The sequence below is a fragment of the Tenrec ecaudatus genome, chromosome 12, assembly GCF_050624435.1.
Source record: "Tenrec ecaudatus isolate mTenEca1 chromosome 12, mTenEca1.hap1, whole genome shotgun sequence".
Lineage (NCBI taxonomy): Eukaryota > Metazoa > Chordata > Mammalia > Afrosoricida > Tenrecidae > Tenrec > Tenrec ecaudatus.
In genome coordinates this window covers 99188719-99740812 of record NC_134541.1, presented here as the reverse complement: position 1 = coordinate 99740812, position 552094 = coordinate 99188719, and the positions used below count along the sequence as shown (strand labels likewise).

At 47.0% G+C, this 552094-nt stretch overlaps 1 protein-coding gene across 1 annotated transcript; it reads left to right on the top strand.

Moving 5' to 3' along the window:
- The first annotated feature begins 84472 nt into the window (after window positions 1-84472).
- On the top strand, window positions 84473-395383 carry SHISA9 (shisa family member 9). Its single transcript, XM_075528406.1, has 5 exons — window positions 84473-85035; window positions 96866-96993; window positions 362534-362689; window positions 372260-372307; window positions 395001-395383. Exons 1-5 carry the CDS (start codon window positions 84473-84475, stop codon window positions 395381-395383), a joined length of 1278 nt encoding a protein of 425 aa, XP_075384521.1.
- The last annotated feature ends 156711 nt before the right edge of the window (window positions 395384-552094 follow it).

The window sequence follows — 552094 nt, the reverse complement described above, 5'->3', positions numbered from 1 at the left end:
CAACAGTCTCATTCTGTGATGCCTAGAGTCGCTGTGAATCAACAGCTTCCACGCACAGCACCTAACAAAAACAACACAAGTATGTGCACTTTGAAAAAGACTAAAATGTTTTCATGCCAGACATTTCAGTTGGACTGAGCACTTAAATTTTATCTGGTGAAGGAGCCTGCTGTAGCCTTTCATGCCTTTGGAGCAGCTGGTGGATTCAAACTGCTCTCCTTTTGCTTAGCAAGGAAGCAGGTAGCCGCTGTATCACCAGGGCTCCCATCTGCACTCTCTTCCTCTGAGCCAGTCAAGCATGAAGATGTCTATCCCAGTGGTTAGGAATCAATGCCCAGGGGGATCAGGAGCCAGACTTCCTGGTTCTCATCCTCTTCCACTAAATGCGGTGAAAGCCGCTTCCTTTCTCCAAGCTTTTGTTTCTTATCTATAAAGTGGGAGCCATTGAAGTGTCCACTTCAAGAATGCTGGGAGGTTTGTTGGCTTTAGGTATCACGAAGTTGTTTTTGACTCTTAACGGCCTTGTGTACAACAGAATGAAACCCTGCCCAGTCCTCGCCATCCTCATAATTATTGCTCTGTTGGAGCTCATTGTCATAGCCATTGTGGATTGGGATTAACAACAACTCTTTGGGGATATGATTCCATTGTAATATCATACCAGTGCATTTCTAGTAATGCAAATGGAATTATGCTACCTGAGACAAGAACCAGGTGCTATTAAAAAAAAGAATGGGGGAGGGGTGTGAGTTTAGATTGGGAAGCTGTGTAAGTAGCTCGAAGACCTTACCAAGGAAGCAGCATTCAAGAAGAGAGGCCTTCCCATTCAAATGGGATTTAGTACAAATAGAGTCAGGGCCGGGGCAAGGGGCGTTGAATTGATTCCACCCGAACCACATGCCTGAGAATGGGAAGCATGGTCCTCTTCAATGATACCTGTGTACCAGTGTCCCAAGAAATGAAGAAGGCAACCAGTTGCCACCATGTCAACTCTTAACTCATGGGGACCTCCTGTGTGTCAGAGTGAATGGTGCTCCTTATGCGACCTCTGTGTGGCTGGGCACTACCAATGGTGAGCAACCAAGGGCTGTGCCACCCAGGGACTCCCAGCGGGTAAAAATGGGGCCACGTCCCAGGCATGAGGAGGGAGGCCTTGTGTTTGGCCCACTGACAACCATGCCCTCTCCCTACCCTTTGGGAAACTGCCCATTCCGCACCCCTCCCCTTAGTGACAGCTGTACGGATTAAAAAATCCTCACTGAACTGTGTTGTTATTTAGAGACCCAGCTGTGTGATTAAGAACATCCATTGCTGCACTGAGCTCTATTATAGCCTCATTTCATGAAGCAGGTAGAACAATTTGTCCCAACATTAATGGCCCTAGGCTGCTACACTTTTATAGTTCTTCTGTCTACTTTTTATAGATCTTCTATCTCTCCTCCTTGTCAAGTGGTGAGATATCACCTTTCTGTTTCTGGCACCTGCCTCTAGCAAGTCTGCACTGCCGGCCTCCTTCCTTTGTTCAGGCGCCTCTTTTCCCATCACCCAAGTCTGCAAAGCCAGACAACAAGGGTTGTTAGGATTGTCTGCCAGGCTGCCTGGTAGATGGGAGCCTGAGAGCTTGGGAGAAGAGCCCAAGGCCTCATTGAGAGAAAGATGCTTGGACTTTTGTTCAAGGAACATCATCATCCCTATTCGGGGATCTGAGACGGTGTCTTTGGAAGCTTTGGGCCTCCCAGGTTGGGGCTCCTAAATCAGATCGACGTCACCATTTTGGAAGAAAGGAAGACATTTGCATGTAGAACATTTGAGATGTGTGGCAACACAAAGAACAAACCCCGACCATACTGCTTTCTAGTAGATTCCGATTCACAAAGGTCTCCATTCAGGGTTGCCAGGGCTAGCCGTCTTCATGAAGCAGAAAGTCTCTGCTGCAGTGCCTGGTGGGGTCCCACGCCCGACCTTGCGGTGAGCACTCCAACACGGAGCCGCCTACACCGCCAGTAGACCATAATTGCTGAGGTGCGTGGCATCAGCTGGCCCCTACCTCTCTGCCCTGCTCTGCCCTGCACCTGTGAGGGTGTGACCAGGGAGGGGCTCCCAGGTGTTTTCCATTGGTGTATGGGATTCCGTTTCTAGGTCTGCACTTTCTTTTATAAACTGCCACCCAGACAAGATTAGGACTTGCCCCTCCCCTTCTGTATAATTTCCTTAACTGAAAATCACTGCAAAAGCCTTGATTTCCTGAGACGAGTCTCATTCACTGGAGCAAGAGGTTAAGACTTCGGAGCAAGAGGTTAAGACTTTGGCATGTCTGTTTGGGGGACAATTGAATCCATAGCACCTCTTGCTGGGCTTTCGGAGTCTTTTGAGACTTTGAAACATGTTCCAATTGGATTTCATCTTCGAGGATCCTGATTGATTGCATGACCTGAACTTAAGCACATATAGTCCCTTTACCAGCTCTGTGACCTGAGGTAAGTCACTCAACCCCTCTGAGCACTGCTCTCCTTCGTAAAGCATCCCTGTCCTAGGGCTGCTGTCACAAATGGTCACAAACTGGTGCCTGATGACAATGGAACTGGATTGTTTCAATTCTGGAGGCCGTGGAGGCCACTCGACTCTAGGGACCGCCCTGAGAGAACCGAGCAACTGCCCCAGAGGGCATCTTTCAAAGTCCGTCATCTTTACAGAAGTGGGAAAAGGAAAAAATAATAAAAAAGAAATGGGTAGCGGGGGCACAGGGCACTAACACACCCAAGGAGAGGGTATTGTTTATATCTCCACAGGGAAAGAGGGACCAGACTTTAACCCAGTGCTCCAAGATGTGAATGCAACATGCCGGCGTGGAGTAGGGAACCAGTAGAGGTCTGGGGGACTGGCCCTAATCCCAACTACTAAGTGGACATCTGCCCCTCTCCCCAGAAGAATTTATTTCAAAGGACGGCATTGAATCTGCAGCTCCGGGAAAGGGACATATCTGATCGGTCCCCATGGGAGCAGATGAAGGGGAAGGAGGAGAGAGTGGAGCACATCTTGGCCCACCAGGCCGTGAGGACAATGTTCCCAATTAGAGCAGCCAGTCCACAGAGAAGACCACATGGCCAGCCCCACTATGAGACATGACGCCCCTCACTGACCCATAGCCCTACAGGGGACAACACCAGAGACACAGTTTAGGAATTGCACCCAATCTGATCCCACCACACCGAGGCAAAACATTGAGAGGGTGCAACAGAACATCAAGGGAATGGAGCAGCCAAGTCCCCCAGTGAATGCTGAAGGTGGACTTTGGGGCCAGGGCGTGGCGCCCCAACAGACTGGACTGGAAAACACTCCTAAAGGCCAACAAACAGTCCTTGAACTAACTACAAGCTTTTCTTTCTATTTGTGTTTTGTTGTCATTGGTTTGTTGTTTGGTTGTATATTGTTGCTTGGTTATGCTCTATCCTGTTTTTGTGCATGTTGTTATCTCCGCAGGTCTGTCTGAATAAGATAGGCTGGATGAACAATCTGGAAGAGAAAACAACAGGATCGACAGTTCCAGGGGGACATGGGAGAGGGGGAGGTGGGGGGAAGGTAGTGGTGTTAACAAACCCAGGGACAAGGGAACAACATGTGATCCAAATCGGTGGTGAGGAGGATGTAGGAGGCCTGGTAGGGCATGATCAAGGGTAATGTAACCAAGAGGAATTGCTGAAACCCTGGAGGGGGCATGCTGAGCATGATAGTGGGACAGGAGGAAAGTCAAAGGAAATAGAGGAAAGAGCTGGGAGGCAAAGGGCATTTATAGAGGTCTAAATAAAGACATGTACGTATGCAAATATATTTATGAGGATGGGAAAATAGCTCTATGTGCATATATTTATAGGTTTAGTATTAATGTAGCAGAAGGACATTGGGCCTCCACTCAAGTACTCCCTCAATGCAAGATACTTTCTTTTATTAAATTGGCATTCTATGATGCTCACCTTCCCAATACAACAGTTGAAGACAAAGCGGGTGAATAAGCAAATGTGAAGAAAGCTGATGGTGCCCGGCTATCAAAAGATATAGAGTCTGGGGTCTTAAAGGCTTGAAGGTAAACAAGCAGACATCTAGCTGAGAAGCAACAAAGCCCACATGGAAGAAGCACACCAGCCTGTGTGATCACGAGGTGTCAAAGGGATCAGGTATCAGGCATCAAAGAACTAAAACTCATAGTCAATGAGGGAGAGGTGCTGAGCGGAGACCCAAAGCCCATTTGTAGGCTACCAGACATCCCCTTACAGAAGGGTCTCGAGGAGGAGATGAGCCAGTCAGGGTGTGATGTAGCAACGATGAAAAATACAACTTTCCTCTAGTTCCTAAATGCTTCCTTGCCCCTCACCCCCCCACTATCATGATCCCAATTCTGCCTTGGAAGTGTGGCTAGACCAGAGGATGTACACTGGTACAGATAGGAACTGGAAACACAGGGAATCCAAGGTGGATGATTTCTTCAGGACCAGTGGTGTGAGTGGCAATACTGTGAGGATAGAGGGAGGGTAGGTTGGAAAGGGGGAACTGATTACAAGGATCTACATGTGACCCCCTCCCTGGGGAATGGAAAACAGAAAAGCGGATGAAGGGAGACGTCAGACAGGGCAAGATATGACAAAACAATTTATAAATTATCAAGGGTTCATGAGGGAGGGGGAAAACGAGGAAATGATGCCAGGTGCTTAAGTGGAGAGCAGATGTTTTGAGAATGGTGAGGGCAATGAATGTACAAAGGTGCTTTACACAATTGATGTATGTATGGATTGTGATAAGAGTTGTATGAGCCCCTAATAAAACGATTAATAAAAAGAAGCGGGCGGCCACATCATTATCCTGCAGAGCAGGTGGTGAGCTGGAACCAAATGCCCTTTTGCTAGTGGCCCTGTGCTTAGGCAGGGTGCCATCATGGTGTCCACTGAGCAGTCCGCTCTGAAGCCTCATGAGGAAGCTTTCCTGGCCCAACCCAGCTTCTCATAGCCCCAGGAGTTCTTTGCATTGTGGCCGCATGTGTTCCAGCTTTGTGTCTGGATTCTTCCCTTTATGTCTGTCTCTGTGTCCTTTTGTAAGGATGCTAGTCATGTTGGAGTAGGGCCCACCCTAATCCCACCCCCCAAAAAACAAACCCAAACTCACTGCCATTGAGTTGATGCTGATTGATAGGACAGGGTAGAACTGGCCCTGTGGGTTTCCAAGACTGCCGTTCTGTACAGGAGTAGAAAGTCACATCTTTCTCCTGAGCAGCAGTTGGTGGCTTCCAACTGTGGACCAAGCATTTAGCAGCCCCATGCATAACCTCTACGCCAGCAGGGCACGTTGGCCCACCCTGCTCAAGAATAACCTTGTGTTGACTCACTACATCTCCAAAGACTTTACTATCAAACAGGGCCAGGCTCTGAGGTGCTGGGGAAAACATGTCTTTAAATGGCTCACAATTCAACCTAGGACAGTGGACCGAAACCTTTAGACCAGTTGGGAGGAACCAATGAGGGAGCACCGCATGTAGTAACTGCTCAATAGACAACTTGGTGTTCTTGTGGGTGTTCATGTCCCGGACGAGCCATTGACAGCTGACTCCCAGCAAGGCAACCTCTGCTTCCCGGTCACTGACGCAGGCTTGCCTGGCACCGAGAGCAGAATGGAGGACTGGCATTCTCCGACCCTCCTGGTGAAACCGCACAGTGGCAGACGGCCTTTCTATTCCCGCTTCCCAGACTGATCTGGCAACAGAGAAGCACGCATCACGTGCAGCTCTTTAAATGAAAATGAAACCAAATTAAAATGCCAGTTTCTCAGTCACACTAGACACGTTTCCAAGTGTTCGACTGCAACAGGAAATACAGAATGCACAGGGAAATTTGAGCTGAAGACACTACAAATGATACTTCCGTGTAAGTGTGGTAGGACAAGCTTTAGCTGAGGCTCCAACTTACCAGGGGTCCTGCTTTTTTTATCTGGCAACCCTAGGCTTTTAGTCACTAGCAGGTTGGGCCGTCGCTCATGGTGGCCCTACTCACAACAGAAGGAAGTACTTCCCATCCTGTACCATCCCCTGGCATGTGATGGGGAGGACCGTTAGATTCGTAGTGTTTTCACTGGGTGAGGCCTGGGGAGTAGATTATAAGGCCTTTCTTCCTCGTCTGTCTTCATCGACGTGCTGCTGAAATGGAGTCAGCACTTAGCAACACTCGGGCCTCCCATTTCAAGAGAGGTGGTGGCTGTGCCTGAAGTGCTTTGGGAATCAGACTGACATTCCCTGCAAAAATGGCGGGAGTTCTAACACTGAGTCGCAGCTGCCCCCTAACTTTAGACTCGTGGCACCCATAATGTAGGAAGGGTACAGAACATCTCCAGTACTGCAGGCAACCCTATTGGACAACGTCGATCTCTTCTAAAGATGGAAGTTGTCAAGGATTTTATTTTGCTTGGATCCACAATCAGTGCTCACGGAAGCAGCAATCAAGAAAACAAGCACTGTTTGGGGAAAATTGCATTGGGCACATCTGCTGCACAAAACCTCTTCAAAGAGTATGTCACTCTGAGGACAGGGTAGCCTTAACCAAGCCATGTTTTTAACCACCTCATATAAATGTGAAAGCTGGGTGATGAATAAGGAATACTAGAGAAGCCAAAGTGTCTTTGCATAATGATGCTGGTGAAAACCGAACAAATTGGTCTTGGAAGAAGTAGAACCAGAATTGAGTCTTAGAAGCACGGCTGGTCATGACACTCTGTCTAGTGTACTTTGGACATGTGGTCAGGAGAGACCAGTCCCTGAAAGAGAACATCATGCTTAGTGAAGTAGAAGGGCAGTAAAACGAGGAGGCCTCTCACTGAGGTGAACTGGCACAGTGGCTGCCAACAGTGGGCTCAGGCATGAGAACAATGGTAAGGAGCGTGCAGGACTGGGCATGTTTGTTCTCTTGTCCATGGGGTCACGATGAGTTGGAATTGACTCAGTGGCAACTAACAGCAATGTTTCGGAGCACCCGTGAACAACTGGTACCCAGTGAACTGTGTCTTTGCCTCTGATTCTGATACAACTTCACTGACACTCAGCACCACCACCCAAATCATCCCTAGCAATTCTGGGTTGGCAAGGAGGATCCTACGAATTGTGCCGTCTCTTTTGCATCTATAATCCAAAAGCTGGAGCTTCACTTCCTCACTCCGGCTTTTCTTTATCCATTCACATTCTCTTTGGTCTCAGCATTGCTGAACACCCCATGTAAACAACTTTGGGGTGTGCTTGTTAGGACCCACTTTTCCTTCCCAGCCCCCCTTTCCTCCACTGAACAATGGATGGCACCTCCCAAAGCATGTAAGAACTTCCCAGTTATTCACTTTGGGTTGGGAGAAAGCCTGCTCCATCTTGAGTAAGAATAAGCCCCAAAGCAAAGTCTCACTTGCTTGTACGTGGCATGTGTAACTTAAGCTCCATTAGGGTCCACAGGCCTTAAAGGAGACCTGGTGGCACACTGGGTTAGCACTGGGCTGCTAACCAAAAGGTCCGGACCCACCAGCCGCTCCATGGGAGAAAGAAGCAGCAGTCTCCTTAGGCACAAGTTTACCACCTCAAAAAGCCCAGTCCTCTAGGGGATGATAGGAGTCCCAACAGTGGGTGGGACACTTAGCCAGTCTCTGGCCCACACCAAGTGGCCAGAACAGAACATAATGCCTAGAAGACCCATCGTCAGTACCTGCTGAGTAGAATTAAATTTGCTTCTCAATTATAATATATTCTCCAATATTAAAAAAAGGACTAGTGAGCTACCTCTGAAAATTCCAAGACAAACCAACTCACTGCCATCCATTTGATGCCAACTCAGAGTGACCCCAGAGGCCAGAATAGAACCGCCCCGGTGGTTTTCCAAGATTAACTCTTCACAGCAGAAGAAAGTCTCCTCTTTCTCCAGCAGAGAGACGTGGCCTTCTACTGCCGAGCTTGTTTAGTGGGTAACAGCCCCCCTGGTAACCTACTCTACCACCAGGACATCTTTCTGAAAATTAGCCAATGAAAACCTTACATAACTCAACAGGCTATTTTCTGATTAGTGTTTAGATAGATCATCAGGAGGGACATCATGTTTGGGGAGGGCTATGGAGAGGGAGGGAGGCCCTGGGACACAGATTGGGACAATGTCTCCAATGATGGACTCAAACTTGCCCTTATCTGCAAGGATGACGCAAGACAAGGCAGCATTTGGCTCTGTGCTCTATCAGGTTGCCATGAGTCACAGGTGATATAGCAGCAGCTACCTAACCTACCTATCAGTCACGATGATGAAAGCACTGAGTTGCTAACCGAAAGGGCAGTCCTTTGAACCCACCAGTGGGAGGGAGACGAAGCTGTCCGTTTCTGAACAGATGACAGCTTTAGGATCAATTCGACTGCAATGGCTTTTGTTACCAGATCTCTGTTTATTGGTAATGCTGAAAATGCGGGTGGCAGGTGTCTTAGTCTGGGTACTTTAGAGAAACAAATCCACAGAAACTCATGTCTAAGAGAGTTTTATGTAAAGGTTAAGTGCACCTCAAGAAAGCATCCCAACCCAGTGCTGCTCAAGCCCGCAAGTCCAACATTAACTCATATGTCCGATACCAATCCACAAGTTCCTCCTCCATCTCACAAACACGCACAATGATGCCGACTGCAAGAGGAAAGCTGAATCAGTGAACGTGTAAGCATCTCAGCACTGGCAGGGGTCTCCACACGGCGGCTCCAGCGCCCAGGGCTGCATCGGGGTAGATCCATGCGGCTTCTCCTCAGGGATGTCTTGCAGGAAGTGAGCCTTGCCAGCTGAAGCAGGGAACTGGCTAAGGCAGCTGCACCCTGGTCCGACCATCACAAAGCAAGAGACCGGAGAACTAGAAAGGTGAGCCTCACTGAGTCATTTATCCCTCTGCCCTTCAATTAACCTCACATGTGCTTATTGGCCAGGTTGGCTCAATAAACTAACTACCTCAGCATGTTTCAAGGGAGTGGGTTAAGGAGCTTGAGATGGCTGTGGTTAGGTGATGGGCTGCTAACCACTAGGTTGGTGGTTTAAACCTACCCACTGTTTCATGAGAAAGATGAGTCTGTCTGTTCCCGCAAAGATTTCTGGCTTCCGAAACCCTATGGAGCAGTTCTGCTCTGTCCTACAGGGTGGTGGTGAATCAGAATCAACTCGATTAGCCGTGAGTTTGGCCACGGGATCTCTATCTATTGATCATGCCCAGAATCCTGGTGGCATGATTCAGATTTCGTTCTGATTTTCTCTGGAGTGGGTCTCGGAACCCTAGTGGCACTGGGGGCTGCTACCTGTTCCTTGAGAGAAGGATGAGCTGCCTGTGCCGATCAGGATGTGGCCTCAGGAACCTTACAGACCCACTTGACTCTGCCCTGTAGGGTTACTATGACTCACAATCAACTCGATGGCAGGGGGCGTGTGGTGGTAGGGAGTGGGTCAGTCCACGGTGAGCAGGTCACTCCCCTCAGGCTGTAGTCTTCCTCTTGAGCAGCTCACAAAAATGATGTCTGTATGTTGTCCTTCTTATGTGTCTGTATTCCTAATAGTGGAAACTAGCCAAGATTCATTGACCAGGAGGATTTACTGCTGCTTCTACTAAAAATTAGCCCTGGTGGTGGACTGAGTTAACCCCCGGGCTGCTAATCTCAAGGTCAAACCCAGCAGCTGCTTCCAGGGAGAAAGATGCGACTGTGCTTCCATAAAGATTTACAGGCTTGGGAACGTCAGGGAGCAGTTCCACTCTGCTCTATGGAGTGCTACGCATTGGAATTACCTCGATGGCAGTGCGTTTAGTTTTGGAGGCCCCTTTTTTGGGTGCTAAACCTTCCCCCCGTCAAGGTAGTTCAGCTGTAAGGTCAACAAAATCTACAGAAGAGGAGGGCCTTGAGCTCCCCCTGGAGGTGAGAGTGGATGGAGGTAAGGGCTCTGGGACTTGAGGCTACACAAAGCAACGCCAGAAAAGGCAGTTTACCTAGAATAGAGCCCAGGTGGTGTACTGGTTTCTCCTTACGCTGTGATCTCATGGTCAGCAGTTCAAAACCACCAGCAGCTCTGCGGAAGAAAGACTAGGCTTTTTTACTCCGGTAAACAGCTATCTTCTCAGAAACCCACAGGGGATCCCTCTGAGCCAGCATTGACTCGATGGTAGTGAAGTGTTACAGAGAACCTTCAACGCCAGGCAGAGATGCTGTTTCAAGGGAAGCCAACCACAGACCTGCTTAAAAACTGATGTGACTCAGGTGTGGATGGAGTTCAGGCAGTCAGAATGAAAACAAGGAGGAAAAAGCAAGGACCTAGTATAAGAATATAAGAATACTGGGGCACTCTGAGTGGATTCGGCAGATGATTAGCATGCTCGGCTGCTAACAGAAAGGTTGGAGGTTTGAGTCCACTAGGAGGCAGCTCAGAAGAACGGTCCAGAGCAGTGGTTCTCAACCTTCCTCATGCCGCGACCCTTTAATACAGTTCCTCATGTTGTGGTGACCCCCCCAACCAAAGAGTTATTTTCGTTGCAACTTCAGAACTGTAATTTTGTTACTGTTATGAATCAGGCAACCCCTGTGAAAGGTTCGTTCGAATCCCAAATGGGTCCTGACCCACAGGTTGAGAACTGCTGGTCTAGAGATCTACTTCTGAAAAACCTACCATTGAAAACCCTGCGGAACATAGTTCTCTTGACCCACCTGGGGTTGCCATGAGTCGGAATTTACTTGAAGGCAACTTGGTAAGGGCTCTAGCAAAGGATGTCACATATGAAGTACCTTCTGTGTGTTTACTTGTCTGTGTAGCCACCCAGAGAGATGGGTCCTATACATTTTCCCGTTTCATAAGCAAGGGGACTTGGCTCAGGACGTTGAAATGACTCTCCCAAAGTCTTCGGGATAGCTCTGTTTCCATCACTTAGTCAACGGTAACGCAATGGCTCCTGAGTGGTTGTGGGTCACACTGCTAGGATCCATCGGGTTCTCACTGGCTAATTTTTTCAAGAAGACTTGCATGTTGTTGTTAGGTGCCAACGAGTCAGTCCCGACTCATAGCGACCCTGTGTATGATAGAATGAAACACTGCTCAATTCTGAACCATGCGCACGTTTATTGTTACGGCCGAGCGCATTGTTGTAACCACTGTGCCAATCCATAGAGCCCAGAGTATAAATGGAATGAATTGACAAGTAACTAAGACTCAGGGACAGTTTTTAGCAGAAAGAATTCTATTTAAAGCAATTTCTAACCGGGAGCCTCTACGACAGTGTGTCTGGAATAGCTATTGCTTCGATAAATGACTTGAACATCCTCTGAGCAGAAGAGAATGTGTCAGCTCGCAGATGTGGAAGTCAGCTGAGGCCAAATGAGCAGGAAACCCTTTCATTTCCTTTGGATTTACTTGAGAACAGTTTAGATTGAGGCCTTGGAAATAAAACACGAAACTATTAGGGTCCCCTCCATGGTTGTGACAGCTTTGTTTGTTCTCTGGCAGTCTGTGGTGCAGGCAGCATTCTTCACCGACACCACAATTCAAACGCACCCATTCACTCTTGGTCTTCTGTTGTCGTTGTCCAGATTTCACATGCAGATGCGGTGATTGAAAATGCCCTGGCGTGGCTCAGGTGCACCATAGTCCTCAAAGGGACATCTTTGATTTTTAACACGGTCGGGAGGTCTTTTGGAGTAGATTTGCTCAGTGTAATATGCCGTTTGATCTCTTAACTGCGAGAATACATACAACGAGAATGTTCTTTAGAAGTGAAGAGGGCAAGCCATGTTATCAGGACAGATCGCTTTCTGAAAAGGGGCATCCTGCATTGTAAGGTCGAGAGGGAGCCTCAGCGAGCTGGAAGGGCACATGCACTGCCACAGCAAGCTCAGCAGAACCACTGTGAGGCTGGGGAGACCAGGCACTGCTCTGCTCTGCTACGCAGGGGTCACTACAAGTCAGAACCAACCAGACAGCTCCTAACAACAACATGTGGCTGGGAAAGGCCGTGGTGCGGTGGTGAAGCACTTCGCTGCTAACAGAAAAGGTCAATGGTTCAAACCCCTAGTCACCCCAAGGGAGAAATACGTGGCAATCTGCTTCTACAAGAGTGTAGCTGCGGAACCCTATGGGGTAGTTCTACTGCAGCCTATAGGCTATTGAAGCGGAATCGAGTTTGGTTTTGGTTTGGTGTATGGTTGTGGTGCAGGGTTTTTGGTTTGTTTTGTGATGCAGCTTTGTTGGTTGCTGTTCCGATTCTGTTTTTAAGTGGATAGGCTTTCAGGTAAATATATTCTTTCAATATAGACTTCAGGAGACCATGAAATGCTCCGACAGGTAGGAGTCTGTAACTTTTTTTTTTTACTTTATGAAACTCAAAAATAAACAAACAAAAGGAGTATTTATCTAAAAGTAACCAATACTCAAGATGAACTTTTAAAGCAAGAGTATGTAATTCTATTCAAATGAGCCATTTGAGGAGGCAGCGAACTTTGCTTTGAAAATAACTAACCACACACACACACACCGGGGCAGGGCACCGATGCAGCCTATGGTTTGCAGACTTCAGACCTGGCAGTTGACTGCGGAAGAGAACCACTGAAAACCCCACGGGTCACAGTGGTCAGATCGACAGGCTCTCCTGGGGACGGCACGGAACGAATAGTGTTGCATTCCATGTTGCGTGGGGTTGCCATGACTCATGCCATTCTCAGGAAGAATGCAAACCTTAGGGAGAGCCACAGAACGTTATCTGATAGCTAGCATATCTGCTAGATGTAAACGGAGCAAAGCTTTCTGGAGCTTCACCGGCTGGTGGAGCATGACCTAAAAAGGAGAAGAAACAGCTGTATTAATAAAAAAATACAAAGTATGAATCTAGGAAAATTGGAAACCATCAAGAATGAAATGGGGTGCATTTGTGAGCTGCAGTGGGCTTGTGCTGGCCATTGGCTACTTTGATTCAGACAACCATATGGGTTACTATGCCTGGAATGATAAGTTGAAGAATGGCTGTGCATTCATCATCAACAATAACATCTCAAGACCAATGGTATCTATTATAGGATAATATCTATATGCCTATAATGAAGCCCAGGTATACAGCTTTTATTAAAATTTATACACCAACAACTAAAGCCAATGATGAACATATTGAAGAATTCTACCAACTTCTTAATGGAGCTCTGGTGGTATAGTAGTTAAGTGTTGGGGTTTTTCCCACAGCTTCAATCCACATGGCCAGCAGTTCAAAACCACAAGCAGCTGCATCTGACTTCTGACCTCTAGAACTATGAGATAACGGATTTATGTTGTCCCAGGCCACAAAGTTTGTGGTGATTTATTCTATCAGCAATAGGAAAACGTTACTGTAGCAAACTACCTCCTTGAAAAGAAGTCATGGAATCTACTCTGAACTGGCCACCTTAGTTCCCTTCCCACCAGTTCCTGTCAGATAGACAACAAAACTATCTAAAAAAGACAGTGGTTCTGGGAAGAACCGCGGTGGTACACATACATGCCATGTAACGAACTACTTAACATGGCTCTTCCAGCCATTGTCTTTGGGACTCTCACACAAAGACTGGATGGGATTTTGAAAATGAGGTGTATAGAACCTGTGAAGGGACAGTTAGGTATCATTCAAGTTGCACCTTGATCTTCAGTGGTTTGGCAGTTATGCAATGACATAACCTGGCAGTTTCATAATGATGTAGACACCCTCCATTTTTCGATTTGATGTAATTATTTTCCATTTTGTGACCTGCCACAAGCCCTAGCCTCTATGTCTATGGCCGTGGTCCCATTTGGGAGGGAGCCGGCCATTGTGCTGGTAGGACAAAGTACGAGTGGGTTCTGTCTTGAGTCATTACCTCATTAGAGGGCGGAACTCAAGTCACATTTCAGTCACCAACTTGATATCACCCAGAGTCCCCTGCACACAGAGGAGACTATCTGCTCCCATAAAGATTTACATTCTTAGAAACCAGAAGCAAGAGTTCTCTTCCGAATTACAATGAGAAGCAAAAGTTCTATTGAATTACAATGAGTCAGAATTTCCATAATTCATGTGACTCAATCCAATATTGATACGCAATATTGCAGTCAACAACAAAATCCTCAATCACTCCTTTGGGATAAATTGCCTTTTAAACTCATCATGTTACTCTGGTTTATACAGGTAAAATGTTGGTGGCTTTGTGAGGGCATCCTTGAGGTTGTTAGGTTGCAACTCCTCGTGGCCCCATGTGACACAGCAGAACTGCCCGTGGGTTTTCTGGACTGTAACCTTACAGAAGCAGATTGGGTGGGTCCCGACCACCTACCCCGCAGTTAGTAGACACACTCACTCTAACTCTTGTGCTATGTGGGCACCTTGGAGTACCCCTTTTCCCACTGAGATCATGTGCGATTCCTCAAACAACCCTAAATTTGCCCACTAGTGTGGCAGCCCTGGGGAGACCAGGCTGCGCTTGTTGGCTACACACGCACTCTCCTTTTTGTCCCATTCTTCGGTGGAAGCGCTGTCTTTGGGCGGCTCTCTTTCCCGCAGCCTTCCCTCCTTGGTAGATAACAGACATGCAGCAGCTCCTCCGGTCCCCGGTGCACACATTTCAAGTGGTAGAAACCCACACTGTGCTTGTTCCCGTGTCAACTATAAGACAGGTTTCCTGAAACGCAATTTCTAAACGACTGGTTTATAAGTTTCAAACTCCCGGGTGTTGCATTAATTAACTTCCAAGATTGGGGTGCCTTTTGAACAGAGCCTGATATGAACCATCCAGATACATTTTATCATGAGCTCACAGGGTGCCAGCTATGATGTTTGGCACGGAGCTCACTGGATTCCCATATCCACCCTCAGAAGTAAGTATTGCCAGCCCTCATTTTAGAGAAGATAACTATTTTTTGAAGGTTTGAGGAGATGAAGTGATTTGCCTGAGATAGAATAACTACTATATTAGTGATCTATTGCTACGTAACAAATCACCACAAATTTAGCTACTTGAAAAAAACAAGTGTTTATCATATAGTGTCTGTGGGTCCGGAGTTCCAGCACTGCTTAGCTGGGTATTCTGCTTGGCCTGCTAACTGAAAGGTTGCCGGTTCAAACCATTCACTTGGTGGGAGAAAGATGAGGTTTTCTGCTCCGACCAAGAATTGCCAAGCCTTGGAAACCCTCTGTAGGGCTGCTATGAAATGAAGTTGCCTTGACGGGGAGTGGGAGAGGATCTGCTCCATGGCCTCTCCTGAGGTTGGAAACAAAGTGTCTTCTAGGTTAGGGTCTTCTGTGCAGTCAGCCCCAAGGATCTGCTCCCTAGTATTGGTGCTGGCTGCTGTCAATACTTCAGATGCTGACCTGAGGGTCTCAGCTCCTGCTGGCTAAAGCCTCATTCCTTGCCTCATGGGTCTTTCGAACATGGCAGCTTCCAATACGGCAGCTTGCTTCATCAAAGTCAGCAAGGGAGATAACCTACTAGCAAGATGGAATACACATTTTATATAGACTAGTTACAGAATAAACACCCCTCACTCGGACATGTTCTACTGACTAGAAGCCTGGATTCAACAAGAAGGGATGATGTAAGGCAGCAGTTCTCAACCTGTGGGTCGAGACCCCTTTGGGGGTCAAACGACCATTTCACAGGGGTTGCCTGATTCAAAGCAGTAGAAAAATCATGTTATGACGTAGCAACGAAAATAATGTTATGGTTGGGGGGTTACCACAACACGAGGAACTGTATCAAAGGGTGGGGGCATTGGGAAGGATGAGAACCACTGAAGAAGGGTATGAATAAAAACCAGGAGGTTGGGGTCAGGGGTGGCCATCACAGCGTCTACTACCACAGCCTAAAGAGAAGAGCGAGGGTTAGAAGCCAGTTCTGCCAAGCTTGAACACCCCCACAATGAACTCCTCGGTCCTACGGCCTTCCCAGACAAACTGCCCAACAATTTCTCAGGCACATGGATCTACCTACTCCAATAGGAGCTCCAGTTTGTCTTGCTTTTCCCGAGATGTAGTAGCTTTTGAAATTGAATCTCGCGAGAAGGATGCTGAAAGACCCATCCAAGGCGGGTTCCTTGACTGGTTATGTGAATTTTACTTGGGGGTAACTTTTGAATGTAAGACTAATGACCTTCAATGCCAAATCCTGACCCGAAGATATTCGATCTGCCCTTGGCATACAATGTTCTTGCCCCCTTTTCTCTCCCCTTTGTATCAGGAAAAATACAAATTAGGTAGATGATTAGATTCTAAGCAGATAAGCAAAGCTTCCCAGGAGAGAGAATTTTTATTATTTACCCAGCCTTTTTGGCCTCTCCTTTTTATGCCTTGGGTTTATACTAAATTCAGAACTAAGGTGACTGCTTTTAGCAAACATCTGCAGACGTAGCTATACATCTGCCTGTGATTTGGTTTGGGGGGAGAATGGGAGAGCTGGTTCTCTGGAGCATTTTGGGAGGCAGGGAAGTAACTGCATTTATTGAGGCAAACGTAGCAACAGAGCTGTTTTCTCTTTTCCCCCTAAATCCTCAGAGTGGAAGCAGGCAAGACAACAAGAAGCCCAGAAAAGTGTCGATGCATTTTAGTGTCCTTACTGCAATGGGGTTGTGAGCATATTCCATGGCATTTGTAATCATACAGTCAAAATCTCTTTCTCTTCCCCATTTCAATAACAAACAGGAGCTAATGCAGATATTATTTTTGCCTTGAAGAGCTAATACTTTGGACATGTTATTAGGAGGGCCCAGTCCTTGGAGAAGGGCACCCTGCTCAGTCAAGCGGAGAGTCAGTGGAAAAGAGACAGATTGACACAGTGGCTGCAACAACGGCCACAAAAGTAACGCTTGCGAGGATGGCTCAGGAGCAGGCAGTGTTTCATTCTGTTGCACATGTGGGGTTGCCATGGGTCGGTTCTCAAGAGCACCTAACAACACAACAGGAAGATCTGGAATAGCAGGTAAATGGGGTCATATCAAAATGCTCAGGAATTGCCTTGGCATTTCTATGGTCTTTCCCTTGTGTGATGATTTTTCTTTGCTCTTCTCATAATATTCAACTGTTCGCATCTGAACTTCGCTAGCTCAGTTTCTTCTTCAAAGTCACAATACAATAACAGTAATAACATCAATTAAAATATGTTCACCAGGCACTTCCTATTGCCTCATACTATGCTATTGCCATGGCTTAGATTGTGACCCACCCCCTTAAAAACGTGTGCCAGCCTGGCTGGAGTATGGTTCTCAGTGGTTTGGCAGTTGTGCCGTGGTGTATTTGGCAGGTAAGTAATGAATCCCTCATGCTATGATCATCTATGCTGTGGTCCCTCCTGCTGTGAGTTTCTCTGGGGGTTAGCCTGCAGCCCAGCAAAGGAGACAGAAGCAGAGGGAGGCGAGCAGAGAGATATCAACCCACTACCATCAAGAGAATAGAGCCAGGGGTGCAGCACATCCTTTGATCCCAGTCCCTGTATTGGGGACCTCCTAGAGTCTGGGGAGAATTGGTGCCAAGACACATGGAGATCTCCCAGGAATGCCAGGCTTACAGATGCTCAAAGGAGACGATGCCCTTCCTCTTAAACAGCAAGCCAGCAGACAGAGAAAGCCTTCCCCAGGGCTGGCGCCATGAATTTGAATGTCTAGCTTCCTAAATTGTATTAGCTTTTGAAATTGAATCTCATAAGATGGAAGCTGAAAGACCCATCTAAGGTGGGTTCATTAACTGGTTATGTGATGTTATACTTGGGGGTAACTTTAGAATGTAGAACTAATGACCGTCGCCGTCTCCTTGTGGTATCTGGTATTGTAGCAGTGGAGAGCTATGCCAGAATATGTGTTGCTTCATTTTATCAGCATAATACTCTTCAAAGTAAGGACTTATTCCAACGTTACTGGTAGAGCAAGGTCTGAGAGTGTGCTCTCATGTACTGTGCTGTACCGCCTCCCCTGTGTTTGGGACACGTGGTGTACAAATGAATGAATGAGTAGCCAATGAGCTTGAGTAGAGTTTGAGGACAGACGGCTCATTCTCTTCCACCCTCCCTTGGCAAGGAAAGGTAGTATGATCAGCCTCAGGCTTTGGAAATGATCTACGTTACCTAGGGCTGTTGTAAAGCAGGCACCACAGGTGGGTGTCTTTGAACAACAGAAATTAGTTTTCCTGCAGTCCTGGAGGCAAAGGATCAGGGTCTCAGCCACATCAGTTCCTTCCTTGTTGGTTGCCCAGGTGTTTCCTTGACTTGCAGACCATCTCACGTGGCATCTCTTCCCCTGTGAGGGCAGCTCTGTCTGATCTGCTCATTTTATAACTTGAAAGGGATGAGATTTAGGACCCAACCTACATTGGTATGGTTTTATTAACACAACAAAGGAAATCCTATATTTTCAAACAGGGTCATATTTATAGATGCTCCAGACTCACTGCAGCCAAGTCAATGCTGACTCACAGCGACCCACGGTGGGTTTCTGAGACAGTAACTGTTTATGGAAGTAGAAAGCTCAGTCTTTCTCCCTCCGAGCTGCAGGTGGTTTTGAACTGCTGACTATGCAGATCACAGCCCAACACATAACCATTCCACCACCAGGGCTTCTTTTATAGATAGAAGGGTTATGATTTCACAAGGGGTCGGGAAGAGGGGTGATATAGAAGAATGGCGAAGATAAGAGAAAGGACCGACTGATATGGAAGCAATGGTACAATTATGTTTCATACAACTGAACTATGGGAAGATATGACACATGTATTGAGGCCCAAGCTACAGCAAATTAATAAAAAATAAATTTTTAAAAGCCCCTAAAAAGGGTTGTGACTTCAACAAGTATGTGCTGTAGGTTCCACTGGGTTGACTCCAACTCACCGTGCTCATGCGTACAGCAGAATAAAATCCTGCTTTGTCCTGTGCGGTCCTCACAACTGATCTTATGTTTGAGCTCGTCGATGAAACCATGGTGTCAATCCATCTCCTTCCTCTTTTCCTGACCCTTACGTTGCCATGCATGATGTCTTTTTACAGGGATGTGTCTCTCCTGATAACATGTCCGAACATGTGAGACAACGTCTTGCTATGCACGTCTCTGCACCTGGTGACAAAAGAGTCCAGAAAACTGTCCAAATTCCACTTTAGAGTCTTGTTTGAGGGTAAGCTCCACTGATGTGGAGTCATGTCCATGTCATATTGACCTTATAGGACAGAGTAGACCTTCTCTGTAAATCTTTATGGAAGCAGACTGACACATCTTTTTTCCTTAGAGCAGTTGTTGGATTCAAGCCACAGACTTCCTTGTTACTAGCCCAATGCTTAATGCATTGTGTCACCAGAGATCCTTTGTTCAAGGTTTGCTGTGTTGTTGTTAGATGCTGCCAAGTCAGTTCCAACTCAGAGGGACCCAACATGGAACAGATTGGAACCCTGCCCTGACTTGTGCCAGCCTCACAATTACTGTTAGATTTGAACCCATTGTTACAGCCACTAAACGATCTCAATCTAGATCCTAGATGGTTTTCTTTTTTACACTGACCCTAGCCCACTAAACGTGACAACCTTCTCTAGGGTCCATCAAAGTTTTCAAATGCCCCCATGGGACAGTTGCAATGGCTGGAGATGTTTTAATTACCATACCAAGAGGGGGATGAGTTCAATATTGATGTTTAGTAGGCAGAAGCTGAAGATGCTGCTAAATATTCCATCAAGTGCACTCCTTTGAAAAATAATTTAAAAGTTGACCCCAAATGTCCGCAGTGCTAAGACTGAGAAACCCTCTTGTAAGGAGACTTCCTCTAGAGATCATCCTAACTCGCGGGCGCCCAGTGGCCTTGGACTCATAGTGAGCTCCCCAGTGTTTCCAAGTCTGCACGTCTCTATGGGAGCAGATAGCCCCAACTTTCTCCCTCAGGTCAGCTGGTAGATTTGAACTGCTGACAACAGCCCAACACCAATTCACACCACACAGATGGAGTAGTCAGTAATTGCCAGCTACTATTTTGTTTTTATCTCTTTGGGTTTCCATTTATTCCAATGTGTTATTTCTAAGGGCCCTTTGAAATTAAAAATTCTCCGAGTCAACCTAATGTAAAATGATACATACATACATATATGTATATGTATGAGGCAGGTAGAAAATGAACATCATTGGAGGGGTTTTGCCAAGACTAGATGAAAATAATGGTCTACTTTTGGTGGAATGGAAACACTTTCTTTTTTTTTTTGGTATCTCAAGTTTTACAAGACTCACTATAGAACAGCAACTGAAGTCATCCTCTTTTAAGAGCGAGGATTTTTTTCCCCATTTTCCATTAAAAGAACAACTCAAGAGAGTAACTATTTTTGTTATAATCCCATTCCTATTCCAGGGGTTTTATAAAACTCAAGGTTTTCTGAGGCAAGGCATGTCCATTTCTCACTGAAAGTTTTCTATACAAAGTTATGCCTATGAGCATACTTACCTACTTAGGTTTTCTGAGTTTAAGTGGGCATAGTAGACCATTTCCCCCTGGAGAGCAACCTTTTTATAGTGTATATTTTAACTTACTGTCTTTGAGCTGATTTGGGCTCACAGTGGCCCTATATTGGGTTTCTGACACTGTATATTTGTAAGGGAGCAGACAGTCTCATCTTTCTTGCTCAGAGTAGCTGGTGGGTTTGAACAGCCGACCTTCCAGTTAGCAGCCCAACAACTAACCCATGACACCACTTAATTATTGTGGAACATTTGGAGAGTCTGAAGGAATACTAAGGGTAACGAATGGCTGAGGACAAAAAAGAAAGAAAGAAAGTCTCCTCCTGGTACCTAAATATACCCACAAAGAGTACTGGGAATATTTCGGTATATTTCTTCATAGTGTTCTTCTCCTTAAGTATTGTTTTTTTTATAGTTCAAATAGTATGATAGAAAGAAAAAATTTTAAATCTTACTTTACCCACTTAACATCACATTTCTCCATGTTATAAAAACATTTCTTAGACATGTCTAAAGCTGTAGAATAGTTCATGTTATTCATTTTTGAAAAGGAGATCCTTTACAAAAGATTAAAAATATATAATGATATGAATTACAAAATGTAAAAACACACAAAAAAAGCCTATAAATCACCCCCCTGCTGTTGAGTCGGTTCTGATCCAAAGCTGGGCAGAAACAGACTGCCGCATCTTTCTCCTGCAGGGCAGCGGCCAGGCTCCAACCAGTGACCTTTTGGTCACCAGCTGGGTGCTTTAACCACTGTGCCACTGGAGCGCTGAGGATAACAGTCACTGGCGTATTAGGGTTAGACCACATGACTAGTTTCTGACCAGTGAGTGGCGAGTGTATAATTACTGATGGGCTTTTGTTCCCTCTCCATGACAACCAGCAATGCTCCAGTTGCTAGCTGCTGCCTTAGCCAGGTCACAGAGAGAAGGGGACACCGAGCAGAGCTCTCAGGTAGAATGGGAATGATCGTGCCACACCTATTCCTCACATAGCAACCGTGTTGTTATCTGACATTTCAGTTATGAAAATAGTGAAAATCCTACTGTGCAACAATTGTGCGCATCTGTGACAGCTATTGTATAGTGACAAGTGCCGAGGTGCTAGGCAAGAGTCCTGCTGTCTGCGATGGCTAAAGCTACGTGCCACCCTCGTTGGACCGTGATGCTCGGTGGCTGGGCAGTTGTGTGATGATGTGCTCCTCATCTGTTTTGTCATCTGATGTGCTCATCCTTCATTTTCATATAGTGACAACTTTAGCACAATGGCCTGATCTTTGGGGAGTGAGCGGTGGGAGTGTTTGTTTAGGAGTTGATGGTTATAGCAGCTTAATCGATCCTACCCTGACCTTCCTGTAGCATGGATTTCCACTCATAGCGACCCTCCAGGACAAAGTAGAATTGTTCCACTGGGTTGACAGCCAAGTGCATAACCACTGCACCACCAGGGCTCCTTGTCTGACTACCACACACTGGTTACAATGTAACCCCGAAACCAAACCCATCGCGGTGAGTCAATTCCAATTCATGTGGCCTGTGCATAGAGTAGACATGCTCCCCTGGAGTTTCCGGGGTTGTTGTCTTTACAGACGGAGCCCTAGCAGTGCAACGGTTAAAGCGCTTGGCTGTTACCCGAGGATTGGGGTTCACACGTGCCAACCACTCCACAGGAGAAAGATGTGGCCTTCTACTTCCATAAAGATGGCAACCTGGAACCCCAATGGCACAGTTTTCCGTGCTTATTCCAACTGTGAGAGTTAGAATCTGCTGAATGGCAGCGGGGCACCTTTACAGACTGTGTATTTGCACACTGCAGAGGCGCAGGCTGCCGCCTCTTTCTCCTGCAAGGCAGCTTGTGAGCTCAAGCCACTGGCTCACTTTCGGTTAGCAGCCCAGTGCTTAGGGACTGCCCCACCAGGGCTCTGTCAGCACATGACCAGGGTTAGATAAATGCAGAAGAATCCAAGTGCTGAAACTGTGGTGTTGGAACGACCACCAAAAGGACGGACACATCTGCCTTGACAGAAGAACAGCTAGAGTGCTCCTTCCAGGCAAGGATGGCGAGACTCCGGCTTACGTACTTTGGACATGTTGCCATGGGAGACATGTCCCTGGGGAAGGATCTGATGTTTTTGGTGAAGTAGAGGGGCGGCGACAAAGAGGAAGGTCCCACGGAGGTGGATTGACACCATGGCTGTAGCAGTGGGCTCAGGCACAGGGGCAATTGTGATGGTGTCTCAGGACCGGGAGGGTTTGCGCTGTTGTCCACAGGGCCGCTGTGGGTTGGAATGGACTCACCGGCACCGAACAACAACAGCTTCAACCTCTTCTCAGAGGGGTCCTCACCCCCTTTGTCCCTATTCTGCTGTTGACCCGTTTGTCTGTCTTCCACAGCACGTCTCTGCATTACATGACATGACGATGTTTCCCTGTGAACTCCCAGCTCCCTCCTTGAAAGCTAAGTCCCGAGGAGGTAAGAAGGTGTACTTGGCCGGGTCCACTGCCTGGGGGCTATGGTCCTGTCTAACGCAATGTGGGGACCCAGTAAATCTGTACGTAGCAGACGAAGATTTGAATGGATGCTTTCGGCAAACCAATGACCCCAGTTGTTTGACATATAGAGTGAAACTTCAAGGGTCACAAGCCAAATAACCGCGAACAACCAGCTGCCCACAAACAGACATACCTGACACCATTTTCAGCAGTCAGGTTTTTACAAATAGATTGTTTGGGTTTTTTTCCCCCTGACTCTCTCAGTGTGTACTTCAGCCATTTACCTGGAAGTGCCATAACGTCTTTCTTGGATTTCTCCAACAGTAGGAGGCTGGAGAGCTGAAAGAATGAGCTAGACACTCGTTACCCCTTGCCCTGCCTGCCTCTCAGCCTCACCTGGTGGTGCAATCTCAGTGCACACTGCACTCCTCTAGGTTTCCTCCCTGCTCCTCTTCCTTCCAGGAAACGGCAGACTGGTCCATTGTCAGTGACATCAATCCTTTCCATTCAGGAGCCTGGGTCACAAACGCACCAGTCCTCCCTTATAAAGCCCCTGCCTCCTCCTGGGCCCAGGGTGCCTCCCATCATCCTCTGCTGCAGCAGTATCTCATCACATCAAGAATACAAAGACTGAGTGTCCAGCCAAATCGAAATCTCCCTTACCAGGAAGGCCTTGAAAGGCCAGGATGCAAACTCACGCCTTTTGTTTGCCCTTTAATGGCATGCTTCCATTCCCAGGGCAGTGCCTGCAGGTCCTTTTCCTGCTGGGAGTCCTCAACTCACAGTTCAGTAGCTGAGTCAGGTTCAAGTGGTACCCAGTGTGCTCCAAATGTAAGACAATCGCCGGCTCTCTCTTCTCATATTTTTGCCCAATCTGCATGCCACCTGTATTTAATTTATTATTATTATTTACCATTATATAAATTATCATTATCTACATAATGGTAAAAAATAATAAATCTCAACTCACTGCCACTGAGTCAATTCTTATAGTGACCCAATAGGACAGAACAGAACTGCCCCTGTGGGTTTCTGAGATTGTAACTCTGTACAGGAGTAGAAAGCCCTTTCTCCTGTGGATTGGCTGATGGTTTTGAACTGTTGGACTTGCAGGATAACAGCCTAACACATGATGCACTACACCAACAGGGTTCTAATAAACAATAATAACAACAGCTTTAGGCTGCCAATCTTAAGGTTTGACTGTTCAAACCAATCCGCTACTCTATGTGAAAAAGATAAGTCTTCCTGCTCTCCTAAGATTGACAGTCTCAGAGACCCACAGGGCAGGTCTGCTCTGCCCTACAGGGTTGCTGTGAGTTGGGATCAACTCAATGGCAGAAGATAGTTGTCCTCTATATAGTGACTCCTCTTGGTTACTTTTATCTCACTGATTGTAATCTAGTCTTTCTTGCCCTAGATGGATGTGTGTGGAATTAGAGAGGAGTGGGATCAATGTATGTTAGCTTGTGTAGGTAGATTCTTCTGAGGGGCCAATCAATAGAAAAGGACATCGTACTTGGTGAAGGAGAGGGCCAACAAAAAGGAGGGAGATGATAAAAAGTTGTCTTAGAACAAGCAGCCATCTTAGTGAGGTGTCAACTGAGTCCACAGAAAGGAGCATGCCAGCCTAGCTGATCAGAGGATTGTGTGTGAGTCTGGGTGGACTAGAGAAACAAATTCATAGACACTCATATGTGTAGAAGAAAGAGCTTTATATACAAGAGCAATTAAATATTGAGAAAATATTCCAGCCCAGTCCAGACCAAATCCGTAAGCCCATATGTCCAATATCAATCTATAAAGCCCTCTTCAGACTCACATAACACATGCAATGACGCCGAATGCAGGAAGATCACAGGCCTGTTGGGGGAAAGTCTTGTTCATCCAGTGGCGGTGTAAGCATCTCAGCACTGGCGTGGGTCTCCACGTGGCTCCTCCAGTTTGAGGGCTCTAGCACAGCTCCATGGGTCTTGTCAACAGGAATGTCTCACAGGGAGGGAGTGTGCCTCCAGTGAGCTATTTATCTCCTTAGCGCCTCTGAATGAAGTCATCAAGCTGCGACCTGATTGACAGGCTAGATTCCACCCCTTTGCTCTTAATAGTCTCACATTGACAACAGGTTATGCAACTACCACAGATTGTAAATAATAAAATCCAAGATTAGAGGAAGAAATTGTATTAGAGTTTAAATTTTGAGCACCCAGTTTACAGAAGACCATGAATGACAGTGTGAGCCCAACTCTATTTGCAGATTTCCCAGGAAGATTAAGCTTCCACTGCGCGCCCACGATCCACTGAGCAGAGATGTGAAGAGTTTGTGCTGCAGTTATAACGAGGCTAAGATTTAACATTAAACTTTGTTTTCCCTTTTGACCCATTTTTTAATTTGCTCTAGTTTCTCTTCTCTTCTGCTGTCTTTTGGATTGGAGTTATTCTGCACTTCGTTTGATTTATTTTCATAATGATTTTCCTTATATGAAATTCAGGATAGGTAATCCATAGCGACAGTAATCAGATTAATAGTTCCTTTGGGTTGTAGCAGGGGAGGTTGGCGCATAATGGAGAACTAATAATCATGGGCACAAGAATGAAGGAAGTCTTTTACATTGATTATGGTAACAAATGCACAACTCTTTTCGATGTATTTGAACCTCTGATTTTTTTAAAAGAAGGAGGACCTCAATAGAATCGATTAGCACAGTGGCTACCATCATGGCTCCACCATAGCAGTGGTTACGAGGATGGCGCAGGGCCAGGCAGCGTCTCATTCTATTGTGCACAAGGTCACTACGAGCCAGAGCTAATGCTAGGGCACCTAACATCAGCAGCAGCAGCAGCAGATCCTGATGTCTGCGAAGGAGTCTTAGGCTGGGTTTTCTGGTCTCTTTACCAAAGAGGGTAAGTGAAAAGTATTCGCTGTTAAGAAACAGTGGCTGCAAACGTAGATTTTGCGAGCAAGTGGGTGGAAAAGGGAACAGTGACAAGTGAGTTCCTTTGTGGTGGGGGGTTAACACTGTGATGGTGTTTACACAAAATTGTAAACCCACCAACCCAGCCCACTTCCAGCAAGTCTTCTATGACTTTTAGTGACCCTGTAGCATAGAGTTGAACTGCTCCTTGTAGTTACCAAGACTGTGAATCTTCGGGGGGAGCAGACAACCTTCTCTTTCCCCCCTGGAACAGCTGGTGAGTTTGAACCATTGACCTTATGGTTAGCAGTTCAATATTTAACCCACTGCACTACCAGGTTTCTTTACATGACTAAATTGCATATAAACATATATACAGAATACATGCACAAATTGGTGAAATTTGACTAGACTTTATTGTCTACTTAATAATAAATACACCACCCTTCCTCATCAACAGGATTAGGCCCAAAGACACCTTTATGTAAAAATCAGCATTATGAGGGGGTACCAAATAAAGAACCCGGAAATTACTTCACTGGGCAGAGCTTTCATAGAACACATTTTTCCTGCTAGTCGAGCATCAAGCCTGCCTCACCTGACCTCGCTCCATGTGACTTCTTTTTGTTTCTGCAAATGCAGAAGGACATTAAAGGACAGTGAATTGACAAAGTAGAAGAGGTGAAGAAAAAAATGAGGGAGGTGCTGTCAGTCATTCAAACAGAGCTTGAAAAATGTTTCTGAGAATGGACTCACAGATTTGACAAATGTACTATCACCTTTGAAGGTGATAAAGTTGTTTTGTAAAAAAATTTATATACATAGCTTTGGAAAAAATTCCTTTTTTAGGGGTGGTACACCCTTGCATGTAAAACACACGATGTCTATGGTAGATCACAAAATGGAAGATGATTACATCGTATATAATTGCCAGATGACATTATAACATAGTGCCACATTTCATCATCACAGAACAGCCAACTCATGGAGCATCATGGCTGAGTCAACATGACACATGATCTTCATCGTCACGGCCAGCATTTCCCTCGCCGTGCACCTCAGCGTTTGTTACTGTCAGGCATGTGTTGTTAATGCACACAGTTCTTGGAGAGTAGGTTTCCCATTAGGGTTATGAATTGGAACTGCCAAGCAATGAGGTGAAGCATACGTGAAGAAGCTCTGTTGTACCAGTGTTGCTTTCTCTGGTGTTGCGCTGCAGCTACGTACGATGTTGCTGTGGGGAAGCCTAGGGAAGGATGCCCAGGCAGGAGTCCAAATCATTTGAAATGGAGGGAGCACTGCATCCTGTATGTGTCTACACGTGGGTGTCACCTCACATCCACACATTCACATGCAGTGGAAGCCTCATTGGCTGTTTTTGTTGTTGTTTTGGCAGTAGAGGGCCACACCTCTCTTCCATGGTACCTCTTGGTGAATTCAAACATCCAGCCTTTTGTTTAGCAATCATGAGTGTTAGCTGTTTACTCCACTTGCCAATGTTAAAGATTTGTTTATCAATTTCTGGAGGTAAAATCCTCAAGGTTAGGAGTCGACTTGGCAGCAACGGACAAGAACAATTGAGAACCATGGAGAGTGGTTGATCCGTAGTCAATCACAGGGCAAGAAGAGTAGGGCACTGGGGCTTTGCAGCCAGCTCTCCTCCTTACTCACTGTTACTTACTGTCTAATCTGTGCCAACTCGTGGGGACACCAAGTCTCAGAGTCAAACTAATCGGGAGGGTCTTCCAAGCTGTGGCCTCTGAGAAGCAGAGTGCCAGGCGCTACTTCCAAGGAAGCTCTGGGTGAGTTTCAATCTTCACCCATTCATTTAATAGTTCAGTCCTTACCCATTTGCACCCCTAGGGGCCCATTCTCTTTATAACTTCATGGTACTAATCACTGAGCCATAGATTTTCAACTGTCAGGCCTCAGATAGCAGCTAATCCAAACCCTTCCCAAGGAAATGGAGACCAAGGAGAAGTAATTGCTCAAGGTCACCAACAAACTCCTGTATTTTCCCAGTGAGCAAAACAATGTATATCCAGCAGCCAATGTAAAATAATAGATGATGCTGCCCCTAGTGGCAAAGTTTAGCATTACAAAACATCACAGTATAAAATATATTTTTCAGGTTAAACAAAACAAAACTCATTGCCATCGAGCTTATGCTGGCTGTAGCGACCCGTCAAGACAGAGTACAACTGCCCCAGTGAGTTTCTGAGACTGCTACTCTTTATGGGAGTAGAAAGCCCGGTCTTTCTCTCATGGAGCAGCTGGTGGCTTACAACTACTGACCTTCTAGTTGGCATCCCAATGAGTAATCATCATGTCACCAAGGTAAGTTTCTTAGTAAAAGGAGACCTCCTCCCAGAAGAATTGATCTCAGAGGACAGCACTGTATCTGCAGCTCCGGGAGAGGGACATGTCTGATCAGAGCACACAGGAGCTAATGAAGGGGGAGGAAGAGAGAGTGGAGCACAACCTGGCCCACCAAGCCTTCAGGACGATACCCCCCTCAGAGTAGCCAATCCATAGAGCAGACCACATAGCTGGCCCCACTATGAGGCACAACATCCCTCACTGACCCACAGCCCTACAGGGACAACACTGGAGACACAGTATGGGAATTCCACCCCATCTGATCCCACCACACCGAGGCAAAACACTAAGGACGTGAAACAGAACAGCAAAGGGAGCAGAGCAACGAAGTCCCAGGGCATGCCAAAAATAGACTTTGGGGGCAGGGCTTGGCACCCCATCAGACTAGACTGGAAAACATTCCTAAAGGCCAACAAACAGTCCTTGAACTAACTACAATCTTTTCTTTCTTGGTGCTGTATTTTCTTTCTTTTCTTTGTCATTGACTTGTTGTTGTTGCTTTGTTTTATTTTGTTGCTTGGGTTTGCTCTGTCTTGTTTTTGTGTATGTTATTATCTCTGCAGGTCTGTCTAAATAAGATAGGCTGGATAAACAATCTGGAGGAGAAAACAATAGGACTGACAGTTCCTGGGGGACTTAGGAGAAGGGGATGTGGGAGAAAAGGGAGTGGTGGTAACAAACCCAGGGACAAAGAAACAACAAGTGATCCAAATCGGTGGTGAGGAGGGTAGAGGAGGCCTGGTAAGGCATGACCAGGGTAATGTAACCGAGAGGAATTACTGAAACCCTAATGAAGGGTGAGCATGATAGTGGGACAAGAGGAAAGTAAAAGGAAATAGAGGAAAGAGCTAGGAGGCAAAGGACATTTATAGAGGTCTAAATAAAGGCATGTACACATGCAAATATTTTTATATATGAGGATGGGGAAATAGATCTATGTGCATATATTTATAGGTTTAGTGTTAAGGTAGCATATGGCCATTGGGCCTCCACTCAAGTACTGCCTTAATGCCTTAATGCAAGAATACTTTGTTCTATTAAATTGACATTCTATGATTCTCACCTTCCCAACACAACCACTGAAGACAAAGTGGGTGAATAAGCAAATGTAGTGAAGAAAGCTGAAGGTGCCTGGCTACCAAAAGAGATAGTGTCTGGGGTCTTAAAGGCTTGAAGGTAAACAAGCAGCCATCTAGCTCAGAAGCAACAAAGCCCACATAGAAGAAGCACACCAGCCTGTGTGATCACGAGGTGTTGAAGGGATCAGGTATCAGGCATCAAAGCACAAAAAATCAAATCATTGTGAATGAGGGGGAGTGCGGAGTGGAGACCCAAAGCCAATTTGTAGGCCACTACACATCACCTTACAGAAGGGTCTCGGGGAGGAGAGGAGCCAGTCAGGGTTCAGTGTAGCAAGGATGAAACATACACCTTTCCTCTAGTTCCTAAATGCTTCCTTCCCCCTTACCCCCCACTATCATGATCCCAATTCTACCTTACAAATATGGCTAGACCAGAGGATGTACACTGGTATAGATAGGAACTGGAAACACAGGGAATCCAGGGCAGATGATCCCTTCAGGACCAGTGGTGTGAGTGGTGATACTGGGAGGGTGAAGGGAGGGTGGATTGGAAAAGGGGAACCGATTACAAGGATCTATATATAACCTCCTCCCTGGAGATGGACAACAGAAAAGTGGGTGAAGGGAGATGTCGGACAGGGCAAGATATGACAAAATAATAATTTATAAATTATCAAGGGTTCATGAGGGAGGGGGGAGCGGGGAGGGAGGGGAAAATGCAGAGCTGATGCCAGGTGCTTAAGTGGAGAGCAAATGTTTTGAGAATGATGAGGACAATGAATGTACAAATGTGCTTTACACAATCGATATATGTATGGATTGTGATGAGTTGTTTGAGCCCTTAATGAGATGATTTAAAAATAAAAGGAGACCTGGTAGAGTAGTTTGTTATATGTTGTGCTGCAAGCCACAGCGTCAGCTGTTCTAACCTACCAGACGCTCTGTCAGGGATGGAAAGGCTTTCTACTCCCGCAAAGAGTCTCCAGAACCCACAGGGGCAGGTCTCCCCTCTGCTTACAGGGTCACTATGAGTCAGGATTTGCCTGATGGCAGTCTGCCTGATTTGGCTTTTGTTTTCTTAATCAGAGGAGTCCTGGTGGCACAGGGATTAAAACACTTGGCTGCTAATCGGCAGGTTAATGATTTAAAACACCAGCCACTCCATGGGACAAAGATGTGGTTGTCTGTTCCTTCCCAGCTTTACAACCTGAACTCTGTGGGTCCATTTGACTCGGCCCTGTAGGGTCCCTGTGAATTAGCATCGACACACAGCAACGAGTTTGCTTCTCTTAGCAAAACAGTAAACCACAGACCACACAGCTGATCAGAGGTAAAGTAAGGTTAATTCCCTAGTATATTAGATGTAAGTTTATCCTTCATGGCTGATACCAAAATATTGTTCCTTATGTGATTTTATATCTTTTTTCCTGGGATAATATAACATCATTGCACATCTAGAATGAATTATTTTCTACTAAAATTGAGCTCCTAGTAAAATAGTGTTACAGTGACTCAAAGTAATATGATCCAGCCCAAAAAATGACTTTTCAACTGCTCCCAATACAAGTTCTCATGGACTGCATTATGTCCCCCTACATATGTGTCAATTTAGCAGCCATATAATAATGTGACCTGGCAGCTATGTAATGATATGATCATGCCTGTGGTGTGATTAGCCAATCAATTGTAAGGGATTAGCTAGCGTGGGAGGCAGTGCACTTACTTTGGTCCCCGCTCTGATGTGATGTGAGGGAAGTTTCCCTGGTGAGTCACTCACATGGCCTTTTATCCCGAGAGAGATGTGAGCAGAGAGAGAGCCAGACCTGACTCTCATGAAGAAAGAAGAGCTGCAAGGGAGCATGTCTTTTGGACCCAGAAACCCTGCACTAAGGGCTTCCTAGACCGCAGGAAAGATTGATGGCAAGACACACGGACATCTCCAAGCCCCTCAGTATCCCTGTTCTCGCAGCACTGGACACCTAAGACACAGGTACAGTGAAAGCAGTCGGACGTCCTCTTCCCCACTGAATGGGAGAATTGAGATGTGTTTCACACCTCTCCATACTTTATCAGTCGGAAACGATGATAGCATCAAGGGAAATCTATTCTTCTAGGAACATGGGAAGCCTTTCAGTGTTGGGCTCGGTGCCATGAAGTTGTCTCCTGCCCCATTGGCTGGGCCTGCTCCCGATTTACAGCCATGGGGTGTTTGCATTCGTTATGGGGCTCTTGGGTCAGTCCATCTCATTGAGGGGCAAGTGCTTGTTTTCATTGGCTTTCTTAGCACCTTGCACAGCACTATGTGACAAAGCCTGGGCTAGACTGATGGAGCCCGGTGATGCACCAGTTAAGCACTTGACCGCCATCCCCAAAGTTGGCAGTTTGAGGGTCCCCATTGGCTCCGTGGGAGCAAGGCCTGGTGATCTGCTCTGTAAGACCGCAGCCTAGGAAATTCTGTGGGGTTGATTCTCCTTGGTCACACCGGGTTGCTAGGAGGCATAATCAACGCCACAGCGCCTAACGAGATGTCGCCTCTATTCCTTCTGTCCCCCTTTTCCAGCTGCAAACCTAGAAAAGAGGCCCTGCTCTCTGACTGCTCTTCTGCATTTCCCATTTCCTCGTCTGCCTGCATGAGCCCGTCCTTGACGCCATGCCCACAACCATGGGCTCAAGCACAGGAGCAATTGGGAGGATGGTGCTTAGTTCTGGGCATAAGGTTGGAATCGACTCAGTGACACATAACAACCACCACAACTTCCACCTCCTATTTTCACTCTTAAGGATCCTGGTGATTACATGGCCCCTGCCTCCACAATCCCAGACAATCTCCTCATTTTACAATCAACTGCTTAGCACCCTTAATTCCATCTGCAGCCTTCATCTCTTCTGCCATGCACCTTTACTTCTTCAGAGGTTCCGAAGACTGGGACACGACATGCTTGGGGGGGTCTTCATGCTGCCTGGCACAGGGGATACGCATGTGCCCCTAGATTCACCAACCAGCTGTTCTGATCAACACGAGTGAGAGAAACCTTCCAGAAAGCAAACTAAGGTGTTAGACTATTTTACAACAGCAAGCACAAGCTTGCCGCCATCATGTGGACACCGTGCGCGTCAGTGCTGACGATACGGGCTCCGTAGGGTTTTCTTAGCTGGAAGCTTTGCAGAAGCAGATCAAAAGACATTCGTGATGCTGCTGGGTGCCTTCAAACCAGCACCCTTTTAGGTTAGGAGTTGATTGAGCGTCCTTCTGCCACCTAGAGAACTGGATGTCAGAAAGAGAAGGGTGGGGGTGAGTGGATATTTAAAGGTGTCCTAAAGTGACAAACATCTTCTGCTGATGGGGAAATATGCAGCTCTAGACAATGGAAAGGCTCTAGCAAAGACCCAACGCTTTCCATAGTCTGTTACGATCCACACAGTTGAATGTCTTTACAGCATGAAGTAAACACAGAATAAACATCTTTCTGGTTTTCTCCGCTTTCAGCCAAGATGTAGCTGACGTGCTCTTCATTCTACCTCATCTGAACCCAGCTTGAGTCTCTGGCAGCTCTCTCTGTATTGTTATACCTGTTATTTAATTATCTTCAGGAAAATTCTAGTGGCATGTGAGATTAATAATACTGCCAAATAATTTTCACATTTTGTTGTATCACAAAATTTTCTTTGGAATGGGCACAAATATGGGTCTCTCTCAGTCAGTTGGCCAGGTAGCTGTCTTCCAAGTTTCTTGTAATGACAAGTGAGCACTTCCGGTGTTGCATCTGTTTGTTTACACTTCGCCATTGATATTTCGTCATTTCCTGAAGCCTTGTTTTTCACTAATACTTTCAGCACAGCCTAAACTTCCTTCAATACCATTGGTTCTAGACCATATGCCACCTTCTGAAATGGTGGATCATCAACCCATTCTTTTGGGTACAGTAATTGTGGGTGCCTTAATCTTCTTTCGATGATTCCTCTGAAGTAGATTACTCATCATAATATGGATGGGCCTTTTCCCAACCAGCTGAAAGAATTAAGAGCAGAAAGAGGTGTATTTCCAAAGGTATATTCTGCGTACGCACTGTAAATTGAAGTCTTTCCAGGACTGTTTCATCAATGATTCTCCCATCAACTGACCTATGGGTTTGAGGGCTCAAGTTTACCTGTCCCCCGACCTACAGATTTCAGACCTGCCTTGCACAGCAATGTGAGCCCCGCCTTAAAATCCCTCTCTTCATATAGATTATGTGTATAGAATATATCTGTGAAAGGATAATTTGTATAGGATAATATCTATCTGCATACAAGGAAATCCAGTCAAAACAAATACACCAACAACTAAAGCAAGTGATGAAAAAATTCCAGAATTCTATGTATGTCTTCATTCCGAATTTGATCCGATATACAATCAAGATGCATTGATAATAATTGGTATTGGAATGCAACATTTGGAAACAGAAAGGAGGAGACAGTAGTTGGAAATGTGGTCTTGGCGATAGAAATGAAACTGGAGCGCTCACGATAGAATTTTGCAAGACCAACTTCTTGTTCACTGCAAATACATTTTTTCAATAACACAGAAGATGACTATACACGTGGATGTCTCCAGATGTAACACACAGAAATCAAATATGCTACATCTATGGGAAAAGATAACAGAGAAGTTCAACATCAGCAACTAAAACCAGACCAGAGGGCGGACTGTGGAACAGACCATCGATTGCTCAGATCTAAATTCAGGTTGAAGTTGAAAAAATTAAAACAAGTCCATGAGAGCTAAAATACAACCTGGTGTGTGTCCCACCTGAATTTCAGGTACATCTCAAGAACAAATTTACTGCATTGCACACTAATGACAGAAGATTGTAGGACGACATCAAGGACATCATACATGAAGGAAGCACTAAACTATCAATAAAAATGTAGGGGGGAAGATCAAAGTGGATGTAAGCAGAGTCTCTGGAACTTGCATTTGAGTGTAGAGTAGTTAAGGGAAATAGAAGAAATGATGAAGTCAAAGAGATTGACCAGAAAATGTCACAGGGCAGCCTGAGAAGACAGAGTAAATAGTGTAATAAAATGGGCAAAGACCTAGATTTAGAAAACCTTAGAGGAAGACCATGCTCAGCAATATCTTAACCTGAAAGAATGAAAGAAAAGAAAAAACTCAAGCCCTGTGCTGCAATATTGAAAGACTTGAAGGGCAAAATCTTGAATGATGCAGAAATATCCAAAGAAGATGGAAGGTAATACAGAGTCACTGTACCACAAAGAGCTAGCCACCACTCAACCATTTCAAGAGGTAGCAATGATCAATACAGTCCAAATGCCCATCAGTACAAGACTGGATAAAAAAACCCCCAAAACTATGGTGTACCAAAACAACAACAACAACAAAAAACCCAAACTAGAATACTGTGAGTCCCTAAAAAACAGCAATACAATCCGTCCCCATCCCCAGCCAGTCCTGGGGCTTAGAAGCTCGGCTTAAGGGGAGTCCCTCTGGGACATGGGGGTATAGTAAATGGTGTGACCCTTTGCTGGGCATGCCTACACAGTAGGGTATGCTGGGCCCCTCTAGGGTTTCCCATATGGGCTCCAATAAATGTCTTCCCTTATCCTTAAAAACAAAACAAAAACAAAAAACAGCCAGCAATACAACCATGAAATACCTCATGACGTGGATGGACTTGGAAACTATTATGCTGCATGAAGCTAATCAATCACAAAAGGACAAATACTCAATGAGTCCAGTACTATAAGCACAAACAGCAAGATGAACGTAGGCTTCTGCTCTCAGGTCAAGTCATCTTCTAACGTGGCCTCCCAGGCACTAGACAGAGAGCCTGCCTAGAGTCTAGGAACCACATGTCACTCCCTTTGCATGTTCATCTTAAAGACCACTTGAACGGAGAAAGCCTCACCTCAGCTGGGGTCAGCTTCTCAAGATGGGAAGAGAGGGAGTTGCTGACATACAACATTGTGCTAAGGTCACCCTAAATTAACAAGCACTCATCCAAGAGTGATAAGTAAACCTTACTGGAAATGCAAGGCAAGATGGAGGAGGGGGGTGTGCGTCTTGGAGAAGGTGTGTACACTTATCTTGGTGGTGAATCAGGTGGTGCAACCTGCTATCTGGGAAAAAATGTTAAACAACATTTCTATAGAACTCAAGGGCCTGCCTGGTACAATGTTCTTCATTGGAGTTTTGTGACCTGGTTTTTACCAAGCCCTTGGTGCCAGGCCATGTACTATAGACTCTGGGGCATTCGACTCTGCCCCTTCGAGGTGCCCACATCCTTCATAGGCTACCAGAAGGAGTCAACGAGGAGGCCTCCCTACGTGAACTGGGCGTTACCTCACAGTCAGAGTTAAGGCACTGACACCCTTCCTTGGCCGTGAGGCTGAAAGGTCCTAGTGTGGGAAGCAGATGACTGCTCTCCCAAGGTTATAGAATTAGTGGGTGGTGAATTTGGGTTCAGATCTCTTGCTTTGAGGGTGCCCAGTAGATGGGGGCTTGAAACTACCATAGACTTACTATTTTAATGCTCCCTTTCTTTCTTATGACATGCGTTAGTCTGGGAGGCGTGGCGCTGCCTCGGTGACGGAGTGCTTGGCTCCTGCATTAACCCCTATTGTTCGTGCAGATAGTGTCCAGTCACTTAAGTGTTTAATCCGCTCAGGTCAACAATTCATTTATTGCAGCCTGAAAAGTCTGTCTTTTCTCAATAATGTTTTAAATTCTGTGCCATTGGCTAAATTAATGAAACTATCGATAGAATCTCCTTGTGCCCCATGTTGTTGTTAGGTGCCATTGAGTCAGTTCCAAACGATAGCGACCCATGCTCAACAGAACTAAACACGGCCCGGTCCCGTGCCGCTCTCAGCAGTTGCTCCTGCGCCTGGTCACAGTGGTGCAGCCATGTGTCCGTCCATCTCCTTGAGGACCTTCCTCGTGGTCACCGCCCCTCTGCTTTACCAAGCAGGATGCCCTTCTCTAGGAAGTTATGATGTTCTCTATCATCAAATGCGAATGCTGTCTCTAACGTGAACCCAAACCATGTATTAACTATAGTTCTATGTATGAATGGATTTTCCGCTCCCACTTAATTCTAGCCCCAATCCAAGATTGATTAAATCTTATAACATGATCCTATTCCCTACTTGACCTCATGAAGAGATCACTGAAGATATGTGTGCTACAGCAAAGCGTGGTTATCACACTAGATAGTGCCTGGCTATCTGAAATAATATTGTCTAGACCAGAGGTTCTCAACCTTCCTCAGGCCGCGACCCTTTCATACAGTTCCTCATGTGGTGGTGACCCCCAACCATAAAGTTATTTTCGCTGCTATGTCATCACTGTAAGTTTGCTCCTGTTATGAATCGGGCAACCCCTGTGAAAGGGTTGTTCGACCCCCAAATGGGTCGTGACCCACAGGTTGAGAACCACTGGTCTAGAGTCTTAAAGGCTTGTCATCAAACAAGCAGCCATCTAAGCGAGGCACCAACTAAGTCCACATGGAAGAAGCACACCAGTCTGTGTGATCCAAGGACTGTACATAATGAAACCCAAGTCTGAAGGAGGTGTGGTATCAAAGCTTAAATTGTGAACACTTGGTTTTCAGAAGGCTATGGATGAGAGTGGAAGTCCAAATTCCATTCGCAGCATCCTCACAGGGATTAAGCCTCTGGTGAATCCCCAGGGGTGGGGATAGTCTTGCTATCACAGAGACAGCATTAGAAAGTCCCTTATGGCAGATGCAGTTAGGTTAAAATGTCATCCCTTATCCCTTGATCTCTTTTGACCCATTTTTAAGTTGCTTCAGTTTTTAATATGCTCTGCTTTCTTTTCGATTGAGATTCTTCTCTGTTTTGTTTTGTCATTGTTGTTGGTTATTTTGTTTGCTTCTTGTTTGTGTTTTGCATTATTTTCTGCACATGAAATCCAGCAAGGGTAAATCTATAGAGACAGTAACTGAAATAATAATCACCTAGGAGAGGTTAGGGGGAAATGGGGAGCTAGCAACAAGAGTAGGAGAAGATGTTTTGCCATTGATTGCACAACTCTTAATTTAACTGACTGATTAAATTGTATGATACGTAAATTAGCTGACCATACAAACTATTTTAAAAAGAACCAATGGTGCTGAAGAAATCCAAGCCGCACTGAAAGCATTAGCCAAAAACAAGGTTCCCAAATGTGCTTCACACAATGAATGTGTATATGGATGTGATAAGAGCTGTACGAGCCCCCAATAAAATTATTTAAAAAAAGAAAATAACCCTCCAAACTCCAAGGTTCCAGGAATTGATGGCATACCAATGGAAATGTTTCAACAAACTGATGAAGTACTGGAAGCACTCACTTGTCTGTGTCAAGAAATTTGAAAGACAGCTACCTTGCCAACTGACCAGAAGAGATCTATATTTTTACTGATTCCAAAGAAAGGTGACTCCACAGTATGTACAAATTATAGAACAATGTCATTGATTTTACATGTAAGTAAAATTCTGCTGAAGATCTTCCCAAAACAGAGAGCTGCCAGAGATTCAGGCCAGATTCCGAAGAGTATTGAACCAAGAATATCATTGCTGACATCAGATGGCTCTTGGAGCAGAGAAGACCCGGAAGAAGTTGATTTGTGTGTTATTGAGTATGCCAGTGTATTAGATTGTGTGATAACAAATTGTGAATAACCGTGAGAAGAATGGGAATTCCAGAACGCTTCATGGTGCTCTTGTGGACCTTGTACATGGATCAAGAGGCAGTGTGTGAACAGAACAAGGGAACACTGAGTGGTTGAAATCAGGAAAGGTGTGCGTCAGGGTTGTAGCCTCTCACCATGGATGGTTACTCCATTCCTCTGTTGAGCAAACAACCAGAGAAGCTGGCTTATATGAAGAAGAATGCGGTATCAAGATCGGAGGAGACGTATAACAACCTTTGGCACAACTTTGACATGATGGCAGGAGAGACCAGTCTCTGAAGAAGGACATCGTGCTTGGTAAAGCAGAGGGCAGCCACAGAGAGCAAGGCCCTCGACAAGATGGACTGAGCCCGTGACTGCAGCAGTGGACTCGAAGATGAAGACAATTGTGAGGAAGGTGCAGGACTGAGCAGTGCTTCGTTTTTTCGTACATGCGGCAACCATGTGTACATAGGGTAACTAGAAATACGTCTATCTATCTCTACACATTGCATATCACCACCTTGGCGGTGCTGTTAGATGAGTGTCCGGCTGCTACACACGGGTTTGCAGTTGAAATCCACCAGCTGCACCTTGGAGAAAGTTGAGGCTGTCTGCTCCCATAAAGATTGTAGCCTCAGAAGCGCGGCACAGAGTCATTACGAGTAGGAATGGGTTTGGTGGAAGTCGGCATTCATGGTGCTGTGGGTTAAGTATTGCCTTGCTAATCACAATGTTGGTGGTTGAAATATACCGGTTTCTCCACAGGGTAAAGCAGAAGTGATCTGCTGGAAATATTTATAGCTTCACAACCCCTGTACAGGGTGCTATGAGTCAGAACTGACTCAACAGCAGGGTGTGTGTGTGTGTGTGTGTGTGTGTGTGTGTGTGTACATGAGGGAGCTTCAAAAAAAGTTGGTGAAAATAAATAAATATTCTTTCATTTTAAGCCCCCTCCTAAGTAGGTAGACAGGCAGGCAGGCGGACAGACAGATTTTGTGAGCATATATATTTATTCTTTGGGGAAAGGGGCACTAATCTTATTAGTTAAAATTTAAAATTTTTTCCAGAATCAGTACAGCAAAAAGAAACAATGAAATGTCAGAACACTTGAAAAAACTTAAAATTAACCTTTTAATTATGTGTCTTCTTTCTAGATACAGTACTCTGAACAAGTCTTTAACCACATTATTTAAATAGGAAGCCTGTTATATATAAACTGGGCTTTCTTTGTATAAAATATCAAAATGCTATCTTGGTGAAAATAAGTAGACAACAATGTAAACATACTCCATTCCCATGTGTGTGTCTAAGGACAGTCTGTTAGTACATAAGATCACCATGAATTAGAAACAGCCCATGGTTCTGTTTCACTAGAGAACCCTGCCTAACAGACCGTGTGATTAGTCATGACCAATGGCCTGTGAGCAGAAGCGGCACCAGCTTGCCAGGCTCGAGAAGTATTTACCTGCTGGCTCAAAACCCTCTAGCTTTGCTATGTCCCAGTTAGCATGGAAGCCCATCTCACAAAGGAGCCTTCGTCAGCCTGAGTAGCTGAGTGCCTATACTGAGGAGAGATCTCAAAGGAACCCCATCGGCTATTCGTATTATTTCATGAGTCTGAGATTGTGCATGCTGTTGTTCTTTTCTTTTTCCTTTAGTTTAGCGATATTGCATATACCTGGACTATCCATTTTGTGTATTCATTATCATAGACTTAGCAGCTTACCTCAAACCCACCGCCGTCACTAGATACCAACTCATAGGAACCCTATGGGAAAAAGTAGAATTCTCTGTAGGGATTCTGAGGTTGTCAATCTTGACAGAAGCAGACGGACTCATCTTTCTCTTGGGGAGAACAGTAAGTCACAAGGCTGGTCTGGGATGACTGAGTTCCATTCTGATCGGAGCGCTTTTGAGCTAGTTTGTATTCAACCCTTGGTGACCCAGGCTAGGTACTATAGACAACCAGGATTTTGGACTCTGTCCTAACACCTTTCATAGACCATACCGACAGGATCCTATGTGGAACTCCCACTGAGTGAACTGGACTTAAACACATTGGTAGCAGAGTAAAGGAGCTGAAATACTCCATGGGGCAAAGGCTGAAATGCCACTGTGTAAGAAGAAGCAGGTGACCTTTTTCCATAGGGGAAACTCAAGACAACCATATATGTACTATTTTCATACTCCCTTTGCCTTTTTATGACATGTAGAGACAAATTCTGCCTCTGTGAATGAGCATTATTGAAAGTTTTTCCCTCATTGTAAGTGTAAATAGTGTCCAGTCATCTAAGTTGTTAATCTGTACAAATCAACAATCCAAATATGTGGTCTAAAAAACTCTCCAATACATGTCTACTCTCTTTTTCTCAGCATTGTTTTAAATTCTATACCATTTGGCTAAATTAGTGACAATGCCACAATAGAACTTCCATATGCCTCTTGGGGGTAATTTATAATGCCCTTCAACAAATACTAATGATGTTTTAAAGTGAACCAGGGACATATATCAACCATGGGTACATAAATGGATTTTGAGCTGGCACATAATCATAGCCCTAATCTAGGAACAATTAGTCCTTATGACATGTCCCTACTCAATACCTATCCCCATGAAGTGATCAATGGGTACAGTAGCAAAGTGTGGTGAAGAAAGCAGAGGAGCCAAGCTTTTAGGAAAAATAGTGTCTGGAGTCTTAAAGGCTCGTCTTAAGGCAATCAGCCATGTAAGTGAGACACCAGCTGAATCCACATGGAAGAAGCATGCCAGCCTGTGTGATTCAAGAGTATTACAAACAATAAAATGCTAATCTGGAGGAGGGAATAGTATTAGAGCTTACATTCTGAACACTTGGTTTGCAGAAGGTCAGACCAAACACGTGGTCTGTGGAGGTCCGCTAAAACTCAAAAGCCATTCCCTGCTCGCCTATGTGGATTAAGCTTCTGAAGCATCCCCTCTGGCTATGGCCCAGAGATGGGAAAGGCTTGTTACCAGACGGAGCACGTTGTAGGGTGGGTTCCTGCAGGTGTAGTTAGGCCAAGATGTGACGCTGTCATTGAGCTCCCTTTGAGCTACTGAATAATTGCTCTACTTTTAAAATACGTTCGGCTTTGCTTTCGATTGAGGTGTTTCTGCTTCATTCTGTCATGCTTGTTGGGCTGCCTGTTTGCATTTTGCCTTGAGTTTGTATGCTTTTCTGTATATGAAACCCAGAGCAGGTAAACCTCAGAGCCAACACCTGGATTAATAGCTTCCAAGAAGCTAACGTAATGAGTACAAGGAAGAAGAAATGTTTGGGAAGTAACTGTAGTGATGGTCACACAACTCTTATGAATGGGATTTATCAGCTGTACAATCAACCTTTTCCACTGGCTTTGGAAAAGTTTTGCTGTTTCTTGGACAATGGCTTTTCTTTGTTTGTTTTCTCTCCTTAGACCAGTGGTTCTCAACCTTCCTCAGGCCGCGACCCTTTAATACAGCTCCTCATGTTGTGGTGACCCCCCAACCATAGAATTATTTTCATCGCTGCTTCATAACTGTCATACATTTGGCGAAATGTATGACATATGAATTGTGTGTTGGTGAAACTGTTGAAAATAAAGTAATGTTAAAGAAAAAAGACATTCTTCTTCATCCCCTCTATCGCCGTGTAGACGTGTATCTGCAGGCAAACTTTTGGGGTCATCTAAACATGGTTCGTGATTCAAATTTGTTTATGAGTTGAGACAATTATGTTGAGTAATTTGGATAGTATATCTTTGCAAAAACTAGTGCCAAATGATCACACCTTATAGCAAATATATCTAATGTGTTTGGGGGGGACAAAAACTTTGGTATAAGGCAGCTGTTCTCAACCTGTGGGTCATGACCTCTTTGGGGGCCAAACGACCCTTTCACAGGGGTCACCCAATTCATAACAGTAGCAAAATGACAGTTATGATGCAGCAATGAGAATAATTTTATGGTTGGGGGGTCACCACAACATGAGGAACTGTATGAAAGGGTCGTGGCGTTAAGAAGTATGAGAACCACTGGGCAAAGGAGAGAAAATAAACAAAGAAGAGCCATTGTCCAAGAAACAGCAAAACTTTTCCAAAGCCCATGAACAAGGTTGATTGTACATCTGCAATGTGATCTGATATTTAAACGTGTGCCCGGGTGGGTGGCTTAAGGGGGAGCAGGGCGTGGCTTTGACTCAGGGTGGGCCTATGTGCTGCAGTACTCTCAGCTCTTCTCCATAGGTGTTTTTTTTTTAAGCGTTGTAATCTTTACAGAAGTAGAGAGCCAGACCTTTTTCCTGAAGTGCCAGTACCAACATAAAAATAAAAATAAACCCAGAAGAGGAAGAAAAATACTCAGTGTCACGGAGTTGATGCTGACTGGTAGGCACCCTCACGAGGCTCTCCAAGACGGCACATCCTTACGGGAGCCCGCAGCCTTATCTTTCTCCTGCAGGGCTGCTGGGGGATTTGGCCTGCTGACCTTGTGCTTGGCAGCTCCACTTATAACCCCCGTGCCCCAACTGCTGATCTTGAGGTTCGTAGATGAATGCAAGCCGTTTGCTCCACACAGGGGCCTCCGTGGCTTAAGGACCCTCTGAAACAGGCAAGCCTGCATTTGGCAGCTGTTGAAAAATCACTGTTCTTTCCTAAAATTAAATTGAAAATTAACGTCAAGTATCATAAAGGAAAAATGTTTGAGATTAAATTAAGCCAAATGACCCAATTGGAAGTCATCACTAATTAGGAATCGCTGGAAGAACCATGCTTGAGAAATGAATGTAGAGCTTAAAGTGGGTAATTGTTAGCTTTTATAAAGCTCTGTGTTTAATTTTTAAAATAAGGAAATTTCAGAATGAAATGTTAATTTCATGGTTCAGGATGCTGTTACCTATCAGCATGAAAATAATATATTATATTAATATAAAATAATACTGAAGATCCTTACTTTCCTTTAAAACATTTTGTGGCGGTGGTTGTTGTTGGACGTATCCATTAGAAAACTGGACAGTTTTCTAAGAGCCATTTAGAGTTGGTTTTTTAGGATTTTGATGAAGTAGAGAGCCTGTAAGCCTGAGCTTTTCTCTCTTGTTCTTTTTCAAAGTTACTCTTAGCTTTGAAAATCCCTGGTATGAATTTATCTTTCCTGAAAATGGACAAAAAAGAATATTTTTAGTCAAGTCCCCGGAGATTTTAAGAGCCAAAACTACAGCTTTAAGTCAATACTTTATAGAGTACATTTAAAATAGTATTTATAGAAGATGTTTCGTGTGTCCTTAATACATTTATAATCCAAAGCTCTTTACTTTGCTTTAATTCTCATATTTTCTTATCCCACACACTTAACCTATGGAGAAATTTGCTCGAGCCCTTGTCTTGACCCCTCGCCTTCCCACTCATCTTGCTGGCTTGTTGCTTTAGCATGACTGGTAAAGGAGAAGTCAATATTTGCTTTGGTGAGGAATGAATCTCAATGTTTACCCAAAACAGAGCTCAATGCCAATTGTTTCAGGAAGAAATCCATTATGCATTCTCTTTGAACAAGCTGCATACTTAGGGGTATTGTTGTACCTAGCCTGCTTCTCCCCAAACTTTTGGAAAATACATAGCTATTGATAGTGATTGTGGAACTTCTTACTCAAATTTGGTAACAGACTGGGAGGCATTGTATTAGTGTGATTGCTAATTTTATGGACTAACTTGGCTAGGTTAGTGGTGAACATCACACTGCTGACCACCAGGGAGGCAGTTTACAAGCACCAGCTGCTCCCCTGGGGAAACAAGAGGCTATCTTCTCAGGAAGATTTACAGGCTCAGGAACCCTCTACACGGTGCGGTGTGTCTGAATGGGCTGCACGGCTATGGTTTCTAGAGTTTGGCCAAACACTAGTCTAGTTGTCTGGGCCAGTATATGGAACAATTCCATGTGGCTGAATCAGTTGACCTTAAATCAAGTCAATAACTTCTGTAATATAATGTAGACAACATTGTGAAATAGACAACATCATGACAGATTGAGATTAAAGTTGTAAAGTATTTCATTTTGCTTGGATACACAATGTTCAAGGAAGCAGCAGTCACGAAATTGAAGGATGGATTTTATTAGACAAATGTGCTGCATAAGACCTCTTAAAAGTGTTGAAGAGCAAGGATGTCATCTTGAGGACTGAGATGCACTTGGTTCGAGCTGATTATATATATTCATTTTATTGGGGGCTCTTATCACAATCCATCCATCCATCTATCCATTGTGTCAAGCACCTTTATACATATATTGCCATCATTTTCAAAACATTTTCCTTCTACTTAAGCCCTTGGTATCAGCTCATTTCCTCCCTCCCACCCTCCCTCCCTCATGAACCCTTGATAATTTATAAATTGCTCTTTTTTTTTTATATCTTTCACTGACCACAGTCTCCCTTTGCCCACTTTTCTGTTGTCCATCCCCCTGGGAGGGGGTAATATTTCTATCATTGTGATCTGTTCTCCCTTTCTCCCCCCACCTTTCCCTTCCCCTCCTGGTATCTCTACTCTCATTATTGGTCCTGAGGTGGTTTATCTGTCTTGGAATCTATGTTGAGAGCTCTTATCTGTACCAGTGTATATGCTCTGGTCTAGCTGGATTTATAAGTTAGAATTGGGATTATGATGGGGGAGTGGCAGGTGGGAATGAGCATTTAAAAACTAGAGAAAAGTTGTATGTTTCATTGGTGCTATACCGCATCCTGACTGGCTCATCTCTTACTTCTGACCCTTCTGTAAAAGGATGTCTAATTGCCTACAGATGGGCTTGGGTCTCCACTCCACACTCCCCTTCCTTCACAATGATATGATTTTTTGTTCCTTGTCTTTAATGCCTGATCCCTTCAAAATCACATGATCACACAGGCTGGTGTGCTTTTTCCATGTGGGTTTTGTTGCATCTCAGCAAGAAGACCTCTTCTTTATCTTTAAGCCTTTAAGACCCCAGACGCTATACTTAACAGATACATATATGTACTTAGATCTATTTCCCTATCATTATATGAAAATATATTGGCATATGTACATGCCTGTATTTAGCCCTCTATAAATGTCGTTTGCTTCCTAGTTCTTTCCTCTATTTCCTTTTGCCTTCCTCCTGTTCTACTATCACGTTGGCCCTTCATTCAAGTTTCAGTAAGTGCTCTTGGCTACATTGCCCTTGATTAAGCCCCACCAGGTGTGCTATGCCCTCCTTGCTATGGTTTTTAGATCACTTATAGTTCCCTTGTCCCTGAGTTTGTTGTCAAGCTGATATTTTTTATCAACTTGTATGTATGTGAAAATTGGACAATGAATAACGAAGGTGGCAGAATAGTTGATGCATTTGAATTATAGTGTTGGTGAAGAATACTGAAAGAACTGTGGACTAGCAGAAAAACAAAGAAGTCTGTTGTAAAAGATGAGCAGCCAGAAAGCTCCTTAGAAGTGAAGAGGGTAAGACTTCATCTTACACGCTTGGGAAAAGGACTTTGTGTTGTTAAAGTAGAGGGTCGTTGAAGAAGAGGAGCAAATGCAAGGAGATGGATGGACGCAATGGCGTGACAATGGGCTCAAACGTAACATTGCGAGGGCAGTCTCTTGTTCGATTCTACATGGGGTAGCTATGAGTTGGAACCAAGGTGACTGCATCTAACAACAATATAATGATGCCATCTAATGTATATATTCAATTAATCAGTGACGCTCTGAGGAGTATTCCTAGAGAGTGTTCTGCCTCTAGAGTATAAATAGATATTTTGGCAGAGTTCTCATCTCGTTTTCTTATTGCTTAACCTATCGGTTTTGGGATGCAGCCTGCAAGAGTCTCAAGTCTGTGCCAGACCAATGGATTTTGAACTTGCCAGCCTCCCACAATGACCTGAAGTAAATTGATCTTTCTGGCTCTCGTTGGTTCTGTTTAGAAAACTTTAATACAAACAGTTTAGTCGTATTCAGTTCAGCTGCAAGAAAGCCCTAACACTATTGACTTAGACAATTTCTTTTGTACAGAGTGAAGTCTAGAGAACTCCTGGTGGCATAATGGTTTATGCATTGGACGGATAACCACAAGGCCAGCAGTTCAAAACCATGAGACATTCCATGGCCTTCTATTCCCTAAAAGAGTTACAGTCTAGTCTAGCCTGTCCTATAGGGTGGGAGTCAACTCAATGGCATTGAGAAGCAGGTAGACTATGAGTCCTATGGAAATGCCACAGTTCTCAGGATTCAAGCTCTATCCACACTCAAGACCTGGCTCCTACCTCACTGTCCAGGATGACTGCTGGAACGTTGGCCAACAGGAAGAAAAAAAGTGAAGAGGCAAAGCTACATGCCAGTTCCCTCTTAGAAGGTGTATTAGACTGGGTCAACTAGAGAAACAAATCCACTAAAATCAATATATGTGTAAGAGAGAGCTTTAAATCAAGAAGTGATTCTATATCAAGAAAACATCCCAGTCCAGTCCAGATCAAGTCCGTAAGTCCAAAACTGTCCATAAGTCCATAATACAAGTCCAGATACAAGTCCATAAGTCCCTCTTCAGACTCACACAGCCACATGCAGTGATGCAGAATACAGATCACAGGCTGGTGGGTGCAAAGATGTATGTGGATCCAATGGCAGTGGTCAGATCATAGGGCTGCAAGCAACCAGGATCAGCCAACAGAAAGGTGAAGTCAGAGAGAGTGGGGAGGTTCCCAGGACCCTCCTTATGAGAAGGCCATGCCCACAAGGAATAACCATTAGGCTGCGACCTGTTTGACCAGCTACACTATGCCTCTGCATTTTTATGCACCTTCAAGTTGACATGAAATTATGTAACTACCACAGGCTTCCTAGAAGCCACCACAGAGCACTTGTTCGCACACCTGGAACTTAGTTACATACCCATATTTAGCTACAGGGAAAGCTGGTGTGTGTCATTTTGATCCTGGGTGGCTACGTGTATAGGTCAAATTTGGGATTTTATGACCATGAAAATAAAAAAGGAAAAGATAGAAGGAGAGTGGTCTTTGTCATCAAACACGTCTAGTTGTTATTAGTGGTCATTTCTACAAGATCAGGGAGTCCTGGTGGTGTAGCCAGTTACTCGGTCAGCAGCTCAGCCCGACCAGAAGCTCTTTAGAAGAAATAAAATGAGGCCTTCTCCTACCATGAAGATGCACAGCTCAGATCCCACCCCTAAGGCCGCTCGATTCTAACAGGTCTAGCAGGGCCCCTGTGAGTCACGATTGACTGGATGGCAGTTGGGTTTTACTGTTTTGTTTTTCCCATACCATCACAATGAACACTTCAGTGTTTGTGGTCTGCCTTCCTAACTGATGAGTCAGACCTGACTCTTGGCAACCTTGGGTCAAACAGCAAAATGATGCCCTGCCATGAGCCCTCTTCAAAATCTTTTTGTTCTGTGAGACCATTGTTGCAGCTATTGTGTCAATCTGTCTCATTGAGGGTGTGCTCAGTTTTGCTGACCCTTGACCAAATAGATGTCTTTTTCAAACAACTGGTCTATCCTGAATACGTGAGCCAAAGTCACGCTGTGCTGACTTCTAGGGATCATTCCAGTTAGATTTCTTCTGAGACGGATGTGTTCATTCTTTTAGCAGTGCCCAGTGTATTCAGTAGGTTTTGCGAACGCCTTAATCCAGTGGTTCCCAACCTTCCTCATGCTGCGGCCCTTTCATACAGTTCCTCATATTGTGGTGATCCCCCAACCATAACATTATTTTCGTTGCTACTTCATAACTGTAATTTTGCTACTGTTATGAATCAGGTGACCTCTGTGAAAGGGTTGTTTGACCCCCACATCCATTTTTCTTCTTTTTCTCATTGAAAAGGCCCTGGTGGTGCTGTAAGTTCAGTAGTTTAAATCCACTAGCTTCTCCTTGGGAGAAAGATGAGGTTATCTGCTCCTATGAAGATTGACAGTCTCAGAAACCCTGTAGAGGGTCGCTTTTGGTCAGAATCTATTCCATGTCTGTGAGTTCTGAGTGCACTGTGGTTTTCCAACTGTCTCATGCATATGAGACCACTGAAAATGCTGTGACTTGAGTCAGAAGATAGAATTATTCATATTTCTAATAGCAACATCTCCTTATCTTCTGTTTTAAATGGCTGTTTAACCATTTAATGGCCAATAAAACACAGGTATGATAAAAAGCAAGCCAACTTCATGCTTACAGAAAATACTGAGTGAATTGTTTCAATAGCAGAGATGATGCTAAAAGTAAATAAATTTTCTTCAAGTCAAAAGTAATCCCAAGCGGTCACCAATTATGCAGCCCACTCACACACAAAAGAATTCTTTTCCATTTTCCATTGATTGAAAAGAATCAAAAGGAAGTTGTGATCTGTGAATATTATGTGAAATTCAAATGTAAATGTCCACAAATAAAGTCTTTGTGGGAGCAGTCACCCTCACTTGTCTGTGTATTAGCTGAGGCGATCTTCACGGAGCCCCGGTCGTGCTGGTGGGTAGTAGCCATTGGACTGCCCATCGCGAAGCTGTGGCTCACACCCACCGGGCACCCTGAGGGAGAAAGGCTGTTGGCTTTCATAAAGACGTGTATCCTCAGCAATCCTCTAGAGGGTCACTTTCAGTTGGAATTGACTCCATGGCAGTGGGTTTGGTTTGTTTGTTGTTTTATGGCTGCCTTCACTCAACTATGGTAGAGCTGTATATTTGCCACAGAGATTATATGGCTTATAAAGCGGAAAATCTTTACTGTTTGGCTCAGAAAAAGTTTTCCAATCGCAGCTTCAGGTCTGCGTTTGCGTTAGTCTTATTTTTTTCTTCTCTGAGTTTTGCTCTGCAATCCTCTGTGTTCCTCACAACTTCTCTAAAGATAATACTGCAAATTACCAAGGCCCATGCTAACAGTTAATCGCATTTCCCTACTTGCTAAGTTAATAAAGGTAAAATATATTTTAAGGGACATAAAGAATAATGGTTTTGAGTTTAGTATAAAATTAATTTTCATCACAATATTAACACAACGCTAATGAAATTCAGACCTAAGGGAATTTTAAGAAAAGGAACCAAACACATAGTTTTTAATCTCTCAAGTCTCAGCATCTCATAGAAAGATGAGCTGAATGCCAGAGGAGTAGCCAGAAGAATTGCTCCTTCCTCATATTTGGGATCCATCAAAATAAAAAAGACCATCAACCTTTTCCAAACCAGGGCTAATCCAAGGTTATACAGTTGTTCAGTTATGTCTGGAGAAGTGGACTTGCACATTTTCCCCCAATAATTCACAGATATTAATTATTCCTCCTGGACTCTTCCCTTTATTTATCTCTGTGCCTGTTTCCACATCTGTCAGATGGGAATAACAATAGAGTTGTGAGGCCTGGATGGGATCATGGGTATTACACAATGAAGGTGATACAGCCTAGAAACATCATGGAGCTGTTGGACTCTGTCACATGGGGTTGTTATGAGTAGAAATTAACTTGACAGCACCTAACAATAATGACAGGTACTGTGCAAATGGTGGCTATTAATAGCAGAATCTGGTTTTTAAAAAACTGCCCCAGTCCATATGTGTAAGCTTATATTGAGCAATAAACATCAGTGGCTGAAAAGAGAATTTTTAGAAATTTCTTGTTCATAATCATGTCCATCTGGGCTGGCAAGGTGCCGACTCCAGTCATTTTCACCATGCCTGAGCTTACAGCACTCACCAATGTCTGGTTACCCCAAAACCAAGCTCACCACCACCAAGTCGATACCAACTCATAGTGACCCTTTAGGACAGCGTAGAACTGCTCCTGAGTAGTTCTGAGGCTGTCACTCTTGGAGGGACTAGAAAGCTCCACCTTTCTCCCTTGGAGCATCTAGTGGTTAATCACTAAGCCTCCAGGGATGCTCAATGACTGGTTCCAACTCACTGCCATTAAGTTGATGCTGATGCCTAGTGACTGTGTAGGACAGGGTAGAACTGCTCTGGTGAGTTTCCAAGACTGTAATTCTTGACTTGAGTAGAAAGCTGCGTCTTTCTCCCTTAGAGTGGCTGGTAGTTATGAACTGCTGACCTTAAGGTTAGCAGCCCAACGCGTAACCACTACTCCTCCAGGGCTCTTTCAATCGCTGATGAAGACTATGCAAATAGGTGCAGGTGGCCCAGGAAGCAGATTGAAAAGTTGAAGAGAGAGCATCACTACTACCCAGAGAGAAGATCTAGGGTTTGGGTGTGTCCTTTGCACCGTGGTCCCTGTGACAAGAACCTCTTAGACCCAGGAACCATAGCTTGAGAACTATACCCCCAGAAATTGTGTAAGATGGTGTGGTGGGCCTCCCTGCTCACTAAGATAGATGTGTAGCTGGATGAGAGAGCAGAGTGCCTTTGGATAGGAGGCCTATTGACAGAGTAGGTGCCACCAGGCACTTATTGGTGGAGCTAACGAGCCTGGTAACATTTGACTGAGCTCAGGGCAGGGGCCAGGTGAGGAGGGCTGAGAGCTGAGAGAGGAGGCCTGCCCAGGAGCAGTTGAAGAGAAACTGTCTTCAGGGGGTGCCGAGAGGCCCTATGAGGCCAGAGAAGCTGAGTGAGCTGGCCTGCACTGGAGAAGGGGTTCTTCCTAAACTCATATGGAGTTGGAACTAGGTAGTGTCTGAGACACAGAAACTGCACTAAGCCTATTTGCCTAATGGGAGAACAGCCTGGAGCCTTTCCAGGGGAAAATGCCAGATGCCTCCTGTTAGCTCACTACTCCTTCTCTGGGACCCTGGTCTCGTCTCCAGTGTCCACAACAGGACCCTGGAGTCCACAGAGCCTGGCTGTCCCCCAGACTCTTCACATGCTCCATGGCTCACCTTCCCAGCCTCCTGGTCCCAGTGGTGATGATTTGAATGAAGCCCTTTTAACTGCACAGTTCACAGAGGCTTCTCAGCAGGCCAACCATTAACAAGGCCTCAATGGGAGTCCCCAGGAGGGAGCTCAGCCCCAGGGGCCCTTGTAAAAGTCTGCCCTGCCCGGGCTGCCCAGCAGAGCGGACTGCTCAACTAGCCTGCTCCAGCCTGTGCCTCAGGGGTGCTGGGGAGGCATGGCTGTGGGGCTCATTCTCTTCCCTTCCTTTCCTCCTCCTCCTTTCTCCCATTTCCAGGGCCTCTGCTCCTGCCTGTGACAGAGCAGCCAACGAAAGCACCACACCCACCGCAAATGAGTCCATCGCAACGCAGGGTTGCCAACACTAGAGGGGACTTGCTACTGGTAGAGCGGCTGGTGAGTTTGAACCACCTACCATAGCTCACTATGACAGCATGTGCCAAAGGCCTGTGTATTCATTTCCCAGCTCTACCTGTGTAGCTGTCTCTGCCCTCGTGGGGCAGCGGTTAAACACCCAGCTACTAACTGGACCAGTGGAGGTTCAAAACCACCATCAGCTCCACATCTTCCTCCTTCTTCTGTTTCCATGAAAGTTAATAAAAGACCCTCTGCCATCAAGTCGATTCCCACGCTCCTGATCCTGAAGAGGGTTTCTGAGTCTGTCATTTTTACCTGGGCGGCTAGCCTGATCTTTCTCCTTCAGAACAGGTGGGTTTGAGGCAGTTAACAGTTCAGGGCTTACCCAGCCACTCCACCGGTGAGTCTTGCTGTCAAACCTCCCCCACCAAAACCAACTCACTGCCATCAAGTTGATTCTGACTCGGGGTGGGTGGCTAACCTCAAGGCAGCAACAGGAAAGCACCAGCCCCTGGAGCAGAGTTCTGTCTCAGAAACCCACCGGGACAGTTCGACTCTGTCCTGTAGGATGGCGAGGAGGGCCTTTCTGTAAAGATATCAAGGAGACAAATGTACTGTCATGAAGTAAATTCTGGCTCACAGCAACAGCTGCAGGAAACCAGGGGGCAGTTCTGCCCTGCCCTACCGGGTCACGATGAATTAAAATCGACTTGTAACAGGCTGATTTCCGCCTCCCATCCCTGTCTCTTGCCTCTTAGCCTCCATCCTTTTCTCCTGTAATTCACCTGCCTTTACAATCGGGAATATTGAGGTGACCTACTTTCAGGCATAGCAGTGCTCGTGGGGACGGTGAGGAGTGCAGGATGGGGCAGCCTTCTGTTCTGCTGTGTGCAGGGTCCCTGTGAACCAGCACGGGCTCGTCAGCACCTAGCAACAACGCCTTCCCTTTACATGTGGAGGCTGCGGAGCAGTAGACTAAATGGGGTGAGAGACAAAGGCAGAGGTGCCCAGCTGGTGAGAGCCATGACCCACAAGTGATCTGGTCTGACGGAGGAAGCTGCTTGCAGGTATTGATCTCCAAAGCCTGGCATCTCAGGCAACATTGATTTGCCTGGATTTCTTGACCTCGAGCATTTTATAATGGCTCATTTGTTACCAAATTAAAGTGAAAACTGGAGTTTCTATAAGGACAGTGCTATTAAGTCAGGCATTTACTGGGTTTACTACATACCAGGCCACTGTGATAGTTGGCACATGCCATCAATAACCCTTGTACACCCTCCCGGCTGATCCTCCTGAAGCCATGCGGCTTGAGGGCAAGTGCTCTCCTGTTTCCAGATGAGGAAATGGAGGCAAAGAGAGGTGAAGTTGCTCAGTGGTTCTCAACCTTTCTAATGCCGCGACCCTTTCATATAGTTCCTCATGCTGGGGTGACCCCCAACCATAACATTATTTTCATTGCTACTTCATAAGTGTAACTGTGCTACTGTGATGAATCGTCATGTAAATATCATATGCAGGATGTATTTTCATTGTTAAAAATTGAACCCCTCAGGACCAGTGGTGAGAGTGGTGATATCGGGAGGGTGGAGGTAGGGTGGGGGAGAAAGAGGGAACAGATGACAAGGTCTACATATAACCTCCTCCCTGGAGGAGAGACAGTAGAGAATTGGGTGAGGGAAACATCGGATGGTGTAAGATATGATAAAATAATAATCATTTATAAATTATCAAGGGTTCAGGGGCAGGGGGCAGAGGAGATGGAGGGGAAAAATGAGGAGCCGATATCAAGGACTCAAGCAGAAAGCAGGTGTTTTGAGAATGATGATGGCAACATATGTACGAATGCGCTGGACACAAATGATGTATGTACAGATTATGAAAAGAGTTGTATGAGCCCCTAATAAAATGATTTTTTAAAATTGAACATAATTAAAGCACAGTGATTAATCATAAAGAATCTGTAATTATATATTATGAAATATTTATTTCTAATTACAAATAAATGAAATTTTGTCATGAAGCATGGTGTAGCATGGGTAACACGTATCAGCATGTGGGCGGACCTGTCTGGAGATGATAGGGAGCGGTGTCTGGGTTGCTATGGGAAATAGGTGTAAAAGGGTCATTTGACCCCCCAAAGGGGTCAAGACCCATAGGCTTACTGCTCTAGAGTGTCAACGATGTGGCGAAATGCCTTATGAAATTGTTCACTGCAGACTAGTTAAGTGAGCTAGTGGTTCCTTGCTCACTGGGGAATCTACCCCGCCTAGTGATGCGCTCCTGTAAAGACCAGTCTAGAAAACAATCAGAGGCCCGTCGACTCTGATACATGGGGCCACTATTGGGCCAGATAAACCGAAGGGCACCTCTCAACAACAACACAACCCTGTGAGAAAACGCGACCATCTCCCTTTCACGCGTGCAAACCCGGAGGAATCTAGCAAGGGGAATAGAGCATTCACCAATGTTCTCCTGTGGGTCCTGTGCTAGTCGGAATGACGGTTACTCTGCTACCGTTTGGAAAAGATAAAATCTCAGTTGCTAGAATCATTTACTCAGTCCATGGACATTTGCTGAGCACTGCTTGGGCAGAGGGGTAGATTGCAGACATGGTCACAGACTCCGCCTTGCTCTATAACCATGTCCCTTTGCTTGTGCGCTCAGGAGGTAGAATCTGTACTGGCCTTGTGATTGGCTTTGCACAAGACGTGACAAAAATGGCAGAGTGCCAGTCGAGGATGCAGGAGGGCTTGCAGCTCCTGCTCTCTCTTACAACCATGTTCACAAGCCTGAGCTGATCGAAAAAGCAATGAGAGGCCTATGGCCCAGTCACACGTCCCCTTAGCTAGCAGCCTGCTGACCCCAGAAACAGACCTGCGTGATTGTCAGGCAACCATAGACGGCTGGACTAGCCCACCCAAACCACAAGAACAGTCCAGCTGAGCCCATCCCAACATGCCAATCGGTATGCTGACAAAGAAAATCAGTCGTTCTCGAAGTTTGGTCCCCACCAGTATCACCTGGGAACATGTTAGAAATGCAGGCCTTACGCTGCATTTAGGACAAATGAGTCATACACGCTAGGAATGAGGAGTGGTCTGTTCTAACGAGGCTTGAAGGGGATTCTGAAGGGTGCTAAAGATTGCTGTTAGGTGCCTTGGAGCTGGCTCTGATCAGAGTGACCCTGTGAACAGCAGGACAAATCGCTGCCCTGTCCTGTGCCGTGCTCACATTGTTCCTGCGCTTGAGTCCATTGTGCAGCCCCTGTGTCCATCCGTCCCGTCGAGACCTCCCTTTTCTTTCACTGTCCCCTGCTTTATGAAGCAGGATGTCCAGGGACTGACATCTGACAGCATGTCCAAAGTATGGGAGCTGACGTGTTGCCATCCTTGCCTCTAAGGCGCACTCTGACTGTACTTCCAAGATAGATACTAAAGTTTAAGGACCACTTAGAAGCCACTGTGTTTTGGGTGGTTTATTATCTAACGGGAGTGCCTGGGTGGAACAAAGGTTAAGTACTTGATTAGGAACCAGAAGACTGGCTGTAGGAATCCTTCCAGAGGTCCCTGAAGAGATAGCTGGCAAGCTAAAAGGTCACATGAACAGCCATGCAAACCCCATGAAGCACCGTTCTGTTCTGCCACACCTGGCTGCTTCCACAGGTGGAATCAAACTTGATGGCCAAGGTCTGGGTGGTGGTGGTGGTTCTCTAACAAAATATGATGTTACCACAATCGTTGTGTTTGAGCCCAGGTTTTTTTTCTTATTGCATTGTTGCAGCCACTGTCCCAGTCCAACTCACGGAGGGCCTTCCTTTAACTGCACCAAGCGTGGCACACAGGGCAATTGCGAGGACGGTGCAGGACTACGCGGTCTTTGGCTCTGTTGAACATGGGTGCGATAGTTTATTGTGCCAGCCTGGCCGATAAACACAAGTAGGATTAACTGAAGGGCAGAGGGATAAATGGCTCGGTGAGCCTCGCCTTGGTTGTTCTGTGCCTCAGTTTAAAGGGGTACACTACCTGTGGGATGCCTAGCCTGTGGACTGTGTCGCTGTAAGTTGAGGTCCCTTTAAGCCCACACGATTGGAATGTTCGTCTCTGGAGCTGGGGACCGACAGTTGGTGACAGTTGGGGACCTGCCTTGCTGTTTGCTGCCTGGATATATATAGCCCAGCTTTCTCTACAGAAGGGGACTGGTGACTGGCGGCTCTCAAGACTTAAAGGACTGCTAGAGTCTCACTGCTTTATAATTTAACTGTTAATTTCTTGTATTCTCTATCTGTATATAAGTTAATGTTCATTTCTTGTGTTATATATCTATCTTTATAAATATATTTATATATAATTACTAGCAGTCTGTTCGTGTCTCTCCAGAGAACCCTGTCCAACACACAGGGTCAAAACAAAATTGACAGCACTTTAGCAACAATGATACCTAAAGTCAGATATTAGAATAATAAATCAATACAAGCATTCCCTTGGTTTCCAGTGAGATCTGTTCCTAATTATATCTTTAAGAAGTTGTAGGTAAGTAGGTCCAGCTGCACAGAGTGCTTACTTAATCTTACTTGAGTGCAAGAGAAGGAACTCTGGTGGTGTAATGGGTGAAGCTAATTGCAAGGTCAGTAGTTCGAACCCCTGCGTTGCTCCACTGGAGGAAGATGCAGCTATCTGATCCTGTATGTTTTTAGAGCCTAGGAAACTATACATAAGATCACTATGAGTGAGACTGAGTCAGAAAAGACTCAATGGCGGTAGTTTAGTGCAAGGAAAAGTTCAAAGCTTTTTTCCAGGATTTAAAAGCTGCATCTATAGGGAAGGTGACTACGAGGAAGAATCTGTTGTAAGTAGGGGGTTGGTTCAGTTGATTAAAAAGCTCAAACTCAATGTTGATTGACAGTGACTCTATAGGACAGGGTAGAACTGTCCCTAGAAGTCTCTGAGACTGGAACTCTTTACTGGGATAGAAAGAAAGCCCCATCTTTCTTCCGCAGAGTGGCTGGTGGTCTGACTTTTTTGGGTAGCAGCCGAAGGAACGTGTAACCACTACACCACCAGGACTCCTTAATTGATTCAAAGTGAAGGCAAATTCACATAACATTCCAGGGCATGTGGGAGTTGTCAAGCGGTCAGTGGAGGAGGAACAATTGGTCTTCCTGTATCAGGTTTCACGATGATAATAACAATAATGTAGTTACATAATTTCCTGTCAATTTGAAGATGTAGAAAAGTGTAGGGGTGGTGTTCAATCTGTCAGGTCACAGCCTGATGGTGCCTCCTTATGGGTGTGGCCTTCTTATAAGGAGGGCCCTGGGAACCCCCCCTTCTCTCTGCCCTCGCCTTCCTGCTGGTGGGCCATCTGAGACTCGCCAGAACTTCCACCACCATGGGATCCACACAACTTTGCACCCACTGGCCTGTGATCTACCTGCATCCTACGTCATTGCATGTGGCGTTGTGAGTCCGAAGGGGCACGTATGGACGAGTATCGGACTTATGGACTTGAGTTGGACTGAGCTGGGATGTTTTCTTGATATATAATTACTTCTTGATAGAAAGCTCTTTCTTAAACATAGATGAGTGTCTCTGGATTTATTTCTCTAGTCAAGCTGCCCTAGTGCAAACAACAACAAATATTTAAATAAGCACTTACTAAGAGCCCGGCTGTGATAGGGTTGCATTTGTTATTTCACTAAGAGCTCATGAGAACTTTGAGGGATGGCGCTGTTCTCATTGCCGTTCTACAGATGAAGAAATGGAGGCCTGAAGAGGCCAGGGCTTGATGCCACGCAGTGGGAGGCAGGATTTAGAGGCAGGCAGCTGTAAGATTCTTGAGCACTTGCTCTTAAGTGCCTTGGGCTGGAAAGTCCAACGCAATGCCAAGGATGTGCTGGAGCCGGGCAGCCCCAGCAGCAGTCGGGGAGACTGTGAGGCAGAGGGAGCCCCTGAGCTGGCTTTCAGGGCCAGGCAGGGTCAAGACACTCAAAGATAGAAGAGACGATGATTTTCAGACAGGGGGAATAATTTGCACAAAGGTGAGAGGATAAGCAAACCTTCAGAAGAGCAAGTCATTCCTTGCCAGAACGTTCCAAGGAAGACCGCCGCAGAATTCTAAAGTCAGAGCACTCCCGAGACTCAGCATTAAACAGCTTATTATTGCACAGGAGGGGCAGAAAGGTTATTTGAAATATTGAATTATTAAACCTGGCATTAACAGAATGCTTTCTGAATTCTGGAGAGGGTGCCTCGGAATTGACCACACTACCACCACCACCTCTTGGCCTTTTATGAGTCAAAGATATAGTCATTGCTGGTTTTTGTTTAATCTTGTACTTATTTTTTTTCACTTAGATTTTGTTACCCCTTGAAGTTTAATGAGGAGACTCTGTCTTTCTGCTTTCCTGTTTCTATGTGGTTGTTAGTTACTGTTGAGCAGGTATCAAATCCAGTATAACATGACTGGTGGTTACATGGGTTTTATGTCAACTAGACACTCCCAGCTAGGGGTGAGTTAAACCTGTCAATCAGCGGTAAGTTGATGGTATGTCCTTGGGGGTATGGCCTTTTATTTGAGAAGGAGGGACTCTGGGAACTGCCTCTCTCTCTGCCCCTCCACCTTCCTGCCTGCTGGAATTCTGCCTGCTTTGAGGGGTGGCCCATGAGCTCCCACACTCCACCCCGAGGACTGTAAGGCCCAGCCTGTTTCCACCAACCTTGGACCCATGCAATTCTGCTTCCCAGTTCATCACTCTGCAGCTCTGTCACCAGCATGTGGATATGTGAGTCTGAAGACTTACAGACTAATGGACTTACAGACTTGTGGACTTAAAGATTTATGGACTTACAGACTTGTGCACTTATAGACTTGTGGATTTATAGATTTGTGGACTTTTACACTTGTGAACTTATAGACTTACAGACTCATGGACTTACAGACTCGTGGACTTATAGACTCGTGGACTTACAGACTCATGGACTTACAGACTTATGGACTTATAAACTTATGGACTTACAGACTTGTGGACTTACAGATGAGCTGGACTGTGCTGGGCTGGGATGCCTTTATGACATATGATGATTTCTTGATACAAAGCGATTTCTTATACATAGATTAGTGTCACTGAATTTGTTTCTCGAGACAACCTGGCTGAACACAATGGCTTTTTGGATAACAGAACAAAATGCCTGGCTCCACTCCGTCTCCATGACCACCAGTATCCTTGAGCCCACTGCTGTGACTCTCATGTCACTCCATCTCCTTGAGCATCCCGGGGCTTTCTGGCAACCCTGAAGCCCTTGTCTCATGATTGGTCTCTCCTGCAGCCATGTCCAAAGTAGGTCAGTCTTCATTTTTACAATATTAACTTATTTTATTGTAAATTGAATGAAGTTCACAAAGTAATCAGTTTCACATCCAACAATTCATATCCATTTGGTTTCATCTCACTGATTGCAATCTTCTCAATGTAACGTCACGTATCACACTTCCTCCCTGTATTTCCTATTTCCACCCCTCCTTTCTGAACTCTGGCCTTGGGAAAATGCTGCCTTCTTGGTGTCTTAGGGTGGCCGCACCTCCATAGTGCTATTGTTCCCTTTCGAGAGCTGTCTGAAAGCTGAGCGTGGGGGTGAGTTCATTCCCGACCTGAAGGGTAATGAAGGGTCCTCGTCCCTGAGATTCCACTCGTCTTGTAAGCCTGGTTTCTTTAGTGGTTTTGAGTTTTGTTCCACATTTGTCTTTCACTTGGTTCTAAGGAACATTCTGCTTGTGTTTCCTCTAAGCCACATTTGTTGGAACAGGCTCTTTTGTCTCTGACCTGTTACAAGGAGGGATTCTGAAGAGAACGTCTACGGTGTGCCATATTCATAGCCCCTGCTCCCAAGGGCTTAGAGCACTAACTGGAGACCGAGCCAATTCTAAGGACCATTAGCACTCCGAGAAGAGAAAAATCCACGCAGTCTGGAGAAGCTCAGAGACCTTCAGGGAGAAGTTAATACTGATGTAGAAGGAAAATCATTCCAGCTTCATAGTGACATCCAGTGTGCTGGGTCACCCGAATACCAACGATAATATACTCTTATTGAATTTTTTAAAATAAGAAGTGCTCCATTGCCTAAAAGTGTCCTGGCATTTTTTCTGTCTAAAATTCTCTGCGTATCTGTTCTGATTGTGGCCGTTACGTGTGCTACCAGGCATAGGGTCTGTGTCTTTGTCAGGCTCTGAGGAGTACCCGGGTGATGCAGATGGTTGCTCAGCTGCTAAGGCAGAGGGATTAGAGGTCCAAGTCCAGCCAAGGTGCCTCAGTGGAAAGATCTGCTGAGTTCATTCCTTGAAAAGGCAGCCATCAGCAACCCTAGGAGCACAGTTCTGCGTGGACACACACAGGCTCACCATGAGGGGGAATCAGCCCAGTAGTAACTGGTTAGCTCAGAGGACAAGAGTGCTGCCATCAATTAGTGCTGCCTGCCATGGATACAGGAGTGATGAAGGAAAACATCCTACCCATATACTCTCCTCTCCCACATATTTCTCTGCACATTATAAGATTCTGCTTTCAAGTACCTCCCTATCTGGCTGGCACCTTTAACTTACTGAGTTGCATGCCCTGCCTTTGACTTTGGCAGGGCACACATGCACACACACACACGCACACACACGCGCACACGCGCACACACATGCACAAACACACCATCAAACAGCAAATATTTGAAAACAGAATCTTCCATCACAGTTCTGTTATGCCAATAAAATTTCAATCTAACATCCGTACTTATTTAAAGGACTGTGCCTGGCTTCCTTTATTTTCTGGAAGATGACCCTGAGGTATAGGAAAATACTGATGAGTAAGTATAAATGTCTTATCTGCATATATAAGCACCAATCTGTGTTCTGTTGAAACTGTGCTTGGGGATGAGGGTCTATTGGCAATTAGAAAGAAACAGTCATTTAAGGATGTAGTTACCTTCAGGAGTGGTGCTAGGTGATTCAAAAGTGTTTGATACTAATTAACTGTAATAGCAACTCCGGGTTTCAGAGGACAGGGCTGGAGGAGAGAAGTAGGTCAGACGCAGGAAGCTCTTTCCTGATTAGAAAACAACAATAGCAGGAGGCATGGTGGTGGAAGAGAGCAGGGCTGCCTGCTTGCACAACTCTAGGCGGCACCATTTGGAGCCTTGGGAATGAATCCCCTGAGCCTGCCCTGTTCAATGCAGACAGCTAGGCTCTTCCAGTCTTAGAACCTGCAATTCACAGCTACCCCTTACTCTCGTCATTGAGTCAAGGCTGACTCGCAATCACACACACACACACACACACACACACACACACACACACACACCCTTGTGGTTTTCTCAGGCTGTAACTATCTATGGAAGTAGACAGCCCAGTCATTCGCTTGAGTTGCTGCTGGTGATTTTGAGCTGCCAACCAGACGAATAGCTACCCAACTTGTAACCTGTACACCCCCAGGGCTCCATGTGGCAACTCCTAGGTATCAGAATGGAACAGGGTTACGTGGTCTCATGCCTCCACCTTTCCCGTCAGAGCCTAGCACATAAACTGTTTGCATCGTCCATGGCCACGGTTCCCCCACCACTGCCACTGAGCGCCTACTGACTTATGGCAACTCCAGAAAATGTTTCCAAGTCTATAATTTTTTATTTTATTTTTTTCAATCATTTTATTGGGGACTTGTACAACTCTTATCACAATCTATATACACATACATGTGTCAAGCACATTTGTATGTACATTTGTTGCCATCATCATTCTCAATACATTTGCATTCTACTTGAGCCCTTGGTATCAGCTCATTTAAAAAATCATTTTATTAGGGGCTCATACATCTCCTATCACAATCCATTCATACACCAATTGTATAAAGCACATTTATACATTCGTTGCCCTCATCATTCTCAAAACTTTTGCTCTTGACCCAAGCCCCTGGCATCAGCTCCTCATTTTCCCCCTCCTTCTCCTCTCCCCCCTCCTCTCTCCCTCATGAAACCATGATAATTTATAAATTATTATTTTGTCATATCTTGCTTTGTCCCATGTCTCCTCTCCCCCACTTTTCTGTTTTATGTCCCCCAGGGAGAAGGTCACATGTAGATCCTTGAAATAGGTTCCCCCTTTCCAACCCATCTTTCCTCTACCTTCCCAGTATCACCACTCACATCACTGGTCCTGAGGGGATCATCTGCCCCGGAGTCCCTGTGTTTCCAGTTCCCATCTGTACCAGTGCACATCCTCTGGTCTAGTCAGACTTTCAAGGTAGGATTCGGATCATGACAGCGGGAGGGGGGCGGGAGGAAGCATTTAGGAACTAGAGGAAAGTTGTATTTTTCATCGTTGCTATATCGCACCGACTGTCTCGTCTCCTTCCAAAGACCCTTCTATAAGGGGATGTCTAGAGGCCTACAAATGGGTTTTGGGTCTCCACTCCACACTCACCTGTTCATTCACTATAGTAAGATTTTTTTGTTCTGATGATGCCTGATACCTGATCTCTTGACACCTTGTGAACGCAAAGACTGGTGTGCTTCTTCCATGTGGGCTTTGTTGCTTCTGAGCTAGATGGCCGCTTGACCTTCAAGCCTTTAAGACCCCAGACGATTTATCTTTTGATATGGGCACCATCAGCTTTCTTCACCATATTTGCTTATGCACCCATTTGTCTTCAGCAGTTGTTTCAGGGAGGTGAGCACAAAATGATATCTTTTTTTTGTTCTTTGATGCCTGATAATTGATCCCTTCAGCACCTCGTGGTCACACAGGCTGGTGTGCTTCTTCCATATGGACTTAATTCTTCTGAGTCAGGTGGCCGCTTGTTTACCTTCAAGCCTTTAAGACCCCAGACACTATGTCTTTTGATAGCTGGGCACCATTAGCTTTCTTCACCACATTTGGTTGTTCATCCACTTTGTCTTCAGCGGTTGTGTCGGGAAGGTGAGCATCATAGAATGCCAACTTAATAGAAGAAAGTATTCTTGCATAGAGGGAATACTTTAGTGGAGGTCCAATGTCCCTCTGCTACCTTAATACTAACCTTATAAATATATGCACATAGATCTATTTCCCCAACCTCATGTATAAATATATTTGCATATGTACATTTCTTTATTGAGACCTCTATAAATGCCCTTTACCTCCCAGTTCTTTCCTCTATTTCCTTTGACTTCCCTCCTGTCCCACTATCATGCTCAGTCCCCACCAGAGTTTCAGCAATTCCTCTAAGTTACATTACCCTTGATCATGCCCAACCAGGCCTCCCACACCCTCCTCACCACCGATTTGGATTGCTTGTTGTTCCCTTGTCCCTGGGCTTATTAATACCACTACCTTTCCCCCCACCTCCCTGTCTCCCATGTCCCCATGGAACTACTATCGGTCCCGTTGTTTTCTCCTCCAATTGTTCATCTAGTCTATCTTATTTAGACAGACCTGCAGAGATAATAACATGCACAAAAACAAGACAGAGCACAACCAAGCAACAATATACAACAAAACAACAACAAACCAATGACAAAAACAAAACAATGCAAAAGAAAACACAACAAGAAAAGCCTGTAGTTAGTTTAAGGATTGTTTGTTGGCCTTTAGGAGTATTTTCTAGTTCAGTTTGTTGGGGCACCACACCCTGGCCCCAAAGTCCACCTTCAGCTTTTTCTGGGGACCTCGCTGCTCCATTCCCTTGCTGTTCAGTTGCACCCCCTTAATGTTTTGCCTCAGTGTGGCGGGATCTGATTGGGTGAAATTCCCTCTTTGTGTCTCTGATGTTGTTGCCTGTAGGGCTATGGGTCAGTGAGGGACGTCATGTCTCATAGTGGGGTCAGCCATGTGGTCCTCTCTGTCGACTGGCTGTTCTAACGGGGAACATCGACCTCCTGGCCTGGTGGGCCTATTTTTATTCTATTTTAGTCTATAATTTTTTAAAGGAGCAGCCAGCCTCATTTTTCTCCTGCAGATCGAGTAGTGGGTTTGAACCACCTACCTTGTGGTTAGCAGCCCAACATTTAATCCAATGTGCCATCAAGGCTACTTGCTGCTGATGCTGTTAGGTGCCATCAAATTGGCCCTGGCTCATAGGGACCCTGTGTACAACAGAATGAAACACTGCCCCACCCTGTGCCTTCTTCACCATTGCTATTATGTCTGAGCCCACTGGGGCTGTGTCGAAAAGCAACTTGGAGGACTCTGGTGTGCCCCACCCAAGCCATGGTATTTTCAGAGGCCTCGCATGCATGTGGAATTTGGATATTGAATAAGGAAGCTTGAAGAAGAATTGATGCATTTGAATTATGGTGTTGGCAAAGAATATTGAAAGTACCATGGATTGCCCAAAGAACAAACAATGTAGTCTTGGGACAAGTACAGCCAGAAAGCTCCTTAGAGACACCGATGGGAAGACTTTATCTCAAGTAACATGAATGTGTTGCTAAGAGAGACCAACCCTGGGGAAAGACAACCATGCTGAGTAAAACAGAGGGACAGCAAAGCAGAGGAAGATCTTCTATAAGCTGAATTGACTCAGTGGCTGCTCAAGGCGCTTTAGACCAGGAAAACCCCATGATACCCCAAGGCATTTTTATAATTTTTAATCTTGCACAGTACTGGGTATCACATTTGCTTATCAATCCTGTTGCTACATTTTTTCCCCTTAGGGAAATTTAAGTAAGACACACATCTCCTCTCCCAGTTACATACACTTCAGGTTAGAACTGTGGGCTATTTGATATCATTAAAGTCTCAAGTGCAGGAGAGTGGGGTAGGGGTGGGGGGGGGGGTCTTCATTTTTAAGCCATGTGGGTAACTCTAGATACCCATGGGGAAGCCCGTGAATTCCAGACGTAGTGCTAAGAATCTCCTAAAGACTGGCCTTGCAAGTTCAAGGTTCCAGAGCAATGGTAGATACCAGAGCTATCCAAGGAAGATTGGTTCATGTTATCTAAATATCCCTGCAGTGAAAGGAGGGACATCGCCGTGGGTTCGGAACCACTGCTCTACAACGGTGCCATTCAATACAAATATAGTCCCAGGTCAGAACGTGCGCCATCTGCTCTGTGAAACAGGATGTTGTGTGATTCTGGCAATGTGCGAATTCCAGATTCCACTTGGTAGCCGCTGGATGATGAATGAGTTCTGTACGTTTATCAGTCTGTCTGCAAGTCAAACTTGACTTAAACTGGAACTATTAAGTAACCATTTATAATCTAATGCCAAATATGTGTACAGCATACCTTTCTAGACATTCCCAAACTCTGCTACTGAAACAATTCTGACTCATAGCGACTCTGTAGGGTAGGGTAGAGCTGCCCCTGTGAGTTTCCAACACTGAAACTCTTTACAGGAGTAGAAAACTCGTCTTGTTCCTGAGGCACTACTGGTGGTTACGAACTGCTGACCTTGAGGTTAGCAGCCCAGTGTGTAACCACCCCACCAGGGCTTCTTTTCCAGATGTAAAAGAGGATGTTAGAGAAATACTTCCAGATACACTAACATCTTGTACACACACAGTGATACAGCAATGATCATAATGCTTTAATGTGTCAGAGAGTAGTGCCCATTTATTATGAACCATTGCCTGTGCCTCAAATATGAATATAATAGACGTGCTTTATGGAGATTGAGACCAGGGTTGAGACATTAGGGAACTTCAAAAGTTTGTGGGGAAAAACTGAAAAACTCTCACTACCTCTGTGGGTTTCTGACATTGTAAATCTTGTTTTTTAATTTAATTTACTGGCAGCTCTTACATCTCTTATCACAATCCATATATCCATCCATTGTGTCAAGCACATTTGTAATATGTTTCCATCATCATTTTCAAAACATTTTCTTTCTACTTGAGAGATTGTAAATGTTTATGGCAGTAGAAAGCCTCATCTTTCTCCCAAGGAGTGGCAGGTGGTTTTGAACTGCTGATCTTGTGGTTAGCAGTCCAGTACATATGTCATTAGGGGCCCTTTGTGATAAAATGGAAATAGAATGGCATTTCCCACAAGCTTTTATAAAGCTCCTTCATATGTGCAGTCTGATGTTGTCTGAATGGACGTTATGTAGCACAAGACTGTGTCATGTAAACCACAAATTTGGGATGGGGTGGGGAGAGGGTTTAAAAAGTTCCTGGAAAACCGGAATAAAAAGATAAAAGATTTGTTCCTACAAACTTTTTGAAGCGCCCCCTGCATTCAGTTTTAAACTTTTTAGGCATTAAACCAAAAAGGTATAAAGAAGCAGGTGAATTTAAATTTATAGACATGTTGTACTTAATCCAGTACAGCCCAAACATTATCATTTCAATATCTCAATTTTACAGTATTCACACTTTTTAATTTCATGTTCTGCTTCTGAATCCTGTGTGTATTTTACAAATTTCAGTTCCAACTAGCCACTTTCCAAGTGCTCAGTGGCAGACTGGACGGAGCGGACTTGCCACATAAGCCCCAGGAAGAGGAGGTTAGCGTCCATTGCTGTCCATCTGCTCCCCAGGACAGTGTTGCACACTGCTGCTGGCAGTGGGTGCCATTGAGTCAGCTCGGATGGACCGGGACCTCCTGTCTAACCAAACGCAGCATGGCCCTGCCTTGTGCCACCTTCATGGTCACACTTGCGGCGAGCTCATTGCTGTGACCATCCTCCTGGGGGCTCCCTCCTTCTTCCCACACAAGACATCCACTTCCGGTGACGGATCTTTCACTATCGTGTGTCCAGAGCAAGCAAGATGAAGTCTCACTGTCCTTGCTACGAAGGAACGTTTGGGTTTCATTTTTGTCTTTTTTTTCCTTCTTCTTGTAAGTCTGAGCTGTTGGTTCTTCTAGAAGTTCAAGGTTTAGTCAATATTCTTCTCCAGTACCCAAATATAAATGTATCATTATTTTGGTTTCTCTTTTTCACTGCCCAGCGCTAGTATGCGTAGGAGTCCATTGAAAATGCAGGCACATCTTAGTCACCAAAGCCACACACTATCTTTTTATTATTATTTATTTTAAAAATTAATTATTTTTTTCACACACTATCTTTTAAAAATTTTTTTTATTTTAACAATTTATTGGGGCTGATACAATTCTTTTCACAGTTCATACATATACATACATCAATTGTATAAAGCACATCTGTACAGTCTTTGCCCTAAACATTTTTTTCTCTTTTCTTCTTTTACATTTTATTAGGGACTCAAACAACTCTTACCACAATCCATACATATACATACATCAATTGTATAAAGCACATCCATACATTCCCTGCCCCAATCATTCTCAAGACATTTGCTCTCCACTTAAGCCCCTTGCATCAGGTCCTCTTTTTCCCCCCCCCTCCCTCCCCATTCCCCCCTCCCTCATATGCCCTTGGTAATTTATACCTCGTTATTTTGTCATATCTTGCCCTATCCGGAGTCTCCCTTCCCCCCCTTCTCTGCTGTCCCTCTCCCAGGGAAGAGGTCACATGTGGATCCTTGTAATCAGTTCCCCCTTTCCAACCCACTCACCCTCCACTCTCCCAGCATCGTCCCTCACACCTTTGGTCCCGAAGGTATCATCCACCCTGGATTCCCTGTACCTCCAACCCTCATATGTACCAGCACACACTATCTTTTTAAAAACCCTTTTTAGAGGTCATTTGCTGCAGATCGTCGCAGGGCAATCCATGGTTCGACTTCTTGACTGCCACCTCTGCTCATGTCGATTCGGACTCGCAGCGGCCGCCCAGGAGAGCGTAGCGCTGCCCCTCTGCGTTTCTAATGCTGCAAATCTTAGGGACGCAGGAAGTCTTATCTTCCTCCCTTGGAGTGGCTGATGGGTTTGAACTGCTGAACTTGTGGTTATCAACCCAAGGGGTAACAGAGATATTGATCATTGATCCAAGTGGAATGAACTCAGTGACAAATGCAGTGTTTATTGGTCCACTTGTGAGGATGTTCTTTTTCTTCGGGTCAGGCTATAGTTGGTGACCTTCATCAGCAAGCGCTTCAAGTCAAGCACGGTTGTGTCACCTGCATATCACAGGTGTTAAAGAGACTGTCCTTCATAAAGATTTTTTTAAAGAAGTGAGTGGATGTTTATCTAGTTCAGTTTGTAAGAGAGAGGAGGACATTCTTAGATGGAGTGGGACTCTTTAAAATGCAGTAACTGCAAACCGAAGCAAGTCTGAGTAATAACCCCATCTGGCGAGAGTTTAAATATTGCACAAGATGAAATTCATAAGCACCACCACTAAGGAGGCCAGTTGGCTGTCAAGTGGATGAAGCGTGTGGGTGGACTTGACATCTTCCCCTGATTTCCTGCTGTCCCCACACTTTCCAGTAAGATGCTGAATTGTCCTCTCTTAAACACCTTCCCCTGTCACATGCCTCCCCAGATTCTCTCTTACTATCCCAGTCAGTTGTTTTCTGAGTTGCCTTAGCTACTGTCTATGAAGAACTATAGATTTCTTCTAGCTGTTTGATCTAAAAAATCACTGGCTTGCTGTACCTGCAATTGAGCTTACATATTTTTTAATTGGCAAACATCATGATCTCCTGTGTATGTGAAGGCAGTTAGTGTGTTATTAAAATGAGAATGGGTATTGCCCTTTACGTCTGACGTGCTGATGTCAGCAAACCAACTACAAAAGACCCAGCTAGGATCTTCTCTCAGCAACTTTTCCTGTGTCTTCTCCCAAAGGCTTCATGTACTTTTCAAATTGGACTCCAAGTCCTTTTGGGTCTTGCATCAATCTTTTTTCCTAGCTGCAGGCACATTATCATTCTGGGAAAATTATTGAGATCAAATTTGTGCAAAATGTTGAGATCAAATTTGACATATACCAAATTTTATATATATCAGTGTATATATAGAGACACACACATATAAAACCATATTATATCTTGACTCATTGAGTCTATTCAAACTCACAGCCACACTATAGGAAGGGTAGAATGGCCCTTGTGAGTTTCCAAGACTTTAGCTTTTTACAGGAGTAGAAAGCCCGTCTCTCTCCTACAGACTGGCAGGTGGTTTTGAACTGCTGACCTTGTGGCTAGGGGCCAAACTTGTAACTACTATGCCACCAGGGCTGCCGATTATATATAAATATATATACACAGTCACACATCTGTATGTGTGTGCACGTATGTATTGACCACAATACAAAAAGATGATTTGTGATTCTTAGTGGCCATTGAGGTGGCTCCCAATTCATGGTGACTCCATGCCCAGCTGAAAGAAATGCTGTCCAGTCCTGTGCAGCCGGGGATCGGTTGTAGATTGGGCACAGGGCTTTCATTGGATGATTGGTGGAAGCCGGTCACCAGGATCTTTACTCACCTGGTTTAGTTTGGAAGCTTTCCTGGAACCTGCTTACCATCACAGCAGCCAGACACAGCCCCCACTGACTGGTGGGCAGTGACTGTGCACGAGGTGGTCTGGTCTGGGATTGAACCTGGGTGTCCCACCTGCAGGGCAAGGTTGTCTTCTCCTGCACTCTCTCCAGCACTGAGATAAGAAAGCCAGACAAAGGCAGAGGAAATGGATGATGAATATTTTCAGTCCAAGAACAAGATTCCTCTCTGTTGACAAATACCAAGGGCGATTTCTAACCATTCAAGCAGAAGTGATTTGTCACCAGGGAATCGTCTCTATTGCCCTTGGGCTTTCCCTTCCTCACTGGTCTGTGGCTTGCCTCCCCCTCCCCCCTTACCATCAACACATCTGCTGGGAAGGTGTCACATTAAGTTGCTGTCTCCCTGAAGTCCTTCTATGGCACACCTTCTTCCAACAGTTGAGTGGTAACAATCTAGATTCACATTCTCTAGTCAAAATGGATTAACCCGCAGCTGATCCATAAGAAACTGCCTCTTCATATCCTATTACTTCTACTTCTCCGTAGACAAGCAAGAATGTGTGTGTATGCGTAAAATGTAAATTTAATTACATGTACATACATATAACCAGTTGTATTAATATATGATGCAAATGTATATGCATAAATATGAAATATAAATTATCTTACACATGTAATACAAGTTGAATATGTTTTTTTAAAATAGGACAGATGGTGGCTCTGAAACTTCCTCAGTCATTTTAAGATAAATGCATCCCTAAAGCTTAACTAAACCACTCTTATTCATTACTGAGAAGAAAAAAAATTAAAATTCCTACTTTAAATCACCAACACACACAGACACACATTCACAAGTTTTGCCATGTGTTAGGCTGGGCTCTCTAGAGAAGCGAAACCACTGACGTTGTACGTGTCCTGTCTATAGAGAGAGATTTATATCAAGAAATGGCTCACAGTTGTAGAAGTAAGTCCAATCTGGTTCAAGTCAATCTTCTCCTGACGTAAGGAAGCTGATGAACAGGAAGCAGGATGACGAAGCAGGGGCACAGGATGGTAGATGCAGACGTCTGAAGTCGGCTGAACGAAGCCACCCTCGGTAGCCCACTGATGGCTCCTGGGATCAGCAGGCGACACAATAGGAGAGAGATGAACATGACGCAAGATCTCGCTCCAGCAGAAGGATTCGACTCAGCTCGGTCTCTCTGATACCAAAAGACCACGGAGGTGTCATCAGACTCAGAGGTGGCACTCCGCCCCTACCCTTATCCAGGAATATCTAGTTGGCAGAATCCCTAACATCACACCATGTTATCAGTGAGGGGTTAAATTAAAAACAGATTCAACCATGACACACACAACTTTCCATCACTATTGGCAACAGTGACCCATGCCGTCATGAAACCAGCAAAACCCTGATCCTCAAAATGGATTATCAGCAGGATCACTTTTAAAGGATGTTGATTCTGGTTCCAGTCAACACAGTGGCTTCTTGCTGTCCGTGTCGTTGTTAACTGCTGTCGGGTTGGCCCAGCACTCGTGGTGGCCCGGGCACAAAGAAATGAAATGCAGCCTAGCTGCGTGCCCTTCCCGTGGTCAGCTGAATACTGCGTCCTTGTGGTCCATCACAGGTTTTCCACTGCCGAGTTTTGGCAGTAAATCGTCATGCCTTGGCTTCCTCGTCCATCTTAGTCTGGACTTGGATCAATGATGTTTGTGCTTTTTGCTCCTGGTGTTCAGGTAACACGTACAAGGATGACTGTCAGAGACTGAGTCCTCCAGAGGGAGACCCTGAGACTCTGAGACGAAGTTTTATTATGTACGTCAGCGCTTAGCAGGAGCAATTCGAGAGGAGCAAAATGGGATCTCAGGCAATTTTCCATGGAGGCTGCTTGACCTGATCGCACATCGCGAGTCTGGTGAGCGGGTGGACCTCCATTTAGAAGTCGCTGCAAAGGGGCTGACGAGGAGGTCAGCTCCCGGGATGTCTGGTTCGCTGAGTATCCTGGCAAGTTTACTCCAGGAGCCCATGGCAATGCACCCCTTCTGCCTTTGCTTCCTGGTGTGACCGAAAAGCACAGGCGGGTGACCTTAAAAACGGAAATCTATTTCCTCACAGTCATGAAGGCTAATAATCCAAACCAGGGTTTCTGCTGTGTTGATTCCTCGCTTGTCGGGAGCCCTGGGAATTTCTTGGCTCCTTCTCCAGCCTCATGTCGCACTGGGCTTTCCTTGTGCCTGCTTCTTTCTGTGCCTATGTTGCTCTTTTCAGAAGCCCAAAGTGATTAGGTGCGGGACCACATCACACCGGTAGGATTACAGTTGATGTATAGATTGCATTATGCAAGATTGCAACAATGAGAAGTGATGGAGGGGGTTAGCATGGGGGGGGGATAAGTCATCCATAACACCTTCCAAAGACTGATTGTGGACCAACTATGCCTGATATGACAACACTGATTTTTTTGTTCCTGACTTTACAAATCTTTAGTAATTTCTATGCGTTTTATGAATTCATTGATGGACAACTAGAGGACAGCTGACATTGGCTTTGCACCACGACCTTGATCTAATTTAAGACAATCAAATCAGAAAGTTTCCATCTCTCAAACATGCCCAACTGACATGCAGGGTGTCACAGAGTCAGAACGGACTCCATAGCAATTGGCTTGGTTACGTGCTGAGGCCTTGGACAGAGGATGGGGTTGAGCCCATGACTGTTCCTACTTATTCCTCACATCATCCCTCTAGTCTAGGCTGAAGAGTGGACCCCAAAATTCACGGCTTCCCAGAACCACCGAGTGTGGCCTCATTCGGGAAAAGTGTCTTAATTAGTTAAGATGAAATCATACTGCATTAGCAGCCCTGCATCCCAGGGCCTGTGTCCATGTAAGTAGAGTAGAGGACACATGGACACACGGGGGAGAAGGTCATGTGAGGGGAGGGGCAGAGACTAGAGGGGTGCAGCTCTGAGCCCCTCCTGCCCTGGCAACCATCAGTTTGTTTCTTTTAGTACGAAGACCTTTTCTCTTTCATTTGTAACAGTGGTCTCCCACAATATTTGTCTTTTGTGTTTGAGTAACCTCACTTGCTATACTGGCCTCTGAGTCCATTATGTCATGAGGCATCCCACAGTAAAGCGTAGTGCTCTATTGTGGGCACCAAAGCCCATTTACCCACTTTCTAACCAGTGGGTTTTGAGGCTGTTTCCATCTCGCTGTTGAGTAGTGCTTCGTGGAACATAGGCACGCCTCTCTATGTCCCTGCTGAGGTCTTGGCTTCTGTCGGGTAGACAGCAAGCAGTGCTGTGGCCGGGTCATATGGTATTTCCATTCCCACTTGATTGATGAGGCGCCAGACTGTTTCCCACAGTGGTTGGAATGTCTCCCAGCAATATATGAGGATCCCAGTCTCCCAGAAGCCCCTCTACAATTTATTGTTTCCTGTTTTTCTGCGCTTTGCTATCAATGCTGGGGTGAGGTGGTATCCTCATCGTTGCTGATTTGTATCTTTCAGAAGACCAGGATCCCAAATATTTCCTCAGAGGGTCCTTGGTCTGTTGGCCTTGTCTGTTCATGTCCTCTGCCCATTGTTGAGTTGGGATTCATCCGTTTCTTGTCGGGGTGTTGTAGTATTGTACAGGTTTTAGAGATTAGTCCCCTTTCTGATATACCATAGCCAAAATTTCTTTTCCAGTTTGTGGGGTTTCTTTGTACTGTTTTGATGAGATTTTTGGATGCACATATATTTCCTATTTTTAGGAGGCCCAGTCATCTAGTTTGTCTTCTGCTCTGGTTTTCATCATGTTTGCTAAGCGTATTCGTGCCCTGCAACAGGACCCCTCTGTTTGTCCCTATTGTTTCAAGGATGATCTTTATAGTTCTAGGACTTACATTTTGATATTTAATCCATTTTGAGTTTGTTTATGGAGTGAGGTATAGGTCCTGATTCATTCTTTGCAAATGGAAATCTAATTATGCCAGCACCATCTATTGGAGACTTTTCCTTATTTAATATTTCAAATTTTTGTCAAAATGAATTGTCTGTGGTGGAGGGACTTATTTCTGAGTTCTCTGTTCTGTTCCATTGGTCTATGTATCTATCACTGTATCAGTACCAGGCTGTTCTGATTCGGTCATTGGATAGTATGTTTGGGGATGGGGAAGTGGTAGGCCTCCTACTTTGTGCTTCTTCCTCAGTCCTGCTTTACTTAGATCTCCTTTATTTTAGTCAATTTTTTAACACTATTATTGGCATATTATTTACAGAGCATGTATTTCAAAGTTCATTCGTTCAATCATATCAAGAATTGCACCATCATTAAGATATCAGTTTTAGAATATTCCTACCTCCCCCATGGACAAATCGCCTTGAAAAGGATTTGTGCAATCACAGTAAGTTTTAGTACCCACTCCCGCTCCCATCTTCATTTCCCACTCGTGAAATTCCCCTTCCCTCCCTATCACCCCTCCTCCCACCCCACCCTGACTCGCATCCCCTATCAACCCTGTATCAGCTCTTACCACCATCATTCACTCCTTCTCTGGGTTACAAACTGGGAAACCCAACAGAAACAATAAAAACCAAAATCAAAATAAGGTGGTAAAGATAAAATAATAATAATACAAAGACCAAAATTCAAATAATGAGTAAGAAAGTAAAGGCCCCCATCAACATTCCAAAAGCCAGGGCAGAAATTTCTGTCATGGAGCAAATAAGAGATACTTGCACACACTACCCACTCAGGCCGGGTTTACAGGGAGGTCATCTGGCTATGTATCTGGTTTGATTCCGCATATTCAAGATTACAATGGTCTCTGCCTGACAGCAAGGTTGTTGGAGATTCTTGCTTGTGGCTAGAGGGGTAGATCTCCTTTATTAAGCAAAATCTCCCAGATGAGGGAGACCATCAGCATGAGGCCAGAACTATGGGAAATGGAAAACAGAAGGAATTTGTCACAAAACCATGACTGGTGGCAGATCAGTTCGTTGCAGTAGTGGAGGGGTGGAGGGGTGGTGTGTGTGTGTGTGTGTGTGTGTGTGTGTGTGTGAGTGATACATACACCGGTGCAGAACAGAGACATTTGTTTTTATGATTGTTTCTGAGCCCCTCTGCCCTTCTTTGTTGGGGTATGACTCATGATTGTATAGCTCTGATACCCCAATTTCTATGAAAGACACCCAAGCCAATCCCTGAGAGGGAGGCTGCCCTTCCCTGAGCTGGTTAGGGGCACTGTAGCAATCCACTTTCAAACATACTCTGCCTGAGGGCAAAGCTTTCATATTACAGGGTTAGAGGTCAGAAAATACTCAACAGAGGCTGAATTCATGGTAAGAGTCAACACGGGGTGGCTAAGTGAAGCCTTCCACAAACTTCCTGCTCAGAATTGAAGCTTGAATCCATATGCCTGGTATAAAAATCCAAACCAAACCAGCTGCCACCGAGTCAATTTCCAGTTTTGAGGCTGTAAATCTGTAGGGAAGCAGATAGCCCCATTTTTCTCCTGTGGAGCGGCTGGCAGAGAGCAGCCTGGGGCTCACCTCACAAAGCCACCAGGACTCCCTATCGATGGTGACTACGAAAAAGAGACAGACATCTACAGGGGAAAAGTAATTCCTGTCTGTCTTAATTTCCCACTGCTGCTGTAGTGAGTCTAAGAACATGCATTCATTTCCTCCCAATTCCAGAAGGGAGAGATTCAGATCAAGGATGTGCCCATTTCTTCCTTGCTGGTTGCCTCAGGCATTCTTTGGGGCTGGGGATGTTATGAATTGAATTGTGTGTCCTCCGAGAAGATGTATTGGAATTCTAACCCCCCCCCCCCGACCAGTAAATGGGGAACCCTGGTGGCATGGTGGTTATGTGTTCGACTGCTAACCACAAGGTTAGCTGTTTGAAACCACCAGCCACTCTGAGGGAGATACACAAAGCTTTCTACCCTCACAAAGAGTTAGGGTCTCAGTTCCAGAGGATTCCCAGTTTTCTGGGCTCCTTTAGCTTATATATGATTTTTACATGGCATCTTTCTGCACGTGTCTCTGCAGCTATTAAAAAAGTAATTCAGAGTGATTAGGAATAAAACCCAACCCACACGGATATTTTCTCATTAACAGAACCAAAAGAAAACCTCATATTTCAAAATGGGTCATATATTCACTCAACCAACTGCCATCAAGTTAATTTTCCCCCATAGCAACCCTGTTGGATGAGGTAGAACTGCCCCTATGGGTCTCCAGAGATTCTAACTCCTTATGGGGGTAGAAAGTCTCGTTTTTCTCCCTCAGAGCAGCTGATGGTTTTGAACGGCTAACCTTGTACAGCCCAATACATAACCACTATGCCACCTGGGCTCCCCATTTACAGGTACCAGGGGTTAGAACTTCAATACATATTCTGGGAGAACACAATTCAATTCATAGCACCTGAGGTAGTTAGTTCATTATGCCAACCTGGCTGATGAACACATGTGAGATTAATGAAGGACGGAGAAATAAATGGCTGTGAGCCTCGCCTTTCTTGTCTCTTGCTGTTTGATCATCGGACCAGCGTTTGGCTACCTTGCTTGTTCTTTGCCTCCATTTGCAAGCTACACTACCTGTGGGACACCTAACCCGTCGACTGTGTCGGTGTAATTTGAGGTTCCTTCAAGACCTACTTCGCCACATCATTGAAATTCACATCTCTTGAGCTGGGGACTGTCAGACCCTGTCATCTGGCTGACTGTTGGTGACCTGCCTTGCTGTTTGCTGCCTGTGCCCGGATAGCCTGAATTGCACTACAGAGGACTACCAGGCGGCCCGCAAGACCTGAAGGACTGCCAGTGTCTCACAACTGTCTCATGGGAGTGAGTTGCACTGAGCCATTTGTACTGCTTTATAATTTAATTAACTGTTTATTTCTTATGTTATCTATCTCTCTGTATAAATATATATAAAACTATTAGCATTCTGGCTTTGTTTCTCTAGAGAACCCTGTCTAACACAGCACCCCTACCCTAATTCCTATTGCTATAGGCTACTGTTGCTTCTAGTATAGCTTCCTGGAACTAGTTTGTGGATTGTTAGTATACATGTTAATATTTTTGTCTTGCTTCTTGCTTCTTACTGTATTTAGATTTGATGTGTGTGTGTGTGTGCGCGTGCGCGTGTGTTTTGGGAGTCAGAAGGTGATAATACTTAAATGGAGTAGCAGGTTTTTAAAGCGACTAATGATTTTTCGTGGCTTTGTAGTATTCTGTGAAGGAGATGATCCTAATTTCCTTAACCAAGTCCCTATGGATGGGCATTTAGGCTGCTTTGCTCTGTTGCTGCTGTACACAAGGCCTCGAGGAACACTGCTGTGCTTGTCTATGATGGCTTTCTTTCTGTATCTTTGCCTCTCATTTCCCCTTCGCCCTCTCCCTCTCTCCTTTTCTCGTTCTCTCCCATCCCCTTCTCCAGCCTTCACCCATCTAATTCACACAAGCAGGGAGGAGTGCAACAGGATGTGGCATTGGGGAGCTGGTCAGGGTCCTTCTATTTTTTTGAGTAGAAGGAGTCCACCGGAGGTCAGGAGAAAGCGTTACTGGAGGTCCTGGAATTTCACGCCGAAACCTAGAATCCCAGGATCCAGAAGCCATTGGCAATGTAATCAAGTCTTTTTTGGACTCCCATCTGCTTCTGTCTGAAATCGCCCCCATTTCCCCCGCATGCTGCCCACCGCTTTTTGCTCCTTTCTTCACATGGCAGTTTTGAGTCCATTCAGACCAGCCACAGCAGAAAGGCCTGCCAACCCACTTCGGAAACAGCTACTGAAGTCCTCCTGGGGCGCAGTCCTCTGACACACAGGGTTCCCTTTCAAAGCCATTTAGGCTTTTGGGATAGCCAGTGTAGAACTCCGACCCTGGTGCCTAAAGTCACCTGCCCAGGAGCCAGTGTGGGCGAACACCCATTAGTCTGTTGCCCCTGGAGCTACTGAGATCTAAGAAGGTCATCTGCAGAGAAGTGCCTGGCATCTCGTAGATCATTCAGGTCAGTGCCATAATAAACCAAAAAAGTTACTACCCACTGCTATCAAGTCATCCTGACTCCCGTGACCCCAGGTGCTTCAGGGGAGACCTTGACTTCCTTCTGTGGCACAGCTGGGTGGGCTCCTACCACTCACCTCTGGTTAAAACTGGAGAACAAGTTGCTTTCACCCCAGGGACCTTACTTTCAGTCTATGTTGTTGGGTGTTGCTGTCTCGACTCACGATGACCCCGTGTGACGGAGCAGAACGGCCCATGGTGTCTCCTGGGCTGCCACCTGTATGAATGCGGGTCACCAGGCCTTTCTCCTGTGGAGCAGCTGCTGGGCTCAAGGTGCCAGTCTTGAAGGCAGCCGCCAAGCTCTTCACCCTTGCCCCGCCAGGGCCCTGCTCTCTATCCTCACACCCCAACCCGAGGCATGCACACTGCCACTGAGTCCGTTTGGACTTATTCCCACCCCAGAAGACAGAGAACTGTTGTTTAGGGTTTCCAGGGCGGTAAATCTTTACCAAAGCCAGGCTGCTACACCTTTCTCTCCTGTACTGGCTGGCGGGTTGGAATTGCCAACTTTTCAGATAGCAAAGGAGCACTTTAACCGCAGCACCACCAGGGCTCCTTTCCTGGCCATCATTTATTCAGAACAGCTAGGTGTCCACTCACTGCTGAGCCCCGTACCCTACGGAACTTATGGAGTATCTGCCAGAGTCCAATGGGAGAAGCATTATTTTTTTTCCTTTTAAATCATTTTATTGGGGGCTCGTATAGCTCTTATCACAATCCATCTATCCATCCCTCGTGTCAAGCACATTTGTACATTTGTTGCCATCCTCATGGGAGAGGCATTGTTCTAACCTCCCTCCTTCCAACCAGGAAAGCAAGGCTTGTTCAAGGTCACAGCTATCGTATGCAAAGATCCCATCTGATTTCACTCCTGCCCCTGCCGGACCAGGGCTGCAGAGTGTGTGTGCGCGTGTGTAGACATTGGACCAGGTGTGTGTGTGTGTGTGTGTGTGTAGACATTGGACCAGGGCTGCAGAGTGTGTGTGTGTGTGCGTGTGTGTAGACATTGGACCAGGGCTGCAGAGTGTGTGTGCGCGTGTGTGTGTAGACATTCGACCAGGGCTATAGTGTGTGTGTGTGTGTGTGTACATTGGACCAAGGCTGCAGTGTGTGTGTGCGTGGACATTGGACCCTGTAACACTCTCAGAAGCAGGGCTGCAGTGTGTGTGTGCATGTGTGTTCCTGTCATCTGGTGGGCAGAGTCCAGGATTGATGTTAAAGACTCGACAAGGCACAGAACAGCCCTCACAGCAAAGAATGGTCCCACCCCAAATGCCAACAGTGCAAAGTCAGGAGATTCTGACCTGACACCAAATTCGACACGTTTTCTAGGTTTTGCGTTTTGGTACCAAGTCCTTCATGTCCTTTTCCTTATTTGAGACCTACCCAACGATACTAAATTTATGTTTTCTAACTGACTTTACATTTACGTACTTTGAATTGATTCCACCTTAAGTGTTTATAAGTCATGAGTTAGATGTGTTATTATTTTTCTAACAGGCATTGAAATAAGTAAGCTGCTCCTCATTCTCTGACATTTCACATTTAGAACCACAGTGAGAAATCTGCCATCTGATTATTTGGGGCATTAACAAATATATGTCTGGATATAAATCTATAGAGATGGTAACTATATTAAAAGTTTCTTATGGCTATGGCATAGGATGTTAGGGAAAAATAGGGAGCTAATGAATGCAAGAAAGAAGAAAAATATCCTGCAACGGATTGTGGTGATGATTGCCTAGCTATTATCAATATGCTGAAATGACTGAATTGTATAATGTGTGAATCATGAGGGGGTATGCCCCCTGCAAAATGGAAAAAAGCTCCGCTGGGCAGAGCTTTTGTAGTATGAACGCCCCCACCCCCCAGGTGACCATCGTGCAACTTGCTGAGTTGGTGCACCCAGTGTGTTGCTGGTTAGGTTCTCTGTGGTCACAGCAAATGTTTTCATAAAAGCAGTTTTGCTCAAACCTTATTTTTTGTGATGGCCGATTTAAGAGAAGAGCATGTGGCTGTGAAATTTTGTTTCCTGCTTGGGAAAAATGTCACAGAAACTATTGTGATGTTGAACACAGTTTACAAGGACAGCACTCTGGGAAAAACTCAAGTGTACAAATGGTTTTCTAGTTTCAAAGACATGGTGCTTTTCTTACAACCCCCCAAAGCAAACATCAATCAAGCCAGTGGAAGACCCCATTGTCACCTCTCCCCCCAAAAGCTCAGCCAGTGGAATCAAAGATCCAGATCACTTGTTTTTGTGATGTGAGGCAGACAGTGCATTTGGAGTTTATTCACCAGGTCAGACTGTTAATCAAGCTTTCTTTTTATAGGTTCTGAAAAGATTGCATAACAGTGTGTGACCAAAAAGGCCTGATTTGTGGCAGACGGGGGACTGTTTTTTGCCACCATGACAATGCACCTGCTCATGCAGTCATCTTAGTGCACCATTTTTTGGCAAAAAAAAAAAAAATTAGCATGCCTCTCTTACTTCATGTACCTTACTCACCTGACCTCACTGCCTGCAACTTCTTTTTGTTTCTGTGAATGAAGAGGGCCATACATGAAAAGACAGAGACTTGACGAAGTAGAAGAGATGAAGACAGAAACGAGGGAGGTGCTGTCAGCCATCCTAACAGGAGTTTGAAAAATGTTTCCAAGAATGGCCTCGCAGATTTGACAAATGTATTAAAAGTATAATGGAGAGTACTTTGAAGGTGATAAAGTTGTTTTGTAAAATAATTTAAATACATACCTTTGAAAAATAAATCCATTTGGGGGGGTACCCCCTTATATATGTGAATAAAACTGTTGAAATGAACATAGTGTTATGTCTGACAGTAACAAACATGAAGTGTGAGATGAGGGTAACAAACACAAAATGTGAGGTGTGAGTTGGCTGGGTGGTTGAAATTATGTGTCCATTTTGTTGGGCCATGGTTCTCAGGGTTTTGGCAGCTATATAAAGATATAATTTGGCAGTTATGAAAATCAGTTTTGGCAGTTACATACTGATGTAATTTGGAAGTTATGTCATGATGTAGTCATCCTCCATTTTTGCATAATGCTGACTAAACCTGTCAATAAGTGAGGAATGGGCCTACAACTCTGAAAATATTTTTTTGGTTGTGTAGCACCCCAGATTATTTCCAATATAACCACTGGTCTCGGGGTACACTCTTACCTACTTCCCTTCCCTCTTTAGAACGAAGTCCTGGGGGTGTAATGGCTAGGGTCTTGGCTGCACACTGAACGGTTAGTGGTTCAAAATGACCCACAACTCGTTTCATGGGAGAAAACACCTGATGATCTGCTGTCATAAAAATTCACAGCCTAGGACATCCTGCAAGGCAGTTCTATTCTGTCACACGAGGTCACCATGAGTCAGGATCGACTCAAGGGCACCAACGCCTCTTCACAAGAGGGAGGAAAATACACACACATCTCTGTATTGCTTGGATGTGGCAAGGTGCTAGCTATATTTTGCTTCAGTTTCATCTTTTATTTTTCCCTATCAAGGCTAACAGTTGCTTAGAAACCTGTTTGAATCCCCCAAAGTCACCTGATGAGCCCGATGAGGGAGTGGCTTGTTCTGGTGAGGGCCATGGCACAAACGCACTCAATTGTTAACTCGCTGATGGACGTTGACAGTGGCGATCTTCAGCTGAGCAAGCATCCTTTTGTTACATCACCAGCTGGTCTGATTCCTGGGGACAATTGTGTCCTCACCGCAGTGTGCAGTGCAGTCTGACATAACTAAGGTGGGGCTAGACGAGATTCTCCTTTAGATATTAAAAGCGCCCGCCTGTGTTGTATATAAGAGTGCCATCATCTCCTCCACAGAAAACACTTTAAGAGCTGTATTTTAATTTCAACACATTTGCATGGATTCATTTGGGTAGTAGTAGTGTGTGTGGGGAGGGGGTGATTTTCAGATGATTTTTCATCTTCCAAACGTTTACCAGGTGTTTCGATTAGGAAGTTGATAAAACCTCCCCGTAGTCCTGAAAGAAATACCTTCGGAACCTGTGCCAGGTGGGGGCACATTCCCAGTAACAATAACCACACACCTATGATGTGGTAGTGACTATATTTACTGCTCTGACCAAAAAAAATCCACTCCCTGCTCCCTCTTCGGAGAGCAAAAAGAACCAAGATGATTTTTCCTTCTTGTAATGGCTTAAGCCAAGATTTGAGAGATGGGCTCAGGCAGTAGTCCAAAAGCAGCAGGAAAGGAATTCAGTCTGGGAAAGACGTAAAGATAGGAAGGCTAGAGGTTTAGAATCATCTGCAAAGAAGCCCCCACCAAGGGTGGCTCGCTGGGTCTGCTTTCCACAGCACCAGCCTTCCACTCCCCTTGTTACAAATAGGGGGCAGTCTCTGTTAATTAAAGCTGGAGTGGCCTTGGGAGTCAGCCTGCTCCCAGGGCAGGAGTCAGAGGACCGATGACAAGCAGTGTTTTACAGATGGTGGGGGCTCAGCAGGCATGAACTTTTCTGTCCAGATCTTGTCTCGTTTCTCCAGGGATATTATTATTATTTTAAAAAATCAAATATATGAGTGTCTTCAATCCCATCTCTCTCAGGGGACTGTCCTGCAGAGTCACTGGCAAGTGACTCTGCCCTTCACTCTGTCTTGCTGGGAAGTGTCCTGGCAGGGGTGGAGGTGGGGACAGGTGGGGAGCGCCTGGGCTTAAGGCAGTGTGGCTCTGTCTTGCCTTTATCATTTGCTGGCCACATGACCTTGGACCAATCCCTTAGCCTCTCTGCGCCTCAGCTTCCTCTGCCTTAGACAGCCCATCTAATTTAGATTCAGGGCTCAGAAACTTTGCTGTCCTCTCTCGAATCCCTTTGCCTGTGCCCTGAGATAGGGTATTACATATAAAACACAAAGAAATGAACTAAACCCACAAGCCAGTGGCCTTCCCATCAGTCCTGACGAGGGTGACTCCATGGGTTACACAGAACTGCTCCGAAGGGTCTTCTTGGCTGCCATCATCGATGGTGCAGATGGGTCACCATGGTGCTGCAGGTGAGTTTGGCTCACTAACTTTTAGGTTAGTAGTGCAGTGCATATGTTTGTTCCAGACAGGAGCTCTTGAACAAAAGACCCTTAATTTGTTAATAATCCCACACCTCTTTGCGAGCTCACGGTGTGCCACAGACGTCTGGGTCCTGGGGACACAGCCAGAGTCAAGGTCCCTTCTGGCATGAAGACATCTGAATGAGGGCGACAGACAATGAACAACATAAGACACCACACCAGGTGGACTGAGAGATGGTAGGATGATGGTACACAGGCTCTGCAGTCAAATTTCTTAGGTTCCAACACCAATGCTTGCACTTCGCTGAGGAGCTTCTACGGATAAACCAGCTAACTGGCTAATGGCCTCAGTCCTTCCTTCTGCAGCGTGGGACTGGTGATTGACCCAACCAAACCCAAACCAAGCCACTCACTCTCTTTGTGTCTTGCTTACTCATAACCTAGGCTGACTGAGAGCCACCCTGGAGGATGGAGTAGCACTGCCCCTGAGAGGTTCCAAGATGGCAAGAATAGACACCTTGCCCTTCTCCCTTGGGGTAGCTGGTAGTTTCGAACTGCTTACCTTGAGGATCAAAGCCCAACTCCTAACACGATGTCACCAGGGCTCCTTTTATTAGCCAGCCAGAGATAATTAAATTCCTTCAGTCACTCCACAGCTCAGCAACTGTTCTGAGAGTCTCTAAGTTTCCTGGAGGTGGTGATTTCAGGAACCCAAGCTTCAGGGTTTGAGGCAAGCCCTGCGACAGTGTCAGCTCTCGTTGGCTGACACACCCACGCGAGGGCTTGTAGGATTCACACAGTGGTAGGGGTGTGGGCGGCCATGTGCCTTGCAGCCATACTCGGTCATGACACACACTGCGTTGTTTGGCGCACCTCATACTGAATCCAAAGTGCATGCGGGTAAAAACACTCCTACCGTGTCCGTGTGGATCTGGGACACAAATCGAGCCCACAGGGATTCTAGGGCTGATTTCTTTCCTGGCGATGCTACAGCCACGCTGCTGTGGTATGTTTCAGAAGCAGACACATTATACGCAAGTACTTAGGGAGACGTTTCTTCAAGGACAAGGTGCCATTTGACAAACTTCTTGCCTTCTGAGAAAATTTACCTCGGAGTCCCAATAAAAGACCCCCACAGCGTTTCGGGGGACGGGGACCTCTAATAAGATGTTTTACACGTGGCCAAACTTCATGGTTCTCAGAAGCCCTGAAGGCAAGCGCGGGAGAAGAGGGTGGTGGAAAACGTTTCTCTGCAACTCGCCCAGCTGACTACGAAGGGTATACTTAGTTAATGCAATTAAAAAAACAAAACGCCGGGGCGTGTGGAGATCTAAATTTGGTGTAGCAGCTTTGGTACAAACCCTGTTCTGGGGGCTACAGGGAGACGACATCAAGCAGCAGCAGAAGTGGAAGGGGCTGGCGAGGGCCATGGCTTAGGCTGGCATAGGCTAAGGGGAGAGCGGGCCGGTTTGGAAACGCCGAGGGGCGCCCGGCGGTGGAAGGTCCGGACGCTGCTCGCGCTCGGCGGCCGCTGGTGAGGACGTCCGCGGGCTCCGCGGGGGCTGGGGCCAGGCGGCTCGCGAGGCGGGTGCGCGCGCCCAGGTCGGGGAGGGAGGGTGGCCGCGCCGGGGTCCAGGCCTAGCGCTGCGCCAGATCCGGGCGGGCGCACTGAGGCGGCGCCGCGGTGTGCCCTCCTGTGGAGCGCAGGGGACGCTGCGGGCACGAAGCGGGCCAGAAAGTGGCAGGCGGGGCGGGGAGACATTTATCGGCTGCCCCACCTTACCCTTGAAGCTTTCTGGCCTTCATTGCATCCCGGGGCCCCTCCAGGGGGGAGGGGCGGGAAGGGGTGGGTAGGAGAGGCTCACCTCCCCACCCCCACCCCCACCCCGCCTTTCCAGACCGCCTGGGCCCAGGGAGTCGAACCCGCAGTTGCGCACTCAGCCGGAGGTGCAGCCCCGGGCAGGGCGAGGCAGTCCCGCACGACGGGGAGGGGAAGTCGGGGTAGTCTCGGCCCACTTCTTAGCTCCCTAGGCTGGCCTCGGGTCCTCAGGGGCACCTCTTTCCCGGGCAAGCTCCGGCGCGCGGACCCTGTGCCCTGGACCTGCCCGAGCCTGGCCTCAGCGCCCGGAGAGGGCGCGGGAGGGTCCCCGCGCCATCCTCCACCTGCCGGGAAAGCCGAGCAGTTCGGGGCCCCGAGGCTGACGGGGCTCGTTCCTCCCCGCCCTCCAGGCTCGTGCGGCTTTGCACGCCCCCCCGCCCCCAGCCCGGCTCCCCCGCCCGAGGAGTCACCTCTCCCCGCGCCCCCGCCCTTCTCCAGCTCGCGCCGCCCCGCCCCCCCACGCGCCTCCTCGGCCCGCCCTCCTCCCCTCCCCCTCCCTCCTGCCCTCCCTTCATTCCACAAGTGTCGCTTCGCTCGCACCTCGCACTTGGCGAGCTGGGGAGGTGAGGGGGAGCCTGCGAGCGGGCGCGGGGCGGCCAGTCTGAAGCCGCAGCCAGGAGGAGGCGCGGACGGACGGACGGACTCTCCCTGCCCTCGGGCCCCGGCTCCCCCGGGCCGGCCGGACCTGCACCCCGCGTGGCCCGCGCCTCCTCGCCCCCCCGCCCGGCTCGGCGCGCTCCTCCCCGGCCGGCCCCTCGGCGCGCTGGAGGCGAACGCGAACGCGGGCTGAGTGGAGCGCAGTGGCCGCCGACCCTGCGCGGCCCGCGCCTCTCCCTGCATGTGCGGCCCGCGGCGGCCCGCAGCCCCCGGCAGCAGCCTCGGCAGCTTCGGCGGCGCCTCGAGAGGCGGCTGCAGTGGCTGGAGCGGCGGCCGAGCGGCCGAGCCTGGGCTGGGAGACACGATGCGCCGCGTCCTCCGGCTGCTCCTGGGCTGCTTCCTCACCGAGCTGTGCGCCCGCGTGTGCCGGGCGCAGGAGCGAGCGGGGCACGGGCAGCTGGCGCAACTGGGTGGCGTGTTGGTGCTGGCCGGGAGCAACCGCTCCGGGGCCGCCTCCGGGGAGGCCGGCGAGGGCGTGGGGGTCTCCGACGCGCCCCCGACCCGGGCGCCCACGCCAGACTTCTGCCGGGGCTACTTCGATGTCATGGGCCAGTGGGACCCGCCGTTCAACTGCAGCTCGGGCGACTTCATCTTCTGCTGCGGGACTTGTGGCTTCCGGTTCTGCTGCACGTTTAAGAAGCGGCGACTGAACCAGAGCACCTGCACCAACTACGACACGCCGCTCTGGCTCAACACGGGCAAGCCCCCCGCGCGCAAGGACGACCCCCTGCACGACCCCACCAAGGACAAGACCAACCTGATCGTCTACATCATCTGCGGGGTGGTGGCCGTCATGGTGCTCGTGGGCATCTTCACCAAGCTGGGGCTGGAGAAGGCGCACCGGCCCCAAAGGGAGCACATGACCAGGTGGGCCGCCTCTCTCTTTGCCCTCCCTTCTCCAGCCCACCCCCTGCCTACAGGCAATTGCACCCCGCGCGCTGCCTCTGCGCTGGGTGCTGCCCCAGGGAGCCAACTTCGGCCCGGCCGGCCCGTGGAGAGGGGGCGCTGGGCTCGGCGCCCCGCAGCTGCGGGTACGCGCGCCTCTGTTGGAGGGCTCTGGGTCCCTGTCGTCGCCCACCTGCCGCCCCCTCTCGCCCAAGTCTGAGGTGACCTCAGCGCCTGGGCGCCGCTGGCCGGGGAGTCTCGGGCGTGGGGAGGGGGCTGGAAGCGCCCCCCGCTGCAGACGCTCGCGGGTGGGGAGCTAGGGGCCGGCGAGCCCGGGCGGGAAGGGGGCGTGTGTGAACCCGTGCTCGGGAGGCTGGCGGAGTGTGCGCCGCCTGCTACTCTCGCGGCTCGCGAAAAGGAGGCGAGGGAGGCGCAGAGGGAGGGAGGGCGAGAACAAAAGCCTCGCTTCCCCCGAGCTGCGAGGGTCCCTGTCGTTCTGGGGAAGCGAGAGCTCGGGGGCTCGCGGCCACGACTCGCTCTTCGCCTTTCTCCCGCCACCACTTCTCGGGACCCGGCTGGCCCGGCCGAGGACGCAGAGCGCGGTGCCCGGGGAGCCGGAGTCCCTCCCGGCGAACCCTCACTCCCAGGCGCCCTGATTCGTCAACTTTTCCGTTTGCCTCATTCCTTATGCAAGTTCCAGCTCCGGCGAGTCGCAGCAGCAGATGGGTGAAGGCATTTGGGGATTAATGGAGCTATTTGCCTTTTCCTTTTTTTTAAGTGTCTAAATTGATTCGCACAACCCAGTAACTTTGGAGGCTGAGGGAGCTGCCTCGGAGGAAACAGCCCCTGGCCCTGGGGGTGGGGGCTGGGGTGGGGGCGGGGGTTTATGCGGAGCGGGTGGGGTGAGGTCCGGGCCCTGCGGGTGGTAGAGCACTTGGCGGCCTGCGAACTACCAGGAACCTGGGCCAGGGTGGGGGCGGGGGGAGCAGGACGCCAGCTTTGACCACCTTCCGCCTGATTCTGGGCTATGAAGTCGCCACGTGCCCCTCTCCCGCCTCCTTGCACACACCCCACACCTCCGCCAGGCCTGTGCGTGAGCGAGTGTGTGCACGCGCCCCGTGCGCCGGTCTAAAAACATCTGAACAAAGAGACCCACCAAAAATAGGCGAAGGAACATCACCATCTCACTAGTAATTATTTGCTATTTATACGCAGAGGGCATCCTATGTATTCCTTATCCCCCCACCCCTTCCAGAGGGGAGGGCTTTGGGGCAAGAGGCATGGAAGTTTCTTTACATGCAGGTATGTGGGGAGGTGAGTTCTCTGGGCAAAGGACTCCTTAGAGCAAAGCACCCAGTGGATTCTAGAAGCCTGACCTACAGAAGGAATGAGAAGCTGGCCCCGCCCACCCCTGCAGCCCCTGGTGCACCAGCGAGTCACCCCTAGCCCAGCGCTGACCTCTTGCTCTCCTCAGCACCCTGGACAGTCCCCCTTGCTGTGGGGGAAACGAGGGCACTGAGGAGGTGGGGGCAGAGTTGTGGCAGCAAGTCGCCTTGTTAGAGAGTGTGGTCCAGAGACAGACAGGTCGACAGGTAGGCAGCCTTGCTGACTGGAGTTAAAGCCCTCTGCTAAGATCTCAGCTGAGCCCTTTGCTTGGTTAATCGGATCTCACAGGTTGGGGAAGGGGTTGGGATGAAGCTTCTAAAGGCAGCAAGGGGGATTTCTGTGCTTTCATCTGGGTGTCCTAGCAAGCTAACACTCCCCCTTGGTCCTGAAAATCTGTCAGGAACCCAGCTTCCCCACCCTGCCCCCCAGAAGCTCTGCTGGGGATGGTGGGTGACTGTCAAAGGGGGTTGCAGTCACCTTAAGGACTGCAGGGGCCAGGACAAGTCCCTGGCCAGTGGCTCTTCCAGGTACCCTGTCAGGAGGTAGCTGGGTCTCAATGGGGGTCCGGGAAAAATTCTGGAGAAGACTGACGTGAATGGAAGTGCCTGCTTAGGAAAATAGTGGATTTTGACAGATAGATTTTAGAATCTCATCAGTGGAAATCTTAACCCAGCCTGCTGCTTAGAATCACTTGGAATGATGTGCTTGAAACACACTCTCCTCAATAATTCAATCTGATTTAGAGCGGGGTGGAGTCTGAACATCCACATCTTTAAAAAGTCCCCACTCCTCCTGCCTGCTCAGCGAAAGGAATAATATTTGTTGAGTTCACACTGCGTGCCAGACACTGTGCAATTGTGTGTGTGTGTAAAGTCTCCCATTTAGTTCTCTCTACTACTCAGTAAGTCAGATGCTGTTTTAATTCCCATTTAACAGAAGGGGCAATCAGGACGTCATCTGCATGGCTTGTCCAAGGTTGCTTAGAAAACTGCCCCCTCTAGGCCAGTGGCTCTCAGCCTTCCTAATGCTGCGACCCTTTAATACAATTCTTCATGTTGTGGTGACCTCAATCATAAAATCATTTCACTGCTATTTCATAACAGTAATTTTGCTACTGTTATGAATCGGGTGACCATTTTGAAAGGGTCATTTGACCCCCAAAGGGGTCGAGACCCACCAGTTGAGAACCGCTGCTCTAGTCCCATGGTTTCACAGGCTCCTGAGACAGACATTTTCAGACCGAGTGAGGGTCCAAGCCTGGAGGTGTTACTGAAATGCAGATTCCTGGGTTCCATCCGAACTAAAAAGCACACTTGCTGCCATCAAGTCAATTCTGATTCATAGTGGCCCTGTAGAACTTCCCATGAGTTTCTGAGACTGAAACGGTTTACGGAGCAGAAAGCCCATCTTTTTCCTAAGGAGTGTCTGGTTGTTTCCAACTGCTGACCTTGTGGATCATAGCCCAGTGAGTAACCACTGCATCACCAGGGCTCCCTAGGTTCCATTTACTGACTGTGAATCAGTAGGTTCCGGGGTGGCCTGGAAAGCTGCATTTGATAATCGTTTATGCGTGGCTCTGACTGAAAATGGTCCACATTTACAGAATCGCTGGTTTGGGGTTTAGGAATATTTGACAAGTTAGGGAAAAGATGATTTCATCCCTGAGAGGGGTGAGCCAAGGTGACCCTTTCTGCTTTCCCTTGCTTGTTTTTTGTTACGGTGACTGCCAGGAATCAATGCTGACTTACAGCGACCCCCAGTGGGTTTCTGATACTGTAACTGTTTATAGGAGTAGAAAGCCCTGTCTTTCTCTGGAGGAGCTGCTACTGGTTTCGAACTGCTGACCATGGGGATCACAGCTTAAGGCGTTTGAAACCACTAGCAGCTCCATGGGAGCAAGACTGGAGTTCTACAGAAGGCGACTATGAGTCAGCAGTCACTCAAAGGCAGTGAGTTTGTTTTTTGGTCACCTGTAGGGTGTTTCAGTGGGGCTGGAGCTGTCCTAGCAACTTAGGGAGTCACATCCAGCCCCAACTCTGGCAGTTGGCTCATTAGCTTAGCCTAGTGCTCTGAGGAATGCTCTCTGGGGAGGTGGCAGGCCCTGCCTGGCCATCAACTGAGATTAACTGGCAGCGGCAGCCCTCCTCATTTGTTCTGCCTGAGGGTGCCAGGGACCCTGAGATGTGTTTCTTCCCATCTCTCCTGGAAGCCCCTTCTTGGCAGAGCTTCACCGCATGCTGTTGCTCCTGTCTCTTAAGCTTTCCCTGGTGAGCAGTGTCCTTGTGTTGCCCCAAGGGACAAATTGAGACCTGGCGGGGACTCCCTTGAGGTGTTAAGCACGCTTGCTCCTAGCCTGGGGCTCCTGGGCTGCTCACAGGGTTAGGGGAGCACCTCCAGGAGGGAGTAGGGCACAAGTACAATGTGCAGCCCCTCATCCAGGGCGCGGCAGTCTGTTCCACCCCTGCCTATTGGCGGAAAGTGTCTGCGAATGACCGTAGCCCTGGTTGCCAAACATGCTTCTGTGTTTTGCTGGGCTGAAAGGTGTTTGTTTTTTTTTTTAAATTTTTTTGAAATCATTTTATTGGGTGCTCTTATATCTCTTTTTTTTAAATTTTAACAATTTATTAGGGGCTCATACAATTCTTATCACAGTTCATACATATACATACATCAATTGTATAAAGCACATCTGTACAGTCTTTGCCCTAATCATTTTTTTCTCCTCTTTTCTTTTTTTACATTTTATTAGGGACTCATACAACTCTTATCACCATCCATACATATACATACATCAATTGTATAAAGCACATCCATACATTCCCTGCCCCAATCATTCTCAAGGCATTTGCTCTCCACTTAAGCCCCTTGCATCAGGTCCTCTTTTTTTTTCCCCTCCCTCCCCTTTCCCCCCCTCCCTCATGTGCCCTTGGTAATTTATACCTCATTATTTTGTCATATCTTGCCCTATCCGGAGTCTCCCTTCCCCCCTTCTCTGCTGTCCCTCTCCCAGGGAAGAGGTCACATGTGGATCGAAAGGTGTTTTTATTTGATCGAAATGGTTTTCTTTTTAAAAATTGTGAGACAAATAAAACTTATAAAAACCTTGAAGAATAAGAAAATGAACTCTCGTTTATCCTTCAGTCCCTGAGTGGCACACACAGATAAGACCCAGCCACCTGCTTTGGAAAGATCCCAACCTTGAAAACCATATGCAGCAGATCTACTCTGGACTTGTCGAGAGTCCCACTAACAACAATAACAGCCCCCAGTTATTGTGCACTCACTGTATGTACCAGGGAGAAAGACCTGGAAGTCTTTGGAAATCAGCCATTCCACATGGAGCACAGTTCTATGAGACACATGAAGTGGCTCTGGACGACATCCAACAACTGGATACCCTTCGCTCTTGACCTTGGCACTATCGACACTTGGGGCCCGGTAATTCTTTGTTTAGGGACTGTCAAGCATTGCAGGATGTACGCAGTCTCCCTTGGCATCTGTCCACTAGGTGGACCAGTCATTTGTGAGAAAATGACTCCAAGCATAATCAGATGTCCTCTGGGGTCAAAATTATCCCTGCGAGAGAACCCAGATCTAGATTGAGCAGCTGTTAATGCTCTGTCATATTTACGCTATGTTTCTTATTTATTCTCTCTCCATGTGTTCATCAGTTACCTCTCCTCCTATTGTGGAGGGGCACTGGGACCACCGTGGTGAAAGTGCGAGCCAAAAAGTCATTGGTTCAAACCCTCCAGCCATTTCTCAAGGGAAAGATGTGGCAACTTGCTTATATAAAGCTTCACAGCCTCAGAAACCAGATGAGCTGGTTAGTTTTACTGTACCTTATAGGGCCATCAAGGAGCCTTGGTCATGCAGTGGTTACTTGTTAGTCTGCGATCCACAAGGTCAAACTACCAGCCACTCCTCAAGAAAAAGATGGGGCTTTCTACTCCCCAAAGAGTTACAGTCTGGGATACTAACAGAGGAAGTTCTGTCCTGTCCTATAGGGTCTTTATGAGTCCACACTGACTTGATGGCAGTGAGCTTGTTGGTTTGTTTTTTGGTTTTGTAGGATTGCTATGTCGGAATTGACTCCACAAGAGTGGGTTTGTTTTTTTCTTGTTCCTTTTTGGTTTTCTCTTTGGGAGGAGGGCCTAGAAAATAAGTTGTAGACACGATACCTAAATTCTTAATGTAGCTCTCCTAAGAACAAGGACAATTCCACTATCGTACCCAAGAAGATGAGCCGACGTGCCCTAGCATCATCAAATAGCCAATCATATTTTAAAAATCCCCAGTTGTATCAAACATTTCTTTTACGACTTGATTTTTCAAGTCACAATTCAATCAAGGTTCATTGCATGTGACTATTAAGGCTCTTTAGTTTCTGCTAGGTGCAGTGTTTTAAAACCCCAGGTGAACCAATTGCTAGCCTACGAAAATGAAGAGATTTCACACCGAAATCTGGATTGTTGATTTCTCCTGGAAAATCAGTAGGTATGGCAAAATCGGGCTTTTGTTTTTAAGTTAGTTGTACATTTTCTCAGGGCAATAATTTTGTACGTGTGCGGGGGGTGGGGTGGGGAGGCGCAGTTCACCCCGCCACCATAGTTCCAGAAAGTCTAGCTTCCATGGGAATTTTACAGTCTGTCCCACATTCACAGCCTTTTGATCAGGATTCTTCTATAGAGTCTTTGAAACATTTGAAATACTTAACATTGATCTTTCATTTGAACATGACCACAAGGGGCTGCTGCAGACAGGTGACTGCTCCCTTTCGGGTGGTCCCGAGTTCATCTCAGTGACCACCTCAGCTAATTGACCCAGCTATGTAATTGGCTCCCTTTAGAGATGCATCCAAGTTGGAGCCTAACAGCATAGCTGCCAATCATCTGGTCCGGATGGAGCCCCAGATCCATCACTTACAGGCTGTGTGGGCTGGGCCAGTTGCTTCCACTGAGTCTGATGTGCTCATCTCTGGAGCACAACAACGAGGCTTCCTAAGCGATAGGCCTGCCATGAGCACTGAGAAGCTCTTAGCAGCATTTTAATCATTTGAACTTTCTACCCCCGGCTTACTGGAAAGGAGCCCTGTTGGCAGTGTGGGTTCGGTGTTGGCGTCAGCAAGATGAGCGGCTAAGATCTGCCAATCAGCTGCTCCTGGGGAGAAAGATGAGGCTGTCTGTACCTTTAAAGATTCACCTTCTAGCTTGCTATGAGTTAGAATAGATCCAGAGGCAATGGGTTGGGTTATGTTTGATCTATGGTACGAAGGCAGTGATGGTTGCAGACAGGACACTTGGTTCCTGCTCTTTACTGGGCTGCACCTATTTAGCTGTGTGGCCTTGGCCAACCCTCATAACCTCTCTGGTCTTAGGTTTAAATCTTAGCAGGAAGGAGTGGTAGATTCAGAACAGGAGAGTACGATGACCTTAAAATGCCCCCTACCCCCAGCTCTTGGGCAGACTGATGGTAAAGGCTTTTCTCCTGGTGTGTGGGGTCTGGTCTACCTCCACACTCCCTCTGCCAAGAAGCAGGATCAGCCTGCAGCTGACAAAGGCACAGCTTGCTTTCTGAGGAGAGGAGCAGGCACCTGGCAGTTCAGATGTCAGTCTTCAAGTCTAGGCATTCTGAAGCCAGAGGGCAGGTCTGGAGCCTTTGAACTCAAGTGAGCCAGACTTAGCTCAAATGACTGCGCATGAGTGAATGGGGTGGGGGGGGCAAGGGGGAATTCACATGGCCACTATAAGATCAAGACCACCAGTGTGTTCTGCATCTGCTTCGGGCAGGGCCAGGCCTCGTCTTGGTGGGGGCTTTGTTGTTCAGTGACTCGGGGGGCAGGAGCAGGTATTTGATGCTCTTTAGACTTGGAACGGGTAGAAACATATTTCCTTATTTTGTCAACCTTCCAACGGAATTCATTTGATAGCACAGGGTCCTGTGAGTCCTTCAAACATGCATCAGAAAACTGAAAGCCCTTGCGAAGAAATGCCACCCAGTGGCAAGTGCCCCTCCACCCCTGGCTGTTTCTCTCTTCTCCCAACTCCCTGCCCATCCCTTCCTACACATCTGTGCTGATCCTAGGTGACCAGCTTCCCTGGCTGCAGAAGCCCACACAGACATCCTGCAGGAGGTGGATAAGCCTGCAGGTTATTTCTCTTGTAGGATCTTTGCTTGCCTTAGGGCATGGAGCCCTTGCATTTTGAAAACCCACTTTACTGAGGTATGATTTACACAGCAAAGCACACACCTTTCGGCACATGTCTGGGGACCTGTGCCACCATCTCGGCTGTTCCAGAGAGCTCCCTCCCTCGTGCTGCCCTTGCAGGCTAGAAAAAACCACCAGGCTTCTCTTTTTTTTTTTTTTAATTTTAACAATTTATTGGGGCTCATACAATTCTTTTCACAGTTCATATATATACATACATCAATTGTATAAAGCACATCTGTACAGTCTTTGCCATAATCATTTTTTTTCTCTTTTCTTCTTTTACATTTTATTAGGGACTCATACAACTCTTACCACAATCCATACATATACATACATCAATTGTATAAAGCACATCCATACATTCCCTGCCCCAATCATTCTCAAGGCATTTGCTCTCCACTTAAGCCCCTTGCATCAGGTCCTCTTTTTTTTCCCCCTTCTCCCTCCCCATTCCCCCCTCCCTCATATGCCCTTGGTAATTTATACATCGTTGTTTTGTCATATCTTGCCCTATCCGGAGTCTCCCTTCCCCCCTTCTCTGCTGTCCCTCCACATGTCACCAGGCTTCTCTTGCCTTAGGAAATGCTCAGGTTGAAGGCAGATTATGGTTTGGGTGGGATGCCCGGGGGATTTGAGTCAAGATCCCAGGATCTGGGCTGTGCTCTGGAACACTGATGTCCTCTTTCTATGCAGTTCCCAGGTGGTGTGCACGGTTGATGTGCTCAGCCTTGAAGGCAGGGCCGGCGGTCCACTTCCGAAGTGGTTGCATTGAAACCCCGTATGGAGCATAGCCCTTCTCTGACGCGCTTGGGGTCGCCATGGACCAGCGTGGGATTTTGTTGTTAATTGTGTTTGCTTGCTCACTGTAGTTGGAGAGGAAGAGATGGCCATTTCCTTTTGACCCTCAGTATGCCGTTTGTTCTCACCCTGGAGCTGATGCTGATGTGTTGATTCCAATTCTCATCCATCAGACTTTGCATAACTAGCTCCTCATTATTACTCAGGATGTCGCCTCCGTCTCGTCGTTCCAGTGCCTCCTCCCCCAGAAGCCTTCCCTGACTGCCCTGACTGGGTTGCAGCCCTTGTTCACCTCCTCGTTTTGTTTCACATCACAGTTAGCATAGTAGTTCATTAGATTTTGACTTATTTATCGGTCTCCCCCACTGCAGTTCATGTTGATTAGTATGGGGCCAGTAACTGATTTCCACTGCCATTGAGTCTATTCTGACGCATAGCGGCCTACCAGAGGAGAGAACAGAACTGCTTCTGATGGCTTCTAAAATTGTAAATCCCCCCTTTTAAAATGTAATAGTTTAGTTAGCATTTTATTTATATGTCATCCAGTTTAGTAATTCAATAATATCAAGACGAGTTGTACAATTGCCATCGTATTTGATTCTAGAACATTTTCTTCTTCCTTGTCATTGTTATTCATTTAACATTTTCTAATTGTGGCCAAAGTGTACACAAAGGAACGGTCTCCAACCCACAACTTCTACTTGTACAATTCAGTGTCGTTGATTATACTCTTCGTGCTGTACAGCCACTACTGATATCCTCTTCCAAATTAGTCCACCTCCATTGACATAAACTCATTGTACCCTATGCAGCAACCCTTTCCCCTTCACCTATGGTAACCGATGGTCACGCTTGGTTTCTTTCGTTCTTTATTTTTTAACCCAAGGTTTCCTTGATCTAATATTCACCTATCATAGACTTCCATGGTACATCACTTTTAAAATGAGTTGTACAATCACAATCAGTTCGAGTGTTCCCTATACGCTCCCACATTCATTGTAATCCCTTCACCCTCCCCATCTATCTCCCACCCTCACCTCCACATCCCTTATAAACTCTTGCATCAGTTATTATCTCTAGGCATCTACTTCGTCTGTGCTTCATAAACTAGGAAACCCAACAGAAACAGTGAACAAACAAAACCAAATCAAGTGGTAAGGAAAAATAATAATAATATAAAGAAAAAGATACATAATGAGCAAGTAAGAAAAGACCACCATCAACATTCAAAAAATCAGGGAAGAAGTTTTTGTCATGGAACAAGCAAGAAACACTTGAGCCTAGGAAAAATTTAGGTTGGGTCAAGAGGGAGGTCAACCGACCGAGTATCAAGTTCAAACCAGCATAATCAAATTTACAATGATCTCTGTCTGATAGTAAAGCTGTTTGAGACTCTTGTCTGTGGCTACAGGGGATCTGTCAGAGTCTTAATCTGACTAGGTACTCTGCATATGGGTTTTGGGCTCTCACTGCCCTCCACAGCCGTCTACAAATTGGTTATAAACAATTTAATCTCAGACTTTTCCCGTTGTCATATTTGGATTTTGTGATTGTCATCTTTGGATCACACCAGCTGGTGCACTTTTTCCTTGTGGACTTAGTTGACTCCTCACTTAGATGGCTGCTTGTTTGAATACAAGCCTTTAAGACCTGACACTATTCTGATTTATAGCCGGCAACATGTGCTTCCTTCACCACACTTTGCTGTAACACCCTGATCTTCAGTGATCATTAAAAGTGTAAATGTTTACGGGACCAGACAACATCATCTTTCTCTTTTGGAGCAGCTGGTGGGTTTGAACTGCTGACCTTGCAGTTAGCAGCCCAACCCTAACTGACTGAACCGCCTGGGTACCTTAGTAACATAAGCAAATGTGGAAGGGTAGTTAAAGGGAAAGGTTGTGTTGGCTAGGTCCAGCCTTGGGTGTGATGTTCTCTGCTTGTGCCAACACTTAGGCCCACCCCATTGGTTGACACTCCCTTGGAAGGTCACCTGTGCCTTTCCCACGTGTTTCCTTGTTTGCAAAAACCTAACCTGGAAAATAATACATAATTGATCAAGGATTTACGAGGAGGGGAGGGGAGTAGCTGATACCAAGGGTTCAAGAGAAAGAAAATGGTTTGGAAATGTTGATGGCAACATATGGACAAGTGTGCTTAATACAATTGGATGATGGATTGTTATACGATCTGTATGAGCCCCCCCCAATAAAGTGATTAATAAAAACAAAACCAACCTAACCTGGAGACTTCTCTGTGGCTAAAGATCTGTAGTTGACCTTGGGAAAGTATTAGAGGGGTTTGAGATGATGATAAATGGGTAGAACCTGAATACAAGCAGCACCCCTCTTCCTTAGCTCGCCTCCATCCAGATATGAAGAGAGGACAGTGGGAGGGGAGTGGGCATGGGGTCCAGCAGATCCCCACAGCCTCAGGAGACCAGGTGCAAAGGGTCAGGGCTGAGAGCCTGGTTCCAGGTTAAGCCCCTGTGCTGCAGCTTCCTGGCTGTGTGGCCTTGAGCCTTGGTTTACTAGAGAAAGAACCACAGAAAGCATTTCTGGGCTCCTTTCTTGAAGGGAGGCATTTAAAGTGATGTCCGTAGTGTCCAGTCTCTGGTAAGTTGCCTTGGTCAGTCCCCAACTGTTGCTCCAAGGGACTTGAAATGTTGGGATAAACCAGAATCACTGCTGTCGGAAGGGGTCCAAGAAGACAAATCTATGGGAGCAGGTAGCCTCATCTTCCAACCTCAAATCAACTGGTGGTTTGAACCCTTGACCTTGCAGTTAGCAAACCAAGGCCTAACTCATGGCACCACCTGGGCTCTTTGGATACAAAAGGAGGGAAGGAAATCCGTGGGGTTTCAGGCTGTGTGGCACCTTCCCTGCATTCATCATTCAATCCTCTCGGCAGTTCCACGGACTGGATAATACAGCCACTGCAGGGCTGAGTCCACGTGGACGACTCTGTGTGGTTCCACGTAACGTCTACCTATGTTGATTTCCTTGCTTCTCTCTCTTTCCTCACTCGCGTGGCAGTTTGATGTCCTAAGGGACTTTGTCACTTGCTCACGGATGGCACAGCACTTGAGGCCTGGGTGGTTGTGGCTCCAGGCACCCTGGGGTGTGCAGAGTGGAGCTGTACTCTGTAGAGCCTTCCAGGATGTGGTCTTTCAGTGCTTAGCCGTTTGCGCCAGCCATCCAGGGAATGGGTTTTTCAGTAGCTGCTTGTTTGGGGAGCTGAGAAGTTACTCACCGGGCTTCTCTTCTACGGGACTTCTGGGTGGGCTCGAACTTCCCACCTTCTAGCTCACGCCGGAGGGCATCGACTATTTGCACTACCCAGTGACTCTTGCCTGGTGCGCAGTAGGTGGCAATAGTTGCCTTCTGAATAAACAGGACAAATTCTCTCTTCTTTCAGGGCCCTTGCAGATGTCATGAGGCCACAGGGCCACTGCAACACTGACCATATGGAAAGAGACCTAAATATCGTTGTGCACGTCCAGCATTATGAAAACATGGATACACGGACCCCCATCAATAACCTTCGTAAGTATAGCCACGCCACACGTTTTCAGTTGTGTCTGGTGACCCTGTAGTGGTCTGCTGTCCCAGATTTTATGGCGCGTGATTGGCTTAGCCAAGAGCTCCTCGCTTGGCCATTGGGTGGTCTTTCACATGAAACTGTTCGGTGCCGCCAGATGCTTCATTGTTGTTTTCTTATGAACTGCTTGTTCATTTGTTTGTTTTCTCCTAGGAGTTGGCTCTTCTGTTAAACAGTAGATCACTTGTTAGGCTTATCTTGCCTGCTTCGTCGATTAACAAGTGGCCCTCTGCGTTTGTTCATCTGGTTGTATACTTGCCAAACAACAGATCACTTGGTGGGTTCGTCTTGCCTGAGTAAGGTGCTTGCCAATGGTTCGTTCACTTGTCTGCTATCTGAGGTAGACCAGAGGCGCCCCTTAGGTTTCCAGTTGCTATCTGTGAAAACATTCAAGGGCAAGAATGAGACCTATGTTTCATAACCCCGACATTTGCCAAAAATAATTCACAAAGAAGATATATTTTGTGGTGGTGTGTGTGTGTGTGAATTATGGCCATATTGCTTTGAGCATATATGTGCGCTCGATGGTAGTAAATTCGCCCCCCGTTTTCTGCTTGGAAAAACCAAAACGGAACAGAAACGTACTTGGTGCTGAATTCCTCCACAGTTGGCATACGCTTGGGCCTGGTGGTCTGCTCCCAAATAGTTTTCTTTCAAAGGTCTGTGTCCACAACAGCACGCACGTGACGGAGCTGACGCTCTGGCTAATGGGGGTGGAAGAGAGAGAAGATTGCTTAGTTTTTGACAATGGGGTACTACTACGGTTATTCCTAGCAATTATGTTTTCAAGTAACCCCCACATTAAAGTAATGTGGAGGGCTTGGTTTAAAAGAACAGAAGCCAGACAATTCAAGGGGCGCGATCAGCTGTGGCTAGAGACTCCTGCAGCAGAAGCAGTGTTGGCATTGCACAGGGTACAGCCTGGGTCGCTTCTGCGGAAGCGTCTCCAGGAGTTGCATTGGTGTTTTATTTGCTGAATCGTCGTTTTGGACTTTTGGGGTGCACAGTTCTGCGCTCAGTAGGTAGGGGAAGATGCCCGTGACCTTGGCATGGGTGGCAGGCAGGGGAAGATGCCCAGGACCTTGGCATGGGTGGCAGGCAGGGTGATGATTTCTTCATGGCCTGGGGAAGGGTTGCGGTGTGTTAACAAAGCCAGTGTTTACCCGGTTCGGAAAATGGGCCACTGAATAGAACATCTTTGGCTTCCTTGCTTGAAAGAATGTGACATTATTTATTCGTATCCCAGATGAATAACGGTAAAATGGTGTGAGGCCCGGCTATGTTTCAGAGCAAAATACAGCGGCACTTGAAAGTGTCATGACAAACCCCCAGCCCTGAAAGATGTATCACACGGACATAGCAATCAATGGCTGTGCTCAGTTCTGGCGCTGGTGGAAACAAACCTATTCTCTTCCCTTTTGAACAGGGAAATACTTTGAGCCTCCAGGAATGTGCTACCCAGACGTGAGTGAGAGAATGTGGGTTAGAGAAAGAGCTGGTCTATTCATGGGGACCAGTTGTGGTTTTAAATTACAGGATGTGTTTGAATCAGCACTCAAATGGAAGAACTAACTCATTGAAGTCACTGAAGTTTCACCTCCTATGGGGCCAAAGGGCAGGCACGGGCATTAATGAACCTTGCCTAATCAAGGGAATTTCATTTCCAGTTGTATTGGTCATAAATGACTGCCCAGAGATGGGTTTCCAGGCACAGAATCACATTAAGATGATTCTGGTGACCAAGCCAATGGTTGTGTAGGACTGTGGCATTTAGTCTACAGTTGTACCTCAGCACTCAGTGGAATTTTGAAGCCCAAAAAGGGTATCTTGTGAAAGAAAGTCTTTTAGACTGGAAATAAACAACATGCATGAATTCCAGGCATGATATCATAAATTAGACTTTTAAAGAAAATCATTTTATTGGGGGATCACACAACTCTATCACAATCCATACATACATCCATGGTGTCAAGCACATTTGTACATTTGTTGCCATCATCATTCTTAAAACATTTGCTTTCTACTTAAGCCTTTGGTATCAGCTCCTCATTTTCCCCCTCCCTCCCCCTCCACCCCTCTCATGAACCCTTGATAATTTATAAATTATTATTATTTTGTCATGTTTTACACTGTCCTACATCTCCCTTCACTCACTTTTCTGTTGTCCGTCCCACAGGGAGGGACTTATATGTAGATCCTTATGATCAGTTGCTCCTTTCTACCCCACCCGGTATCGCCACTTTCACCACTGGTCCTGAGGGGTTCATCTGTCCTGGATTCTCTGTGTTTCCAGTTCCTATCTGTACCAGTGTACATCCTCTGGTCTAGCTGATTTGTAAGGTAGAATTGGGATCATGATCAGGGTGGGAGTGAGAGGGAGAGGAGGCATTTAAGAACTAGAGGAAATTTGTATGTTTCATCCTTACTACACTGCACCCTGACTGGCTCATCTCTTCCCTATGACCCTTCTATAAGGGGATGTCCAGTTGTGTTTAGATGGGCTCTGGGTCCCCAATCTTCACTCCCCCTCATTCAAAATGATATGATTTTTTGTTTTTTGATACCTTATACCTAATACCTTATCCCATCGACACCTCATGATCACACAGGCTGGTGTGCTTCTTCCATGTGGACTTTGTTGCTTCTCAGCTAGCTGACCGCTTGTTTACCTTCAAGCCTTTAAGACCCCAGATCCTATAGCTTTTGATAGCCAGGCTCCATCAGGGTCCTTCAGCACATTTGCTTATGCACTCGCTTTGTCTTCAGTGATTGTGTCGGGAAGGTGAGCATCATGGAATGCCAGTTTAATAGAACAAAGTGTTCTTGCATTGAGGGTGTACTTGAGTGGAGGCCCAAAGTCCATCTGCGATCTTAATACTAAACCTATAAATATATGCACAAAGATCTATTTCCCTGTCATCATATATATAAATATATTTACATATGTACATGCCTGTCTTTAGACCTCTATAAATGCCCTTTGCCTCCTGGTTCTTTCTTCTATTTCCTTTTACTTTCCTCTTGTCCCACCGTCATGCTCAGCCTTCATTTGGGTTTCAGTAATTCCTCTAAGTTACATTGCCCTTGATTAAGCCCACCAGACTTCTTACACCCTCCTCACCACCGGTTTTGGATCATTTGTTGTTCCCTTGTCCCTGAGTTTGCACCACTTCCTTTCCCCCACCACTTCCTCTCCCATGACCCCCGGACTGGTTGGTCCCATTGTTTTCTCCTCCAGCTTGTTTATCCTGACTATTTTATCTAGATAGACCTACAGAGATAATAATATGCACAAAAACAAGACAGAGCAAAACAAAGCAACAAAAGAAAACAAAACAGTAACAACAAAAAAACCAATGATGAAAAAAAGAAAAGCCTGTAAATAGTTCAAGGTCTGTTTGTTGACCTTTAGGAGTATTTTCTGGTTGAGTCTGATGTGGTGCCATGTCCTGGCCCCAAAGTCTAATTTTGATACTACCTCAGGACTTCCTTGCTCTGCTCTCCTTGCTCTTCTGTTGCACACCCTTAGTGTTTTGCCTCGGTGTGGTGGGATTAGATCAGGCGCAATTCCCACAGTGTCTCCAGTGTTGTCCCCTGTCGGGCTATGGGTCAGTGAGGGATGTTATGTCTCGTGTGGGGCCGGCCATATGGTTCTCTCTGTGCATTGGCTGCTCTGAGCAGGGATATCGTCCTCAAATCTTGGTGGGCCAGGATGTGCTCCACTCTCGTCCTCCCCCTTCATTTGCTCCTGTGTGGTTTGATCGGACATGTCCCTCTCCCTGAGCTGTAGCTTCAGTGATGTCCTCGGAAATAAATTCTTCTCCAGGGAGGGGTAGCTGTCCACATAGTTGGGCTTGGGGCCGGCTCCTCAGACTATTGGTTCCCTGCTTCATGCCGGTATGCTGCGTTCACATCTTGGAGCCCCGATTGAAGTCTGGTCCCTCTTTCCCTGTGGAGGTATCAACACTACCCTCCTCTTGGGCGGGTTAGTGCCCTGTTCCCCGCTACCCATTTCTTTTAAATTGGACATGGTTTTAAACAAGAATTGCCACAGGCAGTTCTTTCATACAATGTTGTCAGGTGGGTCCATTTCTTCTTTCCTCGAATCCTCAGGAATATTGTAAAAGTGCATCTATTTGATTCCATTCATGTGTTTCACGTACACAGCAAACCTATGCGTGGTTGAGAACAACAATGGATTTTCTATGCCATGGTGTCTTTGTTTTCTTGTTGATTCATAGGTGCTTGTTGTACATTATAGACTGAGAGATAAGTGGTTTGGGGAGTTTATAGAGAAGATAGTGTTGGATGATTGATATTTCATCAGCTTTTAGGGGTTAAAGAAACTGAGAAGTCCCAGAGTTCAGTTTGATCACCGGAAAGTTAGACCAGACTTTGGAGCCACAAGAAGGATATATACCTATAGAACAGAAAACCTTCTCTGGGTATTCTGTGAGCTACAGTGATGTGTCACTACAGAAGCAGGCAGAAAGGCACACTGGCTTGGAAGGCACCAAGATGGGGCTGTCATTGCACAGTTAGGAGGGTCTGCACTAAACATCTACGGAACCCTGGTGGCCTAGAGGTTGGCTATATGTTGGACTCCTAACCGTGAAGTCATCAATTCGAAACCATGAGCCTCACTGAGGGAGAAAGACACGGCTTTCCAGTTTTGTAAAGAGTTACAGTCTCAGAAACTCACAGGGGCAGTTAGATCTACCTTGCCCTGCCAGGTCGCTATGAGTCAGAATCGACTCGAAGGCAGTGAGTTTGGTTTCGGTTGGCACTAAGCGTCCAGGAATTAAGTAACTCCAAGACAAGGCTTTCTGCTCCCTAAGTGTTGCAGTCTCAGACCCCCAGACCCACAGGGGCAGTGCTCTCCTGTAGTACAGCATCTGGTGGCTGGGTGTCTGGGAGTCGGCAACCAGTGAGTGTCAGAATAATGTCAATGTCCTTTCCATCTGGATCCAGTGGCAGCCTGGCATGACTTTAAAGGAGTGATCGCCCCGCCCCCACCCTGTCACCTGGTTGGTTCTCATTTTTCCTTAAAGTCAACACGAGGTCGCCCTCTGATCTCTGTGCTCAGCCAGGCGGGGAGGGTGAGACAGCCCCTGCCCCTGCAGAAGCCTGGTGTTGGGAAGAGGCCATGGCAAAGAGCACTGGAAGGCAGCTCCGGAGAAGAACGGGCCTCTGAGGGACGGCTCTCATAAACCTGCGTGGTTGATTTTTCCCTGTGATGTGATGTGACTCTTTATATTAAGATGGATTTTTTTTCCTTCACAAGATTGCTGCTCATATTTTTTCCCCCCAGCCATTTGGTGGTATGGCCTAAAAATATTTAGTCTAATAATCAAAAGGGCCCCGACCTCTTTGATGAACAGGATGTAGATTCAGATGAGGTAGTGATTTTCTGCAAATCATCCTGGGCTTCTCTGTAATTAGAGTTTGCTTCTGAAGATACATTTTTGTCCTCAAGTGCTCTGAACATGCAAGGGGGCTTCAGAAACCTCATGGGAAATGGAAAAGCAAAATAATGGAAATTTTCTTGAGCTTTTTTGCTAGTTTCGCCCCCCCCCCCCCCAGGCTCCCTGCATGCCAGGGACAGCCCCCATCCCTCTGGGCCTCCAGGTGCGGTGAGCTCCCTTTGTTGGGGTTGCTAGGTGCTGCTGAACTGATTCCCATTCACGATGACCCTGTGGGCGGAGCTGGTTTCTTCAATGAATCTGGATGGACGCCCAGGGGCAGGGCTTGGCAGAGCCTCTGGGTGGGATCAGACACCTAACCCTTTGGTGTTCAGCCCGTGCATCACCACTGCACTTTGGGGTTCTTTTAGGTTCCCTTTACTCTTCCTAAGGAGCCTGGTGCTGTGGGTCAGTTACCACGAAGTTGGCTCTTCATACTGATGGACGGCGCTGAGGGACACCTATGTGGCTGTCTGCTCCTGTGAAGATGGATAGCCTCCGAGTGGAGGGCTCAATGGCAGCGCGCTGGGCTTTGTGTTTGGGTTACAAGGAAATCAAACACACTGCCCCTGAGGTGATTCCGACTCAGGACAGGGTAGAACTGTCCCTGTGGGTTTCTGACACGGTCTCTCTGGACAGAAGTAGCATGTTAGGCCTCGCCTTCCTCTCACAGAGTGCCTGGCGGTGTACAAAGTGTCGCCTGCCTTGTTTTTCTGCGTCTTGCAAATCAACTTCTGTTTGTGGGAAATAGTTGCCCTCCTTCTCTGAAAGGTTTCTGCCTTACACAGGTTCCAGCGTTTGCAGGCTTAATAATAGATCAACAGGAATGGGGATCGTCAGCTTTCTAAACCTTCTACATACTATTAACATATTTAATCCTGAAAACTATTAGGTTGCTACTGTACTGTTCCCCCATTGTAAGGATGGGGAAACCGAGGCTGAAGGTGAAATAGCTTGTTCAGAGTGGTAGGAAAAACCCCACAAGATCCCACTGCCCTTGAGTTGATTTTTACTCCCAGTGGTGTGACAGGACAGAGTGGAACTGCTCTATTGGGTTTCCAGGGCTGTCAATCTTGACAGCCTAATTTTTCTCCCACGGAGTGGCCAGTGGGTTTGAGCCCAGAAGATGGTCTCGAAGCTCTGACCCCGCATATGCTGGCAAAGAGCCCCTAATGTCTGGCATGTCTTTGGGGGAGACAAAGCTGGGGAAAGTTTATCATCCCACAGCTAGTGGGTTTGTGGTTCGCAGCTTGACGATGAAGTGGAAGGTGAAGCTGAGACTTAGGCAATATGATGAAAATACAATAAAACGGTGAAAAATCCCAGGACAACCAAAACAGTGGCCCATCATCAGGGACTGCCTGTGCAAAACACCGAGCCCCGTGCCTTCCCCGGCATGGTGGTGCGGTTATCCTCACTCGTGGGGCGGGGGCCCTGGAAAGAGATCAACAGGAATGATTTACCCAGTGGGAATGTTTGCACTCTGCATGCCAGTTGATAACACAACTTGTGTGTGTGTGTGTGTGTTACTACTAATGTTTTAATGCAAATGAGAAGCAGGGAAGCTGTCAATTCCTTCCCAAAGGAAGAGCAGCTGGCCCGTTCTTCGCCATTTGTTCCTGTCTTATGTTTCCTCCTGTCCCTATCGGAGACACACGTGTTTGTTCTGTCAGGAATATTGAGTTCATGTTGTAGTGACACCGGCAGACCAGGCCCCAAACACATCTTGCTTTTCTCCCCTAAAATGAGACTGTGTGTGTGTGTGTGTGTGTGTGTGTGTGCCAGCAACAGAGAGCCAAAGCTCTTCAAAGGGGGTGGGGGTGGGGGACAGTTACTGTCTGCAAGTCATCTCCTGGGTTTCTTTTCAGAAATTGTCACTAATGCTGGCCACATGGCTTCGCCTAATTAGATTTACGTCGCCTTCCCAAAGCACTTCCAACCAGCGGTGGGAGTGTGTGTAAAGAAAGCCCAACTGCTCAAGATGATGTCTGGCTTTGTCTCGGAGATGCCGAGTTCTGTTCCTGCTGTACCAGAGAAGGACAGTCCTGGGAGAACAATTCAGCGAGGCAACAGGGGACTGTGTGCCCAGCACTTCAAAACCCACTAACCTCACTGCCGTCGAGGATTCCGGCTCATAGCCAAAGGCCCTGAACCACAGAGTACAACTGCCCCTTTGCGGGCTTTTGCTGGAGCAGTGGTTTCGAGCGGCTGACCTTGTGGTTAGTAGACCAGTATGTAGTCACTACATCACCAGGGCTCCCTGTGAGTGGCACTTAGTAGGTGTGAAAAAAGGTGTGGTTAAGCAGAGTGAAGCTGTGTGCAGCTTATTTCTGTAACAACTATGGAATCATGGAAGGGGTCTTGTATGTAGCAACATGTGTGAATCATCCGCAATCATTGCTACAAACAATTCCAGGATCTTTGTTCCTTGTATTCCTTGCCCTTAGCTCCCTACTCCCTGCTGGCCTCCCCTGCTATGCGCGCACCTTTGAACCTGTAGATGAGGAATGTTGTTCAGAGGAATTCGAAACTTTTGTTGAGTCTTTGCTTTCATTTTATAAAAATTTTTTTATTTTTAAATTTTATTAGGGACTTATACAACTCTTATCACAATCCATACATATACATACATCAATTGTATAAAGCACATCTGTACATTCTTTGCCCTCATCATTTTCAAAGCATTTGCTCTCCACTTAAGCCCTTTGCATCAAGTCCTCTTTTTTCCCCTCCCTCCCTGCTCCCCGCTCCCTCATGAGCCCTTAATAATTTATAAATTGTTATTTTGTCATATCTTGCCCTATCCGGCGTCTCCCTTCACCCCCTTTTCTGTTGTCCTTTCCCCAGGGAGGAGGTCACATGTGGATCCTTAGAATCGGTGCCCCCTTTCCATTTTTGAATGCAATGTTAGATCCACAGGGAGCCTGAGATGTAGAGCCTTCTTCATAGCCCGGCTGCCTGTACCTTCCCAGAGGAAAAGCTCCCCCTGTTTTATTCTAACCATCCTGAAGGCTTTTGAGTTGACACATGTGCCATGGCTAAATTTTTGAGTTGCTAAAAAGTGACACCACATTGACTTCCCCTTTTCAAGTTGAATTTTGTTGCCCTTGAGATGTATAGCAACACATACCGTTTCCAGACAAACACTTCAGTGACACTCTGGGCTCTTAGAGTTGCCCAGCCTCTCCTTGACATTTACCAAACCAGGACCCTCCTGGATGTCGTCTTCAGCGGCTTGGCCCTTCCTTGAGCCAGGGTAGGTGTGTCCAAGATTTACACATATTGTTATGTGAAGCTCTGGCGTATTTGTTTCGTGGCTCAGAAAATGTGGTGCTCAAGGCTACAGAGACAGTGGACAGGAATCCTGACCCTGGGTGCATGCCACGTCTGCCTGGCTTTCAGTCTACGTCTTGATTCCCACTGAGAATCGTTGTCTGACTACCCTCCTCCTTGCAGAGGGACCACATGAGATCAATTCCCCATTTCTGTCCTGGGAGACAGACTTAACTTTTAGACATTAGTCTTTTCCTGTACAGATATTTTCTGTATATGAAGCCCAGGTTAGGGAAACCTATGGAGAGCTTCCATCCGGATCAATAGATTCCAAGGGACCCTGCAGGGGATGCTGGCAGGAAATGAGAAGCTAACGAGTATAAAGAAGAGGAAATGTCCTGGAATTGATTGTAGTGATGGTTGCACAATGCTCCTGAATACGATTGAGTGATCGAAATATTTGAGATGTGAATTGTATGTCAATGAAATTGCTAATTATGAATTAATCATTAAATTAATAAAGATAAAAATGTAACCTCTATCACTGGACCACTGGTGTAGAAATTGTGAAATGGGAACTTAATTTGCTGTGTAAATTTTGACGAAACATGCAATAAAAAGTGCAATAAAAAACCATTAAAAAATTCTGCTCTGTGTCAGGCCCACCACACGTGTCAGGGTGTTGTACGGCGATGGCTTGTATGTTGCCCTGATGCTGGACACAATGCCGCTGGTATCTGAGATACCAGCAAGGTCACCCTTGGTGGACAGGGCTCTGGGGAATCTTCTAAGACGAGGAAGAAAGGTCTCGCAGTCTACTTTTTGAAAACCAGGCAGGTGGAAGTCCTGTGGATCATCACAGAACATTGCTCCACTTGCTTGCTTTGGACACATTACCAAGAGGGATCAATGAAGGGAAGGGGACATCACATTTGGTGATGCAGAGGACAACGAGGGCAAGGGAGACACTTGCTGAGATGATGGATTAGCACAGTGGCAGCCCCGCCCTGCTGGACCCAATGCATTAGGCTGATGCAGGGTCAGGCAGCGTTTTGTCTTGTGCAGGAGGTTGCCATGAGACGAAGTCAGGGTCGACTCCTTGGTGCACAGCTGTCTGTCTTACCCATCTGCCTGCCGTCAGTCAGCTTGTCCATCCATTCCTGTCATAAGATTCTCATCACCAGCCCTCTCTCTAAGGCCACCATTTTATTTCCATCACAGTCCACATCACTACCTGAAATACCTCTGTTTACTTGGCTCTTTTCTCTCCCACCCAAGCGTCAGGTCCGTGAGACCAGGGCCTCACGATCTTGTCCCTCACCGGCCTGGTACATAGTAGGCTGTTAAAAAGAGAAGATTTTTGTTGAACGAACGAGTGCTCTCCAAGCATAATAGCAGGAAAGTTTCCTTGAGGAATGGTGGCTATCACTTTTTCTATGGCAATTCATTGCGGTTTGGTTTCCTGTGGACGAAACCTTCAGTGTCGTTATCAGAGTTTAGCAAATGCCAGGTTACATGCCAAGAGAAAGAGCTTATGCTAGAGGCTCCTGAACACATATCCCAGCATATCCTGGCACTTGTGAAATGTTATTCGGAGATCGTGGACTCAAAGTCCAGCCCATCAGTGCGGTCACGATTGCCTTTTCAAGGGCATTCCCCGCACCCCTACCTCATTCCTTTGGGTGTCTCTACCACTTGCCTCATAAAGTCCCCATCCAGGCTGACGCTCACTGTCATTAGCATCCAGACCCAGGAAGGAGGGGATTGAGAGTATTTAATAGCTATGAAACGGCTATGTTGTGTTGATGTGGATAATAAAAATAATTACCTCTGGTGATGCAAAGTAACCTTACTAATCCCCCACTTAGGATCATAATATTGATTTTAATGTATTGCCAAGTAGACTGTTAAATCTCCAACAGTTGTATACTTCACCTTCAATTATTATATTTAAAGGAAGGCTTCAAACCTAGGGTACCAAGGGGAAAAGGCCATTACAGACCCATAGATCTATTTCATATCTTATAATTTGACAGCCCTCCACCCCAGGACGCCCTAAGCCTATCTTAGCTGTGCTAGTGTCAAGTCTTTATCCTTTGACTGTGAATTCCAAGATGCCCCAAATATGACACCAGAATTTACAATCTTCAGCCCTCAAGCCAAATCAGGTCACACCAGGAAAAGCTGTGTCCCTGCATTTTCAGATAGGAAAGCTTGGGACAACCCCTACTTCCCAGAGCACTTTTTGGTAATAAGTATGGGAGGACAATGGGACCGAGTGTGTTATGGAGTTAGGTGATGGACAGAGGACGTGTTCTTGGTTGGGGTCTCAGTTATTGCAGCTATAACACAAACATCACAAATGGATAGTTAAGTATATTTATTTTCTCACAGTTTAAACAAAACAAAAATCCTACTGTCATCAAGTTGATTCTGATTCATAGGAACCCTTTAAACCCAAGCTCAAACAAATTCTCTGCCATTGAGTCGATGCTGACCCATAGTGACCTTATAGGACAGGGTAGAACCACCCTTAGGCGACTCCAAGACTCTAATTCTTTACCAGAGTAGAAAGCCCTGTCTCTCTCACTCTGACTGGCTGTCGGTTTCAACTGCTGATTTTGCAGTTAGCAGCCTGATGTGTAACTACTATGCCACCAGGATTCCTAGGACAGAGTAAACCTTTCCCTTTGGGTTTCCAAGGCTATAAATCCTTAGGAGAGCAGGAAAATCTTATCTTTGTCCTGAGGAGCGGCTGGTAGGTTAGAACTGGTTAGCAGTCCGACATATAACGCAGTCTGTCACAGTTTGGGAGACTAGCTGTCCAAATCCAGGGACCAGGCGCTAGGGCATAGGTTCCCAATCTTATTTGGAATACCACCCCCTTTCAGTGGTACCTAGCAATTAGCCCATAATAGGCCACAATCCAGGATAAAGTGTAGGCATCTGTTTTTGCAGCATGCCCCCCTGTACTGTTCCAGAGCCTCTAATTGGAGGGATCCCTTATTGGGGAACAACTGCTGTAGGGGAAGGTATGAGAGCTTGGTCTCTGGGATCTCCCCTTGACTGAGCATCCCTCTCGCCTCTTTCATCTCCTTTGCTTCCTTTCCTTGTTAACAAAACAAATAAACCCATTCCCAAATGGGGTTATAATTACAGATATTTCAAAAAACAAACCGAGAAGGTCCCACTGCCCCCAAGTACATTCTGACTTATATCCCGCCGCCATCGAGGCGATGCTGACTCAGTGACCCTACAGGACAGGCTTGAGTTGCCGTTGTGGTTTTCTGAGATTGTAACTCTACAGAAGTAGAAAGCCTCATCTTTCTCCTTGTGAGCAGCTGGTGATTTTGAACCGCTGAGCTTTCAGATCACAGTCCATTTGTAACCACTGTGACACCACGGCTTCTGACTCACAGTGACCCTTACAGGACAGAGTCAAACTGCCCCATGAGGTTTCCAAGGCTCTACCTCTTCACGGAAGAGACTCATCTTTCTCTCTTGGAGCAGCTGGTGGGTTTGAACCACTGGCCTTTCTGTTATCAGCAGAGCAGAGTGCTTTGCCTCCTACAGCCACAAAGCCTCCTCCAACACAGGTGGTGTGGTGGCCATTGTTGTTGTTAGGTGCTGTCAAGTTGGCTCCGACTCATAGAGACCCCATGTACCACAGAATGAAATGCTGCCCAGTTCGACACCATCTTCACAATTGTTCTTATGTTTGAGCCCATCGATGCTGCCATGGTGCCACTCCGTCTTGACAGAGGTCTTCCCCCGTTCCCCCTGCCCCTGTACTTCACCACTCTAGGAGTGAGTGCACATTGGGCTGCTCACCAAAAGGTCAGCAGTTGGAAACCACCAGCTGCTCTTCCTACTCTGGTAAGAGTTACAATCTTGGAAACCCGCAAGGGCAGTTCCAGCTTGTCCTATAGGGTGGCTATGAGGAGGAACCAGTTGTGAGGCAGTGAGTTTGGTTTTGGTTTGGGCTCCTTTACCAAACATGATGTCCTTTCCAGGGAATGGTCTCTCCTGACATGTCCAAAATACGTGAGATGAAGTCTCACTGTTCTTTCCTTTAAGGAACACTTTAGCTGCCCTTCCGAGACAGATTTATTGGTTCTTTTGGCAATCCATGGTACTTTCAATATTCTTTGCCCAAACCATCATTCAAATGCATTGATTCTTCTTTGGACTTCCCTATTCAGTGTCCAACCTTCACATATGAGGCAACTGAAAAGACCATGGCTTGGGTCATGTGTAGGGGTTACATGGTTGCATCGAGGATTTACAGGACAGATTTGTGGGGGACAAGTGGGGTCTGTAATGATTATCTTTTCCTGAATTTTGATCTTGTCCCATCGGCAAGGTTCACGGCTGTCCCTTTTATTGAGCAATCATTGTGCATGAAAGGAGGGTCTGTGTGGTGCAGATGGTGAGACGGGACTGCGCATCAACATGTTGGTGGCTCATTTCGATCCAGATGCACCACTTAGGAAAGGCCTGCTGATCTGCTTCAGAAAGGTCACGGCCTCGTAAATCCTTTCAAGCAGTTCTACATGGCAACATGTAATGGGCTATTTTTACTCTGGGCAGAAGTAATAATGTCAGTAGTTAGCACTGGTGGGTTCCTGCCATGTACCGGATTTTCAAATATGATATATCATTTAATTATCTTCTAACAACTTGCAAAATGGGCAGGGATATCAATAGTTTACAGAGTGATCAATGACAGGGTCTGGGCTCAAAGACTGCCTGGACTGACTCCCAGGCCTTCTCTCTTTTTTCCCTCGAGTAAGTGGAGAGATTTCCTTTTGGGTGCTGTTGACAAGGGTGAGACAGACTGGCAGTGGCTGGTTGAAAAGGATTTCGAGACCATAGGAGGCCAGAGGCCAGCTCTGTGGGCATGAGTGCTGTGATCGATTAGCCGTGCCTGCTGTGAGCGCAGGCTAGGTAAGCAGTGAAGTGCGCCTTGTCTTTGCAATCCTGTTTCTGATTGCAAATAGAATAAAAGTCCTCCAAAGGACTTGTGGTTGTGTAAATGAAGGAATATAAGTGCAGTATAAAATGAGATAATGTAGACTAAATTGATGGATCGGGAGGGCCTCAAGTGCCTAGTGCATCACATGGTGCTAGGATGTATAGTAAATGATTAGCATATCTTTGTTTACTGAATGAGTGAATACATGCATGGATAGTTCATGGCACAGGGTAACAGGTATTGTATTAAGTTCGCGACGCTGGTTTTGAGGGTCAAAGACCTGGCAGTCACCTTCTGTGCAGGTGGCAGCTAGCCGAGATCACACACTGCGGTTCCACCATGCTACAAGACACGCCAGGAGTCGGAAGCGACCACTCAGCTTCCAGCCCCGACAGTAGCCCTTTCTCTTCACCCACCCGGCCAGGCTACCAGAAAGCTGCGCCATCGGAACCGCGTCCTTTCATTTCCTCTTGGAACGCCCATCTGGACACGGTTCAGCGTGGCTGTTACCAGTCCCCGCCACGTCACTAAGAATGCATCTGTGCTCCTGCAGACCGCAGCTGAAAGTGGGGCTTATCGGGGTGCTCAGTGTCTTTTCTACGGAGACCGCCCTCCGTCCTGAGCGCGTGTTCAACACACCTTTAGCTCCGTTGTCTTCGTGGCACCATCCTGGGGGAGCAGAAGGCAAGCCAGGTCTTGGCTCCAAAGAGCTTATGTTCTACCTAGGGAAGACTGTTCGAACAGCAGATAACCTCAAACCCACGGCGGCCAAGTGGCTCCTGGCTTATAGCAACCCTAGAGGACGAGGGAAAACTCCACCTCAGAGTTCCTGAGACCATCAATCTGTATGGGAGCCGGCTGGAACTTGTGGTCAGCAGCCAGTGCTTACCTCAGTGCACCACCAAGGAGATGCTATTTGTGATAAGGTTATGTCTTAGAGGAAGTGCCGGCGAAGGTGAGACCCAGAAGACAAGCCAGGAAGAGCCACAGGTGGGAAAGAGCAGAGGCAGGTCTCTACCTGACCCCTGGTCTCACTGAAATGGAAGCAGCGGCGGGGCGGGGGCATGGCTGTGCTTTGATGCTAGCTGTCCTGGAGTCCATTTCAGCTTGACCAGACTGGGGCCAGTGGCTTTTCTTACCTGCAAAGTGGGTGGTTTGAGTCCGCTCAAAGCACGCAGGAGGACAGGCGTGGGGAGCCTCTTGTTGCAAACCCTGTGGTGCACAGTGACACAGGTCTTGTCTCCCTGCTGTGACTTGCAATCATTTTTTTTTCATGAGACCTGGCCTGCGTTGCAGGGAGGAGGTACATAGTGGCAGAGGAAGGACATGCGAGCCACTGGGCTTTGGGCATATGGGTGACATGGGCTCCTGAGGCCAGTGGAAAGTTCCGGCCTTGCTTGTGTTGAGGGCTGATAGCTAGAGTGAGGAGTGAGGAGAGTCGAAGCTGACCGAGGCTCCAAGGCCTTGAGGTGCTGGCGAAGGGTTCCGAAGAAGACGCCGGGAGCTCTGGAGAAGCCATGATGCTTTCCTCCTCGCTTGGATCGACAGGGTCCTAATTTGTTTATTTATTTATTAGATCACTTTGTTGGGGGATCTTACAACTCTTGTTGCAATCCATACATCAGTTGTAACCGACAGATTCGTACAAATATTCCATTGTTCTTTTCTAGACATTTACTTTCCATTGAGCCCTTAGGATCAGCTCATCTTTTTCTCCCCCCCCCCTCTACCCCCTACTCCCAACCCCCAACCCTCGTAGCCCCTTGTTAGATTGCAGATTGTTAATTATTTTCAAATCTCACACCAACGGCTGTCTCCCTTCTCCTCTAGTTTTTGTTATTCTTCTCCCTGGATGGGAGTGGGTGGTTATGTGCCATTCATTGTGATCAATGCCCCCCTCTCTTCCCACCTCTCCCCCCTTCCCCCTACCCTTTTGGTATCTCTAGTCCCATTCCTGTTCCTGGGTTCCATGTGTTGTGAGCTCTATCTCTTGCCTGTACCTATGTACATGCTCCAGTCTAGTGTAGATTGGGAGGGGGCACTGGGGTCATGATAGTGGGGTCTTATTGGGATGGTGGGTGGGAAGGGCTTTGCCACGACTTTGTGAATCTATCCAGCAATTGCAAGCTCCACCACCTTACCCAAAAGGCCCTTGTTCAGACCTTCACCAAAGCCTCCTGAGGGTTGCTAGGGAACTGGGGTTGCTGAGCAGTTGGATGTGATTGTAAGAAAGCTCTGGGTTTCTGTGTCGGGGGAGGAGTAGGGTTAGTCAGATGCCATCTTCTCTAACATATCTGTGGAGTTCAGCGAGGCACCTGTGTCTTTAAGATACTAGAGAGGGGAGAGTGGGGGAGAAGCATAGGGAGGAGGCCTGTAGGTGGTGGGAGAGGAGAGAGGGAGAGAAGGAGAGGGAGAAAGGGGAAGGGAGGAGGTAAGGGAGGGAGAGAGGGAGGAGGTGAGGAAGGGAGAGAGGGGGACAAGGAGAAAGAGAGGGAGACAGCTATCGGGATGGAGGGAGCAGCTCTGTGAGCCACTCCACACCGTGAGCATATGCTCAAAGTGAGCTGGGAGCCCTGAGCAGGCTCTTCCCTCAGACACACTCACTTCCCACGAGCTTCTCCAAGTGTGATCCTACCATTTAAAGACAGACAGTTGTCATCTGACTTGGCCCCCAAAGACCAGCCAGTTGCATCATCTGGTGCGGAACCACAGAGGCAGCCCCCGTGGTTAAATTTGGCTGGATGTGACTTTAGCCGCCCCTGCTGGGCTCAGAACTCTCCCACCCTCACCCCATCCTGCAGCAGGCAGCGCCCTCCGCTTCATGGCACCTGGAGGCGAGGCTGGACAGTGCTGCCTGTGTGCCCACCTTTGTGCCCGCTGGCTCACTTTGAGGGCACCGAGCCTTTTCTCTGTGCTCCGTATTCAAGGCTGTCTGCACAGGTGACTACTCCACCAGAGCAGAAACTGACCCTAGCTACTCGCATGCAAGTAGCCAGTCCAGCCCTGAGGAGCCAGGATGGAGCAACGGGTGACGGTGGGCTGTAAAGTCCAAGGCCAGCACCTTGAAACCACCAGCCACTCTGCAGGAGAAACGTGAGGCTGTCTGCTCTCATAAAGGGATCTGGACAGGAGGGAGCGCTGCTTCCCCACAGTGTAGGAGGCGAAGTCCTGAATCAGGGAAGGGTCTCTCTCTCTCTCTCTCTCTCTCTCTCTCTCTCTCTCTCTCTCTCTCTCTCTCGCTCTCTCTCTCTCTCTCTCTCTCTCTCTCTCTCTCTCTCGCTCGCTCGCTCGCTCTCTCTCTCTCTCTCTCTCTCTCTCTCTCTCTCTCTTTCAGTGGTGGTGGGAGGTCTTTTTCAGCTGCTCCATCCAGTCTCCTAGTTCCTGAGTTCCTTGGTGGCCCACACATGGCTTCTTTCATTTTGTGTTTGCTTGTCTGTGTCTTTAAGGAGCCCTGGTGGCAAGGTGCTAACACACTGGGCTACTAACTGCAAGGTCAGCAGTTGAAGACCACCAGCGGCTCCATGAAGGAAAGATGGGACTTTCTATTCCCATAAAGAGTTCCAGTCTCAGAAGCCCACAGGGGCAGTCGAACCTGCTCTACAGAGTCGCTGTGAGTTCGCATCTGCTCTGTCGCAGTGAGTTAGGTTCTGGTCTGGTTGGTGGCGATGCGGTTTAGTCTTTGGGCTGCTCTCCAGACATTTATGCCTACCTTGCAGGCGTCGGGAAAGAGGAAGCTGTCTGCTTGCTTCCATCCATAAAGACTGAGAGTCTCTGAAGCCCTGCATAGGGTCCCTGTGAGTCAGGAGAAGGAGCCTTGTGGGATAGTAGGTTAGAGTTGGGCTGGGAAGTGCAAGGTTAGCAGTTCAAATCCATTAGCTGCTCCTCAGGAGAACCCTGGAAAGCCTTAAAGCCTTGGAAACCCAAAGCGGCGCGTCTACTCTCTCCTCTAGAGTCACTGTGAGTCGGAATCTACTTCCAACCAGCATCATTTCCACAGGCATAGGAACCAAGACTCTAACAGACACTCCTGGGGACGCAATTCACACCATAACAACAGTCGCCGAGTCAGTACATTCAGAGGGTATTTTCTTTGAAAAAAATCATTTTATTGGGGCTCACAACTCTTCACAATCCATACACCCATCCATTGTGCCAAATACACTAGTACATTTGTTGCCATCATCGTTCTCAAAACATTTGCTTTCTACTTGAGCCTTCTTATCAGCTCCTCATTTCCCACCTCCCTCAAACGCCCTCCCTCCCTTCCCCTTGATAATTTATAAAATATTTTTTTCATGTCTTACACTGTCCGATGTCTCCCTTCACCTCACTTTTCTGTTGTCTGTCCCCCAGGGAGGGGGTTATATGTAGATCATTGTGATCAGTTCCCCCTCCCCCCCCACCTTCCCCTTCCCCCCTTGGTATCTCTATTCTCATTATTGGTCCTAAGGGGTTTAGCTGTCTTGGATTCCCTGTTTCCAGTTCTTATCTGTACCAGTGTACATCCTCTGGTACAGCTGGATTTGTAAGGTAGAATTGAGGTCATGATGGGGGGGGGGAGGAGAGGAAGCATTAAAGAACTATAGGAAAGTTGTATGCTTCATCGTTGCTATACTGCACCCTGACTGGCTCCTCTCCTTCCTGTAACCCTTTTCTAAGGGAATGTTCAGTTGTCTTTAGATGGACTTTGGGTCCCCACCCCGCACTCCCCCTCATTCACAATAATAAGATTTTTTGTTCTTTGATGTCTGATGCCTCATCCCTTCGACACCTTGTGGTCACAGAGGCTGTTGTGCTTCTTCCAATGTGGGCTTTGTTGCTTCTCAGCTAGATGGCTGCTTGTTTATCTTCAAGCCTTCAAGACCCCAGATGCTATATCTTTTGATAGCAAGGCACCATCAGCTTTCTTCACATTTGCTTATGCACCCGTTTTGTTTTCAGTGATCGTGTCGGGAAGGTGAGCATCATGGAATGCCAGTTTAATAGAACAAAGTGTTCTGGCATTGAGGAAGTACTTGAGTGGAGGCCCAATGTCCATCTGCTACCTTAATGCTAAACCTATAAATATATGCACATAGATCTATTTCCTCATCATATAAAAATATATTTATATATGTATATTCCTGAATTTTGGCCTCTATAAATGCCCTTTGCCTTCTATTTCCTTCCTCTATTTCCTTTGACTTTCCTCTTGCTCACTATCATGTTCAGCCTTCATTTGGAGTTCACTGAGGGTACTTTCACGAAGAATCAGGCAATGTTCACCAGGAAGTGTGTTCTCTTGAATAGAGGATCCCCACGTCGCCTGCAGAGTTGGAAAGCACCTTGCATCACTAGCCATGGCCCTTCTCTTTATCCTTGGACGGCCTGTGCAGGTGATGAAGGTGTTTGTGTGGTCCTCATTGACGGTTCAGACCAGCCCTGTGGGAAATGGATCATGGCAGAGGTTGTCCGGATTTAACCCTCAAATCTGTCTGGCTGTGGTTCTCTTCAATTCCATCAACTTTTTCAATCTCACTCCCCCATCTCCTGTCTCCCTCTGTTCATCTGGTACCCTCAAGGGAATAGGAACAGACGTAACAGACATGAGAGCAGCTACCCGCATCTGCGGGTTCAAGTTCTTCGCTGGTTGATATCAAGTTCCCTCAGCTAGTGTCTGCCTTTCACAGAATGAAAAACAAAACCAAACCAAAAAAACCAACTCACTGCCATCGAGTCCATTCACACTCAGTGACTCTACTGGGCAGAGGGGAGCTGCCTCTGTGGACTTCTGGGGCTGTGAATCTTTGAGAGCAGGACGTCTCCTCTTTCTCCCGAGGAATGGCTGCAACGGACTGGGCAGGGGTTCATTCTGTTGTGCATAGGGTCGCTAGGAGTCATAAGTGACTCCATGGCACCTAACAAGCACAATCACAATGGTTGTGAAACACTACACACAGTTCCCATAATTGCTCCAGGGTTTTCCCTGAGCTAGCTACCAAAAACAAACCACAATAAAATAGTCCCGTGGTGGCATAGTGGTTACTTGTTGAGCAGCTAAATGCAAGGTCAGCAGTTCAAAACCACCAGCTGCTCCTTGGCAGAAAGATGGGGCTTTCTACAACGTAAAGAGTTACCATCTTGGAAACTGAAAGACGTAGTTCTACCCTGTCTCATAGGGTGGCTGTGCGCCCACATTGACTCGATTGCCGTGAGTCTTCCCTGCGTGAGACTGCTTTTCTACATACCTGCCTTTGTCCTTGGCATCGAGAGTGGCACATGCCCGGATGTGTCCCAGCAAACATCTGGTGAGTCTGGATGGAGTTCTGCTCTGCCAGGTCAGCGAGCCTAAAAGGACCTTCCCTTTAGGGGTGAGCCTTCTCGGCTCCTGAGATTCTTGTGTGGTGTGTGGTGACAGCCTGATGGTGCCGGTATCAGCTTGTCTTCATCATGGCAACAAGAGGTGATGCCCAGGCATGCTCTCTAGGGAACAACCCCCAACATCTGCTGGTGCTTCTGGGAAATCCTGACTCCCCCAAAGGAAACCCACTGCATCAGTCCGGTTCCAGGTCAGAGCTTGTCTACTGGACAGAGTACATCTGCTCTGGGAGCAGACAGCCTCATCATTCCCCTGAAGAGACGGTGGTAGGACTGAACCACTGACCTTGTGAGTGCTCGTGTGCGTTTCAGGTGGGGGGGGGGTACGTGCGTGCGTGCACAGTCATGCAGCATATCTTCAAAAGAAGAGATTCTTCGCAGGCCCCAAAACCAAGCCAAACCCAAATAAAACCCACTAACAACTCCCCACATCCTTATTCTAATTTGTATTTTCCTTGCCTTTGATGTACGATTGTTTGTTTATATTTTACTTCACCGCCTCACATTCTCTGTGAAATGAGGTGGAATAAATAAATGATAAGATGTGTAAACCAACTGAATAAACATATCAATGCATCTCTTCTAACAAAGGGGGGGTAGGGCTGGTTAGAGAGACTCTGGGATGGGTGAGAACTGGTTGCCTCCTCTCTGGCCACAGAGGGAAACCACAGCTGCCAAGTGGCTTCATCCGGTGGCCTCTGGGGTTAGAGTAGGTCACTGCTCCGTGCAGGGTCTCGGTGACTGCCTCTTCTGAACTCAGTCTCCAGGCTTTTCTTCCAGGACGCCTGTGGGTGGGCTTACCTCTCCAACCTTTCAGTTAGCAGCCTAGTGCTTTCACCTCCCTCACCATTCTCACCACTCAGGGACTGCTGGTGAGGGGTGTGGTTTTGGGGTAGGCAACAGTGCCTCAAACGTAGCAACAATTGTGAGGATGGCACGGGAATATTGGGCAGTGTTTAGTTCTGTACATGGGGTCGCTGTGAGTCAGAATGGACTCTAGGCACCCACTACCACCATCACCATCACCACCGCCATCACCTCCACCGCCAGCACATCATGCTCCCCATGTCGGCAGATGTTGAGGAAGAGTATATATTCATAATGTAAGAACAATTTACAAATTGATAACAGGATAAAAGTAAAGGCATTAGCTAGTTCAGGGTTCTGCTCTCGAAATCAGCAGTTTTCTTGTTTCTTGTTACTCTGCCTCCTCCCCTTCCTTTCCTATAGGGCTCCCTAACCTTGACATTGTTGATATTTTGGGGCAGAGATGTCCTGTGCACTGCAGGATGTTTAGGAGAACCCCTGGCCTCTGCCCCATAGATGCCCACAGCACCTCTGGCTGTGACAACCGAAAATATCTCTAGACTTTGATAAAGGCTTCTAGAGAGCAAAACTGTGACCGATTGAAAGCCACTGCCCTGTTTAACGTAGCTCTCAAGAAAAGATAGACCTGGTAAGTACCCAGTGACCACTCTCTCCACTTGGATGCTCACTAGATATTTGCAGGTCAAGGGGGCTAGCCACTGTAAACTCTTGTTTCCAGGCTCACAGCTGGGTATGTTGCCCAGTTGGATAGGGCAACAAGGATGTAGTCTCGGGTGGAGGCTAGCTTGAGTCTGATCCCGGTGAACACTAAGGAACTTCCATGTCTTCTCAAAGTCCATCTTGGTTTGAGGCAAGCAGCTGGCCTTTTGTATCCTCATGTTGGCTGGTCATTGGTGCTCACTGACCCCTGGAAGAAAGTGGGTAGGAAGTGACCTCCTAGGAGAGAGGGTGTGTGGTGGCCCAGGAGGAGACGGGCAGCTGGGAACCAGGGCCAGCCAACATTCACTGCATTCAAGTGGCGGCTAAAGAGGATTTGGGCAAAGCACCAAAAACAGGTCTCCAGGGCAGGAGCCAGCAAACTATGGCCCATGGGCCAAATCCAGCCTGGTGCCTGGATGTGCAAATAAAGCTTTATTGGAACACAGCCAGTCTTGGCCGTTGACATCTGATCCAAGGCTGTTTGTGCTACCACGGAATAGTGGAAATAGTTACCGAAGGGAGTCTTTGGCCTATGAAGTTGAAAGTATTGACTATCTGTTCCTTTCCAGAAACAGTTGTGGTGTTTCCACAGGGATGCCAGCACGTGGTGTGTGAGGGGTCAGAGAGGAACGAGAGGGTATGGCTCAGAGTGATCGGGCCCCTCTGCCTCGGGGTCACCAGCTGCCATCCAGTCCTTTTTGGTTCATGCCGAGCCCACGCAGGGTCCGGTAGGACTCTGCTCCAGAAGGTTTCCAGTGACCGCTTTTCCAGAAGTACATTGCCAGGCCACTCCTTTTTGTTTTAAACTCTGTATTGTGCGTTGGGAGCAGGTCTACAGAGTCAATCAGTTTTCCATTCCTTCATTCATACACATGTTGTTTCATGCCATTGACTGGGATCCCCAGGAGTGTAGCATCCCTGATCCCACATCTTCCCTGCATTTCCTGTTAACAATTTTTCCTTCTCTCCACGCTCTTCTGAACTTTGTCCTTGGGTCAATGCTGCCCTTGAGCTTTCAAATGGTTGCCAGTCTAGTGTGATTGTTCCCCATAAGAGCCTACCTCCAGGAGCCCTGGTGGGTTTATGGTTTACGCATTGGCTGCTACCCACATGGTCAGCAGTTGGAAACCACCAGCAGCTCCTTGGGAGATAGGCTGGGCGTTCTGCTCCCATAAACAAGTGACGCTTTCCAAAACCCACGGGGACGTGCTATGAGTCAGAACTGACTTGATGGCAGTCAGTATGTGCCTGCCTATCTGATTAAAAGGTGAGCTATGGGGGTGATCAGTTCCAGTTCAGTTCCTCATCGTCTCGGGGTCCCACCAACCAGTACTCTGGCTTTTAAAAAATGATTTTGAGTGCTGTTCCACATTTTTCTCCCCTACTACCCAGAACCTCCTAACGTGAGGTCCTGTAGTCGGGTGCCATGCAGTTCTGGTTTCTGTGTTGTGGGGACGGTCATTTTGGGTCTTGTTTGTCTACCATGAAAAAGACCAGGCTTTCTCCTCCCACAGAGATTCACAGTCTTGGAACCCTCCCCCAGGGGCAGCTCCACTCTGTCCTGTAGGGTCACTCTGAGCTGAAATGGACTCAATGGCCGTGAATTTGGAGTGTGTTTGTTTTTATTAACCTCCTGGACTTTCCCTGTGGACAGAGTTGCACCCACGTGAGCGCTCACAAGGTCCTCAACCCCAGTCCTACTCACCTAAGGAGGACACTGCCTCGGTGGACAGTACTATGCTGGGTGGCCTTGGTGTCCCCAAAGTGCCAGACCCCTTTCTTAGAGGATCATCTGGATGGTCTGGAACCTCCAACTTTTAAGCACCTTAACTATTGGCTTCACTCAGGGACTCTAAGTTTGAATTTCAAAAAAGGACCCCAAATAAAGCTGACAAAACCAACTCCATGAAGCCATTGCAACTCCGAGCGAGCCTATGAGACAGAGTGGAATCTCCAAGACCCATCGCTATGGCAGCAGACTTGCCACACCTTCCTCCTGTGAAGTTGCTGTTGGATTCAAACCCTTGATCTTTTGGTTGGCTTAACTGGATGCTCAAGCACCTGCCATGAGGGCTCCTCCCCGGGCTGGCCAGAGGTGAAGACTCAGAACGCCCTCCAGGGACTGGCAGGTGGACTCAGGTTCCAAAGGACTGCTCTGCACGGCGGCCAAGTTCTCTCCCAGGATGATACGGATACCTGGACAGGAGCTCCCTTAGAGCACCTCCAGCGGCGTAGTGGTCAAGGATCCTCTGCTTCTGGTTCAGTGGGACAACCCTCAGCCCTGTGAGTTGGAGTTGACACGACAGCAGTGCTTTTTTCTTTTTTTAAGCTTGTTTAAGTGGAGAAACCCACTTAAGGCTCATTTCCTGGGAAAAATTCCATTTAGAAACCTTTAATCAGGGGCGCTCGGGCTGGGGCGTGCTGAGTGCAGATGCACTGGATGGAATTATTTGAAGCAGCTGTAAACAAGTCTGGTCACTTAAGATAAAGATGTGAAGCGCATACTTGGCCTTCCTGGGGACAGGGGAAGGAGAAAAGGGTACCTCGGCCCTCGACGGCTCAGGGCACGAAGCCGGGATTCATCAACATGGCAGACGTCACGTGCGCACCTCCGGGGCCACGGGCACAGTCGCTCTTGAATCCAGGGACTATTTTTGTCAAAGGAGAATTCAGGTTTAAATATTCAGTGCCTTTAGGATAACTCATCTATCACTGGGGCAATTTAAGTCTCATTAATCACATCAAGAAGAAGGGGAAAGAACTTCCCGGCCCCTTGAAGCTATTAGTGTGCAGCTGTGAAATGGAGCCACGAGTCCCCTGAGAAATGGAACTCAAGTGGCATAATTATTGCAGGGGATGGAGTGGCTGGGGGTGGGGAGAGGGGGAAGGGATTAGGAGTGGGGGGCCACTGGCGCCCAGGTGGGTTCTGCTGCCGGGCCTGGGGGCTGCCTGTGTGGAAAGGAAGGAATGGGAAGCCAGGATGGAGACTGGAGAGTTGGATCGGAGGAAGCCGGGAGTTCATGGAATGGTCTACTGTCAGTTGGAGACCTACTGTGTGCCAGGCAATGCACTAAGCACTGTCAATGCAAGTCCTTATTTATTCTTCCCCTTGTCCTCCCACTTTATAGATCTCTCTCAGCAATGCTTACGCCTTTGCCCAAGGTCATGGACTAGGGTGTGGCCGAGTTGGGAGCTGGAACCAGGTTTGAAGATCTGCTGACCAACCTGGCTCTTTAATGGTTAGATTACACTGCCTTACTCTCGAGCCCTGGTGGCGTTGTGAGTTCAGTGTTAGGCTGCTAGTGGCAAGGTATAAGGTTCAATCAAACCCACCAAGCCCCTCCACGAGAGAAAGACAGATGAGGTTCCCATAAAGATTCGCAGTCTTATACACCCTTTGTAGGACTGCTGCCGTGGTGGGTTTGGGTTTGAGTCTTTCGGTATTCCAGGCCAGCCCAATCACATCAGAGAAGGGCATCTTGCTTGCCTTCGAGAAACTGGGAAATGCAGGATAATTGAAGGCAGAAGAAAAACACAACAGAAAACCAGACCAAGTGCTGTCCAGTTGACTCTGACTCATGTGACCCCATGTGCCAGCAGACCTGTGCTCTATAGGGCTTGCAGTATCTGCTCTTGTAGAAGTAGATTGCCAGACCTTTCTTCCAAGGCACCTCTGGGTAGACTTACGCCTCCACCCTTTTGGGTAGCAACCATGTGTGCTGTTTAGCCCATCAGATACTCCAGAAGGAAAAGTAACACTTACTCGTTCTAATTTCCCAAAGTAAGACATGGGAAGCATTGTTGTAGATTCCCTTTTAGGCTTTCATTTGTCATGTTAGGAAAAAATGACATATCCATACCGTGTATCACTGCCTGATTTCTCCAAGTTAACACTATATTATATGTGTTTAAGTGCTACTTGACAGCACCTAACAACAAGAACTTCCTTGGTAACCATACTTTTCAATAACTCAAGGACACTATAGCCTGGTCCTTTCCAATATGGTAGCCGTCACCCACCTGTGGCAGATGGGCACTTGTCACTTGGTTAACCAGAGTTGTGACACATTGTAAGTGCAAAATACACACCTAGTTTCAAGAAAAAAGGATGTAGATATCATTAATAATGTAAAAGAATTGACTCCATGGCCGTCTGTGGATGCTGTCAGGTACTGTCGAGTGGGTCCCAGTGCCTGTCCATCCTGTGACCAGCACAACAGAACACCTCCCAGCTCGGCACCATCCTCACACTCTTCCTATGTTTGAGTCCATTGCTGCAGATAGATTAATTTGAGCAAAATCGATTTTCAAATCACTCCTTTTTTTTAAAGCATGACTACTAGAAAATTTTAAATGGAATGTCTGGCTTGCATATATACCTTAGGCCATCCTCCTGTAGGCCAGGGGCTGGGACCTCTTCTGTCAAAGGCCAGAGGGCAGAGTTTAGACTTTGCGACAGAATCAGCCGTTGACAAAACATAAATGAATGGACTCGACTGTGTGCCGATAACATTTTATTTACAAAAAGATCAGGCTTCCTGGGCAGATTGAGACTGGCGGAAGCCCACAGACTCTGACCTCTAGCCACCCTTCAGGTTTGGAACTGAACTCACTCCTGTGGTTCAGCCTTCAGCCCAAAGGTAGTCAGGTCTCAGAGAGGAACCAGGATACCAGGGAAGCATGCACCCTTCTGCTAATCCACCCCTTCTCCCCCCCACACCCCAGGCCAGAGTCAGAAGGGGTAGGAAAGTGACGGTGGAGGTTAGGGTGAGGGGTAGGGGGAGGGGTGGGGATAGGGATGGGGAGGGTGGTGAGGTTGGAAACGGCAAAAAGGGAGGAAGTGAACAAAGTGATATTACACAGTGGGGATTGCAGTCTGACCTGAAACAAAATACGTATAAATAGATTTGCTCTGTAGACCTTCACCCAATCCACAATGAAAATCGAAATGCAAAACAAAAACAAACTTTATTTTCAAAAAGCAGTTGGCATGTTGAACATGGGCCCTGGGGCATAGTTTACAGAGCCCCACTCTAGAGAAAGGAGTGTCTGGTGGTAGACATCAACATGGGGTACATAGTTAGGGTTGATGGTTCAGGTTCACCCAGCAGCACCTCTGAAGAAAGGCCTGACAGTCTGTCCCTGAAAACTTGACCCTCTCAAACCCTTTGGAGCACAGTTCTGCTCTGACACACATGGGCAGGGGAAGGGGTGCCCTGCTTTGAAAGGGACCGATGACCCTGGGTGTCACTGGGTCTAGAGATCTGCTAGTAGCCTGTGTACCTGTTAGTGGTAGATGAGCCCACCATCCTGGCAGAGGACATCTGGGGGAGGCACTGCTAGGGTGTTCCCTACATCCTTACTTCTCTCCTCTTTAGGGGAGGATTCTTTCTTTAAAATCCCTGCCATTACTACTGACCAAGGAGCCCTATTGGGCTGATAGCAGCAAAGCTGGCTATTCAAGCCCCCCAATCACTCCTTGGGAGAAAGGGGAGGCTGTCTGCTCCAGGTAGATTGACAGTCTCAGAAACCCTTTGCTATGAGTCAGAATTGACTCTGTGGGAGTAGGGCATCCGGGGAACAGAAGTTTAGGGGACAAAGACTTGGTTTGTGAAACTGTCCCCTCTGGGGGCAAATAAGGGGGACATACACCATCTGCCGAAGGAGGGAAAATAAATGCAAACAATCTCCTGAGTGGAGGAGGAGGAGGAGGGAAGCACCTGCGTGTCGATATCGATATGGCACTGAAGATGCTGCTCGCAGGCCGGTGGAGTCTGTGCAAATAGTCCAACAGAGAGCAGTGGGGAGGCGGGGTCATCAAGGGGCCTTCAGGCATCTATTTTAAATGACACCCCCTGCCCCAGGCTTTTGCCCACCCAACACAAACTAGCAGCTTTTCAAAGAAGGGAGCACAGTTAACATTTAATACCTGAGGACAGTAAATGGTTATTATAAGACTGGTGTTGGGGAAACCTAGCTGGTGGGCCTCCCCTAGGTAGAACTGACCCCAAGTGCATCTTTAGCCCCAGGAGGCCTCCCAAACCTGAGCAGCTCCTCTTGACTGCACCTGCCTCTTCCTACTGGCATGCCTGGGACGGTGGTCCCTTCCTCAGTGCCAGCCACCTGCCATGAACTCCTTCTCCTAATTTGTAGTGGATTCTCTCTGAGTTTTCTGCCCATTTATACCTTGATTCCCTGTGTCCGTCTGTGTGTCTCTTCCGTTCTCATTATAAGATACCACTCAGTGATTAGGCTTAGGACCTACCCTTTTCAGTCTGGCCTCACTAGCATAACACACGAACACCCCAGTTTGGAAACATTCACAGGGATGTGGCTGGAGGAATGGACAATTCTAGCCACTGTGTCTGCTGAGACCTTTCCCATCAGCCCAGTGGAATTATCTCTCTCTCGAGTCAGTTCTTGCTCGCGGAATGGTTCGCAGCAGCAACACTTCTCCTTGGGGACTTTCCAATGGTTGGATATTTATTTCACATTTGCTCTCTTCTCTGGTGGCGTCTTCAGTGAGAGGATGGACACAGCGGTTGCAGCGACGAGCTCAAACAGCAGCAATTGTGCAGATGTCTCTCTGCTCTGCAGAGGTCGCCGTGAGTTATCTGTGGCACCTAACAGCAGCAACGGGGAATCCTAGAACTGCCTCTTGTTGGACAGAGAAAGAAAGAGGGTTACAGAGAGGTTAAGTGACCTCCCTGGATGTACACAGTCCTTCCTGGCAGGCCAGGGCTTACTAACGGCACTGTCAATCCAGAGGCGGCACCACGAGGAACTGCATTCTCGTTCGTCTTTCCACATGCACACAGCCCATCTCGACACCAGAGGACGAGGGAGGGTGAATGCACTCATTGAACATCTGTTTGCTAAGCAGCATGGTGGCCAGCGCCACCCAACATATTTCTTTGTGTTAGTTCTGGGCCACGTTCTCCCTTTGTCATAGATGAGAAAACTGAGACCAGGAGGAGTGGGAGCTTGTACTTTTCCCTGCACTAGGGTTGCATAGTGGCTATGCCGTGGGCTGCTAATCACAAGGTGAGCAGTTCAAAACCCCCAGTCAATCCATGGGAGGAGAGATGAGGCTTACCCTCCCATAATGAGCTAAAATCTCAGAAACTCACAGGGGCAGTGCTACCCTGTCCTATAGGGTCACTATGAGTTGGAATCAACTCGATGGCAGTGAGTTTAGGGTTCCTGTTGGTTTCTCTCTGAAGATTTCAGAAGCAGCCTTCTCAGCCCTCTACATCTTTATCTGCTCCTGCTTCCCATGCCTGCCGTGTTGCCAAGGTGCTGGATCGTAAGCCAGCAGCATTTCAAGCACCACTGGGATCATCCCTAGTGAACAGGTTTCAGCAGACTAGGAATAAATGTCTGCTTTCAAAAGATTGCGGTTGTTGGGTGCTGTGGAGGCAGTTCTGACACACAGAGACCCCTGTAGAAAGGAAGGACCACCGCCTGCTCCGCCACCTTCCCCACAACCATTGCTCTGTTTGAGGTCGTCCTCATTCCCACTGACCCTCTACTGTATCCAGCATGGTGTCCTTCCTGACACTCTCCTTGCAACGTGGCCAAAGCACGTGAGATCTAGTCTCCCCTTCTCGGCTTCTAAGGAGCATTCAGGCTGCACTTCTTCCAAAACATTTCTTCATTCTTCTGACGTTCCACGTTCTAGTGAATATTCTTCACCATACCATGGTTCAAAGGCAGGAGATTTTTAGATTTTCTTATTCACTGTTGAGCTTTCACATATATATGAGGTGACTGAACATACTAGGGCTCCAAGCAAGCACGGGTGAATTGTCAGTGCAAACCATCCGGGTCATAACAGAATATTATTGTTGATAAACTGTTGGAAGATGAGCCTCCTAGGTTGGAAGAACCGTGTCAATTCTGACTCCGAGTTCCGCTGTAGAACAGAGTACAACTGCCCCTGGGGGTTTCCTAAGCTCTCTGGCTTTGTCAGGTTTAAGCGTTAGACTGCTAACTGCAAGGTTAGTGGTTCAAACCTACCAGTTGCTTCATGGGAGAAAATTGGGACTCTGCTCCCACAAAGGCTTACAGCCTCAGAAACAGTCTTGTTTAGGATTGCTGTCTGAACCAACTCCATGGCAGTGGGTTTTAGGGGTCAGGGGAATCTTTATAGGAGCAAATGGCCAGGTCTTTTCTCCTGCAGAGCTGTGTGGATTCGAACCGCCAACCTTCTGGTTACTGCCAGCTGCTTAACCACTGAGAAAACAGGACTGGGCGGTGGGTGTATAACAACAACATAATGTAGAAGCTGCAAACCCAGTGCCGTCGGTCAAGTTGATTGCATTCAGATTAGCCTTGCTCTATAGGGTTTCTAAGACTAAATCTTTACTGGGGCAGACAGCCTCCTATGGAGTGAGCTGGCGGGTTTAAACCTTTGACTTTGTGGTTAGCAGCCTGGTGCTTGAGCCCCTGCACCACCAGGGCTCTTTAGGCAGGGTGAAGGGATTGGAATGTCCAGAGACTAACCTTTCAGCAAGAGCCCGGGCTCACTTCTCCCCTGGATGGCATGACTAATGTGTAGACAACAAAATGTTTACTGCTTCTTATTATGAAAGGAATACAGATTTATCACCTCAAATTTAGAATGTTTAACTGAGCAAAATAGAAGAAAATAAAAGCAACCTTTAATCTTACCACATAGCAACAAATACTCCTAAGGTTTGGGAGCGAGTGTTCTTCCAACTCTTGTTCTCACTCGCTCTCACTCGTCTCTCCTTTCACATGCTGGAATCGCATGGCAGACGGACAGATGAACGCTGTGCTGTGGTAGGGTCCATTGCCCTTTGCGAGCCCCTGACCTCGGCTTCCCAGCTCCTTTCAGCCACATGTGAACTACTTCCAGAAGCCCAGCAGCTCTGGAAACCAAATTTATCCGACAGCTAGAAAGCAGAGTGCCTTTGACTGAAACAACAATGCAAGAAGCAATATCCTGCTTCGTCGCTCTGTCTGGCTGCCCATATCCTCCCCCTCACGGCCCCTTTGGATCTTGGGAGTTGCTCGCAAACACTTGCCTCCTGGCAGAGCTTTTCTGTTCCCACAGCATAGAAGGATGTGCTGCATGCCCGTATCCAGGGCCCGGGCCCATCATTCGGGTTGCTTTCTGCTTCTCTCTCTCATAAACGGGCATCTGTACGCTTCCAACCTGATGCACACCCACGGCAGTTCCCTTCAAGTCAAGTCTCTCAAGGGAGAATGCCTTCTGGGTTCTGGCCAGTGGAACTGCTCTGCAGCCAGGTCTTCTTTTGAGCCAGTGTGGGCTTTGGTTCAGAGCATGTGTGCAGAAAAGGCCTCCTAGCCGTGCATCCCTGTCAGGGCCATTGTAGACTGGGCCCATTAAATGACGCCAAGCGCTGGCACCATCCTAAGTGGATGCATCTAGTAATTGATGCTGCTCTCTGTTAGTCAGCCATTCTGCATTTGTGCTGTGTAACAAACACTCCCCCCTCCCCCCTCATCTCAAGGCTGTCTATCAGTCCATCAACATGTGCTGGAGCTGAGGGAAGCTGTGGTTGGGCTGGTCTCAGGTGGGCCCGTGTGGCTGGGTGTAGTGGGCAGTGAGCCTAGGGACACCAGAATGTCACACAGACAACCTGGGGCAAGATCTTAAGGCCAGGCCAAGGCAGTGCAAATGGCTTAATGCACTCTCTTGGTAACTGAGGAGGAGCCCTGGTAGTGTAGTGGTTCCGTGTCGCAACGTCAGCCATTTGACACCACCAGCTGCTCCTCGGGAGAAAGATGGGGATTTCCACTCACGTTAAGGGTTACAGTCTCAGAAACTCACAGGGGTCAGTTCTCCCTGTTCTATAGGGTCACTATGAGTTGCACCGACTCGATGGCAGAGAGTTTTTCTATTTGAGTTGCTAACTGAAGTTCACCCTGAAGCAAAGTCTGTCGGCCCACTTCTGTGTCTTCCAACTTCGCTGGGTGAAACTGCGTAGGGCACAGCTGTGCTCTGGCAGCGGGGCACTCTGAGTAGAGGTAGCTTGGCAGCAGTTGGCTTTATTTAAGGAGTTTGGATCGTCTGGCCACGGGGTGGGGAAGTCACTGAAGGATCGTCTGTTGGGGAATGGCAGGATAGGACTTTTGTTCCCAAACATGCTGCATTTTCATTGCTTGGCTCGTGAATATTGGCCCTCAAGAAGGCAATGAGATATGGGCCTGAGCTGCTGGCAGTGGGCCCCACTGGGCAAGGGATCTGGTAATCTGGTTGGTTTCCCTACCCAAGCACCGTTAGTTAGTTAGTTTGTTCATTCATTCATCCATTCATTTGGGCTGGTGTGGTAATTACATAATTTTGTAACTTTAACTAACTTGAAGTATAGGGGTGGAGCCTAACCTGTCAAACAGACCACAGCCTGATGGTGTCTCCTTGTGGGCGTGACTTCCTCCTAAGGGGGGTCCTGGGAACCTCCCCTTCTCGCTCTGCTTCACCTTCCTGCTGGTGGAGACCTGCATGAGCCCTGTCATTAGATCCAAAGATGTTGCGCCCACCAGCCCATGATGTTCCTGCATTCTGCATCGTTGCATGTGGCTTCCTGAGTCTGAAGAGGGACTTATGGACTAGTCGAGGGACATATCAGAGTTGGACTGGGCTGGGATGTTTTATGGATGCATAATTACTTCTGGATATAAAGCTCTCTTGTACACATCTATGAGTGTCTCTGGATGTTTCTCCAGAAAACCTGGCCTAACACAGCTGGGATGCCTCCTCGATATATAATTACTAATGAATATAAAATTCTTTCTTATAAATAGACGAGTGTCACTGGACTTGTTTCTCTAGACAACCTGGTCTAACATAGAGCAGCTGGTGAATTTGAACCACAAACTTTTTTGGTTAGCAGCCCAGCGCTTAACCCACCATGTGCCAGGGCTTGTATCCCTGGTAACCACTGGTGAACTTTGGTCTCTCTGTACTGGCCCATGCTAGATCTTGAACTTGAGTGAGATCAGACACTTTTTTTTGTTCTTTGACGGTTGACTGACTTTGCTCAGTGTCATGTTTTCAAGGTTCATCCCTGCTGTAGCATGTATCTAGACTGTTTATTTTTATGGCTGGTTCATTGTAGAGGTGGGTCACATTTTGTTTATCTGTTCCTCTGTTAATGGCTATTTGAGTTGTTTCCACTCTGGGCAGTGTAGCTGGTGCTGCAGTGATCAGCAGTGTGCGTGTGTCTGTTGTGTGCCTTCTATCAAGCCCCAGGTGTACAGCAAGGTGCAGAATTGCTGGGTCACAGGATATCTTTGTGGTGAACTTTTTGAGGCACCAATGGGCTCACAGTCTTGAAACTACCTGCCTTTCCCACTCGTTAACCATGAACTCATTTCCCAGTCCACACTGACCCAGCTCAGGTCTGCCAAACCATTAGTCCCAACCCAGAGACGTGGCTGGAAGACTCTCAGGATCCCTGCTGGTATAGTGGTTACACACTGGGCTGTTAACCACAGGGTCAGCCGTTCAAAACCACCAGTTGCTCCTCAGGAGAAAGAAGAGGCTTTCTATTCCTATTAATACGTACCTTTTCCAATTTTTAAACCGTGCAGCATTTCCTCATTCTGTTCTTACTAAAAGGATGGTGAGATTCCGTCATACGCTTTGGACGAGTTGTCAGGAGAGAGCAGTCCCTGGAGAAGGACAGCATGCTTGGTAAAGTGGAGGGGCAGAGAGATGGATTTACACAGTGACTGCAACAGTGGCTCCCGGCATCAGGTGAGGATAGTGCAGTATTTGGCAGTGTTTTGTTCTGTTGTACATAGGGTTTCTGGGAGTCAGATCGACTCCATCGTACCTGATGTTTTCATCAACAACAACAAAGATCTACGGTCTTAGGAACCCACAAGGGAAGTTCTGCCCTGTCTCACAGGATCACCATGAGTCAGAACTAACGTGATGGCAGTGGTATAAGGCTCTGTGGTAAGGTGAGAGTACCTTTTCACACAACTTCATTCTACTAATAACTGAGTACCGGAGTCCTAGGGTGGTGCTGTTGATGCTCTGAGCTGCTCACTAACTGAACGTGGAAGTCCAAGTCCACCCAGAGTTCACTTGGAAGTCAGGTTGGTGATCTGCTTCCACAAATGAGCTGTTGGAAACTCTGTGGAGCACAATTAGACTACATACTCAGGTCACCATGAGCTGGAGTCAGCACCAAGGCAATGGTGGTGGTGACCCAGGTGGTGGGTGAGCACTAGAGGGCTCTGCCCTTTCCTTGTCACTCAGGAGAAGTTCTTGCTAGAGCTGGGGCAACTTTCATGGATCCTGTAATGCCACTGGTACTTCTAGAAGAGGAAACGGAGGCTCTGGGAGGTGACCTGCTCTGCCCAGATGTTATGGATTGAAATGTACCTCCTACTCTCCGAATGTGCATAAACTTGGGTAGGCCACGAGTCCTGGTGTCATGTGATTATCTCCTGTTTTGTGATCTGATGTAATTATTTTAAGCATTATAAATTCTTACCTCTATCATGTTAAGGTATAAGGATTTGAGGCAGTTATGTTTATGAATCAGGATGCAATCTATAGGATTAGCGTGTATCTTTAGTCCATTTATTCTGAGATATTACCCAAAAAAACCCCCAAAATCCAAAAACTAAGAAACAAAAACCAAAAACCCATACTCACTTCCATTAAGTCAATGACAACTCTTAGTGACCGTATAGGACAGGTAGAACTCTCCCTGTGAGTTTCTGAGACTACCTCTTTACGGGAGTAGAAATCCCCATCTTTCTTTCTCCTGCAGAGTGGCTGGTGGTTTTGAACTGCTGACCTTATGGTTAGCAGTAGCCAACATGTAACCATTATGCTACCAGGGCTCCTTCAGATATTACAAAGGGCTTAAACATGAAAGCAGTGATTTAGGAACCTCCTATTCCCCAAGAGAGTTGAGCCAGTAGCAGAGCATGTCCTTCATAGTTACATTCCCTGTGTTGAGAATTTCCTAGACTCAGAGGAAGATTGATGCCAAGACACATGGATGTCCCCAAGGAACATGGGCACCCAGGTGGTGAAGGGAGTCAAGGGCCTTCTTCCTGAACTGCGGGCTGACAGGGAGAGAAAACCTTCCCCTCGGGCTGCCATGCTGAATCCAGACTTCTCGGAGTGGTTACTCCTTGGGCTGCCAAGTGCAAGGTCAGCCACTTGAAACTACCAGTCAGGTCACTCTGCGGGAGGAAGTTCTTTCCTGTAAGCAACGACAGTCTCGGAGACCCACAGGGCCAGTTGTACCCTGTCCCTTTGAGTCGCTGTGAGTCAGAATGAACTCGATGGCAGTGAGTTTGTGTTGTTTTGAACCTCCTTAACATTGAGAGCATAAGTCTCTGTTAAAGACCCGCATTCATGCTATTTCTGTGATAATGGAGCCAAGTTGTGGAGACACCTGGATAACCCAGCGATGTTATGGCAGAGCCAGGTAGACCTGAAACCTGGGGCTGTTTGCAGCAGCCCCCGCGGCTCTCACCTTTAAACCAACAGCCGAAACAATCTCAATACGGGTTTGGAAAAAGAAAATCATGGTGTTTATTTTGAATTAAATGCTCTTTTGAATTAAAACCCAGCCATTTAAAAATCGTTTACATTTAAAATGAAATGTTAAAGTGCAAAGGTTTCCTTCAGGACTAGGAATTATGGCTTCTAATTATATAGTATTTGGGACTACATATTTATGGAACCTTTGAAGAAATGCTTTATAAATAGGTCAAAACAGGCCTTCAACTCCCTCTGTGTTTATTTGCCTGGTTGCGTGCTCACTTGGCATTTGGCCCTGATCTTGCAGGGCGCTGGTTACATTTTCTTGTGTAAATGAATTATTTCCAGCTAGACTGCAAGCAGGGAATATGTTCCATCCCCGCCCCACTATTTATCATCCCTTCCTCTCTGTCACTCGGCTAGGCGCTGGGCTGCTAACCACAAGATCCACGGTTCAAATTCACCAGCTGTTCAGTCTCCGAAACTCTGGCGAGCAGTTCTGCCCTGTCCTTGCAGGGCCACTCCGGTGAAATCAAACTGATGGCCTTGGGCTTAGTCTTTCACACAGAGTTTCATACAGAGTTTGATTCATGTACTTCCCTGTTCCTGCCTCTTCCCTCTCCTTCCCCTCCCTCATCCTCTACTTCCACAAACATTTCCAAAGCAAATCAGCCTCCAGTGCTTTATTGTTGCCATTTCCCCAAACCACCATGAGACCCCATGCACCCTGGGAGAAGCTGCCCACTCTGCCTCGAACCCACAATAGATTAGAGATTAATTTAAGGTGATCCTTATGGTTTGGGGTGATGGATTTTCAGAATTTGATCACCAGGCCTTCTGTCCTAGTTCTTCTCTGTCTGGAAGTGCTGCTGAAACCTTATTGGCGGTGTAGCCAGGCACAGGTCTCTACTGAGGGTGAGTAGGCCGATGTTTCCCGGACAGCCACGTAGCACCCCCCAGGAGGAAACTGGGTCCAATTTTCATTCCTGAAAGGCCACTGTAGGCTGGATGTGTAGGGACTACATCCCTGGGGTCCGCTCTGCAGCTATGGAGACGGACATTCCATCTTGGGGTCTTGCTTGGAAAGATCCCAGACGACCCTGCTAGCTAGCACATACAGAAAGCAATGCGCCCAGCAGGAATAAAGCTAACTATTTGTACCTGGAGTCCCACAGGGGCAGTTGTACCCTGTCTTGTAGGGCCCACATTTTCATGGCTAATGAGGAGCCCTGGTGGTGTAGTGATTACACTCTGGGCTGTGGAACCACCAGCCTCACCTCTTGAGAGAAAGATAGGTCTTTCTACTCCCATAAAGAATTACCATCTCAGAAACCCCCAGGGGCCGCTTCTGAGACTGCCCTCTCTTATCGGCTCACTCTGAGTTGGCATTGACGCCATGGCAGTGAGGGAGAACCCCTCGGAAGTGTGATGCCTTCGTCATGGCCCATTCTTAGTCTAGAAGCGGTGCTGAAACCTGCTCACTTTGGGTGACCTTGCTGGCATTTGAAGTACTGGTGACTTAACTTCCAGCATCACATCAACACACAAGCCACCACAGCGTGACAAGCTGACAGACAAGTGCGGATTGACAGTGGCGGCCTCCTTGGGCTCATACATGATTGTGAGGATGGCAGAAGATGGTCTGATGGTTGGTTCTGTTGTGCATGGGGTCACTGTGAGTTGAAACTGACTTGATGGCACCTAGCAATAACACTGAGACCCTGAGTCAGAATGAGTGTGATGGCTGTGAATTTGGTTTGTTTCTTTTATGCTTCAGGGTCAAGAAACACTACCGTGCACTGCATTAGGTGCTAGTAATAGGCCGATGAATAGGAATGTTTCTGGGCTCATGGAGTGAGCCATCCACAGAGTGAGAAGACACTTCCACATGTATACGCTGTGACCAGACCTCTGAAATGAGCTGTGCCAGACCCAGGTGTGGTGTAAGGGACCGGGTGAGGCAGTCAGGGAGGGCTTCCTCAGGTCTTTGTGGTCTGAACAGCAGGTGGAGAGTGCAGAAACCTTTGAGGGCTGGCAATCCAAAAATAAGGGCACAGCATATGCAAAGGTGCAGAGGCAGAGGGCAGAGGGAAAAGCTGGTGTGGAGCATGAACTTGAGGAGCTGGAGTGGAGGGCAGGGACTCACACACTGCGCTTTGACTTTAGTCCTGTGTTCTGCAGCCCACCCAGTCCTTAAAAAATAAAAGTAAGAAAACACATTTATTTATGCTGTTGAAAGTATGTACAGCAAAACATAGAATTGAGTTCAACCATTTCTACATGCACTATTTACTAACATTCACCCATGACTTCCTTCCAAGGGTGTGGCTGTTCTCACCATCACGACTCCTGTGACTCCTCAGCTCCTTGAGTTGCTTCTGTCAATTTGATCCTATCCAGATTGTTCTTAAGAGAGCAGAGTGCTCATGGTAAACATTTTTTATTTGTTAGGCTAAGCTAGTGTTTTGTTTTAAGGTGGCTTCAGGGAATATTTTTGGTTTAAAGTTTAAAGATAATCTCAGGGCAGTAATTTCAGTGGGTTTAACACCTTCCATTGCTCCAGAAAGTCTAGATACTGAGAATTCAAAATTCTGGATCAGGATCCTTCAGTGGAAAGACCTATGAAAATTCTTCCCTCATTATTTGTTTGTTTCCTTATTGCATTTCTGTACTCGGCTCCCACAATTCATGTTTACTTATCTGAGCAGTCAGTGAGACTGCTGGGTGAATGAGCCATGGGCATGGGCAGCATCCAGTTGGTAAATCATAAGGCGCAGAGAAGGCCCATTATTAAGGCAGGAGGTAGTCATGGAAGAAGGGACCCTTGGATTAAGTGGTAGTGAATGAGGAGAAATTGGCCAGTGGAAGAGCTGGTGGGCCTTGGTGCAGGGGGCCAGCAGGGCACCATCCCTGTGAAGTGTTGAAGGCACCGGCAGAGTGACCCCAATAGTAATGAAGAAATAAGCAGACGATCTGGGCATCAGGGCTCATGAGCTGAATTGGCCAGGGGAGGAGACCGGGAGGGTAGAAAAAAAGGCAAAACAAGAAAGAAAAGGAAGAATGGTTACGTCATAATCCAAAACACATGTGAAACCAGAGCCCATTCTCATGCCGCCAGTTTGCTGGTGCTCGGTGCAAACAGAACAAAACACATCCTGGTCTCGCACCTCCTCACTCTTTCTGTGTTTGAGCCCGTTGTTGCATTTGTTACTTCGGTCCTTGTCATTGAGAATCTTTCTCTTTTTCAATGACCCTCTACCAAGCACCTCGTCTTTTCCCGGGGACTGGTCTCTCCTAAGTGAGCCCTGTTGGCATAGTGATTATGCATTGGGCTGCCAATTGCAGTTTGAAACCACCAGCCAGTCTTTGGGAGAAAGATGAGGCTTTCTATTCCCACCAAGAGCTACGGTTTGGGCATCTCACAGGGGCAGTCCTACCCTGTTGTAGAATGTGGCTGTAGTCGGCATTGACTCGATGGCAGTGAGTTTGGTTGTGGCTTTGGTCTCTTCTGATAACATGTCCACAGCACATGAGGGCAAGTCTTGCCATCCTCCTGTCTAAGGAGTGTTCTGGCTGCACTCGTGAGACAGATTTGTTCCTTCTTCTTGCAAATCAAACCAGCCAAGCCAAACCCCAAACTCACTGCCATCAAGTCGACACCTACTCACAGGACAGTGTAGAACTGCCGCTGTGCGTTTCAGAGACTAACTCCACATGGAAGTAGAAAGTCTTGTCTTTTCCCTCAGAGCTGCTGGTGGATGTGAATTGGCTAAGCCCAATGGGTAACCTCTACCCCACCAGGCCCCCTAATTGGCAGTCATAGCTTAGTTACTATTCTTTGCCAACACTTGAAAGGTATCAACCCTGCTTCTGTCTTCCTTGTTCCACGTCCAGCTTCCTCATGCATAAAACCAAAACCAAGCTCACTCATAGTGACCCTGTATCTCAGGGTAGAATTGGCCCTGTGGGTTTCCGAGACTAACTCTTAGGGGACCAGGATGCCCCATCATTCTCCAGATCCTGCTTATGTTTTGAGACCTCACAGTGACAACACCCCGAAAACTGATGGTGTGCTGTGGCAGGCATACTGGACTGGAACGTTTTCTTCACCCGGGCCTCGCCTGTGAACAGCCGGGCTCCGACCAAGCCCTGCACACCGTGCGGCTGTAGGTGTGTTCACACCGCGGTCGGAGCTGGCCTTCTTCTGCCAGTCCATTGCGTTTTCCTGCCTGGCTTAGTGAGGAAACCTGGGGCCAGAATCTCAGGTCTGGTAAAAGTAATTAAAATGGGATCAGTGGCCCCTGGGGTAACATCCACACACCAGCTTCCGACAGGGAGGCTTGTGTCCACGGGAGCTACTGAGGACAGGCATCAACTCAATGTGTTTGGTTGTGCTTGGCCCACACTGGGCCGACTTGCTTCAGCCAGACAGAGAGGGAATTTACTCCATTGCCTGACCATTACCTGTGACAGCCATGCTGTTCTCATGTCCTACAGTGGTCTTCTGTGCCCATCACTGTCCCCATCATAGTAGCCCGTGCCCCAGTCTCCATTCCCTTGAGCTTCCTCACCATTCTCTCTCAGTGCTCCAGTGATGAGAACGACACTCCCATGTTCTTGTGCATCCATGAGCCCATTCCTAAGAGCATTGCTCTCTGTTTGGAGTATGTCCACTTCCTGGATGTACCTACCCCCTGAGGGTCAGAGCAGGTGAATGGTAACAATTAATGTTGTTTTGTCACCGATCCTGTGCACAACAGAACAAACGCTGCCTGGTCCTGTGCCAGCCTCACCATTGTTCCGATGCCCGAGCCCATTGTTGCAGCCACTGACAATGTCAGTCTATCTCTTTGAGGGCCTCTCCCCTTCTTGCCGCCCATTACTTTATTAAACATGATGTCCTTTTCCAAGGACTGGTCTCTCCTGACAACATGTCCAAAGTATGTAAGACAAAGTTTTGCCAACCTTGGCTCTAAGGAGCACTCTGGCTGTACTTCTTAAAAGACAGATAGGCTTATCCTTTTATCAGTCCATGGTACTTACGATAGTCTTCTCCAGGATCACAATTCAAAAGCATCAATTCTTCTTCAGTCTTCTTTATTCAGTGTCCATTTCACATGCACATGAAGCAATTGAAAAGACCATGACTGGGGTCAGGCCCACCTTAGTCCTCAAAGTAACCCCCTTGCTTGTCAGCACATGCGAGAGGTCTGCTGCTGCTTTGATGAGCATTGAGTTTGGATCCAAGCAAGACAAAATCTTTGACAACTTCAATTTTTTCTCCTTTTATCATGATGTTATCTACCGGTCCAGGAGTGACACTGTTGTCTTCTTCACATTGAATTGTAATTCATAGCGAAAGCTGTAATTCTTGATCTTCCTCAGCAAGTGCTTCAGGTTCTCCTCACGTTCAGCAAGCAAGGTTGTGTTATCTGTTTATCACAGGTTGTTGATAAGCCCACCTCAAACCCTAATGCCACAATAAGCCAGCTTCTCTGGTTATTTGCATAGCATATAGGTAGGGTAAGAGAATGCAACCCCAGCACACACCTATCCCGCTTAGAAACCATACAGTGCTCCCTTGCCCTGTTCCCTCAACTGCTTCTTGATCCATGCACACGTTCCACATGAGCACCATGAAGTGCGTCGGAATTCCCATTCTTCTCAAAGTTATCTATAGTTTGTTATGATCCGCACAGTCAAGTGCCCATTTTTCCGGTATTTCCCGCTTTCAGCCAAGATCCATCTGACATCAGCATTGATATCCTTTTCTCCACATCCTCTTCTGAATCTGACCGGAACCTCTGGAAGCTCCCTTTAAATGTATTACTGAAACCATGGTTGGAGGATCTTTTGCAACATTTTACTTGCATGCGATATCAACAATATTGTTCTCCAGTTTGAGCATTCTTCTGGGCCACCACTCGGGGGTGGGGTGGGCGGGTACAAATACAGATCTCTTCTACTCAGTTGGCCAAGTAGCTGTCTTCCAACTTTCCTGTCAATGCTTCATCAGTGTGTTGAAACATTTCAGTTGGTATTGTATAAATTCCTAGAGCCTTGTTTCTGGCTAATGCTTTCCGTGAAGCTTGTACTGTTTGCTTCAGCACCACTGGTTCTGCTTGCTTGCTTCTACCTCCTGCAATGGTGGATTGCCGACTAGTTCTTTTCTCTACAGTGACTCTGTGTATTCTTTCCATTTCCCTTTGATGTTTCCTGCCGCATTCAATATTTTGCCCACAGAACTTTCAAAATTGCCACTCAAGGCTTGATTTTTTTTCTTGTCTTTTTGCTTAAAATATGCTGAGTGTGTTCTTCATTTTTGGTTTTCTAACTCTAGGTTTTTTCCCACATTTTATTATAATATTTGGCTTTGTCTTATTGAACTGCCTTTTGGAATTTTCTATTCCATTCTTTGACTTTATCCTTTCTTTCATTTGCTTTAGCCATTTTATGATTAAGATCAAGTTTGAGTTTCTTCTCACATCCAATAGGTAGCATTAATTGACCCCATATTATGTGCCAAGGGCTTTACTAAGTGTTTTATAGGCTTATGCCACTTAATCTTCATAGTAACCCTAAGAGGTATCTGAGACATCTTGTGCTCACTCATTGATCATCTCATTATCCAACATTTTACATTTATGACAATAGTAAAAAATCTAATCTCCCACTATTTGTGCGTTAACGATGTGCATCTAGCAGTGATGATCGCTGACATGCAAGATGAGAGTGTCCTAGTTATCTAGTGCTTCGATGAAATACCACAGATGGGTGGCATTAGCAAACAGAAATGTGTTCTTTCATAGTTTCGGGGGCTAGAAGTCTGAATTTATGGTGTTAAGTCAGGGGAAGGCTTTTTCTCTGTCAGTTCTGGGAAAGGTCTTCGGCTCCTTTCAATGTCTGTGGCCCAGTGTCCCTCAGACATACTCCATGTGTCTTCCCCTGGATCTAGGAGGTTCTCAGCACAGGGACCCTGGCTCCAAAGGATGTTTGCCACGCCTGTCTTTTTTTTCTTGGTGGTACTGTGGACTTTCTTATCTCTACTCATTTATTTAATCTCTTTTCTATCTCAAAAGAGATTGACTCAAGGTACAAACCAAATTCTGTAGATTGCATCTTGACTCATTAACTCAATCTTAATATATTAACATCATCCAAATCAAACCAAACTAACCCAAACTCATTGCCATTAAGTCCATTTTGACTCCTAAAGACACCATAGAACAGATCAGAACTGCCTCAGTGAGTTTTCGAGATGTTAACTCTTTTTGGAAGTATAAAGCCTCTCCTTTCTCTCACATTAATGTCATACATGCCAGGATTTACAACACGTGGGATAGTGACATCACCTTACACAATGGACAATAGTTCCATGATAGTGAAAAGTATGGCCTAGCCAAGTTGAAGGGGAGGAGATACAACTATAACAGAGTTTAACTGGTTGTGATGGTGAAGACTATGTGTAAACTTGGTCGAGCCAAGTTCGACAGTGATGCAGTGATGCAATTTGGTAGTTATGTAATCATCTTCCATTTTTGGATAAGACTGATTTTCACATAACGATCTGGTCTTTGGAATCTAACTATATTGGTAAAGTGAGGGAGACTATAATTTCCCCAATTTTACAGATGGGTAGACTGAGGAACAAAGAGGTTCTATAATTGGTTCAAGTATTAGAGCTAAGAAGTAGCCAAGCTGGGATGGGCTTTCCTCTTTTCTCACTCTACATCCCTTGGTTTCATCAGATAGCAGGGTGTTGGAGACTTCTGAGTGACGGTGTGGAAAGTAGGCTGAAAAAATCTAGCCCAGATAGCTTCTCGGCCTTTTGGCTAAGATCAAATGAAAGTCTAGCCCAGAGTGAGATGACATTATGTTCGCCCCAGGCCCTAACCCCAAAACACACACACACAAACTCACTGCCATCCAATCAGTGCTGACTCAGTGATCCCCTTGTAGGTTTCTGAGACCATCACTGTTTAAGGGGTGATTTCAAACTGCTGACCATGTGGATAGCAGCCCAACGTGTAACCACTATACCACCAGGGCTCCTCAAACAGAAGGCATTTAAACAAACTTTTTAAAGAACAAAACAGAACATGCTCTGGATATTGTAGCTGAGAGAAAATCATTCATGTAACACCTTCCCTCTAGTTTTCACCATCCGAGACCCTTCCAGCCGCAGCCTCTTAATTAACTAAATTAAAACCTTCCTTCAGACCAGAGACCATCAAAGGGCTGCTGCTTACAGAGACAACACCGTCAGATTGTGGTTTTCACTAGGACACATTGCTGCTAGACAACTCCAGTCTAGTTCTGGCCCCATGATGCTGGGTCTAGATAGGATTTGGAACCAAAATACAGGCCAAGGTGAGATTGTAGGAAGCAAGAATGTCCCACTGCCCTAGGCCCTGGGCACCCAGGAGGCATTCAATAAATATTTCTTGCCTGATTGAATGAAAAAAAAAAAGGTACAAAATAATTCCAGGAAGGACCACACGTGTACCCAAAGGAGTGATGGTAGGTAATGAGTTTTTGGTTTTCTACTTTTTGCAATAGAAATTTGAAGTGGATCAAGTAATGACATAGTGTCAGCCACAATGACATAGAAATAAAGCCTTTGAGACTTTCTCCAAAATGAGCAGAAACGGCCATGTACATGTTAATATTTAGAACATGGAATGTAGGAAGCATGAATCTGGAAAAATGGGAAGTTGTCAAAAATGAAATGGAATGCACATTGCCATTTAGGTCTTGGTGAGCTGAAATGGACTGGTCTTGACCATTTTGAATGAGAAAACCATGTGGTTTTGACAGATTCAAGAGAAAGGATGGTGTAGCCCTCATCAAAACGGGCCTTTAGAGATCTATCTTGAAGTACAATGCTGTTTGTGAGAGGGTACTATCTGTCCACCTACTGGAAATCCAGTCAATACAACTATTGTTCAAGTGTACACACCAACCACTAAAGCTACTGATGCAGAAATTGAAGAATTCATCCAATGGCTTCAGTCCAAAACTGACCAAACATGTAATTAAGATGCATTGATAATTATTGGCGATTGGAATGTGCAAATTGGGGGGAAAAGAGGAAGGAACAGGAGTTGGACAGTATGGTTTTGAATGGTAGGAATGAAGCTGGAGATCACATGACAGAATTTTGCAAGGCCAATGACTTCATCACAAATTCCCTTCCCAGCAACAAGGAAGACGATATCCATGGGCTTCCCATGACGGAATACACAGAAACCAAATGGACTGAATCTGAAGGAAGAGCTGACAGAGCAGTTTAATCTCAGCAGCTAAAATCAGGACGGGCTGACTGTGGAACAGACCCCCAAATTGTCCATATGTAAGTTCAGGTTGAAGCTGAAGAAAACTGAAACAAGTGGACAAGAGCCAAAATACAGCCTTGAGCCTGTACCTGAATTTTAAGACCTCAGGAACATATTGGACTCATTGAACACTTGTGATGGAAGACCTGATGGGCTGTGGGAGGACATCAAGCCCATCCTTCAGGAAGACAGCAAGAGGTCATTCCCAAGACAGGAAAGAAAGAAAGAAAGAGAAGATCCGCGTGGATGCGCTCCGAAGCTTGCTCTCAATGGTGGTGTGCTATGGCGCATATCACGACGGGAAGGTCCTGTTTCTTGACATCTCTCCATGTAGGTCGACGTACACTTCTGAAGGTGGCGTTTCTGTCACCATTATCTACTCCTGAAGAATTCTTCAGTTCTGAATTTGCACCACAGCGGGATTCCAGCCATGCTCCTTGTCAATGTTCTTTGAGCTTGTGGAACAAACAAGAGTCTGAGAGGGAAAGATTAGTGCCGCAGGTGGGCGGCGTCACATGTGCTCCTGAAAGTCTTGTGGGACAGTCCTTGCTGTCTTTGAAGAATGAGAGGCGCGGGCCCTGGTGGAAAACGGGTCCTCAGTGCAACTTCGCTGACCGTTTTTTCACGAATGCAGTTTTCAATTTCCTTTAAACCTCTTCGTCATAGCCCTCTGTAATTTTCCTGTGTTCTTTTAGAAAATCTCTCAAGGTTGCCCCTTTGGAATCTGAAAAACAAATATATAGAAAAAGCATCAACCAGCTCCATAGCCTTCTGAGCGGACCTCCCTGCCTTGACATTAACTCCAGCGTTTGGGTCCCTGCTGGTGGTGTGCTCAGCAGAAGTGAGCTGGACAATGTTCTGTTGTAATGCATGGAGTTTCTCTTGCCTTTATATTGGACAAAGATCACTGGGCTTGTCTTTCTAGTCCGTCTCAGTCTGGAAGCTCTGTCTGCCATTGGTACTGTAGGTATTTGAAATACCGGTGGCAGCACCAGTCAAACCATTACAGTGCAATAAACAGTAGACCGCTGGTGGTGTTGAAACCACTCTGTCCTACAAGTAAGTTGTGAAGGACACAGCATGAAGGGTGCAAACACAGCACAATAAACAACTTGCACAACATAATAAAGGATTTACCCATTCCTCCTCCCACCTCTGACAGGACAGTGTAGACTTGACCCACAGGCCTTCCAAAGCTCTAAACCTAGATGCAGATGGCCACCTCTTTCTCCTGGGGAGTAGCCGGTGAGTTCAACCCACGGACTGTTTAGTTAGAAGCTTAACCACGGTGCCACCAGGGTTCCTAATAAATGATTTAGTGGCTGGAAAATAGACTTTGGAGTAGAGGACATGCAGGGACCAGTCATTACCCAATTCCAGGTGGGTCTCTCGTAGTGGGTGGCAGGGAGGAAAGGCAGGTGGGTGGCAGGGAGGTGGGTCACTGTAGTTGTCATATTCTGTTTCGTAAGCTGAGTAGGATGTCTTTCTTTCATGAGCTGATGGGGACGTAGGGTCCCCTGTCTCACTGATGTGGGAGGAGGCTGTGGGGAGGCAGAGGCTGTACCCGTTGTCCCTAGAGGCGGCAGGCACTCGCTGGTCTTTTGGCTGGCTGCCCAGGCTTGCGTAGAGAAAAGGTCTTCCCATGAAGCATGAGTCAGCCTGTAATGCATGGGGAGGGGGTGGGACTGTGGCCTCATTTGGGGCATAATTGGGGAGGACAACATCCTTCCTGGGGATGCTGCCGTTTAAAAGATTCACGCGTCTCCTTACTGTCCCAGCACTGCCGTTGTGTGGGCCCTCTCTCCAGGAGGACCAGCGTGGGAGCTAGGCGGGTACCTGCCAGTGTTACAACCACCATCATTCTTGGGCTGGATCTTGGATCAATTGATTGCAGCATTTCAATTCCAGAAAACCCTGTTGGAATAAGAGAAAACCCTGTTGGGCACACGTTCCTAGCTCGGTGTGTAGCCTGAGTCCAACGGTGCCCATGGGACTGCTGTTCATGTTCGCTTTCACTGCAGAGAAATGCCCCTGGGCGCCGACGTGTCTCCATGAGAATTTCTGTTGAGCACTCACTCTGCATCAGGCACTGTTGCAGATCTTGGGTACGACTATCAGTGGATCGGGCAAGATTCCTGCCTGTGTGTGGGAGGGAGGGAGGCAGAAAGAATCCGTGAGTGTGGCATTCCCAGTGGTTGTAAGAACCCCTCCCAGGCTTAGGTAGGCAGGGGCCATTCTGAGTAGTACTATGTGAAGTCAATCTGAAAGCCAGAACAAAGGGCGTGGCCAAGCCTGAACGCAGCTCCCACCACAGAACTGTGAGAGCAGAGATCCTGAGGCAGGAGAAAGGCTGGCAGGTTCTAAACCAGAGAGGGCCAGCATGGTGGAGACAGAATGGCAAAGAAGGAGGGCTGGGACCTAAGGAGCAGCGAAGCCACCAGGAGCCCAGGCCCAGTAAGGGGAAGCAGCCCTGGAGGCTCCTTGGGTAGCCATTGGGCTGTGAACCACAGGCCAGAGGTTTAAACCCACCCGTTGTTGCTCCAAGGCAGAAAGAGGAGACCGTCTGCTCCTATGCAGATTTACAGACACAGAAATGCTACTTAGGGTCTGAAGGAGTGGGGATGACACAAGGCAGGGGGAGGAGTTTACAAGGAGCCCCGTTGGCAGTGATCAAGTGCTCTACGCCATCTGAAAGGTCAGTGGTTTGGACCCCCAGTTGCTCTGTGGGAGAAAGATGGGCACTCTGGCAGATAAGAGACATTGCCTGCTGCAATGTGGGGTGTGTGTGTGTGTGTGTGTGTGTGTGTGTGTGTGTGTGTTTGCACGTGTCTAAGATAAGTGACCTGGTGAATTGCTACACTTGGTGACTGAAGCTATTAAAATGACAAGGACAGAGTGTCGTAGGGGTACAGAGAATGGACATGGTCACTTTGCCACAGTAACCAGGATTTATGGAATTGGGTGCTTAAGGTGAACTGAAATACAGACAGTCCTAGGAATGCGAAGGTCTCAATCAAGCAACCAAACTTATGGTGTGGAAAACTCTAGAAATCCACAATGGAAAATGCTGAGAGAGACTGAGAATGGGAGAAATCCTGTCAGCCCCAAACACCGGGAGCTGGATTTCAGAGGGGACGGAATAGGAACTATTCATCAGGGGCTGTTGCTGACCCCTTTAGTTTCCCAGCTGCGAGCCTGTGCATGCTGGGCTTGATCACAAAGGGCTATGCTCCTCAGACAGCCATGAGCTGCACCTCCCTGGCATTCTTGATGGCAGATGTCACCAAGTGCGGTGTGTGGCAAGTCACAGTCATACTTGGTGAGTCAGGACGCTCTGGGCCATTGGGCCTTTGATGGGTGGGTATTTATCTGGAGATTTCTATTGGCTTGATGCTCAGTGCCCCTCACCCAAATGCTCTTCATATGATTGAATGTAGACTGCCTGTCTTACGGTTAACAGCCCAGGGTGTAACCACTACGCCACCAGGGCCCTTTGATCTCTCACACAGATGGTGAGAATTCTACCCCTGGACTACCATGGCCCATGCTACATGATGAAAAGACGCTGAAGACTCCTGAGCTGGGGAGATGCCTCAGAGTTATATTCATAACACAAACCATGGGGTACAGAGTTAATGCAAAGCTCTGGCTTCAGGCTTTACATGCATGACTGACTCCTCCCAGCCTACCCCGTAAGGGAAACTTTCACCAAGCTCCTTTAATGTGGAAGAAGCTGAGGCCCAGAGGGCTGACCTAAAATCCCCGAGGCCACCTGTCTACTAAGATTCAGAGCTATGCCTTGAACCTAAGTTTCTCTTGTATCACAGCCCAGGCTCCTTTCTTTCTGGTTAAAGGGAGATGGTTCCCCTGTTAGAATATGGCTGCTTCGGTCATGGTGTGGGGGTATCTCCCACCATCGGATGCACTCCCCAAAGACAGAACATCTCCTGTTTTATTTACTGCTGTGTCCCAAGTCGGTGAGCTCTGGTGGCACCCCAGGTTAAGCAGTGAACTGCTAACTTCAAGACTGGCAGTTCAGTTTCCATAAAGAGTTACGGTCTTGGAAACAGAGTCAGAGTCAAATTGATAGCCATGTGTTTGTTTGTTGGTGTCCCAAATAAGGGTGCTAATCAAAAGAGCAGAGGTTAAAGGCCACCAGCCACTTGGTGGGAGAAAGCTGAGGCAGTCTGTGGTAGAGCTGAGAAGCCCTCGGTGAGGACGACGGCGTAGGGCCGGGTGGTGTGTCTTTCTCTTGTTCTTCAGCTGGGCCCGGTCTGGTAGTCACTGGGTCAGTTCATCTCACTGCGGGCCCTCCTCTTTTAGCTGCCCCTCTACTTAATAATGGGACTGCACATTGTTCATTCCAGAAGGGACAGACCTGACTTGTATTCCCCCTGGGAAAGGGCTTGCAGAAGCGCAGCCCTATTTCATCTAGTTATTAGTGTTGATTTATACAGAGAAGGACGAACCTGATGTAACCCAAGGAGTTGATTTTGATTGTAGCTGATGCCTGAGCATTATTTGTAGCGTTCGGAATTTAATTACGCTCTGCGTAGATGGTAAATAATTTGAAGTATTAGGCAATGAGAGTGTTTCCAAACCCCAGACCAAATATCAATGATGCAAATTGCCATCTCCATGAAAAACGCCCACAAAGAACAATTAAGGACACCAGTATTTGTTTTCTGAGTAATCAGTTTAATATTTCATGTGAATGACGTAATGAACAGTACCCAGGCATGCAGCTACCTCCGTGGGTTGAGTCCATGGCTGGCCATTTTCTTTCTATGTTTAAACAGATGAAACATTAAAATATATATATTTGTTTTCTTCCTATTCTGACAGGGTAGAACATACAAGACCAACCCCAAACCCAACCAGTTGGCTTCCCATCGATTCTAACTCCCAGTGAACCGTGCTGGGTGTCTGAGGAGAAATGTGCTCCAGGGATGGCAGCGGCTGTGACCTTTGAAAGCATGTACACACTGCACACTGCCGGGCCTCTGGGTGCACTTGAATCACTAATCTTTCTAGCAGCCAATCGTACAGCCACGTGTGCCAACCTGGCTGTCTGTTTGTGGAAGAAAACTCCCTCCTCACAAAATAAAGAGGCAATTTAATGAATTTCTCTCTTTTTGTTGTTTTTAAATCATTTTATTGGGAGTTCGTACAACTCTTATTGCAATCCATCCATCCATCCATTGTGTCAAGCACATTCGTACATTTGTTGCCATCATCATTTTTAAAACATTTGCCTTCTACTTCAGCCCTTGGTATCAGCTTCTTGCTTCTTGCCCTCCCCCACTCATGAACCCTTGATAATTTATAAATTTTTATTTTTTCATGTCTTACACTGACCGATGTCTCCCTTCACCCACTTTTCTGTTGTTCATCCCCCTGAGAGGCGGTTATAGGTAGATCATGTGATCGGTTCCCCCTTTTCCTCTCACCTTCCTCTTCCCCTCCTGGTATGGCTACTCCCATTATTGGTCCTGAGGGGTTTATCTGTCCTGGATTTCCTGTGTTTCCAGCTCTTATCTGTACCAGTGTACGTCCTCTGGTCTAGCTGGATTTGTAAGGTAGAATTAGGGTCATGATAGTGGTAGGGAGGAAGCATTAAAGAACTTAAGGGAAGTTGTATGTTTCATCCGTGCTATACTGTACCCGGACTGGTTTATCTCTTCCCTGCACCTCTTCCATATGAGGATGTCTAATAGCCTACAGATGGGCTTTGGGTCTCCACTCCACACTCCCCCTCATTCACCATGATAGAATTTTTGTTCTTTGATGTCTGATACCTGATCCCTTTGACACCTCATGATCCCACAGGCTGGTGTGCTTCTTCCATGTGGGCTTTGTTGCTTCTCAGCTAGATGGCCACTTGTTTATCTATTTAATGAATTTTTCAATGTTGCTATAACCATGTAAGTCTTGATCACAAATATAGTATTTCTGTCACCTAGAAGCCTCCTTGAGCTCTCTCCCAAGATAATCCATTACCATGACCTTTAATTCCCCCAAATGCCTCTTCTGGAGTGATAACTTTTATTAAATATAACATCAAAATAAAAAGTCAACAAAAAATTAAAAATATACAGATGGGTTGATGGGGAGCTGGAGGCCTGGAAAGATACATGTTAGGTTTCAGTGAGTTGGCTCTGACCCCTAGTGACCCCGTGCACAAGGAAACACTGTCCGCTTCTGCACCGTCCTCACAATGGTTCCTCCGCCTGAGCCCATGAAGGCAGCCACTGTGTCGATCCATCCCCTCGAAGGCCATCCTCTTTTGAGCTGCCCTTCCACTGTACCAAACATGATGTCTTTCTCCAGGGACTGGTCCCTCCTGACAATATGTCCAAAGTATGTAAGATGCAGATGCATAGATGTGTATTAAAGAAACTAGTCACATGTTAATTGCAGAATCTCAGTAATGAAATGTGGGAAGTCACCATACAATGCTTCCCAAAGAACTGAGCTTTGAAACATTGTCATAATAAATCATTGGGGGAAAGGAAACTCCTGCAGCAGTCAGGCATAACCCCTTGGAATTATGGGGTGGTTGGTTATCTGTTTCTGGAACCCTGGGTCCTGATTATCAACGTCAACCTCTCTCTCTCTCCTCATTTCACGTCTGTGTGTTCCACCTTCAGTGACTCTCCAGGCACCGCCTGTCCTTGTCTGTTCCCACCATTCTTGCTGTCATCAATCTCTGCTTGGTCTACAGCTCTGCCCCCATTGCTGGTCTCTGTCTGACCCCTCTGTGATCTCTCCACACTGCTGTCAGATCCATCCTTTCTTGAGCCAGCAAGGATCTCTTATTTGCGGAAGGCAAGACACAGTGTCAAGTGCTGGGGTTTTTGTTTTTTTTTTCCTTTGGGCATCTCAGAGGTACAAATCTGGGTTGAAGATAACTCTTGGTCTGTAGCCCGTTCTTATTATTTCACACAGAAATGACTTGTTTTCAGGTGCTCCTAAGTTGGTTTGACTCATCGCGACCCTTATGTACAAACACTACCCAGTCCTCTGCCACTTCCTCAATTGTGGTGATGCTTGAGCCCATTGTTGCAGATGCTGTGTCCATCCATCCTTTCTTGGGATGACCTTCGACTTTACTGAGGATGATGTTCTTCTCTAGGGACTTGCCACTTCTGGTAGCATGTCCAAAACACGTGGGATTAGTCTCATTGTTTTTGCTTCCATGGGCATTCTGCCTGTACTACTTCCAAGACAGATTGGTTTGTTCTGGCAATCCATGATATTTATTTTGTTCCTCGCCCCTGTCCTACTTCAAATGTGGTCTTCATTCTTCACATTCACCGTCCAACTTCCACTTGCATATGAAGCAATTGAAAACACTATGGTTTGGGCCAGGTGCACCTTAGTCCTTAAGGTGACGTCCTTGTTCTTCAACCTCCTGAAGACGGCTTGTGCAGTAGATTGGCCCAGTGCAGTATATTGTGTGATGTCCTGACAGCTGCTTCGATGAGTGCTGATTGTGGATCCTAGCAGAACAAAACCCTGATTACTCCGTTTACAATGGTGCTTCTGCTGTTCTGGTTGTGAGGGCTTCGGTTTTCTTTGCATTGAGTTGCAGTCCTTATTGAAGGATGGAGTTCTGGATCTTCATCAGCTGGTGCTTCGAGTCCTCCTCACTTTGCAGCAACCAAGGTTATGTCATCTGCTGATTACAGGTTGCTAAAAGCCTTCCAATCCTGGTATGCCCCCTTCTTCTTCAAATAATCACACTTCCCTGTTAATTTGCTCAGCACACAGATTGATTGGTGAAAGGATACAACCCTGACACACGCCTTCTCTGATTTTAAACCACTTAGTATTCCCTTTGTCTGTTTGAACAACTGCCTCTAGGCCCGCGTGCAAGTACTACATGAGCACAGCGAAGTGGTCCGGAATTCCCCTTCTTCTCAAGGCGACACACAGTTTGATCTACACAGTTGAATGCTTTTTGAAAAGTCAATAAAACACAAGTAAAGATCCTCCTGGTCTTCCCTGCACTCAGACAAGATCCGTCAGACATTAGCAGCGATCTCCCTCAGCGCACATCCTCTTCTGAATCTCGCTGGGGTCTCCGGCAGTGCTCTGCCGATGTGCTGCAGCCATTGTTGGATGGTCTGCAGCCAAGTTTTACTTGCCTGTGATCTTACCGATACTGTTCAGTAATTGCTGCATTCTGTTGGATTGGGTATATAGAGGGCTCTTCCAGTCGGTTGACCACCTGTCCCGGCCAGTGCCATACGTGTTGACACATTTCTATTGGTATTCTGTCAGTTCCTGGAGCCTTGTTTTTGGTTCATACTTTCCATGCAGCCTTGTATTTTTGCCTTCAACACCATTGATTCTTTTAAAAAAATAGTTTTATTGCCACTGAATCCTCATATCACACAATTCAATAGTTCAATCATGATAACAGCTATAAAATCATTACCACAATCAATTTTAGAATATTCTCCCCACCCCTGTGGTTAAATCACTTTTAAATTGAGTATTGAGTTGTGTTATCATTATCAGTTCTAGAGAGTGCTTCCCTCCGCCTCCGAATGCATTGTTTGCTCCCTCAACCCCCTCGCCCCGCCCTCTGTGGTAGATATATAATTGTTTGTCAGTTTGAGGATTAAGAGTGCAGGGGTGGAGTCTAGCTTGTCAGTCAGATCATAGCCAGTGAGGCCTCTGTGTGGGCGTGGCCTTCTGAGAATTCTGGGAACTCTAGTACTTACTCCTTGGAGGTGGGAGACTCTCGGCTCACACCCTTGGAGACATAGCAGCTGGCAAGACACATGGACTCACCCTGATGCAGAGGCCCCTGCTAGCGCTGAGAAGTTTCCAATGTTTCCAATGACACTGGATCCAAATCTACCCACTGGCCTGTAATTTTCTACATTCAGTGTCATTGCATGTGCTTTGTGAGTCTGAAGAGGACTTTATAGATTGCTATCTATATGGGCTATATGGCAAAGCTTTATAGATTGCTATCTATATGGGCTAAATGGACTTATGGACTTGATCTGGACTGGGCTGGGATGTTTTCTCAATGTTCAATTGCTCTTGTATATAAACCTCTTTCTTATACACATATGTGTGTCCATGGATTTGTTTCTCTAGTCTACCCAGACTAACACATCCTCCCTATCTCCCATTTCCCATACCTACCTCCCCTATAAACCCTTGCATCAGTTCTTATCTCTATGCCTTTACTCCTTTGTGCTTCACAAACTGGAAAAGCAAATAGAAATAGTGAAAAAAAACCAGAAGATAAATAAAAGCTGTAAGGGTAAAATAATAATCACAGAGATAAAATACAAATACTGGGTAAGAAAGAAAAGAATACTGTGAATATTTAAGAACCCAGGGAAGAAGTTTTTGTCCTGGAACAGGCAAGTAATACTTGCACCTAGAAGAATCTTGTGGGGTTCTGCCAGTGGCTTAATCAGGTGAGGTACTCCGCCAAGTGGGTTTTGGACTTGTGGCAGTTTTGGCAGAAGCATTGCGTGCAGGGAAGGCAAATCCATATCCAGAGTAGGTGTCTATTCCAGTAAGAACAAAATGCTGTCCCCTCCATGACGGAAGAGGTCCTATGTAATCAACCTGCCACCATGTTGCCAATTGATCTCCTGAGGAATGGTCCCATATCTTGGACTTAATATTGGTTTCTGTTGCTGGCAGATGGGGCACTCAGCAGTGGCAGTGGCCAAGTCAGCCTTGGTGAGTGGAAGTCCATGATGCTGCGCCCATGCATAACCTCTATCCCTGCCACCATGTCCACTTTGTTCATGTGCCCATTGGGCGATAACAGGGGTGGCAGAGGAAAGAGGAGGACCAGTCTCCACAGCGTGTGTCATCCTGTCCACTTGATTGTTAAAGTCCTTCTTCAGAGGTAACTCTTTGATGAGCGTTCACATGAAACACGATTATGTTTACTTTCTTGGCCCCTTCAGAAATCTGTTGTAGTTGCATAATCTGTTGTCAATTTGGGACTCGAGGGGATTAAGAGTGAAGAGGTGGAGTCTAGTCTGTCAATTGGGTCATAGCCAATGAAACCTCTATGTGGGCGTGGCCTTCCCAAGGATTCTGGGTATTCTTGTACTTTCCTTTTTGGAGGCGAGAGACTTTTCTAACAAGACATCTCTGAGGAGAAGCACATGGACCTACCCTGATGCAGCCCTGGAAGCTGGAGAAACAACGTGGAGACCCTGCCAGCCAGTGCTGAGATGCTTACACAGCCACTGGATGAAGACTTCCCACCCACTGGCCTGTGATCAGCCTGCATTGGGCATCATTGCATGTGTTTCATGAGTCTAAAGAGGAATTTATAGATTGGTATTGGACATATGGGCTAATATCGGACTTATGGGCTTAGACACTGGACCGGGTTGAGATGCTTTCTTTAGGTACAATTAACCTTTATATAAAACTCCCTGTTATACACATGAGTCTCTATGGATTTGCTTCTCTGGTCTACCCGGACAAACGCGGGGCTCCCTCTGTCCTCCATAGCCTCAATGCCATTTCTTCTTGGTCATCTTGATATCATTGAATTCTTTTTGATACAGTGACTCTGTATTCCTTTGAATATCTTTTGATATTTCCTGTATCATTTAGTATTTTGCACATAGATTCTTTCAATATTGTACACTGGAGACCTGCATTTTTCTTCAGTGTTTCTCAGCTGGATCTCTGCTGAACATGTTCTTCCCTTCCTGGTTTTCTTACTCCAGGTCTTTGCACACTTCATTATGAATAGAAATCTCATTACGCACGGGATATTACAAAGGGCGGCTGGAGAAGACAAAGCAAAGTATTATAATGGAATGTGAAAAGAAATTGCGTCTGTTCAGTTAATTATGGTTAATAGTTGCAGTTAATTATTTTTAATAATATAATAAGTGCACAGGATCACATGCCACAAACAGAAGCCAGAAGAACACCCGTCTAACCATATGGTTCCCTACCAGCCCACAGCCTGCTCTGTTCTGTCCAACACAATCATCACTCTGAGTGCTGATTTTATAATTTGCCTGCTTTCCTTTTGGTATATCACATTCTATTTATTTTCCTAAATATAAATAACTTTATTTTGCTTGATTTTAATGTTGTAAGAAATGTCTATCTATCCTGTATACAGTCTCTTGGAACCTGTTTCCCCAGTGCATATAAGACCCGGCCATATTCTGTTTTGACTGCTGTTTATTCATTTTAATTGCTTTCAGTTGGCCTCACTTTAACATATCCTCATAATCTTTACTTTCCTGTTGCACACAGGTAAGTCTCTCTCTCCTCTGGTAAGATCAGAGTACAGGATGTGTTCCCCTCTCTTCTCTCTACCTTCCACACTACTATCCTCCACATCAACTTTACTTCTGGCTTTGTTGCTGTTGGCCGGGGCCTTCGAGTGGGTCCCAACTCCTAGGGACTCCATGTCCAGCAGAAGGAAATGATAGCTGGTCTCGTACCATCTTCACAACTGTTGCTGTTTCTAGATCCCAACCCAACCCATTGCCACTGAGTAACTTCTGACTCCTAGCAACCCTGCATAAGGTTTCTAAGGCTGTCGATCTTCATGAGAAAAGATAACCTCTTATCTCTAGCTTGGCCTGACCGGTGAGTTCAAACCTCTGACCTTGTTTCTAGCCTAGTGCACTTCAAACTGAAATGTGCATTCAAGTTACCTAGGGATCATTTTCCCATCTGCAAAATGAGGATGTTTGTACCAGAGTTGATAGAGATAATGCAGGTAAAGCATTCCACATGGTGCTTGGTACTTAGTAGGTGCTCAGCAAACACACACACACGCACACACACACACACACACATCATTGCTCTCAAGTTGGTAGCAACTCATAACAACCCTTTATGACAGAGTAGAACTATTTCTTAGGGTCCTGGGACTGCAAGTCTTTAGGGGGTGGACAGTCTCTGTTTGTCCTGTGGGAAGACTGGTGGGTTTGAACTACTGACTTTGTAACTCATAACTCTGTGCTTAGCTTACTTTGTCACCAGGGCTTCTTGTATATAACGGGCCTATACATGGAACCATTATTTATGGGCATGAGTGTGTTTGTATATGTACATATATGTCTACAGAGTGGTTCAAACCCACTAGGAGAAAGATGAGTCTGCCTGTCCCCTCCCCGCCCCAAATTTACAGTCTTACAAACACTGTACAGGGTTGTTATGAGGCAAATTAAAACTCAGTGGTGGTAGGTTTTTATGCACAACAGGCTGCACACCTGCTCCGGCATTTCTGCATGCTCAGGTCACTGACACGCAGTGAGCGTGCTTCACGTCAGGTCACCAGTCTCACCACCTCAACCATGTTGCCTCCATGCCATCCACTTAGGCTCCCCGCCTCCCCCCGCCCTCGAATGTCTCACATCTGCTTTAGACTTACTCTTGCCAGTTTGCTCTCATATAGATGATTCTATCCATGCTTTGAATGTTCAAGGAGAATGTGCTTGACTAATGGAGCCAAGCTGTTGCCTGGTTTAAAGAAGGGTTTAAGAGGAAAGTTTCAGAGGGTGACGGTGATCTCGGGATAGTGGCTTCAAGGGTTCCCTCAGTCTGTCCAAGTCCAGTCAGTCTGGCTTCCAGAACAATTTGAAATTGGTCTACATTTCCCCTTCCTTTAATTAGAATCTTAGGTTTTCACTCTTTGTCACCTGCTCCTGAATCTTTCTCCTGTCATCTTGAAGGTTGGAATGGCGCAATACTTGGCTGCTACCTGAAAGGCTGGTGGTTTGAATACATGTAATGATTCTGAGGAAGAAAAATGAAAAGAAAACCCCATGGGGCAGGTCTGTCCTTTCTCATGAGGTCACGGAAGTCAGCACCTCTTGACACCAGACCTTAGATGGGACATAAGTGCCTGTAGGCACTTGATGCCAGCTCCGTATCAGTGTCCCTTCTGCTCGCTGTTGATATTTTCGTTATGTGTGTGTGAGTGTGTTTTTTCAAAATTTACACACTGGTTATTTAACATGGAATTTGAAGCTTTGCTTCATTGGCTTTGCCAGCCTGGAGCCCCTGACCTGTCGCTCAACCTGTCCTTGTCATTTCTTTGCCAATACACCGATTCCCATCTCTTTAAGCTTCCTGAATCTTGGAGCATCTAGCATCAAGGAAATGAACATCGGTGTGGAGCAGCGAAGAGAAAGGAGAGACATGCTCAGGACCTGCTGCAGGCAAATGAAAGTCACTGTAATGTATTCAGGCAGCTTCCTTGAGAAGGATATCACATTAAATCTCAGCTGCCTCTCATTTCTCCCAGAGACGAGCTCAATGTGCTGATGTTTTGGGAACAGCCCAAAACAAACAGAACAAGACAAACTCACTATTCAGTTGAGGCCAGCGTGCAGGGACCTTGTAGGACAAGTTAGAACTGCCCCTGTGGGTTTCTGAGATGACCTCTTGATGGGAATAGAAAGCCTCATCGGTCTCCTTTGGAGGGCCTGGTGGTTTCAAGCTGCTGATCTTGCAACCCACTAGATTACCGGAGTTCCTTGGGAATTGGGACAGCTCTGTAGATGAGCGTTTAGTTTAGGTGGTCAGCTGTTAGAAATGGTCCTCAGGCTGATCTGTGGGATATCAGGAAAGGACACTTACTCCCCAGACAGCAGGGAAATCAAGTCTTGTGGTTTAAAGCTTAAACAACAAAAACAAACCAGTACCCACTGTCAATTCTCAGCATCCCTGTAGGGCAGAGTAGAGCTGCTCGAGACAGTAAATCTTTGAAGCAGACTGCCTCATTTGTCTCCCGTGGAGCAGTGGGTGGGTTTGAACTGCTGACCTTTTAGTTTTAGTTAGCAATCCAATACTTAACTCTTGGTGCCACTAGGGAACCTAAGCCTCCGTAACCCAGCACTATCTGGATTCTAAATCCTAGTCACCCTGACTTTACGAATCTTACAGAAGATAGCACCATTTTCCTTCTGAGGGAAGCAGATACGGTTTTGAACCCCTGACCTGTGGTTAATAGCCCGGTGCTTAACCCAAGTCACCATTGGGGCTCCTTAAACTCCCCGAAGTAGGTATTCAAATATTGAGGTACTTCCATGCTAAGTGGAAAATATCCATTGCCAAGGCCCCCCAACATCTCATTAGCCTGATCCTTTCCTCTTGTTGTTCTTATTAGGTGTCTTAGAGTCACTTCCGACTCATGTGACCCGATGTACAACAGAATAAAACACGGCTTGGCCCCCACACCTGTTCTGTTTGAGCCCGCTGTTGTAGCCGGTGTCTCAGTCCATCTTGTGGAAGGGCTTGCTCTTTCTCACAGCCCACTGCTTTACCAAGCACGATGCCCATTTCCAGGGTCTGGTTTCCCCTGATAACATGCCTGAAGGGTGTGAGATAAAGTGTTGAGATCCTTGCCTCGAGGGAGCATTCTTCCGACACAGACCTCTTTGTTCTTTTGCAGTCCATGGTACTTTCAATATTTCTCACCAGCACCATCCTTCAAATGCATCCATCCTATCATTTTCCTTATGCGATGTCCAACTTGCACATGCCTGTGATGTCATTGGGAATGCCCTGGCTCGGCTCGGGTGCATCTTAATCCTCAAAGTGCCGCCCTTGCCCCGACTACACACAGGGCTGTGCCACAGATTTGCCCGCTGCATGCACCACTGATTTCTTGACTGTTGCTTCCATGAGCATTGACTGGGGGGCTTTAACAACCGCACTCTTTTCTCCGCTTATCATGGTGACCCCGTTGTGAAAAGTTTGGTTGTCTTGATAATGATTTGCAGTGCTCTCCTTGGAGCTCCTAAAGTTTCCCATGTTTTTTTTTTTTTTTAACTAAAGGGGTAACAACAGGGGCCTTCACCGTAGGGTGACAATCAGTGTCCATTTTGGTTGGTCAGTAGTTGAGCCTGTCATGGTTGTTAAAACTGCTCTCTGCTGTCACTGAAGTAGGAGCACTCAGGGTAATGCACATATGTGTATGGATTTGTGTTCCAGGAACTGCTAATGACAAGCAGCCTGGACCAAATTTGCCACTTAATGGTGGAATTTTCCCTTGTTTATCAGAATCCCCAAGCATGTTGGGCTGCCCAGATGTGCAAGCTCAGGGCAGGGAAGAGAAGGAACTGCCTTCCATTGGAAATCCACATGACAGCGCCAGTCCATTCCAAATGAATGCTACCCGGGGTGACCTGAAGGGGCTTCTGAGTAAGCAGGTAGAAAAGCACAGGGCACACCTGTCACCTGTCTGCTCTGCCGGGCTAGGGCAGGAGCATGTGTGCAGGTGCCTCAGCTCCACTTCAGCAGACCACCCTGCCTCACCCTTGGAGAGCCCCTCATCATTGCTCCTTTGGTTAAGGACGCCCCCTCCTCTTTTCTCCACTCCTTTCTATTCCGCTCCCTTCCTTCCCATGCCTTTTCCTTCCTTCCCTCTTCCTTCCTTCTTTCCTTCCTCCTTCTCCTCCTTCCCTCCCTTCTCTGCCCACCTCCACCTGGTGAGATGAGAATGAGATAGTATTATGAGAAGTAAGTCAACATTTCCTTCCACTGTAGAAATTGAATGAGGACTGTGTGCTGCCTGTCTTATGTAAGTGTTGGTTTGGTGGGAGAGACTGGTGAGCATAGTGACACTACAATATGTCTTGGTAGACAAGGGTGTCCTTTGGATTTTCTTGGCAATGCTGAGGGGGACTCGGTGGGGTGAGGTCCTGGCCTCTGTGGTGGGGTCCCAGCCTCTGTGGTGGGGTCCCAGATCCTGCCTGTCTGCAAGCCTGAGAAGCAGACTGGTTGTCCAGGATCCATTTACCCAGCACCTGTATTTCAGTCAGTCCTGCAGGAGCCCTGGTGGTGTAGTGATTACGCCCTGGGCTGCTAGTCTCATGGTTAGCAGTTTGAAACCACCAGTTACTTCATGGGGGGAAGACCACACTTTCTACTCCCTTAAAGACTCACAGGCTCAGAAACCCGCTGGGGCTGTTCCACCATGTCCTACAGGGTCGCTGTGAGTCGGCACTGACTCGGTGGCAGTGAGTTTGTTTGTTTTGTAACCATGTGCTTACCATGGCTCTGAAGGCTTTCTTTTCTTTAGTACTGACAACAGCCCTACAAGGGAGAGACATTATTACCATGCTCATTTGCCAGATGAACAAAGAGAGGTGAAATACCTCTTTAGAATGAAATGACTTACAAGACTGGGATTAAAACCTTTGACCTAATTTGCTTACGAAAAGGTTGGCTGTCTGAACCCACCACCTGCACTGCAGAAGAAAGGCCTGGTGAACTCCCATTATGCTTGCAGCCAGTTGAGCTCCTTGAGCACTCCATCCAAACATGGGGCAGCCATGTGTCAGCATCGACTCCCTGTAAACAACAGTAGCAGCAATGGTCTGGCTTCAGAAGCAGTGGTGGCTCCGTGGTAGAATTTTTGCCTCCCATGTGGGAGACCTGGGTTTGATTCCAGGCCAAGGCACCTCACGAGCAGCCACCAGCCATCTGTCAGCTGGGCCTGCTTCCAGAAGAGAGGGAGGGAGCTGTTGAAAACCAGCCAGCATGAGCTGGTACGGAGTGAGTGGTCTAGAGGGCCACAGGGAGGCCCTGAAACCGAGAGGTCTGCTCAGGTGGAAATGGTGTGTCTCATTTGCCTGAGTCTGCCCACAGGTGTGCGTCATGCGGAGTTCCAGAGGACATGCTCCCTGGGAGGGGCTCACGTTCCAGGCCTAGCTTAGCTGCAGTCAAACTCTAACAAGCATGTATTGAGCATTGATACCAGACAGTGTGCTCTGTCTCTACCCTGCCCCCTCCACACACACCGCCTTCTATGCACATAGACTGCATCCACCTTCCCAAACCCTCCATCCCCTATATATTGCATACATACCACACAACCCCACACACCCCTCCACACCAAAACCCTCCCCCCATACCATACACATTACACACACACACACCACCCTCCACACCCCATACCCATACCCATCTGTACCCATACCTTATACCCCATATACACTGCATACCCTCCACCTGCACGGGTATCTCACATGTCTTTAAAGTTTGAATTGTGTTGCTTCCCTTTCACCAAAGACTGGCATTAGTCCCTGTTTTGGCTAAATGAGTGAAAACTGAAGAGGATTTCTGCTTTTGCAGAGAAGAGGGGAAAGTAAAACTGCACCCAGCATTTGCTTCAGAGAGGCCTTGATCGGAGCAGACCCAGCGCCTCAGCACCCTGGCATCAGGCCCTGGCACCTGCAGCACTGCCCTGCCACAGTGCTGTATGGCACTGCCACTCAGTGTGCTGTGGTGGGTATTTTCTGGGTCTGGAAACACTCGTTTCCCCTCTAAAGTGACATAATTGCTTCTTCACTTTGTATAATCTCAGTTAATGAAAGTTTTCAAAGGCACACACTGCCTTCAGAGAGCAGAGGACTCCTGGACATCCCGCCCCTTCCCGTGCAGTCACTGTCACTTACCTGGCCTCTAGGGAGCACTCTGGCCATCCTTCTTCAAGACAGGTTTGCTTGTCCGTTAGGCAGTGCTTTGTTCAGTGTTCTTCACTAGCCCCTAACTCAACTGTGCCTATTCTGCTCGGATCTTTCGTTGCCCATGTCCAGCTTTCACATGCATGTGAAGTGGCTGAAATGCTGTGGCCTGGGCCAGCTCATCTTCAGTCATCCTTATTCAGCTCAATCCTTGGGCTTCCTTGTGCCACTAGACCTCTTCCCTTCCGGCTGGACTTCCCTCCTCTGGAAGTGGCTGCAAACGGCAAAGGTGTCAAACACGAAGTATCCGTGAGGCGCCATCAAGTGAAGCAAGCCTGTGCTTGTCTTCTCTTTGAGTAGGGCTTTTATGTTTCTTTCTTCATTTACAAAGCGGTCGCTGTTAATGAAACGTGCCCTCCCACTGAATGCTTATACCCACGAAGCACCTGTGTGTGTGCTTTCTGTGTTAGCACAGCACGCTCTATCCCTGTTTGCAGTGGGAGACCTGGGGTGGGGAGCAGCTGTTAACAGACTTGGCTGGTGACTGCAGGCTGAAGGCTAGAATCTACCCACAGGCTCCCTGGAAGAAAGACCTGGCCATCTCCTTCCACAACGCAGTCATCGAAAGCCCCGTGGCTTGCAGTCATTGTCAGTCTGACACACATGAGGTTTCCCCGAGGGGGAATCGGATCACTGGCACCAGCTTATTTGCCACAGTTCCTGCATTATACATCTCCTGAAAGGAGCTCGGAGATGAAATGCTGGAAGTAATATTAAGTAAGAACAGACAACGGATAGGGCATGCTGGAATGGAAAGCCAGGGTTTCTACCTGGAAACCCATTCTCTTAGTTTATAGACATGGTAGAGGTTTTGAAAAAGGAAAGGAAACTGCATTGTACCCCACTACCTGGAGATAATGGCAGTGGGCATTGTTTGAGTTCCCTTTAGGCTCTATCCCCTAAGGCTTGATGGCACTTACATCATTTCATTTGAACTATTTCTTCTCATATCACTCTCTTGTGATTAGGTTTCCCTGCCATTGAATACTCCTGGAAAGCCATATTTCTTTGGAAACACAACCCTCCATCCAGTGAACAGACCATAACTTACCGTATTTACGGATATGGCATCTTCTTATCTGAGGACGCTTCAAAAAGTTGCTGCGAAAATGTCATGGACTTTTGTTCCCCATTTTCCATAAACTTTTTTGAAGTCTCCTCATTCTTGGACTCATAGGTGGTTTAAAAAGTTTATACCAGTGGTTCTTCATGGGGTGATGCTACCCTTTCAGGAGCCCTGGCGGTGTACTGGTTACACATTGGGCTGCTAACTGCAAGGTCAGCAGTTCGAAACTACCAGCCGCTCCTTGGGCAAAAGATGAGGCATTCTATTCCTGCAAAGAGTTACAGTCTCAGAGATTCAGGGAGGAAGTTTGACCCTGCTCATTAGGGTTTCTGTAATTCAGCATGGACACTGTGGCAGTGAGCTTGGCTTTTTTGAAGGGCATTTGGTAATGTCAGGATAGAAATGTGAAGAACGTAAACTAGAGGTTACAGGAGGGAGGATACCCAGTAGGTAGAGTGCAGAGGTCCCTGAGTAGTGCCAATAGTTAATGCTCTCAGCTGCTAACTGAAAGGTTGGAGGTTCAAGTCCACTGGAAATGCCATGGAAGAAAGGCCTGGAGATCTAGTTCCACAAAAACCAAACGCTGAATACTCTATGGAGCACAGTTCCACTCTGACACAGAGATGACAGTCATGCGTCAGAACTGACTAGACTGTAACTGGAGCCGACAGAGCTCCCCTGCCCACAAAACAAAGCAAAACGAAACTCACTGCATCCAGTCAGTACCTAACTGCCCCTGTGGGGTTCCAAGGCTGTAACACTAGGGGAAGTAGAAAGCTCCCTGTTTCTTCCAAGGAGTGGCTGGTGGTTTTGAACAGTGGACCTTGCAGTTAGTCACCCAATGCGTTGCCAAATCTCACAACAAATAACTCATTGTCTGGTCCTAAATGTCAGCTGTGCTGCACTTGAGAAGCCCTGTATTTAGGGACACCCACCAAGTCGAGCGAGCAACTTTGCTTCTAAACCAGGTGTGTTTGACAGATATCGCTCCATGGTTTAGTTCTCTCTTGTATGAAAACAGGCACAACAAACACACCGCTGTTTCTGCACACACAGACCAACTCCATGCAACTGGGGCACTCGTCCCATGTGCTGTCAAACTCATGTTCTACCCAGGTTGCTTTACCAGGCGAATGCTTAGCTTTCGTTGTGTTGTCACAGGGGCTCTGTGAGTCCGGTCAGCAACAGCATGCCCTATAGGGAAAGGGACCACAATGTCATTGAGACAGTAGCTACAAAAACGGGCTCAGCCCTCCTGAGGAGCATGAGCAGGGTGCAGGACTGGGCATGAGGACGTGAGGATGGCCCAGGACTGGGCATCAGAAGTCTCAGGATGGTGCAGGACTGGGCAAGAGGAAGTGAGGATGGTGCAGGACTGGGCATCAGATGTCTCAGGATGGTGCAGGACTGGGCATCAGAAGTCTGAGGATGGCGCAGGATTGGACAGTGGTTCCTTCTTTTGTAGCAGGGCTACCACTCCTGAGGTTACAGCACCCTGCCTGTCAAGGTCTCTCCTGTGCTTTTGAGTAAGATTACCAAAATGAGTGCATGTAGAATAGTTATCAACTGAGTCAAATTCTACGGTCTTCTTAAGGATGATTCCTGGAGAGGAGTCTCCTAGTGGAAGATGAGCACATTTTCAGACGATCTTGAATCACCCCGTGTCAAAATGTGTCCAGAAATGCAGAGATCTCACTCTTCCCAAGTGGGCAGCCCTCTGGCTTCACTGGAGCCACCTTGGAAAATGGTGGTAGGATAACCCTTTGTTAATTCCAAACTGCAACAAAGAGACGCTCCTGTGTGCTTAATTTGCGTTCTCTCTGATTACTCTGGAACTCAAGCACCTTTTCATATGCTTATTAATTGTTTATCCTTCATCCTTGCATTATTAGCTCCTGTTCCTTAACCCATTTTTTTTTCCCAACTAAACTTTTTGGAGGGTTAAATTGATTAGTGGGAAAGGTTTCTTTCACAAACTCTTTATTTTTTTGGGGTGGGTGTGGGTTTGCATTTCAAAGGCTTATGAGTTAGGCTGTTTATGTAAAACTGTCCAGGAGGATGATTATGGAGTTTTGGGAATGCTTCTCCTGTCAGAGAGAGGGGAGAGGTGACCGAGAACTGAAAATGGTCTTTGAAGAAGAAAGCGCGTCTGCCGGAGTCTAAACAGACGCCAGTGCTGAAGTGAAGGAAGTAAAAGCGTCTGAAGTTGGGAGTGTGAATTGAAAACCCAGAGCCAGAAGTTCCAACATCTTCTCAAACTGCCAGAGCCCTCATCTCCAGCGCAGAAAACAGTTCTGGTAATTGCAGAGTGATTACTCAATTATCATCTTTCTTCGCTGCTCTGTCAGCGCGGGCCAGAAGAGAGGGAGATGAGCTGTGTCAGTCTTCTCTCCAGAAACCCACTGTCGGGCCCATTCAGACTCCCAGCCACCCTGGGGGACAAAGTCCAACTGCCTCAGAGGGTTTTCCAAATTGTGCATCACCATGGGAGCCGACGGCCACATCGTTCACCCGAGGAGCAGTTGGTGGGTTTGAACCCCTGACCTTTTGCTTAGCAGCTGGGCACTTCAACTGCAGTCCACCTCATAGCGCACTAGGCCACCGGGGCTCAGAGAAGGGTAAATGGTCCTATGATAAGAGAATCTGGCCTGGATTCCAGTGTTTCTGACTCCGAGGATACTCTCTTCCAGCCACTGCGAAGCCCATCACCCTTTCCTCTGGGCATGGGAAGCCCATCCCGGGAGAAACACTGGCTTAAGGGAGACATCTCAAGCCTGGAATTATCACCTGGCATTCAGGTCAACAAAAGTGCTGAACCTGGTTTCTGAATTTCTCCCTACTCTATGTTGTTAGACGCTCGTTCTCTTAGTGGCCCTGTGTGAAACAAACACTGCTGGGTCCTGCACGTCCTCCCAGTCGCAGCTGTGTCAGCACAGTGTTGCAGGCACGGTGTCCACGACGTCCATCTTGTCCAGGGTCTGCTGCTGTCGCTGCTGAACTTTGCTCCTGCTCTCGCCCACGGTCAGCCTCCAAGGCTGTGAAGGGTCTCCTGAGGTACCACGTGGCAGAGGGGCTCCAAGGAACACAAGATCAAAACACGTTTGCAGTGGCTTCTCTTTACTTATTTATAGAGAGAAGTCTGCCTTTGGATGATCTAATACGCATTTTAATCAGACCGCTTTATCTTGCTTATTCATGTAAATGGTGCTGACACTGAGCTGCCAGAATGCTCCTTCACATGAGAATAGGGAGACTTTGACTCATGTATTTGGGACATGTGATCAGGAGGGACCAGTCCCTGGAAGAAGGACACCATGCTTGGCCAGGTAGTGGTCAGAGACAAAAGGAAGCCTCTCTATGAGATGGGCTGACACGTGGCTGCAACCATGGGCTCGAGCATCTCAGCAGCTGCGAAGATGGGACAGGACGGACCGGACAGTGTTCCTTCTGTTGTTCATGAGCTTGCTGTGGGGTAGAACTGACCTGAAGGCCCTAGCAACAACAGCAACAAGAAGTTGAAACCTGGGTGTGACAGGCTCAGAATGTCTACCTGCACAGGGGTGGTCACTATGGTGCCGCTTTAGTCAAGAGGTGGACAGACATACAGGAGGTTGTCCCCACTGTCCCATGACCTTCTGAAGGTGCACTTTGTAGCAAGGCGGTCTGCATAATTCTGCAGAAATGGAAGGAAGGTGCCAGTCCAGCTGCCTGACTCTCAGAAAGCAGACGGTCCAGGACACAGAGCTCCCTTACTGGGCGTGCCTAGGACATAGTGTTCCTTTACTGGCATGTCCAGGACACAAGGCTCCCTTAGCTGCTCTGGAGAGGTTATAGGTTCGAGTCCACCTAGAAGAAGTTCAGAAGGAAGGCTTGGCAATCTGCTTCTAAGAAGTTGGACACTGAAAACCTCATGCCGGGAATCGGAGTTGACTTGCTGGCAGCTGGTTTACCCAGGGCCCGAGGGCTCCTTGTTCTGTCGGCAAGAACTCAGATGCCTCTAGATTGAAGCTTTCAGCCAGAGGTTGGGAGTCGGTGCTGAGAAGGGCAGGTTTGTCTCACATGCGTATTGGAACTCCCTGATGGACTTTCAAAAGTGAAATTCAAAGGAAATAAACCCTTTACAGTAAAAAACCCCAAACCAAAATGCCCAACCCAAACCGAAACAGAAACCTGGGAGGCTTCGTATCAAATCTAGATTTCTGGCTTCTCTTGGGGAAAATGGAGGATCGATCTGGCAGTGCTGGGCCTGCTTTCCCACGTAGCAACAGTCAGTCGGGGGTGAGTAGCAGCTGTCCCCTTACCCAGGGCTGTGTTCTCCCGCTTGCCAAGGCCCCCACCACCCCCCTGAGCTCCCTGTGCTGGCAGGCTGGTAGTTAACCATGCATCATCTCTTCTGGGCCTGGTTCATGGCTTGCCTCACTGAGCCTGGCCCCTAGGGCTGCTGCATTGTGCACCTCCTGAGGAGGCCATCCACCTGGTAGTCTGGGATTGTGCACTGCTCCACTGGACTCAGCAGCCCAGGTGGCCCCTGGCATCAGTGACTCTTAACCCAGGCATCTCTGAGCCCCTGGCTTCTTTGGATGTGTCTCAGGGACCTTACAGGGAAGGGTGGGGGTGGTGGTCTGTGATAATCTAGCTCCACTGCAAGCAGGACAGTTTCTTCTTGGTACATCATTTTGAGAGCTGACTCATGTTTTAATTTTGAAGGAAGAAAACACACAACGGTTCTGTGACAAAGAAAAGTTGAGAAAAGATGGCTGCTAAAACGAACTTTATGTAAGACGGATGCTGAGTACTCTAAGTAGAGAAACTTTCCTTGCTCACGTAATTGCCTTTCTGCAGCCCAGCTACTGATCCTTATCCTATAATTTACTCAGTCACGCACAGGTATGATTTACTTGGGGGCCCTCACGGGACAGGGGTGGAGCGCCTGCCTTCCATGCGGGAGACCTGGGTTCGATTCCCAGCTCGTGCTCAGGGAAAACCTGTGTGTGGTTATGATGGTGAACAGTTTTCAGCCAAGCTTCTGCATAAAGACTAAGAGGAAAAGCCCATTGATTAAATGCCAAAGACCAGCCAACGACCAATGAGAAGCCTGTGTCCGCAGCATGTGGACCCACAGTGGTTCAATCCCCAGCCAGTTGTGGGATGGCCCGGGGCTGGACAGCACTTGTTCTGTGGGGAATGGAGTCACGACCTCCCTGCAGCTAACAAGTGAACATCATTTATGTGCCGTGCCGTGCACCTCTCCTAGCTGTTCACCACAGATACAGATACCCGTGTAGCCAACACCTCCTCTCATACCTCCAGCCCCACTTTTACCCACCTCAGCCACCCTCCTGGCTCCCAGACGTAGCAGATACTCCAGTTTCTCCTTCAGCAGCTCTGGTTTGTTCTTGGACCTCCTCTGCATGGAATCATAGTGCATACCCTCTTTGGGTGTGAGGGGAGCCCCTGTTAACTGCAAGATCAGCAGTTCAAAACCACCAGCTGCTCCTGCAGGCTGTCTGCTCCTGCAAAGAGTTGCAGGCTCAGAAATGCACAGGGACAGTTCAAAGCTGTTCTGTAGCGTTGCTTTGAGTTGGAATCCACTCAAAGGCATCACATTTGTCCTTTGAGTTTGAGCGTGTGTGAGGCATATACATATGGGCATGGCTGTACTGAAATCCTGCAGCAGTGCATGTTCCCATTCAACAAACTGCTGTGACCTTGGTGACATTGATCTGACATCTTCGAGGGTCACCTTTCACTGGTGAGCTACAGCCCGTGCTATGCAAACAGCTCACGGATTCCCCTTCTCTCCTGTATGGCATTTGGCAGATTTCTGGTGTGGCCTTCTCCTGGAACATGAGACCCCTGGTAATCTGGGTTCTGACTTCCCTTCTGTTCCTCCCCCGTGCCCCACCCCCTGGTTCCCTGCCTGACTCTGGCTGTGGCCCAACATTTTTCATGGAGGCACAGCACCCAGACAGACCTCCTGAACTTTCCACATCTTCTAGGCTTTGTGCACAGCCTCCCCTCCTTGGTCAGCCTCTGCCCCACCAGCCACTTGGCAAACCTGCCAGTGTGCAGGATGCAGATGCGTTTGAATGACGGTGCTGGCGAAGAATCTGGAAAGTATAATGTACTGCCAGAACACAAATCTGTCTTGGAAGGCGTGCAGCCAGGATGCTCCTGAGAACTGAGGATGGTGAGACTGCCTCCCATGTACTGTGCACATGTTATCAGGAGGGGCCCGTCCTTGGGGAAGAGCATCCTGCTTGGTAAACTAGAGGGTTGGTGAAACAGAGGAAGGATCTTGCAAGATGGACGGACACAGTTGCTGCACAGGCCTGGGAACAACTGTGAGGCTGGCGCCAGGCTGGCAGTGTTTGGCTCTGCTGTGTACAGGGTCAGGATCACAATGGGTTGCAACCAACTCAACAGCAACAATGTAAAAGAAGGCGTTTTAAGACTCGTGTGTATCATTTTTAATGTCTCAATGAGATGCACTATGGCTGCAACAATGGGCTGAGTCACAATTTTGAAGATGGCTCAGGACCGGGCCTTGCTTTGTTCTGCTCTGCACTGGGCGACGGGGAGCTGGAACCAACTCAGCAGCACCTTGGCGCAGAAGCAGCAGCAGCAGCAGCGACCACAAACCACTGTGGAAAACAGGCGCTCAACTGTAGGCTGTTCCAGAGACCATGGAAATGACTTCTTGCTCTCACGACAGAGTCACAGACCAAAGGGTAGACCAAACTCACTGCCATGGAGTTGAGTCTGACTCACTGTAAGATAGGGTACCATTGTCCCTGTGGGTTTCCAAGACTGAAACTCTTTACAGGAATAGAAAGACCCATCTTTCTCCTGCAGAGAGACTGGTGGTTTCGAACTGCCGACCTTGTGGTTAGCAGCCCAACGTGTAACCATGACACCACCAGATAGTGTTAACTTGGGGGAAGACAATATTCAGCAAGAGAGAGACAAGCAAAAAGTGGTGGGAACAGGGCAAGACATTGGGGATTTGATGAGTTGTGAAGGTAAACAGGTGACCGGCTCTGTAAACCTGCGTATAATTCACAATAAAAAAAATAAAATAAGTTAAGTTCAAACAGTATTGCTGTCTTAGGGACTGACGTGGGACACAGTATAACTTCTTGAGCCTTGAGAGTGGTGTGGAGCCCTCACCTCATTTTCTGGTCCATATTGATCTTCGTGTGATACGTGCCTGTTTATTTTTAAGTCACAGCAACTGCTCACAATTCAGCTGGAAAAGACACGAATATGATCTACAAGAATATGGTGATTAATGGGGAACCTTAAACCCCCCGGGGGGGGGCGGTCGTTTGATGTGGCTTCCTTATCAATTTAAACAAATTCTGTTATGCACCTGGGAGTTTTCTGGCTGCTCACAAGTGGTCTCTCGGGGGCCTGGAGGGAGGAACCAGCAAGGGAGGAGGGGAGCAGGCTAGGAAGTGGGTATTATGGGTATGGTTTCAGGCAGGACCCGCCTTGCTGGTCCCCTGCGAAGCCCTCGAGTGTCCATCGTGGTCCTGAGGGTGGCCCTGGGAGTTAATCTGGTGGACCCTCCCCGCAGGCTGTCAAGGAACTCAGGTGCCAGTTAAGCACTTGGATGTAAACCCCGAAGTCAGGGACTCAAGCCCTCCAGCTGATCTGTGGGCAACAGATGTGGCAGTCTGGTCTATAAAGGTGGTAGCCTTCGGCACCCTTTGGGGCATTCCACCTGATGGTGGTGGGTCGGGGCACTGGCTGAGAGCACAGACTGCAGCGGGCCATGCTGCATGGTGTTGTGTGTTTTGCTTTCCCCCACACTTCCCTCTGGCCAGTCGTGGGTTTGCTGGTTGCTGCATGGGTCCCTTGAGTATGTCTCAGAAGGCCTTCCTGCTTCTGTCCAGTCTCCTGCTCTGCCCCACCCATTGCTTTCCTGAGAACAAGGTTTCTCATGGAGCACTTTAAAGTTCCAAAGGCTCAAACTGACCACTGGTGGTGATTTTTCAGGACGCGGGGATTGCTGGGGGCACCGGTGGCAGGTACTCTGGCTCACTCTCTGGGTGATGGCAGTGCCAAGCACTCAATAGAGGGTGGGTTTATCTGAGTGTCTGCAATGTAAGCACTCAACCCAGCAGGCTTCCTTTCTGTGCGTGTAGATACTGTGGGTGCATTTCAGGGCAACAGGAGGATTAAGGGATGATGGGACTCTAGTTACTGACAAGATATGCGGCTGCAGGGTCAGGGGACATATCTGAAGTCCACCATTGACTTTTCTATCTATCTATCTATCTATCTATCTATCTATCTATCTATCTATCTATCTATCTATCATCTATCTATCTATCTATCTATCTATCTATCTATCTATCTATCTATCTATCTATCTATCTATCCATGTATCAAATGGCCAGCTGAATAGAGGCCTCTATCACCCAGTTGCCATCAAATCCACTCTGGCCCATGGAAACCCCACATGTAGCAGAAAAGACTGCCCCTCGGGGCCCTGATGGCTGCAGCCTTTCAGAGGTAGATGGCCAGGCTTTTCTTCCCAGAAAGAATGGGTCCAAATGGCAAACATCAAACCCAAATCAAACCCTTTGCCATCCAGTCAGTTCTGACTCTCAGCAACCCTGTGTAGGGTTTTCTGAGACTGTCCATCTTTACAGGATCAGACAGGCTCATCTTTCTCCGTCAGAATGGCTGGTGGGTCTGAACCATCGACCTTGTGGTTAGCAACCCAAAGGGCAGCCCATAGCACCACCAGGGCTCCTTAGCGCAGACACACTGAGCTGTGAAATGCTGAACTTAGGTTGGGGAGTATATAAGAACTCACGGTCAAGATCTTGTAGCTTTTCTGCAGTTTTGAGCATTCATAATAAAATACTGTGGAAAAAAATCTGATTCCCAGTGCCCACTGAGAGAAATGGATTCAACTGTTCTGGGAGGAGGGCTGGACTTCAGTGTTTTATCACGTTTCCTGAAGATTGAAAACCATTGGCCAACCATGGGTCATGATACTATATAAAGTGTCTGGGGAAGCCCTGGTGACCCTGTGGTCTAACCATTGTTAACCTCAAGATAGGTGGTTCAAAGCCACCTTTTCCTGCCATTGAGTTGAGTTGACTCATAGCGACCCTATGTGATGAAGTAGAACTGCCCCTGTGGGTTTTTGAGAATGTAGTGCTTTACGGGAGTAGAAAGCCCCTGTTTTTCTGTTGAGCGGCTGGTGGTTTCAAACTGCTGACCTTGCAGTTCACACCCCAATGTGTAACCACTATGCCACCAGGGCTCCTCCCATCCACACAACTAATTTTATAGGTCAAGATCTCCTTTAATTCTCATAAGAGCTCAGGGTGGCCAGAGAGGGGTGGCACGTTTCATATCACATGGCCACCGAGTGGCAGAGGTAGGCATGGCAACCTCAGATCCTATCTCCCTTAGCAGAGACCGTTCACTGGTCCCCTCACACATGCCAGGCAGGGTGGTACACCTGGAGACCCTCACAGCCGCAGCCAGAAGTCATGCAAGCCGTTAGTCATCAATAACGTTGCACATAAACAGATGTTCCAGGAGGTCAGGCCACTTCATCATTCCTCCTCTTGATAACCATCTCCATACCAGTCACCTCACAAGAAGCCATGGGCGGGGGGAGGGAAGAGGTCAGTGGGTGGAGCAAGCCAGCTGACTGGGTTTCTGACCTTAGCCAGCTTCACCTGTAGCAGGGAGGAGGTGCTCAGAAATGCACTCTTCATTAACCAAGTGTTTCAGTTACCGTTTTAACTTTCGACCTTAACCCCGATCATAGTGCGCCCTACAGAGTGAGAGGGTCTGTGTGTTCAGTGGTAGAATGCCTGCCTTCTATGTGGGAGACCACAGTTCGATTCCCAGCCAGCGCACCTCATGCCACCTGTCTTGTCAGCGGTTGCTAGGATGCTCAACAGGCTTCAGTGGCGCCTGCAGGTGAAGAGGCAGCAGAAAGGCTTGGCCATCTACTTCCAAAAGTCAGACAATGAAAAGGGTCACAATGGTCCCTATCTACCACCACTCCTGGTCACAGCATTTTGTCCTGTGGTGCGTGGGGTCGCTGTGAGTTGGTGGCTGACTTTAAGACAGCTCACAGCAACACACTACTTTGCCAACAAGGGGAATGAGGACCAGAGAAGTGCAGTCACTTGTGTTGGGGATGAGGCAGTCCAAGAACGTGCTCTTGGAGAATAGCAGTGAGAATCAACTGAAGGAATACTTGGCAGAGGTAAGGGGAGGCCATTCCAGTAGGAAGGACCACTGGTGCCAAGCCCTTGATGTGGGGACCCTTTCAGGGATGCAGGTTAGAGCAGAGGGAGCCGTGGCAATAGAGCAGCAGGCAGGGCTGGTCTGTACAGGGCGATGCCACATGAGGCCTACACACGAGGTGGGGCCCTCCCACTATGCTTGGCCTTGTATTCTATGCCAGCCACTCAGGACCCGAGATGCCAGTCTGTAGGGAGACACAGAGGGTCTCAAGCAGTGTGAGAACATGACCAGTGTTTCTCAAGACCACATAAACCAGAAAACGTCCAGAGCTAGGCCCCTGAGCCTTCGCCCTACTCCCCGAGGCTGATGGCATCTCAATATTTGCAAGCCTTGGAATCTCTCTAAGAGTTGCTTGTTTAGGCCATGGATGGTTCTGTGCATTTCCGGGCAGAGGATGTGGACTCGAACTGCAGCTACCGCTCACGCAGCAACGGCACCTCATCACAATTCGAATGTGCAATAGCGGCACATTCTTGGTGGCAGGAGAAATTAATGGGTTTGGATGACCTATTTTTGCTTCTGGTGTCTGTGTGTGTGTATCTGTGTGTGAGTGCAGAGAGAAAGAGAATCTATCCACTCACACACTTATCTTTCAACCATTTCTGCATGCATAGCTCATTGATAATGGTTACACGTCATATCTATGGGCATATCGTGGCCCTGAGTGATTTTATGACGTCTGTTACGGAGGCCCCCTGGGAAAACCATGTGCTTGGCCTGGCAGGAGGCAGGAGGCAGGAGGCCAAGGTCGAGGGGTCTGGCATATTTGCAGCACCTTACTTTGAGAGTGTTCCAAGCAGAGGACCGGGGAGATGGGAGAGTAAGTCTGCCCATAGTCCTGCCTCAGTGAGCCCTCAGGAAGAAGTCTAGCTTCGGATACATTCACAGGGGCCTAAGTGACCAACTGGTTCATTTTAGAGGGACTCAAAGGAGGGACATGGGAGCCCTGGTGGCGGGTGTAGTGGGTTACGTGTTGGGCTGCTAACCACGAGGTCAGCAGTTTGAAACCACTAGCCACTCTATGGGAGAAAAAGAAGGCTTTCTACTCCGGTAAGAAGTTGCAATCTCAGAACCTCCTGGGGGTAGCTGTGTTCTGTCTTATTGCTGTGAGTCGCTGTGGACTCGAAGTCAATGGGAGAGAGTGCAGAGGAAGGAAGGACTCAAAGTGGTGGCAGAAGGTAAACACCAAGCCCACTGCTGCCAACGTCCGTTCCAACTGAGAGTGACCCGATATGGAGGGTGGATCTGTAGGGCTTCCTCACAAAGCAGAGGACCCCGTCTTTGCCCCGTGGAATGGCTGGCTCCTTTCAGTTAGCAACTAACTGGGTGCTTAACCCTTGTGCTCCCAGGTCTCCCTGTGGTGGCAGACGTGGGCTTTCGCCTTCTACAGAGATTATTCCTCCCACAGGCAACAGCTGAGAGCCTCCCTGGCTGCCTCCTTCACCTGGCCTGTGAGACCTTATCAGTTGGACTTGTGACATGAGCCCACCCTGGAACCTGGCTGCTGGCATACACATGGCTGGAGAGTGGGGGAGGGGAGGGGCCGATACTAGAGGGCCCACAGCTCACTGCAGATGCCTCCTTAGCCCCCCTGGGTCACCGGCATCCAGGGGCTGCTGCCCCTACAGAGCTATTCTTGAGTGACCTTGCTTGTGAGCAGGGGGACATCTGAAGCAGGGGGAGGCTCTCATTTCAATGTTAAGCACAGAATGCTGGAGTCCCGTTCAGTAGCAAAGTCACCCACAAAGACATATGTCTGCCTGCAGCTCAGACTACAGATGGTCAGTGAGACTCTCTCACGCACACACATACATCACACACACACACACACACACACACACACACACACTCAGGGTGGCTGGTTCCAGACAAGCTTTTATTAGCCAACAGATCATCTGTGCATTTGTGGGTTTGAATGATTTGGAGGGGGAAAAAAAGATTGTCTGCCACACTCTTAGCATTTGCTCTCAACCCCTGTCCTGGGCTCGGTTTTCCCAGTGTGTCTCAGGAGAAGTCCATCCACAGGCCAGCAGCTACTGGGAGCAGGGGGCCGGGGAGAAGGGTCCTGCCTGTTCATGCCTTGCAGTGTACTGGCAGCTCTCTGAGATTTGGTCAGTGCTTCTTCACAAGCCCTCGTGGTTGAGGGCACAGGGCCAGTGAAGTCCGACCTGAGGACTCGAGCCTCAAGGACTTTGTCAGTCACCCAGGGAGCTGACTCACTCATTCAGCCCCAGCTCTGCCGGCCCTCTTGTACTGTGTCTTGCCTGGTGCCTGGCCCACAGTTGGCACTTAGTCATGTTGGTTCTATGGACAAGTGAAGGAGGAATGGGGGGGCTGTGAAGAGTGTTAGACATGCCAATGCAGAGACCAGAATCCTGCCCTCACGGTGCACGAGGAGGCCATGGGCATCCACGAGGTGCAGCGGTGGAAGAGTGGGAGAGCTCTCCTCTCCCATGCAGGAGCCCTGGCTTCTCCTCTTGGACCTGCAGCATGTGCACAGCTACTGCCCGCCAGTCAGTGGAGCCTGGTGTGTGGCTGGGATGCTGGTTTCTGTAGCGCTTCCTGACTAAGAGGGGCTAGTAAGAAAGGGCTGGTGATCAGCTTCTGAAACTCATCAGTCTGGTCCACATCAGTCAGGGGGGTGGCACTGGGCAGGGTGGGGCTTTGTGCTGTTGTGCCTGGGGTGCCCACAATGCCGATCTTGGAGGCTCATTCTCGGTTGGCTCTTAGGTTCTGTTTGTTCTACTTTTCCTCCCACCTCTGTGACCATCCTCCCTGGGCCCAACAGCGAGTGTTACCAGTTCTCTTTTCAGCCCCCTCCCCCTGCCCGCTGGCCTCCTTCACACCTCAGTGTCTGTGTAGCTTCCAAATCATCACTGATCTGTCAACACAGTGGGCTAAGTGTGGGGCCGCTACCTGCAAGGTCAGTGATTCAAACCTACTAGTGACTCCACAGGAGAACGATGAGGCTTTGTACTCCCATAAAGATGTACAGTCTTGGTCACACCATGAGCAGATGTACGCTGCCCTTGAGGGTCCCTGTGAGTTGGAATTGACTTGAGGGCAGGGGGTGGGTGCTGAGTCACCAGGCAGAGGTGCTGCAGAAAGGGCCTGCTGGTCTGCTTCTTCATGGGCACAGCTGTTAGATGCCCTGCTCTCTTCTAACATACACAGTGTCACCAGGAGCCGGGACTGGCCCCGCAGGCCTCGTCTGTTCATCCGTCTGCCTGTCTGTCCGTTCGTTAACATGGCCCATGGTGAATAGGCCGACTGCGGATGCAGCATTGTGCCCACTGCCCTTGGGCTGGCTCCCACTCATGTCAACCCAACAGGTCAGAATCTTTATGGGAACAGACAGCCTCATCTTTCTCCTACAGAGTGAACAGTGGATTCGAACCACCCAGCTTGTGGCTGGCAACCCCTGCAGCAGCAGGGCCCCTTAGTAAACAAAAGAAAAAGTCTGGAAACAAAGCAGGACAATAAGCTGGAGACCCCTGTGGTGGAGTAGAGAGGTGTGGCCACTTCAGACCTGTGGGCCGAGGCCTCTCCGAATAGGTGACCCTTGGGAGGAGACGCGAATGGGGCCAGCTGGGGGAAGAAGGTCCCAGCCAAAGGGGAGCAGTGCGTGTCCAGCACACTGGACAGGGCGGAGCACCTTCTGTTCATGCCAGAGGATCATCAGACCATTTGGCCACATCAGCACTCACCTCTCAAGGTGGTTTCGGTTCAAGTGCTGGGTAAAGGAGAGTGAAGGGATCAGGGTCAACACCCCAAACCCCAACTCACTGTCATCCAATCCAATCCGACTCACAGCGACCCGGGAGGACAGGATAGAACTTCCCAGGTGGGTTTCCAAGACGGCACCTCTTGACGGAGAGAGGTGAACTCCATTGCAGTTAGCAGTCTGATGAGCAACCTCTCCACCACCAGGGCTCCTTGATGAGGGCCAGGAGGGCAGCAAAGGGCCCCAGAAGAGTCTCCTTGATGTTCTTGTCTGGCCCCTCACATTGCTCCCTCCCTGCTGGCAGTGACGTTTGACTGTGACGGGGCCTGTGTCTTCATCAGTGGTGGCCGGGCAGGGGAGAGACAACTTTCAGGAGGGCGTGTGAGCTCTCTGACAGCCTGGGAGCCTGCTATCTCCATGGTACCCGGGCAGGGGACAATCTAATTAGGCTATTTTGAGCATCCCAGAGGGAGGGGTAGAGAGAAATGGGGTGGGGGGGGGCGCCGTTCCCGTTGCCTGGTTCCCTCTCACTCTGAAGCCAGTATTGATTAAGCAGTCAGGGCCCAGGAGGGGGGACCCGCCACGTATCATGCAGGGATCACAGGAGGCTTTGGGGCTCCACGGGGGCATCAAGCAGCAGCAGGGACCCCAGGGCTGGCAGCCTTCCAAGCGCCTGCTGCTAATGAGCAGGGAAGCCTCCGGCTTTGACCAGAAACATGTCCCCTGCAGGCTGTTTGTCCTCTGTGGGGCTGCCTGCCACTAGCTTCTGCTATGGTGATGAGATGAGATGCTGGCAATCCTTTGGTAGTGTGGGGCCTGTGATCACCTGGGACAGAAAGTAGGTTTTCATCTGGGAGGAGCACTGGGCTACTGGTGGGACAGGTGGTCTGAAAGTCCACTGGTCATGTGGCCAGGGACCCAGGGCAGGTGCAGACATCTCACACCGTAGCCCAAACCTCAGCCAGCCATAACCAAGCTTATCCTGACCCTGGCACCCCTTGTGACCCAGCGTAGAACCGGGCTCCATGGGGCTTTCCCCATTAAGTAAAAAATACATATGTATACTTATGCTGTTGTTCTTAGGTACCATTCAGTCGGTTCCGACTCATAGCGACCCTGTAGTGCACAACACAGTGAAATACTGTCCGGTCTTGCTGCATCCCCACGATTGTTCCTCTGCCTGAGCCCATTGTTGCAACCACCGTGTCTGTCTATCTCTTTGAGGGCCTTCCTTTATTTTGCTGCCCCTTTATGTCCTTCTCCAGGGACTGGTCTCTGGCTGACAATGTTCCCAGCACGGAAGATGAAGTCTCGGCATCCTTGCCTCTGAGGAGCACTCTGGCCACGTTTCTTCCAAGGCAGATTGGTTTGTCCTTTCAGCAGTCCGTGGTACTCTCAGTACCCTTCTCCAGCACCCATCGGTTCAAACCCATTGATTCTCTCTTCTGCAGTCTTCCTGATTCCATGTCCAACTTTCACATGCATCTGTTGCAATTGAAAATACCATGGCTTGGGTCAGACACACCTGAGTAGCTTCCTAGTTTTTCACTACACCAAAGAGAGCTGTCTTGTGCAACAGATTTACCCAGTGCAGCCCATTTTGCTCTCTTGACTGCTGCTTCCATGAGTCTTGATTGTGGATCCAAGGAAGACAATATCCTTGATAACGTCAACCTTTTTTCCATTCAACATGACGTTATCTATTGGTCTGGTTGTGAGGATTTTGACTTTAGTTACATTGAGTTGGAATCCATCCCAAAAGCTCCAATTCTTGTTCTTCATCTGCAAGTGCTTCAGGTCCTCCTCACTCCCAGCAAGCAAGGTTGTGTCATCTGCTTATCTCATGCCATCAATAAGCTTCCTCTAATCCCATGCCACATTGTCCTTCACACAATCCAGTTTCTCTGATTATTTGCTCACACGTTCACTTACCTCCTTAAATTGGTGAGGCTAGCAGGTCTTTAAAAACCACAGCCCCAGCCCTCCTCCCAGACTCCAGAGAGCAGGCCTCATCTTTCGGTCTTGTTTGTAACCAGTCTGAGAGGTGAGGCTGGAGGCTTGGGGTGAATCATGAACCAGGGTGGAAATATGCACACACATGCACATAAGCACACTCACAGACACATCCCCTACAGGAGCAGGCCTCCCAGTAGGACCTTAATTCTGTAAAGTACCATGAACATACACGATGGTAAAGAAAAGTCTGCAAATTGTCTCTCACAGTGGCTTCATGGATATGCTGGTTATTTCTGACTCAGTGAGCCTGGGGGACGGAGCCGAGCCTTCCCGTTTCCTTGGCTGTAATCTTGAGTTCTTGGTCCTGTAGGACTGCTGACCAACTCATAGCACCATTACATAGTGCTCCTGAAGCTTGGTTTATCTTTTGGGGAGCGGACGGCCTAACCTTGCTCCCTCAGAGCCTCTGGGTTCACATTCCTGACCTGGCGGTTAGCAGAGCCCAGTGTGTAATGCACCCTGTACCGGGCCCGTCCTTTATGCACACGCTCCCTTAGTTCTCAGGGCCGCCTTGTTCCCATTCACAGATGAGAAGGTCAAGGTTCAAAGAGGTTAATTAATTTGCCTAGCTGGGAAGTGCAAGAGCCAGGTGGTGAACTCAGGTCCGCATTTTTAAAGATATTCTCCGATGCTGTAAGTCATGGAGAACAAGCTGGGCATTTTCACCTTAATCTTGAAAGTCGGTTCCACTGGGGACTGCCGCACCACAAGGTGAAAGATTGTCCCTGAGGTGGACAGGGTGCCCTGGGCGGCTCGCAGGTGGAGAGCCTCTGCTTTCTGGGGATCAGAGGAGTCAGATTCAGTAGCACCTTTGAAGTCCGATGCCCGTTTCACAAGGGGCCATTGGTTTCTTTTCCTCCTCAGCCTTCAGCTTTGTCTAGAAAGGTTCTCTCAGTCCTAGGCTTCCTCAGAGGTGGTCAGTTCCAGCTCACAGCAGGATGGAGTCAGATTCCCCAGAGACTTTCCAAGGCTGTCATCTTCACGGGAGAAGACTGCCACATCTTTCCCCATGGAGCAGATGGTGGGTTCGAACCACAAACATTTTGGTTTGTTTCCCAGCACTTAACTACCATGCCACAGATCCCTGTTGTGGTGGTTAGGTGCCGTTGAGTCAGTTCTGACTTGAAGTGAGCCCATGCACAAGGGAACGGATCCCTGCTCGCTCTCATGCCATCCTCACGATGGTTCCAATGTTCACGCCCAGGTTGCAGCCGCGGTGCAATCCATCGTGTCGAGGGCCTTCCTTCCTCCTTTTCAGGGCCCCTGCCCTTTACCAACCACGATGTCCTTCTCCAGGGGCTGGTCTCTCCTGACAACACACCCAAAGTGTGTGAGACGGAGACTCACCCTTCTTGCCTCCAAGAGGCGTTCTAGCTGTACTTCTTTTTAAACATTTTATTAGGGACTCATACAACTCTTATCACAATCCATACATATACATACATCAATTGTATAAAGCACGTCTGTACATTCTTACAAGAAAGATTTGTTGGTTCTTTTGGCGGTCCATGGTACTTTAAAAATTCTTCACCAGCACCGTAATTCAAATGCATCTATTTTTCTTTAGTCGTCCTTATTCAGTGTCCAAATTGCACATGCACACGAGGCGATTGAAAACACCCTGGCCTGCGTCAGGTGTTTCTTCATCCTTCACGCAACTTCCTGGCTTTCCAACGCTTGAAAGAGGTCTTGTTCAATGAGTTATTTGATCTCATAATTGCTGCTTTCGTGAGCATTGATTGTGGCTCCAACAAGATGTAGTCCTTGACAACGTCACAGGTTCCGAGAGCTGTCAATGCCTGGTGACTTCTGTGTGCAGGTGAGGCAAGGGAGTGCCATAGCTCAGTTCACAGGCATGTGTCAGGGTGCTTGGTTGGGTCACGGTGGGTGGGGGCGGCCAAGAATACTTGTGTTTCTGCAAAGAAGACTTCTTGGAGCTAGTCTCCCAGGTGGTGATGAGCTTCGATCACTTAGCTTGGGCAAACGTTTCAGCTGCCACTCGCCTGTAATGTTGTTTTGTGTGCTGTGATGTCGCTGTGATGCTGGAAGCTGTTTCACATTCCGACAGGGTCCCCCATGTTGGGCAGGCTTCAGCAGAACTTCCAGACTAAGAAAGGCCTGATGATTTTCTTTGCAAAGTCAATCAAGACAAATCCTATTAGCAGTGACTGAGAACATGGCACAGGACTGTTCTGTTGTACCTGAAAAATGGACAGCCAGCTGACTGGATGGCCACTAACAACAATAGCACACTCCTACAGGGCTGGTACTCTACCCAAACCCTGAGCACATGCCCTTTTACTGAATTACTTTTATGACCCATGTAAGTCTTACAAAAGCAATAACTCACCCATTAAAGGAACAGACTTTGTAGAAAAGATTGAAGTGAAACCAAGATCGTTGTGGAAAGTCAGGTGCTTTGTTGTGACCAAGGAACCCAGGTGGTGCAGTGGTTCAACCTACAGGTTGGCATTTCAAACCCACCGGCTGCTCCATGGGAGAAATATGAGGCAGTTTGCTTTCTAAAAGAAGACAGCTTAAGAAGGCCCCTAGGCCCGGGCCATCTACCATGCCGGACAGTGTCAGTGGGAGCTGGAACTCTCTCATGGGTCTGGTTCTTGAGGTACTTTTCAAACACTCTTTGGGGACATTTCAAAACATAGGCCAAGAAGGATAATTTTGAGTTTGTGGTACTGGGATTTCTGAGTACATATTGAAGAGGAGCGTAGAGGTACATGTGCACCCCTGTGTGTAGGGTGGAGGTAGAGGATTCTGGAATCCTGCTTTTCTGGAATGGAGGGATCTGACATTCTGGGCATGTTTCTCGTTACTTTACCTACAAACTTCCATGCTGGAATCACTACCCCATTCTATAAATGAGGAAACTCATACTCAAATTGTTATGAATTTGCCGAAAGTCTCATAGCTACTGGTTAGATTGGGATTCCCCATTGGGTCTGTCTTACTTGAAAGTCTCTATTCTCAGACAATTATGGTATCATCATCCTCATCCTCATTGTCAACAACAACAACAACAATAGTTGACCGATATCAAGTACTGACTTTGTACCAAGTATTGCTAAGCATTTTATGGTGATCTCATTTAATCCTTAAGATATACTTATGAGGTGGGTTAGACATTATCCACTTTTTATAGATAAGAAAAACAGGTTCAGAGAAATTAAATTATTAGCTCAAGGTAAATTCCCCAGAGCCAGAGCTTCCATATGGTGTTATGTGATGCTGGTGCTACAAGGCCATGGATTCAGCTGATGTCTGCCCTACTCACATCATCCCAATCTATTGGTCCATTGTGGAATCTCTTTGCCTTAAGGGGAATTCATTCACCCAACAAAGGGTCCACTGGGACTTAAGGAAATCCCTGCATGCTCATATCTGGTAGCACAGTGGTTAAGCGTTTGGCTGCTAACCAAAAGCTTAATGGTTTGAACCCACCGGCGTTCTGTGGGAGAAAGATGTTCCAGTCAGCTTCCATATGGATTTATAACCTTGGAAACTCAATGAGACAGTCCTCCTTTGTCCAGTATGGTCACTATGAGCCTTCATCCATTCCATGGCGATGGGTTAAGTAATGCAGCCAGTCAATGTATCCGGTTCTTTACCATTAGACTAGCATCAGACTTAACTGCCAGTTCCTTCCCTGGGGACAGGAGAGCTGGGAGGCCAAAGGCAGCTGAGGCCAAACCTGAGCTTCACTACCTGAGCACCGTTTTCTGCTGGAGGTGGGTGAGTGGAGATGTGGGGAGACATGAGCATGAAGAGCAAAGAGGAGGACACGCCCACTCCTGCACTCTGGGGTATCATCTGCCACTGCAGGGGCAGGAGAAGCCGAGGAAGAGAAGGCGCTATTGGGAGCAGTGCAGTGTGGCTGAGACCCCTCCTCTTGTCGTATCTCTGAGTCCTCAGGACACTTGGGTGACATCTTTGTGGTTTAAAGGTGGAAAGACAGTACTGGGCTCAAGCACCTACAGGCATCGAGTCTGGGATGCTGACTTCAGAGCCATGCTCTCTCCAGAACCACCGGACCACTGACCATACCACCTTGTACTGGCTGCTGTGGGAAGGAGCCTAGCCCAGAGCGCTTGCTTTGCAGAGAGAGCCAGCTGGGCCACCCCCAGCCTGGGGTCTCTGCCCGCTCCTGGCAGCTGCATCCTGCCTCCCCGAGGCATGGAGAGAGACAGACTTTGGTTGGTTCAGATGTGGTACCTTTATCGTCACTGGTGACCAATTGGCCATGAAGGGGAGCCCAGCCTACAGCAAACTGTGCAGGGGTTTGGATTCTTGCTCCCATCAATGTGGGACTGGGAGGGCAAGGCAGGGCTTTCCCAGAGGGCAGTGTGGTGGGCAGGGAAGGGTGCATAGAACTGTCTCAGTTCAGATCTCAGCTTTGCCGCTCCTTGACCATAGGTGAGGACTCAGGGGTCTTCCACTCTGAACTCAGCCCTGCTATCAAGTCCACCCTGACTCCCACCTTGGTAGCCTTTAAAGATTGGTTCTTTTGGTGTCTCACCCTTGGCCTGACCTTTAACAGTAGTGGTCTCACAGAATATCTGTCCTTCTGCAACAGACTGATTTCGCTCAGTACAATGGCCTCCCGGTCCATCATGTCGTGAGGGGCTTCTCGGGTTCTTGGACAGTGTGCCATGTTCCCTGGTGTGTATGATCACGGTGGGTTTATCCAACAGAGGCTCTTTGGCTGTTGTGAATAGGGCTGCTAAGCCCGTGGGTGTTTATGGATGCAGATCTTTCTCCTGAGGAGTGGCTAGGTGGGTTTGAATTGCCAATCTTTCCCTTAGCAGCCTAATTGCCACCAAACCCATTGCCACCCGCTAGATGCTGACTTAGTGACTCCTATAGGATAGGGTTGAACTGCTGCTGTGAGTTTCCGAGACTGTCCTGTGGAGTGGCTGGTGGGTGTGAACTGCTGCCCTCACAGATCGCAGCCCAGTGTGTAAGCTCCATGAAGCCCTTCTTTGCAGAGCGTGCACATACAGAACCTCAGACAGTTCTGGAAAAGGCCACCGTGCTTGGCAAAGCAGAGGGGCAGCAAAAAAGAAGACTCTCAACCAAGTGGACTGTCCAGGCGACTGCAACGATGGGCTCACATCAGAACAATCGCGAGGACGGTGCAGGACAGGGTGGCGTGTTGCTCTTTTGTGCATCCTGTCAGAGCTGACTCAATGGCACTGCACTACAAGAAAAGCCTGAACTCTAGTGACGGACAGGAGATCAGTGGTGACCTGGGCCTGGGGGCAGGTAACTGACTGCAAATCGAGGTGGAGACCTGTCTGAAAAGATGAAAATGTTTGCTTTATTGATTGTCATGGGGGTCACATGGGTGCATATATTTTTAAACATTTATTACAGTGTATAAAGATGTGTGTTGCTTAATGTCTGTGATTCGCTCTTTGAAGTAGGACATATTGTGGCCTGGCTGTTGTGTGAACACCATGTCACAACCTTACTGTGGTCCTCACACACCCTGAAAGCCTGGAACTGAACACACACACCTCCACCCACCATGGCAGGGATGAGCTCTGGGGGATCAGTGGACCTAGAAAACAGATAATGACCTCCGGGCGGAGCCCCACCCACCCACCAAGGAGACCAAAGGGTAATAATAAGCGAAAGGAGAACTGGTTTCCCTTGAAGACGAACCAAACCTGAAAGGACATATGCCATCCAAATGGCCCTCAAGTGACACATGCCTGTACTTAAAAACCCAGACTCAGCCTGCTGCTCCCAAGTCATTATGACTCAGAGAGACCCCGGAGGACAGGGTCAAACCACCTCACGGGGTTTTCTAGCCTGTAGTCTATGGAAAAAGTGGCTGGTAGATTCAAACCGTTGACTTCTTGGTTTAACTTCTGCACCCCCTCCACTCATGGATCCTTCTGTTTGGCATGGGAGCATTTTATTGTATGCAGGTTCGCTTAGAGAAAAGCCATCTCTGTCCCTGGCCTCTGCTTCCCTCGGCGTGGCTTCCTGCTCAGGGGGACTGGAGGCAGCTGGTGGCAGAGACTCTCCTGAGCAGCTAAGGCTCTTCAGCTCCAGGGCCAGAAAGAAAGAGAGCCCCTTCTTCCTGCTCACACCTCCAGTACCCCCTGCTCCGCCTGCCTGGCTCCTCTTACTGCCCCTCGCCCCCTCTGAATTCCTCAGAGCCACCCGTCTCCTCAGCGGTGTGAGTTCTGCCAGCATCCCTTAGGAGAAAGGCGCTGGTTCTGGGACCAGGCACAGCTGGGCCCCGCCTCAGCTCTGCTTCTCCCGAGCCCTTTGACTGCGCAGTGCAGCCCAGCGTTCTCAGAACCAGCTTCCTTGTCTGAATATGAGGCCCTCTCAGGCTCACCGTCCCAACCCTGCTGGGAGGACTGCAAGAGACGGTCTGGCTACATACCGGTGGTGAGCATCAGGCTGGCTCTGTGGGCATGGGCTGATGCCATCTCTTACTGCTCCTCCCTGGTGGTGCAAGCAGTTCACTTGCCCAGGTGCCAACCAAAAGGTTGACGGTTCCACTCCACCAGAGGCCCCTCAGAGATAGTCCTGGTGACCCACTTCTGAGAAACCAGCCTTTGAAAACCTGATGGAGCACGTGCCTGTCATCTAATTAATGACAAAGGATGTCCGAAATAATGCTTACAGGAGGTCCTGGAGCTACGAGGGGCATTTGGTCTCATGATGCCAGCGCAGGTCTGCTGTGAGGCAAGTCGAATACCGCTCTCAGTTTTCATGATGTGGTCTTTCATTATCAGTGCCTTTATAAATCTGGTCTTGGAACATCTGCCATGAACATCTGAGAGCAATAACATCAGCAAATCACACGCTGCGACATTGGATGTAGTACATGTTACTAACAATCAAGGTGCACTTTTAAACAAACAACAAACAAACAAACGAGAAACCCAAACCAGGCAGCCCTGTGGGGCCTATTGTTACCCCGAATGCTTCATCTAGTCAGCGATCGCCTGTACGTACCGTGTTTGATACTTTGAATGTGTTTTAAAAACCCGAGTTCAAAACCCACGAGCAGGTGCAGCGGGTTCCCATATCACAGTGGCACTCTCCTCCCCACACTCACTCGGGGCATCTTCTACAAGACCCCACTCTGCTCCAGGACTTTCTCTGCTTGTCCTCCTGCATGTCAGCCAGCTGGGGCAGGCATGCCTGTGGGCGCACAATGAAGCATGACTTGTGAGATCTCCCGGAGGTCCCTGCAGAACTGAGCCCTGCTGCCCATCAGCGATGGATGGCCCTGTCCCCATCTCGAACTATCCTCTCTGTCTTTTGGGAACGCGTCTTCCAAGTGAGCTATACTCCTCCCGCTGTCAGAGCTGGCTTCTGAGGGAACCCAACCAGAGATGAAACACGGCGGGTTTCTGCTCTTGGCTTGAATTTCAGCCACACACTGTAGCTGTGTTATCTGCTGAGGACCAGAGGCGCCGACTGGCAGCTCTTTAGGACTTTGATGAATAAAATATGGGAGGAAAGAATTAATTATTCCTTAGCCAATGCAGGTGGCCGGGTAGGTAAACTATAAAAAATGTCCCTATAAGAGAGATGTGTGGTGGGGGTCGGGAAGATGGATCCCAAAGGGCCCCTTTGGAACAAAGGAAGGGAGCCCCTGGCAGGGGGGTTCTCGGTGAATATTGGCTGAGTGATTGATTAGCCTGGCTCTGAGCTCAGGGCTATTACTCAGTGTCAGGATAAGGAGCTCTGAGTGGCTGTGCAAACTGGCAGGCTGGAAGGCTCAGCCCACTCCCGGTCACTCCTGGCAGTGTGCTCCTGTGGGCGGGGAGAGGGTAGCCCGTTTAAACAATGGCTAAACCAGGTCCTGCTGGGCTTCTGGGAATGATGTGGGGGTGGCTCTTCCTCCAGGCCTGTTGGGAGAGGACTTCTCCAGGACCCTCAGTGGGTTTCACTCCAGGTACACAGGACTGGATTTAGCTAGATTCCCACGGATTTGTAACCCTCTTCTGCCGCTGCATTCCTGGGCATCCTTGGTGACTGGCCCCTCTCCATGGCCCTCTGCCAAGTGGAGGGGTGGATGAAGGGCCCACTGTGTGCTCTTGCTTTGTGAGCTGGTCAGTAGTGTTCCTGACCATTGCACTGTCGCCATCAAATGACTGGATAGCAAACAGAAAGGGTTCCGTTTTACAAATGAATTAACTGAGATAGAGTGCAGCTGTTTACTTACTGGGCCAAGTAGTTGAAGTCAGGTCAGACTTTATGCAGGGACAGTGGGTATGTTATATGGCTCTTCTAGTCAAAGTCCATAACTCCCACCAAATGACCTTTCCCTGTGTGGGTCTGGTCACAAGGTGGGAGAGGATGGTATTAGGATTCACCTGTGAGTGTGATTGTGATTCCCTGGAGTGTCATCTTACTCTGTATAAAATGAGCCCTCTGAGAAGGAGGAGGAGGGGTCTCATCACCAGCAAGAGCCAGAAATGGAGTTAATTCTCTGGTCCCTGCACAGTGAACCCCCTGGATCCAAATGACAACTGTACCATCAGAAGAGCAGCAGCAGAATCAGGAGCCAGAGCAGGGAACAGAGTGAGGGACTTCCCAGCCCACAGAGTAAGTTGAGTGCCTTTGTGCATGAGATTGGCTTGCAGAGTGGGGTGCCTCCGGGCACCTGATTGGGGAAGTTGGGCTTGCTGATCCATGGAAGTGGAGCTGAGTGCCTTCAGCTGAGGCTTACTGAGGTGGGGTCTCTGGGCACTTAATTCAGAAGCTGAGATTGCTGATCCTCAGATCTTGAACTGAATGCTTTCAAGTTGAATTCAGAAGCTGAGATTGCTGATCCTCAGATCTTGAACTGAATGCTTTCAAGTTGAGACTTAAAACGGAATAGTATGCCCCCTTGAGCATTTATTAACAGAGCTGAAACTTTGTAACATGTCCTGGTTACAACTACCCTGAACATTTCTCACTGACATTACAACTTGTTAACTTCCTTAATACACCCTTTCATCATGAATTTCGTCTCTGAGTTCTGCATAGATAGCCATTGCAATGGGTATTAGAACCTAGAGGCAGTTTATAAAAGAAGGCAGCGTAGTTGACAAGGAAACGGCCTAGGTTGGCAGCGTAGGTAAACATCCCCAGGATCCTGTCAGGCTTCAGAGGAGTACACAGTGTGGGCAGCGTGCCCACTCCAGAACCTGGGAGATTGAATTTGAACTTGCCCTCTGCCACTCCCTGGCTCTCGGAGTCCCAATTTCTTCATTTTTGGACCTGATCTTGTCGAGTCAATTTAGACCTGCAGCAATCCTAGAGATCAGAGTAGAACTGCCCCATAGGGTTCCATAGGATTTCCCATGCTGTGGTGGTGGTGTCAGGTAAGCAATTGGACTGCCAACCCACAAGGGTGGTGGTTCAAACCTATCAGCTGCTCTGTGAGAGAAAGATGAGGCGGTGTGCCTCTGTAAAGATTGACGGTCTCAGAACCCCGACATAAGGTTAGGAGTCAGAATCCACCCAATGGCAGTGAGTGTGTCTTCGTGAAGGGGGCCTCATGGTATCATTGGGGACTCACCGCACTGCTAACTACAAATCAGCAGTTCAAACCCACCACTGCTCGTCATGAAAAAGATGAGGCTTTCTGCTCCTAGAAAGATCGAGAGGTTTGGAAACCACGGAGGTGCTTCTACTTTGCCTTACAGGCAAAGGAGAGTTGGGGTTGTTTCTGTGGAACCAGACCGCCAGGCCTTTTCTTTTGTGCAGGGCTGGGGGATTCGAACCGCTGCCCTTTTGGTAAGCAGCTGGATGCTAGGCCATTTTACTCCCAGACGCCTTTGTTGAAAAGGGGAGAGTAATAGCTCCTAAGATCAGGTTCCTAATTGGTCCTGCTGTAACACTTGTTCTGAAAATGTAGACTTGTGCCAATGGGATTGAATGGGCTACGGAACAATTTGAGTGTAACAAGAAGTTCGCATTTGCTTTGCTGCAGTTTCACCTGTGAGCAGAAGTGAACCCAGAGGCCTGCGTTCAGCTGAACCCAGCCACATGGCATGCCCCAAGTACACAGGTGCACAGCCTCACTGTCCACCAGCCAGCTCAGTCATTAACCGCTGGGCTGTGTGTCACTCTCCCCGACTTTTATTGGAATAAAGCATAAGTAGCCATCCCCTGCACGGCTTCAGGCTTTCTCCAGGCAGGTGCCATGTTCATGGGAGTGTTTATGTGTTTACCCTTTACCCTCTGAAACTCCGCTCCTGTTTTTGATAGGTTTGTGGTTTGTTTGTTTTACTTTACTGAGTCACTGGCAAAGGTTTTTTTTTTTTTTTTTTAGTATTGGATTCTACACTTTTTTCCAGTTTTTTTTTTGCAAGAGTTTGCATGGTATAGTTATTTATTTTATTTTAGGATGCATGTGTTACACTTTAGAGATGATTTTAGAACAAAATATGCCTTTTCCTTACTCAATGACTATCTCAGTATCTGACATTTGCCTTTTCTCATAATATTAAAAAGTCTAAAATGGGCAACTCTTTTGCCCATTACTGACGTTTGGCTGCTGATAATGAATGCCAAGGCATGAGTCAAGAGTAACTCTCAGGTGTGGGAGTTAGGGTTCCGTGTCTACTTGGCTGGACCATGAGTCTTAGTAATTTGCCAGTCATGTAATGATGTAACATAATCATCCTCTATTTCGTGATCTGAGGCGGTCGTCCTTCATTTTCATGTAACGCTGACTTTTGCCTAATGACCTGGTCTTTGAACCTTAGCCCTATTGACAGTGAGGAGTAACCTGTCTAGCTCAGCACCTAGTGCAGAGTAGACGTGAGAGTGTCTCCACCCTCCCCTTCTCATCAGATAAAGGATATAAATTAGAAGGGTCCTTAGTTTTTCTGACTTTTGATTATTCGTATAAGAAACTACTTGCGCTCCAGAATCCCATCTCAGGGTCATTGAGTTGATTCTGACTCCTGTTGTTGCTAGGAGCCTTCAAGTCAGCTCCGGCTCATAGCAACCCCGTGTGCAACCGAATGAAACACCTCCTGTCCTGTTCCACCCGCACAGTTGTTTTTATGTTAAAACCCATTGTTGCAGCCACTGTGTCAGTCCATCAGTCATGTTTTGAGTGCCTTCTGATCTGAGGGACTCATCTGGCACTCTCTCTGACAGAATTCTGCTTCTGTTCATTAGACATCAGTGTCTGAAAATGTTTTGATGCTATGCATAGGTTTCCAGTGGCAAAATCCTCTGAAGCCCACAGGCAATTCCTTTCTTCGTATCTGTTCTTAGTCTGGAAGCCCCGCTTCAAACCTGTTCACTTTGGGTGACCCAGCTGGCATTGGAAATCCTGGAGACATTCTGACTCAAAGTGATCTTTAATAGGGTTTCCGAGGCTGTGCGTTTTTGTGGGAGCAGATAATTGCATCTTTCTCCTTAGGAGTGACTGGTGGGTTTGAACAGCGGACCTTGTCATTAGCAGTTGAGTGTTTTCCAGACGGTGCTACCTGGTAGTGAAAACTGTACAATGGAAAAAGAAATATAAGAAGAATTCATGCATTCAAGTTGTGGTGTTGTCAAAGAATATTGACTACAGTGTGGACTGACACAAGAATGAACACATCAAGAAGAAATCTTAGATGAAATCCAAATCAGAATTCTTTTTATAAGTGAAGATGAAGAGACCTTCACTTGCTTAATTGAGACATGTCTTTAGAAAACGCCAGTTACGAGAAAAAGGACATTATATTTGGTAAATTAGAGGGCTCACACAAAGGGGAAAGCCTTCCATATGATGGGTGGACACATGGCCGTGACAGTGGACTCAGACTTAATGCCGGTTGTGAAGATGGTACAGGACTGGGCAAAGGAAGGGTGTCATGATTCGGAGCCAACTTGACAGCAGCTACAGTAGCAACATGAAGATTTGTCTTGTGGACAGGAGTGTAAACAAACTTTAAATCAGTCATTAGTATGACCTTTGGTTGTAGGACACAGAAGATTCAGCTCACACGGAGACAAAGAGAGAATTTATTGACTTATGAAACTAAAGTATTTCCTTCACTCACTGCTGAATCAAGCAAATCGAGCAATGTGGTTTCTCCAGGACTTGCTTAGCATTAACCTTGTAAGTTTCTGACACTGGAACTATTTATGGGAGTAGAAAAGGTCCATCTTTCTCCCTTGGAGCAGCTAGTAGGTTTGAACTGCTGACCTTGGTGTTAGCAGCCCAAGATGTAACCACTACACCACTAGGGCTCCTCTGAGGGAGGATGGTGGTCAGTAATTGGTGGCTCCCATGCATGCAGCTCCTAAACCAGTGGAAAAAGTGAAAATAAACGGATTCTTCAAGTCTCCTGGGTGTAAGTACTGGGGCTAGATAAGATTGGCTCTGAATGGCTCATATTTTCATCCCTGAATTAAAATTGGGGCTGAGCAATGTGGTGCCTTTATTAAGTAGGTGTGGGTGGCATGCATACCTCTGGAATTTGGGGTGTGCTTAGTCCTTCTGCAAATGATCTGATTGAAAGTGGCAGAGGGGTGGTTCTTGAGAGAAATGCCAACATATGGTGGCAAAACTTCCAGACTAAGACAGACTAGAAAGAAGGGTTGGCAAGCCACTTTGGAAAATTAACCATTGAAGATCCGATGGCTCACAAAACAATATTGATGACTCACTTGCTTCGGATATGTCACTAGGGGATCAATCACTAGAAGACACCATGTGTGATGATGTAGAGAGTCAGGTCACCAAGGGTGAGAGAGATGGACTAGCACCGTAGCTTCAATGATGGAATATGTTGGTAATTGTGGAAATCAACAGGAGCAAGCCACCTCTAATTCAGCATGGGACATAAGGGTTGACGGGAGGGTGGGCAGGTCCCAAGAAGAGTACCTAATACGGAGAGATGGCCGTTGGACAAGCAACAACAACAAAGTTCTACGCCAAGGTGTCACCACACCAGGAATTTGGAAACCACCACCCTTTCCAAGTGCTGTGCTTTCTATGCTTTTTCTTTGTTTCTCTACTCTGATACACATGATCTTCCCATTGGGTTGCGGCTGCCAACCCCACACATCTAATACCGGATGGGCTCCCAGCAGGGAGTGAATATTTCAATTGCAAATCCTAAATGAAAGGGTTTGATATGGCTTGGATCAGATACCCTTTGTATTGAAATAAAGACTCCGACTTGGGAAATGCTGGGAGATAGCATGTTGCCTTAAATGGATTGCCAAGGGCCCATTGTTATGTCTGTGGGTGGGAACAAGTAAGTGTAGCCATTGTGAGCGGCCAGACTACCCTGGGTACGTTCACCACAATGCAAGTCTTTTCAGCGTTCTCCAGTCGACCCCCATTATTTGTGGGGTGAAAAGGCAAGGTGACTTAGCTTGCAGCTGGTAAAATGAAAGGACAGTTCCCAATAGTTGACTATGACTCCTGGCACCCCCATGTGTGTGCACATAGAACTGGGCTCCCAAGGTTTCTCCATAGCTTTCTCCCTGACTGGGGTTTTCCGGAAGAAAGCTTCTCTTCTCAGGTGCTTCAAACCACTTCGTAGCCGAGCACCTCACCTGTTGCCCTGCACAGGCACTGTGTGATAAAGGAAGTTAAGCTTGGGGCCGGAGTCTCACCTCCTCCCAGCACAGTAATGGTCCACCAGGCCCCTTGGAATAAGCTCGTTTAGCAGACTTGAGGAACGGAGTTGATGATGGGGGTGAGGGGTGAGCACTACCTGCATCTCCTTCTGAATGACCTCTCAACTTCTGCGTCACCTGCTGGCCCCACTAGACTTGCTAATGAGCAGCCATGCTGATTCACATCTCAGAGAAGCCAAGTCATTGACATATTCTTTTTGCCTGGGGTGAGGGGAAATTGGATCATAGGCATTCATCCCCAGGCCAGAATTAGTGAGACTGAGCGCAGGACGTCATTTCAGTTATCTTTCCATAGTTTTATGTAGCAGATTGCAAAAGGAGACCCAGCTCTGTTCCTCTCCCTCTTTGCACTCTCTTTTCCAGGTGATTATGCAGTTTCTGTCACCAAAGTGGTGGCATCTGTATGCCCACCTCTGGAATTTGGTCTGGTCCTTGTGATTGACTGTGATTGGTAGACGCGATGGTTTTTTCCCAGTTCTGAACCTAGCACCCAAGAGCCTTTCTTTCCTCTCTTGCCAAAAGAACCCATCCAGCTAGCCTGCCAGTGCGTGCCAGGTGCATATGGGTGGATTGGTATGATCAGTTTCCCAGAATTTGAAGGGAAAAACAAGCCTCCAACCACAAAGTCCTGGTGGTCTAGTGGTTACAAGTGGGGCTGCCATCCCAGAGATCAGCAGTTCTAAACCACCAGATGCTCCATGGGAGAAAGACTGGTCTTGCTACTCCGGTACACAGTTATAGTTTCTAAAACCCATGGGGATTGGGATGAGTGGGCATCGACTCGATGGCAGTGAGTTTGATTTTTTTGGAACCACCAAAGGTTCATCACCAAGGACAGCACACAAGTGTAGTCAGACCTCATTTAAAAAATAATTTTGTTGGGGGCTTGTGCAACTCTTATCACAATCCATACATATATCCATTGTATGTCAAGCACATTTGTACATTTGTTACCCTCATCGTTCTCAAAACATTTGCTTCCTACTTGAGCCCTTGGTATCAGCTAATTTTTCCTCCTTCCTCCCTGCCCCACTTCCCTTATGAACCCATGATAATTTATAAATTATTATTATTTTGTCATGTCTTACACTGTCCGACATCTCCCTTCACCCACTTTTCTGTTATCTGATACCAGGGATGGGGTTATATGTAGATCCTTGTAATTGGTTACCCCTTTCTACCCCACCTTCCCTCCACCCTCCCAGTATCGTCACTCTCACCACTGGTCCTGAAGGAGTCATCCATTCTGGATTCCCTGTGTTTCCAGTTCCTATCTGTACCAGTGTGCACTCTCTGGGTCAGACCTTATTGGATTGTGCTTCCCTTTACCACATCTCTCACACACTGCATTTGCAGCAAATCGAGAGTGTCTGGTAACCCCTGCAGCAAGCAAACCTATTGGCATAGTTTCCCCAACAATTCGTGATCACTTTATATGATTCCTAATACTTCAAACTTTTTACAATGCGATTGTGTACTTCTAACCCGGGTGACATAGTGGTTACACGTTGGGCTGCTACTCCTTGGGAGAAATAGGAAGCTTTCTGTTCCCACAAAGAGTTACAATCTCAGTGAACCCACAGACGTAGTTCTGCTCTTTCCCATGAGGTCACTGTGAGTCGGCATTGACCCTTGAAGGGAGTCAGGAAAGCTGTTGTGTAATTCATAGACTGTAGTACAGTGCAAACATAGCGCTTACATGCACTGGCTGTAATACTTGATTTATTGTGGTGGAACTCAACCCAGGCTATGGTTACTTCAGCACTGGGTGCTGGCCTGCAGTGAGGGAGCCTGACCATAACCACGTCTACAGAGTCTCTTACTCTGCAGCAGATATTGTGTAGCTTCTCTCCTCCCACCAGGCCACATTGGTTATGGTTTGGGAGAGAATTTAGGTAACATTGAAAAGAGCTTAAGTGATTTCTACAAGGTCTTGTCAACTTGGGCTAATAAGGAGCCAGCACAGCTCCCTGCAGCCACAGGGCTGTTTGGTGGGTGTCTGAGGGAACCCAATTGCCAGGGGATATTTATATAATTTCTTCTAACAATATTAGTCACTTATCACATGCAGATGAGCTATAATTCTACAAAAGAAGAATTCTTTAAGTCTTGATCTCCACTCACCCCGCCTTATTAATCTCACAATGAAGGAGCAAGCTGGAGGGGTCAGTTCTACTGCAAGCAGGATTCAAATAGGAAAGAACATGCCAAAGTCTTGTTTGAACCTGGGCCCCTCTGAGATGGTCAGTGTAAATGTATAGCAGCATCAGTGGTACTCAGACAAGGTGAATTCCAATCAGAACGCTGCCCTCTTGCTCTCCTCCTGCGGATGATCTCAGTCTGTCCGTTAGCCCCGCCTCTAAGCGAATGCACTGCTATCGGTTTGCAGGAGAGAAGGAAGGCTTTTTCCCTTAGTGCAATTTTATAACGAAAAGGAGAGCAGGGAACTTAAAAAAATAAAAGCAAAAATCAAACACAAACATAGAGGTTAAACTTAAAAAAAATGTTGGCTCCAGGCTCTGAACGGGGTAAGGACACTCAGGCCTCTCTTGTGTAATCACAGTCTGCTCCCAGAGTGCCTGGGGGTTCGGGGGCGGAGGGCACCTGCGAGCTGTGTGTGTGTGTGTGTGTGTGTGTGTGTGTGTGTGTGCACCAGTGTGTGGAGGAACTACAGGTACACTCTCCGAGCCTCTGACAGACTGTTTTTAACATGTAAAGTGACTTGTCAGGCAGCTCCTCCTGCCCCCCCCCCCCTTAGTTCTCACGGGGTTGAAACAACAGCATTACATAACACCCATCATCTTGGTTTTGCCGAACATCTGACCAAGGCTGCAGGGAGAGTGGGTGCAAGCTGGGGCCCAGCGAGCTTCCGAGGCTGGAGCCCTGCGCAGGGTGTCGGGTGAGGTCTTCTGCAGCAGTTATTCACCTTTCAGGGGATTGGGCAAAAATGGAAACTTGATCCCTGGCATCCTTGCTTGCCAGCGTCTTCCCCAGGGCCACAGTCACCACCATGGTCTAGCCTCCGTATCTCCCCTGTTCTGTCGAGTGGTCTCATCACTGCCCTCCTGCCCTCCTCCCACATTCTTCTCGTGCAGGATCTGGGCCAGGAACTTTGTGGAGAGATCACACTCTGATTCGTTCCCTCCCTCTTCTCAAACGCCTCATGGCTTTTCAGGGGACTCCCCTTGCATCGTGTCAGCAAAGCCCCTCAGAAGGGTCAAGGGTCTTCCCTTGTCCCCTTCCTTGCTTTTGCTCCTTGACCCTGATGGGGAATGAGCTACTTGCAGGCCCTCATACGGGTAATGCCGGGCTCACCTGTGGCCCATGCAGTTCCCTCTGCCTGAATACCTTTCCCCGAATGACTGTCTAGCAGCCTCAGTTCAGGGACATGCTCACAAGGTGTTAGCACAGACCATGTGATCCCTCTTGAGGGTCAGTTCCTGTCTCATCTCTCTTGTCTTACCTCCACTCCTTCTGAGCAATGAGGATGAACTTACCGTGGCACACAAGGGTCTCCACAGTCTAGTCACAGCCCTTATTAATCAGTCTCATCACTCCCTACTTCCCCCATGCCCGCTTTTGCTCATTCCAACCCCCCAGGCTTTCTCAGAGATCCTCAGTCTGTAGCAGGCTCCTTCCAGCCCCAGGGCTTCTGCCGACCCTTCCTGGAGTCACCCATGGCATTGTTGATTTTCTGCATGTCCTTTAGATTTCAGCTCGGTGGGGCCCCTGGGAAGCCTTCTCTGTCCTTTCAGGCCACTTTAATAGCCCTTAGCTCATGCAGTGGCATCCTGTATTTGTGTATGCAATCCTTTATGAGCTTTCTTCCACAAGAAATTATAAACTGCATGAAGGCAAAGACCACACACCATGTTGATTTTTTTACCCCATCACTGAATTGCTAGTGTCTGTCACACAAGTAAGAGTATGGCCCGTGTCCAGGGGAACAGAGCCCTGCCCTGTCCTGTGCCCTCTGTGTGATTGGCAGAAGACTAGACTTTTGGGATCCGTGGGGTTTTCATGGGCTGATTTGTAGAGACAGATCAGCAGCCCTTTCTTGGTCTGTTTAGCTGTGCAGCACCATATGGGTGGTAGATACATTCTCAGTGTCCTGGCTGGAATCAAACCCAGACGTTCTGCATGGAAGGTGAGAATTCTGCCACCGAGCCACCCCTGCTGCCACCTGTCATATTAAACACAGTAACAACAAAACCCATGGCCATAGGTCTATTCTGACTCAGAGGCCCTGTATGGGATTTCCAAGGCTGTAACTCAACGGGAGCAAATGTTCTCATCTTTCTCCCATGCTGCTGGCAGCTGGTGGGTTTGAACTGCTTACCCACCAGGGCTGCCAATGCTTCTGTTACCTCACTGTACTCTCTCACTGCTACCGGGACGATTCTGACTCACGGAGACTCAGGACACACTAGAACTGCCCCTGTGGGTTGCTGGGGATATTGTAAGTCTTTATGGGAGTAGAAAGCCTCCTTGTCCCCCTTGGAGCGGCTGAAGGTTTTGAACCTTGTGGTTTGCAGCTCAGTGAGTAACCCAGGGTTCCCTCTGGTGTCACATGGCAGAGACTAAATGTATTTATGCAGGATGATTCATTATTTCTTGGTACCGCAGTCCCTCCTTTAACATGAACAAACAAACACGTTACATTGTAAATCACAATTGCCCTTCACATTCAACATCTTATATAATTTTATTTTAAACTTCCAAGACCAGCGAGATAAGAGTATTATTCTACTTTTCAGGGGAACTTAAGACTCAAAGAGGCCAAGTGACTTATCCAAGGATAGTCAGCTGTCTACGAACCTTTTTTCAGCTCTCTCCACCCTCCAACCCCCTGCTTCATTCTCTGGGGAGAGACATGGCTGACCGACGTGTCAATGCCATGGGCTTGTTGATTTCTGTAACACTCGGCAGAGTTTGTGAGACTCAGGTGGGTGACATAAGCAGAGCCGAGAGAAAGAGAGACAATAACGCAGGCCCTTATTGCATTATCCTTTGGAAGATGAATCGGAGCTGCCAAGCATTTGCCTAAATCAATAAGCAGCGTTGAATTAACTAGCGTGAAGGTTCATTTTTCCTTCCCAAATGAGGAGCAGTTTGTGTACAGGGAATACACCAACCCACACACCTGCTCTTTGGCAGTGGCTCCAAAGAAATGCTCTATCAAAGAAGGAAGAATGTAAAGAATTTTTGGACTTGGGGGTCACATAGTGCTGTCTGCAGTTCCTAGTTCTCTGATGGTTTCTAATTCCGTGACCTGGAAGTAAAAGTGACAGGCCATTCCTCATCATCTACATCAGTTTTTGTTCTGCTTGATTCCATGTCTCCTGAGTCCTCCAACTCCCATCTACACAATCTACCTGGGATCTATGCTTCTTGGCTTGGACAAAGTTGCTCTCTTGGTCTGCCTTCTTGGTTTGTCCAAGTTATCATCTAGACCCATCACCTTGGCATCCCCAAGCCTAGGATCTTGGTTCACTATCTTGGCATCTTCTGGCTTAACCTCTTGGTTAACATCTTGGCATCTCCATGGCACGGTTTTTAACTGACTGATGCAGCAGAGTTGGTACAGACTGGAATGTGTGCAATGTGGGTGTAATGGAAAGATGCCTGAGATGGAAACCCAAGCGAGGCATGGGCAGCCCTTTCAGAAGCCTGGTGCAGGAGCTTGGGTTATTGCCAGGACCTTGGAGAGAGACACAGTGGTCTAGCCAGTTACTATGTTTGCATGCCACACCTTTGTTCCCAACTCTACTGGTCATGAGGTTTGGTTGCAAGGGAACATTCATCTGCCCATGTTTTCCAAAGAGGAGATTAGATTTCTAGCAGATTCCCTTTAATATTTCCTCTTCTGGTTATTGTTTGGGTACATCGACATTTCACAGATTTGGATCTCTTCTGGTTTCTTGTTGATCATGGAAGACCTGGTTCACAGCCCTGCTCCAAGGTCACCATCTTGGTCCCCTATCTTGGTATCTCCAAGGTCACCATCTTGACATATCCAATGGCATCAATTCCTGGCTGGTAGACTTCCATAACCTCCTACCAGATCTCCTTGATTCTACTCTTGCCTCTTCTGGGCCAATTCTCTACTAAGTGGCCAGCTTCTTTTAGAAACAAACTTGATTGTGTTCCACATTTGCACCCCACTTGAAACTTTATGTTGGCAACTGTGGTAGTTACATAATCTGGTGTCAATTTGGTACTTGAGAGGATTAAGAGTGAAGGGGTGGAGTCTTGACTGTCAAGCGGGTCATAGCTAACGAGGCCTTTGTGTGGGCATGGCCTTCTCCTGAGGATTCTGGGAACTCTTATATTTCCTCTTTGGAGGTGGGAGACATACACTCTCTCTTGGCTCACTACCTGGGAGATATCCCTGTGGAGAAGACACATGGAGAGAGGTTGATGTAGCCAGACCTTTGGAGCTAGAGAAGCCACGTGGAGACACCTGCCAGCGCTGAGATGTTTGCAATGCCGCTGGATTTACGATACTTCCCACCCACTGGCTTGTGATCTTCCTGCGTTCAATGTCATTGCATGTATTTTGTGAGTCTGAAGAGGACGTTATAGATTGGTATCTGACATATGGGCTAATATTGGACTTATGGACCTAATCTGGACTGGGCTGGGATGTTTTCTCAGTAATCAACTGCTTTTGTGTATTAAGCTCTTTCTTATACACGTATGAATCTCTATGACTTTGTTTCTCTAGTCTACCCAGACTAACAGCAACTTCTCACTCTACTTGGCCCAGCATGCTTGATCTAGTCCCCGCCTTCCTCTCCTGCCTCACCCAGCCCTCCCGCTGCCTTGACCACTTGGTTCCTGCCTCCTTTCTACTCCTGGGACACATGATGTGCATCTCTACCTCAGAGTGTCTGCCCTTGCCGTTCCAACAATCAGGTGGTTTTTGCTCTGCTGTTGGCATGTCCAGCTCCTTCTTGTCACTCGGATTTCACCTCAAAGGCTACTGCTACACATGGCATCTCCCTCTCCCACTCCCTTTCTTTCACATGTGCCTGTTCCATGCTGTCCTAGGACTAATCACACCCCACATACTCTCACTGGTTCCCATGCCTTCATGCTTAGGGCCTGGCTCCCTCATTGGGCTAGAGACATCGAGAGAGCACGTACCTCGCTTCTGTTTCCCACATGATCGCTGCTGCCTCATGGAGTACCGTTCCTACTGGCAGGTTTGAATCAATGAATTGTGAGGGATCACACAGGAAGGTTTTTATCCTTATTCTTAATTCTTGATCAAATGAAGTGACCAAGAGATCAAATAAAACATTACTGGACTTAGCTGCACCTTGAGCTTCCTAAGCCTCCTTTGAGGGCAAACCAGGCCTTGGTGGGACTTGGACTGGTCACTATGGGTTGTTCTTGACTCCAGGGCAATGAGTTGGTGACCTCAGAGAAGTGTTTTGGAGTCGGGTGCTATTTAGGGTCCCAAGTCTCACCTAGGTGACCCCTGCCGCAGAAATGTATTCCTTTTCTTCAGAGATAAAGAACTGGGAGCATGCGGCACCTACTAAGCTCTTCAGTCTTCCACTCAGTCTGTTAGCAAGTACGATATGGCTGAGGGCCAGTTAGATCCAGGTCCTGGGCCAGCTCCCTGGGGCGCAGCACTCGGCAGCACATACATCCTCTCCTCCAAAGAGTGCCATCCAATGCGGGCACTTCATTCTAGCAGATGGATGTCCACAGGGACAGTGCAGACTTCTCACAGAAGTCCTGTTCCTTACTACGCCCGCCACTGGCCAAGTGGAGCATGTGGAGTTGCCACCTAAGTGTGATGCGGTCTTAGGGTTCATATCATTGACTCCACACAGGGCTTGCCTCTTCTGCCTATCTGCACTTGCTCTGTCATTATGAGGCTCTGTTTCCTGATTGGCCCCACCCCCGGGTCCTCTCTGGCTTCCTTGCTCCTTGTTGGAGCCAGACTACTCCAGCTTTGGGTTCTGTAGAATACGCTGGACCCCAACTAGCCACCAACAGACGTGGGGTTTCGTATGTGGGTCTGGGTCCAGCTGTGTGTTGTCCTTTGAATCATGAGGAAAGGGTTATTCTCAAGAAAGGCTCTGGGGCTTGATCGAGCAGAACATAAAGCAGTTTCTCCCAGTTGAGAGAAGTGCCCCAAACATAGGGAGACCCATAGTTCTCTAACATGAGAGTGCACAAAAGCCTTGCAGACATCCCCAGGGCTAGCAATTTAGTATATCCATTGAGGTTTCAAGGGGAGCCCTCGTGGTGTAGTGGTTACATGTTGGGTTGCTACCTGCGAGGTCAGCAGTTCAAAACCACTAGCTTCTCCTCAGGAGAAAGATGAGGTTTTCTACTCTCAGAGAGAACTACAGTCTTGGAGACCAAGAAGAGCAGTTCATCTCTGCCCTGTCGGGTCACCAGGAGGCAGGATGGACTCAGGGGCAGTGATTTTGGTGTTCTGTGTGGTTGGTTTGTGCTTTCACAAACGCCCTAGACAGTTCTTCTGTAGGTCGAAGGGCAATGTCGAGAATATTCACAAAGCTACTTCACAAATGCTGTGACAGGAGACCATCTGCTGTACAGTGCACACGAAAGCAATAGTCAAGAAGTCAGGTGATGTATTACATTGGGGATGCTTGTGACATAAGAGTTCTTTCAAGTGTTAAAGAGTGAAGATGCCAACTGGATGACAAAGGTGTGCCTTCCCCAAGCCAAGGCGTCTTCATTCACCTCCTGGGTAGGTAAAAACTAGACAGTGAATAAGGAAGACTGGACAAACATTGATGCATTTGAATTATGGTGTTGTTGAAGTATATTCAAGTACCATGAACTGTCAGAGCAAACCAAATTAAACTCCCTGCTAGCCTGTCCATTCTCACGCACAGTAACCCTGCATAGGCTTTCGGAAACTTTACATTATTAAAATGAGCAGAAAGCTTCATTTTTCTCCCGAGGGGTGACTGGTGGGCTTGAACTTCTAACCGTGTAGTTAGCAGCTCAATGAGCAACCCCTACACCACCAGGGCTCCTTGTGGATGGCTAGAAAAATTAACAAAGTGATCTGGGAAGAAGTACAGCCAGAATGCTCCTTGGACACGAGGAGGGTGAGGCTTCGCCTTTTAGACATTGGAACTATTACCAGGAGAGACCAGTCCCCGGAGAAGGCCATTATGTTTGGTAAAGTAGAGGGTCAGTGAAAACGAGGAAGACCTGCAACAAGATGGCCTGCCCCAGTGGTTGTGACAATGGGTTCAAACAGCAACAATTGTGCAGGTGGCACAGGACCAGGCCGTGCTTGGTTCCCTTGGACAGGGCTCGCGATGAGTAAGAGGGACTTGAAGGCATCCACCAACCACCAGCAAGACCATGGAGCCCCTCCCTCTCTTGCCACTGCCTGGCTTTAACTCTGTGGTTCTGGGTTGAGTGGGAAGTGGCATCCCGGGGATGCAGATGACAAACATCTAGTTTACAGAAAGGTTGGGGGTTTGGGTCCATCCAGAGGCACCTTGGAAGAAGGCCCTGACAACATACATCTGACAACCCAGACTCTCACATCCCCGTGGCGCACGGTGCTCCCGGCCACGGTGCTCCCGGCCATTCAGGTGATTGCCATCAACCGGAGTCTACTTGGCAGCAGCTGCTTCCTTTTTTTCTCACTCCTTTTTGTTTAGGGTCTGGGTTCTCAGGGGGATCGTTTAGATCCTCAGAGAGATGGCTACTCATCTTTCTGTATTTCAACAACTGGTAGGACTAGTCAAAGGAACTCTGGTGGTGCAATGGCTAAAGCAGATGGCTGCTAATGGAACAGTCAGCGGTTCAAAACCACCAGTCATTCCAAGGGAGAGAGATGAGGAAGTCTACCTCTGTAAAGACTTTCAACCTCGGGGCTCAGGACTGGGGCCGTTCTACTCTGTCCTGTAGGGTGACTGTGAGTGGAAACCAGCTGGGTGGCCGGGGGTTTGGTTTATGTACTGATTTCCTTCCTTTGTGTGTGATGGCACAGGTGTAAGGATCCCTGATGGTGCCGTGGGCTAAGCACTGGCCTACTAATTTCCAGCGTGGTCGTTTGGATCCACCAGCCACCCCAGGGGGAGAAGGAGGAGGTAGATACCCAAGGGAGCAGTCGTCTCTGTCCTATAAGACCACTGTGAGGCAGAATCGACCTGAGGGGGTGGGCTCGGGTACAGGTGTGTTCCATAATTTTCAGCACAGCTGGAATATCACTGGTGAAGGAAAACTGAGTTTCCAGACCCACCCCCACCTCCTGCATCACCTGGACCTTGTATTCTCATTGGTCAGCGCCCATAGGGCCTTCCTACTCACAGTTTGGCCTAAATGTGAAGCCACGCTGCACATGGATTGAACGTCTTCCTTTGGGCAATGGTAGGTAGGATTAATGTGGTGGAAGCTTTGATTTGACTGTAATTAATCGGAAATACAATAGCAATTCATGTTACAAAATGTACTTGAGCCGAGCTTCCCAAACAGGTCCACTTTATAAACATCGTGCAAGGCTTTGAACAAATGCCTTGGTTGCTTTCCTCAAAGACTTCCCAAACCAGAGGGATTTGGCCTCATCTGAGCTGAATGTGCAGAGAGAGCCCTGATTGCTTAATGATTATGAGTTGGTGTGCTAACCCCAAGGTCAGCAGTCTGAAACCACTAGCCAACACCACAGGAAAAAATGGGCTTTCTGCTTTTGTAAAAGTAAGTCTCGGAAACCCACAGAGGCAGGTAGTTCTACCCTGTCCTGTAGGGTCAATATGAATCACAATAAACACAATGGCAGTGAGTAGAGAGCTGGGAGTCTGATTGCTTGAGGAATGTGCTCCCATGGAGGGGCCCTTTATGACACGTCTCTGACCCCTAGTGTTAGAGAGCTTGTGGGTGCTCAAATGGCACTCCGTGTCTTTGAAAAAAGACTGAAGGGAATGAATGATAGCCCTATACATCCTTGTTTCCACGCAAGACCTGGGCAGCAGGTTTATTGTTCATGGGCTTGCCATGAGCCAGGGTCCAACTTAACAGAAGCAAAGGACAACAACAGAGGAGGCTGGTGACATATGGTTACACATTGGTCTGCTAGCCTCAAGGTCAGCACTTCGAAACCACCAGGTAAACCTCAGGAGAAGACCAGGCTTTCTACTTTTGTAAAGAGTTATGGTCTTGGAAACTCACAGGCACAGTTCTGCCCTGCCCTGTAGAGTCACTGTGAGTTGGAGTCGACTTGGTGGCAGTGAGTTTGGTTTTAGTGGCATAGTGCGTTACCTGTTGGGCTGTTGACTGCAAGGTCAGTGGTTCAAACCTACTAGATGCTAAAGGGGACAAAGGTGAGGTTTTCTGCCCTTGTAAAGACACAGGGGTAAGTCTACTCAGGCCTACAGGGGCACTCTGAGTTAGAATGGACCCAATGCCAAAGGCAGTGAGTTATGGTGTTGGTATCCCAATCCCTGGAACCTAGATGTGCAATGCACATCGGTGGAAGGAACTAACTCCAGGAACTACCGTAAATGCTAGCTGCTGTGACAGGTAAGCCTCTGATGGTGACCTAGAGCGCCCCTAGGCTGGGAGGCAGTCAACACCCACAGCAGCAGCTGCAGCGGACTCAGATGACCAGTCATTAACACATGCCATCTTGCACGGGGTCTCCAGGCATCACAGCAGCTCCACCACAGTGGCAGCAACAGCACAAAGCCAAACCACTTATTTTTTCACCCAGAGACACCCAGTTATGGCGCATCTGTTCGGTGCCCAGCTCTGTGGGAAATGGTGCGGTTACGATGGTGGACACTGCAAGTGCCCACCACGCTGCGTTCCTCAGTAAACGGAGTTGTTTCAGCCCAGTCATTTCAGAATCAGATAGGTTCTGGGAAGAAAATAAAGCCAGATAATGGAATCCAGAGTGACTGGCAAGCTTTTGTGCACACTGTCCCCAGGGGGGCCAGCCACCTGGTGCCGAGGAAGGAAGGTTTTCCCCCAGCTATGGCTTGTCTTTTCCGATCAGCCAGGCTACGTCACTGTTAGGCGTTCATTCCAGATTTCAAGATGGCCAGGCCCATTAAGTCAAACCTCGGACCAGTGTGCAAAGCTTGGATTTAGTCTGTGTCAATGTTTGTTTAAAACCCTAATTCTCTCTCAGTAGAATTGAGACGGCCAGCTCCAAATAACCATCCCAGATCCTTAGTTTTCTCCAAATGCAACAGTGTATTAATCAGACGTCACCGAGAGGCTGTGGTCTGGAGGTGATGCTGATGTGAGACAGCTTTCTTAGCTACTTTACACCCCCCTCCCCCCAGACGTTCCCTGTTTCTGGGGAGAGGCAGGTTTCCTACCAAGGGTGTGTGTTTAGTATACAGCCGAGTTCAAAGCCTGAAAGGACAATACTGAGAGAGGCTGTCCTTTTGAACTTACAGAGATTCTCAACCTCAGCAATCCTGTACAGCGTTGGTGTGAGTTGGAATGGATTTGGTGGCAGTGGGTTTGGTGTGGTTTGGTCATAGTGGAGGTATTTGTGATCAGCTTTTGAGTTAAAGGTTGACTGTTGGCATCTGCCCAGGGGCACCTGGAAGAAAGGGCTGGCGATCTATATATGCAAAGATTATAGTCTTGGAAACCCTTTGGAGTTCAGGGGCCACGTGGAGTGTGGGTTGACTCAATGGCAGAGGGTCTGTCCTCTGTGTGAGAGGAGTCTGGTTTGGAGGTCCAAAGTCCCAGAAAGCCGAGAGTCTACATATTTTGATGATTTGGGTGGGTAGGTAACTCAGAGTGTTTCTTAGTTCAGGCTTGGAGGGCGTTGACTAGACTTGTGCTGGGGGTCTATAGATTCTTCTGCTCCCGTTCCTTGTCTACTGGGAAAGGGAGTTTAGAGAAGGTTTGACCAGCTCATCAACACAGCACGCCGTCTCAAGAGCGGAGAATCACTGTAGAGAAAACAGGGAAGCAGGCTTGGGAAAAAGGAATTCAATTACATTTCCTTCTGTGCAAAGCCCTCCATGGCACCCTGCTGTTCTAACAAGGCAGCTTGAATGTCTTCTTATATCTCTTCTCTCTCACACGAGTCCAGCCATTGGAAGTTTGAGGCCGTTTTCCTCCAAGTCTTCGATAGCACTCTGTCATCTGATTAACACACTCCACTTCTAACCGGGCTGGCAGATTTCCATTCCCTGACGCCGTGACAGCTCGTTTGCACCACCGGTCTTCCTGGGGCCTCTATCTTAGAAGAGTGTCGTCCTCCGTATGTCCCCTTAAAACCCAGTTGCCTTTGAGTTGATGCCAATTCCCTGTGACCTGTGTGTCAGAGTAGTGCTGTGCTCATTGGGGGCCCAGTGGCTGAGTTCTCAGAGTAGCTCTCCTGGCCTTTCTCCCCAAGAGCCCTTGAGTGGCGGCTCCCTCCCAAACTTTCTCTTAGTAGTCAGGGGTGAGAGGTTTGCACAACAGGGATTTTGTGTTTTCCTGTATGCAGTCGATTGAATTGTGCCCCTGAAAAATCTGTGTCAAGTAGGGCATCTTCTCAGTATGATGTCATTATCCTCCCTTTTGTGACCTGATTTAATTATCCTACAAGATGTAAATCCTTACCTCTCCGATGTGAGTGAGGCAGGACTGGAAGCAGTTATGTTAATGAGTCAGGATACACTCTACAGGGTCAGGCGGTATCTTCAGTTGATCCCCTTTGAGACATAAAGGGATTCAATAGCAAACAGAGGTGAGCAGAATCTCTCACCACCATGAGAGAAGAGCTGGGAGCAGAGCGATCCTTTGGATTCAGGGTTCCTGCACTGAGAAACTCCTAGATCCGGGGCGATGTTGAGGCCAAGACCCATGGGAATCTCCAAGGATGCTGAAAGGGGACAAGGAACATCTTCCCAAGCTGTTAGCCAGCAGAGAGGGCAACCCCTCCTTCTCCTGTCATGAGCGCCTTGAATGCAGACCTCTAGCCTCCTACACTGTGAGAATACAGTTCCATTTGTTAAGCTTCCCCTTTGTGGAGTTTCTGTTACAGCAGTACCAGAGAACTAAGACATCGCAAACCAACATCTAACCAAACCCACTGGCATCCAGTCGGCTCTGACTCATAGTAACTCTATGTGCATTTTGAGGCTTTGTTAATTGTTATGAATACAGCTAGCCCCATCTTCCTCCTGGGGAGCAGCTGATGGTTTTGAACTGCTAACCTGTGCTTAACCATCCAGTGCTTACCCAGAATCATCAGGACTCCTTCTACGACACCATACTCATTGCCATTGTGTCCATTCTGACTCACAGTGACTCTAGTAAAAAATACACACAAAGGGCAATATAATCACGTGTGGCTTCACATTCATAAAGCACTCTGCGAAATAGGCCGCCATGTGACCTTGACATTGTGCAGAACTACATTATATACACGCACCCCCTGGATGGCGAACAAGTTTTGTTTCTAAGCCTTTAAGTCTTTTGTGTTTAAGTCAAATTCGTAACTAGTCATAACAGTGAGGTATGATTCATATCTAACCCAAGTTAGGCAAATGTTTACCTTGGTGTGCCTTTCTATGCATAAAAAATTAAAGAAATGTCTAGATATGCTAGAAGTGCTTCAACACAAGGATACAGTAGCGCCTCTTATCATCTGGGTTGATCCAAAAGACCAGGGTATTATGCAAAGATTGGCATTATCAGAAAAGGGAGGTGGGCCACTCCAGCCCACAACGTGGAGGATGGCGCCTTCATTACGCCACTACTAACCCCTGAGAATTGCGACCCAGCCAAGTGGACACACAGCCTTAACCCTCACAGCCACAGTCACTCTTGTTTTGCCTCACACACGTGTGATCGTTACTGCCAGAGGTACGTCATTCATGACAGACAGTAGATGTTTTACTATTGTCATACATACAAAATGTTGACTACTGAGGTCGTTGATAAGTGGGGCAAAGGGGTCATAATAGTGCTTTGATGTCAGACACTAAATAGCACCTGCTTGTTAGTAAGAACCCTTGTATGTATCTCAGATCATTACTATAATGTGCTTCACCAGGGCTAAGACCAAGGGCACATACTGGCTGGATGTTACCCAAATGGACACTTTGTGAGTAGTCCAAGGCACAGATTCCAACTCTCTCCTTAGAGGAGAGAGTAGAGGATGCCCATGCGGTTGCTAAGACTGGAATCTTCATGGGAGCTGACTGCCACAGTTTTCTCCCATGGGAAGATTGCAGCTGATGTGTTTGAACTGACGACTTACTGGATAGCATCCCAGAGCTTTAACCATGGCACCACCAGAGCTCCTAATTGCCCTACGAAACCCTAACACCAAACTCACAGTGGTTGAGTTCATTCTGATTCATAGAAACCCTATAGGACAAAGTTGGGTTTCTGAAATAATTATTTCCAGGAGCTGAAAGGCTTGTCCTTCTTTTGAGGAGTAGCTGGTTGGTTCAAACTGCTGATACTTCTTGGTGTGTAGATACAGCGAGAGACGGAGGTTTGTACGGAGTTTTGTAGTAGATAGATCTATTTATAAAGCACACAGGGAGCCCTGTATAATGCGTAATAGTGGCTATTATGTGGTTGGGCTGCTAACTCAAGACAGCAGTTTCAAACAGTCAACCACTCCTCGGCAGAAAGACATTTTGGAACCCCATAGGGACAGGGTCACTTTGGCTCAGAATCAACTGGACGGCGGTGAGGGTTTGTATATATAGGTATGTAGTATATATATATATATATATATATATATATATATATGTAGTATAGCTAAGTGCCCTCACACTAATCCCTGGGTGTACATAATCGGAGGCCCTCAGTTGGCTCACAGGTATCCTGGTGGCACTGTGGGATAAACATTGGTCCACTGACCATAATGTCAGTGGTTTCAACTTACCATCCACTCTTTGGAAGAAAGATGAGGCTTTTTGCTTCTGTAAAGATTTAGCCTGAGAAACCCACAGTGGCAGTTCCACCCTGTCATAGAGGGTCACTCCCTATGAGTTCGTAGTGGACGGTGGGGGAGTTTGAGCCCATTTGGCTGTCCACCATGCTTTTATACTGTTTTTGTGTTTTGGAAACAGTTTGATTTTTTTAAATAAGATTGTTACCAGAGATCTTAAAAAAAAAACAACCTGGAAGATTCCATTACCTTTTAAGTTTATTTTCCCATAAACTTTTGGGAGCATTCTCTTACCTCTCATTAAAAGAACAAGCCAAACCCACTGCCATTGAGTCAATGCTGACTCACAGTATATAAAGGACAGGGTAGAACTGCCCCTGTGGGGTCCTGACACGATCTTTACAGGATTAGAGAGTCCCATCCTTCTCCTGAGAAGTGACCTTGGGGTTAGCAGCCCAACTCAAATCCTTGAAAAAGGTCCATGTAAGGTGGGCTTTGGGGTAGAGCTGCCCTCTCCGGACAGGTGTTTCTTGGCTGCAATCTGAATGGACGCAAAGCTCCAGATCTTTCTTCTGTGGTACCACCAGGTCGCCTGGAACCACCAACCTTGAGGTGAGTAAATTAGCACACACCCTTTGTGCCACGAAAGGACCTTGGAAACCTCCAGTCGTTCGGGAAGAATAACAAACCATGAAAAGAAGAGAAAACTAACCTGCTACATTGTATCCCGATTGTTAGAACCTGCTGATAAGGAGCTTTATGCTCTCATGAGTGTTGGGAAAGGTTCTCTCTCCCAGACTGTACTCCGGGGCTAGAGAAATGAAACCGTTTTTAGGTAGTAACTCTTGGTGAACGTTCCACTAGCTTAGTTTGGATCTAAAGATGATTAAGGACCGTGTGTGTGGAAAGGGAAAGACAAGGACAACCTCCTCCCTGCCCACCCCAGTGGATGGGTGATGATGCATCCAGCTTCAGAGAGCCACCACTGCCATTGAACCAAAGTCATCGACTCTGAGGCCAATGGGTCAAACCTGCCAGCTGCTTCATGGGAGAAAGATGAGACAGTCTACTTCCATAAAGATCTACAGCCTCTGAAACCCGTGGGGCAGTGCCACTCTGTCCCACGGGGTTGCTATGAGTCAGAACTGGCTCCATGATCTTGATCACTAATTATGGGTAACCACAGCTGCTGCCAAAATAAGAGTTCTGGAAGGAGCCCTTTATGAGCCTCAGTTTCCTTAACTGTCAAATAGGAATGATTATTATCTTGGGGACCAGTGGTGGTTCAGTGGTATAATTTCCCCCTTCCATGCAGGGGACCTGGGCTTAGTTCCCGGTCTGTGAGTTTCCTGTGAGCCGCCACCACCTGCCTGTCCATGGAGGCCCTGGTGTGGCTGTGGAATGCAATGTGTTTCAGCAGAGCTTTCAGACAGAGACAGACAAGGATGAATGGCCTCGGTGGTTAACTTCCAAAAATGAGCCAAAGTATACGCATTGTATCACAACCATTTAATCTCGAACCGATCATGGGGATGACCCAGGACTAGCTTGGTTTCAGTCCATTGTACGTGGGTCCTGTGAGTAGGATCAGCTGGACAGCAAGTACCTTCCATCTGTGGGAATTACATAAGAAAACTCCAAGTCACCCGTGACCTGCTCAGCACCTAGGATGCGGGCGGTCCTTTCTGCCTTTCTCCTGCACCCTCGTATGCACGGCCACGGGGGTTCATAAGCGGCAAATGAGGACTGTCCGATTTTAAACTCTCGGACTTTTTGGGAACCAAGGAAGCTGGTAAGTCATTTGACGGTACACACAGAGATGGCGATGGGTGAGTCAAGGAGAAGGCTTTCAGCGTCCCATAAGAACCTCTCTTGGAAAACAGCTGACAAGTCTGCCTTCTTTTAGGATACCAGTCAGAATCTGCTAAGGGGTTTGTGACCCAGCTCTGGCTTGGCCTGTTGGAGAGTTTAGGCTTTTCTCTGGCAGAGGTTCAGATGGAATCCATGGGAATGTATGGCAAGGACTGCTCGCGCTGACACCTCCAGCCTTGTGCACAGGGTCCCCTCAGTGTTTGAGTTCAGACACACTGTCCTCTTGGCAGAGCGAAAATTGTCATGCTCCCTCCTGCCACAGGGCCTTTGAACAATCTGGACCCCCAGCCTGGTTCATTCATCTCCTTGGTTTTCCCCTAGTGTGGTCGTTATATAATTTCATATCAACTTGAAGTCTAGGGGTGGAGTCTAGCCTGTCAATCAGGTCACAGCCTGATGATGCTTCCTTGTGAGCATGACCTCATAAAGGGGGTCCTGGGAACTTCTCTCTTTCTGTTAAAATTTTTATTATTTAATCATTTTATTGAGCACTTGTACAACTCATCACAATCCATCCATTGTATCAAGCACATTTGTACATTTGTTGCCATCATCATTTTCAAAGCATTTTCTTTCTACTTGAGCCCTTGGTATCAGCTCCTCATTTTCTTGTTGTTGTTATTTTAAAAAAATCATTTTAATGGGGGCTCTTACAATTCTTATCACAATCCATATATGCATCAGTTGTGTAAAGCACATTTGCATATTCGCTACCCTCAACATTCTCAAAACATTTGCTCTTTACTTAAGCCCTTGGCATCAGCTCCTCATTTCCCCCTTCCTTCCCCGCTCCTCCCTCCCTCACGAACCCTTGATAATTTATAAATTATTACTGTTTTGTCATATCTTACACTGTCTGATGTCTCCCTTCACCCACTTTTCTGTTGTCCATCCCCCAGGGAGGAGGTTATTTGTAGATCCTTGTAATTGTTTCCCCCTTTCCACCCCACCCCCCCTCCACCCTCCTGCTATCGCCACTCTCACCACTGGTTGTGAAGGGATCATCCATCCTGGATTCCCTGTGAGAACTCCTGCAGAGCCATGGAGATGTCTGCTGCCATTGGATCCACAACACTTTGCACCTACTGACTGGCGATCTTCCTGTATTCTGGATCATTGCATGTGGCTGCGTGGGTCTGAAGAGGGATTGATGGACTGGTATCAGACTGATGGACTTGATCTGGACTGGGCTGGGATGTTTGCCTAATATACAATTACTTCTTGATGTAAAGCTCTTTCTTACACATATGAGCGTCACTGAATTTGTTTCTCTAGTCAACCCAGCCTAACACATCTACTTGTCTTTCACTTGTCCTTCACCAGGAGAAAGACAGGGCTTTGTACTTACAAAAAGAGTAGGAGTCTTGGAAACTCACAGAGGCAGTTCTACCCTGGCCTAGAGGGTTACTTTGAATCCACATGAATTCGATGGCAGCATTTGTTTTTTTGTTTTGGTTTAGTGTCCTTTGGTTAGCCATAACCAAGTGCCACATAGGGAGTGACTTCAAAGGAGGGCCATGTGTTGTCAGACAGTCCTGGAGGCTGGACATCCCCATCAGCATGTCGTCCATGTCAGTGCCTGCTGGAGACTCTGGCAGAGTGACTACTGGCAATCATAGGTCCTGTCCTGTTGATGGAGCCTCACTGACCATGAGACTGCATCCTGCCTATTTATCCACCCTCTGGTGTGATGTAACATAGTATCTTAATGACAGACCTGATTTTCCAAAACAAGGGTTGGAACTTCAGCGTATTTTATGAAACCATAGTCTATTCCAACTTGTAGTGGCCTTATAGGCCAGGGCAGAACTGCCCCGTGGCTTCCCAAGGCTGAATTGAAAGCCTCATCTTTCTCCCACAAGCTGGTGCTATCAACCACTGACTGTAGCTAACAGCCTATCACTTTAGGGGGACCCATTTCTGCTCACAAGCCCCAGGATCTCGAGACAAGACTAGAACTTCAATAAGATGCCTGACCTTCTTCCCCAAGAGCTGTGTCCTTAACCACTGGGAGGTTCTTTGTCTCTGGCAGTGACCATGCTGGCGTCTGCCCCCGCTCGCACAATGCTGCCATGCTGGCTTCTCTCTCGCCAGCCCCGCTGGCACCATGACACGAGATGCTGTCTGGGGCTGCGCCACCCCCTGATCCACTGCAAACAGACTGTTTTGATTTCATAGAGATTTCTTTGGCTGGTTTTCAGAACTAGATCTCCAGGCCTTTTTTCCTAGTTCACCAGTCTGGAAGCTCTGCAGAAGGCATTTCAGCAACACTTGAGCCACCACTGACCTGCAGGGCTGCCTTCGAGCGAGGTTCAGTGGCTGGGACTCAGAATGGGAGATTTCCACTGCGGAACCTTCACTACCTTCTCATTCGGTGCTCGGTGCCACAGCTGTTTTCGAGGAGAATGAATGTTTCCCTCCTCTGATCCTGTGCCTGGGGCCTTTGTTACCCTGTAATCAGGTTGATGATTCCAGCAAGCCCTCCCGGCTCTCATGCATGAAGCCCCAGCTCTCAGACTCTGCCGATGCATTGACGGTGAGCCAGCATCCCACAGGAGCTGAGCAGAGTTCTAAAGCTTGAGAGCCTCCCTCTCTGTCCGCCCACCCCACTGTCCCTGTAGCACCCAGGGCTGCTGGGCGCTCCTGGAGAGCCAGGGAACGTGCTCTTGGGCAGCAGAGTAGTCATGGCATGCCTGAGGCTGCAGCAGAGGTGATGTTCTCTTACTCAGCAAGGTGCTTTGTTTTTAAGCATTGGTTTTTGTGTAGCTGGGTGTGGCAGCTCCAACTACACCGTCTGTGGGAACCGCTAAGTCTCCAAGTGATGCCATGGGCAAATTGCCATGCAGAACCACAGACACCTGCAAGGTCTAACCTCCTGGTGGAAAGAATGTGTGGGATATAGATGCCCTAGACTTTGATGGGCTGGACCCTGGATTCTTTTAAAGCAGGCAGCTCATCTGCTGCTGTTTGCTGTCTTCCATTGGGGAGTTGGATAGGGAGGGTGGGGGAACACCTGGTGGCCCCCTGCACACCGCTGCATGGCCCTGCACCACCCCTTTAATTGTTGCAGGTGGGCTAGAGTGATCCACGAGGTTTCCCTTGGCTAATTTTTAGGAGTCCATCTCCAGGCTTTGCTTCCTGGTCTGTCTTAATCTGGACACTCCGAGAAGAGTGCACCTCCAAGCAATGCAGCCTGACAGATGATTCCGCTCGGAGCCTCCCCTGACATGGACAGTGGCTGTGGATGAACGTGCTGCCCAGGAACCCACCCCAGGTCTCCTGGGTGTAGTCATTGCTGTGGGCTGACTCACAGTGACCCTGTAGGACAGTGGAGCAGCATCATAGGATTGCCTGTTCTGCCGTCTTTATGACAGTGCCTCTCTAGGTCTTTCCTCCCTCAGAGTCACTGGTGGGTTCAACCTTGCAGCCTTTCCATCAGCAGTGCAGCTGTGTTCTGCCCCCTGGGCTCCCTGACACCAGCCCCTGCCATGCCCTGTGCAGGCCTTAGTGCCCACAGGACGCTCTGATCCCCGTGTCCCCATGCATCCATGCATGCATGCGTTGGCCAGCACTCTCTGACATGGAGTGCTCTTGTGTGTGCTGGGGCATACATTCTGCTGTGGGAGGAAGATGGATGGTATATCCAAGTGGAGGCAAATTAGGTTGGCAAGGTGAAGTCCCGACCCCAGCAGGGAGGGGCCTGAAGACCAGGGAATAAAGGCCCACTCCACAAAACCAATTCCTGAATTGGGATTACTTAGATATCAAAGCCGTGTAAGAAGACCACCTCACTTATCTGCTAGCCTGAAACATGCCTGCCACCTAAATCAGGCTAAACATGCCTGCTAGCCTAAAGTACCTTCCAACCCATGGTCTCTCCAAACCCTCCTTGACGATGATTCTGAAGGGCTGACCAGTCCTGAGAAAGAATCTGCTATTGCATTCATTCCAGTGCCCAGAGTACCTAGTGGTGCGGATGGTGAAGTTCCACGACCCCCTGAGAGGCACCTCAGAAGCCAGCCCCAGTGACCAGCTTCCAAAAGGTCCAGCCTCACACGCCCTATGGAGCAGTTCTTCCTGCCCCCTGTGTCGCCACGGGCCGCCGAACACAAGGAATCATCAGAAAGATGGGAACTACCCTAAGAGCCGCGAATAAGGGGAAGCCCCTCGATGAGCTGGATGGACACAGTGGCTGCAACAGGGTTCAAACAGAACAACGGCAAGGGTGGCACAGGCCCTGACCGCGCTCCGTTCTGCTATACGCACATCCGGTTATTATGAGTCCAAGCCGGTTCAATGGCAGCTAACCACAGCGCCACCCCACCTCCTCAGGAGCGATCTTACCCCTCTGATAGGTGATGCTCTCTGCAGCAGTGGCCCGGTTTACCAGAATGAACACTGGCTTTGAAACCTAACCGGTTCTGATTTGAGTCATGGTTTTGCCGCTTTCCGGTTGGGGCACAGTTTGCACCCAGCATCGCTGCAGAGGACAGGCCTAGTGAGCTGCTTCCACGACGGCGACGACAGCGGGGAAACCCCTCTGAGCAGTGCCACCCGGCACACACGTGGTCGCCACGCGTGGGAATCCAGTGGATGGCAATGGTGGTGATGATCGCACCACTTGGTGTCTACGTGGCACTCACTGCTGAGTCCCCTCATGCCACAGCGTGGGGCAGGAAGCACATTCCAGTGAGGGGACTCGGGACCACGGTGCTGGGGTGAGCTCTCTAAGACCACAGAGTGACAGACTCTGCATTTGAACTCAGACCATCGGGCTTCACAGCCATGCTGCCGTCGCCATCGTTGCACGCCACCGTTGTAGGACTGTCCCAAAGGGCCCTTGCATGGGAGCAGATTGTCTGAGCTTTCTCGCATGTGGGCTTGAACTTCCCACCTTTTGGTGAGCAGCCAGGCCCTTCACTGTTGTGCCACCAGGAACCCTCCATTAGCGCACATGATGAGTAGGCTGTGAAGCTGGGGCGTGGCCGAGCTGGGATTAAATCCTAGCGCTGCAGGCTTCTCGTTCTAATTTACACTTCAGGTCTAGCATCCAGCTGCCGCAGCAGTGAGACTCCTTGGGCCCGAGAATGGAACTGATCCCAGTGTTTCCAAATGGCTGGGTTTGCAGGAGATCACCAGGGCTTTCTTCAGAGGCACCTCTGGGTGGATTTGAACCTCCAATCTTTTGGTTGGTAGCTGAGCATGTTAACTATTTCACCTCTGGGTCTAGCTGTAGGAAAAGGCACTGAGGGCTCTTGGTCCTGGTTTGGGGACACTGGCCAGTAAATGAGTGTACATGAGGAGGCATGTCCTGTGGGTGGGAACCTAAAGCAGGGCCAGCCCCACTAGTACCAATACCAGTTTATCAACCAGCCCACCAAGAATAAATACTTCATCTGGCATCTTTTGGCCAAGGTACTGATGGAGGTGCGTTTGTGTGAGTGGCCACTTGGAAAGGTTTTTCCAAATGTATATTCTATATTCATAAAATAATTCTTATCCCCGTGTCATAGCTGAGCCCAAATTAGGTCCAGACAGGTTGTGGCCCTTGCCCAGAGCCACATGACAGTTAAGCACAAGTGGCTCTCCAAGCCCTGCTTCTCTCTGGCCCCACACTGGGACCCCTGGGCCCCACAAGTTAGGCCACTTCCTAAGGAAGCCATGTTTGTGTAAACCAGAGTGCTCTACCTTCCTTCCTCTGTCTAGGGTTCAGGTGCAAGCGGCCAGGGCCCTGTCCGCACTTGCTCTGGGCTGGAATCCACGTGGCACACGCAGTTTGCACTCAGCTGCTCACAGATACTCGGGAATTGGACTTCAGCACCATGTAAGCAAGGTCTGGCAATCTGTTTCCATGGATCACAGCCGAGAAAACCCTGTGACATGTGGGGTTGCCCAGGGTCGGGATCGGCGTCATGGCAATGGGGGTACACTTGATTTGGTGTCTGGTTAAGGGGTCGCTTTATAGGCTACTGACTGGAAGACTGGGAGTTTGGAGCAGCTTCTTGGAAGCTAGGTGTGGGGTCTGCTTCTGAGAGGTCAGAGCCTTGAAAGCCCTGTGGTGGAGCGCAGCTCTACTCTGACACACATGGGGCCCCCAGGACTGGGGATCAGTTCTTCAGCAACTGTGAGTGCGTGTGTGTGTGTGATTGTCTGGGGGCCTGGGGCAGCTTCTCTAATGGCTCACAGGGCCTCTGGACCCTTCTCTGAGAACTAGGGATCATGGAACTGACCACAGAGGGTGGTGATGAGGAGTTGACGTAATCCTGTTTTGTCACCACAGCCTGACGGTCAGGGAGAATGGCTGCCATGACTCTTCAAACTCAAACCGTGTCCTTTGAACTCATGTTGAAAGTCCTGGAGGAGGGGGTGTTCCTCACCCCACTGTTTCCATTTCCAACGGGGCCAAAGGACTTGTCATCTAGGAAAACTGGGGTATGGCTCTCACCTTGAGACTTTGAAGCGAGTTCATTAAATGTAGTAAAGAGCAGAGACCTTTCTTCAGACCCTGCACCAAAGGCCTGGTACTGTGACAAGCCAGCCCTCGGCAAGCAGGCTTCCCAGCCTGGCAGATGCTCCCTGCTACAGCCGGGGATATAAATACGCCTTACACACAGCCTTAGAAGGTTCGCTCTGCAGCCTACACAGATGTCAAAATAATAACAGGATGATGTTAGGCAGGGAAATATTTTTGATGACTATTCTCCCATCCAGAGTTATATAATACTTTTTTTTCTTGTTGATGTTCATTGTTGTTATGGGAAACAGTCTTTCTGATGGTTGGTGAGTTTGCAGGGCTCAGATGGGTGGGTACGGGAGAGCTTGGCAGGTCTGTGCACTGTCTGGGAGTTGGGTGCGAGGCTGCGCTAGAGGATGCCACCCTGCTGTTGCGTGTCACTGAGCTGATTCCAACTCTGAGCCACTGCCTGTGCCAGAGTGCAACTTTGCCAGAAGGTTTTCCAGGGGCAGTGCTGAAACTCTTGTCTGATAACCCAAAAGTTGGTGGCTTGAACCCACCGGCCTCTTTGCAGGAGAAAGACGGGGCCGTGTGCTTACATACCGCTTACAGCCGTGCGTTCTAGTGACGTGAGTAGTGCCTGCCATCTTGAACAGTTATGAGAGAGTCTCTGAGATGTAACCATGGCCCTCTGCTCACGTGGAGCAACGTGCTAACGTCACCACAGCTCCGAGAGGAAACAAGGCTCCAGAATTACAAGCTCATCTACTCAGACACCAGAAGGACTAGATGGTGCCCGGGTAGCGTCACTGACATTCAGATCAGTCATAGTACTTAATTCTAGATAGAATGGGACAAAAATTATGGAGCAGAAATCAAGTTCTTATTTTTTAAAAAAATTTATTTATTTATTTATTTACATTTTATTAGGGGCTCATACAACTCTTATCACAATCCATACATATACATATACATACATCAATTGTATAAAGCACATCCGTACATTCTTTGCCCTAATCATTTTTTTAATCTTTTTATTGGGGCTCATAAGGCTCTTATCACAATCTGTACATACATCGAATGAGCAAAGCACCCTTATACATTCGTTGCACTCGTCACTCTCATAATTCACCTTCCACTTGGGTTCCTGGAATCAGCTCGGTTTCCCTTTTTTCCCCCCATCCCCCCTCCCTCCCCGATCCCACCCCTGGTCCCTTGATAGTTTATAAATAATTATTATATCTTATTTTACACTCCCTGGCATCTCCCCTCCCCCACCTCCCCCTTGCCAATCTCCCAGAGAGGAGGTTACACATAGATCTCCGAGATCGGTTCTCCCTTTCTACATGCCCTTCCCTCCTGGTGTCGCCACTCCCACCACTGGTGTTGAAGGGTTCGTCTGTCCTAGATTCCCTGTGCCTCCAGATCCCCACTGCACCGCTGTACATCCTCTGGTATAACCAGGTCCGCAAGGCAAGGTAGAATTGGGGTCATGATGATTGGGAGGGGAGGAAGCGTTCAGGAACTAGAGGAAGGTTTTGAGTTTCTTTTTAAAAGCCAGCATTAGTAGAGATCACAGCCTATCCAGGGCTATCTGCCTGAGACCCTCTGTAAGTCTAGAGATGCGTCTGCTCCCCAGTATCACCATTAGTGAAGTAGCACCGTGGCCTACACAATAAAGGATGCTACCTATCAGAATAGTGTTCTACTCCCAAAGCATCATGTGAGACTCAAAGGTCAACAGCGACTCACAAGTGATGGCGAGAGGAGACGGTGGCAGGGAAACTAGAGTACAGGAAATGGAAAAACGGGGACACAATGAAAGAGAATGTTGACAGGTTGTGACAAACTGACTAATGCCATGTGTTAGACAGGGTTCTCTAGAGAAACAAAATCAGGACACTAATAATTTTGTGTCTATTTATATAGATAGATACAAAAGAAGTAAACAGTTAATTAATCTATAAAGCAGTACAAATGGCTCAGTGCAACTCACTTCTGTGAGACAGCTAGCACACCGGCAGTCCTTCAGGTCTTGAGGGCCGCCGGGTAGTCCTCCGCGGAACAGTTCAGGCTCTCTGAGCACAGACAGCAGCCAGAAAGCAGGTCACCAACAGTCAGCCAGATGACAGGGTCCAACAGTCCTCGGCTCAAGAGATGTACCTTCCAGTAGTGTGGTGAAGCAAGACTTGAAGGAACATCAAGTTACAGCGACACAGTCCATGGGTAGGGGTCACACAGACAGTGTAGCTTGCAAATGGAGGCACAGAACGAGCAAGGTAGCCCCACACTCTTCCGATGATAGAGAGAGAGAGAGAGAGAGAGAGAGAGAGAGAGAGAGAGAGAGAGAGAGGGCTCGCCAAGCCATTTATCTCTCCGCCCTTCAACCAATCTCAGATGTGTTCATTGGCCATGTTTGCACTACAAACCTACCTATCACATGCCACCAACAACTTGTGTGGATATTGTCAAAGAGAAACCTTACTAGCTGTGTAAACTTACACCAACAACTCAATAAGGTATTATTAAATGAAACAATGACAGAGTTGGCAACCCTTTGGGAACAGTTCTACTCTGTCCTGTAGAGTCACTATGAATTGGAATTGGTGGCATGTCATCTTCACGGTGTGGGTCGGCAGTTCCCTCTCCCGTGGAGCAGCTGGATAGGTCTGGGTTGCAGTCTTCCAGGCAGTAGTGAAACCCTTAGGGTCCACGCCAACAGGGCCAGTAGGAGGATGCCTTCAGGATGGATTTACATTTATTGAGCCCTTACTATGTGCCCGATGCCAGGGAACGGAAGGGAGTGGACAGACACGGTCTCTACCCTCTTGCCGTGCACCATCTGTTAGTGGCAAGCTTCCGCCCACCGTGGTTTGTTGTTAGGTGTCATCAAGGGGGTTCCATCCCATAGTGACCCCAAGCACAACAGAAGGAAGCAGTGCCAGTCCCGAGCCAGCCCCACAATTGCTCATATGACCGAAGCCACTGGGTCGGTCCATCTCATTGAGGGACTTGCTCTTTTCCACAGCCCTTCCACTCTAGCAAGCATGATGCCCTTTTCCAGGAACTGGTGTCTCCTGATAAAACTTCCCACATACATGAGATCATCATCTTGCTTCCAAAGAGCACCCTGGTTGTCGCTGCACTTTCCTCCAGGACGGATTGGCTGGTCCTTTCAACAGTTCATGGGACTTTCAGTATTCTTCGCCAACAGCACAATTCAGATGCGTTCATTCTTATTCGGTCTTTTTTATTCAAGGTCCAACTTTCACATGCTTTTGAGGTGATTGAAAATACTCTGACTTGGGCCAGGCACACCTTAGTCCTTAAAGTAGCATCTTTGCTTTTCAGGACTTGCAAGAGGTCCTGTGTGGCAGATATACCTGATGCACACCACACAGCAGCTGTATCACAGGGTAATTACAGTCTGCCAGTGCTCTGTGTGAAAGAACATGCAAGAGGCCTAGAAATGGTAACCGGGGTGAGGGAGAGAAGGCCTCTCGGAGGAAGTCACCTTGAAGGCAAGACTTAGAGGTGGGATCAGGTATCAGGCGTCAACGAACAAAAATCATATCATTGTAAATGAGAGAGAGTGCAGAGTAGAGACCCCAAACCCATCTGTAGGCAATTACACATCCCTTTCCAGAAGGGTTGTGGGGAGGAAACGAGCCAGTCAGTGTGCAGTATAGCAACGATGAAGCATACAACTTTCCTCTAGTTCTGTAATGACCCCCCCCCTCTCCCACTATCGCCATCCCAATTCTAACTTACAGATCCAGTTAGACCAGAGGATGTACACTGGTACAGATAGGAACTGGAATCCAGGATAGATAAACCCCTCAGGACCAATAATGGGAGTAGTGATACCAGGAGGGGAAGGGGAAGGTGGGAGAGAAAGGGGAACCGATCACAATGATCCACCTATAACCCTCTCCCAGGGGGATGAACAATAGAAAAGTGGGTGAAGGGAGATGTCTGACAGTGTAAGATATTACAAAATAATAATTAATAAATTATCAAGGGTTCGTGGGGGAGGGGGGTGGGAAGGGAGGGGAGAAAATAAGGAGCTGATACCAAAGGCTCAAGTTGAAAGCAAATGATGATGCAACAAATGTACAAATGTGCTTGACACAGTGGGTGGATGTATGGATTGTGATGGGTTGTACAAGTCCCAATAAAATGATTACAAATAAAAAGAATGGGAAAAAAGGAGCCTGTTGGGAGAAGGAATGTGCCAAGCAGAGGAAAGGAAGTGTGCGAAGTCCTGCAGATGAGAAGGAGCTTGCTATGTCCGACAATCCTGGACCAGTAACCAGTGGAGCCAAGGGGGAGACAGAGCCAATGCTGGGACATGAGGATTCAGAATGCTGGTTCTCTCACGATGATGCTTCTTGGTAGTCTACTCAGCTGCTGTTGGGAGGTGCCATTCCCATTCCAGTTCACACATTAGACCTGCCCTTGGCTTTCCTAGCCCAGAATCTTTAAGGTAACAGTTCACTAGGCCTTCCTTCCATGGATTAAACCTACTCACCATTCAGATAGCAGCTAGATGCTTAAGCACCTCACCATTGCCGATGCAGTGAGAACCACCAGATCAAGTCCAGGATGCCCAGTGGAGTCAGGAATTCAGATCAACCACCTAAAGCAAATTCACTGGCATCTTAGTGACCCTGTAGGACAGGGTAGAGCTGCCCCTGCGGGTTTCTGAGAGTGTTATTCTTTATGGGAGAACAAAGCTCCATCTTTCTCCCAGGGAGGGGATTGTGGTTTCGAACTGCTGAGCTTGCAGTTAGCAGCCCAATGTGTAAGCATTATGGTACCAGGTCAACAGTGGATAAGTTTTAGAGAAATGAGATCCCAGTGCCTGCTACGACATGGAAGAACCTTGGAAACAATGGACAGAGTGAAGTAAGCCAGGCATGAAAGAACAGGTATTGTGCAATCCTATGTCTAGGAAATATCTAGGTTTTATTGGTCTCTGGAGCCTTATTTGCAACCTGCAATATGGAGATGACACAACCTTGCTGGCTGAAAGTGAGGAGGACTTGAAGCACTTGCTGAGGAAGACCAAGGGTTGCAGCCCTCAGTATGGATTACAACTCAATGTAAAGAAGCTCAAAATCCTCGCAACTGGACCCAGAGGTAACATGATAAACAGAGAGAAGATTGACGTTGTCAAGGACTTTGTCTTGCTTGGATCCACAAGCAATGCTCATGGAAGCAGCAGTCAAGAGATCAAAAGACGACTTGTTTTAGCTAAATCTGCTGTACAAGACCTTTTTAGAGAATTGAAAAGCATGATGTTCCTTTGAGAATTAAGATGTGCCTGACCCAAGCCATGGTATTTTCAATCACCTCATATGCATGTGAAAGTTGAAATGCATTTGAAAGAAGTGAAACATTTGAGTTGTGGTGCTAGAGAAGAATATCAAAAATATCACGGACTGCTAAAAGGACAGACAGATCTGTCTTGGAAGAAGTACAGCCAGAGTGCTCCTTAGAGGCAAGGATGGTAAGACTTTGTCTTACATACTTTGGACATGTTGTCAGGAGAGACCAGTCTTTGGAGAAGGGCATCATGCTCGGCAAACTGGAGGGGCAGCAAAGAGAGGAAGACCCTAAAGGAGATGGGCTGACACAGCGGCTGCAACAATGGGCTCAGGCCTAGGGACACTCGTGTGGATGGGGAAGATACAGGCAGTGTTGTGTTCTGTTGCGCATAAGGTCGCTATGAGTCTGAACCAACGCTTTGACCCCTAACAACAACATTGATCTTGACTGCTCAGGTTTTTGTACTAGGGTACATGTCTCATTCACCTCACCAGAACCCCCGTTCCTCATAGGGCCAGATACACTTGCCTGCTTCTCTGCTTAGTAGCTGAAGGAGCCCTGCTGGCACCATGGCCCAGCATGAGGCTGCTGCTTTGCAGGGAAAGAATGTGGTGACCTGCTTCCCTGAAGTTCCTCAATGCCACGGAGCCATCTCCGACCCTCTGGGAGGAATTAGACCTGCTCCACAGAGTCTCCACGCCTGCCATCCGTCCAGAAACAGACTGCCTCGCCTTTCCCCTATGGAGTGGCTGGTGGGTTCAAACCACTGACCTTGTGGTTAGCCTCCTCACACTTTAACCACTGTGCCACTAAGGGCTTCTGTAACAAATGCAGCCATGGACACTCGATGGGGCAACCGTGCCCCATAATGTCCCTGTGAGTGGGACCTTGACTCCATAGCCCCTGCCATGACACTTAGCAGCCTCTGTGTCTCAGTTGCCCCAGGTAAAGCAGGCTGATAAGTAAAAGCACTTGCCTCAGATTCGGTTTGTGAAGCATGGCCCTGGGGGGCAGAGAGCTTGTTTCCTTATCAGTCAATGGGGCTGTCAGCGGTTTGCAGAACAGTGGCAAGGGACCCTGATGCAGCCTCTCTTCCCTGTCGGCTGGCCATCAGTGTCAGCTCCCGCCCTCCATCACCAGGAGAGCTGGCTATTTCTGTCTTGTGTGTGTTTTCACTTCTGTGCGTCACTTCCCAGCAGGGGCTGGCCATCCTCACGGGCACAGGTGTCTCTTCAGGGAGACAAGTGGCCAAGACCATGAAACCAAAACACTGTAAGTGCTCGATTCAGTGAGTCCATTTGCAGGAGGACGCAGAGAAGGTGGCCAGGTGAGAAGTGAGGTATGGACATACCAGCACCATTCTTAGAACAGCACCACGGGGCCGGAGAGCCTGGCGGGGAAGGGCAGGGGAACAAAGGCAGGGTGGCATAAGCGAAGGCCAGGCTGAAGGCATTAAAGGAAAGGGAGGAACATTTGCCAATGTTCTGAGTGGAAGAAGAGACATGTAAATGAAGGGATGCAGTGACTTTTCTATAGAGAAGAACAGCGACAGGAACATCAATGTTTCTAACGTGAGGCCTCAGTCTGTTGAAAGATGGAAGCATTGTCGTCTGGTGGTATCAGGTGCTCTGAGCATGTCTGCTTGTCAGGATGACTTAGAGCAGCGGTTCTCAACCCGTGGATCGGGACCTCTTTGGGGGGGGGGATCGAACTACCCTTTCACAGGGGTCGCCCGACTCATAAGTAGCAAAATGACAGTTATGAAGTAGCAACGAAAATAATGTTATGGTTGGGGGGTCACCACCACATGAGGAGCTGTGTGAAAGGTTTGTGGCATTAGGAAGGTTGAGAACCGCTGCCTTAGAGAGTCTCTCTTCCCTTGTTGACGGGATGGACTGCCTGCCACAGCTTGGTCTGGTGTACCTGTGGTGCATGAGCTGTTTGTGGTGCCAGGTGTACTGATAAACCTTCTGCTCAGAGAATCTCCCCATCATACTCTGTGTCTCTTCCTGGGGCCGCGGACACTTGATTTCTCCGGTTTCCAGGGACAGGGTAAGGTCGCGCTACCTCGCCCTCTCCTACTTGTTTGGCCAATGACATGGAAGGAGTGGCACATGTTAGTCACTGTAGTAACTAACTTGAAGCCTAACCCTAATCCATCCTTTTATCCTAACTCTAAACCCAACCCAGAACCCAAACCCTGAATAGCTAATCCCCTCAACCCAAATCCAACCCAGTGTGTGATGCCCCATGCCTTCCTCTCCTGCCATGAAGGCCCTGCGGGGCTGAAACTCACCCTTGGCCAAGACCCATCAGCCTGGGTCCTGAGCATGTGCAGGGAACACGTTTCCTGCCTCCCTACATGAGGCAATTTGTATGAGTAAGAGGTCCCCAAACTCACATTTTTGAGGTCTAACCCCAGCCGTGGCTGCTTGTTTGATGACAAACCTTTAAGACCCTAGACACTATTCATTTTTTTGTTTTTTAAATCATTTTATTGGGGGCTCGTACAACTCTTATTACAATCCATCCACCCACCCATTGTGTCAAGCACATTTGTACATTTGTTGCCATCATCATTCTCAAAACATTTGCTTTCTACTTGAGCCCTTAGTATCAGCTCCTCATTTACCCCCTTCCTCCCCGGACCCCTCCCTCATGAACCCTTAATAATTTATAAATTAATTGTTATTTTGTCATGTCTTACACTATCCAACGTCTTCCTTCACCCATTTTTCTGTTGTCTGTCCCCCAGGGAGGGAGTTATAGGTAGATTATTATGATCGGTTCCCCCTTTCTACCCCACCTTCTCTTCACCCTCCCAGTATCGCCACTCTCACCATTGGTCCTGAGGGGTTCCTCTCCTGGATTCCCTGTGTTTCCAGTTCCTATCTGTACCAGAGTATATCCTTTGGTCAGACACTATTCTTTCTGATAGCTGGGCATCATCTAGTTTCTTCACCATTTGCTACAGCACCCAAATCTTTAGTGATCTCTGCATGAGGGTGCTTGTTGAGCAAGGGCCACGTTAAAATGCTAATTGTTCTTAGATTAAGGGTATGGTTAAGTGAGAGCTCAAAATCCATTCACATAGCTATGGCTTATATATGTCCCGGTTTCACTTTAGCAACACCCCTATCATTTTCTTGGGGGACATTTAAGTAATCAAGATGGGATTTTAGCCATGCTGGCCTCATACTTAGGAGCCCTGGTGGTGCAGTGCTTATTTACTCTTTGGACTGTGATCGGCATGGCCGGCAGTTGGAAAGTACCTGTAGCTCCGAGGGAGGAATGCTGAGCTTTCTATTCATATCACACTTACAGTCTCAGAAAGCCACAGGGGGCTGCTATGAGTCAGCATTGACTTGATGGCAGTGGAGTTGCCTCAAGTGCTTGAAAGTTAGAGAAAATGAAGATAAAGATCCTTGTGCCTTGTCTAACAAACAGGAGTGTAATAAAGATGTTGTTTTTCAAGGAACTGACAATCCATTGAACCCAAGAACAAAGGAACAAAATGCTACATGATCCTGAGCCATCACCACAATCAGATGTACATCAGACAGTATTCTCTTGGACCCAGAGGGGTTTCATTGGTTGAATTTAGGAAGTAGATCACCAGGCCTTTCTTCCTAGTCTATCCTAGGCTGAAAATCCCACCAAAACCTGTTTAGTGCCATAGTGACACTTGAGTCTCCACTGAGAGATGTGTAAACATGTTGTTCTGGATTTACTGAGTGTCAACTCCTGGAACAACAACAACACATCTATTCCTTCCCTAGCGGGGGGGAGGGGCTCATTGTCCAACTAGCCCTATATTAGACAAATCTCTGTTGGGACCCATATGGCTTTTATAGGCTATGTTTTGGCAATAGAGTCCCAGGGCTTTCTTCCTAGTCTGTCTTAGTCTGGAAGCTCCACAGAAATCTGCCCACCAGGATTGACCTTGTTGATATTTGAAATACTGGGGGTGGAGCTTGCAGTATCACAACGATACACTAACCATGCCAGTTTATGTGATTTTATTTCTCAGTGCTGAGTGTGAGACTGAGTCCAGACACAGGGATTAGGTCAAGAATCACATACAGATTTTTGTTGGCCAGGAGGTCCCGAGCCTTGGCATAACAGTGTGATGGTTGAGGGCTGGGCAGGTGCTGAGGAGCAGCAAGCTCTGGAGTGGAGGAACTGGAGATCAAGCCTGGACTCCATAACTTCCGGGCTGATGACTTGGGACAAAAGACCTCTCCCCTCTGCACCTCAGTTTCTGGCTCTGCCACCCTGGTGAGAATAGCACAATATTCAGCGTCCCTCCAGCTGGTCCCGTGCCCGAATCCAATGCGGTCTTTCTAAAAGGGAAATATGATCCTGCCATCCTTCTCCTAAAAATAACGCAAAACAAGACCAAAAAAACCCCAACAAATCTCAATGACTCAGTGATGCCCTGAGAGTCAAAACTCAGTTTTTTAGGCTAAACTCAAAACAGACCCAATGCTATCGAGTTGCTTCTGACTCATGGCGACCCCAGGTGCGGTGTAGAGCTGAACACCTTAGGGTTTTGGGGAACAGTTCCCCAGCCCTTTCTTTGAAGGTGCCTCAGTAGAGATTCAAACTGCCAACCTTTTGGTTAGTAGTCCACTGCTTAACCATTTGTGCTGCTTGGAGACTCATGCTACAGCATAGACCCTTCACACACCTTTCCAATTCCACCTGTACCTGCTGCCCTTGCCCCTGCCTCAATTCCTCCAGGCTTTGTAACAAGCCCTCACCTAGTTATCACTCTGCCGGATGACCCCACGCCCACCTTCCACCTTCCACCTCCCATTAAGTCCCTCTCAACTTTCAGCTCTAAGAGGCCACACTGGCAGGGATGCAGCCACGATTCCAGAGGGCTGAGGGGTTCAGCACACGAACTCTGAGTTTCAGGTCCCTGGCTCCATACCTGGGAACTGTGGGCCCTCGGACTGCCCTCTTCCTTCTTGTGCCTCAGTGTCGCCATCTGTCCTGTGGCCCTTGGGCAGCACTCTTGGTTCTGTGCTTCAGCTCATCTACCAAACGGTCCATCCATGAAGTGGACCAGCAGTAGCCACTGTGAATTCCTGGTGCTGCTGTGGGCTTGAGCCAAGACCACGTGTGTGGACTGGCAGCAGGACACACTCTCCCAGCAGTGCCACCCTCCCCACTTCCTGCTGCTTTGAAAGCCTGATAAAAAAGGTGTGTAAACACGCATGCACATACAAACACACACTCACACTTACACACTGACACAACATACACTCACCCACACACATACACTCACAGTCTCACACACATATTTATACACACTGACAAATACACACAGGCACACATACCCCCACTGTCACAGTCCCAGCACTGCAGGGCATTGGCCACCGTGGCAGTGCAGGGCAGTTAGGCTGGGCTAGGAGTGGCTTTACATTCAGATGGTGGCTGGCTCCTCGTCTCCCCAGGGTTTCCCCAGACCTCTAACTGCCTAAATCAATTTAACTTTAAGGCTGGCTTTGACAGGTTTCCAGAATCCCAACAAATCCTGCAATCAAGCAATTAAGAGACCCTGCTTCCCCTGTGACTTGCAAAGGGAAAAGCCTTGTAAGGGTGTGTGCTATCACGTGTGTGTGTGTGTGTGTGTGTGTGTGACTGTGTGAAATCCCACAGCCTGGAGGCTTCAGAACTACTGCAGGTTGAACTATTTTAACCATTTTTTACGTTTAAAGCTCAGCCTTCTTAAACTATGTGAGTAGGTGATGCAGTATAAGTATTGTGAGAGCGAGGGAGAGTATGTGTGCATGTGTGTGAGAGAGAGGGTTGAGATGGTGTGAGTATGAGAAAGTATGTGAGCAAATGAGTGTGAGAAAGGTGTGAGTGTGAGGCAGTGTGTCTAGAGCTGAGTGTGAGGGGGAGTGTGAGTGTGTGGGCAATATAAGAAGGTATAAAGGAGAACTTGAAGTGTGAGGGGAGAGTGAGTGTGTAAGGATCGTGTGATCCTGTGGGTGCGAGGGAGTGTGAGTGTGTGGGCAATATAAGAAGGTATAAAGGAGAACTTGAAGTGTGAGGGGAGAGTGAGTGTGTAAGGATCGTGCGATCCTGTGGGTGTGAGGGAGTGTGAGTGTGTGGGCAATATAAGAAGGTATAAAGGAGAACTTGAAGTGTGAGGGGAGAGTGAGTGTGTAAGGATCGTACGATCCTGTGGGTGTGAGGGAGTGTGAGTGTGTGAGAATATGTGAGAAATCCTACCACCTTCACCTTTGCATAAACATCGTATCTTACGGTTATTTTAACCATTTTGACTTATAAAAAATAACTCTCACACTGCGTGCATGCCTGTGTGTGTGTGTATCAGAGAGAGAGGACAAGTGGGCAAATGTGTGAGTGCGAGTGAGTTTGAAAACAGCAAAAGAAGAGGCAGAACTTCTCTCTGTCCACCTTCCCTACCCTTTGACCTGCCACCTTCTCTCAGCCTTTTCAGCTGCCCCATTTGCTACCTGTCCTCCCCCCCCCCAGCCCAGCCCCTAATGTCTGTGCCACACAGGGGGCTGGTTACCTAGGAAACCGCTGCAGGGCTCACACATGCGGTTGGCCAGGCGGGGGACGTGACTCTTAAGTTGGCGGGCAGACTTTGGGGGGATGATTCCTTCCTCAGTCCTCTCTGAGAGAGGCATGCTTCAGAACATGAGGGGATGTGAGTGTGACCTGTTGACAGGCCTCTGGGCTTTGGGAGGCACTTCTGTCCCACAGAGAAATCAGGGAAGTGGGTTGAGACCAGAGCCCTGGGAGGCTCCTACAATAACAATGACTGGCACTTATTTATCAGGCACTGGCTGCCAAACTCTTTATATTCATGAGCAGAGGATGCTATTTCTCTTCGCGTTTGGAAGGCTAGGGAGGGGTATGCCAAGGTGACACAGCTGGTAAGTGCAGAGTTGGGATTTGAATTCAGTTGGGATGTGTCTTGTCAGGGATACGTCTTCAAAAGATACAGGTAGAGATACTCTTCAGACACAACCAAATAACTTCCAATATTGGGATTTGGGGTTGAAGGCTCAGGACCATTGCGGTAAGGGACGGCAACTCAGTTTCCAGCATAGTTCCCAAACATCATGATCTGCATCTTAGTGAAGCGTCTGCACAACTATGAGTCACTACTTGATGAGGGCAAAACAACCAGAAGGTCACGGAAAGCTCAGAGAAGAAACGAGTTTACATAAGCGACACCTCGTCCACGCGGAGCCCAGAAGGACTAGATGGTGCCCAGCTACCATCGCTGATGCTCAGGCTAGGGTCACAGGAGTTGACCCTGGATAGAATGAGAAAAAATATGGAGGAGAATAAAATTTTTATTTCAAAATACCAGACAACAGGCCCTCCCCTCCCCATATCATCCTGAGACACTTTGTAGATCTAGAACTGAGACTGTCCTCTGAGATCACTCTCAAGAGACACAGCACAGTTGCCCATGGTGTTAGGACAGGTTGGCTAGAGAGACACTCGTTTATGTGTAAGAGAGAGCTTTATATCAAAGAGAAATTCTCTGTGGAGGGAACATCCCAGCCCAGGCCAGGTCAAGTCCACAAATCCCTCTTCAGACTCACGCAGTCACATGCAATGCAGGAAGATCACAGGCCAGGTGCAAAGTCTTGTGGATCCAGTGGTGGTGGAAGCATCTCCAGGGCCGTCACAGGTCTCAGTGTGGCTCTGGCAGCTCTCGAGTGGGGCACTTTACCAGGAAGGTGGAGCAGGGAGATGGGAAGTTCCCAGAATCCTCCTCATGAGAAGGCCACGCCCACAAGGAGGCCTCATCAGGCTGTGACCTGATTGAGAGGCTAGACTCCACCCCTACACTTATTTATCAGGTTGACATGAAATGATGTAATTACTACACCCACAAAATAAAGTATATTCCCCATATGAATGGTGTCTAGGGGAGAACCCTGGAACGGCTAGAAGGTTAAAACTGCTACCTTTCTTCTAGTGCGTAAACATTGCATCCCCAGGCTCCTCTGTCCGCTTTCTTACTCACACGTTGTCGTTAGCTGTCTTCAGGCCAGTGACTCTGAGTTGCCAAGCACTTTCTTGGTGATAATCTTTATAGGAACTGTTCACCAGTGTCTCTTCGCCAAGTCTCCAACTGTAGGCTCTCAGTCGAGCACAAGGTGTGTGTACCAACGGGGCTCTTTAGTGTTCTGTTAGAGGAGATGAGGATCTCATCCGCCATCGACAGTCTGATTCTTGGTGACCCCCTGCGTGTCAGGGTAGACCTGTGCTCAGAGGGTTTCTAACGGCTGGATTTTTAAGAAATCAATCACCAGGCCTTTCTTCTGCGGCACCTCTGGGTGATCTAACCTCCCATCTTTTAGTAATCAGCTCAGCGTTATCTGTGTGCATCACCTGTGAGCGACGCGAGTCGGCTGGCGTGGTATGCTGAGCGCTTTCTCTGGGCAAAGCTTTGTGGTTGTTTGGGGCCGTCCAGCTGTCCGACCCGGGGTGGCCCTGTGCACATCAGAAGGAAGCCCTGCCGGGTCCTGCTCGGGCCTCACCGTGGTTCTTAGGTTCCAGCCCATTGTGGCAACCACGGTATCAAGCCATCTTGTTGAGGAGCTTCGTCTCTTTCGCTGCCCCTCTACCAAGCATGCTGTCCTTCTCCAGGGCCTGGTCTCTCCTGACAACACACCCAACGCAGTATGAAGACGTGCCTCAGTGTGGATTATTTCACTGATTTTTCCTGGTGCCCTGTGAGGCTGACCCTCTTCCTGCCGCTGTTTCCACATGATTTAACTGAGGCTCAGTGGGGCTGAGGACGAGGATCAAACAGCTCACCAGATGCCCCTACAATCGGAACACGGGCTTTTCGGGTGCTACAAAGCCTGGTGAATTGCCCTTGGCTCGTTGCTGTAGTGAGAGGAGCCGTCCCGGGAGACGGGATGGTTCTTCATCCTGGGGCTTTCCTGAAGGCTTGAGTGCCTGCCAGTCTCCTAGTGGGCAGTCAGCTGGCCCAGGCTACCTCCCTAGTGGCCTCAAAGTGTCAAAGCCAGTTCAGTGAGGCAGAGACGAGGCAGCCGGAAATAAACCTGGGACCCAGGGCAGGTAAAACTGCCAGGTCAAAGCTGATGAGGCTTGTCCTCAGCCAGTACAGTGGGGCTGGAGACAGCTTGTTCTGTAGATGTGGCTGGGCACTAGCTCGGTGGGTGTGGGGGGACTTGAGGCATCTCAGTACCACCAGTGGGGTGATGGGGTGCTACATGTTTCCTTCCAACCCCAGAGCCCTTCCTGCCAGCTAGGGTCATATCTGGTCCACTGACCAGGATGGCTGGCTTGCTGTGGGTGGTTCAGCTCATTTAGGTGCTGGGAGCACTTTTACTCAGCCCTTTAAACCAGATGATAGCTAGCTAGCTAATAAATAATGGGAAAATATCAACTGCTAGCCGAGACAAGGCCAGTGAAGTCTGGCTCCTCCCTGCAGTGCTTCCGAAGGAAGACTCGGAGAACTGCTTGTGTAAAGACTGAGGCTGCAACAGGTGCTTTATAAGCCTAGCCCGGCACTTGGCACACCTTTGTAAATATCAATAAATATTTGTAGGTGAAGATAGACTTTCAGGGTTGAGTTGCACGTCCTGCAGGTCACTCCTCTGCCACTGAGCAGCCCAACCAGTCAGGTCTAGAATGTTCCTTCTCGCCATGTGTGCTGGTGACTCGGCACTCGGACAGTCGTCACTAGGGGCGGCTTCATTGAGAACACAGGGTAAGTGCCTTAGAGACATTGACTGAAGCCACTCCGGGCAGCCAGCGTCTCCCACCTGGGAGCTCCAGGAAGCCCCCCCACAAAGTGGCAGTCAGCAGACATCTAGCACTTGGCCTGCCCACCCTCTGCGTGGGCCCCAGGCGTACAGTGTTACCACAGTGATGCTTGCATGGGTCATGTGTTCCGCCCCTTCACCAACACCAGTGAGGCCTGATTCCCATTTCATTTTACGGAGGAGGACATGTGCTCAGAGAGATGTAGCCTTCCATCCTTAGACAGCTGACAAGGTGGAGAGCCAGGTTGGACTAAGCTCGAAAGTCTTTCTTTTCTTTTTACACTAGACTTTTGTGCAGATGGCACAAGACCCAGCAGTGCTCTGCTCTGTTTTGCACAGGGTCCTGTGGGTCACAACTGACTCGATGGCCGAAACCACAACCACAGACTATTTTGGTCCTGGAGGAGGTGCCGGGTTATTAGAGGCAGGGTAGGGCTTGCTAAGTGGCCAGGGATGACAACTAGGACCAAGAAACCTAGGCCACCTTTCACCAGCCCTTGCTCTTATTAACCAGCACGTCCCTTGAATGAAGGTGGAGTGTGCGTGCGGAGCCCACACAACAAAACCCACCCTCCTGGAGTTGCCCGGGCCTGGGCGCAGAGGGCCGAGTGGAGCTGCTCCTGGGGGATTCCAGTTCAGTCAGTCTTTACAGAAGCACACTGCCACATCGTTCTCCCCAAGGGCAGCTGGTGGGTTTGAACTACCGACCTTCTTCTGACTGCAACAGAACCCTTAATCGCTGTGCCACCAGACTTTCTCTTGCCTAGAGCAGTGGTGCTGCAGGTGGGTTTCAGGACCAGCAGCAGCACCTGGGGGTTAGTCAGAAATGTAAAATTCCCATACCTTTCCCTTTAAAAAAAAACAACTCAAACTCACTGCTGTGGAGTTGATGCCAACTCACAGCAAACCTACAGGACTCAGTAGAACGGCCCCTGTGGGTTTCTGAGACTGTAACTCATCATGTGAGTAGAAGCCCCATCTTTTACTCACAGAGCGGCTGGTAGATTTGAACTGCTGATGTTGTGGTTAACCATTGTGGTTAGCTATCAGGGCTTCCTCCGTCCCCAAACCAAACTTGCTACCAACAAGTCAGTACTGATCCAGAGTGACCCCTGTCAGTTTCCGAGAATGTAACTGTTTACCAGAGTAGAAAACCTAGTCTTTCTCCTACAGAGCTGCTGGTGGTTTTGAACCACTGACCATGGGGTAACCACTGCACCACCAGAGCTCCTGTGGCTTCTTTCCTAGACCTCCTAAATCCACTGTTTTCAGGGAGCTAATCCAGCCACTTGTGTTTTAACGCCCCCCCCCACCCCCGGTAGCTCACCCCACAGCTAACAGAAAGTTGAAAGTTTAGAGGGTTACTCAGCCAGTAGGCAAAGACCCAGGCCCCACCCCTGCCCCTAGTCAGAATCCACCAGAGTCTGTGTGTTTTGGGAAGTGGAGGGTAGAGTGAGAAGGAGGAAGGGCTTCAGGAGAGGGACAGGTGTCCCTGCTGCAGCCATGGATTGACCATGCCCAGGGCCGTGAAGATGGCATAGGATTGGGCAGCTTGCCTTCTGTTTCACAGACTCCAGGGCAGGGCATTTTCTTGTCTTTTCTTACCCCTGTTGGTTCCCTGCCACCGTCAGCGTCCTTGGCTTGGCGCTGCATCATTTCAACCTTTGCATCTCTTACATATCCCACGCTGACACCAGTCTTAGTCTGCTCGGCCTCATCTTAAAATGGCTATATCTGCAACGATGCTACTTTCCAATACGGTTGTAATGTCAGGTGCTGAGTGTAGACCACACTGTTCAACCCAGCACAGACTTCGTATCTGCCCTTCCTAAAGGTGCACTCTGCACATGGTGCCAGAGGCGGGGGCTGGGCCATCCTGGACCCACGTCTAGGAGGTCAGACCCCCCAGCAAGCAGGGCAGGGGCCTGGACATTCCTGGGTGTGTGGCATGCGTCCAGAGTCAGCTTGCTCTGTTCACCAGGTTCCAATCCATAGTCTCTGGTGTTGGCCTGGGTAGGAGAGACGCTTGCCCAGCTGTCGGCATCTTCTTGTGCTCTGAACACTCAGGATGGTGTCTGAGCCCTTCCTAAAGGCTCAGCCACGTCTGCTGATGCCTGAAAAGAGATGGCTGTTGGGGGACCCACAGGGCTGGGAGAAGCCTCTGCTGAGGATATGGGGCACCTAAATGACCCTTCTAGGTCTGAAGGCGCTGCCTGGTTTCTGGGACAGTGAGCAGCAGTGACCTTACATTGACTCATGTGGCCGGCTTTCCTCCTGTGGGCCGGACCATGGAGCCCTGGTGGCATAGTGGGTACCAGTTGGGCTGCACTATGCAAGGCCAGCAGTTCAAAACCACCAGCTGCTCTGAGGGAGAAAGACCAGGTGACAGTCTAGAAAACCCGCCAGGGCAGCTCTACCCTGTCTTACTGGGTCTCTGTGATTCGGCATCCACTCGATGGCAGTGAGCTTGGTTTTTTCCGCTAACTATGGTACCACCACAGCTCCTTATCCAAACAGCTAGGCTGTTCAAAGTCAAAGCACCAGCCATCCGACAGGCCCACATCCAACCCTTTCCCTCGTTCCCAAATTTCTGAGTGAAAACTGCTTAATGCTCATCAGGTCACATTACTAACCTCCACTGGGATCTGCTGTCACCGTGACCATTGCCTCCAGTGATGCTGTAGAGGGTTCTGCAGTGCAGTCGTTGTGGGAGCAGACAGTCTTATTGTTCTTCCTTGGGCAGCTGGTGGATTTGAACCACCAACCTTGCAACACTCGATTGTCATATTGTCCCTCCATTTGTTTCTAACAAACTTTGCTACACACCACTCTGTGTGACTATCTGGAGTTTGTGGGACACCGAGCCCCTGCTGCCATCCTGGCGCCTGGCACACAGGAGGCCTTAGTGAACAGGTGCGGCATGGGCAGCTGGGTCAATGACTCTGTTTCTGGCAGTCTCAGTCAGAGTTGGGTGGCTGGCAGGGAGGCCAGAAACCTACCTCAGCTACAGAAAGCAGAAAGGCCTCATTTATTGGGAGATCCAGGAGGACCTCACAGGCCCCATGGACAGAAACATCAACAGGAGCTGAGGCCTGGGCCCAGGGACCCCTCAGAATCATGGCTGTCACTCTGCCCGAGCACCGTCTGACCTTAGACTTCATCTCTCTCGGCCTCCCCTTTGTACCCGCCCCCCAACCACATTCACTGTCTATGTTCAGGCCACTTTTCTCTGTCCCTTCAGCATCAGAGAGGGCCACCCCAATATTGCAATTGATGCCCTGTGCACTTACCCTCTTAGATCAACATGAGTGAGGCCTTGGAGGGTGCACGCGGGTAATGCGCTCAGTTGCTAACCAAAAGGTTAGAGGTTTGAGTCCATTCGGAGGTGTCTCAGAAGAAAGGCCTGGCATCTACTTCCCAAAAAAATCACCCAATGAGAATCTGATGGGAAACAACTCTACTTGGATACACATGGGGTCTCCGTGAGTTATCAACTTGACAGTGACTGGTTTGAGGTCTACCTATTTACGTATTGCTTGGGTTGGTTAGAGGAGCCTGGGTGGTATAGTGGCCATGACTTTGGCTGTGATCCACATGGTCAGCAGTTCAAAACCACCAGCAGCTCCAAGGGAGAAAGATTGGGCTTTCTCCTTCTGTAAACAGCTACAGTGTCGGTAACCCTCAGGGATCAATATGAGGCAGCATTGACTGGGTGGCAGTGAGTTTGGTTTTAGAGTTTGGGTTGGTAGTTTTAGTTCAAAGATGAATAAGTCTGAGGATAATTTCCAATCCCCAATTCAGCTTTTTAGAAGAAAGAATCTCATTAGTTCAACCCAATCAGGAGTGGCCAGGAAGTAAGAGTGGCATAGAACACAAGTGACCCAGAGGCTCATTTCTGTGGGTGGGAGCAGTCCTTAGATGGGTAGGGGATGCGGAAAGACAACTAAAGTCCTTGCAGTGCTGCCCCTGACCACTTGCGCAGTGAGTTTTCCCTTGATGTTGCCGGTGGATTTCAGCCCGTGTTGCCCTTTTAAAGCAGAGTGGAGCCCCACCGGGTTTCCAGGCTGGGCCAAGCAGAGGGGCAGGGGAAAAGCAAGACTCTCCATGACAAGAACTGGCACAGTGGCTGCAACAGTGGGCTCAGAGGCAGCAATAGTGGTGAGCAGGGCGCAGAACTGGACCATGGTCCTTCTGCTGTGTATGGGCAACATGATGGCCTTGGACAACAACAGAGCCCGTGAAAGCCTCTCCGTAGCGTCCTCCCTTGGAGCCACCGGTGGGCTCGAGCTGCTGACCTCTCTGACGGCAGCGGGGCAGCTGGGCTCCCCGGGAGCTCTCCTCGCCTTGCAGGAGGCAAGCAGCCCATAGAATCTGTGGGGGTGTGGAGTACTGGGTGTTGGCGTACCAGCCTCAGGTGGGCATGCTGAAAACAAGGCCTGGCACGAGGCCTACCCTGCAGGGAAGTCAGAGCATCACACCTTCCCACTCCTGTGGCTGCCGCTTCTAATTCCTGTCAGCTGTAGTAAAATTGGATTAATTGGAGGCAGAAGTCCAGCTTCAATGAAGGGAAAGCTCTCCCTCGATACATACATATATATGTGTGCGTATATATATATCTTCCTCTGTTTTGATTACTTGTGAGGACACACAGCACGTTACAGCAGGATCATAAAAGCGTGGCAAGAACTGTAAAACGGAGCCAAGGAGGATGAATCGAAGAAGCTGAAGCCACGAGAATCCCCAGGGACCGGCCTTATTGAATGCAATGATCGTGGTTGTAATGAGCACACATGTGGTGGGGATGAAAGCCGGCTCCGGAGATGTTTGGAAACAAGGCTTGAGCCTCTTCCGTAACAATGAGGAGAGCGAAGACCAGTCGTGTGCGCCCAGTCCACAGGGGACACAGGCCCACAGTTGCTTGCTGGCTTTCAGCTGGCTCTTGATTCCTGTGACTCCATGCACAATGGAGCTTGACCCTACTTTCCCCATGACTGGTGGGGGCATCACACCATTGGGAATCCTGGGGGTTTTATTGCTGATTTTCAGAGTAGATTGCCAGGCCTTTCTTGCTAGTCTGACTTAGTCGGGAAGTGCTCCTGAAAAGATTTTCTGCATCATAGCCTTGCCTTTCTTCTCCCTTTGGGTGACTGGTGTTTTTGAACTGCTTGACCTTGAGGATTGTAGCCCAAAGGATAGCCACTATGCCACCAGGGCTCCAGGGGAGGATGCTATGGAGAGGCTTTCATGGGCTCTGTGTTGTTGTCCAAGGCCATCATGTTGCCCATGCACAGCAGAAGGACCACCGTCCAGTCCTGCGCCCTGCTCACTACTACTGCTACCTCTGAGCCCACTGTTGCAGCCACTGTGCCAGTTCTTGTCATGGAGAGTCTTGCTTTTCCCCTGCCCCTCTGCTTGGCCCAGCATGGTGTTCCTCTCCCCTTACAGCTTGGAAACCCTGGGGGGCTCCACTTATTAGCCACGCCCAGGCCTCTGATGCCTGGTGGGTGGTGCCTGAGCCTTAGCGGCATTGGCCAAGAATCTGACCGGAGTCTCCTGCATCTAAAACCCCAAACCAAACTCACTGCCATCGAATCTGTCAGACTCATAGTGACCCAATGTAGGGATTCAGAGTCTTATCCTTTTGGAAGCAGACAGCTTCATCTTCATCCCATCGAGTGGTTGGTGGGTTTGAACTGCCAACCTTGAAGTTAGCAGCCCAACACTGAGCTACAGCAACACCAGGGCTCCTGAAGAGTCTCTGGCATGGAAGGAGAGCACCCTTCTACTGAGCCACCTGCATCCCCATGGCAGGCGAGTTGTTCGCATGTTGGAGGTCTTATGTCCACTCATTGAGTCCTGCAGCAGCTTGGGGTTGGCAAACCTGTGGGAGTGGAACCACTGCTAGCACTGAAGATGGGATTGCCAAGCACTTTTTGAGTTAATTAAACAAGGGAGCCACCTAGCCTTGCCCCGAGGATGTATTGCTGGGTGGTAAGAGCTGGCCCTGGAACAGCCAGGCAACCTGAGTTTGAGCCTGGCCAGTGGTGGCCTTGCACGAGTGACATCCATCCCTTTATATCCCTGGTGCTGCTGCCAGCTGTGGTTCCGTCACCTCCCCTGACAATCCTGAAATAGCTGCTATCCTGTGGAGTGTGCCGTCCTCTCCCTCCCCGTGGGTTTCTTCCTCCCCCACTGGCTGTGAGCTTGGAAAACACAGTTGGGTGAGTGGCAGGCACTGCTGCCCACCAGGGCATCCTGTGGGATTCCGTCCTTGGTGTATATAAGAAAATACATTGTATTTAGAGGGTTTGGTGCTATCTGGGCCTAGGCATTCACTGGGGCACTTGGGGTGTATCTCTCATGGATAATGGGGGAGGGGGGCGGCTACTGGACTTAAAAGGAGCCCTGTAGATGTACAGGGTTAAGCATTGGGTCATTAATAGCAAGGTTGATAGTTACAACCCCCCAGCCACTCCTGGGAGAAAGATGAAGCTTTCTGCTCTCATGAAGATTTACAGTCTCAGAAACCCCATCTAAGGTGGGTGGGTAAGAGTCAGATTAACTTGATGGCATTGGCTTTCCTGTGCTTCGGGTGCACCTGGCCTACGCTGAGAGCTTTCTAATGGCCTCCTCAATGAAAGCCGGGCCAGGAATAAGGAGGACTGAAGAAGAATCAATGCTTTTAAATTATGGTGTTGGTAAAGAACATACCATATATCGTGACTTCCAGAAAATGGCCACATCTGTGTTGAACTAAGTCCAGCCAGATGCACTCAGAAGGGAGGATGGCGAGACTTCAGCTCATGTACTTTGGGTATGTCATCGGGGGGACCAGTCCCTAGACAAGGACGTCACACTCGGGACAGTAGAGGGTCAGGAAAAAGGGAGGAGACCCTCAATGAGATGGCAATAGTGAGCTCAAACATGATAACAGTTGCGAACACGGCACAGAAACAGGTGGGCAGTGGTTCATTCTGTTGTGCACTGGGCCACTCTGGGCCAGAACTGAGTGGCTGGTACCTAACTCCAAAAATGAGCCATTCGATTGGTCTCACAAAAGCAGTCTCAGAGAGATACTTGTCAGAAATGCTGTTGTGGCATTATTTGGTTTCTGCGTGGGGTCTGCCATTGATTTCTCGGCTCAGACTCTTCGGTAATGCCAGCTTGAGTGTGAAATGGTTAATTTTTAAATACATAATTAAGGTTTTAAAAAACCCAGGAAACACTCTTTTGGAGTGTTAACACTACACATTAGTGCTCACTGATGCAAGCAGCAGACACCAGCCTCGGTGCATGTAATGGAATTGGAATAGAGAGGATGAGTTTGGGAAGGGACGGCCAGGGAACCAGGAGCGAGGGAGGCTCCGGGTAATAGGAGCAAGCTGGACAATGTGACTGGCCACTCCCATTAGTCAACTCCAACCTTTATCTCAAAGCAAACAGAAACGAAACCGGTACCGCTTACTGTTGAGTCAGCTCCAGCTCCTGGTAGCCCAGGGCTATAGAGGAGAATGATACCCCACTGGGTTTTCAGTGGCTTGTTTTGGAGGTAGATCACCAGGCCTTTCTGCCGTGGTGCTGCTGGCCAGATTTGATTCTTCAAATCAAGAAGGTTTATCAAGAAATGGCTTAAAACCTGGTTTCCGATCAAGAAAGGTGTGTGTCAGGCTTGTATACTCTCACCATACTGACTCAATCTGTGTGCTGAGCACAGACTCAGAGAAGCTGGGCTGTGTGAACAAGAAGGCGGCATCGGGACTGGAGGAAGGCTTACTAACCAGCTGCCCTGTACAGCCCACACAGCCTTACTTGTTGAAAGAGGATTTAGACACTTGCCGGTGAGGATCAGGGATTACAGCATTTAATAAGAATTACAACACAATATAAAGAACACGAAAACCCTTCCAATTGGCCCAATAGGTAACATCACAATAAAAAAACATGAAAAGGTTGACGTTATCAAGAATTTCATCTTGATGGATCCGCAGGCCATGCTGACGGAAGCAGCAGTCAAGAGGTCAAACTACATGTTGCATTGGGTCAGTCTGCTGCACACAACCTCTTTCCCGCGTCGAAGAGCAAGGTGGACACTTTGAGGACTAAGATGCACCTGATCTAATCACCTCGTGTGCAGGTGAAAACGACACTGAATAGGAAAGACTGAAGAAATAAATGCATTTCAACAATGGTGTTGACAAAGAACATTGAAAGGCCCGTGGGCTGCCCAAAGGAACAACACATCTGACTTGAAAGAAATACGGCCAGATGCTCTTTGGACATGCTCTCAAAAGAGACCAGTTTCTGGAGAAGCACTTCCTGCTTGGGAAAGCGAAGGGTCAGAGAAAAAGAGGCAGGCCCTCAAAGTGGGCGATGGACACAGTGGCTGCACCAATGGGCTCAAACGTAAGAACAATTGTGAGTCCGGCACAGGAAGGGACAGGGTTTTGTTTGGTTGCACATCAGCATCGAACAACTCAGTGGACCCTAACAACACCTGAGTAGACTTGAAATGCCACCATTCTGGTGGTAGTCCATTGGGTCAACTCAACCCTGTTTTGATTCTATGAAAGTCCGGGAATGGCCCCACTTGTCTAGTATGGATCCTGGGTGAGACGATGTGACACAGTGATTTGCAGTTTGACAAGCCCTCAGACCATGGGGGAGGACGTTTCCTAGAAGCGGAGGGGGCGTGAGAGCAGTTGGGAGATGCTCTCTTTGTGAGACTGCCTTTTCTATAGGGGCCATTTACAAGAACCCTGAATCATCGATTAGAACCACCATTAGGCACATCTGAGGGGTGATATACACGTCCTGTGGGAGAAGAGGCTGGGTAAGTTGTGCAGGTCTGGGCATTTCAAGACCCATGTCGATCTGGTTGGACTTCATTCTTAGGTTGTTTGTTCTACCCAAAAGTGGACAGGGATGTGACTCCCAGAGCCAGGACCTAAGGATTTAGACTCTGGGTCATTTGGTGAGGGGAGGCCACACCAGGTTTGGACTCTTCCTCATGAATGCGTAAAGGCCAGTCCTCATGGCCACTGCAAGTGGGCTCAAGAATGCAGGGCTGGAACGGCAGCATGAATTATTTAGGTTAAACACGAGGAAGGACTTTCTGGCTTCAGGGAGAGTGCTGACATTGTGGCAGGCAGTCCTTCCAGGTGTGCTTTTGATTTGCACCCCACCCCTCCTAGTTCAAACTCCTGTGCCATCTGTCACTAGATCACGATGCTCTCCTTTCCTAGGCAGCCCTGGACTGTACCCCTTTCTCAGAAAAGCCCTCCAGACAATGAATGAACCTGGGCACAGAGTAAGAAAGGGCTAGTATGCTGTGTGACTCACTGACGGGCTGGAGTTTGAGTCTACCTAGAAGTGGCTGGGAAGAAAGGCCTGGAGATCTGCTTGTGGAGCATCATTTTGCTCTGATAACAGTAAGGCATCTCGCATTGGAATCGACCCTACAGAGAGTGTGGTACTTACATGATTTCGTGTCAACTTGATAATTAAAGTGTAGGGGTGGAGTTTAGCTTGTCAGTCAAGTCACAACTTGATCGTCTCATTTGGAGTCACAACTGAGATAAATGGCTTGCTGGAGGCTGCCCGCCCCCGGCACCTCCCCACCTCACCCCTGCTTCACCTTCCTGCTGTCAGGTCACTGAGACATGCCAGAGGCTTGTGATGAACTGCACCATTGGATTCACGGGATTTTGCACCCACTGCTCTGTAATCTCCATGCATTCTGTATCATTGCATGTGGTTGAGTGAGTCTGAAGAGGGATGCATGGACTAGTATCAGACTTGTGAACTAGTGTTGGACTTAGGAACATGCTCTGGACTGGGCTGGGATGTTTTCCTGATATATATGACTACGTCTTGATATAAAGCTTTCTCTTACACATGTATGAGGGTTCCTGGATTTATTTCTGTTGTCAACCCAGTCTAACACAGATAGGACAAAGGCCTGCTGACGATGTCTAGAGCTGTGTTTCTCAATCTTCCTAATGCCGTGACCCTTTAATACAGTTCCTCATGTGGTGGTGACCCCCAACCTTAAAGTTATTTTCATTGCTACTTCACACCTGTAATTTTGCTACTGTTATGAATTGGGCGACCCCTGTGAACCGATTGAGCAACTCCCAAAGGAGTTGTGACCCACAGGTGAGGACTGCTGGGCTAGAGCTTCCCAAGCACAGGGCTCATTTTAGATTGCACTCACCCCCTGCTGAAATTCGTTCTCTACACTCATGTTTGATATAGACACTGGTATGCTCATCATTCCCACTGCCTCCTCCATCATCTGCTCCAAGACTACATCCCTGCACTGGTTGCCATGTGTGCACAGATATGTGTGTGTGCGCACACGCACTCTCGCACTTCTGGTCCAGAACTCATGGCCAAATGAGTCTGAGCTTCCCAAGTGCTGGAGACACCGGGGCAGCAACTGACAGTGGCAAAGAGAGGGGCTGCGGAAAATAGACTCTGGTTGTGCTTCTCAGCTTCTCCTGCATCCCCGGGGCCAGGGCTGGTGAGGGCATCGGGTGCAGACACAGAAGCTCGGGCATGGAGGAGTTTCTCAGTTCCTCTTCGTCTCAGGCTGCATCTGGATCTTGGTCATGAGTTGGTTGTTTGGAGGACTGTTGTAGGCATGGAGGAAGACGAAGTCTGTAGAGAAGACATGCCTCCCCTGCCTCATAGACTGTGCATCCAAGAGGAAGGTGTGAAATGGGGGTTTCAAATGGTTTGGTGAGGGTGACTGAAGTAGCTGAGTGCTGGGCTTGCTCACTGAAAAGTTGCAAGTTCAATTCCACCTAAAGGTGCCTTGGGACAAAGGCCTGTGTAATAGTTGAAGTTTTGGCTCAACTTTGCTGGGCCATGATTCTCAGTGGTTTGGCAGTTAAGACCCAGTAGTTAATCCTCTATGACGTGACTTAATACAATACAACCAACTCCACAATGAGGTCTGCTGTACGTAGCTAATTGGTTGTAAAAAGATTCAGGCAGATGTAGCACCCGTACTCAAATCACAGCCCTGATCCAATTGGTGGAAGGAAGTTTCTTTGAGGTACTCTTGCAGTAGAGCTTATTAATAGCATTTTTACAAGGGAGCACCCCCCACCAACCAGAATTTTTTTCAAAGCTATGTATTTAATTTTTTTTTACAGAACAACCTTACCACTTTAAAGTACTCTCGATTATACTTAATACATGTGTCAAATCTGCACTTCCATTCTTGGAAACATTTTCTAAACTCATCTGTTTAGACAACTGACAGCACCTCCCTGATGTGTTGCTTCACCTCTCCTGTGCTGTCAAGCTGCTGTCCTGACATGTCCCTCTGCATCCTCGGAAGCAAAAAGAAGTTGCATGGAGTGAGGTCAGGTAAGTAAGGTGTGTAGGGCAAGAGAGGCATGCTGCTTTTGGGCAGTGAGATGGCTGCGTGAGCAGGTGCATTGTCGTGGTGGCAAAACCAGTCCCCATTCTGCCACAAATCAGGCCTTTTTTTGTTGTTGCAGTTACACTGTTTTTCAGAACTTCTAAATAGAAAGCTTGATGAACAGTCTGATCTGGTGGAATGAACACCAAATGTACTGCAAGTCAATATTTTTATCTGGGAAGTTGACGGACGTCCCGAACGAGGCTTGTCATCAATAAATATTTTACCGTTTTTGAAATGAGAACACCACCCATACACTTGAGTTTTTTCCACAGCGCTGTCCTATTAAGCAGTGTTCAACATCACAACAGTTTCTGCAGCATTTTTCCTGTGCAGGAAACAAAAGTTCACAGCCACAGAGTTTTCTCTTAAGTCAGCCATCATAAAAAAGGAGGTTCAAGTAAAACCGCTTTAATGAAAAAATTTACTGTGACCACACAGAGAACCTTCCCAGGCGATGCCACTGGGTGCAAGAACTCAGAGAAAGTTGCTTGATGCTCAGCTCACCTAGCAGGGAAAACTGTGCACACTCTGACAGCTTTACTCCACCCGGCATGATTCCAGTTATTTGGGGGTTACCCCTCATAAACTTAGAAACAGAAGCAAAACCCAAGTCTGTTGAGTTGCCCCTTGTGTTTTAGGACAGTGTTGTGCTCCATTGGGTTTTCCAAACGGCTGCTTTTGGGGAAGCAGATTGTCAGGCTTTTCTCCCGAGGTGCCTCTGGGTAGACCCAAACCTCCAACTTTTGAGTTGGCAGCCAAGTGTGTTAACTGTTTACACCACTCACGAATGCACCATAGTGGCATCGCCCGGGAAGGTTCCTGTGTGGTCACAGTATACACAGAGACCTGGGTGCAGCAGAGAGCAGGGAGGGGGCAGAGAATCAAATACCAGAAGGAGTCTCAATGCAGAACTAAGCTCCCGGACAAGAGCCTGTCTCCCTGGGGCCTCAGGCCTCACTCCCCCTGTGCACCTCACACCTTGCACTCTAAGAGAAAGGCGCTCTCTCCAGGCTGGGCCACACTCTGAATTGAATTGTATCCAGAAATTGCTGTGAACACCCACAATGCACTAGACCAGTGGTTCTCAACCTGTGGGTCATGACCCCTTTGGGGGTTAAACGACCCTTTTGCAGGGGTCGCCCGATTGATACCAGTAGCAAAATGACAGTTATGAAGCAGCAGTGTTGCTCTTAGGTGCCATTGAGTTGGCTCTGAACTATAGTGAGCCTCCTGCAACAGAATGAAACATCTCCCAGCCCTGCACCATCCACAGTCATTGTTACATTTGAGCCATTGTTACAGCGGTTCAGCCTCTCCAGGGATATATATAAACAGTGCTCCGGAAAACTAGGTGAGTTGAAATTGTCGCTGACTCAGAGGTCCGCGCCTGGCAGAGTAGAAGCATTTCAGGATTTAAACAGGGGTAGCTCAGTCCCCCTTTGTTCTGCCTCAGCTCTCCCTCTCTGGCTCCTGGCCACTGCCCCAAAGGAAAACCCCACCTGGACCCACACAGTTTCCCATCTCAGGTGGCCTCCCGCTTTGCTCTTGTCTCTGGGGCCTTCGCCAAGGCACCTGCAGAAAGGATTCAGAGAGAGAAAAGACAGAGAGAGAGAGAGAGAGAGAGAGAGAGATAGAGAGAGAGAGAGAGAGAGAGAGAGAGAGAGAGAGAGAGAGAGAGAGAGAGAGAATGAATTGCCATTTTTCAAGAAAAGGAGACAAGGTCAAGCATGACGGGTTCACCAGGGTGCTTGTGTGATTTGGGGTGAGGGACGATGAGACTGCACCCCTTAGGCACTGCCCATACTCGTCTGCTAGCGGCCTCACTTCCCCTCCTTGGAGGATGACTTTAAAATAGGCCCGCAGACAAAAGTAAGCTAAGAGCCAATTTAGGGCTAAATATACTCATTCTTATAAAATCTGCTATTTTTGAGTTAAATGTTGCGGAAATTACTGCATTTGCATTTAATTATTTTAATCGATCTTGTTTACAGATGACTAGGCAAAAATGGAGAAAAAAACCAAAACAAAACAAAAACTACCCCAGAAGTATCCCCCAAACGAATTAACTTTGACTGCTATGGTTGTAACAGAGTCTAAAATAGAAGCACATACTCAGACTATTTTCTCAAAGTGAGAGAAAGCGGGCTCCAATTCCAGCTGGCCCTGTGTCAACCCCACACAAACCGGGTCCCCTGCTAAATGAGATCCCTACTGCGGAAGCTGGGGAGGAATGCATCTCTTTGCTGCTGAGGGATTTTCTGCACCAGATTCTTAATTGCTTCAAGCCTTTGTTTTGAGGATAGGAGATGCAACATGTTAGTTATATCACGTACAGCACCGTGGGCTTTGTTGTCAAAACAGACCTGGGGTTAAAGTCAGGTTCTGTTGTTTGTAAGCTGTGTGGCCTAGGGTAACTTTGTTAGCATCTCTGAATTCAGTTTCCTTCTAAAATAGGGATGTTAATGCCATGTGTGGTAGTTATATAATCGATTGTCAATTTGAGAGGATTAAGAATGAAGGGGTGGAGTCTAGCCTGTCAATCAGGTCATAGCAAATGCGACCTGTGTGTGCTTATGGTCTCCTGAGGATTCTGGGAACTCTGGTATTCCTCCTTGGAGCTGGGAGTCTCTCTCTCTCTCTCTCTCTGCTCATTTCCTGTGAGACATCGCTGTCAAGAAGACACATGGAACTACCCTAGTGCCTTGAGTCTGTAGAGCCACGTGGAGACCCCTGCCAGCTCTGAGATGCTTTCAATGACACTGGATCCACAAGACTTCCCACCCACTGGCCTGTGATCTTCCTGCATTCAGTGTCATTGCATGTGCTGTGTCAGTATGAAGAGGACTTTATAGACTGGTATCGGACATATGGACTGATATCAGACTTGTGGCTTTGATCTGGACTGGCCTGGGATGTTTCCTCAGTATTCAATTGTTCTTGTATATAAAGCTCTTTTTTTATACACACATGAGTGTCTATAAATTTGTTTCTCTAGTCAGTCTACTCAGACTAACACACCTTGGTACAAGGTTGCTATAAAAATTAAAGACATATATGTTATAAAATAATGTTATTGTCTTAGTTATCCAGCACCGTTTAACAGAAATTCTACAAGTGAGACTCAAACAAGCAGAGTGATTCTTTTGCTGTTTGGGAGACTCCCAGTTTGAATTTCGCCAGGCTTTCTCATGGTGTTGCACGGGGAAGGTCCTTGTCTCCTTTCACTCTCTGAAGGCTCAGTGTTCTTCAGAACTCTCCATGGGCCTGGACACCAGGCTGCCCCTGGGTCTGGCAGCTTCACACTGCAGGGACCCCAGGTCCTAAGGATGCACCCTACTGAGCTCCCTCTGACCTACTCCGTTCTCTCTCCCTTTAGCTTCTCTAAAAGGTGATACACCCCTCACAGCTTACATTGGATCAGGGCTGTGATGGAATTAAGGATGTTGCACCCCACCCTGAACCCTCTCACTGGGTACGACCACATCTTGGGGAGTTTCTACAGCGCTGCCAAGCCACTGAGAATCATGGCCAGCTGACTCGTATTTTTAGAGGGGTGGGGACACGACACAATTCAACCCATAATGTTATATTTTAAGTAAATGAATATCATTAAAACATGTGTATCAGGGGGTTTCAAAAAGTTTGTGGGGGCAATTTCATTGTTTAAAAAATTCCATGAACATTTTGAAGCCCTCTCCCTCTCTCTCTCTCTCTCTCTCTCTCTCTCTCTCTCTCTCTCTCTCTCTCTGTGTCTGCATGCATGCACATGCCCTTGTTTGCAGAGTAGAGTTGCTCCTCTCTGTGTCTGCATGCATGCACATGCCCTTGTTTGCAGAGTAGAGTTGCTCCTTGGAATTTTAAGGCTATGACCTTCCAGAAGCAAATTTCCAGACCTTCCTTTGGAGGTACCTCTAACGTGGGTTCAAACTGCCAATCATAGCCAGGTGCTGAACCATCACACCACCCAAGGCAACACACACACACACACACACACACACACACACACATACACACACTTCCTATGTGTTCCCTGGGTGGCACAAGAGTCTGCACTCTCTGGTTCATCAGACTGTTACCTGTTTAATACTCTCACTGGTGCCTCAGAATAAAGTCCTGGTGATCTGTTTCTATTACAGTCTAGAAAGCCTCAGTTCTCCTCTGTGACACACATGATGTCATTATGAGTCAGATACAACTTGATGGGAATGAGTCATAAACATGTAAACATATGTGTAAGGACCCATATGTATGTCTACATGTGCAAACACACACATACATGTGCACATATGCAGGTCGGTCATGAGTATTGTTACTATGTTTTTAGTGCGTACATGAGGGTTTATATCAAACCAAATGTCTTGGACATTCTTCTGTGATCAGTGAGAGTCTGCAGACTAGTTCTCTCAGTAATACACGTGTCTCAGTCTCCTTCAAAACCAAACCCACGGCCATTAGTCAGATACGACTCCCGGCAACCCTACAGGGCAGGGTAGAACTGGCCCTGTCGGTGTCTGGGAGTAATTCTCTATGGCAGGAGAAAGCCGCCTCTTGCTCCTTCCCAGTGACGGGCTCAAGCTGCTGACCTCCTGGTCAGTAACCCAGAGTGGAACCACGATACAGCCCAGGGCCCCTTCCTCTCTGTTAGGTGCTTTCCAACTGGCCCAGGTGAGTCCCGAGAAAACCTTCTAGGCCAATCACATTCGAGGCAGAGGAGTCCGTGCAGAATGTAATGGCGACAGTTTAAAAAAAAATTCCAATGGAGCCATCTTGATAGATTTCCCTGATGGACACAGGGTGATCACGGGCATTATCATCAAGAAGCGCTGAGAAAATAGAAACTACACTGGTAAGAAAAAAGCCAGGGAAGTTTCACGGAGGAGTTTTCTTCCCATCATGACAAATGGACGGCTCGTTCTTTGAGGCAAGCAAGGGCTGTGCTGAGAATTCTGCTGCAGAACCTGGCCCATCCAGCCCGCACCCCTGAGCTGGTCCCTTCCCACTGGCTTTTGTTCCCAAACTCAAAGAACAGCGAACAGGCCAGGACTGGAGTCCCTCAAGGGTGTCCACACTGCCCCTTTACAGGTGTAAGTCAAAGGCACGGAGTTCTTCAGGGACAGGCGAGAGAGAAAGAGACCTGGCCTTCAGCCATGCGTAGACCTTAGAAGAAGTACTGAGAAATAATTGCTTCACATCCAGATCTGTTTGCTTGGGCATGCGTGTGCGCGCTTGGTTCTGTAGCATTACTTTTTGACTCGCCCTGTATGTGTGTGTACACATGCAAAGACTTCCAAAAGTTCGTGGAAAATTGAAATGAAAAGTAATAGAATTTTTCCCTGAACTTTTTGAAGTCCTGTCATATACATACACATCAGCCATTCTAGTCTAGTACTTGGCATGCAGTAAGCACTCAATAAATGCACATTCTTTCTGCTTTATCTTCCCCTCTTTAGACACGACCTGCTATTTTCTTGTCCTTGACAGGAACACTGGCTGGTTTGGCCCCAGGGATGCTTGCAAGGACACGCACACTTTTTGAGTTTTCTGAACACTCATTTCTGGGCTCGTCCTTGCAGGTTGTCCTGATCTTTGGGACCTCTCTCAGAAGGAAGCTGCCCTTTCCCCCTCTGCTCTGGGGCTAATCAGACCCAGAGCCACTAGTCTGCAACACACCACTTGTCCTTGAACCTTCCAGCTAAGCTGAGCCGCCCTGTCTTTGCAGCTTCAGGCCTGCGTTGCCTGAATGATCCCTACATTCTACGGCAGGGGTGTGTCTCCATTAAGGGGGAAAGGGTAGGGGTAGGAGAGGCAGGCTGTCCTTTATTAAGTACAATGTGGCCACTTCATTGGGCAGGGGAGGGGCAACTGCAGAGAGAGAGAGGATGTGTGGGGACCTGCCAACACCTCCTCAGGGCTATTCCATCTCACCCGGGCTCTTGATACCATATCCTCCCTCTGTGTGTCTTAAACAAGAATTGTGGGCAAGGCTGTCCTCAGCCTACTGAGCCCTAGCCTTGGGTTTCCAAGTAAGTTCTTTAGCCTGTAACTTGCATCCAACCATCCCTGGTCAATTAGCTCCATAAAGGCAGGAGCTGGTGCTAATGTTTCCCCTCCCCATTTACCGCAGCCTTTAATGTGCAATCTGGCATAGTCAATAAATAGTGAGTGCATTTACATTGGGAGGCAATAAGCCCTAGCGCAGTCTTCTCAGAGTTGAGCGTGGATCAGAATCACTCGGAGGGCTTGTTAAAAGATAGATTAGCCGGGCCCCGTGCTCAGCTACAGATTCATTAGGTCTAGGGGAGCCCAAGTGGCTTTGCTAACCGCAAAGTCTGCAGTTTGAAACCACCAGCTGCTCTCAGGAGAGCTGAAAACCAAACCAAACTCACTGCCACGAGGACCCCTGTGGATTTCCGAGATTGTAACTGTTTACAGGAGTAGAAAGCCCAGCCTTTCAATCCCTTGTTGCTGCTGGTGCTTTCAAACCGCCAACCATGTGCCTCGCAGTCCAATGTGTAACCACAACAGCAACAGGGCTCCTCGGGAGAAATATGAGGGGCACTAGGGTGGGGGAGGGGGTATAAAATTTACTCTCCAGGGCTTATTTGGTCCCCGTTCATGCCAGGTGGATATGTAGCACAGGGCTGTCCCTGTCCAGGGCAAAATCATTAGTATGCTACCTGCTCCTCGAGCCATCTTCGCATAAAAACTGCATTACAATCTCAACACCTGGACTCCTCATTCTTAAAGGAGTCAGGTCCCTGAGTTGATGGAGGAGGTGGAAGCACCTGTTGGCATGACAACTTCCTCTCTATCCTTTAAAGAAAAGCTCCTTGTTTTGAAGCTTCCCGCTAACCCTGCCAGTGCTATGCATAGTGCTCCCAACAGCCGGGAGGCACTTTGCTCACTCTGCGCATGTGTGCGCGCGTGTGGTTTTGTGGCTTTTAACTCACGGCGCTAAGTGATACGTAACAGGGCGTGGCCACGTTGACGTTCTCTCAGAGTTTACCGCCATCAGATGTGATGCTCGAGTTGCTCAGCCCTAGTCGCTGTCCACACCCAAGCTCCCATCCCCCTCATCAGAAGCGCAGCGTTTCCTCAGCAGTTGGTCCATTTCTGTCACGAGCAACCAAACCCACCGCTGAGTGCTTCCAACTCATTGTCACTCCAGGTGACAGAGAACAGCTGCTCCCTAGGGGCTCTGAGACTGTAAATCATTACGGGAGCAGACAGCCTCACCTGCCTCCCACAGCGTCGCTGGTAGATTTGAACCACCAACCTTGTGGTGGCAATGCAATGCCTGATCCACGGGGCCCCCATCCCTCCTTATCATGAGTTTGAAGAAATTACCTAGCGTGTCCCACGTGTCATGATTAAGATCAGAGCTGGGGTTTGAACTTGAGTGTGTTAGACTCCATTGCTAATGCCATGCTCCCCCTGCTGTCCTGCCTGTCTCCTGGGCTGGCCGGGGAAGACAGCACTTCCGAAAGCTCTTCTGGCAGGAGTTAGTTGATCTTTCTCTACAGCAAATTGATGGATACAGTTTGGGTTATTATGTTTCTGGGTTGAGTTATTGCACCTGTGTGCCCTTAATATCCGGTGAGCAGGTGAATGGAAGGAGCAGGGGTTGCTGAGAAGGAAGCCAGGGCCCTAGACCTGCTGAGCAGGCAGCCCCGCAGATGAGAAGCAGCTGTCTCTGAACCCCTGGCCCAGCTTTCCGTGGGGTTCCAGCCTGTGGGTAGGATGACCTCACTGTAGCAGCCTCACTAGCTGCCATTACGTCAATGTTTACAGGAGCAGAAAGCCCAGTCTTTCTCCTATGGAGCTGCTGGTGGTTTTGAACTGCCCGCCGTGCAGACTGCAGCCCAGTGTGTCTCCACTGTGCCACCAGGGCTCCTACCATCGCAGCAGTGGTCCTCGTTTTCTGGGTCTCATCCTCCTTCACAGAAAGAACATCCATCCAGGCAAAGGCCCCCTGGTGATGGCCAGGCCTTCTTGGGTAGGTGTGCTGCATGCTTGCTTCCCTCGGGCTGTGTTCTTCTCACGGGGCCTCCATGCTTTCTCTTCTGCCTCGCTGTAAATGTCTGCACCTTTAGCAAGCTCTCTCTCTTTTAAAAGACTGTTCGATTGAGAATTGGGTGAAAGTTTACAGAGCAGATCATTTGTTTTCTTCCAACAGTTCATACACAGTTTCTGTCATTGAATTGTCATCACCTCAGTAGGCCATCCGTTACTCAATTCCTCCCTGACTTTTCTGAGTCCATGTCTCCTTCTTTCTTAACCCTCCTGAGCTTTGCCCTTGGAGAAATTCTTCCCTGTGGATGGCAAGTTGTTGATTATTCTAAGGTGTGCATGACCCTCAAGCGTTATTATTCCCCAGACAGACCTGCGCTTGTCTGAAAACCGAACCAGGAAGGTGAGTCCCTAACCTGCAGGCTAGCAAAGGACCTTAGTTGCAGAAGCTCTTGAGACTGCCCTGTGGCTGCCTCTGCTGTTGGTGCCCAGTGTGTGTGTCACCATGCCATGTGCCAGAGAGACACCTACCTGATGGTGCCATAATGGAGGAAGATGTCGCCTCTGCCTCACTCTGGGCTTGGCGACACTATGTGAGAATGTGCTATGAGAACGCAGCTTCAGTTTTATTCATTCCCTCTCAAGAATGTTCCAGGCAGGACTTGTGCACTGGTTCTAGCTCCATTTCCACCTTTGTCTTTATGCATCTTCGCCCCATGCTTTGTTCTTCATTTTCAAGCAGTTTCCTTAGGCAATGCACCCCTGTAAGACAGTTATCTCGGGGCACTCAGTCCATCTGTTCTGCAGACTCTCAGAGCTGGCTCAGCTTCATGGCAATTCCATGTATGATGCCATGAAATGCTTTCGGTAGATTTTGGGATCTAGAGGATGATCACTGGTCAAATTTGGGAAGTAGATGACCAGGCCTTGTCTTCCTAGACTGGAATTTCTGCTGAAACATGGTCAGCAGCTCAGCATCACACAAGCTAGGTGGGTGGTGGCTATACACGAGGTGTATCGGCTGGGAATTTAACCCGGGCCTTCTGCAGGAAAGGGGAGCCTTGTACCACTAAGCCACCAGCTCCCTCATTGGCTTCCAGGTAGGATGAGGTGCTATTTAGTAGTATAAGCTTGGTTGAGAAGGTAAAATAGCACAGCAACCTTGGAATAGCAGTTTTGCTATTTCTTAAAAAGTTAACTATGGATTTTCTGTATGATCCAGTTAGTCATTCCACCCATGGAATCACTGCACCATAAATGAAACCATGCTCACCCAAAGACATATATGTGAATATTCATGCCAGTATTAGTTATATAGGCCCCGAAGTAGAAGCACCAATCAATTATCTATCAACAGGTGAATGGGTAAACAACACATGTTTTTATCCATTTTCTGGGATAAAATTCAGCAGTAAAAAAAGGGATGAATCATTGGTACATGCTATAGCCTTTTGTCATCCTCAAGCAAAATAAGCAAATCTGCAAAACTGAAGACCCAAGCTTTAAAAGAAGACCTATAGCGAGATTCTGTTACTAGGAAATGTCCAGTGAAGAGAAATCCAAGGAGACAGGAACTATAGTGGGGGTTACCTGGGCCTGGAAGCAGAAATTGGGCACGAGGGGGGATTTTTGCAGGGTGCTAAAAATGCTTGATTGTACCTCTAGAAACATTGGGAATTATTGCATGCTTTAAGTCAGAGAATTCTAAGGCACGAAAGTTACATCTTAATTATAAACAAACATCTCCCAAACAGGCCCACTAGACAATATCGTGGCAAATGGAGAAAGGGTTAAAGTTGTCCAAGATTTCATTTTGCATGGATCCACCACCCATGTTCATGGAAGCAGCAGTCAAGAAATCAGACTTTGCACACTGCACTGGGAAAATGTACTGCAAAGACCTCTTTCAGTTATTGAAGGCAAAGGATATGATTTGAGGACTAAAGTGTGTCTGACTCAGACCGTGGTATTTCCCATCACCTCATATGCATGTGAGAGTGGGACAATAAATAAGAACAAAGAAGAATTGTTGCAGTTGAACTATGGTGTTGACAGAAAATGTTGAAAATACTATGAACTACAAGGACAAACACATTGATCTTAGAAGTAAAGCAAGACTGTTCCTTACAAGTGAGATGGCAAGATGGATTCTTGTACTTTGGGCATGTTATCAAGAAGCAAACCAAAATCGAAACTCACTGCCATCAAGTCAATACTGACTCATCGTGACCGTATAGGACGGGAGAGAACTGCCCCCATGTGTTTCCAGAACTGTAATTGTTTACAGGAGTAGAGTGCCCCATCTTTTCTCCGCAGAGGTGCTTAGTGGTTTTGAACTGCCAACCAGTGTGCCACCAAGGCTTTAGCGGGACCCGCCCCTGGTTAAGGACATCATGCTTGGTGAAGTACAAACGAGGAGGACCCTCCAAAGATATGGACTGACACAACAGCTGCAACAATGGGCTCGACCACAACCAGGATTATGAGCGTGGTGCAAGACCAGGCAGGGCCACTCTGTCCTTCTGTTGTCCTTAGGGTGGCTGTGAGTCTGTCCCACTCCATGGTACCTAACCACAGCAATACTCCTTACATCTCGCTGCCTGTTTTTCCGTTTCATCATCTCTGAGCTTGATTTCAACCAGACCTTTATTTGGGTTCTCACTCCATGGAGGTGCTGTCACAGGTTACATAACCGAGACTGTTTCCCTCCCTAGAGAATGGGCATCCATATGACTTCATGGAGCTGCAGCGGGCAGTAGATTAATTCATGCAGGAGAGGTGCTTTGCACGAAGGAACTACGATGATGACAAAAATTCACATCTACATCCCACAAGTTCAGTAAATACTCATTTTAATTACCCTAGTGTTTCTTTGATGCTCCGATAGGCATTGCTTTATAGAAATGTTTAAAAAGTGGTTCTTATATAAAGTTGCTTTTGTCTTGGGCAGTGATTCTACATGGGCATTGTAAGTGGGCATGGGCATTGTAAGTGGCTGGAGGAAGGGGGCCTGCTGGCTCAGCAGTGAAGCACTCAGTGACTAACTGGAAGGTTAACTGGAACCCAACCCAGCAGCCCCATGGGAGAGAGAGCCGGAGATCTGCCCCAGTACAAAGCACAGCCTAGGCAACCCCATGGGGCTGTTCTGCCTTGTCTCAGAGGGTCAATATCAGTGGCAATTGATTGGAAGGCCCTCCAGAACTCCAGCAGACGGGAGAATTTATAACAGTATCATAATTGTGTGCCAAGCCCAGTCCCTCTCTGAGCTGTATTATAGGCTACCAGCTCCCTCCTTGCTCACTGTGGGGCTCCCTGCCTCCCTGGCCCCCCAGGCTCCAGCTTCCTATTTTTGCAAAGCTGCTGCTGCTTGTGGATAAGGCTTAGAGCAGAGAAGCTGAGCTGGGGTGTCCCCATGGGGCTTCCCGGCAGCCTCCCAATTAGAATGGTGGTGAGGAAACTCCAGAGGGGGAGGTCTGGGCTCCTGCCAGCAGGGTGGCTGCACATCTTGGGGAAGAGGAGCCAGAGTGCAGAGCAGAGCTGAACTTTCTAAGCAGCCAGTTCCATTTTGGCAAGGCTGTGGCTGGTACTGTCAGGAGGAATCAAGCTCACCGACTGAAGAGAGCTGCCGGAGGCTGAAGCTCCATCTTCCAGTTCCCCATCAACTCTTGGGCTTGCAGAAACCCTGGCTCTGCCCAGCTGGGGGACCAGAACTCCACGTAGGGAAACGTGTAAATGAAGTTGACAGCACACCCTCCCAGGCGATTGACTGACATCTGAAGACCTCAGCATTTGGCTCCTGCTGTAATCTCAGCCTCGGGGGCATGCGAATAGTTTGTGCCAGGCTGCTAACTTAACAGCTAGCAGTTGGCGCCCACCCAGTTGTACTTCAGAGGCAAGTACTGATAGTCTACTTTCGTGGAGAGGACAGCCAGGGAGCGTCTCGGGAGCAGGTCTGCGCCATAGCGCCTGGAGTCACATGAGGCAGAATCATCAACTGGCCAGCAGAGGGTTTGGCCATCTAGGTTCACTTAGTCCCACTTTGCGGCTGGATGTCAGTCAGGCTCTCATCCTTCTTGACCCCAGGTCCCTCACTGTCACAGACACTCTGGCCCCACCTTCCTGTCTCTCTGCACACGAGGAAATTGGGCCTCACACAGCTGGTTTGGCCAAGCCGGAGTGGAAACGCAGGCGTAAAAACACACTATTATATTTTTCTTGTTTTATTGAAGATATATGCTAATGATGAAGATCAGAGATTGCAGCCTTCAGCATGGATTACGATTCACTGTAAAGAAAACCAGAATTCTTACAAAAAGACCAATAAGTAACATCATGACAGAGAAAAGATTGAAGTTGTCAAGGGTTTTGTCTCGGTTGGACCCATAATCAATGTTCATGGAAGTAGTGGACAAGAAATCAAACAAGGACACACCGCGCTGGGTCAGTCTGCTGTACAAGGACCTCTTTAAAGTATTGAAAAGCAAGGATGTTTCTTTGAGCACTGAGGTGTGCCTGACGCAAGGCATGGCATAAAAAGAATCGATGTATTGCAATGATGGTGCCGGTGCAGGATATTGAAAGCACCTGCCAGGAGAACAACCAAATCTGTCTTGGGAGAAGCAGGTCCAGAGTGCTCTTTAAGGCAAGGCTGGCAAGACCTCGTCTCCCATTCTTAGAATTCGTTGTCAGGAGAGACCAGCCACTGGGGAAGAACATCATGCTCGGTAAAGTAGAGAGGCCTTGAAAAGGAGGAGGAGTCTTAACAAGATGGATTGATACAGTGGGTTCAAATAGAAGACTACGTGTGAACATGGCATGGGACCTGTTGGAGTTTTGTTCTGTTGTACATAGGGTCGCTATGAGTGGGCACCGCCTTGAGGACCTCTAACCACAGTATGCACCAATGCCACACTTTCTGCCTGCACAATTCAGATCACATCCATGCTCACCCTCCTTTTCCATGTTTGCCATAACCCATTCACATAACCCCCCTGCCCTCTACACATCGGATCTCACCTTTCCAGTTTCTGCTGTCCACTTGTAACCCATAGCAGCAGTGTCGGTTCTGACTCATAGCGTCTGTATTGGATAGGGTTCGGTCCATGGCTGTCCAATGCTGTCCTTTTTACAGAAGCCAAGTGCCACATCGTTGTCCTTCGGAGTGGCTGGTGAGTTCCCTCCTTCTGGTTAGTAGCTGAGTGTTATAAGCTGGTACGTGCTGTAACCAAGGTTTCTGGCCACCATATACATAGTTCTTTACAGGAGCATCACGCTCAATTCAGACATTCCTTACTAAGTACGCTACATGATCGCTTGGTTTCAGAGCCCCGGTAGTGCAATTGCTAAGCGTTGGACTTGTAGCTGAAAGGTCGGTGATTTGGGAAGATGGCAGCCTTAGACCCTGTGGAGCATTTCTGTTCTGCCCTACAGGCTTTCTGTGAGTCAGGCTTGACTCCGTTGTCATGAATTTGGTTTGGTTTTGGTATTGCTTGGTTTAAATACAACTCTAGGGGATATTTTGGGTTTGAGATTTAAGGTTGAAAGATTATTCTCAGGTCAGTGGTTTGAGATGTCCACTCAGGCTACATGGCCTCCCCAAATCTGGCTTCCATGGGAACTCTGGTTTTAATAACTCCAGAGCTGATCTCATGTTGCTATGATCTCCCACTTTTCAATGTGCGATGTCAGTGATGGCACACGGAATCATATCATTATCATATTATATATCACATCTCATCATGTCATATCACATAATTATATGCTGGCATATCTGCCTCCCACGTGCAAACATTGTGTATTTTCCATTCCCTAAATCTTCTTATGTACAGAGGGAGTTTAGTGTGTTTAAGTTGCTGAGTCAGACCCTGCCTCCACCACTACTAGCTCTGTGGTTTTAGGCAACTCATTTAAGCTTGCTGAGCTTCTTTGGTGGATAACTGCACATCCCTGTGCTGCTTAGGGGGATGAGGTTTTGATGACAGTGTTTAATGAGGTGATATTTTGGTGAGATGATGCATGGGGCCTGGTTTGTCATAGTGTGTTGGACATTGTTTGCCTTTGGGCACCCAGTCTCAGCCCATGCTACACACTACTTCTTTAGAGTACTGAATAGCAAGGGTGTTACTTTGCGGACTAAGGTAGGCCTTACCCAGGCCTTGGTATTTTCCATTTGCCTCATATGCATGTGCAAGTTGGACATTGAATAAAGACGTCCAAAGGAGAATTGATGCATTTGAATTGTGGTGCTAGAGAAGAATATTGACAGTATCATGGACTGCTAAAAGGACAGACCGCCCTTTCTTGGAAGAGGTGTGGGCAGAGTGCTCCTTAGAGGCAAGGATGTGAGACTTTATATACTGTGGGCACGTTGTCAGGAGAGACTGGTCCCTAGAGAAGGACATCCTGTGTGGGAGAGGGCAGCACAAGCGAGAAGGCCCTCCGTGAAAAGGGTTGACGCAGTGGCTGCAATGGCTTAAGCATGGGCCCAATGGCGAGGCGGGTGCAGGAGCAGGCAGTGTTTCATTCTGTCGTGCACCCGTCGCTCTGGGTTCCTGCCGACTCAGTGATGCACTGAAAGTGAGGCTTCTGATCATCTCGGTGGACTTTCAGGATCTGGTCATCTTTGGAGTTTTTAACTATAGAAACCAATAAAAAACACCTTTATTCTAATATATAACCTATTTGAAATCCATATTTAACTTAGCTGCAAACATTTCTATGTGTGTGGTGAAGCATACAGGAGGCAACGCTATGATAACTTTTTAGACAGAAGCCAACATGCGGAGGGACCATACTCTCCTGGAACACCAGGATGAGTGTTCACAGCGACCATGGTCTCGAGGTCTGTTTCGGTGAGTGGTATCTGGGCTCTTAACAGTTCGTGCTTGGCACCTTCCCAATGACATGCCCAAAGCCAGCAAGTCCGACGGTGCTCTCTGTTGCAATCCATAACATGCTCATTGGCCAGTTTCCGGCAGTAGGCCACCACACCTTTCTTCCTAGTCTGTGTTAGTCTTGAAGCTCCACTGAAACCGGTCCAACATGGGTGGCCCTGATGGCATTTGCAATAGTGGTGGCATGGTTTCCAGCATCCCAGCGACACACAAACCATCACAGAACCACCAAGTGATAGTTGGGCGACTAGGTGATACATACAAGCCTAAAACAAACCTAATGCCATTGAGTCCAGGTCAGCAACCTTACGAGACCAAGGGGACCTGCTTCATAAGGGTCTCCAGGCTGTCATCTTTCCTAAAGCAGACTCCTGCAATGTTCCCCGTTGGAGTGACTAGAGAGTTCGAACTGCTGACCTTTTGGTTAACAGCGAAGAGCTTTAACTACCACACCATTAGGATCCCACATAGCTGGTCTTTAACCGTTGAGTCAGCAGAGACCTAACCAGGGATGGCGGCTGTAAGGGGGTGCAGTCTGGCATAGCAAGAAGCAGTCCACAGGTGAAGTCTTACCGCTGCAGGTTGGTTTGATTTGATTTTTTCCTTATTTATTTTATTTTTTTCACTCATTCATTCAGTAAATAATATTTATTGAGCATCTACCAAATATCAGGGATGTATTGGCACTTGGGATCCATCTGGTTCAAACAGCCCCTCCGCTCCCTTTGAGTGCTCTATCTGATGAGAAGCTGTGCTGTGACAGGTCAGGTGGTACTCACAGTAAGAAGGAAAGGGGTTGGGTAGGAGGACAGAGAGTGTGGTGGTGGTGGGCCTGCCCTTTCAGTAGGACAGATACAGAAAGCCTGTCTGAGAAGGAAGTCTACCTTTAGCTTGAGATTCAAAAAAAGGGCATATATCTTCATCTCAGGGGATATATTTTAATGGAATGCCAACTGGGCCAAAGAAAATCCCGCTTCAGAACTAGAGAGTAAATTGGGATGGGAGCGAGATTGCTTTTACCAATGGGGATAGCTTAGGTCTTGAATTACATCCAATGTTTTGTGGCTTTTGTTTTGGTAAGCAGGTCACTTACAAATTGTGGTACTTGATTATGATTCAAAACATACCTCGCAATGGTAACATAAGTGAATGCTATTAGGGGTCAGGTAGAGGACTGCTTCTCTAGGTTTATACTGTGTCTCCACATTCCTCCCCAAATGCCATGTTCTGAACTCACTAGAACCTCCCAGAATATTCTGGCCTCACTGTATGCAATGGGACTACAGGGACTCGTGGCTCTGACCTGGCCCTCTGACTTCAGAGTCAGCCTTTGTTTTAAGAACATTTCAAGGTTCTAAAAACACAATTGTTGTCTCTTATTATTATTTTTCAGGCATCACACATCTGTGATGATGATCCTGACACTCCCTGTCCTTCTTCACCCTTAACCTCCTCTCTCATCCCAAACCTGAACCTCTCATCAAGCTCACAGATGCTGTGATGATTGGCAATCTCTCCAGGTGTCTGATACAAAATTGTATTGTCCTTTAAAAGTGATCAGTGAGTATTGATCACACACACACACACACACACACTATCGGAGGGAGGTACTGTTTATATGATGAGGCTTCAAAAAGTCCCAAATGGAATTTCAAGATAATGGAATCAATCCACTCTAAGTGTACGATTCAATACATTTTAGTAAATTCACCACAATGCAGTGTGAGAATGTTCTCACGATCCTATTAGGATCCCTGTTCGTTCTCCCACTCCCAATCTATCATTATCCAGTTGACCTCAACTCCTGGCGACCCCTTGTGCTTCAGAGTCGAGTAGCTGAATGATTGTGATTGTAGGGAAAGAGATCACTAGGCCTTTCTTCTGTACATGGGAGCTGCCAGTATTTCAGTTCGTATCCATTTGTGTTCCCCGTGGACATCTCCCTAAGCCCCAAACTGAAAAACGCACTGCCACGGAGTCGGACCCGTGTACAGTGATCCTAGAGGACAGCGTAGAACCGCCCTGTGGAGTTTCCAAGACTGCGCGTCTTTATGGAGTAGAAAGCCTCATCTTTCCCCCTTGGTAAGGCTGGTAGTTTCAAACTGCTGACTTGGCAGTTAGCAGCCCAGTGCACAATCCGCTATGCCGCCAGGGCTACTCCCCAAGCCCCACGCAACCACTAACCTAGTTTTTGTTTCTATAGATTTGTTTTCCCCCCCATTTCATAAAAATATAATTTTACAATTACTGGAATCATAAAATACATGGTGTTTGGGGTCTGATTCCTTTCGCTTCACATATTATATATGATGCTCATTTATGTTGTGGTCTGTAGCGTGTATATTTTTTTAAAAAATCATTTAGTAGCATCCGATCATATGTATACTGTGTTTTGTTTTTTCATTCACTCATTGATAGGCATTTGGGGTTTTTCCATTTTTGAACTCTTTTTAAATCATTTTATTGGGGACTCGTACAAGTCTTATCATAATCCGTCCATCCATCCATTGTGTGTCAAGCACATTTGTACATTTGTTGCCATCATCATTCTCAAAACATTTGTTTTCTACTTGAGCCCTTGGTATCAGCTCCTCATTTTTCCTCTCCCTCCCCACTCCCCACTCCCTCGTGAACCTTTGATAATTTATAAATTATTATTATTTTGTCATGTCTTACACTGTCCGACATCTTCATCACCCACTTCTCTGTTGTCTGTCCCCCAGGGAGGAAGTTATATGTAGATCCTTGTAATTGGTTCCCCCCTTTTTACCCTACCTTCCCTCCTTCCTCCCAGTATTGCAACTCTCACCAATGGTCCTGAAGAGATCATCTGTTCTGGATTCCCTGTGTTTCCAGTTCCTATCTGTACCACTGTATATCCTCTGGTCTAGCCAGATTTGCAAGGTAGAATTGGGATCATGATAGCAGGGGGGTGAGGGGAGGAAGCATTTAAGAACTAGAGGAAAGTTGTATGTTTCATCATTGTGACTGACTTGTCTGCTCCCTGCAACCCTTTTGTAAGAGGATGTCCAGTTCCTTTGGGTCCCCAGTCTGCACTCCCCTCATTCACAATGATATGATTTTTTTCTTCTGATGATGTCTGATACCTGATCCCTTCGACACCTCGTGATCATATAGGTTGGTGTGCGTCATCCATGTGAGCTTTGTTGCTTCTGAGCTAGATGGCCGCTTGTTTACCTTCAAATCTTTAAGACCTCAGGTGCTATATCTTTTGATAGCTGGGCACCATCAGCTTTCTTCACATTCACTTATGCACCAATGTGCCTTCAGATATCATATCGGGAAGGTGAGCACACAATGATATGATTTTTTGTTCTTTGATGCCTGATACCTGATCCCTTTGACACCTCATGATCACATAGGCTGGTGTGCTTCTTCCATGTGGGCTTTGTTGCTTCTGACCATTTTTGAACTCTTATGAACAATTCTTCTGTGAATGTTTGCTTGGTAGTCATTGCATGGACAGTTTTCTTGGGTAGACATCTGGGAATGGAACTGCTTGGTCTTTGGTAAGTTTTGGGGGGTGGTGTTGGTGATGGTTCTGTGATAGAATGCTAACCTTTCACGTAGGAAATACAACTTATTGTGCACAGCCAACAGCTTTCTGTCCCTCAGAAGCCTTTGTGTTGCTAGGATACTGACCAGATCTCAGTGGAACTTCCAGACTGAGACAGGCTGAAAAGAAAGGGCTGGTGATCTCCCTTTGGAAATGAACCAGCAGGAACCCAATGGATTGACATCTGATATAGGGATGGCATAGGATGGACCAGCACTGTGCTCCATGGTGCTTGGGGCTGCCATGTGTTGAGGTTGTTGCTGATCACAGCAATGTGACAAGCTTATATTTAGCCCTTTATAGTCCTAGTAGCTCAATTGTGAGACCAAGTATCAAAATGCCCTCTGCTGCCCTCCCATGGGCCGCCCCAGGGCATCCCTCCTTCTCTGTGGTGTTCTTCAAGTGCTTCAATCTATAGCTGAGATTGAAAAGGAGGTTTTTGGCATCTTCCATGCCCAGCCATTTGCAGGAGCAGCCCCACCCTCCCCAAATTCTTCCAAGCACCCCCTTCCTGCCACAGTCAGGTCAACCTGTGGGGACCACTGGGAAGCTTGTCACTGTTTGACCTTGCCCTGCCCTCCAGATGGACCCAGCGCAGGGCCCTGGAAGCAGCCAGGACGTCTTCCCGCTGAGAAAGGCATTTTGAGCGCAAGACAGAAAAGGATGAATGCTGTGCCCCAAAGGTGATCGTCCGTGGCTGGTATGCAAGCGCCCAGGATGCTTGCTTCTCTCCTCGCTGGATGAATGAGGCGTGTTTCAGAAGCTGCCCTTGTCTAGCTGAGCCGAGGCCCCTGTTTGGATCTATTTCCATCCCCAAAAGCACAAGAGAGGGAGCCCTGTAACTCAAGTGAGGATGAAAGGTTGCTGGAGAACCGCACGTGGCTCCTGCTTGGCTGACAGGTAAATGAGGCCAATTGGTCGGCCGAGAAGGCATGATGAAAGAAGAGCCCATGATCAGGGTGACACAGGGCCTGTCACCCTGTGGGAACCTGCAGAATTTGATCCGAAGCAGACAGCACTGCAGTGGAACTTTGTATGACCCAGAGATAAGAGGCCAACATTAGGCAACATATGCTCCCCTAATGGGATTGAAGGGGATAAAATGAACACATCTATCCAAATCCAGACACACAGAATTTAGCTATAGCACTTGCAGAACTCTGCTCAGTGCAGGAAGGTTAGAGACGTGTCTCTCCGATGTAGGTTGGAAGAAGGCGAGCTGGAAGCAGCAGGCTAAGTTTAAATCCTGGCTGCGGAGCATCCTTGGACAGTCATTTAAAACTTCCCCCGCACCCTGCCTTCCTCATCTGTGAGGCGGGATTGAGACCAGCGTGCCGGGTCGGAGGGCTAGCAGAGATCATGTTCATAGCGTACACTGCAGCTGGTGAGGGTGACACAGAACTGGGCGGCACCTTCTATGACCCATAAGACTGCCCAACATTGGAGTTGACGTTAAGTGAGCAAGAGCCAAGAAGAGGAACAAGAACAGCCACACCACCTGGGTAAAGTATGTAGCCAAGCGCCTGAGACATAGAAAGACCACTGAAACCAGCCAAATCCACCACCTCCAAGTTGATTCTGACTCACGGTGACTCTACAGGACAGAGAAGAACTGCTCCATAGGGCTTCTAAAATCATAAAGCTTTGTGGGAGCAGACAGTCTCATCTTTGTCCCCTGGACCACCAACCTTGGGATTTGCAGTCCAGTGCTTAACCCAAAGCACCATCAGGAATCCTTCTCATGACTATTATTTTCAAGTTGGTTTGTTTTTATCCCTAACGTAGCTGCCTATTTTGAGCTTCTAGTCTTCTAGAGAAAAGAACCCTGGTGGTGTGGTGGTTACACGTTGGGCGGCTAACTACAAGGTCAGCAGTTTGAAACCACCAGCTACTCCATGGGAGAAGAAGAGACTTTCTACTCCCATAAAGAGTTACCGTCCCCCCAAGCCCATAGAGGCTGTTATACCAAGTCTTCCAGGGTTGTGATGAGTTGGAATTGACTCAATGGCAGTGAGTGAGTCTGCTGAGGAAGCCCTGATGGCATGCTTGGGTAGGTTGTCTGCTCCCTTGAAGATTCGCAGTCTCCGAAGCTTTCTATGAGGTTGCTATGAATCTAGTTGCCCGGGTGCAGTGGTTTCGGAGACGTTATTAATTCAGTGATGAAGTGCACAGTTGCTAATGGAAGGGGCAATAGCTTTGACACAACAGCTGCTGTGCGGGAGAAAGATGTGGCAAACTGTAAGGATTTCCAGCCTCACGAACCCCATTGGCAAGTTCTTCCCTGTCCTGTCAGGTGGCTGTCAGTTGGAAGGGACTCAATGACAGTGTCGGGGGATATGCTACTGGGTGGTAGAAATTGGTCTGGGCTTGTTGCAGGTAACCCCAGACGGTTCAGTCAGTACTGTCTTTCCCCACATATTTTGGTTCTGTAGACAGGTGGATCGAGCTGTCCCGGTGGGGTGTACAGGATTATAGGTAACCAGGAGGGACACTGCGATTGCCCGTGTGGATCAGGGGGCATCTGAGATTCAGTTATCTGTGATCAAACTGATAACTCAATCTGAAGTTGAGTTTGCAGAAGTTGAGTTTGAAGTTAACGTTGAATTGCACTTGCTGGTGAAATATCGAAGTTTGCAGCTTCAGCATGAATTGCAACTCAGTGTAAAGGACGCCAGAATCCTCATGACAAAGACAAGAGACACCATCATGATAAATGGAGACAAGAATGAAGTTGTCAAGGATTTCATGTTGCTTAGATCCACAATTCACACTCACGGAAGCAGCGATCGGGAAATGAAATGACATACCGCACTGGGTAAACCTGCTGCACAGAATCTTTTTTGAAATGTTGCAGAACAAGGGCGTTACTCAGAAGAATAAGGTGTGCCTACCCAGCCCTGGAATTTTCCAACTCCTCCTCTGCATGTGGAAGAAGCTGAGCAGCAGCAGAATCATGATGTTGGTGAAGAATTCAGAAAGGAAAGCATCACTGACTGCCAGAAAAATAAACAAACCTGTCTTTGAAGAACTATAGCTTGTGTTCATGAGATGTAAGCAAGGATGGTAAGGCTCTGTCTCGTATGTTTTGGTCATGTTATCAGGTGAGGCCAGTCCCTGGAGAAGGCTTGGCCAAGTAGAGAGAGGGTCAATGCAAATGAGGAAGACCCTTGATGAGATGATTGACATCATGGCTGCAACAGTGGGCTCAAACATAGCAACGGTTGTGTGGATGGTGTAGGACCAGGCTGCGCTTCATTCTGTTGTCCATAGGGTTGCTATGGGTCGGAGCGGGTTGTTTGGCATCTTTAGCAACAACAAGCTGATAACCAGGGATGTCTGTTTTGTCTGTTTTTGCAAATGAAGGAACAGAGGCCCAGAGAAATGAGAACACGTCACAAAGACACTCAGCTGAGAAGTTGGTCTGGATTCAAACTGGCACAGGGTCCTTCCTAATGGACTTGTAGAAATGTCCCCTCTGCAACTTGCCCCACACTTCCCAGGGTCCATGTGAGCACACCATTAAAAAGCACAGGGCTGAGCTGTCTGTGGGTGGTAGGGCGGCCCGCAGAGCTTTGGTGGCCCAAGGTGATCAGAGAAAGGCCCCGAGGTCTTGAACCTGATGCCAGATCAAACTATGGTTCCTGTTAGTTCAGAAAGCAATCAGGCCATTCGATCACAAAAGTTATTCAATACATTATTGCTGAATTAAAGAAATGAAGGGAAACAGGGAGAAAGCAAGAGGAGGAAGGATGGGAAGGCAGGAGGGATGGAGGGGGGAAGACTAGGATGAAGAGAAGGACCAAGGATGAAAGGATGGGAAGTAGAAACAGGGAGGGAGGAAGAACAGGAAGGTTTGGGTTCTCATTAAATAGCTCTGTCTTTACAGTGTATGTGTTCTATGGGACACTCCTGGGGCTCTGAGTCCGACTCTCCCAGGAAACACTTGCAAGGTCCACAGGTCCCAGCCTACTGAATCGGTGTCTGTGGAGGGGGTCCAGGGTGCTTAAAGTCAGACCATCTTAAATTGCAGCCCTCCTATGAATCACGGATTTGCTGTCAATGCAGTGTGTTTAGGCTTAGGGATGATTGTTTTTAGTCTGTGGATCTGCGCTGGTGATGGAGCCAGCTTTTGCCCTGGACACTGTCCAGTGATGTCCACCTTGATAGGAGTGGCTCAGTGTTGCTGTTCATGAAAGGCCACTCTCATGAAGGCTGAAGAATTTGGGGTGTGCGGTTTCCTCTTTCTGAAACCCATTGCTCTTTTTGTCTTTATCCCATTCTAGCCCCATGTTGGAAGAAAAACAAGTTTGTGTATCTGATGCTGATGGTTCCCAAGGGACCAATGGTGCAGCATTTCCTGTGTGTCTGGGCAAGGGGGCTCTCTCAGGATGGGCTAGGGCTAGGGCTAAGGCTAGGGTTTGGATTAAGGGTTGGGTTAAGGATAGAGCCAGGGCTATGGTTAGGGCTAGGGTTAGACTTAGGGCTCAGGCTAGAGTTAGGTCAGAGCTAGGGCTAAGGTTAGATTTAGAATTAGGAATAGAGCTAAATTTAGGGTTAGAATTTGGGCTAGGTTCAGGGTTAGATTTAGGGTTAGAGTTAGGGTGTTAAGGTTTAGGGTTAAGCGTAAGGGTGGGCTCTGGGTCATGGTCAGGGTCAGTGCTAGGATTAGGACTAAGGATAAGGATAGGTTTTGAGTTGGAGTTATGGTCCGTGTCCTAGTTTGGGTCATGGGCAGACCTAGGGCAATCCCCCCCTCCCCCATGCAGTGTCTTTCCTGATGGAGCCTGCAGTCTCGCTGGTTTTGTACTTTCTCCTCCAAGAGGGCCAGCCTGGTTCGGTGCAGTGTCTCCGGACCATTGGGCATCATTCCTTTACCCTTGTAGGTGTCACTAATTGGACAGGCAAAGCCCCGAAACCCTGGGAAAATCGTCTTGCCTGAGAGGCTCAGCACTGTGCCCAATACAAAGGCATTTGGGCAGCGAATCGGAGTTATTGTGCTTAATATTCCATTACTGCCGGGACTGAGCCAAGGAACAAGAATGTCCTGAAAATTGCTAGGCTCATTTGTTTGCATTCTGTAGCTGAGTTCTTGGAACCTTTGTAGGAGGGCTGACTGAACACAGTGGAATCTGGGAAAAGACCCAGGCTTGGGTCTGAGAGAGGAAGGGGGTTTGTGGCCATAGACAGAGGTCATTTAGTCTGTCGCCGGGTCAAAGGAAGCCTATGTCTAAACTCCCTGTCCATGATCACTCATCCATCCAACCATTCATTCATCTAGCCTTTCAGCAAACACTGAGGACCGCCGGCTCCTGGCCTGGAATTGTGCCTGGAAAATTCAGGGAATTACCTGTGTTGGTTCAAACTTTCCTAGACATCTACGACTATTGTTCCTGGAGCACAGAGACTCAACAATTAGCAAAATCGTACTATTAGAGTTCATTCCAACCCCAGTATTCTTTCACTTAAATGATACTTCTTGTTTTGAAATTAAAAACAAAATAACCCAAACCACAGAGAAGTACAAAGAACTAGGTGACAGTCGCTGAGGTTACCACCACCCAGATTTGGCAATTGTTGATATGTGGTTATATTGAGAAAAAAATAATGTAAGAACTAATACACTTCAGATTGTGTTGGAATTGCCCCTTCCCTAAACTCAAAACAAAACAAACTCACTGCCATTGAATTGATTGCTAGCTCATAGCGACCAGAGTAGAACTTCCCCAGTGGGTTTCTGAAACTGAAGCTCGTTATGCGAGTGGAGAGCCCCACATTTCTCTCACTGACGGCTGGTGCCTGGTGGTTTCGAACCGCTCATCTTGTTTAACAGCCCAACACATAACAACCACATCACCAGGGCTCCTTGCCCTTCCCCTAGTCCCATCTGTTTCACATCTTCTCTGTGATGCGGTTTCAGCCATGGATTTAATGTGTTTCTTTCTTAGAGTTAAATCTAATCCCTTTAAATTTTTATATGCAGGTTCATTTTGCAAGAATGAACAAGCAATAGACAGTATTGTTACGCATTTTCATTTCTATGAATTTTATTGTCCTTTACATTTGATTTATTTCATTCAGCAATTTGTTTTGGGATGTTATGCTTGTTGATGTCTAGATAAGTATTTCATCTCATTTCCTGACTTCTTTCCTGCCATCTATCCATCTGTCGATCTCCCTGTATATTCCTGCATCCATCCATCCATCCATCCATCCATCCATCCATCCACCCATCCATCCATCCATCTCTTTCTATTCATGTATATCTCCCCATCTATTCATTCATCCATCCACTATCAATAGCCAAACTGCTCCTTAGAAATGAGACTAGTGAGATTCACCACCCTGACTTTGTACGTTGACTTTGCATGTCACCTTGTCACCTTAACTTGGCATGCCATCAGTAGGGTTCAGTCCCTGGAAAAGGACATCCTGCTTGGTGGTAAAGCAGAGGGGCAGCGAAAAGGAGACAGGTGAATTGTCACAGGGGCTGCCACAAGGGGCTCAAACATAGGAGTGATTGCGAGAATGGTGGAAGACCGGGCAGCATCTCATTCTGATATTTGCTGAGGTCACTATGAGATGGTGCTGACTCGACCCTACCTGCCCATTCATTTGGCAAGAATTGTCCAACAGGAGATAGTATCATCATACCCTTTCATTTGTATGAATTTTCTTAAGCTTTTATGTTTCATTCTGTATCTTGCTTTTTTATTTCATTCATCATTTTGTCTGGGGACTTCATGCTCGCTGATGTCTAGCTACTTAATACATCTCACTTGCTTGCTTCCCAACAATAGTAATATTTTGTAGCAATCTTCTATGTACCCACATATATACTCATCTTTCTGTCTGGCGATCTTAGCTGCTTTGCACCTGTGCTGTTTCACTCGGTCATTCAGGCCCCGACCCACCTTTCTTGTCTGTCTTATGTAGCAGGGTGAAACTCTAACATTTTAGCTGTCCGTAATCCCCAGGCAGCAACTGATAACATGATATGATGGCCCAATCTAGCCCGTCATGGCTGTGAGGAGTTGGCTTAACCCCTCCTCCAGGTTCACACCAGCCAACCAGTAGTCCTACCTGTTTGGTGTATGAGTGCTGACATTCTTATGAACAAAAACCTCTGACTTCTTTCTTAGGAATCTCCTCTTTTCTCTTCTTCCTCCTACTGTCCTCCTTCATCATCTCTGCTTATAGAAATGTAGGCAGCCTTTGGGTGAAGTTCAGGTATCACTTCCTGCTTGGGCAACTCTGCCATTTCCAGACCAGGCTTTATTTTAATTCTCCAAGCTGCCATAGAATTGAGTTTATGCATATTTGGAGTATTGTCTGTGAGCAGCATCCTTCAGTGGATGAAACTTCTTCAGCTGGGACAAAATCTTGTCCACAGAGCCCATGGATATGGTTTTGTGTCCGCCCCTTACTCAAATGGGTAAACCTCCTCAGACTGGCAAAGGCAAGTGATGGAGTCCACCTGGCATGGCGGCTGGGTGGGATAAGATGAGGACTCATCAGGCTCTCATTGGCTGGGATTCTCCAAGGTGTCCTTGTCTCTAAAATGTGACTTGGTCTGAGAAGCATGTCAGACCAAGATGGTTAATGGAAGGAGGTTTGAAAGCATCTCGAGAAGGCGGAGGAAATGTGCTGCTTGAGAGCCGGCCAGGTGCAGCAGTGGCCTGAGCACTGGCTTCAGAGCCCTTTGCACCTGCACCTAGTGAAGATTCCAGCCGGAGAGTGCCCTGGGCCCCGTCTTCCCTGGCATGGTGGAGGCACTCAGTCAATGTTTGCTGAAGGTAAATATGGAGCCCAGGACCTGTGAGACTTCCATGCTTTCTATGTGAACCAGGAGAGAAAGATGAGGCTTGCTTCTCCGTAAACAGTTCGTTTTGGAGCCCACAGAGGCATTCTTCCTATTTACTGAGTCACGGTGAGTCCGGCTGCTCCGGGTGGCAGGGAGGACGGTTTGCTTTGGTAGCTGAGCCAAGACTCAGTTTTCTGACCCGAGAATTTGTGCAGCAGCATCTACCTCTTGGAGTTGAGTTGTTGGAGAAATAAGCCCTCCCAGGCATGTGGTGGCTGGCCCATGGTGAGTGGGCATCAACTGCATGTAAGGTAGGGCTGGTCCACAGATTAGAGGCGCCTGGGCCTGTGTTGTTGTTCGATGCCATGGTGAGGGTCAGACAATAGGATAGAATGCTGGGCAACCCTCACCACCATTGCCAAGTCTGTGCCCATTGTAGCTTCTGTCTTGTGGAGGGCCTTCTTCCCCTTTTCCACGGACCCTCAATTTCACTAAGTAGTCTGTGGACACCTTGAATTTAGACTTCTGACTCCAGAAGTGTAAGAGGATATATTTGGAATTATATAAAAATTAAAGCCAAGAAAACACTCCGGGGAAGTTCTGCCCCAATCACGTGGGGTCCTGAGTCAGACTGGACTCCATGGTGCCCACTAGTAACAGGATCGGTGCATGCAGAAAGATCCTTCACAGGCTCCCAGTTGGGGCCCAAGAAAAGACCCCAAAGCTGACAGCTCTGAGGTGTATCTGGCTCAGGTGATGAGCAAGAATGCACTTAATCTCACAGGGAGGTGTGATAGTGGTGGTGCTAGTACTGGTGCTGATAGTAGTGGTGGTGGTGTGGGGGGCCGTGTGTGTGTGTGTGTGTGTGTGTGTGTGTGTGTTTTGGTAGTGGAGGAGGAGGTAGTTGGGAGGCGGGGGCTGGGACAATTTCCTGGGCTGTCTAAGCTGAGACTTTCTCCAGAGGAGCAGGGTGGGGAGGACGTTTCGTTCATGGAAACTGCGGGAATGGGTAGTGATTCCCAGCTTCTCTAGCTCCTGGGATGGTCAGTGATGGTCAGCTTCAACCTTCAACTTCCCTGTGCTGAGGGGGTCAGGGGTAGAGTCTCCTGTGTCTGGGTGGCTTGAGAGCCTGAATTTCCCACAGGGGCTTGGCATGTGCCCAGGCTGGGACATAGCTTTTGAGGACTGGGGTACGGTACCTTGATAACACCAGCCCCTTTTGCCCATTCCTTACCTCTCTGAGGGAGGCCTGGTGATGGAGTTTGGCTGCTAACTTCAAGGTCAACAGTTCAAAACCATCAGCTGTACCTCAGGAGCAAGACAAGATGTTCTACTCCCATGAAGAGTTACCAGTCTCGGAAAACCACAGGGGCAGGTCTACCCTGTCCCACGGGATGGCGTTGAGTCGGCATCGACTCCCTGGCAGTGGGCTTGGTTTTTGGTTTCATTTCTAGGAGCTGGTGAAGGCCTGGTTTGCCTCTGAAGACAGGGAAGCTCACAGCACGATGGGATCATTTGCTCAAGGTCAGGCAGCTTCATGTGCTACTGTTGACGGCCAGTCAACTCTGACTAGGGTAATGTCCATGCCCGTCAGAGAATGGCTCCAGTTTTCCACTGCTGCTGTTTCTGGGAAGCATCATGTGGCCTTTCTTCCTAGGCCCCTCTGGCTAGGCTTGATCCTCTCATTTTTGGCTGGCAGTGTGTTAATCACCGCAGCACGGAGGGCCTTTGCCAGGGCTTTTGTGGCTCTGAAACAAGTGCTCTCTTCAATAACTCATGCTCTCTCAAATATTCTCTCAAGCATTCCAATAAGGACTGGTTGTTTCTGGTTTCCCTTTTCACCCAATCTGGGAGGCTTCTCCCCTCAGTCAGTGTGGTGTGCATGCTTATGACTCTTCCTGCCCTCATGCGGGGCCAGGTTTCGGCACCTTGCATTTACTCGCTCTTGTGTTTCCCCCTGGCCCTCACTTCTTCTGCTCCGTCGTGTGCTGTGCTGTGGACGTCCGGACTCTGGGAGGCCCCCGGGGAAGAGTAGAACAGACTCCTCACAGTGTCCTCGGCTATCATGGTAACAGAGGTGGTCACCAGGCCTTTCTCCCTGAGGGCCTAGGCACCTTCAAACGGTCAGTTTTCTGGTTTGTAGTCAGAGGCATAAGCCCTGCACCTCCAGGGCTTGTATGTTTTACCCCAGGCTGGTGCTTCCCAAATGTGGCCCAGGATGGTGGCATAGGAAATGCTGGTGCCTCCCCTTGCCCCCAGGTTTGGAGTCAGGTGGTCTGGCATGTGGTGTGAGCACCCCCCTGGCTCCCCCAGGAGCATCCATCGCTTCTTTGGGAGCTTGTGTTTTCTCCTTTCCTGTTACCTTCTGTGGGTTCTGAGGTGACGCTTGTTGTTCCTTGGCTGACCACCTGTATATCATGAAACAGGACATTTCATTCTAGTCTGTATTCATCAGCCACCGGACTGAAGTGGAAGCGTTAACTTTAGCTCGGGCAGCTGTAACAGAAACACCACAAGAGGGGGTGGTTTCAGCAAACAGATATCGATTTTTTTTTTTTTTTTTTACAGTTTAGGAGGTTGGAAGTCCGATGTCATGGTGCTAGCTCTGCAGGAAGGTCCTTGTCTCAGCTTGGAGAGTTTTCCTTCCTGTGTCCATGCTTCTTGCTTCTATAATCGCTCCTTTTCTATCTCAAACATGATTGACTTAAGAAACCAGGATGTAGAATCTCATTAGCATAACCAGGAATCCTATTTCCAGAGGAGATTCTGCCCACAGGGAGAGGGCTTAGAACACAAGCTTTTGGGGGACACAGTCCTATCCATTGCATCTGCCTTCTTCCCTAGTGCAGTCATGACAGGGGCACCATAAGGGGATGACTTTAACAAACAGAATGTATTTTCTCACAGATTAAACTCCCTGCCATCAAGTCAGTGCTGATTCACCATGACCTGTGGATTTCTGAGATTATAAATGATTACGGGAGTAGAAAGCCCAGTCTTTCTCCCTCAGAGCTGCTGGTGGTTTTGAACTGCTAACCATGTAGATCAAAGCCTAAAGCTAGAAATCTGGATTCAGGCACTTGCTCTATTGGTCAGCTTTGGGGGAAGGTCCTTGTCTCTTCTGAACTTCAGCTGGTCTGTCCTCATGTGGATGGTCATCTTCCCCCCTCTCCCCAGTCTCTGCTTGCTTGTTGAATCTTTCTTTTATCTGAAGAGAAATCATCTCAAGATGCACCATACATACACTAACCCCCCCACTCACGTTAACAAAGAGCACTCATCCCCAAATGGGAATAGAACCATAGGTATAAAACCCAAACCAAACTCTTTGCCTTCCACTCTTACAATTCAGATTCACAGCCCATGTTCCAGGGGGGACACCATCCAATCCAAAGCAGCATTGTTTTAAAGAAAATCAAAATGGAAAACCGGAGGGGTTTCGCTCACACACCTTCTCCTCATTGTTCCTCCCAGCAATCCCCACTGTCAGCTTAATTAGTGAGCTGTGTGTGTGTGTGTGTGTGTGTGTGTGTGGCCTTTTCATTTCTTGTGTACTACGGGCAGCCTCCCAGATTATGAGGAGAAGTGTTAAGTGTGTTTTTTGGTCTCATTGGTAGGTGAGTCAGAATTAAGTGCATACATTTCCAACTTAGCCTTAATGTTCAAAGCCTTTCCCGTGGTTTGAGAGCAGCACGCCTGGCTCAGCACTAAGTGAAGGTGGCTGGGACAAGAAGGTGCTGCCTGTCTGGGTGGGTTCGCTCTTTCCCAGGAGAGAGCCATTTCACAGAACATTAAAGAGCAAGTCTGACTTGTGTCGTAGTGGGGCGTTGACAGCGTGCCGATCTCCTGTATGTAGCTGCTCTTTCCTCAGGATTGTTTAGCAATCTTTTAAAATTTCAGGGGGTTTCATAAATCTGTTAAATCTGTCCTGGGAGAAGTACAGCCAGAATGCTCCTTAGAAACGCGGATGGCGAGACTCTCTTACATACTTTGGACGTGTTTCCTGCAGGGACCAGCCCTGAGAGGAGGATGTTGAGCTTGGTGCAGCCGAGGGGTGGTGGTGAAGAGGAACCCGTTCAAAGATGTGGGTTCACGTCGTCCCCTGAATAATGGGCTCAAACACAACAGTGGTGAGAATGGTGCAGGACGGGACAGTGTTTCCTTCTGTCAGACAGCATCGCTTTGAGTTAGAACTGACTCAAGAGATTTCCATAAAGTTCACAAATTTCCATAAATTTCACCCTTTGAAGGATTTTAAAGAAGCTGAAAGTGTGGAAGATGTGGAAAGCAAATGATTGTTTTTATAGTCCTAATAAGAGGCTCCGGGGTGGTACAAATGGTTTCTGTTCAGCTGGCTACGTGAAACGATGATTGGCCTAGGGGCCAAGATATGCTGTCATCTTACCTGTCAATTATGACCTTGTTCTCTTACTGCGGGAGCCCTGGTGGTGTAGTGGCTACATATTTAGCTGCTAACCACAAGGTCAGCAGTTCAAAACCACCAGCTTTGTGGGAGACAGACTGGGCTTTCTACTCCCTTCAAGAGTTACAGTCTCGAAGACCCATAGGGCCTGTCCTATAGGGTCACTGTGTGTCGTCATTGACTCGATGGCAGTGACTGTGGTTTTTGGTTGTCTCTTGCTCTGGTAAGTGATGGCCAGGTGCCCACAGGGCTTGCTGCAAAGCACATCAGCAGGCCTTTGCTTCATCGGGGCCAACGAGGGGGTTTGAACAAACAGTTTATGGCATTGACGTCGTTCACCCTGACGTCGTTCTAATCAGAGCCAATCATTGATTGGTACTGGGCGTTTAGAGGAGCCCTGCGGCTGCTATCCAACAGTCGGGCACTTTGGACTCATGACCACGTCACAGAAGAAAGACGGGGCTATCTGCTTCGTGACAGTGACCGTCTGAAACCCTGCGGAGCTGTTTTCTCCTCCACATTTACCGTGAGCTGAAGCAGAATCCATGGGAATGGGTGTTGTTGCATTTGTTTGGGGTTTGTTTGGGGAGTGGAGGGGGTAGGGCTGGCTGCTATGTTTATAATAGAAATTGTTTTCCTTGTGTGGTTTTTGTTTGGTAAAGGAGATTGAGCTAGATTCTTTTTCTGCCTTCCTTTGACTTTATCCAACATCCCCATGCCTTTGAGGCCATTGAAAAACCAGCGCTTGGCTCAGATGCATCTTAGTCAGCCAAGGGACACCTTTGCCTTTTTCTTTTTTCAATTTAAAAATATTTTCTTGATTCTTGTGCATAATCCTTATTAGCTCTCTACCCCCTCCCGACCTCTTCTGCCATACCTACACGGAACCATTGATCCAGTTACTGTCTAGGTTTGAATATCCTGGATTTCATATACAATGGCATTAAAAAAACTGAAACATAACACTATCCAATTGAAAAAGAACACACTAAACACTAGGACAAATTTAAATGAATCTCAAGAGAGAGCAGGTGATAAGAAGTTAAATTTTAACCTAATGCCATCTGCAACAATCCATTTTCCAACGTGCCCCTTTGGATTCCTGAGACTTTTTAAAATATTAAGTCATTTTATTGGGGACACCGTTGCCTTTTAAAAGTTGAAACTTTGAAGTGCTCCTCCGTTGCAGTCCGATTTCTTTACTGCTAGCTCCTGGGAGGTTGATTGTTGGTTCGGATAGAGTGAGGTCCTTCACAGCGTGTTGTAACAGGGAGGGCTGTGGGGCACGTCTTCTGCCCAGCTCATTGCAAAACAGTGCCAGTGATTTTTTTCCTGTTGGTCAGGACTGCGTGTGATTAAAGCTGCTATGGAAGTTTGCCTTCAGCAGGATCAGTGGCTAAGAGGTATATTTTGGGGGAAGAGATGGAGAACGACCTTGGGAATATGGAATTGGACTCCAGCAATGAAGGAGAGACAAGGGAGCCACAAAAAAGGGACGAGGACAGTGGCCTCAGGCTGGCCTGGAAGTGAATGTGGCAGTAGCTGGAGTGGCATTAAGGTAGCTTGCCTGGACTGCAGCTGGCCACAGGAGGAAGCAGCTGAGTGTGGACATGTCCTCAAGTGGCACAGAGCTTCAGTTGAAGGGAGGGAGCGACACACACACACACACACACACACACACACACACACACACACACACACACAATTAGATCTCTCTGTGCTCTTGGGCCAAGTCAGTATGTGCACCGGGTTGCTGGAGTCGGCCATTGAGTGCTCCTGAAGCTGTTTATGATCATGTCATGAAAGCTGATGTTTTCACCCCAGTGCTGGTGCCCTTGAGCAGGGGACCTGTTACCCAGGGACTTGTTGACAGAGGAGAGCCACATCCAACACCTGTCCTTGCCTGTGACTCAGGATGAAATTGGTGGCCCAGGTGTTCCACCAGGCTGCACTGAGGTACCCTATTCCCAGCCCTCCCCCCCCCCCCGGTAGGATGGAGGGCGGGGAACATCAGGGACCAGGAGAGCATATTTCTACACATAAATATTTATGTCAAATCTGCTCTGCTAAGAAGGTGGCAAAACAAGGCGTGAAAACACAATGAGACAGAGCAGCCTGACTTTTTGCAAATATTTATGAGAGAGGGGAATTCTGAAGGGGAGAAATCGTCGTGGAAGGTTGCAAAGGGGAAGGAGAGAGGACCCCCTGCCTCGCTCGAGAGGAATCCCCCCCCTCCCCGCCTTGCCCAAGGGAAGAAGACTGCTTGCTCCCTTAGAGGGAGAATCCAATCGGCTGCTGGGGAGCGGGTAGAATTCATCTTGCCTGTATTGTCCTTCTTGTATGTTGTGGAAAGGAGCCTGGTGGTGCTGGTAGTGGGCTCATAAGGAAAGGCTGGCAGCTGGAATCCACCCGGCACTCCGCAGGAGAAGCATGAGACATCCTGCCTCTAGGAAGAGTTGCACCTTGGAAGCCCTGTGGAGCAGCTCCCCTCTGTCCTCCGTGGTGCTGTGGGTCAGAAGCCAAGACACTGTTTCACATGTCTGGGGAGAAGTACAGCCAGGATACACCTCAGTTTGAAGATGTCATCAGGAGGGACTAGTCTCTAGAGGAGGACAACTATCATGCTGGTAGAAGGTTAGGAAAAAAGGAGACTTCCAATGAGCTAGATGGACCAAGAGGCTGCAACGATGGCTTCACCAGAGCAACGATTGTGCGGAAGGCACAGGACTAGGCGATGCTTTGTTCTGTTGTGCGTGGGCTGGCTATGACTCAGAACTGACTCGATGGTGCTGATCAGTAACGACAATGCTGCTGAACACACATGCTGTTGGTGGTGTTGGCTGTCAGGAAGTCAGCGTCACCTCATGGTGACCCCTGTGTGACAGAATGAAACGTTGCCGGTCCTATGTCATCTTTGGGATTGCTGGAATGTTCGAGCTTATTAGGCATCAGTGTCTTGTTTTATGGAAGGTAAACCTCCTGTCAAAGAGATTAAGGAACTTTTCTTTTTTAAAGTTCCTCAGCGAGTAAGGGAGAGAGTTGGGATTCCATTCACATCTTGGTCATTCTACCACTAAACTACCACCTTGCCAGGTCCAGGTCATGGTGAGCCATACAAATAATGTGTATGCATGCATTTCCTATGATACCTTAAGGAGCTCTGGTGATGCTGCTGGGTAAGCTCTGGGTTGCTCATTGCAAGGTTGATGGTTCAAATCCATCAGCCACTCTTGCGAAAATGATGAGGGTTTCTGCTACCTTAAGGATGCGCAGCCTCAGATCCATAGGCGCCCTTCTACCCGGTGATGGGAGGCTTGGAGTATGACTCAATGGCAGTGAACGTTTTCTTTTTAATAATAGCATGAACTACTATTTTAAGACCCAAGAAGTAAACATTAAAAGTATCAAAGGTGAAATTCTAATTGATGGAAAAACTCTAATCTATAAGGAATTGTATTTAGTATGCTTTTTGTGCAACATCGTTGTTGGTTGTTGTTACAGCAGCTGTAGCTCGTGGCATCTGTTCAATAGAACTATGCATTGCCCAGTCAGTCTGCTGTCATCTGCATGGCCCTTGGTCCATGCGTGTATACTCCTGGGGCCACTCACTGTGTGCTTTGAGTGCCTCCAGATGAGCTCATCTGTTTCAGCAATATATCAGACAATAGGTTGCTGCAGTTGGTAGGGATGTTTCAGAGATAGATTGGCAGGCCTTTTGTGTTAGATCAGGTTGATCAGAGATACAAATCTACGGACATTCATGGAACCCTGGAGGAATGTATGGATTGTGATAAGAGATGGAAGAGCCCCCCAGTAAAAGTATTTTTAAAAGAGTTTTATATCAAAGATTAATTGTATATTAAGAAATCATCCTGTCCCGGATGGGCATTTCTGTCTTCAAGACGATCACAGTCTGGTGGGTTCAAAGTCTTGTGATCCAGTGGTGTTGAAGCATCTCAGCACTGGCGTGATGCTCCTCCAGCTCTCTGAGTGCGTCTCCTCAACAGGAAGATGAAGTAGAGAGAAAGGGAGTGAGGAAGAAGGAGGGAGGGAGAAAGACAGAGAAGGAGAGAGTTCTCGGGATTTTCATGAGAAGGTTGCACCCACCAGCAGGCATCATTAGGCTGATTGACAGGCTGAACTCCACACCTTCACTCTATTTATCAAGCTAATATGAAATTACGTAACTACTGCACCTTTCCACCTAATCTGTCTTCATCTGGAAGCTCCCTTGAAATCTGCTCACCAGGTGAGCCTGCTGGTGTCTTAAATACTGATGGCGTAGCTTCCAACCTCAGAGCAGCATGCCAGCCATCAAGCGTGACAAACTGAGAGACTAGTGATAGTTTTTTGGAATAGGCAAGGTCAAAGACATACAGCAAGTGACAGCGATGGTAATTTCTGCTGGGGCCAGGATGGCTTAAGACAAGGCCAAGGGCTAGAACAGCGCCAGCATTTCTTTTTGCTCATTTTTGTTCAACAATTTTTACAATAAGCCTTATTACCTTTTTAATGGATCCCAGACTTAACATAAACGCACGCACACACACACACACACACACACACACACACACACACACGCACACACACACACACACACGAGGCATCGGGACTGCAGGCCTATCCAATGCCCTTCTCTCGTACCCTCTGCTTCCCCTTCCTCCTCGGGGAGATGCTGATGAGAACAGTTGTAGTTTGTGGGTTGTCTGAGGACTCAGTGAGGCGGTCCAGCACCTGGGAAGTTCTCCTTTGTGTCAGATGTCACTGTCTTTGTTCAGCTGGCGGCTCGCTGTAGTTCATGCAGGAGTGGTGGGGGGCCTTGCCCATGGTGGGGCTCTATGCAGTTGACATTGGGCTGCTAACACTAAGGTCAGCAGTTCAAAACCACCAGCAGATCAGTGGGAAAAATACAGGGCGTTGTACTCCTGTGAACAGTAACAATCTCAGAAACCCAATGGAGGCAGTTCTACTCTGTCCTGTAGGGTTGCTATGAGTCTGTGTGGACTCACGGCAGTGAGTTGGCTTTAGGAGTTTTCTGAGTTGTTGTTGGGTGCCATCGACTTGATTCTGAGGTTCCGACTCATAGCAACAGCAGAGTGAAGCCGTGTCACATCTTCACAATTGTGATCTTTGAGCCCATTGTTGCAGCCACTGTGTCAGCCCATCTTTCCTCTTTTTCTCTGCCTATCTACTATATCGAGCATGTTATCTTTCTGTAGGGACTGGTCTTCCTGACAACACATCCAGTACAATTTCCCAAGTCCCTCCAAGGAAACTGCAGAGCCTGAGCAAAAGGAAGGCCTTAGCAGAGCCCAGGAAGGAAGACCTGCTTGCAGTCAAGTGGTTGACAGCCACGGGCTTGTGGCATTAGGCAGGTGCGTTTCCAATCCTGGCTCCATTATGTGCCCACTGTGAGCCTTTGTCTTCTTACCCACAAAGTGGACCTACTCCTCTCCCAGGCAGGATGAGACCGCGGGATTGAAGGGGCTGGCGCACAGCAGGTACGCGGTTTTCTTCTCTTCCTCTGCCATCACGCCCTGCAGTTGGAAGCGGTGAGGCACAGGTTAATCTGGGGCCACACAATCCTGGTCCCAGCTCGGCCCTGCCCTTGGTATCCAGGTGTTTCTGGGAGTTATCTTCCTTATCTGGAGCTCAGGGCGCACGTTGCCTCCCCTGCTATAGTCAAGGAAAGGGCGATCTTAATTTCCTTCCCGCTGTGCAGTCCATTTACCTCTTAATGCCTAACAGAGCCAGCATGTGGGGAGATTGACAACATTGTTCACACTGCTTAAAGGTTCCACTGCATGTTGAAAATTGTCTAAATGGGAGGATAATGAACAATCACCAAATTAGAGCTTTTCCAGGCTGCCAGCATCAAAGGGCTTTGGGGAAAAGATGGCGCAGTGGCCCCAGGGGTGGCTGGGTAGGAAAGGATATGAGCCATGGGGTCAGTTCCCAGCACCCAGGGATGTGGGTCCTCAGAGATGAGTGGTGACTGCTGATGTGGGCCTCCTCAGGGCAGGCTCCGCCTTGGGCGCTGTGGGCTCCAGGTGGGTAATCACCCTGTGGCCTGCTGGGGTCCACCCTCATCTAGACTGAAGGGGTGTGAACACACTGCTGGGTTCCTGAAGAAGATTCCAAGATGGGTGGTCCCCTGAGAGGAAAGAGCACAGGATTCAGAGTTGGACGCTGGTCTCCCACGTCCTGGTCTCCTGTTGAGTTCGTGCTGTGTCTTTGGGGAGGGGAGCCACCACATCTCTCCTGGTAAGTAGGGGATCCCGAACTGTACCTGCTGTCATACTTTGGGTTCTCTGGAGGCCATGAAAGATGCTCTGGGGGCATGGTGGGCTACACATGGGGCTGCTAGCCTCCAGCTCAGCGATCTGGCCCACCAGCCACTCTACAGAAAAAGTTGGGGCTTCCTTCTCCCGTGAACACGACAGCCTCAAGCCCTGTGCTGTCCTCTAGGGCCACCACGAGGCGGGGTGGACTCTATGGCAGTGGCTTGATTTAGTGACGCACAACTAACGATGCGGAGATGGAAGGTGCGGAGGGGGAGAGATTTGCTTCAAGGAAATTTCAGGCTTAGCAAACCCGGACTCTGCTGGTCAGAGACTTCTGCAGGCTGCTGTCCTGGGATCCGTGGTCAAGAGGCAAGAGGAGTGCACGGTTTTGAGAGGGGAGGGAGAGGAAGGGGAGGGGGAGAGGGAAGGGCGAGGGGGAGAGGGGGAGGGCTAAAGAGGAGAGAGCGGGAGGAAGAGAGAGGGAAAAAGACGAGGAAAAGAGCAAGAGAAGAGAGATTAAGATCGACTCTGCGAAAGAATGCACGGATGTGCTTCATACAATTGATGTGTGTATATATGTGGATTGTGATAAGAGTTGTATGAACCCCTAATAAAATGTAAAAAAAAGAAAAGAAAAAAAAGAAAGTGATTAGGGCAAAGAATGTACAGATGTGCTTTATACAATTGATGTATGTATATGTATGGATTGTGGTAAGAGTTGTATGAGCCCCTAATAAAATGTTTTAAAAAAAATCGACTCTGCGAAAACATCCATTGATATCCTAGAGCAGAGCATGCCCCCAAACAAACCCCTATTTCAAATGATGGCTGCATGTTATCAGATCACCATCATGGAAGGCCATTGTGTTATAGTTCAGAACAACAAGCAGTTGCCAACCCCCTGAGAATCCCAGTTTCCTCTGCTGAAACAAAATTAACCTTCTCACTTAGCTTCTGGGCGTGAAGAATCCGTCCTTCTCTCATGGTGGGTAAGACACTCTTTGGGTCTCCGGTCTGATGGCCAGCCCAGCACAGGGTGTGGTGGGGGTGGGACATTGCATCGCAGAGCTGATATTTCTCACCCAGGATGGGGTCCAAGATGTGTTTGGCTTCACATCGGATACTGTACCCACCCCACACGTGACCACCTGAACAGGAGGTGCTCATTGATGGCGGACTGTCCCCAAACCAGAGCTAAACCTGTTGCTGTCAAATTTGTTCCCACTCATAGTGACCCCATAAGACAAGTAGAATGTCCCCACGGGGTTTCTAAGGCTCCAAATCTTCATTCAGGCTGACTGCTATCGCTTTCTCCAATGGAGCAATAGGTGGATTCAAACCACTGACCTTCTGGTTAGCAGCAGAGTGTTGGTACTCACCACCAAGGTTTTTGGTGAAACATTCAGCCTACTGCAGAAGCCCAGCAGGTGCTCAAGAAGGATTTGTTTGTTTGTGGTTCATGGCTCTTGATGTTTTGCTCATTAATCTGTTCATATGAGCAGTCCACACAGATCAGCCCTGAACCTAGGGTTGGATCCCAGAGGTGGCTGGCTAACGTTTCCTGGCTTGCAGTAGTGCCCTTCTCCCTCTCTGGCGACGAGTGTGGCCACCTGAGCAGTTGGCTGCCCTCTTTGGCAGAGAGTGACGTGGGCTCGGGTGGTGTGGTATAACCCAGCTAGCCTTCCAGTGTCTATGGCTGGGTGGGGACATTGTAGACCTGCAGAGCCTGGCAAAGCGTGTCAGTCCCATGTGTGGACGGTGACATCATTTGCTGGTACAGAGAGGGCCCTTGAGTGGAGGCTGCCCTTCCATGTTCCCAGCCTAGTGACCCTGCACATTGTCATGCTCCACCCCCACCATGTCTTTGTCCTGCTCCTCCACCAGCACATGTTTTTCGACCTCAGCGACAACGTCTACTTGGCCATGATTCTCCAGTGCCTGGTGTAGGCTGATCACGGAGTGGGTGAGTGGTCAGTAGAGATGAGGAGAGGGACCCAGAGGACAGAAGGTGGGGGAGGGAGGAAGGGCAGGGGGAGGGAGAAGACCGGAGGAGGGGTGGTAGATTGGGGAGAGAGAAGAAGAGTAAGAAGGGAGTGGGAAGAGGGAAAAGAGCAGGACTGAGAGAGGAAGGGAGGGAGAGTGGCGGAGAGGGTGGATGAAGGAGGAGTGCAGGACACACAGGCAGAAAGAGGAGCCAGGAAAGAGGAAACACGCCAGGGACAGAGAACAATAACAGAAAGAGTGAGGAGCAACGGAGGTCAGGGAGGAAGAGGAGCGGAAACACAGCCAGCATTGAAGGAGGGCCATGTGTGTTTCCCCAACCCTTCCCTAAAGGCTGCACCCACTGCAAAGGGCCCTGTCCCTGCACAGTACGCCTGGGTCCTTGGTTCCAGAAGACAGAACTTGCTCTCCGTCCCAGGCCCTTTGCCTCTGAGGAGGCGGAGCCACGTCTCCAGGCAAAGTGAATGTGCACAGCACACTGTGGCATCACATGGAAGATGCCCAGAGATGCCCAGGGCAAAGATGCCCAGGCTCTTTGCAGGTGTGTGTGTCCCCGGGGGAGCCGCTGGAAAGGTCCTGGCGAGAACCCTGTTTTCCAGTGTGACCTGTCGGCCTTCCTGCCTCTAAGCCCTGCTATTGTTACATTTCTTCAGTAGCTGCTTTTCTCAGCCTTAATCGGCCTGTGTCTGGGAACAGGACCTTCCCTGGAGTGTACGCAGACGTGCAGTTTTGAATTTTGCATCATTAGGATAATTAGGTGCCCAGACAGACTTTAAATACTATTAAGGGGTTGGAGCGTACTAGCTGGCCTTGGTGGCTAAGTCACTAGGGGACGCAGCCACTGCCTGCTGCTGATTTTCTGAGCCCAGAACTTGGGTGAAGACAGATTTTCTCTCCTGGGGAACTGAGGGGAGGGGAAGGCAGGGGACCATGCTCTGAATCCTTTTAGGGGCCAGTTGTGCTGCAGGGAACTCTACACACATGATCTAATTAACTTCAAAGAGCCCTGGAACCTAATGGTTATATGTTGAGCTGCAAACTGCATGGCCAGCAGTTCAAAACCACCACCTGTCCTGAGGGAGAACAATGAGATTTTTCTACTTCCGCAAAGAGTTACAGTCTCAGAAGCCCACGGGGGTCCCATAGGGTCAGTCTGAGTTGATATAGACTTGATGGCAGTGAGATTTTGAGTTTGAATTTAATTTCACCTTCCTAATAACCTGTCAAGGAGGCTTAGTGATGCTGTGCCTAGGCTCTGAGCTGCTAATGTCCAGGCCAGCGGTTCAAACCCACCAACGGTTCAAGCACTCAGTGAAAGATGTGGCTCTGGCTCCTTTGTCTTGGAAACCTGGTATCGGGTGTGACCATCCTGTTGGATGCAGGTGGTCCTCTTGACATCCCAGGGCTGTCTTCTCCTCAAGATGGCAGGGGGTGTGGACGCCTTACTAAGCCCTCCCAGCACCACGGGCAGCGTGTGGCATCAGCTCCATCTCCAGGGGGAAGGGTGGCGGTCAGACAGGAGGCCTGCCCTCCATGGCTTGCTTCCTGGCCAGCACCTGTGACCTGCAGCCACCACCTCTGTCATTGAAGCTGTGGGTACTGCTCACAGGCTGAAGAGGTGTCAGACGAGCTTTCACTAAGTGGAGCAGGAAGAAAAGGCTGGCAAACTACTTGTGAAAATCAGTGACAATCCACCATTAAGGACAATGATGCAGTCCATCCCGGTCCTGGGGCGATTGTGGGGAGTTGTGAGTTAGAGCAAACTGGATGCTGGTGGTGCTGTTAGGTGCCGTCGGGTCAGTTCTGACTCAGTCACCCTCTGTCCAGCGTACAATGCAAGGGCAGCTGGCGGCAGAAACCTCTGCTCTTCCGTCACATAAACAGACTCCAGGAACTTAATAATTGTCCTCACACCTCAGGGGAGCTGGATGCAAATCCCATGTACTACCATTATAATTACCATTAGTACTGATCACGTCACACTGCATCCCCAGCATGTCTCATGAAATTGGCAATCTGTGTATTGCCTCGCACTTTCTCCGTCTTTCTACATGAACCATGGCATGTGTGCATGGAAGCATTTCAGTGTGATATGTAGGTCTTCGTTTTCCTACTTCATGGATGAAAATAAAAAGCCCCCACAGTAAAATGCGACTTTTTCTGTAAAGAGTCAGAGAGGAGACAGTTTAGGCTTTGTAGATGAAGTCTCTGTTTCAATGATTCACCTTTGCCATGCCCCCTGAAAACAAAACAAAACAATTCACTGCCGAGTCGATGCGGACACACAGTGACACTATACCCTGTAGGGGGCAGTCTCCTTGACGTTCTCCTATGGAGCAGCAGCAGGTTTGAACTGGCCAATGTTTCCGTTAGCAGCCCAATGCCTGCCTGGCTCTGCCCCAGCGGTGCTTATGTTTCTTACTGTAGTGGTGCAAAAGCAGCCATGGGTGATATCTGGGAGAAGGGAGGGACTTGGTCTTAATAAAACGTTATTCACATAGACAGGTAGTAGCTGGATTTAGTGTACGAAATCGGGTCTCTTGAAGCTAGGTCTGTATAACTGCCAGGAGAGACAGAACGTGAAATTCAAAGAAAAGTCAGACTAGTAGGTTTAGGTAAGTTGCTGAGACGCCCACTACGTATGCTTGTGGCCAACCTACTCACGGAATCCACATTTCTCGACTCTGAGTGATGACCTTCCACCAGCACCAACTAGAGTCCGGACCTCAGACTCGCACACCTGCCCTTTGTGCCCTTGACTGCTCACTCTTCATCCTGATCCTTCCCTTCCCCAGAAAGCATGCAGCCGTGGGCACGTGGCTGTGCCGTGCTCCGCACTCAGCAGTGGTCAGGGACAGGACAGAGCTCTCTCCTAAAGACTGCAGAGAAGATAGTGAGAGCTTGGACGAGTCCTGATTTCTCTGGCACCTGAGATGGGGCAAAGAGGGAGCAGAAGTGGAAGGTCAGAGAAAACAAGAAAGACCCTCAGTAAGCTGGGGACTGCTCACAGATATCAACAATACGACCAAGGCACACGTGTTTCATTCTGTTGAAGGTAAGGTCACCATGAGTGGGAACTGGCCCCATGATGGCCACACTACCACCACCACCTCCACCTCCACCTCCACCTCCATCTCCACCTCCACCACCACCACCACCACCACCATATCCACCACCACCGCCACCTCCACCTCCACGACCACCTCTACCTCCATCCACCACCTCCATCACCACCACCACCACCACCACCATATCCACCACCACCGCCACCTCCACCTCCACGACCACCTCTACCTCCATCCACCACCTCCATCACCACCACCACCACCACCACCACCATATCCACCACCACCACCACCACCACCTCCACCACCATCACCTCCACCACCACCACCACCACCACCTCCATCACCTCCACCACCATCACTTCCACCACCACCACCACTACCACCACCACCATATCCACCACCACCGCCACCTCCACCTCCACGACCACCTCCACCACCACCACCACCACCACCACCACCTCCATCACCTCCACCACCACCACCAGCAGCAGCACCACCACCTCCATCACCACCACCTCCTCCACCACCTCCACCACCACCTCCATCCACCACCACCACCTCCACCACGACCTCCTCCACCACCACCACCACCTCCATCACCACCACCTCCTCCACCACCTCCACCACCACCTCCATCCACCACCACCACCTCCACCATGACCTCCTCCACCACCACCACCACCTCCATCACCACCACCTCCACCACCACCACCTCCACCACCACCACCACCTCCACCTCCACCTCCACGACCACCTCCACCTCCATCCACCACCTCCATCACCACCACCTCCACCACCACCACCACCACCTCCACCACCTCCACCACCACCACCACCTCCACCACCACCACCTCCACCACCACCTCCTCCTCCACCGTCACCGTCACCACCACCACCTCCACCTCCACCAGCACCACCAGTACCACCAGCACCAAAAATAACAACAGCAATAACAAGTTGCCCCTAGCATTATCATTCATGGCCCAAGAAGCAGGATCACTCATGAGACAGGCCCATGATTTTCATTTCTTTTTTCTGAAGGCATTAGTAGTTTAGTAGGTGGTGGGCTCTGTATCGTGTGTTAGTTTTGCCCAGTGGTGTCTATACAAATTCAAGTTTCAAAGATAGATTACCTTTGCATTTTAAAAAATCTGGTCACTCCTGCAGATGGGGTCTCCAAGGTGGGATTCTTTTTTTTAATTAAATCATTTTATCGGGGACTCGTACAACTCTTATCATAATCCATCCATTCATCCATTGTGTCAAGCACATTTGTACATTTGTTGCCATCATCATTCTCAAAACATTTGTTTTCTACTTGAGCCCTTGATATCAGCTCCTCATATCCCCCTCCCTTCTACCTCCCCCCTTCCTTATGAACCCTTGATAATTTATTAATTATTATTGTTTTATAATAAATTAAACTGTCTGATGTCTCCCTTCACCCACTTTTCTGTTGCCCATCCCCCAGGGAGGAGGTTATATGTAGATCCTTGTAAAAGTTCCCCCTTTCCAACCCACCTTCCCAACTCACCCTCCCAGTATCGCCACTCTCACCACTGGTCCTGAAGGGATCATCCGCCCCGGATTCCCTGTGTTTCCAGTTTCTATCTGCACCAGTGTACATTCTCCAGTCCAGCCATATTTATAAAGTAAAATTGGAATTATGATAGTGGTGAGGGAGGAAGCATTTAGGAACTAGAGGAACATTGTATGTTTCATCGTTGCTACCCAGCACCCTGACTGGCTCATCTCCTCCCTGTGACCCTTCTGTAAGGGGATGTTCAGTTGCCTACAGATGGGCTTTGCATCTCCGCTCTGTACTCACCCTCATTTACAATGATATGAGTTTTTTTCTTAGATGCCTGATACCTGGTCTCTTCTATACCTCGTGGTTACACAGACTGGTGTGCTTCTTCCATGTGGGATTTGTTGCTTCTGAGCTAGATGGCTGCCTGTTTTCCTGCAAACCTTTAAGACCCCAGACACCATATCTTTTGATAGCTGGGCACTATCAGCTTTCTTCACCACATTTGCTTATGCACACATTTGTCTTCAGCAATTGTGTCAGGAAGGTGTGCATCCCGGAATCCAATTTAATAGGACAAAGTGTTCTTGCATTGAGTAAGTACTTAAGTGGAGATCCAATGTCTATCTGCTGCCTTAATACTAAACCTATAAATTTATGCACGTAGATCTATTTCCCCAACATCCTATATAAATATATTTACATTTGTACATGCCTGTATCTAGACCCCTATAAATGCCCTTTGCCTCCTGGTTCTTTTGTCTATTTCCTTTTGTCTTACTATCATGCTCAGCCTTCATTTGGGTCTTAGTAATTTTTCTCAGTTACATTGCCCTTGCTGAATCCCTACCAGGACCCTCATACCTTCCTTGCCACTTATTTTGGAACACTTGTTGCTCCTTTGTCCCTGGGTTAGTCAACACCTCCTCCTTTCACCTGCCTCCCCCTCTCCCATGTCCCCCCAGAACCATCAGTCCCATTGTTCTCTCCCCCAAACTGTTCATCAAGCCTATCTTATCTAAACAGATCTACAGAGATAAAACAATATGCACCAAAAACAAGGCATAGAAAGACAAAGCGACAAAAGAGAATACAATGATGACAACAAAAAAGAAAACCAGTGACCCAGAAAAGAATAAATTAATTAAATAAAAAAGATAGCAGATAGACATTGGGCCTCCACTCAAGTACTCCTTCAATCCAAGAATACTTTGTTCTATGATGTTCACCTTTCTGACACAATTGCTGAAAGCAAAGCAGGTGAATAAGTAAATGTGGTGAAGAAAGCTGATGGTGCCGGCTATCAAAAGAGATAGTGTCTGTGGTCTTAAAGGCTTGAAGGTAAATAAGCGGCTATCTAGCTCAGAAGCAACAAAGCCCATATGAAAGAAGCACACCAGCCTGTGTGATAACGAGGTGCCAAAGGGATCAGTTATCATGCATCAAAGAACAAAAAATCATGTCATTCTGTGCTCACCTCCCTGATACGATCAATGAAGACAAATGGATGCATAAGCAGACATGGTGAAGAAAGCTGATGTTGTCCGGCTATCAAAAGATATAGCATCCTGGGTCTTAAAGGCTCGAAGGTAAACAAGTGGCCATCTAGCTCAGAAGCAACAAAGCCCACATGGATGAAGCACACCAGCCTGTGCAATCACAAAGTGTTGAAGTGATCAGGTATTAGGCATCATCAGAACAAAAAGTCATATCACTGTGAATGAGCGGGGGAGTGCGGAGTGGAGACCCAAAGCCCATTTGTAGGTCACTGGACATCCCCTTACAGAAGGGTCTCAGGGAGGAGACGAGCCAGTCAGGGTGCGATATAGCAACGATGAAACATACATTGTTCCTCTAGATCCTAAATGCTTACTCCCTCACCACTATCATGATCCCAATTCTACCTTACAATTATGGCTAGACCAGAGGATGTACACTGGTACAGATAGGAACTGGAAACAGGGAATCCAGGGCGGATTATACCTTCAGGACTAGTGGTGTGAGTGGCGATGCTGGGAGGGTGAAGGCAGGGTGGGTTGGAAAGGGGGAACCGATTACAAGGTCTACATTTAACTCTTCTCTGGAGGATGGACAACAGAAAAGTGGGTGAAGGGAGACGTCGGGGAGTGCAAGATATGACAAAATAATTATTTATAAATTATCAAGGGTTCATGAGGGAGGGGGATGGAGGGTAAAAAATGAGGGGCTTAGGTGGAGCACAAATGTTTTGAGAATGATGAGAGCAATGAATGTACAAATGTGCTTTACACAATTGATGCATATATGAATTGTGATAAGAGCTGTATGATCCCCAATAAAACGATTAAAACAAATAAAGAATAAGACAAATTTTAAAAATTAAAAAAGAAAGAAAACCTATAAATAGATAAATTCTGATTTTTGATTTCTAAGTGTGTCCTCCAGTTGGATATGACTACACCCAAAGTCTGTCCTTTGCACTACCTTGGGAGCTCCCTGCTCTGGTCCCCCTGTTGCTCTGCTGGGCGCCTTTAGTATTTTGCCTCAGTGTCACTAGGTCAGACCGGGCCAGTCCTGGCACTGAGTCTCCAGTGTTATCCCCTGTAGGGCAATGGATCAGTAAGGGACGTTGTGTCTCATAGTGGGATCAGCCACATGGTCCACTCTGTGCATTGGCTGTTCGGAGTGGGGATTATGTCCTCCAGGCCTGGTGGGCCAGGCTGTGCTCCACTCTCTCTTCCTCCCCATTCATTTGCTCCTGTGTGCTCTGATCAGACATGCCCCTCTCCCCTAGCTGCAGCTTCAGTGCTGTCCTCTAAAGTAAATTCTTCTGTGGGGAGGGGCAGTTGTCCACGCATCTGGGATTGGGGCTGAGCCCTCAGACCCCTCCACTGACTCCCTCTCCATGCCAGCATGCTGCATTCGCATCCCGGAACACCGGATTTAAGTCTGGTCCCTCTTTCCCTGTGGAGACACAAACAGTACCCTCGCCTTGGGCGGGTCAGTGCCCAATACCCCCCCACCCCTACACATCTCTTCCTCCCCTTTCCTCTCCCCCCTCCTTTTTATTTGGCTACCATATGTACCCCTGGATTTGGTCTGGCCCTGTCATACTACCTGAACCTCATCCCTGTAGTGTTTGTATACAGTAGTTTTTTCTCTGTGGCCCTTTGCATTTTTCTTTCTTTCTTTCTTTTTTAATAACCTTACCTCAGTGGACTCATGTAGTACTTGTCCTTTTGTGTTTGGCTTACTTCACTTTGCATAATTTCCTCCAGTTCTTCCCATGCGGTGATGTGCTTCATGTGTTATTTGCAGCTTTTTAGCGATATATAGTACTCCATTGTATTTCTGTACCACAGTTTTTTAATCCATTCATCTGTTGATGGATTTGGGTTGTTTCCAACTCCATGTGATTGTGAACTGTGCTGCAATGAACATTGGAGCACAGATGTCTGGCCGTGGTTTGTTTCTTGTCTCTTTTGGGTATATGCCCACTTGGGGGGTTGCTGGGTTGTATGGTAGCTCAATTTCCGTCTGTTTTCGAAATCTCCAAATTGATTTCCATAGTGGCTGTATATACCTACAGGTCCACCAGCAGTGGATGAGAGTTCCCATCTCCCCACAGCCCCTCTAACACTTGTTGCTTTCTGATTTTTTGAATTGGGCTATCGTTGAGGGTGTTAGGTGGAATCTCATTGTTGTTTAAATTTGCATTTATCTCATGGCTAATGATCGGGAACATTTTCTCATATGTTTATTGGCCATTCGGATTTCAGTTTCTGTGAAACTTCTGTTCAGGTCCTTTGACTACCTCCTCAGAGGGCAATTCGTTTTTCTCTTATTGTAAACTTGCAAAGTATTGTAGATTTTAGTAATAAGTCCTTTGTCTGATGTGTCATTGCTAAAGATGTTTTCCCAGTCAGTGGACTCTCTTATTACTCTCTTGGTGAATTATTTCGATGTACGCAGGTGTCTTATCTTCAGTATATCCCACTTGTCTATTTGTGACTCCTCTGTATTTGTATCCTTCCCTATTTCCGATAGCCTATGTATTCCCTGTGCCGGGGTTCGCAGGTTTGTCCCAGTTCTCTCATTAATGGCCCTAAGTAATTGGGGTTTTATCTCAAGGTCTGTGATGACGGGATTATTTGTCTTGTCTCTACACTCAGATTGTTAGGTGGTACAAAGTTTTTTAGGCTGCAAAAGTGAAGGGTGTTCTTCCTTTGCCTAAAGCCAGGCCCATCCAGGTGGGCTGTGTGATCTTCCTGGATTCAGCCCACATTCCCCAAGGGAGGAAACATGGCAAACCAGGCCATAGGCGTGGCTGTGATGGAAAGTCATGACTGCAATTAGCTAATTTGCTGACCATTTTTACATCATTCTCATCCTCACTTATTCTATTAGCTGGTTCACTCATCCATTCTTTCCTTGATCAACAACCCTTCAGTGTTGGGTAAAAGGGGCCAGGGTAGGGAATGGTCTACCGTTTGCTGGTGAATTATGGTCATAGCAAGCTGATCAGACTTCAAATAACATTTTCCTTTTCAGTGGACAGTGTACCCCTTGTGGCCTGCACTACAGGAAGACCTCCATCTCAGTGCCCTACCCATGACGGTACCAATTCTACTGTTTATTGACTGTCCACAGCAAGAGGGGAATTCAGACATTTCAGAGAAAAGCAGGATTGAAAAATAATAGCATTTTCCCATGAACTTTTTGAAGCCCCTCATTGAAGAAGCAGTATTAGGATATTGACTTTCACAAATTGCTGTAATACAGCACAGTAGGTAAGAAGTAGGCAGTAGAGCCATAGAGTATGACTCTCACTGACAAGTACAAACTAAGTTACCTAATATTTCTAGGTTTCAGTTTTTCATTTGTAAAACAGAGACGGGTAGTAAAATCTGCCTTTGTGTCCTTTAGAGTTAAATGACATAATACGCAACTAAACCGTACGGTACATAGCACACGCTACCACCCCAGTATCTGGCTTATTTCAGCAAATGTTTTGAGCCTCTGCTAAGTGCCTGACAATGTGATAGACACCGGGATTACCCCATAGAGTAGAGTTTTCACTCTGCTCAATGGGAGTATGTTGTAGTTGTTCTGTGCCACCAAGTTGGTTCAGAGTCCTAGCCATGCCGTGTACAGCAGAGGGACGCACCATCTGGCCCTGGAGCATCTTTACAAACACCCTATGCACAATTACAGTGATATAGTCACACTCCCAGTCCTTCTTGCTGAGAATCTTCCTAGTTTCCATTGACCTGATATTTACCAAGCATGAAGTCCTTCTTCAGGGGCTGATCCCTCCTTGTTAAAATGTCCCCAAAGCCTGTGGGAATGTGGGAGAGGCTATTTCTGCCTGGGGAAGGGCAGGAAGGGTGGAGGATTGAGCTCGATCTTGGAGAAGGGGTAGGAGGTTTCCAAGAAGGGCAAAAGCCCCACTGTGGTTGGGTCGAGTTGGATCAGGGAGCCATAGTGACATAGTGGTTACACATTGGGCTGCTAACTGCAAGGTCCAAAGTTCAAAATCTCCAGCTACTCTGAGGAAGAAAGATGGCACTTTCTACTCCCATAAAGATTTACAGTCTAAGAAACTCACAGGGCAGTTCTACTCTGTCCTATAGGGTGGCTAGGAGTCAGAATCTGAGTTTGGAGGTAAACCGTGATGAGAAGTGTGACCAGAGAGAGGGATGGGGGTGGCTCACATGAAGCTGAGCTCTGGAGTTTCCAAGGCCCTGGGTCTGGGTTTTAGCTCTTGTCAAAGGCTGGCAGGGTGATTGGAGTCTGAAGTTGCAGAAACATGTATCTCAAGAAATAGGAGGTAGAACATGTGAGTCCATGTTGGGGCATGAGAAAGACCACTTCTAAAATCTCTTCATGTGGACGTCAGGATCCATAAGGCTTTCCTTGGGCGATTTTCAGAAGTAGATCACCAGCCTTTAGCTCTAGTTTTAAATAACGGAAGAGATTCCCTGCCTCATTTTATTTTATCATGCACACTGCTCTCCAGCTGTGTCCCTCTACCGCTTGTCCCCAGACCAGTCATAATCCTTACACCCCCCTTTGTGCCGCCCCCAAGCTCCGCCTTCAGCCCGGCCTGCCTTTTCCTGCCTCTGCTCTCTTGGCACTCACTCTTTGCTGTGGAACTCAGTACAGTCGCTGCTCTTTGATTTCTCCTCTCTCAGGTGTGGATTTCCATCTTCTTCACCTGAGTGAGTCCCTGTCAGCCCTCTAGCCTATGGCTTCACCCTTCCCCCCCCACCCCCATAACCTCCAGGCTCTGTCCCTTTAGTATGCAAGTCTTTGTCTTCGTTCCCCCACAACAGTAGTCTCATGCAGACTTTGTCCTTGTGCTGTCCCTGGCTAACTTCGCTCAGCATGGTGTTCCCCAGGCCCATCCACGTCAAGGGGCGCTTCATGGTTTCGTCATCAGCTTTGCTCGATGCGTCATATGCACTGTGTGTATGGATCAAAGTCCCTCTGTCAGTTCTTCTACTAGTGGGCATTTGGGACGTTTGGGCTGCCATGACCATGGCTGTGACTGACTTCTTTAGGGCAGGGGCCCAGCAGAGGCATTGCTGGGCTCTATGCGATTTCTGTGTCTGGCTGTTTGAGGTAGCACCAGATCACTGTCCCTAGGGGGTGTACAGTTTTATAGTTGCTTTGATCTACCTCCCCGGATTGCAGATCCCCAGATGACTGCAGACCCCATTTTGAGAACTCGGCTCTAAGACCTCTTTTCTCACTTGGGGATGTACAGCATGAGCATCCGCTGGAAGACAGAAATGCAAAAACTGCAGCCTCCTCATGGATCTGCTGAGTCCAGACCTGCATTTTGACAAGAAACCCACGAGCAGATGAAAGCTGGAGGAGAATTCCAGCCTCGGGTCTCTTCTCCTCCTCTCCTTCCTTTGCTGGGACAGGTCCTGGCGTTTTCCTCATGCCCCCTCCCCCTTAATTGACAGTCTTTATCACACTGTGTTATTGTAGGAATAATGGTGTCTGTGGGAGAAAGACGGGGCTTTCTGCTCCCGTAAAGAGTTACAGTCTCAGAAACTTACAAGGGCAGATCTACCTTATCCTAGAGGGTCACTGTGAGTCGGCATCAACTTGACGGCAGTGCATTTGGTTTGGGGTTGGGATTAGACTTGGATGTTTTGAGAGCAGGGACCCCATCTTTCTTCATGACTGTACATCTGTTTCTTAGGATCCTACCTAGAGACCCCTGGAAAATGCATGCTGAATGAAGAAGTAAAGATTGTGGCCGCTAGACCTGTGACTTCACTAATCCACCATAGCCTCAGTCATGTTCCCCTGCATTCTGCCTTGGAAGAGAGATTTGTCTTCATGATTCAGGATTATAATGCCGCACAAGGGGAGTGTGAGAGTCACTTAGGAGGATAAGGGCTTTCCAGGCACACTGGAAGCTTTATTTACATGCAAACAATTGCTGCTCTAATTATGAATCATTTTTGTCTATTTGTGTGGGCAGGCCATGAAGGTCCCTGTTTGGCAGCGTTCTCTTTGCAGGGTCTGTGACTCACGAGGTGGCCAGCACATCCAAGCTCCTATCTGCAGTTTTGGATTCCACGGTGCCGTGCTGATTGTCCCACAGAGCATCTTGGACTTGGAGCATCTGCAGAGCATTGTATATTGTGGGGTGCAGGGGGGGGAGCGTGTGGCTGGTGTTTCCTCTGGCTTCAAGCATAGCGAGAGTGGGAATGAGGGGCTCAGTGCTGTCATCACTGCTGTGCCATCACCATGCTCTGTGACCTCAGAAACATTATCTCTCTTGTGGCCTTTGCTTCGTTATGATATACTTGGGTCTTATTAGTAGTTTGGTTTTATCCCTCCTTCCTTTATTTTATTCCACTTTGTTCGTTATCTCTATCCATCCATCTACCCATCTACCTATCCTTCTATCCTTCCTTCTTTCCTTCCTTCCTTCCTTCCTTCCTTCCTTCCTTCCTTCCTTCCTTCCTTCCATCCATCCATCCACTCACTCACCCTTCCTTCCTTTCATCCATCCATCCATCCATCCATCCATCCATCCATCCATCCATCCATCTACCCATCTACCTATCCTTCCTTCCTTCCTTCCTTCCTTCCATCCATCCATCCATCCATCCATCCATCCATCCATCCATCCATCCATCTACCCATCTACCTATCCTTCCTTCCTTCCTTCCTTCCTTCCTTCCATCCATCCATCCATCCATCCATCCATCCATCCACTCACTCACCCTTCCTTCCTTCCATCCATCCATCCATCCATCCATCCATCCATCCATCCATCCATCCTTCCATCCATCCTTCCATCCATCCATCCATCTATCCATCCATCCATCCATCCATCCATCCATCCATCCATCCATCCATCCTTCCATCCACTCACTCACCCTTCCTTCCTTTCATCCATCCATCCATCCATCCATCCATCCATCCATCCATCCATCCATCCATCCTTCCATCCATCCATCCATCCATCCATCCATCCATCCTTCCATCCATCCATCCATCCATCCATCCATCCATCCATCCATCCATCCTTCCTTTCATCCATCCATCCATCCATCCATCCATCCATCCATCCATCCATCCTTCCATCTATCCAGTCCCCCATCTGTTTATTCATCTATTATCTATTCCTTTTGTCCCTCCTCCTTCCTTATCTCTCTTCTCTCTTATCTTCCTTCCTCTCACTTCTTTTTCACCTCTTCTTTCTTCCGTATTCCTTCTGCACCCCCTCCCTCCTTCTCTCGCTTCCCCTGGTCCCCACCGTTTATTTTAGCAACAGGACCAATGACTTCAGTAATCTGGAAAAGATGGCACATGTTTGAGCCAAGCTGACCCACCCGGGTCTCCGCCATGCTCACCGCCTTTGAAACCTTTCACTGAAACCCTGGCTCCTGTGCAGTGCAGCTGAGAAGGCACTGGGTGGTGGAATTCCCAGTGGGCTTTTGTCCCTAACAGTCAAAGATCCATCTGAGTGAACAAGGCAGGTCAGGCTCGAATCTGCTGGCTTTGTACAGCAAGGCAACAGCTTTAAACCTGTTGCTCTGCCGGAGCCTCAGAGGAGGCAGCCTTCCTCACCGGTTGGTGCCACTCATTGAGCCACCGGTTCAGAGTCAAAAGAAGTTCTGGTCAAGGCTGTCCCTGTGTCTTAGTCAAGACTGCGCCCTCCTCTGGCCTGATTTCCTCAGCTTAGCACTGGCTCTTGCTCACCCCCTCTTCGTTTGCCAGTGAATAGCACTCCCTCCTGGGGTAGCCTGGCTTCTGCCTGGTGTCCATTCAACAAATCCATCCTGCAAGGCATGCTCCAAACGCCAGGCACAGTACTCGGTCCCTGTTTGCAGCCCTTTGCTCGCCCTCTGTGATCTCAGAGCCTGCTTACACTTGAGACAACCAATGTGTAGAGTCAGCGATTGGTGTGTAGGCCATGACGGAGGGTGGTAAGTTCCGGCAGGGGATTTGCCAACAAAGCCCCCGGAGTCAGGAATATTTGTCAAGAAAGGTTTTATTTTAGCTCAGTGTCAAAGGAAACCCCACTTCCTCACACACACCCCTCAAAAGGTGACACAGGAGGCGGAAGGCATTTGTGGGTGTAGGCTTGAAGGTCCCAAGACTCTCCCAAGAGTTGGGAAGCAGCACAGCATGGCTCTGCATCACTTTCTGCTCGTCCTGTGTGTTAGGCATTGTGTGGCTCAATGCCGCGGTGGTGGTGCAGACCCAGCCCTGTTGCGCTGCAGAAAGAAGCGGTCTGGGCCCATCCAGCTACTCCCGTGGAATCCTTTGGGGAGCAGTTGCCCTCGGCCGGCCCTGTATGGCCTGCATGGTGGTGGGCTTGGTTCCCATCATGGGGGGAGGGGTTCCTGGATGCATCACCTCTAACGGGGCCCCGGGAGGGGGGAACGGCCCGCTTTGCTAGTCACACTGCCCCCCCCAAGCCTGGGAGAGGGCATGGTGCCCCCTCCAGGGCCACGGAGGCTCCACCTGAGGGGACGAGGTCATCACCAGGCCGTGAGAGGCAGACTTTGTAGTGTCAAGTCGGTGGGGAGCCCCTGGGTCTCCAACAGTAATGTGAGGGTGTGTATGAATAGGCCCCCATGCTGCCAGGGAGCTGGACCCCACTGCTTGGGCATAAGCAGGGACTGTGCTGGGCTCTTGGTAAGGAGGGTCATTTGGTGAGGGGACCTTCACCATGGGTCAGAAAGTGGACTTGTGGTGAGACCCTTGGAGGCCCTCCCCCCCCCCCCGTTTCTCCAGAGGTCCAGGTAGCACATACCATTAGGCCTTTAGCAATATCTAGACATCCTGACACCCAGAGGGGTGAAGAGTGGGGCAGGGTCGATTGGGGAAGTCCTGGGCCAGACCCCGGAAGCTCTGGGGTACGGCACCAGAGAGCTTTCCCTTGCAGACAGCAGGCATCAGGGAAGTGCGTCTGAAAGTGCCCTTCCCTTGAAAGTAATTATGGGAAACGAAGAGACTCACAAGAAGGGGGGAACCCCTCACCACCCAGAGACAGGCACTGTTACCATGCCTCCTCGCAGCCATCCCTCTTATGCTCGTGTGGTTTTGCATAGGCGACAGGCGATCCCTGGAGCTGGACACTGTGTTCGGTAACATCGAGGGCGGAGAGGAAGAGGCAGGCCTTCTTTGGGATCGACACATTTGGACTGGGATGGACCGACACAGTGGCTGCATCAATGGGCTCAGGCATAGGAATAATGGGGATGAAGAAGCAGAACACACAGGGGTCCGTTCTGTTGAGCTGCTGGTCGCTGCGGCTGGAGCTGACTCGATGGCACTGAACAACAACCGTCAGTGAATGGGTTTAAAAGGGCGACTCAGGTTCAGACTTACCTCCTAGAGAAACATCCTTCCATGGGCTGAGTGGTCGTTTGAACATTACAGTAAAATCAGAGGGTCCTGGAAATCATTTAAATGTTTGGTTTTAGAAACGTCGGACTTACCAGAATGTTGCAAACATAGCTCTCATTTACCACCCACCTTAGTTTTTCTAATCTTCTTTTAATTAAGGTTCTCTATCATTACTTATACTTAGTCCAGGAGCCCCTTGGCTACGAACCAAAGGTTGGTGGCTTGAATCCACTAGGAGGTAGCTCAGAACAAAGGCCTGGCAGCCGCTTCCAAAGACGGCAGCCACTGGACTCTCCTGGGGCCCAGTTCTCTGAAATATGGAAAGGGCTTGGCAGCAACTGGTTTCTAATAACTTGCTATGGTTTTGTTGTGAAATCAGAAAATAGGCAAGTCACAGGGGTTTGTCTAAAAAGGAAAGGGACCATGATTGCCTCCTGTGCCCTCGCTGATAACCCAGGAGGGACAGATCGGCAGATGCCATCCCAAAGCAGGAAGGGAACAGGAGCTTTTAGAGAGACTCCACAATACACAAGGTGAAATAAACAGCATTCTGGTCTACCTCAAAGAAAGTTGCAGGCTCCCTCTCACAGCTCCATTGATGAGGCTAATCCTTGCTCACATCTCTGCTTGCATGGGGTTCTGCTGGACGTGACTCTAGGTCCTTCTTGAGTAGGTGTGGGCACAGGGAGCTGGGACCCCAGTCATGACAGTGGTGGCAGAAGTTGGGTGTGGAGCATGCCTGAGTGGTGATAGCTGGACGGCTAGCTGAAAGGTTGGTGGGTTGAGTCCATTGCTGCAGGACAAGGCAAATGGTCTTGCCACAACAACTGGTTATGTCTGCATCTAGGGAGCCATCGCTTCCCTTCTGCACCCGTATGGTCTGAGCCACCCACTCTCCCATTGGCGCCAAGTTGATTCCACTCCCAGTACGAACCAGGAGGACACAGCAGGCCTGTCCCAGGGGCTTGCTGAGGCTGTAAGGTGTGCTGCAGCGGACTGCCTCATCTCTCTCCCTTGTGTGGAGTAGCTAGTGGTTCAAGCTGCCAACCTGGGGGTTAGAGCCCGGTGTTGAACCACTACACCACGGGGCTCCTGCCCCTCAGCTAGGCCATGCAATTCGGTGCAGCCTCTGAGCTCCCTGGCCTGGGTGGCTCTCACACTGTGGCTGAGTGTGGACCATGATATGTACATTGGTGGGTGGTCCCTGCAATGGAATTCTCCAGGTGGGAACCAGAAGTCCATGTTGGTGGTTTGGTGGCAATGAGGGGGCTCGGGTGCTGCCAACAGGTTTCAGTGGTACTTCCTGATTCGACAAGAGGAACCAGGAAGATATGCCTGGCAGGCTGCTAAATATCATCCAGTGGGAACCCCGTGGGTCCTGAGGATGAAAGGGTAGGCACTTGGCTTGGTTGTTCGAGGAGACACCAAGAACCACTGGACCAACTGGACAGCACCCGGCATCAACACTAACTGGAAACAGCACCATGCTACGGTGCACACATCAAGTCTTGGCATCCTCACCTGGCCTCTCCTGTGGCAGATACACACTGTCACCTCCTCTCCCTCTTCCAAACAGTTCTTTTGATTATCCCTCCATTTTGGCTCCTAGTCCCTCTTACTCCTATCTCATTATTCTGTTGTTGTTGTTGGTGGTGGTGGTGGTGGTGGGTGCTATCGAGCGACTTACAAAGTGTAGAATTTCCCTGAGGGGTTTCAAGGCTGTGAATGCTTGGAAGCAGACCTCCAGACCTTTCTTCCTAGGCACTCCTGTGTGAGGTCAACCAGCAGCCTTTATGTTAGGTGTCAAGGAGCGAGTCACCATTCCATCCCCCTGGTGTCTTTCGTTTATTTCCCCCTCTTTACTTCACTGTGACCCAGATAACTCAGGTGTCAACCTCAGAAGCCACAGCAGAGCCCTGGTTAGGGTGTTTGTTACCTGGACGGGATATGCACAGGGGCAGTAAGGCCCTTGAATCTTTTAAAATTTCATTTCCCCCAACAGATTGTACAATTTAAGCATCCAGTCATATTGTGAAGATTTGTGTCATCATCACCGTAAATCATGGCGGAACATTTTATTCTTGTGCTTCTTGTTGATTGTGCCCCATCCCCTGCCCGTGTGTGCCCTGTCCCCGCCATGCCCCTATCCAGAGACTGCCTCTGGGTTTCTTATACCAAAAATCATACAAAACAAAACACAGTTTTATACAGTCACACAAAGCAAGCAAGCAAGCACGCAGAGAAGACAGGAATGTGTTCAAGTCAGTGGTATGAATGTAGTCACGTGGGGAAGGTCCTCATTTGCTATTTCCTTCATGTTAATTAGCCTGCTTACTTATAATGGCAAATTCCAGCCAACGCCACAGAGAATAAGGTTGAAATTCTTAGGACGCACCTTCCCCGTACACCCCATAGCCCTGATGTCCCCCGCCCACACTTCATTTTGTGCCCCAAACTCATAGAGCATTAAAAAGGAAACTGATCTGAGCATCTGGAGGCAGCCCAAACGGCAATGCTGGCGTGACTGATCGAAGAGTGCAGAATTCCTCCGGGAAGAGGCAGTGTGGGGAAGTGTACAAGTGTGAGACCCCCAAGGGTGGGGAGGAGAGGCCTAAGAACAATAGAGGCGCATTTCGATATTTTTGTTTAACAAAGGTTTTTAAGATTCTGTAGCAATGCTTCTTGGCTTACCTTTGTATAAACCATGACAAACAGGTATCTGCTCTGAGCAAGCTAGGTGCCAAACAGATGGTGCTGGAGAGATCCCTGCACTTTCTCCCATGGAGCGACAATCCAGGGTGTCTGAGCCAGTGCCTCCAGGAAGGCTTTAGCTTGTCCAATGTTCAGGGGTAACTTGGGTGCCTCTCCTCTGCCTCCCAGTGTGGGGGCGCCAAGGTGGCTGCTGGAAAGTGGCCGTGGTAGGTGTGTTTACAGCATGATACTCGGCAAGGGTTCTAACCTAGGACGCTTTTCTCCCATGCAAAGTGGACTGGCGGGCATTGACCGGTATAACCCACGGCCACATGTATCCCCAAATGTCTCCAGGTTGGTGGAGCAGGGTGCTGCGTCCTGATCAGTCTTGGGAAGGGCGTGTCCAGCACCATCTTTCTTACTTTCGTATTACATGCAGGACTCATCAAGCGGCCTCGGATGGCTAAGTCTGCGGCTAGGTCTTGGCCCGCCTTCTTTCTAGGTTCGTTAGAAGCCCTGCATCACCTGTCTCTAGGCCGGTGTCCATCTTGTAGTCATGGGGTAACCTGGTTTCTAGACTCTTAAGTTCTGTGGAGGCACTGCACTGCTCCCCATCTCTGCACGCTTGATGGGGAGAGGGAGATGCGACCAGACACGAGAGGGCTGCTGTCATTTGTAGTGACCGTTCCCATCCATCACTAGGTGCCTTTCCCAGAACGGTGCTAGTATGGGGAGGCAGCTTAAGTTTCATGCTAAAACGGGCCTTCTGCGCATCTTGGGCACTGGGTTCGGACCAATGAAGGGCAGAAGGAGCCATCACTAAGTGGATTTCATTCTTCTAAATGAAGGACACAATGCGCAGGAAAAATTAAGTTTCTTTCATTAGTGAAAATGAGGCTCCTTCATCAATGTTCCCCTTATACAAGGGAAGCAGGAACACACACGGCAGCAGCAAATGGAAGGAGCCTCGACAGAGTAAACAATTATTTTTGATTTATTGATCCTGGCTCAAAGACAGAGCTCTGGGCAGAGCAAGGAGCATCTTTCTCAATTAGCGCCACGGTTTCTGGCAGTGATTGACAATGTGGTTTCTCCAGGCCCCACACTGCCTTCTTGGGGGCCTCTGTCTCTGTGCTCTTCACCCTGTGGGTGGAAGACCCCTCAGATGGTTGGGAGGGAAAGAAGCCCCTGTCCTGCCCCAAGAGCAGCAGGAGCACCTTGGGGTGGGGTGGGGGCTGGAAGGAACCCCAGTGGTGCAATGCCGCTGGGCCCTCAGTTGGCAGAAGTGCCCAGCCAGTGGCTCCACTGGAGAAAGAGCTGATGTCCGGCTCCCATACCGATCACAGCCTGCAAAGCCCTGGGGGCGGTTCCACTCTGTCACCTGGGGTGACTAGGAGTCGGACTGGACCCAGTGGTGCCCAGCGACACCGACAGGGTTGGGGCCCATGCCAGATATGCATCCCAGCTCCATCACTTCCTAGCTGTGGGGCTTGGGCAAGTTGTTGACCCCCCTCGAGCTTAGCCTACATGATAGAATAATTAGATCTGCCTCTTGTTTTGTGAGAAGTATGGATCAGGTATGGAGTCCATTGTACAGTGTGTGGGGAAATGAGAGGTTATTAATAAATGTGATCATTAGTTATTAGTGAATCTGGAAATCTGCTGGCAGAGGATTCCTGCAGTACTCATCACCTAAAAACATATTCAAGATCTCCTATGTAAAAAAATCACACAAACAACAACAACAACAAAAGAGCTCCTATGTGATGGATTGACACACTGACTGAAACATGGACTGAAACATACCAGTGATCAGAGGATGCTGCAGGCGGGACAGTGTTTCCTTCTGTTGCCTTTCCCACCTTCACTGTCTATCGAGTGCCTAGACCCTCCTAGCTGGTGCAGATGGTTGAGTGCTCAACAACCAGCCAAAAGGCCAGCGGTTCAAACCCACCCATAGGCGCCTCGGAAGGCAGCCCTGGTGACCTGCTTCTGAAAGGTCCCAACCTTGCACAGCCTATGGAGCAGTTCTTCTTGCACCCTGTGTCACCACGGGGCCGCCGGACACAATGAATCATTGTGGGATGGATGGGAACTACCGTAAGAGCAGAGAAAAAGAGCAAGGCCCTCAGTGAGATGGATGGACACAGTGGTTACAACAAGCTCAAACCCAACAGCGATCCCAAGGATGGCACAGGCCTGGGGGGTGCTTTGTTCTGGTCCATGGGGTCCCTGTGAGTCAGAGTCAGAGAACCGAGAGACAACACTATTGTGTGTCAGGCACTGTCCAGACACGAGTTTCACTGGGTGAACAATACGGAAGTATGCACAGAAGCCCAGTACACCCAAGCGTTCTCACGGTGCTTGTGTTCTGGGCATCTTATAAGCCAGTGGCGCAGTGACTGTTGGATCCACCAGACACCAGAAGTCTCAGTGCACACCAAGGGTAACTCTAAATCCCCGCATTTAACAAAGGGCAGAGGCATGATCCCAGCCCAGCCGAAGACAGTTGGAGGAATATATTTTAAAAAATTGTAGCAAATGCTATTTAAAACATTTTTCATCTTTTATGATGTATTTTGGGGTGTTTTTGTTATGTATTTTCTTTTTCACTTTGTACCATTCAGTGATGTTCGTTATATTTGTGTTGTGTAGCTATTCCCACAATCCATTTCCAGATTTGCGCACCACCCTGAATGGAGCCCAGGACTCCCTGCGCCCAAGCAATGAGCCCACCTTCCTCCCTCCCTCTCACTTTTGGTGACCACCATTAGGCTTTAGGAGCCCTGGTGGCGTAGTGGTTTGATTAGTTGGTTTTGCAGTTAGCAACTCAACAGCACTGGCAGGGCACCTTGGGGACCTAATCCTTACTTCATGCCGTTAGCCATGACTGATGAGACACCAACTAGATAGATAGGGCCATTCCTGTAACCGCCTCTTCCCTTCAGATTCACTGTCTGACCATCCTCTCAGAGGATCCATTTGAGTGCCTGGAACCTAGTAATTGCTCGTAAAAGTTTTCATTAATGAAAGAAGGAATGAGACAGAGTAGGCCGCCTTGACTCTTCTTGGTCTTTTTTTGAAGGACATGTGCTTATTTAGCACAAAGGACATTGGTATGTGTTTCTTTGCTGAAATAATGTTGCCTTTGAGGGGCAGTTGGTGCCTGCCCTTCAAACTCACTGCCACTGAGTTGGTTCTGATTCATACTGACCCTATAGGACAGGGTAGAACTGCCCCTGTGAGTTTCCAAGACTGTTAACTCTTTCCAAGAGTAGTAAAGGCTATCTTTCTCCCATGGAAAAGCTGCTGGTTTTGAACTGCTATTCCTGTGGATCAAAGCCCAACACGCAACCACTACACCACCAGGGCTCCTCAAACATGGAATGAGGTCAGGAATCCAGAGGCTGTTAGGTAGGATTGGGTCAGTGTGTTAGTCTGGGTTGACTAGAGAAACAAATCCAGAGACACTCATATGTGTGTAAGAGAGAGCTTTATATCAAAGAGTAATTGTTCATTAAGAAAACGTCCTGTCCACAGTGTGGGAATTGCACCTGACCTGATCCCACCACACCGAGGCAAATCACTGGGGGAGTGCAGCGGAACAGCAAGGGAATGGAGTGGCAAGGTCCCCAGGGAATGCTGAAAGTGGACTTTGGGGCCAGGGCGTGGTGCCCCAACAGACTGGACTGGAAAACGCTCCTAAGAGCCAGCAAACGATCCCTGAACTAACTACAAGCTTTTCTCTTGTGAACTGTTTTGTTCTGTTCTTTTTCAGTGGTTTGTTTTTGTTGTTTTGTTGTCTGGTTGTATACTGTTGCTTTGTTTTCCTCTGTCTAGTTTTCGTGCATGTTAGTGACTCCACAGGTCTGTCTGAATAGGACAGGCTGGATGAACTATCTGGAGGAAAAACAACGGGACCGACAGTTCCGGGGGCACTTGGGGTGGGGGGGTAGCGGGGGTAAGGAAGTGGTGTTAACAAACCCAGGGACAAGGGAAAAACATGGGACCCCAAATGGTAGAGAAGGGGGAGTGGCAGGCCTGGTGGGAAATGATCAAGGGTAAGGTTGCTTAGAGAAGAGGTATACTCTAGCCCAGGTGGCGATGAAGCATGGTAGTAGGGCAGGAGGAAAGTCAAGGGAGATGGAGGAAAGAGCTAGGAGTCAAAGGGCATTCATGGAGGTCTAGACAAAGACATGTACATGCAAATATATATAGGAGGATGGGGAAATAGATCTATGTGTCTATATTTATAGGTCAAGTATTAAGGTGGCGGAAGGACCTTGGGCCTCTACTCAAACACTCCCTCAATGCATGAATACCTTCTTTTATTAAATTGGAACTCTATAATGCTCACTCTCCCTACACAACGGCTGGAGCCAAAGTGGGTGAACAAGTAAATGTGGTGAAGAAAGCTGATGGTGCCCGGCTATCAAAAGAGATAGTGACTGGGGTCTTAAAGGCTTGAAGATAAACAAGCGGCCATCTAGCTCAGAAGCAACAAAGTCCACATGGAAGAACACACCAGCCTGTGTGATCGAGTGGTCCCAAAGGGATCAGTTACCAGGCATCAAAGAACAAAAAATCATATCATTGACTGCACACCTCCATGATAGGATCGCTGAAGACAAATGGGTGCATAAGCAAATGTGGTGAAGAAAGCTGATGGTGCCCGGCTATCAAATGAGATAGTGTCTGGGGTCTTAAAGGCTTGAAGGTGAATAAGCGGCCATCTAGCTCAGAAGCAAATAAGCCCACATGGAAGAAGCACACCGGCCAGTGCGATCACGAGGTGCCCAAGGGACCAGGTATAAGGCATCATGCAAAAAAAAAGATATAAGTGTGTGTATGTATGTGTATATATGTGTATATGTATATATGTATGTGTATATATGTATATATATATTATATTAAATGAAGGGGGAAGTGCAGAGTGGAGACCCAAGGCCCAAGTGTCGGCCAATGGAGATCCCCTCATAGAGGGGTTTAGGAGAGGAGATGGGTTAATTAGGGTGTGAGGTAGTATCGATGAAGAACACAGCTTTCCCCCAGATCCTGGATGCTTCCTCTCCCCAACTACCATGATCCGAATTCTACCTTGCAGGGCTGGATAGGACAGAGGCTGTACACTGGTACATATGAGGGTTGGAGGTACAGGGAATCCAGGGTGGATGATACCTTCAGGACCAAGGGTGTGAGGGACGATGCTGGGAGAGTGGAGGGTGAGTGGGTTGGAAAGGGGGAACTGATTACAAGGATCCACATGTGACCTCTTCCCTGGGAGAGGGACAGCAGAGAAGGGGGGAAGGGAGACTCCAGATAGGGCAAGATATGACAAAATAACGAGGTATAAATTACCAAGGGCATATGAGGGAGGGGGGAATGGGGAGGGAGGGGGGAAAAAAAGAGGACCTGATGCAAGGGGCTTAAGTGGAGAGCAAATGCCTTGAGAATGATTGGGGCAGGGAATGTATGGATGTGCTTTATACAATTGATGTATGTATATGTATGGATTGTGGTAAGAGTTGTTTGAGTCCCTAATAAAATGTAAAAGAAGAAAAGAGAAAACAATGATTAGGGAAAAGACTGTACAGATGTGCTTTATACAATTGATGTATGTATATGTATGAACTGTGAAAAGAATTGTATCAGCCCCAATAAATTGTTAAAGAAAAAAAAAAGATAAAAAAAAAAGAAAACGTCCTGGCCCAGTCCACTTCAAGTCCATAAGTCCAATGTTAGCCCATATGTCCAATATCAGTCTATAAATTCCTCTTTAGACTCAACGCAGCACATACAATGATGCCAGATGCAGGAAGATCACAGGCCTGTGGTTGGAAAGTCTTGTGGATCCAGTGGTGGTGGAAGCATCTTTAGGGCTCTGGTTAGCATCAGTGTGGCTCCATATGGCGTCTCAACAGGAAGATGAAGGAGAGAGAGTTTGTGTCTTGCCTCCATGGAGGAAGACAGGAGTTCCCAGAATCCTCAGAGAAGGTCATGCCCACATAGAGGCTTTATTGGCTATGACCTGATTGACAGGCTAGACTCCACCCCTTCACTCAAGTTGACTGGAGATTATGTAACTGCCACAGTCAGGGAGCCTGTTGGAGGGCTTGCTTAAAGAAATTGGACTTTGTCCAAACACCATAATCGCCCCTGAAGAATGGTTGTAAACATGACCATGTGCCTCGATGGGTAAGAGTTGAGACACAGAATCTAGAACTTCATCCAAGCTCTGACCACAAAGAGTGACACGATGGAACTAGAGAATGGGGCTGGGGGTTTCTCTTAAGCCACCTGTGTGTTTTAAATTCAGGTGACATAGTGTGAACTGGACTTCAGCTGTCAGTGGTGCCTGCTCAGGACAGGAGTCCGTGTGTGTGTGTGTGTGTGTGTGTGTGTACTACCATCATCCTCACAGAGCAGTGTTTGAGTGAAACCCAAGAAATGCCACCCACCTCACCTACTTGGGGGCTGGACAGAGGGTAAGGAAGGGTGGAGTCTTGGGTGGGGCCCAGAGAGCAGTGTGTTGGCACTCTGGGGCACATCTCCCCTGGGGGAATGGGCTGGAAGAGGATGTTTTTTCTCATTCTCACTGCCATCAGGTCAATTCCGACTCACAGTTCAAAGTACTCATAGCACAAAGTCGCCCTGTGAGTTTCCAAGGCTGTAAATCTGTGCAGACACAGAAAGCCTCTTCTTTCTCCCACAGAGCAGCTGGTGAGTTTGAATTGCTGACTGTGCTTAACAACCTAACAGGTAACCCTCTCCACCACCAAGGCTCCTTGGAAGAAATTCTCTATTGATCTAAATACGGGGGTGGTACTTGGGGCTCTGTTACTCTTTCCTGATGTCATCAGCCCTCTCTCTCTCTCTCTCTCTCTCTCTCTCTCTCTCTCACACACACACACACACACACACACACACACACACACACACACACACACACACACCCCTCCCTCCACACACCGGTAGCCAGACTTAAAGCCTGGTTATCTACTCATGTGTATGTACAATCTCCATACCACCTGAATAAATACCCTCAAACCCACATTCTCCATAGTCAGTACAATATGTATGCCACACACACCACCTTTCGTTCATGCACCATTTGTATACCTTGCAGATACATCCGCATGAAACGCCACAGGTTGGATTCCACAACCTCTGAAACCCGTGCTGCTACAGACACCCCATGTGTCTTTTTTCCTGCAAAATACACACCTCCCACTCACCTGCGTACCCCAGTCACATCCACATTGACACTCATACCGCTACATCACCGAAGGGAAATTACAGCCCACATCTATTATAGACAGCTAGGTAAATAGATAGGAGGGGCGGATAATAGCTAGATTAGAGCTGTGGTATTGTAGAGAAGCACTGGTGCTAGAGTGGGTACTCGTCAGACTGCTAACCGTAGGACGGCAGTGAGAAAGGAAGACGGGGCTTTCTGCTCTCATAAAGAGTTACCGTCTCAGACACCCGCAGGGCGTAGTTCTACCTGTCCTAAAGGACGACTGTGAGTCTGCTTCAATTTGATGGCAGAGAGTTTGCTTTGATTTTTATGTTGTTGTTATTGATTTTATATTATTATTTTATACTATGTCATTTCATAGTATTGCTAGTAGATGTCAGATGACACGTCCTGGTCTCGTCCTATATTCACGAGCATCAGTGTGTCTGTTGCTGGCAGTAGCGGCCCTGTGTGTTCTGAATGCCTTCCACCCTGGGGGCTCATTTCCCAGCACTGTATTGCGGAATGCTCTGTTGTAATTCATGGAGGTTTTCTTGTCTTGGTCTCAGCAGCAGAGAACCAGATCTTTCTTCCTAGTTGTCTTCCTCTGGAATCTCTACTGAACTTGTGCACCACGGTGACCCTGCTTGTATTGAAGGTACGGTGGCACATCTTCTAGCACCGTAGTATCAAGTACACCACCACAGTGTGACCTACTGACAGACAGCCAGGTGGTGGAGGATGGGGAGGCTTCAAAAATATGTGGACTGATTCCATTATCTTTTCATTCCAGTTTTCCACGAAATTTTGGAAGCCCTCCTATACATATCACTCACACCACACTCATATTCTCACTCACACATCTCCTCCTCATCCTCTTCCACATACTTGTACACACATGCTATAACTCTCCCACATGCGTGAACTCTGCTTACTAGGGATTATGATTTAAAAGTAAGAAAATTGTCCAAGGCTAAACCTAATCCTATCCTTCGATCACTTTAAAAAATACGTCAGCTGATATCAGCACCTGATTTGTCATCAAGATGGGGGTGACCTGCCTCTCCTCCTGCACCAGCAATGGAGGCCTTGGGATGAGGGTTATCTCTTGCTCTGCTAGAAGGAGTGGCTGCTGGGGAGTCCCTACTTTTATGAGCACCCTTGACTGCAGGAGGCCCTGTTGATGAAGCCTAAGGCCCGCCCCAACTTAGGAAGAATTCTCTGTCCTTCCCACACACCCCTTCCCAAGCTGTCTTGAAGGAAGACAAAGGTCTGAGAAGACACTGGAGGCTCCATCTACTAGGCTGAGACTCAGAGTCTGGATGTAGACGGACAGTGGGCTCTGAATAAAAGGGGATCAGGTAGACAGATATGGCTTTGTTGCTCATGCTCAGTGGGTGACTACCAGATCCACTGAACAGCAGGGATGGGGACCCTGAACCACCATTAGTGTTACCCTAAGATCGAGCTCATGGTACCCAGCGTCAGATGGTCTTGGGTCAAAGTCGAGCTCTTTCATCTATTGACTCTGGACAGGTTTCTTTATTTCTCTGCTCTCAGATTTTTCCAACTGTAAGATGGGGGATTATTGTGATGCTGAAAGTTAACATCACGAGAAATCCTTAGTTTCGTGCCCAACACACAGCCACCAAATATATTCATTACATGCATATATTACACACAACACACATAGAGACAGGGAGTCCTGGTGGTGTAGTGGATTGCACAGAGAGCTACTTAGTACAAGGTCAGTGCTCAGACACACTAATAGCTTCGCAGGAGAAAGATGAAGCTGTCAGTCTCCACAAGGCTATAAAGTCTCAGACACCCAAAGAGCCAGCTCTACTCTGTTCTGTTGGAATTGACTCGATGGCAGTGGGATTGGTTTTGGGATCTCCATGTGGTAAATGCTGTTAGGTGCTGTGCAGGTGGTGTGCACTCATAGTGACCCTGTGTACCACCGAACCAACGGTCGCCCAGCCCTGCCCCATCCACATTGCGCCCATTGTCAGAGTCACTGCGTTAGTTTGCGCTGTTGAGGATCGTCCCTTTGTCACAGACTGTCTGCTTTACCAAGCACGGAATCCTAGTCTTCAGTCCTTAGTATTCAATGAATCAGATCTGTTCTTAAGCTGTTTCTCACTTCAGGTAGGATATCCTTCAGCTTGTTCTTTGGTTCGCGGAGGCTGGTGTTCTTTTTTGTGTTGATTTTAGACTTTATTTTCTTTTTTTTTAATAAGGTGTTTAAAGTGATACAGTTTCCTCTCAGCAATGCCTTGGCTGCATTTTGCACATTGCGCTGCATTGTGTTTTTATTGCACTCAGCCCTAGATGTCATCTGATTCCCTTTTGTTGGGCGTTTTTAAGTTAATGTCCTTGGGGTAGGGAAGGTCCTTGTGATGGCTACGTTGACTGAGATACGCTTCATGCCTGCGCACATGGCTTATAGTGGCGGATGTTAAAGGAAATATGTAAAGAGTGTCGACCCTCGTGTATTTGTGGATTCTGTGCTGTACAGCAGCTCTGTGGGAACAATTAGACCATCCTTTCTTTAGAGTGTTCTCTATGTGCACGCTGGTTTTCATTCTGGATGTTCCATTACTTGCTTTGAATGGGACATGCTGATAATTCCAATGTTAATTCTTGAAGTATCTGTTTCTCCTTTCAAATTTGTCAATCTGTTCTTGATATATTTTAGTATTTTAGGTCTGTGTTACTATGTGTGTATACATTTATAATTGCTACATTTTCCTAAATTATTAATCCTTTTATCCACAAAAATTCTCTCTGTATTTAGTGAGATTTGTTTTCTTTCTCTCTATTGTGTATGGTCAGAAGCCCTGGTGGCACTGTGGGTTCAGTGTTGGGCTGCTAACAGCCAGGTTCAAATTCACCACAGTGAAAGATAAGGTTGTCTACTCCTGTAAGATTTACAGTTTTGGAAAACTTATATACTGAGTGAGAACCAACTCTCTACCATGGATTTGGGTTTTTTATTATTGTGCTGGATACTAATGTAACCACTGCATTTCTCTTATGATGGCTGTTTGCACAGTATAAAGGAGTGGGCTTTAATAATTTCATGACAAATGCCATTATCTTTTTAATTCCATGTTCTTTCCCCCTTGTTTATTAATTAATTTATTTATAAATCACTTTATTGGGGGTTCTTACAGCTCTTATAACAATCTTTACATCAATTGTATCAAGCACACTTGTACATACGTTGCCATCATCATTTGCAAAACATTTTCTTTTTTTGGAGCCCTTGGTATTAGCTTCTCTTTTCCCCCTCCCTTCCCCACCCTACCACCCTTGATAAATGATCAATTTTTATTATTTTAATATATTACACCATCCACTGTCTCTCTTTACCCACATTTCTGTTGTTCATCTCCCTCAGGCAGGGGGTGTTATATGGCGATCATTGGAATTGTTTCCCTCTTTTCCAACTTCTTCCCTCACCTTCCCCGTACCTTCATGGTATTGCTACTCCCATTACTGTTCCTGTAGGTTTATCTGTCCTGGATTCTGTGTGTCAAGAGCTCTTATCTGTACCAGTGTACATGCTCCAGTCTAGCCGGATTTGTAAGATAGAACTGAGGTCATGAGGGGAGGACGCATTAAAGAACTAGATGAATGTTGTGTGTTTCATCAGTGGTATACTGCACCCTGGCTGGCTTGTCTCCTCCTTGTGACCTACTGTGAGAGGATGTTCAATTGACTAATTGGGCTTTGGGTCTCCATTCCTACCTGCCTCGTTTGCATCAAAATGATTGTTTTATTTAGGTCTTCTGATGCCTGATACCTGATCCTCCCAGCACCTAGTGATCACAAAGGCTGGTGTGCTTCTTCCATGTGGGCTTTGTTGCTTCCTGCTAGATGGCCACTTGTTTAACTTCAAGCCTTTAAAACCCCAGACACTATATCTTTTGATAGTCGGACACCATCAGCTTTCTTCACATTTGTTAATGCACCCATTTTGTCTTCAGCAATGGTGTCAGGGAAGGTGAGCATCACAGAATGCCAGGTTATTAGAACAAAGTGTTCTTGCATTGAGGTAATACTTGAGTGGAGGGCCAATGCTTGCCTGCTACCCTAATACTTAACATATAAATATATGTATATAGACATATCCTAATCATTATGTATTAATATATTTACATATATACGTACCTGTATTTATACCTCTATAAATGTCTTTTGTCTCCTAGTTATTTCTTATATTTCTTTTTACTTTCTTCCTGTCTCACTACTATGTTCAACCAGTAGTTCCTCTCGGCTACATTGCACTTGATCAAACCTTACCAGGAATTCTACACCCTCCTTGCCATCGATTTTAGATAACTCGTTGTTCCCTTGTCCCTGGGTTTGTTGGCTTTACTCCCTGGGCATGATCAGTCTATACTCACTATCAGTATTGCTATGTTGGGATTTATAGCTGTCATTCTTTCTATTTGCTATTTGTTTTTTATATTCTTGAGTCTTTTGTCTCTCTGACCCTACTTTCTTTTATGTTAGACAAAAGAATTTTAGTGTCCCACTTAAATTTCTCTGTTGATTTTCTGATTGAAAAACATTTTTTTTTTTTTTTAGGAAAAATAGGTTTACTTTTATCAAAGTAGCAAGGCCATTTCTGTCTGGTCTGTTATACACAGAATAATCAATATGATAACTATGAGTTGTTAGTCTTTTTTAAAAAACATTTTATTAGGGACTCATACAACAACTCTTATCACAATCCATACATATACATACATCTATTGTGTAAAGCACATCTGTATATTCTTTGCCCTCATCATTTACAAAGCATTTGCTCTCCACTTAAGCCCTTTGTATCAGGTCTTTTTTTTCCCCCTCCCTCCCCGCTCCCCCTCCCTTGTGAGCCCTTGATAATTTACAAATTATTATTTTGTCATTTCTTGCCCTGTCCGACGTCTCCCTTCACCCCCTTTTCTGTTGTCCATCCCCCAGGGAGGAGGTCACATGTACATCCTTGTAATCGATTCCCTCTTTCCAACCCACTCTCCCTGTACCCTCCCAGTATCGCCCCTCACACCCTTGGTCCTGAAGGTATCATCCGCCCTGGATTCCCTGTGCCTCTAACTCCTAGCTGCACCAGTGTACATCCTCTGCTCTATCCATACTTGCAAGGTAGAATTCGGATCATGATAGTTGGGGGGGGGGGAGGAAGCATTTAGAAACAGGAGGAAAGCTGTATTCTTCATCTGTGCTACATCGCACCCTGACTAACTCATCTCCTCCCCTAGACTCCTCTGCAAGGGGTTCTCCAGTGGCTGACAAATGGACTTTGGGTCTCCACTCTGCACTTCCCCCTTTATTCACTATGGTAAGATTTTTTTGTTCTGATGATGCCTTATACCTGATCCCTTCGACACCTCATGATCGCACCGGCTGGTGTTCTTTTTCCATGTGGGCTTTGTTGCTTCTGAGCTAGATGGCCGCTTGTTTACCTTCAAACCTTTAAGACCCCAGACACTATCTCTTTTGATAGCCAGACACCATCAGCTTTCTTCACCACCTTTGCTTATGCACCCAAAAAAACATCTTTTAAAGTTACCATAGTCCCAAAGGTTGTTCTTGGGATTACAATATGCATTTTAAAAATTATTGTTATTTGAGTGAAAGTTAAGTTTCTTCAACTTCAACTTATAGGCGCAGTTGATGGTCTGTTCAGTGGTTGGCTCTGGTCTTGTTCTGACTGATGATAGTGAGAGTCTCCAGTTCCCATTTCCTCAGATGTATGTATTCAGCTGATTCCTGGTGTTCTCTGCTTTACATATATAGTTACTGTTTACTTTTTGAAAATTCATATTACTGAAACATTTTTAAATATTGAAATACAAAGCAAAAATACTGATATTTTTGGAAGGGTTTTTAAAAACAGATACCTTTATTAAACAAAAGTATCAAACTGTGAAGCTAGTGTTTCTTGTCTTGTCCCTCAGCTAGGTCTGTACACTTCTGATGGTGGGTTCCACGTCTCTCTTTTTGCTCTAAAGAATTTTGTGGTATCCAGTGTCCCACATCAAAGTGGCATTTTTGGTATTCTCAATGGACTCCAGTCCTGCTCCTCTGAAATGGTCTTCGAGTTTGGGGAACACAAAGAAGTGCAATAGGGAGGATGCACTAAGATTTCTCAATGGAATTGTCCTCGGACTGCCCTGGTTATCCTGGGAGAATGATCATGTGAATTATTGTGTTTCCTTTTTCTCACCAGTGCAGTGTTCACATTACTTCACACTTCTTAATAATAAGCGCCTGTGGTCATCTTGGATCTTTAAAGAAACTCTGTTGAAATGATCCCCTTGACATCTCAATAAACCGTCACCTAAACCTGCTGAGCCGACCTCTTTGTTTGGCTTGAACTGGCCCAGCAGATCCCCCTAGAACCCTCTGTTTTGATTGGACTCTGATGTTGAAAGCACCCTACCAGGACTTAGATCTCTTCAGTGATCCACTTATCACATTGAAATGTTTAAACATTAAAAAATAATACATCCACTGGAATCCAGGTAACAGTGCTTTTTAATTACTCTGGTGTATCCTTAGGAGCTCAGTTGGCATGGTGGTTACACATTGGGATGCTAAGTGTAAGGTCAGCAATTCAAAGCCACCAGTTGCTCCTCAGGAGAAAGAGAGGGCTTTCTACTCCCGCCTTGTCCTAGAGGGTGGCTATGAGTCTGCATCAAGTCAATGACAGTGAGTTGGGGCTTTTTGGGGTATATACTTGTACATTTCAATATATATGAAGGCCTTCAAAAATTCCTTGAAAAATTCTATTAGCTTTTACTTTCATTTTCCATGAACTTTTACAATGCCATCTGTCCGTGAAATCAATTCTATATATGGCGTCCGTATGATATTCCCTCAGTGTTTCCGTGTGTTACCTGCTGTCAAGGTTGACTTGTAAGTAAGCCCAGCTCCCAGCTGTCTGTCTTGGCCTTTAAGACAGCACTTTGGGACTGGAAAACGCTCCTAAGGGCCAGCAAAGATCCCTGAACTAACTACAAGCTTTTCTCTTGTGAACTGTTTTGTTCTGTTCTTTTTCAGTGGTTTGTTTTGGTTGTTTTGTTGTCTGGTTGTATACTGTTGCTTTGTGTTCCTCTGTCTAGTTTTCGTGCATGTTAGTGACTCCACAGGTCTGTCTGAATAGGACAGGCTGGATGAACTATCTGGATGAAAAACAACGGGACCGACAGTTCCGGGGGGACTTGGGGTGGGGGGGTAGGGGGGGTAAGGAAGTGGTGTTAACAAACCCAGGGACAAGGGAAAAACATGGAACCCCAAAGGGTAGAGAAGGGGGAGTTGCAGGCCTGATGGGAATTGATCAAGGGTAAGGTTGCTTAGAGAAGAGGTATACTCTAGCCCAGGTGGCGATGAAGCATGGTAGTAGGGCAGGAGGAAGGTCAAGGGAGATGGAGGAAAGAGCTAGGAGTCAAAGGGCATTCATGGAGGTCTAGACAAAGACATGTACATGCAAATATATATAGGAGGATGGGGAAATAGATCTTTGTGTCGATATTTATAGGTCAAGTATTAAGGTGGCGGAAGGACCTTGGGCCTCTACTCAAACACTCCCTCTATGCATGAATACCTTCTTTTATTAAATTGGAACTCTATGATGCTCACTCTCCCGACACAACGGCTGGAGCCAAAGTGGGTGAACAAGTAAATGTGGTGAAGAAAGCTGATGGTGCCCGGCTATCAAAAGAGATAGTGACTGGGGTCTTAAAGGCTTGAAGATAAACAAGCGGCCATCTAGCTCAGAAGCAACAAAGTCCACATGGAAGAACACACCAGCCTGTGTGATCGAGTGGTCCCAAAGGGATCAGTTACCAGGCATCAAAGAACAAAAAATGATATCATTGACTGCACACCTCCATGATAGGATCGCTGAAGACAAATGGGTGCACAAGCAAATGTGGTGAAGAAAGCTGATGGTGCCCGGCTATCAAAAGACATAGTGTCTGGGGTCTTAAAGGCTTGAAGGTGAACAAGCGGCCATCTCGCTCAGAAACAAATAAGCCCACATGGAAGAAGCACACCGGCCAGTGCGATCACGAGGTGCCCAAGGGACCAGATATAAGGCATCATGCAAAAAAAAAAAAAAAGATATAAGTGTGTGTATGTATGTCTATATATGTGTATATGTATATATGTATGTGTATATATATATTATATTAAATGAAGGGGGAAGTGCAGAGTGGAGACCCAAGGCCCAAGTGTCAGCCAATGGAGATCCCCTCATAGAGGGGCTTAGGAGAGGAGATGAGTTAATTAGGGTGTGAGGTAGTATCGATGAAGAACACAGCTTTCCCCCAGATCCTGGATGCTTCCTCCCCCCCAACTACCATGATCCAAATTCTACCTTGCAGGGCTGGATAGGACAGAGGCTGTACACTGGTACATATGAGGGTTGGAGGTACAGGGAATCCAGGGTGGATGATACCTTCAGGACCAAGGGAGTGAGGGACGATGCTGGGAGAGTGGAGGGTGAGTGGGTTGGAAAGGGGGAACTGATTACAAGGAGCCACATGTGACCTCTTCCCTGGGAGAGGGACAGCAGAGAAGGGGGGAAGGGAGACCCCGAATAGGGCAAGATATGACAAAATAACGAGGTATAAATTACCAAGGGCATATGAGGGAGGGGGGAAAGGGGAGGGAGGGGGGGGGGAAAAAAGAGGACCTGATGCAAGGGGCTTAAGTGGAGAGCAAATGCCTTGAGAATGATTGGGGCAGGGAATGTATGGATGTGCTTTATACAATTGATGTATGTATATGTATGGATTGTGGTAAGAGTTGTTGGAGTCCCCAATAAAATGTAAAAGAAGAAAAGAGAAAAAAATGATTAGGGCAAAGACTGTACAGATATGCTTTATACAATTGATGTATGTATATGTATGAACTGTGAAAAGAATTGTATCAGCCCCAATAAATTGTTAAAAAAAAAAAAAAAGACAGCACTTTGTGCTTCTTTCCTGGTGGCTTCTGAGGAACTAGTTGCTTCACAGAGGGAGGTGTCCAAGTCAACATTGGCTCATAGTGACCCCATGGATGTCAGAGTAGAACAGTGCTTCACAGGATTGTCAATGATGGACTGTCTTTTTTAATTGCCAGCCTTTCATGCCTTCCAATAAACCAAACCAAACTCACCTCCATCTAGTCTATGCTGACTCATAGAAATCTTATAGGACAGCATAAAACTGCCCGTGTGGGGTGGGGATTTAGAACTGCCAACCTTGTGGTTAGCAGCCCAACAAGTAAACACTGTGCCACTAGGGCTCTTGTAATTTCCAGTAGTTTCCCCAATTATACCACAGTTGGTTACCTGTCTGCATCTCACCTCTTGTTCTCTTATCTGTCTGTCCATTGTTTGTTGGGAGAATTCAACCTATCCTTCAAGAATGGGTTCAGCCACTTAAGTTTCTTCTCTTTCTCTGTCACTGCTTTTCTGCATGCTAACCCTCTCACATTCCTTGGAAACAAGGAAAGGCTGGGAGAGTGGTCAGATTGGAGGACGCAGTGCCCCCTGCAAGAGAATGAAACCAGTCTTCACTGGTTTTACCATTCAGTGTGTTCTGAGGGGCCAGTAGCCTCCTCATCACCAGGACCTCCTTTGAAATGCAGAAATCCAGTTCCTATTCTATATGCACTGCATCAGAATGTGAATGGTTAGTCATGGGGTGAATCATATGCATATGGGAGGCTGGTAAGTTTTATCTCAGCTTTGGCCATCCAGTGGTGGTGAAAAGCTGAGCCAGTAACCAGTTGTGGTTGAGTTGATACTCCCTCACGATGACCCCATGTGTGGACAAGTTTATTTTCACAAAGGGATCACCAGACATTTCTTCTGAGACGCCCCTGTGTAAATTCGAACCTCTAATGTTTTAGTTAGCAGCCAGCACATTACTTGTTTTCCCCATCCAGAGACTCTGATGGAAAGCAGATGGGTCTCCTTGAGCATTTGATTTATTTTTGGTTTAAACCGTGATCATATAGATATCCCTTCCAAGATGCTATTAAACATACACTCTGTCCCTTCCATCGGCTCTCCAAATCTTTATCCACATTCTCTTTCTCCGTGTCTGCATTTCAAATGCCTCCCAAACTCCATCCTAACTCTTCTAAGGTGGAATCAGAAAACTACGAGGGATGGTGTTTAATCACTTCTACTGCATGAAAGACCTGCCTAGTGAATAAGGACTATCAGGGAAGCATTGATCCACCCGCATTACAGGGTGGGAGGAGGCTATTGAAGCTAAAATTGACTGGAAGAAGTACAGCCAGATTGCTTTGAAAAAGCAAGGAGGATGCGACTTTGTCTCAGCTGTTTTGGAAACGGTATCAGGAGAGACCCGTGCCTGGAAGTGGACAAGTTGCTTGGTGAAGTAGGACAGTGAAAAAGAGAACCACCCCCACCACCCCCCAACAAGATGAAGTGACATAGTGGCTGTAGCAGTGGGCTTCACCACAGCAATGATTGTCAGGTTGGCACAGGCCTGAGCACTGTGTCCTTGTGTTGTGTGTAATGTTGCTATGAGTCGGAACTGACTCCATGGTACATGGCAACAACCATTACTCTTTGCTTGTATATAACGGTGTTTAGCTCTTATTGTTACATTGTTATTAAATGGGACAGCCAAGATGACACCACAGCTATTAGATTTTCAATGGACTCCAACCTGCCCCTCCGTTTGACTTACCATCATTCAGCCATTTGCCTCTATGGCTACAGGATATAAAGAGTCTGTAATCCTGGATTCCTGATCTCACTTCTGCAATTATGTGCCTTAGCCACCAAAGACAGGTTTCCTCTCAGATCCACTCCATTTGTATCTGCTTCTTCAATTGCCTCATGAAGCATATTTCCAAATTTACAAGACCGCATAATTAAACCTTCACAAACTCTTGAATGGAATACATTTGCAGTGCTTATTAATTAGCCACGCGAACTTCTATCATTCAGAAAAGTAGATTTCCCTGGTGGTCATTCTTTAAGCGCATGCCTCCTGAATATAGCCTTTATCATTCGGTTCTTGTCTCTGTGAGATGGAAACCATGGGCTAGATGGCACTTTATAAGTCAGGAAGTCACTCAGAAAACTTGCCGTGGGTCCGTGAATAAATTGGACCCTTAAGCCCTGGGGTCTGCTTCTTTAGCCTCTGTATCCCCAAGGTTCCTGATAATCAGTTGCTGCTGTGTTCCAAATCATGTTGACCAAATACATCCTTTGTAGGGTTTTCAGTGGTTCACTTTTTTAGCAAGTAGACTACCAGGCACCTCCCCAGGCACCTCTGGGAACCTCCCACCTGTCGACAGCTGGCACAGCCCAGGGTCTCTAGCTCTGAGTAGGTGTCATTAGTTCTTTGGAACAAGACAGTGAACAGAAGCAGCAGAGAGTGCTCAGCTTTAGGAGCAATCAGAGGGAGCCCTGATGGTGTAGCGGGCTGTGTATTAGGCTGCTAGCCTCAAGGTCAGCACTTTGAACCCACGAGTCAGTGTGGGAGAAAGATGAAGCTTTCTGCTCCTATAAAGGGTTATAGTCTCAGAAACCCACGGGGGCAGTGCTACCCTGCCCTATAGGGTCCCTATGAGTCAGAACCAACTCATTGGCAACAAATGACTGAGTGAGGGGCAGTCAGTGTGGCTTTCTAGATGGGATGATGTAAGAGAAAGATCAGGGGACAAAAGAGAAACCTTATTTCATGCACATTATCATACTGCTTTTGTATTCAGTGTAAATAAATAATAGGGGCTAGTTCCAACAATGGAACTGTGAAAATACCCGGAGATGCGGATCACAAGTCTACCACTCCCTAGGAAGAAATGATCTGGTGGAGCTATTTTTTGCAGACTCTTCCTCCCCTCACCCTCCCCCCCGAATAAATCTGCTGTCCTCTGGACAAGTGTCAGGCGCGGTGGCCTGGTCCTTGTTCATCTTTGTCTTTAGGCTCTGGGGCAGGCAGCTTTGTAAATCTGCCTGTGCGTCTCTTTGAGTCTCAATATGTTAGGGTTCCATGATAGCAAGCTACGGATACTAACTTTGGAAGACTTAAAAAAAATAAGGGATCATTGCAGGAAGGATGTGGACTTGCTCACGAATCAGAGGAAATGGTAGTGAGCCCCACTTTGGGTAGGGCAGAGACCAGAGAGGATCCAAAGATTTACAATTAAAGGTGTCTTGTTATTGAACATAACCCATTTTCTATTATGAAGTCACTCCATTCATGATTTAGATCCTGGGGATCTGAAGCAGGCATCTGACTGGCCTACTTTGGGTCACGTATTTAGCTCTCGGCCAGAGAAGGATGACACCCCTCACTAAATGGACTCACCCAGACTTTAGCAGGAAAGGAGAATAGCTATTGTGACCAGCAAAATAATCACTTCCCTAAGTATCCACACCCTACCTCTCTGAACCTGGTGGTTCAGAATTAAGATTGCAATTGGAGTTCATCTTGCTAATCATCTGATGTTAAAATAAAGTAAAAGCTTGGACGTGTGTTGTCTCGAGCACTACGGCTGAGACACGTTGTCATAGCAGCAATTGCAAACAGTTATATCCATCAAGAAGAACAACATGTGTCTGTAACTGGATTGGCCGCTCCATGTGTTTCCTCACTGGACTTTGCCGAAGCCCTGGTGGTTGCAATCCATTCAGGGATGGAGAGTTGGCATTTAGCTCCAGGATCTAGCACAGAGAGTAGATGTTGGTTGTGCAAATGACGAGGCAATGGCATCTCTTTACTCTTAGTTCTCCTGGCTGGGATGTGCAGTGGATTGTAGAGGTGTGTGTGTCCTTTGTTCTGTGGTGGCACCCAAAGCGTGTGACTTCCACAGGATGGCCTTCAAGCCCTGCTGCCCTCAGGTTCTTTAGGTGAGGCAAGCAAGTGCATGCACCCACCCCCAGCTCCAGCAAGCAGGTAACACGGCCCTCTCGATGTCTGGTACCCAAGGATGTTTCCCCGTCTTCTCTGAAGCAGGGGAAATGTTGGACTTGATGATGGCTCGTTTTGATTACCGTCTGCTCTGGGGATTGTGGGACTGTTGTTTGGGAACAGAGCAGTCCTGGGCATTGGTTGTTGCCCATCAGAGATCAGTGTTGTGGTAGAATTACATCTGCAGAGCAGATGGATCTCAGTCACATGTGGCTGGAGCTCCTGTTGCAGGGCGCAGGGCTGGGCAGCTCTTTGTTCCCAGACAAGACCGTTTAGTCGCAGCATCGCTGTTTCTGCAAGGTTTGCCCGGGAGATATGCAGAGGCATGGAGAGAAGGGATTCATATTTATGAAGCATCTAGGTGCTGTTCTCATGGGAATGGCTCAGGACCTTCAGTATTTCATTCCATGATGCATGGGTTTGCCACGAGGTGGGAGCTCCTTGATGGTTGCTAATACCACCAACTACATGCTCAGCCCCTTTATCCCTCATTCCTTTTCTCTGTGCAACAAACCAAAGGCATGCTTGAATTATCCCTGTTTTACAGGTGAGGAACGGAGGCTCAGAGAACTTGTAACTGGCTCATAGTTAGCTGGTCTGGTGGTCGTTAGCACTGCTCCCCAAATGTTTCCAGCAATCTTCTCACACTCATGAGAGTGTTCCTAGTTTCCACTCCGAGTCCTCGAATGTGGGGCCGCAGCATGGGGATATCTTTGGACAGTAAAATATGAACAAACCCCAAGTGGATCTCTTCTGGGTGGAAGTTGAAATGCCAGTGCACCGTTTGCCTTGTGCCTTTCCCTCCCCCATCTCGGTGGGGGAGGTTCCAGGAGGAAGAGCTGACTGTCTGTCAGGCCAGGCTTTGGCAAAGAGGATGGCACGGAGCAGTGAGCCCGGTCAACGTGTGAGAGCCTGGAACCACGGGTGAGATGGGGAGGCTCTTCCATACAGCAGCTTGTGGTCCTGTCTACCATCCCTATTGGAGCAATGATTTAGAATTTGATCCCTCCCTATCTAGCTTCAAAGTTTAAACTCTTACATGGATTGCACCTGACACCAAAGCCTATTATTCCTGATCTGTGAAGAGAGTTGTGAGGTCTTTGGGTAGTTTACATGGGTTGTGCTCGGTTGGTAACATAAAAGTTGCCCAGCAGTTGAAACCCACCCAGCAGTACTGCCGAAGAAAAGACCAGGAACTCTGCTTCCGAGAACCTTACAGCCAAGAAATCCCTCTGGTTCAGTTCTATTCTGCAGGTCATTATGAGTCAGGATCAACTTAAGGGCAACCAGCAACCACAACACAGAGAACTGGTAGCATAGTGTGTTACGTGTTGGATTGTTAACCCCAAGGTTAGCAGTTCAAGACTCCCAGCTGCTCTGCGATAGAAAGATGAGGCTTTCTATACTTGTACAGATTTGCAGTCTTGGAAACCCACAGGGGAAGTTCTAGTCTGCCCTACAGGGTTGCTGTGAGTTGGCTCAGTGGCAGTCAGTTGTTCATTAGCAACAACAGCATGTCGTGTGTTAAGATTCCAAATTTCAGGATTTGCTGTTGCCCATGATCCGTTATTCACTCGGCCCTGTGAACATAGACAGTCTTAGGTGACTCTCTTGCATCCTTGGGTATGGGCTGTTGTTTGCTTCCTGGGGAAGAGTGCAAAGACAGGGCTTCTGTCTCGCCCCTTAGTAGAGGCTGTGTGAAATATGAGTGCAGGCGGAAATGCTTAAGGAGACAGTGCAATAGCGAAGTAGACCGGAATGGCAGGAACGAGAGCAGAAGGGGTCAGCCTGAGAGGAAGGGAGTTAGAAGAACCGGGATGAAATGGGAGCAGCTCCATTAGGACAGAAAGGGTTGGACCGGAATGGAGAGGGATGCAGTAGACTTGGAAGGGAAGGGGAGGGAAAGAGATTGGAATGGAATCATGTGGGTAGATTGTTAGGATGGGGCGGGATGGGCTGGCCCTGAGTCTTTGCTGGGATTAAAAGCAGAGTGTTGTGAAAGGAGGAGGCCACAGTGAAATGGAAGTTAAGCTCTTCCTGGTTTTCCTCCTCCCCCCTCCATGGACTATTTTGCTCTTAGGAGTAGTCAACTTCCTGTTGAGAAAAAGCCATTGTTAACAAGATGTCCCTTCTCTGAGGGATGGAATAGCAGTCTGCTCCTTAGCTCCAACAGGCTGCCTCAGTGGGTGGCCTCTGGCCTTTTAGTGTGCTCTGGAGTGTGTGTGTGTGTGGGGGGGGGTGTTAATGCTAGGAAGGCGGACCCAGACCACATTGAATGAACAATAACTGCGCTCAGTAAAAACCTTGCCAGGTCAGAGGACACTGGGCCCGTTCCATTTTGAAGTTCATCTTCCTACGTCATGAGCCCCTCTGCCTCGTCCCCAGATCAATGCCCCACTCCATTCTACCACCACTGTGTTAGTGACAAGAAGCTTTCTCCACTCTCTCCTTCCCTCTCCCAGAATGGGGGGAAATATGCTTGGAAACAGTTGCCGAGGAGCACTCTTGTTTTTGAAAAAGAACTGTAAACAATGTGTTTGTGGGGATGCCGGAGTGCAGTGAGCCTTGTTTCAGTGAGTGGGGCGGCGGGAATGTGTTTACATAGCAAGCAATGCAGCCTGGGTGTCTGCCGTTCCTTAAGTGGATGGCATTTTGAAAGAACTTTATGATCTATCTTTTAATTCATTGTTACTCCTTCAAGCCCAGGAAAGTGTGCTTTCCTGGCATTTTTTAATGTAGCTTTTTCTTTCCTTTTAAGCAGCAAAAAATTTGACAGCCAGTCAGTCTGTGTCTCCAACACAGAAATCTGCCTGTGTGTGGCATGGCCATGCAAGCCTGCACACCTGCCTTCAGAACTGCACAAGGGTGAAGTGACTTCATGTGCATAGCACAGTGCCAGACACATGTAGTGAGCATTGGATAAGTGTAAGGTGGGTGAGTGGTGGGTGGATGGATGGATAGATAAATGGATGGGTGGAAGGATGTATGCATGGATGGATGGATGGATAAATGGATGAGTGGGAGGATGTATGCGTGGATAAGTCAATACATGGATAGGCATAGTTGGGTGGAGGGACTGATATTGTTGGGCTACTCTGATTCACAGTGACCTATGTACAATACAATGAAACATTGCCTGGTCCAGTGTCATCTTCATAATTACTGGCATGTTCGTGTCCATAGTTGTAGTTATTGTGCCAACCCGTCTCACTGCGGGTCTTCCTCGCCCTCTCTGGATTTCTATTTTACCAAACATTATTGCCTTTTTCAGCAAGTTAAACATCTTGTGAGTGAGTCAGTATTTTGTTGTGGTTCATTAGTTTTCATTACTTAATTTTTGGAAGTTCGTCACCATGCTTTCCTTCTTAGTCTTTCTTAGTCTGGAAGCTCCACTGAAACCTGTCTGCCATGAGTGACCTTATTGGTATTTGAAAAAACGTTGGAATAGCTTCCAGTATCACATCAAAATACAATTCACCACCACATGGAACACTGACAGATGGATTCTGGTAAGAAGTGTTAACTCATTGTTAGTGTGTGCACATGTGGAACTTGGTGTGTGCTCACAATTCTGCATATGCTGATTATGGCAACTACATAATCTGTTAACTTGTGAGGGGGTGGAATCTAGCCTATCAATCAGGTCACAGACAATGAGCTTGGCTTTCTCCTGAGGCCTCTGGGAACTCCTGCCTTCCTCCTTTGAGGTGAGATACACACTCCTCTCCCTGAGAGACATTCCTGGTGACAAGCCACATGAGTTATGCTGTTGGCAGTCAGAGATTTGGAGCTGGAGAGCCACATGGAGACCCACACCAGTACTAAGATACTTCCACTGCCACTGGATCCACAAGACTTTCCACCCACTGCCCTGTGATCTTCCTGCACTCAGAGTCATTGCATGTGTTGGGTGAGTCTGAAGAGGATTTTACAGACTGATATTGGACATATCGGCTAATATGGGACTTAAGGACTTGATCTGGATTGGGCCGGAACGTTTTCTTAATATAACACTACTCTTTTATATAAAGCTCTTTCTTATACACATACGACTTTTTTTCTCTAGTCCACCCAGACTAACACACTCATTGATATGTTCAAATGTGTGCACCTGTGATGAGGACACATGTTCAATTCTGTTTATATGGAGAGTTCTGGGTGCACCTATAACTGTTGTTTTGGGGTGCCATTGAGCCAGTTCTGACTCACAGCAACTAGAAAACACTGCCTGGTCCCACATCACCCTGGCACTCAGTGCTATGTTTGAGCACATTGTTGCAGCACTGTTTCAGTCCATCTCCTTGAGGATCTTCCTCTTTTTTTTTTTTTTTCCTGCTTACTTTCTACTTTACAAAGCATGATGTCCTGGTGCAGGGACTGGTCTCTCCTGACAGCATGTCCAAAGTATGTGTGGTGAAGTCTTCCGATCCTTGCTTCTAAGGAACTTTGGGGTTGAACTTCTTCCTAAACATTTCTGGAATTCTCTGGTGCTTTGACTATTTGTGACCAACACAATAATTCAGATGCATTCATTTTTCTTCGGCTTTCCTTATTTATTTTCCAGCTTTCACAAGCATATGAGGCAATTGAAAACACTATGGATTGGGTCAGACGCACTGGTTCCTCAAAGTGACATCGTTTGCTCTTGAACACGTTAACGAGGTTTTCTGCAGGAGATTTGTCAAGTGCACTATATCCTTTGATTCCTTGACTGCTGCTTCCATGAGTATTGGTTGTAGATCCAAGTAAACTGAACTCTTTGACAACTCCATTTGTTTCTTCTTTTATCGTAATGTTGTCTGTTGGTCTAGTTGTGAGTAGTTTTTTCTAACTGAGTTGCAATATACACTAAAGGGGTTGCAGTCTTTGATCTTCATCAGCAGGGGCCTCACGTACTCACTTTCAGCAAGCGAGGTTGTGTCATTGGCATATTACTGGTTGTTAGTAATCCTTACTCCAGTCCTGATGCTTATACTTCTTCACTTAGCCCAGTTTCTTGGGTTACTTACTCAGCATACAGATGGAATAAGTATGGTGAGATGGTACAACCCCGATGCACACCTTTTCTCTTTTAAACCATGCAGTACTCCCTTGTTGTCTTCACACAACTGCTTCTTGATCCATGTAGAGGTTCCTTTATGAGCACAATGAAGGGTTATGGGATTCCCATTCTTCTCACGGTCATCCATAGATTGTTGTCATCCAACAGTTGAATGCCTTTGAGTAGTCAATAAAACACAAGCAATGATCTTTCTGGGATTTTCCACTTTCAGCCAACATTCAGGGATCGTCAGTAGTAATATCCCTTGTTCCATGTCTGATGCGAATTTCTAGCAGCAATCTCTCCATGTGCTTGCATGGGATACTAATGCTATTGTTTAATAGCTTCCTTATTCTGTTGGGTCATCTTTCTTTGGAATGGGTACAAATAGAGATCTCCTCCAGTTGGTTGTCTAGGAAACTATCTTCCAAATTTCTTGACATAGGTGAGTGAGTGCTTCCATGCTTCATCAGCTTGTTGAAACATTTCAGTTGGTATTCCATCATTTCCTGGAGCTTTGTTTTTTGTTAATCCCTTAGTCTAGCTATATTTTTCCTTCAATACCATTGGTTCTTGATTATATGTTATCTTTTGAAATGGTTGAATCTGAATTGACTGGATAACAAGTGATTTGGTTAATGTATCCTGACACCGAGTCCATTTATTGCCCTTAAACCAGATAAATAAGGTTGGTGGTTTGAACCCACCAGCAAGCAGTTCAACAGGAGAGGGAAGTGGGAGTCTATTGCCATAAGGATTACAGCCTTTGGAAACCCCGTGGGGCAGTTCTACTCTGTCTTGCAGAATGTCTGTACGCTGGAGCAATGGGTCCCCCAACCTCTTTCAAATGACATTACTGCAAGACTCTGGATACAGCCCAGGACTTAATCACTGGGTCACCAGAGCTCCTTCTTATATGAACTGGGCACTAGCCTCAAACCCCGTGCTGAGTAGAGAGCAAGTCTTCAACATGTGGAGCTGATTGCTAGGATGATAAGTCAAAATCCATTAAAAAAAATACACAGCCTGTGCAAATTCTTGACTGAAATAAAATTGGGTTTTGGCAAATGGCCTTGGAGGTAAGTAGGCCACTTCTGGGCTTTGGCAGGTTGCTGTGCACATAGTCTTGCAGTAATGCCGTTTGACATGGACGGTAGTTGTTACCATGCAGGTATGTGATCACTGTCACAGGTTTAGGAAATTTGATGTCAGACATTTGAAGCAGATTTCATCACAAGTACTCTGAGAAAGGAAATAAATTGAATTCGTCACTTGCTTTTGCTTTTCTTCTTTTTTTGTTTCACAAAATGGTACTGACACAAGAAAAAGAGAATGGGGGTTTGAGCACATCCTATTTTTACCACTTTGTAGTCCCAAGAGTCCCCACCCAAGACAAATTTGAGTTGTGATGACCACATTTAGAATTGTCTTTGCTTTTTGTACATCTTATAATTTGTAGTCTTGAAATAATGTTGTTGCATGTTATTTACTGATGTTTGATCTCTGTCTGTAAGTTCAGATGTAATATTTCCAACTCAAGGAAACAAAGATCCAAGGATACTGATAATAAAAGGCAATGAGACTTGCCCCTCCCACCCCCCCGAAGAATTTATTTCAGAGGACAGCACTAAAGCTGCAGCTCAGGGAGAGGGACAGGTCTAATCAGAGCACATGGGAGCAATTGAAGTGGGAGGAAGAGAGAGTGGAGGACATTCTGGCCCACCAAGCCTTCAGGACTATATTCTCGCTCAGAGCAGCCAGTCCACAGAGAAGACCACATGGCCGGCCCCACTATGAGACACGACATCCCTCACTGACCAGTAGTCATACAGGGGACAACAGTGGAGAGACAGGGGGGTAATTCTGCCCGATCTGATCTGATCCCACTACTCCAAGGCCAAACACTAAGGGTGTGCAATAGGACAGCAAGGGGAACAGAGCAATAAAGTCCCCAGGGAATACCAAAAATAGACTTCGGGGGCAGGTCTTAGCACCCCATCAGACTCGACTGGAGAACACTTCTAAAGGCCAACAAACAGTCCTTGAACTAACTACAAGCTTTCCTTTCTTGTTGTTATGTTTTGTTTGTCATAGGCTTATTGTTGTTGTTGTTTTGTTTTCTTTTGTTGCTTGGTTTTGCTCTGTCTTGTTTTTGTGCATGTTATTATCTCCACAGGTCTGCCTAAATTAAGATAGGCTGGATAAACAATCTGGAAGAGAAAACAATGGGACAGACAGTTCCAGGGGACATGGGAGAGGGGAAGGTAGGGGAAAGGAAGTGGTGTTAACAAACCCAGGGACAAGGGAAAAACAAGTGATCCAAATTGGTGGTGAGGAGGGTGTAGGAAATGTGGTAGGGTGTGGCCACAGGTAATGTAATGGAGAGGAATTACTGAAACCCGAATGAAGGCAGAACATGATAATGGGATAAGAGAAAAGTAAAAGGAAATAGAGGAAAGAGCTGGGAGGCAAAGGGCATTTATAGAGGTCTAACTAAAGGCATGTACATATATATATATATATTTATATATCAGGATGTAGAATAGATCTATGTGCCTATATTTATGTTTAGTATTATGGTAGCAGATGGACATTGAGCCTCCACTCAAGTACTCCTTCAATGCAAGAATACTTTGTTCTATTAAATTGGCATTCCATGATGCACACCTTCCTGACACAATCGCTGAAGACAAAGCAGGTGCATAAGCATATGTGGTGAAGAAAGCTGATGGTGCCCGGCTATCAAAAGATATAGCACCTGGAGTCTTAAAGGATTGAAGGTAAACAAACGGCCATCAATTTCAGAAGCAACAAAGCCCACATGGAAGAAGCACACCATCCTTCATGATCACAAGTTGCCGAAGGGCTCAGTTGTCAGGCATCAAGGAACAAAAAAATCATATCATTGTGAATGGAAGGGAGTGCGGAGTGGAGATCCAAAGGCCATCTGAAGGCAATTGGACATCCCCTTACAGAAGGGTCATGGGAAGGAGGCGAGCCAGTCAGGATGCAGTGTAGCAATGATGAAACATACAACTTTTCTCTAGTTCCTAAATGCTTACTCTCCACCACCCCCACCCCACCCCCACTCCTATCATGATCCCAATTCTACCTTACAAATCTGGCTAGATCAGAGGTTGTACACCGGTACAGATAGGAACTGGAAACACAGGGAATCTAGGGTAGATGATCCCTTCAGGACCAGTGGTGAGAGTGGCGATACCGATAAGGTGAAGGGAGGGTGGGTTGGAAAGAGGAAACCAATTACAAGGATCTATATATAACTTCCTCCCTGGTGAATGAACAACAGAAAAGTGGGTAAAGGAAGACTTCGGATAGTGTAAGATATGAAAAAATAATAATTTATAAATTATCAATGGTTCATGAGGGAGGGAAGGAGGCATGGGGAGGGAGGGGTAAAAATGAGGAGCTGATGCCAGGGGCTTAGGTAGAGAGCAAATGTTTTGAGAATGATGAGGGCAATGAATGTACAAATGTGCTTTACACAATTTATGTATTTATGGATTGTGATATGTGTTGTATGAACCTTTAATAAAATGTTAAGTAAGTAAATAAATAAATAAATATCAATGAGAATGGCTGGTTCACAAACACACACCACAACCACCACCATCAACAACAACAAAAACCCCAGAGGGATTCTGCTTCCATTGCCTCTTAGCTCTTTTCTCTATTTTACTTTCCTCTTTTTCTACTATCATGTTCAGCTTTCATTTCAGTTTCAGTAATTCCTGTCAGTGACCTTCACCTTGATCAAGCCCTTCCAGGCATCCTACACTCTCCTCACTATCAATTTTAGATCACTTGTTGGTCCCTTATCCCTGGGTTTGTTAATAGCCACTTCCTTTCCACCACCTTGCTCTCTCCTGTATCCCCCCCCGCCCCCCGAACCATCTGTCCTGTTGTTTTATCCTCCGGATTGTTTATCTCGCCTATCTTATCTAGATAGACATGGAGAGACAATAATATGCACAAAAACCAAGACACAGTAAAACAAAGCAACAAATGGAAAGAAAACAGCAAAAATACCAGCGACAAAAAAAGAAGAGTCTATAAATAGTTCCAGGTCTGTTTGTTGACTTCTAGGAGTGTTTTCTGGTTGAGTCTGATGGGGTGCCACGCCCTGGCCCCACAGTCTATTTTTCCTATTCCTGGGGGACTTCATTGCTCTGCTCACCTTGTTATTCTGTGGCACACTCTTAGTGCTTTGCCTTGGTGTGGTGGGGTCACATCAGCCAGGTCCTGGACTGTGTCTTCAGTGTTGTTCCCCGCAGTGCTATGGGGTCAGTTAGGGACACTGTGAAAGACCATGTTCTCAAAGACATTCCTTGAGTGACAAAATGTTTAAGCCTTTGGTTACCAACCAAAAAGGTGGTGTTTTGCGTCTCTCGCTGTTGTGCCTAAAAGAAAGGTCTGGAAGTCTACTGCTCAAAGAGCACAGCCACTGAACACACTATAGAATGCAACTCCCTAGTGCCGCATCCTGGACAACACATGGGCTCGTCATGAGTCAGAATCTACTCAATGGTAACTGGCTTTGTTTTGTGTTCTTTGTGGGCAGAACCTGAATGACCATGAACAAATCTCTGACCCTCCCTGAGTCCTACGCCCTTCTCAGCAAAAAGCAACCAACAGTTGTCAGGGTGAAGTGAGAAAGGGCATTTGGAAATGCTTGCCTAGGAGAAGTCCTGAGGGCAGCATGACTGCCCAATAAGTATCACACATCACTGAAGGCAAGAGAGGACCGGTCTCCCTTTGACTTTAGGGGCATCTCTGTCATCTATCATAATAAATGGAGAAAAAAAAATTGAAGTTGTCAGGAATTGCATCTTGCTTAGATCCACAATCAATGCTCATGGAAGCAGCAATCAAGAGATGAAAAGATGCATTGCATTGGGTCAGTCTGCTGCACAAGACCTCTTTATAATGTTGAAAAGCAAGGATGTTACTTTGAGGACTAAGGTGCGCCTGACCCAAGCCATGGTATTTTCAGTTGCCGCATGCTTATGAAAGTTGGATATTGAATAAAGAAAGACCAGAGGAATTGACGCATTTGAACTGTAATGGACAAGAACATGGACTGCTAAAAGGACAAATCTGCCTTGGAATAAGTATAGCCAGAGTGTTCCTAAGAGTTGGCAAGGATGGCAAGATTTCATCTCACATACTTTGGACATGTTATCAGAAGAGACCAGTACCTGGAGAAGGACATCATGCTTGGTGAAGTGGAGGGGGAGCAAAAAAGATGGATTGACATAGTGCCTTCAACATTGTGCTCAGGCATAGAAAATTGTGAGAATGGTGCAGGACCAGGCAGTGTTTCATTTTGTTTTATGTAGAGGTGGTATGGGTTGGTATGGTATTCGATGATGCTTAACAACATCAACAATAACATTCTGTAAGAAGGCAATTGAATTTTGTATATTAATCTTATGTCCTGCTACCTTTCTAATTTAACTTAATAGCTATAATAGATTTTTTAAGATGCAATCCAAATTTTTATATATATATAATCTGTAACCTACAAATACAGACAGTTTTAATTCTCTCTATCCAATATAGGTCTCCTACATCCCCCCTTTATTGCTTTGGCTGCAATGTCCAGCAAATGTTGAATAGAAATAGTGAAAGTCAATATTCTTGCCTTGTCCTGGACTATAGGGAAAAGAAACTATTGGGCCTCTTACCAGTAAAAAAAGGTGTTAGCTGTATAATTTTAATATATGTCCTTTACAATTTTCATATATGTACTTTATAATTTTCAATCAGTTTTCCTCTATACCTAGTTTTCTGTAGTTTATCAATCATACATGTGCATTCCATTGCCTCGTTTTCTGCATCTATTGTGATGATTATATGAATTTATTTTATACTGTTATTTTAAAATTTTAATTATAAAATTTACATCTAAGTTTATAATGATAATTGTATGTAGTTTTTTTATAATGCCTTCATCTGTACTGGTTTTATTATGCTGATGTAGAATGATTTACAAAGTATTCTTTCCTCATCAATTTTTTTTAGAAACGTTTTTATAGACTTGGTATTCTTCTCCCTGAGTTTTGGGGGATTTTTCAAGGTGGATATTGACATCATTCATCTGTGACCTGCTGTTGTTATTAGGGGCTCTTGAGTTGGTTTGACTAGAGTGACCGTGTGCAACAGAATAAAATTCTGCAAGGTCCTGTGCCCTCCCCTGGACCCTCATCGTTGTGTGTGGGCCTGTCGTTCTAGCCATCGTGTCAGTCCATCTGATCGAAGATGTGCCTCTAATTTAAAGTACATGCTGGCCTTTGCGTGTCCAAAGTCAGCCTGGTACCTTTTCACCAATGAGATCATTCTTTCTCCAAAGTCTGATAGGTGTATTTTAATTTCTATTTTATTCAAAATACACTCCGGTTTACTTCATTTTTCTCTCTTTGATTCTTGGTTTATTTAGAAGTGAGTGATTTAATTTCAAATATTTGGGTGTTTTCTAGGTTTGTTGTTGTTTTTTACTAGTTTCCGATTGAGTTCCACTGGGACCACAGGATATAAGCCTTGCATATGACGTTTTATGAATGAATTGAAATTGGTTGTGTAGTCCTGAGCATGGTCCACCTGTGCTTTCCTGTTTTCTTGTAAGAAGAAGTTGTCTATCATTTTTTTTTAGACGAACTTGTTTGTCACTCATAACTCCAAGTCCATTTCAATTTTACTTTTCCTCCTCTTTTTTAAAAGTTACTCTTCTGTCATTTTTACCTTATTTCTTCTGTATGCAATGTGTATGTTTCTTCCATTGACTGTTTATAAGAGTTTGTTTGTCACTTATTTTCAGCGAGGTGGCTATGATTGGCCTTGGCATAGTTCCCTGCACATTTCTTGTGCTTGTGATTTTTTTTGAACCATTTGGGTTTGTGAGTGTATGCGGAAACCAGCCCCAACGACCGCCACTGCGTTGATGCCTAGCAGCCCTTCACAGGGCTCCCGAGGCTGAGATTATCACGGAGGCAGCGGTCTTCTCTCTCCTTCAGAATCTCTGGTGGGTTTGAACCACCGCCCTTGCTGTGAGCCGTCCAATGCTTACCTGACACAGTCTTCATAAACTTGGAAACTATTGTTAGTTGTGGTCGTTACACAATTTCATGTCAACTTGGAAAAAGAATGAAGGGGTGAAGTCTAGCCTACCAATCAGGTCACAGCCTGATGATCCCTCCTTTTGAGCATGGCCTTCTCACGAAGATTCTGGGATCTCTCTTCTCCTTCTCTCCTCTCCTCTCCTCTTCTTCTCTCTCTCTCTCTCTCTCTCTCTCTCTCTCTCTCTCTCTCTCTCTCTCTCTCTCTCTCTCTCTCTCTCTCTCATGCTCACTGTTCTTTGGAGGTGCATCCATTGCCATTGGATCCACAGCACTTTCCACCCACCGGCCTGTGATCTTCCTGCATTCGGCATCACTGCATGTGCTGCGTAATTCTGGAGAGGAATTAATGGGGCTAATATCGGACTTATAGATTAAAGTAGTTAGTTCATTGTGCCAAGCTGGCTGATAAACGCACGGGGGGGGGGGTGGTAATTGAAGGGTGGAAGGATAAATGGCTGGATGAGCCTCGCCTTTTGACTTCTCAGGTCTCTTGTTCTCTGATGGTCAGACCAGGGTGCAGCTGCCTTAGCCAGTTCCCTACTGGCAAGGCTAACTTTGTGCAAGACATCCCCAAGGCCACATGGACCTACCCTGATGCAGCCCTGGGGGCTGGAGCAGCCGTGTAGAGACCTCTGCCAGCGCTGAGATGCTTACATGTTCACTGATTTGGCTTTCCTCCTGAAGTTGGCGTCATTGTGTGTGTTTTGTGAGACAGAGGAGGACTTTGTGGATTGGTGTTGGACAAATGGGTTAATGTTGGACTTGTGGGCTTGGGCAGCACTGGGTTGGGATGTTTTCTTGATGTGCATTTAACCTTTATATAAAACTCTCTTATACATGAGTTTTTGTGGATTTGTTTCTCTAAAGTACCCAGACTAATACATGGACTAATATTGAACTTACGGACTTATTCTGGACTGGAATAGGATGCTTTATTGATGCATCATTACTTCTGGATATAAACTTCTCTCTTACACATGAGTGTCAATGAATTTGTTTCTCTAGTCATCCCGGTCTAACACATTATGGTACCAGGAGTGGGGTGACCCAGACCTTCATTCCTGAGGGGTCTGGGTCAATAGAAGTCCTGTCAGGATTGGGGTGTTGTAGTTTACCATTTACTTTAATCCCAGGGCATTGTAGTACTAAGACACTGCCTAGGGATCTCCTGGATTCCAGACATATTCTTCTTTACCTCCATTGTGTAGCACCAGTCCAATTTCCCCTTGGTAATCAGGATCAATCACACCACTCAGTACAGTGACACCCTTTACTTGTTGCTCCCAAGGCATGAGGAGCCCAAAGTGTCCAGAGACCTTCTCAGCTGCCAGTTCAGTGGAATCCATGCTGTGTTTCCAGGTAGGAGAGTTCCTTCCTTCGGGACCAGGACCTCCAGGCCCGAAGAGCATAGGGTTGCTTCCACAGGAAGCAAAAATGCTGCAAGTGGATCACTTAGAGAAATAGTGAGTGGTGCCACTCCAGTTTCCAAACCTGGGATCCTGGACCCATGAATCCTGGCTATTGAAGACACAGAACCATGTGTTGGCCGCTGGTTTAGAGCATATACAGCCTCCTGGAGAATATTGCCCCAGCCCCGCAAGTTGTTGCCACCCAGCTGTCACTGTAATTGTGTCTTTAGGAGGCCATTCCTTCATTCTATCAAGCCAGCTGCTTCAGGATGACAAGGAACATGATAAGACCAGTGGATTTCAGGGGCATAATTTTTTCTGCCCCACCCCGTCATATATCTTAGGAACTCTGATTTCACTTTAAGTTTGCCCCAGGTCACTGACACTTTGTTCAAATCTTTGCAGTTTTTAATGCTGGTATTCCAATTTGCCGAGGCTTCCTGTTCACTATTTTTTTGGCAGTGTCTACCTTGATTTCAATCCAGTCTAGTCCAGTATATAGTTTCATCTTATGTATTATACACTTTATTTTTAGAAAGTGAATTAAGTTCTGATATCTTCTGTACCCCATCATGCTCAATGTCCTGCAGCGTCTGGTTTGAGACTCTTGACCATGCATTGTATCATCTGCCTCATTTCTGGGTGAGGTGCAGTTAGTCGAGTTGTATCTTATTTATGGATCGCTTTCCTGCTTCTCTGAATGCCAGTCATTTTGTGTTGAATGCCAGGCATTTTAAATATTAATTCCTAGTGTGAATATTTTTGTGTTTCTGTGAATATGCCTGGGCTTTATTCTGGTCTAATTAACTGTTTTATCCTTTTGATCGTTGCTTTTAGCTTTCTAGTCAGGGCCAGGGAAACATTTATTTTAAGGATAAATTTGATCCAATATTGGCAAGAATATATTGCCAAATATTGGCCAGAGTGTATTGCAAATGTGCTCCAATATTTGCAAGAAATGTCGCTGTGTATCTACCTAAATGCCCCATGAACTGTGAGATTTCCTCCTGGGTCTTACAGGAGCCGGAACGATTCCCACTGCTGGGTGAGCGCTGGGATTTACCCTCTCTAATCCTCTCAGGTGGCTTTCCCCCCAGCCTTGGGTGGTTTCCTCACACTCGTGCCAACCATAGATGAGGCGTGTGCAGTGCTTTAACAGGAAGCACACTGCCACCAAGTCAGTTCAGACTCATAGCAACCCCATGCCGGCTTTCCAAGTCTGCACATTTCAAAAAAGTTTTATTGGCACTTCTTTGACATATCATTCAATTCGTTGGGTCCGTCACATCAAGAAGACGTGTACAATTATCACCAAACTAAATTTTAGAAAATAGCCTTCTTCCTGGTACTCATAGCTAATAGTGCAATTATTATTTTTTTAATTGTGTTAAAAATTTACACAACAAAACACTCTCCAATTCCACAGCCTCCATCAGCGGTTCTCAACCTGTGGGTGGCGACCCCTTTGGGGGTTGAACAACTCTTTCACGGGGGTCGCCCAATTCATAACAGAAGCAAAATTACAGTGATGAAGTAGCAACAAAAATAATTTTATGGTTGGGGGTCACCACCACATGAGTCACTGTGTGAAAGGGTCGCGGCGGCCTGAGGAAGGTTGGGAATGGCTACTCTACACGTGTAGTTCAGTGAGAAGCTGCACACTGCTGTGGGGCAGACAGCTTCGGCCTGCTCCCGTGGAGCGGCTGGTGAGTCGGCCGAGCAAAACCACACACAGCAACAACTAGCATTCCTTGATGATCTGCTTTATGCCAGGTCCTGTTCTAAATGTTTTTATGGTCTTATCTTACATTTAATAGTTTCAGCAAGCCTGTAAGATAAATCTTTCATTTTGCTAAATATTGTTATCTACTGAAAGTGCTTGTCTTAGAATCTAGGTGTATTTAATGGTGATTAGCTGGAGACTTAGAGGGTTGAGTGGTTTGCTCCACATCACCCAGACAGGAGTGCGGGACTGGGGCTCAGAATCTCGGTGTTCTCCCGTCACTGCAGTAAGATACATGGAGCCTCTCACTTCATTGAGGACTCTGGGATGCGTATGAGAATTTGGGGAGGGATTCAACCGTGAATTTATTAGAAATTGTAGCTCTGGCATCTCAAAAGTACAACTTTATTGATTTCACCACTTAGAACAAGCAGCAGCAATGACGTTAGATCTGAATTTATTTCAGGAGGACCTGTTTATTCGTTGCAGGAGCCCTGGGAGCGCCGTGGTTGGGTCTGAGGCTAACTGCGAGTTCAGCAGTTCAAAGTGACCCACTGTTCTGAGGGAGCCCCATGGAAGAAGGGCTTTCCAGTCCTGTAAAGAGCTACGCTCAGGGAGACTCGCGGGCACTTCTACACTGTCCTGCAGGGTCCACTCGATGGCAGTGCCTTTGATTTTTATTCGATAGGGGGCAGCCTGAGAAAATACTCTGGGAATGCCGGTGGCCACCTTCTTCTCCCCATCTCCCATTGCATCGGCAGGACGTGGCAACATTGGCTGGGGCGTGCCCTGTAGCCCAGGCCGGGAGCGGTGCTGTAGAACACCTCCCTCTGATTCCAACAGCCCTCCAATTGGTAGCTGCCCACCCACAACCACAAGATGGACCTGCCCGCACATGCTGATGGGCAAGGAAACCCCTTCCTGGTGTGGATTTATTAAGATTAACTTCGTAGAGCATTTGGAAATTTAATCAGCACTTAGAAATGATAATGGCCACAGCACACCCAATCAATCATGTCAACAGATCGGTATAAAAACAGCAGGGAGTTTCACAATCTGCCTGGAGAAGCAACAGCCCCCCCTTTACCCCCACCCCCTTGTTGGACCCCATACAACTTGCAAGAAAGGGCAACGATTTTCAAGCAGCCTGAGTCTGGAGTCTGTGATGGCCCAGCCACTGTCTTGCCATCCTCTTGACACTGTAACGGGAACAGCTGCCATCCAGGTGACTGCTTTGTGGCAATCGCTTGTGTGTCAGAGTCTAACTCTGCTCCACAGGGTTTCCAGTGGTTGGTGTTTCAAAAGTAGATTGCCGGACCTTTCTTTTGAGATACTTTGGGTGGACCCCAAACAACAACTTCTCAGTGAACAGCCAAGTACTTTTCCCATTTGTACTACCCTGCCCCCGCCGGGGACTCTCCCCCAATCTCCCCCTCAGGTTACTTAACCACTGCTATCATGCTGATTCCAACTCACAGGGACAGAGTAGGGCTTCACAGGCTTCCTGAGACTGGAAGTCTGCAGGAACAGACAGCTTTATCGTTCCCCAGTGGAGAGGCTAGGGGGTTGACCCTTTGACTTTGTGATTAGCAGGCCAACAGTTAACCCACTGCCAGAGAGTTGATTTCAATTTATAGTGACTTCTAGCCACTCAACTTTGCCCCACAGAGTGGCTGATGGGTTTGAACTGCCGACCTTTCTGTTAGCAGTCCAATGCTTACCTGACAGTGTCGTCTACCAAGGCCTATATGCTGGAGGTTTTTATTTTTGATCATTTTTATTGGGGCTCATACAACTCTTATCACAATCCATACCTACATCCATTGTGTAAAGCACATTTGTACATTCATTGCCCTCATTATTCTCAAAACATTTGCTCTCCACGTAAGCCCCTGGCATCGGCTCCTCATTTTTTCCCTGTCCCTCCCCTCTCCCTCTTCCTCATGAACCCTTGATAATTTATAAATTATTATTTTGTCATATCTTACACTGTCCGACGTCTCCCCTCACTTAGACAGCCACTCATAAGCCATTTAAGCTGCAGAAGAACCCAGACTCTGTTCCCCACGCTGACAGGCAGAGCATAGTGTACGATGCCAATTGATTGGAGTTGGTCATGCGATCTCAACGGTAAGCTTCCAGGCCAAGCGAAGCAATCCCACGAGGTGACTGCTGTCCTGAGATGTCATTCCAAGCCCCTGCACAACAGAATGAAACACTGCCAGGTCCTGTGCCAGCCTCACAATTACTGTCGTGCCGGAGCCCATTGTCTCAGCCACGGTGGGTGCCACTTCATCTCCTCGAGGGATTCCTCTTCTTGCAGACCCCCTGTCTTATCAGGATTGAAGCCCTCTTCTAGGGACCGGACACTCCTGCCATCCTCATTTCAAAGGAGCATTCTGGCTCGCCTCGCTCCAGGACAGATGTATTTGTTCTGGCCGCTCAAGTACTTGCCACACCATCATTCCGATGCACCAGTTCGCCTGCTTTCCTGATTCATTGTTCGGCGTTCACACGCAAGTGAGGCGGTCAAGCACCCCATGGCTTGGCTCAGGTGCACCATAGCCCTCAGAGTGACAACTTAGCTTTTTAACACCAGTTATGTCTAATGTCTGTCGCATCTGTCGCTGCAACTCTCCTTTTATGGTTGCTCTAAAGGGCCGCTGGAAAATGTTTTTGAGGGAGCGCAAGTGGGCGGAACCCTAGGCTTTGGCTCTGGATGCCTCCCTGCAGGAAGGAGTCAGTCTGTGGTTTGAGCAGTACCCTGGGGATTGAGGGGCAGGAGGCCAGGGGAGCTCAGGTGTAGCCCAGTGGGGGCACTTAGCCACACGGCCCATTCCCTCCTCCTGTTCACATTGTTCCTTCTTCCTCTGTTACTCCAGGCGCGTAGAGCCCATTGTGACTTGGATTCCTCTCGCAAGGTTTTAAGGCTCTGGGTACTTTGGAACAAACTAGGAGGTAGGACAGGGGCGATAAGCACATCTTTAGGCCAATTGACTGGATCTCCCAAGAAACCAGGACCCTAACCCCACAAACCAAAGACCAAATCCCAATCCTGGAAGGTGTGTGTTGTGCATAAGCAGTCGTAGCATCTCTTTTCTCTTTCCTCCTCTCCACTAACTTTATTTGTTTTTTGAAATAGATTGCCAGGCCTTTCTTTCAAGGCTCCTTTGGGTGAATTTTAACCTTTCCGGTAGCCGCCAAGGGACTTCTTCGCGGTGAGCCTGGACGTTGATACCTGCCTCCTAGAGCTGGTGTGAGAACTCAGATGGTGCTGGTGTAGCTCCTGGGACGGGCATGTTGCCCAGCGAGCAATCACCTTTGCTGGTGTTGGTTTATGATCTAATTAAGGACAAAAAGGAACCCCGATAGCAGAGTGGGTTAACTGTTGGACTGCTAACCAAAAGGTGGGTGATTCGAACCCACCAGCATCTCCATAACATGAGTCTCAGTTGGCCCAGTGTGAGGGGGGGAGGGTAATGAATGCGCATGAAGCCTTCCGAGGTGATTCCAACTCATAGGGACTTTACAGGACAGAGTAGAACTGCTCCTTTGGGTTTCTGAGAATTCAGATCTTTTCCAGAGCAGGTAGCCTCGGCTTTCTTCTGAAGAGCAACTGGTGAATTCAAACCACTGACCTTGCAGCTGGCAAAATCCAGAGACACGCCCTGCCAGGTTACATTCTGGCTCCCCAGAGCTCATTCTCATTGCCATGTGCCCTCCCCAGCTCCCCAGTTCCAGGAGGAAGGTCAGTGGCAGGGCAGCCCTTTTTCAGGCTAACAAGTTGTTAAATGCAGCTGCAATTAGTGAATAAACAGTTGATTAGTTCATTATGAAAATACTGAAAACAACACCATTTGGGGTGGCAGAGGCTCCAGCAAACAGATGCATCTCCTCTCCTTTCATCAGTGGGGTCAGAATGGCAGGGAAGTTAACATATTTTACCATAATACTAAGTTCTCTTTAACAGGAAAAGGGCCATTATGTTAGTGGGAGAGGGGGGAAAGTTCCCCCTCTGGGGTATTAATTAGAGAGCTAGAGCTTTAAAAAATTCATAATCTCATTAAATTCCTCTCTTAGTCAGTTTTATAAAGAATCCTTAATGTGAAATGGGAGTGGACAACGCAGCTCTGACTGAAGGTGCTACCAAAAAAATTCCCCACAGCTGATTTATCACTTTTAAGGGGGATAAAAACCAACAAAAACCCAAGTCATTTTGTCAGATTCCTGGCTTTGCTTTCCTAAAACAATTAAGAGCATCCTGGACTGGATGCTTACGTTTTGGGCTGTTAACCTCAAGGTCAGCAGTTCGACCCTGCCAGCTGCTCTGTGGGCGCCCTTCTACTCACATAAAGCATTGCAGCCTCAGAAACCCCTTTAGGATCATTATGAATCAGAATTGACTCAGTGGCAGTGAACTTGGGTTCTGTTGGGACCGGAAGTCAGAGAGGGGCAGAAATCTTTAGCTGGCTCTGGACTGATGCTGATGGCCACCATCCCAGGTGGACATGCCCCTGTCCCCACCCTGGATGACTCTCTCTCTCTTTCTCTGAATCTTCCCAGGGTTTAAACTGCCTCTTCTTTCTCCCTAGAGCAGTTGGGGGGTTTAAACTGCTGACCTTTTGCTTAGCAGCCTAGCTTTGTAACCAAGGTGGCACCAGGTCTGCAGTTAGGACACATACTTGCCAATTCAGCCTTTCTTAGGTGGACAGTTTAATCTGGTGAATTTTTCCTGCTGCTGCTGTTGGGCCCATTTCCATTCAGGATGACCCCATGTGACGGGGCACAACTTTGTGGAGATCTTCTTGCAGAACCTCTGGCCAGGTTCAAGCCACCAGGCTTTGTGCTATGGCCTAATGCGTAACTGTCACATTACCAGGCCTCCACACAGGCCCCTTAACTGCATATTCATTTTTTTCACTTAGTCATTCCACGACGCCACTCTCACGCTGTAGGTGGGGCTGGGTGCAGGGATGCGATGGTGGACAGGTACTCACGTACCTCTGGTGCAGTATGTGTGCGGTTGGGGGTGAGGAGGTGGGGGAGAAGGGGCTGTGTCGTCACCAACCATTCCCTGAGCAGTGTAGAATTGTGAACGGGTGCACTCAGGAAGAAGTTGTAAGGAACCTGGAAAGGGCATCGATGAGGAAGAGACCGGGGGCACGGCCCTGAGGAACTTTCCTCCCACCACGACACACCTGCTGGTTCCTGGAGCATAGCAAGAGCTGCCCTATTCATCCACCTGCAGCCCTGAGGTTGCCCTTCAGACTTCCCGGTCCCCGAGCTCAAAGAACATTGAAAAGAAACACAATCCGAGTGCCCCCACGCAGCCCAAAGTGCCATCATGACGGGCCCGTCGACTGTGGCCGAATCCTGAGGGAAAGGTCAGGCAGATGGAAGCGCTGCCTTGGGGCGTGTACAGCCCTCGAGGGAGGCTGTGGCGGGAAACAGTGGCTTCCCACTGGGCTATTCTCGTTTAATAAAGCTTTTTGAGATTTTGTAGCGAAGCTCTTGTGGGACACAGGCTACAGATGCCACATTAACTAGGTGATGTTGATTGGATTACGTGCTATTCCTGATTTTACCGCATTTATTAAATGATAGTAATCATGCAATTTGCCCGGTCAGCGCTGGGCTGCTGGCCACAGGGTTATTGGGGCAACCCCCAGTTGCTTCAAGCCAGGGGAGAACGGGACGGCTCTCTGCTCCGGTAACGGTTTGCAGCACCTGTATAGGGTCTCCATAGATGGAGCGGGTTTGTTAGTTTTGTTTTTTGTTTCAGAGCAACAGAGGGGAGGGATCAACCCGATCTTCTGCCTAAGGGCTTGGGGTGGGACAGTTTGTCCTAGCCACTGGAATTTATCCAGCGGTGCCATGGACCAAAGGCCTGGCAATCTGCTCCGGGAAGGATCACAGGCAGGAAAACGCTGCGGGCTTCATTTTCCCACGAGTTGGAGTCACCTTGGCGGTGGTGGGCTTGGGTTTGGGCCAGGAAAAAGGAAGACCCTCAATGAGATGGGCTGACACAGCGGCTGCAAGAATGGACCCAAATGTTTGGCAAATGAGCAGCCACGGTGAGGCTGGCACGGACTGGGCAATGGTGCGTGCTGTTCTCCAGAGGGCTGGCAGGGGCTGGCAGCGACTCGAAGAGCTTTAACCACGCTGGGTTCTGTGGTGATGCCCCAGGGGCTGGAAGGGCCCCTGGTGAGGATACCTGGGTAGGCGCATGGCCTTCAGCTTGAAGGCACAGAAATCTAAGCAGAAGCCTAGGTGCCTATGGGTTCATCTCCTCCGTGGAGTTGGACAGCTTCTGTCCTTCTCAGTCACAGCACACAAGCTGCCCCTGAAAGGCATCTTTCTGGTCACTTAGTAGGAGGCCTCGTTACACGTGCAAACGAAGCTTGGTTTTGAGCTGTGGTTGCCCCTTGGTTCCTTTTTGTGTGAAATAATAATGGAAACACTGTTTGCTATCACCTTCATCCTGACAAAGGAGTGTTGGGGGCACAATGGATCAATTGTTGGGCAGCCAACTGCAAAGTCCAAGGTTCAAATCCACCAGTCACTCCTCGAGAGAAAGATGAGGCTACGCACTCCTGTAAAGATTTACAGTGTGCCCCCCCCCCCCCCCCCGGTGAGACAGCCCTGCTCCATCCTACAGGGTCACTCAGAGTTGGAATCAGCCCAATGGCAGTGGGTTTGGGTTTTCGAAAACAGCAGCCAATCTCTCGCCTTCCAGGATCAAGTAGAGCTTCATTCTGCTTTGTCTGTTCAGACTCAGAGAACAGACAGACATCAATCATAGGACTTAATCACAATTCACTTATCCTGATGACTTTTGAGGGGTAAATAATCTTGATGTAAACTCCTGGTGGGGCATGAGAGAGGAGCAGGGACTTTAATGAACTGGTGATAGAGTGGATGTGTTTTGAAACGCCAAATAATGTGTTTTGCTTGTCACCTAATTACTATCTGCTGCCTAATCGCACATTTCATAATATCTGACTTCCTGATCTGTTCATCTGACGATGGAAACACTCTTGCTTGCAAGCTCTACATGCTCCCAGCATAAAGACCAGTGCATTAGACGCTGAACATGTAACGAGGTTTTAATGGCCTGATAATGTCTCCTTCATGGAGTGGAGGCAGGGTTTTCTTATTTCTCAGAAAACACATTTTCTTCTCGATGTGAATATTGTTTGAAAGGGCACTGCTTATGAGTCAAAAGAGATGAACACACACACTCACCCAGTTCCTGTTAGCATCCCTGTTTTTTGTGGGGTTTTCTCTTTTGCCTACTTATGTTTTCCCAGTGAAACCATGGAGCAGCGGTGAGTGCATCCCAAAGAAGAGAAATATTCTACCCTTGTGCTGTTATCTAAGTCGCAGTGTGAGCACACGTGGGTGGCGGCACGCACCCCACAGCACTTCCATACACGTGCATTTCAGTCGCACAGTCATCTTATTGCTTGTCTTTCTGTGCTGCATAATATGAATTTAAAGAACAAGAAGATCATGCTTGCTGGTTTCAGGAACCTCACATTGCAGGGTAGTGGTCCTGTGGCAGTTTCGTTTGATATCAACTTGATGGTTCCTGTGTGGACGTAGGACAGAGCCCAACCTGGCATTCAAGGGGCAGCCTGATGATACCTGCTTGCTATTTGACCTTTTGCATGAGAGTAAGGGACACTGGAAACTCTTTGCCTCTCTGCCTTCATGCTTACTGGGAGTCTGTGCCTACCTCCAGGTGTAGCCTCATGTGGGCTGCCAGATCCTGAGATCTGTAGGCTCCCTGCCATCTTTCCACTGACCTTGGATGCCCATGACACTGCCTGTGATCTTCCTGAATCCCACGTCACCTTGCTGCTTCATCGGTGTGCAGCTATGTGAATCTGAAGAGGCCTCTGGATGGCATCAGACCCATGGATTCAAGTTGGGCTTGACTGGGATGCCTTCTTGATACAAGTCTCCCTTATACATGTATGAATGTCACTGCTTTTGTTTCTAGCCAACCCAGCCTAACATAGGCTCACCCTGGAGGGATGTTGACCCTGTATCCCACCCACCCTGCCCAAGGGGGCATTGGGAATGTATGTAGGGTGGTTGGATTGCCTTAGCTGGGGAGGATCGATACTCCTGGCATTTAGTGAGTAGAAGCAAGGTAAACCTACTGCGATCTACTGACTAACCCTCACAACAGAGCATTATCCATTCCTAAGTGGCAGGTTAAGAAAGTGTGGCCTCACAAAGACAAATGGAGTCTTGACTGAGAGAGGCTACTTTAGGAACGGACCTGGAAAACATCCCATGTGGAGGGAGTCGGTCATAAGAGGGCCAACGCTTCCCGGTCTCCTTCCCACAAACGTGCTACAAGAGGCGTATGTGTGGAGGACCATAGTGGGCTAGCAGTTACCAGGCCTGGGAGTCCTCACAGTAAATGGAGAGAAGATGGAAGTTGCTGAGGATTTTGTCTTGCTTGGATCCATAATCAGTGCTCCTGGAAGCAGCAGTCAAGAAACCAAAGGACATACTCTATCGGGCAAATCTGCTGCATAAAAACCTCTTTAAAGTGTTAGAGAGCAAAAAATGTCACCGTGAGGACTAAGGTGCTCCTGAGCCAGCCATTTTCAGTCACCTCACATGCATGGGAAAGTTAGACTTCGTATAAGGAAGACCGAAGAAGAGCGATGCATTTGGAGGATGGTGCTGGTGAAGAATATTGAAAATACCAGGAGCTGCCAAAAGAACAGACCAATCTGACTTGGAAGCAGTACAGCCACAATTCTCTTAGAGGCAAGAGTGGTGAGATTTTGTCTCGTATACTTTGGACATGTGATCAGGAGAGACAGGTTCCTGGAAAAGAACATCGTGCTTGGTAGCACGGAGGGTTAGGGACAAAAGAGGAAGAGCCCCCGCCAGGTGGGTCACCACAATGGCCGCACAATGGGCCCCACGTAGTAGCAAGTGTGAGGATGGCGCGGGGCTGAGCGGTGTTTAGTTCTGTTGTCCATGGAGTGCCTGTGCGGTGGAGGCCACTTGACAGCACCTAACAGTGAAACAGCCGGGTGGGCACGGGGAGGGAGAGAGTGCACTGCTTAGGGTGTAGTGAAGTCCTGTTTCATGGTGATGGGTGTTTGGCAATGAGTACTGCTGGTGGCTGCATGACAGGGTTCGTGTAATTGAAGTCACTCATTGCACCTGTTAAATTGGCAAGTGTTGCCATAGAAATGCACCACAGCCAGGCATCACTAAGTTCCAATCATAGCAACCCCGTGTATCACAGAACAAAACCCGCCTGCTCCTGTGCCATCCTCAGAGTTCTTGGTGCAACCACTGGTCCAGCCCTCTCACGGAGAGCCTCCCTCGTTTCCACTTTCCCAGGCACGAGGTCCTTCTCCAGGGATGATCCTGTCTGATGCCATTGTCAAAGTGTGTGAGCAAAGTCTTGCCATCCTACCTTCCAAGGAGTATTCTGGCTGTACTTCTTCCAAGACAGACTTATTTGTTCTCCTGGTAGTCCAAGGTACTTTCAACATACATATTGTACAGCAGTTTGAAATTCTTATCAAAGAAGTGATGGTGTAAAGGCACAGATAGACCACCAATGCAGCTGTCACAGCGGAGTTCTGTGGCAGAGGAAGCATGGGGGGCTGTTATTCGAAAGGGGGTGAGACCCAGCCTGGGGGTCTGGAGAAGTCTCCTGGAGGAGGCGATGCTGACTGGAGTCTGAAGGGAGGAGGTGACATTGAGGAAATGAGAGAAAGGAGGACAGCGGACAGACACGAAGTGGGGAATCAACCCGCTGCCAGAGCTCACAGACTGGCTCGTGGTGTGGCCTGAAACAGGTCCGATCTCCTCACTGAGTCCAGTTCCTGCTGTAAAATGTTGGTGGTGGTAGGTCGCCTCGGGTCCGTTCTGTACAACAGAGCAAACGGATGTGCGGTCCTGTGCCATCCTCAGTTTGTTGCTATATTTGAGCCTGTCCTTTCAGTCTGTGTGTCAGTCCATCTGATCGAGGGTCCTCCTCTTTTTGGCTCTTTACCATGCATGATGTCCTCCGGGGAATTGATTTCTCCTGACAACCCGTTCAAAGGAGGCGAGATGAAGTTTTGCCGTTCCCTCTTCTAAGAAGCATTGTGGCCGTCCTTCTTCCAACGTGAGTGTGTTTGTTCTTCCGGCACTCAGTGCTTCGCCAGCACATCATCCACAGGCATCTAGTCTTCTTGGTTGTCCCTATTGGGTCAGGCTTTCACAGGCATATGAGGAGACTGAAAATAACATGGCTTGGATCAGTTGCAGCTGAATCCTCCAAGTGACATCTTTGCTTCATAGCATGTTAAAGAGGTATTTTTAATGCATATTGTTACCCCAAGAGCAACCTCTGGAACTAAAAAAAATTATTATTATTATTTTTAAACAATTTATTAGGGCCTCATACAACTCTTATCACAGTCCATACATATACATACATCAATTGTATAAAACATACCTGTACATTCTTTTCCCTAATCATTTTCTCTTTTTTCTCCTCTTTTCTCTTTTTACATTTTATTAGGGACTCATACAACTCTTATCACAATCCATACATATACATACATCAATTGTATAAAGCACATCCATACAGTCCCTGCCCCAATCATTCTCAAAGCATTTGCTCTCCACTTAAGCCCTTTGCATCCGGTCCTCTTTTTTTCCCTCCCTCCCCGCTCCCCCCTCCCTCATGTGCCCTTGGTAATTTATACATCGTTATTTTGTCATATCTTTCCCTATCCAGAGTCTCCCCCCCCCTTCTCTGCCATTCCTCTCCCAGGGAGGAGGTCACATGTGGATCCTTGTAATCAGTTTCCCCTTTCCAACCCACTCACCCTCCACTCTCCCAGCATCGTCCCTCACACCCTTGGTCTTGAAGGTATCATCCACCCTGGATTCCCTGTGCCTCCAGCCCCCATATGCACCAGTGTACAACCTCTGCCCTATCCAGTCCTGCAAGGTAGAATTTGGATCATGGTAGTTGGGGGGAGGAAGCATCCAGGATCTGGGGGAAAGCTGTGTTCTTCATCAGTACTACCTCGCACCCTGATTGACCCATTTCCTCTCCTAAACCCCTCTATGAGGGGATCTCCATTGGCCGACACTTGGGCCTTGGGTCTCCACTCTGCACTTCCCCCTTCATTCAATATGGTATATATATATACACACACACATACACACACATATATATATACATATACACACATATATCTTTTTTTTTTTTTGCATGATGCCTTATACCTGGTCCCTTTGGCACCTCGTGATTGCACTGGCTGGTGTGCTTCTTCCATGTAGGCTTTTTTGCTTCTGAGCTAGATGGCCGCTTGTTCACCTTCAAGCCTTTAAGACCCCAAACACTATCTCTTTTGATAGCTGGGCACCATCAGCTTTCTTCACCACATTTGCTTATCAACAGAGAAATTTAAGTGGGAGACTAAAACCTTTTTGTCTAACATAAAAAAAGCAGCATCAGAGAGACAAAAACACAAGGATATACAAAACAAATAGCAAGGAAGAAATGACAGCTATAAATCCCAACACAGCAATGCATCGTTTGCTTTTTGACTGCTGCTTCTGTGAGCGTTGATGGTGGAGCTAAGTCAAAAGAAATCCTTGACAACGTTGATCTTTTATACGTTTATCGTACTGTCTCTGATTGGTCCAGTTATGAGGGTTTTTGTTTCTTTACGTTAAGGTGTAATTCATATTGAAGGCTGCATGCTTTGCTCTTCCTCAGTAAGGGCTTGCGTTGTCTGTGCCTTCAGCCAGTCAGTCAGTCTTAACGGGTCTTTCTTCAATCGCCTGTAAAAAGACCAAACCAAAGAAGTCAGCTCCCTGCTATGGAGTCAGTGCTGACTCAATGTGACCCTAGAGGACAAGGTAGAACTGCCTCTGTGGGTTTCCAAGAGTGTAACTCTTTACAGGAATTAAACGCCTCATCTTTCTCCCAAGGAATGACTGGTGGCTTTGAACTACTGACCTTGTGGTTACTAGACCAACAGGCAACCCACTAAGTTAAAAATGACTAGACAGTTTCAAAGTCCTTTCTAGTTTCATGTTTCCTGTTCTGTGAGACTCTCTTGGTCCCTTTATCAAGTGTAGTCTGATACCCACCCTCATTTTTATGGCAGTTTTCATGACAACTTCCTGTCTCCTACTTGTTTATCCAGCAACAAGTGACTTTGCTGGTGCCCATCCATGTGCTGGCACCTGGGCACACAGCTGTTTCTCATCCTCATGAGATTTAGGTCGTGCAGATAGGCTACTAATAGAGAAGCTGGTGATTTGAAGCCCCCCAGTGATTTCATAGAAGAAATGCCCGGAGTCTGCTTCTAACAGTAAAGGCCCAGAAAACTTTCTGAAGCAGCTGTGGTCTGTCAGTCACATGGCCTGCCACATGTCTAATCGCTGTATCCACTGGAATCTACTCAATGACAATACGTTTGGATTGATTGTCATGGAGTTTACACTCTGGCTTCATTCACCAAAGCTTCCCTCCTTACCTGCAACACCTGTTGAATTCTTTCTGCAGGTGAAAAGCCAAGGTGATTGATGTCTTTACCTCATCCCAGCGGCACAGGTGGTGGCCTGAGTGAGGCAGGGAAGATGAGATTGGGCTAGGACTGGGACTGGGCTATTTGAGAACAGTTGGCAAGACCAAATCCTCAACCCAGGTTAGTATTCGGAGTGTTGGGGATACAGCGATGGGGCAGGTCAAAAAGGAGTCTGAGAACTTGGCTTGAGCAGTACTGTCCTTCTCTGAAATAGGGGGTGGGGCTTGGACGGAGGGTGATGACACTGGCTTCCTATGGACATGGTACATTGAGTGCATCCTTTCAAGGCTGACCACTTGCTATATGGGGACTCTTGCAATGCTGGTGGCCTCTCCTGTATTTTCTAGGACTCCAGTGTGAGGTCGAGAGGTAACATTCGGGTTGGAATGTTGGTCACAATGAAACCAGATGAGAAAGAGCAGCTAGCCCCGCCAGGACCATAGTGCTAGTAAGTGGCAGAGCTTAGATTTGAACTTAGCTGCATGCTCATTCTGTCTCTCTCTGAAAATTGTAAATTTCAGAAAATTCTGAATTGTAAATCTACCTTTCATATAATTGGTCTTAATCTCTATTTTATGCTCTTATTCTACTTGAATATCAATAATTTATATCAGCCCGTCAAAATTCCCTGGGTCAAGTCGCCTTACGTTCACCCTTGAACTCTGATATCACATCTACACTGAGAGAGTTTCAAGCTACCAAGCTGTTTGGGGTGGGGGTGTTACAGGGCTGACCTTTGGTTGTCACCTGTCTGACTGGCTTTTGTCAATGGATGCACCATCCGCCTGGCTCTTGACCAACGTCAGTCATGCGTCTCTACACAGCGGAGTGCTGCTGCTGCTGCGATTGAATGGTAGCCTCAGGGAGTATGTCAAATCCTGACCCCATCCCTGTAGCTGCGCCTCTGCTTGGGAACAGGGGTGTTCTTTGGTTAGGTTTTCATACCTTAAAGAGTGGCGTGGGTCTTAACCCTGATCACTTCTATCACTTCTGAGAAGGAATGGGGACACACACACCACCACCACTTCCACCATCACCACCACCACCACCACCACCACCTCTACCACCACCACCACCACCACCTCCACCACCACCACCACCTCCACCACCTCCACCACCACCACCTCCACCACCTCCACCTCCACCACCACCACCACCACCACCACCACCTCCACCACCTCCACCTCCACCACCTTCACCACCACCACCACCTCCACCACCACCACCACCACCTCCACCACCACCTCCACCACCACCACCACGCCCCCAGCAGGGAATCCCTAGAGCACATAGGAACTCCTGATTTCAACCAGCAAGGAAGAACCTTCCCCTAGAGCTGATGTCCCCAAACTGTGAGACAGTGACTTCTAGTTTGTTAAGGTCATCCCCTCATGGTATGTGGGTCAGCCGGACAGATGCCCACTTTGGTCTGTGTTCTCTGATCATAGGGTCCCTGCCATGCCTGTTGCTGCAAATCCTCATGCTGACCACGCAGGGTGCCCAGCCTTCCCAGCCCCTCCTGGTCAGACTCAGGTGCCCACGACCCCCTCTCTTGAGCCCAGTGCCTCTGCTAGCCAGGGCAGTGCTCTGACAGCCACCAGACGTTTGGCCAGGTAAACCAAGACCAAGGCCCGACAACCCATACAGCCCCGAGGGCAGCCCCGCTTCAGCCCCTCCTGCTTAGAGTACTGGTGGAGCCAGTTACATCTGGGAGCTTCTTTGACTCACTGTGGTCTTTTCTTTTTAACAAGTGAAATATAATTGCAGGCTTATCGTTATGTTATAACCTCGCATCGAGCAGTGGGTGGTGGGGTGGGCCCAAGCTCAAGACAGATAATGGCCTTCTAGGGTTGCAACTCTCGGATCACCCACGGCTCTCCTCTTCTTCCTGTTTTGAATGTGTGGTGGAGACAATAAGTCAGCCACGATGCGGACGCAGCGCTATTCATCCATGGGGTTACTCCCTGCCTGGGAGGATCCACTTCCCCAATTATAGACTGCTTTTCAGCCCTGATCTTTGGGGACTGTGCGCTGGAATCTTCCTCGGTTGACTGGGGAAAGGCTGGTTCTCTCTTTTTCCCATCAGCCCACCACTGGTGATATCTTCAATTCCGGGCCGACATGTGTCTGGCGGGAGTATCTCAGATGTGATGTGCCCGGGCCTTGGAAAATTAAGGAGATGGCCGCTAGTTCTCCCACAGGCCTCCACCTCAGAGACGTGCTCACTGTCCCTCAGTCACTCTGACTAACCCTCCCCATCCCATCTGGCAGCATCCCTCCTCCCCTCTGTGTCAGAGGAACACCAGCTCAGCAAATGCTGACCCACTGCAGGGCTATGTCTTCAGCCCCACACGCCTAGATTTTGACTGTCTAGTGGTCTGATTCTGCTGTGTAGACGGGCTACCCGAGGGCCCCCTGCCCAGAGAGGAAAGGCCATGCTATGCCAGAAGTGGGGCAAGGGCAGCAAGTCACTTCTTCTTGATACCCAATTGCCATTGAGTCATTTCCAACTCAGGTGCCCCCATGTGTGCCTGAGTAGAACTATGCTCCATAGAGTTTCCTGGGGCTGGTTTTCAGAAGAAGATTGGCAGGCCTTTCTTCTGAGGTGCCTCTTGGTGGATTTGAACTTCTAATCTCTGGCTACCCTCCCGGCGTGTCCAGTATCTGCGCCACCCAGCAACCCCTTGTGAACAGGAGCCCTCTGAAACTCTCTTTGGAATGGATGAGTGAACGGACGACAAAACAAGCGAGGGCTCGGGACTTTCCTAAGGTTCTGTGGGCAAGAAGATGTCGTTGAGGCAGAAGGAGGAGCGTGGCCATGGAGAGAGCTGGATGGTTTTAGGCTCTGCCAGTTGCTCCCAGTATCTGCTCCCCCTGTGGGTGCAGGCATGGGAGCAGGTGTGCTTACAAAGGACACGTCAGAAAACCACACTACACCTGCTGCCACGGAGGCCACTCTGGCCCATGGTGACCCTGAGTATGACAGAAAGGAACTGCTTTCCAGGGTATACTCTGCGTAGTCCTCACAGAAGCAGGTCAGGTCATCAAGACTTCCGCCCCTCTCCTCCACCAGTTCTGCTGGGGAGATTTGACCGGGCGACCCATGGTGGTGATCAACATCAATGTGTCTTCACCCCCCAGGGCTGTGAGGGAGATCGCTATTGTTTGCCTGCCAATCGCTATTGTCCCTTGCAACTCACAGCAACCCCAAGAGTCGGGACCAAGCCACTGGAAGTGGATGGTAAGGTGACCCCATGTGGCAGAGTAAGACGGCCTCAGCGGGGCTCCTGGGTCCTAATCAGCTGAGCACGTAGCCACTGTTGTAGCAGGGCTGCTAGGAGGAAGAGTTGCCGGGTAGAATTCAGGAGCATCAATACCAGCCCATCCAGGTACTGACGGCTGCTTGCTGTATGGCTGTGGGCAAACCCCATTCTCTCTTGGGGTTCATCTGTGGAGCTTCTGGAGAGCCTTGTAGCAGCACAGTTCTACAGTCTCCCCCAGAAACTCCTGTGTCCGTTGCAGGTCTCGCATTCGGCAAGTTGCTTCCTCCGGTCCTGCTCCTGCCTCCTGACGCAGCAGATAGAGCTGGTGCTGCCCACCATGGGCAGAGGAGCCTCCTCTGCAGCCCTCAGTGTCTCACCTCTTGGCCATTTGGCCGAATCATCAAGCTCGGAGACCCAAGGACAGTCTTCCTTATGCCCAGCCATGCAGATTGCATCCTACTCCCCACCTCTGTCTGTGCTGGATCTTGGAGCTGGGACAGAGCCAGCTGCTGGCCTGGGTTCTGAGAAACCTTGGTGACACAGAGGCTAAGCACTCAGTTGCAAACCCAAAGGTTGGCCCTCGGACCCCTCAGTCCCTCCTCAGGAGAAGGGTGTGGCCGCCTGCTGTGGTAAAGATTCAGCCCAACTCAACTCACTGCCATTGAGTCGAAGTGACTCAGGACTGACCCTATAGGACAGGGTAGAACTGCCCCTGGGGGTTTCTGAGACTGTAAGCCTCATCTTCCTTCTGTGGAGCAGCTGGTGGTTTCGAACTGCTGGCCTTGTAGTTAGCAGCCCAACTTTTAACCACTATACCATCAGGGAAAGATGATAGGGTTCAGTGTGACCGTCTAAGGGATGGAATGTTGTTCTTAGTTGCCACGGTGTCCTTTCTGATTCATGGCTCAAGCGTGAAAATGTACAGTTGTTCCAAAGATGTTTCCTCGCGGTGATCTTTGCCAGGGTTTGCATGTGTGCTACCTCTGGGGTGGGGGTGGGGGTTGAACCACCAACCCTTTGCTTAGTAGTTAAGTGCAAACCATTTACACTAGTTGGGGACTTGAGATAGAATTAACTTGATAGCAGTGGGTTTTAGGAAGCAGGAGGATGAAATAAGAGTGTCGAATGAGAACTGCTCAGAGCCCCTGTCAACAAAAAAAGGGAAGTTCATGCCCCAACCCCCCATGACAACTCCATCCAGGCCGAGGTTACCCCCTCCGTTCCCCCTTCCCCCACAAACGCAAACTCACTAGGGAACCGAGGGTTTCCCGACTGTCATGCTTTCCAGGAGGAGGCTTTTGCGGCTCAGCTGGCAGACTTGAACCATCAACCTGGCCGTTAAAAGAGAAAGGGAAAGGTGAGAAAGATGAAGCTTACTACTTTCATAAAGTCACAGAAACTCACAGGAGCAGGTCTACTCTATCCCAGAGGGTCGCTAAAACGCAGAATCAGCTCGATGGCAGGGAGGTGGTGGTTCGTTTTTTTTTAAAATACGGGTCTGATACCAGTCATTCCTAACCCATAGCAGCACCAGGGCAAAAGGCTGTGGGTGTTTCGGTGTTGTGTCAGCGCAAGCTGCCATTGATGGGACAGCACTTGAAAATCTTATATACATTTCTGTCTTTGGGTTGATATTGGCTTGGGTCGGGATATCGAAGGCTTTACACGAGAAGAGAGCAGATGGTTAGGAACTTCTCTTCAGAGTCTGTGAACCAGTGTCTCTGCTTAACTTAGATTCCTCACATGTAAACACCTCCCGGAACCTTGAACCTCGGCTCTGAGGGGCCATTGTTGTTGTTAGGGGTCTTCAAGTCATTTCTGGTCCTAGTGAGCAAGCCCGTCCCACGGGACATCTCCAGGTCTGTCTTCATGGAGTGCCTGGGTGGGTTTGAACTGCCAGCCTTCAGTTAAGGGTTGAGTGCTTAACCAGTGTGCCACAAGGCCTTCTTATGGGACCATGCTGTGCAGACATTTCGAGTATCCAGTGTGTTTGTTCACTGAATGGAAATGCCTTTTAAGACGGTTACGTTTTCAAGACTTGACTCCTATGAAGATGAATGCACATTGTTTTCTCTTGATTAAGTAAGTACCTCAGCGTGGGATTGCAGGGCCATATTGTTGGTGTATGTTGAACTTCAGAAGAAGCAACTGTCACCTTTCAACCAGCAATGGCTGATGGGTTCGTTGCTTTGTTCGTTTTGTTGTGCCCAGTGGGCTGCTATCGACAAGGTTGGCAGTTCAAATCCCTGGGCTCCTCTGTAGAAGAAAGCCTAGACTGCTTGCTCCTGCGTGGATACACGGTGTCGGTGCGTCTGGCATAGCAGGGGCAGGAAAGAGGGAGAGGGTGTGGAGGATCCCGGTGAGGAAACAGGTAAGCATTTGGCTGCCCATGGACAGATGGGTGGCCCTCCCAGCAGAGGAAAGTGCTGGTGGCCTGCTTGCCCTGAGAGAGATACTTCTGGCACCTTCCATGGAGCAGAGTTTTGCTCTGCTGGACGTGGCTACTGTGAGTCCAAATCTGCCTGGCGGCACCCACCAGCATCAGAGGGGCTACGCCGTCTTTGTGACTTGATCTGTGAGATCAGGTTTTCTGTACCATGAGCATCTTTGTTTGGAAAAGGAGGGGTCACTATGAAGTATGCCCCATTTGGGAAAAGAAACAACCCTGACCTTTGCTCCCAATTTTAATGTCACATGTGTCACAGGGAAACTGTTCGCCCTTCTTTCGCCTCTCCCTCCCTCTCTCACTCCCCCTCCCCCTGCTGGATTATGTGATTCTCAGACGTATGGGGTGTGTCTCCTCCGTGTCTCTGCCACCAGATCAGTGGATGTATCAATGTTTGTTCAAGATCTAGGTAGAAAGGGTTTGATTTACTCAGCGGTCATCAAGTGAACCATGGTGGCTAATTGGGGGCAGGGCGAGAGGCAGGCTTTCATATTTTTAATGGAGTTTTTAGGTGGGACAGGAAGCAGCACCTTCCATTATTGAACACTTAGTACAGGGGCCAAGCTCCCTGGCCGTGTCCTCGTGGCATCAAGAAACAAACGAGCCAGTAGCAGTTCGGTCACGCAGGAGACCGCAGTTCAATTCCCACCAATGCATCTGGTGTGCTGTCACAGTCTATCTGTCTGGGGAGGCCTGTGTGTTGCTCTGGTGTTGAAAGGGCTTCAGTGGAGCTTCTAAACCAGTGGTTCTCAACCTGTGGGTCACGACCCCTTTGGGAGTCAAACAACCCTTTCACGGGGGTTACCAGAAGTTGGGGTCTGACTCAAAGACAGCTCACAACAGAGGCAGGTACAATTCCTGCTGTCCAGCAGCTGCTCTGAGGGAAATAAGATGACTGCTCCCAGAAAGATTCAGTCTCAGAAAGCCTATACAGAGCCATGAAGAGTCGGAATTGACTCGAAGGTAGTGGGTTTGGTCCTGGTTTTCTGGGTGTCCTGATGATCAGACAGTCATTACTAGTGAATTGGAGTAGAGCATGTTTACCTGTCCCTCCCATGGAAAAGGCACCATATGGTTACCTGAAGAAAACCCACACAGTGCCCTGTCCTTGTTGTTGGTTAAACTGAACATATGTTTCCCATGTTTGTATGTGTTGTGCTTGACTGCTGTTGTGTGTCATTGACTGTCCCAGGCATCGCAGGGTCCATAAACAGAATCCCCAGGGTTCACACAATCCAAAAAGGAAAAACACATTTCAGCGCAACCACAATGGCTGGTGCTAAGTCAACACATTACCTTCCACGCATTTCCCCCCGAGATGAGGTGCCTTGTAGGTAACGCCCCTACAGAATGCCTGCTGCATATCAGGTACGAAAACATTCTGCCTTTCTTCTCCTTCCTGTCTTCTCTTTCAGTGTCGCACTGTGATGGCTTGTGTGTGGCTGGGATGCTAGAAGCTATGCCGCCAGTCTCAAACACGAGTAGGGTCACCCATGGTGGACAGGGTGTCGCAGAGCTTCCAAATTAAGACAGACTAGGAAAAAAAGACTTGGTGGTCTTCTTCAGAAACAGATGACCACAGGAAGCCAAATGAACCGCAGCAGAACATTGACCATTCCACCATGTACGTGGGAAAGCAGGACAATGAATAAGGAAGACCAAAGAAGGAGGTAGGGGAGGTATTACAATGGGTTTGGTGTAGGAGATGAACAAGGACTCCTGCTGGTACAGTGGGTTAAACATTGGGCTGCTAACTGTAAGATCGGCCGTTCGACCCCGCTAGCCACTTTGTGGAAGAAAGATGAGGCTGTCTGCTGCTCTGTGAAGATGTACAGTCCGCTTTAGGATATCAGCATCGTCTCTGCCTGAAGAAGGTGTGGGAACAACAAGCATGGAAAAGAAATGAAAGTGTTGATGCAGCCGCAAAAAGGGATACCTCAGGATTAGAAGGAGCAGCCAATGGTGGAATGGGTTCAGGAGATTTCCTTAGAGGACATGACGGCACACCGAGACGTGTAAGAGGATTTGGAGTTAGCATGGGGATGCTAGGAGGACAGTGTACAGATGATCAGTATATCTTTCCAGGGGTTAATTGTGATTTTGCGATGCATTTTAACGAGCTCGAATACCTGGTTTTCTAGGTCTATCCTGCATTAGGACTAAACCAAAATAAAGGACCAAACCCACTATTGGCAAGTTGATGCTGACTCTCAGACCCTCTATAAGGTGGGACAGTCCAGATTTTTTACAATTTGTCCCGCATCCCGTGGCATTTTTAAAAAGTCCTGATTTTGGGGAAAAAATGCACAACAAGCTAGGGTATATGGTTTTCGGCTGCCTTGTGGCTATTTCACCAGGATATGAGTTTTTATCAATGGTGTCCCGATTTACCAATGTTACAATCTGGTCACCTTACTAGAAGAGTGTAAAGAACTGCCCCATTGGGTTTAAGGCTGTGATATTTGGGGAGCAGACTTCCATATCGTCCTCTTCAGGTGGTAGAATGAGAACTGCCACCTTTCTGGTAACTCTCCTGAGTTTTAACCACTGTGCCACCATTAGGACTGGAAAGGAAGAAAACCAAGAGCTGGCTGCTCAGCACTGTGGGGCTACAGAGTAGTTGAGCAACCTGGAGGAGGAGACAACACTGCAGAATAAAAGGAAGAGGAGGAGGAAGCAGGTGAAGGAGAAGAGAGAAGAGACCCTGAAGCCCACAGAGCACTGAGGGCAGGAGGAGCACGTGTCTGCTGTCATCCTGCCCCTGACATTGATTTCTGGGGAGATGGCAGCTGTGGGCACAGACAACCTTTGAACTGCTGCAGTCTCGCGGGGGACCCCATGGCCAACTGAACCAACAGTTCCCAGGCCCGCACCATCTTCACAAACGTTTCTCTGCTCATGTTCATCGTGAAGGTCACTGGGTTTTGAGTGCCTTCCCCGTGAGGACCTCGTCTCCCAGCCCTCTGCTGGACAAGAGTCGGTGTGAGCTGGAGTCTTCATTAACTCACTTTCAGAAGGAGAGCAGTTCGTCTTTCTACCTAGTCTGTCTGAGTTTGGAAGCGCCACTGGAAGCTGTCCACGATGGGCGATCCTGCTGGTCTTTGAAATACCAGTGGTGTAGCTTCCAGCATCCCAGCACCCCCCTCTCTCTATGACACACCGGGCAACAGTTTACAGCCAGGCTACCGGAACGAGGTGCTGTTCCTGAAGTAACACCAGGATTTTAAGTCCTTCGTGTTCAACTCAGCCCCACGCACTGCCATTCTGACTCACAGAGACCCTACAGGGCAGAGTAGAACTCCGTGCCGTCCCCGGAGACTCCGCCACAGCTTGCTCTTCGGAGTGTGTTTCCGCCCCAGGCACCAACAGGGCTCTTTTCACACAAGAGGATTCTTCAAAGTGAGCACTTCCTCCACCTCTTTCAGCTATGCCCTTTCATCTTCTCTCTCTCAAAAGGGAGACAATACAGGTCCCCGTTTTTAAAAATCATTTTATTGGGGCTCATGCAACTCTTATCAAAATCCACACATACATCAATTGTATAAAGCACATTTGTACATTTGTTACCCTTATCATTCTCAAAACATTTGCTCTCCATGTAAGCCCCTGGCATCAGCTCCTCATTTTCCCCCTCCCTCTCTCCTTCCTCCTTCCTCATGAAACCTTAATAATTTATAAATTATTATTTTGTCATATCTTACACTGTCTGATGTCTCCCTTCACCCACTTTTCTATTGTCCCCAGGGAGGAGGTTATATGTAGATCCTTATAATCTGCCCCCCCCTTCCTCCCCCACCTTCCCTCCACCATCCCAGTATCGCCACTCACACCACTGGTCCTGAAGGGATCATCTGCCTTGGATTCCCTGTGTTTCCAGTTCCTATCTGTACCAGTGTACATCCTCTGGTCTAGCCAGATTTGGTCTTGTGCTTTTGTAGGTCCCTGGGTTTGACCCACCTCCCTGATGATCACTATGTCTCATTTCACCTGTTTTGCTCCTAATCGGCCTCCATCCTAGATGGTAAAGCTCCTGGACCACAAGCTGAGACTTTGAACAGAATCTCTGGTCCCCAGAGTCTCCATACACCACTGGTTGAAAGTGAACATTAAGTAAATATTTGTTTAACAACTCCAGTTTTAAAATAGCCTCTTCCTAAATGGTCACAATAAAAAAAACAAACACCCTGTTTTCATGCTTAAAGATGCATCACCCTTGGGTAATACAAATGCTGCCTTGGCCAAGGGTTTGATAATAAGCATCTGTGTGGCTTCTTCTCCATTGTAAATCCCTGCGGGTCATCTGGCTCCCAAGTCCATACCCTGAGTGTAAGCCTCTTCCACGTGAACGTTTTCTGGCGGAGATCAAGCCTGCTTTGACAATTTCAGAAGACGTCGTTTCTTTTTCTCTGGTTATTGCTGTTGTTGCTATATCTGTATCTAATTTATGTATCTCTCTTTATTTATCTACCTACCTACCTACCTACCACACAGTATTTGTCAATTCAACTTTTTCTCGTGTATTGTTCCCAGGGTAATTTGTGTTAGACTAGATTTTTTTGCGCCTTGCTCATGGCCCAAGAAATATCAGCATGGCTTTTACAATGATCCTTTTCAAGTTGCCCCTTCAGATGGAGGCTGAGTACTAAGGCTGGGGAAAGGGTAAAAAGGAATATGGAGTGAAAAGCTAGAGCTCTCTTATCATTTCTGAGAATCTCTCATCATTTAGTTAGGAGAATTCGGTGCCACATGGAACCATCCGGATATGCCCAAGGAATCTAAACCAAGGCAGGGCTTCCTGGAAATCCAGTTCCCTTTGTCTTCCTCCCCCTTCCATGGCCATGTGATTACGCCCGTCTGGTCTCCTGGAGTGTTTGGAAATGAAGAAATTTCAGTGGCCAAGTTTCGGCTGCTTGTTCAATTTCAAGGATGATGAGAAAGCATGGTATACGCGGTCTCCTTCAACCTCATAGGAAGCTCAAGAGAGGGCTGTGATGGTCCTGGTGTCCGGCCTGAGATTAATGATATTCAGAAAGTCTAACTTCTATTGTTGTTAATTGCGGTCTAGTCAATTCTGACTCATGGCAACCACTGAATACCTCGAAAGAGGCAGTTGACAGATGGAAGCATTTGATTCTAGAATGCATCCTGTTCTGATTTCCTTGTGTTTCCAGGGGTGTTGTCCACAGAGGGAGACTGTTGAGGCTGCCTCGTGGGGCGCAGAGAGTGTGTTAGGAAGAGTGGAGATGAGGGAGGGCCAGTGTCTTGTTGAAAGAGCTATGGAGATGCTTTAAGAACTCTTTGGGGTAAGTGGTAGACGATTTTGGACTTGCCAGCCAAGTGCAATGCCTGCCTTTTGGTGCTCGGATGCGTAAAAAGGATGATGGGATGGATGAAGTTGTGGAGCTCAGTGAGCAGGTAAGCGCTACAGATCGTCAAGGAGATTGTCTCAGGGTGGAGAGGGCCGCTCATTCTCTTGGTGTAGAGCAGTGACCTATGACAGGTAGGAGGACATACTACCATAGGAATCCATTCCTTATCTGAGTGGGGCATTTTACAGGGAGAAAGAGGGTCACCAAGATCAAGGCCCCTCCATGGAGAATACCCCTTTCTGACCTCCAGTCTCCCTCCTGATCCATCCAAGTGGCAGCCTAGCTTCCTGGAGGAAGAACCAGTCTTGTCATAGGACAAATCCCGAATCAAATCTTTGTACAGTTCCCAACATGCTGTGTGACTGTGGGCAAGCCACTCAATCTCTCTTGCCTTTAGTCCTCTTATCTGTCCAATCGGGTTGTAGTAGCTATTCAAAGGAGGTACATTTCTTTCTAACCTGAGTAGTATACTCCGTGCGACCTTACTGTTTATGTGACTTGATTTGCTTATAGTTCTGAATGAATTAAAAGGAATTGCACCTCCACAGTGATGGTTTCAATGGTACTGGGCATATATTACCAATCATACTAGGGGACTATAGAGAATTTGTGGAAATTATCCATTATTTTTTTAATTCCATTTCCCACACATTTTTGAGTGCCTCTGATGTGTGATGTGATATGCGTGTATGTGTGGGGGGTTATGTATTGTGTGTCTGTGTGGTGTATGTATGTGTATGGTGTGTGGTGTGTGTGTGTGATGTGCGTATGTGTGGTATGTGTATGTTTGGCTGTGTGTGGTGTGTGTGTGATCTGTGGTGTGTTTGGTATATATGTGGTATGTGTGATATATGTGTGTGGTGTGTGTGTGGTGTCCGTGTTGTATGTGTATGGTGTGTGGTTTGTGTGTGGTGTGTGTGTATGATGTGCATGTGTGTGGTATGTGTGTGTTTGGGTGTATGTGATCTGTGGTGTGTTTGGTATATATATGGTATGTGTGATATATGTGTGTGGTGTGTGTGTGTGGTGTCCGTGTTGTATGTGTATGGTGTGTGGTTTGTGTGTGGTGTGTGTGTATGATGTGCATGTGTGTGGTATGTGTGTGCTTGGGTGTGTGTGATCTGTGGTGTGTTTGGTATATATGTGGTATGCGTGATATATGTGTGTGATATGTGATGTGTATGTGTGGTGTGTGTGGTTGTGTGTGTATGGTGTGTTCCTGTGTGTGATATGTGTGGTGTGTGTATAGTGTGTGTGCTGTACGTGTATGGTATGTGCGTGTATACGATTATTATGGCCGTTGTGAGGATTGAAGGAGATACTAAGTGCCTGGCACTTGCTGTATTATGACCCACAAACAACATTTGGCGTGGAGTGTCTCTTGGCAATTCTTATTTGCGGCTGGTCTTAGAGGAGTAACTTGAGTTGTCTCTCCAATGAGATGACCGAGCGGGTGTCGTCCTGGTCGCTGCAACTTGTCTCCGAGCACCTGAAGCATCTTCCTGGCGTTCTCACCCTAACTGACTCTTTCTGAACCACATCCATTTTATTTTTCTTTGTTGTGACTAAGAGATACAACAGAATAATGGACCCTATCTGGGGGTCACTTTGCTGTAAGGCTGTCAGGTACTTTCCATTACAGCTATTATTGTATTTTAATTTTCTTTTAAAATACTTCTCAAATACTTGTGACCCCTTTTTGGTCTTGGGAAAGCCAACAACAGGATGCCATCCTGCAGTTCTTCATTGGGAAGGTCTAAAGGTCACCACTGGGGTCAAGTTGATTCTGACTCATAAGCTAGAGTAAAACTGCCCCAAAGCGTTTCCAACACCGTGCATCTCTATGGGAGGAGACTGGCACATCTTTGTCCCCTGGAGCAGATGGCAGGTTTGGACTGCTGGCCTTTTGTTTAGTAGCCTAGTGTTTAATTACTGTTACCAGGGCTCCTCAGAGATCATAAAGCGGCCCAAAATTATAGGAAGAGTAGGGAAGTTTTCTTCTGACATTGGGACTAAGCGCTTGGCTGCTCACCACAAAGGTGCTCTGAATCCACCTAGAAGCACCTCAGAAGAAAGGCCTGGCGGTCTATTCTGAATGATTGTTACTTGGTGCTGTCGAATCAGCTCCAACTTAGAGTGAACAGAACACGGACCAGTCCTGGGCCGTCCTCACCAGAGTTCTTACGTTCGAGCCCATTGTTGCAGCATCGATCCATCTGGTCACAAGCCTTCCTCTTTTTCGCTGCCCCTCTGCTTTACCAAGCAAGATGCCCTTCTCCTGGAACTGGTCTCTGCTGATAACCTGTTCAAAGCACATGAGACAAAGTCTCACCATTGTTGCCTCTAAGGAGCATTCTGGCAGTACTTCTTCCAAGACAGTTTGATTTGTCCTTTTGGCAGTCCCCGGACTTTATCAATGTTCTTCACCAGCACACCATTCAAATGCACTGATTCTTCTTCAGTCTTCCTTATTCAATACCCAACTTTCATGTGCACGTGAGGCAATTAAAAATACCATGGCTTTACAAGGAGCTCAGATAGCACAGTGATGTAAGTGTTAGGCTGTTAACCAAAAATACCATGGCTTGGGTCAGACACACTTTAGTCCTCAAAGTAACATCCTTGCTCTTCGATACTCTAAAGATGTCTTGTGCAGCAGATTTACCCAATGCAGTGTCCCATGTGACCTCTCGACTGCTGCTTTCCTGAGCATTGCTTGTGGATCCAAGCAAGATGGAATCCTTGACAACTGCTGTCTTTCCTCCACTGCTCATGACGTTACCTAGGAGCCTCGGGGGCTCAGTGTGGTATGCTTTGGGCTGCTAAGCACAAAGTCAGCAGTTTGAAACCACCAGCTGCTGCTTGAGAGAAAGATGGGCGTTTCTATTCACATACAAATTTACAGTCTATAAACCCAAGATGGAAAGCCATGGAAGCCCACAGGGGCATCTCTATATTCTGAAAGATTACAACAATTGAAAATCCCATGGAGTAGTAGGACACCACCTGTCAGCATCCTCTGGAGGAGATGGTTTTATATTAAAGGAGTACTTTACTCCTGAGGGATCCCTGGTGGCACAGCAAGTTAAACGTCAGACTCTGAACCATAGGTTGGTGGTTCAAACCTAGCTGTCACTCCAAGGGAGAGAGTTGAAGCTGTGCACACTTGTAGAGAGTCACAGCCCTGGAACCCCATGGGGGAAGTTCTAATCTGTCCAATGGGATCATTGTGAGATGGAATAGACTCGGTTACAGTGAGTTTAACTTGGCGGCTTAATGCCAAGGTAACATCTATAGGTGTGAATGTGTCTAGAGGAGTAACCATCCCTTTGTGAGCAAGATATTATTGGCCCCAGGGATTCCTTTGTGGTCATGGCTGTACACAAAATGTGTGTGTGTGTGTGTGTGTGTTTGTGCATGCGCCACCTCTCCAGTTGGCAGATTATCACCTAGATCCTATCCACTCTGCACTTCACTTACTACCTGATACTTCTCAACTTTTCTTGGATGTCAACCTGGGCTTAACATCCACCTATGTCTTTGTACCTCCTCCTTAGCTGTGTAACAATCCCCAGGCCATTAGGGTTAGGGTGAGGGGGGCGGAGATCCCCAGGCCACTGTGTTGCCAGACCTGCTCCAGATTTCTGTCTGGTAAAATATAAATAACATTGTAAAAGCCCACTCCCAAATGTCTGTTTAGTCATTCTTGACAGCTGCCTGAGACTGTGTTCCAGTATTACCGACTGTTGGGCGCCTGGAAGCCAGGCTGGAATGGCTTTCTCACACAGCCGGAAGTGCTTTCTGGGGTTCTAGGTGTGGAAGCCAGGACGTAACTCTAGGGTGGTCTCTTCTTTCCTCTTCTTTTTGCGAGGGATTACTTTGTCAGGTCCCTCGCTCATGGCCACTTGAAGTAAGTAGTCTTGCCCTTGAGGTAGCTCAGGACTTGGGAGAAGTAATCCCACAGCAAATACTGCCTGATGGAATATTACATGTTGTGTTTAATAATGCACAAGGCCGTCCCAAGAGGCGGAGAGCATTTGTGCAGACACTTCTTTTTCTTGAATGAAGTCCTGCTGGGTGAGTGTGGTGAGTAGGGGTTGGGGCTGGGCGAGAAGGGAAGTGGGAGAACACCTTTGGCCGAAGACTGGACTTTGGAGGAGTCAGCTCTTTAACTAGACGGGCTAGTGTTTAGACAGCATTTCCAGGAGGAAAGCCAAAAAGACCTGCCACAAACATGTTAGTTAATTAGTATACGAATGGTCTCGATCAGGGATCCTCACACTTTTTACACAGGGGCCAGTTCACTGTCCCTCAGACCCATTGGAGGACCGGACTATAGTTTAAAACAAAACTATGAACAAATTCCTATGCACACTGCACATATCTTATTTTGAAGTAAAAAAACAAATGGGGCAAAAACACCCGGCGAGCCGGACAAATGTCCTCGGCGGGCTGTACGTGGCCCGCGGGCTATAGTTTCAAGACCCCTGTTCTTGATGGTCTCTGCATTTTTAAGCCCATTTGTAGTCCAAAATTTCTGTGGAGCAAATCCATTGGTTCCTATTCGCAGCACAGAGCAACCCCATGGCACCGAGTACATGGCTCCGTTGGGTCCCAAGGCTGTCATACCTACTAAAGTGAATAGCCATATTTTTCTCCCTTGGAACAGCTGGTGGGTTTGACAAGCTAACCTTGTATTGAGCAGCTGCGTGCATGAACCCCTCCAGAGCTACTGGAATATCTCTGGAAGTCTGGAAAACCAAAGGGAAGTGACTTTTCCCATATCAATGCAATCCCCAAAGCCATGTCTTCCTCACTACTTCCCCAAGGACAACTTCCATTTTGGTCAGTTCTAGTTTCCCAGAGGGAATTCAGTTTGACAGGAACCTCAATGAATACCACCCAGCATGCATCTCTTGTATTGCCCGTTCTCTGCCACAATGAAGAAATAGACTCTTCCCACTTTAGAGTCAACACCGCTTGACTCGATGCTCTCCCAACTGCTTGACTCCAGCAGCTCTACATAGAAAAATCCATGGTAGAACTTGGATTGGCCCAGCCTAGGTCAAGTGCTCACCTCTTGGTCTGACTTGGATCACTTGCCAGAGACCCAGGACACCTTCACTGTTTCTGTGCACATTGGCCTGAGTGCAAACTGCCAACCCTTCCAACTCTGCCTCAGGGTTTGGCCAGCTGGGAGTGCTGAGGCAGTCATGTCTCCTTATAGCTGCTCTCGATCAGTGATTTATGAGAGTTGATGTATACATCCTTGAGGGCTCCTTTGGCCCCTGGCCTGCGCTCTCCACCATTCCCCAGAATTCTGCAGAAGCCAACTCCACACGTGTTTCCAGTGCTGGTCCCTTCAGTCTTGTCAAAGGAATGACTTCTCATTGTTCTTACTTGCTTTCCCTTGACCATCACTAAGGGCTGAATAACTTTTTATACCTATGTTGTGAACACAAAAGTAATTCCTGAAACGAGAGAACTTTAATGCGCTCATTTAGGAGGGAGGGGAGACATGTGGACTTTGTCTTGGCAGGTGGCATTGCAAGCACGCCATGTCCATCTTGTCTTGATCTGCAGGCAGGATGATGCCATTGCTGTGGCTGATGTATCTGTGTTGCAGCTGTCATCCCCAAAGCCGGGGGAGATGTCTGCTCTCGAGGGGTCTGGTGGTCATGTGTCGGGTAGAAGGCTCTGCCCTGGGTGTGACCCTCTCGCTCTGTCTCTTCATTTTCAGATCCCACCCAGATGAACAACGCAGTGCCCACCTCTCCCCTGCTCCAGCAGATGGGCCATCCACACTCATACCCTAACCTGGGCCAGATCTCCAACCCCTATGAGCAGCAGCCGCCGGGGAAAGAGCTCAACAAATACGCCTCCTTAAAGGCAGTCGGTAAGGGCTCCTGCATGTGCCGCCCTCCAGTTTCCTTCACCTCGTTGCCTCTGCTCCTTCTAGAACACTCTCTTTCTGGCTCCGCCCCTGCTCCCCCTCCTTCTGTCTCCCATTCTCCTCTCTCACTCTCTCCCCCTTCTTTCCTTCCTTCCATCTTTCTTTGTGGCAGATGACCTCCTTCCTCCCTTCCTTTCTCTCTCCCTTTGTCTCTCTCCCTCTTTTCTTTAGTCTTCTTCCTTCTCTCTCTCTCTCTCTCTCTCTCTCTCTCTCTCTCTCTCTCTCTCTCTCTCTCTCTCTCTCTCCCCCCCCCCCCTGGGATCCCAGCTACTAAGGACCAGAGTCCCCCAGCTTCTTTTTCAGGCCCAGGTCAAGCCCTGTCTTTGGGGTGTCGGGGAAAAGCGGGGTGGCGGCAGCGGCACACGAGAGCTGTTTCCTGGGGAGGGTCTGGATGCCACCCACACAGCCACTCTCTCCCCTCTTGAGTTCTCAGGGAGAAACTAGGCCTGAAATCCAGGTCTCAGCCTAAAAAAATAAAAAATCGTGGCCTTTAGTGTATAATACCCATCACCCCGGTTTTACTTCATTCTGAGGAGACAGTAAACCCTGCACACCTGACCCCATGTAGCCCTTGCTCTTTGTGTTGTCAGCAGTTACTAGGAGGGGCCGTCTGGGACTTCTAGAGATCTAGTACTTAGCAAGGAGGAGACACTACAGTCTTTTCATGACAGTAAGGAGTCTGGTGGCATAGTTGTTATCCATTGAGCTATGATCCACAGGATCCTCAGTTTGAAACCACAGCTGCTCTACAGGAGAAATATAGGGTTTTCTACTCCTAGAAACAGTATAGTCTCAGAAACTCACAAGGACAGTTCTACCTGTGGGTCACTATGAGTCAGCATCAACTCTATGGCAGTGAGCTTGTTTTTTGGTACATGGTATATTGGTCTTCCATGTCCTCCCCACTCAAAGTATTTTCATAAGCACTACTGTGTTTTTTTTTACATGCAGCCTAGTACCTTTATGAAAATCCCTGGTGAGGGGAGAGCATGATGAGCAAAAAATATATAACATCCAAATTATTGGGATAAGAATACTGTTCCCTCTTCTCACAGCATCCAAAGAGGAAGGCACACTAGGAGCCCAGTTTCAGATTGGGAAGCCGAGACTCCAAGAGGCTAACTTCATGGGCCCCAAATCAAGCGGCCTGTAAGTGACAGAGTGGAGCCCGGAACCCTCTTGTCATCACTCCAGATTTGAGGCTACTGGTGATATCCCAGAGCTCGTAGCCAGTCCACTTTCCCGTTCATCCACATGGGTGTGACAGGGACCCGGCAGTGCTCCGCGTCCTGCCCTGGTGCTCTCCTTAGAGGAGTGCTATTGGACGGACACACAGCAGCCCCAGTGAAGCCAGTCATCCCTTGCTCCTGATGGGCTGCCGCAGCCCAGAGGCCGCTGAACCAGAGACCTGTGGACGGGTGTTCTTAGGATCACCTGGAAAGTGGTCCGAAGATCTTATTGGTCCAGGCCCCACTGAGCGATTGGGATTGAATTGACCTCGGATGAGGCCTAGACGTCGGCATTTTTTTCAGAGCCTTCTAGATGGCTCCAAAGTGAAGCGTTGGTTGAGAGCCACTGGTGGAAAACCGCTTGGCCAGGTCAACATGCAGGAAAACCACCCTCGTCTCCAGTGCCCATCTGAAGGTTCTTCTCCAGACCTTGCTGTGCCCTGCTATTCCAGGCGCACTATTTTTAAATGCAGGGAAAGAGGAACAGCAACGCGTTTTCTACATGCATGAGTATAATTCAGTGAAATTGATTCCATTCTTGGTGTTGTGCAACTGTCTTAACTGTCCTTTTCCAACCGATTCTACCTCCATTCACATAACTTCATCAGGCCCCAAATGCCCCTTTCCCTGTACCCCACCCCCCGCATCATCATAGGTGTCTATGCGTTTTATAGGTGTGGGATCATATGGTATTAGCTCTCTGCTGAACATGCTGCTCAGGGCCCATCCAGCCAGTGGCGTGCACCGGGATGTCTTTTCTCTCTGAGTGGATTCCACACTGTGCTTCCCCATTCACCTGCTGAAGGGCATTTTCCTGTAGTGGCAAGCGCTACAGTGGACATTGGTCAGCAGGCTGGCATGGGCCAGGGTTGGGGTCAGTGGGTCAGACGGGTCCCAGGGCCCCCTTGTGCAGAAACCAGGGAACTGATGTCCTTGGCAGTAGCATCAGGGTCCATTCCCACCTGCAGTGAATGAGCGGCTCCTGTGTAGTCTCAGCACCAGAGGGCGATTTCCTCGCCTCTCCTCCTCACTGGTCCCAGGAGTCCTGTTATCATCACCAGTCTCATAAGAGAGTGTTAAACCAGACTTTCTACTTAATATGTCCCTTCACTGAGCCTGCTTCTGGGGGGTGGGGTGGGGTGATTTCAAATCCTGGCTCAGCTACTTCCCATCTGTGTAGTTTTGTCATCTATAAAATAGACATGCAAGTGCCCAGGAGGGCATGTATGGTGAGATGGCCCATAGCATGAAGGCAAAGAGGCATATGAGCCCCCTTGTCCACGGCCTCATCGCCCTGTGACTCACAGCTAGCGTGTGAGTCACAGTCTCCATCTAGAGCAGCCGTTCTCAAACTGTAGGGCTCAACCCCTTTGGGGGTTGAAGGACCCTTTCACCAATGTTGCCCGATTCATAACAGGAGCAAAATGACAGTGATGAGGTAGCAACAAAAACAATTTTATGGTTGGGGGGGTCACCACAACACGAGGAACTGTATTAGAGGGTCTCAAGGTCAGGAAGGTTGAAAACCACTGCTCTAGAGTATGCTCAGGACTCAGGGAAGGACGTTGCTTCCATGAGCCTTTAACTCCCTTCTCAAGCATGTTGGCCCCATGAGCGGAGCCCCCATTCACTCTGGGAGGACCCCAAAGTACTGCTGCTAGTTAGCAGGAGGTAGGAACAGTACTCTCCCCCTGCACCTGGTTCCTGGAGTGAGCAGAGCACCCCACAGATACCGGGCTTCCATTTCTTGTCAGCTACCCATCCCCTCTTCCTCCTCTGCCAAGCCCCTCTTTAGAGATGGCGTGGGAGACACTTGCAGATGGGATTCTGGTGTGAGATACACTAATTCTCTCCAACTGATGTTAGGAGCCCAAAGCACTGTGGTGATTGTGGTGGCCACGACCCACGGAAAACAGATTCACAGACAAGCTTGGGCATCTAGGGTACTGGCAAGCACACAAGAGGTCAGTAGGTAGAGCATCGGACATCTACTCTGAGAGTCCAGGGTTCAAGCCCTTCTTTGGACACTACTGTTTCTGGATCACTGATGGCATTGGTCAGCAAATATTGGCCTACTAAGCACAAGTCACTAGCTCAAACGCACCAGCTGATCCTCGGTATGACTCAGAAGCAACTTGACAGCAACGGGCTTGGTTTTTGTTTTGTTACATATGTGATTGTATAAGGAGCCCTCGTGGTACTGTGGATTAAATACTGCTAACCAGAGGTTGGTGGTTCAAATCCATGAGTCACTCTTTAGGAGTAAGATGAGGCTGTGTGTTTCTGTAGAGATGTACACCCTCAGAAACCGTATAGAGAGTCACTACGAGTCTGAATTGATGCAGCGAGATTAGTTTTCAGCTTAATAAGTGTTTGTACGCGAAGTCTTGTAAGGAATTCACACTACCTCTGAGGATTTCCAGATGGAGTCCTGAGGGTCTGGAGCCACCTGCTTACAGACACAGGTATACAGACTGACAGATGCTAAGCCCAAAGACTCCCTAGGGTTTGCTGATAACCTGAGCCTATCTTAACCCTCATACAACCATTTCTCACTTCATGTTGTCTGTCTGTGACCATTCTGCATACAAGTGTATCCACATGTACCCGAGGTGACACATGTACTCCAAGGTTAACACATACACCCCTAGGTGACACATACACCCTGAGGTGACACATGTACCCCAAGGTTAACACATACACACCTAGGTGACACATACACCCCGAGGTGACACATGTACCCCAAGGTTAACACATACACCCCGAGGTGACACATACACCCCGAGGTGACACATGCCCCACAAGGTAGCACACCCCCCCCAATGTTAGCACATGCACCCTGAGGTGACACGTGCCCCATGAGGTAGCAGGAGCTGGCATGGGCTGTTGTCTTGTTGAGGGGCACCTTTGGCTGGCCCCTCCCATTCTACAGCTTTTCTTTTAGGTGACAGTCAGATTTGATTTTTCTTGTGGTGTAAACCCAGGTGAGCCCAGACGCCTTTTCCTTCTCTGATGGGTCTCACTACACTCAGCAGCCCAGCCCCTGCACTCTGCTGCGTGCTTCCTGTGAGCTTCCTTCCGCGTGGGGCCCTGGATACCCGACAGACGGAGATTCCAGCAGAGCACCTGGACGCTTTCAAGCGTTGGGCAGGCTCCGTTAGCCGGCAAACATCTGCAGTGTGGTCTGGATTAAATTTGCAGTGTGGCGAGAGGGCAGACACCTTTTGAGTAAACCTTTCTACCACCTATAGGAAACTTCAGAAAACTTCTGAACTGTTTATCGAACAGTTGAATGAGCTTCCCTCGGGAGAATTGGGAGTAGCTTGGTTGTTAAGGATCCTGGTGGCACAGTGGTTAAGCTGCTAACTCAAAGGTTGGTGGTTTGAGCCTCCCCATCCTCCCCCCAACAGCCCTGTGGGAGAAAGACCTAGAGGACTGCTCCTATGAGGTCTCTCTCCAGCCAGGAACACTCAACCGGGCAGATGCACTCTGTCACATGGGGTCACCGCGAGTCGGACTCAGTTCGAGGGAGGGCCCCTAAGAACACAACCCTAAGGAAGTGGCACCTCTATTTCTTCCGAAACCTGCCAGGATCCCCAGCCCTGGATGTGGCGGGTGAACCCCTCACCTCTCCAAACTTCTCTCTGTTGTGGACTCCAGGGGCTGGGTCACAGACGGGCACGTCCGTCTGTAGTGAGTGAAGGGGCCTGTGAGGGCCTGCTTGACCCAGTGGTGGCTTATCCAGGAGTCTGGCATCTGAACGCACAAATGAAATGCAAATCCCTTAATAAACGCTCTTTCAAGGGTTCTTTATTAAGGCATAATGTGATCACGGTGTGAATGATGAAATGTATTCCATTAATGAAATCATTACCACCCAGGAGAAAAGTTGTTTAAAAATGGTTTGTTGATAAAAGCTCCACATCCTCAACTAACCAGACGCATTTTCCAAAAGTGCAATTGAGGGCCTCCAAGTCGGGTTGGCCAGCTGTTAGGGTCAGCCACCCATTTAGAAAGCCCCCCAGACAAGAACCCTCTTAATAAGCTCCTCTGCCCTCTGCTGCAGAGTCGATTCCAGCTCCTAGCCACCCCATAGGCCAGAGCAGTGCTGGCCTGTCTTTCTCCTGCAGAGCCAACTGCGACCTTTGAGTTAGCAGCCTAGTGCTTAACCCCCGCATGCCCAGGGCTCCATGAGTTCCTCCGTGGCTTTACTGTTCAAAACATTGGAGGGATCGGATACTCTGCCTCAGCTTGCCTCTGTCCTTAGTGACCTGTGACTTTGAGCCAGTTACTGATTCCTTCTGGACCTTCATTTCTTCATGAGGAGTCAAAGGCTTGATCTCCAAGCACCAATCTCCATTTTAAATGAGAGAACGAAGCATTCTCACTCAGGGTCCCTGGCCCAGTCTCTCTAGCAGAATGAGAGATGCACCTCTGGAAGGAAAGGGCTGTACTCATCTGTCTCCCAGCCCTTGCCCCCCCAAACCTGTCTGTCTTCCTACTGCCCCTCGTTGACCTTTAGCTTGTGTGATGAAACCACTCTCAATTGTGTTTCAAGAGGGCTCCTTTCTCTGTGTGGGCTGTAACATCTGGTCATACACAGCCTGTGACAATCCCCCTTCCCTAACTCTTCCTCCTCCAAATGGGTACTCTTCCCAAAGGGTTCACTACCTGGCTCCAGGGAAAAGGGGGTACATGTTAGGGGCTAAAGTGCATTCATTCATTCATTCATTCACTCATTCATTCATTTTCCAACCATTCAGTCTGGCGTCCCAGATGTTTCACTGAGGCGTGACCCAGGCCTGTCTATTCATCAGTGTATGCCCGGCCCCTTTCATGGCAGGGTCCATAGTAAACACTAACTTGCATATACTCATAATGACTCTATAGGACAGAGTTGAACTGCCCTTTGGTTTTCTGAGGCTGCAAATCTTAACAGGAGCAGAAAGCCTCATTGTCTTCCCTTGGAGCAGCCAGTGGGTTCAAACAGCTGACTTTGAGGTTAGCAGCCCTTACCTGATCCGCAATCCTGGGCAACATGAGCCCCTGGCCAGGGCCCTGGGCGATGGGCGTTGTCCCTCTTAAAAACCCACTTTGGGGCTTCTCCACTCTCAGTGTCTACAGGACCGAGGAGCCTGGCAAAACCTTTTTCGGCGTCCCCTGGTGACTCAGAAAGGGCTGACTCCTGCCTCCATCTGTTTGGTCTCTGGCTTAAGGGACATGGCCGGGGAGGTGGCCTGCGCCTGGGCATGGAGCCTCACTGGATCGGAGCTGTGCTGTCTCTCGGGCACTAGACCAAGGAGCCACCAGAGGCTGATTTGCTGGCTTGTAGATTATCAGCTCGCCAGCATGAGTTAGTTTCCTTTGCGTCTTCTCTTTCCCCTGTGCTTCAACATGAACACATTCCTTCTTCACTCTGCATCAGCGACTGTGCTTGAAAAGCCCACAAGGTACCTTAGGCCATCCATAGGGATGGATAGATGGCTGCTAGTTTAAAGAAAAGTTAGGACAGACAGGGACATGGAATCATAGAAGCCCAAGCAGTATACATCCAAGGGAGGGAGGGAGCAAGGGAGGGTGGTATTAGTTCCACAGATTTGCAGATTGTAAAGCTGTGGCTCCTTGTCACTCATCAGTAAATAGCAAATCCACGAGTCACACGCAAGGTCACCTGATAGGAATCCTACCTACATTCTTCCAAAGAGATTCAACTCTTGGCTGCCAGAGGCTATATAAAAGGCAAAAGCTAGATTTGGGAGGCATTTAACCTTTCCCCCAGCAAGCATTTATTTGAGGTGTGCGAGTGGTGCAAGGAGCCCTGCTGGTGGAGTGGGTTATGCTTTGGGCTGCAAACTGAAAGGCCAGCAGTTCGAAGCTACCACTTGCTCCTCAGGAGGATGAGGCTTTCTACTCTCATAAAGAGTTCCAGTCTCAGAACCCACTGGGGGAAGTTCTACCCCGTCTGTAGGGTTGATGAGATGGAATCCACTCAATAGCAGTGAGGTTTTTGTTGTTGTTTTAGCTGGTGGGAGAGTGGTTTGCAGCTGGATGCTTAACCCAGAGGATGATGGTGTGAACCCACCTCGGTGCTCCCCAGAGGGAAGGCCTGGTGAACTGCATCCTTAATGATTAAAGCCAGGAAAACCCCAGGGTGCAATGGTACTCTCAGCACGTGGGACCCTAACCATGAGTGGGGATCGACTCCAGGCAGCCCCCAGCAATCAGGACAGTGCCACCCACAGGGAGTGAAACCCCCAAGTCCACATTCAGTTGCCCGTGGCTTGCTTAACAAGCGTCCTGACTAACATTCTGGCCAGTCTAAGACAAGAGATGACAGTGGCTTGGCCCCTGCCATTAGCCCTCACAGTGAGGACTTTGCTTTGGGTGAGGATGGCATCCTTAGGGTCAGAGATGCCCACACAGGAAGTTCTGGGCTGCCACATCCTTAGGGAGGGTCAGAGATGCCCACAGGAAGTACTGGGCTGCCTCACTATTTACAGGTGACTGTGACCCTGCTCCGTGGGTGGAAGAGGAGGGGGAAGGAGGCTGCCTCTCAATTTGAACTTGCTCTCGCTGTCTCCCTCTCACTGCAGTCTCCCCTGTCCCATGAGGGCTGAGCAGGGAATGCCTGGGAGGCCAACCAGAAGTGGTTCACTGGGGCTGGCTCTGGGCTCTGGAATCATTCCGTCCACAGCCCTTTTGCTGCAGCCTGGTGTGTGTGGAAACAATGCAGAATGTGAGACTGAGCCGTTCTAGGTAGATTCCTAAGAAAGGAAACAAGGGCTAGTAGCACATGCTGATTGGCCAAGTCTCCACCCAATGGGCAGAGATTTGGGCTGGTTTGCTTCACTTTAGGTAAAACCCAATCCTCTGGGGGAGGCTTTGCAAGGAGCTTGTGCCCCTCAGTCACACTCACCCTCCTTTGCTACCTGAGAGGGGTCACCACAGGGTTCTTCTCATAAAGGGAGACTCCCTGCAGGGCTCATTCTATGCATCAGACATGGAATTAAATTTGGAGAACGGATTTACTGCCAAAATGCCAGGTGCACATCTGGTCAGTAAAGCAAGGCGTTGTGGGATTATGAAACAGCTAGCTGGAGCCCAATAGTGTGTAGGGCAGTGGTTTTCAACCTGTGGGTCACAAACCCATTGGGGGTCAAACGATCCTTTCACAGGGGTCGCCTGATTCATAACAGCAACAAAATGACAGTTATGAAGTATCAATGAAAATAATTTTCTGGTTGGGGGTCACCCCAACATAAGGAACTGTATGAAAGGGTCGAGGCATGAAGAAGGTTGAGAACCGCTGGTGTGGGGGATACCACAGGTGAATGCTGGTGACACAGTGGTTAAGTGCTCAGTTTCTATCCACAAGGTTGGTGGCTGGGACCCCCTAGCTGCTCCATGGGAGAAACACATGCCCATATGCTTCAGTACCGATCGAAAGTCATGCTCGGCCCTAGAGGGTCCGTAGGCGTCAGACCTCACTGCACAGACACAGGCTTGGTGTAAGCAGGTAGTTAGTGGGCTTGGCTGTTAAAAGAAAGGTTGGAGGTTTGAGTCCACCCAGAAGCACCTCAGAAGAAAGGCTTGGCCATCGAATCCCTAAAAGATCAGTAACCCCCTAAAAAACCAAGACCTCACTGGCATCAGCTTGATTCTGACTCATAGCCACCCTACAGGACAGGGACAGGGAAAAGCTGCCTGGGTGGGTTTCCGAGACTGTAACTCCCAATGGATATAGAAAGCGTTGTCTTTCTCCTGAGGAGCAGCTGGTGGTTTTGAACTGTTGGCCTGTCTGTTATTGGCCCAACACATAACCACTTTCCTACCAGTGCAGTTTTAGAGTCAGATTTCACCTATTTCGTTGTCTTCGAGGAGATTCTAACTCATGGTGACTCTGTAGGACTCAGTGGAGCTGTCCGGTAGGGGAGGGCATCTAAGGCCATTGTCTTTGGGGCAGCAGACTGCCACACCTTTCTCCCAGGGAGCAGCTGGCGGGTTTGAGCCACATATCTTTGGGGTAGCCTCTGAGCTCTTAATCGCCGCACCGCCAGGCTTCCTTAGACTCTTACCGACTGCTGAAGAGTTCACTCTCTGGTTCATGTGGCTGGAGACATGTGCTGATCTTTGACGGGTCACCACTTTAGACAGGAAGGACTGCACACCTGTCCCCTGGGGTCTGTCCTCCTTGGAGGCGACTGGGGCAGCCACATGGGATGAGGGCGCACGATCCTGGGGATCCAGCCAACAGATCAGCATCTCTTGATTGTTATTTTTTTAGGAAGTTGTGATGGTGACTGGGCAGTGGCGACACTTAAGTCACCCAAAGGTACCGTATGGCTTCTTTGTAGTTCTTCTGTTGTTGGGTGTAAGCAAGGCGTGGGGACATCCTGGTGTCCGTGTGTGACCCAGTGTACATGTGTGTCCCTGTTTGATGGCACATGCAAGTTCGTCCAAGTTCAAGCATGTAGGTGTTGTGTGTGGTCTGGTGCAGTGTGTGCTCACGTGAGCCAAGCCTTTGACCAGTTGTTGAAGACGGTGCTCTGCCTCATGCCTGATTCCCGCTGCCTGAGGGAACAACCACTGTAGGACACCGTCCCAGGTAAGACATGCAGGACATGTGTGTTTCCCTTAGGAAGCTACAAAGGTAAACAGCAAAGTATGAAGTGAATCGATGTGGTGGATGAGAACACACCCATGGGAGAGAGAGAGAAAGAGGGGAGGTATCGGCCAGGGGTCCTCTCAATCATTAACCCTTTTTCCACTTTTTCATTTGGTGAGTCACAAACGTTATGGAGTTGGTCAGCTGTAGCCTGATTGAATTGGATCCAGGCACTAGATACAATTTATTAGCCCTCTAATAGATTGAAATCAGGAAAGGTGTGCATCAGGCCTGTATCCTTTCTCCAGACTTCTTCAGTCTGTGTGCTGAGCCAGTAATCCGAGATGCTGGGTTTCCTGAAGAAGAAAGAGACATCAGGATTGGAAAGAGGCTCGTTAGCAGCCACCGATGTGCAGATGACACAACCTTGCTTGCTGAAAGCCAGCGGGATTTGAAGTGATTCTGATGAGGATCACAGACCCGAGCCTTCAGCGTGGATTATACCTCAACATAAAGAAAACACAGTTCTTCACAACGGGACTAATAGGCAATACCGTGATCAATGGAGAAAAGATTGAAGTCAGAAGGATTTAGGAATCAAATGGCACACTGCTGCAAAGGGCCTGGTGAGCGTGCTGCGGATCAAAGGTGTCACCTTGAGGGCTAAGGGGCGCCTGCTCCGAGTCAGGCGCTCTCATTCGCCTCATCTGTCTGCCAGAGCAGGGCAGTGAGTAAGGAAGGCCGAAGAAGAATCGATGCCTGTGCATGATGATGGTGGCAAAGAGCCTTAACCAGATCATGGCCTGTCGGCAGAACCGTACGTGTCTTGGAGGAAGTGCGACTACAATGCTCTTTAGAAGCAAGGCAGTGTGACTCCGTTTCTCATGCTGTGGGCATGTCATCCGGAGGAACCATCTGTGGAGAAAGACACCATGCTTGGTAGAGTAAAGGATCCACAGCAGAAGAAAAATATCTTCAGTGCGATGAAGTGACACAGTGGCTGCCAAAAAGAGAGAGTTGGCTGGCTCTCTAATTCTAAACAGTCAACAAATGAAAACTGGGGGGCTCCGTAGTTTGATCCTGAACCTATCATGGGCAGTGTTTGTTCTGCTGTGCACAGGATCGCTATGCGTCTGGGCCAACTTAATGGCCAACAACAACAACCAGCAGCAGGCATCCTGCTTGGTCCTCCCGGTGTGTCTTACTGGTGGGTTCCCTGACAACCATGCTGTACTGGTCACAGCCATTTAGAGAGGACGACATTGCTGTCACTTATCAAAGGCACATTGAGAGTTGTTCTCTGCAGAGCGAACTGTAACCTCATTCAGTTCTCTTCTGTCTTCCTTTCTTAAAACTTGGTTGGATTTAGTGGTGGGAGACTGCACCAGTCCAAAGAGGTGGGAGGAGCCTCTTTAATGAGCTTGAAATGAGAGAAGTCAGTGGATACTTCAAGGCTTTAGGCCGGGCCTGATGGCAGTGGTTAAACACTGGCTATTAACTGACAGGCTGGCCGTGTGAACCCACCAGCAGCTCTGCAGGAGAAAAGATCTCACGGTCTGCTTCCATCAGGAGTCCAATCCTGGAAAGCCTGTGGGGCAGTTCTACACTGTCCTAAAGGGTCCCTGTGATGGGTGGAGTTGGAGACATCTGGTGGGAGGATCTTAGTTATCAGGTGGGTGGTGCTCTGAGCTGGGGAGGGGGGAGAGGATGGAGGAGAGGGATAGAAAGAGGAGGCAAAGCTGCTGTAGACCAGTGGTTCTTCCTTCTGCTCTATATGCGGCACGTCAGAATCACCTGGAGGCCTTGTGAACACGTAGATGAGCATACTCCATCCCACACCTGATTCAGCTGTCCTGGGGTAGGGCTGAGACTCTACCATTCTCACAGGTTCCCCGGTGATGCCGATGGTGCTGGCTAGGGCACCATCCTCTGAGGACCACAGCCGTGGGTGCTAAGACCCTTTGGTAGGGCTCCAGGGGTCTTCCTGTGGGCTGAAGGTCTGCCACGGATCATGGAGGTGCAGGAAGGACGTGTGCTCTGGGAGACCACTGTACCCTCGCACTGAGAGGGACAGGGAAAGCTCCCCTAGCTATTGTCTGCCTGCTGTCTGGAGAGAGACAGATTTTCAGGTCTTGCATTAGATACTAACTGTTCACATGTCAAAGTCCATTTTTAGAAAAGCAAATAATTTGGAACATGACAGACCTACTAATTTGAGGCATAAACTTTTGCCTTCCTCTCTCCCTCGTGAAAACAAAGCCATTATGTTCCCGTGACAGCACTCAGAAGCAGTCAGCAGCCCTGTCCTGTTGTCTGATGCATTTAGAAAATGTTCTAGGACAGGTCAGCAGCTGTGCATGGAAGCTGCTTTTCTGCTCAAAGCAGGCTTTCCTTACCTGTACTGCAGAACACATCTTGGTTTACATGGGCGTCTCTGGGGAGGGTTGAAGGGTCTTAGAAAAGACCTTAGAAAGCTAGGCTCATTTCCTTACCTTCTTTCAGGGCTCTCTATGCAGCCTCCCTGCCTTCATCTGTCAGTACGTTGACTTGGGTGTTGCTGTCATGCTGAGAGTGATACTACTGGGATTCTAAATGCCAGCAGTTTTTCAAATGGTAGACAGGTGTCAGTAGAGTTTCCAGATTTACCCAGACTAGGAAGGAAGGCCTGGCTATCTATTTCTGAAGATCTGCCAGTGAGAACCCTATGGGTCATACTAGAGATATAGGACTGGAAGTTGAACCCCACAAATTGGAAGTCACACAAAATAGCCAGGATCCTACAGGATTTGGCCATGTTTTGTATGGGGTCATTGTGAGATGACTCAACAACTAACAGCAACAAACACCACCTACCCTGCAGATTGAGTGTGCAGGAAGATGCTAACAACATTAGGTTGGCAGGCTCCATCCTCCCTAACCGTGTCGCCTCCCTCGTGGAGAGGTTCAAGCAAGATGCAGTGGGCTTAGAACCAGACCCATCTGGGTCCCAATCCTGGAATCTGACAGTTGTTCATCTTGTCCCCTTCAAGTCATTCCAGTAATGCTACCTCTCTGAGCCCTGATTTTATGGTCTGGGCTCCTGAAAACTTCATGCCGTCAAGTTGATCCTAACTCATGGAATCCTATAGGACAAGGTGGATCTGCCCCTGTGGTTTCCAAGGCCATTACTCTTTATGAACATACAAAGTCTCATCTTTCTGCCACAGAGCAGCTGATGATTTCAAACTGTTGACCTTGTGGTTAGGAGCCCAACACGTTAAGTACTATGCCACCAGGGCTAGGAAAAGACAATACATCACACCACAGGAGCCTGCACCTGTGGTATAGTGGGTTAAGCACTGGGCTGTTAACTAAAAGGTCAGAAGTTCGAACCCACTAAAGGCTCTGAGGTAGAAAGAGCAGTTGGGTTCTGTAAAACCATCTTGTCTTAGAAACACTTAGGAGCATTTCTGTTCTACTCTGTCCTGTAGACAATGGATTTGGTGTGCGACTTCCCCGACTGGTGGCTATCATTGATTCATTGATGCCCTACCTTGGGGACTTGACTTCTTGCATATTTATTTAAAACCCGGCAGAAGAAACCACCTCAAGCCTAGCATCCTAATCAAGACAAATCTATGACTTTGGGACTCTGTCCAGTCCCTTGGTCTACAATGAGACCCTGAGCCTGGGAAAGGACTGTGACGGGATTGCTCTTGTTCTGGCAGGGACAAGGCTGTGTGTTCTCATCCTCTCTACACTCCGTGGACTTCCACGTCTTCATGGCCAACTTGGAGTGCTCACAGTCCCCGCACTCCATACAGGGTGCGCCAGTGGATGTACGTTCTTAGCTACAAAGCCCCAAATCCACAGACATCAAGTCAGTCTGACTCACAGCAACCCTCTCGAGCCAAGTGGAACTGCTCTGGAGGGTTTCCAAAGGTGTAGTCTTCAGGGCAGACGACCGCCACATCTTCCTTCCTCGAAGCAACCATGAGTTCTGTGTTCTGTTTGGTTAAAAGCCAGGCATATTAATCTCAGTACTGCCAGCGCTCCTAGTTCTTAGCAAAGCACTAGCTATATAATAGGTGCTAAGGTGGCACCATGGGCTAAGTCTTGCATTGCTGCAGGACGGTTGGCTGTTCAAATCCACCAGCTGTTCAGTGGGAAAAAGAAGAGTCTGTCTGCTCTCTTGCACCTTAAGAATCTCAGAATCCCTAAGAAGCAGTTCCACTGTCCAATAGGGGACTTATGAGTTGGAATAAACTTGATGGCAGTGAATTTGTTTTTTCTTTAAGTAGAGGTAAATGTGGCCAGTGGTAGAGGAGCCCAGGTGGTGTGATGGTTATGTGTTGGGCTGCTAACTACAAGGTCAGTAGTTCAAAGCCATCAGCCACTACTGGGAGAAAGCTGGGTCTTCCTGCTCCTGTGAAGAATCAGAATTTTGGAAACTCACAGGGGCAGTTCTACCCTGTCCTATAGGGTCACTGTGAGTTGGCATCGACTCAGTGGCAGTGAGTTTGCAATTTTGGTTTGGTTGCTCGGTGGTAGAATTAAAAGCAGGAGATCAGAGAAAATGCCCCTCCTGAGCAGCCACCACCCTGTGAGTAGATAGGCTGTGCGTCGCTGTGATAATGAATAATTTTCAGCAGAGCTTCCAGACTAAGGCAGACTAGGGAAAAGGCCTGGCAGCCTACTTCGGAATATCAGCCAGTGAGCACCATGTGGGTTCCAGCATTCTAACTGACAGCCGACTATAGGGATGACAGTGGACCAGGCAGCATCTCATTTCATTGTGCTCAGGTTACTATGGAAACTGGCAACAACAGATAAATTTAAAGGAGAACAATAGTCACTAAATGTGTTTTCGGAGAAGGAAAACCAGTGATACTTATATATTGATCAGAAAGCCATTCATATCAAGAGAATGAGCCACCCACGGCAGAGCAGGCAAGCTCAGACAGGCACAAGTTTGGAGGTCAGATACTTTGCTGGAGGTTCTTCTTGACTCAAGAAGCTGCAGGGCCAACGGCATAGGACACAGGAGAACCAAGCAAGAGGTGGGAAGACCACAGGCAAGTGGAGGCAGAGTCAAGTGGATCCCAGATTAATGGGCAACATGGCAGGGTACTGATAGCTATCAGGGTCTGCAGGCCACTTCGCACAAGTTCCACTGTGGTAGTTGCATAATCTGGTGTCAAATTGAGAGGATTAAGAGTAAAGGCATGGAGTGCTTGCTTTGGCAGCACATACACTAAAAAAAAGAGTGAAGGCGTGGAGTGTAGCCTGTCAATCAGGTGGCAGCTAGATGACCTCATTTGGAGCTGCTAAGGAGATAAATAGCTTGCTTGAGGTGGGACACATGCTCAGTCCCTGTGAGACATTCTTGTTGACAAGCCACATGGAGACAGGCTGATGGCAGCCAGAGCCTTGGAGCTGAAGAAGCCGTGTGGAGACTCCTGCCAGTGCTGAGGTGGTTATACCACCACTGGATCCATAAGACTTTCCACCCAGTGGCCTCTGATGATCCTGCATTCGGCATCATTGAATATGTTTCATGAGTCTGAAGAGGAATTTATAGATTGGTATCAGACACATGGGCTAAAACCTAACTTATGGACTTGATCTGGACTGGGCTGGGATGTTTTCTCAATATTCAATTGCTCTTGTATATAAAGCTCTTTCTTATCCACATATGAGTGTCTATGAATTTGTTTCTGTAGTCCACCCAGACTAACACAACCCAGGAAGCCAGATGCAGCATGCAACCCAGCAAACATATGAGAGACAGTTCTCCACAGCATCTAATTATAGCTATGAAGTAGGCCACACCCCAAGGAGACATCATGGGACTTTTATGTGACTAAGGATGCACAAGTACCCTAATTCCCATGGAGTTGTTTACAGTAGGTTAGGTCACATTATGGGGCAGCTCTCACTGCCAAACCACTGAGAATACTAGCCCCACCAAGTTGACACTGTATCAAGTTAACCCTCACACTAGACCTTCAGTTAGCGCAGCTTCAGAGATCCTGCCAAGTCAACATGGTAGAGTCCTTCAGAATGGCAAATGAAACCTCTGCTTAATTGACAGATGACGGCGTTCCGCTTCCTTGCGCTGAATGAGTTCGCCCAAAGTCGCAGAGGGAAGTTCCATCCGACTGACAACCAGTTCCTGGACTTCAAAGCATGCTCAAAGGACTTGACTCGGAATCTATTGAGATGCTAATTGCAAATGGAAACCCTGGAATGAATTCACTCTGAAGGAACTGAAACCTTTAGACCTGGGCCTCAACATGTTGTTGTGTTCAGGAGCCCTGGAGTCTGCTCCAACTCGTAGCAACCCTGTGTACAACAGAAGGAAACACTGTGTCACCCACACAATTGTCCTTAGGTTTGAGCCCATTGTTGCAGCCACTGTGTCCATCCCTAGTGTGGAAGGTTCCCCCCTTTCTCACTGCCCTGTTACATTATCGAGCATGATGCCCTTCTCCAGGGACTGGTCTCTCCTGACAACATGTCCAAAGTCTGTGAGACAAAGTTTTGTTGTCATCTTGCCTCTAAGAAACAGTCAGGCTCTACTTCTTTCAAGACAGAGTGGTGGGGGTACATCTTTCAAGACGCCATGGTAGGGGTTTGTGTGTTGCGGTGAAACTGGAAGCTATGTCACCTATATTTCAAATGCCAGCAGGGTCACCCCCAAATGAACAAGTTTCAGCAGAGCTTCTAGACCAAGAGCAGACTACAAAAACAAAAAATAATAAGATGTCCATTTCTTAGTAATTATCCACTAAAAAATCTTACAGAAACCCCCAACATACTACTTCTCAAAATCAAAACCAGCATCATTCTTATGTGACCACTGAAGCTGGATCTTGGCACCCAACCCTGCATGCAAACATCCTTCTTCTCAGAGTACCAGCTTCCACGTGCCAGCCTCCATCCCAACAGGAGGATTTTTGTTTTGTTTACTACTGGCTTAAGTAAAAGTGCTATCCTAGTTGCTGCTTGTTCTAGAAAAGTGAGAATATTGGAGATGGACAGTCTTGGACTGGGTGGCTTTCTCTGCCACTGTGTGACCTTAGCAGACAGGGTTCTCCTCAGGCCTGTCACATGGAAGGACATTCTGTCCTTTGGGAAGATGTCCAGGAGAGGGTGCAGATGAAATGGAGAGCACTGGGTTCTCACACCTAGTAGGCCCCGTCCTTTACATTCTGAGGGACCCTACCATGGTGACTCAGGATTCCGCCTAAAGCTGAAGTAGTAAATAGAGACTTCGTGACTAGTGGTCGCTTACAAACGTATTTGTTTTTGTTAGTCACCGAGTCAGCGCTGACACGTGGTGACCCTGTGCACAGTGGGATGAAATAAATGCTATTCTCTCTCTTCTAAGAAAATTGATGTAGCATGGTGGGAAATTTTCATCTGAGAGACAGTGCGGAAGGCACAAGTCAATAGAAAATATATAATTTGGGTGGCAGTTCTCTTGGGGTGAACACATCCAGAGCTGATCTGGGAAACACCCACCTATAAGCTGTTTGAGAACACTGCTTTATGAAATTTGGGCTTTTGTAATTTCCTGGGCTGAGTTCCTGGTTTGGTGGTGAGCAGGTGGAAGGGAGGAGGGTGATATAAGGTGATGTTTTTAATAAAAACCAAATCGCACCAGCCCTTGCACACAGTCCCTTTTGAAAACCCTCCGCAAGCATGGGGGTCTCGATGAACTTTGGGGGTGACCATAGGGCAGGTCACCGATGAGGTTCTCAGCTTGAGAGCAAATGCTGTTGCACTGACATTGCAGTGGAGACATCTTATCCATTTGAAAGGAAGCCTCTCCGAGGTGAGTCAGCTAGATCCCATTCATGGCACCTTTCTGCAGCCCTTTGTGTGATGGCATAGCACACAGTGTGCACTCCTCACGGATACCTTGTGACTAAATTATTAAATCAAACCAGGAATACCATTTAAAGCAAGTCTTGCTGGCTTTTCGGCAAAGACTCTGGGAAATAGCAGAAAACCCACCAGGTGGGTCAGGGGACCTATGTTCTAGACCTCATGTTGCTTCCACCAGCTGTGAGTCTGATCCCATAATGGGAACAGCTTTCGCTATTCAACAGAACATTTGGGATAACTGATCTCTCTGGACCCCTCTACAAGAACCCCCCCCCCCACCCCCAGGCTTGGCACTGCTGGGCTAGTCTTATTATGTACCTACCTCTTAACTAATCATTCTCCTGAAGACAAAGAGATGCGTTGTCTGAAGAATGACAGGTGGTGGAAAGCAGAAGGAGGGTTGGGCCATCCAAACCACATGGTTTAAGAATAGGGGAGAGGTAGACTCCACATATCAACTTCCTTAATCCGGATGCCACTTTTTTTTTCATCTAATCCAGCTTCCAGGATTATGAACTCAGCATCCAGCTTGAACACTATGGTGAAAGGATACAACCCTGCCACACGTCTGTTCTGATTTTAAAACATGCAGCAGTCCCTAGTTCTGTTTGCACAATGGCCTCTTGATCCATGTATAGCTTCTGCATGAGCACAATTAAATGGGTGTGGCTTGAGCTATCAGAGCCCTGGTGGTATAGTGGTTACACATTGGGCTGAGAACCTCAAGTTCAGCAGTTCGGAACCACCAGCCACTCCAAGGGAGAAAGAGGAGGCTTTCTACTCCTCTACATAATTACAGTCTCAGAAACCCACAGGAACATTTCTACCGTGCCCTATGGGGTCACCATGAGGTGGAATCAACTCTATGACAGTGCGATTTTTGTTTGTTTGTATGTTTGTTTTGGGTTGGACCCGAGCATGGTGTTTTCATTCACGTCATATGCATTTGAATTATGGTGCTGGCGAGGAATATTGAAAGTACCATAGACTGCAAGGTACAAACAAAGGGAAAAACAAATCTGCCTTGGAAGGAATACAGCCAGAGTTCCTTAGAGGCAAGGATGGTGAGACTTGGTCTCACATACTTCGGACATGTTGTCAGGAGAGCCCCTCAGTCCTGGCAGAAGGGCATCCTGCTGGGTAAAGTGGAGGGGCAGCGAAAGAGGAAAGTCCTCTACGAAATGGACTGACTCAGTGGCTGCAACAGTGGGCTCAGCATAAGAAAAATTGTCAAGATGATGCGGGACCGGGTGGTGTTTTGTTTGGTTGTGCATAGGGTAGCTATGACTTCAAACTATCTTGATGGCAACGAACAACACATGCATGTAAAGTTGGGTATTTTATGAATAAGAAAGACAGAAGAATTGATGCCTTTGAATTATGGAGTTGGCAAAGAATATCGAAAGTACCAGGGATTTTAGAAAGAACTAATAAATCTGTCTTGGAAGAAGTACAGCCAGAATGATCCTTAAGGGCAAGGATGGTGAGATTTCATCTCATGTACTTTGGACATGTTGTCAAGAGAAACTAGTCCCTAGGGAAGGACATCATGCTTGGCAAAGCAGAAGGGAAGTGGGAAAGAGGCCAGCGCTTGACAAGATGGATTGATACAGTGGCTGAAACAATGGGCTCTGACATAGTAACAATTGTGAAGATGGCACAGGACTGGGCACTGTTTGAATTTGTGACACACAGGGTCACTGTGAGTGACAGCACCTAACAACCAGTTCCTACCAAAAGTTGTGATGAGTCAGAACTGACTTTATGGAAGTGTATTTGCTTATTTTTATACCTGAAAGAGGAGGTCAATGAATGAAGTATTTTTATCAGCCAGCTTCGGTAATGCTGTGTATCAACCAACCTCAAATGTTACAGCTTAGATTTTATTGAGTCAGCATTGATGGAGATCAAGCAGCTGTGCGTCTGTGACTTGGGGTTGAGCGGAGAGGTTCTCTGCTCTAATTTGGGTTCACCCCTTTGTCTGGACACTGGCTGGATATCATGACTCGGCTGGGCTTCCCAGGCCTCACCCTCAGAGAGGCGCTCCAGATGTTGTCTCAGGATGCTCCCAGGGAGGCAAGAGAGTAACCGAAACCCAGCAAGCGGGGTCCCAAACGTTGCCTGTGGCATATCTGCTACTATTCATTAATCACATGGATGAATTCAGAATCCAGTAGTGGAGAATCAAAGTCCTATTTTGGAGGAGTTGAAAGATATAGAGTGAGAGATACAGAGAAGGGTGGAGTGGAAAGTGGAGTCCATTGCTGCATGGAATCTACCCACCAACCACCAGTTGCTGATGAATCAGTTCTGTCTCATGTGTCCCAGTAGAACTGTGCTCCATCGCGCTGCCCGGGCTGGGTTTGGTTGGGCTTTCAGTAGACTTGGGGTCCTGTCTTCTCAGGAGCCTCTGGGTGCACTCCAATAGCTAACCTTGGTTTAGTAGCTAGCCTGTTAGCCATTTACACCATCCAGGGATTCCTTTAATTGAGCATCGGGCCACAAATCTCATCAAAATCTACTGTTAGAGGGCCCAAGAAAGCTACACACCAAAAGGGGAATCGATGAGTAGGGCCCACAATTTCTAAGCTTACCTTCCTTCACTTACCAAACCACCAGTTGTATAAAACTTCATCAGCTCAGTGCTTGATCAGAAGGCAAATGAAATCTGGAATGCCTTAAAGAGATGCTTCCGTCTGTAGACCAGCAAAGGAGTCGTGGTGGTGCACTGGTTAAGCACTGGCCTCGATTCAGAGGTCAGCTTTTCAAAGCCCACAGTAAGTCTGCAGGGAAAAAAATCTGATTCTCTGGGTTCATGGAGGTTACAGCCTGGGAAATTCCGTGGGTAGTTTGGCTCTGTCTTATAGATAGAGTTTTCTACTCCCATAAAGGATTATAGTCTCAAACCCACAGGAGCAGGTTTACCCTGTCCTTTGGGCTTGCTGTAGGGTCACTATGAGTTGGCATGGACTCAACGGCACTGAGTTGGGTTTTTGGAAGTTATAAGATTATGAGAACCACTGGTGGAACTTTTTGGTAATCACTGACTGTTAACCACAAGGTTGGCAGTTCAAAGCGACCAGCCACTAAACATTACACAAAATCTGGGAAACCCTACATAGGGTTGCTATGCTTGGAATTGACTCGGTGTCAGAGGGCTTGGGTTTGGGGTTTACATGGCTGTTACGAGTCTGAGTCAGTTCAGTGAAATATATAATAGGAACACGAAGAGCAATGTGTGGTAGCTGGAGATGGTGACAGCACGTGAGCTCCATCTGGAACCTGGTAAGGAGGGGAGCACCAGCCCACCTGCTTTTGTTCAACAGCTTTCAGGGAATGGGGACCAGGGACCTGAAGTTTAAAAGAGCTGCCAGCAGCAGAGTTGACAGAGGGCCCAGCAGCTCAGACGTCAGTATGGAAGTCTGGGCAGCTTTGATTGCCAAGCCCAAGCTGGATGTGCTCAGGGCCCTCCCCAGCCATGGCAGTGCTGCTTCTTGTCCCTAGCCCTTGGCACGAAGACCAAAAAGAGCCAGGCTCTGTTCTCCCCTTCCCAGTGTTCCCTCTTTCAAAACTGTGGCTTCAGGGCTGATTTGAGCCACCCGTGGGGAGCCACTGGGGCCCATACTTCATTAGGACCTGACTCAAATACGATGTCCCTCTCTGTGTCTCTGCAGCAAGGCTCTGGAATAAGTTGAAAAGAGGCTAATTCATCATAAAGAAAAACCTTCTCCTGCCTAATCCTATCTTACGTTGAAATCTAGCCTTCACTCTCGCCCTTCCTTTCTTGTTTCTGCCTAGTGAGACAGCCTCAGGAATCCTTTATAACAGAGATTTCAAAGGCAGAGAGAAATAGCTGGGGTTTTGTGTGTTTTTTTTTTAAAACAGCATGCCTTTTTTTTTTTTCCATTTCTAACTTTTCTTGTGGTTTGGCTAAAATTTTACAGAGAAAATTCATTTTCCATTCAACATTTCATACCCATTTTGTTTTGTGATATGGGTTGCAATTCCCTCCCTACTTTAATTTTTAATTAAACTCATGAAGGAAACAATGGAAGTAGAGACTTCTTAGACACTACCAAATACCTTGAGGGACTGAGTCAGTGGGCCTGGGGGAAGCACAACCACAGACTCCAGGGACTCTCAGGTCAACTGGCATAAAACAGTTCATAAAAACAACGTTCTGCATCTTTCTTTGGCGAGTAGTGGCTGAAGTCTTTAAAAGCTTATGAGCAGCCATCTAAGGTGCATATTTGGGGTCTCCCCATCCAGAAGAGAGAAGACTGATGCAATTGAAAGACATGGAAACAATGGGTCCAACGGATTAATGGTCCCTGCAAACATCAGTCTCCAAAACCCTGAGATCATAAAAAACTAGATGGTTCCCAGCTACCTCCTTCAACTGCTCTGCAAAGGATCGCATTAGAAAGTCCTGCCAGAAAAATGTGGAACCACATTTAAAAAAAAAGACCAGGCTTATTAGTCAGCAAGACTGTTGGGCCTCCCAAGACTATGACCCTTACTTACTCCTCAGGTTTGGAAATGAACTTCTCCCCACCCCCTACCATGCTAGGATAATCAACGATTTGAGATCTGAACGGCAGCATTTCTCCAAGGACAAAGGGTTAGGTAAGAAGGAGGGATGAAAACAGGAAAAATTGGGAGAAAGTGAGATTTTTAAAAACAGACTCAAAAAAATTCCTAGGTAAATCCTGCTCTACTGTAGCAACAAGCCCCAAATACAGTGGGTTAATTCATAGAGTGGTAAAATTCTCACCATTCATGTGGGAGACCCAGATTCATTTCCTAGCCAAAGGGCTCATGCGCAGCCACTACCCATTCATCAGTGTAGGCTTGGGGTTGCTATGATGCTGAACAGGTTCCAATAGAGCTTCCAGACTCAAGTGAGCTAGAAAGATAGAGCTGGTGAGCTATTTTTGAAAATCAACCAGTGACATTCTATGGGTTACAATGATTTGCCCTGCAACTGAACTTGGGAAGGGTGCAGGTCTGGGCTGCCTTTTGCTCCTTGCTGCCCGGGGTCAGCAGGGGTCCAGAGCAACGTGGTGACAGCTAACAACAGCAGCAACCAGGAAGATAGACATATATTTCTTGTTCACGCAATAGCCACAAGGTGAGTGGGCAGGTTGGGGCCGCTCTGCTCTAAGTGGTCTCTCAGGGACTTTATTGCTCCACCACCCCTGCCATACAGTTGTCATCTGGACTGTGGGCTGTCATTCTGGCCTATGGCAAAGGGAAAGAGAAGAAACCAAGGCAAAGTTTCTTTCTTTCTTTCTTTCTTTTTTTTTCCTTTTTTTACATTTTATTAGGGGCTCATACAACTCATCACAATCCACACATATACATACATCAGTTGTATAAAGCACATCTGTACATTCTTTCCCCTAATCACTCTCAAAACTTTTCTTTCTTTCTTTCCTCCCTTCCTTCCTTCCTTCAAGGGAGTGAGGGGAAGTGGAAATTGGATAGTTCACTTATCCTGTCATTCCATTGGTGAGAGTTCAGTCACATGGCCAAATTTCGCTTCTAGGAAGGCTAGGAAGTCTAGTTTGGCATCTTTTTTTTTTTTTTTAGAAAACAAACAAATAGTTTAATTGGCATATAATTAATATATCATATGATTTAATAGTCACATCAAAAAGAGTTGTACCACAATTAATTTTAGAACAGTTTTGTACTCATTAGTTTCTCCACTTTTGCCCAACCTCCCCTGCCATACCTCTAAGAAACTATTAATGTAGCTACTGTCTCTATAGATTTACCTAGCCTGGATTTGATATACAGAAAAACATCAAAAAACAACACTTTTAAAAACCAAAACAACTTTAAAATGGGTCAAAAGGGAGATCAAATGATATTACATTGTAGCCTCGCTGTGTCTGTCATAATCGACTTTATCATGCTCTCTGCCTTATAACAAGGCTGTTCACATCCTTCAACCATGATCAGAGGGGGTTCACTGGAGGCTTAATCCATGTGTGGACACTAGTTTGGATTCTTGTCTGTTCACCTAAGGAAAAAAGAAAGAGTGAATTGGGGTGTGGGGGTGGGGGCCAAAAACCACAGGGTTTCATGTTGTCAGATAAGGAACTCACACCAAATCAACGCCATTGAGTAGATACCTACTCATAGTAACCCTATAGGACAGGGTAGAACTGCCCTGTGGGCTTCAGAGACTAGAACTCTTTACCAGAGTAGACAGTTCTGTCTTTCTTCCGGGGAGTAGCTAGTGGTTTCGTACTGCTGACCTTGCAGTTAGCTGCCCAATGCATAACCACTATGCCACCAGGGCTCCAGATAAGGAAAGGGATATCCATTCTGGTTCCCTCTTTCTGGCCTTGGCTGAGCGGGAGGTGCCATCATGGGAGTTGACATCCACCACAACAAGGACCCAAAGATTGACTTCAAGGAACCCAAGAGCCAGGACATTGACCTGTGCCTTCTGGTCAAACTGTACAGCTTTCTGGCCTGGTAGATCAACTCCACCTTCAACCAGATTGTGCTGAAGAGGCTGTTCAACTGGCCCCACCTGCTCCTTCCTTTGGATGATCCAGACGATGAAACTTCCTAGATGCGCCAAGAAGACATTTGTGGTCATGGGGACCATGACAGATGATGTGTGGGTGGAGATAGCCCAAGCTGAAGGTGTGTGCCCTGTGAGTGAGCAGCCAGACCCATAGCTGCATCCTCAAGGCCGGGGACAAGATCCTCACCATCAACTAGGTAGTAGAGCACACGGTTGACGCAAAGAACTAGCTCAAGCAGCAGCAAGCTGGTCTGATCACCAGGGAGAACAAGAGAAAAGCAGACCTGAGAAAGCATTTATCTAGGTCAACCTTTGATCAAGTTGCAACCTGATTAACCGCCACCCAGATGTTCCTCTGGAGGCCAAGTTGGCACAACAAACCTAGCTCAAGTACTCATCTAACAGAGCAGTGGTTCAAACTCACCAGCTGCTCTGGAAACCCTATCAGGCAGTTCTACTCTCTTAGAGGGTCGCTATGAATTGGACTCAACAGGTTTTATTGCTGCAAGTCATATGAAGTAGTGGTGTTTCAGTCCTAGAACCCCCATATTCTGTTTAGGAGACCATCCCTGCCATTGCATCTCAAATCAAGCACAGTTGTCACCCATCTGTCAGTGGAAGCTTGGATGTTACTGTACACTGGACAGGTTTCAGTGGAGCTTCCAGAGTAAGATGGACTAGGTGGAAAGCCTGGAAATCTACTTCCAAAAACTAGTCAGTGAAAACCCTATGGGTATAAAGAAGAGCTAAGAAGTGTTGAGCTCAGTCTGCAACTGACATGAGGACAGAGCAGGACCGGGCAGCATTCTGTCGCGTTCCGTTTTGCATGGATCAGCATGAACCGGGGCACACTCAATGACAGCCGACAACAACACTACTACGTGCCTCATTTGTGCTTTTATGCCCCTTCTCTTCGTTATGTCTCCCCAACATTCTGAAAGGTAGATTTCCTTACCCTCGTTTTATATTCTTTTTATTTTCTAATAACGATAACAGTAGCTACCATCTGTAGAATCTACTCTGAGGCAAAGGCATTGCTCGTGTTTTACAGAATTCTCTTTAACATTCTCAGTCCCCTGTTATGTAGCATATAGTTATTTTCCATTGTGCAGTTGAGACTCAGAGAGGTTAGACCACTTTCTTTGGTTTGTAAGTGGAAGAACTGGGATGTGATCTTAGATCCATCTACTCTGCCTGATATTATAAAAAAGATTTCACGGCCACAAAAGTCAGGGATGCAGTTCATACAAATAGTCTTGCAGACAGCGTAAACCTTGTGCACGGAATCTTTCAAGCTTTGGGCTATAGTTCTACATCCTCCTTTCTCAACATTTTCTAATTTTACAGGGTCTTGCCTTTCAAGACTTAGGAGCTCTTCTATTGGTTTCTAGAAGGCTAGTGTGGGATTCCAAACCAATATGATGGCTGTGCTTGAGATGCGATGGCCAGGAATGGAGCCCGGGTCACCTAAGAGAAGATGAGAGTTCAGCTACTGAGCCGCCACTGCTTCCTTATGGCTCCTAGTAATAAAGCCTGTTGAGTTGCTAGCCAAGCTTCCCTTTAAGACAGAGTAAAGCTGACCTACAGGGTCTCCAGAGCAGCGGGTGGGTTTGCACCACGTAAAGGCTCTTGGCCCATGTCTAGCGTGATGGAGAGAGGTAGAGGAAGCACAGCAGGAGAGGTATTGGGGAGTGTCTCAAACTGTGACCCTACTATATTGCTAGGAATAGAATTAATGTGGTATAGTGTGAGGAAGCCAGGCAACCACATCTACCTCATTGGCATCGGGAGTCGACAAAATGCCGTTCAGCTGAACAACTACCTGGCAGACACCTGCCAGATGAAGAACCCTAGCCCCCCTCTCAGTTGTAGGAGGGTGTCTTTGTGCAGCCCAGCTCTGTAACTGAGGCTGGCCGCCTCTCCAGAGGAGTTTGAGACCTAGCTTCACAGTAGCCAACCTGCATGTGGAAGAAGCTGGTGGGAGGCCCCGTGTCACCACCAGCTCCTGTCACCTGTCCCACATTTCCCGGGGAGTGTTTGGGGCACCATCAGTCTTGCAGCTGTGGCATTTTGATGTTTGATCCTGAGGCTTGCCCCTTTGAAGAGCTCATTGAAGATAGGAGAGCTATAGCAAAGTGGGGAGATGAAGAAACCACCTGGTGCCCAGCTTTCAGAAAGAATAGAGTATGGGGTCGTAATGGCTTTTTAAAAACAAGGAGCCATCTAATTGACACATCAACTAAGTTCACATGGAAGAAGCACACCAACCTACGTGACCCAAAGACTGTACAGCATAAAACTCACATCTGCAGGAGAGAGCTCACATTGTGGACACCCCATTTGCAGAAGACTGTGGATGGCGGCTAAGTCCGCGCTCAGTTTGCAAGGTCCCAACATGGATTAAAGCCTCTAGAGAATCCTTCTCACTATAGTCAAGGGATGTGGATAAAGTCAAGATGGCAGACGTAGTTCGGTTTTAATGTAAGACCCTAGCATTTGATCTTCCTTTTGACCCATTTTGAAGTGGAATATGCTGTTTACATGTGTACCATGCCCCAAGCCCTGATATTTTAAGAGGAAGAATCAAGAAAGCGTATTTGTCCTATATAATACCTACTATATTTTATTCAGTTTAGGAGGAAAAGTTTCTGCAGATTAATCCTTCCCCACAGAGGTAGCCTTATCTTCTTCCAGGCAGGTAAATGGTTAAATGAATGGTAAGTGTTGTGTTCATGGTAACCCTCACTCAAATTCCATCTTTATCAATTGGACAAGCCTCCTGAGCCTCAAGTTTCCTACTTATAAGGTGGGACCCACTTCTTAGAATGTTGAGAAGCACGACAAATGTAAACATCCTAGCGATCCTATTCAGCTCCTGGCAAAGAGCATCGCCAGGCAAAGTGGTGAGCTGTCCATGTGTCGTATTGGGGTAGCCTTCACTTACTGATAGACTACTGAAAGCTAAGGCTCAGCGTTTCAGATTCCACATGCAGCATCACAGTGCACAGGTTCCTGCAGCGCTTCTAGCCCAGTGGATCTCGACCTTAATTAGTTCCTCATGTTGTGGTGACCCCCCCCAAACCATAAAATTATTTTTGTTGCTACTTCATAACTGTAATTTTGCTACTGAATCGGGCGACCCCTGTGAAAGGGTCGTTCGACCCCCAAAGGGGTCGCAACCCATGGGTTGAGAACTACTGTAGACTAAAGCAGATTAGGAAGATAGGCTTGGTGGTCTGTTTCTGAAAATTGAAATCCCTTTAGATTCCCACGGACCATTTCCTGATAGAGTGCTGGAAAAGGAGCTTCGTAAGTTGGAAAGAGCTCAGAATAGAGTGACTTCAACAATGAACTTGAACCACCAGCTGTGAAGATGGTGGAGGGCCATGCAAAGTTTTGATTGCCTGTACAGGAGGCCACTGTGGTTTCACACTAATTTTAAGGAGATGAGCGGAGGAGACCAGTCTACTTTCAGACTCTAACCCACCCTTGCCCCTTCACTAGACTTCATTCAACCTCCCCTCAGCTAGGAATGGCCAAAGAACACTGTGTTTGTCTGAGTAGACTAGAGAAACAAATTCATGGACACACATCTCTGTGTAAGAAAGAGGTTTATCTACAAGATCAGTTGAATATTGAGAAAACATCCAGCCCAGTCCATATCAAGTCTATAAGTCTGATATTAGCTCGTATGTCCGATACCAATCTATGAAGTGCTCTTCAGATTCATGAAACAGATGCAATGACGCTGAATGTAGGAAGATCCCAGGCCAGTGGGTGGGAAGTCTTGTGGGTCCAGTGGCATTGTAAGCATCTCAGCACTGGCAGGGGTCTCCATGTGGATTCTCCAGGTCCAAAGTTCTAGCTGCATCAGGGTAGGTCCATGTGGCTTCTTCTTAGAGATGCCTTGCTGGAAGTTAGCCTTGTTAGTAGAGAGTCTCCAAAGAAGTGAGCAGAGAGAGCAAGTCTCTCCTGCCTCCAAGGAGGAAATTCAGGAATTCCCAGAATGCTCAGGGGGAAGGCCATGCCCACCCACTCATTGACTATGACCTGATTGATAGACTAGACTCTACCCCTTCACTCTTAATCCTCTCAAGTCCAAAATTGACACCAGATTATGTAACTACCACAAACACCCAGACCTTTCAAGTTTTCAAGTAGGGGCTGAGGCTGGGCCAGCAGCCTGGTTTCCTTGCCTGAGAACTAGGCACTTAACCTGGATCCCCACCCCTTCACTACCTTTTACAATGTATGTAGAGTAGGTGACTGAAGATGAAAACACCCTGCCCATGTCTAACATTTTAGAGATGCCCTTGGCATTGGGATACTTTCATTGCCTGCCATACTTCTTCAAACCCATGTCCCTGAAGCCCTCTCCCACTGGTGTACTCATGATGGGTCAGTGGTTCTGGGGTAGCCCTCTCATGCTCCATGCAGGAGACTTGGGTTTGGTTCCTAGCGAGTGTACATGCATACCCAGCACCCACCGTCTGTCAGGAAAGCGGGAGGGTGTTTTACAATGGTGAGGAACAGGTTTCGGTGGAGCTTCCAGACTAAGATTGACTAACAGTTCTCAACCTGTGGGTCACCTTTCACAGGGGTCGCCCGATTCATAACAGTAGCAAAATGACAGTTATGAAGTAGCAACGAAAATAAGTTTGTGGTTGTGGGTTCACCACAACATGAGGAACTGTATGGAAGGGTCGCTGCATGAGGAAGGTTGAGAACTGCTGGACTAAGGAGAAAGGCCTGGCAGTCTGCTTCTGAACAGCAGCCAGGGAAACCCTCTGACTCACCATGGCTTAGTCTGCAAGTCCTCATGGGGGCGACTCAGGACTGGACTGCATTTCTGTCCCTGGGGCATGGGGTCACCACGTACTGGGGCCTGCTATCTGGCAGCTAACAACGACGCTGTGAGGCACGACAGGCCACGAGTTAGTTGTTTGGAGACAGCAAGAGCAGAGAAGATCCTGGTCCTCCTTAAAACTCACAGTCTAGTCAAGCCTCATCCAGCACCCAGTAACTTGGAAGGATCATTCCCTGTAGGGATACAGGCACTGGACCTATAAAAATAAGAGCGCTTTGGAGTAAGGCTCCATGGAATGGGTCACTGGGTCTGAGGAACAAGCAACAGAGGGGTCCAGATATGCAGCCCAAAATAAGAGCCCCTTTTGGGGCCACAATTGGCCGGGAGACGGAGGGGAAGAACTTGGTAGGCTCAGGAATAGGAAGAAGGTAGCTCTGGGGGAGGGTGGGCATCGAGCTAGAGTTCAGGCAATGGCAGGAGATCTTCTAGACCACTTGATCTTAAGGGGAAGATTGATCAGTCCCTGTGATCGTATTTGTTACTCAAAGGCAGAGGTGGCTGAGCAGAGGTGGAGCTTTGATCGGAACTTCACTTACCAGGAGGAATCCATCACCTGAGTGGAGACCCAAGAATATCACCCTTAAGGTGTCTTTGGGCTGAGGAAAGAAGGTGGAGGGGAGACTGCCTGCCGCGACCCTCAAATGTGCAGCCTGTCTGGAAAACTGGTTATTACCTTGTCTCACTCCATTTCCACGGAAGTGTGGCTCCATCCTGCCATGCACCTGTACAAGTGTCTGCTACTAATTAAGAAAGACACAGATGGAGGCAGGTACAGTTTAATTTTACAGCCCTGATTCCTTCAAAGCAATTAGGCTTATTGGAAAGAAGGCACCTTTTTCTTTCCTTCTTCCTCTTTTTCAATGATGGAAAATCAAACAGAGAGGGCCAGTGTTGTTGAAAAACTTAAACATCTGTTTCTTGGTCAGCTTGTCAACCATCTGCCTACGAGGTACCAGGGCTGATTAGGTTAATGCATTTATTAATGGGACTTACAAGGCTGTTCAGTGAATCCACTCTTTCTTGCACAAGGAGCTTTTTAATATAGTAAGACAGGGACCACACTAGTCAGAGCCAAGAATGGCCAGGGACTCCTGTCCTGAATCCAAATCACAGAGAACCAGAAATATTACATTTTACAAATATTACAAATTACATTTCCTGGTCTCAGCGGAAGTCCATCCACTTGACTGCCGACTCCCTTGCTGCTGACATTATCTTGACTAAAGCTCTTTGGAGCAGTCCTGGTGGTATTGCGGTTACTCATTGGACTGCTAACCTCGAGGTCAGCAGTTCAAAACCACCAGCCGCTCCACCAGAGGAAAAAGAGACTTTCTATTCCTGTAAAGAGTTGCAATCTCTGAAGGGGCAGTTGCACTCGGTCCTACAGGGTCCCTGGGAGTCAGAATCTACTCGATGACAGTGAGTTTGGCTTTTTGTTTGTTTAAAGCTCTTTGAAGAATAGTTTCTGGTCCCAGACTTGAAATCTGTGCCTGTCTCGCACTCCCTAGACAGCCTGGGGCTGGTTGACTTGTAGGCGTGGGTAGTCCCACAGCGGGTGATCTGGAACAGCCCCTGCTTCCTTCACTGCCCTTGAAATGGCACCCTTCTTTCTCAGGATGGACCCTCATGCTGCTCTGAGACTTCCCTGCTGCCCCTGCCTCTGTGGCTTAACATCAAAACCAAACTACACAGCAGTTGACATTAAGCCATGTAGCCCTGTGTGTGCCCGAGATGAAGAAATTAGTAGGCTTTGCTTCTGAGACGCACTAGGTGAGCTCGAACCTCCAACCTTTCAGTTAACAACTGAGTGCCCCAACTGTACCAGCCAGAGACTCTTCGTGGCTGAACCTGCCGACCACCTCTGAGACCCTTCCTCTGTATCAGCTAGACAGTTCTGCACTAGCTGCCTCCAGATGGGCTTGCTCGGGGCCTGTGGTCAGCTGGCAGGCTGAGTGGTGACTGCATGATCTCATTCCAGTTAACAGGCTGGTGGTGAAGGTAGAGGTGGCAACTAGCTTGCTTCATCTGGAGATGCAGGGTTCTGATAGCATGTTGGCTGAGGCTGCAGAGGCTCGAAAAGCCTGGATGCGGGGCTTCTGCCACACTGTACTGGCCAAAGGCAGCCCCAAGGCCATTCCATATTCAAGGACCCAAGTTCACTGTGATCGAGTCGATGCCAACTCATAGCAAACCTATAAGACAGTAAGAACGGGCCCTGTGAGTTTCTGAGACTGTAACTCTTTATGGGAGTAGAAATCCCCGCCTTCCCCAACTCCTCCCCCAAGGAGTAGCTGGTGACTTCGAACTGCTGACCTGATAGTTAGCAGCCCAATGTATAAGCACTATGCCACCACGGCTCCTGTTTCCATCTTCAAGGGCAAGGAAATGGACACCACTTCTGGATGAAAGGAACTACCATTTTGCAACCTTACACAGGAATTTTTTGTGTGACCCTTCTCATTCAGATTTCAGCAATGGGCACGCCCAATTTCTTTGTGATTCTTCCCATTCAGATGTCAGGAAAGGGCCCACTTCTCATGATGCCCAGTCACAAATGCTCATTAATCATGGCAGATGGGGGACAGGAATAAGGGAGAAAAAGATGGTTGGCTTAGTGAATACACATGCTAGCTGGTAATCTGTCCCTTGCTTGATAAATATCTGCCAGAGCCCAGCAGATAGAATCAATCTACCCTCTTGATAAGAAAGCAACAGATCTCAGAGACATCCGTGGGGCTGTATGGGGAGAAGTAATGGGCTGGGAGGGTGTAAAGATTCTCCTAGTTTCATGGGTTACTAACTGGGAGGTTGGTGGTGAGGACCCACTGTGGAAGGCGGGCGTGGTATTCTGTGAGTGGAGAAAACACAATCGTGGGGTCGTCCTGGATTGGCATGGACTCAGTGGCATTGGGTGGAAGCTGTAGAGGGATGCCCTCACCCTCCTGGCCTGGTTTGCACACGGGGTGTGAGCCTGACTTCCCTGTCTTATTCCAGCTGCAGATTCTCCTGTATGTCTTGTTTGAACTGTTGCCCCCCGCCCACTTATGCTGTTTTCAGCTTTCCCTGTTAATCCTTAACTCTCTCCTTTCTCTCTCCTTCTCTTCCCCACTTCTTTATCCACCCTTCCTTCTATACAGCCGACAAGGTCAATGACGACTTCTACTCCAAGCGTCGGCACCTGGCCGAGCTGGCTGCCAAGGGGAACCTCCCTCTGCACCCTGTGAGAGTGGAGGATGAGCCTCGGCCCTTCAGCCCAGAGCACGGTCCAGCTAAACAGAATGGACAGAAGTCCCGCGTCAATAAGATGCCGGCACACCCGCTAGCCTACAACACCACCACCGCCAACTTTAAGGGCTGGGACCCCAACGAGCAGTCCCTCCGGCGGCAGGCTTACGGCAACAAGGGCAAGCTGGGCACGGCTGAGTCAGGCTCCAGCGATCCCTTGGGACCTCGCGCCCAGCACTACCCGCCCCCACAGCCATACTTCATCACCAATAGCAAAACAGAAGTGACTGTCTGAGCTTTCCTTAAGGGGACCATCCTGGAGACCACACTCAACTGAGAGAGGCAAAAAATCCCCTGCCCACACCCTCCCTGCCCTCACCCCACACATGCACCCACACACTCACTCTCCACCTGGACCGATCGCAGACCTGCTGAGGATACGGAATCATGCTTTTCCTGCGTCATGCCTGACGGACACAGGCCGGTGGGTAGCCGAGGCAGATGGAAGCAAGGGCATTCAGCAATACAGCAAAGGGGAGACTGAAGCACACCCTTTCAGCTTCAGGCCCGAGGCGGCCGCACACATGCTCAGACTGTGGGGCTTGGTTTTTTTTTCTTCTAACTGGAAAGCAAAATCCATGATGAAAAACAAACACACAAAAGTAGCACAATTTAGAGAAATTGACCAGTTGAGCACATGCACTGTTGGCCATGCCTGTCAATTTCGGGGGCGTGACCACAGGCGGAATGCAAAGCAAGAATTTCCTCCGGAAGAATCCTTATTTAAGGAGGAAGGTGTGTGCACATAGATGCATCTTCTAATCCGAGACGCAAGCAGACAGATTTATCACGTGAGACAGTCACTGGACCCCCAACCATCCTCTTCACAGAACTCTTCATCCACGTTGAAAGCAAAAAAACAACACAGAGACATGAATTCCAAACATAACATAACCCTGAACCCAGCAAGGAAAGGAAGGAAAGGAGATCTCCCAGAAAGACCATGACCCTGGATCAGGGAGGGATGGGCTTCTCTGGTGGAGTGAGGGCCCAGTGGGTATAAAAGGGGGGGGGGAATTGAAGGAATAGAAAATGATATACCCACAACAAAATAAGTATAGACACGATGTCCAAGAACTTGAAGACATTAAAATTTAACCGTGTCATCAAAACAACAAAAGTCCTTAGTGGGAAAAGTCTCCCGGAGGTGGGCTGAGGGCCCTGAGGCAAGGGTTGGGTTTCCAGTGGATTTCCCTCACCTCCGAGACAGGACACAGGACACAGGACACAGACACAGACGCGCGTCCTCTCCGAACTGTCCCGACTTTTCTTCCCCTCAGCGCATTGCTGCCGCTGCTGCCGAACTTCACCTGCTTTGGACTGAAGATGGCTTAAGCGTGGGTGGTGCCTTCAATGTGTTACTGTTGTTTATGACAGTCTTGTTTCCCAAGTGCAACCTGTGTTTCCCAGCCTTCCCCCATTCTGTTTTTCTGCAGTTAGCAGGTGTGCCATGTCCATACTTCCTCCCTGAGGTGAGCCTACCTATCCACCCTCTAAGGGGGCTGCTGCAAAGCCAGGGGTACCGAAGGAGAAGACCGTCTGCCTCCTCTCCACCCTGTAAGCATCCGATGCTGGCCATTTTGTAGCCTCAGAGCCCTGTCGTTCCATAGCCCCTGCAAGCCACCCCCCACCCCCCGAAGTACATCAACACATTGTCTCTCATCTAGAAATTCCTGGGGGGATCAATAGCCCTTGCTTGTTCCAAGAATGACCATTTTCCTACTAGTTGTGTTAGTTTGGTGGAAGCCTAAAGAGGGGAATTGAGAGGGAGGACTTTCAGCCAAGATGAGCATCTTTCAGTCATTCCCTAAGGATCTAAGCTAAGGAACCCTGGTGGGACAGAGGTTCAGTACTCAGCAACGAACAGAAAGGTTTTCAGTTCAAATCCACTCAACTGCTTCGTAGGAGAAAGACCAACTGATCTCCCTAAAGGATTACAACCTGGAAAACCCTCAGAGGGAGTTCTACCCTGTCACAGGGGTCTCCAAGAGTTGAAATTGGCGTGGCATCACCTCACAACAACAAAGGTCTTAGTATCTAAGAGGAACCATCATAAGACTGCCGGCTTCTCTTAGGTCGGAAGCGGCCAAGGGCCAGATGGAACAGAGATTTCCTCAGAATGCTGAGAGTCGTGACTCTCGTCTCTCCCTCTCAGTCTTGCCCGTCTCTTCCCTGATGTCATGGATTCAGGGCAGTCAAGTATTTATTCTGCTGCTTACTCCCAGTGTGTCACTGAGCTCTGTGGGCCTTACTCCCTATCTAAAACAATGGGGAGTTAGATCAAACTTTTGAAGTAGCAAGACCTCTGCCCATTTGAAAACAAACAAAATAAAATTGTACAATCCACTTATAAGACCCCTATTCACATGGACACACTGAGCTTCATCAAGAGGGTGGGGTGTTTAAAACCCAGCATCCCCACCGTACCAGTAAACACCAAGGGACCTGGTCAATGTGGCCTCGACATCAGTTATTCACCCACTTGCCCAGCACCCTGGGAATGTTTATGCATTACCTTCATTACATTTGTGTTGAAGTAAATTCATTTTTAACAAATTCAATTTTTAAGGAAGAACTTTATACCGTCACCACAAATGGCAAACCAGTAGTACTTGCCACAAATGGGCAGTAAGTTCAAGAATAATTACAAAGGAAACAAATAAGCATTATTAAATTCTAGCTTGATATCGTTAGGTATGGAAGGAGTCTGAAGCTAAAGCCTGCCTCTCTCTCTCTTTCTCTCTCTCTCTCTGTCTGGCTAAAAGAGGTCCCACTGCCATGGAGGCGATTCTGACAGACAGCACCCCTCTGGGACAAAGCACAATTGCTCCAGAGGGTCTCGCAGGTTGTAACTGATGATGGGGCCAGAGTGCTTCCTGGTTCTCCCCAGGATCGCCTGGTGGGTTCAAGTCTCTGATCTTGTGGTTAGCTGCCCCACATGTAACACACCAATCTGTATTAAAGGAGCCTTCATGGCTGCAGTGAAATACTCAACTGCTAACCAGCCATAGGTGGGCAGTTCTAACACCACAGTGGCTCTATAGGAAAAGGACCCTGTATTAGCTTCTGTACATGCTATAGGCCAGAAACCCGATGAATCAGTTCCACTCTGTAACATCTGACATGCTATGCATTGGACTAGATGGCACCCAGGACCAACTGGTGTTGAAGACAGGCTAGCACCCAATAGACTTTTCCTAGAAAAAATCAGTTGGACTGAAACATACTTTAAACGGGAGTCATTTCCTCAGTGTTAACTAGTGCTGCGCCATGGACTTAGTTCCTTCTGCGTCCATTAGTGGTACACTAATACTGGAGCGGCCTGTCCGTGGGGTCCTCTCCCGCTCAGAACTCGATTTCCAGCACCCCTTTTAGCTCCACTCTGTCCCCTGCCTTCAGCCCACTTCATCTCATCCGCAGTCCAGCCTGGACGGAGGGCCTCTCTTGGCTTCTGCATCGGTGGTGTTTTAGGTCTTCTCCATGCCTTTCTTCTGTGGAGTGAATTTCATCTACTGAACTTGGCTACTTTGGATTTGCATTGACAGTGGTGGTGACAAGGGTGCCAGCCTGGCCCATGTCTGGTGTAGCAGTGAAGACAGCCTCATGGTCTTCCAGTTCACCATGGAAGTTGGACTTCAGAGGTGAGGGTTGGACAAGGAAGCTTTCTTTACTCTTAGGCATCTTGGGAAAGTTGAATGACCTCATGATACTGAAAGTGGCAATTGGGGAAGGGGGAGGGTGGGGCTATGAGACGGTTTATTTCATGTACCAAGGAAAGACCCTCTGGCTAGCAGGGAGGAGAGGAAGAAGAGAAGCCAGAACAAAGCCGAAACCGTCCACTCCCCATCCCGGGCCCTGGCACTAATGTCTACTTCTTGCCTTTTGCCGTCCCCAACTTTCAGCCCAAAGGGACCATTGTCTGATTCTCTTTGCCCTCAAGTGTCTCAGCCTTCATCTGCCTTGGGCTCCGCCTGGCACCCCCACCCACCCTCCTCCCTAGTTTTTTGTGTAAATGGAGCCTATTTTATGTGTGAATATTTTAGTAAGCGTATGTTCTGCAAGTAAACCTGTGTTAATACTTGTCAACAACTGCAGAGTTTATGATACCAATAATACTTCCTACACTGAAGAAAAAACAAAACATTTGTTTGTTTTCTAAGAATGTTTATTTGTAAACATATGTATTCACTATATTAATATGAATTTCTTACCTGGCAATAAAACTGATTATATGTGATGCTGCTGGGCTGACATGTATCTTTCCAAGACCTTACACCCTAAGCTCCCCGGGCACAACGAATTTAACCCTTAATGCTTGCAATGCACCGGGAAAGGAGACTTCTGATGACCAGAAGGAAAGACAGATGTTCCTGGAGCCTTTTTGATAGGAGTTGAGATCACTTCCCTGCCTTAAGACACGTACTTGGGTTGGAGCGCATCGTCCACTAAATTTATAAGAGGCAAGGAACTGGCTGAGCTTGCATTTTTTTATGTGCCCAGTGGCCAGGGTTTGAAAAGCCACAAATGTTGAAAGTGTGGGAAATTGGATTCTTCCCCTGTTTATTAAATTGTAGTTCCTGCCTGGCCTTAGTTCCCATTGGGCTTGATCTCGCAGGGAGAGACCTGTCTTAATATGGTTCTTCAAGAAAGAGGCCCAGGATGCAGGTTTTCATATAAGAAGCTTATTTGAGAATTGGAGAAGACTGAGAGGGTTTCCTAGGAAGGAAGATGTTGAAGTGGGGCAATCAATAAAGGCACTGTATCAAGCCGGCTGCCACTGTGGGGAATGGGCTTAGTGTTCTCGTGGGTGGGAGGAAGGGGTGAAGAGTGCAGAGAAGGTTGGGAAATGGTAGAGATTACACACATCAGAATTAGCTCACCTAGGCAGTGAGGGAGCTGGAGAATTAATTTACACCTCACCTCTCACCAGACATCAGCTGAGAATTGTTTCCAGGGGATACTAATGTGCTGGGCACTCCCAGGCTGGCGTCAAGAGGACTCTACGGTGTCAGACAGAGCCACAGACATAGCAAGCAGTGCACCTGCCGGCAGTTGGAAGCCAGTTCTTGTGCAGTCGAGTCATAGAGGGACAAGGGATGAGCGGTATGAGCTCTCTGGGAATGAAGCTTCGGCTAGCGGTGTCTTCAGTATTGAATTAAAAGAGCGTGGGCTGCCGTCTGCAATCCCCGGGACGTGGAGACCTTTCGTAGCTAGGGTTCACTTGGTCTTTCCTAAAGTCAATCTCCAGGGTGTTCCGTGGCACAATTGGAGGAATCTGGAAGGCAGGGATGTTCTGTCGTGTCCAGCAACTGCTCAGGGCTGGAGTGGCCGAGCAGCTTACACTCCTTTTCATGGAAACAGAAGAGCAGAGAATCTGCCACTGTTGGGGTCAGGGGTAGGACAGATAGCCCTTAAGGACACTGGTTGGCTGCAACTCATAACAAGAGCCATCGTATAAACTGACAAGGGCACTCACGGTGGGCCACACATTGCTGAAGACTGTGCATTGCTGCATTTGATCTTCCCAAATTTATAAGGTAAGTTCCTAGGTGGAGCAAACAATTGAGCACTTGACTACTGACTGACAGGCTGGAGGTTCAAACCCCAACAGACACCTCAGAAGAAAAACCTGGTTATCTGCTTCTTGGAGGTTACAATCTTGGAAACCCCATGGGGCAGGGGTTGCCATGAGTCTCAGAGTTGACTTGATGGCAATGGGTTTAATCCATGTCATTATTTTTGGAGATGAGGGAGCTATATAAAATTTGAAACTTGCACAAAATAACGCACTAGTGAGTGGCAGAATTAGTATTTGGTTTCCAGAGGCTAAACAATATTGCTTATAGCTCTCAGTTGGGTGATGTGTTAGTCTGGGTACATTAGAGAAATCCACCGAAACGCATATGTATAAGAGAGAGTTTTGTACAAAGGGTACATGCACATCAAGAAAACATCCCAACCCAGTGCTCCCCAAGCCCACAAGTCCAACATTAACCCATATATCTGACACCAAACCAGAAAGTCCTCCTCAGTCTCACAAAACACACACTATGATGCTGACTGCAGGAGGAAAGCCAAATCAGTGAGCGTGTAAGCATCTCAGCACTGGCAGGGGTCTCCACACGGCAGCTCCAGCACCCAGGGCTACATCGGCTTCTCCTCAGGGATGCCTTGCAGGAAGTTAGCCTTGACAGCTGAAGCAAGGAACTGGCTAAGGCAGCTGCACCCTGGTCCGACCATCACAAAGCAAGAGACCCGAGAACTAGAAAGGTGAAGCTCACTGAACCATTTATCCCTCCGCCCCTCAATTAACCCCACATGTGTTTATCGACCAGATTGGCACAATAAACTAACTCAGGTGCGCATGTGCATCAGTGGAGAAGCTTGGTTAAAATACTGATTCCCAAGCTTCTCTCACAGAGACTCCAGCGTGGTAACTCTGAATAAGGGCCCAAGACTCAGAGTTTGTAACAAGCACACCATCGTCACAATGCAAGATAAACTTGGAGAAGATGTGCCTGGTGGATGCCACATCACCTGATCATCCAACATCGGTGGGCTTATCTTAGGTCCCCAGGTGATGCAAAATGTTTATACTTTGCTGCTTATAAAAAGGTGGTGGCCCAAGCACATCCAGCAGCAGAAAGGCCTGGCAATCTGAATCCATGGTGAGTACAACAAGGAAAACCCTGTGGAGCGATTCTGAGTCACAAGTGGCTCATCACTGACTTGGAGTTGATTTGACGGCCATGGGTTGGGTTGGGTTGGGGAGCTGAGTTTGGGTTTAGGTCATCGTGTGGATCCCAGGAAGTAGGAGGAGATGGTATGGAGAGGTGTGCTTCCAGAGAGAGGGAGTCTCACCCTTCTAGCTTCATGTCTTGTGTGGGAAGTCATGTTTTCTGATGGAAAGGAGGGTAGACTCCAGAAGACCTGGATAGCCATACTGGCTCCTGTGTCCATGAACCCTGGAGCCGGAAACTAGCCCTCTGTGACACCCCATTTCCCCAACCTCAGAAGGAAGGGGTTGCAGTATATCATATCTAATCCTGATCTCATACTTGGTTGAACCTTTCTCCTCCCCATCACTATGAAATGTAGTGTAGTCAATGGGAACAGCTCCCTAGCTACTTGCAATTTGCTCTTGGGTGACCAGGATTTTACTGGCTGTAAAATAATCACTATAGTATTGGCTTCTATGCCTTGAGCACTATGCTAGGCTGGGTTGTCTAGAGAGAGAAACAAATCAGTATCTCATCTATATATAAGAAAGAACTTTATATCAAGAAGCAATTTTTCATCAAGAAGACACCCCAGCCAAGTCTAACTCAAGTTCTTATGTCTGATGCTAACCAGGCTCTATTCAGATTCGCGTAGCTGCAGGCCAGTGACACTGAAAGGTGAAGTGGGAAGCAGGGAGATGGCAAGCCAAGCCAGTGAGTGCAGAGTGACAGGTACCCAAGGTCAGTGGAAGGCTGGCAGGGCCCAGACTGCGCTCAGGGTTGGGTAGCACCCATGGGACCACCCTGGAGGCCAACGTAGAGTTACAGTGAAGTTCCACGTGGAGGAAGGTCTAGTGTGCCAGAGAGGAATTGCCTCTGTTTGATCTTGCTCTTATACCAAAAACCACACCCCCAAGGAGATGGCATCCAGTGACCACTTGGCTGACAGGATGAACTCTGTCCCTAGTCAGGAGCATCTAGTTGGCATACTATCTAACTACCACAAGTATTTTCTAAGTAGTAGGCATCTAAGATTTATGTGAAAGTCTTCCCTTTTATTTAGCAGCCAAGTACTAATATGATGACTCTTACCTTATTGTGCTATTACTGAAGCCTTTGGATCCCTTCGCAGAATAATGCTTTTACCATGCACAAAACATAACAAATAGAGCCAAAACACACACCTGCTGTTTGGAAAACACTCCTGAAAAAATGTATTTTTTAAAATAATGGTAAAGAAAATTAATGATAGTGTACTGAATATGACATGCTCAGATGAAAGGATTTTATTTATAACAGGGAAATTATAATCAATGAAGTCCATGGTAGTGAACAAGTTTGCGACTCCTTGGTTTTCAAAAAAAACAAGCTCACGGCCATCAAGTTGATTCTGACTCAGTGGCCCCATAGGACAGGGTAGAACTGTAAGTCATGATGGGAGTGGAAATCCGCATCTTTCTCTCATAGAGCAGCTGGAGGTGTCAAACTTCGGACATTGCAGTTAGCAGTTCAGCAGGTAGCCCACTATAGAAGCGAATCCCCTTGACTTTAGGTGGTATAAAATCCGCCATGGCTGTCAGGTTGATTCAGCTTCCTAGTGACCCTATACAATACAATCCAGAGTAGTAGAGCTGCTCTGTAGTTTTTCCAAGTCTGTTTTTTTTGTCTTTTTCTTTCTTTTGTAATCATTCTATTAGGGGCTTATACACCTCTTATCACAATCTATACATACATCAATTGTGTAAAGCACATTTGTACATTCATTGCCCTCATCGTTCTCAAAACATTTGCTCTCCACTTAAGCCCCTGGCATCAGGTCCTCATTTTTCCCTCCCTCCCCGCTCACCCCTCCCTCGTGAGCTCTTGATAATTTGTAAATGATTATTTTGTCACATCTTGCCCTGTCCGACGTCTCCCTTCACCCACTCTTCTGTTGTCCATCCCCCAGGGAGGAGGGCGCATGTAGATCCTTGTAATGTATTCCCCCTTTCCAATCCACCCTCCCTCTACCCCTCCCAGTATCGCCACTCACACCCCAGGTCCTGAAGGGATCATGTGTTCTGGATTCCCTGTGTTTCCAGTTCCTATCTGTACCAGTGTACATGCTCTGGTCTAGCCAGCCAAGTCTGTATCTTTATAGGATCATACTACCTCATCTTTCTCCCAAGTTAGATGGCATATGATCTGGTGCTGGATAGCTACATAATTACACCCATGTTGCTGCTGCTTCTTGTTGTTAGGTGCCATAGAGTTGGTTTCAGCTCATAGCGACCCCTGGCACAACAGAAGGAAATCCTGTTCATTTCTGCACCATCCTCACAATTGTTCCTGGGATTGAGCCCATGGTTTCAGCCACTGTGTCAATCCATCTCCTTGAGGCCTTCCTCTCCTTCACTGCCCTTCTGCTTTACTAAACACGGTGCCTTTCTCCAGGGACTGGTCTCTTCTGACAACATGTACTAAGTTCTCTATCCTTGCCTCTAAAGAGCGCTGTGGCCATAATTCTTCCAAGACAGTCCTCTTTATTCAATGTCCAACACTCACATGCACGTGAGGCAATGGAGAATACCATGGCTTGGGTCAGGTGCACCTTAGTTCTCAAAGTAACATCTTTTTTTAAAAAATCATTTTATTGGTGGCTCTTATAGCTCTTATCACAATTCATACATCCATCTATTGTGTCAAGCACTTTTGTACTTATGTTGCCATCATTATTTTCAAAATATTTTTTCTACTTGAGCTCTTGGTATCAGCTCCTCATTTTCCCCTCCTTCCCTCCATCATGAACCCTTGATAAATTATAAATTAATATTTTTATATCTGAAATCATCCACTGTTTCCCTTCACCTTCTATTGTTTGTCCCCCTGATCATTGTGATCAGCTCCTTCTTTCTTCCCCCACCTTCCCCCTACTCTCCTGATATTGCTACTCTCATTATTGGTAGGAGTCTATCTGTCCTGGATTCCCTGTGTTTGGAGCCCTTATCTGTACCGGTCTATATACTATGGTCTAGCCAGATTTGTAAGGTAAAATTGGGGTCATGATAGTGGGGGGTAGGAAGCATTAAAAAACTAGAGGAAAGTTGTATGTTTCATCAGTGTCATACTATACCCTGACTAGCTCATCTCTTGTTTGTTACTCTTATGTAAGGGGATGTCCAATTGTCTACAGATGGGGTTTGGGTCTCCACTCTTCACTCCCCCTTTTTCATATTGATATATATATATATTTTTGTTCTGGGGCTTTGATGCCTGATACCTGGTCTTATCGACACCTCATGATCACATGCTTCCTCCATGTGGGCTTAGATGCATCTCAGCTAGATGGCTATGTGTTTATCTTCAAGCCTATAAGACCTCAGACAGTATATCTTTTGATAGCCAGGCACCATCAGTTTTCTTCACCATATTTGCTTATGCACCCATTTTATCTTCAGCGATCATGTTGGGAAGGTGAGCATCGCAGAATGCCGGTGATTAGAACAAAGTGTTCTTGCATTGAGGGAGTACTTGAGTAGAGGCCCGATGTTCATCTGCTGCCTTAACATATAAGTATACGCACATAGATCTATTTCCCTATCATTTTATATAAATATATTTACATATGTACATGCCTGTATTTAGACCTCTATAAATGCCCTTTGACTACTAGTTGTTTACTCTATTTCCTTTGACTTTCCTCTTGTCCCATTATCATGTTCGGCCTTCATTTGAGTTTCAGTAATTCCTCTCAGCTACATTGCCCTTGATCAAGCCCCACCAGACATCCTACGCCCCCCACACTTTTAAATACTCGAAGGAGGTCTTGTGCAGTAGACTTACATAATGCAACTCATCTTTTGACCTCTTAGTTGCTGCTTCCAGGAGTATTGATTGTGGAGCCAAGCAAGACCAACTTCTTGACATTTTGAACCTTTTCTCCATTTGTCATGATGTTAACTCTTGGTCCATTTATGAGGATTTTGGTTCTTTTTATATCAAGTTGTATTCCACACCGATGGCTTCAATGCTTGATCTTCATCAGCAAGTGCTTCGGGTCCTCCTCACTTTCAGCAAGCAAGGTTGTGTCATGTGCGCATTGAAGGTTAGTGATTAAAATAACATTTTAGTTGTCTCACAGTTTTTGTGAGTCAGAAATCTGAGCGCAGCATAGCTGGGTTTTCTGTTTTATTATCCCCTACAGGGGCTCCAGTGAAGGTGTTGGCCAGGCCTGGGATCTCATCTGAAGGATCAACTGGAAAAGAATCTGTTTTAAAGTTCAATTACATAGTTGACAATCTACAGTTCCTGTCTGATTGATGAGCAGACCACCCTTAGTTTCTTGCCACCTGGCCATCTCCGATTTGCTAGTTTGCTTCCTCAAAGTCAGCACAAGGGAGAGGGTCTGCTAGTAAGACAGAAGGCACAATCTTTTCAACCTAATGCTGGAAGTGGCATCTTTCTGCATTCTATGGGTTTGAAGTAAGTTGTTCCAGGGGAATGTCTTTCATAGGTCTATGAAAACAAGATGTCAGGAGATTATTTGGGGACATCTTGGACACTTTCTACCATTAATAGTATCTTGAAATGTCCTCAGTCTGAGGGGTGTGTGTATGTGTGTGTGTGGGGGGGAGGATCCTTAGCAGACTTGTGGCATCTATCACTGTAGAAAGGTGCTGTGGGCTTAGGAGAGAGAATCAGATGCCAGCCATACCTAGAAGCAGAATCTTTGATGTGATGGAAAGACATGAAATTGCCCACTACATGTTAGTAAGGAAGTGATCAGGAGAGACCTGGTAAAGTAGCGGGGCAATGAAAAGGAGGCAGGCCCTCACATGATGAATTGACATGGTGGCTTCAACATGGCCTCAAGCATAGGAACAATTGTGAGGATGGCACAGGACTGAGCGGTGTTTCGTTCTGTTATTCACAGGTTCCCGTGGGTTGGAACCACCTCAATGGCACCTGAGAACAAGCCTGGGTTTACTTTGTTGTTTGGGCAATCCGGCACTGATCACATCCAGCCCCCGGTCGTTGTGTGTAGCTTGCATTATGGAACGTATAAGTGATGCATGGCAAGGACAGTTGATATACAGTCAACTAGGGAGCTGTAGATTTCCAGACAAGAATTCTGCCTTCTAGCCCTTCTCCATTTTAATCCAGAGGGGGACCATGTGACTGAGTTTTTGCCAATTATGGTGGAAGTGATGCAGACCGCTTTTAGCCCTGGCCTGTAAAAGCCCCCTCCAGCGTATCTTCTCCACTTTCTCTATCTGCTGGATTGTGCCAACCTGGTCAATAAACACACATGGCATTAATAAGGTTTCCATTTAATTGATGGGCAAAGAGATAAATGGCTCAACGAGGCTCGCCTTTCTCTCTTGCTCTCTGATGATCAGACCAGTGGGCGGCTGCCTTAGCTAGTTCTCCGCCTCAACTACCTGTGTGTCACCTAACCTGTGGACCGTGTTGCTATAGTTTGAGGTTCCTTCGAGACCTACTTCCCCACTCTACTAGTGTATACATCTCTTGAGCTGGGGACTGTCGGACTCTGTCATCTGGCTGACTGTTGGTGATCTGCCCTGCTATTTGCTGCCTGTGACCATACTGCCTGAATTGCTCTACAGAAGACTCAGCTGTCTGCTTCCTTGACTTGCACCCAGCAGCCCTCATGAGCGAAGGACTTCCAGTGAATTAACTGTCTCACGGAAGTGCATTGAACTGAGCCATTTGTACTGCTCTGTGGACTAATTAGCTGTTTATTTCTTCGTGTTGTACATATCTATATATATAAAATCATAAGTGCCCTGGTTTTGTTTCTCTAGAGAACCCTCTCTAACACACCCAAGTGAGCCTTGGAAAGAAGCCACAGGCTGAAAATGGCGAATCTGTGAATAGCTGTGGAGCACTGACTTCCCACCACTAGTGAGACTTCATGAGCAAGAAATAATCTTCTAGTGTGTCACACTGCGAGATTTCCGGATTTATCTTTTGCAATAGTTAGAATCTCTTTTAACACCTACAACGCAATACAGTACCTGGTTGATAGCTATAGTCCATCCCTTTGAGGACTTCTCTCATTTCTCTGATCCTCTACTTTATCAACCAGGATGGCCTTTTCAGCAATTGATCTTTCCCGAAGATGTGTTCAAAGTAAGCATGGCCATGGTCCATGACCTTCACTTGTCAGGAACATTCTGATTGTACTTATTCAAAGTCTTAACTGTCCATCCTTCTGGAAATGTGCAATGTGTTCATCTTCTTCGGCAGCAACACCGTTGGAGCACATCATTCTATGTCTCTTTTCCTTTTCATTGGGGGTAATTCAAAAGACTGTGTCTTGAGTAAGGCACACCTTAGTCCTCCACATGATGACGTGCTTTTAAAATCTCTAGCAACGTCTTCTGCAGGAAACTTGCCCCGTGAAATACATCGTTAGACTTCCTGACGATGCCTCCATAGACAATAACTCTTGACACTAATTGCCGGATGACTTCATTGGCAACTTGCAGATCCTGATCTTCTCTATTGTTGATTGCATGTGGTTTTATTGACATACGCTTCACATGGCATAGTTCAGTCGAATTAAAAGGAATCGTACAATCATCCCAACAATCCGTTCCGGATCACTTCCTTCCCTCTTGCATTCATTATTAGTTCCCCATTCTGTCCACTCTCCGTGCCCACAATAAGTCCTTAATCCAGTTACTGTCTTTATAGCTCACCCATCCTGGACTTCATATTTTGGAAAACATACAACAACAACATCAAAAGACCAACAACAATAACAAAATAAACCAGAGAAAAAGAACAAATAAAGAAAAACAGGAAGTACTAAAAACCAGGACAAAATTTAAATGGGTCAAAAGGAAGATCAAACGATCAGGTATCACATTTTAACTTAATTACGTCTTCCATGATCACATTGACAAGACTCTCTGTCTGATAGCAAGGGTATTCACACCTCTCAACTATGTCCAGAGGGGATTCCTCAGAGACTTAGTCCACGTCAACCCAAAACCAAATCCACCGCCACCAAGTCGAACAGGATAGAAGTGCCGTGCTGGGTTTCTGAAACTACGTCTTTATGCGAGTCGGACAGAAAGCGCTGTCTTTCTCCCTTCATCCATGAAGGGACCCTGCAAATGGACTTGGAGTTTCTACTATTATCCACTGCCTTTTGTAAATTGGGCGTTCACACTTTTAGCTCTGATACCATTTCCTCCTTTGGATTTGGACTTTATTTCTTCTTCGGCTCAAACAGGCGTGTGTGCTTCTTTCATGTGGACTTAGCGGACAACTCACTTAGGTTGCTACTTGTGTGGAGACAAGCCTTTAAGGCCCCAGACGCAATTCTTTTTGATAGCCAGGCACCATCTGCTTTCTTCACCACACTTAGCTATAGCACCCATATTTCTTCATGAGGGCAAACGCTGAGCAAAGAAGCTGATCTTTAATTTTTCTAGTAACCCCGAATGGCATAGTAATCTCATTTGATATATATGCACACTTAGAAGTCATATTATTAATTACTCAATGTCACAGAGGATGCACTGGATTTGTTTGTCCTACCATTTTTACCATCCCATTTGTTGCTCTTAGTTGTGTTGAAGCAATTCCAACGCATGGCCACCCCATATGTTACAGAGTAGGACTGCCTATAGAGCTTTCTTGACTGTAATCCTGAAGCAGATCCCCAGGACTTCTCTTTCATGGTACTACTGAGGGGGTTTGCACCCCCCAACCTTAATTTTCATAGCCAATTGTGTACCACTGCCCCCCCCCTCCAAGGACCTCCATTCCACTTAACTTGCCCCAAATTGCTGGTACTCTCTGGATCCAATCCTCATGGTTAAACATTTGCAAGAGAAGAAGCATGTCTGAATCATCAGCTTGGCATATTGCTTAGTTTCTTATCACATTCCAAATCCTAACTCTGGCTTCATTGTGTAGTTCAAAGAAAGCATGTCACATCAAGAAATGTCATGGTTTCTAAAATAATTTGGTCACATCCTCTTGAATTTTCCCCCTTTTCAAGTTCAGAGGTTTGAATTATATTCCAGTGTGATAATGCTCCTTTTCAAATAGGATAACAAGCACCTCGTTTTAAGAAATCTTAATATCCAAGTAAATTGTCTTCACCCTAAGTGTCACATAATGAGCAGACCCCAAAGAAGCAATTACAATGTGTTGGTGGCTGATTTTCTCCTCTTTGTTGATTATTCTACATTCTTTTGCCATTTTTGTAGGCTCACTTGCCAAGTCAATGCTTTCTCACTTTTTTAATATTACTTATATCAGTGATGTATTTTAACCTTTATCAATAATAATCGATGCCTTTCCCATCACCATACACAGTACTCATCATTTAAATGATCCCCCTTCCCTTACTAGCCCTTGGTAAACACTAACAAACGTATTTGCTTAATTGCTTATTCTTGATAGCTCATATCAGTGAGATCATACACTATCTTTTTGCTATTGACTGGCTTCACTTAATATATATTCATATATATTCATCCATGTTGTAGCAAATCAGGACTTCCTTTCCCTTGCTGTAAGCATAGCTTTCCGTCAGACGTCTGTCCCATATTGTCTGTCTTGGTTCATCTGTTGATGGACTCTTGGCATCGTAGGCAGGTGAGTGCTGCTATTATAGAAATAGCCCAAGTGCATGGCTTCCTGGAACAGAAATGCATTCTCTGACAGTCATCCACGTCCTCGCCAACTTTTGTCACCTTTTGCTTGTGTTGTTGTTGAGTTTTCAACTATTCGTCATCTTAATGGTGGTGAAGCGGCATCTCGTTGTGTTTTTGGAGATGAGCAGAGAGCTGCCGATGGCAAGGTCAGCAGTTTTAACTCACAGTCAGTCTGTAGGAGAAATAAGTCTGTCTGCTCCCATAATGTTGTCTCAGAAATCCCAATGCGCAATTCTGCCCTGCCCCGTGGAGCCACTATGATTTGGAATGGACTTGATGGCAGTGGGTTTAATGGCAACGACAGGGAGCGTTTTTCAAGTCCTTGTTGGTCATTTTATATCTTCTTTGTTGAACTAACAGTTTTACATTTGAGACGGTCCATTGCACTGATTTGGTACTCTGTTGCTAATGCTTTCAGAGTCTAACTTCTGAGCATCCGTTGTTGAAAACTAGGTCTTGAAGCCGTACCTCTTATGTTTTCTTTTATGTGACTTGCTGGTGATTGAAGCATTTTTGGTGCTGTAATTTTGTTGTCATATTTTGCAGTCCCCGTATCAAAGGAAGAGACCTGAGTTTTATGTACCAGAATGCTGTCAGTCGGGTGTCAGCTGCTGACCCCCTAGATTGAAGGTCACAGAAGTCAACACCAGGCTGGTGCTAAAGCCTTTGTTCTGGATGTCTTTGTTCTCCAGGGGAATCTGCCTCCTGTGTATCTTATGTTTTTTCAACATGGGGTCAACAGAATTTGGGGAGAAAATTTAGAGGACGTTCTGAATCCTTGAAGCGACTCAAAGCACCTCAGTTAGTCATTCGCTTAGCAAATCCGAAGCACCTACTGTGGCAGGCATTGTGCTGAGCCCTTGAAGAGAGACCAGCCCCTCCCACCACCTTCTAAAATAACCAGTTGATGGAAGACAGAGGAAAGAAAAATGGATTTTTCAAGATGCCATATAGAGAGGCAGGAAATGAGAGAGCTTTGGGTATGAATTCCTTGCTTCAGCCCTTGTCACAGATATGTGACTTTAGGGGAAATTACTGGGCTCAAAGCTTAAGTGTTCTCACCTGTAGAATGGACACAAACCTAACTGCCTTGAAGACTTGCTGAGGATTTGAGATGAGTCGTGCACAAAACTGAGTGATGGATAAGTTGAAGCTGGTATTAATATAATGCATCTGTTTCTCACTGATCCAACCCCTTGGAAACCAAGCTAATGGGGTACATGAACTTTTGTGTGGGTTGGATTATCCAGAAACAGATGCATGTGCAAGGAAGGAAGGGATCCAAGGAGAAATTGGTGGGAAGGGACCCGGAAAAGCCAAGCAAAGGGGCAATTTCAGATAATGTCCCACAAAGGCTCACCCTGGAATATGCTAGTTCTTAGAATGCATACCCATCCCAAGCAAGAGACGCAGGTTTTCATACTTAAGGTAAGTATGGATAATGCAAAGGGACCGTGGTGTCATAGTGGTTAAGCATTGAGCTGGTAACCCAGTGGGCTGGGTGGAAAAGGAAATGAGTTATAAGGAGCCCTGGGAAACCAGAAACCACATGAGCTGGATATCCAATGCCGACCTTCTGTGGGATGATAGCCCTGGTTCGATGAGCCCGGGGAATGACAAGGATCTCCTTGCCCCCCCCCCCCACCCTCATGAAGATATCTTGGATAATTTCCCTGTGAAGATGTGGCTGGTGACCTTGTGGCTTGTCTTTGGGGCCTGCATGGTTTAAGGTAAGATGCCTGGCCACTCTTCATAGCTCGTGTCACCTTGGCAACCAGGGTTGCCTGTCCAAATTGAGTTTCTTCCTGTAACAATCACAGTGCCCCTTGTGTCTGTTTGTTCTGGGCTGAGATATCTTTATGAGCTATGATTTATTTGACAAATATATACTGAGCATCTGTTATATGCCAGACTCAGGGCTAGGTACCAGAACACAGAAATGAATCAGGCACAGTCCTGCCTTCCAGGATGGTGGCATTTAGAGAGGAGGCCGTAAATCGTAGGTACTGTCCTTCCTTTGGAATCCAGTAGGCTCTCTCCTTCTTTGTCCCCCTCTGCTCTGTCTTTGACTCTGGAGCCTCTTCTTTTCACCTCACTTCCTTCCTTGTCAGAGCTCTGGTGGCACTGCGGGTTTGGCTTTGGGCACCAGTTGCTCCACTGGAGACAGATGAAGCTGTCTACTCCCATAGAGATTTACAGGCTATGAGATGCTCTCTCTGAGTCAGAATATTCTCGGTGTCCATGGGTTTGGTCTTGGCGTTCCTTCCTTGTTTTACTTTCTGTCCGTATTCTTGTCTCCCAGCTGCCTACCTTATTGCAAGGAGCCCTGATGGTACACTGGTTAGACTCTCAGTCGCTAACTTCAAGGTTGGCACTTTAAACCCACCAGTGACTCCATAGGAGAAAAGACCTCGCGATCTGTTTCTGTGAAGATTACAGCCTAGGTGACCCACCAGGACAGTTCTACTGCGTTCTGTACAGGCACTATGAATTGGAACTGGTGAGACCCCATTAACCTAGTGGCGCATGCTTCAATACTTGGATGCCAACCGAGAAGTCAATGGTTCAATCCACCAGTGACTCCACGGGAGAAAGGTCCTCCCATAAAGATTATAGTCTAGGAAACCCCCTGGGGGCAGTTCCATTATCATGCGGGGTCACTAGAGGGCAGAGTAATGGGCACATAACAACAACCCCCACCACAGTCGAAAGTTTCAGATCAGTTAGGAGTTAGGAACCTTCAAGTCCCTGTCTCCTTCAAGGCCCAATGCCAACAGCTCCTCTGAAGATGGCAAGTGTCTGTGATGGCCCGGGGTCTCCACTTCCACCCAGAACCTCAGGAGGGATAAGGGTATCTTGGAGATCCTGGGAAACCACTCAGGGTTTAACTGGAGTGCATGAAGCAGGGTGAGGAGAGGGAAGTAGAAGTCACGCTAATTGTGCTGGTGATGCGGACAGCAGAGATGAATTGCCTGCGTCTTTGCATATGGCAGCCTCATAGGAGCCCTGGTCCAGCCCAGGCAATGCATAGCTTTCATTCCAGTTCTGGAACTAGCAGCATGCACTTGGAGGTGGTTCCCTCACCCCTATGAGGTTGAGGCCACGTCCAGGAAACCTTTAGAATCAGCTCTCTTGGTCCAGAACTCTCCCTTCTTAAGTGGCTTCCACTTCTCCCCATTTTGCCGGATACTGGGCATGGTCCAAACTAGGTGCGCATGTTGTCTTCCCCGTCTATCGGCGATGACTTCGATACGGCTCTAGAGCTGGAAGCTATGCGGCTAGTGTTTCAACCACCAGGAGGGTTTCCCATGGGGGGCAGAATTCAGTGGAGCGTCTAGGCTAAGACAGACTAGGACGAAAAGACTTTTGCTTTTGTGAGCTTCTTCTGCAGTGATCCACTTGGGGAAAGTTGCCACAACAAATCCTGCGGATCCCAACTTTCTTGCGTTGGGCATGTCACGAGAAAGGTGAAACTCGAGGAGGGCGTCTTGCTGGCGAAGTTGAGGGCCCCCATGGCAAAGGAGACCTTAGCAAGATGAATCGATCACAGGAGCCTCAACAATGGATTCAGCTCTGCCAGTAGTTGTGAGAATGACGTGGGACTAGAGGGCGTTTTGTCTTGCTGGACACAAGGTCGCCAGGAGTCAGAGTCCACTCGATGGCAATTCACACAAGAAGGAATGCCTTGGGTTTAAATGCATGTAGTTTAACCCCGTGTGCTGTTTTCTTTCCAGGACTCGGGAGAGGATTCGCTTTGGGCTGAGCACGGTCTCTGCCCAGGGGAGTGGTAACATGGTTGGCTTCCACATGGACATTGGACGGAGCAGGAGAGGCAGCTGCTGCAGAGGGAGAGGGTGACTTGGATGAATCCTGTGACCAGAGGTTAGGAGTGAGGAGGGCTGGGAGTCTGCACTTTCAGAGGCACACATACCAGAGTTGCTGATGCAGGCGGCTGCTGGACCATCCTTTGAGACTCCCATGCATAGACCTTGACGTGACTCAGGTACCTACACGCTATGTGGCTTTAACCTAGCTGTGTAAGGTCCCTGAACATCTCCCTTTGTCTGCACTCTAGGCCTCTCTACCCAGGTTCTGTCTTCCTGCAAGACTGTTCTGAGAACCACGTAAGTGGCAGGTGGGAAAAGGTTGAGACTGCACAAGGTAATGGCCTTGGTGGGGGAGACTCACCATTCCCAAATTGCCACCTCTTGGTGCACAGAGGCAAAGAGTCCCCAGACAGAGAATGCCCAGTGACCACTTTGACCTCTGGTACCTCTTGCCCCTCACCTCCTCTTTTTATAGTTCATCTGTTGCTATGACAACCAGCTATTCAAGTGGAGACAGAGAGCACTCAGGCTTGGTAGGCTTTGTGGCTCTGCTCTGCCTCTGACATGGGCTCTGGCATCAGGAGCCTTCTCGGCCTGTCTGACCTGCGTGCACTCCTTGGCCAGTGAGGTGCACAGCCCCTGCTTTGTGCTCTCGATTCGAGGAGTCCTTCCCAATGCTCTTGGTGGGCTCCAGGCAAGAACATGGTGGCCACCTCTCCATAAGGTGCCTACATGGACTCTGCTCCTTCTGTTGCTTCAGACATTCCTGTTGCCCCCTCCTTTTCCTCGGTCTTATTTCCCATAATAACCACCTGCATGCAGCCCCTGGTCTCAATTCTGATGGAGAGAGCCCCCAGACTGGCTCCCTTGCTAAGCCCAGCATGGATCTCCAGTGGCATCTTCAGTCTGAAGAGTTATCCAGGGGACCGCCTACTTAGTGACCACGTCAGGCAGTGACAGGGCTTGTGGCCTGTCCACTCCCTGCTTGGCCATAGAGAACCAAACCCAAACTGGTTGCCATTGAGGGCACTCCAGGGCTGTCCCGGGTCTCCCTGGATCCCCCTGGGATTTCAGTGGCTGGTTTTCAGGAAGTAAGTAGACCTCCAGCTTTCGGAGAGAGAGAACCCCAGCTTTGGGTAAAGTTCTCCTCACCATGTCTAACAGCTCTCTCTTGCCCCCGAGACCAAAAGTGACACTCTCCTGCCTTCCTCGTCCGCTCCCATTGCACCCCAAGGCAGAGGGGCCTCATCCTATGACCTCTGCCCCCACGCCCACCCTGCTGGTTCCAGAAGCCCTCCAAACATGCCTTCTTCTGAGCCCTTGGGCAGTGGTGCCAAGGAAAGGCCAGTGGTGCCCTGATCCAGCCCACCTGGTGCCAAGGAAAGGCCAGGGCTGCTGTCACCACACATCTCTCATAGCGAGGCCAAGAAACTCTGAGGACCCCCTTCTGAAAACTCCCTTTCTCTCCTGCTCCTTCTCTCCCTCTGCAGGGTTTGACTCATCTTTCACCTTCTCAGTGAGGCTTCTCCTAGCAGCCTCTCCATAGGGCTGCACCCCCTGTCTTGCCAATGTCCCCACCACCTACCTCACCTCTGCACACACCCCTCCGCGTCTCAAACAGCACTTAGCTCTTTCCAACATGTGATTTGGTGCATTTTCTGATGTTTTACCCCTATCATGCATGTCCACTCAGCAGGCTAGGAGCTCCATGAGTTGTCAAGCCTTTGATGACTGCTGTTCTCAACACTGACTGCAGCGCCTGGCACAGAGGGCACCCTCAATAAGGAGTGGCTGAAAGTGCATGGAGGGCAGTGATTTCAGGGCGGGGATCATGAAGTACCCTCCTCCCCTCCCCTCATACCTGTGTCATCAACACTTTGGGGACATTTGTTCTAAGATGCATAGTCACTAGACATGGCAGCAGAGGGGCTTCCATCGCGTCTTTAAATCAGCCTGTACCTTTAGCTATGACTGGATTCTGTGGACAGCTCTCTGCTACACTTTAACGTAAAACAAAAGTAAGTTATTAAAAAAATCCACACTCACTCCCCTTGAGCTGATTCTAACTCATAGTTTCCCTTAGGACCGAGGAGGACTGCTCTGTAGGCACTCTGCGCCTGGACAGCCTTATAGAAGCAGACAGCCTCATCTTTTCCCTGTGGATCCACTGGGGGTAAGTTTGAGCCTCGGAGCTCTTGGTTAGCAGCCTGATGTTTAACCCCCTGCACCACCAGGGATCCTACATGGGAACAAAGGCATATGCTTTTCCCACAGACAGACTCCTATGGCCTGGTGTCAATGCAGAAGTCCATGGCCCTGCCATCATGATACTCAGCCTGGCTTGTCCTTTTAAGTTTCCACCTTGTGCCACTGCCGTGTGGCAAACCCCATAGGAAGGGGAATCCCCAGGTTGTGGGGACAGATCGCTTGCCCAGCTAGTAAACAAATGGTGCTGGTTTGAGTCCACCTAGAGGTGCCTTGTAAGAAGAACCTGGACATCTACTTCTAAAAAGTATGGAAACCCCAGGTGCCCAGAGCTCCACTGGTAGGCCCCCGCAGTGGCAACTGACTTGGCTGTTTGTTGGTTACCTGAGCGATGCTGACATTCACAACCTCGATCCGGAACCTCTTGTCTGAAGCCACCCACTAACACCATGCGTCCTCCTGGTACACTCCGTCTCCTGACGTCCATCAGTTCCGAAGCAGGGAGGAAAACTAGATCCCCTTGGGCAGGGACCGATTACCTTTGGACAAGAGGACTCTGAAACCCCATGCCCGTGAGGTCAGCTGGAGAGCACAGGAGGGAGGGAGGGTTCACCCAATCCTACTGGACTCCCACCAAGAACAAGAAGAGAGCCCCCGCTGCTGGGCAAAGTCCCCTTTCCTTGCTGTGCTTTGTTTTTTGTCCTCCCACTTCCTGTTTTCTCCTGGGGGCTGGAGCAGCGTCTTCTGGCACATTTCTCATTATCGGAGCTTTAATGAGAATTCTAATGAGGGCAACTGCACACTTTGATGGGAGGTTTCGAAATGGGGCTCTGGCGTCTTGCTTGTCAAGCTGCCAGTCCTCTGCATCCTGGCCAGAAATGCCCTCTCTAATAATAATACTAATAGCTATCCTTTATTGAAAGTCTACTATATGCCAGGCAATTTGCATACATTAGCATGAGTCTCTGCGGGTGGGGGGGAATCATATTAGGTGGGTACTGTGAACCCTAATATTAGATGAGGGAATGAAGGCTTGAGGCAGGACACTGATTCACCCAAAGCTATGCAGTTAGGAATTGGCAGGTCCAGGATTCAAACCCAAGTCTGAAGAAATCTCAAGAACCTTTCATGTCCAGGGTTCACAGCGGATCTTGGGAAGAGGGGACGAAAGGCAACAGGGCAGCTTGTCACTGCTTCCAGAATCGTCCCCAGTTCTCGTCAGAACGTTTGATATGGGTCATTATGGTGGCAAGTCGGCACCTCTGGGAACATGACTGTGGTTGATGGGCCCCTGGGGACTTGGAGGCACCCAATTAGAAGGGCAGTAGGAGCAGACCCAAGAATAGACTGATTGCCTATTCATCATCTGCCGGGCGCTGGCTGCTCAGCAATTACTGGAGAGCCTTCCTGTTTAATCATGTCGCCCAGAACCAGTCCTCCTGACATGATATCAAGCGTCCTGCTTCTGGAGCTTCCCTGAGAAACCTTAGTAGATGGACACCTTGCAGGCGAAGGGAGAGCTCTGGGCTCCTTGATGGAGGAGCAGTCCCTTCGGGCTCCTTGTGCACAAGCCTGCTCGTGGGGCAGTAGCAGTGGCCCAAGGCAGTGTGTCTCCGGAAGAGCTGCTGATTAAGGAGTGAGAAGCTTGTCTGAGCAGCCCGGCAGGGGCTGGGGCCGACCTGTTCCTCTCCCAGCATCTTTTATCTTGCTTTTCCCTCTCTGTCTATCCTCCCTGGTCTCTTCATCCACTTCAGGACACCTGCACGGGGGTGGCCAGGTGGCCACTACCTTTGCTTTTCTTCCCCTCCCGGCCTCTCCCAGTCTCCCAGTCCCTCCTCTCTCACTTCCTTCTGGAACTGCCTCTGTATCTTCACCTCCACCCTTTCTTTGCATCTCACTCCCCCCCACCCCCCATCTACCCCATTTCTCCCTCTCTCTCTCCCTCTCACTTCTACTTCATCCTATCTCCTGTCACATTGTTTCTCCCTCCCTTCTTCCGGACCTCTGCAGGCTTCTCCTAGTCTCCCTTCCTCCCTCTCCCTCCCACAGTCACTCTCTGTGCCACTCCATCTTTCTGAAGTCGCTTTCTCCCCGAGCACATCCTCCTGTTCACGCCCTCCCTCGCCCTCGCCCTCGCCCACACAGGGTCAAAAGACTTACCCCGCATCACACCATTACCCCCAGCAGGTACTCCTATTGCTGTTGTCCTAAATACAGACCCTCATGTTCAGAAGGTAAAACCCAGCCCGGCCTGACTCAAAGCGTGTGCCCTTGGAAGATTTCTCAATTCTGCCTCACCCACTGCATTCCGCTGCTGGGTGGGTCCCGTGTCTGTTGCTGTAACTGAACCCTGGCGGAGCAGTGGATTTAGAGTGGAGCTGCGCACTGTACACCAGCAGGTCACGCCCACTGTCCGCTCTGACGGAGAAGGATGAAGCTGTCTGGTCCCATGGAGACTTACGGCTTTGGGAACCCAGAACGGAGCAGTTCTGCCCTGTCCTGTAGAGTCACTGGGAGTCAAAATGGACTTTGTGGCAGTGGATTTGGGCACTGGGGGGATTCAAAGAACTTGTTCGCTGTCCTAGTGACTATTTTAAAGTATGAAAAAGATGTGCCCAAAGGTAATTTATTATTCCATAAGAATATTATTCAAAATTTGATTATGATCTTAGTGTTTTGAAATATTAGTGAAAAATATTAAGTACTTGACAAAAAGCAGTAAAATTGTTATTAAAGATATTTCCATGTTCTTCTCCATGGGTGTCCTCACTTGTAATATTCTTCGCTTTTATCTGAGCATCATGCGCTGTGTGATGGATCCTTAACAACCTTTTCACTGTCGAAATAGGGTCCTGTTCCTTTAGAGGTAAGCCAGTTAGACAGTAGCCATTGTATCTGATAGATTAGAAACAGGTGACTTCTCTTCTCTGAAAATATTATGTTCATCTTGGAAAAACCCCTTTCTGCTAAACTTACAGCAACTTTTTCTGACAATAACTTAAGTTCTTTGAACACTTTCAGGAGTTGCATAATCCAGTCACAATAACTCGTGGGAATTTGGGTGCAATGCAAAGTCGGAATGAATGACAGTGTGTCACCCTCTGGTTGTTTGGCACTTTTTCTCTTTAATTTATATGTTCGTTTACTGAAGTCACAAATACAAGGGAATAAAAATGTAGTATTTCATGAAACGTCTAAGGAGGTTTATGAAAATAGTAAATAAATATCAAAAGCATCGTTCTAATTTATAACTTTGGACTGAATGGACTTCATTACTGGTTCTTTAAATATACCGTCGCTCAGATGAATGTGAAAAAACGAGTTGTTAGGTGGCGTTGAGTTGGTTCTGACCGATAGGGATCACGTGCCCGACGGGACAAAACAGTGCCTGATCCTGCACCCTCCTCTCATTGTAGCCACTGTGTCCCTCTGTCTCTTTGAGGGCCTCCTCTTCCTCACTGCCCCTCGACTGTATCAAGCACAATGGGACCATTTTCTAGGGACTGGTGTCTCCTGACAACATGTCCAAAGAAAGAAGAAGTCTTGCCATCCTTGCCTCCAAGGACCACTCTGGCCATACATCTTCCAAGACAGATTGGTTGGTCCTGTTACTGTCCATGGTGCCTTCAGCATTCTTCTCCAGCACCACAAGTCAAATGCAGTGATTCTTCTGCAGTCTTCCTTACTCAGTGTCCAGCTTTCACATGCACATGAGGCAAAGGAAAATGCCGTGGAGTGGGTCAGGTAGACCTCAGTCCTCAAAGCCACGCCCTTGCGTTTCAATACTCTAAGCGGGTCTTGTGCAATAGATTTACCTAAAGGCAACTCATTTTCTTGATCTTTGATCCTTGCTCCCGTGAGCATTGATTTTGGAGCTGAGCAAGCCCACATCCTTGATGCCTTCAACCTTTTCTCTGTCTACCGTGATGTTACCTATTGGCCTCCTTGTGAGAATTTTGCTCTTCTTTACATTGAGTTGTAACCTATGCAACCCTGGATCTTCATCAACAAGTGCTTCAAGTCCTCACTTTCAGCAAGCAAGGGCTGTGTCTGCATACCACTGTTTGTTATTAAGCCTTCGCTCAATCCTGCTGCCGTGCTCTTCTTCACATAAGCCAGCATCTCTGATTATTCGCTCAGCACACAGATAAAATAAGGTGAGCATACACAACGCGGTTGCAGGATTTCCCTGATTTAAACCATGCGCATTCCCATGTTCTGTTCACACAACTGCTTCTTGACTCATGTACGAGTTCCTCACGGGCACAGCGAAGCGTCCTGGAGTTCCCATTCCTCTCGAGCCGATCCTTAATCTGTATGGTCCGCACAGTCAAGTGCGTGTGCATTGCCAACAAAGCACAACTAAACACGTTCCCTGTATTCTCTGCTTTCCCCTAACGTCCACCTGACATCAGCACTGATATCCCTTGTTCCATGTCCTCCTCCGAATCAGGCCTGGACCCCGGGCAGCTCCGATGGATTGCTGCAGCTGTTACAGGATGGCTTTCAGAAGGGTTTTAGTGACATGTGATATTAGTGATATTGTTCTATAGTTTGAGCATTCTGTTGTTAAAATAACAAAACAACAAAACATCAAGGAATGTAAATTTGTGATTGCCACCTCAGAGCTGCTACCCACCTGATTACAAGTTCCATTTTAACAACTGGTTCATTTCACTCAACCAAAAATTAGGCATTTGTTCTGCTGAACAGATGCAAACCAGCTGAATCCCACCTCTGAGTTTGGGTTTTGATAGCAGTCTAAAACTTTCCTAAACATTATTCCCACTTCTCTAAGCTTTACTATTGATCTATTCATTCAATCAATTCCACTTGCCCTGTTGTAGTCTATATGGTAATCTCTGTGCTGTTCTGGGAACAAGTACAGACAAGACAGAGGAAGATAAGGTCCCAGACCTCCGGGGTCGATGGAGAGATGATTGCTAGCTTTGTTCAGTTTTCCAAATCCCAGGTGTGGTAGTTACATAATCTTATGTCAACTTGAGGATATTAAGAGTGAAGGGGTAGAGTCAATCAGTTCACAGCCTTCCTTGTGGGCATAGCCTTCTCATGAGGATTCTAGGAACTTCCTCTCTTTTGACCTTAAGGTGGACCTCCCTCTCACTCTGTTTCACATTCCTGTTGACAAGCCACATAGAGTCATGCTGATGGCAACCAGAGCCCTGGAGCTGGAGGAGCCACGTGGAGATGCTTCCACCACCACTGGATCCACAAGACTTTCTACCCACCGGCCTGTGATCTTCCTGCATTCGGCATCATTGCATGTGCTGCATGAGTCTGAGAGAAATTTATGGACTCGTATCATATGTATGGACTAATATTGGACTTATGGACTTGATCTGGACTGTGCTGGGATGTTTTCTCAATATACAATTGCTCTCAGATATAAGACTCTTTCTTACACACATATGAGTGTATCTGGATTTCTTTCTCTAGTCAACCAGGTTAATACAATTAGTTTTTCTTCAAATAACCCCAGGATTGTAGCCAGAATACTTAGACCTTTCTTCAAAGTAATATTTGACGGTATTTACTTAAGAGATTCAGTAGCAACCAGTAATAATAAATATTACTTATTGAATACTTGTTATATGCCAGACACTTCTCTAGGCATTTAATATATCTTATCACAATTAATTTTCAGTTCATTTTCTTAACATACAAGATAGATATTATTATTTTAGCCATGATAAAGTTGAGCCTAGGCTCAAATAACTTGTCTGAAATTATATAAGTAGGCTTGAAAAAGTGCATGGAAGACTTCCATTATCTTTTTTTTCTTCTTTTATTTTTAACATCTTATTAGGGACTCATACAACTCTTATCACAATACATTCAATACATTCATATACATACATCAATTGTATAAAGCACATCTGTACATTCTTTGCCCTCATCATTTTCAAAGCATTTGCTCTCCACTTAAGCACTTTGCATCAGGTCCTCTTTTTTTCCCCCTCCCTCCCTGCTCACCCCTCCCTCATGAGCCCTTGATAATTTATAGATTATTATTTTGTCATATCTTGCCCTATCCGGCGTCTCCCTTCACCCCTTCTCTGTTGTCCGTCCCCCAGGGAGGAGGTCACATGTAGATCCTTGTAATCGGTTCCCCCTTTCCAACCCATTCACCCTCTACTCTCCTAGTGTCGCCCCTCACACCCATGGTCCTGAAGGTATCATCCGCCCTGGATTCCCTGTGCCTCCAGCTCCTTTATGCACCAGTGTACAACCTCTGCTCTATCCAGACTTGCAAGGTAGAATTCGGATCATGGTAGTTGGGGGTGGGGGGGAGGAAGCATTTAGGAACTAGAGGAAAGCTGTTTTCTTTTTCGGTGCTACATCGCACCCTGACTGACTCATCTCCTCCCCTAGACCCCTCTGCAAGGGGATCTCCAGTGGCCGACAACTGGGCTTTGGGTCTCCACTCTGCACTTCCCCCTTCATTCACTATGGTAAGATTTTTTTTTTGATGATGCCTTATACCTGATCCCTTTGGCACCTCGTGATCGCACAGACTGGTGTGCTTCTTCCATGTGGGCTTTGTCCATTATCTTTTAATCTCATCTTTCCATGCACTTTTTGAATCTCCCTTTTATGCATGTTAAAAGGAGAATCAAGGTCATGACAATAACTCCCGAGTACCTAAATTGCAATGCCAACCTTTTATATTTTGCTATAAAGAGCCTTTCATAACTGAGTCCTGCAACCTCCACTCACCTGCCACTTGTCTCTGCCTATCACTGTGGTTCCTGGGTGGTGCAGGTGGTCTGCATTTGAGTGTTAGCCTAAAGGTTGGTGGTGGAAACCCTCCCTGCTGTGCTGCAAAAGGCAGGCTGGGCCAAATGCTTTGCTGCGGATTCTCGCCAACAGAATGCTAAGCAGAAGTTCTACACTGTAACAAGCAGAGTAGCCGTGAGTCAGAATCAACAGCAATGGGTTTTGTTGTCTTTCACTTGGTTTAGGAAAATTGAGCCATTGGAAGTACCTGCCATGTCTCTCATCTTGATTTTAGCCACCTGGTCTGGCTCTTTCCTCTACCCTAATGACTCTCCCTCTGTACCTGGTTACCTCCACACACTCTTTAAGACACAGATCAGAATTTTCCAGAGCTTCCCAGCTATAGTTGAAATTATTACAATAATTTTATGAGCATTGTCTTAGATGTGCTTTCCCCTGCTAGACTAATAGCTCCTTGAAGAGTCCCTCTAAGTTCCCAGAGGGAATACAGTGAAATAGCTGGTAAATACCTGAATTAGTGAAGAAGGGAGTGAATGAGTCAGTGTCGATGCTCTGTTTTCTACATTCTGTTTCCTTCCAAGTGCTCATAGTGCACAGCTCCCTGAGAGCCAAGGACAATGTGTGGTTTGAAAGTTCGATGTGTGGTTTGAAAGGTTTGAAAACCTTTCTTTGACAGGTGAGGAGGTCTTCCAACTCTTTCAGGATCTGATTAAAGATGCACCCCTTTCTCTAGAGAGAGATGTACACACACTAAATATGTTTGATGTGAAAAAATAAATAGTTGTCATCAGGTTGATTTGGCCTTGACCCCATGTGTGTCAGAGTGATATATATTTGACAGCATTAGTTTTCAGTTAATTCATAGGGTTTTCAAGGCTGTGGTCTTTGGGAAGTAGATCTCTTGACCTTTCCCCTAAGGCACTATTCGGACATCTCAAGTGTCCAGCATTTGGTTAGCACTTGGACACATAACCATGTACGTCACCCAGGGACTCCATGGTGATGGAGTTGCAGGAAGCTTGGGACTCCCTGATGTGTATCCCATGGAGATCTTTAGGGTCTTGGAACCTGTTAGGTAGTTCGACTTAGGGACTGGGCATCCATTACGCATATTCAGAGGTCTGAGCTACCAGCCCATGAAGGTGCGGTACACTGCACATGCTCAGAGGTTCAGGTTTTCGGCCAGGAAGGGGAGGTACACCTGGGTGGGCGCTGCACCTGGATTGGCCCACCTAAGCCAAGTAAATTCAGCCAATGGGGTCAACCAGGGTCATCCACCACGCCTCCCGCAGAATAATTGAAAAGGCAGGAGCCTGGAGCCAGCCGTGTGACTTTCTGAGCAGCTTCTAGGGAGGCTGCTCAGGGTGAGGGGCCCTGCGGGTGCCGTGTAAACTGGAAACTTCTTCTAACTCTCATAAAACTCACTTGGATCACAAACCAGTCTTCGGCGTGAATTCTGTCTCCCATGGAGCCAAGGACCGAGGTATATCTCTCCCCCTGGTGATCTGATGGAACCCATCTTTGCAACTGCTGCCCTAGAAGGGAGAGGTCTGGGAGGAACAGAAGGGGGTTGGAATTCTCTGACTTCCCTCGTTCTCTTGGGACATCACATTTCTTCCAGAGTGACTAATTTTGGCATTTGATACAGAAACTTCTCTTGGACAATGTTGTTTTTTCTCCCCTAGTATTGTGGCTACTTCCGTGAGGCACGTTGTTATAACCCTAGAGAGTGACTTGGGAGAGCCTGGAAAATGCTGCGTCGGGTAATTAAATGTAATTAAGTTGGTCTAAGTTACATCTGGCTTCCTTCTTATTAGTTATGTGGCAAGTTACTTCACCCTTGGGACTCCCTTTCCTCATTGCTGAGATCAGGCTAATAATAACAAACCCACAAGGGGTTAAAGAGATACCATCCTGAGTGGTGCCTGGGGCCAGATCTAGGGGGTGGTTTGTGCTCCAGGACAGCATCCTGGGCTTTAGATGGCTAGGTCTGACTGTCCTTTTTGTCTTTACAGTGGCACATTCTCATTTTGACCCCTCGCCTTCATAAAGGTGAGGGGTACTGGTGGCTACCTTTCCCAGATGCTGTCTTTTCCATCCATTTAACTCTGGTGCTGGGGGAAAAACATCCAAATGTCTTTGCAGAACTTGCCATCTCTGTATCAGTGTCCACCTGGGACCAAACATTTATATAAAAGCCCTTCATTCAACCTTAAGAGTTGGAAAGGTCTATGGTTTCTTAATATTTGGGGCTCTGCTGTTCCACTCAGAAGCCTCTGGAATCTAAAATGTTCCCTTTATGGGCTTTTTTGGAATCAATCCTGATCTAAATACTTTATTTTAATGGTGACTTCAGCCACTTAAACCTGTTTGTTGTTTTCCTGAGGTTTTGAAAGCAGCCCTCTGCAAACACAAACAGCACGGCCAGGCTTCTCATCCAGCCCTGGGTAGATGGATCGTTTTTGCAAATGGAAGAAATGGTGCATTTTCTTTATTTCAGGTGGCTGGGATTTGACTGAAACATCTAAGCAGCCCCGAGGCCATGTAATTTAGTGCTCTTGACACCGTTCAGCCATCTGCCACCCACAGCGCCAACCTTCTTGTCTTTCCCTCCAACTTTGCTTGGAGACAGAACAACTTTATTTTAGAAATCGGAGCAAAGAAGATTCTGAATAAATAAACGCTCCGGTTCATTAGGGAACCATCCCGCCATGCAACGATTATGGGGCAGACCTGTGTTTGAATCCTCTGACTGTCATACATTAATGACATGTCCTTGGTCTAGTCATTTAACTTTTATTTCTCCAGCAGGAGCCCTGCTGCCATAGTGGTTACAAGTTGAGATGCGAACTGCCAGTTTAGCCGTTAAAAACCCACGTGTGCTCCACGGGGGAAAGGTGGGGCTTTGTACCCCCTCAGAAACTCACAAGGGCAGTTCTACCCTGTTCTGTAGCTTACTATAAGTTGGCATTGACTCAATAGCAATGAGATCACAAAGATCTTCTTTTCAAAGAACCTAGAATGGTCATGAGCTAGTGTGCATGGCTTTCACGAACCCAAGATGAAAATTGTGAGTGGAGAGCTAGGGAAACTCAGACGTATGTCAGGCTGTCTCTCCAAGGCTCAGAGATGAAGGTCCCTAGGGAGCAAAACACCGATGCCTAGCCTGGGGACCTCAGGAGATGGGAGCTTGCTGATTGCTAAAGCCCACAAGAATGCCTTTGAGCTATTTAATCAAATATAAGACACCAGCTTCAAAGAGAAGATAGGTAAAATGTTATATGTCATCAAGTCAATTCAATCTTTTAAAAAATCATTTTATTGGGGACTCTTATGGCTCTCATCACAATATATATATATATATATATTGTGTCAAGCACATCTGTACATATGTTGCCATCATCATTTTCAAAACATTTTCTTTCTACTTGAGCCCTTGGTATCAGCTCCTCATTTTTTCCCTCCCTCTCTTCCCCCTTCCTCCCTCATGAACTCTTTATAATTTTATTTTTCATGTTTTACACTGACCACTGTTTCCCTTCACCCACTTTCCTGTTGTCCATTCCCCTGGGAGGGGGCTATATGTCGATCATTGTAATTGGTTCCCCCTTCTCCCCCCACCCCCTTCTCTTCTCCTCCTAGTGTCACCACTGCTCTCATGAATGGTTCTGAGGGGTCTTTCTGGCCTGGATTCCCTGTGTTTTGAGCTCCTATCTGTATCAGTGGACATGTTCTGATCTAGCCAGACTTGTAAGGTAGAATTGGGGTCATTATAGTTGGGGGAAGCACACAAGTAGAGGAAAGTTGTGTTTTTTGTTGGTGCTATCCTGCACCCTGACTGGCTCATCTGTTCCTTGTGGCCATTCTGACAGGATGCCTGATTGACTACTTATGGGCTTTGGGTCTCCAGTCTGCTCTTCCCTTGATCACTGAAGACAAAGCGGGTGCATAAGCAAATGTGGTGAAGAAAGCTGCTGGTGCTCGGCTATCAAAATATAGAGCATCTGAGGTCTTAAAGGCTTGAAGATAAACAAGCAGCCATTTGGTTGAGAAGCAACAAAACCCACATGGAAGAAGCACACTAACCTGTGTGATCATGAGGTATCCATGGGACCAGGTATCAGGCATCAAAGACCCAAAATAAAGCCAAAAAAAATCATATCATTTCAAACTCTTAGTGACCCTGTGTGTACAAAAGAATGAAACACTATCTAGCCCCGTACCATCCTCAGCCTGTTGGTGCAGCCACTGTGTCAGTCCATCTTGTTGAGGACCTTTCTCTTCTTTGCTGACCCTCCACTTTACCAACATCATGTCCTTTCCTAGGGACTGGTCTCACCTGACAACATGTCCAAAGTACCTAACATGAAGTCTCACCATCTTTGCTTCTAAGGAACATTCTGGCTGTCCTTCCAAGACAGATTTATTTGTTCTTTTGAAAGTTCATAGTACTTTCAATATTTCCCCCAGCACCCTAATTCAGCTGCATCAATTTTTTTCTTTGATTATCCTAATTCAGTGTCCATCTTTCATATTCACATGAAGCAATTGAAAATGTTTTGAGAATGATGGCAACAAATGTACATATGTTTTTGACACAATGGATGTGTGTATGGATTGTGATAAGAATTGTACGAGTCCCCAATAAAATGATTTAAAAAATAATACCATGACTTGAAACAGGCCCACCTGAGTCTTCAAAGTGACATCCTTGCTTTTGAACTTGTTAAAGAGACACCGGACAACAGATTAATCCAATCCAATCCAATGCCTCATTTGAACTCTATTGACTGCTGCTTCCATGACCATTAATTGTGGATCCAAACAAGGCAAAATCCTTGACAATTTCCCTTTTTTCTCCATTTTCATTTTGATATTACCTATTGGATCGGTTGTGAGGATTCTCATTTTCTTTACATTGAATCATAATCTATATTGAAGCCTGTCTTTATCTTCATCAGCAAGTGCCTCAAACCCTCCTCACTTGCAGCAAGTAAGGTTGTGTTATCTCCATATCATAAATTGTTAATACGGCTTCCTCCAATCCTGATACCTCATTCTTTTCATATTGTCCAACTTCTCTGATTATTTGTTCAGCATATAAATTGAATGAATATGGTGAAAGAATACAACCATAACACACACTTATGCTGATTTTAAACCATGTAATAGTCCTTGTTCTGTTCCGATGACGGCCTCTTGGTCCATGTATTAAGTTCCACAGCAGCACAAGGTAGTGTTCCAGAATTTCCATTCTTCTCAATGTTATCAAGAATTGGTTGTAATCCACATGTCCTTGCATAATCAATAAAAAACAAGTAAGTATTTTTTGGTAATCCCTGTTTTGAGCCAAGATATATCTGCTTTTAGCAATGATCTCTCTAGTTGCGCATCCTCTTCTGAATCTACCTTGGATTTCATGACAGTTCCCTGTCAATGTACCGCTGCAATTATTGTTGAATGATCCTAAAAATTTTATTTGCATGTATTATTCCGTAATTTGAGCATTCGATGGGGTCACTTTTCTTTGGAATGGGTACAAATATGGATCTCTTCCAGTGGATTGGCCATGAAGCTGTCGTCCAAATTTCTTGGCATAGGTGAGTGAATGCTTCTATTGCTTCATCAGCTTGTTGAGACATTTCAATTGGCATTCCATCAGTTTCTGGAGAGTCCTTTTTTGACTAATGCCCTCAGTACAGCCTGGATGTGTTCCGTTAATATGGTAGGTTCTTGATCACATGCTACCTCTTGAAATGGTTAAATATTGACTAGAAAGTAGATAATGTATTTTTCCACTTTATTTTGGTTTTGTATTGTCATGTGTGCTGGATGGGTTTTTTTTTTAACAGTGTTGTTTTATATCAGGGTAATCGTGTGTGCTCAGTTAAAAATATCAACCTGCTTTTGGAAAGGCAGAAATCATCCTGCCTCTCCACTTACCACCCCCTACAGCACTCACCCACCCACCCACAGTGCCACAAACACTGAATGGTGAGCTCTTCCTTCTGGAAAGTTAGTTCTGCATTGCCAAATGTGTGTATGTGTCTCTGTGTGTCTCTGTGTGTCTGTATCTGTGTGCATGTATGTGCACACGTGTGTGTGTGACTTTTTCATGCCAGATGTTATTTATTTATCTCTCTCTAGGCCAATAGGTATGTAGTTATCTCCCCAAATCCAAAACCAAACTGTTTTCAAGTCAATTCCGCCTCATAGTGACCCTATATAGCAGTGGTTCTCAACCTTCCCATTGCCTCAACCCTTTCATATAGTTCCTCATATGGTGGTGACCCCCCCAACCATAACATTATTTTTGTTGCCACTTCATAACGATAGTTTTGCTACTGTTATGAATCGAGTGACCCATATGAAAGGGTCATTTGACCCCCAAAGGGGTCATGACCTACAGATTGAGAACCGCTGCTATATAGGGTTTCTTGGAGTGTAGAATTTCAGGAGCATCTTTCTACCTTGAAGCAGCTGGTGGGTTTGAACTATTGCCCTTACAGTGAGCAACTCAATGTCTAATCCGCAGTCCCATCAGGGTTCTTAGATGAGGGTAAATTCTTTCCACACCCTTGGACTAAAGGAGCACTATTGGCACTGAGTTAGGCAATGGGCTACTATCTGTAAGGTCAGCAGCTCAACCCACAGACTGCTCCAAGTGAGAAGCATGAGGGTGTCTTTTTTAGTAAAGAAAGGCTATTTATGAGTTGAAATGGGCTGGGTGGCAGTGAGTTAGGTTTGCTCAGGCTGAGATGAGTGCACGGTAGTTCTCACAGCCGTCTGTCTCTGTGGCTCTTTGCAGGCTGCCACCCCACCCGGCTTGTTCATGCTAGAGAGGGAGAGCATGACGGGCCCATGCTGACAGGTTTAAACCCACAAGCAGCCTTCCCACCAGCACTAGCTGCTGCAGTTTCCCAGTTGGAATTGCTCAGGGAAGCCCAGGCCTCCTGCAAAGTAGGCTGGCATTGCAAATGCAAACACTTTCAGGATGGGAAGCTATTGGGCCAGAAGTCCTGGGATAGCTCTGGCGACCCCGGAGTAGGTGGTGGTGGGTGGAACAGTGGGAAGAAAACTTGTACGGAGGCTCTTGCGCAGGTCTGAGGAGGAAGGACTAGAAAACAGCCCTTCTCAGGGATAAGAGCTGAATATGTGCTGACCAGCCCCTGGACGGCTAGGGGAGATTTCAGAATACTCTGTTGGGACAAAGGGTTAGGAATTTGGTAAAAAGTCATATTAATCCTTTCATCAGGTTCAAGAATAGAGAGGGAGGGAGGGAGGGAGAAAGAGGAAAGGGAAGAAACATTTCAACTAGAGTAAAATACTTAAAATGTTTAAAATAAAAATAAGCACCAAGCTAAAATTGAAGATCTATCAAGTTGTGGAGATGAGAGGACTTTCATTGGATGAAAATCACAGAATCAAAGATTGATGTGCTCCATTGTATTTTTCAAAAAGTCCTTTGATTTAAAAAGAAAATGTTAAAATGGAGCAAAATGAGACAATATTCTAAGCAAAGATAGACAAACCAAGGTTTGTTATTTTTAACATAAAAGTGCTCATACAATCAAACCACTGAGATTCTGAAAGCTAAGGTAGATGGGAAATATTTTTTTAAATCACAAAGAGGAAATGCAAGTGCTTCAGAAACACTTGGGAAAATGTTCACCCTGACTAGTAATCAAAGAAATGCAAATTAAAATGGAGGTACTATTTTCAGCTAGCAAATACACAACATCTCCAGAAGATGAGAATGCTCCAGCTGATCAAGGTGTGGTGAACCTGACATTCATGCCCTGCAGGATACAGGGGAACTTGTACAGACCTTTGGAAGCAACTTAGCAATCAATGTATATCAAGAACCTTAACAATATTCACACTTTTTAATTCAACTGCTCTACTACAAGGCAACAATCCTAAATGCAGCCATGGTTTGTGTACACATACACACACACACACACACACACACACACACCACTGTGTTACTACAACAGTGAAGGGAAGGCACTCTCAGTGTCCGCCCCCCCACCCCCACTCCGAAGGGGGATATAAGGGATGGAATGTCCTGACTCAAACCATTCAGACCTAGTTAGTGGTGAGTCACACCAACCGGGATCCTTTCCCAGCTTGGCCTCCTCTGAGTCCCCTGATTATTCTAACCTATCTGTAAAATTAAACTAATGACAGATTGCAGAGTATCTGGCTAAACCTTTGGTCCTTAAGGTACTCTTTGACTGGGAGCCTCTCCTGCGTTCTCAGTACTGGTGTAGCACCTAGATTCTAGGTCCTAGAAGCGCCCTCTTAGCTTGTTGGGATACACATTCCGAAGAGCTGAAGGCTTCTTGTCACTGGAGAGTTCCACCCAGGAAGCATTCACAGAGAAAAGGTCTGAAGACCTCAGAAAGGTGTTGGGCAGCAGGGCAGGTGCATCTGGGCACGGCTGTGACACAAGTTCATGGCGAGAGCCTCACGGATGTCTACAGACCTTATGAGTCTACCACCTCTCACCACGACTCTCGTGACACTTGGAACGCACTCGGGACTGCATAGGGATTTTGTGCTACGCGCTTGGGCTGGAACGCACTGGGGACTGAATAGGAATTTTGTGCTACGCGCTTGGGCTGGGGCGATGTTTGTGGGTGCCACGGTGGACATGCCGTGCCTTAAGTGCAATGGAAAGTCTCTCTTTGTGCTACTCACGCTGTGCAGGGTTATCAGCAGCAGGTCCTGCTTTCCGTGTTAGTTAAAGGGAGGCGAAGGAACTCCTCTCCACAGCACGCAGGTCTTGCTTCAATCCTCGGTGCCAGCAGGCTTGCCTGTTTGATTATGGCAGCCACGCTGCCTTGTAATTGCTCCTTCCCAATAAGCTACATGCCTGTATATCAATCCTGCTTTCCTTTAATTAAAAAAAATCAACATGCAGCCAATATAAACGACAGTTCCTGGAGATGGTAATCATCATTAACTTTGGGCTGGCTCCACAGTTATGCATCGACTACCTATTTTGTGCCCACTGGCTGCACAATATCAGGCATCCCTCATTACCTATTACCAAACCTAACCAAACCAAGAACACACTTGTTACGTCAATTCTGACTCACAGCAACCCTATGTGTGTCAGCTTAAAACTGTGTGTCGTTGGACTTTCTGGGCTGTTACCTTTTATTTTATGTATATTTTATTAGGTGAAAATTTATACAGCGAATTAGTTTTCTAGTCAATAATTCACACGCAGATTGTTTGATGACATTGGTTGTTATCTCCACAGTGTGTCAGCACTCTCCCATTTCCATCCTGCCTTCCTGGTTCGATCCCTCCAATTTCCCTGCCTTCTTTGTGTCTGGGCAACTGTTGCCAGCTTGACTTCACAGTGTTTGCTGTTCTAAGGGGTACATTCCTAATGGGTGTAATTGTGTGCATTATAGGCCAATCTAGTAGATGGCTAAATGTTGACTTCCGGGAGTGATTTCAGGTCTAGATGAAAATAATTTCTTAATCTGGAGGAGAAAACAATGGGACTAACAGTTCCGGGGGGACATGGGAGAGGGGGAGGTCAGAGGAAAGGAAGTAGTGTTAACTAACCAAGGGACAAGGGAACAACAAGTGATCCAAATTGGCAGTTAGGAGGGTGTAGGAGGCCTGGTAGGGCGTGATCAAAGGGCATGTAACCAAGAGGAATTACTGTAACCCAAATGAAGGCTGAGCATGATAGTGGGACAAGAGGGAAGTCAAAGGAAATAGAGGTAAGAGGTAGGAGGCAAAGGGCATTTATAGAAGTCCAAATAAAGGCATGCACATATGTAAATATATTTACATATGGGGAAATAGACTTATTTTCATATATTTATAGGTTTAGTATTATAGCAGATGGACATTGGGCCTCCACTCAAGTACTCCCTCAATGCAAGAATACTTTGTTCTATTAAACTGGCATTCTATGATGCTCACCTTCCCGACACAATCGCTGAAGACAAATGGGTGTATAAGCAAATGTGGTGAAGAAAGCTGATAGTGCTTGGCTATCAAAAGATATAGTGTCTGGGGTCTTAAAGGCTTGAAGGTAAACAAGCAGCCATCTAGCTGAGAAGCAACAAAGCCCACATGGAAGAAGCACACTAGCCTGTGTGATCATGAGGTGTAGAAGTGATCAGGTCTCAGGCATCAAAGAACAACAACAACAACAAAATCAAATCATTGTGAATTAGGGGGAATGCGGAGTGGAGAACCAAAGCCCATCTGTGGGCAACTGGACATCCCCTTACAAAAGGGTCTCAGGGAGGAGATGAGCCAGTCAAGGTGCAGTGTAGCAACGATGAAGCATACAACTTTCCACTAGTTCTTAAATACTTCCTCTATACCCACTATCATGATCCCAATTCTACCTTATAAATATGGCTGGACCAGAGAATGTACACTGGTACATCCAGATAGGAACTGGAAACACAGGGAATCCAGGACAGATGATCCCTTCAGGACCAGTGGTGAGAGTGGCCATATCGGGAGGGTGGAAGGAGGGTGGAGTAGAGACGGGGAACCGATTACAAGGATCTACATATAACCTCCTCCCTGGGGGACGGACAACAGAAAAATGGGTGAAGGGAGACGTCGGACATTATAAGATATGACAAAATAATAATTTATAAATTACCGAGGATTCATGAGGGAGGGGGAGCGGGGAGGGAGGGGGAAAATGAGGAGCTGATGCCAGGGGCTGACGTGGAGAGCGGGTGTTTTGAGAATGATGAGAGCAATGAATGTACAAATGTGCTTTACACAATTGATGTATGTATGGACTGTGATAAGCGTATGAGCCCCCAATAAAATGTTTTTTTTTAAAGGATGTCTTAAAACAGCGGTTCTTACCTGTGGGTTGTGATCCCTTTGGGGTTCGTACAACCCTTTCACAGGGGTTGCCTGATTCACAGCAGGGGCAAAATTACAGCTATGAAGTAGCAACGGAAATAATTGTGTGGTTGGGGTCACTACCACACGAGGAACTGTATGATAGGGTTGCGGCATTCGGAAGGTTGGGAACCGCTGGCTTAGAGTAGCAGTCCAGGTGTCCCCATTCCCTATCACTCTAGTAAGTTTGCTCTGTTTTATGGATTTGAATTTTGTTCTTCGTTTCTTCTCCCTTTCTAACCTGGACGTTCTTTGGTGTCCCTGGTCTGAGCTCTTGGAACTTGGGTACCTTTTTACTAGCTGGGTATCCTCTACCCCTTCTCATCTCCAGTTCAAGGAGGCTCTGGTTCATGTGGGCTATTAGTCCTGTGGATTAATTGCTTCTTTGAGTCTTTGGTTTCTTTTACTCTCCATTTTTCTAGATGGGAAGAGACCGATAGGTGTATATGAGATTGCTGATCACAACTTCTTAAGCTCCCAGGTGCTAATCACCAAGCTAGAAAGTTATCTTTATGACTTTGTTATTTCAATTGACCTAGATGTCTTCAAAGCCAGTAACTCAGCCCCATAAAGTGTTTAGATATGTCTAAGAAATTGCCACAACTGTGCCCCACATGCTGTTTGCCAACAGTTTGTGCCAGCATCATTCTTCCCTGTTTTTAAATGGCTTTGTTGGAGATCAGCTGTTCATAACTGGGTGGATTCACTTTAGGTTCCCAATTCAGTTCCTTTGGTTTATCTATACCAGGTTGTTTTCACCTCCATGACCGAATAGTAAGTTCTGAGATTTGGAAGGATAAGCCTTCTTATTTTGTTCTTCAATGATGCTTTAATATTTTGGGGCCTCTTTCCTTTCTGTACAAATTTGAAGATTAATTTTTGTTAAAGAAGGTTGTCGGGATTAGATCAGAATTGTATGATATCTGTGGACTGTTCTGGGTAGCAATGGCATTGTGACAGTGTTAAGTCTTCCAATCATCTGAGCCAGAAGTTTTATTTTTTTCATTTATGTACGTTGAGGTAAGCAACCCTCTGCTCTTCAGGCCTGGAGTTCCTGGTCCCGAAGGAAGGAACTCTCCCACCCGGAAACACAGCACGGATTCCACTCAACTGGCAGCTGAGAATGCCCCTGGGCACTTTGGACTTCTCATGCCTTTGGATCAACAGGTCGGGAAGGGTGTCACTATACTGAGTGGCATGATTGAGCCTGATTACCAAAGAGAAATTGGACTGGTGCTACATAATGGAGGTAAAGAAGAATATGTCTGGAATCCAGGAGATCCCATAGGCCGACTCTTAGTGCTACCATGCCCTGTGATGAAAGTAAATGGTAAGTTACAGCAACCCAATCCTGACAGGACTTATAATGACCCAGACCCCTCAGAAATGAAGATCTGGGTCACCCCACCAGGCAAAAGCCCACAGCCAGCTGAGGTGCTTGCTGAGGGCAAAGGTAATACAGAATGGGTAGTAGAAGAAGGTAGTTCTACCTATCAGTTATGACCACGTGATCAACTGCAAAAGCGAGGTTCATAATTATCAGTGCATTTTCTTTATATGTGTTTATTGAATATCTTTCCTTTGTTCATGTATGATATATCAGATGTAATTGGACTCAGTGTGTTTTCATTTATATGTATGATAGATGTTTGATGAGAATTGTAAGTATGATTTCATTAATGTCCGGAAATTATATATGGCTAAAGAATTGTGTACAAGTGCCAAGTTGGCAAGGGGTGGGTTGAGGTAGTTTATTGTGCCAACCTGGCCGATAAACATATGTGGGATTAATTGAAGGGTGGAGAGAGAAATGGCTCGGCAAGCCTCGCCTTATCTCCTGCTCTTTGATCATTGGACTAGTGTGCAGCTGCCCTGCTTATTCTGGCCTCAATTTGCAAGCTACACTACCTGTGGGACACCTAACCCATGGACTGTGTCGCTGTAATTTGAGGTTCCTTCAAGACCTGCTTCGCCACGCCATTGGAATTTATATCTCTTGAGCTGGGGACTGTCGGACCCTGACATCTGGCTGCCTGTTGGTGACCTACCTTGTTGTTTGCTGCCTGTGCCCGGATAGCCTGAATTGTTCTACAGAGAACTACCCAGCGGCCCTCATGACTTGAAGGACTGCCAGTGTCTCACAACTGTCTCATGGGAGTGAGTTGCACTGAGCCATTTGTACTGCTTTATAATTTAACTTTATATTTTATGTTATCTATCTATCTATCTAGATAGATAGATAGATATAATTATTAGCATTCTGGTTTCGTTTCTCTAGAGAACCCTGTCTAACACATAGGCCTCTTTTGGTTGCTTGCAGTAATATTTAATACTTTTCTTTTTTGTAGTTGTCCCTAGTGAGATTTATTCCTAGGTATTTTATTTTTTGATGGTGTGGTATAGGCAATTTACTTGATATGGTTCTTCTGGAGATATGCTCAGTAACTCTTCAAATGACTCTTTTCCTGATGAGTCTGGATAAAAAAAGGAGAGGGTCGCTCCTGATAGGATCATTTTATTCCATTATAAATGGTTGTTAGCAGGGCTGATTGTGATCGTCATCCTGTTGGGTTTAGAATGAACCACCTCAGAAGCAGGAGGAAAGATATGACTGTCATCAAGATATATGTTCCAGAAGTGGAACATATCCTGACATGCCTACATACTGAACCTTCTTGATCCAGGAGACAGTGGTGACAGCAGAGGAGCAGCAGAGGCAGCACCCAGAGCCAGGGCATGAGATAGAGCAGGGGACTTCCCATCCGTGATTCAAGTGTGGTTGCGTACCTTCAGACAGGAGGAGGCTGGCTGGTGGAGTCGGGGGCCTCCACGTACTCCACTGCGGGAGGTAGAGTTGCTGACTCATGGAGGCAGAGCTGAAGGCCTTTAAGCTGAAGCCGATGGCAGAGTGACATGCCCTGTGGGATTTATTTGCAGCCATAGGAGAGCTGTTTAATATAGCCCAAGCAGGGCAGAGGGCAAGGGGTCATGTGGGCGACAGGCCAACGACCAGAAAGAATTGCCGCACAACTGGGAAGAGACTGTCGTGTCTGAGTAATTATATCCTGAGCATTTGTAACCGGTTGGCTTCCTAATAAGCCCCACAGTGCTGAGTACTGACCGTGGATTCTGAGTGGCCATTGCCACAGATTACTGAACCCGCCAAAGAAGTATCAAAGTAATGTGAAGGAGGTTGGCGGGTGGAGGCATGTCTGACTTCAGCCTCATAGCAATCGGCGTTGGGTTGATATGGAGATTGATTCTCTCCTCCTTGTGAAGTTGCAGGAGATCAGATGCTGCCTTGCCCCCACCCCACCCCACGCCTTTATCCCCCCCCCCCCCCGATGGCTATTGTAAGTGATATTACTTTCCTGATTTCCTTTTCAGAGCTGTCCTGGATGGGATAGAAAAATTCAAGACATTTTTGAATGTTGATCTTGTGCCCGGCCACGTTACTGAACCCTTCGATTTGGGTAAGTGTCTTTCTTGGGGACTCTGGGATGTTCTATGCATATGATTATCATTTACAACCAGGAATAGTCTTACTTCTTCTTTACCAGTGTGGATGCCTTTCATTTCGCTTCGCGGCCTTATTTCTCTGTCTCGGACTTTCAGTGCCATGTTGAAGAAGAGTCGGGCAATGGGCACCCTTAGCTCCTCATCAAGGGGAATGCTTTCAATCTCTCTCCACTGAGAAACACGCTGGCTGTGGGTTTTATATATGTGCCTTTATTATGTTAACGATGTTCCCTTCTGCTGGGTTTTAGTGAGAGTTTTTACTAGGAAAAGCAGCTCAATTTAGGTAGTCATGTTTTCCTTTGCTTTATTTATGTGGTAAACCCCACTGATTGGTTCGGCTCTTGCAGTGGTATGACTCCCACATGACGGTGATGTGTGAATTTTTTGGTATGCTGCCAGCGTCTGTTGGATATCATTTTCTTGAGCACTTTCGCACGTATATTCAGGAGAGAACTGAGCCTGGGATCTTCTCCTTTTGTGGCATCTTTGCCTGTCATTGTTCTCAGGGTTCTGTTGTCCTCGTGGAGTGAGTTCCTTTCCGTGCTCTGTAATCGTTTTAGTAACATTGGTATCAGCACTTTTCAGAATGTTTGGTAAACGCTCCTGTGAAGAAACCTGAACTGAGCCTTTGCTGTTGTTGGGAGTGGTTTTTTGAAATCTTCAATGTCCCCTTTTTGATCTGAGTCCACTTAAGTCTACCTTTGTTTGAGTTTAGGTGGATTCTGTGCTGCTAGCAATGTACTCATGGCTCCTGGGTTTTTAAACAGAGTCCCCGTTTTCACAGTGTTGCTAGGTGTGGTTGAGTTGGTTGTGACTCTTAGCCACTGTGTGTGTAACAGAAGGAAACACTGCCCGGTCCTGAGCTTCCTCACAAGTGTTGTTTGAACCCGTTGCTGCAGCCACTGTGCGAATCTAGCTGGTTGATGGTTCTCTCCCTTTTCACTGCCCTTTCACGTTACCAAATGGATGTTCCTTCCCCAGCGGCTGGTCTCTCCTGATAACATGCTCAAAGTATGTGAAATAATGTTTCATAAGAACCTGGTTTGTGTTGTAATCTTTGTGGAAGCAGATTGCCATCCCTTTCTGACATGACTCCATCAGTTGGATTTGAAATGCCAACCTCTCATTTAGTAACCAAATGCGAATTGTTTGCCCCACCGAGGAACCTCGAGAACTGTAGTATCTATTACTAGTTACCTGTGTGTCTATTAAGGAATCCCTGAGTAGTGTAGACAATTGAGTGTTGTACTACTAACGAAAAGCTTAGCCATTCCAATTCACCAGAGGAGCCCTTTTGCTGAAAGCCCTGGCAGTCTACTTCTGAGAAATCACAGCCATTGGAAATCCTATGGACTGAGTTGTTCTCTGTCGCATTCAAAAGTCTGAATCAACTCGATGGCCAGCAGTGATCTGGGTAATTGACATACCTAGTATGCCAGTATATATGCTGAGCAGACCTCAGAGAAGCTGGATTATATGGAGAAGGGTATAGCATCAGGATGGGAGGAAGTCTTATTAACCACCTGCAGTAAGGAAATGACATAACCTTGCTTGCTGAAAATGAGGTGGAACTGAAGTCCTTGCTGATGAAGATCTAGGATTAGAGCCTTCAGTGTGGATTACAATGCAATATAAGGAACCCCAAATCCGTAGAACCAAACCAATAAGTAACATTATAAAGGGAGAAAAGGTTCAAGTTGTCAAGGATTTTGTCTTACTTGGCTCCACAATCCATGCTGGAAGCAGCAGTCAAGAGATCAATAGATGAGTTGCATTGGGTAAATCTGCTGCCAAGACCCTTTAAAAGTATTGAAGGGCAAGGATGTTACTTTGAGGACTAAGGCGCACCTGACCCGAGCCATGGTATCCTCTATTGCATCAGATGCATGTGACAGTTGGACACTGGATAAGGGAGACCATAGAATAGTAGATGCATTTGAATTGTGATGCTGGAAAAGAATATTGAAAGCACCATGAGCTGCGAAAAGGACAAATGAATCTGTAGTGGATGGAGATTAGAGCGCTCCTTAGAGGCAAGGATGGAAAGATTTCACCTTATATACTTTGGACATAGTGTCAAGAGGGTCAGGTGGGTGCCTGGAGAAGGACATTATGTTTGGTAAAGTGAAGGGGCAGCGATGGGTTGGACTGACACAGCGGCTGCATCAATGGGCTCGGGCATTGGAACAATGGTGAGGCTGGCACAGGACCAGGCAGGGTTTTGTTCAGTTGTGCACAGGATCACTATGGACCAAAGCTGACTTGATGGCACCCGATGATAACAACAACAACAGTCTCCTAGTGCTGTATTGAGTGGATGTGGAAACGAATGCATAGTCTCATGTTTCCTTGCAAGTGAAGACACATGATGATTATAGAGCTGAACAAGTAACCATAACATGAGGTTCAATGAACCCCACAAACAAAGAACAGAAATGGCGTTCCGGTCAGGAGATGGTGACATTGAAAAGTAAAGCCATGTCAGGACAGTGCAGCACACCTGCATCCATCTTGAAGGCTTTTCGCAGCCCATGGTACTTTCAGTATTCTTCTCCAGCACCACAATTCAAATGCATGAATTCTTCTACACATGCACTGTCGAGCATGGCTTTGAAGACAGAGAAAACCCTGGACTAAATCATGATTCAGTCCACTGCCAGCTATCTATGTTGGAAATTCTCCTCAGTCGATCTGAGATTCCATGTCCCCTCATGCAAGATGGGCAAAACAATTCCTATCCTGGGGCATGCCCACAAGTGGACCTTCCTCCACATGGTCGTCACTTGCGTCATAAACAGAAAGCACTTCTCCAGAGTTGGAATATTCTTGCTTCCTCAGCTCTCTGCTTACCCTGTTTTGTGTGTGTGTGTGTGTGTGTGTGTGTGTGTGTGTGTGTGTGTGTGTGTTTAGCAAGGGACACCTGCCACACATACACTTCTGCTATGGATATATTGAATGGTCTTGGGAAATCACTTCTTTCTGTAATTCAGTTTCCTCATCTATAAAAAGAGGGAGGTAGACACAATGGCCAAATATGTCATGTGTACTCCAGGAAGAGAGGGGCATCATATGAAAAGGCCCTGAGTGATCTTAATAAGGAGAAAACATAAAGGACGTCAGGAGGAGAAATAAAGTCCTGGATGTAGGTAGGAATCTGAATCAGAGAGGTCCAATAATTTGCTCAAGGTCATAGCCTTCGTAAACAGGAGCTATGGAAGCTTGATTGCAGGCCTAGAAAACCAAACACCATGCTCCTACAAGAACCAGAACCAGTGGCTGTGGAGTCGACTCTGACTCTTGGTGTAGAGCGGTGCTCATAGAGTGTTCAGTGGCTGATTCTTCAAAAGTGGATCCTAGCCTTTTTCCACGGTGTCACCCTGTAGACTCAAGCCTCTAACCTTCCAGTTAGCAACTGAACATGTTACCCATGTTCACCTTTTTTGAATTTAACCTTTCTACATAGCAAAGGCCTACAGTCACCATGTTGTTGTTAATTGCTGTGAAGTCAATTGTGCCCCTATCACTTTACCGACTCACCCTCATGGAGGCATTCCAACTCACAGCAACCCTGGAGGACAGAGAAGAATGGCCCCCTTTGGTGTCCGAGACTGTGAAAGTTGATTTTTAGGAATCCCCTCTACCCAGTAGCAAGGCTGGGCATTCACCAACACTAATCTGTGGTTGAATGCAAGGACATTGGTAAAAGACCTTCAATAGGCCGATCCAATCACCAACATGCTTTCTTCCATGGAAAATTGAAAACCAGCCTGTCTGGTAAGAAGTGTTTGCTAAGAGCTTAAGTGATACATTGCCTTACCTTGCTCACTGGATTCCCACTTTTTGATTTGATGAGAAGAATAGTTTGCCTTTGGTGAGGGTCTACTGGCAGAACCAATGAGGAGGACTTGGTGGTATGAGGCCTGTAGCTCTCGGGCTTTATAGAGCCAATAACAGGGCCCGCGGACACCTGCACAGCTCTCCTGGGCAATTCCATTAAATGTTGGAAGGAGACCTTTTGTTCAATGCAAAACCACCTGAAAAACAGTGTTTACTGTCCTAATGAATCTCTCTTAGGAGAGTGAGGAAGGAAAAGAGAAAATGAGGGAGATAGAATGAGCTTTGCAAGAATTTATTTACAAATAAATTGCACTTTAAGGGAATGCTGAAATCCTTGCTCTCTGCAAAGAAGCAAGGTGGAAAGAAGCCAACAAATTGTAGTAGAAAGTGCACAGGCTTTGGAGTCAAGAAGGCTTGCGTTAAAATGCTCGATCTGCAATGACTAGCTGCATGACCTTGGCCAATTAACCTCTCTGAGAACAAATGGCCTCCGCTGAAAATTAGGATAATAATATACTTACATCATGGGGTGATAATGCATGTTATGCTATGCCTCACCTGTCTTTGCATATGTTTGTTTCTTTGTCTTATTAATAAAGAATATAGGTACAACACACAGGAAATGAGGAGACATCAGCCACCTTAGGATGTCTACTAAAGGTAACCACTAATTTGGATGGTGGTTAGCCCTTTGCAGGGAAGCCATTTTTGAGCCTTCAAGGTAGTGTCCTCTCAGCAGAGGAGCAGGCACTGCAGCCTGTCTTGGCAAGTAGATTAAATGGTGTCATTAACTATGGAAGGGAGAATGCTCTCAGGCCTGTGAATTTTAAAGGTGTAATAGGAAAGGGTTAACACTGACCAGAGACAAATTCATTGAAGTATGAAGTTCAAATGGAATAATTTTATTATAAGTAAACACACCTCAATAAAGTTTTGTTTTCGTTTGAAAACAACGCACCCGGCAGTGAGATGCAATGGTGGTATCAGATTGCTTACAACCCATCGTTTTCTCTGCCTAAGTGTGGGAGGTGGGCAAATGGCCTTCTATTCGATGCCAAAACTGGCCAAAAAGCCAAACCTATTGTCAGTGAGTGGGTCCCATAGCAGCACTGTTTGCAAATCTGTGTGGACAAATAGCCTCCATTTTCTTCCTCGCAGTGCCTAGGGGCTTCAAACCACCCAGCTTGAGGTTTGTAGCTCAATTCTCAACTCACAGCACCACCAGACTGCATAAAATCTGAGTTTCTTCTGGTGTGTGTGGGACTGATTAGGGAAGTCCGTGACATGGCTCTCAAGTATTTGCTCACAAGACAGATGAGGGCTCAGAGATGTAAATAGTAGAGTTAAGGGTGGCAAAGTGGCTAAGGACCTAGCTGCTAACTGAAAGTCAGTGGTTTTAGCCCATCACCTGCTCCATAGGCTGAAACACGTGGCAACGTGCTTCTGCAAAGATGACGGGGTCAGGCCAGCTCATCTAGAGAAAAAAAACACAAAAAACCAGTGACATTCATTTATGTATAAGAAAGAACATGACACTCACTGCCACCAACTTGATCCTGACTCATAGTGATGGTATAAGACGGAGTAGAACTGCCCCTGTGGATTTCTGAGATTAACTCTTTAAGGAGTAGAAAGTCTGTCTTTCTCCCATGGAGGGGCTGCTGGTTTCAACCTGTTGACCTTGTGGATTGCAGTCCAATTGGTATCTATGATGCCACCAGGTCTTCTAAGAGCTTTATATAAAGAAGTAATTATAGATCGGGAAGGTAGCCCAGCCCAGTCCATCTCAAGTCCATAGTCAAGTCCCTCTTCAGGCTCACATAGTTGAAGGCTGATTACACAGAGTGGTAAATCGAGAAGGAGGAAGATTATAGGCTGGGGGTGCTGAGTCCCATGGATCCAAGGTCGCTGGCAACATGGCAGGGTGCTGACAGCTATCAGGACTGGGCTACCCATATGGGGCTGCCCCTGGAGATAGGCAGAGTTGGAGAGGCAGAAAGAAAGGGAAGTTTCTTTCCCAGTTCTTCTTATAAGAAGGCCACCCCACCCCACCCCCAGGAGGTATCATCAGACGTGACCTGATTGACAGGTGGGACTCCACCACTACAATTTCATAAAAATTCAGGTTGACAGAAAGCCATCTAACTACCACAGTGACAGCCTTTGATGCCCTGTTTGGCAGCTCTGCCATGTCCGAGAGAGTTGCTGAGTCGGGACCGACATGGAGGCAGTGGGTTTGGACGCCAGCTGTGTGCATTGAGTGCCATGATGCATGATGGGTAGAATGCTCTGGCAGGTGGCAGAGGTGCACGCTTCCTCGCTTCTCCTCGCTTCCAGAACAGCCTGTTGTTTGCTCTCGTTTGGATATGACCCCATCAGAACTACATGGCTGGCGCTTTCCGGTACTGCTTGTCCCCCTCTGAGAAGCCCCACAGTGCTTTGCTGATGCTGAAGCCAGTCCTGATGGGCTCACTGCTTCTCTCTCCTTTCCGCCTGTCTCTCTCCCTCCTTCTGTTTTATTTGGGATTTTAAACTCTTTGGGGAGCGGGGGTGGCGTGTTCTCATTTTCTGAAGTTGTGAAGCCATGGAATGAGAGCAGTGACAAAGTCTTACCCACGTTGCCAACTGTTTGTGGTCAGAAGGGGGGCCGGTTGGTTCACTGGATCTGCCTGAGCGGGCCTGTCACCAGCCCCTGGCCTCCGGATAGGGTGCGGTTTGTAGTTGTGAATCACCATGGGGCAGCTTCCACTCGTGGAGATCGTATGTAGAATAAAACAGACCATGTGCCATTGACGTGATCTTGAGGCCACTCTGGCTGTGATGTCAATATATCTCACAGAGGGTTTCCTTCAGTTTCACTGACCCTTTCCTTCCCTGAGCAGGATGGCCTTTTACTAGTGATAGGTCTTTCCTGGGGATGTGGCCAAGATAAATGAACTGAAGCCTCACCAACATCACTGCTCAGGAGCATTTGGTTGGTTGGGCCACATTTAGAGATTATTATTAAGGACCCAGTATCTGGTTGCGAGGGAGCCCTGGTGGCAGAGTGGGGTATGTATTGGCTTGCTAACCACAAGGTAAGCAGTTCAAGCCCACCAACCCATCCATCGGGGAATGATGAGTCGTCTGCTTCCATAAAGATTCACAACCTTGGAAACCCTATACAGGGTCACTATGGTCACAGAGTCAGCTCCATGACAGCAGGTGACCTGACTGAGATAGCTCCCTCTTTTCCCATGCCAGTGCAATCAAAGGGCCCCTATCTAAGGATAGGTGGGTAGACCCCTACCTCAGTGATGTGCTGAAAATCAAGGCACTTCGATAGCTCAGGTCATCAACCAAAATACTGCTTGATGTGGACAAGTCACCTCTCTAGGATGGAACAAATATTTAGTAAGGCAGCTATAAAAACAAGAACTCCCCCCAGATAAAAACAAGAACCCCAGTGACACAGTGGTTGAAGTGCTCAGATGCTAATGGAGAGGCGGGTTATTCAAACTTACCAGCTGCTTTGCGAAGAACGATGTGGCTGTTTGCGTCTGGGAAGATTAATAGCTATTAAAAATTAATGAGATTAAAAGGAAAAAAAATTAATGAGATTATTCGTGCAAAAAGGCCACAGGACCAAGTACAAAATAGAGGGTCTATAAATTCCATACCTCTTCCCTGAGTCTTAGGAAATTAAGACTCTCTAGAGTCTTCTTATAGAGCCCTGGTGGCACACTGCTTAAGTGTTGGGCCGCTAACGGCAAGTTCGGAAGTTCAAACCCTCCAGTCACTCTGCAGGAGAAAGATGAGGTGGTCTGCTCCTGTAAAGATTTACAGTTTTGGAAACCCTAAGGAGCAATTCTACTCTGAGTTTTGGAAATCCTAAGGAGAAATCCTATGAAGGAGTCACTGCACCAGAATCAACTCTCTGGGGGGTTACTTTTGGGTAAAATTGTGGTGAATCTTTGAAGCCCATGGTTTGAAAGCTCAGGAATGTGTAATGTTTCTGTTAGCAGTTCAAAACCACCAGCCACTCCTCAGGAGAAAGATGAGACTTTCTACTCCGGTGGAAATCTACAGTCTCAGAAACATCCAGGGACAGCTCTGTTCTTTATACAGGGTCACTATGAGTCCGAATTGACTTGATGGCATCGATTTAAAAAAAAATTATACATGGAGTCACCATAAGCTAACTTAACAGCATTTAACAACAAGATATCCTATCAGTTTGTTTGCCTTTCACTGGCAACTTAATAAAACCATAAAAATTTGTTTCTACTCATTTGCTTTTCCACCATTCACTCCAACACACCAATGATCATGACATTGACGCAAGACCAGACAGCATTTTGCTGTGAGACACGGACTCCCCTTGAGGCCCATGTGCAGATTCCCAGCTGATGGCAGGCCAGATCCGTCATTGGAGTCCCCGATGAGAGGAGGACATGAACCAACTGACACCTTGAATCTTGAATCGTCATTCCCCCCCCACACACACACCTATGCTTATGTAATCTGTGTCCCAGCTCTCTTCAACTCTCTCTAAATTTTGATGATCTAGATAAATTTCCAGTTGTTCACAGATAGTTTTGTTTAATGTCAGCTTTTATAGTGTGTGTGTATATATATACATATACATCCATACATATATATAGTGACCTTTATACTGCTAAACTACTCTCTCTTTTTTTCTTTCCCTTGATAATCATATGAAATGCCTTGAAGAGTTTACTCACTTCTCTAGTTTCAGATTCAAAAGCTTGGAAATGGTTTTATTTTAAGATATAATTAATGATTCTAGCCTCCAGCAGCCGTGGCGGTTAATTCCCTGTGGTAGAGAGAATGTGGACAGACAGAAGAGAGCCTGACCCTTCTGCCTGACCCGGAGCAGGGTGGGGGAGGGCGGTGGGAGACAGCTCGTGATGATGTCGAGTGGCCCAAGTTCCATGACTCTCTGCAGAACCACAATGCTTGAACTAGCCATGCCTGTTGCCTGGGAGTTAGAGCACTTCTTAGTGAGAGCCATCCCTTAGGAGGAAATCTAGTGGAGTCACTCTGGTTCCCAGGAAGTCCCATGGATCCTCTGTGACGGAAAACCTAACAGTGCATGAGATGCAGAGTCTCCTGTTCTATAATCAAGCACCCCTCTCCAAGGTGCCTTGGAAGTCTGTCCCAGAGCCCTGGTTGTTGGGGCTGCCTTTGTGTCCTTTGTGTTGGGGTAACAAGTGCTTGATGCAGTTGCATCTGTCAATATTAAGTAAAAATTCCTCAGATCTGGCATCAAGGCCTTCAGTCGATCACCCTCCTGTTCCAAAGGCGCGGATCTATCCATTATTACTTTTATCCGAAGTGGGCCAAATGGAAAAAGCAATCATCCCTTTCTCATGGGGAAAGGTGCCCTGGGCTGTAGTGTTTAAGCATTGACTTCCACCCACTCACAGCAGATGTGGCCGTCTGCTTTCTTATTGTGACTCATTGCAACCCTAGAGTAGAACTGCCCCACACGGTTCCCAAGGCAGAAATCTGTATCAGAGCAGACTGCCACATCTTGTTCCAGTGGAACAACTGGTGGGCTGGTTCACTGACCTTTTGGTTAACTGTGGCCTTAGCCACTGTTCCACCTGGGCTCCTCTGTGAAGATTACAGGCTTGGAAACCTTCCAGGAAGATTTCCTCTGCCCTCTAGGATTGCTATGCATCCAAATCACTGCCAGGGCGCACAGTAGTCACTTCAGAAGGATGATGAAGGATAACGCCTGATGGGTGCACATCTCATATGCTCAATATACATTGTTTCTTTCATAGATTCAGATCGTGGTCTGTGTTAATGTTTCAGTGTGATTTTCTTCCATGTGTATTCAGTTCTGACTTTTATGTCATTGGGAGTGCACCCCAGTATAGTTGTGTGTCAATGTGGAAACAAACAGGATCATTATTTCAGACAATCGCTGTAGTGATGAAAAGTCTAAGGGCAATTGAGATCTGCTTTCTTTTTAATATCATTTTCTTTCTTACTCCTGAAAATTTTTAGCATTTTATTTCAAATTTTTGTCAACAGTGACTCCTTCCCTGGTCCCCTTGTCCCTTTGTCAGTGATCATTTGGTTGTATCTATGTGCATCTATTTCTGGCTTCTCCATGCTGTTCCAGTGATCTGCCAGTCTCTTCTGTCAATACCTCGCTCCCTAATTATTGTGGCCTTAGAGTAACGAAGGAATTCTTGTGGTGCTGTGGGGTAGGCCTTGGGCTGCTGAACACAAAGTCAGCAATTCAAACTCACCAGCCACTGAAAGGGAGAAAAATGAGATTGTCTACCCCCCGCCCCGCCGAGATACACCATTTCAGAAACCTATATAAGGTTGCCATGAACCAGAAGTGACTCAATGACAATGGGTTAAATAATTATTGAAATGGGGTAATATGACTTCCAACTTTGTTATTTCAGCATTGTGTGGGCTATTCTAGCTAGGTCTTCTGCCTTTCCATATGAGAGTTTTATTTCTGAAGTTCATGGTGGTTGAGGTGATTCACCTAAGCTATCATCCCGAGATGATCAATGAAATTTTGCCTAAATAGTAATAGTACCCATTGCTCTGGGAAGGCTCACACAGGGAAAGTCCTGGATAGAGTGGGAGAAAATGTAAAACAAAACTCAAAGTCACACACATATACAAACAAAGGCCAGGCTTACCAGTCAGATCAAGGAATACAGGCGTCTTTACGCTGTGGCCTGTAGTCACCCTTGGGGTCAGGAACTGAACTCACCCACCATTTAAGATCAAAAGTGCAGCCTTGACCCAGAGACGAAGTGCAGAGGGTTAGGGAAGATGAAGGGGTGGAAGAACAACCGGGAGGAAGTGGGATCAGGGATCAGGGATGGGACGCTGATGCAATGGAGGAGCTGAAACAAAATACATGTGAGATGTTGGATGTGCACCTCATGATTGCTCGGTAAATCTTTGACTCATTTCCGATGTAAACTTTTGAAAAAGAATACTGTTTATGTTTTGAAATCATCTCATTGGCAGCTCTGACAGCTCTGATCACAATCCACCCAGCCATTCATTGTGTCAACCACATGGCATTCGGGGTTGTAAGGTGAGGTCAGTGGGCGAGGTGCGGAGCTTTGCCTTGAGCGTGGGGCTCTTGTGAAAGAATGAGCTGTCTGCAGTTTCTAGAGAAGCTCCCTCGGTCAGACTAGAGCCACGTTTTAGGGAAAGTCAGTCATTGTTTCGACACCCCTTTAAGACAATGCTCTATGAGCTCTTCCCTGACCACAAATGATTTCATTCGTCCATTTTTATTCTGGTGCGGTCCCTTTCCCTAGCACTACTGATGACATGGAGCAGAAAACTCTCAAAGCTGTTTTTTTCTTTTGCGGAACATATTTCATTCTCTAGTTGAAATCTTACCCAGATTTTGCAAATTGTATCTTCAATAAACTTCAACTCGTTGTTATTTTAAACTTATATGAGGTTTTTTTTAAACACATAGAGAGTTTAGAATCAAATAATTGATAGCTTCAAAATAATAGGCTGGGATTTTGATTAGTATTGCATTGAATCAATAATACCCCAAATTGGGAAGAATTGACATCTTAAGAATATTGACTCTTGCAAGCCAGGAACATAATATATTGTTTCATTTATTTGCATCTTTGATTTTTTCCCATTAGTGTTTTATAGACATACAGGTTTTATAGACAGGTTTACATCCGTTAGCAGCTGCATGGACGGATGTGGGCAGGGGCAAGCAGGTCTGGGTGGCAGGACCCTGAAACTTCATCTTTAGATCAGAGCCCCACTGCCGAGCATGGCCCAGAATTTACCTAGTTTGCACAGAGGAGGCCCCAGCTCCAAACTCCCAACCCTGACCCCCCTCCGCTGCTGAGACTCAGGGGGCTCAGTCCCCGTGTTTTGCCTAGTGTGGTCCTATAAGATGCACTCCCGGTACCCCAACGCTAGCTAATGTGCATTGGGCTCCTAGCCCACATGACCCCCTCCCTAGAAAGGTTTCACCTGGATGAGCTGCCCTTCCTCACACCTGCCTTAGCAGAGATGGTGACCACAGCTGAGAAGGAAGGACTCTACAGAATGCCCAGCTGAGGGAGCTGCCCGGGACGTGCACTGCAAACTCTGCACCCATGAACACAGGTATTTGCACAATGTCCAAGTCACACAGTGTCCTGTTTCACAGAATGTGGGATGTTTATTAAACAATGCATACCTGCACAATTCTCTGCATATGAATTTATGAATATGAATAGATTCCTACTAAGTATTTCCCTTTTGGGGTGCTCTTTCAAATGGAATTCAAAGTATTTCAAATATCAATTGTTCATTGCTGGCATCTAGGAAAACAGTTGAGTGTTTAAATTAATCTTCTACCTTACTGTCTCCTTCTCCTTGGTTGCGAGTTTTAGGTTTGCTCTTGGTTGAACTTGGTGAATTCTCTATAGTCACATAATTTTCTCCATATCTGAAACACGGCAGTGTAATTTGTTTGTAATAGTTACAGTTTCTTGTTTTACTGCACTGTGCAGCCTTTTACTGTGATCCCTAAACCTTTAGAGCAGTCGGCAATGGGAGCGGGCACCCTCTGGGTTTCAGGGTGGTAGAAGCCTGTTTGCATGGTCCATAAGCCGATTGGACTAATTATTGTCCAGCAGCCTCAGTTTTCATCGCCTTTCTTTCCTCTGCACAGGGGGAGACTTATAGTTGCGTCTTAGATGGATCGTGCGATGCCAACTAGTCTTGGCATCCCCTGAGACTATGGTCCTGATCCTTTAGGCCTAGTAACTCATTCCTTCGAGGTGTTTGGTTATATCTTAAGATGTTTTCATAACCTTGGTCCATGTGAGCTCCACCACGGAACCCTGGTGGTATAACAGGTTATATGTTGAGCTACTAACTTCAAGGTCAGCAGTTCAAACCCACCAGCTTCTCAGAGGAAGAAAGACGAAGCATCTTGCTCCTGTAAAGATTTACGACTTCAGAAACCCCGAAGGGCAGTTCTCTTGTATCCTGTAGCATCATGGGAGTTGGAATCCACTCTGTGGCAGTGAGTTTGGTCTTTGAGTTATGCTCCACCCGTGACAATTCTTTATTGGTTACCTTTTCTCTTGAGCACAGTTTCTATTTATTTATTTGGTTTTTTGCTTGTTTCTTCATATGTATAGGACATGCAGTTTTTTTCAGAGACAGGGTTAATTATACATACTAGGGTCTCTGGGTTACAAATGTTCATTTGAAGAACAATGAGCTTTTATATTCACAGGCAGCTAACGTGGCTAAATATCATCTCCAAACTGTCTCTCTAGCGGCAGGCAGAACTGAGCTTCCCATCAGTCCCTTTAGCCATAGTGGAGATACTTGGAGTCTTATTTGCTCTGGCATACGTCATAGCTCACTTCCAGATGTGCCCAGAGCTTGTAAAGAATTTATGACTGTTTTTCTGTCAGTGTCTTCTCTTCCCTGTTTGGCAGCTACTCTGGTTGGGTCAAACCCTGTCCTCTAGGTTCTTGAATTCCGTGTGATTCTTGATTCTTGTCTAACTTTGAACCACATAGAATTGCACTAACTGGAGCTTCCCTAAGCTAGAGAGTGAAAGACAAAACAAACAGAAAAATAACAATCGGAAACCTAACGTAGTGCCAATTTATTCTTCTAGGTGTTGTGCCCTGTGTACTTTTTCCTGGTCTTACTTGTTTTCCAGGGCAGCCTCTAGGAAAGTGGTTCTCAATCTTTTTCATGCCACGACCCTTCCATACAGTTCCTTGTGTTGTCGTGACCCCCAACCAAAATTATCTCTGTTGCTACTTCATAACTGTTATTTTGATACTGTTGTGAATCGGGCGACCCCTGTGAAAGGGTTGTTCAACCCCCAAAGGGGTCGTGACCCACAGGTTGAGAACTGCTGCTTTAGGCAAATGACTAAAATTTTCATAATACTTGATTAGTGTTTATAATTTTATCTCGTGGTGACTTTGACTTATAAAAATAGACATACTGAATCGGAATTGAAAGACAGTATAGATTAGAGTTATATCTTGTCTCCTCAATGAATCTGCACCCCGAACACCTCATATGCAATGCTGTTCCACATGCAGGAGAGCGTGGCATCAAGAAACCTCTCACGACCTGCAACCTTCAATGGACGCGGCTTCGCTTGCTGAAAGTGAAGGTGCCTGGACCACGTATTCATGAAAAGTTCAGAGTCCTGTCAGTGATCTCATTCTACTTGGATCCGCAGTCGCTGTCCATGGAGACAGCAGACAAGAGACCTGGCGACACAGGGATTTGGGCAAATCAAGACTTCTCTCAAGTTCTGAAGGGCAAAGATGTCACTTCGATGTCTTAGACACATCTGATGCCAGCCATCGTGCTTTCAGTCCGCAGGTGCTTCAGATGAAGCCTCCCTGCTCTCCACGGCTTGGTTTAGCTGTCCGTTGACAATGAGCACGAAGGAGTAGTTGCTGCATTGGGCCAGGGTTGTTGACTGTTGTTACTGAACGCCATCAGTCAGTTCTGGCTCATCGCGAGCCCGTGTGTAGCAGAGCAGAACACTGCCTGGTCCTGAGCCATTGTCGTGATTATTGCTATCTTTGACCCCCTGCTCTTCCCACTTTATCAAGTCATATCATTGACAGTCTTCCTCTTTCTGGCTGACCTTGCACTTAACAAAGCCTGGTGTCTTTCTGCAGGTGGACTGGGGACTCCTCATAACATGCCAAAAGTACACGAGACAGCCAGCTCCGACTGTTGAATAAACCACGGGCCAAAGGAATCTACCTTAAAAGAAATCTAACTAGAGTGTTCTTTTGGCACTTAGAAGTTTCTCTTATTTCAGCGATTACAGTTTTGCGTTGCCTGTTCACCAGCTTGTGAACTCTGTTGTCTTGTAGGTTTATCATTAAGCATAGGTTTATGTTTGTTCACCGTGGAAGACTGGTGTAGTACCAGCTACTCCTTCATATCCAGAAGCCAAAGAGCCTCCCTCACATTTTCTTTAATGGCTGGAATTCAGAGAAGGTCACAGAGTACATTTAAATGTGATGTTGGTCTTTTTCATCACTGCATTGAACATAGTGCCTGACCCACAGGTCTTCAGTGAAATTTGCTGAATAATTGTAATATCCCGGATGATCAGGGATGTGCAGTATGTAATATCCTTTCTGGTCAGCCCTTCCTTCATTTCTGGACATATTTCTTTTATTATGTTTAAAAACAATTTTCTCCCACAAACTAAGAGGGAAAGAGAGAACCGCATCCTGGCCCACCACGCCCCAAGGACGGCATTCCATCTTGGAGCAGCCATTGCACAGAGAAGACCAAGGGGCTGGGTCCGCCATGAGACAGGACGCTCCCTCACTGACCCACAGTGCTAAGAGGGACAGCACTGGAGACCGTGTGGGAATTGTGCCTGGTCTGACCCCCCACACCAGAGCAGAACACTAAAGGAGCACAACCAGTGTAGCAGAGGGAGCAAATCAATGAAGTCCCCAAGGAACCCCAAATATAGACTTTGGAGTCAGTGGGCAGGGCATGCCAAGATGGCTCCAGGGAAACATGGGAGAGGAAGAGGTGGGAGAAAGGGAAAGGGAAGCCAATAAACCCAGGGACAAGGGAACAATAAGAGATCTAAAATCAATGGCGAGGAGGGGGTAAAATGCCTGGTTGGGGGAGAGTGATCAAGTGCAATGTAGCCAAGAGAAAGTACTGAGAGTCAAATGAAGGCTAAACATGATAGTAAGACGGGAGGAACATAGAAAGAAATAGAGGAAAGAACTGGGAGGCAAAATACATGTATAGAGGTACAAATATAGGCAAACATGTATGTAAATATATAAATATTAATAGCGACATAGGTCTATGTACAAATATTTAAATAATAAACATTAAGGTAGCAGACGGGCATTGGGCCTCTACTCAAGTACTCCCTCAATGCAAGAACACTTTGTTCAAATAACTTGGCATTCTGTGATACTCATCTTCCCAACACAATCAATGAAGTCAAAATGGGTGCATAAGCAAATGTGCTGAACAAAGCTGATGGTGCCTGGCTATTAAACGATATAGTATTCGGAGTTTTAAAGGCTTGAAGTAAAACAAGTGGCCATCTAGCAGAGAAGCAACAACCCCACATGCAAGAAGCACCCCAGCCTGTGTGATCATGAGGTGCCGACGGGATCAGGCAACAGGCTTCAGAAGACCCCAAACCAAAAAGCTATATTGATGCAAATGATGGGGGTTAGAGAGGAGACCCAAAGCCCATCTGTAGACAATTGGACATTTTCTTACAGAAGGGTCACAAGTCAGCCAGGGTGCAACATAGCACTGAAGAAACACACAACATTCCTCTAGTTCTTTAATGCTTCCTCCCCCCACTATCATGACCCCAGTTTTACCTTACGATTCTGGCTAGACCAGAACATGTACATTGGCACAGATAAGAGCTCTCAACACACAGAATCCAGAACAGATAAACCCTTAGGAACAGTAATGGGAGTAGCGATACCATGAGGGTAGGGGTAAGGTGGGGCGAGAGGGGGGAGAAACGGGGAATTGTCTACCAAGATCAGCATATAGCCACCTCCCCATGGGATGAACAACAGAAACATGGGTGAAGGCAGACAGTGGGTGGTGTAAGATATGAAAATAATAATTTATAATTTATCAGGGTTCCATGAGGGTGGGAGGGTGGGGGAAGGACGGCAAAAAGAAGAGCTAATACCAAGGGCTCAAGCAGAAAGAAAATGTTTAGAAAATGATTATGGCAACATAATCAACAAATGTGTTTGATATAATTGATATATGGATTGGTATAAGAGTTGTAAGAACCCCTAATAAAATGATTAATTAAATTTTTTTAAATGAGGGAAACCAAAACCGAGGGGGAACAAAAGAGTTCTGATTCTGTTTTGTTGCTAGATTTGTTTTGTTTCTATAGCAGTCTGTGCATCCTTGTTGATGTGGTAACTTAAAAGCCATCTCTAGTTTAGTGCACGAGCTGTTCCTTTACACACTAATTGACGGTGCATGTATTTTGACATTCTTTTTCACACTGTTAGTGCTTTTGATTGCTGTTTATAATCCTTGATGAAATTTAAATTGAGCGGTATTGTCAGCTGGAGAGTAATTATCCATCCTAAGTGAAGTTTCAGGTTCTTTTGATGGGGAGTGCTGATGTGGATCATAAACGCCTTTGTTCTTCTGGGGTTTTCATTAAAGGGGTAGGGGGTGGAGTTGCTACCAGAGGGCTTTCCTTCAAGGTCTGTGCAGGTGGAGAGGTTTTCTTCTTGAACACGGGTCCTTTCTGAAGCTTCCTGAAGGTGGAAGCTTTTGGAGGCAACACTCCGATCAACCGTTCCACTCTGTTGGGATTTCATAAGATGTGATCCTAAGGACAATTTCAGATGAAGCCTCCCTGCTCTCCACGGCTTGGTTTAGCTGTTTGTTGTCATTCACCCTGCTGACAATCCGAAGCCTGTTTGTTCTTCACTCTTCTGACATCTTTATAAATATTTCTGAGGCTTTGATCTCCACTAGAGTGTTTTGGAAGGAGATCTGGTGGCTTAGTGAGCTGCTAACTTCAAAGATGGCGACTTAAACCCAGCAGCCACTCCTCAGGAGGAAGGTGCCCCTTTCTGCTCTTGGAACACCAAAAGCGACAGGTCCACTCGTCCTGTGGGGCCACCACGAGGTGGAGTTGACGGGCCGGCAGAGGGTTGTCGTATCTTGGTGGAACTTCTTTCAAGTTCTGTTTTGTTTTCTACCATTTATTTAATGCATTTTATATCAGGAGTCGCCACTTACAAGTCTATACCAATTTTTAGCAACATCTCTGGGTACTCAAAACTGTTTGCACTTGATTCATAAGCTAAAGATAACCTGCCTTAGAAGCCATTCAGTGGTGCTGCAGAAGAAAGGTGTGGTGATCTGCTGTTATAAAAAAACATAACCAAGAACATCCTGTGGAGCATTTCTACTCTTCCATGCTTGGGGCGTCGATGAGTCAGAGTCAACTTGATGGCAGTGGTTGTTTTTGTTTTAACACTTTCAGTAATCACTGTATCTAGACATTATCTTGGCCATTAAATAAAATCCACATTAGTTAACTGCACATTCAGGAGCCCAGCGACCAGCAGGCAAGTCTATGGGAGTGAGTCACTTTTCATGGTAAAAGATAACAGCTAATATTGGCTTATTAGACAGCAATTGGGAAACAATTAAACCTCTCTTAGGGAAAAGAGTGAGGTGAAGGAACAAGCCATTTGCAAAGTCCAGACCAGAGTTTTGATGTGGGTTTGTTGTTTTTTAATCACTAAAGGACAATTGTTGATAAAAACATCTTCATTCTCAGATGGACAGTATTCCAGCCCAGCAAACACTGATGGACAAAATAGATTTTAAAAATGAAGATCATAAAGTTAGCAGGAAGACCCAATAAGCTTCTTGACCTCATGTGTAGAGTTAAAGGGGGCGGGGGGCGGCACTCTTAAAACCCTACAAAGAGGCCTTTGTTAAAGGTGAAACTGTGCTTTGTTTCCTTTTGTCTGTTTATAAGGTCGCGCTGGCTCTACTGTCGCGGATTGTTGTTCCTCTGTAAGTGGAAGAAGCAGTCCTGGTGGGGCACCAGGTTACATACTGAACTATGTGTGCTAACCATGAGCCCAGCAGTTTGCAGTGACCAGCTGCTCCTCCGGAGAAAGGGGAGCCTTCTACTCCCGGAAAGAGCTCGGGTCTCAGAAACCCACAGAGGCAGTTCTGCCCTGCCCTGTAGGGTCTTCATGAGTCAGAATAGATACGGTAACAGTGGGGTTTTGTTGGTTTATATAATTGGAGAGTACAATTAAAACTCATGACTCGACCTAGCCATTAAACTCACTAAATGTGTTAGTGGGGTGGGGCTCGCTAATCGCAGAGGAAGGGGCATCTAAGCTGGAAGCCAGAAGGACCAGTAGGAGTTAAGCAGATAGAGAGCATTGGAGAGGATCTTCTAGAGAAAATAAATTCTGAAACATTAGCGAGCCTGATATGCTCCAGGGTAATTGCAAGTAGATTCTGTGGCTGCCATAGCATGTAAGAGGATAAAGAGCAAGGATGCAGGAGAGGTAAGTGGAGCCAGAGTATGAAGGGATCTTTCATTTTTGCTGAGTTTCAAGCAATGAAGTTTAGACGGTAGAGTAGAAACCAGGTTCCAGAGGGTGGGAGTGAAGGGCCGGAGACCGTTTAGGAGGGTGTTATAGAAATGCAGCTGAGAAATGATAGCCAAGATGTTCGGAGTGAACGTGAAGCTTATGTTGTAGGTATTGCTGGTGAGACTTAGGGGGTGAGGGAGAAGGATGGGTCACTGTTGACACTGCTCCATTTTCCGACGTGGCTCCTGGGTGGCTGAGTCCATTTGCAGAGATGGAGAGTGGGTGAGTTGTAGGTAGAGATGGGGGTTCATTCACCTTGGACAGATGCATGTAGAGTACTGTTCTTCGGGAGATGGCAGGATGTGTCTCTAGAGAGTGCAGGTGGTAAATCGGAGCTGAAGATTATATCCTGGAAGTTCAAGCAATAATGATAACTGAAAGCATGAGACTAGATGAAAATCAAGAAGAGAGCATAAATGGTTGGAAAAATACTAGAATAACGTGATATCTTCTAGACCAATAAAAGAGTGTTTTCAGAGAGAATTAATAGCAAACCAAAATCAAACCCACTGCAATTGAGTCCAATTCATAGCAACCCTGCCGGACACTATAGACTGTCCCGTTGGGTTCCTAAGGCTGGGATCACTATGAAAATAGATGGTCACCTCTTCCCTTGTTGAGATAATAAGTTCGAACCACCTCTATCCCTCTGGACACTTAACCGACAAACCACCAAGGCTCCTTGAGTTAGTGGTGGTTGTTGTTGGCTGCCATCACATTGGTTCTGACTCGCAACAATCCTGTGTTCCACAGAACAAAAAAGTGGCCCTGTCTGCCACTGCCCCGCAATACTTTCTATGATTAAGTCCATTTCAAGTCCATTGTTGCGGCCTCTGTGTCAGTCTAGCTCACCGAGAGCCTTCCTCTTTTTTGTTGACTCTTATTTTCCCAAACAGGATTTCCATCTCCAGAGAATGGTCCCTCCTGGTAACATTTCCAAAGTATGTGAGACAAAGTCTTTCCATCCTCACTTCTAAGGAGCATTCAGACTGTACTTCTTCCAAGTTAGATTTGTTCATACTTCTGCTCCATGGTATAGTCAATATTCTTGTCCGACACCATGGTTCAAAGCCATCGGTTCCTCTGCAGTCTTGCTTGTTCATTGTCTAACTCTCACTTGCATAGGGATGATTGAAAATCTCTTGCCGTCAATCAGGTGCACCTTAGTCCTCAAAGTGACAGCTTTGCTCTTTACCACACTAAGGAAGACGTTTGCAGCAGATTCGCCCAATGCGATACAATATTTGATTTCCCGACTGCTGGAAATCAGACTCCTGCCATCTAAATAAAATTAAATTCTTGTCAACTTCCATATTTGGGAGTTTATTATGATGTTTAATATTCTAGTTGTGAGAATTTTGATTTTCTTTCTGTTGAGGTATAATTAGTACTGGAGGCTGTAGTCTTTGATCTTCATCAGTAAATGCTTTCAGTCCTCCTCATATTTATCAAGCATATCACAGGTTTTTAATGAGTTTTCCTCCAACCCAATGCCAGGTTCTCCAGCTTCTCAGCTGCAGGTGGGTAAACGAAGATCAAACTGACAGGTTCAACCTGTTCTAAACTTTCTCATGGTTTTCCATTCTCTTGTTCCTGTAAGTACGTCGATCTGTTAGATATTCATCACATGGCCTCATCCTCCCTCTCACCTTAGTTATATGCCTTTATTTAACCAATCTACAGTGTTTTGGAGGTCCTGAGTTGTGTAACTGTTTAACGTATGTGGCTGTTAGCCAGAAGGTTGAAATGTCAAGTTCACCCCGAGTTGAAAAGAGAAGAAAAACCTGGATGGCAATCTTCTTTTAAAACTCAGCCATTGAAATTCCTACCGAGCAGTTCTACTCTGACACACATCGGGTTGCGGAGAGTCAACGTTGACTCAGTAGCAATGACTGGAACCAGATGTTTGGCTCATAATTTGGCAAATATCTCAGAGCAGGCTAACCTATGTCGTCTTTGGCCCTTCTATTTCTGGGCTTTGTGGGACAACTTCTGGAAGTTGTTCTCTTGTTCTGAGGGTCAGGGTACTAGAAAGATGTAACTCTGGAGATACTGTAGACATCTTCAGTTATGGAAACAAATTCACCTTCAGCAGAAGGAGATACGGCCAACAGAGAGAGATGAAGGGAGTAGAGAAGTGATTCATCTCCACAGATAGTGAGAGACTGTGGTTGGCTGGGTTGAGTTGTTGGTTGATTTCTGGCACCATTGTGTTTCAAGACAAATCTTCAAGTGCTAACTCTCACATCTTTTGCTTGGCTCCTTGTGAGCTACACCAGCACCCCATGAACCAGAAATTCCCTCCTTTGGCTGAGCTAGCTTAAGTTTATGCCCCTTATAATGTGTAAATCAGCCTAACACTGAGATCCCTGAAGTGGAGATAAAAGCAAGGCCACTATGACTTGAGGAATCAGAAGAGAGTGAGACAGAATTGATCAATTAATAGACAAAATGTTGCTCTTTTGAGCCCACCCAGAGACTCCTTGGAAGACGAGCAAGGCGGTTTGCTTCTGAAAGGGCCGCCTTGAAAACCGTGTGAAGCACCGTGTTACTCTGCACACGTGGTGGCACCGTGAGTGGGTATCGACTTGATGACACCTAAGAGAGTCCTTCATTAACTCATGCGGGAAGCATTTATTCTTCTCTGCACTGGAGATCCTACTGTGAGCATAGATGGGGTGCTGTGCACAGATGGGGTGTGAATAAAGCTCGCAGAGTACAAGAACACCTGCTGAAAAGGAAAACGCAGAGCCTCTGCGATGACCAAACTGCCACTTCTGTAGGGTCGCCTTTGTAGTGGATTTCTATTGGACATTATGACAGGCAAGCATGTTCATTCGCAGAAGACACCCAGCGCAGAAGCTTCCTCTCAGCACTTCGGGTTTAGGAACCAATGTGTAAACAGAACCACACTTCCCTGAATTGCCGAGTTCTTCTCTTGCAGTTCTTCCCTCTGGTGGGAATCCGCCTGCCCCGGGGGCCAAGAAACACACCCGCAAAAAGACATGGTTAGGACCTCGGCGGCCGATTTAGAAACCGCCTTCTGCACCAGGGAGGGAGGTGTCGTGTCTTGTGTCACTGCCAATTAATTAGTGATGAGCTTGTCGTGTTGCCTGTTGCTTAGGATGATTAATCTGAGCTAGAATCCAACTAACCCATTAAGGAAAGTTCACAGCAAGATAAGCCGTGAGTGACAATGTTACCCTTTAGAAGAAGGGAGCTGACAGTGAAATGCAGCCCCCTCTCTGCCTCCCCCTTGCTGGCTACCAGCCTGCCACTGTGCAATCCCCGAGATCCTGCTGTGACTAAAGAGCTGGGCAGACGTGCCATCAGGGACGATGAGAACGATGGGTTAAGCTGAATCCCTCACAAAGGTATGGTGAAGACCTAAGCCCTGATACTTGTTAACCTGACCTTATTTGGGCATTGAGGTCTTGGAACGAGCCACCCGTTAAATGAGCAAGGGGTCATACTAAAGTGTGGTGGGCCCTAACTAATCACCAGAGTCCCCTTAAAAGAGACTCCCTCAGCGGTTCACCATGCTATAGCTGATTTTCAGTAGATCGCCAGCCTATCTTCTGAGTCACCTCTGGTGGATTCACACTTCTTGCCTTTGGTTTAGCAGTCAAGCATATTAACACAGCGCTGGCTATTTCTGAGCCTGAGATCTATTGAAATTCCACTTATTCCCTTGGGCTTTCTGACCCACTTCAGTCTGAGTCTATAACTTTCCCCTCTTTGCCTGATTTGTAGCTTGAATGGTATTCCCTACCATCACCCTCAATTTTGGAAATTTCCTTTGCTCTGCCTTGTGCTATTAAGGAACAGGAGAAACCAGAACCTCTGGTTCTGTTGAAGGGGCTGAATGAGCATAAAAAACTAAAGGTGCGCTTCGAACAGTCCTCTCCTGGGGGGGGGGGGGTAAATAGGATAAGGTGTTTGCTCATTTTAGCAGAAAATCCATTATGGTCTTTGAGGTCCAGAGAAGGAAAACAGCTACCTGTTTTCAAGAAAGTCACAGCCAAGAGCCCCAGGGCTGGCTTCCTTTTTCCTCGCCCCACGTTGCTCTTCCTCTTGCTGAGTTGAGCCACTGTGTTTCCTGGAAAACTCAAAGAGGCCAGCAGATGCCAAACGGTCTTGGGTATTCCACAAGATTGGAAAGGGTGGCCAGGTGTGGCAGGCAAAGTGAGATACAAGTTACCGCCGACAATGACTTAGTTTCTTGGTGCTGCTGGCACGGAAAGAAACACAATTTGGGTGGCGAGAGGCTCTGACAAGCAGCTATTGTCACACAGTTTAGAGGGGTGGCTGTGCAGTACTGGAGACGTCACCCTGGGCAAATACCTGCGCTAGGCCTCCTCTTTCATGCGGTGCTGCTGTTATTAGCTCTCCAACTCAAATAGGGAGGCCAGGCAGCTGAGTGACCGCCTCAGACGAGAGGGGACAGGGTGAGCTACGGAAAGAGGATGACTGTCCTCTGTGGATGTAGGAGCCGTGTGCCATGAATAACCAACGGCACCCCAGTAACCCTTCTACCATCTGTATACGGTGGGCGGTGCGTGCGAAAAGGGCTCACAGAAAGCACGTCATCCTTGCTAACCCCTGCTGTCAAGTTGCCCCGTGGTGACCTTGTGGCTGACAGAATGACGCCCAGTCCTTCCTGCATCTTAGAGATGATTGGATGGTTGAACCTCCTGCCGTGCGTTTCATTGAAAGTCTCCTCTTAGTACTTTTACAGCAGTAAAACGGTACAACATTGATGAGAAAAGAGAAAACTCAAGAGCCACCTAAGAAGAAGATAGCATTTTTTAAACTTGGTCAAATGTAAAGAAATAGTCTTGTTGACGTGTAATTCACGTATCATACACTTCAATGGTTAGGTCACGTTAAAGTGAGTTCCACAATCATCACTACAATCGGGTCTAGCACCTTGTCTTCCTTCTTGCACTCATTGTTATTGGTTTTTGTTGACTTTCTACCTTACCAAAAATGATGTCCTTCTCTAGAGAGTGGTCTTTCATCAGGGTGCGTCCAAAGTAAACAAAAGGAAGTTGTGTGTTCCTTGCTTGGAGGCCCATTCTAGTCTGATTTCTACGTGCTTTGGAGGCTGAGGCACAGAGATGGTATGGAACTTGCTCAATGTCACACCCGGAAGGCAGGAGAGTAAGGATTCAAATACAGACAGCTTGCTTCTGGAGTGGGGTTTTTAACTGTTCCATTTCACAGCCTGTGCAGGACAGGGGATCAGCGTCCCTGCGTTCACATTCTGCCATGCCATGTCCTCACTAACGTGTGTGGCCGGTGTTGGCCTCAGTTTCCTCACCAGCACCCCAAGGAACTGCATAGCAGTACAGCACACAAAAGTCCCAGGCAGGGATGCTGTTTCCCAAAGGGACCTCACCCCCTGAAGACCCGGGTCCCGCCTCCAGCTCTCTCCTGTTGCCTTGGTTTTTCAAAGCAGCCCCACGGCATAACCTCCTCCAGGCTATCTCATTGCACCTTGATTGAAGCAAAAGCAAGAATGCCAGGTGATAAAGGTGGGGAGCAGCCTCCTTCCCACTCTCCCCTGTGAGACTGCTGCCTGTCAAGACCCAGGTCGCCCCCAGTTCTGTTTCTCAGTGGGATCGCATGATGTAACCAGCTGCAAAGAGAAGCCAGCTTCTCAGAACAAGGGGCCCATCTTGGTGCTTCCCTGCGAAGGGGACCCTGCTCCCCTCCTTCATTTCCTCAAAGCTGGCTCCTGCTTCAGTGTGGGCTGCCCAAGGCCTGCACATTAATTGGGAATTGGAGGCCCCCCAGGATAGACTCTGGTGAGCATACTGGCGCTGAGCAACCATGAAAGAATTTAATTTGAAGAACAAGTCAATTCAATTGAATCCTGAAAATCATTCTGATGGGTTCTCACGGGAGCCCATTTGGAATCAATAAATGTGCCGTGTCCTGTCGCCCGCCTCCGCCTGCCCGTGCTGGCCCAGCCTGGAGGAAATCATTCAAAAGGGTTTCGTCTCTGAGAGATGTGGCTCCTGCCAAATGCATAAAACACAGGGCTCATCTGAGGTAGTCCCGCCCCCGGCCTCCCTCCCTCCATTCTCCTCTTTCCCTTCCCTCATCCTTTCCTCCCTCCTCTTTCTCAGGCCTCTTCCTCTCCCCTCTACCCCTTGCCCATCTCATTTCTTCCTTCCTCACTCCCCAACCTCCCTTCTTTCTCCCCACCCTCTTCTCTCTCCCCTCTTCTCTCTCATGTTCTTCCTCCCCTTCCCCTCCCCCCAACAGCCAACTCTTTGTCTCTGCCTCCCTCCTCCCTTCTAGCCAACAGGTGGAAAAAGCCCAAATGCCCACCAATGGATAGACAAAATGTGGTATGTTCACACAGTGGAATATTATTCAGCGATGAAAAAATGCCTGCTGCCTCATGGATGAAGCTAGAGACTTGTGCTAAGTGAAAGAAACCAGGCAGGAAACACCATATGCTTGTGGGCCTCTTTAGAGACCATACCAGAGCAGGGAAATCCATAGGTGGAAAGCAGATGGGGTGGTTGCCAGGGGCTCGGGGTGGGGGTAGGGTGCCAGGACTGCTAATGGGTGTAAGTCTTCTTCTGGGTGATGGAAATACTTTGGCATTAGATAGAGGAGGTGGCTGTACAGTACAACTCACGGCCATGGAATCGACTCTGACTCACAGCTACCCTACAGGGCAGAGTAGAACTTCCTCTGTGGGTTTCTGAGCCTGTAATTCTTGAGAGAAGCTGACAGTCTCATCTTTCTCCCAAGAGGTGGTTTATGGGTTTGAACCACTGGCCTTTGGGTAGACAGACTTAATCACTGCACCACCAGGAATTCTTCAGTTTAGTAAATGATACTAAATGGTTCATCTTGTGTGAGTTTCATCCAATAAAGTAAGAAAAGGGGGAAAGGAAGGAGAAAGAGTCGCAAGTTGCCCCCCCTGTACTTAACAACTGTTACTCAGGAAGGCAGCCTCCCTCCACTCCCTGGACAGCCTCTGGTCCCAGCCTGCAAGGAGCTTGGCCCTGGAGTCACTCAGCATAGCTGAGGTGGCCGCCTCTTTAAAGGGTCACCTTTGCTATCTGGTGCTGCTGTGACCTGTGTTCAGTGAAACAGGCAAAGCAGGCCATGTGGGTGAACTTCTCGCAGCCCTGGAGGCCCAAAGTCCCAGTCGGGGTGCCGGCAGTGCCTTCAGTGAGCCTCTTCCAAGAACAGGTGTCTGCTGGAGCCCTTTGGTGGCTTCAGTTGACGGCCATCTTCCCGTGTGTGTCAGCAGTGACTAGGTTGGGATCCACCCACACTGAACTGACCTCCAAGGACTGATGACATCGAGTTACACACCTGATAAGTACTTATGGGTAATGCATATTACCTAATTTCACTTAAATAGTGTCACAGACGTGGATCCCTGGTATTAAGAAACACATTCATAAAGAGGCTAGAAGACAGGGCAAACACACTCAGTGCCTTCCAGTCGATGCTGACTCTTGGTTACCCTATAGGACAGGGTGGAGATTCCCCTGTGGGTTTCTGAGACCGTAACACTTTATGAGAGTAGACAGCCTCATCCTTCTCCTGTGGTGCTGCTGGTGGTTTAGAACTGCTGACCTGCCAATTAGCAGTCCAGTATATAACCAGTACACGAACCATCTACATGGAAAGCAGAAGAACTGGATGATGTCCTGCTACCACTACAGCCCGCTCTGATCACCGCCATAGATGGCCCTTCTAGGAGCCCTGCTGATGGATTTGAGTCTGGTTGCCAGGGGGGCTGCCATCCACAAGACCAGCAGTTTGGAACCACTAGGCTCTCCTATGGAAGAAGACCAGGCTTTCTACTCCTGTAAATAGTTACAGTCTCGGAAACTCACAGGGGCGGTTCTTCCCTGTCCTCTGACTGGGCATCCACTTGATAGCAGGGAGTTTAGTTTTGGCTCTGATAGGATGCGAGAACAGAATCTCTAAGTCCTTAAACAACAACACCTGAGCCAAAAGACATCAAACAAACACAAACCAGAGCCCCTGGTCTGGGTGAGGCTGGAGGACTGCCCTCCTCAGGGACTTTGACCCTGAGATCCTCCTCAAACCTTGGACTTAAACTAAGCCCTCAAAAATAATGAATATCGCCTGTCCACACTGTAATCCTTTTTTAAAAAAATCATCTACCTGAGAAAACGGGTCCACAATTACTATAAAACAAAGGTGAGACTGTGAGGCGGGGGTGGGGGTGGGGGTGGTGGGAGAGGAATAGAAACCGAGGAGCGAGGATAACCCATGTCATGGAGCAACTTGAAGAGAAATTGTTGAATGAGAACAAAACCTCTGTGTTGTAAACCTCAACACAAAACACAATAAAATAGTATTGTTGGTTTTTAATAAAAGAAGGAACTTCACATCAGCTTGTTCTCGTCGATTTGAATCTGAGCTCACCTATTGAACCCTGAAAAAGCCCCTTCACTGTTCGGAGACCCCACTGCCATCGAGTCAATCCTAACCCATGGGGGACTTTGAGACAGAGTGTAGCACTTAGGGTTTCTAAGATTGCGAACCTTCCTGCATCAGAGAGCTTCATCTTTCTCCCACGGAGTGGCTTGCAGCTTCAAACCCTTGGCCTTTGGTTAGCAACCAAGTGTTTAACTAGGGTGCCACTAGGGCTAGATGAGCGGCTAGGAAGCAAGGGCCCTGGATAGCAGTCATTGTGCAGACCGCCCTAGACATGATTAATTGGTTGTCTACTCCAAGCATTAAAACGTATTCCCATAGATACCTGATTACAATGACTAATTAGACAACAGTGCTTCCCAAAGCCTGTTTGAATTATAGCGCTAATATAATAAACCTTTAAATCCTTATTCAATTTGTACATGAACTTTCCCCCCTCTCTTTCTCTTTATAGGAATCAATGAGTGATTTGGATACTTTTAATAGAGAGAAAATGAACAGAAAGCACGTTTTTCTATTATATGAAAGTGATTTTTAAAAAATATTTACCTCTTAAAAAGACCATTCCTCTCATTTGAATTGGATTTTTCAAGGGAACTGTAGGCTCCGCTTTCCTGGTGGTGTGCCCCCTAAGCACTTGGCTGAGAGCCAAAGGGTGGGCTATCCAGATTCCCCCAACAGACGCAGAGCAGAGAACCAAAGGACTAAAGTCACGGTCATTGGCTTGATTCTGACCCCTAGTGACCATAAAGGACAGGGTAGAGCTGTGCCCGGATCATCTGAGTGCCCATGTAGCTCGGAGCAAATGATAAAGCATCTATTTCAACAGGACAATTTCAATTGCCCAAACTGCCTGACTTGTGGCCTACAGATGAGGGGTAGTTTTTGAATAGAGTGTTGCTCTGAGCCAGCAGAACCTGGACAAAGAGCAGTCACCACCCCCTCCCCCACTGCTCAGTCCCTGTTGTCACCTGCAGTCCAGTGTCAGTGGGCCAGGGTGCGGGAGTGAGGGCCAGTGGCCTTGTAAGACAGGCGATGGAACAGAGAAGAAACATGGTTGTCAAATTTCCCTGAGATCTCAAAGAACCTGTCTGAGTGATTTATTGCCACTGGAATTGTCATCCTTTCTTTCTGTGCGGGGGTCCTGTCTGTGGGTTCTGCTGACCTCCTTCCCCAGGAATGGGGTCACGAGTGTGGCCTCTCCTCATTCCTTACCGGGACCAAATTCTCAAAGATGCCATGAGGCCAGGTTCAAGTGCAGGAGGGCAAGCCCACACTTGCTGAATGTTCATGATGTGCTACGATCCAGGAATATACATGCAATCAACACGTCCTAGTATTTCTGGTATTATTGATAATATCATAAGCCCTAAGTCCGTGTAACACTCCCCCGTCATGTCCTAAGCCCTTGCTGAGTTCCAGACAGATGACTGTCAGATGGTGTTCAGAGCCCCACTTTTGCTTGGGGCAGTACTTAAAAGAAAAGGCTGGTCAGCCCTCTGCTATTCTCTCCATTGTAAGTTGTGCTGTGAGGCGCTGTCCAGTCTGCTCCTGCAGCATCCCCAGGGCCAGGAGTGCTACCTGGGCTTGTTGGTCTGGATCACCCTGCACCCGCAATTCCTAGAGAACAACTGGGTCATGGTTGTCAGTCGCTGTCCAGTGAGCCCTGACCCAGCAGAATGGGACCATTGTGACTGATTTCCAGTGGATTCCTAGGCCTTTCTTCCCAATTTGTATTCAGTTGAATGTTTTTTTGAGACCTGTTCAGCACTAAGGTAACACACAAGCCTCCACTGCAGATGGTTGGTAGCTGCTCATGGGATGCCTTGGCCAGGAACCGAACCCAGGTCTCCTGCATGGGAGTCAAGGGCTCTACCCCTGAGCCACCAGTGCTGGTACATGGCAGATGCTTAACATGTGCAGAAGGGTTGCATAGGCTCTGATCATGACAATCTTCTGCCAAAGAAAACCGCAAAATCACCCAGAACAAGACAGGGACTTCCACAACCCCCATCACTTCCCAAATCAAATCCCCAGTCATTCGCTGGCCGTGACAGCCCGCTACCTGTGGCCCCACCCTCCTCCCTCTTGTGTTGACACCAGGTCCCAGGTGGCCTGAGGGTGCACTTCCTCATGTTGATTTTTGCTATGCAAGCTCTCCGGCCAGCTGAATTTTATTGCCCTAGGAGACCCGCTGGGAGAATTCTCAAACAAATATTGCAGTTGGCCGAGTGGCAGTCAGAGGGCACCCCACATGACTAAGAAATGGTAATGCTTTGTCACACTCAGTGAAGCCGCCTCTCCTCCTTGTCGGACACAGCACCGCCGGGGAGGAGGGGCTTGGCACAATCCTAGCTGCATAGGGGCCTTCCTGTCCCCCCTCCACCGCCATGCTCCTGAATGTAACACTTGTTCACAGCGTAGTGGTTACACTCTGGCTGCGGTCTGCATGGTCGGCAGTTTGAAACCACCAGCAGCTCTGAGGGAGAAAGACTGGGCTTTCTATTCCCCGGAGAGACTCACAGTCCTGGAAACCCACAGGGGTCGCTGTGAGTCCGCATTGACTCCATGGCAGCGAGTCCCAGGATGCAGGCCTGCATTCGTGTGTGGGCAGTGGCCCTGATGGGCCCTGCAGGAGGCTCCCAGGGTCTACAGTGCTGAAAGCCATTTGCCATTGGATGTTTTCCAATTCCCAGCGAACCCATGGGTTGGAGTAGAACTGAGCTCTGTAGGGTCCCCTTACCCGTAGTCTTTAAAGAGGCCTGTTACAGGTCTTTCTTCCACAGCACCTCTGGTGGGTCCAACCCCCTGGCCATCTGGTTAGTAGGCAAGTGCAAACCATTTGTCTCCCACCCTCTCCAACACCCTGCCCCCCCGGCAGATGTGTCTGTTGTCATGAATAGAGTCTGATACCTGGTGACCCGAGGTGTCAGAGTAGGACGGAGTTGGGTCTGCATGGTAGTGACCTTACAACATCCGATCACCAAGCCTTTCTTCTGAGACCCCTCTGATGGTGTCGCACTGCCTGTATTTTGGTCAGTAGCCCAGTACTTATCTGTGTGTGCCACCCAGGGGTCCAGGAGATGTGCGCCCTAGCTGCTCAGCATGGGACCAGTGAATGAATTACACCTGCCTTCCCCAGAAGGGCTAGTACATGTTTCATCTTTAGTTTTATATTTGTTTTGATGTTTGGATTTTAAGCAAAGCCTGGAAAGAGTAAAATCTGCAATTCTAATAATTTTGTATGCCATTACAATGAAGTTTTAAAATGAAATGCTAGGCTCAAAATCATAGAAGAGTTCTGGCTTACCGGTCAGATGGAGACTGGAGGAGCCCAAGACTATGGTCCTTAGCCACCTTTCAGGTCTAGATGGATTTTCAGCCAACCAATAGACAGCTCCACTAGCGAGGTGCCCGCATGTTAGGGTGCTCAGCCCTGTGAGATCAACAGGAAGACATTCAGAAGGGTTAGGAAAGAAGAGAGAAATGGACACAGAACACAGAGGGCAGGGTGTGGGATGAGTGATACAAGGAGGGGATTGTCATCAGTGAGATGAAGCCCAGCAGAAAACTGACCCCCTGCCCTCCAAATGTGCAGCCAATTCACAATAAAAACAAAATAAATAAAATGTTAGGTTAGAAAGTAGACAACACAGCAATGGGCTCTTGGGTTAAGAGACCTAGGTTCCACTCCATCCAGTGTCCTTGGCAGGTGATATCTCCTTGCTGAGTCTTGCTTCCTTACTTGTAATACTGTTGCTGCCTTAACAGAAAACACCATTTCTGTGCGACTTTAATGAACAGAAATGGTCTCTTGCTTTCAGAGGCTAGGAGTCCAAATACAATGTTGGTACTTGGACAGGGTTTCTCCTTGGTAGCGCCAAGCGGTCCTTAGTGTCCATTGACTTAAAGATGGTTCTTCATATGATCTCTATCACTGTCCGAACTCTGTGCGATGCTCCTTGTGGTAGTTACATAATCTGGTGTCCATTTGGGACTTGAGAGGATTAAGAGTAAAGGGGTGGAGTCTAGTCTGTCAATTGGGTCAAGGCCAATGAGGCCTCTGTGTGGGCATGGCCTTCCCCTGAGAATTCTGGGAAGTCCTGTGTTCCTCCTTGGAGGTGGGAGACACTTCTCTCTCTCTGCTTTCTTAATGTACAATTACCCTTTATATAAAACTCTTTCTGTGCTTTCCCTGAGAGACGCTCTACTGACGAGACACACGGCACTATGTTGACAGACTCCGTGCTCTGGGAACTGAAGGAGGCACGTGGAGACCCGTGCCAGCTCTGAGATGTTTCTACCTCCACTGGATCCATAAGACTTTGCACCCACAGGCTTGTGATTCTCCTGCATCCCATGTCATTGCATGTGTTTCATAAGTCTAAAGTGGACTTTATAGATTGGTACCAGACATATGGGCTAATATCAGACTTATGGATTTGATCTGGACTGGGCTAGGATGCTTTCTCAATATTCAATTGCTCTTGTGTACAAACCTCTTTCTTATACACATATGTGTGTCTATGGATTTGTTTCTCTGGTCTACTGGACTAACACACTCCTCTTTATAAAACACTGCTAGGAGTGATTAGGTTTAGGTTTAGATTAGGTTTAGGACCTCACTAGCACACCAAAAGAAATATCCTGTTCTCAAACACCATGACAGCCACAGGAAAAGAATTAAGATTTCAATCCATAGCCATTTGTGCCACCTGACCTTCCATATATAGCCTACATATCTTAATAATGATATTAACTGTATTCTGAATATGATCTTTAATTCTCATAAGGAGCTCTGGTGATGGGCTGGGCTGAGCACTGGGCTGCTAACCAAAAGCTCAGTGGTTTGAAACCACTGTCCCCCTTATGAGAGAACTTGTGACAGTCTGCTTTGGTAATGGTTACCAGGCCCAGAAACCCGATGGGGTTGTGCCACCCTGCCCTGTACGGTCACTGTGAGTCAGAATGGACTTGATGGCAGTGAGCAGGTAAGCTAGTGATCGTAACAACTTGCTAGATAGGCAATCTATTTTCATCAGTTTATACTTGTGGAAATGGTCTGGGCGTAGCTGGGTGCCTTGCCGAATTCCCCCTAAGCTATAGGCCAAGGTTCGGTCTTAAAAGGTAACAGTGATGGTTATGTAAGGGCTGTTAGGGAAGGTTGGCTGAGCATGAGCTCAACCTGAACTTCCCCGGGGCTGTGATGGTCCTCAGCTTCCGGGCTGCATGACCTTTCCCAGCCTTCCCGCAGAGCACTGGGTAGTGAGCTGGCCATGGAGTCAGCCAGGAGTCTCTGAACACAAGGCAGTAGGTGGGTGAGTGCCTACAAAGCCTGGGCAGTATGAATGATTAAGTTATTCAAGGCTGGCAAAGAGGCTGGACAAGGCTTGCTTTGGGTGCCAAAGGCTTGACTGAAACACTTGGGGTCAGAAATAAGGAAATCGCGATAGCTGTCTCTTCAGATGAGGTGCACTCGACGCGTCCCGTCCTCCCCATCCCATCGTGTAACCCCGCATGCTGCAGGAATGGCAGGTTTGGGTGAGGTATGGAGGCAATGTGAGAGGCTGGAATTTGGGAGCTCTACAATTTCCCTGGAATCCTCTTCCTCTGAAGCAAGCCTGCCCGGAAGGTAATTCAATGGCCGTGTTGTGGAAGAGGCCACTGAACTCAAAGATGCTGCCAGCCTAATTGGGTTTATGGTGCCCCAGACCCTGGAGCACAGCTGTGAGACGTAGTGGCATGGGATGGTTTGCTGACAGGCAAATCATCTGAGAGGAGCTGGGGGTCCTCGTGAACTATGTCCACTGTGGACTCAGTCGTTCCAGTTCAGATTGAGCTTTGAGACCCTCAGAAAGTTACTTAACTTTGTATCTGATTCCTCCTTTTAAAAACAGGGTTAATGATAAGTCTGACCTTGATGTGATAACTAAAAGATAGACTCCCCAGAAGACATTTAAGGGCATGCACAGCACAGCATAAGTGCTCTCTAAATCACCTCATAGGAGCCCTGCTGGTATAGTGGGTTATGTACTGCTCTGCTAACCTGAAGGTCAGCAGTTCAACTCCACCAGTTGCTCCAAGGGAGAAAGATGAGACTTTCTACTCCAGTCAAAAATCACGGCACCGAAACCCAGAGGAGTAGTTATTCTTTGGCCTATAGGGTCGCTATGAGTCAGAATCGACTATGTGGTTGGTTTTTTTTTTTAAAGAGAAATCCCCTCATACGCATGTGGAAGTTGTAAGGAAGACTGAAGATGTGTTGATGTGTTTGAATTATGAAGGATGTTGACTATACCACAGACTGCCAGAAGAATAAACACTGTCTATAATAAGTATAGTCCGAATGCTCCTTAGAAGCAAGGATGTCAATTTTTTTTTGTCTTGCTTATGTTGGACCTGTCATTGAGAGGGACCAGCCCCTGGGGAAGTTCATCATCATGTTTGGTAAAGTAGAGGGTCGTCAAAGAAGAGGAGGAAGACGACAGGCCAGTGGGTACAAGTCATGTGGGTACAATGGCGGTGGCCATGTCACAAGGCTTGCAGCAACCAATCTGCCAACAGGAAGGTGAAGGCATGGGAGGGGGGTGAGGGGGGGTTCCCAAGACCCTCTTTATGAAAAGGCCATGCCCACAAGGAGGCACTATCAAGCTGTGACCTGAGTAACCGGCTAAACTCCACCCCTACACTTTTATCTACACATTGGCATGAAAATATGTACCTACTACAACATCTGATCTAAAGCAGACCTCAAGTTTTGCCCTTGGTTACAAATCAGTATTGTCCACTCATGTGTCCACGAATCTCTGACCGATTCGCATCTTACTTGCTCCATAGTGAGTCGGGTCACATTGTCCTGGAGGGTTCTATAGCTCGAGCTAGGGAAGAGCTACGGCCTTGTTTAGGTCAGGCACTGGTTCTGCCTCTTTCTGACCGGCAAAGGGAAAGAGCACCGGGCCTATATGAAGGTAGCTTGGGTTCAAATCTCTCTATCGACTACTTATCAGCTGTGTGACCTTCAAACTCACTGTGACGTCCAGGGAATCAATTCTGACTCATAGCAACCCTACAGGTCCTATAGGACTGAGTAGAACAGCCCCTGTGGGTTTCCAAGACGGTAACTCTTTCCTGGAGTTGAAAGCCTCCTCTTTCTCCCATGAAGTGACTGGTGGTTTCGAATTTGTGTTTAGCTGCCCAATGCACAACCCACTACGCCACTAGGTGAGTGCTTTTAGTTTTATGAACAGCTGGATTTTATTGTTGCTCTTATCTTTCAGGGAGAATACATTTACTCATCTATAGTATTTTATGATAAGCTATGATTCTTTACTCACTAGCAACAGAATTGGGTTCAGGATTGAGCAAACAAAAATAATTTAACAGAAAGAAATGGACTAGCTTTCAGGATGGAGGGGGAAAAGACAGTGCCAGGTATCAGGGCAATTCCAAAGGTCTCGGCAGCAGAAACCGTGTGATGGCTTCCCTTGGGTGCCAAGGGGAATAAGACGCAGCGGGTTCCACTGTGCTTGCATCCTTTTGCTCAGGAGTTATGGTCCCAGGAAAGAGTCTGATTGGCTGATACTAGGTCATGTGCTCCTTTTTATTGTATCGGAATGATGCGAAAAAAGATCTGGTAGGAATACTCAGAACATAATGGATGTGCCATAAACTGGTAGCTGGTGCTATTATTTCCATCCCTTGTCTCTCCGTGAATCACCCCATAATGCCTCTGCAACCCATTTATCTTGCAAACAGCCTCCTCAACACCCACCAGCAGACTTTTCTTCTTTCCCGGCAACAATATAAGCAATTTAGGTGTTAAAGTGTGTGATAACAGCTATTTCTGTTCATCTGTAGTGTTTACCAATTTTTAGAAGGCTTGCCTGTAGGAATCACCCAGCATTATCTATCACTCTGTAAATATAATCCTCCAGGTTACTCTTCCCAAGACACCAAGCCAGATTCTACCCAGCCTGTCTCCTTACCTGATCCATTAGAAGGTAGCCAGATCCTAACCAGCACGGAAGGGGGCTGGGGTGGTGCCTGACCAAGGAAAGGTCTATGAAGGGTGATGCCTGCATCTTTTAATTAGTGGACCAAGGTACTCTTAAAAGGACATCGTTGCTTGCCTTTCTTAGAACCTCGGGGGAGCACTTTGTCATGTGCATCGTCTAAAAATATTTCCTCAAACTCACAACAGCATCGTGGTCACCTTTTTGCCAGAAACAAGTAATTGAGAAGATTCTGCTTTTGAAAGACATACAAGGGAGAACATCCCTTTTGCTCTACTAAATACACTTCCATCCCCATTGCTCTGTTCTCAGCCCTAAGGTGGGCCTGCCACAGGTGCCTTCCATTTTTGCAGACATGAGTTTGCAAAGAAGAAAGGAAATCTGCAGTGGTCAGCACAGCCTGGTACTGGCATAAGGCAGACATAAAGATGAGTGGAATAAAACTGAGTGTAGATGTGAGTGTACATATCTCCTGCCAACTGGTTGTCAGCAGGGTGTGAAATCCATCAAGTGGGAAGATAACCTCTTCAATAAATGGCATTGGGACAACAGGATATCTACATGCAAAAAAAATGAGGATGGACCCATATCTCACGCCATATACAGTGTAAGATATGAAAATAGTAAAAATTTATAATCTGTCAAGGGGTCATGTGGGTGGGATGGTGTGGGAAGGAAAAAAGAGGAGCTAATACCATGGGCTCAATAGAAAGGAAATGTTTAGAAAATAGTGATGACATATGTACAAATATGCTTCATAAAATTGATGTATGGGTTGTTAAAAGAGCTGAAAGAGCCCCCAAGAAAATGACCTTTAAAACAAAACCTGACTCAAAGTGGTTCAAAGGCCTGATGTATGAATCTAGGACCACACATCTCTCGGAACTTCTTTGACACCGGATCCTCAACAGCTGTTTCTTAGACACGCCACCAAAGGCAGGAATAAGGAAAGGCAAAATAGCTAAATGGAAGATCCCAATCTTCAAAACTGGACCAATAGGTAACCTCATGACAAATGGAGAAAATATGGACGCTATCAACATTTTTGTCTTGACTAGATCCACAATCACTATTCATTGAAGCAGCAGTCAAGGGATCTAATGGTGAGTTGCATTGGATAAATCTGCTGCACGGGACTTCTTTAGAGTATTGAAAAGCAAGGGTATTACTTTTTGGATGAAGGTGCACCAGACTCAATCCATGGTATTTTTAATTGCCTCATAAACTTATGAAGGTTGGACATTGCATAAGGAAGACCAAAGAAGAATCAGTGCCTTTGAAATATGGTGCTGGAGAAGGATGTTGAAAATACCACGGACTGCTAAAAGGACAAGCCTATCTGTCTTGGAAGAAGTACAGCCGAATGCTCCTCAAAGGTAAGACTTTGTCTTATACACTGTGTCAGTCTGGGTACTTTAGGGAAACAAATCCACAGAAACTCAAGTATAAGAGAGAGTTTTATATATAAAGGCTAAGTGCACATTAAGAAAACATCCCAACCCAGTGCTGGCCAAGCCTACAAGTCCAACATTAACCCATATGTCCGACACCAATCCACAAAGTCGTCCTCCATCTCACAAAACACACGCAATGACGCTGAATGTGAGAGGAAAGCTGAGTCAGTGAATGTGTAAGCATCTCAGCACTGGCAGGGGTCTCCACATGGCTGCTCCAGCACCCAGGGCTGCATCTGGGTAGGTCCATGTGGCTTCTCCTCAGGGATGTCTTGCAGGAAGTAAGCCTTGCCAGCTGAAGCAGGGAACTGGCTAAGGCAGCTGCACCCTGGTCCGACCATCACAACGCAAGAGACCCGAGAACTGGAAAGGCAAGGCTCACTGAGCCATTTATCTCTCTGCCTTTCAACTAACCCAACATGTGTTTATTGGCCAGGTTGGCACAATAACCTTTAGCTATCTCACATACTGTGGACATGTTGTCAGGAAAGTGGAGGGGCAGAGAAAAAGAGGAGGGCTCTCAGCAAGAGGGATTGACACAGTGGTTGCAACAATGGGCTCAAGTACAGAAAAAATTATGAGGATGGTGCAGGGCTGAGGAGTATTTTATTCTGCTGTGCACAGGGTCACTGTGTGTTGGAACCAATTCAATGGCCCCTAACAACAACAACAACAACAACAACAACCAAAATTAGATACCATTGTTCTTCCCTTAGCAGTGTCATTGTGATTCCAGGGCATAGTTTTAAAGCCTCCTTTGCCTTCTTTTTTTTAATTCATTTTATTGGGGGCTCATAAAACTCTTATCACAATCCATGTGTCAAGCACATTTGTACATTTGTTGCCATCATCATTTTCAAAACAGTTTCTTTCTACTTGAGCCCTTGGTATCAGCTCCTCATTTTCCCCTCCCTCCCCAGCCCTCCCTCCTTCAAGAACCCTTGATAATTTATAAATTATTATTATTTTTTCATGTATTATACTGTCCAATGTCTCCCTTCACCACTTTACTGTTGTCCATCCCCCAGGGAGGGGGTTATATGTAGATCCTTGTAATCGGTTTCCCCTTTTTACCCCACCTTCCCTCCACCCTCCCGGTATCGCCACTCTCACCACTGATCCTGAGGGGTTCCTCTGTCCTGGGTTCCCTGTGTTTCTAGTTCCTATCTGTGCCAGTGTACATCCTCTGGTCTAGCCAGATTTGTAAGGTAGACTTGGTATCATGATAGTGGGGGGTGGGGTGGGGAGGAAACATTACAGAACTAGAGGAAAGTTTTATGTTTCATCCTTGCTACACTGCATCTTGACTGGCTCGTCTCCTCCCTGCAACCCTTCTATAAGTGGATGTTCAGTAGCCTGTAGATGGGCTTTGGGTCTCCACTCTGCACCCCCCTCATTGACAATGATATGATTTGTTGTTCTTTGATGCCTGATACCTCATCCTATGGACACCCTTTGATCACACAGGTTAGTATGCTTCTTCTATGTGGACTTTGTTGCTTCTTAGCTAGATGACCACTTGTTTATTGCTATAGTTTAATATGCCAGCCTGGCCCATAAACACAAGTAGGATTAACTAAAGGGCAGAGGGATAAATGGCTCGGAGAGCCTCACCTTGGTTGTTCTGTGCCTCAGTTTAAAGGGGTACACTACCTGTGGGATGCCTAACCTGTGGACTGTGTCGCTGTAAGTTGAGGTCCCTTTAAGCCCACATGATTGGAATGTTCATCTCTGGAACTGGGGACTGACAGTTGGGGACCGGCCTTGCTGTTTGCTGCCTGGATATATATAGCCCAGCTCTCTCTACAGAAGGGGACTGGCAACTGGCAGCTCTCAAGCCTTGAAGGACTGCTAGTGTCTCACTGTTATATAATTTAACTGTTAATTTCTTGTATTATCTATCTGTATATAATTTAACGGTTCATTTCTTGTGTTATATATCTATCTTTATAAATATATTTATATTTAAGTACTAGCAATCTGGTTTGTCTCTCTAGAGAACCCTGTCCAATATATTTATCTTTAAGTCTTTAAGACCCTAGATGTTATATCTTTTGATAGCCAGGCACCATCAGCTTTCTTCACTACATTTGTTTATGCACCCGCTTTGTCTTCAGCTATCGTGTTGGGAAGGTGAACATCATGGAATGCCCAGTTAATAGAACAAAGTGTTCTTGCATTTAGGGAGTACTTGAGTAGAGGCCTAATGTCCATCTGCTACCTTAAAAGATATAAGGTGAAATAAATATTTTCAGCAAATTAAAAAAAAACTAAACCTAAAACTATATGTACATAGATCTGTTTCCCCATTGTCATGTAGAAATACATTTGCATATGTACATACCTGTATTTAGACCTCTATAAATGTCCTTTGTGTAAGGAATTTTTGGGGCAAGAAACAGAACCAAAGATCCAATCAGCAAAATTTAGAAGCAGGCTTTATTGGGAGGCTTGGGGGCGGATTCATCAACTCAGGGAATTGAGCTATTGAAACCGCACTTTGGGAAATTTAGGCTGTGGTTTTTATACCCCTGCTGGCAAACACAGCTGGGAAGGGTCCAAGCTGGGGAGGATCTGTGCACACAGGTGCTTCAGAAAAGAGAAGTTCTTTGACCTTGTTTATATGCCAAGGACGGCTAGAGTGGAGTGTGCATATCTTCAGAAAACATTCTGGCTCCGGGAGGAGCCGGCTCCAGGAATTTGAAGGTTGAGCAGGGGAGGGGGAGATCAGTGAGAGAGGGAGGTCAGTGAAAGGGAGGTCTATGAGAGGTGAATTCTGAGAGCCAAGATGAAGGCACCAGATTCAAAATGGAGTCCCTGTTGCCAAGACCAGGCATACCCAACTCTGCTTTATAGTGAAAAGGGGTGGAGTCAGTATCTTCTGTAACTTCTTCCTGCGGATATGAGGACTACGGACTCACACCAGGGAGGGGATTTTAGGCAGAGTACTGGAATGTCTGGCCTGGCATAGGGTGGAGAGGCTGGGATTGCTGCAGCATCATCTGGTGGACTGCTATACGGGTGATCTCGTGGAGTCAGTTTTGCAGAAGCTGAATGAGACAAGGGGCAATTAAGAGCAAAATTATAACTAAAATTATGGGTCCTAGTATGGGGGCTAGGAAGGAGTACAGAGAAGAGTTCCACCAGGAAGAGGATCCGTCTGTTCTGAATCTGGTGTTTTGCAGCTTGTTGAGGGTCTTGACTCTAGTTTCCACACTTTGTCTCCTTGTTCTTTCCTCTATTTCCTTTTACTTCCTCTTGTTCCACTATCATGCTCAGCCTTCATTTGTGTTTCAGTAATTCCTCTCGGTTACATTGCCCTTGATCATGCCCTACCAGATCTCCCACCCCTCTTCACCATCAATTTTAGATCACTTGTTATTCCCTTGTCCCTGGGTTTATTAACACCCATTTCCTTTTCCCCACCTCCCCTTCTCCCTTACCCGCCCCCCCGGAACCATTGGACCCCTTGTTTCCTCCTTCTGATGGTTTATTCTACCTATCTTATCTAGAAAGACCTGCAGAGATAATAATATGCACAAAACAGGACAGGGAAAAACAAAGCACCAAACGAAAACAAAACAACAAAAAAGAAAAGCCTATAAATGGCCCAAGGTTTGTTTGTTGACCTTTAGGAGTGTTTTCAGGTCGAATCTGATGGGGTACCACGCCCTGACCCCAATGTCTATTTTTGGTGTTCTCTGGGGACTTTGTTGCTGCTGGTAAATGCTATCAGTGTTTTGCGTTGATGTGGTGGAGTCAGTTCTGGTGCAATTCCTGCACTGTGTCTCTATTGTTGTCCCCGTAGCACTATGGGTCAGTGAGGGATGTCGTGTCTCATAGTGGGGCTGGCCCTATGGTCTTTTCTGTGCATTAGTTGGTCTGAGCAGGAATATCGTCCTCAGGACTTTGTGGTCCAGGATGTGATCCATTCTCTCTTTCTCCCCCTTCATTTGCTCCTGTGTGCTCTGATCAGACATGTCCCTCTCCCTGAGCTACAACTTCAGTGGTGTCCTCTGAAGTGAATTATTTCTGTCCACATGGTTGGGATTGGGGCCGACCTCTCCATTGGTTCCCTGCTTCATTGTCTAATAACTACTCTATTCCATTGAATTTACTGGAACCAAAAGACATGGGTTAAACCCATTCAGTAGATTGTGCTGCTGATTACATCATTTCATCTTGTGACCTTTTTTTTTTTTGTCCCGTGATTGTTTAAATTTCTCCCACCAAAGACATATAAACAATTTCTCCAGCTCTCTGATTTTTACTCTGGCTGATAGAATAAGGCAAAAATTTTACAATGTGAATGCTGTCCTTTGTAACATGGGTGGCATAATTATCTGTGTTGTTGTTGTCATTTAATTTTATTTAAAGCATAGTTATAAATGCATTATAATGTGTCAGGCTCCCTTAATTTTCATTTATCTATGTATACATCTAGTAGCTATGAAACAATACATACATACAAATTATTTGAAACTTAACTATAGAAAGGAATAAATAGCAACAACAGCAGATTCCCAAACCTGTTGCCATTGAGTCCATCCTGACTCCTCTCCACCATGAAGGAGAGTGCAGAATGCTCCCACAGGGTTTCTGGGCCTTCACGTCTTTATGGGGCAGGCAGCCTCAGCTTTCGCCCCGATCTGCTGGATTTGCTCCACCTGGGGGAGAACAGTCAGTCCTGAGCTACTGTGCCCCCAAGGCTCTCTCCGAAAGCAGAGACGATGAACAGCCAACCCCTCCAACTCCTGCCCTTTCAGTGCCTAGGATCTATTCCAGTGTCTGGAATATTTTTCTTCCAGACATATTTTATAATGTAAAAACAAATGTGTACCCATCATCTCATTTCCATCTCCCTTTTCCTGGACAAACTTCCAGGAGCTCTGTAGGCGCAGTGGTCCAAATATTTGCCTGCTGATAGAAAGATGCTGTTGTTGTTAGTGCCATGGAGTCGGGTCCACCTTGTGTCTGGCTGGGTTGTCTGGAGAAACAGCACCAGTGGCACTTACATATGTGCAAGGAAGAGCTTTACATGAAGAAGTGAGTTTATGTGCAGTCTGACTTCCGATGCTAGCTGGAGCCTTCTCCAGACTCCCGTAGCCAAAGGCCAATGATGCAGAAAGGGGAAGCACGACACAGGAAGATCACAGGGCAGGGGGTTTAGAGTCACAGGGATCCAAGGGTGGTGGGCACATGGAAGGGCACCAAGAGCTGTCCAAGTCAACAGCACCATGGGGCTGCCTCATGGGAGCAGACGTATAGTCCCAGCAGGCAGGGAGACGTTCTCGCTGATTCTCCTATAGAAAACGCCCCACCCCCAAAGAGGCATCAGCAGACTAGCATCTGATTGACAGATTAGATGCCACCCCCACCTCCTGCCACACTACTCCTAGTGACCCCGGATACAACAGAAACAAACACAGTCCAGTCCTGTCCACTCCTGCAATTGTTCTCATGTTTGAACCCATTGTTGCAGCCATGTGGCCCCCACCCCCCGTCACTCCCTGGGAGAAAGATGACGTAGTCAGCCTCCATAGGGATGACAGCCTTGAAAACCCTGCCCGGGCAGTCGTGCGACATCGTATATGGTCTCCACGAGTCACAGTCGACTCGACAACCTCCACCCAAAACTAAGCTGTGTCTTGAACCTTTCCTGGCTGCTTATTATTCCATTTCCTAGCTGTGGCATCGTTTCAGCAGCACTTAGAGTGGGCATGGAGATTGTTTCTGGTTTCGAAGCCAAAGTCCTCTGAAGATTTTGATCCACTGGGGTCAGCAGGGATGGGCATGTGGAGGTGACCTCTAGCCCACTCTCTATCCATCAAGCCTGAAAACCTAAAACGGGTGTCTTAGTCCTCTAGTGCGACAATCACAGAAATACCACAGGTAGGAGGTGTCAACAAACAGCACTGTCTTTTCTCACAATTCTTGGGCTAGAGGTCTGTCTCCGGGGTACCACCTCTCGGGAAAGGCTTTCTCTCCGCCATCCCAAGGGATGGACCCTGTTGCCACAGCACATGCTCCGGTGGCCTGTGCTTTCCCTGTGACAGGCAGCTCTCTCCCTCATCTCTGCTCCTCCCTTCCTTGTTTCTCTGCTTCTTTCATGTCTTAAAAGGTGGCTCCAAACACAGTGTACACCGACACTGCCTCATTAGCACTCCCAAAGTGGATTTCAATGAGCCCTACCATCTAGTCAGCCCCCTCCCACATGGACTGTAAACCTCGGCAGCAGCAGACAGCCTCATGGGTTAGCAGCCAACTGTAACGGCACGGCTCTTTAACCATGGGTGTGGGGTCAAGGATTTCCCACCAGATTTTGCAGGGCATCTTCCAGTCCATAACAACAGGCCAGTAACCACCATGTGGGTGGTAAGCGAACAGTTTCCTCTCCTCATCTGTCTCAAAGGCTTAAAGAGAAAGTTCCCTGAACTTGGTACCACACCTACTTCCGAGGTCAGTTGGGTGGGATGAGCAGCAGCCGCCATGAGCGATGACAGCGGCAAACCACTCCCTGTAACTGTGACTTACAGCCAAGTTCGCTTGACTCATGGTGACCCACGTATATGAGGCCTCCTGCCGTCCTCCCCGTCTCTGGCACGTGTGAGGCCATCGTTGCTTCCCACCACAGGTGGTTCATTTCCTAGGACTACCGTGGCTAATATTCTGTGGTGATACGTACAGTTTGCACTCATTGATTTTTGTGAGTCAATCAACAGGCATTTCTCTCTAGACGTTCTTAGTCGGAAAGCTCCACTGAACCTTACCCAACATGGGTGACCTTGCTGGTATTGAAATACAGTGGTGAGCATCCACCACGCGATGAAAGAGGAACTACTTATTCCCCACGAGGAATGGTTCATTAGGAAGAGCTCTTGAGTGGGACGTTGGATAAGCGACGAGGACTTGAGAAAGGAGCAGGGCAGATAGAGGGTGCCAGACCCATGCTGGGCCTCACAGCCGTAGAGTTGGGACGAGCAAGGGGTGTGGGGAGAGTGATGTGGGGTGTTTGCCCCGACAGGCAGAGAACACAAGGAGGCACCTGGAGAATCCTGAAGGCTGAGACAGAGAAACACGAATGACTGCAGATAGAACTGTCAACATCTGGGGATGGGAGGGTAAGGTGGGGGATCAAAAACCTATTTTTAATGTAATTCCCCCCCAAAATGTTTCATTTTTTTTTCAAAGAGAAAAACAATTTCCCCAAACTCTTCTCCTTCTCCCTATGTTCTCACATCTTTAAATATACCAAGCATGGTAATTTTATGAACAAACCACATTATACATGATACATTTTGGGTTACAAGGATCAGAATGGCTTAAGTGCCATAAAGAGTGTTAGAGATAAAAAAGGAAGAAGAAAAAGGGAGGAAGAGGAACGCATGCATGGTATTTTCACTTGTAATATTCCTGTGTATAATGTGTGCTTAGCATGCACAGGAAACTAATGCATGTGTGGGCGAGGGATTGCAAGGCTTGCAAAAATGTATGTATATATTCTGTCAGCATTAGTCATGTCAAAACACGGCATTCCTGTCTTTCCACAGTACTGCTCATTTGCTCCTCCCCACCAGGGTGCATTTTACCCTCCTTGGCTTCAACCTTGGAAACTTTCATATCTGTGATTCCAAACTTTTCTTCCGGTTGGCATCTTCCAGTTGCATCATTTGTCTGCACTGTGACTTCTAGTGAATCAGTTAAGATCTCTAATTCTTGGCTCCCTCTCTGAAAATTGGAAATAATAATACTCCATTTTGCAATAATTATATTATGTACACTAAAGCCGAGTCTGACCCACCCTATGCTCTCTTCAATTGCCTCATATGCATGCAAAGGGGAATAAAAAAGACAGAGAAGAATTGATGCATTCAGAGGATGGGCTAGAGAGGAATAATGAATACACCAGGGATTTCCAAAAGAATTAAGAAATCAATCTTAGCAGAAACAGAACTAGAATTTGCCTTAGAAACAAATATGGTGATACTTCAACCAGCTCGCTTTGGACGTATCACCAGAAGAGACAAATGGCTAGAAAAGTCACCATGTTTGGTAAATCAGAGGATCTGCACAAATTGGGGAACCCTCACTGGGGTAGATGGGCACAGCCAGCAGCTACAAGAGTGGACTAGAACATACAACGCACATGAAGGTCATGGAGGACCAGGCAATGGTCCATTCTGTTATAAAGATGGTCCACATGAGTCAGGGCCAGCTCATGACAGCAAATAAGAAGACTGGGCTGTGGTTTCATGTTCTGCTTCCCTTTCCAAACAACCTACAGGAAATTCTCTGTTATCTGGAGACACATGTCTCTCGTGGGAGTCCGACCTCTGTAGAGGTTAGATAAGGAAAGGCCAGGAGTTAAGGGAAGTGGCTGGAGCTAGACCTCAAGCAAAAGAGGTGATAACAGGTGCAAAAGCAGACCACCCCCCAAACCAAAAAGACCCTTGGCAGGTGCAGGGAAGATGGGAAGGAGGCAGGCAGCTGTTTGTTCTGGCAGAGAACTGAGAAGGTTCTCAGGTTGAGCTGGCCAACTTGTGCAAGTTTGCCTGGGATTGAGAAGGGTCCCAGAAGGCAGGCGGTTCAGTCCTAAATGTGGAGGATCACAAAGAAGCTGCAACAAGCTGATCATCCAATGTTTTAACCGGCTGTAGGTTATATAGATCGTCCCATGGGCATGAAGGATTGGGTGGATGTGCTGTAAGCCAGCCTGCTGGCAGATTAATATCCATTTCTTGCCTGAGAAATATTGGAAGGACAGGGGAACGAACAGTGGGCTACGGAAACACTGGGTGTGAGCGAGATGCTGACCAGGGAATGACTCCATTGCTCTAGTTGGCCAAGTGAGCCCCCATCTTCCATCACAGATCCACTGTGTTTGAAGGAACTTCACGTACGGTAACAGACACACGTCCCTCAAACAAGGACAAGGAGTCACCCCTCAGGACAGCACAGCACAGCAGCGGGCCGGGACTTCTCCTTTCCCCAGGCCACGCAGTGAACTTTCCCAGCACAGAGAGAAGACGCGCTGGGAATGAACAGATCGAGTAGGGCTTCAGGAGACCCTCGGGAACGTCCCCGGGCGTCACCGTTGTTGACTGTCATGGATGGGCCAGGCTCAGGCTGCATGGGGTTGTCGCCGGCTGATTTCAGAAGTAGACTCCGGGCCTGTCTTCGTAGCTCCTCTTAGTTTGGAAGCTCCCCTGAAACTGGACGAGCATCACAGCAACACACACGTCCCCACCGTGGTGGCTGCGCACGAGGTGCATTGGTTGGGAATGAACTCTGCTCTCCATCATGGAAGGCAGGAATTCTGCTGCCGAAGCACCAGTGCCTTCCTGGGAGGTCCCGAGACATGGAGTATTTGCCTCGGGCATTCACATGCAACTGGTCTGATGTTATCATGTTGCCCCCTCTACTCTCAGGACAGGGAGCCCTGGAGCCATTCTACTTTCCAGATGGATTCCTGTTTTGAAGTCTGTGTGCGTGTGTGCGCATATTTTAAATATACACGTCCTTTTAGCATGAGAAGCTGACACCAAGGGCTCAAGTAGAAAGGAAACATTTTGAGCATGCTGATAGCAATAAATGTACAAATGTGCTTGACACATGGATGGATGGATGGATGGATTGTGATAAGAGTTGTATGAGCCCCCAATACAATGATTAAAAAATAAAAAACATCCACCCAAACACCCCATCAGCTCGCTTTCAAGGGATAGCTAGGGAAAGGATGGACTGCTTTGGTCCTCGATCCACAGTCAAAGTTCCCTCTGGTTCTTCAGCTAGCCTGGGGGAAAAGGAAGTTTGTTTGTGTAATTTGTGAAAATGCTCTCACCCCAACACAAAGTTTTGGGGACGTGCAAACAGTAAGTGTCTTTAGCTGCTGCCCAAAGGGTAGAAGCTTATGTGCCACTCAGTCCCCTTGGGAGAAAAGCTGGGGATGTACTGCTGAAAACCCAGCCATGGAAAACCTTACGGAGCTGCACCGAGATTAGGTGAATGGTGGTGGATTGTTGGAAAAAGGAAGGGAGAATGGTTGCACAACTTGAGTAATGGAATCAGTGTAGAAATTGTTGAGAGGGCTGTGTATGTTTTGCGACTTATAATTTCATCACAATAAAACAAGCAAACAAACGAAAACCTTATGAGGTACATGGGTCATCCTGAGGCAGAACTGACTCAGTAGCAACCGGTGTTTGTTGCTCTCATGGCATCATTGACAGATGTCGAGCTTGTCCCCAGTAGTGCATGAGCACCACGACATGTCAGTCGCAAATCCAATCCAGACGTTCAGGAATCTCTCAGGAAGGGAGACAGATTGCACGGCTGCCCCTTTGGGTGTCCTGTATCTTCCATGGCATCCATAAGAATGGAATTTCTGGAAGTTTTCCAACAACTCCAGAATTTCTGGAACATCTTGTCTTTGAAGGGTCAAGTTGTCTATCTTTGAGGAGATCATAATGCAGATTTCCTTCCACTCTCTGAAAGATTTGGAAGACACGGATGAATAAGATCAGCAAGAGATGTCCTAAAACAATTAGGGGACCGATGAAAAGTGATGATGCAGGTATCTGGTACACGGGCTCGTCTGCCCGAAGTCCTTGGCAGTAGCAAGGGGTGAGGAGAACAGAAGTTCTCCAGTGTCCTGCGCTTGTTAATATAGATTCTGCCTTCTGCTTCCTAGTGAAAGACTGCAGCTAAGAAAATCCTACCTAGAACCGTTCTAGTGTGTAAAACTTGGGGTCATCATGAATTGGAACTGAGTTCATGGCAGTGAACCCACTGTCTTTTTCTGTCTTCACAAATGTCATTTGATTTTCATGCTTCCAGGTATGTTCAGTTCCAAGTGTTCAGATGACAAAAGCAAGGATCAGTAATGATTGGACTTAGAGATTTGTACACTCTCAAAATCTCAAATTTACCCTCAAGACAATATCCAGCAAGAGGAAGCTGGCAAAAAGGATGGAAAGAGAGCAAGGTGATGAGAGTTTGGGTTTGAATGTCAAACGAATGCTCTGCTCTGTGAACCTTCACTGGATTCATCATAACAACCATTTTGTTTTGTTTTCGTTTAAGATGTAATGAAAGAAAAGGAAAACAAAAAGGAAATTCATTCTATTTTCTCACTTCACTGGGGAGAGACAATGAACTGTATTTAATTTCCTCTTTCTGAGGGCTTTTCATGGTTCCATCAGGCCTAAGAGAAAGAATGTACTTATTGATGGTAGCTATGGATTGAATTGTGCCTGCTAAAAAGATACAGTGAAGTCCTATGTTGAGCGTGGCCTTGTTTGGAAAAAAGTCTTTGTCAATGCTGACAGTTAAGTTCCCATGGAGTCACACTAGAATAGGGTGCATTTTAATCCGATCTGATTGGCAATATGATAAAAGAGAAGAGACTCACACAGAGAGAGGGCAGTCATGTGAAGGCAGAAGTAGATATGGCAGCTGCAAACCAAGGACACATGGACTACCAGACGTCAGGAGAAACCAGAAAAGATCTTTCTAGAACCTTAAGAATGAGTGGGGCTCTGCCAATGCCCTAACTCAGACTACTCTTAGTTTCTAGACTGTGAGACAAAGCATGTCCAAGTCAGGAGGGAACCCTAGTCACCTAGTGGGTCAAACATTTGGCTGCTAACTCAAGATCAGCAGTTTAAAACCACCAGCAGTTTCTTGAGAGAAAAATTAAGCACTTTGCTCCCATAAATATTTAAAGCCTTGGAAAACCACAGGGACATTTCTACTGAAAAAACAAAACAAAACAACCTCATCACCACCAAGTCGATGCCAACTCACAGGATCCTATAGGACAAGGTAGAACTGCCCTGCAGTTTCTGAGGCTGCAACACTTTATGGGAGTAGAAAGCCTGCTGAAGAGCAGCTGGTGGTTTTGAACTGCTGACCTTGAGGTTACCAGCACAACACGCAACCACTATACCACCAAGGTTCTGGGTCAGTGGTTCTCAACCTTCCTAATGCCGTGACCCTTTCACACAATTCCTCATATTGTGGTGGACCTCCCAACCATAAAATTATTTTTGTTGCTACTTCATAAATGTAGTTTTGCTTCTGTTATGAATTGGGTGACCCTTAGTAAAGGGTCGTTCAACTTCCCCAAAGAGGTCGTGACCCCCAGGTTGAGAACCGCTGTTCTAGGTTGTTTCTACTCTGCCCTGTCGAGTCACTGTGAGTCCAAAGGTCCCCGTCTGTGGTACTTAGTTAAGACTGTCCTAGAAGGTGAGTAAGATGGCATCGTCCCACTTGTCCAAAGTCTGAGCCAGAGGTGGGAAAAAGAAACTCTGCCCTCACTTGGAATTTTTGTTCTCCTACCTGAGAGTTTTTTCTTCTTTAAGACCCACATTCCTGCTCAACAAAATGGAGACAATCATCATTCTGAGTTTATTATAAGAAGGATAATTTAACTGATGCGGATATTCACTAGTCCATTAGTAATCACACCAAATGTGGGACTGTGTGCCAAGCACTTAGAGAGAGCCTGATACGCAGAAGATGCTCATCCATTATTACTGCTCGGTGCTAGGAAGCTAACTGCTTCTCCATAGACTTGTGCCGCGCACCCTCAGCTCTGGAACTGCCCAGGCCGCTGTCCTCTCGCTCCATTCCATCCCCGCTACTGCCATTGCCATCATGAGAACTCTGACGCCTAGCGACTGTACAGGACAGAGTGGAACTTCCATATCGAATTTCTGAGCCTGCAAATCTTTAATGAAGCAGACTGCCTCATGAACTACAGAACAGCTGGTGGATTCAAAGGACCAGCCTTTCAGCTTGAAGCCCAACACTTAATCCACTTTGCCACCAGAGCACCTTGCTCCATCCTGCAAAGCAGAACTGACTCATGAAGGCTGGTTCCCAGACAGAGAGCCCAGAGGCTAACGGTAAGTCCTTGTAAGATTTCTGGTTTGTGCATGAGAAATAATTCAAATTTCCCCTGTAGCCTGTTTCCTTTGACTAGGCAGGTGCATGGGTGTGACTAACTGACCTTTTAAGGCCAAACCTTTTACATTCAGTCTATTGTAAAAAAGCCAGGCTGCTTTCAGAAACACAACACCCTCACTCACCTACTCCCGCCCCACCATAAGCATGTACAGTACCCGAATCAAATGCCACTTAAACTGCTCTGATTGTTAAAGTTATGTGTCACACTGGCTAGGACATAATTCTTAGGGCAGTGGTTCTCAACCTTCCTAATGCTGTGACCCTTTAATACAGTTTCTCATGTTGTGGTGACCCCCCCCCAACCACAAAATAATTTTTGTTGCTACTTCATAACTGTAATTTTGCTACTGTTATGAATTGGACAACCTTGTTTGACTCCCAAAGGGGTCGCAACCCATAGGTTGAGAACTGCTATCTTAGGGATTTGGAAGACATTATGTAACCATCTTCCATCTGTGGTCTGATGTGAGCAATCAGTTGGAAGAGGAGTTTTCTTGCAGATGTGACTTTCATCCACGAAATAAATGGATATTCTGGCAAGTCCTGCTCTCTCCTCGTTGATCCTATATCCAGCTCCTCAACAGCTGCCCTCTGATTCTTGGTCCATGAGAAGTCTTTGACCTGCCACCTGACCTGAAGCTGTGGGGTTTTAAGCAGCTGCTTCATTTGCTGACGGGGCATGACTCAAAGAAAGGAGGAAGTAGCTGCAGCAATCTGCTAATGATCAGAATTTGGAATGGCGGAAGAATGAATCTAGGAACATTGGATGTTGTCAAAAATGAAATTGAATTCATAGAGATATATATCCTTGGCTTTAGTGAATGGAAACAGACTGGTATTGGCCATTTTGAATCAGAAAATCATACCGATTTACTATGCCAGGAATAACACAGCCAAGAGGATTGGCATGGTCAAAGGACATTGCAAAATCACTCATGAAGTACAGTGCTGTCGATAGTAGGATGTTATCTATCTACCTTCAAAGAAGTGCCGATCAGTACAAGTATTATTCAACTCTATGCACAAGCCACAAAGACTAGTAATGAAGAATTGTACCAATGACTTCAGTCTGAAATTAATCAAACATACAATCAAGATGCATTGATAATTATTGGCAATTGGTGAATGGAATGAAAAAGTTGGAAACAGAGGAGGTAAGAGTAGTTTGAAAATATGGACTTGGTGATGGAAACAAAGGCGGAGATGGCATGATATGATTTTGCAAGATCAACAACTTGTTCATAACAGATACCCCTCTCCAACAACATGAACGGCTACTCTATGCATGAACTCCATCAGACGGAATGTACAGAAATCAAGTTGACAACATCTGTGGCAAGAGATGATGGAGACAGACGCTCAATATCAGCAGCGAAAACCAGACCTGGCTTGACTGTGAAATAGACCATCAATTGCTCATATGTAAGTTCAGGATAAGGCTAAAGAAAATTAAAGCAAGTCCATGAGAGCGGAAATACAGTCTGAGTCTATCCCACCTGAATTTGAAGAGCTGATTTGACGCATTGACCCTAATGACAGAAGACTTGACGAGCTTTGCGAGGTCATTGAGACCGTCATTCGGGGCTGGGGGAGGAGAGGAGTCAGTCAGGGTGCGATGCAGCACCGATGAAGAATACAGTTTTCCTCCAGTTCCTAAATGCTTCCTCCCCCTCCCCCCCAACTATCATGATCCGAATTCTACCTTGCAAGTCTGGATAGACCAGAGGATGTACAGTGGTGCAGATAGGAACTGGAGGCACAGGGAATTCAGAGCAGATGATACCTTCAGGACCAGCGGTGTGAGTGGTGATACTGGGAGGGTAGAGGGAGAGTGGGTTGGAAAGAGGGAACCGATTACAAGGATCTGCATGTGACCTCCTCCCTGGGGGATGGACAACAGAAAAGGGGGTGAAGGGAGACATCAGACAGGGAAAGATATGACAAAATAATAATTTATAAATTATCAAGGGCTCGTGGGGGAGGGGGTAGTGGGGAGGGAGGGGAAAAAAGAGGACCTGGTGCCAAGGGTTTAAGTGGAGAGCAAATGCTTTGAAAATGATGAGGGCAATGAATGTACAGGTGTGCTTACACAATTGATGTATGTACGGATTGTGATATAAGTTGTATGAGCCCCTAATAAAACGTTTAAATAAATAAATATTTAAAAGAAAGCAAAAGACAATTAAAGAGACAGGAAATAAAGGCTCAAAGTGGATGCCAGCAGAGACTCTGAATCCTGCTCTTAATAGAGTTGAAAGGATGAAGTCAAAGAGCTAAATAGACAATTTCAAAGAGCAACTTGAAAAGAAAGAGCCAAATATTATAACGAAATGTGCAAAGGCCTGGAAAGCCAAAACGGAAGAACATGCTCAGTATATCCTAAAGAGAGAGGATTAACTGAAGAGAGGATTCGAGCTTTGAGTTGCAATCCTGAAAGATTCTGTGGGAAAATATTGAATGATGCAGGAAGCATCAAGAGAAGATGGAAAGAATCTACAGTCATAGAACCAAAAAGAATTAGACAACATTCAACAATTTCAATAAGCAGCATATAACCAAGAACCAATGGTGCTAAAGAAAGAGGTTCAACCTGCACAGGAAACCTTAGGCAAAACAAGGCTCCAGGAATTGATGGAATGCCGCCTGAAATGTTTCAACAAGCTGCTGAAGCACTCATCTATGCCAGGAATTTTATAAGACAGCTACTTGGTAAATTTACTGGAAGAGATCCCTACTTGTGCTCATTGCAAAGAAAGGTGACACAGCAAAATGCTCAAACTATAAAAAAGTGTCATTGATATCACATGCAAGTAAGATTTTGCTGCAGATGATCCAACAATGGTTGCAGTAGAAAATTGATAGGGAACTGCCAGAGGTTCAGACCAGATTTAGAAGAGGACCTGGAATAAGGGGTATCATTGCTGATGTCGGAAGAATCTTGGCTCATGGCAGAGAATACCAGAAAGAGATTTTCATATATTTTATCAATTCGACTGTATGGACCATAATAAACTATGGATAACCTTGAGAAGAATGGGAATTCCAGAATTGTGCTCATGAGGAATTTGAACATGGATCAAGAGGCAGTTATGAAAGCATAACAAGGGAATATTGCATGGCTTAAAATCAGGAAAGTTGTGTATCAGGGTTGTGTCCTCTCACCATATTTATTCAATCTCTATATTGAGAAAATCATCAGAGAAACTGGCCTATTTGAAGAAGAATGTGGCATCAGGATTGGAGGAAGACTTATGAACAACGTGATATGCAGATGGCACAACCTTGCTTGCTGAGAGAGATGGGGATGTGAGGACTTGCTGATGAAGAGCAAAGATTGCAGTCTTCAGGATGGATTACAGCTCAGGGTAAAGACCAAAATCTGTACAACTTGACCAATAGGTCACATCGTGATCAATGGAGAGAAGGTTGAAGTTGCCAAGGAGTTTGTCTTGCTTGGCTGCACCATCAATCCTCATGGAAGCAGCAGTAAAGAGGGCAAAGGGGGAAGTTGCATTGGATACATCTGCTGCACAAGACGTCTTTAGAGTATTGAAGAGCAAGGATGTTTGTTACTTTGAGGGCTACGGTGCGCCTGACTCAAGCCAAGGTATTTCCAATTGCCTCATGTGCATGTCTAAGTTGGGCATCGAATAAGGAAGACCGAAGAAGAATCAATGCTTTTGAATTGTGGTGCTGGAGAAAGTACCATAGCCTGGTAAAAGGACAAACAAATCTGTCTCATAAGAAGTAAGGACAGGATGCTCCTAGGAGGCAAGGATGGCATACATGCTTTGGGCATGTCGTCAGGAGAGAGCAGCCCCTGGAGAAGGACATCATGTTTGGCAAAGTGGAGGGGCGGCGTAAAAGAGGAAGGCCCTCAAGGAGATGGAGTGACACAATAGCTGCAACAATGGGCTCAGGAGGGTGACACAGGACTGTGGACTGGATTGTCCGGTTGTGCACAGGGCTGCCGTGGGTTGAAGCTGACTTGATGGCACCTAACAACAGCACCTGCAGCTCTTGCAGCCATACAAGCAGCAGAAGTTTTTAGACCCTTGCCTTGCCCACGGATTTGGGACTGGTCAGCCTCCACAGCTGAACTAGATCTCTCTCTCTCTCTCTCTCTCTCTCTCTCTCTCTCTCTCTCTCTCTCTGTCTCTGTCTCTCTCATCTATCTATCTATCTATTTATCTATCTATCTATCTATCTATCTATCTATCTATCTATCTATCTATCTATCTATCCGTTGGAGCACTCTACCCAAGATCACAGCAATTACAGAAAGTACGTGTTTAGATCTAGAGCTCTGACTGTAGATAAGGTGCTCTAGACCCTTGCCCAGGAAGAACATGTTACTGAAAGAACTCAAGTTTTAGAGAGACAGTATATTCAGGGTAAAATCCAACCTTGCTGTCGCGTGGATATAGCAAGCTCCTCTTCTGTTAAATGAAGGTACTAGTGATGCTGATCTCACAGTGTTGATATGAGGTTAAACAAGGGGTCACATGCAGTGCTCATTTCCCAGAGCTTAGTAAACAGTGGGTACCCCTTCATAGTACCCCACAGTCCATGGTCATCAAGCTAATTCCAATTCATGATGACCCCATGTGTCACAGAGTAGAGCTGCCCACAGAGTTGTCTTGACTGTAAGCTCCATGGATACAGATCACCAGGCCTCTCTGGGATGTTTCTACCCAATGGGTTCAAGCCACCATCTTTCTGTTGTCAGTCGAACAAGAACCAGTGGTGTTAAGCATTTTGGGACAATTTCAACTCACAGTGACCTTGTGTAATGGAATACAACTGCCTCACAGGATTTTCTGGGCACTTCATTCTGGGAGCCACGTTTGGCTGATCTACGGAGCTGGAGGGAATGCATTCGGATTGAGGCTTTGTGACATTGCTGATCGGGGCCGGAGCAGCCGGCCCGTGGGCAAGGCAGAGAAGAAACGGTCCTGACCCCAACAAATGTCTCCTGAGCATTTCTCACATGCATTGTAACCTTCCTTAAAAAACCTCGTAATTATGAGTGCTGTCTGGAAGTTCTGTGTGGCCATTACAATGAATTATCTAACCCAGCTACAGAAGTAGAGCACCGTGGGAGGGATCATTGATATCAGGATACCGTAAAAAGTGATGGAGGGTGGCAGTATGTCTAAGGTGTACATGTGCCAACTGGCCTTGGGAGCCACAAGGAGGTGCGATGTGGTCCCCACACCATTTCCTCAGCCACATAGCTCAATGATGATGCCTAACATAAATGATTCCGATTAGGACACACATCTACGGAACAAATGCTTTATGCCATGGACAGATCCGTCCACAAGCATTTGTCCATTGATGTCCTACAAATTATAAGTTTAGGAAGCATTGTCTCCATCTTACAGATGGAGTCCCTGAGATGGAGCCTTACCCTAAGTTGCAGATGTGCCTTCACTGTATTTTGAATCTTTTCTTCTGTAACAGCTGAAGTCGATACTCTGGATCTTGAAATCTTTCTAGCCTTTTAAAGTCTTCTAATAAAGGGCCAAAAAATCACAATAACCAACCGAAACCTAACACTACCAGTGGGCTGATGCCAACTCAAAGTAACCCTATAGGACAAGGTAGATCTGCCCCTGTGAGTTTCTGAGTCTGTAGCTGTTTACAGGAGTAGAAAGCCCTGTCTTTTTCCCTTGGAGCAGATGGTGTTTTTGAACTGCAGACCTTGGGGGATCACAGCCCAACGTATACTCACCATACCTCCAGGGCTTCAACAACAAGAACAACAGTAATTTAAGATATAAAGATACTTTACATTTGCCAGCTTTGTTAGCCAAAATTTTGACTTAATATAAAAGACCATAAAGGTTTTCATACTGAAAATAGACTGAGAAGGGAAGTAAATGATACCAAAGACAAGTCTTTGAAGGGGAGGCTGAGTAGCAAGCTGGTTCCCTTGCCCCGTCTTTGGAGGAAGAACTTGTCAGTAGCGAGAGGCAGTAGCACACAATTCTCTCCTGGTATCCGGTTATCTGGCTCTCAACTCTGGCCTCAACTCTTCCCAGCATTGTCACTTCAGCAAATGATGAATGCTCAGACCTCCATTTCCCTTTGTGTGAAGCGGAGATTCCTACACATGATGTCGCATTGTGTCACCATCCAATAAGAAAGCAACTGCGAAGCACTTAGGGAGGGCCTGGCTATGCCCAACAAAACCAAGCCCTTATCTTAATACAGAATGCTATCAATGAAGTCATGGTACCCAAGAAGGGACGTCCCTGAGGGGTCTGCATGTGTTGGGCTGTGCACTGCTGATAGGTTGGAGGTTCAAAACACCCAGAGGTGCCTCAGAAGAAAGTCAGCATGTCATGATGATCTGTTCTGAAAGTCCACCTTCATGCAAACCCTCTGGAACACAGTTCTACTCTGACGTGCATGGGGTCACCATCAGTTGGAATTGACTAAATGGCAACTGGCGTGGACTCCTTGGTTTGGAACTACCAAAAGCTGTACTTTTCACAATGGAAGAATACGCACATGTAGTGTCCACCATCTTCTTCAAGCTGAAAGTGCCACGTTCACAGTCCCAGCTCAGGTCGGCTGCACTTTTCCTGAGGGATTCTTCTGCTCGGATCAGGGGTCATAGTACATTCATTGCCTGGTCAGTAGCCAATGAAGTGATCTGACACAAAGGACTGTGACCAATAAAGTTGATGGATATTAACAGAGCAAATCAGATTGGCTTTCTCTGAGATGTGGTTTGTAAATTATGAGGAAGGTTTATCATCTGAGAAAGAGAGAGAGAGAGAGAGAGAGAGAGAGAGAGAGAGAGAGAGAGAATGAGAATGGAGTTGAGGAATGACAGAAACAGACCCATCCTTAAGCAAAAAGCTGTGGACTAAGAAAAGATGAATGATGTAGGTGGATCTGTCAAAATGACTGGTCAGTCTCTAAGGCTCAAAATTATTTCAAGGCTCTGATGCCCTTTGCCTTCTAGAGTGGCAAGGCTAGCTCAGAACGAAGCTGTAGAATCAGGTAGGAATCTCAGAGAGCGGAGGCGCCTTGCTTCCTTAGGCTGCGGGCAGGACTAGCTTAGTGTTTGTGGCCTATACCCCTGGTGCCTAGGAAAGAAATAGAGACGTGTTATCAACCAAAGTAATGAAGATAAATATAGCCCCTGTTGGGTTAATATCCCCAGGATTACTCACGTCTCCTTCAGCGTGAAGCAAAGATCATGTGCTGCCTGACAACCACCCATCTGGCCCGAGAAGAGTTGCCATATGGAGAGTTCTCACTCATTATAGTTAGATTCTGAAGGGAGGGGCTCCAGTGGGAAGCCTTGTCACATCAGAAGTCCCCTGGCTGCCCCTTTCCCAGGAGCTCACGGAAAGACTATATGGCTCCTCTACGCAGACATGCCCAGGAATGTCATAGAAATTTTCAGAACCAAATAGATCCAGTTCAAAAGTGGAGGTAAAATATTTGTCCTTATATTAGGAAGAATTAATTGCTGACCAGTCATTATGAGCTTGGTGCCAAGTAACCATCACTCATCTGTCAGTGTGTCACATGTGCCGTACTATGTGGGGTGTCACACATATTGCTGTCATGCTGAAGCTGTGCTACAGCTATTTCAAATACCAGCAGAGTCCCCCGTGGTGGACAGGTTTCGGTATTTTCCAGACTAAGACAGACTACTAGAAAGGACTTCGTGATATATTTTTTTAGAAAAAGGGCCAGTTAAAATCTCATGAATGGCAGGTGTAGTAGTTACATCATCTGGTGTCACCTTGAGACTATTAAGAGTAAGGGGTGGAGTTTAGCCTGCCAATCAGGTTGCAGCTTGATGACCTCATTTGGAGGCTCTCTGGGGATAAATAGCTCGCTGGATGCCAGACTCACACTCTCTGCTACACATTCCTATGGCAAGCCACTTGGAGCTACACTGATGGAGCCAGAGCCCTGGAGCTAGCTAAGCTACTGGGAGATGTACAACAGCAATGAGATGCTTCCACCACCACTGGAGCGTTAAGACTTTCTACCCACTGCTCTGCGATCTTCCTGAATTCAGCATCATTGCATGGCTGCGTGAGTCTAAAGAGGAATTTATGGACTAGTATTGACATATGGTGAAATAGTGGACTTATGGACTCGATCTGGACTGGGTTAGGATGTTTTCTTAATGTACAATTGTTCTTCAATATAAAGTTCTCTCTTACACACATATGAGTGTCTATGATTTTGTTTCTCTAGTCAACCCAAACTAACACAGCAGGTGAGCATTTTCTGATACAGTCCCAGAAGATGAGTCCCTTAGGTTGGAAGACACTCAAAATACTACAGAAACAGAATCAGCCTTAACGATGTGGTTAGAATAGAGCTAATGTGGTGCAACTCAATATGAAAAGAAACAGCTGGAAATATCTATTAATATAAAAAATGTGGAGTATATGAATTATGAATCTAGAAAATTTGAAAGTTGTCAAAAATCACACGGGGCCCTTGCAGATCAATATCCTAGGCGTTAGTGACCTGTAATGGACTGACCCTGAGCATTTTGAGTCAGACTGTCACATGGTTGACTATGCTAAGAATGGCAAAGCAGAATGGTGTGACATTAATTGCCATAAAATACATATAACCCCTCCCTGGAGGACGGGCAACAGAAAATTGGGTGAAGGGAGATATCGGACAGTATAATACATGATAAAAATAATAATTTATAAATTATCAGGGGTTCATGAGGGAGGCGAGTTGGGGAGGGAAGGGAAAAATTAGGAGCTGATACCAAGGCTCAAGTAGAAAGCAAATGTTTTGAGAATGATGAGGGCAACAAATGTACAGATGTGCTTGACACAATGGATGGATTATGGATTGTGATAAGAGTTGTACGAGCCCCCAATAAAATGATTTAAAGAAATACATTTCAAGATCTGTACAACACTATCAGTGATAGGATAATGCCCATATTCATACAAGGAGGACCAGTTAATATGACTATTATTCAAATTTATGCCTCAACCACTAATACCAGGGATTTAAAAATTAAAGATTTTTACTAACTTCTGCATTTTGAAATTGGCCGAATGTACAATCAAGATGTGCTAATAATTACTGTTGATTGGAGTGCTGGAAAAGTTGGAAACAAAGAAGAGTCAGTAGTTGGAAAATATGTCCTTGGTGATAGAAATGAAACCAAAACTCTCATGAGATAATTTTTTAAAACCAATGACTTATTAATTGAAAATATCCTTTTCAGCACCATGATCATCAACTCTGAATGTTGACTTTGCCACATAGAATACACCGCAATAAAATTGACTATATCTATGGGAAGAAACAATGGAGACCCTCAATATAATCAACAGAATAGGGGTATGAACCTACTATAGACAGATCATCAGTTGTTCAAGTGCAAGATCAAATTGAAGCTGAAGAAAATTAAAACAAGTGTATAAAAGACAGTATACTTCCTTGAATGCATCTCATCTGAAATTGGAGACTTTCTCAAGCATGCATGTGATGCATGGAACATTGATGATCAGATATTAGAAAGGTTGTGGGATGACATCAGAGACTTCATGGGCAGAGAAAGCAAAGTCATTAGATTAGAAAGGAAGGAAAGAGCTGAACAGAAACATTCCAAGGGTGATTTGAGAAAGCAAAATCAAGTATTATAATGGGATGTGCAAAGATCTGAAGTGAGAAAGCCAAAATGAAAGAACACACTCAGCATTTTCCAAACTGAACAAATGGAAGAAAAAAACTCATGTCTTGGGTTGAAATGTTGCAGGATTCTATGGATAAAATATTGATTGACTTGAGAAACATTAAAAGAAGATAGGAGGAATAAAGTGACATCACCCCAAAGACTTGGTCTGCATTAGACATTTCAGGAGGGTGATCGTGATGGTATTACAGGAAGAAGTCTAAATTGGTGTGAAGGCACTGAGGAAAAACAAATGTTTGCAAACAAAAGTTCACTGTTGTCAAGTCCATTTTGACTTATAGAAATCCTGTAGGACAGCGTGAAACCAGCCTACGGGCTTTTGACATTGTAACTCTTAAGGGCCTCATCTTTCTCCCGTGGAGCAGTTGGTGATTTTGAACCGCTAACCTCATGGTTTGTAGTCCAACTCATAGCCCACTATGCCACCAGGAGCTCCAGGAATTGACATGATGCAATTTGAGATGGTTCAACACACAAATGCAAATCTGGAAGTACCCACTTGTCTATGCCAAGAAATTTGGACGAAAGCTATCTGACCAACTGACTGGAAGAGAGCGCTATTGGTGCCCATTCCAGAGAAAAGTGATCTGATAGAATGTGAACATTATTGAACAATACCGTATGAACACACACACAACTTTGTGTGAGAGAATTAAATAACAGATGTAGCAGTACATTGATATGGAAATGCAAGAAATTCCAGCCAAATTCAGAAGAGGATGTGGAACCAAAGGTATTATTGCTGATGTCAGAAGAATCTTGGCTTAAAGTAGAACATTCCAGAGAGATATTTATCTGATTTTACTAGCCATGCAAAGGCATTTGACTGTCTGGGTCATAACAAATTCTGGATAACTTTGTGAAGAAGGAAAGGCCCAGAACATTTTATGTGCTCCTGTGGAACCCATACAGAGACCAACATGAAGTTGTTCAAACTGAACAAAGGGATGCTGCATTGATTAAAATCAAGAATGAGTCAGAGTTGTATCCCTTTACTATACTCACTCAGTCTGTATGTTAAAACAAATCATCCGGGGAACTGGACGACGACATCAGGATTGGATCAAAGACTACAGCCTTCAGTGTGCGTACACCTCAACACCAAGAAAACAAAATTCCTCACAACTGGACCTATTAGCAATATCATGATAAATCGAGGAAATATTTGAATTTTTAAGGGTTGAAGTTTACTTGGATTTACAATCAATACTCATGCAAGTAGCAGTCAAGAAACTAACCAACTTTATTGTGCATTGCTTTCTGCTATCAAAAATGAGCTCTTTAAAGTGTTAAGAGCCAAGAAGTCACTTTGAGGACAAGTTGGCTCTCAGCTGAGCCATAGTGTTTTCAAGGGCTTCCATGCATGTAAAAGCTAGACTGGATAAGAACTGACACACTTGAATTATGGGGTTGGCAAAGAATATTAAATATACCAAAAGCTGCCAGAATGCTCCTTAAAATTGAAGAGAGCCAGACTTATTGTCATGTACTATAGACATGCACCAGAAGGGGGCAGTCCCTGGAGAAAGACATCATGTACAGGGTCAGCGAAGAAGCAAAAGACGCCCAATGAACGAGCTTGATGCAGTGTCTGCAACAATGGACTCAAACATAGCAAAAATTGTGATGATGTTGTAGACCTTCTGTTGTACTGCTATCACTTTAAATTGGAACCAACTTGATGTTGTTTCTAGGTGCCATCAACTTGGTTCTGACCCATAACAACCCTATGACCAACAGAATGAAACACTGCCCAGTTCTGTGCCAACCTCACAATCTAGTTACTATACTTGAGCCCATTGTTGCAGTCACCGTCTCAATCCATCTCATTGAAGGCTTCCTCTTTTTTTGCTACCTTTCTGCTTTACTAAGCATGATGGCCTGATCCAGGGACTTGTCTCTCCAGACAACACATCATATATATATATATATACACACATATATATATACATATATATATATACATATATATACATATATATATACATACATATATATGTAAGATGAAGTTTCCTTGACTTGACAGCACCGACTAATAGCAAAATGCCAAATAAAGATACAATTAAGATCCTGGATGGTGGTGGAATGCAAGAAAACAGTGAATAAATAATTCAGCAAGTGGACAATTGGTTCTTCTTATAAGTCTGAGTCCTTGTCTAGGTACACAGAAATATACAGAAAATATAAAATGTATCATTTATTATCATATTTTGCTAATCCCAGGTATTTGCACTCAGTCATTCATTCTGATGCAAGCAGGGAAGTTCCATGGTTGAAAATGTAGAACATCGTATGCCCTTGCTTCCATGAAATAACTGGACACTTCTTTCTTTCCATTTGCAGAAGACCACAATGCGTCTGTCAGTTTGTAGACTGTGATGCTGGAAGCTTTGTTACTGGTATTTCAAATGCCACAGGGTCATCCAAAGTAAACCTATCAGTGAAGCTTCTACACCAGTGGCTCTCAACCTGTGGGTCGTGGCCCCTTTCGGGGTTAAACGACCCTTTCACAGGGGTCGCCCAATTCTTTACAGTAGCAAAATTACAGTTATGAAGTAGCAGAGAAAATGATTTTATGATTGGGGGGGTCACCACAACATGAGGAACTGATTGAAGGGCCACAGCATTAGGAAGGTTGAGACTAAGCTCAGATCATGAAGAAGGAATCGGCTACCCTCTCAGAGGAATTACCTTAACATTGCCAGGTACTGAAAGCCTAATGAATAGGAACAGTACATTGTCTGAGATAGTGCCGGACAATAGACCTCCTGGGTCAGAGGGCACTTGAAGCGAGACTGAGGAGGAGGAGGAAGTAGAGGGGCAGCAAAAAGGAGGAAGGCTATCAATGAGATGGGTTGTCACAGTGGCTCCAACAATGAGATCAGGCAGAGGGACAATTGTGAGGATGGCACAGGACCAGGCAGTGTTTCGTTCTGTTGTGCTTGGGGATGCTATTGATTATCACAGCATCCCCAAAGGACAACCAACTTGAATGAGGAGGAAAGCACTTCCTAGGCAGATGCTTTGGACGATCACCACAAGAGCAGTAATTCAGCTGGGACCTGTGTTCTGGGTGGGACCTCAGTTTTGGGTAGGGAAGGAGGTGGGGTGTTCCATTTGTGGATGAGTATTCATTTGTATTTCCTTTCTGTCCACTTCTGGACCCACATTCTCTACTGGTAGCTCGCCTTCCCATCCACCACACCATCAATGTAGCCCTGCTTTCCTGCCGAAGCTCAACCTCAGGAGCAAGAAGGCAATCTGAAGTGGAAAAAGTATAAGAAAACCCATGTTCCTCTCTCAGTTTCTGTGAGCTTGGGGACACAGAGAACCATTTAGCTCCCAAACACAACAACTGCAAGGACATAATGAAAAATGACATCTAATGCTTGGCTGTAGAGCTTGGGAGATAATAGGAGCAGGGTCCTGACCTGGAGACTGCATGTCTTGTTCAAACAGCGTATTCCAGAATGAGCCAGCCTGCGGTTACTATTGGAAGTCCGATACTGAAGCAAGAGCTTCTAGCTTATCTGAAGAGACGCACAACTAGGATAACCATGTGCAGTATTCTAGTATTTCTCAGCTCAAATTATTAATAAATATAGTAAATATGCTAAGCTTTTCTAGCATAGGGGGTCCCTGATTTACAATGTGTTACCATGACCCTTGTGGAAACCTGTCTGTTTCTGTTTGCCCGCCTCACCTGTAGTAATATGTTCACCAAGCAATGCTACAAGGCATATTTTGCTGATGTTTTCATTCTCATGCCAACCCACAAAGACTAATAGAGATCAGATTTATAAGAAACAAGCCTTTGTTTCATGGTGCTTCTGGATGGATTTGAAGAGCCAACCTTTTGATTAATAGCTGCTTGTGACCTTAGGGGTTCCTGTTATTTATAAAACAATGCTTTGTCCTTTCTATCTTTATTCTTACTTGGCTGCGATGATAGATGAGCCTGTGTATTAAGCAAGAGGCCTTCTTGACAATGTAGGGAATGTTTGCCCCAAATGAAGCCAGCACAGAGGAAAGCAGATGTGAAAGCTAGGGAGCCTCTGAGTTTTGGTGATGTCATCTGAACCCTCGGTGCAGCCATACCCGAAGCTTCTGGTACTCCGGACGTTCCCAGCAGCGTAACCTAGCAATGTTTCCTTCTTGCTTAAAACAGTCTGAGGTATTTTACTTGCAGCTGAAATAACTACCGCCACTGCCACTGCCGCTGCCACCAAAAACTGTGGACGCTAAGAGTAAAGGCCATTCATGAAAAGTTAATCATGTTTTTGCTCTTAGGTGCCCTTGACTTGCTTCCAACTCATCGTGATCCCTTGCACAAAAGAGCCCAGTCCTGACCCATTCTCACGATATTTTAACCCACTTTGCAAGCACTGTGTCAATCCATCTCTTTGAGGTCTTCCTCTCCTTGTTGCTCCTCCACTTTACCAAGCACAGGGTCCTCCTCCAGGGCCTGGCTCTTCCCGAGGGCGTCTCCACAGGAGGTGAGTCAAAGTCTCCCCTCGAGAATAGGGTTGCTCAGTAGGAACAAGGACCTGCTGTTGTTTGCAATGGCTGGGCAAGAAAGGGTGTTGCAGTCAGAGTAGGTCACATGACCAGAAAGAAGCTGTCTCCTAGAGAATTTAGGATGACTTCCCAAACAGAGCACAGTTCTTCACACATTGGCAATAGCACGCCATCGAAGAGCTGGGGGTGGCCCCTGCTTTTCTTCCTTGAGGTTGTTATTGGGAAGCTTGACTTCTCCACTGAGAGGTTTTCTCTGCTTCCACAGGTTACTTCTAGGACAGGGCTCGGCGGCCTTCCCCTGAGTGATGAGATACAATAATGGAGGCTGTGTTTTCTGGATGTCTACCAGCTCTGAGCGATGTCGTGAGCTAATTTGGCTGCTTTGTCATCCCCAGGTGAATATATAGTAAGCAAAAGCTCTTGGCACTTTGAATACATGATACAACAAAGCCAAAGGCTTGATAATAGAAGAACAAATGGCACAATATCTTCCTAACTGTGTTTGGATTAGATTTATGTTAGATTTGGAAACCTGGCAATTTAATAGGTGAAGGAACTTTCATCAAACTTCAGGAAGTACATGCATAATTCATGGCCACTTGGTACTCAGAATTGCCGGGAGGGATTGTATCCAGAAGGAGATGGGATATGGCAGAGAGCAAAGTAGCATTGCCTACCAACCTGCTGGAAGTCTTCTCACAGATTTTGGGGTCTGTAAGATATCAGAATGAGCCCTGGTAGTGTAGTGGATCATGTTATGGACTGCTAACCTCAAGGTCAGCAATTCAAATCCACCAGTTGCTCCTTGGGAGAAAGATGATGTTGTTTGCTCCTATAAAGGTTTACAGCCTTGGAAACCCAAAGAAGCCATTCTACTCTGTTCTGAAGGATCTCTAAGAGTTGGAATTGACACAATGTCAGTGATTGGTTGGTTGGTTGATTTGCTACTAGAAGACTCCTTGGTGGCACAGTGGTTAAAGCACCCCATTTCAAACCAAAAGATTGGCATTTCAAGCACAGCAGCCACACTGCTGGAGAAAGATGTGATAATCGGCTTTTATAAAGATATAAAGATTCCAAACTTGAAAATCCTATAAGGAAGTTCTACTCTGTGCTAACCTTCTGTATTCTTTCTTCCATTTTTAACACTCTGACCGCCCACAGACTCTATCTGAGATCTTTAGTAACTTAGCCAAATGCCAAGTCATCTTTCCAGGAGATGAAACATTGAAACCAACAGGTGGCAACAAGACCTTGATGTGTCCTCCATGTTTTGAAGCATCTTGAATTGAGCTTATCTACTTCATACCTCCTTCAAGTTCTGTTCTGTGACGGAAACAGACAGACACTCCCCCAGTAACATAAACCAGAAATCCAGGTATCACAGCATCTTTTTTGCTGATCTCTAGTATACAAACACACCGGGTCCTATCCACCTTTCCACTTGTTCAACATTTCCCCAGTCCGCCCAATTTTTTAGACCCTCATTGGACCATTCTAGCTAGACAGTCATAAAGTCTTTACAGGATGACCAAACTGGGTTTGCAGTTGTCTCCTGCTTCCATACTGTTCATCTTTCCAAATACCAATATGACCGTGTCTGTTCCTTAGCCTCCGCCATGGGATCCATGATGCCTCAGTGGTAGAATTCTTGCCTTCCATGCAGGAAGACCTAGGCTTGATTACTAGCTAATGCACTTATATGAACCACTACCCATTTGTTAGTGGAGGTTTGTTGCCATGATAGTGAACATGTTTCAATGGAGCATCCACATCAGGATGGACTAGTTGACAGTAAAAGGCTCCCCAATATTGGTGCCCTGAGATACTAGTCAAACTCTGAACTGAAACTAATCCTTGGTAAGTAAATTATAGCTAAATACAATATCGGCTCACAAAACAATGAACATTACCTAAGAAAAATTTTATTCCTTTAAAAGATCATATATGAGGGACCAGAAAGACAACAATTACTTACTTTAAAACAAAGATGAGAACTTAAGGGTCAGGGAAACTGGATTGATGAAACTGGATCAACCAGAGCAGAAACAAGGAGAACATTTCTGCGTTGTGACAAGTGTGACCAATGCCACTGGACAACTAGTGACGACACAGTTTGGAAATTCAAACTTCTGTGAAAAACCTTTACCCAAAATAAAATCAAATATTAGTCTCCTAAAAGTCAAGATATGCAAGAGTAAAATGTGTATCATATGTCATGTGATGCACTCAATGATGACTACTGTTTATTATTTTTATCATCATTCACTCACTCTCCTCTCAACTGATGATTTTGCCTCATATTCCGTTGAGAGTCTGGAAACCTTTTGGAGGCAACTCCCTAATCTTGCAAAACGTTCCCAGTGCTGGAAGACCCCTCATTACCCCGTCGGATCTCACTCTCCTCTGGTGGGGAAGTCTTCGTGTTCCTCCCAAGGTTGAGTCTGCAACTTGGGATCTCGATGTCATGGACTTTAAATTTCATTTGTCAAAAAGTAATCCTTTGTTCTGTTTTGTGAAGGTTTACATAGCCATTTCAGTTGCCAGTCAACAATTTCTACCCAGGTTGTTCAATGGTATTGTTTACATTCTTTATAGTGTGTAACTATTCTAACTATTTGTGTTCTGATGTTTCATTTCTATTGATTGAGTTTCCCTGCCCCTAACATGCTCATCTTTGATTTAAAGTGAGTGGTCACCTTTATCCTTCCAGATCAAAAGAGAAATAGGGAGACCAAAGACTCCAGGAAGAAGCTAATATATATAGGATATATAGTCTATATGAGCTACATCTTCATCCACCTGGAGACCCAAAACCAGATGTGCCCAGCCACCACTAGCAATCACTCCAATCAAGGCCAGGATAGAGGGACCCTAACAGAATGGAAGAGAAAAGTGGAACAGAATGTCAAATTCCTAAAAACCAACAAAAACGAGAAGGAAAAGCAAACAAACAAAAACAGACCTGCGGGACTGGTTGAGACTATCGACACCCTGAGACTACTGCCCAGAGAGCCTCCTCAAACCAAGAGTTGAAATTCACCCTGACGCCACTTTGTAGCTAAATAACAATCTGATTCAGAAAACAGTGCATATCACTGACAACCACAGGATGCCTTGAAAAGAAAATCACCTACAACACTAAACGGTCAACAATTACTTTTCCTTTCAGAAGGCTTTTGTGTTTTCCATTTCTCCTCTCTCTCTCTTGTACCACCCCTATCTTTGTCTTTCATGATTAATTTCCACTGATGTACAAATGGCTTTGGATGAAGGAAAATGTTGGCCGGTATCAGAACCAGAGCCATGGGGAATTTAAAGCATGTTTCACAGCGTGCTTCTGGATGTCTAGTCTCTAGATGGAGAATGGTCTAGGAGAATAATCATCATCGATTGCCAAAGAAAGGGGACATCTTCTAGTGCAGTGTTTAGTATCTGCACCCTGAAAGCCATTTCCTTTGGACTTGCAATTCATTACCCTAGAGCAATTTGTCTCTGGTACTTACACATCTAAACATGTAAGAACCATCTTGACAGGACGGCAGACTAGACTAATTACATTAGGCATTGGGATCATTGATTAGATCAAGGGCAGAAAAGCATCAGTAAATATCTTGGGACCCTTTTGCTATATTGACTAGAGGCCCCAAGGATCCCTTGCATCAATATTAATCATAGGACAGTGTTCAGAAAAAGCACAAGGGACTAACAATGAGAGGAAGGAAAATGTGGATGAAATGCATCATTCATGTCTTAGTACAAAAAGGAAAGAAAGTTCAGTAAGGGAGTCGAAAGCATTAAAGACCATGCGCTTCTCTGCCTGAAGCTCACTCTCATTCTCATAGCCCACCGCATGCAGAATGTTATTGTTTACAGAGATAAATGGCAATTTCATCAGGAATATATACTTCTCTGATCAAAGGAAGGCTCTGGAGTTGCATGTTTCTAATCAGGCCCCCTAAGGAATGCACTGAGTGTGAGCCACAGAGCATAGTTAAAGCATTTTGATTCATATAGCACCAAGGAGGGGAATGATTCGATTGGGTATGTAACTCCTAGATCTGTTATGGATCCCCCCATTTAGATATCAGTTCTGTTGTAATATACCTAGTGAGGATTCACTTGTGTGTGTGTATCTGTATATTACTGTGCACCAGACATGGTTCCATAGAATAAAGATACAAGTTTGCCATTAACTCCTTCCTTGGTTCATCTTTTCTCAATTCTGAGTATTGTGTAGATTTGTTGCAGATTACAACATTATTTTCTAATGGCCAAATCTTCGCAATCTGTTTTCACACAATGCATCTGCCCCCAAAGAAGATAATATGGTAAGTGTGTGGGCAGCGATGGTTATACTATTGCTCACTGCTCTGGGGGCAATTCTGACTCACAGCAGCCCTGTAGAGCAGAGCCGAACCACCCCTATGGGCTTCTGAGATGGTGAATCTCTACTGAAACAGTGGCCTCATGTTTCTCCTGAGAAGTGGCTGGTAATTTCGAATTGCTGACCTTGTGGTTAGCAGTCTGACTCATCGCCTTCTATACCACAAGGTTCCTAGACATGGTAATAGTTGCAATAACAATAATACAGTAGGACATAATTAGTACATTTTTACCATGAACATAATGGACAGAGCCTAGATTCAAGGCCCAAAGCCCGAATTCAAACGCTGTGCTCTTGACTCTTGCACTACAGTTCTTGTTGTTGTTGTTGTTAGGCGTTGTGCAGTCAGTTCCAACTCACGGTGATTCTATGTACGACAGAACGAAACGCTGCCTGGTCCTGTGCCATTCTCACAGTTGTTCTTATGTTTGAGCCCATTGTTACAGCCTCTGTAACAGTCTTCCTCTTTTTTGCTGCCAATCTACTTGTCCAAACACAATGGCCGTCTCCAAGGCAACCTTCCCAAAGTGTGTGAGATAAAGTCTCACACCATCCTTGCCTTCAAGGAGCCTTCTGGCTGTATTTCTTCCGAGACAGATTCGTTCATTCCTTTGGCAGCCCTTGGTACTATAGTGAGTCACCTCTCACCCCCTCCACTCCCCCAAGTAGGAAATAGGTGGGGCAAGACATCCTGTCCATTCCACAGATAGAGAAAGCCGGGTGCTACACAGGTTTCGCCCCCCCCCCCCCAGTGAGTTCGGATTGCTTGTTGGTTTATTTTTAAATATCCCAGTATATTTGAAAAAATATGCTGTTGCTTGTGTGTCTATGTTTGGAATTTACATAAAGGGCATTACACTATAAATTCTGTCCTGTTTCTTATTTTCCCCTCAGTCTGTGTCTCAGAAATTGCCCCCTACTGCTCTGTGTGGAAGTGGCATACAGGTCCCGGGCTTCTTGGTCAGCTCTTACTCTCTGCCTTTCTCCGTGGCGCCTAAAGGAAATTGTGGATGAGCTCATCTAGCTTCCTGGTTTGTTCTCGTCCTGGTGGCATAAGAAAAGATCATGTCTAGGATGCATCTTAGTTTTGGTTTATTCCTCAGCCAATAAAAGACCAGAAACTTGCTTTTTAAAAATTGTGAATTAGGTTGGGACTTACCTTTCAGATCATTAATTTCATATTCAAAATTTAAACTACTCATCAAACCCCTGAAAGCTCCCCCTTTATCCATGTTGACACCTGTCTACCCTCTAGTTTATGCAGAAGGTTTTCAGTCACCACTTCCTCCATGATGGGCAGCCACGTTCTTCTCCACTGTCTGTTCATTGTTTGGAAGCTCCACTGAAACCTGTTCACATTGGGGGTCCCTGCTGGCCTTGGGAATACCAGGAACAGACCTCCTAGAATAACAGCAACACACAAGCCACCACAGGATGACAAACTGACAGATATGAACTGCTAAAAGTACAAACCAATCTGTCTCGAAGTATAGCCAGAATGCTCCTTAGAGGCAAGGGTGGCAAGACTTCTTCTTACATATGGTCGAGATCCCAGTCCTGGAGAAGGACATCGTGCTTGGTAAAGTGGAGGGTCCGTGAAACAGAGGCTGACCCTCAACTAGATGGACTGACACCGTGGCTGCAGCGATGAGCTCAGGCCTAGGACAACTGTGAGGAGGGCGCAGGCTGGGCAGTGCTTCGTTCTGTGTGCACAGGGTCTCTCTGGTTGGACTGACTCAATGGCACCCTCTGGCATGACAACACCCTCTAGCATATTGCTTCCTCTGCCTTCCTTGCCCTCCACCTCACTTTGTTACTATCAAAGTCTGTTTCCTGTAGTATGGAAACCTTTGCCTTGATTTATTTTCTTCATAACAGTTGTCTTATATGATGTTTGTCCTTTTATGATTGATTACTTTCACTCAACATAATATCTTCCAGGTCTAGTCATGCCATGAGGTTCTTTATTGTTTCGTCATTGTGATTTAGCTATGCCCAGTATTCCATTATGTATATGTGCCAAAGTGAGAAACTTCCTTTTTTGAGCATATGAGACTACTTTCAATGAATTCCCCCTGGCAAGCCTAGGACGTAGGGACCATCATACCTGCTTTGTCATGAAAATGCTGACAATGGACAATGGACAATCGGTGTTTCAGAACTCTAGACATTATAACATGTAAAAACAAGGATAAACTCACTGCCGTTGAATTTATTCCTACTCCTAGTGACCCTGTAGGACAGGGAAGACTGGGTAATACAGTCCTTTGAGTTTCTACAGCTGTAAATCTTTACAGGATCAGAAAGCCTCACTTTTTCCCCACATAGCAGCTGGCAGGTTTGAACTGCTGACTTTGCTGTTAGCAGTTCAGTGCACAACCCGCTAGACCCCCAGGGCTCCTGATAAGAGACTGAACTAGACTCCAAATACATCTTCCTTTAAGTTTATCAACTCGTTTCACATAGTGTGAGGCCAGGACATGCAAGTTCCAGCTCCTGGTGACCATAAGCACAGCAGAATGAACGACCGCCTAGTTCTGCATCATCTGCACATCATTGATTTGTTGGAGGCCACAGTTGCAGTCACGGCCTCATTCCATTTCCTTGAAGGCTTCTTTTCCGCTGGCCTTCTACCTGACCACGTACGATGTCCTTCTCCTTATAACACGATCTTCCTCCTTGTAACGTCATGTCTACAGTAAGTGAGATGAAATTTTGCCACTCTGTTTTCTAAGGGTCATTCTCATTGTACTTCTTCTAAGACAGATTTATGAGTTCTGCTGAAAGCCCAAGGACCTATCCAATATGTGTCGCCAACACCATAATCCAAAGCCATCCATTCTTTGGTCTTCCTTCATCATTGTTCGGCTTTTGCGGGCATATGAGGTGACTGGAAATCTAAGGCTTGAGTCGATCTCACTTTAGCCCTCCAAGTGACTTCTCTGCCCTTTAAAAATTAAAAAAGATAGATTTGCCCAATGTAGTACAGTAGTTGATTTCTTGCCTGCTGTTTCCCTGGGCATCGATTGTGAAGTCAAGTACCGTGTGATCTTTGACGGGTTGGTTATTGTCTTCATTTACCACACATTTGAGTGATTTGCATCAGCAAGAAAACACAAACCAATAGCTTCTGGTATTCTCTGCCTTCAGTTAAGAGTCGTCTGATATCAGGTATGATAGCCATTATTCCACATCTGAATCCTGCTGGAATTTCTGGCAATTTGCTGTCAGTGTATCATTTCAACTGTATTAAAATTATGTTCAGCAAAAGGTTACTTGTGTATCATATTAATGATATTGTTTGATAAATTTTTACATTCTATCGGGTCACCTATTTTTCTTTCTTTCTTTTTTAATCGTTTTATTTGGGACTCTTATAACTTTTGTTACAAACTATACATCATTTGTATCTGACATATTCATACATATATTCTATCATTCTTTTCTGGATATTTACTTTCCATTGAGCCCTTGGGTTCAGCTCCTCCTTTTCCCCCTCCTCCTGCCCCTCTCAACCCTCAGGGCCCCCTGATAAATTGTAGCTTGTTAATTCTTTTCAAATCTCACACCGATCGCTGTCTCCCTTCCCCTCTGGTTTCTGTTGTTGTTCCCCCTGCATGGGGGTGTGTGGTTATGTGCCATTCATTGCGATCATTGCCTCCTTCCCCACGTCTCCCCCCCTTCCCCCTACCCTTTTGATATCTCTATTCCCATTCCTGTTCCTGGGTTCCATGTGCATGCGTTTTATCTCTTGCCTGTACCTATGTACATGCTCCCGCCTAGTATAGATTGGGAGGGGGCACTGAGGTCGTGATAGCGGGGAGTGAGGAGTCCTCCAGGGAACAGAGGTATATTGCGTGACCCATTAGTGCTCTACTGCACCCTGATTGACTGAACCCCTCCCTGCGACCCCTCTGTGGGGGAATGGGGTCACCTATTTTTCTAATGGACACAAATATGGAACTCTTCCTGTCTTTTGGCAAAATCTCCTGGCATAAATGAATGAATGCTTCCACTTGTTGAAACATTTAACTTGCTAGATTATCAATTCCTGGAGACTCATTTTTCACCAATGCTGCCAATGCATCTTAGACGTCTTCCTCCAGCACTGTTGGTTCTTGATTACACATTGTCTCCTGAAATGGTCAAACCTTAGGCAGTTGTTTTCACCACAATGACTGCATTCCTCCTATCTTCTTTCAATACTTCGTTCAATATTGCACCGGCAGAATCCTTCCATATTACGACTCAAGGCTTGGATTTCTCTTCTTCTCCAGCCCTTTGAGTTTCTGAAATGGCATGTGCATTCTTTCATTTTAGTTTTCTCTTGGCGGGTCTTCACACTTTTCTTTCGAGTGTTTTGCATTGCCTTCGCAAACTGCCCCTTGAAAGCTGTTCGGCTCTTTAAATCATCACTTATTCCAATTGCTTCAGCTCCCCTTCTGGTGTTATTCCTCCTCAGGGATTAGGCCCTGGAGCAGCAGAGCCAGTTAGAGTGAAGCAGAGACGCTTATTAGAAGGTGAAACCAGTGGCGGTGCAGGCTACTAAGCAGGCTGCCTGCATGGGATCCCACTTCTGATCGAAATACTTAGAGACTAATCTACTCTTTACTTTGATATTCACACCTGGGGGAGTTTTGTACTTTCCCAGATGTTTCACATGAACTCCACTTTGAGGATAATCAAGAGATGCAATTGCTGAACAGTAGCAAACAGACAGAATGATGAAGCTAAGACAGTCCCGGGATGTCTCTGTTGACTAACTAAATAACACCAACAGTCTTTTCGCCATTACCAACCAAGTAATGCAAACAAGAGAATCCCCTGTATACCTGGATGGCATCTACTGTATTTGCCCTTGGGAAAAATAGAAAGTTATAAACATTCAAAGGGACGGAATTGGGTTTTAGGAAAAACTTGGCATCAGTTAGGCTACCTGCAGTAACTCACTGAGGTTCTGAGGTTAACTATGTTCGAGTGTCCTCTGACACTCATTCTGGGTTCTGCTTTCTTTCCTGTCTTTTTAACAACATTGTTTTCTTTACCTATGTTGTTCTTGGTGGTCTCACAACGTGTCTGGGCTTCAGTCACTGGTGTTCAGTGTACCCAGTCTCTTCTTGAAATGGTCTCTAAAGTCAAGTGGGTGGTACTTTCGGTTGTACTTTGGCTTTTGCAGACTTGTCATTTTCCTTAGCTTCATCCTGAACTTGTGGATGAACAGCTGATGGTCAGTTCGGCAGTGAGCCCCTGGCCTTGTGCTGACTGATGATATTGAGTGACTATGGTCTCTTTCCACAGAGTCGATTTGATAACATGGGCATAGTTGTAGTTTACATTGTTGTTATTGATAGACACCATCGAATCTCTTTTGACTCATAAAAAATAAAAGGGAAGAATTCACTTGCCACTTTGAAAGCTGGAAGGAAAGTCAAGCTTCTGTACAAGAGAAGGAACTGCCACCCAATCCTGTGCCAAATTCACCATTGTTCCTACATTTGAAGCCATTGTTGCAGCCACGGTGTCCGTCCACCTTGTAGAAGATTTCCTCCTTTTTCACTGCCTACATACATTACAGAGCATGATGGTCTTCTCCAGGGACGACTCTCTTCTGATAGCACATCCAAAGTACAGGAGATGTTTCCCATCCTTGCTTCGAAGGAGCATCCTGGCTCTATTTCTTCCAATAGATGCGGTTGTTCTTTGGCAGTCCATGGTACTTTTAATATTCTTTGCCAGCACCATAATTCAAATCCATCAGTTCTTCTTCTCTCTTCTTTGTTCAAAGTTCCATTCTCACCTGCATATGAGGCAATTGAAAATACCATAGCTTGAGTCAGGCACACCTTAGGCCTCAAAGCAATGGTTCTGCTTTTCAACACTCTGAAGAGGTTTTGTGCAACAGCCTGACCCAATGCAGGGCGCCGCTTGATCTCTTGACCATGGCTTCCATGAGCATTGATTGTGGATCCAAGCAAGATGAAATCCTGGGCAACTTCATTTTCTCCTCTCTTTATCATGATGTTACCTATTAGTCCTTTTGTGAGGATTTGAGTTTTCTTTACAGTGCATTGTGATCCTTACTGAAGTCTGCAATCCTCAATCTTGATCAGCAAGTGTCTCAAGTCCTCCTGAATATCTCAGGTTAAGAAATCTTCCTCCAAACCTGATGCTGCATTCCATTTCATATAACACAGCTTGAAATTCTTTCTTCAGTACCATTGGCTCTTGATCATAATCTCTGTCTTGAAATGTTTGGATGTCAGTTAGTTCTTTTTAGTACAGTAACTCTGCATTCTTTCCATCTTTTTTGGATGCTGCCTGCATTGTTCAATATTTAGCCCATAGAATCTAACTCTATGTCTTTGTACCTTTAATTATAATATTTTACTTTGTCTTCTTAAACCACCCTTTGAAATTTTCTGTTAATCTTTGAATTCATTGCTCCTCCCACCCCAGTTTCTCATAGCTACTCCACAATCAAGAGCAAGTTTCACAATCTCTTCTTACGTACACTTTGATCTTTTTCTTCTTTCCTGCATTTTGATGACCTTTGCTTTCTGCATGTCTGGTGTTCTTGATGTCATCCCATAGCTCATCAGATGTCCCATCACGAGTATTCAATGAATCAAATCTGTTCTTGAAATTCAGGTGGGACAGACTCAAGGTTGCATTTTGGCTCTCATGGACTTGTTTTAGCTGTGTTCACCTTCAACTTGAACTTATAGATGAGCAATTGAAGGTCTTTTCCCCAGTCAGCCCCTGTCTGGTTTTAGCTGCTAATATTGAGCTTCTCTATTCTCTTCCCACAGATGTAGTAAATTTGATTTCTGTGTATTCCATTTGGACAAGTCCACGTGCACAGTCACCTGTTGTGTTGCTGGTAAAAGGAATTTGCGATGAAGTCATTGGCCTTGAAAAATTCGATCATGCAATCTCCAGCTTTATTTCTATCACCAAGGCCATATTTTCCAACTACTCTTCCTTTTTCTTTCCAAACTACTGTACCTTCCTCTTTGTTTCCAATGTTTCTATTCTAATTTCCAGTATTTATTAATGAATTTTGATTGCAGGTTTCATAAATTTGAGACTTCAGAAGCTAATAAACCTCTCCAGTTTTGTCATTTTCAGCATCGGTGAGGCTGAGAAGTGATGGTGCATAAATTAGAACCATGGTCATTTTAAGTGGCTTTCCTCTCCAAACTGTCATCTTAGCATAATTGACCATATGACTGTGGGATTCAAAGTGGCCAATATCAGCCCATTTCAGCTTGCTAGTCCCTGGCAGAGCCCCAATGCAGTAATGGCATTGAGCACAGAATTGCTCACCACAATGTCTGAGATTCAAACCTATCAGCGGCTCCAAGGTGACAGATAAGGATGTCCACTCCCATAGAGATCTAAAGTCGCAGACACCCTAAAGGAAGTCCTACCTTGCCCTACAGGGTCGCTATGAGAATCAACCTGACAGCAATAAGTTTGGGTCTTTATTCATTGGATACAGATCTTGAAGTGTTCTATTTCATTTTTGATGTCTACTTTTCCTAGCTTCATCCTCGCTACAGTCCATGTTCTGATTATTAATGAATATTTGAAACTAGTTCTTCTCCTGTACAATTGTGCTACATCCGCAAATGGAGGTCCTGAGAGCTTTGCTCCAGCCGTGCCATTGATTGCTTCATGACTTGAAGGATTTGCCTTCTGGCACAATATCAGATGATGCTCTGCTTCTGTTCATAAGGTTTTCACTGGTGACTTTGTTTCTAGAAGAAGAATGCTAGTTCCTTCTACCTAAGCTGTAAGCTCTGCACCATGGGTGACCCTTCTGTCATTTGAAATAGCAGTGGTATAGCCACCAGCATCAGAGAAACATGCACGTCACCATAGTACAACAACTTGCAGATGGTGGTGGCGTTTACACGATGGAGGTACCAAAATTGCCCTTAGAATGCAGGTGAGTGAAGTGAGACACAGAGTAATTGGATAACTTGCATAAGTCAAGAGTCATGGAATGGTCTCAAGGTGGATTTTGAATTCTTTTTTTAATTGTTTTATTAGGGGCTCATACAACTCTTATCACAATCCATACATATACATACATCAATTGTATAAAGCATATCTGTACATTCCTTTCCCTAATCATTTTCAAAGCATTTGCTCTCCACTTAAGTCCTTTGCTCAAGTCCTCTTTTGTCCCCTCCCTCCCCGCTCCCCTCCCTCATGAGCCCTTGATAATTTATCAATTATTATTTTGTCATATCTTGCCCTATCCGGCGTCTCCCTTCACCCCCTTTTCTGTTGTCTGTCCCCCAGGGAGGAGGTCACATGTAGATCCTTGTAATCGGTTCCCCCTCTCCAACCCACTCACCCTCTACCCTCCCAGTATCACCCCTCACACCCCTGGTCCTGAAGGTATCATCCACCCTGGATTCCCTGTGCCTCCAGCTCCTATCTGCACCAGTGTACAACCTCTGCTCTATCCAGACTTACAAGGTAGAATTCGGATCATGGTAGTGGGGGAGTGGGGTGGGGTGGGGGTGGGGGAAGCATTTAGGAACTGGAGGAAAGCTCTATTCTTTATCGGTGCTACGTCGCACCCTGACTGACTCATCTCCTCTAGACCCCTCTGGGAGGGGATCTCCATTGGCAGACAAATGGGCTTTGGGTCTCCACTCTGCACTTCCACCTTCATTCACTATGGTAAGATTTTTTTTTATGATGATGCCTTATACCTGATCCCTTTGACACCTCATGATCGCACAGGCTGGTGTGCTTCTTCCATGTGGGCTTTGTTGCTTCTGAGCTAGATGGCCGCTTGTTTACCTTCAAACCTTTAAGACCCCAGACACTATCTCTTTTGATAGCCGAGCACCATCAGCTTTCTTAGCCACATTTACTTATGCATCCATTTGTCCTCAGCGATCGAATCATGGAGGTGTGCACCCAATGATATGATTTTTTGTTCTTTGATGCCTGATAACTGATCACTTCAGCACCTCGTGATCATACAGGCTGGTGTGTTCTTCCATGTGGGCTTTGTTGCTTCTGAGCTAGATGGCCGCTTGTTTACCCTCAAGCTTTTAAGACCCCAGACGCTATATCTTTTGATAGTCAGCCACCATCAGCTTTCTTCACCACATTTGTTTATTCACCCACTTTGTCTTCAGTGGTTGTGTCGGGAAGGTGAGCATCATAGAATGACAATTTAATAGAAGAAAGTATTTTTGCATTGAGGGAGTACTTGAGTGGAGGCCCAATGTCCTTCTGCTACCTTAATATTAAATCTATAAATATAGGCCCATAGATCTATTTCCCTATCCTCATATATAAATATATTTGCATATATACATGTCTTTATCTAGACCTCTATAAATGCCCTTTGCCTCCCAGCTCTTTCCCCCATTTCCCTTGACTTTCCTCCTGTCCCACTATCATGCTCAGTCCCCACCTGGGTTTCAGCAATTCCTCTTGGTTACATTACCCTTGATCATGCCCTATCAGGCCTCCCACACCCACCTCACCACCAATTTGGATCACTTGTTGTTCCCCTGTCCCTGGGTTTGTTAACACCACTTCCTTCCCACCCACCCACTCCCACCTTCCCCTATCCCATGTCCCCCTGGAACTATCGGTCCCATTGTTTTCTCCTCCAGATTGTTCATCCAGCCTATCTTATTTGGACAGACCTGTGGAGATAATAACATGCACAAAAACAAGAAAGAGCAAAACCAAGCAACAATTTACAACAAAACAACAACAAACCACTGACAAAGAACAAAACAAACAGAAGAAAGAAAAGCTTGTGTTTAGTTCAAGGATCGTTTGTTGGCTTTTAGGAGTGTTTTCCAGTCCAGTCTGTTGGGGCATCATGCCCTGGCCCCAAAGTCCACCTTCAGCATTCCTTGGGGACCTTGCTGCTCCATTCCCTTGCTGTTCTACTGCACTCCCCCAGTGCTTTGCCTTGGTGTGGTGGGATCAGGTCAGGTGCAATTCCCACACTGTGTCTCTGGTGCTGTCCCCCGCAGGGCCATGGGTCAGTGAGGGACGTCATATCTCATAGTGGGGCTGGCCATGTGATCCTCTCTGTGGACTGGCTGCTCTAATTGGGGTCATCATCCTCAAGACCTAGTGGGCCAGGCTGTGCTCCACTCTCTCCCACTCCCCTTTCATCTCCTACTCCCCCATCATCTGATCAGTTATGTCCCTCTCCCGGAGCTGCTGGGGGAGAGGCAGACATCCACTTAGTATTTGGTACTGGGGCCAGCCCCCCCGACCTCTCTACTGGTTCCCTACTCCACGCCGGAATGTTGCATTCACACCTAGGGGCAGTGGGTTGAAATCTGGTCCCTCTTTGCCTCAGCAGAGAGACTTTGATTAGGGGCACCTGGCCTAGTCTAACTGAACTATGAGCTTGATGTAGGCTGATGTAGAACAGAATGGTGACCTGCTATAGCTCTGGAGATTGGAATCAGGAGGAAATCCAGCAGCTTTCTGAGAAGGGGAAGATTCATCAAACAGTCCTAAGACCCACTACGAGTTGTTTGTTTGTTTGTTTTTATTATGGACTCATTTCCCCCTTAGTATCCCTGGATGGTTCTCATCCTCCAGTGGAAAGGCTAGAGGTTCAAGTCTATCCAGAGATGCCTTGTTAGAAAAACCTGGTGACCTAATGCAGAAAAAAAAAACTATTTAAAAACCCTATAGAGCCCCCCTCTACTGACTCACAGGGATGACCTTGAACAGATTGATGCATGGCAACTGGCTTTTCACTTTCCCCCTTGCCAATGGACAACCAGTGTGGGTGGGTTAGTGGTCCACAAGGTCACCTTGCTTATGTGCACTTTCGTGGCATTTTAAAAATTATTTTTATTTTATTCTTGAGAAAATATCAATAAACAGCATTTGCCAGCTCAGCACGTTCCCCATGTCTAATCAATGAGACCAGTCATATCAATTGAGTCATGCAGCCAGCACACGATCCATGACCCAAAATTCCACCCCTGTAATAAGAAAAAGAGAAATATATGTCCACTCTATTCTGTATTCAGCATGGGGAGTGCTTTTACTGCTAAAGAAATAGCCATGGTTTGTAGTGACAGAGATTAGAGGAATATGATTCCATCTCTATCTTTTTCTCTGAGTCACAGTACAAATATCAAAGCTCCATTTTCCCAATTTTCAGGAACAAAATGCCATGAGGTTTTCAAGGCAACAGTCCACTTAGACTTCCCGGTTACCCCATGTTCACTGAGTTATAGTCACCCTCCGCACGGACACGTGGTCTATTCATGTGGCGGGGGTTCTGCGTTCTGGAGAAAATGTAAAACCTGTCTCAGTGAAGACAGAGGTTGGGAATCATGGAGACCAGACACTAAAATCTATATGTGGCTCCACTGGTTACCCATCAGCTCCCGAGAGGCCAGGTGCCAGGGTCCCAGAGGAGAGGAAGCATTCAGGGAACCCAGATGTCACGTAGCCAGTGCTGGGGCTCAGTAGCCCACAGGCAGTTGTAGTCTTTCTGTTGTTACAAGTGGCCTTTTAGTTAACATGACTGTGTATTTTCAGTTCCAAACAGCATGCATTCCCACACTTTAACATTTCCCAAAACACGATACAACTGACAACTGTGATGTGGACATTTATTTTTGTGTTTTCCTTCAAGAAAGGTGCTATTAAATCAGTGATGTGTCTTACAGAGATGACATTGGAGAATCATGAGAATGTGGTGGTAAATGTCCTAGAGGAAGGTTGCTTTTGTTTGGGTGGACACAAAAAGAGGTTCAGTCTGTCTGCAGGAGAGGGGATGGGGTATAAGGAGGGCAGAGCTGATGCCTTAGACAATATGCAGACATCGAGCAAACCAAATCAAGTCACTCTGGTTCCTGTAAGAGAGTAGACCTGCTCCTTAGGGTTTTCTAGAATGTAAATCTTTAAGTGAACAGACAGCCTCATCTTTCTCCCAATGAGCAGCTAGTGAATTTGAACTGCCAACCTTGTGGTTAGCAGCCTGGTTGTAATAGTTAAGAGTTTTTGTGCCAACATGGCTCCTGTAGGAACATGTGGGTGCAGTTTAGCCTGACAATCAGGTTGCAGCTTGATTGGAGAGTAATTGAGATAAATGGCTCTCTGGAGGCCAGCCTCCCCATCTCTCTGTCTTCAACTTCCTGTTGACAAGCCACTCGGAGCCATGCTGAGAACTGCAAGAGCCCTGGAGATGCTTCCACTGCCACTGGATCCACAAGTCTTTGCACCCACTGGCCGATGATCTTCCTTCATTTTGCATCATTGCATGTGCTGCATGAGTCTGAAGAGAGAATCATGGACTAGTATTGGACTTGTGGACTAATATTGGACTTTTGGACTTGTTCTGGACTGGGCTGGGATGTTTTTTTAATATACAATTGCTCTTTGATATAAAGCTCTTTCTTATGCACTTATGAGTGTCTCTGGATTTTTCTCTAGTCAACCCAGTGTAACACACCAAGTTTTAACCCACAGTGCTACCATACTAGATATTAGGAGGACTGGGTTTGGGTGGATTATTTTAAAGTATGAGTTTTACTCTATATCTCCTACTTCTAATTTCCCCCTTTTTATTGTGATGGAAACTTACCAGCCAAAACATCTGATAGTAAAACAATGAGCACATGTACAAGTCAATGACACCGATTGGATTCTTCATATTGTATTATCATCACTATCTTTATCCAAAATATTCTACCACCATTCAAAAGACCTCCTGTGCATACCTCCTTGATCCTTGTACCATTAATGATTTTGCTTTCTATATATGAGGGGGTACCACCCTAAAACAGAAAAAAAAAGCTCTGGTGGGCGGAGCTTTGTAGTATGCATTTTTCCTGCTAGGTGAGGAATTTGCTCTGAGTTAGTGCACCCAGTGGCATCGCCTGGGAAGGGTCTCTCTGGTCACAGTGAATTTTCTCATAAAAGCAGTTTCATTTGAAATTGTGTGTGTGTGTGTGTGTGTGTGTGTGTGTGTGTGTGTGTGTGTGATGACTGATTTAAGAGAACAGCATGCGGCTGTGGAATTTTGTTTCCTGCTCAGGAAAAAAAGCCAAAGAAACTGTGATGTTGAATACAGGTTACAAGGGCAGCGCTATGGGAAAACTCAATTGTACAAGTGGGTTTGTCATTCCAAAATTGGTGGAATGTCAACTGATGACAAACCTCATTCTGGATGTCTGTCAACTTCCTGAATTGATGAAAACACTGACTTGTGGAGAATTTGGAGTTTGTTCCACCAGGCCAGTTTGTCAGTCAACCTTCTGAAAGATTGTGTGTGACCAAAAAGCCTGATTTGTGCCAGACAGTGGACTGACTTTGCCACCATGACAGTGCACTTGCTCATGTAGCTATCTTAGTGAGCCAGTTTTGGGCAAAAAACCCAGCATGCCTCTCTTGCCTCACACACCTTACTCACCTGACCTCAGTCCATGTGACTTCTTTTTGTTTCCATGAATGAAAAGGCACATGAAAGGACAGTGATTTGATGAAGAGGTGGAGAAAAAAAATGAGGGAGGTGCTGTCAGCCATCCAAATAGATGGATTTGAAAAAATGTTTCCACAAGTGGTGAGAGTGCCGATGCCTGGAGGGAGGAGGGAATGTGTGGTGGAAAGGGGGAACTGATTACCAGAATCTACGTATGGCCTCTTCCCTGGGGGATGGACAACAGAGAAGAGGGTTGGGGGAGACGTCAGACCGTGTAACATATGACAAAATAATAATAATGTATGAATTATGAAGGGTTCATGAGGGAGGGGGAAATTGGGAGGGAGGGGGAAAATGAGCTGATATTAAGGGCTCAAGCGGAAGGCAAATGTTTTGAGAATGATGATGGCAATGAGTGTACAGATGTGCTTGACACAATGGATGTATGTATGGATTGTGATAAGAATTGTATGAGCCCCCAATAAAATGATTTTTAAAAAACAATAAAAATAATTAAAAGAAAAGAATGTTTCCAAGAATGGAATTGTAAATTGGACAATTGTATTAAGTATAAAGGTGATAAAATTGTATGTATATATATATATATATATATAGCTTTGGGGAGAAATCTTTTGGGGGGTACCCCCACATATATGCTTAAGGAGCCCGGTGGCACATTGGGTTAAACACTGGGGTGCTAATCTGAAGGTTGGCCATTCAAACCCACCAATCACTCAATGAGAGACTGAGGAGGCTCTGTGTTCCTAGAAAATAATTGCAGTTGTGGAAACCCTTTATAAGGTCTCTATGAATCAGAATAAAGTCAATGACTGCATTGTGCATTATTTCATGTAAGTAAGGCTATACAGTTTTACTTTGTTTTGGTTTTGCCACTGGCATATCATTCAGCATGTTTTCAAGGCTCGCCCATATTATAGCATGCATCGAAGTTTTATTTCCCTTTATCACTGAGCGATGTTCTATTAAAAGGATTCCCAGTGTTGCACACTCTTAAGTGCTCTGCTCTTGACCAAAAGGTTGGTGGTTTGGACCCACACAGTGGCTCCTGGGGGTAAACAGCTGGCGATCTACCTCCCTAGATATCAGACTCAAGAAGATATTGCAGAAATGTTCTTCTCTGTCCCATGGGGTTGCTATGACTAAATATTGACTTAATGACACCCAACAGAGAAGGCGATATTTCACTGCATGTATGTACCACATCGTGTTTATCTATTAATCTCTTGGTGAGCATTTTGACTGTCTCCACCTTGCACCTGCTGTGAAATGTGAGCCCTACAGCCAGGGTTCTGGTACCATTCCTGCCCTCACTTCTTGTAGGCAGGGACCTAGGATTGAGATTACTGGGTCATGTGGTGGCTCTGTGTTTATCCTTTTGAAGAACCACCAAATGCCTTTTTCACAGTGGTTTTCAGGTTTGATATTTTTATGAGAGATTTCTGAAAGGCCCTTAAACAGATTGATGCACATTTATGTCCACTGAGCTGAGACAAATTCCTATCCAGCCCCAGGACTCAGTCCCCACTGGGTGCACCAGGTCTGTGTCTCTGCATTCTAAAAGCAGAGATGCATTTACAGAAGTGGATCTTTTCCAGATGTGCCTTTGGGCCCCAGAGGCACAAGGCACTCCAAGATGCTGCTCAGCCTGGTGGCTTCCTAAGGTGATGGGCTAATTTTTACAAAAGAAACAGAACATGAGGGAGAGAGTAATCATTGGGGCATTGAATGGTTGGTTGATACATAACGTCAGCAGAAGGATGCTGCACCCCCTTTCCTGGTGAACCTGACGGTCAGTGACTTTCTCCAACAGTACTTTCTGGACCTCTGAAGTTTGCCAATCTTTTCATCTGTAACTGTCTATCATTTATGGAGTGCTGACGTGCAGACCCAGTGTTCTTTATACAAATACATTATTTTAGATGAATCATTTCAACTCACTTTTTAAAAACAATGCCCATGTTACAGAGGAGGATATTGAGAATCAAATAGATCGGGTAACTTTTTCAAGGTCACGCCAAAAGTGACAGAATTGGGAGCGGGGAGGGAGGGGAAAAAAAAAGAGGACCTGATGCAAAGGGCTTAAGTGGAGAGCAAATGCTTTGAGAATGATTGGGGCAGGGAATGTATGGATGTGTTTTATACAATTGATGTATACATATGTATGGATTGTGATAAGAGTGGTATGAGTCCCTAATAAAATGTAAAAATAGAAAAGGGGAAAAAAAAGAAAATGGTTAGGGAAAAGAATGTACAGATGTGCTTTATACAATTGATGTATGTATATGTATGGACTGTGATAAGAGTTGTATGAGCCCCTAATAAAACGTTTAAATAAAAAGTGAAAAAAAAGTGACAGAATTAGGACAAAAACCCAAATCAAGGTGGCTTGAAAGTCCAATCTCCCAACTACCTGCCTTATTTCCAAGTGCTAATCTAACATAAATGCCACTAGTGGGTAGATTTACAAAAAATGAATTTATATTCTCATGATTTAACAGGCTGGATGAATGTCCCAATTCAGGACACCAGCTCTAGTGAAAAGCTTTCTCTCTCTTGACTCTGTGGCAAGGGCCTTGTCTCTTCAGCTTCTGCTTCCAGTTTCCAGTTCCTGTCTATCTTACCCAATCTCACCTTCTTAACTTGACTGTACATCTCAAAAGAGATTGACTCAAGATACACCCTGCTGTATTCCTACCTCATTCACTTAACAAGGACAACCCACTCCCAATGGGGTAATGACCATAGACATAGAGGCTCGGATTTACAACAGATATTTGGGGGATACATTTCAATTGGTTTCTACCCCTTTCTTCCCCCAAAATCTATGTGCTTGCCACATTCAAAACATATATATTCTATTCATAATATAACAAAAAATCTTCAATGGATTCTGAGTTCAGAATCTTGTCTTCTGAAGCATCTAAATCAAATATGGGTGAGACTTTAAATATACTCAACCTTGGAGCAAAATTTTTCTTCATCTATGAACCCATGAAATCTAGGGTCCAAGTTATCTGTTTCCCAAGAACAATGGGACAAAAGCACAATGTAGACATTTCTTTGCCAACGGGAGAAATTTGAGAGAAGGAACTGGTAATGCTCATCAAGAGAAGTCCAAACCCCAGCAGAGCACATTTGAACAGGATCCCCGGGCGATGCTTATTGGACACATAGCAGCACCTGCAGATCTCTCAGAATGTCTTCAGGATCCCATTAAACGGTAGTTGCTGATTTAGACTATCTGAGATGGAAAAGCAAGTTCTCCCCAGGGTGTAGATTTGGAATGACTGGTTCAAAGGCCTGGGGGCCACATCCAGGATGAACATTCTAGGACACAGATTCCTTCTGTATACACCAGAATGTTCCAAGATTTTTAAAGTTCAGTTTTCACTTTGCATAGCTCATTTTTATGTTTCTCTCTTTCCTCTCCAATTTTACCATAATTAACAAGGAGAAACCACTTGACTTCCTTAAGATCTGGCTTAGAAATCTTCTCAGCCAAATACCCAAGTCCATCAATTGCAAATTCTACCTTCGCCAAACATTTAAACATAATTCAGATAAGTTCTTTGCCACTACATAAACAGCACCACCCTTTCCTCACTGTCCAATGATATGTCCTCCATTTTATTCCAAGTTTCAACAGAAGCACATTTAGCATGAGGATTTATAGAAACATCCTGTTGTTGGCACCTTATGTATGCTTTAAAATGAAAGAGATATTCTCTCTAGCTCACTTCACTTTCTTCCATGCCCTTATCAAAATTGCCTTTGACATTCATAATTCTACCAACAGCCTCTTCATGACAATCCAAGCTTTTGCTATTTAAAAAACAACAGCAACAACTGGTTGTAACTGAGTAGATTATGGCTCATTGGGACCTTACTCTTAGGCAACTGAAAACGTTTCCAGCCACTATACGTTACCTCGTTCCAAAACCACCTGAAAGTTGAGGCATCTGTTAGAGCATCATCCCCTTCCTTAGTTCCTTAGTGCCGTGGTAACAGAAACTTCACAGGGCACAGGCTTTCACAAACAGAAATTTGTTTGCGCACAGATGGGGAGGCTACAAGTCTCAATTCAGGATGCCAGCCCTGGGCAAGGCTTTTGTTCTTTTGGCTCAAGAGAACGTTCCTTGTCTTTTCAGTTTCTGCTTCCAAGTTCTTTGGAAAACTTGATGGGTCGTGATCTATATGTTATCCCAGCTCTACTTCTTGTTTTTCTCTTCTCCATTTTATAGATCTTTTAAAAATCATTTTATTGGAGGCTCATACAACTATTATGATAATCCATACATACATCCATTGTGTCGAGCACATTTGTACATTTATTGTCATCATCATTCTCAAAACATTTGCTTTCTACTTGAGCCCTTGATATCAGCTCCTCATTTTCCCCTCCCTCCCCGCTTTCCCCCCTTCCTCATGAACCATTGATAATTTATAAATTATTATTATTTTGTCATGTCTTACACTGTCCAACACCTCCCTTCACCCACTTTTCTGTTGTCCGATATATGTAGATCCTTACAATTGGTTTCCCCTTTCTACTCCACCTTCCCTCCACCCTCCCAGTATTGCCACTCTCACCACTGGTCCTGAAGGGTTTATCCTGGGTTCGCTGGGTTTCCAGTTCCTATCTGTCCCAGTGTACATCCTCTGGTCCTGCCATATTTGTAAGGTAGAATTGGGATCATGATAGTGGGAGGGGGGGAGGAAGCATTTAGGAACTAGAGGAAACGTGTATGTTTTATAGTTGCTACCCTGCACCCTGACTGGCTCGTCTCCTGCCTGCGACCCCTCTGTAAGGGGATGTCCAGTTGCTACAGATGGGCTTTGGTTCCCCACTCTGCACTGTCCCTCATTCTCAATGATACGATTTTTTGTTCTCTGTTGCCTGATACTGGATCCCTTCGACACCTTGTAATCATACAGGCTTCTTCCATCTGGGCTTTGGTGCTTCTCTGCTAGATAGCCACTTGTTTGCCTTCAAGCCTTTAAGACCCCAGATGCTATATCTTTTGATCGCCGGGCACCATCAGCTTTCTTCACCAAATTTTTGTATGTACCCACTTTGTCTCCAGCAATCATGTCGGGAAGGCGAGCATCGTGGAATGCCAGTGATCACACAGGCTGCTGTGCTCCCATGTGGGCTTTGTGGCTTCTGAGCTAGATGGCCCCTTGACTGGCCTCTTTTATATCTCAAAAAAGATAACCCCAAGAGGTACCCTACACCATGCCTGTGTCATTGACATAGAAACGGCAACCCATTCTGAAACAGGATTATCACAGGCATAGTGGTTAGGAGTTACCCATATAATTTTGGGGGTACATAATGCTCCTTCACAAAACAAAACAAATCCCCATTGCCATTGAATTCATTCTGATTCAGAATGACCCTATTGGACACAGTAGACAGAACTGCCCCATATGGTTTTCAAGGCTGTAATCTTTTCATCTGACCCTCCCAGGGACTATCTCATTGAGTTTCCTAGACACCATGGAAAACTGTAGCTCCTTTTTCACTTGAAAAAAATTGATGTGCTGGGATAATTGTGATTCATCCTTTGATCTATCTTTGTATCTGCAAAGCATAAATAGTGTCAGCTGGTGAGATCAGATTGCTCGGATGTTTCAGGTTTAGATTTTGCAAATCATAAGACTTGGTTGATAACACCAGTAAATAATTTACTCTAATCTGAAATATGAGCCCCAGGCAAGCAACGAGATCAAACCTGGGGAACTGACACACAACAGCAGATACATTGCCATCCTGTGAATCATTTTTCCAAACCCACTGCTGGCAGGAAGGGGGAAATGATACCAAATGGAGGAGTAGCAAGGTCCTTCTGGCTCTGCCCATTTAAAGTGATTCTCCTGACATCCAAGGAGGCTGGTGAAACAAACCCGATTGTTTAGCATGGAGCACGGGGTCAATGGCTGAAGAACTCTTCTGGGTTTTAACACCCTAAGGCCTTGGCCTTGGTCAACCTGAATAGCAGTCTTTGGGGACTTCTTTTGTCTCCTTTGAGGTACCATTATAAGACAGAGTGCTAAGAATAGCAGAGGGGAGTTTGATTTGATCGCATCTACCTGGGGCAGAAAAAGAAGTGAGCAAATGGTGATTTTATTATGGAGGGGAGTTGGCTTAAGGCTTCAGTTATGATGCTGAAAGGAAAAGGGAAGATTGTAAATGGAGATATAACACAGTTGCAATTAAGTTCAAGTCCACGGGAAATGTTCTGCATGGAGGGAAGATGGGAAGCATCCATGAGCACATTGCTAGAGGCTACAGTGGCTACTCTTGGTGGCACGGTTGCCAGGCAGAGCTCTGTCCTGCCAGTCTCCGTATTGCCTTGAGATGAGCTTTCATTTGAACTGGACAGTACCTCATGCTTCTCCTATGGGCATGGTGCCCAGTGTGTCTTGACTTTACTGCTGAACAAATCTGCGGTTTGTTCGGTCTGCGTAGCTGCCACACCACCGCTCCTTTAGAGAAGCGACTGCGCCCGGGTCTGATCGGTAGGAAGATTAGGGATAGAGGGAGTTTTCTGCACCGAATGCCTACACTAAACGAACATTAGCTGGCCATGCCTATGGGGGAGACCCACAGCTGGGCATGTGCAGACCCAGGTCACCTAAGTGCAGGTGAAGGTCAACCAGCAATGTGTTAAGTGACACATGCGCCTGAACTCAGCCACTAAGAACAGCCAGTACCCTCAACCCCGCCTCTCCAACCCTCTGCCCACATGGGGGAAGAGGGGATGAATATCTGAGACTGAGGACAGGCCTCTCTCTCAGTTTGGAGGGCCCTTGTCCGTGGCCTCTACCCAGTTTGGGTTCCCCACTTCTCCTTTGGCTCCGTGGCCTCCACTTAAAGGCCAGTTTTCCACGTGGGCTTCCCTGAAGTGGCCATTTTCAACCAAGAACTCTTGCACGGACCCCAGTGTGGCCTTGCATGCTTTCCATAGACAACTTGGAGTTCCAGGGGTCCTCAAACTATGGCCCACGGGCCACATGCGGCCTGCCGAGAATATTTGTCCGGCCCGCCAGGTGTTTTTGCCCCGTTTTTTTTAACTTCACAATAAGATATGTGCAGTGTGCATAGGAATTTGTTCATAGTTCTTTTTAACCATAGTCTGGCCCTCCAAAGAGTCTGAGAGGCATTAAACTGGCCCCTGTTTAAAAAGTTTGAGGACCCCTGAATATCTGAGACTGTTATCTCAAACTTCCTTTCCCTCATAGAAGTTACTTGGATGTACAAAACTACTTCTGCTGCATGCATTATTTCAGCATTGAGAAGCAAGAACTTGGGAAAACCATTCCAGAGACCTAACAAATATGCCTGGAAAAGGGGTCACCATACCCTGACAATACCTCAGGAAACCTTCTCCCACTCCCACTCACAGCCTGCTCCCAAGAAAGCCATTCCCTCGGGCTGCCTCTCAAAGATCTATTAGCTGTAACATGACTCAAACTTTATGATATGCAAAATAACGTTTAGAGGGGTCTTGCCATTGTCTTGTGTCTGTTGAAAGCATGGTTTTGTAACTGTCAACCATTCTGTTTACTTCTTATAAGTTTGTGGATCCCTGGTATTTAAGTTCTAAAATCTTCTATTTGCTGGGGTACTTTAGTGAATTCTTACAAAGTGCTACGTGATCCTGGATCATTTTATTCTTTCAATAAATGCTTTAATTTTAACAGAAGCCCTAGTTTGCTCTCCGACACACCATGCTTCGACTTTTCTGAGTCTCACATTCTAATCCGTTATATAACATGGAATTGTTTACAGATTTCAAGACTATGTAAGATTTAAAGTGCATCATTTAATTTTCTAGAAGATTCTACTGGTGCTCTATGGCATTTCCCCATGGACATTGAGCTGTGGTTGTGGGTGAGAGCCCACATCTTCATTGCCAGTGCCCCACGGTTAGTCTCAGCTCCCTAGTGTCTCATAGTTTAAAGCCTGAGCACTGTTTGATGTAATCTACTGTTTACTGTGGGAGACCTAAAGCCATTCTGAGTCTTCACATAGATTCAGCCTCCATTGTTTTCTTTCTGATCAATAGCCAGCAATGTGAGTAGTTTTGCCCTTAGATAGAGCGTATCAGAAAACGGATTACTATAATTCTCCTAGCTAGCCCAGAGGGGCAGCCTGGCTCTTAGGAATTTACCTGGGTGTACCCTTAATCGAAGTTGGGCCTTGAGGTCACCTGGTCATGGGTCAGAGGGCCCTGAGCACATCTTATAAGTCTCTCTATCCAGGATAGTGTGCCTGGCTTAATCATGGCTCTTCTCCTGCTTCTTTAGTCCTGCCTGAAACAGTGATGTGTTGGTCCACTACGAATCCTCCTTTTGTGACAAGCACACCTGTGGACTCCCCTGTCTTAGTAAGGGTCTACCTTTCTGTGAATCCTTGAACACCACTATGACCATTATGCAGATGGTCTCCCTCGTCTGGATGACGTGTTGTGGTAGCTGAATAATTTCATGTCAACATGAATTTGTATGGAAGTGTAGGTAGAGGTGGGGTCCCACCTGTCAATCAGGTCACAGACTGATGATGCCTCCTGGGTGGCATTTTCATAAGGGAAGACCCGTGAACTTCTCCTTGCTCATTGCCTCTCCACCTTCCTGCTTGCTGGGACTCTGTGTCTGTCTCCAGAGGAGGCCCTGTGAGGGCTGCTTGACCGTGAGAGCTGTGGGCACCCTGCCGTGACTCTGTTGTAGGGTGGGCACCAAGAAGGCTCACGTTGTCAGCTCACCACAGCCAGATTACAGAAGCCCGTGGAGTCAAAAGATTCTAGGTTTTATCTGCACATGCATGGGAAAGGAGAACGAGGGGGATCTTCTAAATGCTGATCTCCCCATCCCTTTGTTCTCACAGGATAATTATAAAGGTTAAATGAAACCATTCTTTCAGACAGATACAAATCTTGGGATGACAGGTACATGCTTGAAAACAAAGTTTTGTTCGAACACAGATATTGTTTTACAGAGTCTCCGTTACTTAGGGATCCCAAATCTCCAGGAAATGGGTCAGGTATGCATGTCCTGGTCCTTAGTGAGGGGAGAGATGCTATTACAGGCTACTCTATGAGACAAATAGAGGGATTTAGTTTAAGGTCACAGCTAAGAACTCTTTCTAGTTGTGTCAAAAACAAAGAATATAATTCTTCGAACTACATTATGTTTCCATCATAAAATACTAGTGGGATGGACTCTTCAGGTCACCCCCTATCATGTCCACCAACCTTGAATCTGCACAACTCTGTGCCCGCTGGTCTCTCATCTTCCTGAATTCTGCTTCACCTTCCTGTGTCATTGTCCGTCAGCTATGACTCTGAAGCAGACTCTTGCTTGTGAGCTTCAGTTGGATTGGGCTGAGATGCTTTCTTAATATAAAATTACTTCTTGATATTAATCTATTTCTTATACATACAAGGGCTATCTAAAGAAACCGGAAAATAGCTCCGCTGGGTGGAGCTTTCAAAGTATGCATTTTTCCCACTAGGCAAGCATTGAAGTACCTGCTCTGAGTTAGTGCACCCAGAGGCATTGCCTAGGAAGGCTCTCTCTGATCACGGTGAATGTTTTCATGAAAGCAATTTTGCTCGAACCTAATGCTTTGTGATGGCTGATTTAAAAGAACAGCGTGAAGCTCTGAAATGTAGTTTCCTGCTCAGGAGAAGTGCCGCAGAAACGGTTGTGATGGTGAATGCAGCTTAGAAGGACAGTGCTATGGGGTTTTCCCCAAACTCACTACCACTGAGAGGATACCGACTCATGGTGACCATGTTTGACCGCGTAGCACAGCCTCTGTGGGTTTCCCAAACAGTAACTCATTACAGGACCAGAAATCCTCATCTTTGTCCTGTAAAAGGGATGGTGGTTTCAAACTGTTTACCCTGAGGTTAACAACCCAACTCATAACCACTGTGCCACCAGACTTCCTCCTTGCCGTTTTTCAGACTAGTATAATTTATTGCTCACAAGAGAAGGAAACAGGGAGATAACTCACAACATTATTGGTACCTGCAACAAAGCACCTAGGGATATTTATTGCATCAGAAAAGGAAAGAGGCAGCTGTACACAGCTCAGGAGTTTCCTGGGAGAAAGTCATACATTATTCTAAGGGGTTGCGTTTAGATTTGGACAGACGTGGCCATGAATGCCTCTTGCCTGAGATATTTGTGCAGCACAGATGATGCAGTTCCAGTGAACTCTGATCCCTTGATGTGAGTCTTAACATTCTGGGGTCAGAGCGAGGGCACAATTAAGCTTCTTGCGTGTCACTGGATCTTATTGGAACTGGCTACAACAGGTTTGGGGTCTTTTGACTGAGAAAACATCTGCAAGTGGGCAGATTAGTGGCCAGGGTGATTCAAAAGAATTGGGAATGGCTTTCCTCTTGGTCACCTGATTAGGCCCATTTGGTGGCATTTTTATTACCAGCATTGTTCAGCGCAAGGTGCCCTCAAGTATGCGTGGAAATTCCTCAACCCAGCTGGTTTCAAGGTCTCTGTCACAAAGCAAGTACTGGTGTCTGGCGGCGGTGGCGATGGTAGCGGTGGCAGCTGTAACAGCAGCGGCAGCATGGTGAATAGTGCTGAGAGTCATTCTGCTTGTAGAAAGGGTATTCGTAATACTGTAGGAAGAGGAGTACTAAGTTTTTATGTCAGCTTGGTCTCCCAAACACGTGCTCTCTCTAAGAGACTGAAAGGAACCTCTATTTATAGCCAAGAGAAGTTCAAAGCCCCCACAAAGAGTTCTAAGAATTCCCAGGGTGGTTTGCTCTCTCTCTTTCTATCTCTGGAAGTTTATTCTCCATATATTGTTGTTAGGTGTGGCGAGTGAGTTCCATCTCACCGCGACCCGATGTACAACAGAATCAAACACTGCCTGTCCTGCCGCAGCCTCCCCACGGCTGTGTCTGAGCCCACTGGTACAGCCACTGAGTCCATCCATCTCACTGAGGGTCTTCCCTTCAGCAACCCTCTATTTCCTAAGCACGTTGTCTTTCTCCAGGGACTGGTCTCGCCTGACATTTCCAAAACACATGAGATAAAATCTTACCATCCTCTCTTCTAAAGAGCATTTAAGTTGTACTTTTTCCAAGACAGATTTGTTCCTTCTGGAAATCCACGATAAATTCAATGTCATTCACCAACACCATAATCCAAAGGCATAAATTCTTTGGTCTTCCGTATTCATTCGCCAAACAGCACTGAGCAGTCATTTCACATCTCCCACACTGCGTTCCAGTCCGGGGAAAATTCACATTTCTAACCGCAGCCCACAACCCCCTGCAGGATCTGACCCCTCTGCCTTAGAGCCTCCGTCCCATCCATTTGTGCTGCTCTCATTCTGCTCAGGCTATGGCAGCCTTCCTGCTTCCCTCAAATGGGACAAACATGCTCAGCGTGTTATACTTGGTCTGCCAGCCTGGTTACTTCTTCTCCCAAGTAGCCTTCAATTTCCTAATTGCACTTAGATTTCAGATGAGACATTTCCTCAAAGAATTATCCGCTGGCCACCACACACAATTATTCTACCATCATCAACTTACTGAATTCCTCTTTGCACTCAAGACCACCACTTATGTTGCGTGTCTCCCCTTATCCTCCACACTAGCGTTTAAACACGTTTCCACTGTGTTCACGGGGCTGTCCCATTGCTCGCAATGTTCAATGAGCACTTCCTGACTGATTGATGCTCTAATTCAGCTAAATGGCTTCATCTACACATCATCTTACTGTGTATCAGACCCTGCTTCCAAGGCCTTAGGGTTTGACCCACACTTAAAACTCAGCCTCCTCAGTTCCACAAGGGGGCTCTGGTTGCATAGTGGTTATGCATTCGGCTGCTAACTGCAAGGTCAGCAGTTCGAAATCACCAGCCACTCCTCAGGAGAAGGACAAGGCTTTCTACTCAAGCGGTAAGTCGAAAGTTCTGAGTTATAGTCTCAGAAACTCACTGGGCTGCTATGAGGTGGTATCAACTTGCTGGCAGTGAGTTTTTTGTTTGTTTTATTTTTGTTGGGGGTGGGGGGGAGTTCATTTCCGCACAAGCAAACATTAATGAAAACATTCACACATCCATTTGGATCAGAGCCACAATAGATGGACCATGACAGAAAGAGAGAAAAACATGGAACAGAAACTCAAACTCTTAAAAAGTCCAGACTTTTGGGACCAGCTGGTCCTGGAAGACTCCCTGAGAAAACCACCCTGAAATAGGCAGTCGACCTTGAGCTGAAGTTTCCCTCAGAGTCAGTATCAAAAGAGCAGGTTGGCTCACAAAACAAATGGCATTACCCAAGTGTGGCGCTCCATCAGAGAAACATCTGGGTGAGACCCAGAGGTTGGAACCTCAGTTATTTTACTGAATGTAGTTAGGGGGGGAAACCCTCACTAAGTGCAGTTAGAGTGAGGCACTTCTCTTAATGGCATCTCTATGGAATTTTTATCAACTGCTCAAAGACAAACAGGCGAGATTTCAGATGTTTGAGAAAGAAATAAACTTAAATACTTGCATTTCAGGTGGCAAGGTCAGCGCTTTCTCTAAAGCAAAGAGGAAAGGCTCTTTGGGCAGGGGAACTACAGGGCCCGAATGGAAACCAGGCCCACAAGGAAATCTCAGGCTGGTGCTGTGAGAAATGTAAGCAATGTCCCTGAACAGCATGCGTAGAAATGGTTACGTGCCAACCTGGTCTTCTGTGTAAACTCTCGCCAGTATCACTGCCATGAGTCAGTCGGAGCTGGCTCATAGTGACCCTATAGGACAGACTAGAACTGCCCATATGAGTTTCTGAGACTACAGCTCTTTACGTGAACCAAAAGCCCCATCTGTCCCCTTTCAAGGTCATTTCTGCTGACCTTGCAGATCAAAGCCCAACGCATAATCATGAGGCCACCAAGTCCAACAGAATGTTATTTACAAAAGGATTCCAGGTTCAAGAACAAACACAGTCACACAAGGTGTAAGTTTTTGAGTTCGAAAACTAGGGTGTGTTTGAGGTAGGCATAGGAGAGGTATCAATAGAAAAATGAAATTCAGAAAGAACACATTCTTGTTCTAGAAATGGTCTGGCTATCTCCCCTGAAACTGGAAAATCTTCACTAGTCCCATCATTTCATCGTTCACTTGGCTCTTTGATGATCTTCCTCGTTTGAGCATCTCTACTCCAGACCACTGAAGTGGGGAGACAACGTGGATGTTAATCCACTGGTGGTTGATTCATCTCTCAATCACTGCCCCCATTCTTGGGCTCTTCCCTCTGTTGCATTTTGCCCTGCTCCAAGATCCAGGTCCGCCCCCCTTCATCTCGCTGAGCCGGGTACCCCTCTTCCATTGCCTGATGGATTTCCAACATCCAGGCATTCCAAGCTTTTCTTCAACCCCCAAAAGCCTCCTCAAAAGGATTTCTCTTAACAGAAATCATTTTCCCATACAAAACATCTTCTAATGCTGGCTGATAATATAATTACGGATTCCACATCTGCTGCACTTCTGCTAGCACTGGATTGTTACTCCTTTGGGAAAATGAGCTACCTTTTATTTGACTTGCAAATGTCTCAAAAAAATGACAAGGCACAGGGCTGACTCTTCTAGGCACTGGGAGCCGAGATGATGCTATGTGAATCTGACCTTCTAGGCGGCCTCAGTCTTTTTGAGGAAGCAGGGATAGAAAATAACAATCACAGTATTAGGCCAGAAGTTCAACTTCAAAATAAGGTGTAAGACCCAGCAAACAAGAGAGGTAGTATCATCATTTTGAGCTGTGTAGGTAGTCTCTGACTTATTGGTAGATCACACTTACATACATTTGTCGTTTTGTTTTTTGTCACTAGTAGTATGTACTTCATAGAGACTCACAGAGGGTGATTTGTGACGCTACCATTGAGATGTAATGTCTCAAACCCTAATGAGTAAGGAAGATCATATTGACAAAGATACTGATGATGACTCACTGCCATCCAGGCAATGCCAACGCATAGTGACCCTAGAGGACGGGGTAGAACTGCCCTTATGGGTTTCTGAGACTGTAACTCTTTCCAGGAAAAGAAAGCCTCAGCATTCTCCCTGGGAACAGTTGGTGGTTTCAAACTCCTGACCTTGTGGTTAGCAACATAATATGAAACCACTACACCATCAGGAGTCTGATACTAAACATATCAGGCAATAAAAATGAAAACATGTAAAAAGAGATATTTGTAATGTCAGAATCAACTTGTGGTAAACACCAGTTAGACTCTGCCTGCATTTTGTGTCTTTGCCTTCAGACTGTAATTTCCTTGAAGCAAAGACTTTGAAAGAGGACAAATCAATTCTCTTCAAATGGACTCTGGCTTAGAGCAATCCCGTATGTGTTCCAATAGAACTATATTCCATCATTTTTTTCAGTAGCTGATTTTTCAGAAGTAGATCCTCAAGCCTTTCTTATGTGGTGCCTCTGGGTAGAGGGGGACCACCAATCTGTGGGCCAGCACGTGTTACCCTGTGCTCCACCCAGGGGCCTCAAAAGTGCATAACATGGGTGGTTGTGATCTTGTGAGGAAATGGTTCTTGAGATTCAGGTGTTTCTGGCTAGATATCTACGGTGAGGTCAAAATTGGGGTCCTCCCCAACCTGCCATATCAGCATCACCTGGGAGCTTGTTAGAAACGCACATTCTCAGGCCCTCCAGACCTTCTGCATTAGAAACTCTGGGTTGTCTTTCTAAGCTGTCTGTGTTTTGACGAGCTAGCTGATTATGGTACACACTCCAGTTTGAAAATCCCTGGCCCCGGTGCATCGTGGGTGGCACACTGGGTTGTGAACTGTAAGCTCAACAGTTCACAACTACCAGCTGCTTATCAGGTGAAATAAGAGCTTTTCGATTCCCGAAAAGTCTCAGGGGGCAGTTCTACCCTGCCCTATAGGGTCCCTGTGAGTCAGAATTGACTCAATGACAATGAGTTTGAAGGTGTAAGTCTAAGGCTCTCTCTATATTTTTTAATTAATAAATCTTTTTATTGGAGCTCATACAACTCTTATCACAATCCTTACATACATCAATTGAGCAAAGCACCCTTATACATTCGTTGCCCTCGTCATTCTCAAAATTTATTAAGCAAGCAGACAAGCAAGCCGGAATCTGTGGTGTGCTTCCATGCTGAGGACCTCTGCCCTGCATGTAGCCTCTGTCTTCAGAGCCATTGGCCTAGGCTTAATGCTGCACGGTAGGCTGGCCTGAGCTGGTCTGAAACACTTGTTTCACAGTTCCACTCTGTCCTGTGGGGTCTCTAATAGTCAGAATCCACACAACCACCATAAAATCCTTTGTGGGAGCAAATCACCAACGTTTCCACCCAAAGAACTACTGGTTGGGTTCGAACAGTCAGCCTTTCCTGTAGCAGATGAGTGCGTGACTATCAGACCTCAGACCTCCTGGGGTCTACTGATCTGTAATGAAAAGATGAAATACTCTGGGGAGGGTGGAGAGACGAGTCTCTTGTGTTCACATATGCCAAAGAGGAGGGGAAAACAATTGCCTCTTTGCTGAAGAAGTTGAATCATCAGAAGACAAGAGACACCCTGGGAAAATAAAGAGAAGCAAATTTAGAACAAGCGACAAGAGATACTTCCCCATTCATCATTCACTCAACTTGCAGATTTGGGTGGTTCATGTTTTTCAATGAATATGCAAGATGGTTCTTTTCACCCAAACATAATTAACACCATTCAGTATTTTTATTCAACAGACAATATACCATACAGACAATATTAAACAGACAATACCCAATTATAGTGAATACCAGGGAATATTTTTATTAAATAGACAATGTAATGATAAGAGACTTGTGAAAGATCGTCCCATATTTCATTTATTCTCAGATAAACCCCTGGAAGAGGCAGGAATCACTTTGTCTAAAGAATGGTGTTCTATGAAAAGGACATGAATCGCCTTTTAAAGAGACAATTGCAATGAAGGCTGCTTAATTTCTTTGGTGGAAGCACATTACTTTGAATATGTGACTGGCAGTGCCAAGGTTGGGGGTTCAATTCCATGAACTGAATTAGGGGTAAGAAACAATGAAGGGACACAAAGGTGGGGTAAAATGCATGATGTTGTATTTATATTCAGGAGAACCTAGGAAGGAGGCCTAGTGGCATAATGGTTATGAGTTGGGCTGTGATCTGCAAGGTTGGTAGTTCAAACCACCAGCCCCTCCATGACAGAAAGACGTGGCTTTCCATAAAGAGTCACAGTTGTCAACTCATAAGGGTAGTTCTACCCTTTCCAAAAGGGGCACTATGAGTTGGCATTGACTCAATGGCAGTGAAATTGGTTTGGGTTTGGTTTGGGGAAAGCTGAGTTCAAGCACCCCAGAGTCCTGGGATACTTTAATGTTGTTTCACAAAGTATGATGATGCCCAGTTATTAGCTTAATAATGCTGTTCTACCTCTGTTCTACCCCCGAGTTTGTTGTGTAGCACCTTGGATTTTCAAGCTTGCAAGCAGTCACCCAAGTCTTGGCGTTTGGTTTCCATTCACCCAGAGGACCATAGGAAGAGCACCAGAGGAGAGGCAGGAGGGGGAGGAGGATATAGATGTGATTATCCATTGGGTTTCCAACAGCATGGTGAGAAGTGGGTGAAAGGTAGTCCAGAGTTCTAGTCTTGGAAACCGACAGGTGCAGTCCCACCCTGTCCTGCTGAGTTGCATTGGGTTGGAATAGCATCAGTGGCAGTGAGTTTGGTTTGGTTTTTAAGAGGAAGTGTGGCTCACTGCCACTGTGACAGCTGCCCCTTTGCCATAAGACCAGCAGAACTGAGTGGCACCCAGCTATCATTACTGATTCGTGGATCAGATATTCTATAGAAGAATCCTTGTTAGAAAGAGAGAAAGGGCAGAGCAAATTTTTACATTTTCATGGACTTCAGAATTTCTGTAGTCACAGAAGCTGGTTGACCTTTGAAACTATTTCCCTGAGATAATCTTTAAACCTTCGAACAAAAAGTATCCCCTGAGAGCTTCTTAAAACCAAGCAATTATTTATCTTAGTCAAGAATGTCTACCTTGAGCACTAGGCTCTTTTACGAACTGTCTGTATGGGATCAAAGTGGCAACAGCAACTGGAACAATCGGGCTGGACCTTGGGGCAGTAGGTTTATGCAAACAGGGGAGCATCAGCTTGGAAAAGGAGGGGAGCCTGGCTGCCCAACTCAAAGGATGTCATCAGGGTCAGTGAATTGTTCATGCAGACACTTCCGAGTCGGTGTGCGTTTTGCTAGGTGTATTCTCAACACTACCAACAAATGAATACAATTTAAACCAACAAGCAACAAAAAGGGATATTGACGGTGATGATAACAATGGCAATGATAACCATAGCTGGCAACTTCACGACACTTACGGTGCACCCCATATTATCCTCAGTACTTGGGTATATGGCTTTGCTAAACTTTCAAAAACAATCCGAGGAAGGCTCTAGCATCATCTGGAGATGGGGCTTAAAAGTTCACATTTTCAGAAAGGGGCAGAACCAGGCATCAGATCCAGGGGAGTTTCTCCAGGCGTGTGCCCTTAAACGGGTAGCACGCTGCATCTGAGAGGTGGGAATGGAATTGTAAGATCACCTGGACAAGTTCATGCTGTATGTTGTGTCCGTTCCCTAGCATTTATGGAGTATGTACAGTGTACCAGCCACTGTGTACTTAACATGTTAACATATATTTAAGATGCTACTGGTATTGTTCGGTACCATTGAGTTGACTCCAACTGGGAGCCACCCTGTATGTCCGATGAATGAGTCATGGCTGGTCTGTGTCATCTTTGCAATAGTTGCTCGTTACTTGCGTCTTGCTGCACTCACTGTGTCCATGCATTTGCTTCCATTACTTTATTTTCAGTGTCACTGACATATAATTCATCTAGCATACATTTTACTCATTTAATCACATTCATAGGCTTTGTTATGTGAGTGTCTATTACTACTATCATTACTATCCATTGCAGGATATTTCTTCTTCCTTGTACTCACTTGTTGTTAACTCTCCATTTCCCACCCACTTCCTCTGCCATGTCTCTTTGAAACTATTAATCCAGTTGTTGTCTCTATAGGTGTACCTATCTTGAGTTTCATATACAGAAAAACATACAATATCAAAACAAAACTCAAATAAATGGCCCCAAACAACAACAGAATGACACAGAGGAAAAACCTCAATTGGAAACAAAGTAGAAAAAATTTTTTTAACTGGCACAGTTTAAAAATTGACACATTATATCAAGAAGGAAATCAAATGGTAAGGTGTCATATTCTGGCCTTCCTGCAACCGCAGTAACCAGCCCTACAGTGTACATGGTCTGATAGCAAACGCTGTTCCATCCCCGTTCCGTAGTCAGAAGGCATTCACCTGAGGCTTACTCTGCATGGGGGACCCGGTGAATGGGTTTTGGAGTTTCAGTGTTACTCGCAACCTGAAAACTGCTCATAATTTAGCTTCTAAGACCATCCCTTCCTGCAGAGTTGGTTTTTGCTGTTTATAATTCTTGGATCGCATAGGCTGGTGTGCTTCTTCCATGTGGACCTAGCTAACATCTCACTTAGTTGGCTGTTTGTTTTAAGAAAAATCTTTAAGATCCCAGATGCTAGTTCTTCTGATAGCTGGACACCATCTGCTGTCTTCATGATGTTTTGCTATAGCATTCCTGTCTTCAATGATCACTTCATGGGGTAGGCACTGAGCAGGGCCATGTCATAAGAACTAGCTGTTCTTAGATTAGGAACACAGTTAGGTGCAAGCTCAAAATCCATTCATACAGCTATGGTTTGTATATATCTCTGGTTCACTTTAAAGATATTCTTTTATTGAAGGACATTATAAATTACCTTCATGAGCATATGGTACTTCTATTGATATTGTTATTAATTTAACTAATGGTATAGAATTTAAAACACTGTGAAGAAAAATAAATTATGCATGTTTAGGACTGGTTGTTTGTTTTGCTAAAATACATGGATTGTTGATTTGTCCAAATTAACAATTTAGGTGACCAGACAGTGCCAACAATGAGGGCTGGAGATAGGGCCGCATTTTCAATCATGTCTATTTATAAAGACAGAGCTGGACTAACTATGTTAGACAAGGGTAGGATAATACGGGGGTAGCATGCATAGTCTTGGGTTGCCCTTTATTGACCATCCTCAGGCATGAATTTTGAACTGAAGACCAATGACTTCCTCATCCATAACTCTGGGACAGTAGTCATCTGTTTCTTCTCACACTGCTGCATCTCTAGCTTGAGGCCCATGGGATTATTTAATTTCCTCTAGTCTGCTACCTGCGTGTTTAAGGTAAAATACAACTCTCTCAGTGCGTATTACAAATCAGATCCTCCGGTGTGGCCTATGAAGGATGTTGGGCCTAGAACCTAAAGTCCTGGCTGTCTATAGTCCACAGTCTGGATCACCAAGGGCTGCATACAAACTAGGTCACCAGTGTCCACTCAGGGACATCATACAGAGCTGATTCTCCCATTGGGGGTCTAGATACTTAATGTTGACCATTTCCCCCCATGGCAAGCTGCCCCACCCCGTTTACCCACCAACTGGAGGGTGGTCTCTTTCTCTGAGAGCTATGCCCTCCACCCTGCCACCTGTTAACTGGCTTTACAGAAAGCTCACTAATCATTTTGTAGGAGGGTCTGTTGATTGGGAAGGACCATAAAGTAATGTTAGGTGGCAGGAACGGATTGATCTTCTCCCTTAGAGGACCTGAGGGCAGAAGCCTGCCTTTGCCTTGGTGTTTGTTTGCATAGTAGTTGTGTCGTACAATATTTGTCCTTTTGCGGTTGACTAATTTCACTCAGTCTAATGTATTCTAGTTCAGTCCATGTCATGGGTCCACTGGTTTATAGGGATGCAGAGTATTACTAGAGCTTCTTTATCCATTTGCTGATGGGCATTTGGGTCGTTTCCACCTTCTTGCAGTTGTAAACTGTGCAGCAGTAAGCACGGGCAAGCACACATCTATTCATGCTCTGTCTCTCACGTGACAGGTAAAGGCATGGCTGGGTAGTATCGAGTGTCCACTGTTTTAGGGAGCACCAGATCCCTTTCCACATGGTTGTACATATTTACAAACCCACCAGGAGTGTCGAAGCGGGCCAGTCTCTCCACATAGCCTCTCCAGTAGTCATTTTCTGGGGTTTTTGGTTGTTTGTTTTAATTTGGCTCTAATTGAAGGTGGAAAGTGATAGCTGGTCATTGTTTTGATGAGCACCTCCCAGATACGCGGTAACTAGAGATCCTGAACATTTTTTATGTGTCTGCTAGCCATTTGAGTGTCATTTTTCACAAACTGTCTGTTGATGTTTTTGCCCATTTTTCCTTTGGGTCATTTGTTATTTTCTTTTGAGGTGTTTCAGAGTTCTATAGATCTGGGCATATACACCCTTGTCCACTGTGTCATTGCTAAATATTTTCCCCAATCCGTGGACTTTCATTTCACTCTGATAAAGTGTTTGATGTCACTGTTATCTATTTTGTCTCACACTCTGTGTGCTTCCTTTACTACACTTGTTAGTCTACGTATGCCCTGAAATATGGCCCTTCAGTTTGTTCAGATTTTCTCATTGATGACTCTTATAAATCTGGGGTTTATATTTATGTCTCTAATCCATATTGAGTCACTTTTTGTGCATAAGGAGAAGTATGGAGATCCAATTTTTCCAACACCATTTGTTGAAGAGCCTGTTCTTGTCCCCTTCGATGTATATTTTTTTGGGGGGGTCAATGTTTATAATAATTGCCTGTAGGTGGATGAATTTATTTCTGGATTTTCTGTTCTGTTCCATTGGTCTATGTATCTATCATTGTATCATAACAGAGCTGTTTCGGCTACTGTGGCTGTGTAGTAAGTTTTGAGGTTGGGTAGTGGGAGGTTTCCTGCCTGGTTCTTTTTAGGAATTCTTTGCTGATCCTAGGTCTCTTCCTTGTCCACATAAATTTGGTTATTAATTTTTCCATTTCTTTACAGAATGGCATTGGGATTTACATTGAAGTTGAATTGTAATCATAGATCCCTTTAGGTAGTATTGACATTTTTACAATATTGTCTTCTTATCTATGAACACAATATATACTTCCATTTATGAAGGTGCGTTTTGGTTTCTTGTAATAGTGTCCTGTAGTTTTTTTATGTGCAGGTCTTTTGTTGAGTTGACTAATTTAATTGCTATGTATTTCATATTGTGTGTGGCTAGTGTAAATAGTATTGTTTTCTTGATGTCTATGGAGCATTCTCTTCACGGGTAAACAGGAATCCAGTTAATTTCTGCTTGTTAATCCTGGATCCTGCTACTTTGCCAAATCCCTTGATTGTTTCCAAGAATGTTTGCATGCAATCTTTTGAGTTCTCTATTTATAGAACCATATCATCTGCAGATATTGAGAATGTCACTTTTTCTTTGCCTAATGGAACTTCCTTGATTTCTTTCTGTTATCTGATGGTTCTGGCTAAGACTTCCAGCACAATGTGGACGACGACTTGTAATAGGGGGCATCCCTTGTCTAGCTCTTGTTTTCAGGGGTGATTCTTTCAGTTTTTCCCCACTGGGTATCGCGATGTTGACATTGAGTTTACATATATGGCCTTTATTGTGTTGAGGAATTTCCCTCTGTTTCTCTTTTATTGGGTGTTTTTTTAAATTAGAAATGGTGTTAGATATTTTCAAATGTTGTTTTCTGTGTCTGTGGACATGATCATGTGGTTTTGGTTCTTTGCCTGTTTCATGTAGTGGATAATATCGATTGTTTTTCTAATAGTTAATAGTCTTGCATCTCTGGTATGAATCTCACTTGGTCAGGGTGAATTATGTTTTATATGTTGTTGGATTCGCTTGATCAGAATTTTGCGCAGAATTTTTGCATCTGTGTTCTCGAGGGATATTATGTGGTTGTCTGTCTTTGTGGGTCTTTGTCTCGTTTGGGTCTGAGGGTTACGCTCATGTCATAGGATGAACGTGGGAATTGGTTGTCCTTTGCTGTATTATGGAATGGTTCATGTCATATTGGTGACAGCTCTTCACTGAACACACGGTAGATTTCCCCTTTCAAGCCATCTGGCTCTGGACTCTTCTTGGTTGGACGTTGCTTGATGACCGTTTCTATTTCTTCTTTGGCCATGGGCCTGGTGAGGGTTTTTACATCTGTCTGCATTAATTTGGGTAGATTGTGTATTTATAGCTATTTTTTTCAGTTCTTCTAGGCTAGCAAACTTGGAGTATAGTCTTTCATTGTTCGCTTGTTTGGGCGTGTGTGTGTCTGTGTGTACCATTTGTTTTCCTGTTGTCTCCTTGACATCTTAGTGTAGCTGTTAAGGGGAAGCAGGAGAGTTGGGCCATGTGGGAGAAGTTCTCTCTTTTGAGTGGTGTAGTAGAGAAATAATAGATACTTTGGAGCACATAGCAGGGGACAAGGGTAAAATAGGGGAGACGAGAAAGATAGCAAGAATGGAAGGGAAAGTAATAGAAGAAAGAGAAAAAATGGATTAGGTAGCTCTAGGTGAAGAACTATGTGCATTTTTCTTATTTTGAAAGGATGAAAGAAAGGGTAGAACTAATTGAAAAGAGTTATAAAGGCAGCAGAAGCTTTTGCTTTGAAGAAAAGGAAAGAGGGAGCTGGGGGCGTCCTGCCAGTAGCTCAGCTGAGCCCAGGAGCACCGGGGCTGGCGTGGGCGAGAGTTGTGTTTCCGGGAGAATGATGGATTTTCAACCCAACCTGAACGCACAAGGGTGAAGACCAATCGAGCAGTTGCAATTCATGACTCAAGGTGAGTGACACCTCCGGGTTAGCTGGAATATGTTTAGGCTGGTCAGTAGCCTGGGGCAAAGGGGGTTAAATGGGGCAGTAGGATATAGGGAAGTTACTCAGAGCAGTTTGGGGATGAGTGGGTATGGAGTGGGTGAGGTTCACACCTTTCAAGAGGCTGGGGTTTCTGAGAAGGGTCAAGGAGAGGTATCAGAGTTGTTCATCCTTTATTGGATAGCCCAGGGGGAGGGGGTAAGGAACAAGTAGTCCCAGGGGGTAGGGTGTCATTCTTAAAGGCCTAGGGTAGTCTAAATAAGGTGGTGGCTAGGAGATGAGGATATTGCTAACTTCAGGATCATAGAAGTGATAGGAAGATAATTTTTGTTAAAAAAAGTGTATGTGTGGATTGTGATAAGAGTTATACAAGCCCCCCAAAAATGATTTTTTAAAAATTCAAAAGAGCAAAAGTAAGGATAGTACTGATTTAAAGTAATTATAAAAATAGTAAAAATAATTTTTAAAGGAGGAAGAGGAGGAAGAAGAAGAAGGGAGGAGAAAGAGGAAGAACTGAGGGTCTAAACTCTGCTCTGGGACACTTGAGGAATTTGCAGAGAGGGGTCAGTTGGACAATTGCCAACTGTGTCTATGGGTGGGTGGCTCCTCCCATTGGAGTGCTTGATCTGGCAGGAGTAAGTTTCGGCAGACATTTGGCTCAAGATGAGGGGGTCAAGTGGGGCTCTGAGAGTTGAGGCTTGAGGTCTTATATTTGTGAAGTAGGTTGGCTGAGGGCTGAGTGTATGTGGGGCAGGGAGGTGGGTAGTGGGGCTCACACTTTTCAAGATTTGGCGGTCTCTGAAAAGGGCCCCAGGATAAGTAACATAGCCAGGCACCTTTTATTGGGATTTCCCAGTGGAGAGGGGCCAAGGCATGAGTGGTCCCAGGGGACAGAATGTTCCTCTGAATGGCCTGAGGGGATTTAAATGATGTGCTGTCTGGGAGATGATGGTATTGCTGACTTAAGGACTGAAGAAAAGGTAGCAAAATATTTTTATTAGGGAAGGTAGTAAAGAAAAGATAGTACTATTAAGGAATAATAAATATAGTAATTTTATGTAATTTTGTTTTAAAGAAGAGGAGGGAAAAAAGAAATACTAAGTGTCTAACTTCTGCCCTGAGAGTATTCAAGAATGTGCAAGAAAAGAAGAAATAAGTTGAGCAGTTGGAAGCAGGGTCTAGATTGGGATGGCTCCACTCTCTTTGGGGCTTGGACTGACAGTGATAGGTTTAGACAGACCCCTGCCTAAAAGCTAAGGGGTCACGTGGGGCTGAGGGAGCTAAGAGACTGGAGGTCCCGTAGTTGGGGCGGTAGAGTGGGGCTAAGTATGTCTAGCTGTCCTGAAGGAGGGGAGGTCCAGGAGCCCATGTTGAAGGCACTGTCCAGAGCTGGTCATCTCCAAGGGGGGGCTGAGGAGCAGACACCTTCCAGGGGGAGAAGGCATCTGTTAGGATGGCCCAGGGAGAATGGTGGGGTACAAGCCTTCTCAGAGGGCAAACTATTGCTCTGATTGCCAGGGGTGTTCCAAATGGGGTGTTAGCTTGGGGTGGGGCAGGTCACAAGGGGGCTGAGGTGCTAAGTCAACTGGCACTTTGATTGAGATGCAAGACAAGTATCCCAGCCTAGGGCACATGCCTCCTGAGGGGCACATACCTGCTGAGGGATGACGAGGCTGCATGGCATTCCGGGGTCAAGTGTATGGGGGCATGCCAGCTGGGAAGTTAAGAGACCACTCAAGTCTACCATGAGATTGGCTTGGTCTGGTGGTGGTAAGGGCTAGGTGTCTTGTGGAGACATTTACCCTCACATCGTTCTCTCTGCTGCTCCAACATCTCTGTACCTGGTTGTAGTACTACATCGATAAGAATCTGCCAGAAATACAGGTGGAATTCAGAAGAGGACATAGAAGAAGGGACTTCATTGCTAATGCCAGATGGATCTTGGCTTAAAGCAGAGAATACCAAAAAATGTTCACAAGGCAACACCCATCAGGAGGATCCTGGAAACCCCCTCTTTTTCTCCTGAGAGGACGACACTGTCACTCGGCTTCACAGCCCTGATGACAAGCCACATGGAGCCACGCTGATAGCAGCCAGAGAGCTGGAGGTGCTTCCACCACCACTGTATCCACAAGACTTTCCACCGACAGGCCTGTGATCTTCCTGCATTCAGCATCATTTCATATGTTGTATGAGTCTGAAGAGGAATTTATAGTCTAGTATTGGACATATGGGCTAATATCGAACTTTAGGACTTGATTTGATCTGGGCTGGGATGTTTTCTTAATATACTATTACTCTTTGATAGACAGCTCTTTCTTATATACATACATGAGTGTCCCTGGATTTGTTTCCCTAGACAACTCAGACTAACACACTCAATTTCATTGATTATGCTAAAGCATTTACCTTGGTGGGATCATAGCTAACTATCAATAGCATTGAGAAGAATGGAAATTCCAGAACACTACATTGTGCTTATGTGGAACCTGGATGTATATCAAGAGGCAGTTTTGCAAACAGCAGTAGAATGCTACATGGCTTAAAATCAGGAAAGGGTTATATCCTTTCACCACATTTATTCAACCTGTCGGCTGAGGAAATAATCAGAAAAGCTTGACTATATGAAGAAGAATGGGGCCTTAGGATTGGAGGAATGCTAATTAACAACCTTTGATATGTACATCACACAACTGTACTTGTTGATAGTGAGGAGGACTTGAAGCACTTGTTTCTATCTACAATCCATGCTCATGGAAGCAGCAATGAAGAGTTCAAAGGACACATTGCATTGAATAAATATGCTACACAGGTGCTTTTTAAAATAGTGACGAGCAAGGCTGTCACTTTGAGGACTAGGGCTATTTTCAGTAGCCTCATATACATGTGAAAGTTGGACATTGAATAAAGATCACAGTAGAATAGATTAATTTTAATTCTGGTGCTGGGAAAGAATATTGAAATTCCCATGGACTGCCAGAAGAACAAACTGATCTGTTATGAAAGAAGTAGAGTCAGAAAACTCCTTAGAAATGAGCAAGGTGAGACTGCATCTCACATGCTTTGGACATGCTTTTAGGAGAGAGCTCATTGCCGTCTAGGTGATTCTAACTCATTGTAACCCCATAGGGCAGGGCCTGCTACCACTGGGTTTCCAAGGTGGGACCTCTTTACGGGAGTAGGAAGCCTTATCTTTCTCCTGTGGATTGGCGGGTAGTTTTGATCTGCTGACCTTGGGGTGAGGAGCCCAACACATAACCCAGTATGTCACCATGGCTCCTTTAGAAGAGACCAGTCCCTGGAAAAGGGCATCGTGACTGCTAACGTCGAAGGGCAACATAACAGAGGAAGACGCTGACCAGGTGCATTGACACAGTGGCCACAATGATGGGGTGACACCTAACAAGTGTGACGATGGTGCCAGGCGAGGTGGCATTTCATTCCATTGTGCATAGAACCAGCTGGTGCACCTAACAAAAAGAATGCAGATTGTTATGATGAAATGTACACACAGAGTTAAAGAAACAAACGGAAGAACACACTTGGAATTTCTTAAGCTGAAAGAACTGAAGAAAAACCCAATGCTGGAGTTGAAACATTGAATGGTTCTCGGGCAAGATTATGAAAGATGGGGGAACATTAAAACAAGACGAAAGCTACACACAGATTCACCATATCCAAAAAATGGAGGCAGCTTGTGATTGACCATGGATGGTACTGAAGGACAAAGTCCAAACTTCCGTGAAGGAATTGGCAAATAGCAAGGCTCTAGGAATTGAACCCATGTCAACAGGTGAAATGTTGAAGCTCGTATATTTGCCAATTGACGGAAAAGGATCCATATCTGTCTTGTGGACCAATAGCATTAAGATCACATGCAAGGGAACTGGAGATAATTTTTAAATGGCTGCGCTTGTCCATTGATAGGAGGCTGCCAGAAATTCAAGCCCGACTCAGAAGAGGACAGGGAGCAGGGTGTCATTGTGAAAGAAGAGAAGACCAGAAAAATGTTTACTTGTTTCAATGACTATGCAAAGGCATTTACTTGTGTGAATTATAACAGATTCTGGATACTGCTACGAAGAATGGGAATTTCAGAACACCGAAGTATGCTCTTGTAGAACCTGAACATAGACCAAGAAGCAGCTGTTTGAACAGAACAAGGTTCAAAATCAGGGTCATTTCCTTTTGCTATATGTATTCATTATGTTTGCTAAGCAAGTATTTTGAGAAGCTGGACTGTAGGAAGAAGAACACAGCATTAGAACTGGAGGAAGGCTCATTAACGGTCTTAGATATGCTGATTACCTGGCCTTGCTTGAAGACGCCTTGCAGAACTAACTGATGAAGATCAAACACTAGAGCTTTCACTACGGATTACATCTCAACAGAAAACAAAATCCACACAACTGGCCCATAAGCAGCATCATGGTAAATGTGAAAAAGATTCATGTTGTCCAGGATTTTATTTTGCTTGGATACACAATCAACTCTTAGGGAAGCAGCAGTTAAGAAACCAACGGATGTATTATTGCATTAGACAAACCCACTGCAAAAGGTCTCTTTAATGTGTTTAAAAGCAAAGATGTCACTTTGAGGACTATGGTGCCCCTGACAGAAGCCGTGGTGTTTCGATTGCCTTCTATGCATCTAAATGAATGAGGAAGATCAAAGAATTGATGCCTTTGAATTATGGTGTTGGAAAAAATATTAAATATACCATGGGCTGCCAGAAGACTAACAGCCACAAAAACATCTGCCGTAGAAGGACATGCCAGACCTCACCTGAGCGCTTCTATATGTGCACTTGCTAAACCTAATACTTTTTGTTACCATTGTACTTTTCATAGCTACCATGCATTTGTTAAGTGGTTACTGAATGCTGAGGGGTCCTGGTGGAGTAGTGGTTATGCACTAGGATGCTAACTGCAAGGTCAGCAGTTCAAAAACACCAGCTACTGCCAGGGAGAAAGACATGGCTTTCTACTCCCATGTAGAGTCACAATCTCAGAAACCCACAGGGGCAGGTAGGTCTCCCCTGCCCTACAGGGTCACTATGAGCATTGACTTGATGGCAGTGAGAGATCGAGTCTTTGAGTACTTTATGCCAGGAACGATACTAGGATTACTCTGTGGTCCCAGGCATCCAGGATCAGAACTCAGGCAAACAGAAGACATAAAACAGGAAGGCAGGGTGATACCATTTATTAAGCTCGCGTACTCTGTGTTAGATGCTACACAGCATCTTCCCATTCAATCCTTGCAAGAAGAGGAAAGTATTCTCATTATACCCATGTTCAGAATAGGAAGCCAAGACACAGAAAAGCTAAACAATTTGCTCAAATGATCTCATTCTTAATGATATGAACTCTGAATCTGTTGACCTGTCTTCTAGTTTTGAGTCATTCGGAAAGGAAAGATGACTCTCAATACTAAACCAGCAGGCAATGAAAACTTCCCCAGAGAGTTTGCTATGTGTGTGCAGACACTGAGCCAGTCCCCTTCCGTAGAATGAGGGCTGGGATCTGGGTCTGCTGATAAGCCCTTACCCATAGTGGGTATCCTGCAATGTCTAGGTCAATTGCCTCTAGCCCCAATTCAGCTCTATATTATCAATGGCTGCAATCACTTGTAATTCTGAAAATCTCCCATCAATCCCACCCCCATGGACAATTTTCTACTGGGTTTCAATGATTCCAGTGTTCTGGGACAAAGAGGTCATTAACCCAGCCCTTAAAACAGGGCTCATACAACCCAAACCATTTCTACTCAGTCATATCTAAGTAGTGGGCACTGCATCGATGCAACGATGAGGACAATTTTGAAAGACTTTCCCAACCAGTGGGAAGCCAGATGTGTTAGTCTGGATGGACTAGAGAAACAAATTCACAGACACACATATGTATATAAGGGAGGGGTTGATATACAAGAGGAATTGAACATTGAGAAAACATTCCAACCCAGTCCAGTCCAAGACCATAAGTCTGATATTAGCCCATATGTCCAATACCAAGCTATAAAGTCCTCTTCAGATTCATGAAACACATACAATGAAGCCAAATGCAGGACAATCACAAACCAGTGGGTAGAAAGTCTTTGGATCCAGTGGCGTTGTAAGCATCTCAGTGCTGGCAGGGATCTCTCTGTGGCTTCTCCGGCTTCCGAGGTCTGGTTGCATCCATGTGGCTTGTCTTCTGCAACGTCTCCCAGGGAGTAGCAGAGAGAGAGGGCAGTCTTCTGCCTCCAAGGAGGAAGTCCCAGATTTCCCAGAATTCTCAGGAGAAGGCCATGCTCACAGAAGTCTCATTGGCCATCTCCAGATTGACAGCCTAGACTCCACCCCATTCACTCTTAATCCTTAACTCGACACCAGATTAGGTGACTGCCACACTGAGATGGGAAGTCAGGCTTCAAGACATTTGAGTAACACGAATTTCTACTTTTTTGTTTTTTGCTTTTCAAGTGGTTGCTTTGTAATTTGTTTTGCTTTTTCAAAGCTAAGAGTCATGGGGAAAGTGAAGATTGCTATTATATGCCCATGAGCCTAACTGGTGTACAATTATCAGCACAGCAATATGCTTCTGTTCACATCAAGAATTAAGGATCTCTCCCGTCCCCACTAAGGTCTCGTCCAGCTTTGAGCATGTGTGTTACCAGTGGCAACACAGGACGAGCAAGTATGAATCTTAGTTCAGAAATTTGGAAGAATATCATGTCACCTACGATCTATACATCACCTAAAGTCCAACTCCATGCCTACCTTTACAGGGGAGTGGAAATCTGAGTAATAATGGGGCTCCACCCACCTGAGGCTGTACCTGCATCTTGTGTGCCGTGAAAACTTGCGAGGGTCCCCAGTTTACAACCATTGATTCATATTGTTTATCATTGAAGTGCAAGACATTCGTAGGATTTTGTTGCTTCACATCACACCCAGGACACTGGAATCTGCAACAAGGCTGTAGTGCCTGGGTCAGAGGTCTCCAGAAAGAAGCCATTTCCTCTGGATGTCTAGTCAGTCCCAAGCCAGGCTTGGATTACCCCAGGTTTGGTTCCTTTGCTAGCCATTCTGGGAGAGTCTCCTTTGTCCTTGACAGATGATACCCAAATCAGGTGCTCTCCCATTCCAGGTTTCAGGTATGATCTATCTTTTTCTTTTATTATGAATTAAGTGGGGTTTACTTTTAATACCATCAGGTCTACATTCAACAGTTCAAACCACTCATTACCCCCTACCCATATCCTACTTCCCCCTACTCTGATTTCTCTTCCCCTTCTTATGATCCTCGTTCCTATCTTTCACCCAAGTCAATACCTGTCAACCCCCCAGTCCATTGTGTCACCTTCCCTCACGTATCTTCCCCTAGTCTCACATACTTTGGACATGTTCACCAGGAGAGACCAGTCCCCTGACAAGGCCATAATGCTTGGTGAAGTAATAGGGTAGCAAAAAATGACAAAAACCTTCAACACGATGGATAACAAACACAATGGCTACATCCCTGGCCTCAAACACTAAAAGCAATTGTGAGACTGGCACAGGATTGGGATGTGTTTCTTTCTGTTGTACTTTGGGTCACAATGAGTTGGAACCAATTCAGTGGCACCTAACAACAACATAGATTTTTGAGATAAATTCCTTGTGTATTGTGTCATTAGTAAAGATTTTACATGCCGCCGCACCCCCCCCCCCCCAGTCACATGGACTCTCTTTTTACCCTTTTGATGAAGTCTTTTGGTGCACATGAGTGTACTGTTTTTATTAAGTCTCACTCATCTATTTTGTCTTTTACTGTGTGTACTTCCTTCATTATATTTGATAGAATGTCTGTACCCTTTAGTTAGTCCCCATTTTCTCATTGATGATCTTTATAGCTTTGGACTTCACAATATAGGTCTTGAATTCATTCTTGTACATGGGGTGAGATATGGATCCTGTTTCAATCTTCTACACATCCGTTTGCTGGGCAGACTATCTCTGTCCCATTCAATGTCTTCTGGCCCTTTGTCAAAGCTCAGTTGTCTGTAGATGGACGAATCTGTTTTTTGGTTTTCTCTTCTGTTACTCTGGTTTATGTAGCCAGCTATTGTTGTACCAGGACCAGGCTACTTGTTTTGACTACTGTAGCTTTGTAATTGGTTTTGAGGTTAGGGAGTGAAAAAGGCCCTACTTTGTTCTTTTTTAAAGGAGTTCTTTGGTTATCCTGGAATTCTTCCCTCTTCATATGAATTTGGGAATAGGTTTTTCCATTTCTTTAAAGAGTAAAGTTGGGATTTGGACTGGAATTGCATTGTATTTATAGATTGCTTTGGATTGTATTGGCATTTTCACAAGGACTCCTTCGGTCCCTTGTCGGAGTGTTCTGTGGTTTTCTTCAGACAAGTCTTTTGTTTCTCTGGATAGATTTGTTCTCAAATATCTAACACTTCATAACAATTACTGTAAATGATATATTTTTATTACTTTTTCAGAACACTCTGTTATTATACAAGAACTCAACTGATTTTTGTGTGTTCATCTTGTATCCTGAGATTCTGTTACTGAATCTTTCCATTTTTTCCCCAATAATTTGAGTCTTCGGGGTCTTATATATTTTAAATCATATCATCTGTGAATAGTGAGAGTTTCACTTCTTTGTCCAGCTGTATTCTCGTTGTGTTCTCTGATGGCTGAAATTTCCTGCACAAGATTGAGTGAGTGTGGTCATGTGGAGGCATCCTTGTCTGGTTCCCATTTAAAAGGAGAATGCTTCCAGCTTTTCCTAGTTGAATGAGATATTAGTCATTGGATTTTAATATATGGCCTTTATTGTTTGTCAGTTTCCTTAATACATCCAAAGAACCAAATTCTTGTTGATTTTTTCTATTATTTTTCTGTTTTCTAATTCATTTAATTCGGTCTTAATTTTTATGATTTCTTTTTTCCTGGTAGTTGAAGGTTTCCTTTGTTGCTCTTGTTCTAGTTGTTGAAGATGCTAGGTTAAGATAGTAGGAAATTTTGTAAAAGTGTCTAGGCTAGGTTTCCAATCCCAGAAATGCTGGTTTCATTGATCCAGGGGTCAGGCAATATTAAACTTCATAAATGTGTTCAGTTCTCATCTATGCTCTTCATGTGAAACCACTACACATCTGTCAATGGAGGTTTGTGTATAGTATTTCCAGACTAAGATGGACAATAAAGAAAGGCATGGTAATATATGTCCAAAAGCCAGTCAATACAAAAATTGTGGTGACCAAAATCTGATCAGGTGGATTGTGCTGGGCTAATCAATGCATCATTTTATTGTATATGAGGTCACCACATATGGAATATCTGACTAAATATATTCCATTATGTAAACATCTGATAATTTATTTATCCATTCTGGAACATTTTCTTTCTAACAACAGAGTATGCAACTTATTTCCAAACATACATATTCACATATAAACAATCTTACTAAGTGTCTCATCCCTATCAGGAAAAATTCTTGATTATATAGCAAAA

Bases quoted from the DNA above. Each gene is read 5' to 3' on its own strand.
- SHISA9 (XM_075528406.1), top strand. From the start codon at position 84,473: ATGCGCCGCGTCCTCCGGCTGCTCCTGGGCTGCTTCCTCACCGAGCTG. The intron at 85,036-96,865 runs GTGGGCCGCCTC...CTCTTCTTTCAG, and splicing joins CAAAGGGAGCACATGACCAG to GGCCCTTGCAGATGTCATGA. The intron at 372,308-395,000 runs GTACCGTATGGC...CCTTCTATACAG, and splicing joins GACACTTAAGTCACCCAAAG to CCGACAAGGTCAATGACGAC.